This window comes from Hylobates moloch, unplaced genomic scaffold (genome assembly GCF_009828535.3).
Source record: "Hylobates moloch isolate HMO894 unplaced genomic scaffold, HMol_V3 SCAFFOLD_8, whole genome shotgun sequence".
Taxonomy (NCBI): domain Eukaryota; kingdom Metazoa; phylum Chordata; class Mammalia; order Primates; family Hylobatidae; genus Hylobates; species Hylobates moloch.
In genome coordinates, this window is record NW_026652283.1 from 100,809,340 (window position 1) to 101,272,008 (window position 462,669).

Below are 462,669 nucleotides of genomic sequence, written 5' to 3' on the forward strand. Positions count from 1 at the left end.
AGAGGACATCCTTGTCTTGTGCCAGTTTTCAAAGGGAATGCTTCCAGCTTTTGCCCATTCAGTATAATACTGGCTGTGAGTCTGTCATAAATACCTCTTATTATTTTGAGATATGTTCCATCAATACCCAGTTTATTGAGATTTTTTAACATGAAGCACTGTTGAATTTTGTCAAAGGCCTTTTCTGCATCTATTGAGATAATCATGTGGTTTTTGTCGTCAGTCCTGTTTATGTGATGGATAACGATTATCGATTTGTGTATGTTGAATCAGCCTTGCATCCCAGGGATGAAGCTGACTTGATTGTGGTGGATAAACTTTTTGATGTGCTGCTGGATTCGGTTTGCCAGTTATTTTATTGAGGATTTTTGCATCGATGTTCATCAGGGATATTGGTCTAAAATTCTCTTTTTTTGTTGTGTCTCTGCCAGGCTTTGGTATCAGGATGATGCTGGCCTCATAAAATGAGTTAGGGAGGATTCCCTCATTTTCTATTGATTGGAATAGTTTCAGAACGAATGGTACCACCTCCTCTTTGTACCTCTGGTAGAATTCGACTCTGAATCTGTCTGGTCCTTGACTTTTTTTGATTTGTAGATTATTAATTATTGCCTCAATTTCAGAGCCTGTTATGGTCTATTCAGAGATTCAACTTCTTCCTGGTTTAGTTTTGGGAGGGTGTATGTGTCCAGGAATTTATCCATTTCTTCTAGATTTTCTAGTTTATTTGCATAGAGGTGTTTATAGTATTCTCTGATGGTAGTTTGTATTTCTGTGGGATCAGTGGTGATATCCCCTTTATCATTTTTTATTGCATCTATTTGATTCTTCTCTCTTTTCTTCTTTATTAGTCTTGCTAACGGTCTATCAATTTTGTTCATCTTTTCAAAAAATCAGCTCCTGGATTCATTGATTTTTTGAAGGGTTTTTTTTGTTTCTCTATCTCCTTCAGTTCTGCTCTGATCTTAGTTATTTCTTGCCTTCTGCTAGCTTTTGAGTGTGTTTGCTCTTGCTTCTCTAGTTCTTTTAATTGTGATGTTAGGGTGTTGATTTTAGATCTTTCCTGATTTCTCTTGTGGGCATTTAGTGCTATAAATTTCCCTCTACACACTGCTTTAAATGTGTCCCAGAGATTCTGGTATGTTGTGTCCTTGTTCTCATCGGTTTCAAAGAACATCTTTATTTCTGCCTTCATTTCATTATTTACCCAGTAGTCATTCAGGAGCAGGTTGTTCAGTTTCCATATAGTTGTGTGGTTTTGAGTGAGTTTCTTAATCTGAGTTCTAGTTTGATTGCACTGTGGTCTGAGAGACAGTTTGTTGGGATTTCTGTTCTTTTACATTTGCTGAGGAGTGATTTACTTCCAATTATGTGGTCAATTTTAGAATAAGCGTGATGTGGTACTGAGAAGAATGTATATTCTGTTGATTTGGTGTGGAGAGTTCTGTAGATGTCTATTAGGTCCTGTTGGTGCAGAGCTGAATTCAAGTCCTGGATATCCTTGTTAACCTTCTGTCTCATTGATCTGTCTAATACTGACAGTGGGGTGTTAAAGTCTCCCATTACTATTGTGTGGGAGTCTAAGTCTTTTTGTCGGTCTCTAAGGACCTGCTTTATGAATGTGGGTGCTTCTGTATTGGGTGCATATATATTTAGGATAGTTAGCTCTACTTGTTGAATTGATCCCTTTAACATTATGTAATGGCCTTCTTTGTCTTTTTTGATCTTTGTGGGTTTAAAGTGTTTTATCAGAGAGTAGGATTGCAACCCCTGCTTTTTTTTCATTTTCTATTTGTTTGGTAGATCTTCCCCCATCCCTCTATTTTGAGCCTATGTGTGTCTCTGCACCTGAGATTGGTCTCCTGAATATAGCACAGTGATGGGTCTTGACTCTTCATCCAATTTGCCAGTCTATGTATTTTTTTAAAAAAGAGCCCACATTGTCAATGCCATCCCCATCAAGCTACCAATGACTTTCTTCACAGAATTGGAAAAAACTACTTTAAAGTTCACATGGAACCAAAAAGAGCCCACATCACCAAGTCAATCCTAAGCCAAAAGAACAAAGCTGGAGGCATCATGCTACCTCACTTCAAACTATACTACAAGGCTACAGTAACCAAAACAGCGTGATACTGGTACCAAAACAGATATATAGACCAATGGAACAGAACAGAGCCCTCAGAAATAATGCCGCATATCTACAACCACCTGATCTTTGTCAAACCTGACAAAAACAAGCAATGGGGAAAGGATTCCCTATTTAATAAATGGTGCTGGGAAAACTGACTAGCCATAGGTAGAAAGCTGAAACTGGATCCCTTCCTTACACCTTATAAAAAATTAATTCAAGATGGATTAAAGACTTACATGTTAGACCTAAAGCCATAAAAACCCTAGAAGAAAACCTAGGCAATACCACTCAGGACATAGGCATGGGCAAGGACTTCATGTCTACAACACCAAAAGCAATGGTAACAAAAGCCAGAATTGACAAATGGGATCTAATTAAACTAAAGAGCTTCTGCACAGCATAACAAACTACCATCAGAGTGAACAGGCAACCTACAGAATGGGAGAAAATTTTTGCAACCTACTCATCTGACAAAGGGCTAATAACCAGAATCTACAAAGAACTTAAACAAATTTACAAGAAAAAAACAAACAACCCAATCAGAAAGTAGGCAAAGGATATGAACAAACACTTCTCAAAAGAAGACATTTATGCAGCCAACAGACACATGAAAAAATGCTCATCATCACTGATCATCAGAGAAATGCAAATCAAAACCATCATGAGATACCATCTCACACCAGTTAGAATGGCCATCATTAAAAAGTCAGGAAACAACAGATGCTGGAGAGGATGTGGAGAAATAGGAACACTTTTACACTCTTGGTGGGAGTGTAAATTAATTCAACCATTGTGAAAGTCAGTAAGGCAATTCCTCAGGGATCTAGAACTAGAAATACCGTTTGACCCAGCCATCCCATTACTGGGTATATACCCAAAAGATTATAAATCATGCTACTGTAAAGATACATGCACATATATGTTTATTGTAGCACTATTCACGTTAGCAAAGACTTGGAATCAACCCAAATGTCCATCAATGATAGACTGGATTAAGAAAATGTGGCACATGTACACCCTGGAATACTATGCAGCCATAAAAAGGATTAGTTCATGTTGGGACACATATGAAGCTGGAAACCATCATCCTCAGCATACTATCACAAGGACAGAAAACCAAACACCACATGTTCTCACTCATTGGTGGGAACTGAACAATGAGAACACTTGGACACAGGGTGGGGAACATCACACACCAGGGCCTGTCAGGGGGTTGAGGGCTCAGAGAGGGATAGAATTAGGAGAAATACCTAATGTAAATGACGAGTTGATGTGTGCAGCAAACCAACATGGCACATGTATACCTGTGTAACAAACCTGCGTATTGTGCACATGTAACCTAGAACTTAAAGTATAATAACAAAAAAAAAATGGAGCAAATACACAGACAATGAAGCCAAGAGATAAAGAGGAACTAAATCTGAGCCCTGAAGACAACTGAGTCTTAAAATCAGTCATACCCCAGAATGTCTGACTTATGTGAGCCAATACATTTTATTTATCTTGAATTGGTGAAAGAGTGCTACCAGATTCAACTGTGGTTAGAGCATTAAAAGAATCTCTATGAAATTTGGTTTTTAATAATCCACTCCTCTTTACCAATAGTTTCAATTTTCTTAGCTTAAATCTACCAGATCTCCATTTCTAGGGCTGTGGTATCACACATTCACATGTCTAAATGCTAGAATAGGAGTCACCTGTAAAAAATTATAAGGAAAGATAAATGAATGATGGACTGCAAAACCACAGCCGTAATCTACAAATTATTGAGAAAGCTTGAGGACATGTGCAAGAATTCCTATAGCAGTGTAGGGTTTGGCTTATTTCCCTCATATAACTGTTTAGACCTGATGCAGTAACACAAATTGTGTATTCCACAGTTCACTTCATAGTCTCACTCTGGGAATCTCCTAAATCGACAGCTATGGCTAAAACAGTTCAAAAATGACAACCATTTTCCAGAAGAAAAGAAATCAGCTCTAACAAAACTACGGTATTTCATAGCTTCCATTACCAGCCAGATCTTAATAATTGTCTTGAAGGATAAGTAATTATGCTGTACAGGTGCTGCATCAATCAATCAATAACATGAATTTATTGACCTCCTATTATGTGCCTAACATTATGCAAAATGTTCTCTGAATTATAATATGTATTGACACTACATTAAAATGTCAACATTATCTTTGTAGCACCTCAAAGAGATGTGTGGGAAACACCAGGCAGACCTCTTCACTGTATTCATCAACCACACAATCATGTTTGACATGATCTATGAGCATTAACTTACAACGGTACTGATCAGGTTTCACTGCTGGAGGGAAAAAAAAAAAAGCTAAACTCCACGACAGTTATATAATAATGTCATTGTGTATGAGTATGTGCGTGTGTGTGTGTGTGTGTGTTTCAAAGGTAGTTTTCAAGTGCAGAAAATAAGAAAAGAGAGATGAGACTAAGATACTACTATGAATCATTAAGAGAAGCTTAGTATATAAAGACCATGATGAGCTGTGTTTTGTTTTCTTAAGCCATAATATATATTTTTTTCTTGTCTCTCTTGGCTTTTTGGCAAACAAGAGATGGAGATCAGGAAAACTGGAAAGAAAAATGCAGCATTCCACTGAGAAATTTTTAACAGCTGCTGAGTTTGTGGCAAAGTGTGGAATACCAAGGCACCAGAGACTCAGCAGTGACTAAGCCACAGAAGGACTTCTGACCCCGTGAAAGGAAGCAAGAAGAATTAAAGCATTAGGATTATTGAGACTTAAATGAAAATTAGTGTAAATGGAAGCAGTTGTTAATAGAAATTGCTCCTGAGTGAAAATTGTATCTGTGGTAGACATTTATCGATTGACTAGCTTGGCTACTGAGCGTCCACATGCAATATTCAGTCTTGGTGGCATTATAAAGCCAGTTACACCCCGGCCCATCCAAGGATGCAGTCAAGTAATCCAAGCTTCGGTCACTGGACGCTTTACTGTAACTTCTAATCTTTAGTAAAGTGGCATAAGATGATAAATGATGAAACAATTAGGTAGATCCTATTGCTGAACGCCAAGAGTCGCCTGTTCCTAATCTATTGCCATGGATCATCCAGCTATTCTGGCATTTATCTGCTCAGCAGCCCTTCTCTAAACTCTCTTATTTCTTGACTTGCACAGAATTGGGATCTGTTGCTTACACCAAAGGTTCTTAAGTGATACTTAAGTGAAGTGTTCAACTATACCTAAGTGCTGTTTTATTTGGCTCTTACTCTAATATGTAATCATTATTTAAGGGTATTTGGTGGCCACTCCAAAGAGTTGGACAACACAGCTCAATCACATAAAGATTAAATGACCTTTAAAACAACTAGAATACTTGGAAAGGCTATTAATCATTATTAGAGTATGTGTCGACCATGATTCAAATTAGGATTGGGAGCATTTGCATTTTACACAACTATCCAGACCTGGGTAACTCAAAATAATAACAGTTCTGGAATAAAAATACCCCCACAGCCATAACCCACATACATCACCTTGATCTGTGAGTTAAAACATTTTAATCACAAGGCTCCCTGCTCCACACACAAAACTTCAAGCCTAAACTTTCACCAACTTAACCCATTTCCTCAAAGGAAGGAAGGGAGGACAAAAGGGCAAAAAGAAAAGAAAAAAAGAAATAAGAAAGGAAAAAAACAGATTGTAATCATTTTTAGCACTTTTTTGTAGAAAAAATATACATATTTCTTTAGGTTTTGGAAATCTTTCCACTCCTATGAGAGCCAAAAAATTATTTTTGTCCAGTATAATCCTATATAATTCATATCATCTTTATTTGAATTTATTTTGACAACTTCTCAATTCATTCTTTTTTCCTGAGAATGATACTGTTGTGTTTTTAGTAGCATAAGCTATGTGGTAGGATCATGATCCTGAGTGCTGGATGATACTTTTTGTTAACAATAAACCATAATTGTTAATAATTTTGTTTTGATGGGAAAACCATCTCATAACCAACTCAAAAAGTTATGATAATAAGTTTTATTAGAAAGGGTGAAGGCTGCAATTTATGAATTTTTTCTTTCTGCCAGCACAGAGCTTGATGTTTTCCATAAATTCTCATTAGTTCTTCATGACAATCGTAATAGGGATCATTCTTCCATGTTTCTAATAAGAAAATTAAAAGAGGTCACAGCAAACCTAAGATTGTAATGCCTGTCTTCTTCCCAAAATGCTACACTATTCACTGCTGTCCTTGCTTCAAGGAAACCAGGCCATGCCACCCAAGTACCACTCTTCATTGTATGGCAATTTTCCCAGATTGTAATTGTAGTAATCAATTAGTAATTAAAGCTCTATAAACCCTTTCAAGTGATGTCACCACTTTCCAGAGAGTTTCAAAAGAATCTTGAGCATTTTCCAAAAAGATATTACTAGTCACAGACTGATGACATTCAGCCTGATTCATACTCTATTACCAAAAAGAATAAAGTAGATGAAGAAAAAAATTCTATAAATTAAAATTAACTCACTAAATCATGCTAGCAGCCACTGCAACTTGAAAAGCTGGGTTCACTCAGCCTGCACTTTTGTGCCTCTGGTAATGCTGTCTAACTCTACAGAGAATAAACATCATCTAATATCCTTGAACCAGTCATCCAAAAATGACTTGAAGCTTCTGGACTGCATTACTCTTACCAGAGTAATGCTGAGAAATTCAAAAGTTCTTTGGTTTCGGTCTTATTTCTTCTTGAATTCTTTGCCCACCTTCTCACTAAAATGCAAAAGACAAAAGGAATGGCAAAAAGACAGCACCTAAAAGATCCACAGAATTTTGAAAATCCATTAATAGATACTCAGACTCCATATACTCAACATGTAACTATATTAATATAATATGTAATATATTAATAATAGTGCAAATATACTCTTCGTATGCAAAAACAAGCTTTCCTGAGTATACTGATAACAGAGAGAGGTTTGGAATTTCTGATCTGCCTTACTGTTTTTAATAAGTTTTTTTTTTTGAGGATGCTTTTATTGAATTCAGCTTTTTTTTTTTTTTTTTCGGAAAAATATGAGCGCAGGGGAAGATGTTAAGACTTGGAGCTCTAGAACTGCACTGTCTCTGTCTAAGCCACTAGCCATGTGTGGCTGTTGAGCACTTGAAATGTAACTAGTCCAAACTGAGAGTATTATACATGTCACATGCCCACTAGATTTCAAGGACTAGTTCACTAAAAATAAAAAGAACATACCATTTTGATACTGATTACATGTTAAAATTTTAAATAAAATGTATTCTTAAAAATACCTTTGCCTCCTTCTTTTTACGTTTTTAAATGTGGCTACTAGAAAATTTTAAATTACATTTCTATTTCCATTGAACAGCAACGGTCTACTGCTGTGGCTTTAACTCAGGATCTGTCACTCACCAACTGGGCTGCCACATACGTTGTATGGATTGTGCAATATACAAGGGCACCTGGCAGCAGGTGCAAGCAGGGGCCAAAAGCCTTACTGTGCTCTGCTAGCCCAGCCATCAATGAAGTGAGAGCCTTTCTCTAATTTGCACACAGTGCCACACCGGCTAGGTGCAGCCCTGCTTATTAGCTGCCTCCTTTGAGCATGATACCTACCTCTCTTTCTCATTTTCCTCATCTGTAAAATGGGGAGACCCTATGGGCCTCATAAAGGTACTACAAAGATTAAATGAGATTGTGCACATCAAAGGCCCTGCCCAGTGTTCAGCAAATAGTAAATCTCAATAAATGGTTATTATTAGCTGTTCTGTATAAATCATCCCCCATGATTTATACATCTTCAGACTGTTGAAAGTCTTCAGAAACATTCTCATTGTCATACAGTCGTTCCCCAATATCCACAGGGAATTGGTTCCAGGACCCTTCACAGGTATCAGAATCTGCAGATGCTCAGTCCCTTATATAAAAAGTCATACTATTTGCCCATAAACTATGCACATCCTCCCATAAACTTTAAGTCAGATTTAGATTACTTACAATACCTAATGCAATGTAAATGCTATGTAAATTGTTGTTATCGTGCATTGTTTCCTATTTGTATTTTTATTTTGTATATTTTTCTAATATTTCTGATTTGCAGTTAGTTGAATCTGCAGATGTGGAACCTGTGGATAGGAAGGTCTGGCCATACTAGTCCTTCAAGCAGGTGGTTCTCTCCCTCAGATATCCATGATTTAAAAGAAAGTATGAGTGAGTAGCCTGGCACCGTTTCCCAATAGTTGATTGATGAAATAGAATCGACTCAAGAAGCTGCCATCATTAAATCTCACCAGAAGACACTTTACCCAACTATTGGGAAAGATATATAATGAAGGAAAATTTTTATGAGTAAGATGAAAATCTGAGGAAAGAGAAGAAATGCCAAATAAATTATTTCTCATCAACTTGCTGTAATTATATTTCTTTCCCTCTAAATGAATGCCAGGTGTATAAGAAGGATAAAAACTTTCAATTAAGCTGCTACATAAAGATTAAATGACCTTTAAAACAACTAGAATACTTGGAAAGGCTATTAATCATTATTAGAGTATGTGTCGACCATGATTCAAAAGTATGAGGCCTCAGACTGGGCACTACATTTCAAAGGTGGTAATATTTCACTTCAAAGTGCAAAGTGACAAAAGTCAACTAGATGAAGCAGGAATATAAGTTCTCATCAGGAAGGGCTGTTACCTCGGCTTGTTTTCCCACTATGTGGAAATGAGTTACTGGACACAGACTTCATTAAGCTATAAGCCCAATTACTATCACATGGCGTCAACCATATTGCAATTACAGTCCTTTCGAGAAGCAGCCAGCCGCTGTTTTCAGTAGAGAAACACTGGTTTGGACAAGGTTTATAAATGATTTTCATTAACCATCATTTACCATTAGTGCAAATAAAAGCACTAAATGCCCACTTTGCTGTAGAAAATGACCTTTGGCCCGGATTCTCTCTCTAACCGATGAGGGCTAAATGTATTGTGACAGCTCCTAATCACATTTAGTGCAGCCCATGATTTGATGGCACTGGGTGTCCCATCAACTACAGACAGCCCTTGCAAGGCCATTATATTCTGCTTCCTTTTAGAGATATGCACATTAGGATCCCAGGGAATCGAGAAATATAAGCCTTTCCCAATAATCCGGACTATATTTCAGTAGCTTAAAAAGCTCATACAGTGACATCATTACTTATAAAGAATTGCTGGCAATGAGAACATATTTCTCTTCTTTATAATTCAGGTTTATGTGCCTAAAATGCATTAATCCGATCAGCCCAACTCTAGTACTATAGATAAAAATCCAGCCATCATAACTCACCAGTCAGAAACAATCCCCTCCAAAATCCACACATAATGTTTTGCAGCTCAGTTTCATCTCATAAAAAGTTAATACAGCTGTGTGATATTTAATACTGAAGCATTGGGGCCTGATTTTGTACTAATCCAGGATAACACATTTCACAGAAACATCAAGGGGAAACACTGTGAAGTCAAGACTCGTAACATGAAAATGATTTACTTTGGAACTCTAACTCCTTGATTTGAATGAAAACAAGTAAATGGCTGCCAAATGTTCAAAATAAAATACTAAATTAATGAGTCCAACTCCACATTTCCATAGGTAATAGCTTACTTTTTCCTAAAAGAAATTAGATCAGGTATGCTATGGTTTGAATGTGTCCCCCTAAGTTCCCATATTGGAAACTTAATTCCCAATGCAACAGTGTTGGAGGGATAGGGCCTAATAAGAGGTGATTAGGTCATGAGGGCTGGGCCCTCATTAATGGATTAATGGCATCATCGTGGGAGTGGGTGAGTTATCAACCCAGTGGACTTGTTATAAAAGCAAGTTTGGCCTCTTCTTGCTAATGACTCTCATGTTTGTTTTTTTGTTTGTTTGTTTGTTTGTTTGTTTTTTGAGACGGAGTCTCGCTCTGTCGCCCAGGCTGGAGTGCAGTGGCGCTATCTTGGCTCACTGCAAGCTCCACCTCCCGGGTTCACGCCATTCTCCTGCCTCAGCCTCTCCGAGTAGCTGGGACTACAGGCGCCCGCCACCACGCCCAGCTAATTTTTTGTATTTTTTAGTAGAGACGGGGTTTCACCGTGGTCTCGATCTCCTGACCTCGTGATCCGCCCGCCTCGGCCTCCCAAAGTGCTGGGATTACTCTCTTCCCCTTCTGTCCTTCTGCCATGGGAGGAGGCAGCATGAAGGCTCTTACCATATGTTGGCACCATGCTCTTGAGTGTTCCAGCCCCCATAACTGTAGCTGAATAAACTTGTGTTGTTTGTAAATTTCCCAGTTTGTGGCAGTCGGTTATAGCAGCAGAAAGAGACTAAGACAATGCACTACCCCAGCAAATATCTGACCCCAAACAGGGGATAATAGTTTCTAAATACACAGTCTGAGGCCAAGAGAGAAAAGAGATTTACAGAGTTATGCTAAAATTGTTTTCTCATAAAAAGCCAAAGCCAAAAAACAGCTGAATTAAATACTGCACATGCAGTAATTGTTTGGAAGCAGGTGTCAATTATCAACCGTCTTTGCAGCACAAAGGCCCACTTGTTCTCTACTCTTTGTTCCCTGCAAGCACAGTCTTTAAAATCAGGAGGAAAACAGCAAGCTCATGCTCATGCTCTGTTCTATTGGAGAGTGAAACATATTCATGAAAAATTTGAGGAAAGGCAATGCTTTTTATCCTGATACAAATATTTAAGGAAAAGAAAGAAAGAAACGCTACAATACCAGAGGATAGTCTTTTAGAAGTTAAAAATAGATAGTTTACATAGACAGGTCTCCTTTCTACAGACTTTTGGCAGGATACCATGTGTTTTATCAACACTGAAAGAGCCTAACCACTTTTAACTTGGCTACATGGATGCCCTCTAAAAAATAAAAAAAAAGCCCCATTATCATTGCATTCTTTATTTGGTTTGGAACCTACGAGAACTTGGAAGTCAGAAAAAAATGTTTTTCTCTATGAACTAAACTTTAAAAATCAGAGATGTGCAAAGTCACTTTAGAGAGATACAATGGCCTCTGTGTGAAGAAAGGAGACTGTTGGCAGTTGAAGCCTGGATAGTGAAGATGATAATGGAATATCATGGCCAAGCACTTTGTCAAACCATTTACTCACACATTTTTTGCAGGTAGGGAACTTGAGACACAGTGAGACAAGGAACTTGCCCAGGGTCACACAGAGGAGTCATAGTTGGCAGTGCCCATCCAAGTATAGTTTAGAGAATCTGGTCCTAGCGGCAGGTCTTGCTCTTTTGTGGAATTGATATAATCAACCATCTTATCCTCATGCCATTAAATATTTAAATCATGTAACTCACTCACCTCAGCTGGTTATAGCCTTGCTAAGCAACCAGCTGACTATAATTTGTTGTCTGTGCCTACAGGGAGATTATGGGTTAGCTGTGACATGTGTCTTGGGATTCACTGTACCTTCATCAATTGGTTTGCTCGTTTTATACACTAGGGTAAAAAGTTTCTGAGTCCAAAACTGAGAGAAGAAACCACTAGCAGTGTGTGAGCTTAGTGAGATTGGGTCCTGAATGTGACAAATTCACAAAATTAATGTCTTTCTCTGATGAGATCCCCAGCAGGTTTGGGGCAGGATATTCAGGACATTGCCATTGGCCAAGTTTGACCTTTTTCCTTTTAGTTAAATGCACACCATTACACAATTCATGGTCTCTGATATATCATGGTTTCCTAAAATATTTTTAAAAGAAAAAAAACCTACAGAAAATAAAAGCCTAAGGTCATATAGTTAACTTATAAAGAGCTCATTACACCACCTCTTAATACTACCTTACAACAAGATTCCCTTGGATATAACCATTTGAGACATGCTTTATTTGTACTTCTTCATGCTATCCTGCACTTTGGATATGGATTATACAGCCTATTGTGCTTCTTTTTTAAAAAACTTCAAAGTCTGAAACTAAAAGCTCTGCTTCCTTTTTTAACGTTATGCATTTATGAACAAGCCACCATTGGAAATAAAATATTCTAAATGTTTCTTCAAACAGATGTTCTGTTTTAGTAAAACCAGGTAGTTCTACTTAATCCAGTTTCTTTTGAAGAGAAAGTGCTTTTAAATTCAATCTTTAAAAAATGGGTCATCTGCAACTGTGTCAATTTCCTAATTTATTCATTGCCTTAACCTTGACATATCCATGCTCAACAGGCAACCTGTTCATAGATTAAATTAGGAGGAAAAGCACCCTGAATGGTACTTAGAAAACAGAGTTGTGAGGTCAAATCCTAGGAGGGTAGTAAAACAGAGGGCTTAAGAGCAAAGACTGAGGTTCGTGGCATAGAAAGATCAGAATCCCATCTTTGCTGTATGAGAACTATTGACCTTGGGCAGGTTATTTAACTTCTGAGTCTCCATTTTCTCACCTAGATTAGAATATTAAAAAAAAAAAAATGAACAGTTGAGCAATTACTATGTTCCAGACATTATTCTGATTAGCAATTTAAGCCTCACCACTTTATGATGAAGGCGGTATTACTATTGCCACTTACAGGTGGGGATCTTGAAGTTCAGTGAAAATAAGACTTGCTGAAGCCAGCCAGCTAGTAATGCCAAGAGATGGTATTTGAACCCAGGCTGTATGACTCTGAGTTGCCTCCTTAATCATTTAACTTAATGCCTCCCAGAGTTCATAGTATAATTAAATGAGATGATACATGTCAAACACATTACCTAGCATGTACGAAGTACTCAGAAATTGCAGATGTCATTTGTCATTTTGATTTTTATGTATTGTTTATTTGAAGATGAGGTGAAAATAAATGTAGGCCATTGAGGTAAAAAGTTACTCCTTGTATCAGTGAAATTTCTGTTCCTTCTATGAAAATACTACTTATATCACTTTAATAGCAGCAGCAGTAACACCCTTATAGTATCAGAGTGGTTCAGAACACGGCTACAAACTCAGAGGATCTGAATTCATAAACCCAAGCCTGCTACTTATTGGTGAGATCTTACAAAGTTGTTCAATCTCTTGAAGCTTCATCTGTACAAGGCCCCTGCCTCAAAAAACTGCAATGAGAATTAAATGAGACCATACATCAAAAGCATTTTGCATAGTGCCTGGCACAGAGTAAGAACTCTGTAAATATTAGCTATGATTTTGGGTATGGCCTGCTTCTCTCAATAGACCCCATGTCTTTTTGTATAACTTAAGTCTATTGGTATGATTGTCCATTTGGGTTGTCATATACTAACAAAGGTGCCAATAACTATTTTAAATGGTATTACTTATAAATCTCTAGAATGTTTTCTCTTACTGGTACATTCACCATCATTATTCTAGCACTGCTAACGCATACAGATAAGAGCCACACAAGGCTTTTCTGTTGTCACATTTTTCTTCCCACGTGTTTTTACATAACATTTTTTTCTTTTTAATGAACTCATTTCTAGAAGTATGTTTCTTGGATCATTCTCTTTTTTAAAAAATATGTATCAATTTCTAAATATTGCCTGTTTTTCTTCTATACTACTTTAATCGATAATGCTTCCATCACATGTGCGTGCTTCATAAAGTTATCCCTTGATGACATTTAGTGACCCCTGAGTGTCTACTTTCAGTAGCACAGCTCTGGGTTCTTCTCCAGTTGCTCCCTTAAAGATGACTTCATTTCTTCTTTTTTGCCTAACCCTAGCCTGTGATAAAGTCCATTGCATATCCTCAAGCTTTCATATCTCCTTTGCCTTAAAATATCCCAAGTCAGAGAAACCAAATTATAGCTACATGTTAACAGTAGAGAAGGAGAAAGAATGATTTTGAAAAATCATACCAACTCAAGTGGTTGAAAAATAAAAAATTCAATCTAAACATTGGGTTCTTTTTTCCAACACAATAGCAAATAACTTTCACTAAAGCCTTAAAACTGTCTTTGTTTCTCCCTAGCTATTTTAGATTATTAAAAAGCCTTTACTATCCCATTTTCTTTTGCCCTGTGGTCTTTGGATCTCATTAGAAATGTTTATTCTTGAGAATATAAGCTTTTGCCATACAGTCAAAAAATACTGAACTTTTCTCCTTTAATCACCAATTAACATGTTTTGTTTCTGTTTTCTGTGTTTATGCACTTTGAGTGTGAGACTGTTATTTCTCTGAAAAGAGGCTAAGCCCTTTCACACCAATTTCAAATGGGGAAAGTGAAATCGGAACATTTCAGCTTTCTCCCTCTTTCTCTTTTTAAATATTTAAGACATAAGGCATCATTTTATCACATGTAATCCTCTTTCTCAGAAAAGTGAGTACATTTTACGCCTTCTAACCAAAACCACATCAGCAAAAAAAATACATATTCAATTTTAGGTAACAGAGGGTCCTAGGGAAAGGGATAATAATCTAATGGTCTGAATGCTTTCCTAGAGAGCAATCACTGGTCCCAACCAGGAGCACAACCGCTGGTCTGACCCTCTTAGACTTATCGCACCTCAGCCCCTTTTCTGCGGAGCCTGTCTCAGGTCAGATACAACAACGTTCCCAACTGATGTGTCTCCATTCTCTCTTTGCCCTGCCTCTAATGCAGACTCATGGTCATTCCTCTATTCACAGACACCAGTTCCACAAGATTTTGCTCAGAGAAGTTATTTATTTCATAGTTGTTTAAAGCAAATCATTTTGCCCCCATTTGCAATCACTGCACTTTAAAGCATATACATTTTGCCTTTAGACTGTTAAGTCAATCTTCTGTGCTTTGTCCATACAGGTTAATTCTAAAAATGGAAAACCAATTAAGAATGTTTATGATTTTTATAAATGTGTAGCTATTATTCACTTTAGAATCAAGAAGAGTTATACACAAGGAATCTGTTGTCCTAAATCACTTCTCATTGGAGAAGACATTTTCAGGCCCCCACACAAATTAACCTCTTACCTTCTTTCTAGCTTCCTTTAGTTCTTCTAAGTCTCACTCTTTTATCATATTGCTGAAATACCTCCTATTACAATCTTTTCATAAACTTCTTGAATTATTGCACATCCAAAAATATCTTCATTGGCCTTCATGCCTGATTGGTAATGTGACAAGTATAGAATGCCAGCTTCAAATCTTTCCCCACCCTCCCATATTTTGAAAATACTCTGGTCAACATGGTGAAACACTATCTCTACTAAAAATACAAAAAAAAAAAAAAATTAGCCAGGCATGGTGGCAGGTGCCTATAATCCCAGCTACTCGGGAGACTTAGGCAGGAGAACTGCTTGAACCCGCTGGAGGCTGTGGTGAGCCAAGATCCCACCACTGCACTCCAGCCCAGGTAACAGAGTGAGACTCCATCTCAGAAAAAAAAAAAAAAAAAGAAAAGAAAAGAAAAGAAAAAAGAAAACACTGCTTTTTTGTTGGCTATCCAGTGTTGCTGACAAAAGGTAGAATGTCATTCCAAGTCTTATTTCTTGGTAAGTAATTTGTTTCTTCTCCTCTTTGCAAGCTTTTAGGATCTTCTCTTTATCCTCAGAGTACTAGAATTCCTCTAGGATACATTAAGTGTATTCTCACAACTTTCATGCAGAAACACATCTCAAACTCTTTGGTCCCTAATATGAATCATGCAGTAGTACTAAAATCAGATATGGCCAGACGGATGATTTCAAACAATGTTATTAGATCTGTGTCTCTTTCTTTCTATCTCTCAGGTCTGGTCTTCCATATGGTGGATTCTTTCTCAGGCTGATACTCTCCTTATGGGACAAAAATGATCCCTTTTTCATTTCATGATCACTGAGTCCTTACATGCTAGGTATCTCAGAAAGGTTAAGAACCAATCTCTCCCAGCTTCCACACTGATCCCTAAGTAGCATTAACCAGCCAGTTCTAATATATGGTAGAGGAGTGGTTAATTACCAAAAGCTGAATACTAAGTAGCAGTAGGCTTTGTTTTCCTTCATTCTGCTTGGCACTTACTGGAATCTTTCAGTCCGAAGAGTTATATTTCTTTAGCTTAAAAAAATTTCTTCTATTATTTTTGGGCTATGTCCTTTTTTCTATTCTTTCTTTTTCTTGTTCTATGGAGTTCCCATTAGAGTCACATTAGATGTCTAGACCTCTGCTCCCATCTTAGTATTATTTCCTTAATTTCTGATTCATTTTACTGTGCATTATCAAAGGTTTCCTTGATGCTATCTTTAAGAACAGCAACATGGTCTTCAGTCCCATTAGATTATTTGTGCCATCCATTGATTTTTTTAACGTCAGCAATCTGTTTTTCCTATTTTCATAAACTCTTGCTATTTTCAGGATGAAAGCTATTTACTCTGAGAACATTAAAGTTTTTCCATTATTAAAACTATTTCTATTTACTTTAGATTAGTTGTTCTGTTTATTTTCATTCTTTCAAGATTTTCCTCAGTGTTTTCATCAAATGTCTGCTAACCTTTGTAACATGGACTTACTTTAAAGCTATATATGTTTGCTTCCACAGGCATCTCTCCCTTGAATGAAAGGGCTGACTGCAGTCTCTAGGTGGGAAAATGGTGTACTTGAGATGTCAACAGGTGCCCACCTGGAGTTTGCCAGGACATGAGGCATGCAAAGAGACTGAGGACAGACACAATTACCATAGGAGTGGAATCGTTTGCTGTATTTCCTTCCCAGGCACTTACCTTTTCTTCAGTTTACCTGACTATATCTGCTGTGGAGATCAGGACTTCCTACATACACCACCCTGCCTCACTATAGACTCCCATATTCTCACTGAGAGCTACCCCCAGACAAATTGTTTTCTTTAGGAAGCAGTTCTTCAATCTTAGCTCAAGAGCAAAGGCCTATTCCTTGAAACTGTTGTAATTAATAAAGGCCCAGAGGGGCAACCAAATGTCCATGTTATTGGAAACACAGTTCTATAAAATGAATAACTTTGATGATTGCTCTGTGGCTCATTCTAGCTCTCTATTGATCCCCCGACTTGAAGCTGCTCTGAATTTTGATTTCTACTGAGCTTTCTCCATCAGTCCATTGATTGAACTGATGCTTTCTGTCTTCCACATATTCTTCAAAACTTCTGGCCATTGATAGTTTAAGGAATGTTCTTGCTCAGTGCTATTATACTTCCATTCTTTAAAAAAGAAAAATCTGTAATGTTAATAGAAAGAAGAGTCAGATATATGTGATCAGTCTGTCATCTTGAGCCAGAATCCTACAGATACCAATTGAAGGGTATTGGATTGACAAAAAATACAAAGATTGATGATGTTGAGTTGTGGTGAATGTGTGACAAATAGGCATTTTCCTCTCAGAGGAAAGGAGGCTAGAGCATCCTTTCTGGAGGGAATTTGAGAGTCACTATCGACATGTTAAATAACCACAATCCATGACTTCGTAATCTCTATAATTTTAACAATTTACCCTACAGAAACACTAGCATGACTACTTAAAGATATATTATGTAATTATGACTACTGAAGCACTCTACTTAAAAGCAAATACATAGGCAATGGCATAAATAGGCAATGTTTTAACAAATTATTTTATATTTATAAAATAGGTAAGGAATAAGACAAACATGTTTGCAATGACTTGGAAAGATGCTGGTAATATGTGATTGACAAAAGCAAGTTGCAGAAAAGTATGTTTTTGATGATCCCATGAAAAAATAATAAATAATAAAACAAAAGCAGTGTCCATCAGGAATGTGCTTTGCCGCTATCCTTACATATTATAAAATGCTCCTAACATATTTCTTTTGTCTGTTCCTATTTCTTTTTATTTTTAATTTGCACTCTTTTTTTTTTTTTTGAGACAGGGTCTCACTCTGTCACCCAGGCTGGAGTACAGTGGCATGATCTTGGCTCACTGAAACCTCTGCCTCCCGGGTTTAAGTGATTCTTATACCTCAGCCTCCAGAGTAGCTAGGAGTACAGGCACGCACCACCATGCCCAGCTAATTTTTGTATTTTTAGTAGAGACAGGGTTTCGTCATGTTGGCCAGGCTGGTCTCGAACTCCTGACCTCAAGTGATCTGCCCTCCTTGGCCTCCCAAAGTGCTGGGGTTACAGGCATGAGCCACCATGCCCAGCCTAATCTGCAGTCTTTTGCATAAGCCAAACATAGTTTATGGCTATTGTCAGTTAAAAACAAGCAACAACCTATATAGCATCACAAAACATGAAATGCAAGATTTCTCTGGGGAAAAAAAAGTATTGATAGAATATACTGACCAAAAAAGTGCCTTAAATCTTAAATAAAATATCTTAGCATTCCATAACATTTTATTTTCTAATTTTTATCTTCACACCTCCCAAATTTTAAGTATCCAAATTTTAAAGCTGATGTCAGAATCTTTTATGCCACAATTTGAATTCAACTTCATTAAGACAAAAATAATTTTCACCAAATAATTTCTAAATGAAAATCTGCTGATTTCACCCAGAATCAATGTCAAGTTGTACATCGTACCTTTGAAGGCACTGCATAATGTTCTGGTTCCCATGCTATTTCTTCAAAAACTCCCCTTTTCCCTTCCGTGAACATTTCAAAGTCAAGAATGAAATAAGCAGCACCAGAATGTATCACGTAAAAAGCAACATGTTTCACAGAGACAGTAAAGTTGAGACTTGTTTTAAAATTTAAAGTGACATTTGAATACTGTATACTCATAACGTCAGAGGCACTTAAGAGTTTTACAAATGAGTCTATCAAAGGCACTCTTCAATTCTGTTACAATAGTTTTTATTTGTAGCATTTCTTTTTTGATTCTCAGAATCTTCATTTTTCTGCTTACATTATCCAGCTGGTCTTGCTTGTTGTCTACTTTTTTCATTAGAGCCTTTAACATATTAATAATTCCCTTTCCAATAATTCCAACATTCCTGCTATATCTGAGTCTGATTCTGATGCTTGCTCTGTCTCTTCAAACTGTGTTTTTGTCTTTTAGTATGCCTTGTAATTTTTTTTTGTTGAAAACAAGACATTTACTGGGTAAAAGGAGCTGCAGTAAATAGACCTTTAGTGATGTGGTGCTGAGCTGTGAGGGGTGGGGACACATTCTACAGTCCTGTGAGTAGGTCTCAGTTTTAGTGAACCTATGCCTCTGGGTTGTAAACTTCACAAATGTTTTTCTGTGCCCCCTTTTATGCCCAACACAGGTCAGGCAAAACCAGAAGGGGCTTCCCTTCCCCTTGGTCTCTTAGGCTTAGATAAAAGACCAGTCTGTTAGGCTTTGGTGAAATGGTTTGCTTCAAGGGCAGATATTAAGAAGAACAGAACACTTGGGCATATTTAAAAATGTGCCCCTTGTCAGAAGTACAATTGGATTTTTCTCCAGTATTCACCATGAGAACCTGGTAGAGCTCCTGCAGATAAAACTCACAAAAGCATGGGAGCAACCCCCTAAGACTAGGCTTCCTGGAGTTCTTAACTCTCTTAACCTGTCCACGGTGAGCCTCCAGCAATTCACTAATGATAGTTTAGGTGTCCCTGCTCTAGCACTGCTTTTCCCAGTGGTTGTTCCTTTTGGGTTTCTACTCTGGTAAAATTGTAATTCTCTGTATTTCCCTGTCTCTCCAGTTTTGGGGGTGGCAATTTGCTCTGTGACCCTTCAGTTCTCTGAGAACTCTAAGAGTTGTTAATTTTTCAGTTTATTCAGCATTATTTGTCTTATTGTGTGGATGACGGAGACATCTTCCAAGATCCTTACATGCCAGCCCTGGAAAAGTGAAAATGTTCTAGTGCTTGATATTAGATACATACTTGAGTGTGCCTGTGACTTTGAAGTATTTATTCCTATTATTTATTTTAAATATGACACATAAGGAGAGAAAATCTTACATAAACAAATGTATTCAATACATTAACAGTGGGTTATATGAGAAATTAGAGTCTCTGACTCTGACTTCTCGTGGATAGTCTCTATCAGACTAGTGCCTCCATTAATAGGGTCAAACCTCTTGCCTGCAATGAGATGCACAGAAACTTTTCTTAGCTTTTAGAAACTGGTGGTAACAAAGCTTTTAACTCTCTATCTGGTAGTAGAGGTAGGAGGAAGAGGGAATCTTATTAATCCTTTGAATTTTTTTTTTTTTTTTGAGATGTAGTTTCACTCTTGTTGACCAGGCTGGAGTGCAATGGCGTGATCTTGGCTCACTGCAACTTCTGCCTCCCAAGTTCAAGTGATTCTCTTGCCTCAGCCTCCTGAGTAGCTAGGATTATAGGTGCACACCATCATGCCCTGCTAATTTTTTTTTTTTTGTATTTTTTTAGTACAGATGGGGTTTTGCCATGTTGGCCAGGCTGGTCTCAAACTCCTGACCTCAGGTGATCCACCCACCTTGGCCTCCCAAAGTGCTGGGATTATAGGCATGAGCCATGGTGCCCAGCCCTAACCTTTTGCCTTTACTAACAGTAACTTACTGATGGGATTAGCAGTTGATTCCTTTAGATAGATAAGGTAGCTATTAAGAATTAGGGAGGCTTCCAAACTTACATCACTATGTTATCCAGAATTACACTATCTCACACACATACATCACATCACAGCAGGGGAAAACCAAATGGTCCACAAACACAAAAAGAGATGCTCAAATTTACTATTAATAAAAGAAATGTAATTAAATCCCATGAGAATGGAAAATTTTAAGTGATGGTTAAGAATAATTTTCATATATGTTTCTCACAAATGTGCCTGCACTAACAATAAAAAAAAAAATAACCATACTTGAGAGTGATACACATTACTATATATGCTATAACCAGACAATCCAACCTCAAACATATACCACAGAAATATTTCGACACAATAAAGGATTGCTTGTCATAGCTGGGAGTGAGACCGCCTACCACTGGGAAAATGAATCAGTAAAATATGATGGATGCATACTTGTAATATAATATAATTATTACTGAAGCAAACCAGCTATACACAAAATATAAGTCGATATTGAACACATAGTTTTGAGTAAATTAAGAAACCAACAGAGAACCATAGTATAATACACACAACACGATGCCGTATTTTATACGGGTGCACCTTTTTTTAACGATGGCTCCTCTAGAGTAGGTGCCTATGTGGAAGAGGAGAATTGAAATGGGGTAAAGGGGCATGGAAGAGTAAAGGAGAAAAATGAAAATAAAACCAATGAGAAGAAGCCTTGCATAGGAAAGAGCAACAAATACCAAATACACATAGCCCTCTCTAAAAGACTCTTTTTTTTTTTTTCTTTTTTTGTGACAAGAGTCTTGCTCTGGAGTGCAGTGGCACAATCTTGGCTCACTACAATCTCCACCTCCAGGGTTCCAGCAATTCTTCTGCCTCAGCTTCCTGAATAGCTGGGATTACAGGTGTGTGCCACCACAGCCAGCTAATTTTTGTATGTTTGGTAGAGACAGGGTTTCACCATGTTGACCAGGCCGGTCTCGAATACTTGAATTCAAGTGATCTGCCTGCCTTGGCCTCCAAAAAACTCTTTCGCCCACCTTTTCAGTTTCCCCTGCACCTGCCAGTTCACAGCAGACAGGAACCATACCTGTAATCCTTTGTCTTTTACTCACCAAGTTTTCCCACATGCCCATGTTTACCTTCCAGACTGTCAAACAAGTAATCATTTGTTTCTTATGAATTTCTTCATAACTCAGGAATTCAATTTTAAAAATCCAGTATCTTAGTAATCATCAGCACCTACTTCCTCATTTTACACGTTTGGATTTGTTTTGTGATTTAGAAAGTGACACAAATATACTCAGAGCATTTTGGAGCACTTAAATACATTTTATAATCCTTGATACTAAATGCTTACTCAAATTTGTCTATAATTTGGAAGTAGTCCTATTAGTTATACATAGCAGAAAATGGCAGGAGAAAACCTTGCTTAGACACATACATGCAGTAAATTAGTAGAAGGTTGTAAGTGAGAATTTAGAGTCCCTGGCTCTCAGAATAGTGTCTGTCCTATTTGGGCCACGTACAGAAAAACAAAAAGATGCCTAAGAGCTAGTTCCAGGCAGCTAGGAATAGACCATAAGTCTCCAGAGTCCCAGGTCAATGAGCCTCCTTCTTTTCTCACTGTTCTGCACATATTTGCACTGATTCTAACTGATCAGCTATTTCCCACAATGGTACTTCCCTGGTGAAACCAATATCATTATTTTCAAGGGGAGGGCCTCACAAACTGACTTATCAGTACTGGAAAAAGATGCAGCCAAGAGCACAAAAATCAGGAAACTTTTTGGGGAGACAGCAGTTCCATACATTCATATTTTTCACATGAAATCCAAAACGGCAGGAGAACTTACTTTCTAAATATTTTTTCTACAACTGAATAAATATTTCAGCGCTAAAAATCCAACATGACATGGTCATAGTCCCCTGATTCAAAACTCCTATCTTCCTCATTTATTAATCACATTTTGCCATCGATATAGCACTAAAAAATCAAATTAGTACTCACTGACAAAATACTTTAAAAAGGAGAGGGTCACAAAGCTCCCCTCCCACCAAAAAAATGTAAAATAGTCCCAGAAGAGTGAATTAAAATGCTCATTTTCGTTTTCCCAAGGTCTAAATCTCCTCAGGCACCTTCTGTGATCTTTTATTTAGAGGGAAAAAAGTTTCGACTGTCTGCCTATACTTTCTCCATCAGGCATTCAGCCCCAAAGAAAAAGGAAAATATTTCCAACGAAAGCCCAAAATACAAGAAATGAAGAAACCGATTAGAATCAAAGTGATTTCTACAGAAGGTTGAAAATGGTGTCACTTAGAGTAACCCTGGATATACAGATTACATGTGACTAACTCTAATCTTTCATAAAGAATCGGAATTTGTATTGATAGAAAAAGCTTCCAGCTATAAGAAAACAAAAGTAGCAACAATAAACAACACTGATCTCTTTTCTCACAGAAGCACTATTCATGGACAAAAGAATTGAAGTGGAAAAATGACTTCAGATTTCAATCAACTCTGTAGAGGGGTTCACACAAACACACACGGAAAACAGGCCTAAATGATAATCATCTGACCCCAGTGCAATAAACCGTGAGTAATGGCACATCTCCCAGGTTGAAGACTTTCTTCGTGGGCTTAACGTTGGCCTTCAGAGGTCACCGAGAGGGGCATCTCATTCTGATAAAAGTCCACTTAACCACCCCGGCCAAAAGAGATTCTAAAAATGCCTAAAGGTTTCCCAATAAGACTCCAAAGTCACACCTAGGAGCACATCTCAAAGCTTAATGGCCTACAATACCAGGAAATGGTTTCATGTAGGTAACTTAAATCACCCACCCTAGAGATTTAGCCTGTTTCTTCTCTTTTTGACTGCAGAGGATAACAGCTGACCCTGCTTCAGTGACAAGTTCTTCCTTTATTGGAAATGCATTATCAAATTGTTCTTCAGGATGAGATGCTGTTCTGTCTGACCTTTGCTTCTGGTTCTCCCTTCACATCCCTTCAAACACTTTGGTGGCTCCTCAGGAAACCCTCTGTATCATGAGAACAAGTCATGTGCAGAGAAAAGCAAAGAGTTACTTTCATAATAATTGTAAGAAGAATAGGAGAAGTCCACAATGGAGCTTTTCGGACATTTGGGTGTGTGGGAGGAAATTGAGAGCAACACTCAAAAGGATACTGGAAACTGAGAGCAACACTCAAAAGGATACTGGAAGAGCCAGTGATCCCTTTCTAAGCACTTATTTTAAAGATACTTCCTCACATTAACATTTACTCATTACTCATTAAAGTATACTAACATTTATCTATAAGAATGTTCTCTGCAGCCCTGCTTATAATAGGGAAAAATTAAAAGCAACCTTAAAGTACAACATTAAGGGAAGAATTGTTTCGAATTATATAGAGATTGAGTGGAATATTATTCATCCATGAAAAGTAATGCTGTTAGATGAGCATTTAACATTTTTATGATACAGTATAATGTGATATTTAAGAAAGCAAGTTGCAAAACAATGTGTACAGAGTGTCCTAATTTATGTTAAATTGTGTGTGTATTTGTGTTTAAAAATATTAGTCAAGAAAAATATACACCAAGATCTCGGCAGTAGTAATTACTGGGTAGTAGGATTATGAGGGTTTTCCTCTTCTTATTTTCACCTATCAGTGTTTTCTGAATTTTCTCATAATGAGCCTATGTTGCTTTTAAGCAGAAAAAATCCAGCATTTATTTTAGTTTTACAAATATCTTGTAGAGAAAATAGCTTAATGCTTTGTACAAAACTAAATAGAAAGTAGATGTAACAGTTCAAATAACAAAGAAATTAGGGTCTAGATAAGGGAACACCCAAAAAAGGAAACATGTCACAGACATAACAAATGAAGTTCAGAATCAGTGTTGTCTCTTCCATTCTGCATGAATTCTCTGAATTATTGGATGCCCACTCCTCTTCAGAACACCACTCACTCTTCGTTTCTTCTCTTCCTCTGCCTCTTCCTTTTTGGCCTAGGTTGCATGCTGCCCTAGCACTCCGCATGCCGTCCTAGGTTGATATCAGTTACTCCTCTGTAACTGCACCTTCCATCAACCTGTCTCCTGGCCTTTAGAATCGAATCTCCAATCCTTAGAACTCCTGCAGACCCATTCAATTCTATATGTTTAAAGCCAGAATCATTATTCTCTCCCCCAAATCCTGCTCCTTTCCAGTATTCCTTTTCCTCTACTCAATGGTATCATCATGTACCCAAGCTAGACATCTCAGGGTTATTCTTAACTCCTCCCTCTCTGTAATTCTTCAAGCAAATCAGGACAAGTCTCGTCATGCCCACTGTCTAAAGCTCCCTGATATTTGTTGTCTTCTCTATTTTTTTCCTCACAGCAGTAGTCCAATACCCCATAACCTGCATTAGATACTTCTTCACTCCAGTTCAAACCTAAGCTCATGTTAAAGCCATCTAGTACCCTCCCCAGCTGCCAAAGTACAAACTGCTTCCTGCTATGCACAAGGCTCTTTAAAGTCTAGTTTTACTTTATCTTTCCAGTCTTAACACTCCCCACAACACCAACTACATCGTACCCATCCACCCTCCGACCCCCCGCCCCCACACACACACCATCCTGGAGCCACCAAGTTTCTACTAAATTCCAAACATGAAATGCACACAGTGCTTCTGTGCCACTGCATCCCATTTCTATGGCCTGGAAACCCCCACTCTTTTCTCTACCTATGATTATTCTTTAGGATCTTTCTGAAACACTCCTTTCCTCTCTGATATTTAAGCCTCAGTCCTACTGCTATGCAGTCATTTTTTCCACTATGCTTTCTTTCACAACATAACATTGTACACATTCCTCTTTTATACTTCCTATACCCCCAATCCCATGCCACTCCATCAACAAATGAGACTACGAATAGAGTCTTTGCTCAACTCCCCTGTTGAAGCTGGCAAAGCTAGATAGTCACCGTCCAAGCCCACCTTGCAGCTGGGAATCCTTATGTGACACAACCCAGCCAATGAGACATCAGTTAAAAATCGCTGGAGTGTTACTGAACTCTGAAAAATTTTTGTGTTTACTTGATAATAGAGAAAAGCACAGCTGATATCTCCCGCTTCCTCTCATCTTGTACACGAATATAATGTCTGGAGTTTCAGAGGCCATCTTGCTAGCCCGAAGATAAAGCCAAGAGAATCACAGAGATTACAGCCCTGATGCCATAGAGGTCCTGAACCAACATCGCTAGCCACCAGTCTACAGACTCACTAGGTGAGAAAAAGCAATCCTGATTTCTCTAGCTATTTTTCACGCTTTTGTTGTTGCTGTTATTGTTACTTGCTGCATTCCTAACTGACGCTGTTTTTTAAACAAATCCATGTAGCAGTAGAATTTCTCAGGACCTACTGGTCTTCTGACACCAAGCATTTTTGTTTATGTGTCCTTGTTTAGGTCTTTAGGCATTACCATTTCCATTTACAAAATTAAAGACTGATGTATTGAAAGATTAAGTAATTTCTCAAACACCATACACAGTTACAAAGGTTCTCAGCCAGGATTCCAACTCAGAGCTGTCTGATTTAAAAGCTTGTTCTTTTTACCACTTGCAAAGACTGATTCAATGAGGCTAGACCAAGAAAAGAGCTGTTGAAGACAACATGGGTTTGCAAGCCCAGCAAATGGGAAAATCTGTATCAGCTGAATCCATTTACCAGTTTACCGATGAGTTGGTAGTGTGGGACAGAATGAAAAGGGTTGCTAAAGTTGGTAATAGAATTCTTTCCAAAGTGCCTTCACAAGAATGATCAATCCTGCCATTCTGTCACAGAAGATTGGATTCTTCTCTAAAAAGCCAAAATGGTTAATGGCTCGCACTCCGTTTTCTTCAAGGTGCTTGCAAATTTATTCACAAAGGAGACCCACACTCTAAGAAAGGGTAGCGGAAACATTGTTTAAGCCATTTATGAGCATGCAAAGGCAACACATGAAATAAAATGCCTGTTTAGAATTAAGAAGGCCCTATTTGGGATCAGGAATGATTTTTAAAAGAGTAGGAAGATACTTCCACAATGTGATTTAAGGATCAAGAAACATGATTTAATTTACCCCAGAGATACAAGAACAAAAAGTCAAACAAACATTATATTGCAGTTAGTCTGATATATACCATAAGGTGAAAGAAAGCAAGGGCTTTGTGCCAGGCAGAATATGTTTAAATCCCAACTCCACCATTAACTGCACCTTAGCCTTTGAAACTCAGTGTAACGGTCAAATTTGGGTGATGTGCTTACTTTACAAGGTTTTGTGAGGATTAAATTAGATAAAAGATAAGCAAAATTTTAGGTCAATGCCTGGCCCCAGTAAGTGCTGGATAAGTGGTGTTGCTAATAATAATAACAACAATTAGTAAAGCAACGGCAACAACAGCCCAGAAGTACCTCAACTGGAAGATGACCATGTTAACACTGGGGAGAAAATAGATGGTTGAGATATATCCAAACTGAAGTATTACTAGGAACAGGGACATACATATAAGTTCGAGGATATTTTGTGTAAACAAAGCTGATTGCTTCCCTATTAAAGGGTTGATATATTGAAAGTCTCACATTATTCCAGAATAATCCTCAAAAGGACAGTGAGCTTTATATTTATATTATATATATATTATATTTATATTAAAATATTAACAGTCCAATATTTATATTTATCAGTCCAAAGTGATGCCCACTTCCCTCCACGTATCAATAGTATAAACACTTTACAATGTGCTTGGCTTCCAACTTTGAAATTTAAGGAATTCTTGCTGAAATTTTTATTATAGAATTGGGTTCACATTATTTTAAATTTAACTTATAAAGTGAAGTAATATTAACTTTTGTCACAAAATCTCAAATATACATAATTCTAGTTCTTACAAACTGTTCCAAGGCAGCTAAGTTCTGGAGCCTGGGATCTCAAGCAGAGATGGTTGCCCTTCTATAAAATCCTCCCCCCAACCCCTGCTTCTAGAGAATACACTTGTGTCTGGGAAGCAACTGCCTCATGAGTAATCACATTTCCTAGCCCCTGGACCAGCCATAGCCATATAACTGGTTCCCTCCAGTGGAGTGTCAGTGGCATCACCATCTCCACCCTCTTTCCTTTCCTCAGACTGGATGCAGATGATGATGTGGCCATCAAGGATGGCAGAAGCAAAAGATGAAAGGAGCCAGTGGTTCATCGCATAAAGAAAGCCACCCAATGACCAAGAACACACATTTTAGACTGTGATAAAAGTAAGAAATAAAGCTCCATTATGTGTGAGACATTATACACCTTTAGGTTTGTCAGCAGCACTAATGCAGATTCCATAGAGGAAAGTTACATGAAAAAAGATTTAAGACCAGTTGAGATACTAAGCAAGAGACAAAAAGAAAATCTAGATACATGTAATCACAACATATTAAGAGGATTTTTAAAAATTGAACAACCAGCATCTTTTAAAATTTCCAGCCAAGATATCTGACAGGTGTTATTAACAGCAAAAAAAAAAAAAAATGGTCTAATATATGCTAAGCTTCATATTCTTGCTTATGTGAAAAGCCTAGGTTAGTTATGACCTTCCTAAGTTTAGAAAGAACCTTTACTAAAATTGTTATCTCTATGCAAATGAAAATTACGAACAGGTTGAGGAATTTATGAGCCATTTATGAGCATGCAAAGGCAACACATGAAATAAAATGCCTGTTCAGAATTGAGAAGGCCCTATTTGGGATCAGGAATGATTTTTAAAAGAGTAAGAAGATACCTCCACAATGTGATTTAAAGATCAAGTGACTGGCTGTAGGAGCCCACCTCCAAGAAGGCCTCCAATGATTCTCACCTCTTCATATTCACCCCTCTGTGCTTCTCTCTGCCACACTGCGTAGGGCTGCTGTGTGTATACAGTTTGGTACTGCAAACATGCCAGAGTATGACTTCCAAGGCTAGGTCATAAAAAAACATTGTGGCTTCCACCTTCCTCTCACTTGAATCACTAGTCTGGAAGAAACCAGCTACTATGTTGTAAGGATATTCAAGAAGCCCCATGGAGAGATTCAGGTGGCAAGGAATTCAGGCCCCCCACCCACCACCAGCACTAACTTGCCAGCCACATGCCTGGGCCATATTGGAAGCCAATGATCCAAGTCCAGTCAAGCTTTTAGATGGTTGTAGTCCAAGCTGACATCTGTGCTGCGACTTCATGAGACACCATGATCCAGAACCCTGCAGGTAAGTTGCTTGAATACCTGACCTACAGAAACTATGTGAGATAATAAATACTTATTGTTCCTTAAGCTGCTAAGTTTGGGTTAATTTATTATTCTGCAATAGATAATGAATGTACTAGCTTGTTCAATATAGAGACAGAGAGAAAAAAAGAGAAAGTTAGCTCTACTTTAGGCTGAAAAGGTTTGCCTATCTTTAATTATGTTTGATGCTTCCTGGAAATAGGGGAATAGACTGTGCCAGGCATCATGTATTACCTTGAGTTTTCTCCAACTGAGTCATAGAGGAAATCAGTTCTACCTGGGTGACAGGCTCTTTTTAACAAGGCAGCAAAGGTTTTTACTCATGAACTTGTCATTGGCTTATGTGAACGGCAAGGTTTAATTCATTCTGAGGAAGGGGTGTTGACTGGTAGAACTGAAGAAAACATGGCTAATTGAACAGAGCATATACTTCATTCAGGGAATCGAGACTATTTCTTAACAGCCTCACATTTCACATAAAATGAAGACTTCAGGGCAATTTCATGCTTGTGCTGCTACACAGCACACTGCATCACTACCATCCTATGATTGAGAACCCTCACACCAAACTACTTCAGTTTTATCTTTCTTGACTGAGGGCACTTAAGAGGTGGAAAAAAATCTCTCATTGCCTCCACATTGCGACTGGCTGACTTGTTGGAAGTGCCACAGTGTTTGATCATATTGATGTGATTACTGAAGAACAGAAAGCAAAGAACGTGTGGTGGCTCATTTCCCTCTTTACAGTTTGCAGGAACCATCTCTCGCTCTTACATCACAGTAGGTGGCACACTGACAAGGACTAGCAACACAACCCCTCGTCAGAAAACTCTATCAGGAAGATGCAGACTATAACCAGGCAACACACTTCCAGACCTCATCACATACTGCCAAGGACAGTGTCAAGTAACGTCTGGCAATTCTGTCCTCATCTCATGCACTATTCTGACCAGCAGCCCGTGGCACAGTTCATGTCCTCAGGGAATCCTCTTTCGAAATGGCTGTTCTTTTTTTTCTTTTTTTCAACCTGATTTCTCACTAATTCTGAAATCTAGCAAATATTAGAGAATGCTGTTGTATTTTTATAATAACCTAACAGATCCCATTAGATAATTTCCGTGAACACTGAATCATGTTGAAACAAAGTCAATTTGTGGGTATGGCATCTTCTCTGCCTTTTAGGTTGTAGGTGGCCTACAAACCTACACTTAAGTGCATCCTGCAATGACTCCCAATCTGGAGGCTTTGAAGAAAGTATCATAGTTTCATAAATAATCCTCACCATTGAAAAAATGTAACAAGAATCATGCATTTGCTCACGATAAAGCTGCATGAATTAAATAAAGCAGTGGCAGACACACTATGATCTGATAGCCAAATTGGTCCTAATGCCTGTTTTTGCAAATAAAATTTTGTTATAATATAAACACATCCATTCATTTGTCTATGACTGCTTTACACCATAAAAGAGTTGAATAGTTGAGACAGAGACTGTGTGGTTCAAAACGCTGAAAATATTTACTATTTGGCACTTTGCAGAAAGGGTTAGCCAACACCTGAAATAAAGTGTCACACTTCTTACTTTGGGCTCTGGGTGTAGCAACTGATATGGGACCCTTTCTTGACCATCTCACGCTGACTGCTACTTTAACTTTAGTGAATAAAGAGACTAAGTAACAAATCTGATACATTAAATATTTCAAGATTTAAGGTGGAATCAAGAGAGTTTTCCTTCTTAATAAAGTATTTTCCTTATTCATGCTTACCAAAATTAAAAAGTAAAATCTGGACTGTGCATGCATTTGTTTAAAGTTTCTACCCACTGGATAAGTTTAAGTAGCCTTCTTTTTTTTTTTAACATGACTAATTTAGTCTCCAGTACTTTACAGAGCTAAGTATTCTGAGCCTTACATTGCATGTGTTTTTTAAGTAAACTATTTGGGATACAATGTTTTTCCCGGTTTGAAAATTCATAAGCATGGAGTAATCCATATTGTACAAGATAAGAAAACGTTTGTAGCAAAATTTAATGACAGTATAACAGCTACATAATTTGAAATCACTGGTTTAGAAACCCAAAGCATATATAGTTTGGCATCAAGACACAATCTTTCCAATCATGGTGGATCACACCTGTAATCCCAGCACTCTGGGAGGCTTAGGTGGGAGGATCGTTTGAGCCCAAGCGTTCCAGACCAGCCTGGGCAACATAGCGAGACTCCATTTCTAGAGAAAAAAAAAAGAGAGAGAGAACTTTCATTAAAGTCTGGGACTATGATTTTTAGAGAAGTTTCCCATCTTCTACCTTCGAAACAACAGAAAGGGTCCTAGCAAATCTCAATTTTATTAGAGAAAAGACAACGCTTGGAATTCTTGGTCTAAGAAACTTTCCCCTCATACTAGTCTCTTACAGTTAGATCTGGAAAAAGGATATATTTTCAGACTTGGGGATCCTGACTACCTCATAACAAGACAAAGCCTTACACATTCTGTTTTAAAACTTCCGCTCAAAATATTATTCTCATAAAGGATATACAAAAGCAAGACTCCAAAGTCCCAGAATATTTTTCAGATCACGGTTTCTGAACCTTAGCCCTACTGACATGTTGGGCCTGATAATTTGGCATTGTAGGAGGCTGCACTGTGCATTGCAGGATATTTATCAGCATCCTTGGCCTCTACCTACTGGATGCCAGGAGCATCCCACCAATGGCTGTGACAGCCAAAAATGTCTGCAGATATGACTGAATGTCCCTAGATGGCCAAAATCATCCCCAGTGGAGAAACGCCTCTCTAGAGAAGAGTTAAACCTATAACTTGCCAAAAGATGGTTATTCTGTCCAACCTGTACAAACCAACTATCCATACAGTTGGAAGCAAAACCTGTTTCTTTCCAAAGTAAAGCAGTTACAGGTCCTGTAACAGTTTTTATCACAACCATGCTCAAAAAGAGGATCAATTCTTTTCTGAGAAAATTCCACCATTTGAGTTTCTCTGAGTTGTCGTCTTTTCCTTTAGAACCCAGATTTCTTTCCCAGAATCTGATCAACACATAAAAGGCATCACAGGCATTCAGAGAGACTCATTTTCCAATTCTGTTTCCAAATCCCACCCTGATTCAACAGCAGTGATAGACAGTCTCTTGTAACTGATCAGAGCAAAAAAAAATAAGTGCCTGCATTTGCTAAAAGAGTCCACTATGAGAGATCATTGATTTATGTATAGCACATTAACAGGATTTCATATGACAGTGCCAAAAGTCAAATATGGTTATTTTCCTTGTGATCCTTTTCAACCCCCAATTCAATTACCATGCTCATTTTTCTGATGAATCATCAGCAGAAAGCCAGACTGTTTTTAGAGAGTGATATGATTCTCAACTCAAACATCAGACTGCTTTACCTACCTGACACCAAATAGACACTTAGTCTAGCCCTGAAGAAGGTTAGACCTTAGTTGCTAACCCAGTGCAAAATTAACCCTTTATAGAACTTGGAGTTTTTCAAAGACAGCTGTTATACAACTGACAACAAAGAAAAATGAAAAAAAAAATGCTTAACAATGTAGTGAAGTGTATGGTGTTACCTTATCATTGTAACTCTACATTGAATAGCCTCAGAGATGCAAATCTCAGCTCTAGGCCACAATTAAATTGTTGCATCAAAATAAAGACTTCACATAAATTTTCAAACATCACAGCAGCTGTGAAATGTTAGGTCTTCAATATTGCTTGTCCCTCAAGGATTTTCTTTTTTCTCTACCTCTTCTTCCTTCACTAAAAGGATACACAACCAGAGAAGCAACATCTGACATGTTGATATTGCTTCAGATGCTGAATCGCTATAGAATTCAGGGACTGGTGCCATAAACAAGGAGGTTTCTTTGAATTCCGAAATTGCCTGGAAACTGAAAGTAGAACAAATGGACACGTGACCACCCAATATTTAGGTTGTGACTCCCAGCTGGCGTGACTCTGAGCTAAGTGCTTTTGCTACAATCACATACAGAAAGCGAGTGCACATTTCTGAGTAGTGAGCATGGGAAGACACAATAGTTACAGCAAGCAGTTACAGCAATTTTTCCTCATTCTTGCTCCTTATTCATGTGCCCTTCTAGGTTTCGAGTTGCTTGAAGCTATTGACATCACAGATACCTAGAGTCCATATTTTCACTAGTAAATCTCAGTGGTGAAAGTGAACTCCCTGATGCACAGGATTCTGGAATGAGCTGTAGCTTCATGTCTTTAGTTCAAACATAAAGAAATAAGAAGGTAATGACTAAAGGGCAATTATGGTTGCCTTGGTTACATCTCTAACTTTTGGCAAATATATTAGTCTTTCTGTATCTCTATGTTTTAATACTTATTTAAATGGTATGTAAAAATACCAGAAAGATGTCATTTTTATTGGCTTAGCTATATACCTTTTTCTTTCTTGATTATTGTTCTGTGTATCAACTGTATTCTCATTCCTTGGTTCCGATTATCTGCCACTGCTGAAATGGAGGAGAGAAGGCTGACTTCTCCCACTCTCACTGTCTTCCATGCATTGCTACATCCTCAATGGGATGCCTAGCGGCCTCCCAGCTAACTGGATGTGTAAATAAGAGTTTTAGATCACTTCAAGGTGTCATTCAAATTTTCATCCTAGCTAACAGGGAGGAAATTCACCAAATCCACCCTGGGGCCATTTTCCCATCTCTTTTCCTGCTGACAGTTAATGTGCCAAAGGCACAGCAAGTCTCATATCAGGATCGTTCAGGACTAACTCCCCAATCCTTCCTCCAATCTTAAAAAGATTACTCTTCTCACTCATGGATTTAAAAGAAGAAATACAAGAAGGGTTAAAAAGGTAATATCTATTATCAGACTTTTTTTCATATATACTCTTTTTCTTGTTTATCTATACCTAAAACCACTAGCAATCATAACGTACTTGAAATTTTATTGAGTAAGATGTAAGAAGAGAATAGGACAAACACCTTAAGAGCGTTACTTTGTAACTTAGTATTCTTTATCCATTACATAATTTGAAACTTATTCCCTGCGTTGTTGTTGCAAGCATGGAGGCTCTTCGATGATATTAGATTTGGGCTCTTGGCAAGATTTCTCTGCCTGTGTATTCTGACAATAAGTACCATTATAGTAATCCCCACAGTGTGAAGACAATCATTAGTAAATGGCTAAGAGGAGATGTCAATGGTGCTTCAGGCAGTGGTTCCACTACCCACTAATAAAGGCTTTGAACTTGAGTAATAGAAAAGCCATCTCTTGGAACCACTTTACCAAAGACTGCTTTCTATAATGGTCAAGGGCAAATACCAAGATTCAAGAGCATACCTAAGTAAAAATAGTAACCCCACTAGCCAAAGTTTTTGAAAGAGATCTTGCTCTAAGCTGCCTCCATACACAACAATATTGGTAATTCTAAAACAATTTGTAAGTCACCAGGAACCTAAAGCAAACCCAGGGAAGTTGTAAAATTTCTGTCCTTGTCAAAGGATTTGTTTCACAGCTTCTCATAACAACAGCTGAGGCAGGCTAGGAGAGGTAAAGTCATAGTCTATAACATCCCTGTCCTATAAAACTTTCTGTAATGATAGACACACTCTATATCTGCATTGTGCAACATGGTAGCCATTAGACTTACGGCTTTTAAGCATTTGAAATGGAGCTATGCAAATAAGTGACTGAATTTTTAATTAAATTTTAATCATGTTTAAATGTAAATAGCCACATGTGTCAATTGACCATTATATTGAATAATTCAGGTTTAGAAATTGAGGAGGGGAGCACTGAAGATTGAGAGTCTGGTCTAAGCAAGGGAGAAGCCATTGCTAAGAAAGCTGTAAGCCTAGCAAGGACAGCACCAGAGTTTCATCTTGCACACCACCTCCAATTGATTGTTAAGGAATGCCTGCTTCCAAGGCGAAGGCTGAACTCAATAGCAAAGAGTGCTGTGATTAGTTTGCAATGACTAACCTGAACCCAGGAAGGCAGCTGATGGCGCATTTGCTGCATATTTCCCAATACCAATATGGTGAGCAGAACTTAAACCCTGAAAACAAAGTAGAAAGAAGTAAACAAGGCCAGGTTCTGAGGCTCTAAGATAACGTGGCCATTCCAGAGAACAGGCTGGATTATGCTTATTTGTTTGCTGTCTTGAATAAATATGGTTAGACAGAGAGTCTGAATATGTGCCTACGGCTAAGGTGTCAAGTATTTTTTTTAGTTGTTTATTATCTGTGATGTTTATTTAGTTGTTTACTTGTTTAGTATCTCTCTCTCCCACTAAAATGTGGGCTGCATAAGAACATCGACCGTCCTGTCCCAGAAAGTAAGTCTTAGATAAAAGATTATCAAAATGGGTACCCTGATATGATTGCTACTACGTTAGGATTGGAGAAATTGCCTGAAAATACAGATCTGCCCCTATCCTCATGACATACATTAGACAGATTATGCAACTAAGAATGTGTGATATCATATCAACAGGGACTTGACTTATTTTTTCTAATTTAAGTTCAGAGGTACATGTGCAGGTAAATTTGTATCATAGGGGTTTGTTGTACAGATTATTGCACCACCTAGGTATTAAGCCTAGTATCCATTAGTTATTTTTCCTGATCCCCTTCCTCCTCCCACCCTCCAACCTCCAATAGGCCCCAGTGTGTGTTATTCCCCTCTATGTGAGGAACCTGACTTATGAGGTATGCAGGGAAAGGTTCAAATCAGGGAAAGCTTCCTCGAGGTATTGAAGTGAATTTTGAAGGCTGAGTAGAAATTAACTGGGTGACAAGAAAGTGAAAGAGAGGGAAGGAAGAGCATTCTAGGCAAAGGGAATGGCTTTAGCAAAGGCTTGGGGTAGGACGCTGTGAGCTCAAAAATCTTCAAAGTATATATATTTTTAAAAAGGTTATTATTACTTTCATCCAAAGAGCAAGCAAGACAGGCAGGAGAGCAAGTTTTCAGGGTCAGTTGAAGAGGCCCCTGGTGGTGTCCTGCCACTCAAATCCAGCCCCTTGGACCTCCTGGGCACACGAACCCATGCAGTATCATCTGAGGATATCCTTCTTAGGAATGACCACATGATCCTTTGCACCCTATCCCCCAGCTCCTTTAACTCTGATGTTCTTTTATTCAATTCCTTAAATAGAATAACAGAAAACCATGAATGCAGGTAGGACTCATTTATCCAACAAAACCAGAGTGACTGGCAGATACACACTCAGATTCATGCAAGAATTTACAATAGGCTTTGCTCATGCACTACTGAATTTGAGTTTCTGGTCTAGACAGAACAGAAAAGGATCCCGAACAGTAAAGGATACTGAGACTCAAAGAAAATGTGACTTGTCCGAGAGTTCACAGTTAGAAAGGGCAGATCCAGGATTCAATGTCATACCATCCAAGTCCCACATTCTTTCCCACAAGAGCAGTGTTTTTTTTCCCAAATGAGGGTTACCATGGGAAATACTGAGTCAGATTCTTAATGACACAAACCCTACAAACCATGCAACTTTAAAGAAAAAATTATTGAGCTGATTTGTGTTCTGCCAGTGAAAGCACTCTTTCAAAGAGCTTTCCCTTCTCCAGCCAGGGAGACTAGCATTCTAAAACACAGCTAGCATCCTAAAACACACTTACATTGTGGTTAGAGGCTTTGGGGAGCTGCCTCAGAAAGTTCTATGGCCACTTATTCAGAAAGGTAATATTGTTCCTCCAATTCAAATCCAGAGTCTTGCTTTGAATTATTTTTAAAGTCAATTTGAAGAACCTGGAATCATTCATAGGGCCTCATTAGCTCTGAAATACAATGAGTCATTTTCAGACTCACAGATTGAATGCCCCAAAGCACATTCAACAATGACAGCTCTCATATCCTGAGAGCCTATAAAGGCAGAGATGTTTTACACGCATCCTACAAGTAGGGTAACTAACTTTCCTGGTTTACCTGAGATGGAGAACTTTCAATGTTAAACTAAGATGAGTAAATAACCTTACTAGTAATTCAATCCTATAACTTCAGGTATAGTAAGAAGACCTTATCCATCACCTTTATTGATAAGAAAATCCAGACCAGAGTGTTCATATGGTTTGCCCAAGGTCCTTACAGCCTGTAGAAACAAAACTGGGGTTTAAAATGGCGTCTAATTCCCAAGAATGACCCCAAACCTAGGCCCGTGGGTAACACAGCAGTGCAATTTAGCTGAGAGATGCACATCCCTGGGTGCCGACATGTAAATGAACACCTCAGACCTTCCACTTCTCTGGAGAACTCTCACTTTTCTACCTTCTGAAATGGATAGGATTTTTTTTTTCAGGACTGAAATAAAACTGGGAGCATTCTCTTTGCCTTAAGCTCAAAGTTCTGATTTGCATGTCAGTGCCAGCAGTGTTATTTCACCTGAGGGCTGCTTTTAAAACACCCAGAGCAGTGCAAGGGATTTGGCTGGGAAACTAACCAGTCAGTTGTGGAGAACAAGCCTTGGAGTCACACCTGAGGAAGTGGAAAGAGTGTATCAGGAAGACTTAAATTTAATTCCTTCTCTGACATATACTAGCTGTGTGACCTCAGGGTTAATAATAGGTATTTCTTAGGATTACTCTAAAGCATAAAATGAGACCACCTGATGTGAATCTACCTTGCTCTGTGACTGGCACATGATAAATGCCCAATAAATGCTAGTTCACCAACAACCCTAATAAAGAAAGCTTGAAGTGTCCCTCACTTCGTAATCTCCTCAAACTTCCACCAGGGTTTCAGAAACCTAAATCTATGTGAAAATAATAGATTGTCTCAATAAAGAATATAAACAACCCAATTTTTTCTAAGACAGGGCAAAGATTTGAACAGACTTTTTACCAAAGAAACATACAAATGGCAATTAAGCACATAAAAAGATGCTCAATATCATTATTTAATAGGGAAATACAAATTAAAGCCACAATGAGATATCATTGTACATCTACTTGAATAGCTAAAATTAAAAATACTGCCAATGCCAAGTGTTCACAGTGATGTGGAGGGGCTGGAACTGATAGAAATGGGAAATGGTTGAGCTACTTTTAACAATAGATTGGCAACTTCTTATAAAGTTAAACACATACTTATATGACCTAACAATCTCATCCCTAGAAATTCATCCAAGAGAAATGAAAATGTCCTCACACTCACAAAACAAAGCTTATAGCAGCTTTATTCATAAAAGCCAAAAATTTGTAAGCAACCCAAATGTACATCATCAGGTAAACAGAAAAGCAACACGTGGTATACAACCATAAATGAAATATTACCGAGTAAGAAAAATGAACTATTGATACATACAACGAAATGGGTGGATATCAAACATTTTGTTAAGCAAAGAAAGCTGAATACAAAGGGCTATATACTATCTGACTCAATTTACAGAATATTTTGGAAAAGGCTGGGGAAAGGTGAGGGAATTATGCAGCAAGGAATGCAAAAGAACTCTTTGAGGATGATGGAAACATCCTATGCCCTAATTGTGGTGGTTACACAGGTGTACACATTTGTCAAAACCCAAACTGTAGATTTTAAAAAGAGTGAGTTGCACTGTCTGTAAATTATGTGGCAATTAATCTTACTTAAAAAACAGATTGTATTCCATGCTGTATATGTGCAACATTTTCTTTATCCAGTCTATCATTGATGGGCATTTGGGTTGGTTCCAAGTCTTTGCTATTGTGAATAGTGCCGTAATAAACACACATGTACATGTGTCTTTATAGTAGAATGATTTATAAGCTTTTGGTTATATACCAAGTAATGGGATTGCTGGGTCTTAAAGTATAATAAAAAAATAGAAATAAAAATAAAACCTTGTACAGAACAAGAGGGTCTAACATGGGGAGGGGGATGCAAGTCTGGGAAAAGCATACAGGAGGAAGCATGGGACGGATGGACAGCACAGAGCCAGCCACTAGTTTTTGCAATCTAATTGTGACCCGTGCCTTTGATTATTTGAGGAGCATCTCAGGAAATAAAGGAGCCACTCACTGAGCTGTGTCTCTATGTGTCCCACAGTCTCATTTCGTTTGGCTATTCATTGGAATGCTTGTTAGACAGGTCAATACTTTATCTTACAAAACATGTTAAATGGCCTCAATTTTTAAGAATATGCTACCAGAATCACTACTCCACCTGCTGCCTCCAGTTATGTTTTTGAGTGAGCTCAGGAATGTCTTATTTTAAATCACTTTTTAGAGGTAAAAACAATAAGCTAGTCCAAGAACATGAGTCCCTCTTACCACTGACAGTAACTCTGCCATGGTTGTGCCCATGAGAAAAGGAAGGTAAACTCAGCAAAAATGCCTCAGCCCAATCTCAGTCTTGACACAGGTGCCCCCAGCAGTTCCCAACCTCCTATCCATAAGGAAGTACATAGAGGTCTACACAGAAGTGAGGACAACGAGGACAGTGGGGTGTGATGGGCTATGATGGGATAAGACAGGATGCATGTGAGAGAGATGGGTTGGGAGAGAGTTGAGTTAAGGCTGCTACCTATTCTTTCTCAAGAAAGGCTACTCTATCCTGACATAAATTTTATTTATTATTTTTGGTGCTTAAATGCCCTTCATTTATGAAATGATGTAATATACTCTCTTGTCATACAATAAACAGGAGTTAATTCTAATTTTGTATCTAGATTTTCTTTTAAATTTACGATGTAGGGAATTCCCAAGTCTGGAAACTCCTGCTGGACAGTGTTAGACTGCTATGACAGTCTCAAAGTTTTACTCTCAACCTATTTATAAGACAAAGTCCAAACTTCCTGGCATGGCATTGCAAGGCCTTCATGATAAATAAACCTCCAGCTATTACCTCTACTCAATTCTATGACAAACTTCTGAATCTTTCTCAGCCATTCCAAATATTGACCCATTCCCCCTAACTGGAAAGCTCTTGCTCTGCATTTCCTACTCCTCTTAAACTTGGTGAAATGGCTCCTTTCCATGCAGCCTCCATTCAGGGAGGGCAGCGGAGCCCCTCTCTGCAATACCTCTTATTCTCATCTCTTTCATGGCCTTCACCCTCTTATAGCATTATGATCTATGTATAAGTGTGTCTCCTCCACTGAACTGTGGAGGAGTTTTAACTTCTTTAACTTTGCAAATCCAGCTAATACATGTTGTCTGAATGCATCAATGCAGAATTCAACATAACCACTATTTACTGAGCACCTCCTATGTGCCAGGCATGGTGCCAAAAGAATGTGTGCCCAGGAATGAACAACTTACTCCTCACACTTGCCACCCAAAAATGAGAAACTAACATTGTCCATGATTCCACCACCTACAGGACTTCTTCATTATGGTACAAGGTCAAAATGTGAGGACAGAAACATTTTGATATGTAAATTCAAAGGTCAAAGAAAAAGCTTTAGAAATTTGAGCAATAAATCAACTTGGTTTAATTTACAGGCAGACAAAAATTATTAATATATTTTATTCTAAAGGACAGGAGTACTATGAAAGGTCTGTATTTTAAAACATCAGGGCCCAGTTGCACCCATTGTCAGATTATCTGTTCAGGAGATGTGTGCTGCTGAACTCATTTTATAAGTTGAGGAACTAAGAATTTTGAAATTCTAAAACAGACTCCAAATGTTTCATGTAACCATATAAAAACTCAGAGAAGATTAGAGTTTCCTAAGAAGAGGAGGGATTTTGACTTATGTCACCTGGATGCATGTTCCAGGTTAAAAGGTATTCAAGTGCCAGCTCTGCCTTTGGGCAAGTCACTCATGGGACCTCAATTTTCTCCTATGTAAAAATAAAGAGATTGGGTAGACAAGACCCAGTGGGATATGCATTCCAATCCAGTTTCCTAATTCTAGGAGTCTCATTTTGCATATAAAAATAAGGATCAGCCAGGCACAGTGGTTCACGCCTATAATCCCAACACTTTAGGAGGCCGAGGCGGGCAGATCACGAGGTCAGGAGTTCAAGACCAGCCTGACCAACATGGTCAAACTCTGTCTCTACTAAAAATACAAAAATTAGCCAGGGGTGGTGGCACGTGCCTGTAATCCCAGCTACTCAAGAGGCTGAGGCAGGAGAATCGCTTGAACCCGGGAGGCGGAGGTTGCAGTGAGCGGAGATCGCGCCACTGCACTCCAGCATAGGCGACAAAGCAAGACTCTGTCTAAATAAATAAATAAATAAGGATCAAGTTCTCTGCCCTTCTTCCTGTACATAAGTATGTCATAGATTCCATACTTTCTTCTGTATTCTTTCTTTTAAAATGGTAGGAATACAATGCTACAAAATGTTCCAGAGTCTTGTCTAAATATGAATCTGTTTCTCCCTCTCCTTTTTTATCATTCTCTTTCTTGTTCTTTCTCTCTGCCTCTCTCTATCTAGGAAAGGGGTGATAATTGTTGTTTTGGCAACATATCCATTTTCTTTGGTCTGATAACAGCACCATGATTTTTTTTTCCAGGAATTATACCCTGTCCACAATAAACAATTTGAAGGAAGCTGCATTGAGGATTCCCACCTTACTCTGGCCAAGAAGCAGCTATCTGACCCAGGAGAGGCCAGTTAGATAACCTTCCCATAAAATCCAGGTCTTGAGCAGAGTGGCATAAAGGCAAAAAATGGCTAGGATTTATTATTCTTATGTCAGCGCCCTTAAGAAACCTTTCAGTACTTTCTACTACTTAAATCTGAGCAACTCGTGTCAGCGTTTCCCCAAAAGTAGTTTTGTCATTTTCCCTTTGATTTTGTAATCACCTTAAAATTTTACAATATAATATTTTGCTCAGATAAAGTCAGTTTCTGTTTCCTGCAACCAAAGAGTCCTAACACATACAACTTTTTAACTCAATCATTTGTTAAGTCTTAAGACTTGCCACCTAATCTTCCTGAAAAGCCATAAATATAGTGTGCAAAAGCAGAACAATCCATTTGCTTTACTAGTGTCTTAGGCATATTTCTGGGGCCTGGGATAGGATATAGGGCCTTTTCATCCTGCTCTTCCTTGGTTTTCTTGATGAGAAAAGAGCGGACTATTGACAAGTCAGGATAACTATTTGCTAACCTTCTGCCCAGCAAGACCTGAGAACATCTTAAGGACCACAGGGCAAAACCAGGTGGATGAGCACCAACTTGGTTTGACTGTAGAAAAGTATGTCTGTGTCATTTCCAGTCCCAGAACCCTCTGGTAAACTGAAAAAAATCAGGGAGACTTGAAGCCCCAACTCATAAAATTTATTCACTATTATTGAGCAGCCATTACCTATGAAGCACTGAATCAAAAACTCTGTACATTTTATCTCGTTCGAGCCATACAATAACCATAGATGGTTATTGTAAAATAATTTATAATTATTCCTATTTTACAGATGAAAAGGTTAAGCTTTGGAAAAGTTAAGACCTTGTCTAAGGTCAAGAGCTAACAAAAGACAAAGCCAGGATCAAACTGGGGTCTTTTTTATTTCACAGTCAACAGTTTTAATCACATTGACATCCTACCTATTGTGGACGCATTTCTGCTTCTGTGCCAGAAGTCAGAGTTCACCTGGCTAATATACAATGTAAAACCAAAAAGGCTTCCATTAGATTTCATGCCAGAAACAATCACCCAAGGGGTTAGGCATCAAAGTGAACTACCTTGAATGTATCCATTGCCTTTTATCCTCTCCCTGCCACTTGAGACTTTGCTGTCCTCTGTGTACTGACAAACCCTATCTTACCTGGAGCAGAAATATTTTTCAGGTTAAAACAAAAAAGGAAGACCACTATTCCTCACAGGTTAACAACACTCAAGAGCTTTGCCAAAGTTGTAACTCCCCCAGGGCTCACTGCAGTTGATGCAGAACTTCAGGGACCTCTGACTTTGCACTTTGCAAGCTGCTCCTACTCAACAGATAAAAGGGAGAGACAGTCACCCAGAAGTTAAATTTGACTCTTAAATACCCTCTCACAGAGCCTTTCACGTATAAATACCACCTTAAAGACTAAAAGAATAGAATGGAAAGCAACTATATGTTACACATTTACTCAAAAAAAATCTTACTACACAAGTTAACTAGTAGTTTCGTGCAAATGTTCATTTCTTTATTGTAATATACACACCTTGATTATGTAGGATGTTAATATTAGAGGAAACTGGGCAAAGGATATATCTTTGCATCTCTCCTATAAATGTAAATTTATTTCCAAAATAAAAGGCTTTCAAAAATGTAATTACATGCTCAGTAAGAGTCCCTACAGTATGCTCCTAAAGAATCACTGTTAGAACAGCATTACTGATGGAATGCAGTTGAAGTGAGAATTGAGTCATTTTCATCAATGATGTATCATTGGTAGCAACAGTACAGAGTTCCTCTAATCCAAAGCCATGGGAACAACACATCTTGCAAACCAAGGATTTAATAAGAGCTGAGCAAAAAAAGAGAGTTTGGTCATAATGCTTCACATCTGGGCCATAAACATACCTTCTATGTAAAACACTGTAGTAAATAGTATTGGCAGAGGGGAGGTGAAGCAGGCGTAGGGTGTGAGGAAGTAAAAGGGAGGACAGAAAGCACCATTCATATATTCACGAATGAGATGAACCTGAAGGAAACAAACAATCATTTTTCTTTAGCATCTAGGATCAGATCATGGGAAGAATTTCCACATTTGCATAAGTAACTTTATAATACAGAGGGAATAAGACACTGGAGTGCAGGTCCTCGACACAAGGAACTTTTTTTAACTTTTCCAAAGAAAGTTTCAGAAACACCCAACCAAGAGTTATTTGGTATAACCAAAGCATTTCAGAAGAATTTTAAAAAGCAATGAAAGCATGCAATATTTAGAGCCTCCAAAAAACTTTCTAAGAAAGTTCTTAGGATGATCAAATACAGAATCAAGAGCACTTTCAAGAATTTGAAGGTCTCTTACTTAAGGACCATGATCATTTAATCTTCTTTGCTAAGACGAGAAGGAAATATCTCACTAGGTCACCAAAGGTGATTACAATATTATCTTTGGATGTCATTGCAAAGAGAAGAGGCTGCTTTTTGTAAGGGTTTAATATAAACCTGCCTTAAAGCACACAGGAAGAATAGATGGTCTATTTCAGGTCTGTTTCCTCCCCAGTTCATGGAATCAAAGCAATATAATATGCAGCTGCTTTAATATTTCTTTGAAGAGTATTTGCTAGAGAGGAATCAGGAAACATTATTCTAGGACAGAAAGCACCAGTCACATCATGAAACTTGGGCGTAAAAAATCCCTTGACTGATCCAGTTTTCTAACCTCTCTTCTTATTTCATAGACTTTCTGAGGACATATGACCATGAACCTGCAATTTAGGAGACATGGTGATCTGGCACTAAGCTCTGATTTCTTTTCCAATGAGACAACTGAGATAAATTCATACGAGAATAAATCATGGCCCTAAAACAGAATCTTAAAAAAAAAATGCCATTAGTCTCTGATACTTTATTTTCAAGGGGCATATCTACTCACATCCTACTTATAACACCCTTAAGGTAAAGATAAAGTAAATAATTCAGTTTTTGAAATTTGTATTTTATTGCTCTCATGAATGAAAAGAAAACATAATCATCTGGTACATTATGTTTGTACATTACTGTTTGAAAACCATACCGTGATAAACTCCTCCACCTCACCCCAAACAGCTTGATAAAACCCCATTTCACTTTATACCGGTTTGTCTTCTATTTATATTTTAATAGAATAATTTGGTCAGACATCCAAAGGACTTCCCACTAATGAAATAAGAATTTTCTAAGGAAAATCAATTTATAACTTGCCTTAGTATCCATCAAAGACAAGAACAGTTATTAAAGTCTGACACACAGCAACCATCCTCAGACTCAAAAGAACCAGTGGGACAGTATCAGAGACAAGCAAAGGGTTAACACAGCTGATTTATAGGTTAAGAGAAGGATGCAACATAATTTTTTAAGACAAACACCTGGAGGGAAAAAAAGCAGTATTTTGTTTCCACCTCAAGAAATTACAGACAAACATGAAGCAAATCACATCATCAGAATACTCAATTATCTGAACATGCTAATTAACTAAATGTAATCAACCGCTTTCAGTCCTCTTTTCACCTGCTGTAATATTTCTAGTGTATTGCCTTCCTTATTCCTCACAACCGGTAGAACATTAGACAGTCTGCATGGTGCATCAAAGGGAAACAAATAAGCACAGATTTTTGCTGATGGCAGGAATTTCTCATGCTCAGGGCATACGAATCAACAATATGGAAATGGCAGTACTGGCTGTATATTTTAATTATTATCCACACCTATTTTGCAAAAGACATTTAAAGTTCAATTAGGTAATATGAAGCTCAGTTATGGTTATTTCATAAAACTGAGCGCAGACAGTCATTTAAAGTAGTAAATATGCAGTCATGACAAAATTAAATATTCATGAAATCAAGAGCGACTGGAAAGCTGAGGATATCGGAATATTAAAATTCATCATAGTTTTCACAATGTAAATCTTGTATGCATTTGTAAGGCACCCCGGTCACATCTAGAGTGTGTTCAAATTCTAGTTCCTTGGTAAACTTCCATTTAAATAACAATATTGATTTTGGAAGATAAACAACAATTTTGATTCTTAGCTCAGTTTCAAAATGCAAAACAATTCTGTACATTTGCAAATCTGAACTTGCTAAGTGAGCCTGTCTCCAAACACAGAACAGCAACTCAATGTGATCCCGACATGCTTCCAGCATTTATTTAATCCACTAGTATCTTAGGAAAGCTCTAACAGAAACCAAGGCAATCTCCGTTAAGGGGCACTTCATGACACACAATTCCTTTCTAACTAGCAGAAGTGCCCATTTTCCTGCACACTTCCTTAAGTGAGCAAAAGTGAGAAAATAGATTAACTGACTCATTTGGTTCCAATAGTCTGATTTGTTGAACCAACTTTTCCCCAATATTGCCAGGCAGTTTCAAAATATATTAACAAATGTACAGTGTACACTTTATACAGATAAAACAAAGCAACATTAGCTTCCACAAAACTAAACTCCGAGTGTGTGAAGGAAGACTGCTCAGAGACAAAGCTGTAATAAACACATCCTACTAATACTACCAAGGCAGTATTTTCTATGCCATTTCCTCTACTTTACAATTTTCTCAGCGGAAGAGACATCAGCACCAGAAAATAACATTCAAGCCATTTCTTACTAGAATCCAATTACCTGAAGAACTCCTCTTTCCACAGCAAGTAGCAGCTATCCCCTGGTCTACAATGACACAGCAGGGCTGCAAAAGATTTGTAGGGCTCATCTGCTGCCAGGCACTTGATCCCTGCCCTCCTAGAAGGAAGATGCCAGGTCAGGAGGAGGACCTCCAGCTTAGAGCGGGGTTAAGCAGGGCACTCCATTCTGCAAATGAGCCAAACTTTGCTCCCATTGTTATCTTTAGGTTGATGTCACCACCCTCCAAGGAGTCTCAGAAGCCACTTGGCAGCTCCTAAAGAAATGTTTCTCTTAGACCTATATCATCCAAATAAGCCTCAATTATACTGCGAGGGCAAGCAAAGGTCTCATCACTGCTCTACTGAGGTGCTGTGCTTGCCCAGGGCATCACACCGCACGTACCAGAAGACTTTTCTCTACACACACCGCTGAACACTGAAACCAGGACAGACTTCTGCACATACCGTCCAGTTCGGAAAGTCACTATCGCCCATGGATCCCCTTAAATCTTAAGCCTTCTTCACATCTGCCACCCCCACCCCCACACAAACCAGGGAAGGGGGTTCGGGAGCGGAGGGGTTAAAGTGACAGCCACGACAGCAACTCCTTGGTTTTGTTCAAAAGGTATCACAGCGCCAACACTGTGGACCTACCTTGCTCTCTCCTTTCTCGCCGTTGGGTCTCGTCTCGGGATCGTCGCTGTCCTCAGCGCCTGCACTCTCGCCGGGCAGTTCATCCTGAGCCAGCTGCTGCTGCGGCGGCTGGGGCTGGGGTGGCTGTGGCGGCGCCTGGCAGGCTCCGCCAGCCCCCTGGGAGCGGGGGATGGGCTCCGGGCGCTGAGAAACTCCCTCAACATCCATCTCCATCTTCTCATTCACTGGAGGGCAAGACAAAAGCGGAGTGGAGACTTGGCAGCGGCGCCCGGCAGCTACTCAGCTGCCCGTGGCACGCATGGCTCGCCGTGGAGGGGCCGCCTCCCGCGCGCCCTCCCTTCTGCCACCCTTCGCCCGCGCTCCCCGCAGCTCCGCTCGCCTGCTCGGCTCCGGCCCTGGCGGCGTCTGGGCCGGGGAGCGCGAGGAGCGGGTGGCCGCGTGTCCTTGGAGCGCTGGCCTTCAGGCGCCTCCGGCAGTCCCGCTAAGCAGAGCGCATCCCGGCGGCGGCGGCGCCTCCCAGCCGCGCTCCCAGCCTCAGGGCCGCTTGGGGACTTGCTCTCCAGCCCGGCCCACGCTCCTAGCCGCTTTCCAGCGTCTCTTGGGGCCCCTCGGCGTTTCTCCTCCCTACCAACCTTCTGAACAAAGTTGCTGGAAGAACCAACCTGGTCGCCGGGCAAACTGGCAAGAATAGGGACTGTCAGGTGCAAGTGAAATCTACCGTCCCCGCCCGCTGACCAAGCGCCGACCCTCAGCCTTACCCCCTCCCCAACGCAAAGGAGCCAAGGAAAGGAGGGATCTCCGACCTGTGCGAGGTGGTGGCGGCGAGGACTAGAAAGAGAGGAGCGTGCGGAGGGCTGGTGCGCCCACCCCCAACCCCAGGTGACCCCCGCCTCCGCGCTGGCCCTGGTCCCCTCCCTCTCCCGGCCGAGCGCGCCTCCGGGGTCAGTCTCTCCGGGCTGCGCGTGTGTGTATCCCAGAGCTCCGCTCCGGGGTCTGGTCTGCCGCTGGCGGCTCCGCGCCGCACAGCCCTGCTCTAGAGAACTGGAGTAGAGAAGGAGAAGCCAACGGCAAATTCCGGGCAGGAAGTCGACCTACCCTTGCCTCTGGCCAGGTCGCAGGTTAGAACCGGGAAGGGGTGGGGCCCCTCGGGGACAGCGAGGACGCGAGTCTCGCGGCGCGCCGGAGTTTGGCGTAAAGGTCGGCAGCAGAGGGTCGATGGGGTAGGAGGAAGGAGAAGCGAGAAGTCGCTGCCAGGCATTTACTGCAATGTGCCCGGGGCGGGCGCCAGCTGGGCGCCGTCTCTTTTTGGTGGTGAGTTCTGTGCTGGAAAAGCGTCCTCAGCAGGGCAGGGCTCCACCAGGAGGCTTCGGTGGTGACCCCAGGGCAAGCAGTGCGTTGCGTCTATAAATTTAAATAGAGATGGCGAGGGTAGACTAGGAATTCTTAAATCAGGGTTCACCACTAGTCAGGTGAACAGGATGACTTCTCAATTTAACACCACTTGATCCTGGGTAGTAGCTTACAACTTCATGGGAACTGCCACTGCAACTCTGCACATCCAGGAGGGACCTTCAAGCAGCTCTAGAGAGAAATGGCGGGTTATCAAGAACCTGTTCAATATTAAATAGAGCTTATTGTTCTGGGCTTTGAATTCTATAATGCTCCCAAATGGATCAGCAGATTAATGAACTATTCATGCATTTCTTAGCAGAGGATGGTTTTTTTCCACTAGCATGTATCACAGATCACACTTGCTTGATGAAACTGGAAAATTGCATTGCTTATCCCATGAATGCTTTGCATTAACTTAAACACAACTTTTACATATCAAGACACACTGTCCCATAGATGCAGTTACACAAGAACACATCATTAGGTTAAATTCCTCAATGCTATCTTTTAATCTGACTCTGCATGTGTGACAGAAATTAATTGCCACTTTCATCAGTGTAGACAACCAACCTGGGTAATGCAATGTGAACAAGCTTTTGAAAAAGAAGAAAAAGTTTAGGGACCAAATTACCCATTCTCTTTTTCTTCAGATTTTCTAAAAATCAGATTTCAAGTTCGTTTTCTAAATTGGGAATTGCTGAAAATACAGTGAGCTCCTCCCCAGTACCTGGTAATAAACCAACAATCATTATAGAACGTTTACAATGGTAAATTAGATTATATATGTAATGTGCTTAGCAGAGTGTCTTTGTGCATAGCGAGCACCTAATATTGTTATACTGAGAACAGTAAGATGATATAAGTTCACAATGAGTGTTCATCTGAAGACCTTGATTTGCAAAAGAGAAGCTACCAGTTTAAATTACCTTTATTCAAATTTCCTAAAAGATATTTGGTATCTTTAGAGAATGAAGCCCCTTCTGAAGACAGGAAGAAAGTCAATAATATTTTGTGCAATAAAGGTTTGAATTTGTCAGGTTTTTTTTTTTTTTTTTTTTTCCTACAGTGTAGCAACAAAAATCACATGTCAGTTCAGACAGCAGCAGCAATAGCTGACTGGTAAGTTATTATTCTTCCATGCTTGCTACTTCCAAAATACGTTTGTGAACTTCTTTCAAGGCTTAAATGAAGATTAAATCAAAATAAAGATACAATACTTCAATTAAATTTGTTCTAAATTTAGACATGTCCTTTTAAAGATTCTTATTGTTAAATGCAAATATTTCTCCTTTCTTTTGCCCCTCTATTTTTGGGGGACAGTTTTTTTTAAGCATCTGTCACAAGTAAATATGGACTCGGAAAATATATTACATTTCAAAACTGTTGATTGCACCTAATTATGCATGTAAATTGCTACTTCAAGCATGGAGACAGCTTGCAACATTTTGAAAATTTTGCCCTACTAGTCATCTGAGGTATTTGTGTTACTATTTTGCAGTTGCCTTAAATGACTCTTCATTTCTCAATTAACTTTCCATTAATGATAGGTCTATGAATAATTTTGACCTTTGACTTTCTCTTCCCAACTGATTTAAATTAGTAAATCAGCACTTTCAACAACATCACCCTTCTTCCTATTTATACCAGACCTCTTGATTTTTTGAGTCACTGAAATGGGAGTTTACAAAAAGGTGTCCTGGGAGAGTAGTCACTCTAACTCCTTGCTACTGAGTATGATCCATGAACCAGAAGCTTCCCAACATCTGGGAGTTTGTTAGAAATGCAAAGTCTTGGGCCCTACCCTAGACCTACTAAATCAGAATCTACATCTAACAAGTGATTCCTACCACATTTAAGTTTAAGAGCCAGTGCTCTGGCACATCACATGGTTGGTCTTTCTACATTATAATCATCTATGGGCATTCATTATTTCCCTAAAATACTACCAAGAAAGGCTCACTAGGAAAACACAATTTAGCAACTTTTTTTTTAAGACATTATATTCTCCACCACCTCTCATCCTCCAGGATCTTAGTGATGCATAATGAAAAGTTTCATAAATTAAGAATTTATCGGCCGGGCACGGTGGCTCATGCCTGTAATCCCAGCACTTTGGGAGGCCGAGGCGGGTGGATCACTTGAGATCAGGAGTTCTAGACCAGCCTAGCCAACATGGTGAAACCCCGACTCAACTAAAAAAATGGAAAAATTAGCTAGGCATGGTTAGCAGGTGCCTGTAATCCCAGCTGCTTCAGGGGGCCTCGGCAGGAGAACCGCTTGGACCCGGGAGGTGGAGGTTGCAGTGAGCCAAAATCACGCCATTGCACTCCAGCCTGCGGAACAAGAGCAAGACTTCGTCTCCCAAAAAAAAAAAAAAAGGATTTATCTATATTGTATCTCTGGTAATAAAAGCATACAGTTTTCTAAAATCAAAACGCATTAACCTATAAAGCACTTTGTCTTGAATAATAAACTTGATGAAAATATGTGGAACTAGTTTCTTAGAAACTTGGTTATTCTTGACCTTCTTTCTACTTGAGACTTGAAAGTCCACAGTTTCTTTCTGCTGGGATAACTAACGTCTTCGGTTGCAAGGCAAACAGAAGCTGACAAGTGCTTGTCTGTGCAGTGGCAATCTAATAAAGCTACAATAATTTGGAGTGAGTTTGGACCAAATTATGTGCCCCAATATTTTTAGGGACTATAAAAAATTATTACAAGAATTTCTTTAAATCACACAGATCAACAAATTGTTACTTTAAAAGGCTATCTAGTGTAGTACTTGTCACCTTTAATGTATATGAAGTCACCAGGAAAATGTTGTAAAAATGCAGGTTATGATTCAGCAGGTCTGGGTTTGGGTGTGAGAGTCTAAATTTCTAACATTCAGGAAAAGCCAGTGCTTCTAGTCCCCAGACCTAAAGGGTTTGCTTTATTACCATTAATGTTTCTCAAATTTTAATCGTGGGAAACTTTTTAAAATCTTCAATGCACAGACTACTAAGCCCCAGAAAAATTAAATCAGAATATTTGAGGTGGGATCTAAGCAGTTTTTAAACCTCTCCAGGTGATTACAATGTGTAGCCAAGATTGAGAAACAGTGCTGTGAGTCTGTGAGTGATTCTCCAAGTGTGATTCCCAAACCAGCAGCAGTAACACCTGGGAATTTGTTGGCAATGCACACTCTAGTGTCTATCCTAGACCTACCAAATCAGACACTCTAGAGGTGAGATCCAGCAATCCATGTTTTCACAAGGCATGATTTTGATGCATGCTCAAGTTTGAGATCCACTGCTATGATCAAAGATTCCCTGCTACTGCATGTGAGAATCACCTGGGGAGTGTTCAAAAAACACGATTTCCTCCCCCACAATCAATTAAATTAAAATATCTGAGGGTGAAATCTAACATGTTAATGTTTAAAAGTTCCCCTAGGTGATTCCAATTGTACAGACAAGGTTGAGAAGGATGTCTATAGACTGAATTTTTATGTATGCAAATCAGTGTTTCCATGGAGCAGCAGTTTCTTCTATGCTAGTTTAAAAAAAAAGTTCTTAATCTGCAAAAATGGAGACCTAGAAAGGTAGAGTACTATCCCAATTATCATAGATTCAAGTTAGTGTATTCAGTCTTTTCCAATGAGCCATTTTTCCTTCTTGGTAACATGACAGCAGCTTCTGCTATCTCCAGCAGGACTTTGATGTGAAATGATTCAATTTTAACTGGCTATGAGATGTACCCTGGCACCAGCCTGCAGTGATTAACGATTCCTGTGTCAGATTGGTTAACCATCTTCAAGGATGTTGCTGTAAATCAAGTCTCTGCTATTAAGGGCTTTAACACCTTGCTACCCAAAGTGCAATTCACAGATCATCACCTGGGTGCTCGTCAGTATCACCTAGGAGCTGTTTATGAATGCTGACTCTCAGGCCCCACCCCAGACCTACTGAATCAGTGTCTGCACCTTAGGATCCCCATCTGATATGTATGCACATTTAAAATTTGAGAAGCACAGCTATAGTGTATCCCCATGATATACAAAAAGATATACCAGCCACTTAATCCTAACTGTTACATCTCTTGGCTCTTCGTGGATGTACATCCGTTCTGAGAACCTTGCGGAACTCTTATGCGTAAAGTTCCAATTGCAGAGAAATCTACAAGCATCCTTCCCTTTGTTTTAACCCTTCTAGGTTTAGCACCACCGTCCAGTAGAACTTTCTACAATGATAGAAATGGTCTTTATCTGTGCTCTTCAATAAGTAGCCACCAGCCACATGTGGCTATTGAACAAATGAATTGGCTAATATGACTGAGAAACTGAATTTTAATTTTATTTCATTTTAATTGATTTAAATTTAAATAGCCTTATGTGGTTATTGGCTCCACTATTGAACAGCACAGCTCAAGAGTAATCATCTTTACTCTTGCTCAATCCTTATTCGAGTTCCCAGGTTGCACACCAGCCCCTCCTTCTCAGCTTTTGTATGTATTAATCCCCAGTGAATGCACCAGGAAGAAAAACATCTGCCTTTGCCACCTCATTTACATAATAAGTAACATTATGCTTATTATTTTGAATGAGAGGAGTTTAACTTGAATTAAATGCCACCAAAAGTTGTCAAAACCTTTTTCATAGTATTCATAATTGCCTAGCTTTAATTTTACAGCCTTTTCAAACATCAGCAGACATAGAATGCATTTGGCAACTGTTTTAAGAAAAAGAGACAAAAGACTGCAAATGGATTCAGAGTACAGGATACATAAAGACATCCCCCCCCACCCCAAGCATCTTGTTGGCGTATAATGGAAAGTTGATTACATTGAGTGCATCTATGTTGAAAGTAAATATCAAAACTTGCAGATTACTCTCAAAATGGAAGGTGAAATGCAAGACAAAAGAGAGATCATAGAGTTAACAGTACTAGAAGATAGCAAATGAAATTCAAAATAGAAATGTACTCAACACTTAGTCTGGATATTAAATATCTGTGGAACCAAAGGAATAAGATGGGGTGAGATGAGAGGAGAGGGGATAAAACAAAAACACTCATGATTTGAAAACAGAAACCAACCCCCTGGAGCTTTCTCTTCTCTGGGATAAGAATAACAACAACCACACTTATAATTGCACTGCCTATCATTGCTTAAGTGTGCTCTGTACATTATCCCCTATAATCCTTTCAATAACCATGTAAGGTGGGTATGATCAGGAAAAAAATTATTCCGGAGATTTGGATTAGTATTTTAACTAACACACCTCAGGAAGGCAGAATAAAAATAAGCAAATCCCTACTAGAGAGGGAAGAGGATAGTGTTAAAATAAAGTCAGCCCTTTTCTTTGACTGAAAAATGACGTGCATCACTTCTAAGCTGAATTAGCCACAACCTGTCTTATAAAAGGAGGCTAACACTAGGAAAATATTTCATCAGGGTCTATGCCTTGCCCAGCTGCTGATTTGGTACTGTGTGATTCAAAATTATTCCCACAAAGAAATGTGTAGCTAAGGGCAACAGTCTCACTTCTGCAGGATGGTCACTTCATAGCAACTGAAACCAATAAATAGACTGTTGTTGTCCTCAGGAAAGAAACTCCAAGGGACTTCAGATAATATGATTTCAGGAGGCTGGCTGGGAGCTCAGACACCATTCAAAACATCTTGACTTTCATGAGGGCTTCTTAAGACCCACCTCATTCAGACATCGTTTTCTCAAAAACGGAGGGCAAGTTTATTCATAATCCACATCAATCCAGTTGAAAAGGGAGGAAGCAGAGTGAGGATGAAAGAAGACAAAAATATTTACTCCTTCAGTGATGAACTAAGAGGGCCAAACTCGGTTCTGTGTTTCTACACCTTCGCTGACATCTTAATAAAATTAAGCCACAAACCCTAATAGTTGTCTTGAGCAATGTTTGGAAGATGCACCACCCTTTACTTGCTCACACACGTTTCTTAACAGATGACTAAAATTTTACGTGTAGTTTGGGGACATAAGAATTCCCAGGATTCTGAATTTTAATTTTGGGGTCACCCAAAAATGTTTCCAGACCTTTTCAGTTTGAAGAGCAGTCACATTCTGCCCAAGCAATATCAGAGCAATTCTGCCTTAGTGAGGTGGCTCATTCGGCTTCCTGAATCTTGTGCAGAATGTCAGCTTTGCTGAGCTGGTTCTGATAATTGGTGCTTCTGAATGTTTAGGTGTGGTACTCAGAAATGCAGTCCCTCTCCTATGATCTCCCGCATTTGATTACTTCTGTGCCCTTCACTTTGATTTGGGCCTCCCAGCTTGGATTCCTGGTTGCCATACTGGGGATCTTTTCTTTCTTTCTTTCTTTCTCTTTCTTTCTTTCTTTCTTTCTTTCTTTCTTTCTTTCTTTCTTTCTCTTTCTTTCTTTCTTTCTTTTTCTTTCTTTCTTTCTTTCTTTTTCTTTCTTTCTTCCTTCCTTCCTTCTTCCTTTCCTTTCCTTTCTTTTCTTTCCTTTCTTATTTTTGAGACAGACTTTTGCTCTTGTTGCCCACGCTGGAGTGCAATGGCACGATCTCAGCTCACCACAACCTCCGCCTCCCAGGTTCAAGGGATTCTCCTGCCTCAGCCTCCCAAGTAGCTGGGACTACAGGCATGCGCCACCACGCCCAGCTAATTTTGTATTTTTAGTAGAGACGGGGTTACTGGGGATCTTTGTTGCATATTTACATTTACTGGGATCTTTGCTGGACAGTGGAGCCATACAGATGAAGCATGTGGTAGTCTTTGCTTTGTAAACAACAGCAATATGGATACTTAAGGTATGCCACAAAATACTATGAGAGCACCAGAAAGAAAAAAGTTAGTACACACCCACTTACCCCAGGAGTTTCAGCAACCAGAGTGTTCTCCCTGTGTATCCCTTAGGAGTCTTAAACAGGGAACCCAGTAAATAACGAACCCAAGTTCTTAAGCTGAGAAATAAGGCCAAAGAATATCCAGGGCCAAAATATCACCTCTATTACTGACAACATCTAGGTTGGAGGATGTAGCTTGTGTCTGTAAGCAAATGGACTTCCTATTTATGAACACTGAGATCAGGCAGACAAATTCACCCAGTCACAAACAGTGTGGGCATGTGCCCTGCAGGCAGCTAGCTCCCAGAAAGAAAAAGGAGGAGGCCAGCAAACTCAGTCCATCTTTTCCCAAATTCACTAGGCAGACAAGAAACCTCTCCTGGGGAAGAGGGAGTGAAAGAGTTGAGAGAGGCCAGGGTTGCTGTGCTAGTTGAACTCCACACACATGGAAGGAAATAGATATGGGGAAGAAGTGTTATGCTTCCCAAGTGAATCCTGCTTCAATTTCAGCCCTGTGTCCTATATCCCATGTCCCAATCCCCCTTGCCGACTGCTGTCTCCTGCGGCGGAGGAGAACTCTGGAACATAGCATGGATAGCTCCATTTCCTGCCTCATGTATCCACTTACTGGCCCTATAGGACTGCTCAGTCACCATCAGCTCTACCAGCCACACTTCCCTCAGTTGCAGAACTAACTACAACTAACAACAACCTAGACATGGTTGGTCAGAATTAACATTCCTAGTACAAAGCTGTCAAGAATTCAACTCCTGACCCGGCTCTCATTAGCGTCATGCTCTCATCTCCTGAGCAAACCAGAAATTTTACGAAGGTATAAAGCTTGCAGAGGAGGTGCTCTAGCAAGTACCTTTTATCTTACAAGTGCCTGATAAATATTACATTTTCATAATTTGGCTTTTTAAACCACAAATTATCTTTCATACTCTCATGTAGTATGTTTTAGAAGGCCCACCTAATGCAGTGCCTTGTACAGGGTGGGAGCTAAATAAATGTTTGAGAATGAATATTAAAATCCTTTTATGTGAATGACTTTGCATCTCATCTCAGAAAATTTAGTCTTCAAAAAAGTAAAACAAGAACAGTCTATTTGGAACCTAGGTTTCCACCATGGATTTACTATGATCACGTTTGTGTCAATTTCACTGAACTATTGTAGGAAGGTGAGTAATTGCAACTTCACACAGATCTCTTTTCTGAGTCTCCATTTCCCTATTTGTGAAATAACGTGTAATGTGTTCAACTCAAAAACTGAGATTACAATAGTAGATATCTTTTGACTAGTTAATTGCACACTGAAAGTATCAAATAATCAAGTGAAGGTGGGAAACCTGTAGTTTTTAATAGTATGCTTTCATTTGCATCTCTTCTCCTATTTCTAGATATTGATCCCCTGGTCATTATGTTCTTTATCTGTACACTTTGCTATCCATTTTGAAATCAGAGCATAACAAACATGTACCACTATGGCAAATAATTAGATGCAACATTTTGGAAAATGATAATTTAAATGTAAATACAAAACACATAAGAAAAAATAACCCACAGAGGCAGTAATAAACATAATAAATAATCCTCTAAGGAGAACCAGAAGAGTGTGGATGACGAGTTAGAAGGTACACCTGGATAAATTTCTAGAGAAAAGAGAAGGACTACTATACTGGAGAAATAGAAATTTTGGTGGGTGATACACACCTTTTTCATATTTTGATATTCTCACATACCTTTAGAATAGCATACATGCTTAGAAATTAAGACATACAGAGATGCCAACTGTTTACTTCTCACTATTCTCTCTCTTTTTACCCCTTAGTATTCAGGCTCCCAGCCCTCTGCTCTGTCGACACTGTTCTGTTGTGTGTCACTCATCACCTCTCCACTGCAGGAATCAATGGCTTTGTGGTTCCTTTATCTTCATCATCTGTCTGTCCCTTATTTCACTCAAATTTTATGAAAAACAAATTCCAAATTACAGACTCTCAAATTTTCTGAAGAAAAATTGAGTGAAATAATCAATCTTACACAGTCTTAATTCCTCCTCCTTTTCTGACTAATCCTTCACCAACTCTCATTTTTATTCTTTGTTCCCTATCCATCCCCAAGTGACCTGTTCTACTCCATGAATATTCTCTCTTGAGACCTCACGAAACTTTAACTTTCTTGAAATAGCACTCATTATTAATCACCAGAGAGATTAAACGCACCACTAGGCATTTAATGTATAACATTTCTTTATTTATCATAACAGCCTCATTGCAATAAGCATTGCTAGCTCCATTTTATACCTGAGAAAAGTGAGGTTCTGAAAGTATAAATACAATGCCTAAAGCCACAATCCTGGTAATAGCAGAACCAGGCATTTGAATTCAGGCCTCTCAGACTCAAACTTCATGATCCTTTCCACCTATATATGTCAATGATCTCTTGCTATATAACAAATTACCCCCAGAACTTAATACTCTAAAATAATAAAAATGGTTTATGATGCTCACACAACTGCAATTCAGACAAAGCTTGGTAGATGTGACATGCCTCAGCTCTATTCCACATCAGCTGGAGCAGCTCCAGTGGGGGCTGAAAGCTCCACATTGAAGATGGCTCACTCATGTGGCTGGCAAGTTCATATTAGCTGTTGGCTGGGGCTCAAGGGCTGTGGGCCAGGGGCCTCTGTTCCTCTTCACATGAGCTCACCAAAGGCCGCTTGGGCTTCCTCACAACATGGTGGCTGTGTTCTAGGAGCAAAGAATCTTCTAGAACAAGGCAGAAAGCTACCAGAACAAGGCCATTTCTTCTATACACTGTAGATCAAGGCAAACACAAAGGCCTACCCAGGTTCAAGGGGAGAGGACATAGTCTCCATCTCTTGATATGGAAGTAGTAAAGTATTAAAAGAGCATGTGGGATAAGAGAAAACCCTGTTGCAGCAATATATGGAAAAAACAGGCTGCTAAATGATGATTCCTCTATAAATCCCATCTATGAAGATGACTTTCAAATTTATCTTTAAGCCCTGACATCTCTTCTGAGGCCAGTTCCATACTTCTGATTGTCTGTCAGAATTTTTCAAAAACCAAATTCACAAAGCTCTTTATTAAAACCAGGTTTTATCCAATTCTTTGTTATTTATGTTAACAGCACAATTCTTCATAATCATCAAGGCTGAACAGCTCACATGCAGTTTTGACTCTTCTTTCTAGCTCCCCACATCCAAACAGTTGCTGAAACCTATTCATTGTGTTTCATTAAACAATTATTCATTTATTTATTTTAAAAAATGGTATTGAGTACTTACTATGTATCTGGCCCTGAAATGGTTAATGTTAGTTATTAGTGATGGAGATAGCATAGTACACCCACACACATATCTATGAAAATATATATACATAAACTGTATGTACACACACACATAATGTCTTTGCTCTTGAGTAGTTTGCAGACTTACGTAGAAAGAATAGACAAATCAAAATGTTAAAATTGTTATTATAAGTATTATACTCTAGGTAAACTCATGGTGCTGAGGTTGCAGAGGAAAGAAACACTAACCTAGGTTTGGAGTGAGTGAAAGGTAACAAGAGAGGGCCGGAGAAGAAAGTGAACCCTAATCTGATTTTAAAGGAAGAGCAAGAGTTTTATTACATCTGAGCTCACACTTTACAAACAAATCAAAACAAAACAGTATGCCACTTTGCTCAGGGTGACTTGAAGTTGGGTGGCCAAGAGATAGTTTCTGAACCATTGAATGATAACCAAAGCTAAACCTCTGTTCAAATATATATACACTCTTAATAAATGTGTCTAACTTCTAGAAAGTGAATTAATTTAATAATAGTCAGTATCACTGAGCACTGAGGTATTTGAAACTCAATGTAGAGAGATTTTTTAAAATTGCTTTTTAAACAAGAAAGAAAGAAGCCTTTCACAGACTAGTGTGCTGATATTTTGCCAGGTTGCTCTTAGATCCATTTCTCATTGTTTGTTGTGTTCCCTGCTCTGCTCTGTGTCACAGGAAACTACATATTTGGGCTCTTTTGCTAACTGATCTCTGGGTAGTTTCAGTCCATAGGAGGTACTGGTAGAAGATGGCAGGGTGTAAGGAGGGGAGACGCTAGGGTATTTATTCCCCTCTCTCCTGCCTCAGCTGCATCCAGCAGCAACTACCTCTCCTCTGTGGCTCCAGCTCTTGCCAGACAGACAGATCCTCCTTCAGTTGCCCTAGGTCTCGCTGGGCAGCAGCCCCACACACCCCCACCACTGTGGTTTTAGTTACCACTATGTGGCCCCAGATTCTAGGACCAGGTAATACACCTTCCTTTCTGTGGAATTCTAGCCCTAGGGCTGGGAACAGCCTCCTGCTCTTGCCAACCTCTGGGTGAATTCATCATCTTCTGCTGGCCATCCCATATGTGACTGAATCTATCACACTCTCTTCCATTTGAAAGGCTAGAGTGGTAACTGGTTTCCTGACTGAACTCCGACTGGTAATACTTAGCTCATTTTAAAATTATTTTTAAGTGTGGTAAAATACACGTAGAAAATTTTCCATCTTAACTATTTTAGGTATACAAGTCAATGGCGTTAAATACATTCACATTGCTGTGCAACCACCACCACCATCCGTCTCTAGAGTTCTTCTCATTTGCAAGCCTGCAACTCTGTACCCATTGACAATAACTCTCTGTTCCCCTCAAACCCTGCCCCTGGCAACCACCCTTCTACTTTCTGTCTTTAGGAATCTGACTATTCTAGGTACTTCATATGTGTGAAATCACACAGTATTTATCCTTTCCTGACAGCCTTGTTTTACTTAACATAATGTCCTCAAGGTTCATTCATTTCATAGAATGTGTCAGAATTTCATATCCTTTTAAGAATGAATAATACTCCATTGTTATATATATATGTGTGTATATATATATATACACACACACACACACATATATACGCACACAACATTTTGTTTATCCACTCACCACAGATGGACATTTATGTTGCTTTCACCTTTTGGCTACTGTAAATAATGCTGTCATGAACATTCACGTAGGAATATCTCTTTGAGTTCCTGCTTTCAGTGCTTTTGGGTATATACACAGAAGTGGAATTGCTGGATCATATGGTAATTCCTATTTTTAATTTTTGGAGGAACTACTGTACTGTTTTCCAAGCAGCTATAGCATTTTACATTCCCACCAACAGTGTAAAAGAGTTGCAATTTCTCTGTATCCTTTCCAACATTTATTTTCTGTCTTTTTGATAGTAGCCATTCAAGTGGGTATGAGGTAGTATCACATTGTGTTTTTTAATTCACTTTAATGCCAGAATAGTATCTTAGAATGGTAAAAAATTTTTGTTTCAACTATGTCTTCTAGTCATATGGTAAGCAGTAGGCAGGATTTCTGGCATTAAGTTTATTCCTGCTCTATGTTTCCATGACAAATTTAAATAAGAGCCTTACCAGCACCCAACAACTGAGGCCCACTGAGGATTTCAGAGTAAGACATGCCTTCTTCAAATCCCACTTCAGCCACTCACTCTATGACCTTGGACAATTTATCCACCCCTCTCTCTGATCTCAGTTTTCTCATCTCTCACTTTGTGAATAATAACCCATGCCTTGCATAGCTAGAATAATATTTTCCCTTCATATTTACTTACATTCCAGATTCTTAGTTTTAAATATTTCATGCTTCACATCTTGCTACCTTGTTTAGATAGTGAAAACTTCATATGCTTTTGTTGATACAGTATCAATAAAAAGAACTGAAAATGTGCACATGTTGCTTTCCCTCCTGGCTAGGACTGCAAAAAGTAGCTAATTAAGAGTGCAAGTCCCTGATGTCTGATGAATATAATTTTAAATTCTAACTCCACTACAAGTATATGTATGACTTTGGAAAGTCACCTAAATTATTTAATTTCTCTGAACCTCAATTTCCCCACCTGTAAAACGGGGATAATAACATTTCCTACACCTTTGGGTTGTTGTGGAGATTAAATAATATAATTACATAAAGCTCTCATTACATTTGTAAATTCCTACTAGGTATTATTAGACTCTATTCGAACTGCAAATTTAAAATTTAATAGACCCACTGTTGAAAGATACATTGAAATATTTTCATATCATGCAGGGGATTTTAGTTTGGGGTTATTTGAGGACACGCTAATAAAGACTATTTCTACCCCAATTTTTAGCTCTTACTTGGGTGTCTGAAACTCCAGGGTGCATAGTAACTTTGTATCAGTTAGGTAACTGCCTGTATGAGTTGGACAAGCTCTAGCCACCTGGTCTTTCAGTATGTTTGAATGTTGGAATTCTATGGCATTGTGCTTTTTGTGTAGCACAGGAAGTCAGAAGTCTAGATTTTGATTAACAATCCCAAACAGAGCTAACCGTGTTCTTCTTACAAAGGCATAACGTATGCTCAACCACAGTCCATACCCCTCAGGAGTGTGTAACGACCATAACTCATTCACTTCTCATTCCTTAAGAGAGCAAATTAAGCATAATCTCTACCTCATTCATTCAGCCCTTCATTTCACAAACCTTTCCTGAGCACTTGTACTAGGCTCTAAGAACTATGCCAGAAATACAGAAATGCAAGACATAGCTCCAGCCCTCCAGGATCTCAGGAGACTGACAATCAGCACTACGTGCTGTGGGAACCCAAATGGTGTCTAACTCTCAGTCTGAGGTGTCAGGGAGGAAGCAGTGGCTGGGCTGAATCTGGAAGGATGAGGAGATGTCAACAAGAAATAATAAAAGGGAGGGAGCATCCTTGCTGTTCAAAGTGGAGAGAACAATAAGTACAGAGCAAAACGATGAGTCTAATATGGTACATTGCAGAAACTCAAGTGTGTAAAGGAGAAATGAGAGGTGGGTGGAAAGGTTGGCTGGACCCAGATCATGAAGGTGCTTCTATATCATGGTAATGATGGTGGTATTTTAAGCAAGGAATAAGATGTGGGAGATTTCATGATAACCCTATAGAGAAAAGTAAGATAAGAGGGCAAGGAAACCAACTAGGGGACCAGAGCTGTAAGAGAAGCAAGAAATAAGATTTTGAATAAGAGAGCAACCACAAAAGAAAGAAGAGGTGCTGTATTCTAGAGGGAATTAGAAGCAAAATCAACAGGACCGAGTGAGTCATTAGATGTACCTATTGCTTCTAAATTAAGAATGTCAAGATCACTGAGCAGACTATAAATGTTCTCTGACCACATGTGGGTACACCAAGCAAGGCTTCAAAAGATGGCCAAAGTAAGAGCAAAATCAATGTGCCATGTAGTCAGACTCCAACCAAATCTGACCTGTTTTTACCAACTATGCATTGAAATGTCAGAGGGCAATGAATTCTATGGGATTTTTGTTGAATAGAAAAAAAGAAAGAACCCATACTTTCCTGGTAGTGCAAATTTTTGTGTCTGTGTTTATAGTGCTATTTATTCTGAAAGCTCTCTTCAGTCTTTTACAGGAAACTAAGTATATGCTTTTCAGTGTCAATCATCAGACAGCTAAAGACTCTATTTTTCACTGTCATTAAGCAAATCTTCACCTACACAAAACCACTTTGTTTTTAAGGATCTCTAAATAAATAACATTTACTAACCTTACTGATATTTACTAACCTCACCCATTCTATTTCTTAAAACACCTTGCATGAAGAAAACTCTCCTCATACTTACTGTAACTCTCTCATATGTCCAGGTAAGTCTCTTTCTTCTCATGTTCTCTGGGGTATGTTGAAGAATAGCTGTTTTATGAAAGGGATAGATTTGTTTTTGACTAGCTCTTGTGAGTGAAAATGATTTCTTCCTCAGAGATCAACACAAGGTGAACTACACTAAATGTAATTTGCTGCAAATTACACTTCCCAGATTCCACAGCTAATCACTCACCATTTATAAATAAAGGAATTTTGGTTTACAATAGGAGAACTAAAGACTTTGAACACCAATTCCAGAACTAGGCTTATTGTCAAACATTTTCTTGCCTAACAGTTTTTATGTAATTTAGAATAAGGCAACCTTTATGGAGTTTATAGTCGAAAGACACGATTTTGGGATATATTTGGCATATGTCTTATGGTAACTCTCCATGCCTCAGAAGGTCTTAGTAAGCTGGATGACTGGGTCTTCCCATGGTTAAGTATTGGCCACATTTTGGGAAGATGTTGGCAGGCTGGATATTGGGTGACTGAAATCCAGATTTGGAACCCAGAGAAACAAAAGGAGAATACAGAGTGAAAGGTAGGGCCAATTCAAGGCTGGATGAAGAAAGAAACTGCAGGGTTTTTGTTTTTTTTTTTCTAGTCAAGATGTTTTGGGCTGCAAGTCAAGGAAAACCAACTCAAATTGCTTTAACAACAAAAGAAATTTATTAGTTCATGGAACTAAAATGTATAGAAATAATATAGTTTCTAAAACAGTTTGAAGTGGGCTCTGACTTTATTTCACTTCTATTCTCTTGGATCTATCTTTCTATATTGTGCCATCTTTGTTCTCAGGTTGCCTCCGTACTCATTGTACATAACCCCCCATGAACTAATCACCATGACCAGGAAAATATCATCTCGTTGACACAAGCCAATCATGTCTTGCCCTTGGGTATGAGTGTGGTGGTCAGTCCTACCAAACCATATGCCTACCACAATAGAAAAGGAGTGGAATAGATGCTAGAGAGGCATCAATCCCACTACAATACCCAATAAATTCGTAGTCAATGAGTACAGAAGGGCAGAGCCAGAAAAGAAGGGAGACAAAATAAATTGAAAGCAAAATAGTCATAGCACCATCATCAGACTCAATCCACCCAGCACAAGAGAATCTCACACTGGAGCAAAGCTAGCCTAGGATGACAGGATGATTGCATTTTTCCTGTTGTTCCTAAGAATAACTTTTGAGGGAGGTTTGAAGCCAACACCTACATTCATGACAACCATGTCCTCATTTAAGTTATTAAGAAAAGAACAATGGTGTTTCTTTCATGGCAGTAAATCTCCATGCTAGAATAAGAAAAAGAGACATTCATTTTTTTTTCAAGCAACTAATGTGCTAGTTAGTAAATATCTGCTCTTAAGGACAAAGTAGAACTCAGAAACATTGAACATTTTATGAAATAAAACAGCCTGTTTCCTAAGAATTACACTATGTGCAGTTACAGGCTGTTCTAGTACTGTCTGATTCCTTCAATAGGAACAAAAAGTTTATACACCAATATTGAATAGGGAAGGGAGAAGGGTCATAGACATAGGGAAAGTGCATTTTATAATTTATCAAGATCTGAGTACAAAGACAGTGTGTTTTGTTTTTGTTTATATTAAGAAGGTCCCTCGGAGAATAAATCAATTAGTAAATATCTTTCACAGTGCTTGGCAAGTAGTAGGTACTCAATAAGTGTTCATTGAATTAAAGTATTTATTGAGTACCTTGTAAGTACTGTGACAGGCATTGATGGTAGCTTAGCAGACACTGCATGTCCCTTGGCACTCACCATGTCTGAGTACATGGATTGCTCTTGTTAAAAGCATCTAAAACCCTCTGCTTGAGGGAGATGCTTAGTCCATACAAGTGGTAGGCTGGAGGTGCTTGGAAGTTAGCATTGCTGGGAGCAACTTTCTACCAATGATGGATGGAAATGACTAGTTAAATATTTTAGCTTCTTTGCCCCTCAGGTAGGAAAGCTCTACATTGTCTCCCAGAGGTCCTGAGTAGGACTGAGCTGCAGTTGCCCACAGCACTAACCTGCTCATCAATACATCTTTCTACCCATCCATTTTTCATTTTTCCACTCTCCTGCCAGTGCTTCTTGGGATCATCTCCTAAATCAGCTCTTTTTGCTTGCAAAGTTGTCTCATGACTAGCTTCTAGAGGAACACAGCTTATGACAGTAGCTCTCCTAATAGCACTCTCCCTTTCTTTCTGTCTAACAGATCCCAAATATTTTGGAGAGAGGCAATAAGCCTATCCCCAGGATATGAATTATTATTGGGATATACCAAACATGACAATCTCATTTCAGTTTCTACAGCCCAGTCTTGCAGATATGATCACTCTAGTCAATGAGACGTAAGCATAAAACTAATGAAAATTTTCTGAAGAAGCTATTGCTATCATAACAAAAAGTTATAGATGTGACTGCCTTCTTTCTGCCTTAAATGTAATCATGGTACCTGGAAAGAGCTGCAGCAAAGAGATCATAGCAAAAATTTTGCTGGCTGCAACATCATTGACCTACTGAGCCAACAACAACAATGGCCTATCTCCAAAACTTCTTGTTATGAGAGAAGATAAAGTTTTATTTGTTTGTCAACTTTATTCAGATTTCTGCTACATACAGTCAAAAGCAATCCCAACCAATACAAATATGTTAAGGGTTGAAAGAGATAATAAAGGAACAACTCATGACTGTTTCACTGTGGAGTAAAAACTAAGTTATAAAACAATTATACCATTTTTATTAACTCTAAGGTAATGGGTGTGATGTAATAGTTTGTTCAAGCACAGGTTGAACAACTAATTGGGACAGATTGAAGGGTTATAGGATGTTTAAGACTAGAGGATATTTTAAGTCCCTTCCAGCCTTAAGTTTCTATCATTCTCTCACTACAGGGAAGGAAATAATTGGAGGAGTAGTCCCAGCAGTAAGAGAGAAGAAAGAAAGACATGGGCCTTGGAAGATAGATAGGATATGAGTAAAATGAAACAAAGAGCATTGCAATTAGAGCAAGGTGTTGGAAATGTATGCTGCAGAAATACTGCCTAAAACATGGAAGTCTCATAGCTGAAAGCACCAAACTTGGGTCCCCCTCTCCCCACCAAAATGAAGAGAGAATGCAGCTGGAGATGATGAATTTCAGTGTGGACGTAGATGTAGACATAACAGCCATTTCAGAAGAGCATGTTTCACCTGTAATATCTGCTATAACTGAAGTCAGCTGATCTTGCTTTTAAACCCTTTTAGGAATTCAAAATCAGCTCAATGGATAATGACAAAAGTGTTAACTTCTGTGACACCATTCTCTAAAGATGAAACCATAATGTCATCAGGGGTGGCGTTAAATGCCAGACTGAAGAGAAAGTGGAAGAGACTGATACAGCGGAATGCAAGGATACTGGACCCCTGAGAGCAGCCTGTTGTCATTGCTTGGCATTTACAGCATCTGTAATTCATTAGCTATTCTTTAGCAAAACCCTGTGAAGTAGATTCATTTCTTTTTTAATGAGGAAACAGAAAGAAGACCAAGGAATGAGCTCAAAGCAACCAAAAAAATCTTTTCAGTAGTAAGATAAACAAATGTTACCATGAGTCTGAAAGCTAGAATTCTACAAGGGGAAGAAATATATGGCCCCTGCTAATTTTAACCAGGACCATTGCCTGTGTAATTGCAATAATAATAAAAGCTACTGTTATCTATGTTTTACAAAGTGCTATTAACTAAATTACCTCATTCACACCACACACACACACACACACACACACACACACACACACACACAACAGAAGGTAGGAAAGTCAAAAATTAGATCCTCATTTTACAAAGGGGAAAACTGAGGCCCATAGAGGTTAAGCAATCAGCCAAATTAACCAACGAAGACCACCTAGCTGGCAAGGAAACAGAATCCCATGCAAACTCCCATTATCTGTTTATTACCCCTCCCTATCATGTAGGTTTTGGCTACAACAAACCAACTTGATGGCCAAGTCTGGTTAATCCTGGAGTGCCAAGATACAGGCCAACACACAGATATGTAACTTGTTAGTAATTATGTAATTCACTCAACTCACTAAATTAATTATTTATTAAATGCTGACCATGTGTCAGACACCATGCTATGTGCCCTGGGTCCTTAGGGAAAGAAATTGTAAACTCCTGGCCTTGAGGAGTTTACAGTTCCCTTCAAAGGACCCAAGTGTCTTTGAGTTACTCTCCTCATATCTGAGGCAGAATCCCTTCCCAGGAGAGGCACTTTCAGTTCACTCTGGTGCTGGAGTGACACCTGCTATGATTTGCTGACTGGATCACAAAAGACATGGAGATTTATAAAAGTGAATAAAAAAGAATGGTGAGGGACACTAAGAAATTCACTCAAAACCATAAAATTACATGGAAATTAAATAACCTACTCCTGAATGACTTTTGGGTAAATAATGAAAGTAAGGCAGAAATCAAGAAGTTCTTTGAAACTAAAGAGAATAAAGACAAAACATATTAGAATCTCTGGAACATAGCTAACGCAGTGTTAAGAGGGAAATTTATAGCACTAAATGCTCACATCAAAAAGTTAGAAAGATCTCAGTTTAACAACCTAACATTACGATTAAAAGAACTAGAGAACCAAGAGCAAACCAAGCCCAAAGCTAGGAGAATACAAGAAATAACCAAAATCAGAGCTGAAATGAAGGAGATTGAGACACACACACACACACACACACCATTCAAAAGATCAATGAATCCAGGAGCTAGTTTTTTGATAAAATTAATAAAATGGATAGGCTGCTACCTAGACTAATAAAGAAGAAAGGAGAGAAGATTCAAATAAGCACAATTAGAAATGACAAGGGGAATATTACCACTGATCCCACAGAAATACAGATGACCATCAGAGAATATTATGAACATCTCTATGCACATAAACTAGAAAATCTAGAAGAAATGGTCAAATTCCTGAACACATACACCCTCCTAAGACTGAACCAGGAAGAAACTGAATCCCTGAACAGATCAATAATGAGCACAGAAATTGAGTCAGTAGTCACTAGCCTACCAACCAAAAAATCAGATTCACAGCTGAATTCTACTAGATTTACAAAGGGTATCCGGTACTATTTATTCTGAAACTATTCCAAAAACTTAGTAGGAGAGACTCCTCCCTAATTCATTCTATGAGGCCAGCGTCATCCTGATACCAAAACCTGGCAGAGACACAACAAAAAGAAGAAAACTTCAAGCCAATATCCTTGATGAACATCAGTGCAAAACTCCTCAACAAAATACTGGCAAACTGAATCCAGCAGCCATTAGAAAGCTTATCCACCATGATCAAGTATCCCTGGGATGTAAGATTGGTTCAACATATGCAAATCAAGAAAAGTGATTCATCACATAAACAGAACTAAAGACAAAAAAAAACCACATAATTATCTCAATAGATACAGAAAAATCCCTCAATAAAATTCAACATCCGTTCATGTTAAAAACTCTCAATAAACTAAGTATTGAAGGAACATACCTCAAAATAATAAGATCCACCTATGACAAATATATGGCCAACATCATAGTGAATGGGCAAACGCTGGAAGCATTCCCCTTGAAAACCGGTACAAGACAAGGATGCCCTCTCTCACCACTCCTATTCAACATAGTATTGGAACTTCTGGTCAGGGCAATCAGGCAAGACAAAGAAATAAAGAGCATTCAAATAGGAAGAGAGGAAGTCAAATTATCTCTCTTTGCAGATGACATTATCTTATATCTAGAAAAACCTATAGTCTCAGTCCAAAAGCTTCTTAAGCTGATTAACAACTTTACCAAAATCTCAGGATACAAAATCAATGTGCAAAAATCACTAACATTCCTATACACCAGTAACAGTCAAGGCAAGAGCCAAATCAGGAACACAATCCCATGCACAATTGCCACACACACACATACACACACACAATACCTAGGAATACAGCTAACCCGGGAGGTGAAAGATCTCTGCTAGGCAAACTACAAAGCACTGCTCAAAGAAATCAGAAATGATGCAAACAAGTGGAAAAACAATCCATGATCATGGATAGGAAGAATCGATAGTGTAAAAATGGCAATACTGCCAAAAGCAATTTATAGATTCAATTTATAGTTTCCTATTAAACTACCATTGACATTCTTCACAGAACTAGAAAAAAACTGTTTTAAAATTCATGTGAAACCAAAAAAGAACCTGAATAGCCAAGACAATCCTAAACAAAAAGAACGAAGCTGGAGGCCATGCCATCCAACTTCGAACTGTCATACAGGGCTACAGTAACCAAAACAGCATGGTACTGGTACAAAAGCATAGACCAAGGGAAGGGAATAGAGAACCCAGAAATAAGGCCACACACATACAACTATCTGATCTCTGACAAAATTGACAAAAACATGCAATGGCAAAAAGATCCCCTGTTCAATAAATGGTGCTGGGAGAACTGGCTACCCATATGCAGAAGATTGAAACCGAACCCCTTTCTTACACCATATACAAAAAACTACACAGCTATAAAAAGAAATGAAATAATGACATTTGCAGCAAACTGGATGGAATTGGAGACCGTTATTCTAACTCAGGGATGGAAAACCAAATATTGTATGTTCTCACTCATAAGTGGGAACTAAGCTATGAGGACATAAAGGCATAAGAATGATACAATAGACTTTGGGGACTTGGGGGAAAGAGTGAGAGTGGGGTGAGGGATAAAAGACTACACATTTGGTACAGTGTACACTGCTTGAGTGATGGGTGTTAACAAAATCTCAGAAATCACCACTACGGAACTTATTCATGTAACCGAACACCACCTGTTCCCCAAAATCTTATTCAAGAAAAAAAGAGCTCACTATCAAAAAAACAAAGACAAAACAAAACAAAACAAAGAAAGGGATGGAAGGGGATAACATTAGAATGGCAAGGGATCATGGAATGGAGTTCAGATAGAAGATCAGAGAGGGAAGAAGGGGATAAAGGAATTAGGGAGGTAGATTATGGATGATGAAGCACACGTTAGTAGTGTTTACTAGTAGTTCTGGTTCTCCTCTTCTCCCAACACAAGAGAAGATTATGCTTCTTTAACCCCATGGAGTTAGGCAAGGCTGTGTGACTTCCTTTGGCCTGTTAAATAAGAGTGGAAGTGACAGGTGTCTCTCCTGGATGGAAGCACTTCAAAGCTCGTATGTGATTCCCCTTGCATTCTCCTCTGTTAGAATGTTGAGATGGTGATGTCAGTCACGTGGCCAACTCTCTGTCAGCCTGTGTCCCTGAGTGACAATGATAATATAGCATCTCTCAAGTGACATGCTTTAGACATGAAGTGTGAGTGATAAATAAATCTGTGTTGTTTTAATCCAAAAAAAGATGGATTAAAAAGATTTAAATGTAAAACCCACAACTATAAAAATCCTGGAAGACAACATAGGCAATACCATTCTGGACATAGGAACAGGCAAAGATTTCATGACAAAGACACCAAAAGCTATTGCAACACAAGCAAAATTGACAAATGATATCTAAACAAACTAAAGAGCTTCTGCACAGCAAAGGAAACTATCAACAGAGTGAGCAGACAGCTCACAGAATGGGAGAAAATTTTTGCAAACTATGAATCTGATGAAGGTCTAATATCCAGAATCTATAAGGAATTTAAACAAATTAACAAGCAAAAAAACCAACTCCATTAGAAAGTGGGCAAAGGACATGAACAGACACTTTTCAGAAGAAGACATACACGTGGCCAGCAAGCATATGAAAAAAACTCAGCTTCACTGATCATTAGAGAAATGAAAAATCAAAACCACAATGAGATACCATCTCACACCAGTCAGAATGGCTATTAATAAAAAGTCAAAAAATAATAGATGCTGTCGAGATTGCAGAGAAAAAGGAACACTTATACACTGTTGGGAGGAGTGTAAATTAGTTCAACCATGTTGGAAGACAGTGTGGTGATTCCTCAAAGACCTAAAAATAGAAATACCATGTGACCCAACAATCTCATTACTGTGTACATACTGAAAGGACTGGAAGTCATTCTATTATAAAGACACTTGCACATGTATGTTTACTGCAACTCTATTCACAGTAGCAAAGACACAGAGTCAACCTAAATGCCCATCAATGGTAGACTGGATAAAGAAAATGTGGTATGTTTATACCATGGAATACTATGCAGCTAGAAAAAAGAATGAGATCGTGCCCTTTGAAGGAACATGGATGGAGCTCGAGGCCATTATCCTTAGGAAACTAATGCAAGAACAGAAAACCAAATACAGCATGTTCTCATTTATAAGTGCAAGATTAATGATGACAATACATGGACACATGGCGAAACAACACACACTGAGATCCATCAAACGATGGAGGATGGGAGGAGGGAGAAGGTAGGAACAATAACCAATGGGTACTAGGCCTAATACCTGGGTGACAAAATAATTTGTACAACAAGCCACTTATGTTTGTTACTTATGTAATAAACCTGCACGTGTACACCTGAACTTAAAAGTTAAATTTAAAAGAAGAATGATGAGGAAGGTCTAGGGGCAATGTAAGAAGCTCTACAATCATACGGTCCAGTAGAACTTTCTGGGGTGATGAAAATGTTCTATATCTGCACTATCCCATTTGGTAGCCACTTTGAAATGTGACTAGTATGACTGAGGAACTGAATTTTTAATGTTAACTTTTGGTAATATAATAACCATATGTATCCAGTGGCTGTCATATTGGACAGCACAGATCTAGAAGTTAATCCTAGAGATGTACAAGGGAAGCATGTTTTGCATAATAGTGCAGGAAAAGCTACAACTTCTCTTTGTGCAGAGATAGAAATGTATTTTCTTTTCTTTTCTTTTCTTTTCTTTTTTTTTTTGAGATGGAGTCTCGCTCTATCGCCCAGGCTGGAGTGCAGTTTTGCAAGCTCAGCTTGCTGCAGCCTCTGCCTCCCAGGTTTAAGCGATTCTCCTGCCTCAGCCTCCTGAGTAGCTGGGATTACAGTTGTGCACCACCATATCCAGCTATTTGGGTTTTTTTGTATTTTTAGTGGAGATGGAGTTTCACCATGTTGGACAGGCTGGTCTCGAACTCCTGACCTTGTGATCCACCCGCCTCAGCCTCCCAAAGTGCTGGGATTACAAGCGTAAGCCACCGCACCCGGGCGGAAATGTATTTTCTTAATAGCTAGGGCCAAAATTTGTATAGGAAAGAGAGCTGTCTTTTCTTGGAAAACTGTCTTGGTAAGCTAATTGGGGTAACACTAAGGCTCTGAGTGTTACTAGAGGCACTAGTTCAGGGTCTCTGAATCTCAGCACTATTGATATTTTGGACTAGATAATTCTTTGTTGTAGGATGTTTTCAGCATCCCTGGCCTATACTGATTAGATGCCAATATCACTCCCAGTTGTGACAACCAAAGTGTCTCTAGACATTGCAAAATACCCCATTGGTACTAAAATTGCCCCTGGTTAAGGACCACTGAAATAATTTAAGTAATAAAACCACTGCCAAGCTGCTTGACAGGACAAATCAAGAGAAAGTAGGGTTTGCTCTTGGGAAAGATGGGGAGAAAAAAGACTTGAGGAGATGAGGAAAGCAGATAAGGAGGGAACATCTGCGGAGAGGCATGAGGTAGGTGTTTTGGGTTGTTTGGGTAAAGTACCAGTGGGAATGCCCAGGGGCATGCAGCAGAAGAAAATTTAAGAATAAGAAAGTTAGCTTTCCAACCTGGATTTCCTTGTAATACCATGATGTAAAATTCCTTTCATATCTTCCTATGCCTGACCAGTAAAATTAACTATGCTTTGCAAATGTTTCTGCAAGCCAATTTTTATTGGAATCAAGAAAGAAGCTAAGAGCCATACTTGGACTAAATTACAAATCTAAAGAAGGTACCTGGGTATAAGGTGATAACAATAATGAAGATAACAGACTGAATTCATTGAGTCTTTTTTATATGCCAGGCACTGTTCTAAGTTTACCTTAGAACATCTAAATGCCTCCCCATATATTAGCCTCAATTTACATATGAGGATATTGAAGTACAGAGAGACAAATTGCCTGTATCAGTTAGGGTTCAACTAGGAATGGAGAACCACCCTATCTATTAAGGTGGTTCTGCACCCTACCATATAGTAAGCTCTTCTTCATATAGTAAGCTCTTCTTACTATTATGGAGTAAGGAGTGTGCCAAAGTAAGGAGACCTTGCATAATTATGAGGAGAGCTAGAGGAGTGAAGTTCCAGAGAAGGGGAAGTAGAGGATCAGAGGAAAGTCAGTAACAGGGACCATACCACAGATGGACAAGTGGGAGCTGGCAAGCACCTCCTGTCACTGGGATGGGATCACAATTAGGGGGTAAGTATCTGTTGGTGGGCCTGGGGCCTGTGCTGGTCAATGGCTTGTAGTCCAAGAATGGGATGTGAAATGGAGAAAACTAAGACAATCTACCCGTAGGTACCCCTGGGTCTGTCCCGCACCACAGCTCTCTCCCTGATGCATTTTACCCAACAGCTTAAAATTTACTTGAAAGGCAAATATTCACACTTAACATTTATGCAAGAAGATGTTCCTGCAATATTACTTATAAGTAAAATAACCCTTTGATTATTATAAACAACTAAAATAATAGGAAAAGATTGTGTAAGTTATAGTATAGCCATTGAAAAATTTTCAAGACCTTAATGATGTAGAGGAAAGATGATAATGTTAAATAGTATTATGAACTGAATTGTGTCCCCTCAAAATTCATATGGTGAAACCCTAATTCGCAAAGTGACTGTATTTGGAGGTAGGGTCTTTAAAGAGGTAATTAGGTTCAATAAAGCCATAATCCAATACGACTGGTGTCCCTATAAGAAGAGGAAGAGCACCAGGGGTGCACAGAGAAAAGGTCCCATGAGGACACTGAGAGAAGACTGCCATCAGCAAGCCAAGGAAAGGGGCCTCAGGAGAAAACAAACCTGCAATCACTTTGACCTCAGACTTCCAGCCTTCAGAAGCATGAGAAACAAATTCCTGTTCTTTATGCCACCAAGTCTGTGATATTTTGTTATGGCAGCCATAGTAAACTAATACAGATTGATTGGAAAAGTATGTATGTGTGGTGTGTGTATATACACCAATGATCCAATTTTTAAAAAGGTTTTCTCATACACATAGCGAAATGACTAGAAGGAAATATACTAAAACCCAACTGGGAAGTTATGAAGATTTTTATTTTATTCCTATATTTTTCTCTGAGTGATTTATATAGGAATAATTTTAAATTGTTTAGTGTGCATCATTCATTTATGTAGGCTTTTTAAAATTTTTTTCTTGATGTATATATATACTCTGCTTTATTACAGAAGAGATCTACAACTAAAATTCTTTCCTAAAAACAAACCTTGTTTTTCAAAAATGATGTTAACTCACTTATTAAAGAAATGAGGTGAATATTTTAAATCCTTGTTCATCAGCATCTCAAATGAGGTGAAAGCTGTTTTAGATGTCACAGTTGGTCCCCAGTTCCTACCCTCAGCATTGCAACAAAATGGGCCAGGACAGCTCCCCCTCTAGAATGGTCAGCCTTGGTGTTGAAGGGGCTCAACCTCAGGTAAGGAGCACCCCTACCTTCTGCTCCTCTCTCCTCCCCTCTCTAGCCACAGAACACCTACAAGACTGAGGGAACTCAGCCAGTCTTGAGGTGCTGGAGAATCTGACAACTGAAGATTCACCTTCTAGTGGCGTTATGTTTGAATGTGGCTTGGCACTGCAATTTTTTAAGGAATAAAGAATAGTGAAACACTTTTGGCCATTCTCTGCCTCTCACCCTTCCTCTCTCACTCTCTCCTCATATCCAAAAATTATGCATTGTTTCACTAAAAAGGAATTCCCTATGATTTTCTAAGTCTGATGCCTGTTCTGCTCATGGCTGTGATAGAGCAGTTAGGGGTGGAGCACACAGACATCCTGGAAGGACAATCCTAGTTATACAACCTGGGCAATTGGTAACAGAGTGTTTCCACATGGGTTTATGGAAAATGCTGACCTATGGAAGGTGCCCAGGAATGGCAAGATGAGCAGGAGATCCATACAGCCTAGCAGAGAAGTTTATCAGAACGAATCAGAGCCCTGACCTCCTCCCTTGCCATGGACGCATGCAAGATAGATAAGTGTGAGGAAGCTGTGAGAAAATGTTCTGGGCTTAGAACCCTTTCCTCCTGTAGTAGTGTGATTCCTATATATTTCATTTATCTGGAAATATAATTTCTGTATGTTCTCTAGCAATGAGGTTCTCAACCAATTTCAGTGTCTCTGCACAGTGCCAGCTCCCTTTCTCACTGGGCAACTTGGAATAACACACATTTGGCACAATTGGCTAAATCATTTTCATTCCCATACCAGCAGGTTCCAATCATGACAACCTAATCAATCTTCTGACCATCTACATTAATCCCCAAATTGACCCAGATAATCTGACTGGCTGCAGTGTGCCCAGTGACAATTTACATCAGACCATCTGGTGATTCTATGTCCTCCAAGGGTAGCCCAGAAGGGCCATCTGCTTTAATGTTTCATATGTCCTGCTGAAGGAGGCAAAGGTTGAGGCTGACCACACACCAGCAAGCCATAGTCCTCCTGCCCGTGCATGGACCAAAGAAATCCTGAAATGCACTGTAATTCAGCTGCTCACAACCTGCAGAGCCTGCTTTGCATTCTCCATGAACACATGGTAATATTCAGAATGCAAATTAAACTTTATGGGTGCCATAACCTTGGCCATTTATTGCAGCAGATTCTGTAATTGCCTGATGCTGCTAATACAGCCAAGACTACTTTGACTTTTTCTTTTTCTTTATTTTTTAACTTTTGCAGATCAAGCTGCCACGTTGATTAAGCAATCCTGTTGTTTCTTTGTGGTATTTCTTTAGCTAATGTATTAGTTAAGGTTCTTTCTCATACAAGCAATGGGAATCAGTTTCAGCTAGAGATGGGCAGTAAAATTGAGAATAAAATATATTACAATGCTCAAGTTCAGGTAGGACTTGGGAAATGAGTAGAGTTAACATTCTGAAGGAAAATAGGTTTGCACAATAATACAAGGAAAAATATCGGTTAATTTAAGAGCAACTGGTGACTACATACTAGAAGGTAAAAGTTGCTCTTTGAATAATTTGAACCACAAAGGCATCTATGGTTTATACTAACTTGGAAGAAAATCACCAGCATTAGAGTTGTCACCAAGGGAAAACCAGGAAAGTCTGGGCTATTGTTGGCCTATATAACATCTGTGTGCAAATTAGAAAAAGATGTGCATTTCTCTAGACAGGTAAAGCCTGCCGTAAGCAAGCATATTCCATTGTAATCTTCAGCCCCGAAGAAGCCACCACCAAATAAAATGTCCCAGGACAGCAATTCCCCCTCCTACATTTTAATAACATGGTGATACAAGGAGGTGAACATAAAAATCCTAATTTGAGAATGGAACTAGGTAGCATTTCCAGAATGTCCAGGGGTATGGACTTCCTCAAGGAAGATGTCAGGTAGAAACGTAGGTGGAGTTAAAAGAGAAGTTTGGGGATTTGAATAAAAACTAAACCTCAAGCATATGGTTTGAGATGCCCTGGATTACAAGAGACCTGTTTTCCCCCCATTGTCCCAGTGAACTGCCAGTGTAAAGAAATCAGACATAAGTTCATTTTCTTTTGCCTTCCCTACCTAGTGCCATGGTCATGAGAACTGGATCTTAAACCAGGACACTGTTGAGCTCATTCCTTTGGCAATACTTATGAGCTGGACTTGGCATGCAGCAATGTCCAAGGTGGTTCCTGCTTGTTATTTCTGAGGTGGCTAAAAGAAACTAATGTACTGAATGGACATGGGGCAAACAACAATCAGCAATCCACACAACCAATATTCTGCCATAGCACCATAATAAATTGCATAAAGGACCCTCATTCTTCACCTCCCCATGTCATATGAATTTGTCATTCCTCTCTCTAAGAGGCAGAGTCTGTCTCCCCACTGTCTTAGATTGTTTGTATCCCTAAAACAAAATACCACAAAGTGAGTAATTTATAAACAGAATGTATTTCTCACAGTTCTGGAGGCTGGGAAGTCCAAGATCAAGTTTCTGTCTAGTTCAGTCTCTGGTGAGGGGAATGATCACTCTGTCTGAGATGGTGCTTGGTTTCCGTGCTCTCTGGAGGGGATTAATCTTGTCACATGGCAGAAAAGATGGAAGGGCAAAATAGAGCCTAAGCTGGTTCCCTCCACCTTTTTTATAAAAATTTAACATTTAAAGATAACATTTTTATAACTCAGAAAAGTATACAAAATTATAAATGAAAGTCCCCTCGTGCCAGGTTTTTATTTATCTTAAATTTTTAAAAAGCCAGTACATAGTCTTACCTCACTTAAGCTGTTGACTTAATAGCTCTTGAGAAGCTATACTGCTTTTCCTACAACAGCTCCTCCTCAACCCACCACCCCATTTGGGAGGCATATAAACAACTTTTCATCTAAAAATACATAAATGAATATGCTGCAAGGAATGATGTTTTGACATTACCCTATTAGTCAGAGACATGCTAGCCAATTTACTAAACAGTTTCAGGTCATAAAATAGCATATAAAATAAATTTAACTTATGCACTATGTATAAAATAACCCAAAGTGTTTTTGCTGTCATTTACATGCTAAGGAACAAGAAAGAGGTGGCCTCATCTACAACTTTTCGGTCTGTTGTACTGAATGTATGCAATTTCTGCATGTTTCAGAATTATCACACATAGAGGGTTTATTTGGACCCAAAAGTGCTTTTCTGTTCTATAATTTTATTTTTAAGTTTATTTTGACCTCAAGATAACCACAAATTCCCACAAGGTTGAAAACTAGGTGAAAGTATAAGTACAGAAAGAAGAATGCATGTTTCAAAAAATGACTTCCTCCTGGGCAGGGCACGGTGGCTCACACCTGTAATCTCAGCACTTTGGGAGGCCAAGGCAGGTGGGTCACTAGGTTAGGAGATTGAGACTATCCTTGCTAACACAGTAAAACCTCATCTCTACTAAAAATACACAAAAATTAGCTAGGCATGGTGGCGGGTGCCTGTGGTCCCAGCTACTTGGGAGGCTGAGGTAGGAGAATGGCGTGAACCTGAGAGGCACAGATTGCAGTGAGCCAAGATCCTGTCACTGCACTCCAGCCTGGGTGACAGAGTGAGACCCCATCTCAAAAAAAAAAAAAAAAAAATGACTTCCTCCTATCAGTCCTGTGCAAAAAAAAATGAGTAGAAAAAGGCATCTCAGTTGGTCATGATTCTTTACCTGTTGGAGTGACCCAAACCTTGATTCTTAAAGGGTCTTGGGCCATTAGTAGCCTTGCCTGGATGGGACTGTTGTAGTTTTTCACTGACATTAATCATACACCATGGTAATACTAAGAGACTCCTTACATACTCCTCCTTACTTCCATTTTAGAGTAGTCGTACAATTTCCCCTTGGTAGTCAGGGTCAATCACTCCAGCCAGCACAGTAACTCTCTTATTTATCTGTTGATTAAAAAACATGAGAAGTCCAGCATGGCTGGGGGTGGTCTTAACTTCTATTTCAATGGAATCACTGTTGTGTCTTCTAGTAGAAGCATTTCTCCCTTTGGAACTAAGACCTCTAGGCCAGCAGAGCATAAAGTCACAGGAACAAGAAGCAAAAATTTTGCTAGTAGGTCACTAGGGGTAATGGCAAGTACTGCCATTTTCATTTCTACTCCTTGATGCCTGAAATGTGAATCCTGGGTATAGAAGAAATAGCACCACATATCAGACACTGATTCAGAGCATATACAGCCTTCTACAGAACTTTGTCCCACCCCTGCCATTGTAACTGAGTCTTCAAAAGGCCATACCATTTTCAGATGGTAGAAAATATAAGACCAGAGAATTCCATAAACATGGGCTCATTACCACACTTTACCTCCTCTCCTGAGGCCACCTTTTGGTGAGCATTCACATGAGACACAAATATCATCATGGTTTTTGTCCATTCAGAGAGATCTATCCATATACCTCTTCCTCCAATTCCCCAATTTTCCAATCATGTCCAAATCTCTCATTACTATCCAGCAAAACCACTAGCCTAGCCCATGAATCAGTATCTAATGGCACATCTGGTCATTTCTCCTTTCAAGCAAAGTGAACAATCAGATTCACTTCTTGAAGTTATGCTCACTGGGAGGATTTTTCTTTACCACTATGCTTCAGAAACATCCCAGGTTGGGGCTATAGGTTTGCAGCTGTCCATTTTCAGGTGGTGCCTGCATGTAATGCAGAACTCTCTGTTAACAAAGCCCAACACTTCTCTTCCTCTGTCAACTGACCATAGGGAATTCCCCAAAAAGCCAGAGGTGCAGGCTGAGAGAAAGAATAACCCAGTTTGTATGAGCATGTCAGATCACATGGTAGCTTGGTGGCCCATGGTTAAGCACCCAGCCTTTGCTAAGGCTCAGTAGCAGGCCAAGAGGTATTTCTCAAAAGGACCATAGTTCTGTGGATGATGGCAAGACTTTGCTCCAAAATCCTAAAGGTCTATACTGTGATTCACCCATAAGGATCTGTCAAGGCCTCCAAACAGCATCTCTATATGCACTGACACTTCAGGCATCATAGAATCTGCTGGATCATATGGCCCAAGTGGCAAAGCAGCTTAAACAGGAGCCTGGACCTGTTGCAGAGTCTTCTCTTCCTCTGGGCTTCTCACAAAATGAGAAGCTTTTCAGGTCAGTTAGTAAAAGGGCTAGAGAAACACATCCAACTGAGGAATATATTGCCTCCAAAAATCTAAGGAGGCCCACTAAGCATTGTACCTCATTTTTGGTTGCAGGAGGGGCTAGATGCAACAACAACTTATTCTTCTTCTTGGAAGAGATATCTTGACATGTCCCACTGGGCCCCTAGACATTTACCTGAAGTAGAAGTCCTTGAATTTATATGGGTTTATTTCCTACCCTCTGGCATGCAAATGTCTTACCAATAATTCTAGAATATTGGCTACTTTGTGCTCACTAGGTCCAATCAGCACAGTGTCATCAATGTAATAAACTAGTGTGATACCTTATGGAAGGTAAAGATGATCAAGATCTCTGTGAACTAAATTATGACAAAAAGGATGGAAGGTTAATACACCCCTGAGGTAGGACAGTGAAGGTATATTACTGGCCTTTCCAGCTGAAAACACACTGCTTTTGGAAGGCGTTATTGACAAAAATGGAGAAAAGGCATTTGCCAGATTAATAACCTCATACCATGTTGGGGGATGTGTTAATTTAATCAAGCAATAAAACCACATCTGGTTTAGGAGCTAAGCTGTGGTTTGAATGCATACCCTTCAAAATTCAGGTGTTGCCAATGTGATAGTATTAAGAGGTGGGACCTTCAAGAGGTGATTAGATCTTGAGGGCTTCTCCCTTATAAATAGGATTAAGGTTCTTCTTTTAAAAAAAAAGCTTCACACAGCATTTGACTTACTATTTTCCTAGGTAGAGGCAGTTCTAGTGGTTTCCACTTGGCCTTTCCCACAATGATAGCCCTCACAGCACAAGTTAGGGAACCAGTGTGGGGATTTCACCAGCTGCTAAGTACAACTATTCCAATTATGCATTTTGGAACTGGAGAAATAACTACAGGCTAGGGTTGAGGACCTACAAGGCCCACTGTGAAATGGTCTTCAGCTAAAACTTCATTGATTACCTGACCTCCATCAGCCCCTACTTTCACCAGTGGACCCACAGTGACATTTTGGGTCTCCTGGAATTAATGTCAGTTCAGAGCCAGTATCCAGTAATTCCCCAAAGTTCTGATTATTTCCTCTACCCAATGCACAGTTACCCCAGTAAAAGGCCAAAAGTTCCTTTGGGCTACGAGGAAGGTTAACAGTAAATTTTTGGCAGTGTCCCATGGTCTCTTCTGAAGAGGATCCAGCCTCCCCTTCATTCATGGTACTCTATGTCTATAATCTTGCTCAAGTCTGGAAATTGATTGACGAGTTGTGACTCTGTTTTTATGATGCAAGTTAGAATTTTGTTCACTTGATCTAGAACATTTCTGCTTATACAGATCAAATAAGAATTTAGTAGGCTTCTTTCTGTTTCACTTCTAGGGATATCATGGTCAATTAGCCAACACCTAAGTCTTTATGAGTCAGGCTATTCTAATTGCTGCTTTGACTCTTCTGTCCATTATGGTAACAATGTATTCCTTCCCTTTAGCAGTTGAGTGATGCCACTTGGCCTTTGCCACCCAGGGATTCAATTACTTCAATTACTCCCATTGCATTTTAATTTCCCAGTTCAATCACTGCAATCCCTACTGTAAGGTCTGGCCTAGAGTGACGAGTGGAGTGATCATGGAGTTCTGAAGAGGTAGCTGGGACTCCCTTCACAAATTTCTCTCTCAAAGTATTGATGAAAGGTACATCTTCTGGGCTTTCCCACAGTGGGATAGTAGGTCTTAAATGAAAACTCCACTCTAACTTACAATCTCTCTAAGCCATTGAATCTCTTCCTCAACATTCAACCAAGGCAGGTCTGGCCTTTCTAATTCCCTCATCATAGGTCACCTTTTGGTCCAATGTTGCAGGAGTCAGGGACCCCAAACAGAGGGACCAGCTGGAGCCACAGCAGAGGAACATAAATTGTGAAGATTTCATGGACATTTATCAGTTCCACAAATAAATACTTTTAAAATTTCTTACACCTGTCTTTACTGCAATCTCTGAACATAAATTGTGAAGATTTCATGGACATTTATCAGTTTGCAAATAATACTCTTATAATTTATTATGCCTGTCTTTACTTTAATCTCTTAATCCTGTTATCTTTGTAAGCTGAGAATGTACGTCATCTCAGGACCACTAATGCACAAATTGATTGTAAAACGTGTGTCTGAACATTATGAAATCAGTGCACCTTGAAAACGAACAGAATAACAGCGATTTTAGGAAACAAGGGAAGACAACCATAAGGTCTGACAGCCTGCGGGGTCGGGCAGAATAGAGCCATATTTTTCTTCTTGCAGGGAGCCTATAAACGGACGTGCAAGTAGGAGAGATATCACTGAATTCTTTTCCCAGCAAGGAATATTAATAATTAAATCCTGGGGAAGGAATGCATTCCTGGGGGGGAGGTCTATAAACAGCCCCTCTGGGAGTGTCTGTCTTATGCGGTTGAGATAAGGACTGAAATACATCCTGGTCTCCCACAGTACCCTCAGGCTTATTAGGATGGGGAAGAAACTCCACCCTGGTGAATTTGAGGTCAGACCGGTTCTCTGCTCTCAAACCCTGTTTTCTGTTGTTTAAGATGTTTATCAAGACAATACATGGATAGCTGAACATAGACCCTCATCAGTAATTCTAATTTTGCCCTTTGCCTTGTGATCTTTGCTTTGCCCTTTGCCTTGTGATCTTTATTGCCCTTTAAACAATGTGAACTTTGTGACCTACTCCCTGTTCATACACCCCCTCCCCTTTTGAAGTCCTTAATAAAAACCTGCTGGTTTTGCAGCTCAGGTGGGCATCATGGACCTACCGATACGTGTTGTCACCCCCGGCGGCCCAGCTGTAAAATTTCTCTCTTTGTACTTTCTCTTTATTTCTCAGACCAGCTGACACTTAGGGAAAACAGAAAGAACCCATGTTGAAATATTGGGGGCTGGTTCCCCCAATAGTCCAAGTTTTAGCCAACCAACCAAACAGTTACAGTTCTTTCTAACTCCCAAGCTGCAACATTAAATGCAGAATCTCTGCTTAGTAAGCCTGGCTCAGCAAATTCAGCCTGATAACACTTCATGTTTTTTCCACCATTATTCCACACCCTCAACACTCATTTCCTCATATGCTCCCCCATTTCTGTCTATATAAATTAGAAAACTCACATAGTTCTTTTGTAGTGTAGTGCAACTCCTCATGGGTCATTCTTTGTACCTCACCTTTAAAGTCCTGGTAGGGCTTGAGTTTAGTTATCATTATAGAAGCAAAGAGGGGTTCTGGGGGTGGGTCCTGAGGAGAGTCAGCATTGTCTTGCATGGCAACTGCATTAGAAGAGGCCATTATAGTTTCCTCAGGTAATGCAGAGTCAATGCCCTCAGACAGAGGGTAGAAAGGCCACCATAACTAGTGAGGCGACTTCTACTGGCAAAAACACTAATCAGAATTTAGGGGGTCACGGTCCCCAGATTCTTCAGGGTCTTTTCACACACATCTCTGTTTCAACATAGATAATCCCATTCCTTCCCAATCAATGCCCTCAGTTTAACAGCAGACATGCTAAAACGCTAGGAGTTCAACTTGCATTGTAATTCAACCAATAACAGGGTAAGATTCTTTATTTAATTTTTCAGCAATCTCAGTCCTGAAGCTACAGGCAATAAGGATCTTCTTCAGGGCACACATAGATGTTTTCAGGTCATCTATGCAGCACTTGCACTGGTAATGAGAATCCCTGAGCTCATCTTTTTCTTTCAACACTTTGTCCAGGGACATTATGCACAACCAGCCAATCTCATTACATTCATTAGAGTTCTAAAAATATTTATACATATAATATACACAGTCACCCAGCTCTTTGCTCCTTTAAGTGGTTGATTAGGGTATCAAATGGAGATATTTTGTTTATCTCTATAAATACTACATACTATGGACTATCAGTGCTCTCTTTACTACTGAAAATAGAGTCATTAGAATCTTCAAATCTAAGTAGATGAGAGATCCAATTTCAGAAACACTTTGACCAATTTAGAAAAGTCATCCTTAAAATTCTGTTCCTCTGGAACCATTTTTGGTACCCAAACAAAAATCTGTATTAGTAGGGTTCTCCAGAGAAATAGAAGCATATATATATATATCAGCCTCCATGACTGTGTGAGCCATTTTTTCATAATAAATACCTTCATTTATATATGAAGTCCCACAATCTGCTGTTGGAAAGCTGGAGACTCAGGAAAGCTGGTGGTATAATTCTACTCCAGGTTGAACGGTTTGAGAACAAGTGAATCCCATGCTGGTCAGTCCAAGGACAGAAGACTGATATCCCAGCTCAGACAGGCAGGCAGAAAGCAAAAAGGGGTGAATTACTTCTTTCTCTGACTTTTTGTTCTGTTCAGTCCCTCAAAAGATTGGATGATGGTCAATTGAGGAGGTCAATCTACTTTATCAATTCCACCAATTCAAATGCTAATCCAGAAACAACCTCACAGACACACCCAGAAATCATGTTTAGTCTGGGTACCCTACTGGCACAATCAATTTGAAACAGAATTAACCATTGTACCACACATGCTAGATTATCTAGCAAAACAGTATATGCAGTGTTGAAGACCACAGTGCAGGAGGGCAGATCCCTGGATGGCGTTGGCCAAGCCAGCTCTTTCCCCCTTGTTTGCAATTCTCAAGCCAAATGTACTGAGAATGCAACATTCTGAAATAAGAAGGAAGTGTCAGAATATCCTAGACCATGCCTTCGTTTCTCCTAAATTAGGATGTTCTGCAGTGTTTGCACTCAGAGGCTCAAGTGACACCCAGGGTTTAAAACCCAGAGCAAAGTGCTTTTAGTGGTCCCTCAGCTGCAATGCAAAGTGGGGCATGCACAGACCAGACTCTCTCCAATCTGGGCAGCTTTCCTGCATCTTGAAGAAATGGCTCCTCATGGATTCCAGGCTTCTATCTATCCTTGCTGCCTGTTTATGAGTAATAAATTTGCTTTGCCTAATGTTCTGTGTGAGTATTCTGCCTGACCAGATTTATTCTCTGGTAGCTGGGATTGTGCAAAACTTCCTGCTAGACCTAGGAACTTTTGCACATGGTTCTGAGACCAGACTGAATTATAATTCCTGTTCTGCTACTAGATCTTGGGCAAGTTACAGAATCTTTTTGCGTGTCAGTTTCCTCATCTGTGAAACAAAGATAACAATATTGTCTATCTCATTGGGTAGTTGTGAGGACTAAATGTTTTATTAAAAGCTAAACCACTTAGCACAGTGTCAGGCATATAAGAAGTGTTTAATAAATGTTAGCTATTATCCATATGAAAGAAAATGAAGTGTCAAACACTAAGTGTAAACATGAAGTGTTGTTTTTTAAAATCTGGGTAATTAAGGCTCTCAAATTCTCTTTGGCCTCAATCACAAATTCTCTTTTGCTTGAAAAATTGCTTTAACAAACTCACTAACTCAGAGCTTTTCTTGATCCTCCACCATAAACCTCCTGTGGTTATTATTCTGAAATAAAATAGAACAGATGTCAGAGTAGTAGATGTTGTCCAGGCATCCCACATCACCTTGATTCTGACCACCTCAGTCCATTCTGCTGTATATGGCAGGCCAGAAGCATGGGGAATCATTACCTTCCAGGAACAGTCTCTAACCAGTGACCAATGGGAAGTGGCATATAAATAGCTTAGCTTCCTCACACTCTGGGTGGCACAGTTCTGAGGTGTATGTCCCACACTGGCTCTCAGAGTTCCCCAGCAGCGTTGAGCTTTAGTTGCCCATGATGGAAATTTGCTTGATAACACACCCTTAGTGTCCGCCTTCCCTGTGTCACTTCTTCACATCGCCTCCCAGTATTGTCTAGCACCAACTCCCAAATAAAACACTTACCCCCAAATATTTGTTTCTGGGGGAAACACTAAGACAATTAGCAATACAAATACGAAAACTACAAAAACATGTTTTTAAAAATATCTGTCTTGGCCAGGCTGGGTAGCTTATGCCTGTAATCCCAGCACTTTGGGAGGCTGAGGCAGGTAGATTACTTGAGGTAAGGAGTTAGAGACCAGCCTGGCCAACATGGTTAAACACTATCTCTACAAAAAATACAAAAATTAGCTGGACATGGTGACACACACCTGTAATCCCAGATACTCAGGAGGCTGAGGCAGGAGAAACACTTGAACTTGGGAGGCAGAGATTGCAGTGAGCAAAGATCGCGTTACTTCACTCCAGCCTTGGTGACAAAGTGAGAATCTATCTCAAAAAAAAAAAAAAATTGTCTACAAAGCAAAAAAAAATATTAAATCACAAACCAAGCAAATGTAAGAATTTCCAACTTATTCTACTTTGTATAGAATTTGTTTTAGGCCTTAAGTATTTAATGGTTTCAGGATAATATATTATTTCTTTTTTCAATCTTTGACTTAAACATGCTATCACATACTGAACACTTCTATTCTTCACTACACTCTTATTTGAGACTAGAAGAATGCTTTTGACCTTGTTTGGAGTCACTTGAACTCTGTGGGCTCTGAGCTAACTTTTTTTCTCTCATCCCAAGCTCCATTTAGTGTCAACAAAACATGAACTTCTACTCCAAATAAAAATATCTTGGAAAAGGCTTATAAGAAGACTCTTAAAAAGTGTTGGTATTTGAAATGTCTCTGAAGGTGTATAAATGAATCAAGTACACACAGATTAGACTTCCCTTGAAATATAGTTTCTAAAAGAAGGAAGTCCTTCAGGGAAAATATTTGTGAGAATTTACTTGTTTGGTTGTTTTTTATTTTTCTACTTAAAACATTGGTGGGATTCTTAAAAACTCTTCTCTTCAATAAAAGCATACCAAAATTCTCTTAAAATTGTCATTAAGAGATAATCATTTCTATGGAGAATGAGTATTTAAAGTTCTTGCTACTTAGAAAACCAAATTCTAGGGGTTTGGAAAATTCCAAATAATTGTTTGAACATCCTGAAGCTAAAGATTAAATATCGTTAAAAATTGTGCAATTTAAGATGAATAGACTTCAGCATATGCTTAAGTTTATGCTAAATGTATGCATTATAACTCATGAAAAATAAGTTGTAAGAAAGTTTGAAATTCGTTTACATTTTACAAATTCATTTACTAGATTCTATCAAAGTAAATTTTTTTGATAAATTATTATCAGAGCCAAGTGTCTCAAAGTGAAACAATTCATATTAAGTAAATATGAATCATAGAAAGATTTTTAAAATACCTTTGTCTATATCTAATTAGGTTATCAAAAGAAATTTTGATAGAGCTGGGAAAGCTCAATTATAAATGACACTACACATGCCTAGTCCTCATACCTTTTAATTTGCTTTGATAAAAATGTATGCTTCCAGATAAAATACTTAACAGATGCACTTATTTTTAGGAATTTTTAATATTTTTCCGTTTATAATTTGAATGGCCTCATTTTTATTTAAGAAGAAAAAGCATGTATGGTAATTACTTTTTTCAGTATTATGTTTTTAAAAAATAACAAACTACTCTTCTTTCTCACCAACAAATCCTAGTCTTTAAATGGTGGTCCTTTTTCCGTTCTGGCTATATCTCAGTAGTTAACCTCTTCACTGTCTTGCCTGCACACACACACAAATGCACACCTACTTCTCCTTCCCATACACACACATGCACACAAGCTACAGAATTTTTGTCTTTGTATCTTTCTATCTATATGTCTCTCTTTCTGGCTTCCTCTTTTTGATTCTCCCTTGTTCTGCCTTATTATTCCCTATTCCCCACTTCCCTCATGTGTCCTCTGTGAAGTTTACTCTTCAGCATTACAGCACAAATAAAATAATTCATTAATTTGCCAAGGTTATGTTTACAAAAGGGAGCAAGAAAGAAAATCACTCATCTTTTAAAGAGAGAACACCAGCTACTGTCGTAGTAAAAGAATGAGGAGTTTGGTTTGTTTGTTTTGTTTTTTGGGGGATGGAGTGTCGCTCTGTCGCCCAGGCTGGAGTACAGTGGTGGGATCTCGGCTCACTGCAAGCTCTGCCTCCCGGGTTCATGCCATTCTCCTGCCTCAGCCTCCTGAGTAGCTGGGACTACAGGTGCCCGCCACCATGCCCGGCTAATTTATTTTTTGTATTTTTAGAAGAGATGGGGTTTCACTGTGTTAGCCAGGATGGTCTCGATCTGCTGACCTTGTGATCCGCCCTCCTCGGCCTCCCAAAGTGCTGGGATTACAGGCGTGAGCCACCGCGCCCTGCAGGAGTTCTTATTTACATATAATTAAAAATGTTAAATGTGAGTTTAAATTCTGCATTATGCCTCTGAAAGGAGTGTTTACTTTTAAAATAAGGATACACTTCACTTGGTTATCTAAGGTGAAATATAAGATTTAAAAAATTGGATGTCCATGAAATGCACACATAATTTCATTTATTTATGATAACTAACACCCTGTAATGAAGGCCAAATTCATTATTCAGTGATCATTTGATTCAACATGATACATGTTTCAGAAGTGAAGGAAAAGAAGTAAAGTCCACAGCATGGAATGACAGAATTTTATTTGTTCTTCTGTTGGGAGAGCGAATCACTTGCCAGTATGAGAAGTTATTTCTTCATAAACATATACTGATTGAGCCTGATTCTTTCTTGCAATGTCAGTAACATTCAAACATATTTGTGTTACTACAAAGGCTATATAATTTATTGGTGGGCACTAATGGCTTTAACAAAATCAGAAAGCTTCAAAGAGCAGAAATAATAACAGGAAGATTGCAATCAGTAAATTTTCTGATTCTTCATTCCAATTACAAATATTAGCTTATTTTGACTTATTAGCCATATTCATGTGTTTATAAAATGACTAACTTACATGAACAGATCTGTTTATTGCAGACCAATATTTGGTGCCATGTTCAAATTCAGGAAGAGAGGGATCCAAGCCACTGTGAGAGATTCAAATGTAAAGTGCATTCGTGAGAGCTCAATTAACTAAATAGTGAAATCTGAAGCAAATAGCGAACTCAGCCTTAGCCATATTGGCCTTATTGAATATGCCATGCTTTTGCAGTATCATAACCTTTGAACTTGTGGTTCACTCTGCCTGCGATGCTCTTTCCTAGATACATGCATAGTTCTATGCACAAATGTCTAACCAGAGAGGCCTTTCTGACACCCTGTCTAAAATATATAAAGTATCATCCCCCATCTTTGTTTTGGTTTTCTTCTTAGCTTCATATCTTCATTGATTCATTGACCTGATCCATATCTATTTTTAAATTATCTGTCTTCTCCATTAGACTTTACCTTGTCCCTTTAGGTTTACTTCTTTTCTTAGCCCCTAGAAGAGTATCTGGTAGATATTAATAAATATTTGTTGACTTGACTAGAACGTAATTGTGAAGCATTAACATCATTTATTGAGACAAGTATCTCAATGCTACTCCAGGCACTGTGAGAAATGAGACATATGGTTCTTTTCTCTAAGATGCTTATAATCTATTTGGTGAGACAAGCCCATCAAATATTGCATTAGTTATATATTGATGTCTAGGAAATTACCCCAAAACATGAGTGTGGGTCAGGAATCTAGGCAAGCCTTAGTTGAGAAGTTCTGGCTCAGGGTCTTTCATGAAGTTGCAGTCAAGATGTCAGCCTGGGTTGTGGTTATCTGAAGGCTGAACTGAGGCTGGTGGATTACTTCTAAAAGAGCTCACCCACATGGCTGTCATGTTAGTGCTGGTTGTTGGCCGGAGGCCTCAGTTTCTTACCACATGGACCTCTTTTTAGGTTTGCTAGAGTGTCCTCATGGTGTGGCAGCTGGATTCCTCCAGATGACTTCTCCAAAAGAGAACAAAGTAAAAGCTGCACTGTTTTTTATGACTGAGACTTGGAGGTTACATTCTGTCATGGTTGCAATATCGTAATGGTTATACAGCTCAGCCCTATTCAACGTAAAAAGAGACTACATGAGTTTGGATACCAGAAGTTGAGAATCATCTTAAATACTGGCTGACACACACATGAAATAAGTAATAAAGCATACGTGGCCACGTGTGAGTGCTAAAATGTGAAAACATTCAAGGTTCATCCAGTTTTGAGAACTTAGACTTACATAATTGGAAAGGCTAAGTTAGATGGCAAATTTAATCCTCACTTGGGCAAGGGTATTTGTTCCAGGCATTTTAATAACATAAATTTGATTTATTCATTTATTAAACAAATATTTCTTAAGCCCTTGCTTGCTGTGCTAGGTCAAAGGATTATAAAATCCATAAGTCCCAGACCCTGACCTAAAAGTATTTATAATCTATTTTGTGTAAGGTAAAATGTATGAGCAATAATGGTTTTGAATGAATTTAAATACTTAGTGCAAGGGCTGGGGCAAGAACCATCATCCAAAGCTAGACATTACAAACAAACTACAAACACACAAAATATGTGTATTTGTGCTGAAATATGTGAATGAAAAATGAAATAGTTTTCATGCTCTCATTGCAATAAATTTCAATTTAATCCAAGAAAAGTGGATTTTAAAAATTATCAGCTAAGTAATTTAAGATCAAAAAATTCACTGATCATGACTATGATATAGGAAGGAAAGCTACATGACCACTTTTATAAAAGGAATCTGTAAACACTGACTTCATTCTCTAAAGCACCTCCAAATCCCTACTCCGTCTAAACTGGAATATAACTCTCTGGATCTTTAAATTCTCTCAGTTCACCAAAATGTTTATTAACCCAATGACTCTGCACTAGTATTCATCACAACAGTGATTGGCAAAAAGGATATTTAGCATTTAAATCAAGTGACGCATTGTTTCTTTTAACATTTAATTTCTCCCCCTTGACTGCCAGATTTATTCTTTTTTAAATTAGTCTATTTTATTTATACATAATAGTTATACATATTTATGGGGTACTTGTGATATGTTGATATATGCATACAATGTGCAACGATCGAATCCATCACCATAAACATTTATCATATTTTTGTGTTGGGAACATTTAAATTCTTATCTTTTAGCTACTTTGAAATATATAATTTTTTAAACTATAATCAACCTACTGTGCTATCAAACACTAAACCTTTTGCCTTCTGTCCAATTGTATGTTTGTACCCATTAACCAATCACTCTTCATCCTCTCCCCCACCTTTCCCAGACTCTGGTAACTGTCATTCCATTTTCCTACCTCAATAAGATTAATTTTTATAGGTCCCACATATGAGTGAGAGTATGAAATACTTATCTTTCTGTGCCTTGCTTATCACACTTAGCATAATGGCCTCCTATTCCACCAATGTTGCTGCAAGTGAGAGGACTTCATTTATTTTCACAGCTCAGTAGTATTCCAGTGTGTATATATACAGTTATCTTTCTCCATTCACTTTTTACCGCTCAGTAGTATTCCAGTGTGTATATATACAGTTATCTTTCTCCATTCACTTGTTGGTGGACACCAAGTTTGATTCCCTATCTTGGTTACTGTGAATAGTGCTGAAGGAAACATGGGTGTATGGGTATCCCTTTGATACAGTGATTTTTATGCCTTTGGATAATTACACAGTAATGAAATTGCTGGATTGTGTTGTAGTTATATTTTTAGATTTTTTAGAAACCTCCATACTGTTTTCCATAATGGCTGTATTAATTTACATTTCCACCAATAGTGTTAAAGGGTTCCTTTTACTCTGCATTCTCATCAGCATTTTTTTTTTGGGGGGGGCTTGTAATAGCCATTTTAACTGGGATGAGATGATATCTCATTGTGGTTTTAATTTGCGTTTTTCCTGATAATTAGTGATGTTGAGCATTTTTTTTTCATATACTTGATGGCCTTTTGTCTTCCATTGAGGAGTGTCTATTCATAACTTTTGCCCACCTTTTAATCAGATTGTTTATTTTTTTTTAATTGTTTTGTTTTTTTTGCTGTCGAATAGTTGAGTTCCTTATATATTCTGGATATTGGTCCCTTGCCAAATAAGCAAATATTTCCTCTCATTCTACAGGTTATCAGTTTGTCTCTTCATTAAGTTAATTGTCTCCTTTGCTATGCAAAAGTTTTAAAATTTAATATAGTCCCATTTATTTTTGTTTGTGCTGTCCGTGCTTTTGAATTCTTAGTCCTAAAATCTTTGCTTAGGCCAAGATTTTGAATCATTTCCTTTATGCTTGCTCTTAATAGTTTTATAGCTTTGAGTCTTGAGTATTTAATCCATTTTGATTTGATTTTTATATATGGTGAGAGATAGGGGTCTAGTTTCATTTTCTGTATAGGGATGTCAAGTTTTCCCAGCACCATTTATTGAAGAGATTGTCCTTTCATCACAGAGTGTTCTTGGTGCTTTTATAACAAATCAGATTACCATAAATACATGGATTAATTTCTGGATTCTCTATTTTATTTCACTTGGTCTCTATGTCTGTTTTTATGCCAGTACAATGTGGTTTTTGTTATTATAGCTTTGTAGCATATTTTGAAATCTGGTAGTATGATGCTTCCAGCTTTGTTCTTTTTACTCAGAATTGCTTTGTCTATTTGAGTTCTTTCTTCATTCTGTGTAAATTTTATAATTTTATAATTTTTTCCCTATTTCTGTGAAGAATGTTATTGGTGTTTTGATGGCAATTGCGTTGACTCTGTAGATTGCTTTGGGTAGTAATGTCATTTTTACAATGCTAATTATTTGAATCCACAAACTTGGGGTGTCTTTTTACTTGTGGCTCTTCAATTTCTTTCATCAGTGTTTTGTAGTTTTGTAGGAGGTCTTTCACTTCCTTGTTTAAGTTTATTTCTAGGTATTTTATTAAGTTTTTGTAGCTATTGTAAATGGGATTGATTTTTTTTTTTTTTTCCGAGATGGAGTCTTGCTCTGTAACCCAGGCTGGAGTGCAGTGGCACGATCTCAGCTCACTGCAAGCTCCACCTCCTGGGTTCATGCCATTCTCTTGACTCAGCCTCTCAAGTAGCTGGGATTACAGGCGCCCGCCACCACACCCAGCTAATTTTTCGTATTTTTAGTAGAGATGGGGTTTCACCGTGTTAGCCAGGATGGTCTCCATCTCCTGACCTCGTGATCCGCCCACCTCGGCCTCCCAAAGTGCTGGGATTACAGGCGTGAGCCACCGCGCCCGGCCAGGATTGCTTTCTTGATTTTTTTTTCATCTAGTTTGTTATCAGTGTGCAGAAATACTACTCATCTTTGTATGCTAAAGTTGTATCCTGCAACTTTACTGAATTCATTTATTAATTCTAAAAGTTTTTGTTTTTTATTAAACTTTAAGTTGTGGGTTTGTTACATAGGTATACACGTGCCATGGTGGTTTGCTGCACTCATCGACTCATCATCTACATTAGGTATTTCACCTAATGCTATCCCTCCCTTAGCCAGCCGCCCACCAAGAGGTTGCAGTGTGTGATGTTCCTTTCCCTGTGTCCATGTCTTCTCATTGTTCAGCTCCCACTTATGAATGAGAACATGTGGTGTTTGGTTTTCTGTTCCTGTATTAGTTTGCTGAGAATGATGGTTTCCAATTTCATCCATGTCCCTGCAGAAGACATGAACTCATTCTTTTTTATAGCTGCATAGAATTCTGTGGTGTATATGTACCACATTTTCTTTAGTCTATCATTGACAAGCATTTGGCTTGGTTGCAAGTCTTTGCTATTGTGAACAGTGCTGCAATAAACATACATGTGCATGTTTCTTTATAGTAGAATGATTTATAATCCTTTGGGTATATACCACTGATCCCACACATACACAAACTACCATCAAAGAATACTATAAACACCTCTATGCAAATAAACTAGAAAATCTAGAAGAAATTGATAAATTCCTGGACACCTACACCCTCCCAAGACTAAACCCGAAAGAAGTCAAATCCCTGAATAGACTAATAACAAGTTCTGAAATTGAGGCAGTAATTAATAGCCTACCAACCACAAAAAGCCCAGGACCAGACAGATTCACAGCCAAATTCTACCAGAGGTACAAACAGGAGCTGATACCATTCCTTCTGAAATTATTCAAAATGATAGAAAAAGAGGGACTCCTCCCTAACTCATCTTATGAGGCCATCATCATCCTGATATCAAAATCTGGCAGAGACACAACAAAAAAAGAAAATTTCAGGCCAATATCCTTGATGAATATTGATGCAAAAATCCTCAATAAAATACTGGCAAACTGAATCCAGTAGCACATCAAAAAGTTTATTAACCATGATGAGGTCGGCTTCATCCTTGAGATGCAAGACTGGTTCAACAAATACAAATCAATAAATGTAATCCATCACATAAACAGAACCAATGACAAAAACTACATGATTATCTCAACAGATGAAGAAAAGGCATAAGATAAAATTCAACACCCCTTCATGCTAAAAACTCTCAATAAACTAGGTATTGATGGAATGTATCTCAAAATAATAAGAGCTATTTATGACAAATGACAAACCCATAGCCGATATCATACTGAATGGGAAAAAGCTGGAAGCATTCCCTTTGAAAACCAGTAAAGACAAGGATGTCCTCTCTCACCACTCCTATTCAACACAATATTGGAAGTTCTGGCCTGGGCAATCAGGCAACATAAAGAAATAAGGTTTTCAAATAGGAAGAGAGGAAGTCAAATTGTCTCTTTTTTGCAGATGACATGATTGTATATTTAGAAAACCCCATCATCTCAGCTCAAAATCTCCTTAAGCCGATAAGCAACTTTAGCAAAGTCTCAGATTACAATATCAATGTGCAAAAATCACAAGCATTCCTATACACCAATAATAGACAAGCAGAGAGCCAAATCATGAGTGAACTCCCATACACAGTTGCTACAAAGAGAATAAAATACCTAGGAATCCAACTTACAAGGGATGTGAAGGACCTCTTCAAGGAGAACCACAAACCACCACTGAAGAAAATAAGAGAGAGCACAAACAAATGAAAAAACATTCCATGTTCATGGATAGGAATAATTAATATTGTGAAAATGGCCATACTGCCCAAGTAATTTATAGACTCAATGCTATCCCCATCAAGCTACCATTGACTTTCTTCACAGAATTACAAAAAACTACTTTAAATTTCATAAGGAACCAAAAAAGAGCCCATATAGTCAAGACAATCCTAAGCAAAAAGAACAAAGGTGGACTGGAGGCATCACGTTACCTGACTTCAAACTATACTACAAGGCTACAGTAACCAAAACAGCGTGATACTGGTACCAAAACAGATATATAGACCAAAGGAACAGAACAGAGGCCTCAGAAATAACATCACACATCTACAACCATCTGATCTTTGACAAACCTGACAAAAACAAGCAATGGGGAAAGAATTCCCTATTTAATAAATGGTGATGGGAAAACTGGCTAGCCATATGCAGAAAACTGAAACTGGACCCCTTCCTTATAGCTTATACAAAAATTAACTCAACATGGATTAAAGACTTAAGTGTAAGATCTAAAACCATAAAAACCCTAGAAGAAAATCTAGGCAATACCATTCAGGACATAAGCATGGACAAAAACTTCATGACTGAAACACCGAAAGCAAGGGCAATGAAAGCCAAAATTGACAAATGGGATCTAATTAAACTAAAGAGATTCTGCACAGCAAAAGAAACTATCATCAGTGTGAACAAGCAACCTACAGAATGGGAGAAAATTTTTGCAATCTATCCATCTGACAAAGGGCTAATATCTAGAATCTACAAAGAACTTAAAAAAATTTACAAGAAAAAAAAACATCAAAAAGTAGGCAAAGGATATGAACAGACACTTCTCAAAAGAAGACATTTACGTGGTCAACAAACATATGATAAAAAGCTCATCATCACTGGTCATTAGAGAAATGCAAATCAAAACCACAATGAGATACCATCTCACGCCAGTTAGAATGGCAATCATTAAAAAGTCAGGAAACAACAGATGCTGGAGAGGATGTGGAGAAATAGAAACACTTTTACACTGTTGGTGGGAGTATAAATTAGTTCAACCACTAAATAAGTTCCACACTGTGTAAGACAGTGTGGTGATTCCTCAAGGATCTAAAACCAGAAATAACATTTGACCCAGTATTACTGGGTATATACCCAAAGGATTATAAATCATTCTACTATAAAGACACATGCACATATATGTTCATTGCAGCACTGTTCACAATAGCAAAGACTTGGAACCAACCCAAATGCCCATCAATGATAGACTGGATAAAGAAAATGTGGCACATACACATCATGGAATACTATGCAGCCGTAAAACAGGATAAGTTCATGTCCTTTGCAGGGGCATGGATGAAACTGGAAACCATCATTCTCAGTAAACTAATACAGGAACAGAAAACCAAACACCTCATGTTCTTATTCATAAATAGGAGCTGAACAATGAACACATGGACACAGGGAGGGGAATATCACACACCAGGGCCTGTTGGGGGTGGGGGGCTAGGGGAAGAATAGCATTAGGAGAAATACCTAACTAATGTAGATGACGGGTTGATGAGTGCAGCAAACCGCCATGGCACGTGTATACCTATGTATCAAACCTGCACATTCTGCACGTGTATCCCTGAACTTAAAGTATAATAAATAAAAGTAAATACATACACTTCTCTCCTTATTTTCCTCTGCAAATTGCAAGAAGTTCATTTCATAGAATTTAAGATTTATGGAAATTCATTACATGTCATAATAAAGAAGTGTCAACAATGAAGGAGATTAATGCTGATCAAATATTTTGGTGAACTTCCTGGTTTTCAAAAGTTATTTTGAGCCTGGGCCCAAATTCCAACTTGCTGCAGGAACACGTCCTTAAACATTGCATGGCTTTCTTGCAAAAGGCATTTGGCCATTTGCTGAAGTGCATCCAAAATGACACAGAAACCAGCAACTACTCATCAAAACTAAGACTTTTCCCACCTTTCCCTTTTTAACTGAATGTCTATTAAGAAAGCAATGTTATTTAAAGCCATTTCTAAAACTCAACAGTGAGCTGTACCTTAAAAGATAGACAGAAGATCATAATGTTGCTTGTGATGGTTTCCAAAGATTAATTTTATAAATGAGAAAGAAAGAACTCTGATATTGATGAGTAGTAGATTAAATAATCTAAGAGAAAGAAAAGTGATCATTTCAAATGTATAGTTACATTTTATCTCAGTAATTATTAATTGCAATATACTTAAACACATACTTGGTTCTCTTTGCAAAGAGTAAACAGAAGATCAAATTGATTTACAAACCACTTTTCATAAAAAATATCTCATTTATTCCTCACAACAGTGCTTGGTTTACATAGTTCCATCCCCATTTTACATATGAGGAAACTAGATTATCATTCCACCACCCAGCTAGTTAAAAAGCTTCATCAAGACATTATAGATGATAACCAATAGCATGGGATCTGGAACCTGACAGAAATGTACTCAACTTCTAGGCCTTCTATTTACCGGTTATATGACTTAAGACAAGTTAGTATGTAAAATATGAACCCAGACAGGCTTTACAACTCAACATCCTATGACACAATATCAGAATGCTAAGGAATACATGAGGAAAACAAGGAGGACAGAAATATATACACACTTTACTTTGACAAATAAGATATTTCACCGTTATGGGTCTATCTCCACTTTCCACTCTATGTAATTATCATAGAATCTAAAAATACTTAAAAGAAGCAACTCACTCAGTGAGTCCTTAGTGATATGTTGGTTGTTTGGTGTCTTATTTGTTTTTAAGATATATACATGTGCTGCCTCCTTGTTAAAGCAATATGAAGCAACTCACAATAAAATTCACCACTGTGGTGATGCTCTCGTGCACTCTTCTCTCCCCAAGCTTTGGTTTTTATGTGCTTGGAATGCCCTTTTCCCCACCCTGTACCACCAGAGAGAGATAGAGCAGGAACTAAAGATAGGTGTGAATGCCCACACATTTCAGTGTATGTAAAGCAAGATCTAGAAGGATATCTACTAAAACTGTTCATGAGAATCCCTGAAAAATGATGTAGTTTTTACTTTCTATTTTGTTAGATTTCTTATAATGAATATGTTTAACTTCTCTCTATACACTTTAAATTACATTTTTCCATCTTCCTGATGATACCTCCAAAGACACTGATTTAGGAGGGAAGGGTCCAGGATTTTGATCTTCCAAAATCTCCCAGAGACTCTAATATGCAGTCAGTTTTGGGTACCATGGTTGAAATAACTGATTCCAGTATAAGTAGCAAGTGAAATTTTGTTTTTCAGGAAAAGTTTCAACTCTATTAAACAATTATTTAAAAAATTATTTCCTTTTATTTTGTAATAGTTTGATTCCACTACAAATATACATTCTCTAAGTTTGTTAGATTTGAATTACCTCTGAGAATTATAATAGCTTGGCCAGCCATTTTAAGTTATCCATTTTTGAATAAAGGGCCTAAACAATCATTGTAAAGCATATGTTTGTTAGGCAAATTTCACAAACTATTTAAAAATTAAGGCAAACAAGAAATATATAAATACAAATATCAGGGTTTTTTAATTCTAAATTTTTAACACTAACTCAAATACCATTTGACCGGCTCTAAAAATCATGGCCATTCTCAAAATATGAAGTAGAAAGTTATTGAAAATATAAACTTTGGTATAATTTATACCTATTTCACTAAACATTTTTAAAGTTTTAACTGGATAAATATAAAGATGCCAATATTTTTATAATTAACTTGAAAAATTTATAATGTTCTAAAACTCAGACATCAAAGCATCTATTTCTTTAAATTTATTAGTTATATCCTCAATACATTCTCCAGCTTTTAATTTTATCCCATCAATTACAAGATAGTCCTCTTCATAGTGGTTTTCAAACAGACTGCCTGCAGGAGCTTCTGGGCTGCATTTAGATAACTGCAAAACAACCATATAATTAATTGGAACTACGTCAAATTTACCTATTACTTGAACAAAACATAAAGTAGTCAGTAATTCCACAAGCCACATTAGCTACACAAACTTTTCTGTTATTCTAGTGTTCAAATAATAATCACCATATATAGTATAATGCAGGGTGAATGTGTTTATATAAGAAAAAGTTATTATTTAGGTCTGTGTCTATTCCCCAGCCTTATACATTTTTAGTTTTAATTTTATGCTTTGGAAAAATGTGATAATTCTAATTCTATGTGAGTTTTCTATGTTGTTTTATTTTTTACATTATTGTTATAGGGAATACAACTTAAAATATGACTGTTTTAGTCACATTTTCTGTGGTCATCTTGTCAAAAGGTCATCTGCATTACTTAAAAATAGTGATAATTTGCTCTTGCTTAGTGGGAAAGGACACTAGTAAAAACAATGCATATGTAGATTTATTTGATTTGTAACTTCAGAGTTTATTAAAGATAGGGTTCACTTCCCATGTAATTCAAGGGAAAAAGTATATATGTAGTTCATATAAATATTTTCACATATCAAAAATGTACCCTTTTATATAAATAATTTTTCAGTAAACTCTGTTTTATTTGTATATGGATTATTCAATTTGTGAATTATTCAGGTGGATTTATAAAAATCTAAAATTTATTTCCTCTGATTGCTTGCCAAGTCAGGGCATGTCACCCATGTTAATATTAGCTTAAGAAGAACATAATTAGGAAGGTGACTCTATGTAGGAAAATAATTTCATAAAACATTTCAATGACAAATAGAAATGAGTTTTGATTATCTATGTGTATAAGCTTTTTTCCATGTTTTTACTCTCATCCATTCATGTAAATGCCCGAGATAATCCAATTGAAACCTCACAGGTGAAATGATGAAAACATCATCAAATTTACAACTTCGAAAACAGCTTATACAATATCTGCTCAGAGAATCAACGTGCTCAGGACTTTAAAATTCTTAGAGGTCTCTTTGGAGTACTTAACTTATAAGAGGCCACCTTCTCCTAAAAACAACACATCTTCAGCTTTAAGTGGAGTTGTTTTTGGGAGACATATTAGTTATTTCTAATAACAATAAATAAATAAATAAATAAATAAAATCCAACATGTGATTATTTCTTTACTTTTAAACTGAAATTTCTCCAGCTTTGCTAGTTGGTTTCACTGTTATTCTCCTCATTTAAAAGTGAACAAGAACCCAAATATCCTGAATCTGGCATGAATGCCAGACTTACAAAGCTCAGTGTGCAGAGTGCTTATGAATCAGTAACCAGGAGGCACTCACCTGCCCACTAGCCAGTTAAAATAGCTAATTTTTACGCTTCTGAAATGCTGTTTGAAAGCATAAAATAATACAACAATCTAAAACAACAAGCAGGCTCCTGCCTGGTGATGGGTTAAAGCTATGTGTTTTACCTTAAGAAATAAAAATCAGAAGTATTTCTCTGTTCTATCAAGTTACTACTTATAATGGCAAAACAGAAGTCAATGCTGTGCCTGTAAAAGCTCCAGGACATCGTTATAAAGATCAATCTGGCTGTATTTTTGAAAACAAACTGCTAACACTGAAAAACACTGCACAAAACCATATGGTATTCAAATAAAACACACATTTGCTGAAAAAGAATAATTTGTATATTAGTTATACGTATATAGGATGTATGATACCAATCTGCAGGTCTTGTTCTGCAAAAGACCCATACATAGAAAACAAGTCTTTTTTTTAGAAAGGAACTCAACTGGAAAAGTAGCATTTACAACCCATGCACATTCAGGTAAAAATTGATATTGCTGATGCTGATTAAGAAAGTTATCTTTTTCAACTAAGTAGGAGTTTTTAACGTTAATATTACTTTCCTTTACCATAATAATCTCCATAGTAGTACATTCTGTATATTTTATTAATTTCTAACTCAATAAAGGACATGCTTACGAATAATCTTTATTTTTGTTGACATTCTGAATGAAATCATACAACTGGGCAGTCTGCTTAAAGGTATAAACCCCTTTGTCCATTTATAAATCCATCTTTTTCTACATCCAGGAACAGACAGACTTTGAGATAGGCAGTTGCTCAAAGTGTGAATGTGGGAAAAGAGAGATGAAGTAAGAAAATCTAAGCACTTATTCTCTCTAGCAACTGCCATTGCCAATTTTCAATCTTTAATAATAGCCAAATCTTGGGTGTTTGTTCCTATGCAAAGCCCTTTTCCTGGTTTACCATATTTTTTTATTATACTTAAGTTCTAGGGTACATGTGCACAACGTGCAGGTTTGTTACATATGTATACATGTGCCATGTTGGTGTGCTGCATCCATTAACTTGTCATTTACGTTAGGTGTATCTCCTAATGCTATCCCTCCACCCTCCCTCCACCCCATGACAGGCCCCGGTGTGTGATGTTCCCCTTCCTGTGTCCAAGTGTTCTCATTGTTCAGTTCCCACCTATGAGTGAGAACATGCGGTGCTTGTTACCATATTTAGTCCTCAAAACAATACTCTGAGGTTAGTGATAAGCCACTTTTTCAAATTACACAAGTCCTTATTGGCAGGACCAGGATTGGGAAACAGGATTATATTTCAGAGTCAGTGTCAATATGCTCTCTTGACTCCAGGCACACTGTATACCTAAATGAATGAATGAATAAAGCCTTAAGGTTACAGAACTCCTTACTGCCATTTTTTTTCCTAGTTAGGGAACAGCTGCATTGCCACGTGAAAGTGTCTACCCTATGACTTCTTTTTCTCATACCTACCACATCGCTGCTCTGTACTAATGGCATGAGCCTTGTATCACAAACTCATTTTATTGCAGAGACATTGAATAAAGTAAGCACATTTGGCCTTTGTGAGTTCAACATAGAAAGCCAAATGAAAAAATTAAAAAACGACAAGTCTAGATATAAATGGTAAAACTTATTCCAGCGAAAAATTCTACCTCCAGTATGTTAATGATAAGGTTTGTCCCTGTAGAGATTATCTTGGTGCATAATCCAGACAGGGCAGATTTTCCAGTGAGCTCTTGTTATCCTGGCCCCTCTCCTGACTGTAAAGATTGGCAGCAAGGGGGAATTCTCTCTGGAGTGGCCTCCTTCAGCTATAGTGAGCATCGTCCATCTTTCTTCACTCCAATCCCAAAGATTTAAAATTAAAAGAACTCTACTTAAACACAGATATTTTTTTCAAATACTAATAGATGTGTTTTGATTTCTTAACAGGTTACTAGTTTATTATTTACCTCATGATAATCAAGGACTCAAATTTCAGACATGAAAAGAGTTTTTTATATATTTAAAATGTACAACTAGGAACAATTCTGCTGTTTAAAGAATTTGAAGTTGTTATTTAGGTCTGAAAATAACTATCAATATTACCTTTTCTCCCATATTTATTTCCTCTCCATGTCCTTCTTCTGACTCACCAGGTGTGGCTGTGGGTTGCAGTGCTTGCTGCAGCATTTGCTCCAGCTCTTTTAGTAAAACTTCCATCTCAGAGACAACTAAACAAATATGATTAATACAGTAAAAATGCTACATCTCACTTAATTCAATCTAATTCATAATCTTAACTACCCAGAAAGAAGAAATCTTTTAAATGCTACAAGGTAAAATATAAATGTTTCATATAATTTTCATACATGACTTCTTCCTGATACAAAATTATTATGAATTTCAAGGTGAATCTTTTACAATTCTTCCTTGAAAAATGTAGGTGATAGTCTTGCTATGTATAAACCATAAAGTAGAAGTGAAATATCAAAAGCTTATTAGAATTTTTCTTTAATTAGGGGCCAAGGGCACCAAACTAAATTATATTATTTATAGAAACAGTGTCAGCAAATTTTTTTCTAAAGGGCCAGAGAGCCAATATTTCAGGCTTTGGGAGCCAGATGGTCTGTGACAACAACTCAATTCTGTTATTGTAGCACAAACCATTGACATGTACATAAACAACTGAGGGTGGCTATGTTCCAATAAAACTTTATTTACAAAAACAGGCAGCAGCTGGTGACCACAGTTTGCCAATCTCTACTATAGACTATTAAACTACTATTTAAAAGGAAAAGTTTTGTAATTAAGTGGCTAGGCTGAACACAGGCTAGTGCCTTCCTAATCCAAATTGCAACACATCTTAACTGCCTGATCTAATTTTTTTTAAAAAAAATACTGCATTTATAAAAGTCTTTTTATGTCACTGTGACATGCTCACGCCTGTAATCCCAGCACTTTGGGAGGCTGAGGGTGGATCACGAGGTCAGGAGATCGAGACCATCCTGGCTAACACAGTGAAACCCCATCTCCACTAAAAATACAAAAAAATTAGCCTGGTGTGGTGGTGGGTGCCTGTAGTCCCAGCTACTCGGGAGGCTGAGGCAGGAGAATGGTGTGAACCCGGGAGGCGGAGCTTGCAGTAAGCTGAGATCACACCACTGCACTCCAGCTTGGGCGACAGAGCAAGACTCCATCTCAAAAAAAAAAAAAAAAAGGCAAAAAAAAAAATCTGGTAATTCATTGACCTTGCTGAGATAAAACAATATCCCCACCAAATAAATAAAAGCCTACTATAACTCTAGACTTAACTACTGATTAAAAATATGCATTTGAATTCTTGACTTAAATAAAACAAACATTTGCATTTGATATAGGGCCTAGTGAAGCCTTTGCTTCAAAGAAAGGAGGCCACATGTGGCCTGCTGTCTTGCACCCGAGGCAGATGGAGCATCTAAGAAGCTCTTCCAAAAACAACGTAATTCAGACAGAAAGGCTGTGAGTACACATCCCTTCATCTTCCACTTGTTAGTAAAATCTAACATACCACCTTCTATTATCTGCAGTTCATGGGCAAGTCAGCAAAAATCACACCTAGTAGAGCAGCTGAAAGGTCATGGAAAGTGAAAATACCCAAATGGGACATAAGTAGGAAAATTTTAAATTCTGCTAAAGTACTTATTAAATAATGTCAAATAAAATCATGAATAGGTTTCCCCTTCTTGGTTGTCATTACAGTACTGGAAAAACTAATTTTAGTTTATATTTTTCATAACATAAGTTTGTCTTGAAAAGAATTTTTCTGTCAATATTTACTGCTTTCCCCAAGCACTTTTATATTCAATCAACGAATATTTACTGTTTACCTACTAAGGGGCAGGAACACAAGGAAATAAGCCTAGACTAATAAACCTTCCTAGCTATCACCTCCTCCTAGTCAGTTTTAGGTTTTCTCTATGGAAAACCTCTTTCAAAATAGTTTGAAACAAGCTTTCTGATAAGCAACTCCACATCTTATAAAAAGTTATCATGTTTAAAAACAAACAAACAAGCAAAGCCTATAATTAACATGTTAGTTGCATCCACATAGATCTGTGTTCTAGGGTTACTGCTAAGGCCTAAGAACACAGACTATAGAATGTCAGATTCTAAAACAGTGGCATTCAAAATTGTGTGGGCATAATAATCACCTGGGGAGTTTATTTAAAAATGTAACAATGCCATGTCTATCAAATCAAGATTTTCTAGAGGAATGTACGTTTTTTACTGAAACACTTTTGTTAATAAAACTAACACCCTCTTTAAGACAGATTTCTTCTTTAGTAACCTGTTAATAGATGACTGTTCATGGTTATTTTCACACCAATTCCCCAGTTCCACTCACAAATGTTAAGTTTTCCTACTTTACATTCTGAGTCTATGGAAATTGACAATGACATTTAATATACTGTTGAGAAGATAGATTTGCAGCTATGCTGTAAAAGAAAAAATGGCAAACAAACATCTTTATATTTCTAATGTCAGGCTAAAATACAATCAATTTATGATAATAAATATCATTGCCAAATGGCATTGTAGGCTCTCTGTTTTCAAGTGATATGAAGAAATATGTACACTGCCTTTTGATCAAAATTAGACAAAGTAATGGATGACTTCATAAGTCAACTAGGGTTTACAACACCAACCTAACTGCTGTCAGCTTCTGCTTCCAGAGCAGTGGGAGGTTTGCTTTTCTAAATAAGTATTCCTATATTGTAAATGAAGTTAAAAAATAATTCTCTTTTTTGGTTGTGTCTCTGTCAGGCTTTGGTATTAGGATGATGCTGGCCTCATAAAATGTGTTAGGGAGGATTCCCTCTTTTTCTGTCGATTGGAATAGTTTCAGAAGGAATGGTACCAGCTCCTCCTTGTACCTCTGGTAGAATTCGGCTGTGAATCCATCAGGTCCTGGACTCTTTTTGGTTGGTAAGTTTGCAGATGATATGATTGTATGTCTAGAAAACGCCATTGTCTCAGCCCAAAATCTCCTTAAGCTGATAAGCAACTTCAGCAAAGTCTCAGGATACAAAATCAATGTACAAAAATCACAAGCATTCTTGTACACCAATCACAGACAAACAGAGAGCCAAATCATGAGTGAACTCCCATTCACAATTGCTTCAAAGAGAACCAAATACCTAGGAATCCAACTTACAAGGGACATGAAAGACCTCTTCAAGGAGAACTACAAACCACTGCTCAATTAAATAAAAGAGGATACAAACAAATGGAAGAACATTCCATGCTCATGGGTCGGAAGAATCAATATCATGAAAATGGCCATACTGCCCAAGGTAATTTATAGATTCCATGCCATCCCCATCAAGCTACCAATGACTTTCTTCACAGAATTGGAAAAAACTACTTTAAAGTTCATATGGAACCAAAAAAGAGCCCGCATCGCCAAGTCAATCCTAAGCCAAAAGAACAAAGCTGGAGGCATCACGCTACCTGACTTCAAACTATACTACAAGGCTACAGTAACCAAAACAGCATGGTACTGGTACCACAACAGAGACATAGATCAATGGATCAGAACAGAGCCCTCAGAAATAATGCCGCATATCTACAACTATCTGATCTTTGACAAACCTGACAAAAACAAGCAATGGAAAAAAGATTCTCTATTTCATAAATGGTGCTGGGAAAACTGGCTAGCCATATGTAGAAAGCTGAAACTGGATCCCTTCCTTACACCTTATACAAAAATTAATTCAAGATGGATTAAAGACTTACATGTTAGACCTAAAACCATAAAAACCCTAGAAGAAAGCCTAGGCAATACCATTCAGGACATAGGCATGGGCAAGGACTTCATGTCTAAAACACCAAAAGCAATGGCAACAAAAGCCAAAATTGACAAATGGGATCTAATTAAACTAAAGAGCTTCTGCACAGCAAAAGAAACTACCATCAGAGTGAACAGGCAACCTACAAAATGGGAGAAAATTTTCGCAACCTACTCATCTGACAAAGGGCTAATATCCAGAATCTACAATGAACTCAAACAAATTTACAAGAAAAAAACAAACAACCCCATCAAAAAGTGGGCGAAGGACATGAACAGACACTTCTCAAAAGAAGACATTTATGCAGCCAAAAAACACATGGAGAAATGCTCATCATCACTGGCCATCAGAGAAATGCAAACCAAAACCACAATGAGATACCATCTCACACCAGTGAGAATGGCCATCATTAAAAAGTCAGGAAACAACAGGTGCTGGAGAGGATGTGGAGAAATAGGAACACTTTTACACTGTTGGTAGGACTGTAAACTAGTTCAACCATTGTGGAAGTCAGTGTGGCGATTCCTCAGGGATCTAGAACTAGAAATACCATTTGACCCAGCCATCCCATTATTGGGTATATACCCAAAGGATTATAAATCATGCTGCTATAAAGACACATCCACACGTATGTTTATTGCGGCACCATTCACAATAGCAAAGACTTGGAACCAACCCAAATGTCCAACAACGATAGACTGGATTAAGAAAATGTGGCACATATACACCATGGAATACTATGCAGCCATAAAAAATGATGAATTCATGTCCTTTGTAGGGACATGGATGAAACTGGAAACCATAATTCTCAGTAAACTATCGCAAGGACAAAAAACCAAACACCGCATGTTCTCACTCATAGGTGGGAATTGAACAATGAGAACACATGGACACAGGAAGGGGAACATCAGACTCCGGGGACTGTTGTGGGGTGGGGGGAGGGGGGAGGGACAGCATTAGGAGATATACCTAATGTTAAATGAGGAGTTAATGGGTGCAGCGCGCCAACATGGCACATGGATACATATTTAACAAACCTGCACATTGTGCACATGTACCCTAAAACTTAAAGTATAATAATAATAATAAAAAAATAATAATTCTCAAAAAATAGCAGTTGCCATAATCTACAAACTATGTTATCAAAATTGGTCAGTGATATCCTCCAAAGATATGGACAAAATGAATGCCTTTGCTGATTGCATGACCAATCATCTTCTATCAACACTGATTATCTTGTAGTTTCTCTGACTTGTTTCAATTTATTGTTGAGAGTGAAGTGGTAGAATTACGGCTACTCCATTACTCTGAGAAAAGAAACGAAAGAAAAAATATGTATCTGTAATAGCGAAGTTCATATCTAGCTTTTTTTTTTTTTTTTTTTGAAACGCAGTCTCACTCTGTCACCCAGGCTGGAGTGCAGTGGCATGACCTTGGCTCACCGCAACCCCCGCCTCCCGGTTCAAGCAATTCTCTGCCTCAGCCTCCTGAGTAGCTGTGACTAGAGGCACATACCACCACACCCAACTAATTTTATATTTTTACTAGAGACAGGGTTTTACCATGTTGGCCAGGCTCGTCTTGAACTCCTGACCTCAGGTGATCCACCTGCCTCAGCCTCCCAAAGTGCTGGGATTACAGGCGTGAGCTACCACGCCCAGCTCCATATCTAGCTTTTAAAAATTAATGTGTAGAAAATAAATCAGTGTTGTTTTTCCATTCCTGACAAGAAATAACTCACAGTTTGTCTCAATAACTCAGTCACTATTTTAAAAACTTTCAAATATATATTTATGGAGTTTTCTTTCACCTCGACTTATCTATTAAATGTTTAAGAAGCTGTTTCCTCCTGATAGAGTTTGGATATGTGTCTCTCCCCAAATCTCATGTTAAATTGTAATCTACAGTGTTGGAAGTGGGGCCTGGTAGGAGGTAAGTGCATCACGGGAGCAGATTTCTCACAAATGATTGAGTACTATCCCCTTGGTACTGTCCTTGTGACAGTGAGTGAGTTCTCATGAAACCTGTTCATTTAAAAGTGTGTGGCAACTCTCCCCTCTTTTGTTCCTGCTTTTGCCATATGACATGCCTGCTCCCCCTTTACCTTCTGCCATGATTGTAGCCTTCTGGGAAGGCTCCCAGGAGCCAAGCACCATGCTTCCTAGAAAGCCTGCAAAACTGTGAGCCAATTAAAACCTCTTTTCCTATAAATTACCCAGTCTTTGGTATTTCTTTATAGCAATGCAAAAACAGACTAACACATTCCCTTATATAGTAGCTACTGTTTGGGTTACCCCAAAGCTGGCACTGAAAAAAAAAATCCTAAATAAATTTGCAGGGCTATGTCAATGTTGACATTCTGAAAGCATTTTAATAAAAGAGAAGGGTGATGAGGAGGAAAAAGTACTTCGTTTTCTTTTGTTTTCTAAAAGAAAAGTGTTAGAGTCTAAAAGTTTTCCTACTTTACATTCTGGGTGTAAAAAAAAAAGTTATTTTTTAAAAATAACTACTTCATCCTTTCTGTAATCCCGAGTGGAGTGCAGTGGCGTGATTATAGATCACTGCAAGCTCAAACTCCTGGGCTCAGGTGATCCTCCCACCTCAGCTTTCCCAGTAGCTAGGACTACAGGCATGTGCCACCATGCCCAGTTAATTTTTTTTTTTTTAATTTTAGTAGAGATGAGGTCTCACTGTGTTGCCCAGGCTGGTCTTTAACTCCTGGGCTCAAGGGATCTTCCCGCCTCAGCCTCCCAAGGTGCTAGGATTACAGGCATGAGCCACTGCACCTGGCTTTCCTTTCTTTTAATAAGACTACAACGACTGACTTATTTAGCCAATTGAAATGCAATGCCATAGGATCCCCTGGGAGTGGCTTCAAGGAAAAGGGAATATATCACTGATAACTCCTCAGGGTTTAATGGGCTTTGAACATGACTGCCAAAGTTCCACATTGCAAATAAGCATTTTACTGCTTTTCAAGACTAAAGAAAATGTAGAAGGAGGAAATTGCCTTTGAAAACTAAAACTTTCTCCCTGCATTCCACATTCACTCTACTGTGTTCTAACCAACAACAATTTAGTTGGAAGCCCCAGGCTTCTGCTTTTCTTTCTTCTCTCCCTTTGGCACTCCTAGGATCCCAGTAAGTTTAGAATGAAGAAGTCTGGATTGAAATGTATAGTTGTTGGTATTTCTTCCCACAGCTGCTGGTGCTTTATTTATTTATTTATTTATTGAGAGGGAATCTTGTTCTGTCGCTCTGTCACCCAGGCTGGAATGCAGTGGTGTGATCTCGGCTCACTGCAACCTCAGCCTCCCAGGCTCAAGTGATTCTCCTGCCTCAGCCTCCAGAGTAGCTGGGATTACAGGTGCATGCCACCACGGCCAGCTAATTTTTGTATTTTTAGTTGAGACTGGTTTCACCATGTTGACCAGGCTGGTCTTGAACTCCTGACCTCAAGTCATCTGCCCGCTTCGGCCTCCCAAAGTGCTAGGATTACAGGCGTGAGCCACCATGCCTGGCCTGGTGTGTTATTTTAAAAAATTAAATACATGACTAAGACAGAGAAAATTTAATTCAAGGAAATAGAAACCTAAAGAAAATTTAAAAGCCCTGGTATGTAAATCAATGACAAAAATGATTCATTAATATTTCTCATATATATGTGTATATATACACACATGTATATATGTGTAAAAATGTATACATATGTACACACATGTATATATGTATACACACACACACACACACAAGAGATCTTTTTTTTTCCTTCAAAGGACTACAACTACATTCTGTGGAATTATATATAGGTTAAAGAACTAAAAGCAGGACAGGCTTTCACATACCCATGTTCTCCTTTGATAAGGCATCATCAGAACAAACATTTTCAAAAGAGCATTTTAAAATTGCTTTCCTAGAAGAAGAATTTGACAGATTTAGTTTTAAAAGATCAATCAAGTGTATTTAAATGACCATTTATGTCTATTCATTGGTAACTGTAGATTATAAATGCATATATTTTCTAAAGGTAATTCTCTTGGTTGTTTTATGTAGTAACAAAGTTTGTTGCAGTGAAAAACAAAGAAGACTAATATTGATTTGAGCTCTCACTAGGTGCAAAGCATTAACAATTTACCAAGCACCTTACACTGGCTTTTTCATAATTCTCCTCCAAAACACCTACTAATTGTTACTGTCATTATATAAAGAAACTGAGAATTTGAGATATCAGAGAAAAATGAGAAATTTGACAACTTAGGTAAATGGTGGAACACAGTAGAACTAAGCTCTGTCAGACTGCAAAATCCATACTGTTTCCACAATTCCATGTTGCTGACACAGAGTCAGAAAAAAATGTGCTCAAATGTACTTTCTCTAACCATAAGATCTTGAGAAAGTCACTAACTTCTCCAAGCCAGGGATTCTTCATTTTTTAAAATGGAGATTATAATATACTTCCTAACAATTTGATACGGTTACTGTGAAGTGTAATGAAATAAGGCGGTGAAAGTCCATTTTTAAAATTTAATTATTCATCTTCTGAAAAAGTACAAAGAAGGTCTACCTATTGGTGTCAGTCCTTGTTTTTGAGTAGGACCCCTCCTAACACAGCACTGATTACCATTCTTTAAAAAATGACTGGTTCAACTATAAACACTAAAACTTGTCATCTGTGGCTTATTAGTTCACTATGAAAACCTGTTTCTGGTTTACATTACCTATTTTTAAACTAAAAACCTGATTCTCTTCTGATTGCTCATAAGATATTAATCTTTAAAAGTTCTGTTTCAAAATATTTCATAAATATAAAGCATTTTCCTTACTTCTAAGACTACTACTTATAATTCTATTAATTCTTTTAGAAAACTGTAAACACAGTATTTTCCAAGTGAAACAGAATCAAGGATTGTGAGAAAGGTCATGCAATAACTAAATCCAATATATATTTCAATTTTATCATAATACTATTTAATTTCAAAAAGCATACCTTTTCCTTTCTCTAAATTTGGGCTTCTTTTCAATATTATTTTTAGAAATCTGCTTCTATAATGCAAAAATAAAAATATGAGTTAGTTCATATAGGACTAAATCAGCTCAGTAAAATAATGGGTCCCATGCAGTTCAAGTAATTTGGTCAGAAGAAACACCCCGGCCGATAACCCTAAACAACATCTTTACATCTAGTCAACCACTGCATAGTTGCTGCAATTGCATGGATCTGCTCATCTTTCAGGAGTGCTAAACTGATTTGATTTGGATGCCTACCTCCCATATTATCCACTACCCCTTACATAACTTCACAAACACATAAAAATAGTAATAAAAACACGTTAAAGTTGTACACACATATATAACCTTTAGATAAAGAAAAAAAAATAAATGTCAGAAGCACATGAAATGCAAAGCTATTAATATATAGTTGGAAACTGACATAGTGAGGGCCCAAAAGAAATTTGTACCAGGATAAGGGGCCAAAGGAGCGTGAGCTGGGCTTTTCATGTCTAGGCAAAGATAAGTGACATGTTTTGAGGGTGACACTGGTTAGAGAGCTGTGCTAATAATGTTCCATAAAGCCTAGGGACTTCAAGGATTTTTTCTGTCCATAACAAGAAAATAGGAAAAACTTCACTCACCGGGACACAAAAGCAATAAGGTAGTACGCAGTCTGACATGGGGAATTAGATGGCAAAAAGCAATAATCCTAAAAGAATGAAAACACTAGGTCTACACCATTAAAGTGAGAAATACAATTTCATGTCTCCTGAGATTTCACAATTGAATAATTAACATGGACACTTAGCCAGGACTTCTAAAATCACCAAGACAAAAGTAAGCAAAAGAGCCAAGAAATTAATGTAAAAATGTATACAGGGCCTTTGTAATTCACAAGTATTAAGAGCATATAGATCATCTGGAGAAGAAAAAACCCATAAAATAATTATATTTGCACTGTATAGTTCAGTTGACATAAAACTAAAAACAGGCAAAGCTAAACGGTGGCACTACAAGTCAGGATAGCAGTTACCTTGGAGGTAGGAAGTGTGACTAGAAGAGGGCATGAGAACACTTCTGGAGTTCTGGAAATGTTTTGCTTCTTGATCTGGTGCTGGTTAGAAGGGAATGCTCATTTTATAAAAATTCATCTAATTTTATCTACATTTATGATTTTCATTTTGTATGTTTGTATTACAGCAATAAACCTAAATTAAAAATAAGTATTTAAGTTATTAAAGGGTTAAAATGGATTAGAAACTATAATGAACAACTTCAGGTTTCTATGATATCTATGAGCCATGAAAGAATTTTTAAGGAGAGACAAATAGCATTTCTAGAATTAAAAAAAAAAGTCAAGTCATTGAATTTAAAATTTAATGGATGAATTAAAGAGCTGATTAGATACACTGAAGAAAGAATAACTATTCTGGAAGGTAGATTTGATGAGATTGCCAAATCTATAGCAGTGAGAGACAAAAATACTTTTTGGAAAAGTAGCTAAGAATCATGGAGAATAGAGTGATAAGGTCAAGAATATTTCTGAAAGGAGTTGCATAAGGATAATATAGAAACAAAATGGAAGATAAAATATTTGAAGTGATAACGACTAAGAATATTCCAGAATTAGGCCAGGCATGGTGGTTCACACCTGTAATCCCAGCACTTTGGGAGGCCAACGCAGGTTGATTATTAGAGGTGAGGAGTTTGAGACTAGCCTGCTCAACATGGCAAAATGCTGTCTCTACTAAAAATAAAAAATAAAAAAATCAGCCATGCATGGTGGTGCACACCTGTAATCCCAGCTACTCAGGCGGCTGAGGCACAAGAATCACTTGAACCCTGAAGGCGGAGGCTGCAGTGAGTTGAGATTTCACCACTACACTCTAGCCTGGGTAACAGAGCAAGAGTCTGTCTCAAAAAAGAAAAAAAAAAAAAGAATTTTCCATGTCAATTTGTAAAAGCCCATGGTGCCAAGCTATAAAGGTAAGACAATTAGGCTGTAATAGACACCATATCAAAACAATATCCAGGAATATATCTTCAATTAAACAATATCCAATAAAACTATAATTCAAGAAGGTAGCCATACGTGTGTGTTTGTTGATACTGAGGAGTATAAAAAGGTTTAATACTATTTTCTCTGCTTTTTGTGATTGTTAATTTCCATGATTATGAAAAAATTACAATTTTTAAAATAATACTTTTCAACAGTGAGAACTAAAAAGATAGAAGTTTGCTGAAAGAGCTACTACAGAATGTACTTTGGAGGAAGAAGATTAATCTAGAAAAATAAAAAAGAAGTGAAGATAAGTAAATTAAGTCCTCAACATTATGTAAATCTAAATAAACACTGACCTAAAAAAAGACAAACTGGTAATGGAGTAAAGAACAAAGAGGATTTACAAAAGTAGACAACTGAATGGAAGAGGAAAAGGGGTTAGACAAAGGTGAAAGCATCTTAAGAACCTTGAATTATTCAGAAGAAGAGTGATGGTGATTAGGTTTACATTGTTAAACCCATTAAGCATGTTCATATTTAAGGATAATCACCAAAAGAAGAGAAATATAATTTGTATTTTTTTAAAGAAAATTCATTTCTATTATGTCTAAAAATATGTACTTCAATGGATAGAAAAATTCATAGACTTAACACTTGGATAGACAGATAATGCCTGTCTATTCAGCACATTTATTATTAGAATTTGCTGCTAATATTTTTTAAAACATTTTTGAAAAAATTTTTCAAATTAAGTACTTTCCATTTAAAATCTTGTTTACATTATGTACATGCATTTGCTATATTTTCAAGTTTCATAATCTTGTTTGAAATCCACTTTAAGCTATTAGTTCCCATGAGGTAGGATCCAACAATATGACCCATATGAAGAATAGACACTTGCTCCTAGTTGGTTCACATCCGGATAGTTGAATGACTTCCTGAGTTCCCTTACTGCCATGAAATTCAATTCATCTTCCAGATTGTCATATGTTTACCTCTTCCCCTCTTTTCTCTCCAGTGTTGATCCTTTTCACTTCAGCATTGATTATGCTCAGGGTCTTTCTTGACATCTGGGGTAGATTCTTAGCCTTGACTCTCATCTTGATAGCTGAAAAGGCTACAAGTTCCAGAATGTAGCTACCAGGTGGTAGAGACTCAATCTGGTTCCCTTAGTGACCATGGAACAGAGATTCTGTTCTAATTGTTTCAATCCCTGCTAATCCTCAATGGACATACATAGTGTTTGTAAATGACTAATACAGTTAAGAAATTTGTACATCATCGTCTTCTCATGGAAGATCCTAGACTTTCCTTACAGAAACTGGTGGCTTCTTTTCTTGTGTCTTCAGGTTGTTGAGGTTCCTCTTGGTTTGGTGGGGCATCTCTGATGCACAGTGAAACATCTAGGAATACTCTCCTGTAGGTCTAGGGTTGGCTGAGGTAGGTAGCTCTGCCCTACATGACTTGCATTTTCCTAAGACCACTGGGTAAACTTGGGTTAGTGTAGAGCTAAAAAGACAGAACTTTGCTGAAAGAGCTACTACAGAATGTACTTTGGAGGAAGAAGATTAATCTAGAAAAATCAAAAAGAAGTGAAGATAAGTAAATTAAGTGCTCAACATTATGTAAATCTAAATAAACACTGACCTAAAAAAAGACAAATTGGTAATGGAGTAAAGAACAAAGAGGATTTACAAAAGTCAAAAGAAAAGCAAAAATACAGAAGCCTCTTAAGGACTACATTGGAATTATCACACTGTCACTCCTACGTTATTCCATGGGCCAAAGTAAGTAACAAAGTTCAGCCAAAGGCATGCAGTGGGGCAATATATTCTTCTTTAGAAGGAGCAATTGCAAAGGGTGTTGCTAAAAGAAGGTGGTCACATCTCCTGATTTCAAAAGTTATGATAAAGCTACAGTAATCAATATAGTATGGTATTGGAATAAGAACAGAAGAATAAATCAACATAATAGAATTGGGAGTCCAGAAAAAAACTCTCATATATATGGTCAACTGATTTTTAGCAAGGGTGCCATGACAATTCAGTAAGAAAAGAATAGTCTTTTCAACAAATAGTACTCAGACAACTGGATATCCACATGCAAAATGAAGTTCAACCTGTACCTCACATCATACATAAAAGTTAAAATGGACCAAAAATGTAAATGTTAGAGATAAAACTTACAGGGGCAAATCTTTATAATCTTGGATTAGTTAATGGTTTCTTAGCTATGACACCAGAAACACAAACAACAAAAGAATAAATTGGATGTCATCAACATTTTAAAACTTCTGTGATTTTAAAGGACACAATCACGAAAGTGAAAAAATCTACATAATGAGAAAAAAATATTTTCGAATCATATATTTGATAAGAAATTTTATCTAGAATATGTAAAGAACTCACAATAAAAATACAATAAGCCAATTAAAATATGCGCAATGAATTTGAATGGACATTTCTCCAAAGAAGATGTATAAACAGCCAATAAGCACACAAAAAGATGCTTAATATCATTAGTCATTAGAGAAATTAAAATCAAGACCACAGTGACATACAACTTCAACCCACTAGGATAGCTAATTTTTTTAAAAAAATAGACAATGACAAGTGTTCACAGGGATGTGAAGAAATGGAAATTTTTATTTATTGCTGGTGGGAATATAAAATGCTACAGCTACTTTGGAATATAGTTTAGTAGTTCCTCAAAACCTCAAATTTAGAGTTACCCTATGATATAATAATTCCAATCCTAGGTATATACCCAAGAAAAATAGAAGCATATGCCCATACAAGAACCAGTACATGATTGTTCATAATGGCATTATTTATAATAGCCAAAGAGTAGAAACAACCCAAATGTCCACCAATGGATAAAGTGTGATATATCCATATAATGAAATATCATTCAGCCATTAAAAATGATGAAGTACTGACACATGCTACAATACAGATGAAAAGTGAACAGCCAGATATAAAAGTATTATATGATCTAAAATGTCTAAAAAAGGCAAATCTATAGAAGCAGAAAATAGATTCCATGGTTACCACAGAAAAGGGCAAGGTGGGAAATGGGCAGTGATGGCTAATGGGTATAAAATTTCCTTTCAGGGTGATGAAAAACTCTTCTAAAATTAGCTGGTGATGTTGGCTGCAAAGCTTTGAAAAAACTGAATTGTACATTTAAAAAAATGAACTGTATGATATACAAATTAAATCTCAATAAATCTGTAATTTAAAAAATGGAATGACATGGAAAGGTTGAAAGGGACAGGGGCAGTGGCTCACGCCTATAATCCCAACACTTTGGGAGGCCAAGGTGGGCAGATCACTTGAGGTCAGGAGTTCAAGACAAGTGTGGCCAACATGGTGAAACCCCGTCTCTACTAAAAGTATGAAAATTAGCTGGTGTGATGGTATACAACAGTAATACTGAAGCTACTCAGGAGGCTGAAGCATGAGAATTGCTTGAACCCAGGAGGTGTAGGTTACAGTGAGCCAAAATTGCATCACTGCACTACAGCCTGGGTGATGGAGTGCAACTCTGTCTCAAAAAAACAAAAAACAAAACAAAACAAAAAGGTTGAAAGTGAGGAGCTGGAATATAATATATTCATAATTATTAACAAAAGAAACCTAATGTAGCTATATTCATGTTAGAAAAAAGCAGACATTAAGTCAAAAAGCATAATCAGAGATAAAAAGGGTTATTACTAAATGCTAAAAAAGTTCACTCAGAAAATATAATTGTCTTGACCTATTATCTAAAATATTAGTGCAATAATTTTGATGTTTGTTCCCTCCAAACCTTATGTTGAAATGTGAGCCCCAGTGTTGGAGGTGGGGCCTAATGGGAGGTGTTTGGGTTATAGGGGTAAATCCTTCATAAATGGATCAATGCCCTCCTTTGTGGGTGAGTTCTCAGTCTATTAATTCTCACTACAGTTGATTGTTAAAAAGAGCCCTGCTGACTCCCCTTTGCCTTTTATCATGAGTGGAAGCATCCTGGGCCCCTCATCAGAAGCTGAGCAGATACCAGCACCATTCTTCTTGTACAGCCTGTAGAACTCTGAGCCAAATAAATCTTTACTTTATTAATTACCCAGTATTCCTTTATAGCAACACTAAATGAACTAAGACACGTAGCTTTAAAATGTACAAAATGAAAACACAGAATTACAAGTAGAAAATGCTGAATCTCCAGGGGTTTTTTTTACCTCTCTTAAAATTTCTTACACAATTTACCTCTCAAAAAATAATAAAGCAGAAAAAATATAGTGAATAGGATAATTCAACCACAAAAATAATAAGCCTAATATAATGAACATATATTAAACCTAGCATTGAATAATTAAAGAATACATATTGTTTCCAAGCCTGAAACATTTATAAATTTGACCACCTACTGGGTCACAGAGGAAGTCTCAAAAATATTAAAGTAATCTCAATTTTATAGACCACATTCACTGACAAAAATGCAATCACGTGAAATCAAAACCCAAAAGGTAGCTAACTAAAATCTGTAATAAATTCATAGAAGCCAAGATTGCACCACTGTACTCGATAAAGGGAGACCCCATCTCAAAAAAAAAAAAAAAGAAGAATATTGAAATGTTGTCTAAATCACTGACCTCCATCTCCAAAGACAATGTAGAGCTATTATTTCTATCTTGTTATTAAGTATCATCTTAAATTATCTGCATGTTTGAATATAAAGTAAAAAGGTTTACTACAAGAGGAAATAAGATTAAAAGATAACAAGTGAAAAGTACTTTATTGGTACTAATGGAAATACCATTAAACAGTTACCATAAATCACAGAGATTCCTGTTGAAAAAAATTAATTCTTTGTCTACTTCGTTAAATATTCCACAATGACTGAAATGAACAAGTCAGTATTTGCCAAAATGCTCTGTGCCTTCCTAGTATGAGCCTTTGATAAAATGTGATGGAGAAGAGCACAGAATTTGGTATAACAGGATCTAGAGTTAAGTGCTTATTCTGGCACTTACTGGCTATGTCACTTTTGGTAAGTCACTTGACCACTCCAATAGCCAGCAAGATTCTGGTGTAAACAATAAATATTTATGGCCTAAATGACTATTTGGCATTTCAAGGTCTTCTTTTGTTAAATGATGCCAAAAAATATCTACCTCAAAGTATTTGGGGGAAGATTAAATAACATATCAGAAAATATCCAACTCTGCTTGCCAATTAGTTGTTCAAACATTGTTTACCTCTGGACCATTGTCCAGATTCTACCCTTTTCGTTTATAGCATATGACTGAGGGAACTTAGCATTCTGGTATGGTAGGAGCTTGGGTAGTACACTAGTTTCCTAGGACTGCTGTAACAAATTATTACAAATGAAAAAACAAAAGAAATGTATTATCTTACAGTAATACAGGATAGAAGTCTGTATCTGGTGACACATTAAAATTAGGGCCCATCTCCAAGATTACCTCATCTTACTATCCTTACCTTGATTACATCTGCAAAGACCATTATTCCAAACACATTCTAAGAAGGTCACATTCTAAGGTTCCAGATGGATATATCTTTTTGGGGCCACTATTCAACCCACTACAGGTAGATACTGTAACATTTACCTATCCCATCCCTTCCACCTCTCTCACTACTGTTGCATAGCTGATTCTCCTATGTTGTCTAGCCTAGTACTATTCAGAGTAACGGCCAGAATTAGCTTGGTAGAAATGCAAATTTTTATGCCTACCCTAGGCCTACTGAATCAGATACTCTGGGAGTGGGCCCAGGAATCTGTGTTTAAATAAGCTCCTTAGATGACTCTCAAGCAAATTAAATTTTTGAGGCACTAATTTAATGCTTTCCACCTATCCACACAAATATAACACTGTCACTGATTTTAAATAAACCAAATAAGTATTAATGCTTTCCTTGTTGAGTGTAAAAAACAACATAGTTATATGGAAAGACTATATATACATATTTATTAAATATATATTATATATATTTAATGATAATTAGGATTGCTGACTGGAATGGCAAATGACAGAATTGCCTTTAATTGCAAACAACAGAAAATCCATAGAACTGTGTTTACATTAGATTTATATAATCTGCATAAACTGACTTGACATTGCCCATTTCCTTAAGTCACTATTCAGCTAAATGAAGTTTTCTTTTTTAATTCTTAAACAAAAAGAATGAGTCTGTTAGTTCTGTTAAATCCGAGGGTGTGAAATTTTGATTCAGTATTTTATGCTCAGGAAGACATAAATACGTTTTGTAATCTTCTTTTGAGAGTAATTGTCAGTCAATAATCACTAAAGAGCTGCCTGCTTTGACAGAATTTCTAAAAGTGAATCTGTGTGCTTTGAATAATGTACACAAACTCCTTGTTAAAAGTTATATAAAAGAAAAAGCCAATATCCTCATTTCCCTTTGAAAAATCTGTTTAGAATAAGGATGAAAACTAGTTACATGTAGCACTGCAAATGATGGTTATTACTTAATCTGAGTATCCAGAGAGTAGGGATAATATAGTTAAATCTTTGGGCCTAGACGATGATTGCTTTCAACTTTCCTTTGAAAAGGACGGGAGGATTAAAATGATCATTTGCCGGCCCTATTTTAGACACTATTTCAATAGAAAGAACACAAATCTAGTGTTTCTTATATAAATGTCAATCATCAGTTGCTACATGCTCCAGTCTAGTCAACCTTTAATAGAGTTCTGCATTCCTATGAGATTTGAACAATATCAGAGACCAGTCCCTGGCAATATGACTTATAAATATCTTTCTGTTCCCTGCACTCTCTTCTTCAGCCATGTGTAAGTTTACAATAAAGCACTGTGGATTTCTCTGCTTTGAGGGGCTTATCAAAGAGAACACTGGAGTGTGTATTCAAGCAGTGAGCTGAGACACAAGAGAGCACTTTCCCTAAAAATAGCAGCTGATCACCAACCCACCTTAAACAAAAGGCATAAAAGGCCTTTGATTAACACTTACAATCCTGGCTGAGGATAGGAGTACCAGGAAACTTCAAGGAGCTCTATGATTTGGTGCTTCACTGATAATTTTTAAAGCCTTACATTTAATTTATTTTTTAGTGGTCTTTGACTATATATACCAGAGATAGACCATGAAAATCCAGGTATTTCTTTTTGTAATAGAACAGATTTCACTTATAATTATAAGGAGTTTAAGAATACTAAGGACTAATCCAGACAGGGTGTCCAGGGAAGGACGAACCCCATGGAAAGCAGAATTTGTGACACAGTTGCTTAGCTGATTGAATAAAGTCAGTAAATTAGATTATTTGACCTCTAATTGTAGACTTTTTGAAAATCCAAATCAGTTGAAACAATTCCTACTTGGGTAGTTTTTTCCTAAAAACAACAGATATCTTAGCAAGGGGAATGTTGGGAGAACATACTGTTTTTAGGGAAGACTTTCTAGAATCTATGTGTTTCAATTAAATTCTAAAAAGCTGATGCAGAGAACATTCAGTCGATATAGTATCCATATTATGCTATTTTTCTGGACAAAAGAATGAATGTCAAATGTTTCATTATTTGTTTTATAATTTTTCTCTATATCAGCTAGAATAGTAAGGATAACCAGCCTGATTATTCAACCCATGGATCATTGTCAAATGCTTTAAGCATTTACCTTCAGTGTAATGCATAAGAAGATCTCTCTCATACACAGGAATAGACAGACTCTCCACAATAGCATAACTAAAACATTTAAAAAATTATTTTAAAAATGTTGTCTAGTGTAGTAGAGTATAAGTTTAAGATGTATCTCTAATATAAATATTTCATGATACAGCAAATTATTTCTGGAACAAAGTGAAAGAATTATTATTATTATTATCATTATTTGAGATAGGGTCTCACTCTGTTCACCCAGGCTGGAGTGCAGTGGCTCACTGTAGCCTGAACTTCCCAGGCTCAGGGGATCCTCCTACCTCAGCCTCTTGAGTAGCTGGGACCACAGATGCATGCCACCACACCTGACATAATTTTTGTATTTTTAGTACAGAAAAAGTTTCACCATGTTACCCAGGCTTGTGTTGAACTCCCGGGCTCAAGCAATCCACCTGCCTCAGCTTTCCAAAGTGCAAGGATTATGGGCATGAGCCACCCTCCTTGACAAAGTAAAGGTATTAACTAAATAAACAAAAAGACAAATAGCATCTCAAAATCATTATAATTTTAAATAATTTTAGAAATAGTAATTTATAGGTTTTTACAGAAAGAAAATAGGTCTGTGTCATTTAATATAAATGAAAAGTTGAAAGACTTGTGGACAAAAGCCAAATGCTTATAAATTTGAAACTGTAGGCTTGAATTCTGCTATAAGCCAATTTTCTTTTCACTGACATTGTATTTTTTCCGGTGATATCTCTCCCCTTTGCAAGTAGAATAGTAGTGTAACTATTAGGCATAGAAAAATCACTTAATATAACTAGTGTAATTGCTACAATCTATAAAATACAAACTCATTATTCAAATTCCTATTCTATATTATATCAATAACTTATTGATTGGTAATACTGGTTTTGGTTTTAATGGAATGGAGTGAAGATGATGATGGTGAGCAAGAAATATTCCAGACTTCAGAGGAAACTCAGATTCATTTTGTGTGGAGTCTGAAGTTGGAAACAGGACTTATGTGTCTCTGAATCAGAGAGAAAGGATTACATTTTCAATAAATATAATCAGCAAAATGCATGGAAGAAAACTGCATACCACAACCTTAGGTCCAAATAACAAAGGACAACATCTGGCAGCTGTTCACCATTTGATAACTGGTGCCTGAGGAAGATTTTGTTTCTTAAAAAAAGGGCAGCCACATTTTGTGGAATCATATTTCTTGCTTTCTGGCTCAAAGTTAAAATATAGAACAGAAAACAGGGAGACTTATGGCTGAAAAGTTTCAAATTTTTAGAATCTGCAGCACCAGATTTTAAGTATCATCAAATTCAAATTCCAAGTAAATTAATCTCAACTGAATTTTTAAATGGGCATTATGTACAGAGAAAAATTAATACAAAACCAGCCATTATAAACAGTGACATTCAAAAAGGATACTTTTGTGTTTGCTTTTTAGAAGTAAGGATGAAAACAAGTTTTAAATGACTAGAGAAAATCACTGATAGATAAACCTCAATTTTTGTTTACCGAAAACCAGATTTGCATAATTAAACTCTGAATTTTCTCAGACAAACCACTCACTGCACTGGGAAAAAAAACACTGGTTTAGGAAGGCATCACTATACCCCTCTCCAATTCTACTTTCTTAGAATAGCCCCTTACAGCTGCAACCCTAGCAACAATAAGCAGCCCAGCAGCCCTGTGAATGGAAAAACTTCCCCTTATAGCTAGTTGCTAGCCAACATTTCTTACACTACTTGCCCTATGAACCTGGGGAATAGTGCGGTCCTCGCACTATGACATACTATTGTTTTCTCTCCAGGGGAGAAAAACAAAGGAGTTTTCAACTCTGCTATACTCACCCTTGACACGTATTTACCCTGTACTCCTCCTCAGCTTCTCCCACTCCCACTGGCCATTTTGTGAAAACCACAAGTAGGCAGTTTGGCTGAAGACAGATCCATGAAGCGAAAATCAAATACAAAAAAGGGTTAAGCAAATATATAAGTCTCAACATAGACTTTTTCTTTTTTAATTTAAGGAGCAAATACAATAATCTGCACCAGAAAATTGGTATTCTGAAGCAAGGGATCTTTGCTTGCCTTCATAAATGGTGTATAAAAGGATTTGGAATCAGAGATTTATCTATTTTCTCTAATTGTAATATTTTACTACTAATTGTTATCCTATAGAACTCCTATAGACTTTAATTCAAGATAAAAGAGGTAAATCTTGCAATTTAATAAGCAGGGTTAGTTATGAAGTCACTAAAGAATATCTTGTTAAAATCACCCTCTGGAAGGGCGTTTTAATACTGCCTTGTAAGGAGGCAGTTTCCCTCTACAGATTTTGAGCATAGGGCAAATGAAATTAGTATGAAAAGAACTTTCTGGTGGGATGTGGGTGGCTCATGCCTGTAATCCCAGCACTACGGGAGGCCGTGGTGGGAGGCTTATTTGAGCCCAGGAGTACCTTGTCTCTACAAAAAAAATACAAAAATTAGCCAGGCATGGTGGTGCACACTTGTGGTCCCAGCTACTTGGGAGGCTGAGGCAGAAGGATCACTTGAGCCCAGGAGGTGAAGGCTTCAGTGATCCGTGTTCATGCCAGTATATGCCAGCCTAAGCAACAGCCTTGTCTCAAAAAAAGAAAAATGAACTTTGTATGTTAAGATTTACACTGATGATTTAAAGTAATAAATGGATAAAATGGATAAAAATTTACATTAGGAAACTTTCTGGGTAAGGAAAATTCTTTATTTTGATTGGGGATGGTAGTTTTATGAGTATATATATTTAAGAAAAATTTATCAAACTGTACACTTAAGATCTCTGCATTTCACTGTGTTTAAATTTTACTCCAGTAAAAAATTAAATTACGAAAAAGTTGAGTCAAGTTGGCTAAATAAAATTTACAAGAGGTCGTCATTGTGGACTGTGCCCTTGCACTAGGCTCCAATAATCCAGACCAAACTAGAATGGAGTCACTCACACTAGGTGTCATGTAATCAAACTGAACTGAGACATGAGTCAGTTTTCCAAAAACCAGGAGATTTCACAGCAACGAATAATAAGGGTCCCAGGCAATCTGAGCTGGCATAATAAGAAAGTCTCTTCTGCTTTAAGCCACAAAAGGAGAGTAACTTGAAGTAACCTGATGCTAACCAATCTGGTTTTTTGCACAATGCTGTTTCCTTCTTCCTGCTGGAGCTGCCTTACAAAAGCTGATCATTCTGCTAATCCCAGCAGAGCACCCTTCTGTTTCATAGATAAGATGCTGCCAGATTCATGAATCTCTAATAAAGCCAATTAGATCTTTCAACTCAATTTGTTGAAAATTTCTTCTCTGAAAACTAAAAGAAAACTATAGTAATAGTACTGAAAATGGCAAAATGGTGATGGAATACCTGAATGATTCAAGTCTGGGGGACACTGGCCTATGGAAAGGTGAGTGATGCCCACAAAGTAGAATACAAAAGGAAATTAAATGAGTTTTGAAGCCTGACTGTGACTCTTCCCAAGGGGTTCTGCTCCTTGTTATTCTTTTCTGAGATTTCTCTCTGCCTAGGGCTAGAACCCAGCAGTAGGAATCTGCTATAATATATTTATCTTCTGGGAAGGATGCATATAAATCCAAATAAATTAAGTGAGTTGCAGTACATCAATTCCATATTAATAGCAAGCTTAGCAATTAACACAAATATCCAGACATCTAGTCTTAAAATATAAGCAACTTATCCTGTTAATTGGGCTAATGAAAATTTTTTACTTTTTATGAAAATTTTTTGTAATAACTTTGGAGAGAAATACTTTTTATCAAAAAACATAATAGCTGAAATTCCTCATAGTGAAATGTATAAATCAAGAAAGTGGTCCTTAATTTTGCTGTTCAAATAGTAAGTTAAATTATTGGCATTAATAAGTGTTAGGGAAAAAGATACACATAATTTCTGTATGTAAACAAAAAGTTAAAAAATAGATCCGTTTCCAGTTAGTAACAATATCTGGGGTAGAGTTAATTAGGAATATGTAAAATTCTCTATTGAAAAAACTAAATAAAAATGAATAGAGAACCAAACTATGTTTCTACATGGACGCATGTAGTGCTATAAACATGAAATTTTTCCCTAAATTAGTACATAGATTTTTTTTACTTTGTGTCATAGAAACAACAAATTATGATGTAAACTGGCAACAACTTCTTTATTATACCAATACCTGTCAGTGACAATTATGGCATTTGCAAGCACTGATGGTGAAAGCACTTCAACATAATCCTTCTACTGGGAATTGTCCTTAAAAAAACAATTCCACAAATAGGGTAGGAGAGGAAGCTATACTGATGAAGATTTTCATCAGTGTTACCAATAACAATAGAAGAAAGGTTAAGTGAATTGTGAAACATATTTTATATTAATAAAAGAGCAGTCTTTTAAATCATGTCAAAAAAAACACTGAAAGCCCCAAAAGAGACAATTTTACTATATAAATACAGAAAAAGAACTATAAAACATTTAAAAGGAAAATCAGAAAATGTTTGTAACATATTGACAAATTATTAATAACTAATAGGAGTGTCTATGCCTACAAATCAATCAGAAAAAAATATAAGCCTAAGAAAAAATGGTTAAGGGTATAATTAGGAAATTTTCAGAAGAAAACCCAGGCAATACCATTTAGGAAATAGACATGGGCAAAGACTTCATGACTAAAACACCAAAAGCAACGGCAACAAAAGCCAAAATTGACAAATGGGATCTAATTAAACTAAAGAGCTTCTGCACAGCAAAAGAAACTATCATCAGAGTGAACAGGCAACCTACAGAATGGGAGAAATTTCTTGCAATCCATCAATCTGACAAAGGGCTAATATCTAGAATCTACAAGGAACATAAACAAATTTACAAGATAAAAACAAACAACCACATCAAAAAGTGGTCGAAGGATATGAACAGACACTTCTCAAAAGAAGACATTTATGCAGCCAACAAACACATGAAAAAAAGCTCATCATCACTGGTCATTACAGAAATGCAAATCAAAACCACAGTGAGATACCATCTCACACCAGTTAGAATGGTGATCATTAAAAAGTCAGGAAACAACAGGTGCTGGAGAGGATGTGGAGAAATAGGAATGCTTTTACACTGTTGGTGGGAGTATAAATTAGTTCAACCACTGTAGAAGACAGTGTGGGGATTTCTCAAGGATTTAGAACCAGAAATAACATTTGACCCAGCAATCCCATTACTGGGTATATACCCAAAGGATTATAAATCATGCTACTATAAAGACACATGCACACGTATGTTTATTGCAGCACTGTTCACAATAGCAAAGACTTGGAACCAATCCAAATGCCCACCAATGATAGAATGGATAAAGAAAATGTGGGACATATATACCATGGAATACCATACAGCCATAAAAAAGGATGAGTTCATGTCGTTTGCAGGGACATGGATGAAGCTGGAAACCATCATTCTCAGCAAACTAACACAGGAACAGAAAACCAAACACCACATGTTCTCACTCATAAATGGGAGCTGAACAATGAACACATGGACACAGGGAGGGGAACATCACACACCGAGGCCTGTTGGGGGGCGGCTGGCTAGGGGAGGGATAGCATTAGGAGAAATACCTAATGTAGATGACGGGTTGATGGGTGCAGCAAACCACCATGGCACGTGTATACTTACGTAAAAAACCTGCACATTCTGCACGTGTATCATAGAACTTAAAGTATAATTTTAAAAAAGGCATAGCTAATCCTAACTGTCTAATAGAACTATGATACTATTATAAGTCCGAGAATTTAAAATTTTCTTAAATCCTTATTTCCTATGTCCTTCTAAGGAGAAATTTGGAAGAAAAGTACTAGCATTTATTAACCACCTATTATAATATAGTAACTATGAGTTATTATAATTGCTTTGTATATTAACGTTTATAAAAATCATACTGGGTAATTATTATTGTTGCCAATTTAGAGAGATTGATTAAATGAGGCTAAAAGATGTTTGGGTTAACTTTCCTAAGGTGACACAACAACTAAGTAGAAGAACTAGCTCTTGCAGACAGAGTTGTCTCAATTATAAGTTTGTATTCTTCCACCACAGTATACTGTTTCCTGAATACACACACACACACACACACACACACATATGTATATAAATATATACACATACACGTACATATCTATTCAAACATCTTTCAAAATCTATTACAGGTAACACCATCAGCTGGGTACATTATTGTTTTTCAGTCCTTATTTTATTATTTATCTTAGGCCCACTTGACTCAGATATTTATTATATCCATTAATTCTGGCCTGCACAAGTATTTTGATATTCTACAGATACTTAATGAGCTGTTGTAAATATCTTATAGTTCACAGGATATTAGAGTGGGAAGGGACTTACAGAATCTAGACCTACTCCTTTTTATCAAGTGGAACTCAGAGAGATTAGTGTGACTTACTCAGAGTCTCTTTCATTCAGACTGCTGCCAGTGGGGCAGAGGTGATCAGGCAGGTGCATGTGTACTGCACACCTCTATCACACATGACTGAAGAGCTAAAAAGGGGAGCTAAGTGAAGGGCAGAAGCTTGTAGATAGAAGTCTCATACTTGACCCCAGGAATGCCAATCAAAATAGGCACTTAGGAATAGTATTGAAGATGGCAACACCCTTATATCTTGGTTCAAAGAGGTGGCAACAACTGATGCTACAACTCAGCACAGGCCAACGCATAACTTTAACAACTTATTCCTCAAGGTCCACTCCTGATTCAAGGGAAGCAGGGAAACACTGTGAGTAGCTTTGATCCATCAATTTCTCTTTGGGAATCTATCCTATAGAAATAATAGTACCAGCATTTAAGGATATATATCCAAGGATGTTTACTAAATCATTTCTTATAGAAGCACCAAACCACACCAGGAATTTGAAAACATCTACATATTCATCAATATATGACTGGTTAATAAAACTTTGATATGTCTACTGTGGTACGCTATGCAGAATGTTAAAAACAGGTCTATATTTGTTAATCTAAGTATTTAAATCTATAGAGTAACATATATAATAAGATCTCATCGTAAAAAATAAAACAATCACACAACATTTATACGCATATACACATTTGTTTATATAAATATATAAGTATTATCTCTGGTTCACAAGTGAAGAAAACAGGCATAGGGATACTGACCATGGCCAAAAACACAATGCAAAGATGGATGATAAAAAAGTACATAATTGATTCTAGAGCCCCTCACCCTGGGTTGAAAATCTTAACAGTTTGTATTTTGTTTATTTCTATAAATACGTATTATATAATGTATTATATAATGTATATAAATACTATGTATTACATAAATAATGTATTATATAATATATGTAAGTACTTATGTATTTATATAAATAAACAAAATACAAACTACTAAGATTTTCAACCCAGGACGAGGGGCTCTAGAAGCAATTACTTACTTTTTATCATCCATCTTTGCATTGTGTTTTTGGCAGTGGTCAACATCCCTATGCCTGTTTTATTCACTTGTGAACCAGAGATAGTATTGAACATGCCCCATAATTGTTGTTGGAATAAAATGAAATAACATGTATGTAGTGCCTGGCACTTAGTAATTACCTAATATATTTTGCCATTATCTTTTGCTTTCATACCAACAGCTTTCTTTTATACATCTATAATATTTTATATAAAACAGTGCTATCTTTAAAAATATTGTGTTCAATATCCACAAAACCAAACTGTAAAGAAAAATAAAAGCTACCTTACTAAGTGAAATTAACATTCAAATCTTAATGAGGCTACCTTGTCAATATTTTAATAGGAACTAAGAAAAACTAATTAAGATTAAATAAAAATATCTAAAAGTTCCATGTGGCTACAGTAAGTTCCTTAACTTCTCTAACCACAAATGACCTTCTTTATAAGATAAAGATAATAATGTCTGCCTTGTTTTCCCCTCAGGGTCTGAAGTGAAAAACAATGTTTGTGGAAATGTTTTATAATCTTGCTAGCAACACTAAAAATATTTCTAAATGTTTATTTTTAAAAATTCAGTGAAATCAATGCATTTCATGTATCTCTATTAATTTAGTAAGTAATATTTAGTTTTAAGACAAAAGCCATCTCAAATTTCCTGTTACATATCTGTAAATTCCTTCCATGGTTTCTCAGTAACTACACTTTTACCTTTTATGGCTAAATATATAGTTGAAAATGTTACAAAGTGTTCATTAAATAGTCAATAATTTCAAGAACCATTTAATTTGTCTATTCTATGTCAGTTTGCCTCTCTATAACAAGTCTTCTCATTCCTTGGCTTTTAGCCTAACATGCTATGTTTCAGTATTATTTTGTATTAACTCAATATAAATTATATTTGTAGTTTGTTGAGTCCAGCAGAACATCCAAAATCATTCCAAATGTTGGACACTTGTTTTACACAGCCCTGTTCCATGCATCTCAGGATATCTAGTGTCTCTAATCCTTGCCTAGTAAAACACCTTGTATTCTCCAAAATTACTATAACCCACAGCATCCCCAAAAATTTCTAAAATGTCCCCTAAGACAGTATCTCTCAAACTATCTGTGGTAAAGGATCAGTTTTTTCCCCAGTCTATCAGAGATCTATACTTTTAGTAAATAAAATAAAAATAAGTTACTAGAGAAAAAAATTAAATAAAAAATAAAGACATATTAAAAAATACGAGCTCCATTTTATACTATTAGATTCAACAGACAAAAAAATTCTATCAAATTACCATACAAGTTCATAAATGATTACTCTTACTTTCTGTACATTTCTCATTGCAGACCAACAAATAGTTTAAAGGTCAGATCTGGCCCATGGCACTGAGCCTGAGAATAGTACTGCCTTTGTTAAGAACAACTGGTACAAATAAAAGCAATATATAGAAACACTAGTTATTATCTTTATAGTCTTTGATTCTAAATATCATTTAGCAAAGATTGAAATAAACCTATCCACATTAACAATACTGCACTACTTCACATATTCTTGTCTAAATCTCCAGATGAACACACAAGACCTATATCCTTTCTTTTATAAAGGGCAACCTTGTTTTCTATGATACTGAATTCCTCTCTGCAAAGGAGCTGAACATTACTCAGCCAGTGAAAAGCCAAAATTCCTATATTTATAAGCCAAAAAGCAAAAAGATAAAACAAAACCTGATTTTAGAAGGACTCATAAAATGTACAAAGAATACAAACATGATGCCCATCCTTTGCCTAATCATCTATAGATACATGCCCAACATCCTCTTCTGTTCCTCAAGGTTACACTTGACCTTCCCTTGATCTGCTCTGCCTCACCACTCAACATGGGAAATCTCACCATAGTCTTTTCATTCTATCATAATTCCTTTTTATTGTGGCACTAGTATATGTCCACAAGTATTTGTTTTAGGCACCACCTCTTTCTCTTTGTTTAGTGGTAAGAACATCATCTCTTGAGGAGAATGTCAAGGTTCATCCTATCTCAGCCAAGTTTTTGACAGTAAGTAAACAACTCTCTGAATATAATATTCAAAATAATGTATTAAATTTTAATAATTCTTTAAAAATGCTGTTGACAATTTTCATCTAAAAAATTCCAGGTTCAGAAAATTCATTAAGATGGCTGATATTGTTCTCTACTTAAGTTTAAGGTAGACACCATATTGAGCTGTAAATTCTACTTAAATTTTCTATAAGATTGTGTACACACATTAGAGTAATATCGTATATAAAAATATTTTAGTATATGAGTATGTATATGAAATATAATTTAAGTAAAAACAGTCATTTACTTGTTTACTTATAGTTCTCTATTGTTCTAACTTCTGACAGTCTGATAACATTAATATAAGTAACCATAAATATTAATTTCCTAGTATTAACCTAAGAAAGGAAACATATACTGAAGTAACATTTAGAAGAAAAAATGGATTGTATGTCATTGTTTGTTTCTAAATAATTTAATTTTCTTTAAAGAATACTGTTAAATGAAATTTGAAGTTTGTATATTTTATATAATAAAACACAATCTTACCCTTTTCTTGGCCAGTGCAACAACTTTGTCATGTGTTTCGGATTTATCTGTAAGACAATGAAACATGGCTGCTTCAAAAAAGTGCCTATGTTCCTGTTCAAATAAATACTGAGTTACACAATTAGAATTTTCTACTTTCTCATTACTATTATAACAGTATTTTGTTCCAGTTGTCCCTTTAATTAATATGCTAATAAACTGAGCTGCCCATTGTTTAGTAGAGCAATGCAATCCAAAAGTAATAATATGAACATTTTTATACTTATTTGGCAAATCTCCTCTCTTAAAGTTGGTTAGTTGGATGTCCTCATGTTGGTGTCTAGTATATCTTATTTCTAGGTTCTGGGGAGCTTGTGTGCTCCGGAGTATATAGGATCTAGAACTGAATCCCAGCTGCCTCCATTTTCATATCTATCTATTATATGCTGGACATGGGACAAGGACTTTATATAGATATCTTATTTAATTCTCATTATAACCTTGTAAAGTACGCAGTCCCTCCTCACTTCACAGCTGAGGTAAATAATGTACCCTGCCTGAGGTCATGCAGCTTGGCCAGAACCATCTGATCACAAGCCTCTAATTTTTCCAGAATGTCTGCGGTCTCCATTTGGGACCACTGAGCTGCCAACAGTGCCTGAGAGAAAGATTCAGCAAGAATGGAAACTACTAGTACATTTTCTCATTATACCACTCCTAAAAACAGAATAATTAGTAACCAAATAGTTCATAAAAAACTATCCCAGGGTATTATTTTGAGACGTGCTAATGTATACATGTGTGTATATGTATCTATTGGTTACAACTGTTGTCATAAAATATAGAAACTCAGAGGAACAGGTTACTATATTCATGCCTACAACCGGGTGGTTACATGTAAACTATCCTCTTTCCTATATCCAGCTGTATATTTAAGATGATCCCTCTTTCTGGAACACCCATTCTCTCCACTGATGAATGCATAAGGTTATGTGCTACTACAGATATTCCTCTGATTAGGATAAAACTCCACCTCTTTTGCAAAATCATAGTCATATAAAGCCATGAAACTTTCTTCCTTGTATTATGGTTAGTTATGAACATGTCTGAGTATTCTTGAAACTAGAATATTCCTCAAAAGCAGGGACCACATTTTATATGCAGTAAGTGTTCAATATTACTTATAACTAAAAATGTATATGTATTTCATCCAAAATCTCATATGAATCTGAAATATACATTTTACCTTAAAAAATTTAATGTAATTTATTAATTAAAATAAACTGATCATTTACTTGGTATCAGCTACGATATTAGACAGTGTAAGATATAAAACAATGTATATGCTCTTAGACTCTCTTTATTGATAAACCAGGGGTAATAATTATTTTTCTTAAACTTTTAGTTTCAGGGGTATATGTACAGGTTTGCTATATAGCATAGTACCCATTAGGTAGTTTTTCAATCCTCACCCTCTTTCCACCCTCCACCCTCACGTAGGCCCCAGTGTCTATTGTTTCCTTCTTTGTGACCATGTGTACTCAATGTTTAGTTCTCACTTGTAAGTGACAACATGCAGCACTTGTCTGTTCCTACATTATCTTGCTTAGGATAATGGCCTCCAGTCCCAACCATGTTGCTGAAAGGACATTATCTTGTTCTTTTACATGACTGCATAGTATTCCATAGTGAATATGTACCATATTTTCTTTATCCAGTCTACAGTTGATGGGCATCTAAGTTAATTCCATGTCTTTGCTATTGAAAATAGTGCTGCAATGAACATATGTGTGCATGTATCTTCATGGTAGAATGATTTATATTTCTTTGGGTATATATCCCAGAAATGGGATTGCTGGGTCAAATGACGGTTCTGTTTTAAGTTCTTTGAAAAATTGCCAAACTGCTTTGCACAGTCACTGAACTAAATTACATTACCACAAGTAGTATATAGCATTCCCTTTTCTCTGCAACCTCGCCAGTATTTGTTACTTTTTGACTTTTTATTAATAACCATTCTGACTGGTGTGAGATAGTATCTCATTATGGTTTTGATTTGCATTTCTCTAATGGCCAGTGATGTTGAGCATTTTTTCATATGCTCATTAGCCACATATATGTCTTCTTTTGAAAAGTGTCTGTTCATGTCCTTTTCCCACTTTTTAATGGGGTTATTTTTTGCTTATTATAAATGCTGGACATCAGACTTTTTCAGATGCAGAGTTTGCGAATATTTTCTCCCATTCTGTAGGCTATTTACTCTGTTGATAGTTTCCTTTGTTGTACAAAAGCTCTTTCATTTAATTAGGTCCAGGAGTAAAAATGATTACCTCACTAGTATATTATGAGATTTAAATAATATAATCTACTTAATTAAAACTCCTAAAACAATGTGTGAAGATAACAGATAATCAATAAATATTCACTTCCATTTTAGCTAACAGACATAGGGTGTGTGTGTGTGTGTGCGCGCGCACGCGTGTGTGAAAGAGAAAGAAAGACAGAGAGAGATCTTGATCTTTGGAATACTAGGAAAAACACTTTAGTGATTATATATTTCACTATTGTATCCTATTTTTAGGTGACTCCACCATTCTTCTATCTGAATAATTATTTTCATCTTTTTAACATAGTTGGAAATAATTGATGAGCAATAATAAAATAGCAACATGTTTCAAGAAATAGGAAAAAATAAGATCACTAAAATCTCATAGTATATTTTGGATTAATCATGTGTAAAGGGCCCAGTAGAACCTCATGGTAATTACAAGATGGAATAAGTTTTGTTGTATCTTTAAAAAAAAAAAGTAAATTTACTCTTTGTTCTTTTGAAAACCTCTAATAAGAATAAAAGTCGTGATGAAATATCAATCATTAAAAATAGTTAAAATTGAACAAAAAGAAACTCAAAAACTAAAATTGGAGTCTATGTATCTGGATGGTATAGAGAGAGTTAACCAAAATGGATGTTTGCTATGTTTCCTGTCAAAATATACCTCATTCTTACGTAAATTTTCTAACATGGCAATAAATTGGGAACAGAAATATGTGAACTGTTGTTCAAGTAGCTTTTTATGTTCAAAAGCTATAAAAATCATCTTCCAATAAGAGTAGAGTATCTTGGGGAGTATCAACGACCACGTTGATTTTCAAATGCCAAAGGAAAATTCTTATGTAATACTTAAAACATTATGATCAGTAGTAATTTCTTTACTAATAATAACAGTAGGTCTATGTTCAACTTTAGCAAAAATTAACAACTTTCTAAAAGCTAAATTTTCTCTTGTGAGAAAGATTTAATTTCCTTCCTTCAGAAATCTCTGCATGTAGGGACTCTCATCATAAAGAGTGAAAAGCAGTTAACAGGAAATGTAGATGTGGATAATGAAAAGGGCCTTCACTCCTCCTTTGAGCTATATCCAAGTCATATTTTTAAAGTGCAAAAGAGGAGCTGCAGGTAGTAAATGAAAATGTTCTAAATGAGTAGAGGTGGTTTTGACTCATGACCCAGAACAGATGTTATTGATTTTTACTTACAACCATGTTAGCGAGAAATACAAATATTAACATAATTCAATTATTTCTCTTATTTAAATAATTTTTTAAAATCTTGTGTATTCATGGACTCAAAAAATTGTCAGTTTTTGTTTGTTTAAATGCGACAGCTGAGAGCATTTTCATAAAAACATAGAGGACAGTCCAGTTTCTGGTCTGGCATGTAAGGAGATTAGAAGTCCCCACTAGAGTCCAACAACATGTACAAAGGTGAGCAAAATGAAAAATGAACAACTATTCTTAGATCCTTTGGAGAAGTGAGGTCACAAGGCAAACTGATGTCCTCAAATTTGGAAAAAAAGGCAGGTAAATACAGAGAATCACAACCCACCTGAGTAGGGTGGAAACTAGTATAGGGGTAGGAAAACCTGAACTTTAATTGACAAATTGCTAGAAACTCTGTGGGAGCAAGCCTGAGACAAAAACTCCAGGGCAACCTAGTCATGGTGGGAGGGGCACCCTTTTATTGAGTTTTACCTGTAGGAGCTCTACCAGGTTCTCACGGAGAAGATTAGGGAAATATCTCCTGGCTTCCATCAGGGTGAGGAGAAAAGTAATCATTTTGAAATAATATATCAGACCATTCTGTACTTCTTAGCAAGGCCTGCCTTGAGGAGAAACTATTTTACCAGAGCCTAACCTATTGAGGGATTTTCAAAGCCTAACCCCAGCCTGACCTGGGGGAAACAAAATACTCAACTCCAGCCCCTTCTAGCCATCCTTTACCACCTATGTAGGTGAAGAAAAAAAAGGGGGGTTGGAGGAAAGCCCTTATGAAGTTTACAGCCTAGGATTGACACTTTATCATAGGAAAATAGAATGCTTTCCCTCCCCCTCATGTCTTACCACTGCGCTGCTAAACTATCATGATTGCAGTTATTTTACCCAGAACATCATGCCCACCTTTCAATGAAAATTCATAAGCATACTAAAAGGCAAAAAAGAAAATTTGAAGAGACAGAACAAGCAGCAGGACCAGATCAAGATATGGCAGAGATGATGGGATTATCAGCTTATGAATTTAAAACAACTATGACTAATACGCTAAAAGCTACAGTGTTAAAGGTAGACAATATGCAATAAGATAGGTAACGTAAGCAAAGAAATGAAAATTCTAAGTAAGATTCACAAGAAATGCTTGAGAGCAAAAGTACTATAACATAAATGAAGAATGTGTTTGATGCGCTCATCAGTAGACTCGACATGGCTAAGAAAACAATCTTTGAGCTTCAGGATATATCAATAAAAACCACCACAACTAAAAAACTGAAAAAGAGAAAAGACTGAAAAAAAAATAAAACAGAATAACCAAGAACTGTGGGACAACTAGAGAAGTGTGACATACACGTAATAGGCATACCAGAATGAAAAGAGATACAGGAACAAAAAAAAATTTGACACAATAATAACTGATAATTTCCCCCAAATTAATATCAGATGCCAAACCATATATCCAGAAGCTCAGGAAACACTAAGTAATATAAATGCCAAAAATCTACATATCATATTCAAACTGCAGAAAATAAAAGATTAAAAATAAAATCTTGAAAGAAGTCAGAGAAAAAAACTTACCAATAGAAGAGTAAAGATAAGAATTACACCCAACTTTTCCTCAAAAACCATGCAGTCGATAAAAGAGTTGAACAAAATAAAGTGTTGACAAAATAACCCAGCCACCTAGAATTCTACACTCTGAAATTACCTTTTTTTTTTTCTTTTGAGATAGGGTCTCGCTCTGTACTCAGGTCAGAGTGCAGTAGCACAATCATGGCTCACTGCAGCCTCGACCTCCCGGGCTCAAGCAATCCTCCACTCAGTCTCCTGCATAGCTGGGACTACAGATGAATACCTGGCTAATTTTTGAATTTTTTTATAGAGATGGAATCTCACCATGTTGCCCAGGCTGGTCTCAAACTCTGGGCTCAAGTGATCCTCCTGTCTCAGCCTCCCAAAGTGCTGGGATTGCAGGCCTGAGCCACAGTGCGTGGCCTGTGAAACTATTTTTCAAAAGTGAAGGAGAAATAAAGACTTTCCCAGGCAAAAAGAAAAAAAAAATGGAGGCATTTGTTGCCAGTAGAACTGCCTTGCAAGAAACACTAAAAGTTCTTCCGAGAGAAGAAAAATAATATAGGTTAGAAATTCAGATCTACACAAAGACGAGAAGAGCACTGAAAACTGAATAAATAAAGGTAAAGTAAAAACTTTTTACTTTTCTTATTCTTAATTGATCTAATAGATAAGTTTGTTTAAAATAATCATGATATACTTAATTATGTACACTTATGCATACATCTTATGTGTGTTTGTGCATATATGCTTATATATAAGTAAAATGAATGATAGCAATGATACCAGGGATGAGAAGGCATAGTCTGTCATTATAAGATATTTGTACTACCCATGAAACAGGGTAATTATTTGTAAGTGGGATTTGAATTAGTTGTAAATGTACATTGCAAACTCTAGGGCAACCAATAAAAAAAGTTTTTAAAAAAGTATAATTGATAATTGGTATGCTAAGAGGGAAGAAAATGGAATTATTCAAAATCTCAAAATCGCAAAGACAGAAAAAGAGTGAAAGACAAAAACAGTAACAAAGAAAAAGGGCAATAAATAGAAAATAATAACAAATATGACAACTATCAATCCATGATATTAAAAATAATCATTTTAAACTTTAATGGCCTAGATGGACAAATTAAAAGAAAAAATATATCATGCTAACCCTAATGAAAAGGAAGTAGAAGGAGTTATATTAATTTGAAACAGAGCAGACTTCAGAGCAAGGAAAGTTATCAAGAATAAAGAGGGTCATACATAGTAATAAAGAGGTCAATACTCCAAGAAGACTTGCAACCTTTAATGTACATGCACCTAACAACAGAGCATCAAAATATGAGAGGTAAAAACTGGTGGAACTGCAGAGAGAAATAAATAAATCTACTATTACAGCTAGAGGCTTCAACAGCCCTCTATCAGAAATGAACAAATCCAGCAAAAAGAAAATTAGTAAAGACACAGTTACACATTTAAAAGAATAGATATAATACAATGTCTCCTCACAGACCAAAATGGAATTAAGACAGAAACTGGTAACAGAGAGATAGGTGGAAATCCAAAATACTTGGAGATTAAGAAACACACTTCTAAGTAACACACAGATCAAAGAAAAAAAAAACTCAAGAAAAATCTTGAAATATTTTGAACTAAATGAAAGTGAAAGTACAACTTATCAATCATGGGATGCAGCAAAAGCAATGTTCAGAGGAAAATTTATAGCATTGAATTCATCTAATGGAAAAGAAAAAAGCTCTAAAATCAGTAATCTAAGCTTCAACTTTGGAAACTAGAAGAAAAAGAACAGGCTAAATCCAAAGTAAGCAGAAGAAAAAAAATAAAAGAGCAGAAATCAATGAAATTGAAGACAGTAGATAGAGAAAAATCAATACAACCATAAGCTAGCTCTTTGAAAGATCAGTAAAATTGATGACTCTAGAGAGGAAGGAAGGAAGGAAGGAAGGAAGGCAGGCAAGAAGGAAGGAAGACAGGAAGGAAGGAAGACAGGAAGGCAGGCAGGAAGGCAGGCAGGAAGGAAGGAAAGAAGGAAGAAAGGAAGGGAAGAAGGGAGGGAGGGAGGGAGACAGGAAGGAAGGAGGAAAGGGAGAAAGGCAGGCAGGCACAAATTACTAATATTAGAAATGAAAGGGGTAGACATTATAACAAATCCCATGGACATTAAAAGAAAATAAAGGAACATTATGAACAACTCTATGCCCATAAATTTTATAACCTAGATGAAATGGATCAATTTCTTGAAACAGACACCTGCTAAAATTTTTGCAAAAAGAAACAGGCAATCTGAATAGGCCTGCAGCTATTAAAGAAATTGAATCAATATAATAACCTTCCCAGACAAAAAGCAGCAAGCCCAGATGGGTTCACTGGTGAATGCTATCAAACATATAGGAAGAAATTATGCCAATTCTCCATAACCTTTTCCAGAAGATATAAGCAGAGAAAGTACTTCCTAACTCATTCAGTGCAAGGTAGTTCAAAAATTGGAAACCAATTAATGTAATCAATCAATCGCATCAACAGTGTAAAGAAGAAAAATCACATGACCATGTAAACAGATCACAGAAACACGTATGAAAAAGAAAAAAACCTCAGGAAACAAGGAAGACGGGAACTTCCTCAGCTTCATAAAGAGCATTTACAAAACATCTAAAGCTAATATCATATTTGATGGTAACAAACTAGAAGCTGTCATGCTAAGATGAAGAACAAGTCAAGGGTTTTCTCCCTCACCACTCTTCTCAGTATTGTACTGGAATGCCTAGATAACGCAGTAAGACAATAAATGAAAATAAAAGATATACAGATTTGGAAAGAAGAAATAAAACTCTCTTTGCACATGATATGATTGTCTGTGTAGTAAATCCAAAAGAATAGACCAAAAAAACCCTGTAATTAATAGTAGATTATAGCAAGGTTGCCGGATACAAGGTTAATATGCAAAAATAAATAGATTTCTGACATACTAGTACAAAACAAGTAGAATTTGAAATGAAAACACATTAGAATTTACATTGGCAAACCTCAAAGTGAATTAGTTAGGCATAAATCTAAAAAGCGGTACAAGATCTAAATGAGGAAAACTACCAAACTCTGATAAAATAAATCAAAAAAGAACTAAATAAACTTGAAGATATTCCATATTCATGGATAAGAAGACTCAATATTGTCAAGATGTCAGTTCTTCCCAACTTGATATATAAATTCAATATAATCCCAATAAAAATGCTAGCAAGTTATTTTGTGAAATCAACAAACTGATTCTAAAATTTTTATGGAAAGGCAAAAGACCCAGAATAGCCAACCCAATATGGAAGGAGAAGAACAATGCTGGAGAACTGACACTACCCAACTTGAAGACTTACTATGAAACTACAGCAATCAATACAGTGTGGTATTGGCAAAAGAACAGACAAATAGATCAATAGAACAGAATAAAGAACCCAGAAATAGACCCACATAAATATAGTCAATAGATATTTGGTAAAGGAGCAAAGGTGATACAATGGAGCAGACAGTCTTTCCAACCAGTGGTGCAGGAACAACTGGACATCCACACACAAAAAAAGTAACTTTAGACACTGATCTTACACCTTTCACAAAAAGGAACTCAAAATGAATCATAGGGTGAAATGCAAGATTATAAAACTCCTAGAAGATAAAAGAGAAAACCTAGATGACCTCATGTATGGCAATAACATTTAGATACAACATCAAAGGCAAGGTCCATGAAAGAAATAATTGATAAACTAGACTTCATTAAAATTTAAAATGTCTGCTCTGCCAAAGATTCTGTCAAGAGAATGGAAAAGATAAGCCACATATTGGGAGCAAGTATTTGCAGAAGACCTATAAGAGAGTGACATCTAAAATATACAAAGAACTCTTAAAACCTCTGCAGCAATAAAATGAACAATCCAATTGAAAAATGAGCAAAATATCTCAGAAAACACCTCACCAAAGAAGACAGAAAGGTGGCAAATAAGTATATGAAAGGATGTTCAACATCATATGTCATTAGGAAATTGTAAATTAAAACACTTATGAGGTGCCACTACACACCTATTAGAGTGGCCAAAACCCAAAACACTGACACCACCAAATATTGATGAGGATGTGGAGCAACAGGAACTCTCATTCATTGCTGGTGGGAATGCAAAATGGTGCAGTCATTTTGGAAGACAGTCTGGTAGTTTCTTTAAAAATTGAACCTATCTCACCATATGATCAGCAATTATGTTCCTTGGTATTTATCAAAAGAAGTTGAAAACATCTGTCCACACAAAAACCTGCACATATATGTTTACAGCAGCTTTATTCATAGTTGCCAAAATTTAAAAGCAACCAAGATGTCCTTTCATAGGTGAATGATTTTAAAAAATCATGGTACATACAGACAATGGGTATTATTCAGCACTAATTTAAAAAAGATCTATCAAGCCAAGCAAATACATGGAAGAAACTTAAATGCATATTACTAAGAGAAAGAAGCCAATCTGAAAAGGTCATATATCATATGATTCTAACCATATGACATTCTGGAAAAGCCAAAACTATGGAGACAGATAACAAAAATCAGTAGTTGCCAGGGAATAAGGGGGAGGTAGAAACAAACAGCTGGAACACAAAGGATTTTTAGAGCAGTGAAACTACTCTATATGATACTATAATGGTGGATACAGGTCATGATACATTTCTCCAAACCCACAGAATGCATAATAGCAAGAGTAAACCCTAATGTAAACTAAGGACTTTGGGTGATAATGACGTGTCAGTATAGGTTCATCAATTGTAACAAATAGATCTCATGGTATGGGATATTGACAGTGGGGGAGGTTGTGTGTTTAGGGATTGTGAGGAGGAGATACATGGGGAATCTCTGTACCTTCCACTCAATTTTCTGTGAACTTAAAACTGCTCTAAAAAATCAAGTCAATTTTTTTACAATATAAATAATTCTGGAAAAAAGTTAGAAATAAGGACATCAATTCTAAAATGTAGAGCATGTAAGAAAGTCTTAATCTTACAAAATCCTAAAGCTGAATTAAAAAGAGATTATATGGATAATGGTCTATTTATTCTTAGAAGTATAATTAAAATGAATGTTTCTATATAAGATAAAAAATTTTCTAGACCCAGCAGAATTACTTAGTTACAGTAGTAGTTATTACAACAAAAACAGCGCAACTAAATTATGAGGGCGAGACTGTTATAATCTGATTGGGTCCATATTTACATATATTTAAAGATCCTGTATATTTCAACAATGAGACAGTTGCATCAGATAAAACACTGTACCAATTTCTGCATTGTAGGAAGACTATAGGATAAATATTGGGGTAATTTATTTCTAGGTTGGAAAAAGAAATTGTTAGGTGAAGAAACCTTTAAAGTTGCTGGGTTAAAAAGTGGATTGCTGCTAAGTTATTCACCTTTGGTGAAATATCTAAACAGTGGCTACTTATCTCTCAAAACTACTTTCGAATACAGAAAGAAGCTGAATACTTTACCAGAATCTACACTGGATGCTAAGCAGACACAAGGATTGCATGACTATTTTGGAGATAGTGAATAGTGAATTGTGAGCCTGTTACTGCAAAGACTAAACTCCTGGAATTCTGAAGTCCTGAAAGTTCATGCTCCTCCATTTTGACTACTTAAGAGACAAAATGAAAGCTGTTAGGCATATGGCTCTCAAGAACCAGGCTGAATTACATAAAACTCTGCATGTAAAAATAATCAGACTTTCAGCAAGAAAATGAGCTATTGCTGCAAAACCAATCAGAAATAATCCTTCTTCAGAGTCTCCGGACAGGCAAGAATGTCAAAGGACCCACCGCTAATTGAGAGAGCAAATCTACTCCTGGTGAGAAATAGATATAAGTTTAAAAAGTAAACGACTATATTACTTAAAACTATTAATGTTCAAAAAAATTAAATGTCTAAAAGGCTTTCGTGATTAAGAGAAATGTATAGTCTGTGCAAGGCATAAAATTGTATTTGTGACAATACAGTGAGTTCAACCTTTATTGGTAACAAACAGAGACATTATATTTTCAGCACAGAAATAAAATCGCATTTGTAGTAATAAATGTCTCTTCTCCTGGTCTCAGAGTAAACCTGAGTAGTGTACTTGTCATTCATTTTCCACACTTTTCAAACCTACTTATTTGCTTTAAATCCTAAACTTAGGTGGCTGGGTTGAAATTTAAATTTTTTCTCAAATAAAATCTTTTCACATATACATTTTTTGTAAATATAAATTAAAGTTTTCCAAAGGAGAAAAAAAAATCATTGCTACTTTAAAATTCAGTCAGCATCAAAGTCTGGATCCTTCTATCCATAGAGTAATCTGTTTAGAACTTAAAGTAATAAAGACAAAAAGGGGCTTGTAAAATATAAAATGATTATAATCACTAAGCAGAAAATAATTTAAACATATTTAAGTTTAATAAAAACTATCTCACACCTGTGATCCCAGCACTTTGGGAGGCCAAGGCAGGTGGATCACCTGAGGTCAGGAGTTCGAGAGCAGCCTGGCCAATATGGTGAAACCTCGTCTCTACTAAAATACAAAAATTAGCTGGGCGTGGTGGCGGGCACCTGTAATCCCAGCTACTCGGGAGGCTGAGGCAGGAGAATTGCTAGAACCCAGGAGACGGAGGTTGCGGTGAACCAAGATTGCATCACTGCACTCCAGCCTGGACAACAGAGCAAGACTCCGTCTAAATAAATAAATAAATAAAAGTTTTCATTTTATGTGGCAATCATCTTCTTTTTAGAGTTAAAAATGTGTCATATCCATAGATCAATGGAACAGAATAAAGAACTCAGAAATAACGCCACATACCTCCAACTATCTCATCTTCAATAAACCTGACAAAAACAAGCAATGGGAAGTTCAAGACCAGCCTGGCCAACATGGTGAAACCCCATCTCTACTAAAGACACAAAAAATTAGCCGGGTATGGTGGCATGTGCCGATAATCCCAACTACTCGGGAGGCTGAGGCAGGAGAATCCTTTGAACCTGGGAGGTGGAGCTTGCAGTGAGCTGAGATCGCACCATTGCACTCCAGCCTGGGCAATAGGGCAAGACTCTGTCTCAAAAAAAAAAAAAAAGTGAGGAAAGGATTCCCTACTTAATAAATGGTGCTGGGAGAACTGGCTAGCCATATGCAGAAAATTGAAACTGGACCCTGCCCCACTTCCTTATACCATATACAAAAATTAACTCAAGATGGAGTCAATACTTAAATGTAAAACCTAAAACTATAAAAACCCTGGAAGACAACCCAGGCAATACCATTCAGGACATAGGCATGGGGAAAGATTTCACAATGAAGACACCAAAAGCAATTACAACACAGCAAAAATTGACAAATGGGATCTAATTAAACCAAAGAGCACAGCAATAGAAACTATCAACAGAGTGAGCAGAGAACTTACTGAATGGAAGAAAATTTTTGCAATCTATGCATCTGACAAAGGTCTAATATCCACCATCTGACAAAGGTCTAATATCCACCATCTATAGGGAACTTAAACAAGTTCACAACAAAAAAAAACCCATTAAAAAGTGGGCAAAGGACACAAACAGACAATTTTCAAAAGAAGACATACATGCAGCCAACCTACATATGAAAAATAGTTCAACATCACTGATCATTAAAGAAATGCAAATCAAAACCATGAGATACCATCTCACACTAGTCAGAATGGCTGCTATTAAAAAGTCAAAAAATAGCAGATGGTGGTGAGGTTGAGGAGAAATAGGAATGTTTATACACTGTTGGTAGGAGTGTAAATTAGTTCAACCATTGTGGAAGACAGTGTGGTGATCGCTCAAAGACCTAGGGGAAGAAGTATCATTCAACCCAGCAATCTCATCACTGGGTATATACCCAAACGAATATAAATCATTCTGTTATAAAGACACATGCACACGTATGTTCAACACTATTCACAATAGCAAAGACAATGACTCAATCTAAATGCCCATCAATGGTATAAAGAAAATGTGGATAAAGAAAATGTGGTAAAGAAAATGTGGCACCTGTACACTGCAATAAAGAAAATATGGTACCTGTACACCATGGAATACTATGCAGCCATAGAAAAGGGTGAGATCAGTCCTTTGCAGGGACATGGATGGAGCTGGATGCCATTAGCATTAGCAAACTAACGCAGGAGCAAAACCAAATACTGCATGTTCTCCCTTATAAGTGGGAGCTAATTGATAAGAATACATGGGAACATAGAGAAGAACAACATACACTAGGGTTTATCAGAGGGTGGAAGGTGGGAGGAGGAAAAGGATCACGAAAAATAACTAATGTGTACTAGGCTTAATACCTGGGTTATGAAATATCTTTATAACACATCCCCATGACACAAGTTTACCTATATAACAAGACTGCACATGTACCCCTGAACTTAAAAGTTAAATATATACAAAAAATGTCAAACCTACTATAATCTTTCAAATGGTTTCACTTAAAAAGCTAACTATATACCATAGTATTGAGAATTCAATAAAACTTTCTTTGAAAATAACCTGAATTATTATCATAATATTTCACCTAGTTTTTTTTTAAAGTTGAAGTTTCTCTTCTATTCCTGCCCTGAACTTATTTCAAAACGCAACATTTTGAAAATACTTTGTTCTGTAATAATACAGCATATCCAAGTGAAATTTTAATGCCAGGAATGTATTTAAAGCCATGGTTCCCATTGTGAAATATATGCCTTTGAAATACACAAGGGGATCTATGTAGATAGTCTAATGGTAAAGAAGATAACAAAAGTGCTAACAAGAACTCCTGCATTTAAATAGAGTGTATGTTTAGTCATTGAAAATTGTTTTAGGGGACAAAATATATGCTATTCGTTTATATAAAAATAATTTTCAAATAAACAATGATATACTATTTCCCTATGAAGAGAAAGAGATAGAGATTTTTGAATGAGCAAACATATTTTGGAAAACATGCATTTGAATAAATCCTTATTTCAGAGTAATAAAGAAAAAATATTTATACACCTTCTTGTTTTGATAGGCAGCACATTTCCAGTCTTTGCTCATGAGAATATCCATAGAGTAGACATGCTTCTTGTAGTGCACTTTTATACCACTTCTTTTTATTCTTACACTTTTCTGGCTATATAAATACAGAAAAAAGAATAAAATTCACTTTTAAATATATAACTGTGTTTTAAAATCCACTTATTAAGCTAGAACAAAATCTAATTTGGAGCATTTTATAACATATTTCTTAGACTTTGGTATCTAATTATTATTTTATTATTATTTTAGAATTCAGCAAAATTGTGAAAATTTTGCAATAGTCAAAGGGTCAGATGTTTGGTTCACTAAGATAATCCTGATAATGTTATTCATCTCACACTGAGAGACTTACAAAAAGGCCCTCAACGTCACAAAGTAGTTAATATTAATAGATTTAATAATAATAGATTTAATAAGAATAATGTTGATTTCCTTTTAAATAACATAGCAATTATACTAAAGTGGTACAAATTGAAAAGCAAGTTTCTTATTAGAAGAAAATTAATTTGGCAGGGTGCAGTGGCTCATGCCTGTAATTCCAGCTACTTGGGAGGCTGAGGTAGGAGAATTGCTTGAACCTGGGAGGCAGATGTTGCAGTGATGCAAGATCGTGCCACTGCACTCCAGTCTAGGTGACAGAGTAAGACTCTGTCTCAAAATAAAATAAAATAAAATAAAATAAAATAAAATAAAATAAATAAAATAAATAAAATAAAATAAAATAAAATAAAATATTCTATTCACATCTAGTTTTAGTGTTACAGCAGATATTAACATATGCATACAAATTTCTTAAACTTTCTGTGCCCTAGTTTCTTTATCTAAAAAATGTGAATGATAACACTACATACATCATAAGGTTTCATGAGTATGAAATAAAATAATAGATTATAGTTTCATGGCATAATAAGAACTCAGTAAGTTATTTTACTTGGACACAGCACATTTTCTAAATACATATTTAGTTTTCAAAAAATATATTTTAAAAAGAAAAACAAAATGAAAAAATATCTGGGTGAAAAATAAATATTAAATTGACCTAGTCCAATAATGTTTTCAGTGTTATTTTAAAACTCGGCAAAAAGGATTTTTATAATGTTTTTAAATGTTATATTTATAAAATGCATGCCATCATTTTCATTTTGAATACTTTACCAGCAAAAGGAATATGGCTATTTATTTTATTAACCTATAATTAACACCTATCCATAAAGATTATATTCTTCTCTCAGATGTATAAGATAATTCACCCTTTACACAGAAGTGTAAATCTATATAAGACCCATATTGAATTAATTCAGAGAATGAAACTATATATTTAAAGCTCTTCTCAAATGTCACCATATTCTTAGAGTCCCCAAATTAATATCAACTCTGTGCTCCCACTACACATAATATTTTCATTTACTGATTTACTACTTTCTGACTTCTATTACAATTATTTGTGTTCATGACATCACTACCCATAAAATGAAAGGTCCATGAAGATGGAGGCAATAAATAATATTTCATCTTTGCATCCTCCACAGTACCCATTTGCCTATACCTCATGGTATATTATATAAAGTATTCAGAAAGAGGCTGATAAATTGCATTTGGTCCTGGGCACTGATTAACTTGATATAAAAGCAGTGAAACAATAGGATCAAACAAAAATCTACTTTTGGACACAAAATCTATAAATTTCATTCATTAAGTTATTTCATAGGAAACAGATGAAACGAGGCAGATACAATTCACTAAATATTGGAAATTTTAAATTATTTTAAGGATGTCTAAGCTAGCCTTCACAGATTTAAGACATTTCTGCAAGTCAAATGTTATAATATTAAATTAGAAATTATAGTGAAAAATCACTTTAAAGTTTATAGCACTAAACAGTTCCTATACTATTCTGTATATAGGAATAGTGTAGGAACAGTTGCTATAATATTCCCTAAAGCAGGGGTCAGACCAGTACTAGTCCATGACCGGTTAGGAACTGGGCGGCACAGCAAGAGGTGAGTAGGGGACGAACAAGCATTACTGCCTGAGCTCCACCTCCTGTCAGGTCAGCTGCAGCATTAGACTCTCATAGGAACATGAACCCTATTGTGAACTGCAAGTGGGAGAGATCTAGGTTGTGTGCTCCTTACAAGAATCTAATGGCTGATGATCTGTCACCGTCTCCCATCACCCCCAGATGGGACCCTCTAGTTGCGGGAAAACAAGCTCAGTGCTTTCACTGATTCTACATTATGGTGAGTTATATAACTATTTCATTATATATTACAATATAATAATAATAGAAATAAAGTGCACAATAAATGTAATGTGCTTGAATCATCCCGAAACCATCCCCCTTCCTCCCCCCAGTCCATGGAAAAATTGTCTTCCATGAAACTGGTCCCTGATGCAAAAAAGTTTGGAGACTGCTGCCCTACAGAAATAGTATAAGAAAATAATTAAAGAAAATTCTTGAGAAAAATCAGTGCCATATAGCTAAAATAAACTTTGATGACTCAGGGGAACTGAAAAGGTTTGTTTTAACACTTGTTTCTGGGAGTCTTTGAACTTATCAGTAGGCATGTGCCACCTAGTGGTACTACAAATTAAAACCTCCTAAGGAACTCAAAAAACTAAGGATCTATTTTAAGAAGAATTTTGATTTCCAAATTAGGCTCAACTGTGCTTTGTATTTTTAAATTACTTTTTTAAATTGAAGAAGTGATAAGGTGCAAATTCTCACAATATAGAATGTGCCTTCCTTCCCATCCCAGGTACTACTTCTCCCAAAATTACTATTACTACTTTCTTTTACAGTCTTCCAGAGATATTATATATTTATATAACTATACAATTTATATAACATTATATATTTCTATAACTTATAGAAATATATAATGAATGTTATGAATAGTTATATATAGTTGATTTTTAAAATTTTCTTGCAGGTTGCTGAATTTATTGATTCAACATATTCCAGACTCTCAGGATCTACCATTGAAGAAAACAGACAAAGCTCACATTCTAGCCTATGAGAAGAGACAATAAATAACAAGCATAAAACATAAGGCTGTAGTATAAGAGGTGATAAGTGCTCTGTAATAAAATGTAAGGCAAAGTCAGGGTGATCATGTGGGCTGAGGGGTGGGTAATGAGTGGTCAAGGTAACCCTCATCAAAAAGGTGAACTTAGGCCATGATCTCCCTGAAGGAGGCCAGGAAGTTAGCCATATATAAATCCAAGGAAAGCATACTCCAGGCAGAGAAAAAAATTCTCTAATGTGGGAGAGTACATGTATATTCAAGAAGCATCAAAGAATCCAGTGTAGCTGAGTCTAAACGATGAAGAGAGAGAGTAATAGGAAATGATTTCCGAAAATTAACAAGGGCCACATCATCAAGGCCTTTGCAAGCCATTGTAGGGTCTTTGGCTATTACTTTGAGTGAAAATGGCACTATGGCAGAGTTCTGAGCAGAAAAGTAATATTTGATTTGAATTCCTGTTTTTAAAGAAATCATTCTGATTGCTTTGATGAGGAAAGGCTATACAGAGGCAAGTATAGAAGCAGGACAATTAGTTAAGAGGCTATTGCAATAATTTATGCAAGAAATGATGGCAGTGTGGACCAGGGCAGTAACAGTTACTGTGGTAAAAAGTGTTAGGATTCTGGACATAATTTGATGACAGAGCAAAAAGCACTTCCTGACCACTTGAAAACTGGTTTTGGGAGAAATGGAGGATTACTCTAGGACTTTCAAACTGAGCGGGCAAAAGGATGGAATTTGCTCTCTATTGAGATGAAGAGTCTGTCAAGAAAGAAAGATTTGTTGGAAGATCAAGAGTTTGGGGTGGGCGCAGTGGCTCATGCCTGTAATCCTAGCACTTTAGGAGGCCGAGTTGGGCAGGTTGCCTGAGCTCAGGAGTTCAAGACCAGCTTAGGCAACATGGTGAAACCCTGCCTCTACTAAAAAATAAAAAAAAATAATAAAAAGTTAGCCGGGCACGGTAGCACGTACCTGTAGTCCCAGCTATTCGGGAAGCTGAGGCAGCAGAATTGCTTGAACCCCGGAGGCGGAGGTTGCAGTGAGCTGAGATCGTGCCACTGCACTCCAGCCTAGCAACAGAGAGAGATTCCGTCTCAAACAAACAAACAGAAACAACAACAACAACAAAATAGTTCAGACATACTGACATGAGACTTCTCAATACCCAAGAGGAAGATAATTATGACATCTAGGTGGAGATGTCAAGTTGCAGTTCGATATGAAAATTCAGGACAGAAAACTTACCTGTAGATAAACTTTAGGAATTACACATACACATACACATATACACACACACACACACACACACACACACACGCTGTATTTAAAGCCAAGAAATATGGATGAGAGAACTGAAAGAATGAGAAAATAGATGTATGTATATCCACATATGTGGTATGTACGTACCCCTATTTATTTGACAATGCTCAAGTGATGAACACTTAGGTTGTTCCTAATACGCTATTGGAAGCAATGCTGAAATAAAAACATTTTGTCCATATGTCATTTTGCCCACTTGAGAGTATACTGAAAGATAAGTTCCAAGACATAAAATTACAGGTTTAATGTATGTATATTTTAAATTTTGGAGGTTATTGTGAAATCACTTTTGAATGACGAGGTCAAAGTTTGCAATGCCACAAGCAATATATTCAATATATTTCCCCACACCTTGCTGAAAACTTCTGTTCCAAGCTTTAACATCTTTGCCAATCTTTTTTTTTATTAATTTTTAATTTTTGTAGGTACATAGTAGGTGTATATACTTATGGGTTACATAAGATATCTTGATACAGGCATGTAATGTGTAATAATCAGATCAGGGTAAATGGGATAGCTAACCCCTCTAGCATTTATCTTCTGTGTTACAAACAATCCAATTATACTCTAGTTATTTTTAAATGTAAAATTAAATCATTTTTAACTATAGTCACACTTTTGTGCTAGAAAATACTAGGTCTTATTCATTCTTTCTATTTTTTGTACTCATTAACCATCTCAACATCCCCCGACACTCTACTACCCTTCCCAGCCCCTGTTAATCAACCTTGTACTCTTGATATCCATGAGTTCAACTCTTTTAATTTTTAGCTCCCACAAATAAGTGAGAAAATGTAAAGTTTATCTTTCTGTGCTTATTTCACTTAACGTAATGACCTCCAGTTCCATCCATGTTGTTGCAAATGATTGGATCTCCTTCTTTTTATGGCTGAATAGCACTCCACGATATGTTCCACATTTTGTTTAACCATTCATATACTAATAGACACTTAGGTTGCTTCCAAATTTTGGCTACTGTGAACAGTGCTACAATAAACATTAGAGTGCAGATTATCTCTTCAATAAACCGATTTCCTTTCTTTTGGGTATATACATAGGAGTGGGATGGCTGGATCATATAGTAGCTGTATTTTTTTGTTTGTTTGTTTGTTTGTGACGAAGTGTTACTCTGTCACCCAGGCTGGAGTGCAGTGGCATGATTTTGGCTCAGTGCAGCCTCTGACTCCTGGGTTTAAGCAATTCTCCTGCCTCAGCCTCCCAAGTAGCTGGGATTACAGGCATGCGCCAACACACCTGGCCAACTGTTGTATTTTTAGTACAGATGGGGTTTGTCATGTTGGGCAGGCTGGTCTTGAACTCCTGACCTCAAGTGATACAACCACCTTGGCCTCCCAGAGTGCTGGGATTACAGGCATGAGCCACTGCACCCAGCCTACTTTTAGTTTTTGATGAACTTCCAACTGTTCTCCATAGTAGTTGTAGTAATTTACATTCCCACCAACACTGTACAAGGATTCCCTTTTCTCTACATCCTCGCCAGCATTTGTTATTGCCTGTCTTTTGGATATAAGCCACTTTAACTGGGGTAAAATAATATCTCATTGTAGTTTTAATTTGCCTCTCTGGTGATCAGTGATGTTGAGCACCTTTTCATATGCCTGTTTGTCATTTGTATGTCTTCTTTTGAGAAATGTCTATTCAAGTCGTTTGCCCATTTTTTTTATTGGATTATTAGTTTTTTTTTTCCTATAGAGCTGTTTGAGCTTCTTATATATTCTAGTTATTAGTCCCTTGTCAAATGAGTAGTTTGCAAATATTTACTGCCATTCTGTGGGTTGTCTCTTCACTTTGTTGATTGTTTCCTTTGTTGTGCAGAAGCTTTTTAATTTGAGGTTATCCCATTTGTCCACTTTTGCTTTGGTTGCCTGTGCTTGTGGGGTATTACTCAAGGAATCTTTGCCAAGACTGATGTCCTGGTGAGTTTCCCCAAAGTTTTCTTGTAGTAGTTTCATAGTTTGAGGTCTTAGATTTTAGTCTTTAATCCATTTTTATTTGATTTTCATTTATGGCGAGAGATAGGGTTCTAGTTTTTCTTCTGCAAATGGATATCCAGTTTTCCCAGCACAATTTACTGTAGACTGTCCTTTCCCTAATGTATGTTCCTGGCACCTTTGTTAAAAATGAGCTCATTGTAGATGTATGGATTTATTTCTGCATTCTCTATTCTGTTCCACTGGTCTGTGTGCCTGCTTTCATGCCAATACCATACCATTTTGGTTACTATAGCTCTATAGTATAATTTGAAGTCAGGTAATGTGATTTCTTCAGTTTTGTTCCTTTTGCTTAGGATAGCTTTGGCTATTCTGAGCCTTTTGTGGTTCCATATAAATATTAGGATTCTTTTTTCTTTTTCTGTGAAGGATGTCATTGGTATTTTCATAGGGATTGCATTGAATCTGTAGATTGCTTTGGGTAGTATGGACATTTTAACAATATTGATTCTTACAATCCATAAACATGAAATATGTCTCCATTTTTTTCTGTCCTCCAATTTCTTGCATCAATGTTTTACAGTTTTCATTGTAGAAAATTTTCATTTTTTTGGTCGAGATAATTCCTAGGTATTTTATTTTATATGCAGCTAATGTAAATGGTATTACTGTTTTATTTGTTTTTCACATTGTCCACTATTGGCATATAAATATCCCACTGGTTTTTGTATGTTGATTAGTATCCTACAGCTTTACTACATTTGATTATTAGTTCTAACAGCTTTTTGGTGAAGTCTTTAGGTTTCTCCAAATATAAGATGATATCACCTGCAAACAAGGATAATTTGACTTCTTCCTTTCCAATCTGGATGCCCTTTATTTCCTTCTCTTGTCTAATTGTGCTAGCTAGCACTATGTTGAATGACAATGGGCATCCTTGTCATGTTCCGTATTTTAAAGAAAAGGCTTTCAGTTTTTCCCCATTCAGTATGATACATACTAGCTGTGCGTCTGTGGTTATTATATTGAGGTATGTTCCTTCTATACCCAGTTTTGTGAGGTTTTTATCATAAAGGGATGCTGAATTTTATCAAATTCATTTTTAGCATCAATTGAGATGATCATATGGTTTTTGTCCTTCATTCTGTTAATATGCCACACTGATTGATTTGTGTATGCTGAACCACTCCTGCATCCCTGGAATAAATCCCACTTGATCATAATGAATCATCGTGTTAATGTGTTGTTTAATTATATTTGCTAGTATTTTGTTGAGGATTTTTGCATCAATATTCATCAGAGATATTGGCCTGTAGTTTTCCTTTTTGATGTGTGTTTGTCTGGTTTTGGTACCAGAGTAATACTGGCCTCATAGAATGAGTTTGAAAGTATTCCCTCCACTTCTATTTTTTGGAATAGTTTCAGTAGAACTGGTATTAGTTATTCTTTAAACGTTTCATAGAATTCAGCAGTGAAGCCATCAGGTTCTTGGTTTTTCTTTGCTGGGAGACTTTTTATTATAGTTTTTATCCTGTTATTTGTTATTGGTCTGCTCAAGTTTTGGATTTCTTTGTGGTGCAATCTTGGTAGGTTGTACGGTCTAGAAATTTATCCATTTCTTGTAGATTTTCCAATTTATTGGAATATAGTTGCTCATGGTAGCCACTAATGAGCATTTAAATTTCTGTGGTATTGATTGTAATGTCTCCTTTTTCATCTCTGATTTTATTTATTGGGTCTTACGTCTTTTTTTCTTAGTCTGGCTAAAGGTTTGTCAATTTTCTTTAGCTTTTCAAAAAAAATTGTTTTGTTGATCTTTGTATTTTATGTTTCTATTTCATTTATATCATCTCTACATCTTCAATATTTATTTTCTTCTACTAATTTGAGTAAATCAGTTGAGTTTGAGTTTTGTTTGCTCTTGCTTTTTTAGTACTTTACAATGTATCATTAGGTTGTTTACTTGAAACTTTTCTTCTTTTATAATTTAGGCACTCATGGCTATAAACTTCCCTTTTAGTACTGCATTTACTGTATCTCATAGGTTTTGGTATGTCATGTTTCCATTATCATTTGTTTCAATGAATTTTTAAATTTCTGTCCTTCTTCTTCTTTTTCTTCTTCTTTTTTTTTTTTTAGACAGAGTCTCACTCTGTCACCAGGCTAAAGTGCTGTGACGCAATCTCGGCTCACTGCAACCTCTGACTCCGTGGTTCAGGCAATTCTGCCTTAGCCTCCCGAATAGCTGGGATTACGGGCATGTGCCACCACACCCAACTAATTTGTGTATTTTTCGTAGAGATGGGGTTTTACCATGTTGGCCAGGATGGTCTCAGTCTCCTGACTTCATGATCCGCCAGCCTCGGCCTCCCAAAGTGCTGGGATTACAGGTGCGAGCCACTGCGCCCAGCCTAAATTTCCTTCTTAATTTCTGCATTGAACCACTGGTTATTCAGGAGCATACTGTTTAATTTCCATGTGTTTATATAGTTTCCAAAACTCTTCTTGTTATTTATTTCCAGTTTTATTGCATTGCAGTAAGAGAAGTTACCTTACATTCAATTTTTTTGAATGTTTTAAGACTTGTTTTGTGACCTAATATATGGTCTATCTTTAGAATCATCCATGTGCTGAGGAAAAGAATGTGCATTTTGCAGCCATAGGATGAAATGTTCTGTAAATGTCTATTAGGTCTATATGTTCCAAAGTGCAGTCTAAGTCTGATGTTTCCTTGTTGATTTTCTGTCTGGAAGATCTATCCAATGCTGAAAGTGGGATGTTGAATTCTCCAGCTATTATTGTATTGGGATATATCTATCTCTTTAGCTTTAATAATATTTGCTTTATATATCTGGGTGCTCCAGTGTTGGGTGCATATATATATATATACACACACACACACACACACACACAACTGTTACATCCTCTTGCATATATATATATGTATATATATATATATATATATACACACACGCACACAACTGTTATATCCTCTTGATGAATGAACTCCTTTATCATTATATAATAATCTTCTTTGTCTCTTCTTACAGTTTTTGTCTTGAAACCTATATTGTCTGGTATTAAGTATATCTACTCCTGCTCTTTTGTGGTTTCCATTGGCATGGAATATCTTTTTCCATCTTTTATTTTCAGTCTACCTGTGTCTTTATAAATGAAGTATGTTTCTTGTAAGCAATGGATCATTGGACCTTATTTTTACATCCATTCAGCCACTCTATGTCTTTTGATTGGAGAGTTCAGTCCATTTACATTCAATGTTATTATCGATAAGTAAGGACTTACTCCTGCCCTTTTGTTATTTGTTTTCTGGTTGTTTTACAGTCTTCCTTCTTTCCTTCCTTCTTCTCTTCCTTTTAATGAAGGTTATTTTTCCTGGTAGCATAATTAAATTTATTGCTTTTTAATTTGTGTATCTGTTGTATGTTTTTTGATTTGTGATTACCATGAGGCTTGTAAATATTATAACCCATTATTTTAAGCTGATAACACTGCTTACATGTTCTTACGTGTAACAAACTAATAAGCAAAATGAAAATACCTCTGAACTTTAACTCCTTCCTCCCTCTTTTTAACTTTTTATTGTTTCTATTTATATCTTATTTTACTCTCTATGTCTTGAAAGTTGCTGCACTTAGTATTTTTGATTGTTTCATCTTTTAGTCTTTCTACTGAAGAGCAGTTTACACAACACAGTTACAGTGTTATAACATTCTGGGTTTTTCTGTGTACTTTCTATTGCCAGTGAGTTTTGGATCTTCAGATGATGTTGTATTGCTCAGTAAGATCCTTTTCTTTCTGATTGAAGTACTCTTTCTATCATTTCTGGTAGGACAGGTCTGGTGTTGAGGAAATCTCTCAGCTTTTGTTTGTCTGGGAAAATCTTTATTTTCTCCTGCATGTTTGAAGGATATTTTTGCTAGATATGCTATTCTAGGGTAAGTTTTTCTACTTCAGCACTTCAAATATGTCATGCCACTCTCTCCTGGCCTGTAAGGTTTCCACTGAACAGTTTGCTGACAGGTATATTGGAGTACCATTGCTTGTTGTTTGTTTCTTTTTTCTTGCTGCTTTTAGGATCCTTTCTTTATCCTTGACCTTTGGAAGTTTGATTATTAAATTCCCTGAAGTAGTCTTCTTTGTGTTAATTCTGCTTGATATCCTATAATATTCTGAAACTTGGATACCGATATCTTTCTCTATGTTTGGGAAATTCTCTGTTATTATCCCTTTAAATAATTTTTCTACCACTATCTCTTTCTTTACTTCTTCTTTATGGCCAATGACTGTTAGATTTGCCCTCTTGAGACTATTTTCTAGATCTCGTAGGTGTGCTTCATTCTTTTTTTTTCTCTTTTGTCTCTTCTTTGTATTTTCAAATAGCCTGTCTTCAAGCTCATTAATTCTTTCTTCTGCTTGATCAATTCTGCTATTGAGACTCTGATGCATTCTTCACTATGTCAATTGCATTTTTTTAACCCAGAATTTCTGCTTAATTCTTTTTAATTATTTCAATCTCTTTCTTCAGTTAATCTGATAGAATTCGAAATTCCTTCTCTGTGTTATCTTGAATTTCTTTGAGTTCCTCAAAACAGCGATTTTGAATTCTGTCTGAAAGGTCACATATCTCTTCAGGATTAGTCCCTGTTGCTTTATTTACTTTGTTTGGTGAGGTCATGTTTTCCTGGATGGTCTTGATGCTTGTGCATGTTCATCAGTGTCTGGGCATTAAAGAGTTAGGTATTTATTGTAGTCTTCATGATATGGGTTTGTTTGCACCTGTTGTTTTTGGGAAAGCTTTCCAGGTACTTAAAAGAGCTTGAGCGTTGTGATCTAAGCTGTATCTGCATTAGTGAGCCCCATAAGCCCAGTAATGCTATGGCTCTTGCAGATTCATAGAGTGTTGGATAAGATCTAGAAGAATTCTCTGGAATATCAGGCAAAGACTCATGTTCCTTGACTTACTTACAAACAAACAAACAGAGTCTTGCTCTATGTGAGTCACCTGGGGCTGGGGGTGAGGTGACACAAGCACCCTTGTGGCCACCACCACTGGGAATGCACTGAGTCAGATCTGAAGCCAGCACAGTATTGGGTCTCGCCCAAGGCCCACTGTAACCACTACCTGGCTACTGCCTATGTTCTCTCAATGCCCTAGAGATCTACAATCAGCAGGTTGTGATTGTTTTTTAAAAGCCATTTATATTTTCTTTTATAGGGAATGATGATTCAAGTCCTGTATTAGTATGTATAATGGTCTTTTTCTTATTGACTGCAAAATAATATTTTTATATATTTTTTAAATATCCCTTTCCTCTATGTACTACAAATATTCTCCTTTGTTTGTAGTTTGTATTTTAGTACTTTTGTGTTTTCTTTTTTGTTCATTTAAGTCTTTCTTCCTTGTAGAACTAGTTTGGACATTTTCTTCCGCAGGTTACTATTTGTACCCATCCCATTTATTAAGCAATACAACTTTTCTTATTTGAATACAACCTGAACCATTAACTATAATTTCAAGTACTTTTGAGTTTATTTGTGGAATTTCTATGTATTTCTATTAATCTGTCAAATCACTATTAGTGCCATATTGCCTTAACTAGTGACATCTTGTTATATCTATCATATTTTATAGGCCTAACTCTCTTTTGTTCAACCTTCCAACAAATTTATAATTAGTTTGTTTTGTCAAAAGTCTTGATTTTTTTTTTTATTGAGATGGCATTTAAATTAAGGAGAACTGACATCTTCCATATTAAATTTTCCACATCAAGAAGAGAAGAGGATTATAATCTTTCCATTTACCATGTTTTATTTTTATTTTTATTTTTATTTTGAGACAGAGTCTTGCTCTGTCACCCCGGCTGGAGTCCAGTGGTGCAATCTCGGCTCACTGCAACTTCCACCTCCTGGGTTCAAGCAATTTTCGTGCCTGAGTCTTCCAAGTAGCTGGGACTAAAGGTGTGTGCCACCATACTTGGCTAATTTTTGTATTTTTAATAGAGACAGGGTTTCACCATGTTGGCCAGGCAGGTCTTGAACTTCTGACCTTAGGTGATCTGCCTGCCTTGGCCTCCCAAAGTGCTGGGATTACAGGCATGAGCCACCATAGCCAGTCTCGGGCTTCATTTTCTGTCTCTTAGCAGCACTTTGAAGTTTTATTCACACAGATCTTGCACATTGCTTCTTAGGCTTACACCAGTGTATTATTTATGCTTTGTTGCTATTATAAATGAGAATTTTAGTCTCTTCATATTTTCAAAATGGTTACTTCTTATTTTTTCCTTCCAACTTTTATTTTGGGTTCAGGGGGCACATGTTCAGGTCCATTACACGGGTAAATTGCGTGTTATGCGAGTTTGGTATACAGATTATTTCATCACCCAGGCAATGAGCACAGTACCCAATAGGTAGTTTTTCTATCTTCATTGTCCTCCCACCCTACTAGAAGATTGCCTCAAGTAGGCCCTGGTGTCTACTGTTCCTATCTTTGTGTCCATGTGTACTCAATGTTCAGCTTCCATTTAGAAGTGAGAACATGCAGTATTTGGTTTTCTGTTCCTGCACTGATTCTCTTAGGATAATGACCTCTGACTCCATCTATATTGCTACAAATGACATGATTTTGTTCTTTTTATGGCTACGTAGTATTCTGTGGTGTCTATGTACTACATTTTCTTTATCCAGCCTACCAATGATGGGCATCTAGGTTGATTCCATGTATTTGCTATTGTGATTGATGCTGTGATGAACATTCGTGGGCTTGTGTCTTGAAGGCAGAAAGATTATGACCTGACACACTACTGAATTTTCTTATGCTTTTAATCTTTTTTTCCTATTGTTTATAACAGTTTTGTTTACCATAGTTTTTTTTTTGTTTGCTTGTTTGAGTTCTATGGGTTTTATAGGTATATAATTGTCTAAAATAATGTAATTTTTCTGCTTCCTTTCTTGTGTGGGCACTTTTGATTCTTTCTTTGGTTAATTATATTAGCCAATTAGACCAGAATAATATTACATAATAGTAGCAATCCTACCTACTTTTAAAAATTCAAATTCCTCACCTGAACAACCAGTTTTTTCTCTAATTAAAATAAAAATGTAAAATGAGTGCATGTTCTTTTCGTGAGATGTTGAAGTAATTTGCATTTATTTAACTCCATTATTTCGAGAAGCTAACAAACAAGTTTGTTTGAAATCATTCTCATAAACTTAGCTCTTTTAGACATTATCATAATCTTTCAATTTGAATCTTTCACTGAAAGGCTTCTGGATTGACAAGAAAGAAGCAAAGACTCAGCATCTCACTAAACATAATAGATTCATTCCATATACTAATTACTGGATAAAGTTTGTGAAAGATGAATAAACATCATGCTTGAATGAACTACAGTAAAACCATTAAGGTTAAGTTCCATCTTAAAATACAATAGCATTTAAATAGATAAATATTTGGTTTGGAACACATTTATATTATATTTTAGAAACAAATTAGCAAAGGAAACAAAGTTGTTTTATAAATAAGGTCAAACTAAGGTAAAAACTACATTTAAAAAATCATCTTTTGAAAGCATGGAAACATTTACATTTACCTTACTAACCAGCAATCAAATAGATAATTAAGTTCATATTTAACAAATAATTATTCTCAAAGACAAATACTATTCAAAATAGGATTCAAGCTTAAGCAGAAAGCAACTGCCATTCAAACTTTGTCAACTGTAATCCAGATGTTTCTTAAGCCATGGCTAAAATCTACAGCAGTTCCTGTGATGTTTCTGGTAACACTTAAAATAATAAAATGTCCTGCAATTAGTTTTAGTCCCCCAATATTAAAAATCCAAAGTGTCCTCTAGCATGTAAGAAACAAAATTCCAAACCCCATTTCAAGTTAAAGCTCCTGTGACCTACAAGCTAGGGGTACACTTCAGGCTGCCAGTGGTTCTCCTTGTCCATCTATGCTTCTTCTTCTCCCCCACTATGCTCTGAGTCCTCTGTGGCTGAAAGAGTTAGATATGGAGAATACAAGAGAAATTGCAGAAAATATATTTATTTGTCTTCTATTATGGCAATCTAGGATAGGTGCTCCCTGGGCTTGAAGTATTTTTTTTTTAACTACAGTGTGCTTTGTGGATTGTTAGAGGGTCTTCTCTTCCAACTAGGAACATCTGAGCAATGTCTTTTTTTTTTAGTTGGTTGCTTTCAACCTATATCTCATTAGCATATTCTGCCTCTTTCTGCTTAGGCTGTATGAAGGCAGGAAGCCCTTTTGGGTGGAGACCCTTTTAAACTGATCCCTGGCTCTTCCCATTTTGTCTGCATCATTGCTCCTGGAAACTGGAATAATGCTGGCCATTCCAGTGCTATCATCTGTCTTCAGTTTTCACTGTGTAGATTTCTCAGGGAGAAGTTTTATATCAATATACTGTGTTGCTCAAGCTCCAAGACACATTCATCAGGCATTCAAAAAAATAAAAAACAACAAAATAAAACAAACAAAAAAACACCCTTGTACTACACATGAGGTAAAGAAAAATGACCATCTTCTTTTCCCCAAGATAGGGAGGAAGGAGGTATAAAGAAAATGCCACAATATACAAAAATTTCCTCCCCCAAAATTTTCCTTTTGATTTCTTTTCATTCCATTTTCTCCTCTTTCCCTTCCCTTCCCTTTACTTCTCTTTCCCTTCCTTTCTCTCTCCCTTCCCTTTCTTCTTTTCTTCTCCCCTTCCTTCCTTCCTTCCTTCCTTCCTTCCTTCCTTCCTTCCTTCCCTCCCTCCCTCCCTCCCTCCCTCCTTCTTTCTTTCACAGGGTCTTGCTCTGTTGAACAGGCTGGACTGCAGTGGCATGATCATAGCTCACCGGACCCTTGAACCCCTGAGCTCAAGGGATCCTCCCACCTCAGCCTCCCAAGTAACTAGAACTACAAGTATGTACCACCACCAAAAAATTTCTGTATGTTCAACCTCCACGCTTTTATAAAATTGGGTTAAGGGATGCCAAGCTAGTTTGGCACCTCCTTGTAAATCCTGCATACATACTCTTATACCTCACTTTGCAATGCAAAAATAATTATTTTTGTACTTAGCTTGAGGTTCTAAAGACTTTCACTAAAATCTGAGTGTATCTATTAATTTTAGAATTTTCAAATTAGCTTCTCTCCCACCCCAAAGCAAAACACAGACAAATTTTAATTTTTTAATTTAAAATTTAAATTTAAACATTTTCAAGGCAGCTCTGTAGTAAAAACTTCCAAGAACCTAAAAGCTTATAAAGTCAAGGGTTAATACCAGTAACTCCAGATGAGACTATAGGAAGGAGTGGGTATCATGATCATCACATTCCAGTAAATCCTATGATTCCGAGAGAGGATATTATATCCTTAATATGTCTATATTACTTTGGCAACTTGAGTTTTCTCAATCATTTTTACTAAATTTTCAGTGGAGGATAAAGGAAATAATAATTATAGAAAGAGAAGAAAGACACTTAGACTAAAAATTTATGTAAACTTATGAATATAAATAAGATGATTTTTGATAAATGAATAAGCATGGAAATGTCTGGAGCAAGAGTGAGGTTTGAAACTAAACATATGGCTAGACAGAGAAGATAATGCTGTATGTCTGAGAAAATCTCTAGCTGTGTCCAAAATTGAAAAGTTTGTAAAGCACTGTTCTATGTGATCTTGTTTTAATCAGGTATTATTGACCAACTGAAGGCCTTAACCTCATTTTTCCTTTCCCATTTCCTTAAGGAAGAAGTTGAATGTCTCTTTTCAGTAACTTTGGACTCACTGAACAAGGTTTGTGCTATTTCTGCATACTAATGTGGAGTAAAAAAATTCAAGGAAAAAAATACATAAGGGTTTGTCCAACAGTGAGGCCAGTGGAGAGAAATTTGCAATCTGGCAGAAATTCATGTCTTCTGTTGTTTCCTATTTTAAGACTTTTTTCCTCTACAAGAGAAATAATCAAGATGTAATAAATAATAACCTGGGGTTGTAGCAGGATAAATCTTAATTTTCAAACTTGAATGTGTAAGCAATGTTATATTACCTCATGTTTGCAAAATCAAATTGAATGTGACAGTGCTCATCCAACCAGGATAATAAGAAATTCGATCTCTGTCATTTTGGGGCCACCTTTTACATTCCCTAGGTTCACATAAATCAGAAAGGCATTGTGCCTAAAAGGTGCTTAAAAAATGAGGGCAGATCACTGCTCTTCAGCCCATCATGGTTACGTGAATATTATTTTTGTTCAAGTCCCTCGAAGTTAGGCAGCCCAACAGCTTCTTTGCCACACCTGCACAAAAGAATCTTTTCAGAGGCTAGGAGCCTTGATAGCAGGGGTTCAACCTCCCTGGGTATACCATGGTGCTATTCTTCTTCAGGGTACTGCCACATGCCCAAGGCACTGACAGACTTCTCTTCTCTTCCAAGTGTGAGAGACTATCTTCTCTGCCTTGCTATTCCTGTGTCTCCCTCGCAGTGGCCCTGGCCTCTGTGTTCCCAGTCTGCCCTGCCCACCCTCAAGGAACTCAGATCAGGAAAATAAGCAAACCCTGCTTTTGACTACCACAACAGAAAACTCCCCTGACATATGAGAATGTAAGGGGCCTGACCACTTTTTGCAGTAAAAGAAAGAGAAAAATACAACCAAGACAAAACTTATTAACAACCAACCAGTAGTATTTGGTTAATTGTAGGGAAGAATGTCCTAGCTATGTGGCTTTGAATATTAGAATAGATATGGAGGTGACAGTCTTTCCTTCCCACCCCTTGGTATTCTACTTCTTAAGTCTGCCTATTGCTTTCCCCTAATTTTTCTACATAGCACTCAAAAATAACTAACATACTATATTGTTTTTCTTATTTATTTCTTTATTACATGTCTTATTCCACTAATTTAAATTTTATGAGGGCATTCAATTTTGTCTATTTTGTTCACTTTGGAACCTAGAAGAATTTCAAATAATAGGAGTTCAGTAAATATTTATTGAGTAGTATAAATAGACATATTTCGTTCAAGGTGGCATGAAAAACAACCCAGTCAGGAAACTGGAGATGAAAACGAAAGGCTGCTACATTTTTAAATCTTGAATTATGTGATTACCCTCTACAAAGGAAAAAGAAAAATGTATAAACATAATGATCACCTGGTATTACAGTGATACTAAAATAATATAAAACTTCATTTTGGGTAAAAAATTTAGGTCTGTAAAGTATTTCATAGGTCACTGATTTATCCTCTAGTATTGGTAGCACTTTTTTTCTTGAAAAAAATGTGTGTCTAATGTCAAGCATAATGTTATATAAAAAATGGTACCTAACTTTAAAACTAAAGTACCTCAATCAAATGTTCTTAGTATGACCAACCTGGGGGATGGGAGAACCTCATAACAATACTCTAGGTACAATGACAACATCTATAATCTAAAATTATCAATTCAAATATCAATATTAAAGCTAACTGCAAATATAAGCACCTCCAATTTAGAAAATTTATCTTTTAGACACAATGTTTATATATTTAAAATCTGGAAAACTGGAATCACACATACTTACAATCTTCTTTATAGAGCTTCAAAAATTCATTGATATGATTTCAAATATTGATCATTACTTTAAATTATTTCTTATATGTCTTTAGCAATATGTGGATATAAGTCACAGATCTCATAATCTAAAGAAATAAAAAATTATTATCCTTTGGACTGCATCACTACTAAATGTTTAAAAACCAACACTACCACCTATTATAAAGTATCCGCCTAGAGAGTTATGTTAATTGCTGCTATTTATACATTCAAAGTTGCAGTGTTGCTCACTGACTCTAACCATGTATTGCACTGACGCATCATTCTATTTACTATTGTGCCAAAGCTATTGCTCTTTTCCTCTGTTGGGCAGATCGTTTTCACTTAAAGCAGTTCAGTAGAAACTTAATCACTAGGATGTCTTATGTTCTTTAAATTGGATTTCTGCAACAGCAACCAGTAATCCAGACAGTAAGAACATTCCTGTTCCTTTGATACAAACTAGAAGATTGCCACATTATACCCATGTGCATCAGAGAAGCCATAGCTTTAGTTAGCCTCCTTGGCTTTCTAATAATATCTGCCTTCCCGCTCACCTGTCACTTTAACATAGGTTCATACAATCTTCAAACAATCAAACATGGTTTATTTAGACAGCTTATTCAAATTATTGAATACTTGAATCAAATATTGCTTAAAAACTGTTACTGACTTGTTGCTTACTCTGCTTAAGTTTCCTACAGACACAAATAGTAATTTTGCTTCCTTACCTCAGCAGAATTTTAAGATCAAAACAACTTATGTACCCCACTCTTCATGCCACTGGAAAGTGTAAACTATTAAAGCTAAAAAAAAAAAAAAAAAAAAAAAGTCTAGCTCTGTTTAGTGTGATCCCTTACATCAGATTGAGAGATAATGCCAAGAATGCAATGGGCACTAGAGAAGAAATTAGCCAGAGAAAAATAATTAGAAAATTTGGGAGTCAAATCTTTATAGTGTAATTCCATTACTTGACTTGAAATATTGGAAAATATCAAGACAGAAGATCAAATTCATAACTGGGTACTCCCTGCAACATTGCAGGTAGGGGTAGGGAGGTAGGAAATGAAGCAGTTTATGATAAAATGGCTCCAATGAACCAATCAGAAAAATCACAACGTACTAGATAAGCTTTGTATTCACCTAGACTTTAACATATAGTTACTAAAAATTTTGAATATCTAAGCTCTTTTCCTATCTAGAAGGAATAAACAACTGCTACATGTGGCAATTTTTTTTAAAGAAGCCCCAATCTAACATTTTAGGTTTGTCCACTATCTGGAGTGACATCCTTTTAGAAAACAATTTTTATACCACCAATACGCCAGTCATACACTGTGACAGACCTGAAATCAGATTTTGAGAAGAGAAAGTGAGAGGGCTCTGGCTGTCACAGCAGAGAGAAAATCAGGCACCACCAAAAGAAGAAACATATTTAAAAAGACAAGGGAGCTTAATGTCACAATCCTGCCCAAGATTTTCCTGGCTTCTTCAGTACCACAGCTTCATAAATACTTTCACACATTCCATAGAGTAAACACAATAAACATAATACAAACAATACACTTTCACATAAATATCTCCTTTAGTTAATTCCAGTACCACATAGAAAATATTTTGGGAAAAAAAATCTGCTATACAGTGGTTCTTGAGATTTACCAAAGAGAGTGGTTTCAAGAATACGTTTTTTTTTTTTTTTTTGGAGACAGAGTCTCGCTCTGTCACCCAGGTTGGAGTGCAGTGGCGCAATCTCCGCTCACTGCAACCTCCGCCTCCCGGGTTCACGCCATTTTCCTGCCTCAGCCTCCTGAGTAGCTGGGACTAGAGGCGCCCGCCAGCATGCCTGGCTAGTTTTTTGTATTTTTAGTGGAGACGGGGTTTCACCGTGTTAGCCAGGATGGTCTCGATCTCCTGACCTCATGATCCACCCCCCATGGCCTCCCAAAGTGCTAGGATTACAGGCAGGAGCCACCACGCCTGGCCAAGAATAGATATTTTTAAGGAGCTCTACAGCAGAATGTGATGACCAGCAAGCCTGGGAACCAAGAATAGATCAAAACAAACAAATAAACAAACAAACAAAAAAACACAAAACGAACAATGGCAACTGGATAACAACATTTGTATTAATAATAACCAGTTACTGCTATGTTAAAAGGGAATGAAATAAATCCCAGGTTTTAATGACAACATGAAGAGCCTCCAAATCCATGGCAAGAAATCAATGCGCTAAGCATGACGAAAAGATCTGTCATATCTTTATTCAGCTTTGAAAGACCCTGGTTAAAGGTTAAACTAATTAATCAGGTTGGCTGAATTAACAAGAGTTGATCAATAAGAAGTCCTGTGCGGTTTTCCAGTTTACAAATGATAGCTTATTATGAATTTGGTATGCTTATGAAGATGAGAAGCAGATGCCCCAATGTAAATTTCAAGCAGGTTGACATACAATATAAAAACCTGGAGCTTGTAATCATAAGATCTCGGCTTGAGTCCTGGTTCTGCTGCTGTGTAACCTCAGGCAAGTCACTTAACCTGAACCTCAGCATTCTTAACAAATGAAGATTATGTGAGATTATCATTTGATGTCTACAGTCCAAAAAATGAGATAGGAACTCTATTCACAATAGAGAGAAGTTGGCTGTGTATGTATTTAATTTCTATAGTAGTTCTACAATTTAATGAACCTAATATTTTAAACTTACTAAGTTCTTCAATGCTTATATAGTACTGACAGGCACCATCCTAAGCGCTTCACAAATAACTCATTTAGCTTTTTAACAAGCTTATAAAGTAGGCACTAGAATCCTCATTTTACAGATGAGAAAGCAGAGGCACTGAGTTTAGAACTTGCACAAGTTTACATACAGAGTAAGACACAGCTGTAATTCATACCAGACAACCTACAGTGTTTGTGTGTTCAGCCGCTACAAAATGATATTGTTTCACTACAAGGTAATTCTATTGCCTAACTATCAAAGATGGTGTTATAAACAGTTCCTTAGCCCATATCATAAAAAATAAGTGGTGTCGAAAATGATGAGAAACTGCCATGTGGCATTTTCTGCATCAGGTCACTTTTATATTGCTTAGGAAAAAATTTTCGGGACTATTAATCAGTAGTTAAAAAATTTAAATCACCAGTGACCTGTACATTTAAAAATGATTAAGATGGTAAATTTTACCTTATATCTATTTTAATACAATTTTTAAAAAGAATAAAAACACTGTGTACAGTTTAAAGTATTTTATATATTCTGATTTAAAGGTGTAGAATTTTTATTTTTAACAAAACCGAAATTCATCAGGTCTGTGGCAGAAAAAGCAGTTGTAAACTCTGCTATGTAAAATGATAGTGAAGTATTAGTAATATATTGATGAATACAGCACAAGAAGCAAATGAGCATAGAGTCAATAGATAGTTTTTAAGGCCAGTGCTTATCTAAAGTGCTGCTATCTTCCACTGCTCTAGCCAGGCAGACTGCTGCAGCTAGAGACATTAAATAGAACTGCAAGAAGTGTACAGGTCTAAATCAGTCATGGAATAAGCATGCACTCATTTGCACGAAGCCTTTAAAATCTCAGGATTAGCCTAAAAAGTTTTAAGCCACCATATTAATGGATATCAAGACCTGAACCTAAAAGAATGTTAGTATACTTGGATGCTATTTTCTACTCCATATTTGCTTATTTTTTATAGAATATGTGTTTAAGGTGAAACCCTAGTTGTGTTTATTACAAACAGATGCTCAGATTCTATGTTTAATGATAGAATCATAAGGGCAGGTGGGAAATCTAGGTAAAGAAGATGGTTAAATATGTGATGCAGAATCAGTACATATTCTGGGAGCTAAACAAATGGTAAAGAAGTGATAATTCTAAATTTATTTTCAAAACTAGTTTAGTCAGCACTGTTTAGGATTTGGGGATACTGGATTTCACCTAATTCATGGACTGGATCTGATCCTTTACTAGAAGATACTTTAAAGGAAAGATAGAGGGCAGAGGTATAAAGAAGAGATGATGCCATCCCTACTGAAACTATTCCAAAAAATAGAGAAGAAGGGACTCCTCCCTAACTCATTCTATGAGGCCAGTATCATCCTGATACCAAAACCTGGTATAGACACAACAAAAAAAGAAAACTTCAGGCCAATATCCTTGATGAACATCAGTGCACAAATCCTCATCAAAATACTGGCAAACCAAATCCAGCAGCACATCAAAAAGCTTATCCACCATAATCAAGTTGGCTTCATCCCCAGGATGCAAGGTTGGTTCAACATATGCAAATCAATAAATGTGATGAATCACATAAACAGAACTAAAGACAAAAAACATATGATTATCTGAATAGATGCAGACAAGACCTTTGACAAAATTCAACATGCCTTCATGTAAAAAACTCTCAATAAACTAGGTATTGAAGGAACATACCTCAAAATAATAAGAGCCATAAAAGACAAACCCACAGCCAATACCATACTGAATGCAAAAGCTGGAAGCATTCCCTTGAAAACTGGAACAAGACAAGGATGGCCTCTCTCATTTCTCCTATTCAACACAGTATTGGAAGTGATGGCCAGGGCAATCAAGCAAGAGAAAGAAATAGTATTCAAATAGGAAAGGTGAAAGTCAAATTATCTTTGTTTGCAAATGACATAATCCTATATCTAGAAAACCCCATCGTCTCAGCCCAAAAGCTTCTTAAGCTGATAAGAAACTTCAACACAGTATCAGGACACAAAGTCAATATGTGAAAATTGTTAGCATTCACCAACAACAAGCAAACCGAGAGCAAAATTGCAAATGAATTCCCATTCACAATTGCTGCAAAAAGAATAAAATACCTAGGAATACAGCTAACAAGGGAAGTGAAGGACTTCTTCAAGGAGAACAACAAACCACTGCTCAAAGAAATCAGAGAGGACAGAAACATATGGAAACACAGCCATGCTCATGGATAGGAAGAATCAATATCATGAAAATGGCCATACTGCCCAAAGTAATTTATAGATTCAATGCTGTTCCCATTAAACTACCATTGACATTCTTCACAGAATTAGAAAAAGCTCTTTTAAAATTCATATGGAGCCGAAAAAGAGCCTGAATAGCCAAAACAATCCTAAGCGAAAAGAACAAAGCTGGAGGCATCATGCTACCTGACTTCAAATTATACTACAGGGCTACAGTAACCAAAACAGCATGGTACTGGTACAAGAACAGACACATAGACCAATGAAACATAATAGAGAACCCAGAAATAAGGCCACACACCTAAGTTATCTGATCTTCAACAAAACTGACAAAAATAAGCACTGGGGAAAGGATTCCCTATTTAATAGAAGCTGCTGGGAGAACTGGCTAGCCATATCTAGAAAATTGAAACTGGACCCCTTCCTTACACCATTTACAAAAATTAACTCAATATGAAATAAAGACTTAAATGTAAAACCCCAAACTATAAAAACACTGGAAAAAAAACTAGGCAATACCATTCAGAACACAGGCATGGGCAAAGATTTCATGACAAAAGTCAAAAGCAATTGCAACAAAAGCAAAAATTGACAAATGGGATCTTGTTAAACTAAAGAGCTTCTGTACAGCAAGAGAAACTATCAACTGAGTAAACAGGCAACGTACAGTATGGAAGAAACTTTTTGCAATCTATTCATCTGACAAAAGTCTAATATCCACCATCTATGAGAACTTAAACAAATTTACAAGAAAATAACAAACAGCCCCATTTAAAAGTGGGCCAAGTACATGAACAGACACTTTTCGAAAGAAGACATACATGCTGCCAACAAGCATATGAAAACAAGTTCAACATCACTGATCATTAGAAAAATACAAATAAAAACCACAATGAGGGACCATCTCACACCAGTCAGAATGGCTATTACTAAAAAGCCAAAAAATAACAGATGCTGGCGAGGTTGTAGAGAAAAGGGAATACTTTTACACTGATGGTGGGAATGTAAATTAGTTCAACCATCGTGGAAGACAATGTGGTGATTCCTCAAAGATCTTGAGACAGAAATACCATTAGACCCAGCAATCCCATTACTAGGTATAGACCCAAAGGAATAAAATCACTCTATTATAAAGACACATGCACACATATGTTCACTGTAGCACTATTCACAATAGCAAATACAGGGAATCAACCTGGATGCCCATCAATGATAGACTGGATAAAGAAAATGTGGTATACATACAACATGAAATACTATGCAGCCATAAGAAGGAATGAGATCATGTCCTTTGTACAGACATGGATGGAGCCAGAGGCCATTATCCTTAGCCATCTAATGCAGGAACAGAAAACCAAATATTGCATGTTCTTACTTTTAAGTGGGAGCTAAATGAGACCAAATACACAAGGGGAGAGACAACACACACTGGGGCCAGTCAGAGGGTGGGGAGTAGGAAGATGGAGAAGATAGGGAAGAATAGCTAAGGGATGCTGGGCTTAATACCTGGGTGATGGGATGACCTGTGCTGCAAACCACCATGGCACACACTTACCTATGTAACAAACGTGCACATCCTACATGTGTACCCCTGAACTTAAAATAAAAGTTAGAAGTGAAAAAGTAATATGAAGAAGTATAATGCGTACTCATGAAAGGGAATAACACTTGCCTGTAATGACAAAGATAACAAAGGAGGAAATCCACAAAATTTAATAATATATCCTCCCCTTTCTTACAAATATTTGCATGACCTAATATCTCATTTTTAAAAATGCTAGGACATCATACTCCCTACATAAGTCCTGCTTCATGATATCAGCACTATTAATGCAATATATATGTCAAGCTTTATTAAAACTCCTTTTGATGTGTAAAAATAAGGTAGACAGAAGAATTAATGAAAGGAAAATGATAAAGAATATATACAATTATAAACTTTCACAATTACATGATTTTGAGTTTTAGACTTCACCATTCTTGATGGAAGAATGTAACAAGAAGTTACTCTCCAGCTATTTACTAATTTAAGAACCCCAACACAAAAAATCTCATTATAAGGCAACTTTACTTATAAGGGAAATGACTCTCAGGGCAATTTTGTGAGTCTGGTATATTGGCTTAAAAACAATGACCTGATTCATGTTTTTTTCTTTAACAGAAAATAAGCACTTTTAGAAAATTGAGAAAGCTATATATTGAAATTTCTTAGAAAAGAATATTGCTGTTCCATTGAAGGTTCAATAGAGAAACCTAATTGATAAATTTTTCATGCATTTGATGATGGAAAAGGTAGCCATCTGTTCCATTCTTTATATACTGAGTGAAGTTGGTCATATTATTTGGTTTGGACTTTTAACTTCTGTACAAGTTCACAGCTATCTAAATTTATAAGAGATGAAGTTGAGAGATGATAGGGGTGAACTCAACAATTTAGTTGGTGCTGCGAAGTCAGCATATATAAATGTGAGTGAATCCAAAAAGGAGAATAGAGATAGGGAAAGAAACTGGTTTCATCCAGTTGCAAAGAACATGAAATATAGTATTTCCTGTTCTCCTTCCAAATTCCATCAAACAAATCCAAAGTATTCTGGAGACACTGCTAATATTGGGCTTATTCATTCACCAAGGAGTCAGATTAAGAAGGCTCTAACTTATTTCCTGCTTTCAATAGTTCTTGACACTTCTGTTTACACTAAACTATGAAAACATTGCAGCAATGGTCTCATTTCAGTTGTGTACTGAAGAATCAAAGAATAAGATGATCAACTAGCTCTACTTCTCTCAATTTCTGGGAGCATTGTGTTTGTTGATAAAGACCATTAAAATCACATAATTTTCTATATATGATCTTAGTCAAAATAAAAGATACTATTCTCCACCTTATTGTTCTCAGCATCTTTTTGGTACTCTCTCCTATAGACATGGGGTCCTAGGGAAAGGAAATAGATAATTTGACTATATATTTAACCTGTTACTTCCAGTGAATACTAACAACTACCATTTATTGAGAGCCTACTGTATGACAAGCACATGCTAAATGCTTTGCATGTATTATCTCAATTAACACTCATATCCACTTTATAAGGCAGATGCTATCACAATTTCTATTTTAAAGATAAGGGGGCCGGGCACAGTGGCTCACACCTGTAATCCCAGCACTTTGGGAGGCTGAGGTCGGTGGATCACAAGTTCAGGAGTTCAAGACCAGCCTGGCCAACCTGGTGAAACCCCATCTCTACTAAAACTACAAAAATTAGACAGGCGCAGTGGCAGGTGTCTGTAATCCCTGCTACTCGGGGGGCTGAGGCAGGAGAACGGCAGGAGAATCGCTTGAACTGGGGCAGCAGAGGCTGCAGTGAGCCGAGACTGTGCCACTGTACTCCAGCCTGGGTGGCAGAGTGAGGCTCCATCTCAAAATATAAACAAATAAATAAATAAATAAGATAGGGCATCTGAGATTTGTAAAAGCTAAGTGACTTGTCTTAGGTCAAGCATTAGTAAGTAGCAGAGCTATCCTTCAAGCCCAAAGAACCTGATTCTAGATTCTGCCTTTTTAACCACTATGTTAACCACTTTGACAACTTTATTCTTTTCCTATTGTAAATTACTACCAAAGTTTTTCTTGGCAAATTATTCACAAATATGTCACAGTTATAGAGTCATGTTCTAATTCCTTCAATCTTTCTCCAGGACAAAAAATAAAGGATGTTTAGAAAACAAACAAAGTTTGAATCTAATAATCGCAAAATTACAGCAAATTTTATGCCAAATATGGGATTAGTATAATAAAATTTTGCTGAGAATTTGGTAGCTATACAAGATTATTTGCTAGTAGGAACATGGTGCAAGAGATATTTAGTTTTTAGTTTCCAATATATTTTTCCAATGTATTGGCTAATAAATCCGTATCCTGTTTCACTCCATTACTCTGATGGCAAAATGCTGCCAGATGATGAAGCTATAGACTCGTTTACTAATCCTTATCACAGACTACATCTTAGAATTGGGATCCTAATGAATCTTAGAAGCAAAACACTTTTTAATTAGATGTTAATCCAGATGTACTAGTCAAATGACCACTGCAAATGGAATTTGAAAATAAGAATTCTGCCTGTTCTTCTTGGTCTTTATTCCTCCATAGGGGAGCATTGAGCAAGTAAAGAGCAAGTCTACCAGAGACTTCCACTATTCAACATGTATTTAAAAACAAAAAATTTCCTCATTGTAGGTACAAATGTGAGAAAACATTCAAAAATAAATTAGGCCACTGCTTATGCATATATATGTTGGCATAGTGTACAAAGAGAAAAGAATTTGGACTTGATATATGGATTCTAACCATTGCCCTGTCATTCAGCTGACAGACATTGGAGTAGACATGTAGCCTGAGTCTCCGTTTCTTCCATATGTCAAAGAGTGATGATGTCTACCTTCAAGGGATGGCTGTTAGACTTTAAATATTATGTTTAAAAGATCTACCTATCTTTAGCCTACATATATAGACTCAGTATATGATTGATACAAACACCTGTGGCCTCTTTTTGTTATTAGAGTCATCACAGCACATGTTGAATGCAGTCCCTCAGGATCCAGGCTGAGGCAACAGCAAACCGACACCTCAAACATTACCAGTCACTGTGCCATGGAAAGAAAGAACTCTGGACGATGTTTCACTAGCAGTGAAGTGCTCAAACAAGTGATATTCATCGCTTTCACTCACAAGCTACTGGCCCTACATACCACAAGGGTGTCAAATGTGCAAGTCTACTTTGCAGCAGGAAGGCAGAGATCTGGAAAGCTGACCAACAATATTAATGACTATCACAATTAGAAAGCAGCATTATTGGAGCTATAAAGCTCAAATTTAGCAATATGGCAATGCTCCCTTTCCATTTCCCTAGAAAATATGGGTAAACTTCACAATACAATGGATAAATACCCAAATGATCTCTGGTACCTCCCCAAATAGTTCTATATGTATATAGGAATATTTAACATACAATGATAAGCAGACCACTGAGATACATGGCCAAAAACATCCACTCACATCATGGATAAGACAAGCTACATTTTTACTATAGGAGAATCTTAGCATCAGAGATGAACCATCTACTTTCTCTTGGCAATATAAAAAAACTACAAAAGTGCAGTCTAAGCAATTACTGGTTGTACTATACTGCTAATAGGAATACATTATTTATGCCGAGGAAAAATTATAATGGATCTATGCCACCTACAAGCTAGATGATCAACTTAAACATGCTATAAACATTAAGTCCAAATTCTGAATCAGCAACATCTACAAATTATAAATAATATTGAATGACAAGAATGACCTCAACATTGTGCTCAGTTAAACTGATTACTATTGGGTTAGACATGTGAGCTTATGGCAGTAAGCATAATTTCCAGTCCAGGCAAATGAAAGAGAAAGGCTAACAAAAGAAGTACTCCAAAGAAAGCCAACAGAAAGCTATAAACCATAACCAGAGTTAGACTACTACACTAGTAGGTATAAAACCAACAAAACTGTAATGCCTCAAGTTGAGAAAAATTTAATCAGAGGTTCTCTCTCCTTAAAACTTAAGGAACTTCAAATGCTTAAGGAACTTAAAAATGCTTATGCCTGGCCCTTTTCCAAGAGATTCTGATTTAATTGATCCAGTAGAGTGAGGCTCAGATATTTCTGTGTTTTTGTTATTGTTTTTGTTTTGTAAAGCTTCCTAATGCACAGCAAGACTTGCATGAAGAGCAAACACTACATTACTCTACACTAAAACACTACACTAAATCATGTAATCTATCAAGCTACAAAATAAACTTTTAACTCATGGGTTCTACAGACATGTACCTACTAAATATAAAAGAAAAATCATTTGTACTAATGGGGAAGAATTCTATACCATGCATCAGCTAAAAAAAATAGCCCTGCAGCGCATGTTCATGGTTATTTCTATGAGCAATTACTAGAGTAATGTAAATGCTGAACACATACTTACTCTAATATTTTATTGTGATAAAATACACATAAAATCTACCATCTTAACTATTTTAAGTGTACAGTTTGGTGTTACTAAATACATTTATAATGTTGTGCAATCATCACCTCCCTCTATCTCCATAACTGTTTTCATCTTGAAAGCTGACATTCTGTGCCCATTAAACAATAACTTCCCATTCTCTACTTCCCTCATCCCCTGGCAGCACCATTCTACTTTGTCTCTATAATTTTGACTATTCTAAATACTTCATATAAGTGGAATCATACGGTATTTGTCTTTTTGTGATTGTATTATTTCACTTATCATAATATCCTCAAGGTTCTTTCATGATGTGGCCTGTCAGAATTTCCTTTTTATTTAAGGCAGAATAATATTCCATTGTTGGTATATGCCACTAGTTATTGTCCTGTGTTTTCTTCTAAGTTTTAGGTCTTACATTTAGGTCTTTGAACTGTTATGAGTTCGTTTTTGTACATGGTTTTAGGTAAGAGTCTAGCTTCACTTTTTTGCATGTGACTAGCCAAAAAGTGATAAGATTGTCGTTTCCCCATTGAATGGTCTTTGCCCTACTGTCAAGAATACTTTGACTATTTACATGAGAATTTATTTCTGGGCTGTCTATTCTATTCCACTTGTTTATAGGTTTACTGTAGCTTTGTCCTAAGTTTTGAAATCAGGAAGTGTGAGTCCTCTAGCTTAGTTCTTCTTCAAGATTGTTTTGGCTATTCAGGGTCCCTTGAGATTCCGAATAAATTTAGGATGGGTTTTTCTATTCATGCAAAAATACCATTAGGATTTTAACAGGGATTGCACTGACTCTGTACATTGCTTTGGATAGTATTGCCTCTTTTTTTTTTTTTTTTTTTTTTTTTTTGAGACAGAGTCTCACTCTGTAGCCCAGGCTGGAGTGTAGTGGCATAATATCAGCTCACTGCAACCTCTGCCTCCTGGATTCAAGCGATTCTCATGCCTCAGCCACTCGGGTAGCTGGTATTATAGGCATGCGCCAACGTGCCTGGCTAATTTTTGTATTTTTATTAGAGGTGGGGTTTTTCCATGGTGGCCAGGCTGGTCTCGAACTCCTGGTCCCAAGTGTTACATCCTCCTCAGCCTTCCAAAATGCTGGGATTACAGGCTTGAGCCACCACATCCGGCCAGTATTGACATCTTAACAATAGTAAGTTCCAATCTGTGAACATGGAACATATTTCTATTTATTTATATCTTCTTTAACTTTGTTCACCAATGTTTTGTAGTTTTCATTGTACAAGTATTTGATCTCCTTGGTTAATTCTCAGGTAGTTTATTCTTTCTGATGCCATTGTAAATGGAATCATTTTTATAATTATCTTTTGGCATTCTTAGTGTATGGAAATGCAACTGAATTTCTGTGTTGTATTTGAATCCTGCTGCTTTGTTGAATTCACTTATTAGTTCTAATATTTTTTGTGGAACCTTTAAGGTTTTCTACTCAGAAGATCGTATCACCTGCAAACAAAGATAATTTTACTTCTTTCTGTCCAATTTGGATCTTTTTTTAAGCCTTTTAATTTTTATTACTTAAAAAATGCTTCATTTTTTATTTAGCTTTCTGACTCTGTGCTTGTACCTTAAACAATTTCACAACAATTTTCTGCTCCTCAATAAGGAAAGCACACTTGATCCTGTCATGAAAACATTTAGCACACATGGAAACACCATAAGGCCTGCTGACATGTTTTTTTGTTTTGGACAATCTCATAAGAACTTAAGGCCTCACAGCACGAACCCCTCTAAGTCTGCCTGGGCACATACCACATGCAGATTTGGTGCTTTCCCAGCCTTCTTTGTATAAAGGTAAACAATTCTATTGCCAGGGGTTCAGGACAGCCTAGTTTTATTAGTGGTTGTATTGTAGGAAACCCTACGATGGTATGTCAAATGCTGGACCATTCTGAGTACCTCTAGACAACGTCCCTGGAAGCTAGATATCTTTTATTTCTTTTTTCTTGCCTAATTGCTCTGGCTAGAACTTTCAGAACTATGTTGAATAGAATGGTGAAAGTTGGCATCTGTGCTTTGTTCCTCATCTCAGAAAAAAAGCTTTTAATACTTCATCTTTGAATACAATGTTTGCCATGAGTTTTCATATATGGCTTTTATTATGTTGAGATAGTAGCCTTCCATTCCTAGTTTGTTGAGTTTTTTTTTTTTTTTTAATCATGAAAGGTTGTTGAATCTTGTCAAATACTTTTTCTACATTAATTAAGCTGATCATTTTTTTCCTTCATTCTGGTAATGTGGTGTATTACATTAGTTGATTTTTATATATTGAACTATTCTTACATTCCAAGATAAATCCTATTTGGCCATAGTGTATAATTCTTTTACTATTCTGCTGAATTAGGTTTATTAGTATTTGTTGACTTTTTCCATCAATGTAAATAAGGAATACTGGCCTATACTTTTCTTTTTTTGCAGTGTTTTTATCTGTCTTTTCTACCAGAGTAATGCTGGCCTTATAGAATGAGTTAGGAAGTGTGCCCTTCTATCCAGTTTTTTGGAAAAGTAGGATTTAAAGGATCAGTATTGTTCTTTAAGTGTTTGGTAGACTTCAAAGTGAAGCCATTATGTCTAGGATTCTTTATTGTTGGGAGATTTGGATTACTAATTCAATCTCATTACTAGTTACAGTTCTACTCAGGTTTTCTATTTTTTCATGCTTTAGTTTTGCTAGATTTTGTATTTCTAGGAATTTGTCCATTTCATCTAGGTTATCCAATTTGTTGCTGTATAACTTTCCACAGTATGCTCTTATAGTCATTTTTATTTATGTGGAATTGGTAGTAATGTCCCTGCTTTATTTCTGACTTCAGTAATTTGAGTCTTTTCTCTTTAATTCTTAGTCCATCTAGCTAAAGGTTTGACAGTTTTATTGATCTTTTCAAAGAACCAACTTCTGCTTTCACTGATTTTCTTTTTTTTTTTTTTTTTTGAGACCGAGGCTCACTCTATCGCCCAGGCTGGAGTGCAGTGGCGCAATCTCGGCTCACTGCAAGCTCCGCCTCCCAGGTTCACGCCATTCTCCTGCCTCAGCCTCTCCGAGTAGCTGGGACTACAGGCGCCCGCCACCACGCCCTGCTAATTTTTTTGTATTTTTAGTAGAGATGGGGTTTCACTGTGGTCTCGATCTCCTGACCTTGTGATCCGCCCGCCTCGGCCTCCCAAAGTGCTGGGATTACAAGCGTGAGCCACCGCGCCCGGCTTCACTGATTTTCTCTATTGTTTTTCTATTATATATCTTATCTCTGCTCTTATCTTTAATATTTCCTTCCTTCTAGTAGCTTTGGATTTAGTTTTTCTTTTTCTGGTCCCTTAAGGTGTAAAGTTAAGTTGTTGATTTGAAATATTTATTTTTTTAATAAGTGTTTGTAGGTATAAATTTCTCCCTCAGTACTGCTTTCATTGCATACTATAAGTTTTAGTGTGTTGTGTTTTTGCTTTCTCTAGATGTGTTTCATTCATCTCTAAGTGTTTTCCAGTTTCCCTTATAATTTTTTCTTTGATTCATTGGTTGTCTTGGGGTGTTTAATTCCCACAAATTCTAATTTTATCTCTGTTATTATTTCTACCTTCATTTCACTGTGGTCCGAGATAATACTCTCCATGATATCTATCTTTTAAAAACCTCTTGAGACTTAATTTGTGGTCCATCATGTCACCTATTGTAGAAAATGTCCCATGTGAAATTGAGAAAAATGTGTATACTAGTCCTTTTGGGTAGAGTGTTTTGTACACGTCTGTTAAATCTAGTTGGTTTACTGTGTTGTTTGAGCTATTTCTTTACTTATCTTCTGCCTGGTGGTCTACCCATTACTGAGAATGGGGTATTAAGTCTCCAACTATTATTGTTGAACTGTCCATTTCTCCCTTCAATTCTGGAAGATTTTGCTTCATATGTTTTAATAATCTCTAAACAGATGCATGTTTATAATAGCTACTCTTCTTGCTATATTGAACATCTTATTAATTAAAATATCCTTCTTTTGTTTCTTGTAATATTTATGTTTATCTTGTCCAATATTAGTATAGCAACCCCTGTTATCTTTTGGTTACTATTTGCATGGAACATCTTTTCTCATTCTTTCACTTTCAGTCTATTTGTGTCTTTGGATCTAAAGTGAATCTCTTGTTAGAGAGCAGATAGTAAGATCATGTCTTTTTATTCATTCTACTAATCTCTGTCTTTTGACTGGGGAGTTTAACCCATTTAAATAATTACTAATAAGGGAATTATTTCTGTCATTTTGTTATTTGTTTTCAACATGTCTTACAGCTTTCTTTTCCTCATTTCTTGCCTTACTGGCTTCTTTTGTGTTTAATTTTTTATACTGAAACATTTAAATTCCTTTCTTATTTCCTTGTGCATATATTCTATAGCTGTTTTCTTTGTGTTTAACATGAGGATTACATCCTAAAGTGATAACACTTTAATTTGAATTTATACCAGCTCATCTTCCACAACATACACAAATTCTGCTCCCTTAACAGCTTCATCCCCACCCCTTTCAGTTGTTGTCACGAAATTTCATCTTTATATGTTGTTTGCTCAAAAATATAAACCAATAATTCTTTGCAGTGCATCAGTATCTTAAGTTATGCAGAAAACAAAATGTGGAGTTATAAACCAAAGCTACATATACTAGCTTTTAGACTAACAATGTTAGGGCCTCACTCTGTAACCCAAGTGGTGAGTTAATACTTAATAAACTCAAATATATATATATATATATATATATATATGATAGGTATATAATAGGATATATACCTGTATATCCTATTAGTTCTATCCCTGTAGAGAACCCTGACTAATATAGATTTTGGTACCAGGAGTGGTTCTAGAGGAATAGAATATTAAGGATGGAGCTCTTTTGTTGGTTTGGGGGTTTCTGGAGTTGGCTGCTTAATATGATAGAGCACAAAATGCTAAGGACTCTACTTCTATAGAGTATATCAGTATAGAAAACACTGATATTCCTTGGTGTGAACATTTTAGAGAGTTAGCCAAATAAACGCATTTGACACTCCTGATTCACTGCCCATGTGAGGCAAGAAGTTTAGTGACTCTATACATAATATGTTTGACCATATGTGGAGAACAAAGGAATATAATGAAACTGGATGGTTGCTTCTAAGTTCATTGGACAAAGTGATGAAAGTAAATGATGAAATCAGCGATTCTAAGTCCTGGGTTCAGAAGCAGATACTGAGCCTCAAATCTGCTAAGATCGCCCTGAGTGAGAGTCTTATCTCCTGTAGAGGAAGAGCTGAAATTGTGGAAAGCTCTTATCATGCAAGTGGCTGACCTGCAAAGAAAGGTACGTGCACAGCCTCACCAGGTGTCTACTCTAAAAGTGAAGGCATTGATTGGAAAAGAATGGGACCCTGCTATGTGGAATGGGGACATGTGGGAGGACCCTGATGAAGCTGGGGACACTAGATTTGTAAACTCTGTAGTGGCAACTTCCCCTCCCCAACCCATGCTGCCATCAGCCTTTCTGCCTTTGTCTGACGAGATAAACCCTGCACTGCCTGAGACAACAGTGATGGCCTCCCCTGACGCAGCTGCCAGGCAAAATAATGTTGATTCTCCCTTAGGAGCCACCATCAACACTCATGTTACCTTCTAGACCTATAACTAGACTAAAGTCCTGGGGGACCCCTAGAGGTGAGGTTGAGAGTGTGACCATGAGGAGGCGTGCTACACTCAAAAAGGGCTGTTTGAGTTCTCTAATTTATATAAACAGAAATCTGGTGAACAAGCATAATAATGAATATTAAGGGTGTGGGATAATGGTGGAAGGAAGACAGAATTTGATCAGGCTGAATTTATTGATTTGGGACAACTAAGTGGGGACTCTGCTTTTAATGTTGCAGCTTGGGGAGTTAAAAAAAGGTTCTAATAGTTTATTTGCTTGATCATATGAAACATGGATTAAAAGATGGTTCATCGTGAGCGAGCTGGAAGTGCCTAATCTCCCTTGGTTCAATGTAGAGGAAGGGGTCCAAAGGCTTAGGGAGATTGGGATGGTGGAGTGGATTAGTCACTTAGACCTACTCATCCTAGCTGGGAGGGTCCAGAAGATATATCCTTCACCAATGCCTTGTGAAACAGATTTGCGAGGGCAGCATCTGCAATTTTGAAGAGCCCTGTAATTGCTCTTCTCTGTATGTCAGATCTAACAGTGGGAACCATAGTTACTCAACTACAAAATTTAAATACAATTAGGATTATTGGATCCTGAGGTGGCAGGGGCCAAGTGGTGACACTCAACCATTAAAGGCAAGGTGGGCATAGCTACTGTAATGGACAGCAGAGGCAAAGCAGTAATCAGAATAGTATGACTTGTGTAGAGCTCTGGTATTGGCTAGTTAATCACAATGTTCCTAGAAGTGCAATACGAAGCCTACTGCATTCCTATTTAATTTATACAAGCAGAAAACTTCTAGGTTGAATGGACAAAAGACTATTTTGAATTAGAAAAACAGAGAACCACACCCTCTCAATCAAGTTCCAGACTTGAGCCAGTTTACAGACCCAAAACCACTTGAATGAAGGGGAGGCCGGATCACCTTGAGGAAGGACCCCACTAAATTACCGACAATTTATGCAGTCAACCTTTCTCCAACATGTCCCCAAGGAGACCTCTGGGCTTTCACCCAGGTAACTGTGCACTGGAAATGATCAGAAATTTCAGGGACAACTAGACACTGGCTCTGAGCTGATGTTGATTCCAGGGGACCCAAAATGTCACTGTAGTCCTCCAGTTAAAATAGGGGCATATGGAGGTCAGGTAATTAATGGAGTTTTAGCTCAGGTCTGACTTACAGTGGGTCCCTGGACTCATCCTATGGTCATTTCCCCAGTGCCAGAATGCATAATTAGCATAGACATATTTAGCAGCGGGCAGAACCCCCACATTGGCTACCTGACTGGTAAGGTGAGGGCTATTATTGTGGGAAGGGCCAAATAGAAGCCATTAGAGCTGCCTCTACCTAGAGAAATAGTAAATAAAAAACAATATCGCATCACTGGAGGGACTGTGGAGATTAGTGCCACCATCAAGGACTTGAAGGATGCAGGGGTGGTGATCCCCACCACATCCCTGTTCAACTCTCCCATTTGGCCTATGCAGAAGACAGATGGATCTTGGAGAATGACAGCGGATTATCATAAGTGTAGCCAAGTTGTGGTTCCAATTGCAGCTGCTATACCAGATGTGGTTTCATTGCTGGAGCAAATTAACACATCTCCTGATACCTGGTATGCAGCCATTGACTTGGCAAATACCTTTTTCTCCATTCCTGTCCATAAGGCCCACTAGAAGCAATTTGCCTTCAGCTGGCAAGGCCAGCAATATACTTTTACTGTCCCACCTCAGGGGTATATCAACTCTCCAGCTTTGTGTCATAATCTTATTCAGAGAGACCTTGATTGCTTTTCACTTTCATGAGATATCACACTGGTCCATTATATTGATGACATTATGCTGACTGGATCCAGTGAGCAAGAAGTAGCAAACACACTGGACTTATTGGTGAGACATTTGCATGCCAGAGGATGGGAAATAAATCCAACTAAAATCCAGGGAACTTCTACCTCAGCAAAATTTCTAGGAGTCCAGTGGTGTGGGGCTTGTTGAGATATTCCTTCTAAGGTGAAGGATAAGTTGCTGCATTTGGACTCTCCTACAACCAAGAAAGAGGCACAAGGCCTAATAGGTTTATTTGGATTTTGGAGGCAACGTATTCCTCATTTGGGTGTGTTACTCTGGTGCCTTTACTCAGTGATCCAAAAGGCTCCCAGTTTTGAGTGTGGTCCAGAACAGGAGAAGGCTATGCAACAGATCCAGGCTGCTGTGCAAACTGTTCTGTCACTTGGGCCATATGACCCAGCAAAACCAATGTTTCTTGAAGTGTCAGTGGCGGATAAGGATGCTGTCTGGAGTCTTTGGCAGGCCCAAATAGGTAAATCACAGTGGAGGCCTCCAGGATTTTGGAGCAAGGCCCTGGCATCTTCTGTAGATAACTACTCTCCTTTTGAGAGACAGCTCTTGGCCTATTACTGGGCTTTGGTGGAAACTGAACATTTGACTATGGATTATCAAGTGCCCAGGTGACCTGAACTTCCTATCATGAACTGGGTGCTTTCTGACCCATCTAGCCATAAAGTGGGTTGTGCACAGCAGCATTCCACAATCAAATGGAAGTGGTATATGTGATTGGGCTCAAGCAGGTCCTAAAGGCACAAGTAAGTTACATGAGGAAGTGGCTCAAATGCCCACGGTCTCCAGTCCTGCCACCCTGCCTTCTCTCCCCCAGCTTGCACCAATGGCCTCGTGATGAATTCCCTATGATCACTGACAGAAGAAGAGATGGTTCTGCATGATATGCAGGCATCACTCAAAGTGGACAGCTGCAGCACTACAGCCTCTTTCTAGGACATCCCTGAAGAAGAGCTGTGAATGGTAATCTTCCAAGTAGGCAAAACTTCAAGCAGTGCACCTGGTTGTGCACTTTGCATGGAAGGAGAAATCACCAGATGTGTGATTATATACTGATTCAAGGGCTGTAGCCAATGGTTTGGTTGGATGGTCAGGGACTTGGAAGGAGCATGACTGGAAAATTGGTAACAAAGAAATTTGGAGAAGAGGTATATGGATGGACCTCTCTGAGTGGTCAAAAACTGTGAAGATATTTGTATCCCATGTGCGTGCTCACCAACAGGTGACCCCAGAAAAGAAGGATTTCAAAAATCAAGTGGATAGGATGACCCTGTTCTGCGGACACCACTCAGACTCTTTCCCCACTCATCTTTGTCATCACCCAATGGACCCATGAACAAAGTGGCCATGGTGGCAGGGATGGAGGTTATGCATGGGCTCAGCAACATGGACTTCCACTCACCAAGGGTGACCTGGCTACAGCCACTGCTGAGTGCCCAATTTGCCAGCAGCAGAGATCAACACTGGGTCTTCGATATGGCACCATTCCTCGGGGTGATCAGCCAGCTAGCTGGTAGCTGGTTGATTATATTGGACCTCTATCATCATGGAAAAGGCAGAGGTCCTCACTGGAATAGACATTTACTCTGGATATGGGTTTGCCTAACCTGCACACAATGCTTCTGCCAAGACTACCATCCATCGACTCACAGAATGCCTTATCCACTGTCATAGTATTCCACACAGCATTGCCTCTGACCAAGGCACTCACTTTACAGCTAAAGAAGCGTGGCAGTGGGCTCATGCTTATAAAATTCACTGGTCTTACCATGTTCCCCATCATCCTGAAGTAGCTGGATTGATAGAACAGTGGAATAGCCATTTGAAGTCACAATTATAATGCCAACTAGGTGACAATACTTTGCAGGGCTGAGGCAAAGTTCTCCAGAAGGCTGTGTATGTTCTGAATCAGCATCCATTATATGGTACTGTTTCTCCCAGAGCCAGGATTCACGGGTCCAGGAATCAAGAGGTGGAAATGGAAGTGGCACCACTTACCATCACTGCTAGTGATCCACTAGTAAAATTTTTGCTTCCTGTTTCTGCAACATTATGTTTTGCTGGCCTAGAGATCTTAGTTCCAGAGGGAGGAATGCTGCCATCAGGAGACACAACAACGATTCCATTAAACTGGAAGTTAAGATTGCCACCTGGACACTTTGGGCTTCTCCTACCTTTAAGTCAACAGGCTATGAGGGGAGTTACAATGTTTGCTTGGGTGACTGACCTGGGCTATCAAGATGAAATCAGTCTACTACTCCACAATGGAAGTAAGGAAGAGTATGCATGGAATACAGGAGATCCATGAGAGTTTCTCTTAGTATTACCATGCCCTGTGATTAAGGTCAATGGCAAACTACAACAGCCCAATCCAGGCAGGACTACAAATAGCCCAGACCCCTCAGGAGTGAAGGTTTTGGTCACTTCACGAGGAAAAAAACCATGACCTGCTGAGATGCTTGCTGAAGGCAAAGGGAATACAGAATGGGTAGTAGTAGAAGGTAGTCGTCAATACCAGCTACAACCACGTGACCAACTGCAGAAATGGGACTGTAATTGTCATGAGTATTTCCTCTTTCTTTGTTAAAAACATGTTCATTCACGTATACACTTGTACTAAGAAAATATCTTCATTTTATTTCCTTTTTCCTTTATCATGTGACGTAAGATTTATTGACTTCATATCAGCATTTAGGTATTGTTAACTTTATGTAAGAATATTTGGGTTGGGAACTGGTACATTTCCAACTGTACAAATGATAGTTGTATTATGTTAGGCATAATTATGATCTTATTATTGTCTTTATTTGAAGATTATGTATGATCTCAGGAGATGTGTATAGGTTCCAATTGCCAAGGGGTGGGTTTGTGATGGCTAATACTGAGTGTCAACTTGCTTGAATTGAAGGATACAAAGTATTGATCTTGGGTGTGTCTGTGAGGGTGTTGCCAAAGGAGATTAACATTTGAATCATTGGGCTGGGAAAGGCAGAGCCACCCTTAATTGGGTGGGCACCATTTAATCAGCTGCCAGCAAATATAAAGCAGGCAGAAAAATGTGAAAGGGAGAGACTGGCCTAGCTTCTCAGACTACATCTTTCTCCCGTGCTGGATGTTTCCTGTCCTTAAACATCAGACTCCAAGTTCTTCAGTTTTGAGATTTGGACTGGCTCTGTTTGCTCCTCAAGCTTGAAGACTGCCTATTGTGGACGTTGTGATCATGTAAGTTAATACTTAATAAACTCCCCTTTATATGTAGGTATATATATGTATATACATCCTATGATATATATATTATGATATATATATCATGTATATATCATATGATACCATATATATATACTATTAGTTCTGTCCCTCTAGAGAACCCTGACTAATACACTGAGACTCAATAATATCCATTGTTCTGTCTTCAAGTTTGTCAATTCTTTCTTCTCTCTGCTCTAATTTGTCTTTGAATCCCTATTGTGAACTTTTCATTTCAGTTGTACTTTTCTGTTCCTAAATTTCTTTTGGTTTTCTTATAGGTTTTCTAATTCCTTATTCATATTTGTCTTTTGTTCATACATCATGTTCTTGACTCTCAATATCTTCCTTTAGTTCTTTGAGCATCTTTAAGACAGTGGCTTTAAAGTATTTGTCTAGTAGATCTGCCATCAAGTTTTTGTCAGGGACAGTTTCTGTTGATTTTTTTTCCTTTAAATGAGCGATACTTTCCTGTTTCTTGATAGGCCTTATGAATTTTTGTTGAAAACTGGACACTTAAGTCTAATAATGTGGTAAGTTTGAAAGTCAGATTCATCATCTTCCCCACAATTTGCTGTTTTTGTTATTGCTTTTGTTTATCTTTTTATTGTTGTAGGCTATCTTGTGCCAAGGATCAGCCTGAACAAAAACTTTAAGTCCTCTCAGGTCTTTTCTGAGCCTGCACCTTTCCCTCTGCCTGTGCAGTCACTTTCTAATTTTCCCTGTATATACAGTTGGTTTAAAATTTCCTATGTGTAATGTCTGGCTTTCACAAGAGGAAAAGTGGAAAAATGAAAGTGGTGGTGCAAAAGGGTGCCAGCCTTTTAAATCTTCTGGAAGTCACTTCAGCTGAAGGGGGAGGGGCTTGCAAAAATGAGGGAGGTTACAATAACAGTAGCTGCCCCTTTCATTGTCTGTACCTTTGTGATCATAAGCAGCAACCAGTGATTACAGCACAGGTCCCTAATATTTGAAAAACAGGGTCATTTTTGCCCACCTCAGCTCCTGTAAGCTATGTGCAAGATGCTCCAGAAACATGTGCAACTGTCTGCCACAGGGCTGGGAATGGGGACTGGTAGCTGCTGCTACTGTGTTAAGAGCTGAAGTTGATGGAAATTAACTGCAGCATACAGTCCAAGCCTTTTCCTGGAAGTTTCAAGCCTTCAATAGACTCCAGAGTTCAAAAATAGTTACATTAGACAGATTCTGCCAGTGTCTGATTGTTGTCTAGGTGGAGAGACATATTCATGGTGCTTCCTACTCTACCATCCTCCCAGAATCCCATCTCTGTAATCTTTCAAGAATATCAAGCCTTCTTTATAAGAGAGGAGGCTGGATTTCAGCTATGTTTATAGCTACCGATTAAAAACTAAAATACATAAACTAACATCAGTTATAAATCTATAATAAAAATATTGCCTTCAACTATTTTCTGGAGTATATCTCAGTGTATCAATGAATAGTGCCATTTATTAGGGGAAAACACTATCATCTGTATGACTAGAGAATGACTGAGTACTGTTGTGCTCTTAATAAAATTAATTAAGTCAGAGGTCTCATAAACATGGCAACCATGTACCTATTAAATTAACTATTTAAAAGATTAGACAAACATGATTGAGCCAAAATAGTTAAATTTTTCATAATAAAACAAAAAATATTTAATTTAAATGCATATAATGCAGGTCTTTGTAGGCAAATTTATGTCTATCCCACCTTCACATATGCACTGCAAAATACAGAGCATCCAAATTCAGTGAAAATCCTGAAATATTAATTAGTTGTTAATTAATTTAGAAGAATTAATTTAGAGGAAAATGATGTTGAAATAGTGTATGAAGTAAGATTTAGTCAGCAATAACCAATGAAAATTATATATGACTATCATTCTTCATCCGGTTTTAGAAAAAGTGATCAAACAACTTGTACAATTTACATACTTGTCCTCTAGAAAAAAATTTTCAAAACTCTACATTGTCTAAATATACATTACTTTTTGTGTAAGTGGTTTTGTCTTTTTTTCTGAAGTTGGGGGCATGTATTTAATATCTAGATCAATGTGGTGCAGTATAGAGATAGCATTTGAGGATATAGGAACTCCAAAGTGGAAAGGACCATAAAAGATTAAATCCCTGGGAAGTCTGGGCAATAGAGTGTAAATTGGAGTCAATACAATCTCCATCTTCAAAGGAAAGGAAATCTCAGCTATCCTGAGGTAAGATTCTAAAGTCAGCTTCATGAACAGCTAAAAGATTCCCCTATCCTTTATAAAGGGGCCAAGATGGAATATTCTATCCTGTCCTCTGTGGTTGGCAGCAGAAGTATCTAGGAGCACATTCAAAACATCAGAGCAGAGAAGATGCCTCATATAAAGATGACTGGATCACAACTAGCATAAAATTGATTTATATGGCGTTATTCCATACTTAAATGTTTTCACAAAAACAGCCTTCCCTCTTACCTGCTTCAAACTGAATAGTATAAAATACCAAACAAAATAGTATAAAATACATAGTTTTTACAATATATTTGTCAAAGATATAGTAAAAACCCATTAAAAAGTACCCCTAGCTTTCACAGATTTAATTTTACTGTGGATTAAATTGCATGTTTTAAATATGTACATGTACTTATTTGTATTTCTAAATATGTACACATCTCACTATTAACAAAACAAACAAAAAACATCCAGCTGGGCACAGTAGTGTCTGCTTGTGGAATTAACTACTTGGGAGGCTGAGGCAAGAGGATCACCTGAGCCCAGTAATTCAAGGCTGGCCATCACAAAAAAAAAAAGAAAAAAACAGAAAATATTCAAATTGAGTAAAAGGTATCCACATTTCTGACTTCTACTTTTTATCAAGTTTTAATGAAAGCATGATTTGCAGATGAAAAATTTCAATATTAGAATATAAACACAGGTAATTTAATTGACTTATACTTATTAAACCAAATACGTGGAAATAGGTCCAGTTTACCTATTCTCATAAATTTGAGAAACTATTAGGTTGATGCAACAGTAATAGCAAAATCGTAGTTACTTTTACACTAACCTAATAGTCTATCTATTAATTGTAATGTGAGATTTAAAGTTTAAAAAGAGTCAAAAATATACTGAAGGAGTTAGTGTAAATGAAATATTCCATTTAAATTGAAAAGCTGGTTGCAATCCATAATTAATTTTTCCTGTGAGCTATGGCTATAACATAGAGTCTCCTCTTCTCAAAAGAATTTAAAAATTACCAGATAGTCTTAAAATTGTTTCAAAAGGCAATCACATAAAGTCTTCAGTTGATTTTTATTATATTACCATTAGAAAAATAAAATTTAAGACTTGGCGCAGTGGCTCACGCCTGTAATCCCAGCACTTTGGGAGGCCAAGGCGGGCTAATCACAAGGTCAGGAGTACAAGACCATCTTGCCAAACACGGTGAAACCCCGTCTCTACTAAAAACACAAAAAAATTAGCCATGCATGGTGTCAGGCACCTGTAGTCCCAGCTACTCGGGAGGCTGAGGCAGGAGAACGGCATGAACCTGGGAGGCTGAGCAAGCAGTGAGCAGAGATCGCGCCATTGCACTCCAGCCTGGGCGACAGAGCAACACTCCATCTCCAAAAAAAAAAAAAAAGAAAGAAAGAAAAATAAAATTTAAAACTCTCACAACTATTTTATATCCCTACTTTCTTTGAGAAAAACACTAAAAATACAAATATTTGAATTAAATAAACAACATACATCATATCAATCTAAAAGCAAATAATTATATATATTTTATGATCAAAGATAAAAATTACCATAACTAAAAATAAGGGCAAGAAGAATAAAGTTTTGATGTTACTGTACCTACCTTTAATGTTATACTATAATGTCCAACGAATGTTGCCTTTATCCATGATCTTGAATGGGGATCACCCAGGAATTCTATGTGATACTCTTCAACATTTCCATCCAGGTCATAAGTTACATATTTCCCTTTAAAACGGTCAGGACAAAGTATCCCTGGCCAACTTTCAAAAGAAAATATTTGTAATTATTTTGATGCTTTTAAAAAGGCAGACATCAACACATCTATCAATCACATATTAACTTCCTCCTTTGAATTTTAATGACTTTTCACAAAACATATAGTCCTACTTATATCTTTCAAAGGTAGGATATTTGTTTGATACAAGTAATAAGTTGTATTTTATAGTTATAGAAAGCTTTGAAATGGTCACAAGTTTAAGGTATAGATAAGACATGAGGAAAGAATTATAAAGCAAAAGAATGACCTCCAGGGACAATAAGAGATATTCAGGCACTGATGATAGAAAAGATAAGAGAAAAAAAAAGATTCCTCAAATTCATGTAGAGCTGAATTAACTCTAAACAATCAAATGATTAATTAGCAAAATGTTAACCCACTAAGCATGGCTTCTGATGGAGTGGGAGAGAGCTGGTATTTCCTGAGCCAGGTCTGCCAAAGGAATCTTGGTAGCTCAGGCTTCGATAATGCTGTGGAGTCAAACTACTGTGGGAAAAGCAGAAATAGAGCTCTGCAGTTCCATCCTGTCTCCTTCCTCCATCTGCTGCATTGCCAGGTGACCACATTGTTCAAAAATCTTCAACATTGAAAGTAAAATTTATTCTTTATTAAAAACAAACATTTAGAGATATGTTCTTTCATGACATAAACCTCTACAAATTTCTTGATACGTTTCATTTTTCTCTTTGGTCTTCATTTCCCACTTTTGCCCATTCTATTCTACATTTTTTGTTGTATTTGGTTTTACTATTTTATAATATGCAGCAGAGAGCTCCTGTCATTAACACCCCTGATAAGCAAAAACTGAAATAATAATTCTATATGGAGTCTGAACAGGAAATTAGAGAATAGTCCTGAAAAACCTCTGAAGTGAGAAAACCCACACCTAAGAAGTTACTCATTTTACTTGGTTTATCATGTTCTGTTTAAAAGGAAGTTTGAAATAAACTAAAAATTTACGGGTATATAATCACTATAAAAATTCCTGATTGTGAATGTAAATAAAAACAAATTTAGCACTAAGAAAATTAGAATTTTTAAGTAATATATTTGCTCAATATTTTAAAAATAATTTCTGTAATTTTAAACAGTAAAATGAAAACTGATTCAAGGGTATTATAAGAGAAACTGAGGAGGAATATCACAGATGTTTCAAAGTGGTCAAAAAAAAAAAAAAACTGGGGTGGAATTGGAAGAGGCAACTTGCTGAGGCAAGTTAATTATGTCAGTGTTCCCAGCACTCCTTTGAGGCTTTGATTATCAATTTGATCCTCCCACCAACCTGATGAAGTGATGAAGTAAGTTTTTTTTGTTTTTTGTGTTGTTTTTTTTTTAGAGGGAGTCTCGCTCTGCCACCCAGGCTAGAGTCCAATGGTGCAATCTCAGCTCACTGCAGCCTCCGTCTCCCGGGTTCAAGCGATTCTCCAGCCTCAGTCTCCCGAGTAACTGGGATTACAGGCGCCTGCCACCATGCCTGGCTAATTAGTAGAGACGGGGTTTCACCATGTTTGTCAGGCTGGTCTCGAACTCCTGACCTCAAGTGATCTGCCCGCCTCGGCCTCCCAAACTGCTAGGAGTACAGGCATAAGCCATTGCACCCAGCCTATTTTCTTTATTTAAATGAAAAAATGAGTCTTGGAGCTATTCTATAACTTTCTTAAGAAGACTGTTAATAAAAGGTGAAAACATGGTTTGAAAAAGGACTTTCTAATGCCAAAGCCCAAATGTTTTCCACTAGACTAGATCACAGTCATGGCTCAGAAGTGGGATCAGTACCAAAGGGAGGGAAACCACAGGGAGGCTATATTCAACTCAAGAAAGGAAAAACAGAAAAGGACTTGAGAATAATTAGCCCAAAGATGGAATATTCAGCCCATAAATTACATTTCCTTGCTGGTTAAGAGCGTACACAACCATTTGATAAAGAGTACCAAGGTATGTGTGGTGTATAGTGTAGGGGGTATGTGTGTTTGTGTGTGTGTGTGTGTGTGTGTGTGTGTGTGTGTAAGAACGTGCTTTGCTTATTGAAGTGGGGCAACCATATGATCTCTGAAGGTTTTCTCCAGCTCTATGATAAAATCAATTTGATGAGGATTATCTTATACCATAGTCAAAAGAGTAAAGTTACTAAAATAACAAAAGGTCTTTCTTATTTGATGTTTGATCAATAAGGATTGCTACTGTATCAAGACCAAGGATAGAATGATGGTGTGCTTTCAGTGAAATAAAAATGAAAAAGATACAGATGAGTTCATCTCAGTAATATCTATTTTTTTCATTCAGATAATGCATTGTAACTATAGCTATTTTATTTATCTTACATATATATTAAGTCTACCATTTCTTAAATACTTAGTATTAATGTATCAAAAAATTGACTTTTTATTTTAAAAACTACAACTTTAAAATCAAAATTATCATCTTGTATTTTAAATAGCACAATGTAAATTATTAGGCTAAAACCATCCATGGCACAATTGCACTTATATATCAACTAAGTGTTAAAAAATTAACCAATCATTCTACACTCTGACCTACTGTTCAGAGAATAAAGCAGGAAGGGAAGGCAGCAAATAAGGTCAGTAAGCTATGACTAAGGAATGTACAGTAGAAATATGATAGAGTTTTACAGATCAAGATATAAAATATGTATATCTAATATACCAAAGCATTCAAAAATCTGTACAGCTGTCAAGTGTTACTTCACTTTACAGCACTGTAAAGTCCCAGTTAGACAGTGATGTTCATAATCCCAAATCCTGTACCCCTCTACCTTTTGTATGCCCCCACATGTTATAGCTCAGTGATCTGAGACACAGAATGCTTAGATTTTTCCAACATTTCCTAGTGGTACAGCAAAGACCAACACATGCTCAAGTCTCTTGACCAGCAACATTTTTCTCTGGTTTTGCCATAAACCAGACAAGACGCACTGATATGGTTAGGCTTTGTGTCCCCACCCAAATCTCATCTTGAATTGTAATTCCCATAATCCCCACATGTTGTAGGAGGGACCTGGTGGGAGGTAATTGAATCATGAGGGTGGTTACCCCCATGCTGCTGTTCTCATGATAGTGAGTGAGTTCTCATGAGATCTGATGCTTTTATAAGGGGCTTTTCCCTCTTTGCTCAGCACTTCTCCTTGCTGCCACCATGTGAAGAAGGATGTGTTTGCTTCCCCTTCCGCCATGATTGTAAGTTCCTGGAGGCCTCCCCAGCCATGCTGAACTGTGAGTCAATTAAACCTCTTTTCTTTATAAATTACCCAGTCTCAAGTATGTCTTTATTAGCAGTGTGAGAACAAACTAATACAGGCACCAAGCAGGTATGTAGACCTCACAGTAACTGGTTCCTCAGTGTGTTGTTATAAAGTTCAAACAAACATATACTTTACACATTTTTGGCAAATTAAAAAATTGTAAAGTGACATCATTATGGGCTGAATTTTGTCCTCCCCACACCCTTAAATTTGTATGTTGAAGTCCTACATTCAGATGTCGTCATATTTGAACAGAGAGCCTTAAAAAAGGTAGTGACATTAAAATGAGTTCATTAGGGTGGGCCCTAATCCAATATGACTGGTCTCCTTATAAGGAGAAGTGAAGACAGACATGCACAGAAGGAAGACCACGTTAGGACACAGCAAGAAAATAGCCATCTGCAAGCCAAGAAGAGGGTCTCAAAAAAAATTAATCCTGCAGACACTTTAATCTCAGGATTTCTGGCCTCCAGAACTGAGAAAATAAATTTCTGTTGTTTAAGCCACCCAGTCTGTGGCATTTTGTTATGGCAGCCCTAGCAAACAAATACAATCATATATATGTAAGATATTTGGTACAACTGAGAGGAGAAAAAATGATACAAAGATATATTTGCTTCATTAAGGTAACTACTTGTAAACTAAATTATTTAGATAATATTAAAATCTAAAGAAAGTACACAAATCATGCTGTAAAGAATCTGAAATCACAAAAATAAAATATCCATAAATTGCTTGAATTTGAGGACTGTAGATTATTAATCTGTTAAATTATCAATTGATATCAGTTATAAAATAATAAATCTATGCAACCCATAACCAAATAAAAAAAGTTATTACTTGTATTAGTTCATTCTCATGCTGCTATAAAGAACTGCCTGAGACTGGGTAATTTATAAAGGAAAGAAATTTAATTAACTCACAGTTACACATGACTGGGGAGGCGTTAGGAAACTTACAATCATGGCAGAAGGGGTAGCAAACACGTCCTTCACATGGCAGCAGGAGAGAGAAGTGAAAGAAGTGCTGAGTGAAGGGGGGAAAGCTCCTTATAAAACCATCAAATCTCATGACAACTCACTTAGTATCATGAGAAGAGCATAGGGGAACTGCCCCATGATCTAATCACCTCCCACAAGGTCCCACCCCCAACCTGTGGAAATTACAATGCAGATTACAATTCAAGATGAGATTTGGGTGGGAACACAGAGGCAAACCATATCATTCTGCCACTGGCCCCTCACAAATCTCATGTCCTCACATTACAAAACACAATCATGCCCTTCCAACAGTCCTCCAAAGTCTTAACTCATTCCAGCATCAACCCAAAATTCCAAGTCCAAAGTCTCATCTGAGGCAAGTCCCTTCTGTCTATAAGCCTGTAAAATCAAAAGCAAGTTAGTTACTTCTTAGATACAATGTGAGTACAGGCATTGGGTAAATACACCCATTCCAATTAAGAAATTGGCCAAAACGACGGGGCCTCAGGCCCCATGCAACTCCAAAATCCAGTGGGGCAGCCAAATCATAAAGCTTTGAAATTATGTCCTTTGACTCCATGTCTCACATCCACGTCACGCTGATGCAAGAGGTGGGCTCCCACAGCCTTGTGCAGCTCCACCCCTGTGGCTGTGCAGGGTACAATCCCCCTCCCAGCTGCTTTAACAGGCTGGCATTGAGTGTCTGTGGATTTTCCAGTTGCATGGTGCATGCTGTCAGTGGATCTACCATTCTTGGGACTGGAAGAAGGTGGCCCTCTTCTCACAGCTCCACTAGGCAGTGCCTCAGTGGGGACTCTGTGTGGGGGCTCCAACCCCACATTTCCCTTCTGCACTCTCCTAGCAGAGGTTCTCCATGAGGGCTCTGTCCTTGAAGCAAACTTCTGCCTGGACATCCAGGCATTTCCATACATCCTCTGAAATCTAGGTGGAGGTTCTGAAACTTCAGTTCTTTATTTCTATGTACCTGCAGGCCCAACACCATGTGTAAGCTGCCAAGGCTTGGGGCTTGTACCCTTTGAAGCAATAGTCTGAGCTGTATTTGACCCCTTTTAGCCATGGCTGGGACACAGGGCACCAAGTCCCACGACTACACAAAGCAACAAGGCACTGGGCCCAGCCCATGAAACCATTATTTCCTCCTAGGTCTGTGGGCCTGTGAAGGGAGGGGCTAACATGAAGACCTCTGATATGCCCTGGAGACATTTTCCCCATTGTCTTGGTAATTAACATTTGGCTTCTTGTTACTATGCAAATTTCTGCAGCAGGCTTGAATTTCTTCTCAGAAAATGGGTTTTTCTTTTCTATCACATCATCAGGCTGCTGATTTTCCAAACTTTTATGCTCTACTTCCCTTGTAAACATAAAATCCAATTCCAAGCCATATCTTTGTGAATGAATACATAAAACTGAATGCTTTTTAGAGCACCCAAGTCACTTCTTGATCACACTGCTGCTTAAAATTTCTTCCACCAGATACCCTAAATCATCTCTCTCAAGTTCAAAGTTCCAAAGATCTCTAGGGCAAGGGTAAAATGCTGCCAGTCTTTTTGCTAAGGCATAATAAGAGTCACCTTTATTCCAGTTCCCAAGATGTTCCTCGTTTTCATCTGAGACCACATCAGCCTGTACTTCATTGTCCATATCACTATCAGCATTTTGGTCAAAGTCATTCAACAAGTCTCTAGGAAGTTCCAAACGTTCCCACATCTTCCTGTCTCTTATCGAGCCCTCCAAACTATTCCAATCTCAGCCTGCTACCCAGTTCCAAAGTTGCTTCCACATTTTTGGGTATCCTTATAGCAGCACCCCACTCGGTGTGGTAACAATTTCCTGTATTAGTCTGTTCTCATGCTGCTATGAAGAAATACCCAAGACTGGGTAATGTATAAAGGAAAGAGGTTAAATTGACTCCCCAGTTCCACATGGTTGGGGATGCCTCAGGAAACTTATAATCATGACAAAAGGGGAAGCAAACACATCCTTCTTCATATGGCAGCAGGACAGAGAAGTGAGAATAGTGCCAAGTGAAGGGGGAAAAGTCCCTTATAAAACCACTGGATCTCATGAGATCTCACTCAGTATCATGAGAACAGCATGGGGGAATTGCTCCCGTGTTCTAATTACCTCCCACAGGTCCTGTCCCCAACATGTGGAGATTATAGTTTGGATTACAATTCAAGATGAGATTCAGGTGGGTTACAGAGCCAAACCATGTCATTACTGATCATAATTAACAAAATAATGTAAACTAGTAAAAATATTTCATGCCTGGTATTAGTGACATAAAAATTGGGATTCTAGGAAGTTGACGAGTCCCAACTCTACTGCCAGGATGTGATGACATGGGTGCACAGTCAAAAGAGATGGTGCAAAGTGAGAATGAAGTAGATGCTCAGTTGCTCCCTAGAGGCTGAGCAGAGTCCTATGGCTCTTGTGCCTCTGAGTTAGGGAAAGCACAGGTAGAGGACTACCTGGCAGTCATAGGTTTTAGAAGAAGAAGGTCTAGAGCATTACACATTGTTTCCAACTATCTAGAACCCAAAGAAGACTAATATGTTAAAAAGAACTCTAAGTGATAACAGAAAGTCAATTGTGGCCTCAGGACCTCAATGAAGAAGACTCTCTGGTTATTATAAGGTTCACACCACAGTATCTCATTGTTTGGCGACTGTTATTAGGCTGTCCTTAAGAGCAAACTTGAGTGGAGTTTACCTTGTAAACTTACATTGGAAATTTACATTTCTGAAGGAACCCACTAGAAAGAAGACCTCACTAAGAAGCAGAAATGGAGACTCCATGGCAGCAGCAATGGAGACCCCAACTTAACAGAAATTTAGAAACAATGGGTCTTTCAACCTAATTAACATCTATTTTAAAAGCGACTAATCCATAATGGTTACATTACAGTGTTAAAACTATAAAATGTAAGGGGTTTATATTTAATAGTTGGTGATTTAAAATTTCTAAAAGGATTATTGTCAAGCAATATCAAATTAAAAATAGCACCTACTCCATTCAGCATAAAATAGTCTCAAGATTTCTCACACTTAAGTCATAAAAGTGGGAAGTATTTTGCAGTTATTATGTATAACATGAATGGCTATTTTGATAGCCTTTGATAAATCACATCTCTTTTGGGCCCAAGAGTATTCATTTTAAATTACTACTTTATAAATATAAATAAAAACAGAGATGACTCTCAAAAAGAATCAGATGTTAATGAAAGAGAAACTTCTGTTCATATTTAAACATATTAAATTATAGAAAACCTTGCAGGCTGATCTAAAGACAAATTGTGAAAGACATTGTCACATGGCCAAATAAATGGAGCACTTCAGTATTTCTTCATGAGGCAGCGGGAAATTGACTCTTAGTCTGTATGTCACAGTTAAAAATGAATGTGCTAAACTAAAGGAAAAGCTGAGCAGAGACAATAGATGTAGAAAACATGATTACTTCCCCTCATCTCCTACATTCATCATCTTTTCAGACTTCAGGTGTTTGAAGAAAGCTGATGTCAACTTTTTGCCCTTACGCTGACCTCATTCTGAGTTCAGACACTATCAACCATGATAATGCATTGTGCACTTCCATTTCTCTATTTTTCCTTTTACTCAGATGAGAAATTCTGAAGCATTATCAGGAGATTTAATGATAGAAAGGGAGAGGAGTGGGCAACCCAATGGTAAGTTATCAGAATTACAAGAAACGTATATGATCAATTTTAGAATCTGTGGGTGGTGAGAAGTAAAATGCACAAATGCAACAAAATCAAATAGATATCAGTCATTGAAATCCATCAGAGGAAAGGGCAAATTTTGGCAGGACAAGTAAGCTCAAGAGAATGCAAATGTATCAGGAAGAAACTCATGTCTTACATATTTGTTATCCAGTAGAAATGATCTTTAATAAGATAATCATTGCCCCCATAGAAGTTGAAGTTTAATCATGGTTTCAGTTGCCACATAGCCAATCAGAAATACATGACTTCATGTTTAAATAGTGGTTTGGACGTATAAGTGGAGAGCAAACTTTACTTGGGGCTTTTCCCTAAACTGTTGGAAACAACATGGATGAGTTGGAATCATGACTAAATATTATATCTGCCAAGAAATCTCTGGACTGTACCTCATTGCAGGGGCTGATGGAAAAGGGAAGTTTTCCTTTCAGACACACACATTATTAGTACATTAATTCATATGCAAAATAATGCAAATGAAAAGTAATCAATTAATACTTTATAATACTAAAAGGATCTAGTAGAAATCTCAATTTATCAATTTATATACTGTGTCTAAAAAGTATCACTTGATTGCTTTAACTTAAAGCCATATTTTATTACCAAACTGGACTACAATATAATGCAAATATATTTTCTATAAACCAATTTTCATATTTATGACAGAGCTTTGTCAAATATCTGTGTAAATATTCCTGAAGTAGTTGCCGTAACACAGCCTAGTTTCTGCTTGACAATGTATCTTCCTGAATTAAGTGAGATATGTACCATTTTTTTTCTCTAAAGAGTCCAGACTCTTTCTAGCCAAATACAATAGTGTATGATCAATTTTTTAAAAAACAAGGCTGCTTAAACATTGTGGAGAGTTTTATCTTTCTCGTACATACAGATGTTTCCATCTTCAAGTATATAAAGGCATAATGCAAAGGTAAAATGCTATATATATATGTATATATATATATATATACACACACACACACACATATATATATATATACATATATATGTAAATATAATTTTTTTGAGGTAGAGTTTTGCTCTTGTTGCCCAGGCAGGAGTGCAATAGGGCTATCTTGGCTCACTGCAACCTCTGCCTCCCAGGTTCAAGCAATTCTCCTGCCTTAGCCTCCAGAGTTGCTGAGATTACAGGCATGTGCCACCATGCCCAGCTAATTTTGAAATTTTGGTAGAGACAGGGTTTCTGCATGTTGGTCAGGGTGGTCTCAAACTCTCAACCTCAGGTTATCCTCCTGCCTTGGCCTCCCAAAGTGCTGGGATTACAGACATGAGCCAGCACACCTGGCCTACATGTATATTTTTATAAGTACATAAATATATGCTGTGCCAGAATGTAGAAGTAGATATAACTGTTATAATTTGATTATTCCTGGAGTCTGCACATAGGAAAAGAAAGTGCTATTCTCTTGACAAATATTTGTTTTTATTATATAGATATAAAGCAGTTCTAGATTCTGTATCAGTCTCTAGTTAGCTTTATTATAGAGAGTCAACTTTTTTGAGAAAGAATAACTCTGATATGTCGACAAGATTGAGTTTCTGAGCCTTAGAAGCTACATGTAAGGCCATGGGCTAAAGAGAATTGACACAGATAATGCTACACCACTAGGTATCTCTGAGGCCAGCAGCTAATCTTTCCACTTGGAACTTCAACATCTATGGCATTGCTTAATTAAGAACTAATACTTGTTTCTAGTAGGTTAATGTTATCTTTATATTTTTCTATTGTAATTTATCCTGTTATTATCTTTCTATATATTTGTGCTACTGAATAAGCAATATAAGTAGATTTGAGTTTCTTAATCTGTATTTTAAGTGTGTGCTCAACTTAGTTCATAAAGAGGAATATATGTGACAAATTAGTCAGATGCATTCTACTCTCCAGTAAATAAGAAGGTAGATACAGCTTATTTTTTGGGCATTTTGATATCCCTAATCATAGATTAGAGATAATTGAGGTACTGGAGTAAAACATGTTTCAAGTCTTAAGCCTCAGCGACTAGCACAACACTACAAAAGAAAATTTTTAATCAAATTTCTAACACAGCATTTCAGACATAGTGACAAAAAAAATCAATTTTTTGAGTTAGAATTAAAACTTCAGAATTTTCATTAGAGAATACAAATACTGTGCTTCCAAAATGTTAATTATAGATAAAAATTATTTGGGACTACCAGTACCTTCATAAGTTCTCATAAAATAAGTGTTCATATTCATGTCTTTTAAAATATTTTTTCTTACATATCTATTTCCTCTTGATGTCCCTCCTAATTATTACATGGAAGCCAATTAACAATATAATTTTTAAACAACATTATCACATTTGATCTTTAGAAAAGGCTTCAGTAACAAACTCCACATTTTTCCTGATTTCCCATATGTGCAAAGATAGTAAGCACATTAGTTTGCTAGGGCTACCATAACAAAATACCATAGATTGGGTGGCTTAAACAATAGAGATTTATTTTTTCATAGTTGTGGGGGATTAACATATAAGATCAACACGTTGACATGTTTGGTTTCTTCTGAGGCCCCTCTGCTTGGCTTACAGATGTCCACCTTCTTGCTATGTCCTCACATGGTCTTTCTTCTGTGCACGTCTGTGTTCTAATCTCCTCATCTTATAAGGAGGCCAGTCATATTGGATTAGGGCCCATCTTACTTTTGGTCTCATTTTCACTTAATTACCTCTTTAAGAATCATATCTGCAAATATTGTCACATTCTGAGGTACTGAGGGTTAGACTTCAACATATGTATTTTGAGAGAACATAATTCAGCCCATAACCATAAATGATAGAGCAAGAATATACATCTAAGTATTGATTTAAAGGTTGTGTGTGTGTGTGTGTGTGTGTGTGTGTGTGTGTGTGTGTGTGTTGGAATAAGACCACCATAGTCTCTCTATGAAAGCCAACATCCTATTTTCTTCATGGAGAATAGTTGAACATGAATGAAAACAAGGTAGTGAGCCAAAATATACAGTTATAAGAATGTTAGGTTGAAAAATGCAATGTAAAATAGAAAGGAATTCTGGAAAGATAGCAGCAATGGTGGTATAGTTTTAGAATATCCTGAAATTTCCCCATAAATACAGGTAGGGCAACTATAATAGCAAAACCAAACCTGACACACACCACCTATGATGAAACTAAGTGGTAAGGTACCCACATGAACACCAAAATAGGAGAAAATGGGCACAAACTACTAAAAATTAAATGATCCATATAATATTAGCATCTATTTGAGAGGAAGGACGGTGGGAGGAGGAGGAATGAGGACTGCAAACTTGCAAGAAGCATTTACTGGAAAGTGCAGCAAGTTGAACTAAGAACAGCAGCCAAAACTGTGAGGTGGATTGCAACAAAATCTGAAAGTGTTGGAACGGTGTGGGCCCTATGAACCAACCAACGAAGATCCATTGCAGGATAAAAGCTCACAGGGGCCGGGCGCGGTGGCTCAAGCCTGTAATCCCAGCATTTTAGGAGGCCCAGGCGAGAGGATCACGAGGTAAGGAGATCGAGACCATCTTGGCTAACATGGTGAAACCCCATCTCTACTAAAAATACAAAAAATTAGCCGGGCTTGGTGGCAGGCACCTGTAGTCCCAACTACTCAGGAGGCTGAGACAGGAGAATGGCGTGAACCCTGGAGGCAGAGTTTGCAGTGAGTCTAGATCGCACCACTGCACTCCAGCCTGGGCGACAGAGTGAGACTCTGTCTCGAAAAAAAAAAAAAAAAAAAAAAGCTCACAGGATGAGAAACTACTGGGAGCAAAATCTAAACTGAAGAGGACAGGATCAATAAGAAACAAAGGAAAAAGAAGATACAAACAAAAGTGGGGATATAACATCAAAGGCATCAACCATGACAGAAAAAAACGATAAAGCAGAGTTCATTAAAATAAAAAAATACCTGCTCTGCAAAGTCACTGTCAAAAGAATAAGATGACAAGCCACAGAGTGGGAGAAAATATCTGCAAAACATGTATCTGATAAGACAGTGATATCCAAAATACACAAAGAACTCTTCAAACTTTACAATAAGAAAATGAATAACCAGATTTTAAAATGGGCAAAAAATCTGAACAGACACCCTACCAAAGAAGATATACAAGATGGAAAATAAGCATTTAAAAAGATATTCAAGAGCATATGTCCTTAGAAAAATACAAATTAAAACAATGAAATACCACTACATACCTATTAGAATTCAAAATTCAGGTAACACCAAATACTGGCAGGGAGGTGAAGCAACACTGCTGGGAATGCAAAATAATACAGCCACTTTGGAAGACAGTTTAGCATTTTCTTAAAAAAAAAAAAAACATACATACTCATAGCATACTGTCCAGCAATTGCAGTCCTTGGTATTTACCCAAAGGAACTGAAAACAGGTCCACACAGAAGGCTGCACATGGATGTGTATAGAAGCTTTATTCATAATTGCAAAAACTTGGAAGTAACCAAGATATCCTTCAGTTGGCGAATGGATAGATAAGTTGTCCTACGTATAGACAGTGGACTATTATTCAGTAGCAAAAAATACATGAGTAATCAAGCCACAAAAGGACATGGAAGAGACGTAAATGCATATTAATCAATAAAAGATAGTCTGAAAAGGCTAAATACTATACAATTCCAACTATATGGCATTCTAGAAAAGACAATACTATGAAGATGGTAAAAAGATAAATGGTCACCAAGAGTTTGGAGGGATGGAAGGGTAAATAAGAGAAACACAGAGGATTTTTAGGCCAATATAACTATTCTGTATGTACTATAATGGTGGACACGTCATTATACATTTGTCAAAATTCACAGAATATATATTCTGTGAATATTCATTCACAAAGAATGAATCCTAATGTAAACTATGGACTTCATTGATAATGATGAGTGAATGCTGTTTCATAGATTATAATAAATGTACCACATCAGTGTGGGATATTGATGGTGGGGCAGCTGTGGGTGTCAGAAGGAGAAGGGGACATATGGAAACTCTCTATACTTTCCACTCAATTTTTCTGCAAACCTAAAACCACTCTAAAAGATAAAGTCAATTAATTAAAATAAATAAAAATGTAAAGTGTTAAAAATTTAAAAATAAACATGGGGGAGAGAAAAACCTAGAAAATTTAAGAACGCGGGTCATATTTTTCATACTTTGAGAAAACAATAAAATAAGGGCTCTGGAACTTTGAATTAAGGGGAAAAAAGCTAAAAATCACACACACACACACACAAAAACTATTCTCCAACATATGGTTCTCAACAAAATGAAGCAGATTCATTTCTTTGCATTTCTCCCTCTAGCAAAAAATCTGCATGTTATATATGAAAAAAAATAAAAAGATTCTCAAAGTTGAAGAGAAAACGATAGACTAGCTAGGGATCCTGTGACTTGAGGAATGACATGGCAGTGAGTTTCTTGCACTTCATATTGCTCAGCTGGGTACTGAAGAAGTCAGCAACCCAGAAACACCAGTGAGTGCAACCAGACAAACAAAAAAAAGCTCCAATGAAGCCTGCTCTTTTTAGCCAAAGGACCAGGATAGGGGGAGCCTAGCAAGACAGAAAACTTACACAGAATAACTGCTTTACCCGAGAAAAACATCATGGAAAATATATGGCCTCCACATTTACCCCCATACCAAAGGCCAATGATGAGCCTGGACTGCAAATCACCCAGCAGTAATGGAGCACCCTTCCTGCTCAGGTGGTGGCAGAAAAGGCTTAGTAGGAAGCCGAGATTTTTACCACCTTCCAGGGTTAATAAGGCCCTCCCCTGATGGTGTCAATGAAGTTCACCTGGCAACAATAAAAAGGTCATCCTACCCCTACCAGCTAGAGTTGTGAGTGGGGAGCTTGAACTCTCACCTCTGCCCAGTGGAATTGAGGCACCCTTCCTTCCCTTGGACATCAATAGAGGCTGAGTGGGGAACCTCGACTCTTACTCCCATGTGGGAGTAGCAAAGAGGTGCTCCCACATATCCTGCTGATGTAGTAGCAGAAGCAGCCTGCTAAATAGGTTTAAATAAGATCCAAAATGAAAATAATATAAAGTCTAGTAAATAAATAGGAAATACAAAGAACCAAATGAACATTTTAGAACTGAAAATACAATATTTCTAAAAGCTCAATGGATACTTTCAATACAGTATGACTATAACAGAGAAAAGAATCAGTGAACTTAAAAAGACAACAATAGGAATAAACCAATCTGAATAGCAGAGAGAAAATGAAACCACAATCAGACTGAACAGGCAACCTACAGAATGGGAGAAAATTTTTGCAACCTACTCATCTGACAAAGGGCTAATGTCCAGAATCTACAATGAATTCAAACAAATTTACAAGAAAAAAAACAAACAACCCCATCAAAAAGTGGGCAAAGGATATGAACAGACACTTCTCAAAAGAAGACATTTATGCAGCCAAAAAACACATGAAAAAATGCTCATCATCACTGGCCATCAGAGAAATGCAAATCAAAACCACAATGAGATACCATCTCACACCAGTTAGAATGGCCATCATTAAAAAGTCAGAAAACAACAGGTGCTGGAGAGGATGTGGAGAAATAGGAGCACTTTTACACTGTTGGTGGGACTGTAAACTAGTTCAACCATTGTGGAAGTCAGTGTGGTGATTCCTCAGGGATCTAGAACTAGAAATACCATTTGACCCAGCCATCCCATTACTGGGTATATACCCAAAGGATTATAAATCATGCTGCTATAAAAACACATGCACACGTATGTTTATTGCGGCACTATTCACAATAGCGAAGACTTGTAACCAGCCCAGATGTCCAACAATGATAGAGTGGATTAAGAAAATGTGGCACGTATACAAAATGGAATACTATGCAGCCATAAAAAATGATGAGTTCATGTCCTTCGTAGGGATATGGATGAAGCTGGAAACCATCATTCTCAGCAAACTATCCCAAGGACAAAAAACCGAATACCGCATGTTCTCACTCATAGGTGGGAATTGAACAAAGACAACACATGGACACAGGAAGGGAAACATCACACACTGGGGACTGTTGTGGGGTGGTGGGGGGAGGGATAGCATTAGGAGGTATACCTAATGCTAAATGACGAGTTAATGAGTGCCGCACACCAACATGGCACATGTATACATATGTAACAAACCTGCACGTTGTGCACATGTACCCTAAAACTTAAAGTATAATAATAATAAAATAAAAAAAATACCCGGGTGATGAAATAATCTTCACAACAAACCCCCATGAAACGAGTTTACCTATACAACAAACCTGCACATGTATCTCTGAACCTCAAACTAAAATTAAAAGAAAGAGAAAACGATTTGAAAAGAGAAGAAACATAACTAATGAAATTTTTTTTGTAATTTTGACAAAAAAGACTAAACCAGAAGAAACACAAGAACAATTGATAATACCTTCAGAAAAAAAAGAAAAAAATTAAATTTTAAAAAATTGAAAAGATAAAAACCGTTTAAGAAAAGGTAATAGAAAAGATAGACAAACAGCCACCATAAGTAATATCAAAATCCTAAAATAAGAAAATCAAAGCAATGCAACAGAACAAATATAGTAGGTTATAATTTAATAAACCTTAGCTAAAAATAAGACTTGAAGTTATATACTGAAAGTGCACACTGCATACTTGGGAAATCCAACCCAGAATGGGAAATATTGGAATACAATAAATCTACATAAATCTAAAGAAAAAAATATTTTAGGTATCTAGGCAACAATTATAGAAAACATGCTTTTCAAATGACCGTGAAACATTAATAAGATATGCCACAAGAAGGTATGGTGGGCCATACAATCAGAATCAGTGGAACTGATTACAACGGATTTAAATTAGAACGCAATAAGACACATTAAAATTCCCCAATATTTGGTAATTTAAAACAACTTCCAAAAAACGGATTTCAAAAATGAAATCACAAAGAAAATCAGTAAATTTTTCAAAATGAATAATAAAACACAGTATATCAAAATTTGTATGATGAAGCTACAACACTACTTGGAGAAAAATTTATAGCTTTAATTGCCTATATTGGAAGGAAAATAAGATTTGAATTCAGTTACCTAACTTTCCCATTTAAAAAGCTAGAAAAAAATCCAAAGAAGTATGGAAAAGAGCAATGATAAGAAATCAACAAATAAGTAGACAAAAGAAAAATGTTGAGTCTTCAAAAAGGTTTTTAATATTCACAAACCTGGCAAGACTACACCTGAAAAGTCATAAAACTACACAAACCTTACCTTGGCCAATTCTGTAATTTTACCAAAACCAGGCTTCCAAGAGGGAGCTGTGAATAGACAATCTTAAATCCACACTGATGAAGCTGAGACTCTTCAGGGAAGTCTTCTTCAGAAATTGAGCAGTTATTATATCTTGAATCAGTGTTCATGAAGCAGTACCATGGTTCATCATGATCAACTTTGGCTGCATCCTCACTTGATAACAATCTCCATTTCAAACAATTTTCATTCTCACATTGAACCCACACTTTGTTTACATACATGTTTTCCACTGAGGAATCCATTGCATAGTTACAATATTCAATCTTTCCATCCAATTTTTCTTTATCCATTAAGGCATTTAATCTGAAAAAGAAGAAAGAGGAAAATAACAGAACGAGGATTCAAGAGTATAAGGAGAGAAAATTCAAACCAAAAATCAGAGAAATTCCTCTTTGATATCTTCTGTGCCCACCCCCTCTCTATCCTACAAAGACTACATATGTTGAACACGTTGTTTCCACCTACCCAGAAATAAGCGAACAAAATAGAAACAACAATCACTCTGAGCATAAAATGCACCAAAATTAAAAATAAGAAAAATATGATGGAGCCAAAGGGGAGTAGAGGTTGACTATAATTTCTATTAACCTAATATTTAGCACACATCTGGTATACATCAAGTACATTTTCCCATGATAACAGCTAAGCCTTACTGAATGCTGACTATGCACCAGGTATTATTCTAAGTGCTCTATACATATGGCTCACATAGTCTTCCCAACAACCTTATTATGCTCATTTTTACAGACAAAACTGAAGCTAAGAAATGTAAAGCAATTTGTCTCAGGTCCTGGAGCTGGTACGCAGTAGAGCTGGAATTTAAATGTCGGCAGTTTGATTCTAAGTATGTGATCTTACCCATCAGTTTGTACTGCCTCTTGAGTATATATACAGCATGACTAAATGATCATTTTCTTCTGTCTCAGGAAATCAAATGCAGCAAAATATTTCAACATATAAAAATGCAAGATTTTTAAAAATTAAATAAATCTCTTTCTTATATAGTTTCAGCTTTTATTTATTATTACTTAAATTTCTCAGAGCTTTTTTGTTAGAAAAATTTTAAACATATAGAAAATTTGCATTGTGTAACAAAGCCCCCCAAATTCTGGCTTCAATAACAATGTACAGTAATAAATAAATATAAATAAAATACAAGTAAAACTAATTATTGGCAACTTATTTTGCAATACAAAGTCTATTTCTTAAAAATACAAAGACTGATGTACCATACTATCAAAGTATAAGCACCATTTAAAGAATCCTTTAATTTATAAGTTAACCATATATTTAGAAGCTCACTTACTTATGTTTGTCATATACCTTACCAGGGCCACTGCAAATTGCTTTAGAAATTTGTCCATATATTTCAATAGCCATAGTTCAAAAATTTTGACCTATTAATCCCATTCATGCAAACGTAATAAAATAAATTTTAAAAAGACCAACCAATACATACCAAGACCAAAAACATTCAGTGTAACACTGTTTTTCATGTAGAAAGAGTGAAAAAGTCTAAAAACAGAATCAAATCTAGCAGAAGATACAAACTTTTACTAATGATATTTGTTTGTTTTAATGTGTTTAATTCTTTAATTGATGAGAAAATGCATAAGGGCAAAACCGCAATGTGGATTGCAACTGAAGAGAATAAATGTTTTCTCTACTCTCTGTGTCACCAGTCAGTAAAGCAGAAGTGACTGAGGTTAGACTTTGGAGCCAGGTTATGTGTTACTCACAGAGTCCCTGCCCTTTGCTAGACTTTCACTTCACATCAAGTTTGTGTATGTAGCAGCTTTTTTTGCTTGTTTAGTTCCAGTCTTCATATGCTATCTTACTATGCTGGCTAAGATAGATATAACATTGACTAGAAGCCATGATAGTAGATTTTTTTTTCTAATTTTAAAGAGAATGCTTCGAATGTTTGACTGGTATGCTGGGAGACGGTTTTTGTAGAGACCATTAAAAGGTTACAGAAAGTTGTTCTCCTTCTATTACCAGCTTACCAAAAGGATTTTTTTGTTGATATTAATCATAATGTGGTGTTTAATTTCATCAAATTCTTTTCTGCATATACTGAGATAAATATATGGTTTTTCTTTTAAAATATATTGATTGGGTACACATTGTATTCATAAATTTTTGAATAATAAACTATATTTGTATTCTGGATAATCTCTACCTGGTTATGCCTCATAAGTTTTTAATATACATTGCTGTATTTTGTTTATTAATAATTAATATTTTTACATGTGTATATAAATAAGATTTGTCTATCATTTTATTTCTCCTTTTGTCTTTGTCTGGTTTTCATATCAAGATTATAAAATCACTTCATTAAATAAAGTAAAAAATGTTCCCCCATTTTGGGAAAGCTTGCCTAAGGGAGGAATTTTCTAATTTTAACATAAATTTTATGAATGTTAGTATATCTACTATATTTCTCATTATATTTCTGTCTTTCACTTTGAAGTTTGTTTATGCCCTCTCTTTTTTCTTCATTTATCTTGTCAGAGTTTATTAAACAACCAGAATTTGAGTCCCCTCATTTTTTTGAATTCTATTTAATGAATAGCTGCACTTTTCTTAATTCTTTCTTTCCTTTTACTTTCTTTGGACATTCTTTGTTGCTGTTATTTTTCTCTTCTTGAGTTGATGCTTAGTTAATTCATTTGCAGTCTTTTCTAAAACAAGCATTCAAGGTTATACATTCCTATCTCATTATTGCTTTATTATTTAGTTTTAAACACAAGGTTTCTATTCATCTTTTACCCAAGAGTTACTTAATTTAAAAAATTCAGAAGGTAGGGGTATTTAAGAGATTTTATTATTGATTTTTAATGTAATTGTATTTTGGTTAGAGAATATAATCTGTGTGATATTGATTTTTTTGGCATTTGTTTTGTTTTGTGGCCCTACTTAACAATACTTGTGAATGTTATATGTGTGCAAAAAAATGATGCATATTTTTCAATTGTTGGGTGCAAGGTGTACATTTAATCATTATACCAAGCTTTGTGTCAACCATTATAAATAAAATTTTATGATTGTGGGGTTAATTTTCTCTATCCATACTAAATGGTTGATATATTAACTACTTAAAGGGCTATGTTAAAATCTCCCATAGTAATTGTGGATTTGTCAATTTATCCCCATAATTTTGTCAGGTTTCTTTGCTTATTAAATATATACATGTTCAGATTTGTTACATCTTGTTGGTGAATTCTTCCTCATCTTATGTAATGATGCAATTTATCCCTAATAATTCTTTATCCCTAATAGTTCTTTGCCAATCTACTAGCTTAATTAGTAGAACCAAACGATTCGGTCCACTATTAACATAGCAATTAAGATAGTAGTTATGTTTCTGATTGGCTTGGTCCTAGTTATAACTTTTACCATCCCTTTACTTTTACCTTTTCTAATATTATGAGTTTCCTTGTCTCTGCCTCCTGTAAACAATATATAGTTGGGATTTGCATTTTTATCCAGTCTAAGATATGATCTGCTAACCAGTGATTTTAGTTCATTTACTTTGACACTGATATACTTGCATTTTTGTGCACCTTTTATTTATTATGCTATTTCTTTACTTATTTTCTCCTTTCCTAACTTGTATTAAAACAAATTAATATTTTTCTTCTCTATACTGGTTTTGACAAGTTTATGTTATTTCTATTACTTTAATAGTTACCCTTAATACTACTCTTAATACACGATTTAACAAGGTATAAATTAATCAATATCTCTACCTTCTTCAGAATAACAGAATGCTTTAATCCAGATGACCTTTGTGCCTTTATCTCATTTCTTTCCAGCATCACAGTTCTATTTTGCATTTATACCTCAAAATTTGTCACAATTATCACTAGTATGTTTTCTACGATATTCATTTAGATTTTTCCATATGTTTTCCAGTTTCTTTGCAACCTAACGGTATTCACTGAATGAGGATGGTGAGAGAAAGGGAGGAAACAGTGGCCGGGCATGGTTGCTCACGCCTATAATCCCAGTACTTTGGGGGACCGAAGCTGGTGCATCGTTTGAGGCCAGGAGTTCGAAACTAGCCTGGTCAACACAGCAAAACCCAGCCTCTACTAAAAATACAAAAATTAGCCGGGTGTGGTGGCAGGTGCCTGTAATCCCAGCTAATCATGAGGCTGAGGCAGGAGAATCGCTTGAACCAGAGAGGCAGAAGTTGCAGTGAGCCAAGATCGCACCATGCACTCCAGCCTGGGTGACAAAGTGAGACTCTGCCAAAAAAAAAAGGAAAAAAAAGAAAAAATTAGGCCATCTGGAATATCTGGAATATTTTCTGTGTTTGTGAATTAATAAGATGGAAGACTCTACTTTTGTCTATGTAGTTAACCAATGACCCAAATAATATTTATTTAATTCTTCATCTTTTAGTAATTGGTCCGAAATGGCTCTTTATCCTAATTCACATATGTGCACATGAATCTATTTCTGGGCTCTGTATTCCTTTCTTTCAGATGTCTTTTCCTGTACCAAAAGAGATTCAGAAAATTCTAAGTCTAAAGCAGGTATTGAGAGTCTGTATGAACAACTGAGCTGAGGGAAAATAGTTGGGGTACAGATCTAGAAAGAATGAGATTATCAATAACAAGTTCATTCAAGGACATTCTATTTACTTTTATTTAATAAGTAAGAAAAATAGGCTTTACTAATACTTAATATGAAATTGACACTGGAATCTTCACTAAGACCATATGTAAGCTGGTCATATCTGAGGCCTCCTGCTGAAAAGGTGGGAGATGCCATAACTTAAGAGAGTTTCACAAATGTGCCTTTCAGTTACTCATTTACAATTACTATAATGCAATGTATTAGAGTTACATTTAACTAACTAAACAAGTTTATAGAATATATTATCTAGATTAAACTATTCCTCACAAAATAAAGTTACTTTAGAAAATTTCTAAAAAGAAACAGAAAAACTAGACAACATTAATAATGCAAATAATGAAGTATGAGAGAGATGACAGAAAGAAGAAAGTAATTACTGTCACTCAATCACGTAGGATTTTGTCCAACGTGCAACCAATGGATTGCTATAAAGGGGAAACTTTGTGGCATCACATCAATAGAAAGCTTATGAAAATTCATTATGACTGTCTCTTATAAAATGTTAAGGGGATTAAAAGATTACTTTTAAATGGTAGATAAGGTTTTCAGATTTTCTTACGACGTTGGGTCTCATAGTGGATAATACTGAGAAGATAAACTAACACTAAGAAAATGTCATTATTCCATCCCAGGGATGAAGCCCACTTGATCATGGTGAACAAGTTTTTTGATGTGCTGCTGGATTCGGTTTGCCAGTACTTTATTGAGGATTTTTGCATCAATGTTCATCAAGGATATTGGTCTGAAATTCTCTTTTTTGGTTATGTCTCTGCCAGGCTTTGGTATCAGGATGATGCTGGCCTCATAAAATGTGTTAGGGAGGATATACGCAAATCAATTAATGTAATTCAGCATATAAGCAGGACCAAAGACAAAAACCACATGATTATCTCAATAGATGCAGAAAAGGCCTTTGACAAAATTCAACAACCTTCATGCTAAAAACTCTCAATAAATTAGATATTGATGGGACGTATCTCGAAATAATAAGAGCTATCTATGACAAACCCACAGCCAATATCATACTGAATGGGCAAAAACTGGAAGAATTCTCTTTGAAAACTGGCACAGGACAGGGATACCCTCTCTCACCACTCCTATTCAACATAGTGTTGGAAGTTCTGGCAAGGGCAATCAGGCAGGAGAAGGAAATAAAGGGTATTCAATTAGGAAAAGAGGAAGTCAAATTGTCCCTGTTTGCAGATGACATGATTGTATATCTAGAAAACCCCATAGTCTCAGCCCAAAATCTCCTTAAGCTGATTAGCAAATTCAGCAAAGTCTCAGGATACAAAATCAATGTACAAAAATCACAAGCATTCTTGTACACCAATCACAGACAGAGAGCCAAATCATGAGTGAACTCCCATTCACAATTGTTTCAAAGAGAATAAAATACCTAGGAATCCAACTTACAAGGGATGTGAAGGACCTCTTCAAGGAGAACTACAAATTGCTGCTCAATGAAATAAAAGAGGATACAAACAAATGGAAGAACATCCCATGCTTATGCGTTGGAAGAATCAATATCGTGAAAATGGCCATACTGCCCAAGGTAATTTATAGATTCCATGCCATCTCCATCAAGCTACCAATGACTTTCTTCACAGAATTGGAAAAAACTACTTTAAAGTTCATACGGAACCAAAAAAGAGCCCGCATCACCAAGTCAATCCTAAGCCAAAAGAACAAAGCTGGAGGCATCACGCTACCTCACTTCAAACTATACTACAAGGCTACAGTAACCAAAACAGCATGGTATTGGTACCACAACAGAGACATAGATCAATGGATCAGAACAGAGTCCTCAGAAATAATGCTGCATATCTACAACTATCTGATCTTTGACAAACCTGACAAAAACAAGCAATGGGGAAAGGATTCCCTATTTCATAAATGGTGCTGGGAAAACTGGCTAGCCATATGGAGAAAGCTGAAACTGGATCCCTTCCTTACACCTTATACAAAAATTAATTCAAGATGGATTAAAGACTTACATGTTAGACCTAAAACCATAAAAACCCTAGAAGAAAGCCTAGGCAATACCATTCAGGACATAGGCATGGGCAAGGACTTCATGTCTAAAACACCAAAAGCAATGGCAACAAAAGCCAAAATTGACAAATGGGATCTAATTAAACTAAAGAGCCTCTGCAAAGCAAAAGAAACTACCATCAGAGTGGACAGGCAACCTACAGAATGGGAGAAAATTTTTGCAACCTACTCATCTGAAAAAGGGCTAATATCCAGAATCTACAATGAGCTCAAACAAATTTACAAGAAAAAAACAAACAACCCCATCAAAAAGTGGGCAAAGGACATGAACAGACACTTCTCAAAAGAAGACATTTATGCAGCCAAAAAACACATGAAAAAATGCTCATCATCACTGGCCATCAGAGAAATGCAAATCAAAACCACAATGAGATACCATCTCACACCAGTTAGAATGGCCATCATTCAAAAGTCAGGAAACAACAGGTGCTGGAGAGGATGTGGAGAAATAGGAACACTTTTACACTGTTGGTGGGACTGTAAACTAGTTCAACCATTGTGGAAGTCAGTGTGGTGATTCCTCAGGGATCTAGAACTAGAAATACCATTTGACCCAGCCATCCCATTACTGGGTATATACCCAAAGGACTATAAATCATGCTGCTATAAAGACACATGCACACGTATGTTTGTTGCTGCACTATTGACAATAGCAAAGACTTGGAACCAACCCAAATGTCCAACAACGATAGACTGGATTAAGAAAATGTGGCACATGGCCAGGCGCGGTGGCTCACACTTGTAATCCCAGCACTTTGGGAGGCCGAGGCGGGCGGATCATGAGGTAGGGAGATCAAGACCATGGTGAAACCCCGTCTCTACTAAAAATACAAAAAAAAAAATTAGCCGGGCGTGGTGGCGGGCGCCTGTAGTCCCAGCTACTCGGAGAGGCTGAGGCAGGAGAATGGCATGAACCCGGGAGGCGGAGCTTGCAGTGAGCCAAGATTGCGCCACTGCACTCCAGCCTGGGCGACAGAGCAAGACTCCTGTCTCAAAAAAAAAAAAAAAAAAAGAAAATGTGGCACATATACACCATGGAATACTATGCAGCCATAAAAAATGATGAGTTCATGTCCTTTGTAGGGACATGGATGAAACTGGAAATCATCATTCTCAGTAAACTATCGCAAGGACAAAAAACCAAACACCGCATGTTCTCACTCATAGGCGGGAATTGAACAATGAGAACTCATGGACACAGGAAGGGGAACATCACACTCCGGGGACTGTTGTGGGTTGGGGGGAGGGGAGATGGACAGCATTAGGAGATATACCTAACGCTAAATGATGAGTTAATGGGTGCAGCAAACCAACACTGCACATGGATACATATGTAACAAACCTGCACATTGTGCACATGCACCCTAAAACCTAAAGTATAATAATTAAAAAAAGAAAGAACGGCAACTGTCAAAAAAAAAAAAAAGTCATTATTACTTAAATAGTGATACTCATTTTCAATTGCATCTAACTTAAACCTCTTGGTATTTTAGATCTGATACGTTTTATCTAGGCTAACAGAATTTAGAATATAGATCATAAAATGCTTATTCTTTTCAAACGAGATTGTCATTGATTCCATTACATTTTCTCCAACACTTTGCTGGTTTTCAAAACTCCTGCCACATATAGAAGATGCAAATGACAATGAGGAAGTGAATGTGTTCACAAGAATGCTAGAGCCTTTGAAGGGATCCCTATATAATCATACCTAAGTAGACCAGAATTAGTTTATAAAGACAATGACAAATGCAAAGCTATGCTGAGTACAATATTTGCTTCATTCAACTTTTGTTTCTAATTGTTTATTTCATAACTTAGTTATATTGAACTAGAAAATGCAGAAAAACAAAATATTAAATTTTAAAAATAGAAAACACAGAATGGCTATTTAAAATTATGAAGTCTTAAGTTCAAGGAAATGTATATGAATGGTTATGGACACTCAATTTTCAGCCAGACAACTCTACCACTCTTTATTAGGCAAATTAGTTAACCACTCAAAATCTCTGCTCCCTTACCTGGGGATAATAAGAGCACTACTTATTACCCTATATTGAACTCCTAGCATATTATTTTGCACACTGGGCATACTCAATTTTTTTTAATAAATAGATGACTTTAAACATCAATTCAAACAAATATTGAGTTCCTATTAAAAGTTAGACACTATGAACAAAAGATGAACAAGAAACAATTCCTGTTCTTGACTCAGAACAACATAGATACCAAGTTCCATAAAATACTTGATAAATGTAATACAGTGTGATGTTAGATGTACAAATACCTAGGAGAACACAAATGAGAAAATAATTTTCTTAAAATAAGAGGGGTCCATGAAGGATGCATGGAGCAGCTAGCATTTGAGCTGAACCTGAAAAGATAAGTAGTTCACTTTGGCGAGGTGAAGGAGCAAAGGAGCACATAGGAGGAAACTCGCCAGGTGCAATGGCTCATGCCTGTAATCTCAACATTTTGGAAGGCCAAGGCGAGTGGATCACTTGTGCCCAGGAGTTTGAGACCAGCCTGGGCAACATAGTGAGATGCGATCTCTACCAAAAATAATTAAATTAGCTGGGTGTTATAGGGCACACCTATATTCCCATTATTCAGAAGGCTAAGGCATGAGGATTGCTTCAGTTCAGGAGTTGGAAGCTGCAGTGAGATATGATGATGCCACTGCAGTGTAGCCTGGGTGACAGACTGAGACCTTGTCTGTCAAAAAAAAAAAAAGAAGAAAAAAAGAAAAGGAAATTCCATGAAAACATGCATGCATGTAACGTACAAAAATATTGAGCTGAGCTGTTAGGACACTTTTTAAGGGAGGTAAAGTCATAGCAGGTGAAGGTGGAAAAAACTCAGAAGAGTCTTATTTACCATATTATGTTAATAGACCTTATTATCCTGGAAGCAAAGAGGAGTCATTGTCTGTTTAAAACTAAGAGTATCTCAAAAAATCAGATACTTCATAATTTCCAAGGCACATATTTTTACATTTAAACATCTCAGCAACCACACTGTATCTTCCAGTCAATATCCTCTCAAAGTCATGATGTAGCTGTCATTGCCTGTACATGAATAGACTTGATAATTTAAAGTATAAGCTCACCCAATAGTGCACAGATACGGTTTTCTCATGCTATGACTGGACAACAGTCATTACAAAAGCATTTCAAGAACTCTGATGATTTCTGAATCGTCTTCAGGGTCATTCTCCCATTTTCTTGGATAATAGATCTTGGCTTCTGTTGAGATTGCTAATTTCTTTATCAGATGGTCATTTAGCCACACCCTTCATGTTCTCTCCTGAACATGCTTTCTCATTCTTTACTGTATGTGTAGGCTGAGAAGTTTCCAAATCCTTAAGTACTGCTTCTCTTTTGATTAACAATTCCATCCTTAAATCACTTCTCTCCTCTTATACTTTACTATTAGCAGTCAAGAAGAGCCAAGCTACAGCTTCAACACTTTGCTCAGGTATTTCCCTCAGTCAAATATTCAATTTAATCACTCACAGTTCTACCTTCCACAAAACACTAGAAAGTGAACACAATTGAGCCAAGTTCTTTGCCACATTATAACAAGGATGGCCTTTCCTCCATTGCTTTATGATATGTTCCTATTTCCATCTGAGAATGGCCTCCCACCTAAATGGCCTTTACTGTCTATATTTCTACCAACATTCTCCTCAGGATTACTTAGGTATTTTTTAAGAAGATTGAGACATTCTCTGTTGCACTCCTCTTTTCTTTCTGGGCCCTCACCAGAATCATTCTGAACAGTCTGTTGGCTGGGTGGGGTAACTCATGTCTGTAATCCCAGCACTTTGGGAGGCGGAGGCAGGCAGATCACAAGGTCAGGAGTTAGAGACCAGCCTGGCCAACACAGTGAAACCCTGTCTTTACTAAAAATACAAAAATTAGCCAGGCGTGGTGGTAGGTGCCTGTAATCCTGGCTACTCGGGAGGCTGAGGCAGGAGAATCACTTGAAACCGGAAGGCGGAAGTCGCAGTGAGCCAAGATTGCGCCACTGCACTCCAGCCTAGGCAACAAGAGCAAAACTCCGTCTCAAAAAAAAAAAAAAAAATCCAAAAAAAAACCTCTGTTTACAGCAATGTATGCTTTTTCTGGCATGCCCCTCAAAACTCTGCAAGCCTCTACCCTAAATCCCTATCACATTCTTAGGAATTTATTACAGCAGCACCTCCACTTCTCAGTACCAATTTCCTGCCTTAGTATGTTCAGGTTGCAAAGGCTACCACCTAATGTCACCTCCCAAAGGCTCTACCTCCTAATACCTTGGAGGTTAGAATTTCAAAATATCAATTTCAGGGGACACAGACATTCAGACCATAGCAATATTACGTGAAAAGATCAACATCAAAGACTGAATTGAAAAGTGACTTAGGAAAAGTACTCATATGAATAAGCTTTAGGAATTCCATAACCACATTTATTTCACTTATGTTTTCTTTTTTTATGTGAGATGTGATAAGAATATATGTCTAAATGAGTTCAAAATAAATATTTTATTTCCATTGGTTATTGGGGAACAGGTGGTATTTGGTTACATGAGTAAGTTCTTTAGTGGTGATTTGTGAGATTTTGGTGTACCCACCATCCAAGCAGTATACAGTGCACCCTATTTGTAGTATTTTATCCCTCACTCTCCTTCCATTATTTCCTCCTAAGTCCCCATAGTCCATTGTGTCATTCTTATCCCTTTGCATCCTCATAGCTTAGCTCCCACTTGTAAGTGAGAAATACAACGTTTGGTTTTCCATTCCTGAGTTACATCACTTAGAATAATAGTCTCCAATCTCATCCAGGTCACTGTGAATGCCATTAATTCATTCTTTTTAGTGGCTAAGTAGTATTTCATTATATATATATATATATATATATCACTGTTTCTTTATCCACTCATTGATTGATGGGCATTTGGGTTGGTTCCATGTTTTTGTGATTGTAAATTGTGCTGTTATAAACATGAATGTGCAGGTACATTTTTCATATAATGACTTTTTTCTCTCTGGGTAGAGAGCAAGTAGTGAAAATGCTAGATCAAATGGCAGTTCTACTTCTAGTTCTTTATGGAATCTCCGCACTGTTTTCCATAGTGGTTGTACTAGTTTACATTCCCACCAGCAGTGTAGAAGTGTTCCCTGTTCACCGCATCCATGCCAACATCTGTTTTTTGATTTTTTGGTTATGGCCATTCTTGCAGGAGTAAGGTGGTATCGCATTGTGGTTTTGATTTGCATTTCCCTGATCATTCATGATGTCGAACATTTTTTTGTATGTTTGTGGTCATTTGTATATCTCTTTTGAGAATTGTGTATTCGTGTCCTTAGGCCACTTTTTGATGTTTTTCTTGTTAATTTATTTGAGTTCATTGTAGATTCTGGATATTAGTCCTTTGTCAGATGTATAGGTAGTGAAGAATTTTTTTCCACTCTCTGGGTTGTTTATTCTGCTGACTATTCCTTTGCCATGCAAAAGCTCTTTAATTAAGTCCCAGCTATTTGTCTTTGTTGTTATTGCATTTTCTTTTGGGTTCTTGGTCATGAAGTCCATGCCTAAGCCAACGTCTAGAAGGCTTTTTCCAATATTATCGTCTAGAATTTTTATAATTTCAGGTTTTAGATTTAAGTCCTTAATCCATCTTGAGTTGATTTTTGGGTAAGGTGAGAGATGAGGATCCAGTTTCATTCTCCTGCATGTGGCTAGCCAATTATCCCAGCACCATTTGTTGAAAAGGGTGTCCTTTCCTCACTTTATGTTTTTTTTTGCTTTGTCAAAGATCAGTTGGCTGTAAGTATTTGGGTTTATTTCTGAGTTCTCTATTCTGTTCCATTGGTCTGTGTGGCTATTTTTATACCAGTACCATGCTGTTTTGGTGACTATGGCCTTACAGTATAGTTTGAAATCAGGTAATGTGATGCCTCCAGACTTGTTCTTTTTGCTTAGTCTTGCTTTGGCTATGCGGGCTCTTTTTTGGTTCCATATAAATTTTAGAATTTTTTTTTCAATTCTATGAAGAATGATGATGGTATTTTGATGGGAATTGCTTTGAATTTGTATATTGCTCTTGGCAGTATGGTCATTTTCACAATATTGATTCTACCCATCCATGAGCCTGGGATGTGTTTTCATTTTTTTGTGTTGTCTATGATTTCTAACAGCAGTGTTATGCAGTTTTCCTTGTAGAGGTCTTTCACCTCCTTGGTTAGGTGTATTCTTAAGTAATTTTTTTTTTTCAGCTATTGTGAAAGGGGTTGAGTTCTTGATTTGATTCTCAGCTTGGTTGCTGTTGGTGTATAGAAGAGCCACTGATTTGTGACTATTAATTCTGTATCCTGAAACTTAGCTGAATTATTTTATCAGTTCTAGGAGCTTTCTGGAGAAGTCTTTAGGGTTTTCTAGGTAAACGCTCACATCATCATCAAAGAGCAGCAGTTTGACTTTCTCTTTACCGATTTGGATGCCCTTTATTTCTTTCTCTTGTCTGACTGTTCTGGCTAGGAATTCTAGTACTATGTGGAAGAGAAGTGGTGAGAGTGGGCATCCTTGTCTTGTTCCAGTTCTCAGAGGGAGTGCTTTCAACTTTTTCCCATTCAGTATTATGCTGGCTGTGAGTTTGTCATAGACAGCTTTTATTGCATTGAGCTTTGTTCCTTGTATGCTGATTTTGCTGAGAGTTTTAATCATAAAGGATGCTGGATATTTTCAAATGCTTTTGCTGTGTCTATTGAGATAATCATGTGATTTTTCTTTTTAATTCTGCTTATGTGGTATATCATGTTTATTGGCTTGCATATGTTAAACTATCCCTACATCTCTGATATGAAACCCACTAGATCATGGCAGATTATGTTTTTAATATGTTGTTGGATTTGATTAGCTAGTATTTTGTTAAAGATTTCAGCATCTATGTGCATCACAAATATTGGTCTATAGTTTTCTTTTTTGCTTATGTCTTTTTCTCGTTTTGGTATTAGGGTGATACTGGCTTCATAGAATGATTTAGGAAAGGTTCCCTCTTTCTTTATCTGTGAAATAGTGTCAATAGGATTGGTACCAATTCTTTGAATGTCTGGCAGAATTTTGCTGTGAATCTGTCTAGTCCTGGACTTATATTGTTGGTAATTTTTTAATTACCATTTCAATGTTGCTGCTTGTTATTGGTCTATTCAGGGTATCTAATTCTTCCTGATTTAAGCTAACAGGGGTGTATCTTTCCAGGAATTTTTGCATCTCTTCTAGGTTTTCTAGTTTATGTGTGTAAAGGTGTTCATAGTAGACTTGAACGATATTTTGTATTTCTGTGGTGTCATTTGTAATATCTCCCATTTCATTTCATATTGAGCTTATTTGGATTTTTCTCTCTTCTTTTCTTGGTTAATCTTGCTAATAGTCTATCAGTTTTATTTATCTTTTCAAAGAACTAGCTTTTTGATTCATCTATCTTTTGTATTTTGTTTGTTTGTTTCAATTTCATTTAGTTCTGCTCTGACCTTGGTTGTTTCCTTTCTTCTGTTTGGTTTAAGTTTTTTTCTTGTTTCTCTCGTTCCTTGAGGTGTGACCTTAAATTGTCTGTTAGTGTTCTTTCAGACTTTTTGAGGTAGGCATTTAGGGCTAAGAAGTTTCCTCTTAGCACTGCCTTTGCTGTATCCCAGAGGTTTTGATAAGTTGTATCACTATGGTCGTTTAGGTGGAAAAATTTTTAAATTTCCATCTTGATTTCATTTTTGAATCAATGATCATTCAGAAGCAGGTTATTTAATTTCCATGTATTTGCATAATTTTGAAGGTTCCTTTTGGAGTTGATTTTCAGTTTTATTATACTGTGGCCTGAAAGAGTGCCTGATATAATTTCAACTTTCTTATTGAGGCTTGTTTTCTGGCCTATAATATGGCCTATCTTGGAGAAAGTTCCATGTGCTGCTGAAAAGAATGTATATTCTGCAGTTGTCAGATGAAATGTTCTGTATAAATCTGTTAAGTCCATTTGTTCCAGGGTATAGTTTAAACCCATTGTTTCTTTGTTGACTTTCTGTCTTGATGACCTGTCTAGTGCTATCAGTGGAATACTGATGTACCCCACTATTACTGTGTTGCTGTCTATCTCATTTCTTAGGTCTATTAGTAATTGTTTTATAAATTTGGGAGCTCCAGTGTTAGGTGCATATTGAGTCTTTACGTGTTAGGTGAGTCTCTTGAAGGCAGCAGATAGTTGGCTGGTGAATTCTTATCCATTCTGCAATTTTTTATCTCTTAAGGGGAGCATTTAGGCCATTTACATTCAATGTTAGTATTGAGATGTGGAGTTCCATTCCATTCATCTTTCTATTTGTTACCTGTATATCTTGTTTTTTTTGTTTGTTATTGTCTTTTTTTGTTCTCGTCTTTTTTTGTTTTCGTTTTTTGTTTTTTTTGAGATGGAGTCTTGCTCATCGCCCAGGCTGGAGTGCAGTGGCACAATCTCGGCTCACTGCAAGCTCTGCCTCCTGGGTTCACACCATACTCCTGCCTCAGCCTCCCGAGTAGCTGGGACTACAGGCACCTGCCACCACGCCTGGCTAATTTTTTGTATTTTTAGTAGAGATAGGGTTTCACTGTGTTAGCCAGGATGGTCTTGATCTCCTGATCTCGTGATCTGCCCACCTCGGCCTCCCAAAGTGCTGGGATTACAGATGTGAGCCACCACACCCAGCCATCTTTGTTTTTTTAAGCTGCATTTTTGTTTTATAGATCCTGTGAGATTTATGCTTTAAAGAGGTTTTGTTTTGATGTGTCTCCAGGATTTGTTTCAAGATTTAGAGCTTTTTTTAGCAGTTCCTGTAGTGGTAGCTTGGTAGTGACGAATTATCTTAGCATTTGTTTGTATGAAAAAGACTGTATCTTTCCTTCATATATGAAGCTTAGTTTTGCTGGAAGCAAAATTCTTGGCTAATAATTCTTTTGTTTGAGGAGGCTGAAGATAGGGCCCGAATCCCTTCTAGCTTGTAGGGTTTCTGCTGAGAAATCTCCTGTCAATCTGATAGGTTTTCCTTTATAGGTTACCTGGTGCTTTTGTCTCACAGCTTTTAAGATTCTTTCCTTCATTGTAACTTTAGATAACTTGATGACAATGTGCCTAGATGATGATCTTTTTGTGATGAATTTCGCAGGTATTCTTTGTGCTTCTTGTATTTGAATGTCTAGGGTCTCTAGCAAGGCTGAGGAAGCTTTCCTTGATTATTCTCCCAAATATGTTTTCCAAACTTTTAAATTTCTCTTCTTCCTTAGGAACACCAAATAGTCTTAGGTTTGGTCATTTAACATAATCCCAGACTTCTTGGAGGCTTTGTTCATATTTTCTTTTTGTTGTTGTTGTTTTTTGTCTTTGTTGGATTGGGTTAATTCAAAGACCTTGTCTTCAAGCTTTGAATTTCTTTCTTCTACTTCTTTTATTGCTGACACTTGCCAGAGGATTTTGCATTTCTATAAGTATGTCCACTGTTTCCTGAAGTTTTGATTTTTTTTGTTTATGCTATCTATTTCCCTGAATGTTTGTCCCTTCACTTCTTGTATCATTTTTTTTTTATTTCCTTACATTGAGCTTTACATTTCTCTGGTGACTCCCTGATCAGCTTAATAACTAACCTCCTATATTCTTTTTCAGGTAAATCAGAGATTTATTCTTGGTTTGGGTCCACTGCTCATGAGCTAGTTTGATTTTTTCCGGGTGTTAAAAAACCTTGTTTTGTCATATTACCAGAGTTGATTTTCTGGTTTCTTCTCATTTGGGTAGGCTCTGTCAGACAGAAGGTCTAGGGTTAATGGCTGTTGTTCAGATTCTTTTGTCCTATGGGGTATTACCTTGATGTAGTACTCTCCCCTTTTTCCTATGGACATGGCTTCCTAAGAGCTGAGCTGTAGTAATTATCTGTCTTCTGGATCTAGCCACCCAGCAAGTCTACCAGGCTCCAGGCTGGTACTGGGGGTTGTCTGCACAGAATCCTGTGATGTGAACCACCTCTGGGTTTTTTCAGCCATGAATACCAGCACCTGTTTTGGTGGATGGCAGGGAGATGAAATGGACTCTGGGAGTTTCCTTAGCTTTGGTGGTTTAATGTACTACTTTTGTGCTGGTTGGCCTCCTGCCAGGAGGTAACACTTCCCAGACAGCATCAGCTGTGGCAGTATGTAAAGGAACAGGTGGTGGGCGGGGCCCTAGAACTCCCAAGAGTATATGCCATTTGTCTTCCTTTACCAGGGTGGGTAGGAAAGAACCACTGGGTGGGGGTAAGGCTAGGCATGTCTGAGCTCAGACTCTCCTTGGGTGGGTCTTGCTGCAGCTGCTGTGGAGGATGGGGGTAAGGTTTCCAGGTCAAAGCAGTTATGTTCCTAGTGGGATTATGGCTGTCTACAGTGTCATGCAGGTTGTCAGCGAAGTGGAGGAAAGCCAGAGTCACAGGCCTCACCCAGCTGCCAAACAATCTGAAGGGCCAGTGTCATCCTCACCATGCCCCCACCAACATCACCGAGTCTGTTTCCAGGCAGTGGGCAAGCGGGGCTGAGAACTTGCCCCAGGTTACCTGCCTCCTAGCTGCAAAAGTATGGCTTTCCTTTTTCCCTGCCTGTAGAGTCTGCACACCGGATTCATGCCCTCCTCTGAGTTCTGGCAAGGAGACCTCTCGATCAGTTCAAATCATTACAAAGTTCAGCTGGATATGTCCTTCTCCCTGTGGCCTTTTCTCAGTGCTTCTAGCCACCCTCCTGAAGGACCCCTGTGAGGCCAGGCAGATATGGCTTCCTAGGGGACCCAACGAGCTCACAGGGCTTTTCCTGCTGCTTCCGCTACCCCTGTATTTCACTTGGCTCTATAAATGGACTCAGCTCCAGGTAAGGTCAGCATCTCCTCCCGTAATCTACATCTTCAGTTTCCTCCATGGGGGTGTGTATTTGGGGGCAGACAATTTCCCTTTCCCACTTCCACAGTTTGGACACTCACAGTATTTGGAGTGTCTTCCGGGTCTTGCAGGAGCAATCTGGTTCCTTCAGAGGGTCTGTGGATCCTCTCAGGTTTCTTGATTTATTCCTGCAGTCATTCTGGAGCAAAAATTCATGATGTGAGCCTCCACACACTGTTCTGTCCATCCAAGTTGAAGCTTCAATCTAGTCCTGCCTCCCGTCCACCATCCAAAATAACTTTTTAAATAACTATAAAGTAAAAATTCTAGGAATTAAGAAAGTGTTGTGTCCCACCCCCAAGATGATTATATTTGAGGATGGGGCCTTTGGAAAGTAATTAGGTCATTAGAGGACAGCCCTCATTATGGGATTAATGTCCTTACAATAAGAAATAGCACAGAGTTTGCTCTTTTTACCTTGACTCTTCACCATGTGAGGATACAGCGAGAAGATAGCCATCTGAAAACCAGGAATCAGTCCCCTATCAGATATAGGACCTGCTGTCACCTTGATCTTGGACTTTAGCCTCCAGAACTGTGAGAAATACATGTTTGTTGTTGAAGCCACCCAGTCTACGGTTATTTGTTATAGCAGCCAGACTGACAATGTCTTACATTTAATTTGTGTTTTGGAAGAGATGCAGAGAAAACAGAAACAGAACAATTACCTAGTAAGAAAGCTACTAAACTGTGCATACAAAACATAATGAGAACTTCATTAGAACAACAGAAATGATGCAGAAATAACCATTACTAGTTAACCTGAATTTATTAAAGACAACACCAAAGCCTGTAGAGTTCTACTAAATAGTTCTAAGCAACTTAATAACAGTACAATTAATATAGGTATGTATAGCTTTAAGTGAAATTCACGAGCTAAATACAAAATAAGAAAAGTCTGTGTTGATTTTACGTAAATTCTACAAAGATTTCTGTATTACATACATGCTATTTTTATTTAATTATATATTTATTTTTGAGATAAAGTCTCATTCTGTCGCCCAGGCTGGAGTGCAGTGATGCTATCTTGGCTCACCGAAACCTCTGGTTCTTGGCTTCAAGTGATTCTCCTGCCTCAGCCTCCCAAGTAGCTGAGACTACAGGTGCCTGCCACCAAGCCCAGTTAATTTTTGGATTTTTAGTAGAGACAGGGTCTCGCCATGTTGGCTAGGCTGGTCTCAAACTCCTGACCTCAAATGATCCACCTGCCTTGGCCTCCCAAAGAGCTGGGATTAGAGGCATGAGCCACCACGCCCAGCCCATACATGTTATTTTTAAATGTTAAAGCAAAGTTTGAAAAAATTAAAAAATAAGATCAATTATTCCTGAATTAAAATATTACATAGTTTTTGCGTTCATTAAAACAAAGGTATTTAAGATGGAGTATAGGCAATATAAATTCTTATGAAGCATCCATTTTTATTGCAATGTATATCTATTTTGTGACTGATGTATCCAAAAAGGTAAAATCACAACACACACAAGGAGTTTTGAACAATACCAGATTTTTTTTTGTTGTTTTTTTTGAGACAGAGTATGGTTTTGTCACCCAGGCCAGAGTGCTGTGATGTGATCTTGTCTCACTGCAACCTCTGTTTCTCAGGTTCAAATGATTCTCATGCCTCAGCCTCCCAAGAAGCTGGGATTACAGGCATATGCCAGAGCGCCCAGCTAATTTTTGTATTTTTAATAGAAATGGAGTTTCGCCATGTTGGCCAGGCTGGTCTCAAACTCCTGGCTTCAAGCAATCCATCCACCTCAGCCTCCAAAAGTGCTGGGATTACAGGTGTGAGCCACTGCGCCTAGCCCAATTAGAATTTAATGAGACAGTATGAATAAATACATATGGAATAGTAATGAAGATAAATAGCTACTTATGATAGAAATTGCTTTTATTGTTTGCATGTGAATGAGAAAAATGATTGTTCTTCCAAAGTTGTCATTCTTTCGCTCTGCAATAGTTTTGTTATAGGAAGATATATATCCATTTTTAGCTACAGGCTATCACAGATTATGCAACTCTCCTGGGTTTGAGAAAAACAACAGTATCTGTAACACTGTCTGCAGAGTTGGAGAATTTTGGCATTATAATTTTAATTTTCATCGTTTTCACTTTCTAGATAATATGTCACTTGTAAACAATGCTTATAAGACTGCAATACTGAACATATAATGTGTTTTCAGTCAAACCTTCATTTTAAACATGAAATGTTCACACAATGCCATTTTTACAGTATTAACAGGATTAAAAGAATATTACTTATTTGTGTCCTGCCTACCTCCAGAAAGAACTTGAAATGATTAATAAAATAATTCTAATGATATGGATTAAATTTTTGTAATATTTTAGAGACAGTAGAAAAATATCAAGAATTGAAGTCAAAAGTATAATTTTTCCTACTGGTTATTCAACTTTCTAGCTGCATAATCTCTAGAGGACCTCTGTGTTCTTATCTGTAATTAGAGAATAGGGCTAGATGATCTCTAAAATTTGTTCTGTTCTAATGTGTCATGATCTATCCATTCTGGCTTTTCCGATTTTCCTCAAAAACTCTCTACTGCCCCTGCTGCATTATCAGCTCCTTTGCCCTTTCTACCAGCTTCATTGATGTATAATTGACAAAAACTGTATATACCAAGGTATATAACATGATGTTTTGACATAGATACATTGCAAAATACTTAACACAATCAAATTAATATACCAATCACCTTTCATAGTTGTCTATTATTTTTTCTGATAAGAAAAATTAAGATCTAATATCTCAGCGAATTTCAAGTATATATTATTAAATATAATCACTATGCTGTACCTTAGGTCTCTATAACTTAAAGATTTTATAACAGCAAGTTTGTACTCTTTGATCAACATCTCCCTATTTTTCCACTCCAAGCCCTCTGGTAACCACCCTTCTACTTTGTTTCCATCAGTACAACTTTATCAAATTCTAAATATAATTGGATCATACAGTATTTGTCTTTTTGTGTCTGGCTTATTTCACTTAGCATAATGTACTCCAGGCTTACTCAGCTGTCATAATGACAAGATTTTCTCCTTTTTAAGGCTAAACAATATTCCATTGTATGTATAAGCCACATTTTCCTTATCCATTTATCTGTTGATGGATATTAGTTTGTTTCCACTTCTTGGCTACTGTGAATGCTACCGCAATTAACATGGGATTGGAAATACCTCTTCCAGGTCCTGTTTTCAATTCTTTTGGATAAATACCTTTGAAGTAAGATTGCTGGAATACATGGTAGTTTTATTTTTAACTTTTTGGGGAAACTCCATACTGTTTTCCACAACAGTTGCACCATTTTACATTCCCATTTACATTATAGTGCAAAAGGATGCCAATCCACATCCTCACCAACACATTCTGCTTTTTTGATAATAGCCACCCTTGCAGATATGAAGAGTTATCTCATTGTGGTTTTGATTTGCATTTCCCTGATGATTATTGATGTTGAACATCTTTTTGTATGTGGGACATTCATATGTCTTCTTTGGTGAAATGCCTACTTAAGTCCTTGGCTCATTTTTTAGTCAAGTTATTTGATATTTTGCTACAGAATTGTATGGATTCCTTACAAATTTTGGATATTAACCCCTTATCAGATATATGGCTTACAAATACTTTCTCCCACTCCATAGGCTTCCTTTTCACTCTGTTGATTGTTTCCTTTGCTGAGCAGACACACTTTAATTGGATGTAGTCCCACTTTGTTTTTGCTTCTATTGCCTGTGCACTTGGTGTCACATCCAAGAAATTATTGCCAAGACAAATATTATAAAGACTTCCCCCTACATTTTCTCTCAGGAGTTATATAGTTTCAGGTCTTATGTCTCATTCTTTAATATATTTTGAGTTTATTTTTGTGTATGATGTAAGATAATGGTCCAATTTAATTCTTTTGCATGTGAATATCCAGTTTTCTTAAGACAATTTATTGAAGAGACTATTCTTGTCCCCATTGTGTATTCTTGTTGCCTTTGTGAAAGACCCATTGGTTGTATATGCATGGGTTTATTTCTGGTCTCTTCCTCCTGCTTATATGTCTATTTTTATGATGCTACCATACTGTTTTTCTTACTATAGCTTTGTAATATAATTTCAAATCAGCAAGTGTGATGCTCTGTTCTTCTTGATCAAGATTGCTTCTGTTATACATTTAGAGTCTTTCATGGTTCCAAAGGAGTTTTAGGATTTTACTGTCTATTTCTGTGAAAAATGCTACTGGAATTTTGATACAAATTGCATTGAATCTGTAGATTGTTTTGGATCATAAGTATATTTTGACAATATTAGTTCCTGCAATCCACAAATATGAAATATCTTCCCATTTGTTTGTTTCTTTTTCAATTTATTTCATCAATGTTTTACAGTTTTCAGTGTACCGATCTCTCATCTCCATGGTTAAGTTTATTCCTAGGTATCTTACTCTTTTTGATGCTATTGTAAATGGGATTTTCTTCTGAATTACTTTTTTGATAGCTCTTGTTAGTGTACAAAAACATAACTAATTTTTATATTTATTTTATGTTCTGTATCTTTTGTAAATTTATTAGTTCTAACAGTTTTATGATGGAGTCTTTAGGGTTTTCTATACATAATGTCATGTCCTCTGGAAACAGAGATAATTTTACATCTTCCTTTTTTTATTTGGATATCTTTTACTCCTTTTACTTGCCTAATTGCTCTGGCAAAAACTTCCAGTATGTTGCACAGAAGCAGTGAGAGTGAGGGTGGGTATGCTTGTCTTGTTAGAGAAAAACGTTGGACCTTTCCCCACTGAGTATGATGTTAGCCATACAACTGTGATATACAGCCTTTGTGGTGTTCAAGTGCATTCCTTCTAGATCTATTTTGTTAAGAGTTTTTATCATAAACTGATGTTAAATTTTGTCAAATGCTTTTTTCATCTATTGAGATGATCATATAATGCTTGTTCCTCATTCTGTCAATGTGGTGTATAACATTTATTCATTTGTATATGGTGAACCATCTTTGCATCCCAAAGATAAATCTCATTTGATCATAGTGTACGATCCTTTTAATGTGCTGTTTAATTTGATTTCATGGCATTTTGTTGAGGATTTTTGCATCTACGTTCATCAGGGATATTGATCTGTAATTTTCTTTTCTTGTAGTGTCCTTGTCTGATTGTGGTATAAGGGTGACACTAATGTTGTAATATGAGTTTAGAAGTGTGTTTCCTCCTTTTCAATTTATTGGAAGAGTTTAAGAAGGATTGATATTAATTCGTCTTTAAATATTTGGTGGTATTCAGTAGCGAAGTTATCATCTCTTTGATGAGAAATTTTGATTACTGATTCAAACTCCTTACTTATTATTAGTCTATTTCAGATTTTCTATTTCTTCATGATTCAGTCTTGGCAGGTTACATAATTCTAGGAATTTATCCACTTCTTCCAGGTTATCCAATTTGTTGTCATATAATTGTTCATAGTAGTTTCTTATGATCCTTTGTATTTCTATGGTATCTGTTGTAATGTCTGCTTTTTCATTTCTTATTTTAGTCTTCTCTCTCCTTTTTCTTAGTTGAGCTACAGGTTTGTCAATTTTGTTTATCCTTTCAAGAAACCAGTTTTAGTTTCTTTGATCTTCTCTCCTGTGATCTTTTCTAGTATATTTCTAATCTCTATTTTTTTTTTTCTGCACTAATCTTTATTTCCCACCTTATGCTAACTTTGGGCTGTTTGTTTTTCCTTGTTCATTGAGGTGTAAACTTTATTTAAACTCTTTCATTTTTCTTCATGTATGTATTTATTTCCATAAATTTTTCTCTCCTAGTATTGCTTTTGTATCAGCCCATCAGTTTTGGTACGATATCTTTTCCTTTATCTCAAAATATTTTTTTTCCATTTCACTTTTGATTTCTTCGGTGAGCCATTGGTTGTGCAGGGGCATGTTGTTTAATTACCACATTTTGTGAATTTATAATATTCTTCCTGTTATTGGTTCCTGATCTTATACCATTGTGGTCAGAAATTATATGATTTCAACCTTCCTATATTTGTTAAGACTCGCTTTATGGCCTCACATATTATCTACTCTAGAGAATGTTCTGTGCATGTGTGAGGATATGTGTTTTGTGCTACTGTTGGATAGAATGTTCTACATTTCTGTTAGGTCCATTAGGTCCAAAGTATAGTACAAGTTCAGTGTTTCCTTATTGGATTTCTGTCTGAATGATCTCTCCCTTGTTGAAAGTGGGGTACTGAAATTTCCTACTATTATTGTATTCCTGTCTATTTCTGCCTTCAGATCTATTAATATTTGGGTAGTAAGATGTTTGGTGCATATATATTTATGGATGTTGTATCTTCTTGATGAATTGACTCTTTTATCATTATATAATGACCTTGTTTCTTCTTAGTTTTTGACTTAGGCTATTTTGTCTAATATGTATAGCCCTAGCCTCTTTTGGATCCTGTTTGCATGAAATGTCTTTTTCCACACTTTCAGTCTATATGTCCTTAAAGCTGAAGTGAGTCTCGTGGGCAGCATATTATCAGATCTTTCTTTAAAACAAATCCATCCAGCTACTCTATGTCTTTTAACTGGAGAATTTGATCCACTGACATTCAAGGTAATTACTGATTGGTAAATAGCAAACAGTAAGTAAGGACTTACTATTGCCATTTTGTTAAATTTTTTTCTGGCTGTTTTGTGGTTCCTTTGCTCCTTTCTTCCTGTCTTTCTCTAGGGGCTGGGGAATGTACTGGGTTGGGTGGGTGGTGGCCTGGTCCTGGGGTGGCAAAATAGTGGCTCCTTCTTGGGGGGTGAGGGTGAGGGACCCAAAAGCATCTCCCTCTCTGGGTGTCTGCAGTGGCAGTGTTATTGGTTACCTCAGTTGTGAAAGCTGCCAGTATCCTCTGTGGAGCAGAGCATTAGAGGTTATGCTGACAAACACTATGAGGATTCCGTGAAAGCTGCAAGGTGTCCATGGCTTCCACAGGGGCTGCCATGTGGTAGCATAAGCCACACTGCTGATACTAGTAGCCCCTGCCCTTCTTTTCTATCCCTAGCCGTCTCCAGGCATTTCAGATATGCCCATTTCTGCAATTATTCTTTCAGAATATTGTCTATTTTTTCTTCCACTGCATTGCTGGAGGTTGTTAATTGGACTCCTGAGCCCTCCCAGGGCTATTTTCATTCACGGGTAGCTGTCTCATTGGCTTTGTGTGTGTGTGTGTGTGTGTGTGTGTGTGTGTGTGTGTGGGGCAGGGAGAGGGGACAGATGGAACTGAAGGCTGGAATCATGTAGTGCTCCATGTTGCTGGCATGACTCCCTGCTATATCCTCTTCTATGTTCTTTTTAACCATGTATCAGACTACAAATTTCATCAGTCACCCTTTTATCACATCTGTGTCATTAAGTCTTGTTAATTCTGAAGACTTGCTAAAAACCTTATCTACTTTGCAGTATGTGATGGGCTTAAAGTTTATTCTATCTCCAATTCTTATGTAATGTCCCTTAACTTGAAAATAATTTTAGTCTAAAAGTTGTGCTTCTTGTCAATCATTAACATCCAGGACACTTCATCACCTTCAATCCCTATCTGGGGCCCTAGTCTAGCCTGGTACCTCTCGTCTCTCATGAAAGATGCCTTTATCACTGTCTTTAAAATAAAAGAGAGCAGATATGAATTCCTTTTGGCAAATGTTGATAGAGTGTTTCACTGTTCTTCCACCTAACCAACCCAAAATGATATTATCCGCTTCAAAGTCAGAAAGCTTAAGAAGATTCTAGAACCTTCTAATTTGTGGCTAACTTTGGGAAAGCCATTTAACCTCCTAGTATTTTAATTTTATCTAAAAAATTATTATTTCATAGAGAAGTTATACAGGTGAATTTTCTTAAATTTTAAAATTGTATATATGCAATAGAGAACAGTGTTGGGAATAAAAATGCTTATGTACTAGAGAAAAACATTTTGGAGTTCCTCAAGTACTTACAGAGTTAGACTTTTCTTTTGTTCCTAGCAAAATTCCATGAAGAAAATAGACTCCAAAACTCCAGAGAAGGGAAGTGAGGTCTGTAGTCACTAAAGAGGCAGGGGTTCTACTGTGATGAATTTGAAGAAGTTGTACATCAATCTAGCAAATTTAAAACTATATAATACCCACATTTTTAAAATAATAAAGAATTATTTGAAATTCTGATATATCACTGACAAAAGCATAAATTTGGTAAAAACGTTGGGTAGGAAATTTTGGAATTTGTAATAAGTACTTTTAAGACATACTCATATGGTAATAGTATTTGATCAATGTTAAGATGCTGATTTTGATAACTACATTATGGTTAAGTAATGATAAAAATAATTCTTTGTTTTTTGAAATACACCATGAAGTATTAAGAGGGATCACATCTGCACTTTTACTCTGTGAAGATGATATTCTTTGTTGTGTCACCCTCTCTGGCACTAGCAACTCACATCAAGAATGTGGGCTGACATTCCCATGGCCATCTGTAAACTGGGAAATGGAGGATTTCAAAAAAGGTTAATTTTATGTGTTAGCTTGGCTGGACCATGGTGCCTAGATATTTGACCAATGGATATTCTGGAAATTCCTGTGAAGGTGTTTTCAGATAAGATTAAGACTAAAATTGGTGAACTTTGAGTAAAGCAGATTAACTTCCATGATGTGGGTGGTTCTCATTCAATCAGTTGAAGGCCTTAATTACGCAAACACTGACATCCCTTGAGTAAGAAGGAATTTTACCAGAAAACTGACTTTAGACTCAAACTGCAACTCTTCCCTGAGTCTCCAGCCCACTGACCTCCCCCATCAGAAATTGGACTTGCCAAGTATCCACAATTGCATGAGATGTATCCTTAAATCTCTCTTTATAAATATATCATGTCCTATTGGTTCTGTTTCTCTGAAGAACTCTAAGACAGATTCTGGTACTGGGAATTGTTCTAAAAGAACAAAATCTTCAGGATGTGTTTCCTAAATTGGTTCTGGGAATTCTGTAATTGGTCTCTGATTAGATTTAAAGACACTAATAACTCCATTTCCATTACTAAAGAGAGCAATTTTAGTCCATGGCATGATATGGCAATAGAGGTAAGCAAAATATCACCAATGGATACTCCTAATTAAGCATTTATAAAAGCCAAGATCTGGGCAACCATGCATATAGTATCTTCTAACATTTTTGTCAAACTAATGAGTATAATGAGATTGGCCGGTTGTTCTTCATGTTATTGAACAAAGTGATGAAAAAAAAAAAAAAAGAAAAAGGATGAGCTCAGGGACTCAAATTTCTAGCTCAAGTTCTCCATCAGTGATCTGAAAGCTTCTAGGTCTGCCCTGAAGGGGACCCTTATATCTTGTATCCATGAATCAAGGGGTGGGAATGGGAGTATCACTACTCACTATTACCCCTAGTGGTCCACTAGTAACATTTTTGCTTCCTGTTCCGAAGATGCCATGCTCTGTCGGCCTAGAGGTCTTAGTCCCAGAGGGAAAAATGCTTCTACTAGGAGACACAACAATGATTCCATTGAACTGGAAGTTTAGGCTGAGGGGCTCCTTATTGATCTAAATCAACAAAGAAGGGAGCTGTGATGGATGAGGTGATTGATCTTGACTTCCGAAAAGAAACTGGGATACTGCTTCACAATGGAAGAAGAAACAGTATGTCTGCAATATAAGAGAAATCCTTTAGGGCATCTCAGTATTACCATGTACTGTGACTAAAGGTAAGAGAAAATTATAATAACTCAAAACAGGCAGGAGTACTTAATGGCCCACATCACTCAGGAATGAAGGACTGGGTTATCATCAGCTGAGGTGCTGGCTGAAGGTGCAAAGAAAATACAAAACAGGTAGGGGCAGAAGGTGCCAGTTATGACTACATGACCAGTTACAGAAATGAGAATTTTAATTGTCATGAGTAGTTCTTCCTTATTTTATTACAAATATATGTGAGTATAAGCCAAATATCCTTGTTTTCTTCCCCTAATATCCCATTATCTTGTAATATAAGATATATTGACTTTATGTCATAGTATTTAAGTACTATTAATTTTACATCAAAGTATTGATGTTACAGGATATCTAGGAAAAGGGCAAACATCACACAAGGACTTTGCAACCTCTTCTGGAAAAAGGATTAGTGTGTTTTCAGTTGTATGCAAGATAGTTGTATCATATTAGGCAAAAGTATGATCTTGTTAGAGTCTTTAGTGGCAGATTAAGTATTGTTTAAGGAGATGTGTATGGGTGTCAGGTTAACAAGGGGGAGACTTGTGATAGTTAATTTTATGTGTCAATTTGGCTAGGCCACAGAGCCCAGATATTTGGTCAAATATTATTCTGGATATTTCTGTGAAGGTGTTTTTGGATGAGATTAGCATTAAAATCAGTGAACTTTGAGTCAAGCAGGTTGTCTCCCACAATGTAGGTGGGCGTCGCCCATTCAGTTGAAGACCTTAATAAAAGAAAGACTGCCCTGCCCCAAGCAAGAAGGAATTATACCATTAAACTGTTTACCTTTGGGCTCAAACTGCCACTCTTTTCTGTCTCCAGCCTGCTAACCTACCCCACCATATTTTGGATTTGCCAAGCCTCTACAATCACATGAGCCAATTGCTTGAAATAAATATCTCTCTATACATACACATTTTCTTGATTCTGTTTCTCTGTAGAACCCTGACTAATAAAGATGGTAAGTGAAAATGCCATAAAACTCTCTTACTGAAATCTAGCAGCTTCCTTCTTTATTACACACTCTTCTGGGTGCTACTAAGTTTTTGGTCAGATTCTAAAATTACATTCCAGAGCTCCAAAAAAGTCAATTTGAAAGATTTTGCCAGTTTAATCATTGTTATAGTGGGCAGACAGATTTTATTTTGAGTTTCATATTCTGCCATTTTTTTATGATATCACTACAACTTATTCTTAAATTATTCCTCTTAAATGATTCAGATAGAGTAGATAGATGTACACAAAAATATAAAGATAAATAAAGCAAATCTAACAAAGTGTTAATATTTGAAAAAATTGGATGTAGAGTAACTGAGAAGTCTTTCTACTATTTTTGAAGCTTTTCTGTAACTCTGAAATTATATGAAAATAAAACAACTTTTAAAATGTAACTGTCTTGGAGACTGGTTTAAGACAGATGACTAAACACTTGCCAGAGCCTTCGCATCTCACTTCAAGTGCCAGGAAATTACAGAAGAGTAAATTTTCATATCTTCGAAAATACATAATTTAAAAAAAAATAGTACCCTCAGATCTCTAGAAATTATGGGGAATCATTCCATGAAAGAAGACAGATGGGAACAAAGAGAAGAAAACCATGTGCAGAACATGCACAGAAGAAAACGCCTACAAAGATGAGAGGTGGTCCAAGGGTTTGCTAAGCCTGCAAGTGACAGATAGTGAATACTGGAGGGATCTGGGAAAACCAAGAGTGATTGGTTTGAGTACTGAAGTAACAGCATACAGGGTAATCTCTCTTTGGCCAAGAAAAAGCAACAGAGATGCCTGTTGCCAGGTAAAGCAGAGACAGCTGATGCTGGGCTGCAGGGGGAAAACAGGAGCTTCAGTAGTCTACCGATATTCAGGAGGAACAGGAAGTTTTTACTGCTCAGAAGAAGCTATTGGCTCACCCTATCCAGGAGTCTGCCCCACCAATTCTCCTTCTCCTTTTTGGAGAAAAACTAAAGGAAGCAGAGAACTCATAAACAGACTAACAATGAATCAAAAATACAGCTGATCATTCAATCACAAAAATCAAAGAGAAGAGCCAACAATAAAAGAGAAGAAACAAATCCAACAAAAGAAAACAGGTATCCTATAAAACACAGGCTTAATAAACAGTAGAGCATTTTAGAATATCTATAATCACATAACCTTAACTCATAAAAATATAAATATAAAAGGCTGTTTATTTTAAAAATAATCAATACAATATCATGGATATTTTAAATTAGACCATCAAAATTGTTTAAATGAATTGATAGGCTATCAAAATAATAAAAAATAAATATTAATGAGAGGCAAACTTTAGCTAATAATTTTTCATAGGATGCACCTTGAACTTTACAAAATGATGTATAAGAGAAATGAATAAACTAAAAAACAAGCAAGGAAAAAACAAACACAATGAACCTATTAGTCTGCTTTGGGAGGCATAACAAAATATCACGGATTGGGTAACTTAAACAACATAAATTAATTTTCTTAGAGTTCTAGAAACTAGAAGTTCAAGGTAAAGGTTCTGGCTAATTTGGTTTCTGGTGAGGGCTCTCTTTCGGGCTTATGGACTAATGCCTCGTTGCTAGATCCTCACATGGCTTTTCTTTGATGTGTATGCAAGAAAAGAGGAAGGGAGTTTTCTGGTGTCTTTTCTTATAAGGGCAGTAATCCTTCCAGATCAGGATACCACCTTTATGAACTCGTTTATTCCTAATTACTTTCTTAGGAGTCCCACTGCAAATTTAGCCATACTGGAGGTCAGAGTTTCAACATTTGTATTTAGGGAAGACTCAAACATTTAGTTTATAACAATCAACAAAAGCAAAAGCTGGTTCTTCAAAAAGAGAAAACAGAAACAAATTGTATTAGAAATATCACTATAGAAACAAAAATTTTAAAGTTACTAAAGGATACAATGTATATATTTAACTCAAAAAAAAAAAAAAAGCTTAAAAGCCAGATAAGGACAGTGTAAGAAACCAGAAAATAAATGGTTATGTTAATCTCACTCAGGAAAGTAGATTTTTAAAATCCTAACTGAAACAGTAAATCAAATCTGTTAGAATATTAAGAGAAAAATTCACCTGGCCAAATAGGTAATAAGAGTAAGAATTAATTAATCCAAGAATGGTCCCCTGCAAGCTAGCCTCCCAAAGATATGACGTCCTAAAAAGCTCCATAGAAACTAACTATGGCCCAGAGCCTACAGCAATCAATTTTGGTCAACCACAATGTTTGGACGCCAGTGTCACCTCCAACCCTTATCATGCCAGAGAAGGAGCTGGTGCTAGTCTAATCATGTGTACTAATATGGTCAATCCTACTCTTATCTTGCACTATCTTAAAGCTGTAACCATAAGGCCTGGATGCAGTTGGGCTGGGACAGCTCATCAACCTTGAATACCCATGCTTTCAGAATAGTGCTGGAATAAAAGTTCTTCCACGTCATACTGTATTCTGGTACCTGATCATGCCAGGGGATGAGGTGGTATTTCTCTAATTATTAATTAAAAGCTATACAGGCCAACAGTCAAGGTCCCTCTAATGGAACTTGTCATATGGCCTTTAAAAATTGCTATGCCCTGTCTGCCTCAGAGTGGGATGATATCACAGAGACCCACACTTTGAGTTATTGATCCCTGTCCCTTTGAGCTTTCTCCAGTAAATTAAATACTGTTTCAACAGGTATGATATGTGCAGGTCTTGACCACTTGCCTTGTTTTCACGACATGCCACATTATAGATTAAAGAAGGAAAACCATATGATCATCTTAATATGTACCCCAAAAGCATGAGAAATTCAACACCTATTTGTGATTCTTACAATAAAAAATAAAGTTTAATCTTAACCTAGCACCATTTATAAACATAAATTCTAGACTGACAAAACAGTACAAAATATGTATAATATTGAAGTAGAAATGTATGTAAAACACAAAAGTCATAAAAGAGAATTGGTTGGCCGGGCGCAGTGGCTCAGGCCTGTAATCCCAGCACTTTAGGAGGCCAAGGCGGGTGGATCGCCTGAGGTTAGGAGTTCGAGACCAGCCTGGCCAACATGGTGAAACCCCATCGCTACTAAAAATATAAAAAAATTAGCTGGGCATGGTAGTCGGCACCTGTAATCCCAGCTTACTCAGGAGGCTGAGGCAGAAGAATTGCTTGAACCCAGGAGATGGAGGTTGCAGTGAGCCAACATGGTCCCCCTGCACTCCAGCCTGGGTGACAGAGAGAGACACCGTCTCAAAAAAAAAAAAAAAAGAAAGAAAGAAAGATTGGTAAACTTGAATGTGCCAAGACTAAATCTTCTGTGTAACTAAAGGTACACTGAAAAATTAAAACCATAAAGCAAATTGAAAGCCAAGTAACCAGAATGAAATATTTTCAGTACACAGACATATGAATTAATACCCAGAATACATAGTCTGAAGTGAATGTACTCAGTAGAAGAGCTTCAGGAAAGCAGGGAAGCTGTAAGGTTGCTTTCTTGTTTGTATTTTTAAAAAATTTTCTAGTAAGACTAATTTTATTTAGTATACAAGCAAAAGTTTGACAAGCAGTATTTAATAACATAAAAAGTACAAAACAGATTTGTGATTTCTAACATATTAATACAAAGTGTATAAATACATATAACATATTCCATGAGCAGAGAAAGATGAAAGCAAGGAAGGAAGACTGTGGTTGGGTCTAGTAACAAATAAACACAGAAGTAGAGATGATCCACATTACAGTATATTCTACCATTAATACCAGCAGAAATGTATTACCCAAATTTAAAATATGGAGGAAAATGATAATGGCTAGGGCTTCAGTAATATACCTCTAAAGCTGTGGGAGAGCCCAGGAAATTCACTACATGGTCTGTGCATATGGTGGTATGGAGCATATTGATTTTTTCTAAAAGGAAGAAATATTAAATTTTAAGTTTAGATGAATAATTATAAAATTACAGGGTACCTATACCATCCAATTTTATAAAAATCCAGTTTTAAAAGTTAGCATTAAGTCACATTTTTATAAAATAGGCAAATGTTCTTTATTCATTATAAAAAGTGTGAATTGACATTTTTCCCCTGAACTTTCAGAAAAGTGGCAATAAGAGTACTTTGGTTTAGGTTCATGTGAAGGAGGCTTTAAATGAAAATTTTAGAATTGAAGAGGTCCACGTTCAGAATTCATTAATCACCTAACATCCCAATATTTAGAATGTCTTGACTTAAAAAGGCCACCCAAAAACCAGCCCACTCAGCTTTAACACACACCTCTTATCTTCTAGATTTTTTTTTTTTTTACTTATAAAGTAGAAAAAGAAATACACCCTAATAGGTCAAACACACCAAATGCCCATTTTACACAGGTAAAACCTTCACAAAGGCTAATTGAATCCATAGCTAAAACTGCATTGTGCAGGTTTTCAGTGACATTGTCAGTCACATAATACAAATAAAATAGTCAACTATTTATACCCATGGTAAGCTCTCTATGAAATGTAATCCAAGAAGCATTAACCTTTGCTTTGTGTCATATTTAAGACTTGCATGTTTTATTTTTCTGATATGTAACATTTAATAGAGTGTATTAGCTACTATGTGGTAATGCTTTGGTACTATTTGCATAGGTTCTTTCATCCTAAAGATTTGCCATTTTCCCAAAAGGAGCTGTGGTTCTGCTTTAGACGTCTTATATAAATTAAACACCTTATTGAGTATTAATATTGGGGAGATGACACAGGATGCAACATAGACAGTCAAGTTACCTCTGTATATTTAGGAATTATCCTCTCCTTCAAGGTATTTGCGCTAGAAAGCTAAGTCTGCCCTGGTTAATATTTCAACAGTACAGGGTTGAGTGATCAAAACCTTGGCAATACCTTAATTCAAAATTGTTAACAAATACTGCTAGTGTCAATTCCATGTGATTTTGTTATTATAAATTTATTATTATCAGGCAAAACAAATATAGCCAGTCATCATTGAAAATGCTTCAACTACTACTTCTTAATGTGGAAAGACTGAAACTAACACTTGTTTTACCATACAATTAATATAATATCTATGTACCCTGAAATTTCCTTAATTTTTCTCATTAGTACGGGATTTTGAAAGACTTAAGGGCACTTTACAGCAGGATCCAGCTTTCCTATCAAAGACTCAGTATCTTAAATATTATATGTACCCTTTTTCTCTTTTATTAAGCTAGATTAAGCTTCAGAGTTTGTGAAAATGGAGAAAAGAACCAATAAAAGCATTCTATAAATTGTCTTTGGCAGAATAGTAAGTATTCAAAACAAAAGCAGGAAAGCCACTATTATCAGCTGAATTGTCTGCCCTCCTCTCCAAAAAAAATTCACATGTTAAAGTTCTAATCCCCAGTAACTCAGAATATTACTCTACTTGGGGTTAGGGTCTTTAAAGAGGTAATTAAATTTAATGAGGTAATTAGGGTGAGCCTTAATCCAATAGGTCTGGTGTCCTTGGAAGAAGAGGAAATTTGGACACAGACACATACAGAGGAAAGATAATGTGAGGACAGGGAGAAGATGGCCATCTACAAGCCAAAAAGAAAGGTCTGAAACAGATCCTTCCCTCATAGCTCTCAGAAGGGACCCATCCTGTCAACAGGGTTGATCTCAGACTTGATCTCAGGCTTCTAGCTTCCAGAATTGTGAGAAAATAAATTTCTCTCTCTCTCTTTTTTTTTTTTTTTGAGATGGAGTTTGACTCTTCTTGCCCAGGCTGGAATGCAATGGTACAATCTCACCTCACTGCAACCTCCATCTCCCAGGTTCAAGCGATTCTCCTGCCTCAGCCTCCCGAGTAGATGGGATTAGAGGTATGCACCACCACACCCAGCTAATTGTGTATTTTTAGTAGAGATGGGGCTTCTCCATGTTGGTCTGGCTGGTCTCGAACTCCTGACCTCAGGTGATCCACCCATCTTGGCCTCTTATTGCTGGGATTACAGGCGTGAGCCACCATGCCCGGCCAAATTTCTGTTCTTTAAGCCAGCCAATCTGTTGTATTTTGTTACAGAAGTCCTACCAAATTAATACAGCCACTTTATTCTTCCAAACTTTTGTTTCTGAGATAAGGGTTCTCTCTGTTGCCCAGGCCTAAGTGCAGTGGTGGGATCATAGCTCACTGCAGCCTCGAACTCCTGGATTTATGCAATCCTCCCACTCAGCCTCCTGAGTAGCTAGGAGTACAGCTGTGTGCCACCATGCTTATCTAATTTATTTTATTTTTAGTAAAGACATAGTCTCACTGTGTCACTGAGGCTGGTGGTGTTCTAACATTCACATACACAGTTGACCCTTGAATAACATAGGTTTGAACTGCATGGGTCCACTTACATGCAGATTTTCTTCCACCTTCATCATCCCTGAAACAGCAAAACCAACCCTCAGCCTACTCAACATAAAGACAGTAAGGACGAAGACCTTTATGATGATCCAGTTCCACTTAATAAATAGTAAATATATTTTCTCTTATGATTTTCTTGGTAACATTTTCTTTTTTCTAGGTTTATTGTAAGAATACAGTATACAATAGATATAACATACAAAGTAGGTGTTAATTGACTGTTTATGTTATTGTTAAGGGTTTCAGTAAACAATAGGCTACTAGTGAAGTTTTTAGGGAGGCAAGCAATTCCTGCACAGTTTGGAACTTTGAGGAGGACAAATGAGTAAGGAATTTTATTTTCTATTAAATGAAGTACTTCCCCATCTGCCATCCTTTCAAGAGACTTCAGTAAAGACTTAAATTAATAATTTTTTTACTCTTCTGTGTATATATATATATATATATATTTGGTAAAGTTCAACAAAGTATATATATTTTAAACACAGCACATTATTAGGTAGAGAATAGACTTGTGGAAAAAGATAATGTTTTGGCCTTGGGTGGGAACAGAGCTTTGAAAAAAAGTGGACTCATTCTGCATATGTTTCAGAGGTCAAATATGCAGGACTCACTGACATACTGCATGTAGGGAAAAATGGAAAGAGATTAATCAAGTTTGACTACTAAGGTTTCAACCTAAATCATCAGATAAAAGTTAGTGACATTTATGTTTCCAGAAAAACTAAATGGTTGATTGTGTTGGACATTATTTAGAATTTTCAAGAATGAAGACAGAGAAGTTGCCATTGAATTTCAACATGGAAGTCATTGATGACATGACAAGAGCAATGCCACGTTTATAGTAAAGATGAAATTCTCATTGGAGCATGCTAAAGAATAATTATAAAGCAAGGAAATGGATAAAACAAATTCAGGTGATTCTTTGAGCAGTTGCTTCTGTTTGTTTGTTTGCATGTTTCTGTGGAAGTGAGGAAATGCAAAGAAAAGAGCAAGCTGGAAAACGTTGTGGGGTCAGACCAAGTTATGACATATATTTATACTGGTGGTGAAGGGAAGGAGTCCAGTATAAAAAAAGATAAACTGGCCGGGCGTGGTGGCTCATGCCTGTAAACCGAGCACTTTGGGAGGCTGAGGTGGGCGGATCATGAGGTCAGGAGATCGAGACCATCCTGGCTAACATGGTGAAACCCCGTCTCTTCTAAAAAAATACAAAAAATTAGCCAGGCATGGTGGTGGGCACCTGTTGTCCCAGCTACTCGGGCGGCTGAGGCAGGAGAACAGTGTGAACCCAGGAGGAGGAGCTTGCAGTGAGCCGAGATCACGCCACTGCACTCAAGCCTGGGCGACAGAGCTAGACTCCGTCTCAAAAATACATAAACTAAAAAAAAAATAAATAAATAATTAAAAATTAAAATAAACTTGACTTACTTAATGTTCTTGTTCCAAGATTAGGTCTACTCCATTATAATTCACCTGTCCCTTTGACCCCCAAAACAGAAAGCCACCTTCTAAGAAACTTCTTGATATGTTACTTGAGCTACAAATGGTCTTTTCTATTCTCTAGTTTTGCTATGGAAAAGGTTCTCATTTTTTTTTTTTATTTAACAACTTTATTGTGAGATAAAACTCACATTTCACAAAAGTCACCCATTTAAAGAGTGCAATCATTTCTTTGTATGTCCTAATTTCCTTAATGTTGCTCAAATAATGACTGGTGTTAATACATCCAGTGTAAAAAAAATGCTTTGGAAATAGAACAGAGAGGTATTTTCCTTCTAAACTTTTGTTTCAATGACCCATTTTAATGCAGAAGATATTTATTGTATAAAGGTAGATTTCAGAAGAACACAAACTTTAGAAAAGACAAACTTTCTACTTGTTGATATTCAGGAAAGAATTCACAGTAACATTCTTAAGGGCATTTTTTGCTGTTTTTTGTTTTAACCTCAGAAATTTTACCCTCATTCTACAGCACTTGTTTAAGGCTTTTTAATGTATTCTTTCTCTTTTTCCTCTTGCATCCCCTCAGTGATTATTCTAAATCTTTTTCATTCTAGACCATATTCCTCATTCTCAAAAGATAAATTTTCCTCTGGCTTTACAAAGATATCTCCATCACTTCCCATCCAAATACCTAAAAGCTTATTTAAAACTACTCTCTCACTGATTTGCTGCAGTCTCAGACCTTGATTCTATTTTCTTTGTTCTAGAACTATTTCTTGAGGGTTTGCTATGAACCAGGTATAAAATGCAAAGGTAAATACAAGACCCCTCTCCACAAGTGATGATAAGTACTATTATGGGCCAAATATAGAATACTATGGAAGCACATAAGGCACACCTGATATTTTCAGGCAGTGTCCAGCTAATTGAGAGAAGTGATGTCTAAGTAAATCTGAAAGATAATAAGTAGGAGTCAGTATCCCTATTATATGCCTCAGCAATCTCCACTCCCTCTGCATACCACTTAACACATTGTATTATAGTTTATTTAATGACATTCTCTATAAGACAAGTCCACTTAGGACAAGGCCCATATCTATCTTATTAATTACTTTATCCCTAGCATCTAAAAGAACATTCGTCAAAGAGAAGCACTGAATAAATATTTATAAGGCATGAAATAATGAAAAAAATATAAACTTCAGAATTAGACTGGCTTAGGAAGTGTTGATATTCAAAATATTTAACAACAATCATGGCCATGTGCATCAGCTGAACATCATCCCTAGGTCTGGGCTTAAATTCTCACTTTGTTTCCTACAAGATTTTCAAATTAAGGCAAGTCAGTTAAATGATCTGAACATCTTTTTATCATCTGTATATGTTGATGGTAATAATAGTTAATTCATAGATAGTTTTAATGATGAAATTAAGCAGCATATGAAACCCATTTCAGTATCTGGGACACACTGAAGATATAATAAATGTTTGATTTCCTTTCTAGACTGCTTTTAAGTGAGTTATATTTCTAGGTAGATAAGAAAATTAAAATGTGGAAAAACCAATGTAGAATGAGAGCACTCTACTTTGTCTTTCATGATTTTTTTCAAGTGCTCAACAAATAATTATTTAGTTTTCTTCTAATCTTTAAACTACATTTATCTTTAATCTTCTCTATGATGTATGTTTAACTTTCACTGCTCGTTCTTTTACCTAATTAAGAAATTTATGCTCCTATGTCAACCCTATACTTAATGATCCCACAAAAATTTATTAAGAGCCTGTATCTATGCAAAACTGTTATCATTCAGAGACTAGTTTATGCAGATACTGGTGGATAATTTCTGGCATAGCTCCAAGAAGCTTAATAAAGATCTTCTTTTGTAATAATAAAGATAACTGATAGGTTTCATCCAAAGTCAGATATGAAGGTAGAAAGGACGAAAACAGCATATTGGCATATTTAATGGCTGGTGCCTTTTGCGGCAACTACATTCTGCTCTGTTAAATATTTTTTTTTTTTTTTTTTTGAGACGGAGTCTCGCTCTGTCACCCAGGCTGGAGTGCAGTGGCGCAATCTCGGCTCACTGCAAGCTCCGCCTCCCGGGTTCACGCAATTCTCCTGCCTCAGCCTCTCCGAGTAGCTGGGACTACAGGCGCCCGCCACCACGCCCGGCTAATTTTTTGTATTTTTAGTAGAGACGGGGTTTCACCGTGGTCTCGATCTCCTGACCTCGTGATCCGCCTGCCTCGGCCTCCCAAAGTTCTGGGATTACAAGCGTGAGCCACCGCGCCCGGCCTGCTCAGTTAAATATTTTCAAGGGAAAAGTAAATAATTGGAAATTTGATAAATTGTGCTAAAATGCTAACTCCAAATCTTAATAATCAAGCTATATGCTTTAGGTCTACATTGAATGGCTGCCAATTTTATTCAGTATATTAAGACTTGTAAGAATAAAACAGATCCAACAAGACAGTTCAAATTAAGTTCTTCAGACTGTCTTCAAATACAGTCGCATTATAAATAAAAAATTATATCGATAGAATGAATCAGAATACAAAATTTAGACTGCTTAGTTACTTTTTCCTGCATGTACCCATTCTCAATTGACCTTTGGATTTAAGTTATATTGTCATGAAGTCATACAGCTGATTCATTTAAAGGTAAAATTTTGTTGCCCTAATGTGAAAAAAGTTTTTAATTCAGTTGACCACTTTCCTTAAACTATAATACACAAAAAATTGAATCCTGAGCTAATCTAATTAGAAAATTGTAACTTGACATTTAAATTGATTTATACATTGTCATTTACTTTCCTTATTTTTGAAGTAAATGTCATAATCCCAAAAAAGAGTGATAACGTTCTTATTCTCAGTTCTAGTGAGAACTGCATAATGATTGTTTCAAGAATCATGACACAAATATTAAGAAAAGGACTCTACAAGTTTTAAAATTAGAATGTAAAAATGGAAGTAGTTTTAAATTGCACGATGCAAAAATGAGAGCATGCATCTTTAATGCATGACATCTGAATCTGCAGAGTAAAACAACAGGTTGAGGGTAGGAAAATTTGAGATTCTTTCTCTGGAAAGAAACAAAACAAACTAAAGGTCTCTAAACAAATCAATAACAAAACAAAAAAACATCATATAGTGAGTTCAATATTGGAAAAATATTTGTCTTCACTTTGAATTTCATTAGAACTGTCTAAATATATAACTAAGGAATAAAGAATATAATTTCTACCTCAAAACTAAAATCATGCCTATGCTTAAACAGTATGTTCACAATATATTGTTAAATAAAGAAAGTAAATTGTCCAGTGCTGTTTAAGATTACAGACTAATTATCTTTTCTTTCCATTAAAATTACACTTAAGACATAAAAGAGAAAAAAAGTGTTAGGGAGTTATCAGTGAACAAAAGATTTCAACATATATTTTGAGACAAAAGTTACATCACCAAAATGGTGGAGTACAAGGAATCAAGCTTCACTTCTCCCTAAGAGAAAACTAAAAACAAATACCTTCTGCCAAGATTACGATGAGCAATATCCCAGAACTGAAATCTGAGGATGAAGCAATCCCTGGGTCCAAAGAGAAGTGAAAAAACTGGGCAGACAATAAGAGAATCAGACTTCTATGTTTATGACACCCCTCCCACAATCTGCCAGACATAGTATGCTAGTAAAATTGAGTACAGAGACAAACCCCGAACTCTAGTACTGTAAGTCTGTGGTGCAATAGACTCATACCTCTAGAATGAAACTCCAAACATAAATCTATCAAAAAAACAGCTAGAGCAATCTGTAAAGATATGGGTAATATAAAAATATGTAAATACAATAAATAAAAGTCAAAATGTGAGAGGAATGGAGTTAAAGTGTAGAGATTTTCTATTTCTTCATTATTTGTTTCTATTCTAAGATAAGCTGACATCTACTTAAAATAACATCTACAAGATGTTTTTGTAAACTCATGATAACCACAACCCCAAAACCTATAATAGATTCACTAAAAATATCAAGTACCAGCAATCCCACTGCTGGGTATATACCCAAAACAAAGGAAATCAGTATATCAAAAAGACATCAGTACTCCTATGTTTGTTGTAGCACTGATTACAATAGTTAAGATTTGGAAGCAACCTAACTGTCCATCAACAGATGAATGGATAAAGAAAATGTGGTACATATTCACAATGGAGTACTATTCAGCCATAAAAAAAATGAATGAGATCCATCATTTGCAACAACATGGATGGAACTGGAGATTATGATGTTAAGTGAAATAAGTCAGGAACAGAAAGACAAACATTTCATGTTTTTACTTATTTGTGGGATCTAAAAATCAAAACAATTGAATTCATGGACATAGAGAGTAGGATGGTTACCAGAAGTTAGAAAGAGTAGTCGGGGGATGGTAGGGGAAGTGCAGACAGTTAATGAGCACAAAAAAAAAAATAGAAAGAATGAATAAGACCTACTATTTGACAGCACAATAAGATGACTATAGTCAATAACAAACTTAATTGTATTTTTTAAATAACCTAAAGAATGTAACTGTATTATAGGTAACTCAAAGGATAAATGCTTGAGATGGTTACCCCATTCTCCATGGTATGCTTATTTCAGATTACATGCCTGTATCAAAACATCTCAGTTAACCCGTAAGTATATATACCTAGGTACCCACAAAAATGTTTTAAAAATCAAGCAATGGATTAAAATATACTACCAGTGAGAATCACTTAACCCCAAAGGAAGACAGTAAGAAAGAATGAAAGGAAGAGAGGAGTTACAAAGCAACCAGAAAACAAGCAACAAAATGGCAGTAGTTAAGTCCTTACTTATCAGTAACAACACTGACTAAATGAATTCAATTCTCCAATTAAAAGGCAGAGAGTGGCTAAATTAATAAAGAAACATGATCCAAATATATACTGCCTACAAGAAACCCACTTTGAGTATCAAGACACATAGACAAAGTGAAGGAGTGGAAAAAGGTATTACATAAAACTTGAAACAAACAAACAAACAAAAAAACTAAAAAAAAAAAACAGAAGTAGTTATACTTACATCAGGAAAAATAGAGTAAAAATCAAAGACTAAAAAGAGACAAAGAAGGTCATTATACAATGATAAAGGCGTGAATTCAGCAAGTGGATTCAGCAAAACAATTATAAATATCTATGCACCCACCACTGGTGCTCTCAAGTATACAAAGCAAATATTAAAGATCTAAAGAGAGAGAGAGAGACTGTAATATAATAATAGTAAGGAACTTTAACACCTCACTCTTGGTAACACGCAGATCATCCAGAAAGAAAAATCAATAAAAATTAACAAAAACCTGTTAAGCAAATTCAGTAAAGTTGTGGATACAAAACCAACATACAAAAATCAGTAGCATTTATATATGCCAACAGTGAACAATCTGAAAAAGAACTCAAGAAAGCAATCCCATTCACAATACCTACAAAAAATATAAAATACCTAGGAATCAATTTAACCAAATAAATGAAAGATCTATACAAGAAAAAACAGTTGAGGAAAAAAACACTGATGAAAAGAACATACAAGAAACGAAAAGACATCCAATACTCATAGTCTGCAAAAATTAATACAATTAAAATGATAATACTACCCAAAGCAACCTACAAATTCAATATAATCCCTATCAATCTACCAATGAGATTTTTCATAGAAATAGAAAAAATAAACCTAACATTCATATGGAACCAAAATAGGGCCTGAAGCAATCCTGAGCAAAAACAACTAAATTGGCAGCATCACACTACCTGAGTTCAAAATATACTAAACAAAGCCAAAGTAACAAAAGCCACATAAAAATAGACCCATAGACTAAACAGAATAGAGAACCCAGAAATAATGCTACCTATTTACAGTCAGCTCATTTGTGACAAAGGTACTGAGAACATACACTGGGAAGAGGACAGCCTCTTCAACAAATCATGCTGGGTAAACTAGATAACCATATGCAAAAGAATAAAATTAGTGTCCTATCACTCACCATATACAAGAATCAAATCAAAATGGACTAAAGACTTAAATCTAGGATGTGAATCCATGAAACTACTACAAGAAAACATTAGGGAAATGCTTGAGGACATTGGTCTGGGCAAACATTTTATCACGTAAGACAGCAAAAGCACACGCAACAAAAGCAAAAATAAATAAGATCACATGAAGCCAAAAAGCTTCTGCACAGCAATCAACAAAGTGAAGAGAAAACCTACAGAACTAGAGACAATATTTTCAAACTATCCATCTGAGATGGGATTAATAACCAGAATCTATAGGGATCTCAAACAACAGCAAAAAACAAACAAACAAAAACAAACAAACAAATCTAATTTAAAAATGGGCAAAAGATCTGAGTAGACATTTCTTAAAAGACATACAAATGGAGCCAGGTGCGGTGGGTCACACCTGTAATCCCAACTCTTTGGGAGGGTGAAGGGGTGGATCACCTGAAGTCAGGAGTTCAAGACCACCCTGGCCAAGATGGTGAAATCCTATCTCTACCAAAAATACAAAAATTAGCCATGCATAGTGGCGCACACCTGTAATCCCAGCTATTCGGGAGGCTGAGGCAGGAGAATCACTTGAACCTAGGAAGCAGAGCTTGCAGTGAGCCAGAGATTGCACCACTCACCACTGCCCTTCAGCCTGGGCAACAGAGCAAGACTCCGTCTCAAAAAACAACAACAACAACAACAACAACATACAAATGGCCAATAAGTATATGAAAAAAGGCTCAACATCTGTAATCATCAGGAAAATGCAAATCAAAACCACAATGAGATAACATCCCACCCCAGTTAAAATGGCTTTTATTAAAAGGACAAAAAATAAATGCTGGTAAGGATGTGGAGAAAGGGAAACACTCCTATTCTTTTGGTGGAAAGGTAAATTAGTATAGCCGCTATGTAAAACAGCATAGATGTCCCTCAAAAAAACTAAAGACTACCATACGATCCAGTAATCCCACTACTGGATACATATCCAAAAGAAAGGAAATCATTGTATCAAAGAGATAGCTTCACTCTCATGTTTATTGTAACACTATTCACAATAGCCAAATTATGGAATCACCCTAAGTGTCTATCAATGGGTGAATAAAGAAAATGTAGAGGGTCTGTGTAGATAGACAGATATAGATATGGATATATAGATATAGACCATGGAATATTATGCAGCCATAAAAAAGAATGAAATCATGTCTTTTGCAACAATAGATGGAACTGGAGGCCATTATCCTAACTGAAATAATTGAAACAGAAAATCAAATACCACAAGTTCTCACTTGTAAGTGAGAGCTAAACAATGGGTACACATGGAACTACAGAGGGTAATAATAGACACTGGGGACTCTAAATAGGGAGAGGTAGGGAAAGGGGTGAGGTTTGGATACAATGTTCATTATTCATGTGATGGGTACACTAAAAGCCAATACAACAAAGCTAGGCAATATATCTATCTATGCAACAAAACTGCACTTGTATCCTCTGAACCTATTAAAATAAAATAAAGGACAAGTTGCCAAAAAAGGTTGTAAATAATGCACAGAAAAAGACTAGCAGAATGTACTTCAAAATGTATTAATACAAATGGCTACACTGTAGTTTTACTTTGCCAGTTTTTCAATAGGCACTTTTTAAACCTTTCTAATTGAAGAAAAAAATTTATTTTTAAAAAGTTATTATTTCATTCCCTGATGAAATAATATTCAACCTTTAGATATTTGGGCTGTTAACATTTCATGATTTGCTTATTTTCCTTTTCTAAAAAAACTGATGATTCTCTTAAGCTTCTAAAAACGTTCATGTCTTTATATCACAAAAAAATATACTATAGACTATGGCTCTTTAATATTATGGCTAAGTGAATATTTCACATAAATCTCTAACTACATCCAACAATCTTCATAATCATTGTCTTTTATCAACATAAGTCCTTCAATTACTATATTAATTGAATATAATTATGGTAGTATGAATTTTAGCAAGGTAATTAAAGTATGGAACCATTCTGCCAAGAACAAGATTAAGCCCATATTATTACAACAAAAAATGAAGAAAGAAAGAAGAAGGAAGAGGAGGGGCAGGAAGAGAAAGAGGAGGAGGGGCAGGAGGAGAAGGAGGAGGAGGAGAAGAAGGAGGAGCAGGAGGAGGAGGAGGAAAGAAGAAGGAAGAAGAATAAGGAAGAAGAAAGAACAAACGAGAGAAGAAGAAAGGAGGAGAAAGAGAAGAAGAAACTGGCAAAGACTCTCCCTTTGACTAAACTTTAATCAGGCTCCTCTAAGGCCTCTTTTCCTCTAGGCCTGGAGCTAGACCACATCCGCCACCAACCCCCACCCACCCTGTCCTGTCTTTGGCCTCTGCAACCCAGTCCTAGCAAAGAATCCAGTTAAGTTAGTTTACTGAGAGTCCTCCCATCCTTAATATTGATCAATCATTTATTTATTATTTATTTATTTGTTTGTTTGCTTGAGATGGGTCTTTCTCTGTTGCCCAGGCTAGACTGCAGTGACACAATCATAGCTCACTGTAGCCTCTAACTCCTGGGCTCAAGTGATCCTCCCACCTTAGACTTCTGAGTAGCTGGGATTGCAGGCATGAGCCACTATACCAAGCTGATCACTCCTGATATTTGGTCAACTTCCTTTGATGTATAACTCCTTGGCCTTTAGTAAGACTCTTATCAAGTCAATTTAGCAAAATCCCCCTACACTTGATTTCTCCTCCCAGTAATTTTCTATCCACTGACCCCTTTACCATGCTCCTTGGCTGTAAATCCCCAGTTGTTCTTGTTTTATTCTGATTTCTCTCACCTCTTATCATATACCTATTGCAATAGTCTTGAATAAAGATTTCCTTACCATTTTAACAAGTGTCAGAAAAATTTCTTCTTTAACAAAACCGGTAGAATGTTGTAATAAAATCAAGCAATAAGCATCAACACATAACTTAGGTAGAATATTTTATATGATTTACTCTCAAATGTATACATTTATCAATACTATGATAAATTCAAAGTCTAATATTCCGAACCTAAGAATGTTTGATGTTTAAAGGAAACATAACTCTGTAACTAATTATAGTTAAAAAAAAAACTTAATAGGTCAGGCACAGTGGCTCACCCCTGTAATCACAGCACTTTGGGAGGCTGAGGCGGGCGGATAACCTGAGATTGGTAGTTCCAAGACCATCCTGACCAACATGGAGAAACCACATCTCTACTAAAAATACAAAATTCGCTGGGCATGGTGGTGCATGCCTGTAATACCAGCTACTCAAGAGGCTGAGACAGGAGAATTTCTTGAATCAGTGAGGCAGAGGTTGCGTCGAGCCGAGATTACACCATTGCACCCCAGCCTGGGAAACAAGAGTGAAACTCCATCTCAAAAACAAAAACAAAAACCTTTATAAAAATTAGCAGAGAAAGTTCATGAATTATAACTGCATGGCTCAATGAATCATCACAAAGTGAATATAGTCATGTAACCAACATCCAGTTTAAGAATTAGAACATAAACACCACCTTAGAAATCTTATAACCTCTCCCTAGTCACTACCGTCTTTCTTCTCCCCAATACTAGCCATTATCATGACTTCTAATAGTTTTATTTGTCTGCTTTGATTTTCATATAAAGTATATCATAATGTACACTTTTGTGCCCATATGAGATGCCTCCATGCTACTGCTTGTAGCTAGTTTATTCATTTTCATTCCTAGAGAATATTCCATTATGAAAATATACCACAACTTATTTATCTACTGTAATATTGCTAGCTATTTAGATCACCAGTTTAGGGTTGTTATGCCACAGTGAATATTTTTAGGGGTGGAGCCAAGATGGCCAAATAGGAACAACTCCAGTCTACAGCTCCCAGCGTGAGCGACGTAGAAGACGGGTGATTTCTGCATTTCCAACTGAGGTACCTGGTTCATCCCAATGGGGAGTGTCAGAAAGTGGGTGCAGGACAGTGGGTGCAGTGCACCGAGCGTTAGCTGAAGCAGGGAGAAGCATCGCCTCACCCAGGAAGCTCAAGGGGTCAGGGAATTCCCTTTCCTAGTCAAAGAAAGGGGTGACACATGGCACCTGGAAAATCAGGTCACTCCCACCCTAATACTGTGCTTTTCCAATGGTCTTAGCAAACGGCACACCAGGAGATTATATCCTGCGCCTGGCTCACAGGGTCCTATGGCCACGGAGCCTCGCTCATTGCTAGCACAGCGGTCTGAGATCAAACTGCAAGGCAGCAGCGAGGCTGGGGGAGGGGCACCCACCATTGGCAAGGCTTGAGTAGGTAAACAAAGCGGCCGGGAAGCTCCAACTGGATGGAGCCCACCGCAGCTCAAGGAGGCCTGCCTGCCTCTGTAGACTCCACCTCTGGGGTCAGGGCATAGCCAAACAAAAGGCAGCAGAATCCTCTGCAGACTTAAATATCCCTGTCTGACAGCTTTGAAGAGAGTAATGGTTCTCCCAGCACACAGCTGGAGATCTGAGAACGGACAGACTGCCTGCTCAAGTGGGTCCCTGACCCCCGAGTAGCCTAACTGGGAGGCACCCCCCAGTAGGGGCAGGTTGACACCTCACAACGGCCAGGTACTCCTCTGAGACAAAACTTCCAGAGGAACGATCAGGCAGCAACATTTGCTGTTCACCAATATCTGCTGTTCTGCAGCCTCTGCTGCTGATACCCAGGTAAACAGCGTCTGGAGTGGACCTCCAGCAAACTCCAACAGACCTGCAGCTGAGGGTCCTGACTGTTAGAAGGAAAACTAACAAACAGAAAGGACATCCACACCAAAGCCCCATTTGTACGTCACCATCATCAAAGACCAAAGGTAGATAAAACCACAAACATGGGGAAAAAACAGAGCAGAAAAACTGGAAACTAAAAATCAAGTGCTTCTCCTCCTCCAAAGGAATGCAGCTCCTCACCAGCAACGGAACAACACTGGATGGAGAATGACTTTGACGAGTTGAGAGAAGAAGGCTGCAGACGATTAAACTACTCTGAGCTAAAGGAGGAAGTTCGAACCCATCACAAAGAAGTTAAAAACCTTGAAAAAAAATTAGATGAATGGATAACTAGAATAACCAATGCAGAGAAGTCCTTAAAGGACCTGATGGAGCTGAAAACCAAGGCACGAGAACTACGTCATGAATGCACAAGCCTCAGTAGCCAATTCAATCAACTGCAAGAAAGGGTATCAGTGATAAAAGATTGAATGAAATGAAGTGAGCGAGAAGTTTAGAGAAAAGAGAATAAAAAGAAATGAACAAAGCCTCCAAAAAATATGGAACTATGTGAAAAGACCAAATCTACGTCTGATTGGGGAAAGTGACGAGGAGAATGAAACCAAGTTGGAAAACACTCTGCAGGATATTATCCAGGAGAACTTCCCCAATCTAGCAAGGCAGGCCAACATTCAAATTCAAGAAATATAGAGAATGCCACAAAGATACTCCTCAAGAAGATCAACTGCAAGACACAAAATTGTCAGATTCACCAACGTTGAAATGAAGGAAAAAATGTTAAGGGCAGCCAGAGAGAAAGGTCAGGTTACCCACAAAGGGAAGCCCATCAGACTAATAGCTGATCTCTCAGCAGAAACTCTACAAGCCAGAAGACAGTGGGGGCCAATATTCAACATTCTTAAAGAAAAGAATTTTCAACCCAGAATTTCATATCCAGCCAAACTAAGCTTCATAAGTGAAGGAGAAATAAAATACTTTACACACAAGCAAATGCTGAGAGATTTTGTCACCACCAGGCCTGCCCTAAAAGAGCTCCTGAAGGAAGCACTAAATATGGAAAGGAACAACCAGTACCAGCCACTGCAAAAACATGCCAAATTGTAAAGATCATCGAGGCTAGGAAAAAACTGCATCAAAAATGAGCAAAATAACCAGCTATCATCAAAATGACAGGATCAAATTTGCACATAACAATATTAACCTTAAATGTAAATGGGCTAAATGCTCCAATTAAAAGACACAGACTGGCAAATTGGATAAAGAGTCAAGACCCATCAGTGTGCTGTATTCAGGAAACCCATCTCACGTGCAGAGACACACATAGGCTCAAAATAAAGAGATGGAGGAAGATCCAGCAAGCAAATGGAAAACAAAAAAAGGCAGGGGTTGCAATCCTAGTCTCTGATAAAACAGACTTTAAACCAACAAAGATCAAAAGAGACAAAGAAGGCCATTACATAATGGTAAAGGGATCAATTCGACAAGAAGAGCTAACTATCCTATATATATATGCATGCAATACAGGAGCAGTCAGATTCATAAAGCAAGTCCTTAAAGACCTACAAAGAGACTTAGACTCCCATACAACAATAATGGCAGACCTTAACACCCCACTGTCAAGATTAGACAGATCAACAAGACAGAAAGTTAACAAGGATATCCAGGAACTGAACTCAGCTCTGCACAAAGTGGACCTAACAGACATCTACAGAACTCTCCACACCAAATCAACAGAATATACATTCTTTTCAGCACCACACCACACCTATTCCAAAATTGACCACATAGTTGGAAGTAAAGCACTCCTCAGCAAATGTCAAAGAACAGAAATTATAACAAACTGTCTCTCAGACCACAGTGCAATCAAACGAGAACTCAGGATTCAGAAACTCACTCGAAACCACTCAACTACATGGAAACTGAACAACCTGCTCCTGAATGATTATTGGGTACATAATGAAATGAAGGCAGAAATAAAGATGTTCTTTGAAACCAACGAGAACAAAGACACAACATACCAGAATCTCAGGGACACATTCAAAGCAGTGTGTAGAGGGAAATTTATAGCACTAAATGCCCACAAGAGAAAGCAGGAAAGATCTAAAATTGACACCCTAACATCACAATTAAAAGAACTACAGAAGCAAGAGCAAACACATTCAAAAGCTAGCAGAAGGCAAGAAATAACTAAGATCAGAGTAGACCTGAAGGAAACAGAGACACAAAAAAACCCTTCAAAAAATCAATGAATCCAGGAGGTGGTTTTTTGAAAAGATCAACAAAATTGATAGACCACAATAAAGAAGAAAAGAGAGAAGAATCAAATAGAAGCAATAAAAAATGATAAAGGGGATATCACCACTGATCCCACAGAAATACAAACTACCATCAGAGAAGAGTATAAACACCTCTATGCAAATAAACTAGACAATCTAGAAGAAATGGATCAATTCTTTGACACATACACCCTCCCAAAACTAAACCAGGAAGAAGGTGAATCCCTGAATAGACCAACAAAAGGCTCTGAAATTGAGGCAATAATTAATAGCTCACCAACCAAAAAAAGTCCAGGACCAGACAGATTCACAGCCGAATTCTACCAGAGGTACAAGGAGGAGCTGGTACCATTCCTTCTGAAACTATTCCAATGAATAGAAAAAGAGGGAATCCTCCCTAACTCATTTTATGAGGCCAGCATCGTCCTGATACCAAAGCCTGGCAGAGAAACAACAAAAAAATATAATTTTAGACCAATATCCCTGATGAACATCAATGCAAAAATCCTCAATAAAATAATGGCAAACCGAATCCAGCAGCACATCAAAAGCTTATTCATCATGATCAAGTGGGCTTCATCAATAGGATGCAAGACTGGTTCAACATACGCAAATCAATAAATGTAATCCAGCATACAAACAGAACCAAAGACAAAAACCACATGATTATCTCAATAGATGCAGAAAAGGCCTTTGACAAAATTCAACAACGCTTCATGCTAAAAACTCTCAATAAATTAGGTATTGATGGGACGTATCTCAAAATAATAAGAGCTATCTATGACAAATCCACAGCCAATATCATACTGAATGGGCAAAAACTGGAAGCATTCCCTTTGAAAACTGGCACAAAACAGGGATGCCCTCTCTCACCACTCCTATTCAACATAGTGTTGGAAGTTCTGGCCAGGGTACTCAGGCAGGAGAAGGAAATAAAGGGTATTCAATTAGGAAAAGAGGAAGTCAAACTGTCCCTGTTTGCAGATGACATGATTGTATATTTAGAAAACCCCATCGTGTCAGCCCCAAATCTCCTTAAGCTGATAGGCAACTTCAGCAAAGTCTCAGGATATAAAATCAATGTGCAAAAATCACAAGCATTCTTATACACCAATAACAGACAGAGAGCCAAATCATGAGTGAACTCTCATTCACAATTGCTTCAAAGAGAATAAAATACCTAGGAATCCAACTTACAAGGGACATGAAGGACCTCTTCAAGGAAAACTACAAAACACTGCTCAATGAAATAAAAGAGGATACAAACAAATGGAAGAACATTCCATGCTCATGGGTAGGAAGAATCAATATCGTGAAAATGGCCATACTGCCCAAGGTAATTTATAGATTCAATGCCATCCCCATCAAGCCACCAATGACTTTCTTCACAGAATTGGAAAAAACTACTTTAAAGTTCATATGGAACCAAAAGAGCCCACGTTGCCAAGTCAATCCTAAGCCAAAACAACAAAGCTGGAGGCATCATGCTACCTCACTTCAAACTATACTACAAGGCTACAGTAACCAAAACAGCATGGTACTGGTACCAAAACAGAGATATAGACCAATGGAACAGAACAGAGCCCTCAGAAATAATGCTGCATATCTACAACTATCTGATCTTTGACAAACCTGACAAAAACAAGCAATGGGGAAAGGATTCCCTATTTCATAAATGGTGCTGGGAAAACTGGCTAGCCATATGTAGAAAGCTGAAACTGGATCCCTTCCTTACACCTTATACAAAAATTAGTTCAAGATGGATTAAAGACTTACATGTTAGACCTAAAACCATAAAAACCCTAGAAGAAAACCTAGGCAATACCATTCAGGACATAGGCATGGGCAAGGACTTCATGTCTAAAACACCAAAAGCAATGGCAATAAAAGCCAAAATTGACAAATGGGATCTAATTAAACTAAAGAGCTTCTGCACAGCAAAAGAAACCACCATCAGAATGAACAGGGAACCTACAGAATGGGAGAAAATTTTTGCAATCTATCCATCTGACAAAGGGCTAATGTCCAGAATCTACAATGAACTCAAACAAATTTACAAGAAAAAATCAAACAACCCCATCAAAAAGTGGACAAAGGATATGAACAGACACTTCTCAAAAGAAGACATTTATGGAATCAAAAGACACATGAAAAAATGCTCATCATCACTGGCCATCAGAGAAATGCAAACCAAAACCACAATGAGATACCATCTCACACCAGTTAGAATGGCAATCATTAAAAGTCAGGAAACAACAGGTGCTGGAGAGGATGTGGAGAAATACGAACACTTTTACACTGTTAGTGGGACCGTAAATCAGTTCAACCGTTGTGGAAGTCGGTGTGGCGATTCCTCAGGGATCTAGAACTAGAAATACCATTTGACCCTGCAATCCCATTACTGGGTATATACCCAAAGGATTATAAATCATGCTGCTATAAAGACACATGCACACGTGTGTTTACTGTGGCACCATTCACAATAGCAAAGACTTGGAACCAACCCAAATGTCCAACAATGATAGACTGGATTAAGAAAATGTGGCACATATACACCATGGAATACTATGCAGCCATAAAAAATGATGAGCTCATGTTCTTTGTAGGGACATAGATGAAGCTAGAAACCATCATTCTCAGCAAACTATCGCAAGGACAAAAAACCAAACACAGCATGTTCTCACTCATAGGTGGGAATTGAACAATGAGAACACATGGACACAGGAAGGGGAACATCACACACCAGGGACTGTTGTGGGGTGGGGGGGGAGGGAGGGATAGCATTAGGAGATATACGTAATGTTAAATGATGAGTTAATGGGTGCAGCACACCAACATGGTACATGTATACATATGTAACTAACCTGCATGTTGTGCACATGTACCCTAAAACTTAAAGTATAATAAAAAAAAATGGCCATAATTTAAAAATTAAAAAATAATAGATGTTAGCATGGATGTGGTGAAAAGGGAATACTTTTACACTGTTGGTGGGAATGTAAAGTAATACAACCAGTATGACAAACAGTATGGAGATTAAACTAAAAGAAGAACTACCATTTGATCCAGCAATCCCACTACTGGGTATCTACCCAGAGGAAAAAACGTCATTGTATGAAAAAGGCACTTACACAGGTATGTTTATAGCAGTACAATTTGCAATGTAAAAATATGGAATGGGCAAAAATACCCACCAGCCAATGAGGAAATAAAGAAAATGTGATGTTAAAAAAAAAGAACGTTTTTATATATGTCTATGTCTTTAGGTGCAATGTGCACACTTAACAGTTGGATATATACCTATAAATGGAATTGCTGGGTCATACATAATAGATAATGCCAATTACTTTTCAAAGTGGTTGTACCAACTTATACTCCCATGAAGAATATATAAAAGTTTCTGTCATTCCACATTTTTGCTATTACTTGATACTATCAGTCTTTTTCATTTTAGCCATTCCGGTGTATAGTGATCTTACTGTGATTCTACTTACATTTAACAGATGAGTAACTGAATTTGGATTAGGAGAGTATATGGATTATAGGAAGACTATATTTAAAATATAGGATATTAACATGAAATTTGAGATAGAGTAAGGCTGACAGATCACAAGATGTGAAAAGACAGTTTATTATTCACAAAAGGAGGGAGTGTGCACCCCCACAGAGGGCTAGATGAGGAAGGACTAGGATCAGTCAGGAGGCAGAGGGAGAGGGAGGACTGTGAGCAAGAAGTTTAATTGTGGTTTCTATGAGAAGGAGTGGGAAAGGCAAGCCATAAGGTTTAAGATTGGCTAGTTTTAATGATTTCAGGAAGCTCTGGGACATAAGGGCTGACCCTAGTTTTCTGGTACCTATCTCTGGGGTGATTAGCACAGGTAAATAGTGGTATGGAGAGTGAGAGCTTGATAAAGGAGGTGGTTGGGGTGTGGGCTCTGGATTGGTTGATCTGCATTGGAAAAGTACATTCTAAGGCCCGTCGTTTACTATCTCTACAAATGGGCAAACACTGAGAGGGGCTGTGCTTCTAGGGTCAGCAAAACACCAGAATGTCAAAGCATCAGAATATAAAAAATAAAAGATATGGTTAATATTAATATGTTCATTCAAAGTGTAGAAACAATCTGCCAAGAATGAGAATAAGCCCAGTGCTATTATAAGAAAAACTAAATACTTTCTTTTTTCTTTTTTATTGGCCACTGGTAAATCCTCTTTGGTAAAGTACTTGTTCAAGTCTCTTGACCAGTTTTCTACTTCATTGTCATTGCGTTATTATTAAATACAGTTTTGTATATTCTAGATATCAGTTATTTTGTTATTCTTTTTTTAAAAAAAATATTTTAACTTTTATTTTAGGTTCAGGGGTACATGTTAGACAGGGAAACTTGTGTCTCAGGAGTTCGGTGTACAGATTATTTCCTCACCCGGGTACTAAGCATAGTACCTAACAGCTTTGTTTTTTTTCCTGAACCTCTCCCTCCCACCCTCCCCCACAAGTAGGCCCCAGGATTGTTGTTCTCCTTTCTGTCCATGTGGTCTCATCATTTATCTCCCACTTATAACTGAGAACATGTGGTATTTGGTTTTCTGTTCCTGTGTTAGTTGCTAAGGATAATGGCCTCCAGCTCCATCCATGTTCCTGCAAAGTATGTCATCTCATTCTTTTTTATGACTGCAAAGTATTCCATGGTGTATATGTACCATATTTTCTTTATCCATGCTATGTATGGGTATTTAGGTTGATTCATTGTCTTTGCTACTGTGAATAGTGTTCAACATACACATACATGTGTCTTTATAATAGAACAATTTATATTCTTTGGATATGAAATGGGATTGCTAGGCTAAATAGTAGTTCTATTTTCAGTTCTTTGAGGAACTGCCACACTACTTTCCACAATGGTTGAACTAATTTACACTCCCAGCAGCAGTATATGTGTTCTCTTTTCTCCACAACCTCGCCAGCATTTGTCATTTTTTTACCTTTTAGTGATAGCCATTCTGACTGGTGGGAGATTGTATCTCATTGTGGATTTGATTTGCACTTCTGTAATAATGATATTGAGCATTTTCTCATATGCTTGTTGGCTGCATGTATGTCTTCTTTTGAAAAGTGTCTGTTCATGCCCTTTAGCCATTTTTTAATGGGGTTGTTTTTTGTTTGTACACTTAAGTTCCTTGTAGATTCTGGATAATATCTCCCATTCTGTGGCTTCTATTGAACTATTTTTTAATAATATAATATGAAACCTATTCTTTAAAAGTTTTAAGTGTACAGTATTGTCAACTATAGTCACATTGTTGTACAATGGATCTCAAGAACATTTTCATCTTGTATAACTGAAACTTTTTTAAGGCTGAAGGATATTCTATTCCATGTATACACCACATTTTCTTCATCCATTTATCTGCTTATGGACATTTAGTTTGTATCCACCTTTTGGTCTCTGTGAGTGACTGCAATGAACACGAGAATGTAGGTATCTCTTCCATATCTTCTTGGTAATTCTTTTGGATAAATACCTTTGAAGTAGGATTGCTGGATTACAAGGCAGTTCCACTTTTAATTTGGGGGAACCTCTATAACATTTTCCACAGCAGCTGCACCATTTTATATTCCCACCAACAGTGCACAAGGATGCCAATTTCTCCACATCCTCACCAACACTTATTTTCTGCCTTTAAAAAAAATTATAGCCATCCTAACAGGTATGAGGGTACAGCTCATTGTTTTTGATTTACATTTCCCTGATATTTAGTGATGTTGAGTATCTTTTCACATAACCTTGCCATCTGTATATCTTCTTTAGAAAAATGTCTAATCAAGTCCTTTGCCATTTTTAACCAGGTTTTTTTTTTTTGCTATTACATTGTGAATTTCTTATATATTCTTGATATTAATCCCCTATCAGATGCATGGTTTGCAAATATTTTCTTCCATTCTATAGGTTTCCTTTTCACTCTGTTGTTTCTTTTGCTGTGAAGATACTTTTAAGTTTGATATAGTCCCACTTGTTTATTTTTGGTTTTATTCCTGTGCTTTTGGTGTCATATCCAAGAAATCATCACCAAGACCAATGTTATGAAGCTCTTCCCCTATATTTTCTTCTAGAGTTTTATAGCTTAATTCCTTATATTTTTCATATGCTTCATTTAATCTATTTTGAGTACACTTTTGTGTATGGTGTAAGATAAAGGTCCAATTTCATTCTTTCGCATGTGAATATCCAGTTTTCTCAAGACTACTTGTTGAAAGAGACTATCCTTTACCTATTTTGTAGTTCTGGCATCTTTGTTGGAGGTAATTTTACCATAGTGTGCAGGCTTATTTCTGGGCTCTCCATTCTGTTCCATTGGTCTATGTGTCTGTCTTTATGCCAGTACTAGTTGAATATCCCTTATTCGAAATGCTTGAGACTAGAGCATTTCTGATTTTTGACCCTTTTTTTGATTTTAGAATATCTGTATATACATAAAAATACATCCTGAGGATGGGACCCAAGCTTAAACACAAAATTTATGTTTCATAAGTGCCTAACACATATAGCCTAAAGTTGCATTTGGGCCATGTGTGTTAGGTGCATATGAAACATAAATAAGTTTCCTGGGCCCTTTATTCTAATTCTGTTGCTCTATATGTCTATCTTTATGCCACTACCATACTGTTTTGATTAATGTAGCTTAGTAGTAATTTTTGAAATCAGAATGTATGAGTCTTCCTGCTTTTTTTTCTTTTCAAGGTCCCTTGACATGCTGTATGAGTTTTAGGATAGTTATTTTCTGTTTTTGTTTTTGTTTTTTTGATAATAGCCATCCTAGTGGCTGTGATGTAAATCGTTTTAAATCCAGTTATCTCTTTTCTTAATGCATTATTTTCCTGTTTAATTCTATCAGTTACTGAGGGATGTATATTAAAATCTACTTATAGATTTGCCCCTTGGTTTCATCAATTTTTACTTCATTTCTTATGAGGCTGTTTCTTTAGATGCATACAAACAGATTTTTTTTTTTTTTCAGACAGAGTCTTGCTCTGTCGCCCAGGCTGGAGCACAGTGGTGCAATCTCGGCTCACTGCAAGCTCTGCCTCCTGGGTTGATGCCATTCTCCTGCCTCAGCCTCCCAAGTAGCTGGGACTACAGGCACCCGCCACCATGCCTGGCTATTTTTTTTTTTTTTTTTGTATTTTTAGTAGAGACGGGGTTTCACTGTGTTAGCCAGGATGGTCTCGATCTTCCGACATTGTGATACACCCACCTCTGCCTCCCAAAGTGCTGGAATTATAGGTGTGAGCCATCGCGCCCGGCCAGAATTGTTTTATCTTCTGGTGGAAGTAATACTTTTTTTCCTGAAAGTCTGCTTTGTTTCATCTTCCTATAATTATACCAAGCTACTTTAATGTACACATTATTAATATTTTCTGTTCCTTCACTCTTTCCCATGTATCTCTTATAATCAGTACACAATGATTTTTCTTAATCCAAAGTGACAACTTTGTTCTGAGTAGTCTACTTACATTTAATGTAATTACTGATATATTTGGTTTTAAACATATCATCCTGTTAGCAAAACAAATAAATTTCAATGATTTCTAATTTTTTCTAAAATTTCTTATTAAAACATGAGAAGTGACCAAATGAAATTATGAATTATAATCAATATTTAAGTTTTCAAAAGCTTAGCCAAGAGAAGATGGGACGATCATAATCTATGATGTGTAGGGGGAAAAAAAGACACTATCTTTAATTACCTCTTACATATGGGAATGTTTCATGAACATATCTCATAAATACACCTAATGCTACATTTTATAGTTGATAATTTCCTGATTGCGCTATAGCTTTTTCTCTCCTAAAAAAAATGAATAACTTGTTCTACAGTTTTTGTAAGGATGAAAATCATTTATAAACTTTCAAACTTTTTTTGTTGTTAATTTATCTTTACAAAGTAAGGATTACGAAGTATTCTGGTAATTCATTTAATGTTAAGATACATATTTTTCTCTAGGCCTTTTTCTCTTTTCTTCAACTCAAGCTACTATTTTTACCCATGAAATCAAAGACACTCTCATGCATATTTTTGTCAAGTAAGTTAGCTCTACAAGAAAATCCTAGTTGTCTTCTGCTTCGTTGCATAGAAAAAATTTTAATTGTCTTAGACTCTTTATACTGTTTTGTATCTTCATAAGAAAATATTGACCAAAATAGAAAAATGTTCAAACTTAATGAATACAATACTTATTGTCAAAAAACAGTTATATTTTTCACAAATGTAAATGTTACAAATAATTTTAAATCATATTTCTGTTACTAATAAATCCTGAATTTAAAATACACGACAATTTGGGTGGCAGATCTGACCATTTCCACTTTCATCCAATATAGTATTAAGACTCAAACTTAAAAATACAAGTAAAGGATAATCTGGCTTCTAAAACTCAATTACTTAATTTTGAGCCATCACCTCAGTTACTAGATTCAACATATCAGTGACTTTCTCAATGTACAGTTAAGTATTTCTGGGAAGTAACAGTTTTCTGTCTTTTCTCTGATCTTTAAACTTGTTATCTAGCACAGGTATTTGTACACATTATCTCACTTCAGACAATAAATACATTAAATTGTTAGGAAAACAAAACAGTTTTCAAACAGAAAATTTGAATTATTTCAGAAAAAGGATTGTTGGCTGGGGGAGGGTAAAATAAGATATAAATTCCTCCTCCAACTTCTGACCATAATACTCAGATAGCAATCTAATCTATTATGAAGATTTCAGAGAACATTGAGAATTCTTAGTTTTGGATGGTCTATGGAGAAAAACCTTTCTATTTTGAGTACAAAGGGAATGTGTTGCTTTGAATTCTACTACACAACACTTGATGTTGAATAAGTGATGATGCTTTATTGGTACATATTCCAAATAAATTTAAGACTCAACATGTTCTAGTAAAATTCCTTATCCAGACATATAAGATTCCCTTGAAAATATGTTTTCATCAAGGACAAACACGTGAGAACCAGATCCATAATTTTCAAACTGATGTTAGAGAGTTTTCCTGGGGTTCTCCAATTCTCTGAGAATTTGACAATTATTTTTATAATATCAATGATAATCTAAGACATTAAATACTGTAAAAGAATAATCAGAGTCACTTGAATGAAAATCTTTTAAGTGTGTAAAGTTATCCAATTTCAGTGCCTACGTTGGCAGTATTTGTAAGAGCTGGTGGAGAAAGAGGCTCGGCTATATTAAGAAGGTCCTTTTAAAAAATGTTAAGGAGTCATTTCAGGAATTTAAGAGAAGTATAATGATAACACTTACAGTTTATAAAGATCACTTTGAAATGAATATAAAGAATGTGTTGGAAGAAAAAAACTTTTTAAATGAAAACTATTGCAATAGTTCAGACAGCTAAGGAGTAAAATCCATAAAACTAGGTGAACAGATTTGACTGTGGGATGAGGGAAGGGATTATTAAAGCCAAAAGGGAACGATATAGAATGACTATCAAGAGTAAATAATTAATAAGGTAATTTCAGTGAATAAATAACACATTTTTGAGGGAGACTTAAGAATCACTTGAGTACTGATTCATAGGCAATTCAAAGTCTTTATCTTTACTCTAGGAAACTATATCTAATTTTGTAATTAGTACAAAGTATATTAGTCAGGGTTCTGTAGAGAAACAGAACCAATAGGATGTACAGATATATATGTATGGATATATATATATATATTATATATATAATATATACCTGCTATATATTATATGTGTGTATATATATAATAGATACCAACTATATATTATATCTATATAATTGGCCTATGCAATTATGGAGGTAAACTCCCATGATCTGTCATATATAAGCTAGAGAACAAGGAGAGTCAGTGGTATAATTCAGTATAGGTCTAAAGGCTTGCAAAACAGAAGAGCCAATGCTATAAATTCTAGTCCACAGGCAGAAAACTTATGTCCCAGCTCAAATATTCAAGCAGAGAGAGCACGAACTCTCTCTTCGTCTACCTTTGGTTCTAGTCAAGCCCTCACTGGATTGGATGATGCTGCGCACTCACAATGTGGAGAGCAATCTGCTTTACTCCACCTACTATTCAAATGCTAATCTTATTCAGAGACACTCAAAAACATCCCAAAAATAATGTTTAACCAAATACATGGGCAGCCCACAGCACACCTTCAAGTTGACACATAAAATTAACCATCACACCAAATCAAAAATTTCACTTCTGTATTGTGTGAGTTGTGAGATTGGACGTTTTCCTTCTCCTTTGCTACATAATCTATTTGAAAAATGTAGCTTAACTTCCTTCTATAGATCTTAATGAACTTTAATGTCATCCTTTCATTATTATTTATTTGTAGCTTTATAAAATGGCTCTCCTCTGAATAATTGCTTTGTCTTCCTGGTTTTTATAATGTAAATGAAAGCCTCAAAACAGAATTATTTATTCTTCTCTTCCCATTTTAAGTAGGAAAAAAACTGATTTTTTTTCTTTATAGGCACATATAGAAACTATTGGCAAAAAAAAATGAAAGGGAATTTATTTTTTTCTTTTTTTTTCAATTATACTTTAAGTTCTAGGGTACATGTGCACAACGTGCAGGTTTGTTACATATGTATATGTGTGCCATGTTGGTGTGCTGCACCCATTAACTTGTCATTTACATTAGGTATATCTCCTAATGCTATCCTTCCCCCCTTCTCCCACCCAACGACAGGCCGTGGTGTGTAGTGTTCCTACCCTATGTCCAAGTGTTCTCATTGTTCAATTCCCGCCTATGAGTGAGAACATGTGGTGTTTGGTTTTCTGTCCTTGCTGAGAATGATAGTTTCCAGCTTCATCCCTGTCCCTACAAAGGATATGAGCTCATAACTTTTTATGGCTACATAGTATTCCATGGTGCATATGTGACACATTTTCCTCATCCAGTCTATCACTGATGGACATTTGGGTTAGTTCCAAGTCTTTGCTATTGTGAATAGTGCCGCAATAAACATACGTGTGCATGTGTCTTTATAGTAGCATGATTTATAATCCTTTGGGTATATATGCAGTAATGGGATGGCTGGGTCAAATAGTGTTTCTACTTCTAGATCCTTGAGGAATCGCCACACTGTCTTCCACAACGGTTGAACTAGTTTACAGTCCCAGCAACAGTGTAAAAGTGTTCCTATTGCTCCACATCCTCTCCAGCACCTGCTGTTTCCTGACTTTTTAATGATTGCCACTCTAACCGGTGTGAGATGCTATCTCATTGTGGTTTTGATTTGCATTTCTCTGATGGCCAGTGATGATGAGCATTTTTTCACGTGTCTGTTGGCTGCATAAATGTCTTCTTTTGAGAACTGTCTGTTCATATACTTCGCCCACTTTTTGATAGGGTTGTTTGATTTTTTTCTTGTAAATTTGTTTAAGTTCTTTGTCGATTCTGGATATTAGCCCTTTGTCAGATGAGTAGATTGTAAAAATTTTCTCCCATTCTGTAGGTTGCCTGTTCACTCTGATGGTAGTTTGTTACGCTGTGCAGAAGCTCTTTAGTTTAATTAGATCCCACTTGTCAATTTTGGCTTTTGTTGCCATTGCTTTTGGTGTTTCAGACATGAAGTCCTTGCCCATGCCTATGTCCTGAATGGTATTGCCTAGGTTTTCTTCTAGGGTTTTTATGGTTTTAGGACTGACATTTAAATCTTTAGTCCAACTTGAATTAATTTTTGTGTAAGGTGTAAGGAAGAGATCCAGTTTCAGCTTTTACATATGGCTAGCCAGTTTTCCCAGCACCATTTATTAAATAGGGAATCCTTTCCCCATTTCTTGTTTTTGTCAGGTTTGTCAAAGATCAGATGGTTGTAGATGTGTGGTATTATTTCTGAGGGCTCTGTTCTGTTCCATTGGTCTACATCTCTGTTTTGGTACCAGTACCATGCTGTTTTGGTTACTGCAGCCTTGTAGTATAATTTGAAGTGAGGTAGCATGATGCCTCAAGCTTTGTTGTTTTGGCTTAGGATTGACTTGGCAATGCGGACTTTTTGGTTCCATATGAACTTTAGTTTTTTCCAATTCTGTGAAGAAAGTCATTGGTAGCTTGATGGGGATGGCATTGAACCTATAAATTACTTTGGGCAGTATGGCCATTTTCACAATATTGATTCTTCCTCTCCATGAGCATGGAATGTTCTTCCATTTGTTTGTGTCCTCTTTTATTTCATTGAGCAGTGGTTTGTAATTCTCCTTGAAGAGGTCCTTCATGTCCCTTGTAAGTTGGATTCCTAGGTATTTTATTCTCTTTGAAGCAATTGTGAATGGGAGTTCACTCATGATTTGGCTGTTTGTCTGTTATTGATGTATAGGAATGCTTGTGATTTTTGCACATTGATTTTGTATCCTGAGACTTTGCTGAAGTTGCTTGTCAGCTTAAGGAGATTTTGGGCTGAGACGATGGGGTTTTCTAAATATACAATCACGTCATCTGCAAACAGGGACAATTTGACTTCCACTTTTCCTAATTGAATACCCTTTCTTTCTTTCTCCTGCCTGATTGCCCCGGCCAGAACTTCCAACACTATGTTGAACAAGAGTGGTGAGAGAAGGCATCCCTGTCTTGTGCCAGTTTTCAAAGGGAATGTTTCCAATTTTTGCCCATTCAGTATGGCTGTGGGTTTGTCATAAATAGCTCTTATTATTTTGAGATATGTCCTATCAATACCTAATTTATTGAGTTTTTAGCACGAAGGGTTTTTGAATTTTGTCAAAGGCCTTTTCTGCATCTGTTGAGATAATCATGTGGTTTTTGTCTTTGGTTCTGTTTATATGATGGATTATGTTTATTGATTTGCGTATGTTGAACCAGCCTTGCCTCCTAGGGATGAAGCCCACTTGATCATGGTGGATAAGCTTTTCGATGTGCTGCTGGATTCGGGTTGCCAGTCTTTTATTGAGGATTTTTGCATCGATGTTCATCAGGAATATTGGTCTAAAATTCTCTCTTTTTGTTGTGTCTCTGCCACGCTTTGGTATCAGGATGATGCTGGCCTCATAAAATGAGTTAGGGAGGATTCCCTCTTTTTCTATTCATTGGAATAGTTTCAGAAGGAATGGTACCAACTCCTCTTTGTACCTCTGGTAGAATTCGGCTGTGAATCCGTCTGGTTCTAGACTTTTTTTTTCATTGGTAGGCTCTTTATTGCCTCAATTTCAGAGCCTGTTATTGGTCTATTCAGGGATTCAACTTCTTCCTGGTTTAGTCTTGGGAGGGTGTATGTGTCAGGGAATTTATCCATTTCTTCTAGATTTTCTAGTTTATTTGCGTAAAGGTGTTTATAGTATTCTCTAATGATAGTTTGTATCTCTGTGGGATCAGTGGTGATATCCGCATGAAATAGAATTTCTTATCATGTTAAATTTCACACAGCTCTTTGTCAATGTGACTGGCTTCTCTAATACGTTTTACCTCCTTGTACTTTAAAAAAGCCATTTTGACTATTTCATCCCAGTGCCTAAAACAGTGTCTGGGACATGATAAGTGCTCAATAATTTGTCAAATACTGAATAAATGAACAAATTCATATCTCAAATAGCAAAAAAGTATAACCACAAAGCCTCTGAGGAGGGTTTATCTTACTTCATTTAATAAGAAGTATAGGATTCCCTCTACTGAGTCTTCTCTTACAATCTACCAACCTCCTCTGTTGCTGTTCTGCTTTTGGTTGGTCTCACATTTCTTCTCCCTATGATTTTTCATGTCAAGGGCTTTCTAGGACCATTAATTTTTCTTCACCATGTTTCTGCCAGAAAAATCACTGCATTTTGTCATTGTGCAGACAATTATGGCACTCATGTTTTATTTGGAAAAACAAACAAACAAACAAAAAAGCTCTGTCAGCAACCAATTCCTATAGCAAGCTCTGTCAGCAACCAATTCCAATTTTTAAGTCAAAAAGTTCTTAGTGAAACACAGATTGCATGTCTAGGACCCAACTTTCTGCTGGAGTCAAAGTCATAATTTCTTTTATAAATGAAATGTAAATGCCATGGTAATTTAAAATCTACCATCATGCATCTTTTTGAAAATTACATGAACAAGCTCTCCTTTAGCAGCTGGGAACTCGATATCATGCCTCTTTTCCCTGAATTCATATTTCCATCTCACTTCCTCCACATTAGCTTATCCCAATATAATGTATTCTAGTGTTTCAAAATATTTTAAATTGATCACCCTATCATACTTCCCTAAACAAAAAAAGTAAATTTTAAAATTTCCAAGAACATAAGTTCTAATACTGTGTCCTCATTAAATTACTACAACACTTTCGATGAGTATTAAACATATAACAAATTATAATTATTATAAAATATAAAAAGGATTTTTTTTTTTTTTTTTTGAGACAGAGTCTTGGTCTGTCACCCAGGCTGGAGTGCAGTGGTGCAATATCAGTTCACTGCGGCCTCTGCTTCCTGAGTTTAAGCAATTCTCATGCCTGAGCCTCCCCAGGTGGCTGGGACTACAGGAGTGAGCCACCATGTCTGGGTAATTTTTGTATTTTAGTAGAGATGGAGTTTCGCCATGTTGGCCAGGCTGGTCTTTAACTCCTGACCTTAGGTGATAGGCCCATCTCAGCCTCCCAAAGTGCTGGAATTACAGGCATGAGCCACTGAGCCTGGCCTATAAAATATAAAAAGCTTTTATTGGAAACGCATGTCATAAAAAAAATGGACAGGACCTTCTGCCCCCTCCCTCATTAGGCCATGTACCCAAAAATAAATACTACTTATTGCTAGAAAGAAACAGAATTTGGGTTAATGCTATTTTTATATTTTATTCTTCCATTCCAAACATTTGGGAGTGTAATGATTTCTGGTTATAGCAATAATCATTTGTGTGAACTCATAAGTTATATACCAAAAATCACATAGGGGTATGCTTCAAAAATTATTTTTAATGATCAGCTGATAACCCAATTTGGTCCTTCTGCAATTATTTTCTAAAGCAACTGTAACTCACCAATTTTGCAAAAGAGTTAACTACTCAGTCATTACAGTTATTCACTTTCTAAACACCACTATCAAGATTTAGGTCAGATAAGGTATCCCCATATTTGTCGGTGAGAGAGGGACAACTGCTAAAGAGGAAAGCAAAAAGATGTCTAGTTCAGTACACTCTGAGGAAGATCAATCTTAGGAATGAATACATGCAAGTTGACAACGTGAGAATTAATACTCTAAACTATCCTTAACTATATAACCACCACCCCCTGCCCCGAAAGCCTTTATGTTCCTCTCAAGGTTAAGGGTAAAGGATATATGTTGCCCAGTTCAGAGACTGCTGGTTTAAGATGCACACAGGTTTGGATACACACAGTTTAACAGAAGTCATGCACTGTAAGGCATACATAATTCTCTCCCTCTCATTCTCTGTGTGTGTGTGTGTGTGTGTGTGTGTGTGCGCGTGCATACATCTGAGATAGAGGGAAAGGAGGGGTAAGGAGACAAAGGAGAGGGGAGAGGGAGAAAGTACAGGGAAAACAGGGAAGACAACTGTGTATGCCCAAATACCAGGTTTTATTTTTGGTAGTATTCTTGAAATCATTTTTATCCTTGCCACTAAAACTATTCTCATACCCTAAAGATAGTAACCTGGACATGTGATACGTGAGGAAAAGAAAGGAAGAAGTTTCTGAAACAACACCGATGGAATGACACTGAAGCTGATATGAATATGAAAAGACAGACACTGCCATTTCAATTTAGTGGTATTGACATACTAAGTCTTCTTCCTCTGACAATAAAGAGCCACATCTATCCAGGGTGCACCAAAGCAGTCCTCAGAATATACAACAAAGAAACAGAAAACATGACCCCTGAGGTAATGATATTAATCAAATTAAATATACAATTTAAATCACTAATCAGAAATTCACTTAAAAATTTTTCTTAAAAATTGCACTTACTGTTTCTTTTTACTGTAAATATTCTTCACAGCTCAGATATAGACAAAGTCCTCATTTAAGAAAAAAAAAGGGGGGTTTTCATTATTTTTACATGTTGCCTAAGATTTGAAGCTCTAAAAATGCACCTTATTACCTAAAAATAAGAAAAAAGTACCAGGGCCCATATTCTTTGTTAAGATATTGCTTTGAAGGCCAATCTAATTCAGTGAAAAAGGGAACCCAGTCTCGCCAGTATCATGTCCTTCAGGAGCCCTTTCCCTGATGGAGAACATCTAGATCTTGGAGTTGGTGTACCGGGTGGAAAAAAGTGGAGAAGGGGCTTTTGTAATATCTTTTTTTTTTTTTTTAATAATGAGTGACAAGATGTAGACAGGACAATTTTTAAAGTGCCTGGTGTCAAGAGTGTTCAATTCAGTCCAAAACAGCCATTCTAAAAAAGATATATATATTTTTAAAGCAGTGACTTGTTTTGAAAATTTCAGATTGAATTTGTAGCTACAAAAAACGTAATGATTTAAAAGAAAAGAAACTGTCCCAAACTTGGCCTTGGAGACAGCTTTTTAGATGATGTAATTCACAACTCCCTCTTGGGAAAATATGAAAATTCCTGAAAAAAATCCCTAAGCAAAGTTCCAATAAATTTCAATGGAATCAAGATGCTCTGGAAAACCAACCACTCATAACTAGTTGGCTATCAGTTAAGATTATCATTTGGGACCCCTAAATTCTTTTCTTTCTTAGAGCTTAACAATTATCTAACCATTCTCTTTTCCTATAAAATGTCCTTATCAAGACTGTATCTTTTAATTAACTTATCAGAGGTCTTTCCCTGATAGTAAACCTTTAATACATGATTATATATGAACTGTGTAACAAGTTTTCTCTAATAATTTATTTTATTTGCTAAAGTTAATTGAAGCAGACACAGGGTGGAAAGTGACCATTTGCAGCTAAATCCAATGACTATATGGATTATATTTTGTCATAATCTAGCAGGGGTTCTACAACCTAAAAAGAAAAATTAAGATGTTTTACTTGACTAAAATAATAAAATTTGTACATCCTGGTTAAGCAAATACATTTCTTAATAAACCCATTATATGTTAATAAACCCATTGTGTAGTGTGCACTGTAAAACAAAAATTGACTGTCTCACCAGATAAACTTCAAAATAATGATTTATGACAACATTTTATCTTTACTTACTTAGAAAGATAAAAATGATGTCCCCTGCCTTTTCAACAATTCTTAAATTATTTTAAATTGTGAACATTCAAAAATATTTCTACACCTTCAAATTAAAAACCAGGTTACCACTTTATTTCTGATAACTTGTGATGCCTCAACCAATTTTGCTAGCATTCTGCAAAACTCTACTTGTGAAAACATACACCTAATGGTTGTTTTAAATTGAAAATTCTCAAAATGCATCATGGAGGCAATCAAAAAAGTTAAGGACGGATACTTGCTCAAAATATTAAAAACACTGCTCTCTTCCATTCTCCAGCCCAGTAAATCGAAGTAAATCGTTTCCTTTCTCAACGATAACATTAACACAGATTTCTAAGTATTTTTTAAAATATCATAAAACTTCAACTTGTGGTCTTTGTTCCTAACAGCTATAAATTTTCACTTAAATCTAAACCAAAAAAGAGAGGCTCAACAACAATAAAAACGAATTTTCACATAAACCCTGGAGTGAAATCCATCCTATTGGGCTGACAGTTGGGCTGATAGTTAAGGGGGCAGATGACAAAATAATACTTTAAGGAGGTGGTGAGTAATGTCCGTATTGCTAATTGGCGGTTAGTGACGTTAAATTTTCTATAATTATTGTTCCTTGTTTATTTGACCAATAATACCTTAGAGCTACAGGGGTTCCATCTGGCTGCGACATTCAGTGATTGTAATTAATCAACTACTTGTGACTCCACAGCTAGGGACTGTCTATCATCTAGAAATAACCAAGGTGGTGGCAACTCCAGGGAAGCCGGGCGCAACTCCAATACTTTGGCATCTTCTCCCTGTCTCTCATTCCATAAATTGAGCAGTGTGCTAGAAGTCGCAGTGTCGTTTGTGAATAACTATAGACCCCTACGCAATTCGTCGAGCTTGTGCCTCAAGTGATCGCCTGAGGGCTTGCAACTAGTTTAGAAAACAGAGGCTACAGAGGAACGGCTTCTAACAGACTTCCCAGTCCCCAGCCACGTCAGCTCGTAAGCCTGTAAGAGCGCTACTGAGCCGAGCCAGCACGCACCACACGGCCCAGGTACCCCCAAAAAGGACACTGAGTGAAAAAGACGCACTAGAGAGCGCCCCTGAAGGGGTCCCTCGGCCTAACAGACAAGGTGGCTGGTAACGCTCTTACCTATCTCCACTCCGCCTTCGCCTCCGCCTCCTGGCGCCGCGCGGCCCCGCCCCGTCCCGCCGCGGAGGCTCACGGGACATGTAGTACCCCGCGCGCCACTCCTGCACTTCCCCACCCCCACGACCGAACCTGCCTTCGCTAACGCCCTCCCAGCTCCCTCGGGCCTGACTTCCGGTTTCCTCGCGCGGCCCTGGCGCCGAGCCTGCGGACGGCGGCAGCCCCTTTCCGGCTGAGAGCTGATCCACACTTCCAATCACTTTCCAGAGTGCTTCCCCTCCCTCTGGCCCGTGCTGGTCCCGACGGCGGGCCTGGGTCTCGCGCGCGTATTGCTGGGTAAAGGGCCTTCTCCTCCTGCCTCGGCTCGGCCCCTCCTGCCTCCGCTCTTCCGTCCTTCCAGAACGTCCAGGGCTCTTGCCCAGTCAGAGGAAATGGGACTCCCTCCGCGACGCACCCGGAGCAGCTCCCTTCGCTGTGGAAGCGGCGGTGTCTTCGAAGAAACCGGAAGCCCGTGGTGACCCCTGGCGACCCGGTTTGTTTTCGGTCACCCGGTTTGTTTCCAAACACTAAGGAATCGAAACTCGGCGGCCTTGGGGGCGGCCTTACGTAGCCTGGCTTCTGGGTGAGTGACTTGCCAGGGCCGGGTGGAGGATAGGGATGCGGGCAGTGCCGCGGCCAACCTCCTTTGCTGTTGCTGCTCCAAAGAGACACGTCATTTTTTTCTCACTCCCTCCTGCGCCCCCTCCTTTGACTAGGGAGCGGCCCACTCCTGGGCATCCCTTTTCCCCAGTCACCCCCACACCCAGCTGTCCACACCCTTTCCCCTGTCACCCTCACTCCCAGCTGTCCAGGCCCTTCTTGGTCATTCACTTCTCTAATTACTCCTTTTCTTTCCGTACTCTTACTGGGGCGCCTTCAGTTTTTTTTTTTTTTTCATTCATTGAGACTGCTAAATGCTTCTTTCCGATACAAATTATCGGAAAGAAAACAGGGACATTGGCTAGGACGGTACTCCCTGGGGCATCTGAGTGGTGAATATCGACCCCCTGCACTTGATAGAGGGCTAACAGGTATTCGTCGTTTCTCCAATGTCTAACCTGTATACGGTATTCATTCCAGCCTGCGGCTGTTTGTTGAGTAACTACTGCTACGTGCAAGGTAGGCTAAACACACAAGAAACCCCAATATTCGAAAGCGAGATAAAATACCCACGAAAACTCTAATACAAATCAAACCATCAGTTGCTCCAAGAGGTGATGGAAATTTGCTAAGGTGATCAAAGACAGACATACCAGGATTAAAATTGGCCCTTGCTCCTTAAGTATAGAAGACATTTTGGGTTTTAGATTGGAATTTCAAATTGGATTGAGCAAGATCTCAAGGCACAATTTCATTTCTCTAAAAACGCCATATCTAATTGCCCAATCTTCTGATCATTCCATCTTCTGTAAATTCAGAACAGTGCATGCTTTACAGAATATTTCCAAATTTTAATGTGATATTGTTTGTAAGCGAGACATCTTACGCAAATAGGTTTTAATATTAAAGAGACAGCATAACATAATGGGAAATGACACTGGATTAGGTCAGAACACCAGTATCTGAATGCTGATTTTTCCACTTACTTGACAATGGGTAAGAGGCTATACTTTTTCCTCATTTTCCTTATCTCTGAAATGGGGGTAATACATACTCTAAGGCACCAAAGCATAGTTTCTAAGAGTTACGCTGACTCTGGAGTCAGCTGCCTGATTTTCATTTCTGGCTCCCCTACTTTCACTGTTAGAAAATAATTTTCAATAACACCAGTAACATTGAATGTATGGTAGATGCTCAGTTGCATTAGAGGTATTACTGTATGAAAGGAATGAAAAGAAGTAGACTGCTCTTCATACCTGTGCTAACTCTGCAAGTGTCTTGATTCTGTGCAATACAAACTGATTTCTGAACTAACGCAGTTTGTTGGATAACTCAGTGAGCATCATAAAAATGGAACTGGAGTTTTTCTTCATATTGTATATCTAATGCTGAGTACATTTTTGGACATTTATTGAATTATAGGGCATTTTATTGCTAATGTACACAGATTAAGAGATGATGTCTTGAAAAGAGGTACTTGATGACCCTTCTTTATAAACTAGTTAGGCTATTTTACAAATTGAGAAAGGAGAATAAGCGTTAGTCTGTTCGTCTTCGTAAGACTTAATCCTTGCCCCATAGTATTTTGACTGATTGTACGAAATAGGTTCAGGAATATCCTAACTTTTCAGAGGTAGAAAGGTGGTGAAAATTCTAAATATGATTTACTTCAGGAGGCAATATCGAATAAAGAGCCTACCATATAGGCCTTGATTCAAACTTCAGTTTTGTCACATACTGCTGTGGTGAATACAGGCAATTTACCTCACCTCTTTGAGCCTCAGTTTCCTCATTTATCATGGTGCTAATACCTTGCCAAGTTTGGTGTAGACTTGAGATAGTGTGTGTACCATACCTTTTATGCAGTTCCTGGCATAAATGTGAATTCCCTTCTCTCTGTTTAGGTTGCCATTATTCTGTATTTGTATTAAACTTTTGCCTTCACAGTTTAGTAAGGTGGCATCTTAGTGATGTAGTCTAACCCTATCGTTCTATGTAGGTGGGAAAATTTTGATCTAGAGAGGTAAAGCGAACTAAACTATAATCAGGGTTGCAAATCCTAGACTAGAATCTGTGTTTCTGAATCCTGGGCAAGTGTTCTTTTTGACATAGTTATGCCTTGTCCATATTCTTCTTAGGTAACCAGAATCCCTTTTGTATTGCCTCTCTGAATGTTGTATTAAGACCATAGACTTCTGACAGCTTACTTAGGTTCACATCTCACGTTTGCCACTGATTAGCTGTGTAGCTATAGGTAAGGTATTTAACTTTTCTAAGACTTTGTTCATAACAGTACTTAGCTAAGTGGTAGAAAAATGCATGTGAAAGCACTAGTGACTGGCATATGGTAAGTGATCAATAAATGGCAGAAATAAAGATGATGAAATACGAAAATGGCAGATATAAAGGTGGTGAAATATGACAGGATAATCATATTTATTCCTAGAAAAAAGACCAGTCTGATATCAGCAGATATGTTTTCTAGTATCCCAAACTTTGACATACGTAGCATATGAACAACTGAGAGTTCTCTTGGTGTTGATTGCAATGATGAAGACTGAAATTTAAGATCTTCTAAAATAATTCTAATAATATTTGAATCTTTTTTTTCCCCTGTGTTTCTCTCCAAGCTTCAGGTACTACTGTTCTTATTTCTACCTACTTTGTCTGACAAATTGTGCCCTTTCTCCTTTATCATTCTTGGGAATTTCATTGTTCTCAAAAATAATTGTCAATAATGTTTACCTCAATATTTTCTAATTCGCTTTTTATATTTAAGTAAACCTCTAAGGAGAAACAAAGTTTAATTGCCAAATATATAAAATGTTTGCATGACTACATATAGATATATTTGCCTATAAATATGCTTTATTTAACACCCCACTATATTGTGATGAGATGATGAATGTGAAATTACTTTCTATAATATTAAAAATAAAATCTAAAGGGTGTTTACTAATTCATAACATAGAACTAACCGTGCCCACAAATGTTCAAGGATACTAGTTAGAATTGGAATTCTGTAAATTACTTGGTAACTGCTTGGCTTTGTTTTCTCAGATGAGTGGTTCTCAAATTGGAATATGACTTAAAATCACCTGGGTGCTTATTCAGAGTGCATTTTGCAGTTTTTCACCCCAGATATTCTGATTTGCATAGATCTGCAGTGGAAGCTAGGAATCAGTATTTTTTAACAGAACGTGGAGGAATTCTAAGGCAGTGGTCCACACCTTAGTTTGTCAAACACTGCTTTCAGTCATCTCCAGCTTCTTAGAATGCCCTTGGAAAAGCAAAATTTATTTATGGAATGTCCCTGTGGAATACATTTATTACTGATTTTCATCACTGAGAGAAGTCCACTTAAGCTTGTCTTTAGACAGTGTTTTGAAGTTTTGAAAGTTCAATTTCTGCTAGACTATTTAAAATACTATCTAGTCTTTGGTAATTTTAATTTTTGATAACAATATTCTGCTCACGGCACTTATTTTTTAAAGATTAATGCGAACAAAGATTTATTATTTTAAGAGCATTTAAATTATGATAAATAAGACTCAATATAATGTTAAGTTTCTTCAAATGTTAAATGGTATAACTAGCTTGGTCTAGTTTGTCAAATAGAATAATAGCCAGTTACACTTTTACCATTTATCTAGAAAATCAGACTTCATGGGCCAGCTGATTTGGATACACACACACCGCCATTTCATCGCAACAAAAGTGTATAAAACTGATGATGAGACTGATTACCACAGCTCCCTTTATTTCTCTGTAGAAATACATTTTATAAAGGATGCTTGCATAGCAATAAAACCAAAGGCAACACATAGCCTACTTTGTTACTTTGCTAACAGTTTTCCTTTCATTATATTAATAAATATAATGGGATATCTGCCTTGTATTGTTTCCTTTCTAAGATCTCATTTTCCCTGGCCCTGTAGCTTTTACTCTCCAGAAGTCTGGTTTGTACAGACTAATATGATAAGTATTAATATTCTCATGCTTGTGATTTCATATTGATTTTTGCAGGGATAGTAATTAAAATTTTAATTTTCCATTTTATAACAAATTTAAATGACAGTTATTTTAAAACTTAATAAAAGTTGATACATATATGTGGTGCTAGCACATTGTATGTTTTAATATATGGCTATTTCTTACATAAGTTTTAGGACAGATAAGCAATTTGATGCTGCTTTTCAGCGTATTCCAAGTAATGTTTATAGTGTATAGAATAAATATATAGAATAATGGTATAAAACTTGAAAAAATCCTTTTATGCCGTTGTTTTCTTACAGAGACAACATACATGCAACTTTTGATTTATAAATAAAAAGGTAGCATATCAATAGGTAAACCAGTCTGACTACTCATATTGTCTTAAAAATGACCAGCTATCGTGTTCTATAAAATGTGACATTATTGTATCAATATACCGTCTTCCATGTAAAGTACTTTTGTAAGCCTTCTGAGGGGTTCCTAGTTTTGTAGGAGTGTAAGGTTTTGTAAAAGATTCATTGGAGAGGGGAAAATATTAATAGCTCAGGCTCTAAAATCCAAGTCCTGGTTTATACTAATGATGTGATCCTAGCTAAGCTTCTTTACCTTTCCAGGTCCCAGTTTTCTCATCTGTGAGATGGGTTTGATAAGATTTTGTACCTCATAGGGTAGTCTTGAGAATTAAATGGGATAATGTTTGTAAACATTTAGCATAATGCTAAGTAGTTCATCTGGTTGTGAATTAAAAAAAAAAAAAAAATCAACACTGTAAGTATTCACACCCTTTAATCATGTCTAGGCCTGTGTTTTTACAATTCAGTAGAATAAGCACCAAAATCCACAGTGCCTCTACCAGGAAGGACCATCTCAGTTTGTCTCCATCCTGCCTAAAATCTCATCTCCTGCCACTCCTCTTCTCAACCTTTCTCCCCACACTTAGATCTTTGAACTTGTTCCCCTGCTGAAAGTTAGCAAACTGTAAAGGTGTAAGTACAATAAGTACAGTACAATGAAAATAACCATCCTCTTCACATAAGAGTACAGTCTTAAGAGACATTTGCTCTTTTGTGGTATCTTCTTTGAAAACCACTTTTTCTCCCCATCCCTCAGACCCCCCATAGCATTCTGTTGTTTCAAATTTATTACCTACGTTTATGGTATAATAATAATTTTTCTGCACAACTCTGCCTCTCACTCTGGGTTTTCCTTGCTGTGTAAATGATTGTTTCATGATAAAAATGAACAAGTAAATCACAGCTGAGCTAGTTAGAACTTTGTGTAAAACAGAAGTGCATGAGCCCTAATCCTTAAAATACACAAACTGCAGGATATCTGTTTTTGACTTCGTAGAGCAGATTATGTGATTTCTTGTTTTCAGCTGTCTTCAGAAAAAATCCACATCAAATAAATCCTGCCCATTGGGTTGAGTATTAAATTATTTAAGTCAAATGTCTACTATGGGCACAATTTTACCTCTCCTTAAACCAGGCTGCATTCTACCACTTACCTAGCCGTCTATGATTATTTTACTTGCTCTACTTTTAAGGGGTGTGTGTGTGTGTGTGTGTGTGTGTGTGTGTGTAAGAGTCTTTCTTATATGAAGATATATATGCATACTTTCAGTTTGCAATATGAAAATAACCTGTACTTTTCTTTTGAAAGGAAATAATGAGAGTTTCAGCTAGCAGTAGCATGACTGGAATGATGTTTGCTCTTATTTTGGAATATCATTGAATCTGGAGACTGAAAAGTAAACTCTTTTAGAGGAAGAAAACTTAAACTTTTCATCATTAGGAGAAAATGCAGCTTGCATCAGAAGCAGCATGAGTTAATTATGGTTCTGAGAATCTGCCACTTTTTTGGTATACTGTAGATAGCATAGTCTATTCTTGTTCTTGGACTTTATTGAAAAACTGGGAAAGATTGTACCTTAAGAGTGGGAGTTGTCCTGTATGGTTAGAAAATGTTAAATTGATGTTAATGAAGATTGACTGGATGGCAGGTTTTACCTACTCAAGACTTGTATTATACACATTTATTTTAACCTGCCTTTCTTGTAATCCTAGATACAAATTGCTTAGATGCTCCCAGCTGTTGCTTTAGTTGACAACAATTGGAAGTTTTTAATTGTACAATTAGAAAAGCAAAAATATAATGACATAAGACCAGACCCAGAAAAACACAAAACCTTTTGTTGGTATTCATGTGGTCTGAAATAAGGCAAAAGAAATGTTAAAGGGATTAGTTGACACAAGGAGGGAGATTAGACATTTTGGAAGAAAGCAGGCATAGTGAAACACGGGTTGGAAACATGGCTGTAGTTAATGCCTATGTTTACATCTCAACTCTCCACTTACTATGTTACTTTGGAAAAAATACTTAAATTCCTCCTACCTCAGTTTCTTCATCTATAATGTTCTTGAACAGTGACTGATATTAGTAAGTAACCAAATTTTATTTCAAGCAAGGGATAGTTAAAAACTCACTTTCTAGTAATAATTACTGACCTAAGATACATGAAATTCAATTGATAATCTTTATTTAGAATGCTATATTCAGTTTTTTATTTTAAACTAAAAAATATTTAAAAGGACGTTTTAGGTTCTCTTGCATGATCTAAAGTCCCTCTTATTCTGTTTTTCCCAGGAGGTCTTAAAAGGTTTTAGCCACAGTTTCTCCTTCCATCATGTTTTTCAGGAACCTAACTCTCAGAGAAGTAATGCTGGACCTAACAGCAAAAGTAGATGTTCAGAGCAAGTCAGTTTTTCGTTAAACAATGAAGGTAACTAGCCTCTTCTCTTAGGTTTTGGAGTCAGAGTTTGATTTGAATCCTACTCTACCCAGTCTTCATTCAGTAATCAATATTTATTGAGCAACTTCTACACAGTGATGAGTTGGGGACACAATGATGGGCAAAACAGACATAGCCTCTGCCCTCACAGAGATTAACATTCTTCTAGATTTAACAGGGCTAATTCAACTTTCTAAGACCTACCTATAAAATATAGATGATACATATTTCATAGAATTGTTCAGATAATTAAAAGGTAATATTAAAAGAATGTAGTGCATGATAGTGGGACATATTGGACACTCAAATGTTAATTAATTTGTCTTCTAAATATACAACAAACATAACCAATTACTGGTATGGAAAGATAGAGTACGCATTAAGACTTCTGTAATATTAATATGTTGTAATGAATTGTACTCAAAGAATTTTTGAAAATTTATAAATTGAGAAGCTATAAAACTTGCTACTAATAGATCTAAGTGGAAATGTTAGGAGAATAAATATTTGGGGATAAAGTATTTTAAAAATTTTTGATTGTTTTAATGAAACTGATATTTCAGATTTTTATAGAACGTACTAATAATTATGGTTTTAAGTGGTTTATAGATATCATTTAATATTCTTAAGACTCTATGAGGTATTTGCTATTATTTCTTTTACTTTATAAATAAGGAAACTGAGGCATAGAGGTTAAGCAACTTGCCCAAAGTCAGACATTAAATGGTAGAGTTTAGAATACAACCCAGGCAGTCTGGTTTTTAAACCTTGTCCTAGTATTTACATTATTCTTAAATATAACTTTTTTTCCTTTTCACTTATTCAGTGAGACATTTGTCACTCATTTTTTTTTTCTTTTAAACAGCTGTCATGGATGCACTGGTAGAAGATGATATCTGTATTCTGAATCATGAGAAAGCCCATAAGAGAGATACAGTGACTCCAGTTTCAATATATTCAGGAGATGAATCTGTTGCTTCCCATTTTGCTCTTGTCACTGCATATGAAGACATCAAAAAACGACTTAAGGATTCAGAGAAAGAGAACTCTTTGTTAAAGAAGAGAGTAAGATTTTTGGAAGAAAAGGTAATTTTTATCTTTTACCTTCATTGCATTTGTGACGTAAGGAATAATTCAAAATATTTGAAATTTTGAATATTTTTTGTCCTGTCTTCCATGCTTGTACTAAATTTCCAAGAATAACTCACTGCTAATCTGAAAACTCTGGGCATTATACTTATCCTTTGTTTCACATACCATGTACTTGGTAAATATTTGTAGGAGAGGATTTAACAACTTGGAGTTATATTCCAAATATTTTTCTTTCATTTTCAGGTTTACTTACCTCCATAGCTGCATGTATTTTATTCAGAATTTTCAAATCTGGGCAAAAAAAAAAAAAAGATTTACCAACAAAGGAAATTAAGTGTCAAAGGAAGAAGCTTCTGGAACATTGTCCAATAGGTTTAATAATATCTTTACCAGGGCTGAAATCTTTACTTCAACATTCTTTCTCTTCTTTAACACATGTAATAGGAATAATAGTTTTAATTGATAAAATAATGTTTTCTGTTTACCTTTCCATGTATAATTGTGACACACCTAACTGTTACCGAATATATAAGTAAGGTAGCTGATTCAATATAAAGCACCAATCTACTTGGCTTTATGTATGGGGAATATTCTTCAGTCATCCTTTTATTTTTGAGTTTTAAAGTTTTAACTTAGCTTAGTTTCTATTTTTTCAGCTCAGATAAGAGCATTTTTATCCTACAAAGAACAGCTACCGCAAAAGGTAAAGAATGCATTGTCCTGTGTAATAGAAATTAATTATCCAAGGAAATGAATTATCCTATATAAAAAAAACTTGAAGATGGGGCTTGGTAGAGTTTGATTCATTTTTGGTGGGAAGTAAGAGGAAAGGAGTCGGTTGTAAAATAATTATAATTTATTTGTATTCATATGAATTATATTTACTTTAATGTTGATTATGTAAATTTGTAACATATTGGGATACAGTGAGAGAAGGTAACATTTTGGAGCACATAGCTTTATTTTAAAGTTTAGTAGAAAAATGGAATTTTATGTATAGTTAACATTGGAAATATTTCTGTACTTCATGACCAACAATCCTATTAATTCCTATCCTGTAATATAAAGGATTTAACGAACTAACACACACTTCTATTTCTTAAAAAGTCAAGTATGCCTTGGCTGGGCACAGTGGCTCACACCTGTAATTCCAGCACTTTGGGAGGCTAGGTGGGTGGATTGCCTGAGGTCAGGAGTCCAAGACCAGACTGGCCAACATGGTGAAACCCTGTCTCTACTAAAAATAGAAAAATTAGCAGGGCGAGGTGGTGCGCCTATAATCCCAGCTCCTTGGAAGCTGAGGCAGGACAATCACTTAAACCTGGGAGGCGGAGGTTGCAGTGAGCTAAGATCGACCCATTGCACTCCAGCCTGGGTGATGAGAGCGAAACTCAGTCTCGAAAAAAAAAAAGTCAAATATGCCCTAAGGTGCTGCTTTTTATGATTATAGAAATTAGATACTTTTAATTTAAAAAACATCTAAGCAGTGTGTATCACATCTATACTCTGTTGTAGTTATGATGATTTAATGTTATAAAACAGATACCATGAATTATAAAATACTGATTATGTAAAAGCATAGAAAGCTTCAAAAAATATTCTACACATTTTTGCTTTCTATGTAAAGATTAATTTGTGGAAATGAAATACTCACCTAATGAATCCAGGCTTTATCCCCTTATTACAATGATTGAAGTAAGATATGGAGCCATCAGAACACTGACTTATTTTTTATCTATAGAATACTCTCTTAAGCTTTCTCTTCTAATTTCATACCATTAGCTAATAGCTCGATTTGATGAAGAAACAAATTCCGTGGGACGAGAACAAGTAAATAAGGCCTATCATGCATATCGAGAGGTTTGCATTGATAGAGATAATTTGAAGAGCAAACTGGACAAAATGGTAAGTTGATTTGAAAAGAATGACATCTGTATTTTGGAAATGAATTTTCTCCTTCAAGAGGTTTAAAATTAGAAGTAAGTTAAATATGTACATTTAGTAATTAAAATTTTGTATACATGTTCAAGGCAAAATGGAAATTTTAGTAATATTTTAACTTATTTTTATGTAAAATATTTAGATGTAATGATGTTTAGGACTTAAATACATCTAACACCACTGACTTATTTTGAAAAACTATGACATGGTAGATTTAGTCTTTTTTTTTTTTTAGGCGAGTGAATAATGATGTCCTAAATTAGAAAAAGAAAAAAAGAGATTTCTGAGAAACCGAGTTCATTTTGTCACCTTGCTTTTAAAGACAAGAATGTGTTTTTTTCAATATCTTCCTGAAAATTACAATATAATACCAATGTGTAGATTTTATTGAATGTAATTTGGCATTTTCCCTACTTAACTAGAATAAAGACAACTCTGAATCTTTGAAAGTATTGAATGAGCAGCTACAATCTAAAGAAGTAGAACTCCTCCAGCTGAGGACAGAGGTGGAAACTCAGCAGGGTATGCCAGTTACTTGTTATAAATATTCTAACAGAATTAACATATTTTTCATTTATTTGTAATATCAACAGTTTTCCGTATCCATATGCTAAGACCTTAACTTATTTTTTAATTTTTAGGTTTATGTTAATTTCTCTGTTCTACCTTCACATAATACCAACTTCCTTTAACTTTTCCTTAGCTATATATTGCACTTTTCCTAGAGAAAATGTGATGGTTTTTATTCAGGTCTAGGTTGTGATGAAGCAGAAGAGGAAAAGAGTAGAAGCCCTGCAGCAAGATGTAGAAGTGAAATCATCTAGCCCACTGGTTGTCCTGGCTTCTCTTTCTTATTGAACATCTTGCCCACAGTTAAACACACTGCTGTGAAGTTGTTAAAATTTCTTTTTCTTTCTGAAGGTTGTTACAAGGTGCAGATGAAATGTTGGGGTGGAAAGTTTGATCTGGGGCATATGGATAAATAGCCTGTTCCCATGAATATTCATTTCGATGAGACAAGCTAAGAGTGGGCCTCTGAGAGACCTTCTGATAGGAGATTGAGATGCAATCTCTTAGCATAGCTAGTTGGAGCTTTTTGTAGCTAGAGAGACTGAGGTACTAATTTAAAGAATAAAGCAGTATCCAGTTGTATTGAGTTTCTGCAGTGGAATGTTTAAGGATAATTGTTTTGACATCATGCTCTGAGCTTGTTGGTCAAACTTCATACTCTCTGAGAGGACTAGATGGAATGATTAGCTGAGCCTCAGTTTATTCAGTTTATTATTTTTGTCACTGTTTTAACCTTATGCAGAATATTGATCTGTCTGCAATTTTAGCATATGCTTATTTTAGTGTAGGTGTCTTTAGAAATTCTAAAACAAGATTGCTAGATTTCTTATTCTCCTTAGCATAAATATTTGAAAGTATTAATAATTACTGTTTTTAAAAAACTATTGATCATATATGTTTTATGTTAGTTTTTCTATTATCTACATTTTACCAGAATAACCTATTTTTAAGAATTGCAGTCAATGTAGAAGGAAAAGATAACAATTTCAGTGTCCGTGCTTTTTGTAGTGATGAGGAATTTAAATCCACCTTCATCAAACTGGGAGGTGGAAAAGTTGAGCTGTGACCTGAAGATCCATGGTTTGGAACAAGAGCTGGAACTGATGAGAAAAGAATGTAGCGATCTCAAAATAGAACTACAGAAAGCCAAACAAACGGTATTACAGAATTATTAAATTGAGAAATTCAGTATTCTTTGTGTATCATATGTAGGATTTATAACTAAGATTGTATTAAACCATAGAGTTAAAATAAATTGTAATTACTTAGAGAATGTTCTATTCCTTAAAAAATTCTTGTTTATCTACCTCTTTAAGCATTCTGCTAAAATTTGACATGCCATATACTTTTAGTCTGTCACAAAATTATACAATTTTGTTTTTTAAAAGGTTGATTTTTAGTAAGCTTATTACTTTATTATAACTGTTCTTTCAGACTCTCTTTCCTTCAATTTCTTTCTTTTTTCCTCTAAAGTTTAAAGAGAACTCAGGTTTTAAGTCCTATATTATTTTACTTAATAGTTTCATTAATTTAGATATCATAAGGGACAACTCGATTTTTATAATTAAAACAACAACAACAAAAAAACACAACCAACAAACAAAACATGACAGAACTTACTTATTTTCAAAAGACTAATACTTTGGGGGCATTTTTAACTACCAGCAAATATCTGAGAATTCAAGAATTGGAAAAAAATAACAAAAACCTGCCAAGTTGCTGAAGTGTGTTTAGTCTGAAGTCAACCACTAAAACAAGCTGCCTCTTAGGTCCTCACCAAGAGTCTGTTTGCCCAGTATTTTACATCAGGTTCTAACAAGCTTGGATCTATGTTTTTAGACATCATGACAGTGCTGAGATTAAAAGAAAAAATGATAAAGAAGCAAGGTAGTGTGAGAGCAATGCGCCAAATGCAGATTTTAAGTAATTATTACAAGAAATTGAAAAGCTTAGTAGTCTGGTGCAAATAGCCATTTTATGCATTCATGTGTCTCAAACTAAGGTATAACCAGTTATATAATTGTTTCTCCACTCAACCATTTTCCTGCCAAAACATTCTAACACTATTGAGGAATTGTTTCTTACTTCTTGTTCCTCTAGGATGCCACCACCTGAAAGGGGAACTCCATCCCATACTTCCTGACTGCTTTCCAGATTCTGCCCTGAATCTCAAGTGTTCTTAGATGGAACTGATACTTCTTTCTTCTGTAATGTAGTTTTTATGAGAGGTGACCACTCGATAAGAATGAGCCAGACATTGGGAATAATATAGCACTCTGCCTAGTCTTTGGCCAAATGAATTCCTCTTAACTGGGCAATGAGAACTCACTTTGGCACCCCCATCCCTGATAAAAGGGAAACACTACAAAAATTACTGTCAACTCCCGTTAGAGTCAAAGTGGTTTTTTTCCTACTTATAAAGTTGATTCTCCCAGCCTTGAGCTTGTGGCCACACACCACAATTCCTTCAAAGACTCAGCATCCTGTTCCACAGGATGGTTCCACAGAGGCTTCACCACTGAGAAGCCTCTTTTCAAAAGATGGGTTTACAGGAAAAGATATGCACCTTGAAGTTCTGAATTATAATTGTCATTATTTATATTCTGTTTGAAAGGAAATAATTTGATAGCCTTTATACGTGCTGGATATTTTGTTGTAATGTAGCAAGCAGTACCTTGGAATCGGACACTTAGCTCATAATTTTGGTGTTGCTTATTAACTGTAACATTAGGAACACCATTTTACTTTTGGGAAGTTGTTTTCTGTAAAGTAGACATTAAATACCTTTTTTCATGAAGGTTAAATTAGTGTATATAAAGCAGTTATTAGGGACTTTAGACGTCTTCTAAACCAACTTCATTTACTGATCCAGTATCTCTTTTACTTCTTTGGCCCAAGAGTCTGTATTTCTCACAGGATCAGCTGTTCTGAATATAAATGGCTGGAATATTAGGGGACACAGTTTTGTTCTCCTGATCAAACATTACTATCATGCTCACAAGACTTAATATATTAATCACAGCCAGTTTTCATAGTGGCCATTATATAGTATGTTCAGTAGGTAAATGCTTTTTTAAAAAATTTGATTAGAGTAATCCAGAAGGGCAGTACTTTTAGGTATTTATGTGTATTGAAATTTCTATTCTTAGCATTTTAGTTATTCTTTTCCACTAGATGGTGCTAGGGAATAAATTTGCTTTTAGTTTAAATTCATCTGTCATAAGTAACCAAATCACAGAAACAGACTTTTAGAGATAGAAGAAATCACTTTCTTTAACTGATGACTAAATTAAATCTGAGAGACAGGAAACTTTTAACAGTTGAAGATGAGCTAAGAGAGGAATATTGAAAAAGAAATATTTATAACATGGCCCCCACCTTCACAGGCATTTATTAGGGGTAGGGTGAGGCTGTGAAGTTAAAAAGGGCTCACTCACAACTAAAAGAAATGAACAAAGAAAAGGAAGAGTGGAAATAACAGTTTATCAAGTGTTCCAAGTTGAAATCTTGATGCATACTTTCAAATCTTGTTTCGGTGATGTTGCTGATCAGAGTCCTCTTGGATACAGGAATCTGAGAGGAAGCCAAATAGAGAAATTTATGTTCACAATACTCTAGCCATATTACTGTAGCTCACATTACTCTAGCCGTATTAAAAAAATTTCTTTTAAGATGATACTTTCAGTGAAACATTTTATAAAACCTTCTGAAGTATGTAATAGCATCCTACATGGATATAATAGTGTTTTTGTTTGTTTGTTTGTTTTTAAATATTTAGTGAGGGAACTCAATTCATTAGTATTTCATATTAGTGAGGTTTCAGGGGCAGTTCCACTATGGGCCTTTTAGACTTTCTGTGTCCCCTAATATTCCAGCCATTTATATTCAGAACCGTTGATCCTGTGAGAAATACAGACTCTAGGGCCAAAGAAGTAAAAGAGATACTGGATCAGTAAAATTAAGTTGGTTTAGAAGACGTCTAAAGTCCCTAATAACAGTAGCCCAGTTAGAGATTCACAGTGTACTGTAGTATATTAAAGGTTCTGCTATAGTATAGAAACCTATATAACTTGAACATTATTTCCCAAGATTTTATAGCCATGGGCCTCACCTTATATGAAACTCCCACATCATGTGGCACTAGTTGGGGAACAGATCCATTACCACCTTTAGGATATAGGTGATCTATTACTAGCCAACAAAAGGGTCTTTGAATACTAGATACAGTCTGTATGAGCTTACTGCTGATGTACATTAGAGTCTGAATTGTTAGATAGTAGTTGGAAAAACATTTTCCCACTCAAACTGTCAAATTTTTTTATATTGTTGGCTTTAAAAATGAGGAAGGTTTTCAATGAATGTATATGCATAAGTATATACTAATTTTTAAAAACAATTTTAATTGATGATACAAAGGTACTAAAAGTGATCTGATCAGATTCCATTATTTCCTATAAGGCACAGGAAAAAACAATGTCCAAGGATATGTGTCTGGTTAGTGGTCAAACCTCCTGGACCTGTGGGCCAGTTCTGTTTCCCCTCTCCTTAGGCCTCCCTAAGATTTAACTTAACTGTTAAGAGTTTTAAAATCAGAGATCTAGAAATGTTTTAACTCCTATAAGATTAGGTATTTTTCACATTTTATTCTCAAGTTCAGAGTACTCATGAAGTCCTTATGTTGCTTTTTAATGTTTCACTGCAAATTATATAATTTAGATTGTATTAGTAAGATAATAAAATTAAAATTTGTATTCTGAGCTTATACTGGCCACATCTGCCAGGAGAATTAGTACCTGTGATAATCATTTTCATTTGTTACAGATCCTTAAATGAGAATGCATTGCAAACAAGTGTGTTAGAGTTGTCTCAAACATACTAAGTCATTTAAAAATAGCTTCTGAAGGTTCTTTCTGTCATATCTGCAACCTAAATCAACTAAATTTAAAAGCATATAGGGACTTTGTGATGTCCTCGCCAGGTCATTTTTAATCCATGTGGAAGGAGGAAATGTATGCTGATGTTTTACAACAGTAACCTGTTAAAATTCTGGTGTGTTTTTGGTAATACTACGAAAAAGTAAAATACCAAAAAAACTTCCATTTTCCCATAGAATTCATTCACCCGTACCATAAGTAAACAGAAATGTGATAAATGTGTAATACTTTTTTGAATATAGACTTCAGATTGGTATCTTTAGAAATATATTTTGTAAGATTACAAGGTCTTTTACAGAATGAGAGCAATTTTGTTCTTTTAAAGAAAATTAAAGCATTAATACGTTAAACCATTGGAAGTGATTGAGATATTTGTTATAGATTGGAGGTATTTCACTAAAATTGAGTATAAAATCTAATTTTATTCTTTGCACTTACAAATATATTCTGTAAAACCTGAACATGTCTCTGGTAATAAAGAGCTGAGAATAAATAAATTGTAAAAATTACAACTTTTAAACTTCTTTTTTTTAAACAAATGACAGGATCTGTATCAGGAAGACAATCTGAAGAGCAGAGATCTCCAAAAACTAAGCATTTCAAGGTATGACCACTCTTCAGCACTAAAACAATACGTTGTCTTCTTCCATAAGTCACTTTGTGTAGGTCCTTAGATTTCTTTTATGACTTAACCTTAAAACCAAAAAATGGATATTGTTTGGATACTGAATGTAACCTCTGATCACAATATATTTGTAAAATAAAATTTAATTGTTAATAACAGCTTTGAATTTAAGTAGTACAAAAATAGGATGCCTTAAACTTTCTGAACATTTAGTAATATTTTAGGTATGATTTTAGGGAACTAGCTATGTGGAAGTATTCTGTAATACTGAATTTGTACATGGAGAATTATTCGTTATCGATATATAATAACATTCCTTTGTCCTAAGAGCTTACTTGGCCATTGTTAGTCTTTGGGATGGCATGAAATTTATTTTTTTTGTTTTTTGTTTTTTGAGACAGAGTATCTGTAGCGCAGCCTGGAGTGCAGTGGCGCAATCATGGGATAGCATGAATTTTGAGGACTGTTCCCTCTTCGCATAAGAATAGAAGTAGCCATCAGAGTTCATATACTTTTTCAACCCTTTTTCCTCAAATACGTATCATTTTTACTTAAGTAACTTCAGTTCTGTGTTTTAAGCTATCTAGTAATTGTTGCTTCTACTATGTTAAGATAGCCTCTCTACATTGTTACCCTCCATCCAATAAAAAGTAATGATCTGACTTCATTGTTTTATCATTTGGCTTCCAAAGTTTACTGACCTAAGTAAATAATGTGAATTGTATCAGGCCAATTTCTATCAAAAACCTGCTTTAGAGAAATGATCAATTAGGAAAAACAATTTGAGGAAATGACATATAGCCACTCTTCTAGATCAGGGGTTGGCAGACTTTTTCTATAAAGTGCCAGCAGTAACTGTTTTATTCGGCTTTGTGAGCTGGCAGTACAGCTGTTGATATTTAACTCTGCCATTTGAACAGTACTTCAATTATGCCTTCGAATTTTATCTAAGTTTACCGCAAGGAAACTTTTTCTTTTCAATTATGCCTTCGAATTTTATCTAAGTTTACCGCAAGGAAACTTTTTCTTTTTTTGAAAAATGTGTCTAGTATAGTGTCCATGTAAACTTTCTTAAAATTATCTTGTCAGTTACCTTCTTTTCTCCTGTCAACCTAGGTTTCCCCTTATTTTTCTGTATTGTCCTTTTTATAAGCCACTTCTAATCAGTTTAGAAAGTAGAGAATGAATAAATATCATCAAAAGAGATCAAATACAGGGGCTATATAAATAGTACATTTGAAGCATGTGATATAGAATGGAATTTCTGCTTCCATTCATGGGAGATTACATAATTTGGATCATATCCACTAAGAATTTCTTGAAAACCTGACTCCCCCAAAAAATACCTGTTTGAAGGCATCAGATAACTAACAAAATATTGAAAAATCTCTGTGCCAGGATTTGGGGAAAGTTGTAGTCCCAAGGAGATGATTCTATTTTCAAGGCTGCAAAGCTATAATTGTGGCTCCAGAGTATAGTCTCGCAATTCTTTAAAGCTCAGTATCAATTCAGAGGACAGTTTTTAGAAATAATTGCCTTAAATTCAGTTTAAAAGTTATTTTGTGTTAAAGCCATACCAACAGTATGTATGTAAAGAATTGTGTAATTATTCCAGTGGCTCTCTTAGTGCTCATATACACTTGTGGTTTTTTGCAAATTGGTTTGCATTTGTATCAGGTAGACAATGTGAACTGCAAAACTGATTAGGTTTCTCTCTTCTGGTTATGTACTAGAAAACTTATAACCAAATTTGTGGCCTACTGTTGGTCAACTTTTATCATGCATTTTTATGTTAACCTCATTCTCCACTGCATTTTGTTTTGTTTTGTTTTGTATTTTTTGCCTCATCATTTCTGCCTGTTTGCAGTTTATGTTCTTGTGTTTTGTTAATCTTTGTAAGTTACTTTATCCACTTGTAAGAGGAACAATTCAGATGACAGATTAGTTTACAATATTGGAGAAAGTACATAGGGATATTTCCATTAAACCATTAACTAAAGGTTTAGATATTTTCAAGGAATATTTTTCAGTTATTTGGATAACTTGCTTTTTTGGAACTCTCCTTTTTTGTATTTCTTCCATCATATTGCCAGGCAAATGAGGTAGTATACTGTTTCTCTAAGAGAGTGAAACTTTTAATTACTGGAGGCCTTTTATATGATACTCCTTGTATAAAACATCGTTTAACAATAATAGCCCTATCAGAAATTTAACCATGTCTTGCCAGTGTCCTGTTTTGATTTTGGCTTTAGGTTGATGGCTTCAGTTTTTAAACCAGATCTGGATAGGGAGTCACTGTACTTCTTTTACTCATCATCTGTAAACTTATATTGTGGAACTGTGTTACAGATGACTTCCTAAAATGCAAATTCCAGGTTTAGAAAAAAAAAGATTAGGTTAGTGTTTTTCAAGCTCTTCTGTGTTTCCTTGGTGCTGTGAAATTTTATTAGTTATAATAAGCATTATAAAAATATGGAATAAGTCAGAACATACCAATACCAGAGTGCATTACACACAATAAGGGTAAGTATGGTTTCTTAGAACTTGTTTTCTTTGGGTTGCAGTGTAAAATGATTCTTGCTGTGCCTTGCAATAAAAAATGAGAGCCACTTGTTTGGGGGGAACCACAGTTGTCAAAATACACACTTTTAAGTCTATAACTCTTGGCTAAGAATATCCCATAGTTTAATTCTACTGTGATGGAGGATGTAATAGTTCAGTAAATTTTCAAATGCTAAAGAAAAATATGTATGGCTGAAGTAGAAACTCAAGTAAGTGGATTTTTCTTATACAAGGAATAGTTATTTCTGTATTAAAGAGTTCCATATATAGTGTCAATTAAGAAAGCTGGGCTTTTAGCTGTTAAACTTTGTAAGCAGGACATGTACTCCCTCCTTCAGTTGTGGACAAGCAGGTTTCACTTAAAAGTCAGAGATGTGAAGCTTTATACTGAGAAGTATAAAACTTAGAAGATTGTGTTGGCAGTCAGCATATTGTAGGTGCTTGGTAATTGATGATGATATCAAAAATGTTAGTCCAAAAGGGCAGTGATCAGTCATTAGACCGGGTAAGTGAAAGACAGCTTTGAACAGCAACATGGCAGACTGGAGTAGACTTCTCAACCCATTTCCTCATGTGTAAAATGAGGTTACTCACTTTACCAAGTTGGTGTGACAATGTAGGTGAAGTGCCTAGCATATAGTAAGTGCTCAGCCATCATTATTTGTGCTTTATCTGTTTTTAGAGTTCTCATTTGAGAAGCTTCAGTGTTACATTTCAATATTTTAAGTAGTTGTATAAGTTCTTTATAGACAACTATATATATTACTAGCATTTTGCTTATGTGGCATTTAAAGCAAAACTAAACTTTATACTCCCAGTTGGGGAACTGCAGTGAGGATAGGAAGGTCACAATCTATACATTGTCTTTGAAATACCTAGATAAGAGGTTTAATTGGAAGCCTGCTAAAAATTAGGGATAACAACTTGCCTTTTCCAATATCATTTAAATAATGGTTTAAACATTTTGTTCAAGTAGATAGAATTTAAAATACTTTTTTTACACACCTTGAAGATTATAGCACTTTAATATTAACTGTAAAGTGCGAAACACTAACTGCAGTTATTTTGTTATCCACAAGAGGGAGAGCTATACTTAGTAATAATTTTAGATTTGTCTATCTGTAGTTTTAAATTCAGGTTACATTAAGAGCAAAAAACAAGACTACATGTGTATTAAACTCAGTGACCTAGTTTTTAACTAAACCTAAGTTTTAAGCAGTCTTCATTAAATTGAACTGAAAAGTTTGTATTAGGCACTGTAAACACCATTATTAGAATTGTTTCCCTTATTTCCATGCCTAGCTGTGTATTTTAGTACTCAGAACTGTCTTCAGTATTTGCTCTTCTTTTCTCTAAAACAGGCACTGATTTACTGTCTCACGCCAATAATAAACTATTTTTAAGCTGTATTATTCATACCATGACTGAATGAATGAATTAGCACATGTTCAGTGTTCACACTTAACTGCTATATAATGTGAGTAGCTCTTCGGAAAGCATACTGAATGCCTAGAATTGTACCAAGAAACCAACAACTCTTTTCACACTTAAGACAGGTTCCTATGTGAAACATTCATTGTAGCAAACAACTCAGATGTTTTTTGGTGAAGTAGACATAGCTAATTTTGTGAACTATTTGACACCTATTAAAAACTTGCAAAAAGCTCTGTGATTTCTAATATACTACAACTTAACAAATGATGTTTACAACAGACTAAAGCAGATTTTTCTTAAAAGCAGTGTAAAGTTTATTGACAAAAAGGTATTTCACCTTACATAATTCAAAATAATATTTTATATATTATATATTAAATATAAACTATATTACTTCTGTAATTTGAGATATTAGATTTCAAAAATGTTATCCTTTTGAAGTTTGTTTATGGTAACACAAAAATTGAAGCATAAGGTGGCATGTTTGTCTAGTTTGATTTCTGTACTACTAAAATTACACTAGTATCTAAGAGGTAATAATTTTTTTTAATGTTATAAGATTTAGTCTTACATTTAATATTTTGTGATATTCCTGTACAACAAAGTGAGAATATATGCTGAAGATTTTAATTTCATTTAGTTGGCAATTAAGAAGCAAAAACAGAAAATCATGAATGTCTGAATATGAATGTTTAATGGAAACAAAATCGATAAAAATTAGATTTAAAATCACTAATTATAATTTCTTAGATAATTGAGGTAAAATACTTTTAATTATAAAAATAGGAGAGGCATTTTTGAAGTTTCTATTTCTGTTTCATATAATCCTCCCTCTCTAGCTTCTTTTTCCTTACCAGGAAATCATCTGGCTCTTCATGTCTTGTGCTGTCATGTCACATTGGTTTAGAACCAACATTATGAGACAGCCCAGTCAAACATAAAGAATGTAATGCATGAAACCTAAATTTTATTTTAATGTGGACTTGGATATATATTCAGCAGTTGATACATCATTTCAATTCACGGTGTCAAAACAATCAAAAGATAAATACAAATTGATTCATATTTGAATGAATGTAACTTTACTCTTAATCAGATTTGCAAATAACGTATTTCTTACTACTTACTAATTAATAGCTGCACATTATAGCCTAAAATAAAATCTCAGTTCTGAGACTCTGCAAGAAGCTCTCATCAGTTATAATATTTTTATTATACCATTTAATATAATAGTTAATTGCTACATATCAGATGGACAGTGTTATTCTTTCAAGATCTTTTCACTTATAATGCCCTAAATATCTTTCAATTGTTTTATTCAATTTACATCATCTCAAAACTAATTGGAGCAGAAACTTGATCTGCATATTTCTTAAGTTATTCCCTTTTGTCTGTAAAAAAGAATGATGAGTATTAACTTTTTGTAAAATAATTTATTTCAGTGATAATATGCAGCATGCATACTGGGAACTGAAGAGAGAAATGTCTAATTTACATCTGGTGACTCAAGTACAAGCTGAACTACTAAGAAAACTGAAAACCTCAACTGCAATCAAGAAAGGCAAGTCACTGTTTACCGGAAACCACTGATTCCAGCCAAACTGCCTGAAGAGCAACTAGCTGTCATATCTTATCAAAATCTCATCAAATGAGAGATTGATAAGCCAAAGTATATATAGTACGTTCGCAGCCTACCCATTCTCTGCTTTGGCTTCAGTCTCATACTGGTCAACTTCACACATAAAGGTGTTGCTGATGTGTTTTTTTCTTCAGTACTGTATTCTTTTCCCCTTGTGGCTTTTCTCAGCCAAGTGTTGCTTATGTGTATAAGACTGAGGTGTTAAGTTTGCTCTAGTTGACCTTTTACCACAGCTACTTCATATATTTAAAAAAAAAAAAAGACTCCAAAAGCAAATATTCATTCCAGTGCTACAGAATACACCAAACACCTAGCTTTTTAGGTTGTTTTGAAAAAGAAAACAAACTTTGATTATTTGGGTTTTTGCATTTCTTATAAGCTTTTCTTTCCATAAAGGTTATAGCTGATTACAACGAAAACTAGGTGCTCTCCCCTTATGCCCTTCAACCAAACAAAAATTTTCATTGCTTTGCCTTTCATATTTAACTGCTTGACTGACTGAACTTTTTGATTTTTGTGTTAACTAGTAGTAGCTACTTTCGCCAAAGCTATTTTTATACCTTAGAGAAAAATTAGTACATTTGTACCTAGTATTACATAACAGGTATATTTCTGAAAAGCTGTGTGATATAAACTTGAATGCCCTAAAATTTACTTTTTAAAAATGAGATAGAACTTTTTATAAAAAATAATCACCATCTAGTTTAAAATTACTTATTTATATTTCACATTGTCTTAAAGAGGACACGAGGATTGTGTCATAAATAGTTCTCCTCAGGAGTGTTTATTAGTGAGGAAAAATGTTAAATTTGGGGAAGGAAAATTGAATTTAGAACTCCTTTTCATTTTTAGAGAGTTGGTTACATATAAGTCAGGGAAAATAGTATGGTGTTTTAGCAAGTCCAGCTTAATTTTTGGTTCACTTTGTCCTCGAGTTTTCCAGTGGTCAAAGTTATATATGAGACCAAAGGTTGAATGTACAAATAAGATCTCTCTATAAAGGGACTCACAGAGTAATTCTGCATTGAGTTTTCAATGTAGCTTTGTTTACATGATAAATAGAACTACCAAAGAATAATAAAGGAGCAATGCTCTTTTCATACTTGGACATGGCTCATCCTTGTATTCCTTCCTAGCTGATTAATAAGGTATTTTTCAGTGCTTTGGAACATAAGTTTTCTAGCACATTTCCTATGACAGTGGCAGGCTCAAGGTCACCACTCCTTACACAGAACTCATTGCTTTGAGGAGTACAGAGATGAGACTAGAACCACCTTTCTCCTGACCTTTGTATCACCTTTTTTCCAAAGCCAAACACTACACTTCCAGTTCTCCTCCATCTGTATCCACCCTCCCAGGAAAAACAATGAGCTTATTTTATAATGTCGTTCAATCTGTTTCTTCTAAAATTACATGAAGTCAAGCCTTAGTTACACTTGGCCATCCTTTTTGAGCTAAGGATAAACTTACCTTTCCACACTGGTAGGCTGAGCTAGAGGGAAGAGGAGAAACCTGTATTACCAATGTGCTGGCTGTGGTGAAATAATAGCTTTTAAGTAGTCTTTTTCTAGGCCATTGCATTTGTACAAAACTTTTTTTTTTTTTTTGGTTTTTTTTTTTTTTTACTTTACCTATATTGTGACCACAGTAGCATTAATATTTGCTGTGTTTTACAAGAAACAAGATTTTACAAATTTTATTTAAACTGCTTTATCCATAAAAGCCTTTGATATATAAAAACTTCATTTGGGTCTCACCAATTAAAAATGCAATTATTTCTGAAAAATTTGCTTTTGGACTGCCTGTGGACAAAGAGTTTGAGCAAAGGAATATTATATTTAACTAATATGTTGCTAATACTTAAGAACTGTCTCAGTCCCCACTGCCATGTGAACAGTCTGCAACCCTTCTCCAGCCACAGTAAGAGCCAAGAACAGGATCTTTATTTGTATTTTAACTGTATTAGTTTCCAACTTTTAAAAATATGTAGTTCTTCATCTTTTAAAAGCTCTATGACATAGTTGGGACAGGAATTCTATATCCATTCTGCAGACAAGCAAAGAGACATCAGGAGCAGCTAAGAGACAAATATCTAAAGTCACAGTAAATTGCTGATCCAGGATTAAAACTCAGATCATCTGTCATTTATCTCCTAGTCACAGTGCCTCAATGATCACACTAACTTGGAAATCTTAATTTCATCACCAGTTCTAGAATTCAAATTAGTGAAGTGTTACCAAATTTTATGGTCACAAATGTCATGAAAACTGACATTTAGTCTTGTTTTCTTTTTAGCCTGTGCCCCTGTAGGATGCAGTGAAGACCTTGGAAGAGACAGCACAAAACTGCACTTGATGAATTTTACTGCAACGTACACAAGACATCCCCCTCTGTCACCAAATGGCAAAGCTCTTTGTCATACCGCATCTTCCCCTTTACCAGGAGATGTAAAGGTTTTATCAGAGAAAGCAGTCCTCCAATCATGGACAGACAATGAGAGATCCATTCCTAATGATGGTACATGCTTTCAGGAACACAGTTCTTATGGCAGAAATTCTCTAGAAGACAATTCCTGGGTATTTCCAAGTCCTCCTAAATCAAGTGAGACAGCATTTGGGGAAACTAAAACTAAAACTTTGCCTTTACCCAACCTTCCACCACTCCATTACTTGGATCAACATAATCAGAACTGCCTTTATAAGAATTAATTTGGAAGAGATTCATGATTTCACCATGAGGACACTTATCTCTTTCAGTGGTCCTCCCAAGAAATTATTTAACAAACTGAAAGGGGATTTTGATTAAAATTTTGCAGAGGTCTTCAGTATCTATATTTGAACATACTGTACAATATGTACAAAAACCAACATAGTTGGTTTCCTAGTATGAAACAGCACCCTCTAGCTCCATATTCTAAGAATCTGAAATATGCTACTATGCTAATTAATAAGTAAACTTAAGGTGTTTAAAAAAGAGAACTCTGCCTTCGATAATAATTATAAAATTTTGCCTCTCAGAAGAATGGAATTGGAGATTGTAGACGTGGTTTTACAAAGTGTGAAATGTCTAAATATCTGTTCATAAAAAGAAAAGGAAACCATGTATGTTGCTTCAAATTGCATAATGGAACAAATGGCGATGTGAATAGGTTACATTTCTGTTGTTATAATGCATAAAGATATTGAAAATATAATGAAATAAAAGTATCTTAGGTTATACCATCTTTATATGCTGTTGTGTTTCAATATTTGATTTAAAGTGATTTTTTGGTCACAGTGTTTTGTTGATAAAATTTTAGAATTGAAGTTTGAATTCTAAGACTCGAAACAACCTGATCACTGAAGCCAACTTTGTCCCAGCACATTCCTTAAGTCCTAATTGGAAAAAAAAAAAAATGAAATAGTTGAAAAACTCTGGAGTGTAAACAAATGATTGTAACCCTACACACTATTCAGTAAGTAGTAGAAGGAGCATCACATAGATTTCAGTCGAATCTGCCCTTCAGTGGGCCATAATATAAACATAAATGTATGTGTGTAATGATAAAAAGTCATTTTCTTCAAAGGGACTACAGCTGCACGTTGTGTAGAGCAGCTTCTAAATTGTTAGACTTTGTGTTGTAATATTCTATTTATTGAGAAAGTGATTTTAAATTAGAATTTTTAATCATAGAAATCAGGGTTTGGGCTGCATTGATATTGTCAATCATGAAATGTCCACACACTCATTCTAAGTGGCCAATTATTTGTAAATAAAGAAGGAAATAAAGATGGCTTCACATGGAAATTTAAGTTCTTTCAGGGTGGAGATTTACTTGGTTCATACACCTTTTGCCTGAATTAAAGTATTTCATGTAAGAGGACTTTATCCTTTTTGACAGACAGTTTCATATATCTTGAACTCAAAAAAAAATCTCAGATCTCTTCTACTATATTACTGAATAGCATACATACATAGACAATGTTCACCATTCACCAGATATTTTTTTCTTTCTATTATCTTACACTTATTCAGGCTTGTCTGTGATTAATGGAATTGGTGTCAGATCCTGGAATTTATTCTGACCAATGAACACAGCTGACTCAGGGGAGTACAATCTCCTGCCAAGTAATAGAACCAAACCCAATATGCATAAAACAAATACAATACTCCAGGCTTTAGCTGAAGGAAGCAACTACCTGTGTAATAACAAAGCAGCAAAAACTATTTCTCATGTGGCTGCATAGGCTGTATATTATATCTGATCTCTAATGTAGCTTACTGGTTTGCCTTTTTTAAAACCAAAATTGGAAATTTTCCTTTGTAAAGAAAAAAAGTCTAATGAGATAATTGCTTGATTAATGTTTTGAACAATACCAAGAAATTGTTTAATTAAAATAAATTATTTTTGTTTGAAATTGAAGTGGATGTGAAATATTGTCCTTGCCTATATATCTCAAAGTCTGGTACTAATTGTTGGTTGTTAATATGATTCATATAATAGACATCTGTTAAACCAGCTTTTGAGTGGAGAAAATTATTTTCCATTTAAACAGTACAGCGATGATAGCTATCAAACAGGTATACTAAAAAGTCAGTGACTGTGACAGTTTAAAGTGCTAAACAAAGGATGTATAAGATTCTTTAGTAAGGAAAGATTAACCAAAAATTTTTTACCCAGCTAGAAGCTTTTAAATCTACACTTCATCATCTCTGCTCTAGGTAAAATTCAAATAAACAAAAAACAGTGGCCCATCTGTAGCTTATGAATCTATTTAAAATTGAATATTTTATGTTGACTTCTTTTATACTAGCTGAAACTTGCTCTAAAGAGCTTCCTTTGAATCTTTAGGTTTCTTTTTATAAGGTTCAATTCAGTACATCCATAAATCGACAGAATGAAGAGAACATAAATAACAAAAAGCCACCTATTCCTTCCTCTTGCTCACTTATTAAAGTAAAATTTACATCTGTAAGACTTACTGAGTTGCTGCCAAAATGGAACTGAATTCTTAAAAGCAGCAACGTGCCTATGTGAAACATTAGAAAACCAAAATATATGGGAAAATTCAGACTTGAAGAGCTGAATGATGTGACAACAAAGTCCTGATCTTAATTCAGAAAGGCTACTTGAAGAAGGTGTATCTTAAGGGGTAAAAAACCTATGGGTTATCACATATTAACAGGGAATAATATCAACAGAGGCACCCATAAGCAAGCAAGACACAACTGAGACAGATGTACCAGGTGAAAAAAATCTTCAGTATGGATACACATGGGTATTCTGAAGGCTACAATGAATGGTTTAAGTCTTTGACATAAGGAGGACGAACATATTATTTGTATTGTATAATCTAATTTGGCTTCTATGGGGAAAGCAACATGTACATAAGTGAATTTTCTACATGAAGTGGGCTACTTCTGATTTTAATCAAAGGTATAAAATAGATTGTATACTTCACTAGCTTCTTAAAGTAACTTTTCCATTTTCATTTATCTCTAAAAACAGTTAACTTCCTGTGCTCTAGGAAATGCACCAATACCAAAGGTCAATGTGGAAATATGGGCATGTTTGCCCCTATGCTGTGTGGTCTCTAGATTTCTATATTTGCTTTGCTTTTGTCTGCTCTAGTAATCTCCCTCCTTTTGATCTGTGGCCTGGGAAAATGTGGTTTCTTTGTATTTCAAATAAAAGTACAATAGTTTTTTGAGTGGTTCACTCAAGAGTAAAGTGTGGAACTTGAATTGATTCTGTAGTGTCCTATTTAAGTTCTTTCTTAAAAAAAAAATCTCTCAGATCTATTTCATGGGATTAGGGAAAGTTAAACCTTGTCTTGGTAGTAATTTCTATTTGTGATTTTGATGAGGACTGTGTGAAAATATACGTAAAATTTACTTATCTTGAAACTAGTTACAATGGCTGTGGAAGAGTTAACAGCTCATGGGGAAAAAATAACTTTTAATATAAAAGCTCAAATTATCAAATTGGGACATAAATTTTTTATACTACTTTCTGAGTCCATTACTACGTTACAGAATGGTAATTCACTTAGATAACTTTTCAAAATGAAAGATTAAAGGACTCAGTAGCCAAATTATGAGGTTAAGAACATATAATATGTTTTAGAAAATTCTACATCAAAGATGTAAGTAAAATTAATTCATATAAGTATCTCCTTATCTATGGTTCTGCTATGGTTTGATGTGTCCCCCAAGAGTTCATGTGTTGGAAACTTAGTTGCTAATTTAACAGTACTAAGAGATGGAGCCTTTAAGAGGTAATAGGGTGATGAGGGTGGAGCCCTCGTGAATGGATTTATGCCATTATTACAGGTTTTAGTTCTCAAGAGAGCGGGCTGTTATAAAAGCTTGCCTACACTTGTTTGTCCTTCTATTTTTTACACCCTATTATGTTTTGATGCAGTATGAAAACCCTTGCCAGAAGCTGCTGGCAAATAAACTCCAGAACTATGAGCCAAACAAACTTTTCTTATAAATTACCTGGTCTTGGGTATTCTCCCATAGCAACAGAAAATGGACTAAGATAGTTTCCAAATAAGCCTCTACTACTACTAACCGTAACTACCAATATAAGAGCATCTACCAGGTCTGAAGCACTGTCTTATACACCGTACGTGTTCCTGCTATATGCGATACTCAGTACATCCTCACAAACTGTATTAGATTTACTTCCACAGCTGTATAGCTAATAAGTGGTAGAATCAGGAAGGATTCTGGTTCATAGCCATTCTGCTATACTGCCTAGTTATTACTAACACCTTTGAAGGTTGTCCATTCCTGCTTTTCTTTAGTTTTGGCTCCCATGGTTAGCCATTAGCATATACACTGGAAGAAAAGTAATATAAGGACCATATTGAACTCTAAAAAATCAGTATAACTGTTATAGCTGTGGAAAAATTTTCAAAAGGTCCAGAATGACCAGGAAAACCATATCCCAATTCAGTGGCTACTCCTTTCCCATTTAAGAAACCAAAACTTTGAAATAAAATATTTATTTCAGATAAAATTAATATTTCCATAATTAAGATAAAGCAAACATACATACTTGGGTCCATTATTTAAGGTGATTTATACTATAAAATGACTTCCATGAATATTAGAGTTCCTGAATGTCATTTGAGTATCTGCCTACATGCTTGTTGGAAGCTTCTGTAGCCTTTTCTTTGTAGGAATTCCAGTTTTTCTGAATTCTTCCCTTTCCTTCAGGTATTCCATTTTGCATTCTTCATAAAAGGCTGGATCATTATAGCTATGAGAAGGAAATGAAAATATTTTCAAGTAAATAATCCTGCACATGTTAAATGTAAGCTTACTTTAATTACTAATATTCAGATATCTGGTTCATCAGGCTCAATCTTTAGAAGTATACTTTTAGTAATGGTTACAAATTCACTGTTAACTTTATGCTACCAAACTAAAGACCAAATCATTCATTTTTATATAGCACTGTCACAGAACAGAGCAATGAGAAGCACAGCTCCTGTCCTGGGAACCCACTGTGTAAAGGACAAGTAAAGACTGGATTAAAATTAAATCTATAAAATACTGTGACAGAGGTATGGCCCAGTGCACCATGGAAACAAGGAAGAAATGGGGAGGGCAGAGGTATCAAGGGGAAATGCTTGAGTTGTATTTTGAAAGACCAACAGAAATCCATATAGAAGGCAAGTGTGGGAAGGCACATGGATGAGGAAAAACTAATGCATGAAAACCTGCAAGTAGATAGGTACCACCATAGCAGATTATGCACATAGGAGAAAAGGCCTGAAATGAAGATGGAATGGGCAAAAGTCAAATCATGATGTGCCATTTATGCTATACTAAGAAACTAAAATCAATCCTGAAGAAAACGGGGCACAATTCATAGAGCACCTCACCTGTAAGATCAGTTTTGTGTCTTGGATGAATCTGACAACATGTGGCAGACAGGACAAAAGGAGGCAAGCAAGGTTAGAGGCAAGATAGCCAATAAACTGTTAAAATAATACAGGCAAAAAATGATGGAAGGCGCAGGCCAAAGGAGGAGCTGTAGGAATGAAAAGGAAGAGATGACGTGCAGGAAATTTCAGAAATCAATAGGAAATAACCAATTAGAGTTAGGAGACAAGACTGAAGATACTAGACTACTGTATAATTCACAAAGACACATTGTAGGACGAGCAAAAGGAGCCCAGTTCATTTTTGGACTTGAACAAAGAAACAAATGTTACTTTCTATAGTAAGTAATTGAATTCATGGGTGCAAACTAAACTTCCTCAGATTTAAGAATGAGAAGAGAACTTGGGGAATCACCAACTTTAAGGAGTAGGTTAAAAACACTGAGAAGTACAAAGAGATGTTGGGAAAATGGGAAAAAATATTATCAGGGAAGACAGGAGAATTTTAAGAAGGGATTGCCAGAGAGAGGTCAAGTAAAAGAGGAAGAACAATTTGTTGGATTTGTCTACCATCAGCCCATTAGAGCCTTTAAAAAGAGCAGGTTCAGTGATGTGAGGACAGAAATCAGATCATAGTGTATTAAGGAAAAAATGAAAGTAAGAGGTAGAAATAAAGGAGCAAAAACAATGTTTCAAAATGAGAGAGGATAGCAGTTACATTCATTTCATGGAAACGTCAATAGTAATTAACAAAGCAGAACACCCTCTTATTTAAAGATGAATAAATACTATTTCTTAGTGTATCTGGGGACTCAAAGTCAAGTACAATTTTCCCTAATAATTTTCCATTTACTTTCAGTTAATGTCACATCCACTGCTTATCTCTTCTAAACAAGCAGAAACAGCCATCCTTCCTAGCCCCTCTCCTCCCCTCAGATGGACTAGAATCTGTTATCTTCTTCTTGTATTTCTAGGGGGTGAGAGAGAGAAGGATATTCAAATGATTAATATTCAGACAAATAATAACAAATACTAATCAAAAAAGAGCTAACATTTACTGAATACCTATCATGGTAAATGTGTTTACATGCAGTACCTCACAATCACTCCATAAGTTATAATTATTCCTTCTTACGATGAGGAGCTTGCCTAAGGTCACACGGCTAGCTAAGCTCTCACTGATACTGAAGCTGAACCCAGGTTGCCCTCTCTGCAGTCTATACTCCTGTCTACTCTGCTCTAGAGCTGCCCCGACTGGAGTGAAGGATAATATGTCAAACTAGCAATAACAATTATGATGACTGAATCTGAGATATAAAAATTATTTAATCAATGTATAAGACAGAATTTAATAATTCAGTCATACAAAAGTTTAAGAGATTCGTTTACTCAGTAAACATTTCTTGGAAGCACTCGGGAATAGAGCTGAAAGAATATTAAGTCACAGAATGAACCTTTACTCTTATATGGTAAAGCACTGAGTACAATACCTGGACCATAAATAAAGGCTGCTGTTGATATTATTAACTTAAGAAAAAAAATCAATATTATGTTTCATCATTTACAAATATAGCAAATATAGAGATGAGTTTACATAATCTCTAAAGTCTTTTCCAACTCCACCATTCTAAAAAAAAGGTCTATAAGTTTATGTGTACATATTTTATTTAAAAAAAGTAGGGTTCAGGTGTTTATTACATTTTTATTTAACCCTCTAAGATACATACCATACTGACATATACGCTGCACAGGCTACAGAAATTAAAGGAAATAAAGGCTTACCAAAACTAAGATCTCTCAACATTCAATTAACAATACTTACTAAAGTATTCTGCAATCTTATCTGTCACTAATGTGGGCAATAGAACATGGATGAATAAATCACCATGTGAATTCAAAGAACTTCACACATTTTTACTTAAATTTAAGGAACTACAACAAAATATTAGTGAACACGATATTATAAAATTATTTTAAAATTGAATTTGGTTAACTTAAAAAATCTAAATTTACCTTTATATCATCCATATGATTTATCTCAACTTTCTAGGAGTTAAATTATATTAATCCAACAAATCACAAGGCTGGAGAAAGTCTCAGAGATATTTTAATTCAGTTGTCTTTACAATAGAATAAACAAAAATCAGTCTGCAGTATATTTTACAGATCAAACTGTTCATGAAAAAAGATTTGTTAAATAGTGAAAAATCATATATTTTTTGTCTGCTGACTTCATCTTTTTAATCAGATACAATGCTGACAAAATTTGAAAAGACTCTTTCATAAATATGTTGCATTTTTAAGACTATACTGGAACTTTAGACTCAGCCAATAATATGATAAATTTGGTACGGAGAGGTACAGAATATATTACATGTAATGAGTTAAGTAACATACTCTTATCTACCACAAATACACATAGAAGCACAAATGCTGAGATAACTACTTACTAAGCAGTTAGACATTCTTTCAATGCAGAATTTTCTTTCCGGCATTTTACTACCATAAGAAATCCAGAGCTCTTGCAACATTTGGTAAAATCTGAAATAAATTTGGAAGGAAAAAATTACTTGTAATTATATCTATATAAATACACACACACACATACACACACACAATTTTCTTCTTTTTAGAAAAAAAAAAGCCTGTCACCCAGGCTGGAGTGCAGTGGCATGATTATAGCTCACTGCAGCCTTGACATCTATTATGTACATTGTGCTTGGCACATGGTACCATGCTCAACAAAAGACATGTACACCAGTAAAAGGCAGAATAAGATGAGTGATATTCACTTTGTAGAAATAAATGTGATTTGAGAAGAGGGAGAGAGGACTTCTGAGATGAAGGGCAAGGAGACTTCATAGAGAGAGGATGTAGAGATAGGATTTCTGGTAGAGAAACAGTACAATCATGGGCTGCTTAACAATGAGGATACGTTCCGAGAAATGCATCATTTGGCAATTTCATCGTGGTCCAAAGATCAGAGTGTACTTACACAAACCTAGATGGTACAGCTGAGTAGATTATCTAGACTATTTTTTATAGCCTAGGCTACAAACCTGTACCATATGTTACTATACTGAATACTGCAGGAAATTGTAACAGAAAGGTAAGTACTTGTATATCTAAACATTTCTAAACATAGAAAAGGTACAGTAAAAATACAGCATTATCATCTTATGGAACCACCATCATATATGTAGTCTGTTGTTGACCTAAACACTGTCATGCAGTGCACGACTGTATATTCTAGGAGAAATACAAAGAGTTGACTCCTCTTTTCCAGGGGAATTGTTTCCAGACATTGGTTATCTGTTGTCTAGTCTCTGTCTTCTTAGTACCCGGCAACAAAAGCCGGTGGATTCTCACCTCATGGCATCAAGGCATCCCTTTGCTTTTACACAACCCTGCCATGGTTTCTTAACTTCTAATAACAGGACTCCCATTTCATTCCCAAGTAAGTTCTAGGTGCCCTAGATATTTGAAATGGCTTTCTGTCAAATTTCCACTCTGCTAGTTTGCTCTTTAAATCGTACTGGCACCTTGGGTATTCTGCCTTTTCAGGACCACAAACCCAGAAAAGCCTGGTACCTATGCTACCCACAGGTGGGCCACTTACTACTCTGTCTTGTATTTGCTTTGGGTCAGACTCAGTCCTGTCTTATCCCTTACACAGGACAATATGCTTTGCTCCTCATCTCTTGCAGCTACTCTCATGAACTACTCTGGTCCCTCCTTCTGACCACTGGCTGCCCTAGTTCCAGACTCTGCCACCCCTAATCTACTGTAAGTAAGCAACTATTTCTAAGTGAGATCTTAAACATCGTCCTTACAAAGAAGCTGTAGGCAAAAAAATAAAAATAAAAATAAAAATGAATTGTGTATTGTGTTTTCTCAATATCTTTTGTAACTTTTAAAATACAAAATCATCAAGATTCCTCTCTTTTCTTGAGCTATGTGTTATCCTTCCAGGTACTTGGGATTATAAATTATTTATAATTGTCTTAGACAGATAATCTTAGCAGTGTCCATGAAAAACATACTTATGTAACAAAAATATTTTTAAACCACAAGCAACCAAAAATGAGATTTATTAAATGCATAAAAAATTCATTGGGGGGGCTTTGCTGGGACAAGAGCCCTACAGCATAGATAACTGTATCCACTCACAACATTATAGTGATACTTCCAAGAAAATTGGTGGAATAGGAAGAAGGAACAAAGGATGCAAGAAATGACTTTAATTCAAATAATTTAATGTGTGTGATCACATGAAGTGAGTGATACATAGTATTCCCCTTCAGAGACACACAGGATTAGTTCCCTTTGGCTTCTGCTTCAGAAGCAGTCTGAACATTTGCTCTCTCATTCTCTCATTTGCTCAGCAGTTCCAACATTTGCTCTCTCATTCCCAACCCAGCCTGTTAGACTCTAAATGTAATCAAGTATCTTCTTTATTCCAACTACAAATGTTCTTGTTCCTCTTGATGCAGATGAGCTGGGCACACAGGTCAAATCAAACCAAGGGAAATTCCTTTGTGCCCTTTAACTAAGGACTCTCTAGCACTCAAAAGGCAAAGTAGACTCATAGCCAGCTCATTTTCAGTGGAGATGCTGAAGGGTAGCCACATGGCTATCTAAAAGTCAACTAACTTTCACTCTGGAATGCCTATCCATTCCTACATGTTAATTTTTCTATTTATAGCATGATGTTAAGATCTACCTTTATATAAGCAAAGACTAAGATCCCAAATAAAAAGACATGGGCAATCCTCAATATGTATATAAAGTTAATCTGGAATTAGCTAAAGCTACCTAAGGCTTCTTTAAGAGAACTGCCATGTTCAATAGTGGTAATGAACCATGGGCTGGATTCCCCTGCACCACCTTACCTTTACTGTCACCTTACTACACCTATACCAGACCAATTCACCCAAATAATGTCTGGAAGAAAGGTAATTAGTTCATGAATTTTGCCTCATGAAAACACACTAGTTGACCAAACCTCAGTCCTTTTCTGGAAAACACAGACACAATGGCTGTTAGCAAATGCTTACTTTCTGAATTTAACAAACCCAATATTTTAACTTACTTGAGAAACTCAGAATAGGATGCTTAGGCATTGCATTAAGACTTGTTTTGTCTAATATTAATAAAAATGTCCTTGGTAGGGAACTGGTATAAAATAGCATTTATGTGTTCTGATCACAATAAAGGCATAGTCTATATACTTTCACACTTGTCCAAATCTCTTCAGGAGTAAATGTGACTGACCTGAAGCCTTAAGCTGTCTGTAAGGTTTTTGTCACTTGTTTAGCAACAAGATTTTAATGAGGACCTTTCTTTCATTCTACATTAGCATATATTTATATAATAGTGATGTTGCTAATACTGTCAACTGATTTCTAAAATGGACTTCTGAAACAAATCCAATTTAAATCACTTCCATCTTTTAATTTACATTAAATGTTAAAGAGCTTGTATATCTGACTTTATCAATAATTGTAATTACTATTAAAAACTATAAAATTCAAATTTCATTCAATTCAGTCTATCTTAAAACAATACAAAAGAATATGAATAAACAGTAGGAATGCAGAGGTTGTTAAAAGTTATTCAAAGGTTTAAAGTAATGAGCACTCAGTATATTTTTTCTTTAAGACATCAAGAACATAAAAGTCTGTGTCTTTCTTTTGTAAACTCTTAATTTATCTCAAAGAAACCATGTAATATCATATACTATTGGTAAAAATATTCTTTGAAGCCAGGCACGGTGGCTCACGCCTGTAATCCCAGCACTTTGGGGGCTAAGGTGGGTGGATCACTTGAGGCCAGGAGTTTGAGTCCAGACTGACCAACATGGTGAAACCCCATCTCTACTAAAAATATAAAAATCAGCTGGGCATGGTGGCAGGCACCTGTAATCCCAGCTACTTGAGAGGCCAAGGCAGGAGAATCACTTGAACCCGGGAGGAGAAAGCAGCAGTGAGCTGAGATCATGCCACTGCACTCCAGCCTGGGAAACAGAGTGAGTCCATCTCAAAAAAATAATTAAAAAAAAATTCTTTGGATATAAAGAAATTTGGCTCAAGATTATCTAGGAAAAAAACATAAAGAGATAGTCTTCTCCTAACTTTAACATAATGGACAAAATAATTATTCACATTGTAATTAAGTACAAGTAGTCTATATAATTAAGTACAAGTAGTCATATCATAGTACAGTTTAACTATGATATGAAAAAAACTTGGGAGCTTCCATATAAAACACTAACAGAAGTAATTTATTTTTTAACTTATTTAATTTGTGGAACTTCCAGATATACTTTAATACTTAAATAATCCCCAATAATATAGTTCCTTAATTGAGCAAAGGATAAATATGACAACTGTGCATTGAACTAGAAATAGCAGATAGTTCATCTTTTACACTTTCTCTGCACATAGTCAGTTTCAAGCAACATCATTACTTTGCAAATGCAGTCATCCAGTTAGAACTAAAGCATTCACTGAGATGACAATTTTAAAACACACCAAATTAAAAGAAATAATCCCCATTATTTCATTTCTCTGATTAGAACCACTCTGTTCATATCTCCATTAATTTGGTTTTTTAAATGAATTTTTTCACAACTATCTTTAGACACAGCACTTATTCCTAACTTTTCAGTACTTTAATTTCCTTAGCTAGTGAAGTCTTCAAAAAAAAAAAAGCCTATTTTCTCCTAGCATAACAAAAAGCAAAGGCATATTTGGACACCGATGTAGTTTAGAATTTTAACATATAAGCTATAGGCAATATTTCCATAACTGCACCATCATAATAGGTGGAAAAAAATTAGGACATCTTGTTTATTAAAGAACATAGTAGGGCAGACTTAAAAATCACCCTAAATTCATAATACATCATATCAACTCTATAAATAGGAATCTGAATCACGAAACTTCCCTTCCATAAAACTAGGTAAGAATAAAAGCAGAGAGGTACTTTAAACATAATGTAGAAAAGATCTTTTGAACAGTTATTGAATTATAAGAGGTTTTACAAATATAGGACTACAAATGATAAAATTTGAAAGAGGGTCTAAGTGCTAACTTTTAGTAAGATTTCCCTTCAGACAAAAGTGTCTGCAGTTTTAAATCTGTAACATAAATTAAAATCTACAAATAAATTTTCTCAAGAAAAGCTATCTTTTATGTGAAGACGTCTGTAGTGAAGTCTAATGTCAGGTCCCTATAGACGATGCCTAAGTGCGGCGCCACTCTCAGTAATCACCACCCCTTCTGGAAGCTGTGAAGTAAAAAGTGCCTGATGACAACAGGAGGTCACCCTCAGTTTTCAATGCAGGGATGAAGGTCTGAAGCAAAGCAGAGACAATGAAGATAGTATTTTTGTCCTCTTCTTTCTAATGACTGCTCAGCTGAAGGAAATCAAGGCCACAGGGACACACAGCACATTATTCTGTATAACCAACAGCATGAACAGTATTTCATGAGGTTCTGACTTTATATACATTAGTCTATAAAATTTAGTAACACAATTGTAGGTCTCCCTGTGACCTCTGCATCAATGACCTAAGTAGTTTGGCTTTTGGAAAGAATCTAATCCAACCTATAGACAAAGCCAAATATAAATTAATTTCAGACTGGATGAGAAGTAAATTAGGATAAATTCAAGTAAGCTGAAAAAAGTGCACTGGTAAGTCTTTTCCAGCAAACATTCTAGCCTCCCATCACTACAAAAAAAAAAAAAAAAAGAGTACCACAGACAATTTTCTAAGGATCCATAAAACTATTAGTTCAAATGGAAAAACATAATGTCCAGAAATGGTAAGCATCTTTTACAACAGGGGTCCCCCAAATCCCAGACTGCAGACTGGTACCAGTCAATGGCCTGTTAGGAACCGGGCGGGACAGCAGGAGGTGAGCGTCTGGCGAGGGAGCATTACTGCCTGAGCTCCATCTCCTGTCAGATCAGCAGCAGCATTAGGATTCTCATAGAAGCACAAACCCTCTTGTGAAGAACTGTGCATGCGAGGGATCTAGGCTGCACACTCCTTATGAGACTCTTAACTAATGGCTGATGATCTGAGGTAGAATAGTTTCATCCCAAAACCACTGGAAAAGTGTCTTCCACAAAATTGGTCCCTGGTGCCAAAAAGGTTGGGGATCGCTATCTCACAAGACATATATTGAAACAGTGGCTTCTTCACTGCACTACATCTTTAAAAACATCTCCATTGTCAAAGGCAAATCTATACACTGCAGACGGGAAATCACCAAATCATTACCTTAATTTTAAAGAAAAGATTCATTTGTAAACACTGCATTAGTTTTTCTTTAATTACCAAAGTAGAACGAAAAAGAAAAAATTATCTACATTCCTGTCTTCATGATAGCAACAATAGCTAATATTTATTGTGTCTATAACAGACACTGTCCAATGAGTTAATGATTCACATGTATTAGCTGATTCAATACTTACAATATTTAAGTATTTTCTCATTTATTCAGGGGCTCATAAAATATCATTCATTCATTCAACAAACATTTTCAAAGTACTTACTGTGTGTGTAAACACTATGCTAGCTTCTGGGGTTACCATGTAGAGTAAGAAAGAGAGGGTTCCTACTCTGTGGGAGCTAACAATAGACCCTGAGGAAGACAACTAATCTTCAAATGCTAACAGTTGAGTTGATACCTGCTCTGGGCAGACAGGGTGCTATGGAACCACAGAATGGGAACCTCAAACATACTCAGGAGGGAATTCCAATGTGAAGTACTCTTAAGCTATTATGTACACTGTGTTGGGTTAGCAAATGAAGAGAGGGAACAGTCTTCTGGACAAAGGGAAGGGCACAGAACGTCTGGAGATGAACAGGCAGGACATATTACAGAGAATAATTCAAAATGGTTGGTACATTTGCTATTAGCTTGTGTGTGTGTGTGTGTGGGTGTGTGTGTGTGTGTGTGGGTGTGTGTGTGTGTGTGGTGGATGTCAGGTGGAGGAGAAAAGGCATGTACCAAGTATGACCAGTAGGCAATGTTAAAATGTTTAGGCTGTGTTCTAAGGGCTATCGAAATCCTCAAAAGGGTTTGCACAGTGGAATGACAAGATCATGTTTTCTTCTGCACAGAACCTTAGAGTAGGCAGAGGAAACAGAACTGCAAATAAGAAAACTGGATAGAAAGTTAGTACAATAGTCCAAGGGGCTAAAAACATTTAAACCTGTGGCAGACAAAGTGGGAAAGGACAGAAGTGAGTGAATAAAAATGAAACCAGAGAGAACTAACAGGACTTGGAATATAGTTATTTATGAGTGTAATAGAAGGAGGAGTCAAAGATAACCCCTAATTTTCTTGCTGGGTGCATGATGGCCCAGGTTGATGACTTAAAAAACACCAGAAAAACAAACAAAAGCACTGTTTTACATAACACACACTCACCAAAAAGGAATAGCATATGAATTTGTTCTGTTTTGGTGGAGGAAGATGGAATAAAGATGACAATGAATTTAGGACATGTTCAGTTAAGGAGCCTGTGAAACAATCCAAGTAGAAGGCAGTTAGCTATGAGTTGGAAGCAGGTTCTGAAGATATTGTTTTGATAGTAGTAACTTAATAAAAATAATGAAAAGAGGCCCTGGACAACCGCTAAGGAATCCTAACACTTAACACTAGGAGAAAAAGAAGAAACTGGAAAAATACAGAGGACTATGTGGCACCAGAGAAGGCAAGGAAACGAAGCATTTGACCCTCAGTATAAAATCAGGGTCCACTAGACCCAAATTTTAGTTTTACAGGCTTCTTTGTTTTTGTTTTTTTTTTTTGAGATGGAGTCTCGCTCTGTCGCCAGGCTGGAGTGCAGTGGCATGATCTCGGCTCACTGCCACCTCAGCCTCCCAGGTTCAAACGATTCTCCTGCCTTAGCCTCCCGAGTAGCTGGGACTACAGGCATGCGCCACCACACCTGGCTAATTTTTTGTATTTTAGTAGAGATGGGGTTTCACCATGTTGGCCAGGATGGTCTCGATCTCCTGACCTTGTGATCCGCCCGCCTCGGCCTCCCAAAGTGATGGGGATTACAGGCGTGAGCCACTACATTCAGCCTGTACGTTTCGTTTATAAGTAATTCTATAACTATTTCAAGAATATTTCATGACTTTATTCTTTCTTAGAGGCCTCCAAAAATCTAAAGAAAATTGACATATTTTTAATACAATAAATTCATTTTATCAATTAGGATCATTTGATCTTCGTGTAAAGCTAAGATTCAATATATAACTTACTGATCTTACTTTTCCTGTATCTTCAAACATTTTATTTCATCATATAGAAATTATTGCATCATGGCCTGTCAGTTATTTCCAACTATGCTAAAAATAACTATGATAAGAAAAGAAAATGATGAAATCCCCTAGAAGGATGCAATAGTGAAATAAAGCTTCCATTATTACATCACATTTACTATATTGCTCAATGTATTGTATTATCGTTCATGAAGATATAAAAGTAGCTTTTTCCTTTTTTTTTAAAGCTTTCACTGAATACAGTTAAGACTTGAATTTTTCTTTTCATTTTCTGCCTATGTTAGTCCCCAAAGATGTCCCAGTCATAATCTCTGAAACCCGTGAATATGTTAAGATACACAGAAAATGGGAATTAAGGATGCAGACAGAAGTAAGTTTGCTAATCAGTTGAAAATAGGGAGGTTATCTGGGAAGGCCCAAAGTAATCACAAGGGTCTTTAAAAGTGAAAGACAGATGCAGAAGAGAACAGGAGAAAAGAGATGAGATGATGGAAGCAGAGTCAGAGAGATTCTATCTTGCTGGCTTTAAAGATGGAAAAAAGAGAACACCTTCATCTTTGCTGAAAAAGGCAAGAGAACAGACTTTCCCCTAGAGGCTCCAGAAACAAACACAGCTCTGCTAACATCTTGATTTTAGCCCAGTGAGACCTGTCACACTTCTGAACTATGGAACTATAATACAATGAATTTGTATTGTCTTAATAAAGCTACTAAGTTTGTATAATTTGTTACAATAGCAATAGAAAACTAATATACTACCACACTGGGGGGAAAAACTGGCCAAAAGATGTTTTGCAATTATTAGATGAATTAGAAGAAGGCAAAGAAACCAGTAGCAGCACTCTAGACTTTAACGAAGATGATGAAATTGATCATATAAGCACATGATCATATTGACTATAAGTCTTCAGATGACAGTATCCCAGATGGATTTTCTCCAAATCAGGAACTGATGCGTGAATAATACTTTTTTTCTTGTCACCCAAGCTGGGCACTGGTAAGATCATAGCTCTCTGTAGCCTTGAACTCTGGGTTCAAGTGATCCTCCCACCTCAGCCTCCCAAGTAGCTAGGACTACAGGTGTGCAGCACCACACCTAGCTAATTTTTTTTATTTATTTTTCCTAGAGACAAGGTCTCACTATATTGCACAGGCTGGTCTTGAACTCCTAGCCTCAAACAATTCTCTTGACTTGGCCTGAATAATACATTTTTAAGGACAAAAAGGAAATATAGTATTCTCATCCCATTAGACATTTAACAGGAGTGATTTTTCATGAAGTATAATGTAACAAAAACTTGTATCCCATTGTGCTAAAAACAGGGCAATGTGGTATTCTTTCATCTTTTATATCTGTGTGTTGAAATGTACTTGATCCAAATGCTGAAGACAGATGTATTTAAAAGGTGATTAAAAGGAAACAGTATTTGTAAATCTAAAAGTGAAAATGTTTTAAAACTATGGAGCCAAAAGGATGGCCATCTTAACTTCAACAAAATTATGAGTCATTGGTGTTTTTAAAAATATTTCATTTTGGCTGGGCGCGGTGGCTCACGCCTGTAATCCCAGCATTCTGGGAGGCCGAGGTGGGCGGATCACCTGAGGTCAGGATTTGAAGACCAGCCTGGCCAACACATAGCAAAACCCTGTCTCCACTAAAAGTACAAAAATTAGCCGTGTGTGGTGGTGACGGGTGCCTGTAATTCCAGCTACTCAAGAGGCTGAGGCAGGAGAACTGCTTGAACCCAGGAGGCCAAGGTTGCAGCGAGCCAAGATCGTGCCACTGCACTCCAGCCTGGGTGACAAGAGCAAGACTCTGTCTCAAAAAAAAAAAAAAAAAAAAAAAAATTCATTTTAAAGATGTAAGTAGTTCACCAACAATTATTATATATTTAGAAAATGCTAAAGATTCCTCTAAAAGACTACTGGATTGATAAATGATATCAGTAAAGTTTCAGAATACAAAATCGACATGTAAAAATCATCATTTCTATACACCAGTAACGTTCAAGCTGAGAACCACATTAATAACTCAATCCCATTTACAATAGCCACACACACACACAAATACCTAGGTAGACATCTGGCCAAGGAGGTGAAAGAGCTCCACGAGAACTACAAAACACTGCTGAAAGAAATCACACATGAAACAAATGAAAAAACAACCCATGCTAATGGATTGAAAGTGTCATTGTCATCAAAATGCCCATAATGCACAAAGCAATCTGTAGATTCAATGCTTTTCCTATCAAATTACCAATGTCATTTTTCACAGAATTGGAAAAAACTATCCTAAAATTTATATGCAACCAAAAAAGAGCCCAAATAGCCAAAGTAATCCTAAACAAAAAGAACAAAGCTGGAAGCATCACATTACCCAACTTTAAAATATACTACAAGGCTATCGTAACCAAAATAGCATGGGACTGGTACAAAAATAGGCACACAGAACAATGGAACAGAACAGAGAACCTGGAAATAAAGTGGCATACCTACAACCAACTCATCTTCAACAAAGTAAACAAAAATAAACACTGGGGACAGGATACTTTATTCAATAAATGGTGCTGGGAAAACTGGCAAGCCATATGCAAAAGAATGAAACTCAATCTCCACCTCTTACCATATACAAAAATTAACTCAAGATGGATGAAGGACTTAAACGTAAGACCTCAAACTAAAAAAAAAAAAAAAAAATTCCTATGAAAAACTCTTCTGGACATTGGCCTAGGCAAAAAATTTATGACTAAGACCTCAAAAGCAAATGAAACAAAAAGAAGATTGACAATTGGGACCTAATTAAACTAAAGAGCTTCTGCCCTGCAAAAGAAACCATCAACAGGGTAAACAGACAACCTAGAGAAAAGGAGAAAATATTTGCAAACTATGCATCCAACAAAGGACTAAGAGATGTTGTTGAGGATGCGGAGAAAGGGAATGCTTATAAACAGAATGTAAATTAGTTCAATCCTTGTGGAAAGCAGTTTGGAGATTTCTAAAAGAACTAAAAATAGAACTGGATAATCCCACTACTGGAAAGCTACCCAAAGGAAAAGAAATCATTCTACCAAAAAGACTCTTGCCCTTTTATGTTTATTGCAGCACTACTCACAACAGCAAAGTCATGGAATCAACCTAAGTGTCCATCAACAGTGGAATGGAGAAAGAAAATGTGGTGCATATATACCATGGAATACTACACAGCCATAAACACAAAAACACGTCCTTTGCAGCAACATAGATTTAGCTGGAGGCCATTATCCTAAGTGAATTAATAGAGAAATAGACAAATACCCCATGTTGTCACTTACAAGTAGGAGCTAAACAATGGGTATACAGGGACATAAAGATATAAATTATAGATACTGGGGAGTCCAAAATGGGAGGGAAGGAGGGAAGGAGGAAGGACAAGGCCTGAAAAACTACCTATTGGTTACTATGATCACTGTTTGGGTGATGGTTCAATAGACGCCCAAACCACTGCATTATACAGTATATAAATGTAACAAACCTGCACATGTACCCCTCAAATCTAAAGTAAAAAAAAAAAAAAATTTTAAAGATTAATGGTAAACTAGAACCTATTAGAGCTATATGGAGTCAGAATCTTTAAAATAGATTATGTTCCAGGTTCATGACAAGCAGTTAGTGGCAATCAAAGGACATAAACCATTCCAAGTTATAAAACCTTCAGAACAAGTAAAATAGGGAATAAAAATTGGGGCTTGCTATGTTTAAATTCTTATTATACTTTCTAAAGTCATTGTCTTCATTCTTCTATAAATTATTTGAATACAACTTTAAAATATAAAAACTAACAAAATGTATCCATCAGATGACTATCTTTTCTGGGAAAGTTTGGGTCAAGGAAGGAATAATCATTATTGTCAAATGCTGTTGAGACGTCTACTAAGATGAGTGAAAATCACCCAACAGTTTTTATGTTAAAATTTTAAGCCATACTGTCCAGAAATACCTTAGATTCACATAATTCCAGTGAGGGGATTAGAACAGATAAAAATCCTTACTTCTTATGTGTGATGCATTAAACATAGCTTTTATTTTCAATTCTCTAGGACAGTTAGTTCCTTATATCCATATTCACAGGTTTCAGGGATTATGACTGGGACATCTTTGGGGACTATTATTCTACCTAACATAGGTAGAAAATGAAAAAAAAATCCAGTGACAAAAGGAATATAAAATATCTCATTAAAATTTTTTATATTGGTTGCATGTTAAAAAGATATTATTTTGGATATATTAGGTTAAATAAGATGTAGTTTTTTAAGAGACAGGGTCTCACTATGTTGCCCAAGCTGAATGTGACTAATGCAACTGCATAACTAAATTTTTCATTTTAATTAAAATAGCCACGTATGTCTAATGGTTACCATGTTGGACAACATAGCTAAAGAAATTTTTAGTTCCTTATACTTCAAGTGAGATGCAAACAGGTGGCTGATGATGATTTGGCTACTGTTTTATGATTTATAACTTATGATCATTCTAGGCTTAGTTATCTTCCATATCTTTCCTTGGAACATATTTTCTTATCCACTGATCCTTTTTAAGCCTATTAAAATACCTAATCAAAATAAAATATTTAAGAAAATAAAGACTAAGGTAAAAAATAATCATTCAGCAAAGCTTACTTGCTTAGCTTATATTTATTCAATAAATAAATATTTGTGCATTTGTATACAAATGAATATTTATAAATATTCATATATGTTAATCGAACAAATAGCTGAATAAATAAGTGAATTAATTGAAGGAGTGTTAATAATTCGCATTTTCTATCAGGTTTTAGTTGATTTAACTCACTCTAATATTTTAAAATATGTTGCTAAATACCCTCTGCCATTACTGTTATCTAATGTCTTTGACAAAGATCAAAATTTCCAACATTGTACTTTATCATGACTCTCTCTTCAGTTTAGTAAAGGCTGTACTCAGCGTTTATTCATAAACAAAATTCAAAAAAACAGTAACAAAACTTCGGGGTTTCATAGCAAAATTAAAAAGTTTCAGGAGGATACTGAGATTCACTATCTCACTTGATTAGAATATAAGTTTGAGATTAAAATGTGATTCTTACAAGAAGTAGTTAAAACACTAGGAACATACATGGAAAACCAAAAGTCAAGAATACACTAATAATGTTGAATAGAAACTGTCTTATTTCAGGTGGCCTTCTTCTTGTTTTTCCACTTTCCCATGACAACTTCCTAATCATTTTTTGCAAGGTAATTAATAATGTCAGTAGTAATATCAATAAAAACATGAAAATGGCAACTAAGATAAACTGAGTGTTTACTCTGTACCAGGCACTACTATACTAGGTACTTTATGTGTGTTAGCTCACTTGAATTGTACAAAAACACGATCAAGTAAGCACTACTTGATCTTCATTTGCCAGATGAATAAACTGTACTTTAAACAGGCTACATCATATTTCCAAGATTAGTGTGGCATACATAGATTGGTTTAGAACCAGGTCTTTTAACTTCAGAAATGTACCTGTAATTACTATTGGATCTCACTTATTCCTTTCCAGAACACAGGAAAAATTCCTATGCTTGGCAGAAATTTCCATGCCCACGCAATAGAGACTTAATCCAGGCCAGGTATCTCACATGAGGTCACAAATGAGACCTGGGAAGCAAGTGGCAATGGTTTATCACATTGTATCACTACCACAGGAAAGAATAAGGTAGACACTGTTGCTGGTTTTTTGCTAAATGACCACTTAGCAACCACATAAAATGAAGTAGCATCAGATACCTCAACTCTCTGATTCCATACTGTTTTCCAGTATTCCTATAAAATATATTTAAATATTTAAAATAAGGATTTTACACATTAGAAAGGGGCTTCTTCAAACAAAATATAATGAAGTGCTAAATTTCATGTTTCAGATATTAAGTGCTACCAGAATTTGAAAGGGAGATATTCACACAGCCTGGTGTGGACAATGAAAGCCCCAAATCCCTCTATCTTTTTTAAAAGATCACATGGAAAAGATTCCCCAAGTTTCCCCAAATACATTTTTCTTACATATTCCCTCTTTGCTGTCCTACATAGTCTCCAATGTTAAAAGACCAATTCATTAATAGGTATTGATAAAAGCAACTGAAAAAAAAACAAAAAAAAAACAAAACAAAATGGGCAAACTTTTGAACATGGAGCCTTCTAGGATTTCTTGCCACTAGTAGATGCTTTTTGCCTTCTCTCATCACCTACACAATGGAGAAACAAAAGTAGGATCCGTGTTTTTAGTAACGCAAGTAGTAAACTAACCTGCTGGACTTTTTCATACTTGCAAGTGGTCTACAGCCCATTCTGGCAATAAGTATGAGCCAACAGTGACCATTAAATACTACTTATCGAGGGCCCTGGACAGGACCAGTTGTCTTGTTCTAGACTTCTGGAATCAAAAAGGTTAGAGTGTAAAGGCCTTTAGAGGTCACTTAATCTATTTCAGAAAGTGTTTCCTACTCCATCTTACTGTTTAAATATTTGTGGCGACAGAAAATTCCTTAACTCGCAAGGTAGCCAGTTCCATAGTGTGTGTGTGTTGATGGGGGTTGGTGTGTGTGTTGACGGGGGTTGGTGTGTGTTGATGGGGGATGGGAGTACAACAGGCTGAAAAAAGCTAGTCTAATGCTGCCGCTTCATCATACACTATAGGAAATAACATTCATATTTTTTTCTCTTCTCCTGGCTCAGCGCCAGTTTAAACATTGCTGCCTCTACAAAGTATGTGATTTCCAGACTATTAACAAATCCTTGTCACCCACTTTATAGTATGCTCATCTGTCAAATTTACTTAACAATTGACTTAAAAAACATTAGCATCTCCTAGGTAAAAACAGCATCCGTAACGACAGTAAATTCTCCAAATTCGATCGCAGTAGAATTTTTCATGCAATTCAGATATAGACTACACATATATCTTTCTTAACAAAAATAAATCAGTAAGCCGAGTGCAGTAGTTCACGCCTATAATCCAAACACTTTGGGAGGCTGAGGCAGGAGGATCACTTGAATCCAGGAGTTCCAGACCAGCCTCAGGAACATAGTGAGACCCCCGCCTCTACAAATAATTTTAAAAATTAGCCGGGTATGGTGGCACATGCATGTAGTCCTATTTACTTGGGAGGCTGAGGTGGGAGGATCGCTTGAGCCCGGAGGAAGGTCAAGGCTGCAGTGAGCTGTGATCATGCCACTGCACTCCAGCCTAGGTAACAGAGCACTGCCTTGTCTCCAAAATAGTAAATAAATAGATTCCCATCTGTGAGGAATCATGAAAAGAATAACATATTATTAGCCATTCCTCATCTTGTCTTCTCTCACCTGGAGCAAAAAATATTTTTATATGAATGTGGCTTTTGGTGATGTCATCAAATCTATCACAGTAACACCAACTGCTTAAGTGTTAATACTGTATCACGAAATACTATGTAGCCGTTAAAAAACACAGCACACTGATAGGGAATGATCCCTAAGACTTAAAAGTGAAAACAGCAAGGTACAGAACATTATCATTTCTGTGTTTGGGGTGTGTGTATGTGTGCGTGTGTGGGGGGGTATGTCTGCAAGCACATAATGGCTATGAAAGAACATGTAAGAAAACTGATAACTATGGTTATTTCACAGGAGGAAAACTGGCAGGGACAAGAATTGAAGAAACACATTTGTATTGTGGTTTGGTACTCTACACCTTACAGAATATTATGAAAAAAAAAAAAGGAAGGAAGGAAGGAAGGGAGGGAGGAAAAGGGATGGAAAAAGGGAGGGAAGGAAGGAAGGAAGAAAGGAAGGAAGGAAGGAAGGACGGAAGGAAGGGAGGGAGGAAGGAGAGAGATAGAAATCATTGTGGGTGCTGGAGAGGGGAGAGTGGGGTCTATATAAGAGGAGCCTCGGCTTTGAAGAGCAGAGTGAAAAAGGCAGCTCCCTCTCTCTCATTTTTTCCTAAGCAGGCCCTTCTGCCCTAAATTGCTGTTTAGTAACAACTAGGTGGGGAACCCTACCGTATCTCGTGAGAACTCCCTGTTCATCGCACTCTAGGAATGTTTCTACAATTATGGATTAATTTTATTAAATGCTAATTGTTCTTGACTATAAATCTGGATATTCCTTTTCACAAAATATACAGCTACATAGATTCTAATATTCCCATTATAGCAATACCAAGCAAAAAACACTATTCCAGTGTAAAATGACACTATCAAAAGTCACACTATTGGCTTTCTTTTAACACTGTCACACCAACTGCCAAAATCGAAGAAATCTAACAATGATAATGTGATATTTTGCTACTAAATAAGTCCAAATTTTCAGTTTTAAGGGAAAAAAAGGAGGAAACAACAGACATGTTATACTAAATTTAATTAGACATTTAATAAGTGTAGTATCCATAGTCAACAAGGCAAATCGATCCTTTCAGTTCTAGCTGCAGTTTATTTAAAGAGTTTACAATTTTCCTACTTAAGAGCAAGTCCTATGGAGGTGTTATCTCACCATTTATGTTTTCACAACACTTATGATATTGCTATCACACTCTTAAAATAAATGAAAAGCCCATGCCACATTTCAGACCAATATAATGTTATAGACTCTATTTTTATTTCTGAAGACAAACATTAAAATACTTCTGAATTGCTCACTTTCTTCTTGCAATGTTGAACATAAAAAAAAGTAAACTAAGAGTTTTTTTTTAATGTCCCAGGTATACTTCAAAAGCAGAGGTTTAATCACTTGGTTTTAAAATTAGTAACTAGAAAATATATCATAAAATTGTGACAACAGCAGCATCTTATGACAAAATTATTATGCTTTTAATTTTCTATTAAATTGTGATTTATTAGCTTGCTACTTTAAAGACTAGTCTGTGTATAGAATGAATTTAGTGGTGCATTTAATGAGACAAGAAGGTAGAAGGATGAACATGAAAAGATTATTTTACATTGTAGTGCATGAGCTATTTGATAATTCTAACACAGTACAAAAGAAAGCTTCTCTCTAGATGGATCATGGTTCAGTTAACATCACTGAATATCTAATACCTCCAACTCAATTAATTCTCACCTGATTAAGATCAGGCTGATATTCAAACTAAATCATCTCTCCAGTCAAGTAGAAATCAATATTTCTGATTTTACTTTTAAATTACAATAGAAAATAAAATGCATGCATCTTCAATATGCCACGAGTAGATTTTCTATTCTAGTCTACCATAGCATGGATAACACAGTTGATTAAAGAATTATTCTAATTTGAGCACCAATATGTGGCAGAATCTGATTAATTTGAACACAGAGATGGAGTAAAGTAATTAAATATATCTTACACAGGGCAAACAGAAAATTGACATAAAATAAACTTGACTTGTTTAAAACAACCTCACTATTTATCAGCTCAAGTAGTTAGGAATACAGTTTTATTAGAGACTGATTATGCTCAGAGAAGAGGCTTGTTTCAGACACAGATATTTGTAAGGTAGGTAAAGAAAAAGCTCTTTTTACATCATACTCTTTCCACCACTACTGCCTCCAAAAAGCATGCAGGTGCTTAAAAACAACCAAATTATTTCTACAGAGTTTCCCAGAAAAAAAAACAGAACATACTCACCCATCTTTGTTAAGCAGGGAAATTAGTGAATCCAAGAATAAAATGCTTACATATTTGCAACTGTTTCTACTAAACAGAACATGAAATAGATGTTCCTCCTCTTTTATTTCTTAATTCTCTTCAAATTTAAGATAGAGAAGAAGAGTAAATTATTTGTCGGATTAATTGAATAGAGATGATTTTTGGCTTGTTAGCAAACTCAAAAATTCAGAAGAAAATGTTCAAATTTTAAAAAATATATTTAAGAGAGCAGAACCACAGATAAATGTACACTTTATTAGAAATAAAAATAATTTAGAGAATACTTAGTATGTACTAACATTGCATACTATACATTTTTATCTTATATTATATGTAATATGTATACTTTATATATAAAAATATATTTTATATAGAATATTATATATAAAATATAATTTACTATTTCTAAACCTCACAAACTAGGTTATTAACAATGTACTAAATATTCATGGGTGTTACTTACCTCAGATGTGCTTTTCCTAGTGTCTTAGGTATCTATCCCTTCACAGAAAAAGTATGAGAAAGCAAGAATTAAGCAAAGTAATCTGGAAGCATAGATTTCCAAAATTCATATCCAATGAGCCATATGAGTTACCTATAGATTATAATTAAGGGCATAAAAATCAAAACTTGACAGATCTGATACTCTCCAAGACTTGCAGACTCAGGCTGGGGTACCTATGCAACTTGGAAGCTGAGCCACTTGCATGTTAAACACAAAAGAATATTCTTTACCTTCACAAAAGGTTCCATCCTGTTTTTCTTGAACCAGACCAACCTCTCAGTTTGGTTTTCTTACTTATGACTGAAGCACAGTTTCAGAGAAATATATTTTTGCATATAAATATATCTATCTTTATATATTATGTATATATAAATACACAACGTGTGTATACAAATACATGAACAGTGCAAGCACAAAAACTGTAATGAACCACTACAACACATGTCCATGTTTAAAGGTACAGCTGTTACTTTATTCCAGATCATTGTTCGTCTTGTAGGACTGGAAATACAGAATCATCAGATCTGAGGATTTACCTTTTTTCTAAGCTGGAATTTTTGTTTTATGTAAAATCTCACAATTTTAAATAGCTAACTTTGTTTTCTAAAACACTGAAGAGGAAAAACAAAACATGTCTGTGTAATGGCTCCCAGCTGAAGGCTGATGGTCTGTGTCATCTCCTGGAAAAGCTTTCTTGAACATTTCAGCTCTAAAATAATTATACACTTGTGGTTATTCCTACGAAAACTGCTATCACCCACTCAACAATTATTAAAGCAGAGGTCTCCATAATTATATTCTAAACAGCACTGTAGAACCTAGGACAGAGGAATTAAATGGAGACTTTTCCCATCTCTAATTCCATAGGCCTCATTCTCTTCCATGGTCCTATGAGGCTGCCACAGTAATGGTGGCTATAATACATTTCAACAGGGATTCAGATGGGCCCTTAGCTAAAAGTTTACATTTTCTTTAAGCCCACACTGATTGTCTTATGGATCAGTTACTAAACCTCTCTAAATATATGCTCCAAGAAGCACTTTAGGTAAGAATGTTTCATTTGAATGGATGCTACTTTATAAAGGGGTTTTCTCCCCTCCTCTCTTAACTTACCAAATATGTATTCAGCTATCAAATAATTTGTCTGTTGCCCTCAAGAAGTCTCTAATGGAGCAGCAAGGCAGTGACACATTTAAAATTAAACAAAGAAACAAATAAATAAATAAAACAGCAATTCTGGAAAGAGGGTAAGAAATATCACACAGCAGTAAAGACTGATAGCCCAAGGAGGCCACATAAATAACTAATTTGAAGGCGGAAGGGCTCACCACAGGCTACTAGCAAGGCAGCACAAAATTCAAGGAGGTATTCCCACATTTGCAAAAATAGATGGAAGAGTGCCAAGAAATGTAAAACAACAAACCTTACTTTTTTTCCCTATTACTCTATTAAACAATTGGTGAATACAATGACATAATTATTTAAAATATTTCTAATAAGTTTGCATTGTTAGAATTCAATATAATAGATGTTAAGTCAAAATCATAGCAGTCTTAGAAGCTACTTAGAAGACATTTTTAAGTAAGAATTTACTTGTGCTCTACATTTTATTAGTAACTTTTATTAAAATAATAAAAATAAACAATAAGACACAGCTCATCTCAGGATCTGGAAATCCTGTTATGAAAACAAAAGTAAAGAAAGTGGCTGTCACACTCTTATTTGTTAAATTCCACAAAGAATATTTTTAATTTTAAAACAGAATGTCAACAGGGTTGATTGAAATAAAGAGAAATAAATTAATGCTAAATAATTACTAAGGAAGTTTTATTTATGGAAATGAATAATTCAGTGTTTTACAAAGTAAATTCAAGCAGCAGCTGCTCTGCTGACATCAAGCTAAAAAGAGCTTCCTCAAAAATGTACAAACTTTAAAACTAAAGAATCATCATTTTTTTTAATGTCAAACAGGAAGTTATTTCCTAAGTCATCTGGTTTTAGTATATTACATGGTTACAGTGGTGATCAACAAACCATTTAAGGAGTCTCTGCATTACATTTTTTCATAGGAAGTATCTGTCACATTCTAGTTTACTGAATATATGCATAATTCCTGGCCTGTTTAGTCTTACAACAGCTGGGGGCAGAGAGTAATTCAGATTTCTAACAATCTGTTCATATGTATGTGTACTCAGGGTTGTATTTTAAACTGTATTTCTTACTATGGACCAGGTGAAAAGAAATTGAAAGTAACTGGTTTAGGGCATGAAAATTCTTATTCTATATAATAGGAGAAAAATAACTCAAATAATACAGTTGACCCTTGAACAACACGGGTTTCAGTTGCACAGGTCCACTTATACGTGGGTCCCCCCGCCCTCAATAAATGCCATTCCTTATCTGTGGGTTCCATATCCACAGCCAAACACAGATAAAAAATACAGTATTCATGGGATTTAGGTTTTGGCTTCCTGGAGAAGGATGGGCATCCTGTAACTAATCCCCTGTGGATACCGAGGGAAACTGTATATTCTTAATTCATTCTTTTGTTAAATATTTACTGAACATTTCTACGTACCAAGCCAGTTTTAGGTTCTAGGGATGTATGAGTAAAACAAACCAGGATCCCTTATTCTAAAAGGAGTATTGTGCAGTATGTTACAATGTGGTAAGAGTTACAGAAAAAGAGAGAGAAGTTAAGGGGTGTAGGAGGTTATAGGAGGAAGGACCTAGTAGGTTACATTTTCAGTAGGGTCATCCAGGTAGGCCCCTCTAAGGAGATTTTTGGAGAAAAACCTAAAGGAAGTAAATAAATCAGTAACATAGTTTTTATAGCCAGTGATGTGATACAGATACTGAAGTTTCTAATTCTATATAAGACATATTTTTAAAATATTTTCAAGGAAAATGGGCATGAAGAAAAAAATAACTGTAGATAAGAATAAATTTTCATATGAATTCCTAAACACAATAGAGGTAAGGTAGCCTAGTCGACTTAAAGAGAAGGCATAGCTACTAATGCCAATGTAAAAGTACCTAAGTTACTCTTGTGGGAATCAGACAGGGCTTAATTTCACAATGTCACTAAAATGAAAGTAAAGGCTAAGGAGACAAAAGACATACATTAAAAATGGCTTACACACTTAAGAGTAAAAATGAGCTCACGTTAAAATGAATCTGTTAGAAAAACATTATTCACTAAAGGTATTTCTGGGGTAGCACAGCATGAACATTGCATTCTTTGCTCCTTCCAGTCTACAGATTGTTTTGTTTTCTTTAAAAAAAAAAAAAAAACAATAATGATCGGCACCGTAAACTAAGCATCTCTGTAACTTCTCTATGGGTAACAAAGAAAGAAGGGTTCAGTAATACCCAAAGCCTGAGTTCTAATATAACCAGTTCTCTGAGTAATAGGCAACATGAATCCTGTCTGATGTTTTGGAATGACAAATCTAGGAGTCACATCGAAATGCACTAAGAACCTAAGTCTTCTATTTTACCCAACTCAATGAACACAAACGTATTTCCTAAAGCGAAAATGGGAAAAATAATTAAAGAACCACAAGTTAAAAAGATTTTTTTAATTCATAAAAATGAGTGAAATCCAGCAAATTTAGGATTTCTGGTATTATTACTTTATGTTGACTTTAACTTGCCTACATGAGTTTCCATTAGCTTTTTAACTCACAACTAAAGCATTTAATTTTATTTATGTAATACAAGCAAATTAATAAACTTCTGGTACTCACTACTATTTATGTAGCTATATAAGTTCCTCCACTTAGTTTGGAAAATTCTCCCAAATCCATCTAACATCTGCAATGTTTCACAAAAATTTATCTGTCTTGTATTGTAAAGGAGAAAAATTTATTTCACATGACAAAAAGGAAATACTACCCCCAAATTTTGCTACTTAACGATAATACAATTCGCAACTTTAGAAGCCTATTCTGTAAGAAAATAGAGCAATTATAAAAAGTTTTTCCACCATCAAGGGGGGGTAAATTTTGTATACATAACCACTGAGTAAGCTTCTCCTGACTGCAATTCATTTATATAATTTTTTTGACAGAGCTCACTTACATAATTGCTCCAGTTATGTATCATTAATAGGCATATATGAAGTTATAGTAGAACAGATGATCCTGTTACAGCACTTTCTACATAACCAGACATTAATATTTTAAAGGCCGTTTTACAAAAATCACTGCCTTCATATTTATTCTAACCAATTAAAATGAGTTCTTCAAAAATATCAATTATTCTCTTCTTTTATTTGAAATCCATATAGTTCAAATTTAATCTTACATGTAAAATATAAAAGGTCTTAGGAAGAAAGTTAACAAAGATTTTACAGAACTAAAAAGGTTTTCAAGTTAAAAAAAAGAATACTTACAGGCACAGTGGCTCACGCCTGTAATACCAACATTTTGGGAGGCTGTGGCAGTCAGATCGCTTGAGCTCAGGAGTTTGAGACCAGCCTGGCCAACATGGTGAAACTCGGTCTCTACTAAAAATACAAAAATTCGCCAGGCATGTTGGTGGGTATCTGTAATACCAGCTACTTAGGAGGCTGAGGCAGAAAAATCGCTTGAACCCAGGAGGCAGAAGCTGCAGTGAGCCGAGAGCACACTACTGCACCCCAGGATAGGTGACAGAGCAAGACTCCATCTCAAAAAAAGAAAGAATATTCTTAAAAGATTGTGTGTTTTGTTTTAAAATCTAGAACATAAGACTCAAAAGCAAATTTTCGTTAAAGATGAGTATCTTCTTGATATCTTACAACCATCTACCTCAAACTTAATGTGACCTGGTTCACTGTTTCTTACAAATCATTTGAAATCAAACTCCTGGAATCATCGTTCTTCTCTTCAGTGGTTTTCTCTTCAATTACCAAGTTCTGCCAAAGCTCCCTTTGATGCTTCCCATTCTCACTGTCACCTCCCCAGCCACCCGAAAAAAAAAAAGTCCCTCTATTTGTAGCTTAATCAAATGGAAAGCTTCTCTTTTCTCTAATATCAACTCCTCCATCCAGCTTGAGCCCATACACAGAACAACCACAGTCTTTAATCTCTCATGTCACCCAGACAGACACGGGGAAGAAAACAGAACTATATGAAATTAAAAGGATGCAAAGTAATAGAACCACTGCACTTACCTTCCCACAAAATTATTATTTAGAGACGTATAGGAAATCACTAAAGGTAGGATTAGCATATATAGATATAAGAGAGAACTGACTGGAGATTCAAAATACTCTCAATAGTATGGACAACAGGGCAAAAAACGTTTAAAGGTAAAATTTACCTGGATACATGCGAATTCCTACATTTAAGTTAAAAATACTTTCAAATTTTATAATAGAATGACATTTGATAAATTCAATGTGAATCAACAATTTGATGAAGTACGACAAAACAACTAAACCAATATTAATTATCAGTGCCGCAATCACAACTACAAGGAGCTCACAGCACATCTATGTTCATTTCTGGAGACCACATTTTTAGACGAATCTTGACAAATAAGTATGTTCCTGTAGAAAGGCAATAAAGACATTAAGAGGTCTTTCTAAAAACCATAATGTATACAAACATCGTATTATATACTAACCATATCTTAGAAATCTACCTAGGGCATGTATGGGAAAATAGAAAATATTTAAATTTAGCCAGAAAAGAAAACTCAAGAAAGGGAATGAGACTATTATCACTAAAGTAAGCTGAAGTAAAAACCTAGGTGACTTTAAATATAAGCACTTAGGCTTAATCATAAGCAGTGGGGAATGACATGAACTAATCTGATCAATTCAAAAAGTTTTACCTAGCAACAACGTTTAGGATAAGGTAAAATCAGGGAAGAAGGAGAAAAAGAAATTTTCTAGATAGAAAAAACTAGTCTTCATGCTAATAAAATAACTGAAAAGATATGGAAGACAGTTTTGGGTAAAACTGCAAGATATTGTAAGCTCTTAAACTCTTCCTCAATATTCTATAAGATAAACAGAGGTTTAAAAAGACAAAAATTGGCTAGCTGCCCCTATGCCATAAAAGGGGGATAGATCATACTATAAATTTCAAAAAGTAGGAAAAAAGCAAAGATTTTGGCAAGGCTCAGCATGCCATGGATCCTAGCTCCTAGAATGCACTGGGGAAAGAAAATGAGTTAAAATATCTTCCAAATTCCCACTAAAAACACTCCTCATTTTTGAGAGAAGTAGACTGAGGACATAAATAGCCCACAGAAAAATAAAACAAAAACAAAACAAAACAAAAGAAAAACAGTATAAAAAAACCTCTACCCACCTTCAAAGGATTTTAGCAGGGGCTGGAAAAACCACCAGAGTATGCCATTTTTCAGGGATCCACACTTAATAGAGAAGATAACCCAAAGGTAACCCCACAGAAAAGAGGAAACATTCCTGAAGGCTATTTAACAAAAACACTGCATTGGCCATGTGCTCCCTCTCCCCCTCCTTCAGACTTCAGGAAAGTACATAAAAGAACACCCCAGCCTTCACAATATAGCCCACAGGAGAAAACAAACATCAGAAAAAGGTGGCAGAAGTGTTAAAGAGCATTCACCCACAATTTTTCAGAGAAAGGCAAGGCAACTCTGCAAACATGCCTAAGGAAAAGAAGATTCATCTCAAATGTCATACTCTATTAGAACTTAATAAAAACATAAATTCAAGAAAACTAGACTTAAAGGAATCGTTGATAAAACAGAGTGAGATGACAGAAGAGATAAATTGAAGACCAAAACAAATCCGTAACAGTGCTAATAAATGTATTAGAAACATAAAAGCAATAGCATAGACACAGCTAAAATTCAAATGAAAAATTTTATTTAAATAACTCAAGATAATCACAGTAAATATAGAGGGCAAAAAAAAGGTTAATGCAAACACAGAGAAAACCAAGGCATGGTAGGCAACTATTGTGGAAGACAGCTTCCAAGATGGCCTCCAATGATCCCAGCTTTCTACTGTTCATGTCCTTCATGTCCACGTCACCCCTCCCATTAAGTAGGCTAAACCTAGTTATCTGCTTCTAACCAAGAATATGGTAATGCAGACAGGATGTCACTTCTATGACTGAGTTACAAAAGACTGTGGCATGTCTTACCAGATGTTCTCTCTCGTCTTCTTGGCTTGCATGTTTTGATGAAGTAAACTGCCATGTGGAAAGGGCTCATGTGGGAAGGAAGTGAGGCTACCAGCCCAACATCCTACAGGAGACTGAATGCTGCCAACAGTCATGAGTGAGCTTCAAAGCAGATCTTTTCCCAGTCAAGGTTTCAGATGAAACCACAGACCCTCCTTAGCCAACACATTAATTGCAGCCTTGTGAGAAACTGAAGCAGAGGACCCAGTTGTCATACCTAGATACCTGACTTATAAAACTATGAGATTAATGTGTGCTCTTTTAAGCCACTACATTTTGGAATAATTAGTTATGCAGTAAATAACATCAAATGTTAATTCTTGTTTTAAAGTTCCAAGGATGATTGGTTATCTCTGAGGAAAAAAATTCCCCCAGAAAAAGGAAACAAAAAACATTTTCAATTATAATTTAAGAAAAGTCTTCTGATGAAAAAAAAAATGTACAAACCAAAAGGGCACAGTATGTTCCAGAAAGAACTGATACAAGATATATCCCAGTTAAGCTTCCAAACAAGGATACAGAAAGAATTCTTCTAGGATCCAACCAGAAAAATCACATCACCTATGGTAGGATGATTGCAAGGTGGGGTGGGAATGAAAATCAGGCTGCTCTCAGACTTCCCAGAGCAACATTTAATGTCATAAAATACTAATGCAATGTATATCTACAAAGTTCTGAGGTACAGAAAATACGACCTGACAATATTATATCCACTCTACATGTCACAAATGTATAAGGCAACAAGCAGTCATTCCCAACCATGAAAGATATCAAGGATTCTAGAACCCAAAGACTCTTCTTAAATTAACTATTGGCAATAAAATCAAGCAACAGATCAAAACAAATTTTTAAAGACAAAATGGGATGAGCACTGGATTTATGGTTACAGAAAAGAATATAAGTATTATAAATTATGACAATGTAAAATTACAACTTACAGAAACTGGGACCTGAAAGAGAAAAGGTGGGGGAAGTGTAACTGTACTTTCATACATGGCAATCACTCAATACTGTTCAAAATTAGAATATGGAGTTAAAACATAATTACTCAAAGTTGTCAGTGGGTTTCATAATATGTTTTCTTATGATGGAGGCAAGTAACCTTTTATCAAGAAACATTCACATAAACAAGTCTTTTGTTTTCTAAATTCCACTAAAAAAAAAAGTGCATATAATATAATCCCTTTGTATTATCCTTTTGTTCCCAGAGAGATGTCTGTCTTTGCGAATGGTAGAATTTAGAATAATTTTTGGAAGGCATTTCATATTTTCTATATTACTTATATAAATTGAATATCCTTTTTATTGAAAGCATGATGTTGTTTTCCCCCACAATAAAACGTAGGAAGGAAGTAAATACTGAAAGCCTGAAGTAGAGCAGAGGTATTGAAAATGAAGTCTCACATATTATTAGAAAGATTCCTGCACTGGTAGTAGTTAACATCACAAGCTTCATCTAACGTTAAGTTTCTGAGATCACAGACTTTCTCCCTAAATAAAGATCTTTGCGGCATAAAAATCCCTGTTTTCTATTGTATGAATTCTAAAATTCTCTGCCTGGCTTTCAAGGAGCACCAAAATACGACCCTAAATGGCAACTAAATTGTTTTATATAATTAAACTAATCTTCTCATTGTCCCACAAATATCTCATGTTATACTCGGCTTTTGTATCTTACTACCTACTTGGAATATCTTCTAAATAAATAATTTAGGTGTTTCCATTTCACAGACTATTCCTTCCCCAATACTTAGTAAGATAAACAAACAAATTTTAAAAAGAAACTATCTAAATGTTACCGAGCTAAAGTTTATTTGCTACATAAAATTCTTCCTGAAATCTTAGAATTTAACTAAAATATTCTTTCAGAATTTTTAGAGCACTCAGAGACTTTTCTATATTGAAACATAACTCTAAATTAATACTGCTCTGCAGACTGTATTAGTCTTAATGCAAAAACTTTAAAAAAACCTCAAAGAACACAAAATTTTAAAAATATATTTAAAGAAACTCATCAAAAAAAAAAAACGAAAATAAAAGAATGATACAATTAAACCTGATTGGAAATATGTTCTTAAACCTCTGAGATGGTCTTCCCAACCAAGTATTTCATATTATATATTTTTAAAAGATAAGATTATGTATTTGTATAAAATGCTATGGTTTATAAAGTGTTTTAATAATCACTTTCTCATTTACTTCCAAAAATAATCTTACAATCATAATTATCCACAAAGGACTGTGAGTATACTTAAAAAAAAGAAACTATAAAAATAAAAATTATAAAAAATATTAGTATGAAACAATTTATCAAACTTTATAAATTTATCACATAAATTTATTCATCATAATCCTCTTTAACAACACAAAGCTACATTTGCAAGTAAGCAGCTAAAGTTTTCTTTTTTGATTTTCCTCTAAACCATGATTTAAATGGTTATATTCCTTGTTTTAATATTCCAATACACAGTCAAAATGTGGCAGTTGCAGTTGTACATTTACCTTCAATAGTAACTATAAAACCTAAAATTATTTTTAATTGGCTCCTTTAGTAACACTCAAAATTTCCTAAAGAAACATTTAACACTTAATGTTACATTTACGGTAATGAGAAAGAGCAAGGATAAGTCAATGTAAAAATGAATAAGCTTTAATGATATTCTTAACGGGATTTCCAGATACTTCTACCACAAGATGGAGATAAAGTAGATGTATTTACATATGTCAAAATATATAATTTTATTAAATTATTTGATATCACTTGGCTGACAATCAGAAATATATGCTACTCTTTATGATAAAGGTAAACCCACTTCACATGTGATCATTTTTAATTTAGTTATTTCCAAAATATTCTTTTAATAAAATAAAGACATATAACATTTTCATGTTTCATTTTACACAGGAAACTACCAGTATTAACGTATTTTTAAAAACACATTGAAGAAGATTCATATATCAATAACAGAGCTGTTCAATAAATTTTTTTGTAATGATGGAAATGATTGATGTCTGCATTGTTGAATGTGGTAACCACAAGCCACATGCAGCTACTGAGCATTTGAAATGCGGCTAGTACCACTACAAGACTCAATTTTAAATTTTATATAATTTTAATTAATTTAAAATTAAATAGCCAATGTGACTACTGGCTAATATACTAGACAGCACAGAGCTATATTACAGCCAATTTAATATTTTAATATATATCAAAATCCAATCATGGTTTTCAGAGTGTAAAATAACACATAAAAGCTGAACTTTAAAAATAAAATTATTATAAACCACTGATAAAAACTAAAGATTCTGACCATTAATAATGGAGGTTTTTCCAAAATCATCAGGAAAAAAATAGAAAAGCTCGATATAATGGTAAAAATAAAAACCAATATATATTAAAAAGAGTAAAGTTTATAGCATCCTCCGAAGGGAATAAAAGAGCATATACTAAAACACACAAATCTTTTTAAAGTATACCAATAACCATGTGAATTTTCAAATTTAGTATAGAAATGTGCTTAAATATTTAAAATATGTAAATATCTGCACATACAATAAACATATTTACTGTTTACACAAGTCAAAGTTAACATTTTCAGTAATAGGAAAAAAAAATTTGCTTCCTCTTACCAAAACAGTAGGAGTCTAACTCTGCAATTACAAAGTAGAGCACTTTGCACCAGAGAAAGATTCCAACGTAAATTACGTGGAACTCAATCAATGCAAAGTTGGGTATCAATTAAACTAGAGAGCCAGTAGCCACTCTGTTTCAAACTGAGAGAAATAGTCTTACTAATCCAGACAAAGATGCCAATCAAAGGTGCTGAAACCAAAAGGAAGTTTCATGATGATCACATCTCATAAAATGTAGAGAGGATTCATGAAGAAGCCACTTCACTGGAGTCTGTTCTTGGATTTGGGCAGAATAAAGGGCGGAAGCCGATTTAAAAGTGCTATAGAGGTGACACTGAGAAGACAAAAGAGTGTTGGAAAGAATCTGAGAATTGGTCACCAAATAATACCTGAAAATGTGTTGATGGTTGGATTATTCCAGCACAAAAGCCCTGACTTTAAAATTAAGCAAACAAAAAGGATGTTTCATTAAACTGTCTGTGTATTACAAAACTGGGATACACTCTTCTCTTTTGCAATAAATAATCAAAAGCAGCTTTTTAATGAACAGTCAGGCTCTAACAGAAAATGAAAACTAGGCTCCCACATTCAGCAGATCTACCCTTCCCCCCAAGATCTCAGTAAATTATTTCTACATGTGCTGTGTTAAAACTGAACCCCTAGAGGGCAACTGAGCTTCAATCTTTACTTCATAATATATACTTCAGTTCCTCAGCAGTTTATAGATACCATGACCTACTTCCTTATATCTTGGAACTTTTCCTTTAATACAAAAAGGAAATGGAAAGAAGAAAATTGATATATTCCATTCACTAATGCAAAATATCATTATGTAATATATTCTTTAACAGCGATCATTCAACAATGAAGACTATGGTACAAATAGCTACATTCCTGAATAACAGACATCATAAATGAATATTTGAATATTAACACTCTCAGTAGGAATCATGTAGCAGATAGGAAAGACATACCTAACAAGTCTATTTAATATAAACGTTTTGCATAACTTTACATTCACTAAATGACATGTTAAAACTTACAGGGAAAAAAGTGAAGAATCCAATTTTAATAACAACCCTATATTAATTACCCAGTATAAAACACTACAGGAAAAACAATGTTTCTTCAAAGTCAAAATGTCAAGAGGTTCCTTACTGCCCGACTAAGTTAACTCTATTTCATGAGGAAGAAGTACTGATATTCCAACAGGCCCACACAAAACACTGACATAGCAAAAAAAGTTACTCTATCAATATAAAAATGTACTAGCTAGCAAGGCCAACAATGATATCTTAGATTCAGCCTTTTTTAGTGAAACTCAAAAATTAGACATATACAAGCATAAAATGTATATACCAAAAAAGGTCGCATAAAAGAAAATGCTGCCAGGCACGGTGGCTCACGCCTGTAATCCCAGCACTTTGGGAGGCCGAGGCGGGCGGATCACGAGGTCAGGAGATCGAGGCCATTCTGGCTAACACAGTGAAACCCCGTCTCTAATAAAAATACAAAAAAATTAGCCGGGTGTGGTGGTGGGTGCACAGTCTCAGCTACTCAGGAGGCTGAGGCAGCAGAATGGCGTGAACCCAGGAGGCACAGCTTGCAGTGAGCCAAGATCACGCCACTGCACTCCAGCCTGGGCAACAGAGCGAGACTCCGTCTCAAAAAAAAAAAAAAGAAAATACTGAGAATATACCTGGACAATATACAGAATAATAATAACTAACTGATAACTTGGTCCAAAAGTCATGGGTTTTTTTTTTCACTTTTTATTTGTATACATGTAGGGGGTACAAGTGCAGCTTTGTTAAATGGATATATTGTGTAGGCAGGAAGTCTGGGCTTTTAGTGTAACCATCATCTGAATACAGTACCCTGTACCCAATAGATAATTTCTCATCCCTTACCCACTTCCTACCCTCCCATCTTTCCTGGTATTCAATGTCTATTATTCCACTCTCTGTACCCTTACGTACACATTACTTAGCTTCCACTTATAAGTGAGAACATGTGATATTTGACAGAAAGTCATGTTTTTTTTTTTAAACCCAAATAAGACTTTTACATAATCAACTCTCTTTATCTGTATATATTTTCTACAATATGTATTCACTAACTGGAACAAAATTATAATTCCACCCATAAACAGCTTTTGAAGGTAAATATGCATTGTGTGTCACCACATAAGTCCTTCCTCCCCAGCAGAGCAGGTCACCAGTACCTCCTTAGCTACTGTGCTCAGCAACAAAACCATCATCTTGGTGAGGACAGAGAATACACGCACATGCTGGTTAAAGACTCTTTCTCCATGTCAAAATCATTTTCTTCACTAATTCATCAATTAATTATTAGCATTACATCCTAAGTACTTAGGAATCTCAATGATCACAAAGCAATTTCTGCTCATTTGGATTAGAATCCATATATGAAAACTGAAACATCAAAGAATGCACTGATGGAACACAGAGTAGGAAGAAGCTGCTAAAGAAGGTGACGTTTCTATGCAACAGGGTTAGTAAAGGAAGCAGCCATATAATTGACAGGATACAAAAGAGGTCAAGGTTTAAGGCTGTCAGAGCATACTTTCTTATTTCATAAGAGTTTGCTAAGAATCCTTGGCCTACTGGAAAAGAACCTGTAACCTAGCCTAGATAATTTGGCGTTTAACCTCCAAGATGGAAGTAAGGGAAGTAAAGGTCAAGAAATAGCAAACACACGTATACACACAAATATAACAACAAAAACAGCCAAAAACTTATGGCTTATATAGAAGGGTGCTTTAGATAATAAATTATGTAACTTTAAGATATACAAATGAGCAAAATCTATATGGCTTGTTGCTATGGGCTGCTTTAAGGAGAAATTCTGTTCCTTTGGCTAATCCATTATTTCTCAACCTTGGATGCACATTCAAATCACCTTGAAAGCTTTGGAAAAAAAAATGCAATTATCTCTCTTTGTGGAGAGAAACACGTGCACTATTATTTTGTTTTGTTTTAATTCCTAGATAATTCTGAAGTACAATGAACGTTTGAGGACCACTGATTTAGCCTATGTGTGAGAGATGAGGATCCAACACACTTCAATTATACAGGCAAAGTAAAGGTTCTACTCTAAGAATATGACAATTTGAATCTCATCATCTAAAGAGACTTCACCAGGGAAGATACGAAAGAAAAAGATAACACAAAAGAAGTTGCATGAAGCCTTAATCACTGAGGCAGTAAATAGTAGACCTATTTAGGTCTACTCTGAAAATCACTGGGTACTAATGAAATGAAAGAGCTCCTCAATAAGCTCAACAATAAATAAGTCAACCGCAGATGATCTTCTGAAGCCAAAATGAGAGGGAAAGGAACAATTAAGATTTTTCACACTAATGCATCACAAAGTACACTTAGTCAAATCTTCAATAAGATCAGATATTCTAATTTTCAAAAGTTCAAATTTTGCGATCTGGGCATAAAATATATCTATGGGAGATATACCAAGAAAAAAATAAAATGCAACATATCCTAAATTTAAATTTGTACACTGTACTGACATAATCTAGGATTCAATGAACGTCTAGCTGCTTTTAAAGAGGGTTTCAAATTTCCAAATATAGCTTTGACTTTTCTCCTAGGATGGTCTAGTTCAGTCTGTAGGTGAGTGACAAGACATAAGCAGACACTGTAATTGCAGTAATCTGTACTGAGATGGAATACAACTGTTCCTAGTGAGTCAATAAAGCCAGGGTATTCCGCCACCATAAAGGGATATCATCTGCTTGGAAAAGTCAGTCAGAATGGAAATGAAATCACCACATAAAATGCTCAAGGACCCAACAGGCTTAAAAAGACAACTATAAAAGCAAGACAATATATTACTGCGGAGAATTGGTTTCTTTCTTCTTTTTTTTTTTTTTTTTGTTGTTGTTGTTGTTGTTGAGATGGAGTCTCTCTCTGTTGCCCAGGCTGGAATGCAATGGCGCAATCTTGGCTCACCACAACCTACGCTTCCTGCATTCAAGCGATTCTCTTGCCTCAGCCTCCTGAGTAGCTGGGATTACAGGCATGCGCCATGACACCCAGCTAATTTTTTTATTTTTGTTTTTAGTAGAGATGGGGTTTCGCCATGTTGGCCAGGCTGGTCTTGAACTCCTGACCTCAAGTAATCTGCCTACCCCGGCCCACCAAAGTGCTGGGATTACAGGCGTGAGCCACCACGCCTGGCCAAGAACTGGTTTCTAATCATGTGCTTGATATTTACCCATGGTTTGACATAAAGCTAGTCAATTACCTAATAGTTTACATAAAGCACTTTGAAAAATATCATAAAGATTCTGCCCATCACTTTAATTCTATGCAAGACTTGGTTCTTTGGCAATGTCACTGACTAGGAAGGTATGAGCACAGGGTTGAACTACAGAAATACTTTGCAATAAATACATGGCAAAGTTCAGAAAGTCAAAAAGAAGCTGAGCTGTGTGTGATGACCTGGAAATCTTACAGAAAGATGTGTCCTAGTAAGTCTAGTCAAGTCAAATCGGATTTTCTTAAGCTCTGCTGATAGAGATAGCTGAAATAAGGAAAGATATCTAATAATATGAACTTAGAGTTAAATTTGTTCTGGTTTGAATTTGGTTGTCATTAAAACCAAAGTTTTAAGGTTATGATGAAGAATCAAAGGGATGAAAAAGTTAAATGTAAACAGATCATTCGTGCATGCATTTTAAAGGTAATGACACAGGTAATAAATAAGAATGTAGAGTAAAATTATTGGTGTTGATTAGAAGGAAAAAAGCAGCCTGACAATGTGAACTTTCAGATTATGTAAGCACAAGTCAGTAGCCATTAAATTAAAAGATTAAACTGTGTTTAGCTATTTAGCCATTCTTGGAGCACAGAACGTATTTCTTTAGCTTTGAGGACTTCAAATAAAACAAAATGTTACATTTAAAAATCTGACAAATCTGGTGAATCAATTTCTCCAGAGAAGGTAAGGAATAACGCCTTAGGACACCTGTAAGAACAACAATAACAAAAAGACTGTCCAGTTATCTCTGTAGGACCACATTGCAGTTAATGCTCATTCTCTTACAACAGCCTCACTCTAAATAAATGCCAGGGGTTATGCTACAGCAATCTGAGACAGGGACATCTCTTTAGTTCTAGCAAACACACATGGTTACACTGCTGTCTGTCACTGTTAATGGAAAACAGCTTCTAGTTTTAAAAGAATGCAGAAAGCCAAAATTTAGAAAGTAAACTTGTAATTTGTTTTGTATTTGGTGGTAAAATTAATCTTTCAATTTTATTTGTATGAAGTTATTTTCCTACAAAGGGAAATAGAAAGACAAAAGAGAAAGAGGAAAAAAAGGAATAAAGGGAGGTAGAAAGAACAGATTTCAAATTCTTCTGATTTTTTTTTTAACCAAAAATCAAATCTAAACTTCTGTTTCAAACTTTTAAGACACTCCAATATCAGCCTTGACTCTCAGTCTTTATCTACATCATTAATCCCCTACTGCACCACTGGTCTCCTAAGATCAATCTCTTTGCTGCTGTATCAACAAACATGCCCATTCTCACCTCTGTGCCTTAAATCCTGGGTCTCTGGTCTGAAATGTTTTTCCAGTTTCCCTATACTTAGCCAAATAATTAGCCGTACTTCAAGGTCCAGTTGATAACCCACATACTTCATTAAGTCTCACCTGCCTAAATCAGAATTCACTGGCTTATTTTTTTCTAAAGTAACATATAGGTATTTTATTATAAATTGTTTTATATGGTGTAATTCTATTTTCTGTGCCTGGTACTCAAAAGCAAGTCTCAGACTTCGACTCTGTATCTATAGCACTTCTCACAGTATTGAACATGTGATAGGCATCCAATAATATTTAACAGACATGATATTAAACTTAATTCTGTAAATTAAACTTAATTCTGTGCATTCAGAGCAATATCAGAAAGTTTTAAAAATTACTGAAGCAATGTCTAGTTATCTACTCAATCCTCATTCTTTTTCCAATGAAATATATTTAAATCCTAGAAAAAACTCAGAAAAGGAATCAAGTTTTAAAATTGCCAATATTACCAACACTTAGAAATAATACCTGTTAACACTTCCTCACTGCACTCTTCCTTTACAGAATCAACTTTAATTTGAATATTTATTTGATAACTATCTCCCCTGCCATAATTAAACTCAATAAGAATGCAGACTGAATCTGTTTCAGTCACATTTATGTAGACAGCTTATGTGCAGGGCTGGATACATGGTAAGTATTCATAAATTTACGGAATTAGTTAATTTAGCCAAGCCTTTCCTGTGTTTCTAGAATTTAATTTGATTAAACCATGAGTCAGGAAATGTTTTCGGTAAAGAGCCAAAGAGTAAACATTTTAGGCTTTGTAGGCCATATGGTCTCTGTTGCAACTACCCAACTCTACTGCTGTAGTGTGAAAGCAGCTATAGGCAATACATAAGTAAATGAGCATGGCTGTGTTCCAAAACGACTTTGTTTATAGAGATCGGTGGTGGACCAAATTTGGGCATCAGGCTGCAGCTTGCCAACTGTTGAATAAATACAATATATTGTTAACCAGTTTCTCACACTGATCAACACACTTACTGTGACTACAAATGTATGTATTTTATATCCTATGGCTGTACCATAATTTATATAAGCAATCAGACTCTGCTGACAACTACATTTTTGGCAATATTCCATATTATATATGATGCTACGTTGAACATCCTTATGCGTATTTTATTGTACATCTCTGATCATTTCCTTAAGATAAAATCCTAATGGTAGAATTGCTAAGTAAGACAGTAGCCATATTAATGAATTTTTGTGAATTTTTTAAAATACAAGCTCCTTTCATGCTGTTATTCCTGGCCAGCAGTGTAAATACCTGCTTTTCCAAAATCTTGTCAACACTATACATGTTTTCTTACCCACAAATACTTCATCATGCATGTGATAAGAGTTCAATATTTGTCTACATTTTTCTAATTAGATAACATTGATCTAAAATGAAATAAACGAGTATTAATATATACCATTCAATGAAACAAAAGTATACCTTTGTGCAATACAAACCACCGAAAACTACAGAATATTAAAATCACTCCAGAAACTTCCTTTAATATCCTTTTTCAATCAATACTTGTCCCACTCCCACGTAGTGCAACTGTTGTTCATATTAGTTTTGTCTATTCTGAAACACTATATAATGTTGCCTGTTCTAGAACATAATATTAAAAGAGTATACGCTTTTTTCACTTATATTTCACTAAGCATAATAGTTTTGAAATTCATCTCAACTGTTGTACAGAACAGTAGTTTGTTCCATTTTATTGCCCATTGTACAAGTACACCATAATTAGTCTTACCCCTTCTTTATTTGAGAGGAATCCGGCCTGTTTTCAATTTTGGGCTACTGATAGATACACTACTATAAATATTAGTATACAGGCCTTTTTTGTGTACATAAGTTTCATTTCTCCTGGAAAGAGTTGCTAGGTCACTGGGCAGATGTGTGTTTTGTGAATGTTGTTAGTGCTCTTAATTGTAGCCATTCTGGCAAGTATGCCATTCCAATTACATGAAGGTTGTCCTTATGTTATTGTCCTAAAAGTCCGTAAGGTTTTGCTCATTTTTTAAATCTTTTTTTCCCCCCTCTCTGTTTAGGTATTTCCTTGATCTATCTTTAGGTTATGATTCCTATACATTTCCATCCTAAAAGTTTTATGTCAGATATTTTTTTTTCAGTTTTAGAATTTCCATTTGGGTCTTTTTTATTGCTTCAAATTCTGTTAAGATTTCCTATTTTTATTCATTGCAAACATATTTTCCCTTATGTTTTTAAGCAACTACAACAGCTGCTTTAAGATTCTTGTCTGCTCATAGCAACATATGAGTTATCTTGAAGTTAGCCCATTGATTTCTTTTCAGAATGGTTCATATCTTCTTGTTTCTGTGTACACTGAATAATTTTGCATTCTACTGCAAATGTTGTGAGTAGAAAGTATGGGTTCTGTCTTTTCTGAATAATTTTTTTCTTTTTCATTTAAGCAGGCAATTTAATTTACTTTGAGTATGCATGCACACACACTTTCCAAGGCCTGCAGTTACACCAAACCCTGTCCTTGGTTCAGACCAACAAGACTGAGGGATTTTGTTTGTCATGAGTTTCAGCCACCCTACCTGGCAGAGACTCACCCAATGCTATTTCCTTCCTTCAATGTTTGACTTCCCTCTATTTTCTGTCTGCTTTTGTTTACTCTCCCATGCTTTCGGGTAGTTATTTTTCCTAGTTTGTTCATAGGTTATAGTAGTTTTCTGCAGAAGGAATTGTGGAATGGAGCTATTAGGCCATGCCAAAAACAGAACTCTTTATAAACTGAATAAACTCATTATCAAATTTTAAATCATACTAAGTTTAGGTAATATAAAGTAATAGCTAATTGATCTAATGACATTCTTTCTGATTGACCCCATTCACAATGTGGTAGACAGCCACTATCAACTGATTAAAGTTGACACAGATGAACTGTATTTGCTATCTTTGACATAGTTAAAAGGTACATTATGGAAAACACACTAGGCTGGGAATAAAGATAGCTGAATTCTAATAATGGTCCTGCTATATTAACAAGTCAGATGATATCGAATAGGTAATTTACTCTTTTTATTGAGCTATGACACCATGTCTTTCTATTCCCCACTGCATCTAACACCATGTATTGCACATAGTAGTACTGAAGCATAGTTTGTTGAATTAACAAATCAGTGTAGCTATGGTTTGTTCTGGAGGGAGAGCGGTCTATCTGAAATCTTAAGAGGAAGGCAAAGGAATACAAATGTCAATTTTTAATCTATCACTATCCAAGTTGAACATGTTACTGATAATTCACTAACAGAAAAGAGAACCTACACAATGTGCACAAAAACATTAGAACCACAATTGTACAAACATTGTACTCCTTTGTTTCCCTTTATAAGAGAGATTTTTACTACTGTCTGATAAAGTGGTTTCAAACTGAAATAACTAATAAGACACTTCAAAGTTAACATATCCAAAACTAAATTCTGAGTCCATCTACCACCAATAATAAAATAAAATACTAAAATTTCTCCACAGTCTTCTTCATCTCTGCTAACTATAACTCCTCCTCTTTTACTTGTTCAGGACAAATAAGGAGTCCTCTCTTTCTCTGTTGCCTCTACTTTCAAAATACATTTCAAATGTGCTCATTCTCACCACTTCCATTTTTACCACCCTTCCAGTCCACCATCATCTGTCAGTTGGAGTATCTCAATCACATCAATCACACAATCACATCAATCACACAATCAGACAAAAATGGTGTCTCTAATTCTCCCCTTGTCCCTATTCCACCTATTATTAACATAGCAGTGAGAGCCGATTATAAATCAGACCCTGTCTCTTTTCATTGTTCAAAGCAATCTTCATCTTTCCATTTTTCTCCTTACTAGCTACAAGTCCTCAGTACCTAGAAGACCCTGAAAGATTCTGCCTCCAATCATTTTGCTGAACTCCTCCCTATTCACTCTACTCCTCATTCATTCCAAGCTAAACACAGTGACCTTTTTGGTGTCCCTTAGCCATGCCAGCTTCACTTACACCTCAGGGTCTTTGCACATGATATTCCTTCTGCCAAGATCATTCTTCTCAGAGATATCTGCATTATCTCACTCCTTCACCTCCTTCAAGAATTTGGTCCACATGTCACTTTCTCAGTGAGACCTATATTGATCACGTATTAGAAACTGCAGCCTCATTTTCAACACCAGCACTCCCCACTGACCTTATCGAAATTTATTTTTCTTCAAGGCACTTATATTTACTAATAACGATTATTATTTATCCTCCCCTCCCCCACTTAAGTTCATAACTTTCAAGATTTTTGTCTATTTTATTCACTGCTATAAAATGGTAAGTGACATACAGGAAATAATAAATATTTTAAATGACTACGTTCCACATAACACTAAGGTTCAAGTGCTCAAAGGAATCAGAAAATTCTTTATTTGCTTTGAAAAATTATATTTTTAGTGATGTAATATTTGACTAACACTAAAATATATGCAAACAGTATTACCAAATGCAAATACAATGGAGACAACCAGTGTATTAAAATATGACACCAGATAAACTTGTTTATGGGCCTCAGAATAAAATCTCTATCATCTTTAATATTCTGAAAATTTGAATAAATCATAAGAAATCATTATTCTTTAAAACTGCTGATTTATATGATTTAGAATTTATTCTATACTTTCTATCTCCTAAAAGAGAAAACCACAAAAAGGAAGCGGAAGGAGATACATACGAGGCTGCAACTGTCACCTATAACTACTGATTTAAAATCTGCTTCATCAAAATCACACATTGTTGTCATGTGCTGGCTCTGTAAATGTAAACAAAATGAAGCACAATACAATAAAACTGCTTTTATCTCTTTTGTACATTACGCTGCAAAGCAAATTCTGTCCCCAGCCCCTCAAAAACGGGCTATTAACTGGTTTTCAATCTGAGAGTCTAATACATTCCAGAGTTTTGTACAAACCAAATTGCCCCCTTTGTTATTTTTCCAACAGATACACAAGATTCCTATAAAAATGTATTTCAGTAAAATATAATTATCTGTGGGTATTTGCAAAATGTTTACCAGTGTCAGGCTCTGATTACCTGGAAAAAATGCCAATTACAACTGCAGGATCATCAGGTAACTTAAGTGAAGTGTGATCTTCTACTCAGATTGTATATACAAGCACATCTGCTTAAAGGCCATATTTAATTTTAGATTAATTTCTCATGAAAGTATTTAAGTCTATTATAGCAAAATAATTCAAAGTTAATGTCTAGGAAGATTAGAACAACAAAATATTGTTAATGAAGTATTAGTAAAAAAGCTATGACATTTTATAATACATATTCATTATAACAATATTTTAAAATTTCAAGGCACGTATTCGCATTTGTGTTCAAATGTAGATTTTACACCATTATACCTTGAAAGATGAGTTACATAAACTGGTTGTTTAAAAAACTCTATTCATCCATCCTGACAAAATTCTCACTAATTTTGTCATTTGAATTTTTAGCATTTAAATATTTCACTGGGGCCAAGATGGCTGACTAGAAACAGCTGCGACAGCTGTGGTCAAAGGCTCCCACCAAGAACAAAAAGGACGAGTGAATCCTGCACTGGGAATTGAGGTATCTAGGTTTTCTCACTGGGACTGGCTAGGTGGTTGGGACTGCCTAAGACTACTGAGCTCCCGGGGAGAGGGGTGGCCACCATCACTGCAGATGATGGCTGCTGCCTAAGACTACCAAGCTCCCAGAAGTAGGGGCGACAGCCATCACTGCAGCTCCAGTCTGCCATTTTCCCCTGCCGGTGCCAGGGAGACTGGGTGGTTTGGACCCATGAGGAATTTCCCACAGCAGAGCACAGTGGCTGTGGCAGACAGTGGCCAGACTGCCTCTTTAGATCAAACGCGGACGCATCTCTCCTCAATGGGCAGGGCCTCCCAGTGGGAATTTCAGCAGTTCTAGTCAGGGATTTATGGACAGAACTCTGATCTCCCTGGGATGGAGACCCTGGGGGCAGGGGCGGCTACCATCTCCTCATACCAGCAGACTTAGTCTTTCCCCTGCTGGCTCTGAGAAACTGGGGCAGTCCAGACGAGTAGGAATCCCCCCAGAGCAGCACATGCCCTGCACCAAGGGGCGGCCAGAGTGCTTTGTTAAATGGGTCCCTGATCCTGTGCTGCCTGACTGAGACCCAAATGGAGGGTTGCCAGACATCTTATACAGAAGCGTTCCCACTGGCATCAGGTCGGTGCCCCTCTGAGACCAAGATCCCACAGGAAGAAGCAGGCAGCCGTCTTTGCTGTTCTGCAACCTCCACTGGTGACACCTTCAGATGCAGGAGGGAACCAGGTAAATAGGGTCTGAAGCGGACCCCGAGCAAACCACAAAAGCCCTACAGAAGAGGGCTATAAAAAAAGAAAAAGAAAAAAAAAAGAAATAACAGTAACAATGACAACAGCATAACAGCATCAACAAAAAGGTCCTCACAAAAACCCCATCCAAAGGACATCAAAGACTGAAGCTATATAAACTCATGAAAATGAGAAAGAATTAACTAAAAAACACTGAAAACTCAAAAACCCAGAGTGCCTCTTCTCCTCCAAATGATTGCAACACCTCTCCAGCAAGAGCATAGAACTGGGCTGAGGCTGAGATGGATGAACTGACAGAAGTAGGCTTCAGAAGATGGGCTATAACAAACTTCACTGGGCTAAAGGAGCATGTTCTAACCCAATGCAAAGAAGCTAAGGACCATGATAAAACACTGCAGGAGCTGTTAACCAGAATGACCAGTTTAGAAAGGAACATAAATGACCTGATGGAGCTGAAAAACACAACCTGAGAATTTGCAGCAAGTATAAATAGCTGAAAGAAAGAATTTCAGAGCTTGAAGACTACCTTGCTGAAATAAGACAGGCAGACAAGATCAGAGAAAAAAGAATGAAAAGGAACAAACAAAACCTCCGAGAACTATGGGATTATGTAAAAAGACCAAACCTATGACTGATTAAGGTACCTGAAAGAGACAGGGAGTATGGAAACAAGCTGGAAAACACACTTCAGGATATCATCCAGGAGAACTTCCCAACCTAGCAAGACAGACCAACATTCAAATTAGAGAAATTCAGAGAATCCCAGTAAGATACTTCACAAGAAGTTCAACCCCAAGATGCATAATCGTCAGATTCTCCAAGGTTGAAATGAAGGAAAAATACTACGAGCAGCCAGAGAGAAAGGCCAGATCACCTAAAAAGGGAAGCTCATCAGAGTAACAGTTGACCTCTCAGCAAAAACCTTACAAGCCAGAAGAGACTGGGTGCTAATACTCAATATTCTTAAAGAAAGGAATTTCCAAAACAGAATTTCACATCTGGCCAAACTAAGCTTCCTAGGTGAAGGAGAAACAAGATTCTTTTCAGACAAGCAAATGCTGGGGGAATTCATCACCACCAGGCCTGCCTTGCAAGAGCTCCTGAAAGAAGCACTAAATATGGAAAGGAAAAACTGTTACTAGCCACTACAAAACAAAAACAAAAACAGTTTAGTACAAAGACCAATGACACTCTGAAGCAACTACATCAACAAGTTGGCAAAATAACCAGTTAGCATTATGATGGCAGGACCAAATTCACATATAACAATATTAACCTTAAATGTAAATGGGCTAAATGCTCCCAGTTAGAAGACACAGAATGGCAAGATGGATAAAGCGTCAAGACCCATTAGTGTGCTGTATTCAAGAGACCCACTTCACATGCTAAGGCACACATAGGTTGAAAATAAAGGAATGGAGGACAATTTACCAAACAAATGGAAAGCAGCAAGATGCAGGAGCTGCAATCCTACTTTCTGTCAAAAGACTTTAAACCAAAAAGATCAAAGAAGGACATTACATAATGGTACAGGGATCCATTCAACAAGAAGAGCTAATTATCCTAAATATATATAAACCTAATATAGGAGGACCCAGGTTCATAAAGCAAGTTCTTAGAAACCTACAGAGACTTAGACTCCCACACAATAATAATGAGCGACTTTAACACGCCAATGTCAATATTAGACAGATCATCGAGACAGAAAATTAACAAAGATATTCAGGACTTGAACCCAGTTCTGGATCAAGTGAACCTGATAGTTACCTACAGAAATCTCCACCCCAAATCAACAGAATATACATTCTTCTCATCACCAAATGCACTTACTCTAAAATCTACCACATAATTGGGAAGTAAAACACTCCTCAGCAAATGCAAAATAACTGAAATCATAACAAACAGTCTCTCAGACCACAGCACAATCAAATTAGAACTCAAGATGAAGAAACTCACTAAAAACCACACAACTAAATAGAAATTGAACAACTTGCTCCTGAATGGCTCCTGGGTAAATAATGAAATAAAGGCAGAAATAAATCAGTAATTTGAAACCAATGAAAAGAAAAAGACAACATACCAGAATCTCTGGGATGCAGCTAAAGCAGTGTTAAGAGGTAAATTTATAGCACTAAATGTTCACAACAAAAAACAATAACAAGTTCTGAAATTGAGGCAGTGATAAATAGCATACCAACCAAAAAAGCCCAGGATCAGGCGGTTTTACAGCTGAATCCTACCAGAGGTACAAAGAGGAGCTGGTACCATTTCTTCTGAAACTATTCCGAACAACTGAAGAGGTGGGACTCCTCTCTAACTCATTTTGTGAGGCCAGCATCATGCTGATACCAAAATCTGGCAGAGATACAACAAAAAAAGAAGGTTGGGCGTGGTGGCTCACACCTGTAATCCCAGCACTTTGGGAGGCCGAGGTGGGCAGATAACCAGGTCAGGAGTTTGAGACCAGCCTGGCCAACATAGTGAAACCCATCTCTACTAAAAACACAAAAAAATTTGCCACGCATGGTGGTGGGTGCCTGTAATCCCAGCTACTTGGGAGGCTTAGGCAAGGATAATCGACTGAACCTGGGAGATGGAGTTTGCAGTGAGCCAAGATCACACCACTGCACTCCAGCCTGGGTGACAGTGCAAGACTCCATTTCAAAAAGAAAAAAGAAAACTTCAGGACAATATCACTGATGAAGATCAATGTGAAAATCCTCAATAAAATACTGGCAAACCAAATCCAGCAGCACATCAAGACGCTTATCCAGCACGATGAAGTCACTTTCATCTCTAGGATGCAAGGCTGGTTCAACACATGCAAATCAATAAACGAATTCATTACATAAACAGAACTAAAGACCAAAACTACATGATTATCTCAATAGATGCAAAAAAGGGCCTTCAATAAAATTCAACATCCCTTCATGTTAAAAACAGTCAATAAACTAGGTATTGATGGAACATACCTCAAAATAATAAAAGCCATTCATGACAAACCCACAGCCAATATCACACTGAATGAGCAAAAGCTGGAAGCATTCCCCTTGAAAATAAACACAAGACAAAGATGTCCTCACTCACTTCTTTTCAACACAGTATTGGAAATTGTGGCCAGGGCAATCAGGCAAGAAAATGAAAGGTTATTCAAATAGGAAGACAGGAAGTCAAACTGTCTTTGTTTACAGATGACATGATCCTATATCTAGAAAACCCCATTGTCTCAGCCCAAAAGCTCCTTAAGCTGATAAGCAACTTCAGCAAAGTCTCAGGATACAAAATCAATGTGCAAAAATCATAAGCATTCCTATACACCAACAATAGACAAGCAGAAAGCCAAATCATGAATGAACTCCCATTCACAATCACTACAAGGCGAATAAAATACCTAGGAATACAGCTTACAAGGAAGTGAAGGACCTCTTCAAGGAGAACTACAAGCCACTGCTCAAGGAAATCAGAGAGGACACAAATGAAAAACATTCCATGCTCATGGATAGGAAGAATCGATATCGTGAAATGGCCATATTGCCCAAAGTAATTTATAGATTCAATGCTATTCCCATTATACTACCATTGTCAAGCATCCACTAGAATTCGGAATTAGAAAAACTTCACAGAATTAGAACAAACTATTTTAACATACATATGGAACCAAAAAAAAGAGCCCATATAGCCAAGACAATCCTAAGCAAAAAGAACAAAGGTGGAGGCATCATGCTACCTGACTTCAAACTATACTATAAGGCTACAGTAACCAAAACAGCATGGTTCTGGTACAAAAACAGACACATAGACCAATGAAACAGAATAGAGAACTCAGAAATAAGACTGCACATCTACAACTATCTGGTCTTCAACAAACCTGACAAAAACAAGCAATGGGGAAAGACTTCCCTATTTAATAAATGGTGCTGGGAGAACTGGCTAGCCATATGCAGAAAACTGAAACTGGACCCCTTCCTTACACCTTATACAAAAATTAACTCAATTGGGAGGCTGAGGTGGGTGGATCACTTGAGGTCAGAAGTTCTAGACCAGCCTGGTCAATATGGTGAAACACCATCCCTATCAAAATATAGAAATTAGCCAGGTGTGGTGGCACAGGCCTGTAGTCCCAGCTACTTAGGAAGCTGAGGCCAGAGAATCACTGGAACCCAGGAGGCAGAGGCTGCAGTGAGCTGAGATCATGCCACTGCACTACAGCCTAAGCAACAGAGTGAGACTCCATCTCAAAAAAAAGAAAAGAAAAAAAAAATTAACTCGGCCAAGTATGGTGGCACATGCCTGTAATCCCAGCTACTCAGGAGGCTGAGGCAGGAGAATCACTTGAACCTGGGAGGCGGAGGTTGCAGTGAGCCGAGACCATGCCATGGCACTCCAGCTTGGGCAACACGAGTGAAACTCCATCTCAAAAAACAAAAAAAAAGAAATTAACTCAAGATGAATTAAAGACATAAATGTAAAACCCAAAACTATGCACTAGAAGAAAATCTAGGCAATATCGTTCAGGAAATAGGCACAGGCAAGGATTTCATGACAAAAATGCCAAAACCAATTGCAACAAAAGCAAAAATTGACAAATGGGATCTAGTTAAACTAAAGAGTTTCTACATAGCAAAAGAAACTATCATAAGCGTGAACAGACAACCTAAAGAATGGGAGAAAATTTTGGCAATCTATCCATCTGACAAAGGTCTAATATCCAGAATTTACATGGACCTTAACAAATTTACAAGAAAAAAACAAACAACTCCATTAAAAAGTGGGCAAAGGGCATGAACAGACACTTTTCAAGACCTTTATACTGCCAACAAACATGAAAAAAAGCTCAACATCACTGGTCACTGAAGAAATGCAAATCAAAATCATAATGAGATACCATCTCATGCCAGTCAGAATGGCAATTATTAAAAAGTTAAGAAACAACAGATGTGGTGAGGCTGTGGAAAAATAGAAACACTTTTACACTGTTGGTGGGAACGTAAATTAATTCAACCATTGTGGAAGACAATGTGAATCCTCAAAGACCTAAAACCAGAAACACCATTTGACCCAGCAATCCCATTACTGGGTATATACCTAAAGGAATATAAATCATTCTATTATAAAGATACATGCATGCGTATGTTCACTGCAGCACTATTCACAATAGCAAAGACATGGAATCAGCCCAAATGCCCATCCATGACAGACCAGATAAAGAAAATGTGGCACATATACACCATGGAATACTATGCAGCCATAAAAAGGAAAGAGGGACATGGATGCAGGTACATGGATGGAGCTGGAAGCCATTATCCTCATCAGGAACTAATGCAGGAACAGAAAACCAATCACCACATGTTCTCACTTATAAGTGGAAGCTGAACAATGAGAACACATGGACACAGGGAGGGGAACAACACTCACTGGGGTCTGTTGGGGGCAGGGAGGGAGGGAAAGCATCAGGATACATAGCTAATGCATGCTGGGCTTAATACTTAGGTGATGGATTGGCCACGTGCGGTGGCTCACACCTGCAATCGCAGGACTTGGGAGGCCAAGGCGGGCAGATCACCTGAGGTCAGGAGTTTGAGACCAGACTGGCCAACATGGCGAAACCCCACCTCTACTAAAAATACAAACATTAGCCAGGTGTCATGGCGTGCGCCTGTAGCCCCAGTTACTTGGGAGGCTGAGGCAAGGGAATCACCTGAACCCAGGAGGCAGAGGTTGCAGTGAGCTGAGATTGCGCCAATATCCTCCAGCTTAGGCAAGAGAGAGAGACTCGGTTTCAAAGAAAAAAAAAAAAGAAACCTAGGTGATGGGTTGATAGGTGCAGCAAACCACCATGACACAAGTTTACCTATGTAACAAACCTGCACATCTTGCACATGTATCCCAGAACTTAAAGTAAAATTTCATTTACTTCTAAAACCAAAATATACTGCATCTTCCTCTGTGAGAAGAAAACTAGCCATTTTATTCAAGGGTATTTATGTCCAACTACATATAATTTTATTGCAAAACTGTCCTGTTTTCAGAAACAAGATAATCATAATAAGCTACTGAGTCTGATAATGAGCATATGAGCTAACACATACAACTGAGAACCACTGGATCAGTAAGTAATAACCATTATACAGTAGTCCCCTGTTATGCATGGGGGATACGTTCTAAGCCCCCTAGTGGATGCCTGACACTGCAGATACTACCAAATCCTACGTATACTATGTTTATTTCCTCTACATACCTACCCGTGATAAAATTTGATTTATAAATTAGGCACAGTAAGAGATTAACAACAACTAATAAAATGGAATGTTTATAACAATAAAAGTTAAGTGACTATGGTCTCTCTCAAAATCTTATTGTACTATAAATATCTTATTATACTAACCTTTCTTATGATGATGATATGAAATGATAAAACTAGAACCTCAGTTGACCACAGGTAATTGAAACCATGGAAAGTGAAACCACAGATAAGAAGGGCTGCTATATACTTTGTTCGGTTATTTTTAAAATAATTCAGCTGTATTTATGATTGATATAAGCCTATTACTCATGATTCCATTGGCATAACACCAGGCATGATAGGCATACACAAATAGTTACTGGTAAGTAACTTTTATTACGTCCATGTGCAGAAAAGAGTTAACACAGCAGGCATGACACTGCTATCCTTAAAAAGCTTGCTTGCAAGATTGGCCCTTAGGTGGCATCGGAGAACTCGGATCTTGGGAATGTCCCCACCATTTCCTAATTGGTAAGAGTGGCTCACTGTGCCCAAACTGTTTGTGCAAACAATATGGTTTATGCTGAACACCTGCTTTCCTTCTGGGAATCTGAAATTTTGGTACATGTTAGGCAGAGGGTTCCCAAATGACGAACTCTCAATAAAAATTCTGAGGACTGAGTCTCTAATGAGCCTCCCTGGTAGACAACATTTCACATGTGTTGTCACAATACAATGCTGGAGAAATTAAGCACACCCTGAGTGACTCTACCAGGAGAAGACTCATGGAGCTTGTGCGATGGTTTCTTCTGAACTTTCCCATATGCCTTTTCCCTTCGTTGATTTTGCTTTGTATCTTTCTGCTGTAATAAATTTTAGCTATGAATAGGATTATATGCTGAGTCCTGTCAGTCTTCCTAGTGAATCAACCAATCCAATAGTGGTCTTGGGAACCCATGACATAGTCCAGTGTAAGTCCAAAGTGCAGAAACTGTGCCTTATATCTACTTATATTTCTTAGACTGTATAATATACTCATATATAACAGCTATTCATCATATGCAGTGATTATTTTCCTTTTAATATATCCAAACTAGTCTCAAGATGTGTTGCATATCCACTTCAGCATTAGTTAATACTGGTGCAGTGGTTAATGACAAAAATACATGTAATAAGAGTGGTACACCTCAAACAACAAATAAAAAGGCAGGTTTTTGGCAGCTTCAAGTAACGCAGTTGGACAGAAGACTGATTACTTTGACCATGTACATAGTCTGCAGCCTTGCAACCTATTTCAATGCTGTTCTGATAATTATCTGCCTGTAAACTTCCTAAAGAACATTCTAAGCATTCTTGACTTGATTATTTTTTTGTTTATTCACTTATCTTTGGAATTTCACAAAATACAACATACTTCAGTTCTGTGTGATTGACAGAACAGGGCATTTTATCAAGCTTCTTTGTTATTTACCTACAGCTCTGTGATGTTTCAAACAAACAAATAGCCCATGCTTCCGTGTACTTTATATAATTCTTTCAGAGCTATATCCCACTTATTGGACAATAGATCACAAAGACTGCAACATAAATACAAAAGGAACATTAAAATAAGGGAAGAGAAGGCCCAAGGGATGAAAGGAGTCAGTAAGAGAATACAGCTAGGTTAAAGAAAGTTCCAACCCATCCCTGATGACAAAATACTTTTTTGTCTTTACCCGTGATAGCAAAAGGGAAAAAGAGAAAGGGCTGTTATTATTTCTAAAGCAAACGTCATTATCCAATATAGAGACTTTATAGCAAATGTCAACTATGCACTTCAAAAAAAGCAAAGAAATATAATGAGGAATTTTTACAAAACACTATATAATTCAGTGACTCTTCCTCTTACGGAGAAAAATGTATAATACTAGTATGCATACTTTACCTATATATGGCAAACAATATTTTTTAAAGATTACTAACATAGAAAACATAAATCATTAAATTAGTGAAGTCAAACAGCTAGAAAAAGACACAAAGTTGAAATCCAGAGTTTGTCAAACCATCTCCCTAAGACACAAGGTGCTAACTCCTAGATCCAAGAAAAAGCAATGATTTCATCATTACAGTTGGTGGGAGATTACTGTTTTGGCTTTTGGAAGGTGAGGAAAGTGAGAAGAAGTAAGAAAGCGATTTGGCCATTCTGGAGTTTTCCCTCAGTTCCATTCCCAATGTACTCAGTGTTCACTGTGTTAATGTCTACCAGTATACTTCAGTCATTTATTTTAGCGGCTTTATTCACTGCCAATAATATCACTAGCAAGGAAAGAATACTATAAAATTAAATTTTATATTTAAATCAATAACTTTTCTTTTGATACCAACAGAGTTTATAACCTTGTCAGTTTCCCCAATAGCAAGATCAGGATTCTCCTTTCTAATCTCTAAGTCAAACCACCTTTTCTAATCAAATCAAAGTTCAAAAAGAAAAGGTGCTAAGCACTATTCTTCTCTTCAAAAAGAAACACAGATCGAGCGCAGTAGTCCATGCCTGCAATCCCAGCACTTTGGGAGGCCAAGGTGGGAGACTTGTTTGAGCCCAGGAGTTGGAGACCAGCCTGCACAACATAGTGAGACTCCATTTCAAAGAAAAAGGAAAAAAAAAAAACAAACATATACTTTTGTGTTTATTTTACATTATTAAAAACATATTTTATAAAGACCAAGATTCAAGAGTTGACAAAATTTGAATAATATGAACACTATTTGTCACCCAAAAGCTAAAATTTTTTTGTATTACGTTATAGTTTTCATTATATCGAAATGGCATAGTTACTGGAACTTATACAAATTCACTGTAGAATTAGAATCATGTAATTCCAGATTAAAATTAAATTTTAGAAGTACAAGAGTATATAATGATGAAACATTCTAAATGTTATCTACTGCTTAAGACAAATTTTAACTGTATTTAAACATTAGGTGAAATATGCAACTCAGACTAATTCAGTGTACAGTAAGTAAAAACCAATGGTGTATAGATAAAGAGGGTATCATGTAAGCTGGTTAAAAAATTAAAATGAAGGGAGAACTAGTAAGAATATAGCAACCTGGATGAAACTGATATTCATTAGGGTACTCCTCACATCAATAGGTAACATTTGGACTCTGTGGTCTTTATCAGTGTCCCAGCTGGTAATGGTTGAAGGTTAATGCCTTACCCAATTCTGTTCAATTTTCTATCCTAATTAGCCCTCCAAATCTATAGCTGTGAGCACCAAGTGTCTGTGCTCAAAAGAAACTAATTAATGCTAGCAAATTAGATCAAGTCCAAAGATCCAACAGCCAAACTCTTAGTTAAATGCTCCTTGTTAATAGGAAGTGTAGCTGTCAATAACTGCTGTTGGTGACTATAATGAGGCATCTTTCTTTCATTGAAAGTGATTTCATTTCTCTTTGTCCATGGAAAAGCTGTTCCATTCCCTTCACAAACCTAAGTTGCTGGCAGTCTGACCCAATTCTTATGATCAGCTGGGTTGAAATGACATTAAAAAAAAAATCTAACGGAAAAGCTTTCCTACATAATCATGTTTTAGGCATTTAGCAGAAAGTCAGATCACTTATTAAAATTCCTGTATCTTTTATCTAAGAACCATACAATTGGCATACATAATGCTTTTATATAAAATCCTATAATTATTTAATAAAGCAAAAGCTATAAACTGTAAATAAACTACAACGGAAATGTCTCGATTCTAAATTATGTATAACTGTTGAGTTTAAATGAAGTTTTCTTCTGCTGCTTGAATAATTCTAATGTATATGATTTCCTAATTTATATGGTTAGAAAATACTAAAGACTTCTTATTCTTTTATCAATTTTAGAATCTAAAATAGTTTTGAATCACATGGCCTAAAAAATCAATATATAATTATCTATAAGAAATTCAAATTATGTTATTACATTCTAATACAGATGAATACATTTAAATAATCCAAATGAATCACAGATTTTAAGATGCTTTCAGTCTTCAGACACCGTAAGTATATTAAAAAAGCAAAAACTTAACTACGTCAACATCCTAAACAACTTAACTTTTGATGAAGTGAAAATTAAACACTTTATTTTCTATACCATTATAAAACACTAGTTTTGTAACACAAATAAATATTTTAAAGTTATACTCTACTTCATTTCAAAAACCAAAAATAAAGTTTCATTGTCTAAGAGACAATGAAAGACAGTTCTGAAACCCAAAGTCATACAATCATTCTGCATTTTCCTTGGAATTATGTCAGTAAAAATTAAATCTGTAATTGAGTTAGCTAGCTTTCTTTCATTCTACGTATAAAGATAATATGCTGCATGACAGCATAAATACAACTTATATGTGTAATTTTAAACTGATATATCAGTAATAAGTAAATTTTCCTACTAGTAAAAAGCCCTACAACTTTATTATAGGGTTTTTAAGTTTTATCTCCCCTCACCTGAATCAGGATATATATTTTCTAAGTTATATGAAGAATGTGCAGGATGTACCTCTTGTGACCATAAACATGACACCTACCAATGCCATACATGCACTACCTGCAGGTGTCAATAGGTTGACTTCTCAAGACACCTGGGAGTAGGTGTTAAAGAAAGGTACTCTGATTAAACTAATTCACAGGAAAGCAAGAGTAAAACCATTGGATGGTTATTTATATGAGTTTTAAAATGGAATAGGTCATAATAACTTATTGAAGAAACAAAAATGACCATCACACATTGTTGAGTCCAAAGGACTACTCTTATTTTATTGCCTCGATTCATCAATTGCAAAGCTCATCTCTAGGGGCAGAGGACAGGGAAGGGAACAAAAGCATTTCTAGTATCCAAATGTTATTGACCCAGTCCTGAAATTAGAGTTGACACAGCTCTGCTCCCCTGTAGAGAAGCTTGCAGTGGAAGTGCAGCCCATCATCCTCACTAAAAATTATTGTGGTCCCTCAATAAATATGACCTCAGGGAAAGTTAAGAAGTAAAGCCAGGAAAATAGTCTACGTCCATAAAAGTTTATTACTTCTTTTTGATGGCCCTTCCAAGAGGTAGAAATTTTTTTAAGATATTTCTAAAGTAATATTGCCATGTGCTTTTCTAATAACTCATCATTTACAAATGTATTATGGCCTCACTATTCACCTTTCACTGCTTTCTTTACATGTTTCACTAGAATATTACATATTAATCACTGATGTCTCTAGATCTATAGGAGTATTTCATGTTAAAACATTTTCCAAAGAAAACATACACTTGTAGCTGTCTAGTGTATCTATTTACATAAATATCTTCCACTTAGAAATGTAAAACAAAACAAAAACCCCAGACTCACTGTAAGTCCTATCGGGATTCTATTAACAATTCAGTAATAGACAATGACACCAAAGAAAATCACCTTAGAATATATATATGTATGTGAATATGGTGACAGATGGAAAACAGGTATATATTAGATTTGATGTTTCTTCCTCCCCTATAAAAATCATAAGAATAACTTGTTTCTCCAAATTACTCATACCAAGTTTTTCTATGTATATAACTGTACCTCTGAGGGTGAAACAAAAAATGTTTTTTACTAGTAATTTAGGGAAATATTTTTAAACTGTAAATGAACATCACTGGAAGTTCTGAAAGCTGAAATACTGGTATTTCAGCAAAAGGGTGAGAAGCAATTCATACATATTAATTCATTGACTACTTGATTCTGGGGCTAAGGATTAAATTCAGATCATATTATTAAAAATAAATTTGATCTTTACATGAATATTTGAATCTTACCTTGAACTTGTTCAGAACACCTCTCTTTGGCCTTTTCTCTCATTATTTTAGGGATCAAAACATCTTTTTCGACATGTCTGAGATGCTGGTCTGAAAAAAAAAGATCTTTCTTTAATAAAGTCTCAGGCAAATCACCAGATTAAAGGAAAAATAAGACTCTGGTTTACTTAAAATAAAAGTCTATGCAAATATACTCAAAACTTACAACCTTATGAAACTGTGATTATTATAGTCATTAAAACTCATCCTATTTGCAATGTTTTATATACAACAACAAAAATGTGAGGAATACAAGCAACATGTTTCTTAAAATTTCTGCAAACTATATTACAACATTTTTATTTTATAACATATTCCATGCAGTCTTGTCAAAGTTGGCATCTAAATCATCATTCTCTTATTAATATAATCCACAAAAGAGGATTTTCACGGATACTGAGATCCAAGAATAGATGAAGAGATACAAGATTAAGAGACACACAAGTAGTTTTTCTACCTAGTAGTAAGAATAGCCTAAAAAAGAACTAACAGAAGAAAAGGTGGAACTACAAGTCCGTATGAAAATAAAGCGTGCGTGATTTCTGTGCATTTTAAACACAACTTCCACAACTGGACTAAAATGGCAAATTGAACACGCTCTAGAATCCTACCTGCTCCTTAAATGCTAAGAGAGTCCTGAAAAATAAACAAGGGATAAGTGCCTTCAGTGAACCAAAACGATGAGGAATCTCTGAAAGAAAAAAAGGCAGATTAGATCAGATTAAATGAGGTAATCATATTACTATAGAGTATCCAGGAAAAACACGCATGCCAAAAGTGGGCACTGCTCCATGCTCTGAAGCAGCAAATATGGAAAGCAAGAAAACTTCCCCCGGAGGGAACTAAACAGTTATTAATTAAAGTGACTCAGTAGGAGCCAAATGGTCACCTCCTCTGCTGCCTTCAGGCGATGGGTGAAAAAAGTATATATAGGTATTTATCCCCAAAAGACCAGAAAGTTTCCCATTAAAAGAATACAGGAAAGAAGATTTTAGATTATTGTTAAGTATAATAAATACACTGAGGCAAATACAAAGACCTGAGTCCTCAGACAGCAATGTACTATGGATTACCTAAATGCACTTTGACGAAATGTCTGAAACCCCAAAATCCTAAAAGCTTCAAAAGGGAATAAACACTGCCTACATAAAGGAATGAGAATCAGATTTACATTATGGCTCACTGGCAAGACATGATGCAACAAGACAATGGAGAAATAACTTCAAAGTTCTGAGAGAGAATTATAAAGAATTATAAAGAATTCTAGAGTCTCTAAATTACCAATTATGAGTGAGGTTAAGGACATTCAGATATATAGGAACTAAAATGCTTACCACCTTCAAACCCTACAGAATAAGAAGTAATCTCCTTATTACGGTTGATCCTTGAACAACATGGGTTTGAACTGTGGGGGTCCACTTAATACTCAGATATTGTCCAACCAAATGTAGATTGAAAATACAATATTTTGGAGATGCGAACCTATATGGTATACCAACTTTTCAGGTCGACTTTTCAGACACATGGGTTCTGAGGGGCCCATGGTGGGACTTGAGAATGCACAGGTTTTGGTAAATATGGGGCTCCTGAAACCAATCCCCTTCGTATACTGGGGAATGACTACTATGTGCAACAACCGCTAATCAAATTTAGTGATGTAGAACAATAAACAATAAACTATGGGTCAGAGGGGCCTGATCTGGGAAGACTCAAAGTTCTGGTGGTTCTGGTGTGCATTTCAAACATAACTTCTACAATTGGACTAAAATGGGAAATTGAACACCTGCTCTAGAGTCCCACCAGCTACAAAAGCTGGGGCTAGAGGATTTACTTCCAGAATTACTTCTTTTTTCATATATGTATCTGACATCTGGCCTGGAATGGCCAAAAGAAGTGCTCAGTTAGGACTGTAAACCAGAACATCTACCAATGGCCTCTCTACCTGGAGCCATGCAACACGATTAGTTCATGCTGCACTATACTGATTTCAAGTCATTAAGGATAGCCCACACTCAGGTGGAAGGAAATCAGATTCCATTCTTGGTAACAAAACCACACTACAGAAAAGCATGAAGAATGGGAGATAATTTTGTAACCTTCTTTGTAAAATAAAATATCTCACAAGATGTAACAGAGAATATGCTCTGATAGAAAAAAAAAAACTGAACGCATGATATACAAACGCAAAATATATAAATCATATTACAAAAACATGTATTTAAGTTTGTTAAAACTGTGAAGTACTTGAACAACATTATCAACTAACTTGACCTAATTAACATTTATAGAATACCTAATAACAGCAGAACATCTATTAAGATAAACCATACTCTGGCTATAAAACAAATCTCAATAAATCTGAAAGAATTCAAGCCCTACAAACTATGTTCCCCGACACCAGTGTAATTAAATTAGCAACCAATAACAGATCTCTGGATAATCTCCAAATATTTGTAAGCTAAATAACACACTTTTAAATAACCCATAGATCTAAAAAAATGTCAAAAAGGAAATGAGAAAGTATTTTGATATGAATGAAAATAAAAACACAATATATCAAAATTTATGTGATGCAGCTAAAACAGTACTTGGCAGGAAATTTGTAGTACTAAAAACCTATCTAGAAAAAGAAAAAAGGTCTTACATCAACTTAAGTTTCTACCTTGAGAAACCAGAAAAAGGGTAAAATAAACACAAAGCAAGCAAAAGAGGAAATGATAAATATCAAAATATAAATCAATGAAATAAAGAATACCACACAAATAAAAGAAAAAAATGAAATTAAAGCGGTTCTTTGAGAGGATAAGATCAATAAAATTTATAAACCACTAGCCAGACTAAGGTCACAAATTTCAAACATCAGAAATGATAAATATTTTTAAATAATAAGGGAATATTATGAACAAATTTAGGCCAATGAACTTGACAACTAGAATGAAATGAACAAATTCCTTTAAAAAACTACAAACCAACCAAAGCTCACTCAAGAAGGCATAGATACCCTGATACCAAAAGCAAGAATGGTATTTACAAAACACATACACATACACACCAAATCTACACACCAGTATGCCTCATGAACACAGATGCAAAAATCCTCAACAAAATATTAACAAATCAAACTCAGCAATACATAAAAATAAAGATACATAACAACAATGTCGGATTTACTCCAGGGAGGCAAGGGTGGTTCACCATTCAAAATTCAATCCATGTAATCCATCAGATATATTAACAGTCCAAAAAAGGAAAACCATATAATCATATCGATGCCAAAAAAAATTGGACAAAATTCTACATGCACTCATAAAAAACAAAATCAGTATACTTGGAACAGAAGGGAACTTCTTTAATGAAGGGCATCTACAAAAAATCCTCTGGCTTACATCACACTTTATACTAAAACTCGGAATGCTTTCCCTATAAAAAAAAGAAACATGGTATAAAATTACATAGAATTATACACAAACACATATGAGTACACGTAAAAACTGGTGAAAACTGAAAAGGTCTATAATCTAGTTAATAGTATTGTATCAACTTCAGTTTCCTGGTTTTGATATTGTACTACAGACATATAAGATGTCGCCACTGGGGAAAGCTATGAGATGGACACTCAAGACTATATAGTATTTTTCACAATTTTATGAGTCTATAATTATTTCAAAATAAAAAGTTAAAGAAAAAAACTCTAGAAAAAATCACAGGAGAAAATCCTCATGATGCAGATGTCATATAACTACAGAACAACAAAAAAAGTGCATGTAAAAACTGGTGAAATTCGACTAAGATTAGTACCTGAATCAATAATATTATACCATTGCCAATTCCCAGTTTCCTTGTTCACATTTAATTATAGGAGCCTGTCCCAACCTTTTAAATTTTTGCCCTAAAAGGAACCTTTTTTGACATTTTTTCCTAATGTACCCCTATGAAATGTTAATATCGCAGATATAGCATATATGTTTATGCACTGCGGGTGTAACATTCCTTTATATATTAAGAGAGTAAGATTTTTGTCTCCACCAATGTCAATTGTTATCCTTTTGAAGGCAGTTATCACACCCACTGAGAATATACATATCATGGTTATGTAAGATAGCATCATTAGGGAAAGGGAAGAAGGCAGGTACATGGAAACTACATGATTTTGCAGTTTCCTATTATTATTATTATATTATTAAAAAATAAAGTTATAATAAAAAAGTGAAAAAAAGTATAAGGAAGCACAAACGACATAGAATAGCCAAAACAACACTAAAACAGAAGAACAAATTTAGATGATATGCAGCAACTACCTGATTACAAGTCATACTACAAAACTACAGAAGTCAAGACGACGTAGTGTTGGCATAATTTGGGTAACCAAAAAGAGTAATGTAACAAAAGAGAACAAAAGAATCCAGAAGGCCAGGCGCGGTGGCTCACGCCTGTAATCCCAGCACTTTGGGAGGCCGAGGCGGGCGGATCACGAGGTCAGGAAATCGAGACCATCCTGGCTAACACGGTGAAATCCTGTCTCTACTAAAAAAAATACAAAAAATGAGCCAGGCATGGTGGCGGGTGCCTGTAGTCCCAGCTACTCCGGAGGCTGAGGCAGAAGAATGGCATGAACCCGGGAGGCAGAGCTTACAGTGAGCCGAGATCTCACCACTGCACTCCAGCCTGGGTGACAGTGCGAGATTCCGTCTCAGAAAAAAAAAAAAGAATCCAGAAATACTTCCATGTATATACAATCAATTTATTGACAAATGCACCAAGGCTAGTTTATGAAGAAATAAAAGTATTTTCGACAAACGATGGCAGAACTGTATTAACATGGAAAAAAAAAAAGCTAAACCCTTTGACCCCCTACTTCACAGTAACCACAAAAATTAATTGGCAATGTATCATAAGCCTAATGTAAAAACTAAAACTATTAAACAAAACAGACCCTTCAATTCCTTGGAGTAGACAGTTTCTTAAAGAGAGCATAAGGCAGTAAAAATAAATTATACAAATTATAAATTTGACTTCACTAATATGAAATCATTTGTTTATCAAAAGACACAATTAAGAAAATTTTAAAAAGGCATGCCACAGACCAGGAAGAAAAATTTATTTCATATATATATAAAACAAAGGGCTTGAGTCCAGAATATATCAAGAACCCCTATCTATCAATAATAAAAACTCAATAAAAGATGGACAAAAGGCTTGAATGGACACATCACAAAAGATGATATGCAAATTGTAAATATATATATATAAAGGTGCTCAAAATCATTAATCATTAAGAGACTGCAAATGAAACCCCTTATATCATTTTGAACGCAGGAGAATGACTAAAATTAAAAACAATGACAACACCAACATTGGAGAGAATGTGGAGCATCTGCAACTTTCATATCTTGCTGGTGGGACTGTGAAATGATGCATTTCTCTGGAAAACTGCTGAGTTATAAAGTTAAATATGTTCCACTCCTAGGTATTCACTTATACAAGATAAATGAAAATATAAGTCCTGGCTCACTCACGCCTGTAATCCCAACACTTTGGGAGGCCGAGGTGGCAGATCACAAGGCCAAGAGATCGAGACCATCCTGGCCAACATGGTGAAACCCCGTCCCTACTAAAAATACAAAAATTAGCTGGGCATGGTGGCATGCGCCTAAAGTCCCAGCCATTTGGGAGGCTGAGGCAGGAAAATCGCTTGAACCCTGGAGGCGGAGGTTGCAGTCAGCCAAGATCGCATCACTGCACTCCAGCCTGGCGACAGAGAGAGACTCAGTCTCAAAACCAAAAAAAAGAAAATCTAAGTCTAGAAAACAACTTGTACAAGTCTATTTAGAGAAGAATTATTCAGAATAGCCAAAAATTACTTAGCAATAAAAAACAATGATACTATTGGTATACCACTACTATCAGTAGGATAGGTGATCTATCCTAGGTGAATCTCAAAAACATTTGAGCAAAAGAAAGCAGACACAGGAGTACATACTGCCATGATTCAAGAACGTGCAAAGTTAATCTATGGTGATAAAAATTACAACAGTGGTTATATATGGGAGCTGAAAAGGTACTCTCTGAAAAATGTCTTAATTAGGGTATATACATTTATGAAAACTCATTTAAGATCTGTAAATTTCACTGTGTATTTTACCTCAATTTAAAATCGATTAGCTTAAAAAATTATAGAAATCTGCACTCACAGTGGGAGATTTCAACACATAACTATTAGAAATTAGGTTACTAAGTAGACAAAAAGATTCATAATTTTCTCCTTAAAGTTACCGTTCATCTTTCATTAGATTTCTATTGGTAAATATATCTTTCCATAAATAACCTGTTGTAACTATTTACTGCTAGTGTTTAGGTTCAATTGATTTTTTATGTTGTCCTTATAATCAATAAAACCTATCTCAATTTTAATAATTTGACAATAGATTCTCTTCCAATTTCTATGTAGACAATCACAGAAATAGTTTTGCATCCTCTTTTTTAATTCTTGCTGGCTACATCCTTTAGAAAAGTGGCTAAGTAGTAACTAGCAAGACCTCTGTCTTGGATACTCAAATTTTGTTTAAAATCTTTTCAAGTTGTCACCATGTCGGTGTTTGCCTATGACTCTCCTCCCTTATCTTTGCATTGTTTTGGTGTTAAAGTTGCATTATTTAAACAATAATTAGGGACCTTCCTCTCCCTTTATATTATCTAGAACATTGTGTATAAAACAAAGATTATTCTCAGTTCCTTGAAAGTTTGTTAAAAATCACCCGTGATGGTCAGTTTTATGTGTCAGTTTGGCTGGGTTATAGCCCCAGGTTCTTCATGCAAACATTAATTCAGGTGATGCTGTGAAGGTATTTTGCAGATTCACATAAAGAAGATTATCAAAGATAATTTGGTTGGGCCTAATACAATCATTTCAAAGGCCTTAAGAGTAGAATCGAGGTTTTCCTGAAGAATTCCACTTGCTGACTGCAGCTTCAGCTCAAGATCAAGAATTCCAAGCCTGCCCTTCCTGACAGCCTGCCCTGTGCATTTCAGACTTAGCTAACTGGTCCCTACAATCACATAAACCAATTTCTTGCAAGATCTCTTAACATGTATACGTATATATATACACACACACATATATATGCATATGTGTGTGTGTATATATATATATATATATATATATATACATGTTAAGATATATATATGTTTTTTCTGCTACTGATTATTTCCATGGTGGAATCCTGACCAATACACAACCTATCGGGGCTTGCGTTTTGGGGTATGTATGTGTGTATGTGTAAGACACACAGGCACAAAGAGAATTGTAACTATTGTTTCAATTTTGTAAGGGCTTTTTACTTTTTCTAGAGTCAGCTGAAGTTTTAGCAAAATTATATTTCTCAATGACACTATCTATTTCACCTAAATTTTCAAACAAAAAAATGATATGAAGGTGTTCACATGATTTTTTTCTCTTTACAACACCTGTGGTTGTATTCTAATTTTCATTGCCTATGTAAAAGTAGACCAACTATTTCTGCTAAGAACCAGAGTATAAATATTTTAAGCTTTACATATCCTCTGTCGTGTGTGTGTGTGTGTGTGTGTGTGTGTATGTATATGTACATGTATATATATATACATATTTTTTTAACAACGTTTCAAAAATGTTACTAACCATTCCTAGCTTATAGGCCTTTCCAGATTTGGCCCATAGGTTATAATTTGCTGAACTCTTTGCTATATCATTTATTTACACATTCTCTTTTTCCTTAGCTTTGCCAGAAGCTACCGGAAACAGGCCGGGTACAGTGGTTCACGCCTGTAATCCCAGCACTTTGGGAGGCTGAAGCAGGTGGATCACTTGAGGCCAGGAGTTCAAGACCAGCCTGGCCAATATGATGAAACCCTGTCTCTAGTGAAAAAAACTACAAAAATCACCCAGGCGTGGTGGCACACGTCTATAGTCCCAGCTTCTCAGGAGGCTAAGGCAAGAGAATTGCTTGAACCCGGGAGGCAGAGGTTGCAGTTGAGCCCAGATCACGCCACTGCACTCCAGCCTAGGAGACAGAGCGAGACTCCATCTCAAAAAAAAAGAGAGAAAACAAAACAAAGCACTGAGAAGGAACTGGAAGCATGGATGGAGAGAAAAGGACAAATTCAGAGGGAGGTCCTATAAGCTTGATGGTGCCTAAAGGGGATGAGAGAAAGGGATGATTCAAGGAGGACTCCTAGTTTTCTGGCTTCAAGTAAAAGGATATGACCATTTATTGAGATAGGGAATACAAAAGAAGGATCAGGTAAGAGAGAAATTCAGTTGTAGACCTGTGGAATTTGAAGGGACTGTGTGACACATCTTGTAGAGTGGAAAGCTGATGCTTACTTACAGAGAAAAGAATAAAACTGAGACTATCTCCACAAATTCCTTTTTGCCTTGCCTACAGAATAAATCATAACTAGACATCAATAACTATTCAGTGTAATTACTAAACAGATTAGAAGACATTGGATTATACTGATCTATTTACAAAATTAATTTCAAATTGTTACTTTTTTTCACATATATAATTTTCATCTATACAACTTATTCATAATGCATCCTGATGACTCTTCTCTTTGCTCTATAAATCTTCCAATGGTCTTAAATAACTAAGGCAATATTATTTTGAATCAATTCCTTGAATACAGACATAGATTTGTAATATCAAACCATTTTTCCAAAAATAAATTATAACAGAAATTTACCTACATTATGAATTCTAAGCTATAATATTTCTATCAAACACATTTTTAAAACGGCTTGTCAAGACATCTGATCATGGCCGGGCGCCGTGGCTCACGCCTGTAATCCCAGCACTTTGGGAGGCCGAGGCGGGCGGATCACGAGGTCAGGAGATCGAGACCACCCTGGCTAACACGGTGAAACCCCGTCTCTACTAAAAATACAAAAAATTAGCTGGGCGCCGTGGCGGGTGCCTGTAGTCCCAGCTACTTGGGGGGCTGAGGCAGGAGGATGGCGTGAACCTGGGAGGCGGAGCTTGCAGTGAGCCGAGATCGTGCCACTGCACTCTGGCCTGGGCGAAAGAGCAAGACTCCGTCGCAAAAAAAAAAAAAAAAAAAGACATCTGATCATTCTTCTAAAACTTCCTAGGGCAAATAAATAATTCCAGAATTGTATTAATATTGATTTCAATTTTCCAAATTATTGGTATCAAATCAGAAATGACAGTATTAAAAATATGAAAATTCTACTACAGATTTTCCCACTTGATAGCATACCAGCCACTAAATATCAATGATTTATTAATTATAATTTTTGAAAAAGCTATCTTCAACATTACAAATATTATAGATATGGCAATTTTTATTCACAATATTACAAAGTGATTCTCTTAATCTCAATCTGGTGTATATATGTTATACATTTGTACAGAGGTTGCAAAACTAAAAATTAAATTTTGAAAGTTTGCTACTGTATAGTCACATAAATTTATACTGAATTAAAGAATCAGGATAACATCACCAGGGAAAATTTCCAAAGCTCTAACTTCTCAACATTCTATCATCACCTGGAAGTCAATTTTCACCTTTTTCACTGGCTGAATTTGTTAGCTCATATTTTGCTTTGGGGCTCATGTGTTCTTGCAATATGGCAGTGCTAGATTATAAGGCTACTGACAACAGCACTTGCTATGAATCCACAAAGACAACAGTGAAGCAAATCAGAATATTACAGAGTCTTTAATAGCAAAGAATGTGATATATGAAGGGCAAGCTATGCCCTTTCAGTAATGAATACATTCTAATTTAACTAATTTGATACTTACTTAGGTAATGCCACTTTTTAAAAAATTTACTAGTTACACTTACTTGTTCCTGAAGACAGTTTGGTGCTACTGTTTACTCTGTAGGAAAAACATGAAAAATGCTTGTAATAAACTTGCAACAGTATTCTCATTAGCAATAGTTTCTATATTTGGATCCCTCTTCTTTGTTTAGCTTTTCGGAGGGAGTTTTTTGGGGGTTTTTTGGTTTTTGGTTTTGTTTTTTGAGACAGAGTACTACTCTGTCACCCAGGATAGGGCGCAATGGCATGATCACAGCTCACAGCAGCTTCTACCTCCCAGGTTTAAGTGATCCTCCTAACTCAGCCTCCCAAGTAGTTGAAATCACAGGCACACTCCACCACATCAAGCTGTTTTTTATGTGTATTTTATAGAGATGGGATCTCACTATGTTTCCCAGGCTGGTCTTAAACTCCTGGACTCAAGCGATCCACCCACTTCAACCTCCCAAATGCTGGGATTACAGGAGTGAGCTGCCACGTCAGACTGGTCCCTCTTCTTTACTAGCTATGAAGGGCCTCAAAAGGCAGAGCCCCAGGAAGAAGGCATGATATACAATACAATGAGACCAGAGTTCTCCATTGTTAGTTATCACTAAGTGCTTCACACCAGGAATCTAGGCAGACTCCAGTTTTTCTCAACAGCACAAAGATATGTATGCTCATGACCAGATATTCCTCTTGCCAGTTTGTTCATACCTTCTTGCTATAATGACAGAGTAAAATGAGGAAGGGTAGAGGAAAAGACATCTTAAAATAGGAAAATTCACCTTCTTCCCTTCAAGCCATACTAGAACTGACAAAACAAAAACAAATAGGGAAATCAAGAGTAGGACAGATGTTTCTTCCCCCGCAATGCTCCAGCCTGCCTCTGTCTGTGAAACCTGAAGATGAGGGCAATTAATACATATAGTCTTCATAACAGTTCTCTCAGCTAAGTATTTTGATTTCATTTTGCAGATAAAGAAGTGGAGGCTCACAGAGGTGAAATGACCCAAGCTTCTAATAAAGTGCCAATGCCAAGATCATGTAACCCAGGCTCTAAACCTTCAATGACACCACCATGCACATGGAGTGGGGGCCTTAGGGGACTTAACCAAACAAGGCTAAGTGAGCTTCCACAGTTATGCTGAAGCAGGGAAACAACCTTTCGACAGTAAGTTTGTGTTTCAGAAGCACCATTTGAAACAGCAAAATTTAAAAATTCAGTTCTCAATTTTTTATCAGAAAGTAAAATCAAAGGGAATTCTGATTCTGCTTCCTACCACAGGAAAAAAATATTTTCAAAAGCAAGAGGAGCAATTTGTCAGCTGGCTGAAAAACACATTCAAAGAGAATAAACATCAAATATTAGGTCAGCTACTAACAATCTAATTTTGTATAAGCTCAAACGCTTACAAAATACGGAAAGTACATCAGTGAGGTAGATGTACCTATTTCTGCTTAGCTTCTGGGTCAACTACCACCCATATCCCACAATAGTATGCTTCATCTGAGCTTCTCTGTCCTATCAGCTTTCACTGTTAATTAACCACCTTGTTCACACTAGATGTGCCCATTTCCCAATAGCACCTATTTCTTGGACCTCAGATTCTGCAGATTGCTAGGTGTGAAAACTTCCTCTTCCACCCACACTGCTTTAACCAAGAAAAGGCCAGAAAGGGACAACATATTTAAAAGTATACCAAAGCAGGAAATTAACTTATGCAATAAGACTTGCCAATTTTAGAACTGTGTTACAACCGCCATTGTGGCCATAATTTCTTAAATGAACAAGTTTCACATTTACTTTATTTGGTAAAACTTCAAGACTGTCTTTGGGCCTACAAGCACAATTTCCCACTGATATCTGGTAGAAAATCAGCAGTGTTATGGGACAGGAGCAGACATTTGAGAAAGTAATAAATGACAGCATACCTGTGGCCTTCTTAGCAATACATTGCCTGATTTACTTTTCTTCTCATATAAATCTAGAAGACTGTGTAATATTCTCAAGCCTACGAATGTTCCTCAAGCCTCTGTCCACCATGTTACTACTGGTTCTTCTTTTATCTTACAATATTTCATATAATTCCTACAAAGAAAATATAATACTTTGATAATGGGATAGGAGAATTATTTTTATACTGAAGGGTTTTCCATTTATTTCAAAGACTCGGCCTTTGCTCAAATCACATCATCTTTCTTGGTATGGCTTCAGAGCTAATCTGAAGTAAACATGAAAACCAGTTCCATAACATAACTTTTTTGGGGTAGGAGCAATATGGTTTGGATATGGTTTGTCCCCACCAAATCTCATGTTGAAATTTGATCCCCAGGGTGGCAGTGTAAGGAGGTGGTCCCTAGTGGGATGTGCTTGGGTCATGAGGGCAGATGTCTCGTGAACGGCTTTGTGCCCTTCTAGCAGTAATGAATTCCTGCTCTTGCTGGAGTGGACTAGTTCTTCAGAGTGGGCTGGTTCTCAGAGAAAATGACTAGTTCCCAAGAGACTGGATTGTTGTAAAAGTCAGGACGCCTCTCACGTTTGGTCCCTCTTCACACATGCCCGCTTCCCCTTTGATCTTCTCTGCCATGTTCTGACACAGCATAAATGCTCTCATCAGAAGCCAAGCAGATGCCATGCTTCCTGTACAGCTTGCAGAACTGTGAGCTAAATACACTTCTTTCTTTATAAATTACTCATCCTAAGGTATTCCTTTATAGCAACACAAAACAAACTGAGACAAGGGAAGAGGCAGCATTTCCCAGGATGATCATCTATCACCTTCACCAGATTGTCTCTGGTTAAACTTTGGCTGAAATTCAAATTAACTTTCAGAACAAAGATTTGCCAAAATGAAGACATTAAGACGAGTGTACTGAAGAATCCGAAGGGAAATCTTAAAGGAGTTTCAAAAATATCCTGAACAATGGTAACAATACTAGAAGTATACACACTTACAAGGTAATATCTGTACTTAATCCTCCTGGGGCAATCCCACAAGGTTCCACCTTTAAAGATGGTGTTTATGATACTGAGTTCTCAGTGCTCATCTCCATCTCCAACTCTCCACATTTTCAACTATCTGCTGGTGGTTTCTAAGTCCCACCAGCAGCTCAATTCCAACTTAAATTTTCTACAATGTAAACCTTCATTTTGCCAACCTAGTGGTTACGCTACCCTTCTTACCTGAAAAATCAGCTTATAGTTATATAGTACACAGAAGCAACACGATAAATATTTATAGAAAGAAGAAAAGGGTGGTGGATGGAACTGGTTTACAAACATCATCTCATTTAGAAGCAGGTATAAAGAAACTAAGACTCAGAAAGCTCAAAGCAATCTTGCAGCATTACCCAGCAAGTAACAGGTAAAGCCAAACTCTAGTTCAATCTCAATCTTTCTTTTCCATCTTCTACCTCTTATTTTTTGTTATCAAAGTTTACTTATTTAAAACCCAATTCAACATTTCTCCATCCCAAAGTTCTTCCTGACCTCCAGCACTAAAAAGTAATTTCTCCTTTCTCTAACCCCAAGATTTTGCCTGCACTTGTTCTGTTGCTATAATCACACCTGGACTTAAACACATCACATCACCCTATATATCCAATCTTCTCCTGCTAGATCAATGGTTGTCATGAGTTGAATTGTGTTTACCATTCTCTAAATTCGTACGTTGAATCCCTAACCCCCAATGTGACTGTATCTGGAGACAGTGCTTTTGGGAGGTAATTAAGGTCAAATGAGGTCATAAACGTGAGGCCTTAATTCAATAGGATTAGTGGCCTCAGAAGAAGCAGAGGGCTCTCTCTGCTTCTCGCTCTCTCCTCCTCCTCCCTCAACCTCCTCTTCCCCCATCTCTCACCGCTCACCGCCATGTAAACACACAGGGAGAAGGCAGCCATCTGCAAGTCAGGAAGAGAGTCCTTGTCAGCAACCAAATCTGCTTGTATCTTGGTCTTGAACTTCCTAGCCTCCAGAAGACTAAAAAAATTAATGTACATTTTTTAAGCCACCCAGTCTATGTTGTGTGGGTCACACAAGTCAGTCTATGGGATTTTGTTATGGCAGCCTGAGTAGACTAAGACAGATTTTGGTACCAGAAGCTCTCAATCCTGGCTGTACCAAAGAACAGAGGGCTGTACAAAATTCTTAATGCTTGGGCCCCACCTCAGACCAGTTAAATCAGAAATGCTGGGGTAAAAGCCAGGCATTGATATTTTTTAAGGCTCCCCAAATAATTATAATATGCAGCTAGACTGAGAACTACTGCAAGTAAAAGTTAACTTTAATGAGGTCAGAGACCACGTCTAACTCATCTTTGTAATTCCCTCTAACTCCTAGCATATGGTAAATATGCAATAAAATTGTTTTAACTGTTTAACAAATGACACATATATTTAAAAGAGTTTTAGTATTTGATGGTTACAGACACACTGTAAACAAATACGTAGGTACCTATTATGTACCAATCACCACACCAGGAATTGTGTATACAATAATGAATCAGTCAAGCAAGGTTCCTTATTCTGCAGCATAAACATGTGATACTCTACATTCCAATTAGTCATGTTTAGGTAATTAACATATCTTTTGATCTGTAAGAATCTCCCAGTAACAGTTCTTTAGCAAAACACAATGCAGGATGGTAAACACCACATTCTTAGCAATTTTTTCCTTCAGTCTTCTTACTTAAAAATGCAAAAATAGGCTGGGCGCGGTGGCTCACGCCTGTAATCCCAGCACTTTGGGAGGCTGAGGAGGGCAGATCACGAGGTCAGGAGACCGAGACCATCCTGGCTAACACAGTGAAACCCCGTCTCTACTAAAAATACAAAAAAAATTAGCCGGATGTGGTGGTGGGCGCCTATAGTCCCACCTACTTAGGAGGCGGAGGCAGAAGAATGGCATTAACCTGGGAGGCGGAGCTTGCAGTGAGCTGAGATCACTCCACTGCACTCCAGCCTGGGCAACAGAGCGAGACTCTGTCTCAAAAAAAAGAAAAAATGCAAGAATAGAATAGAGGATTGTCGGGGAGAATGTTAACTTGGGTATCAATAGTTTTATTTGGGTACTATTTTGTTTGGTCCACTTATATCAAGTACAAGGTAATATTTCTCATATTTTTGACATCTATAGAATTTTACACATATGATTTTAACACCCCAAACAAAAAATTAAAAAAGATACTAATCCAGGCAACAAGACATAAACTTGAATTTATTTCTGTGTGGAGTCAAAAACCCCCTGAGACCTATGACAAGTATTAATATTTAGAATCATAAAAGTTCAAGTCTTGAAGCAACCTTAGCAATTATCTGATATATCTCTTTCCCTACTTCTCATCCTCAAACCTCATATTATGTCATTAAGGACAGGTTAATGACAAAGTCTGAGACAATAAGTCAGTCTTACTAACTCCCAAATTCGGTGTTGATTCCACAACAGTACACTACCTCCCTGGGAGGAGGTGGCCAATCTTCTATAATCTAGGTGAAATTAACTGACCTATCCTTTTATCTAGTCTCTAATGAATTTAAAGAAGTGGATTCATATGAAAAACATTTACTATTTATTACACAGGTAGAATATTCCCATTCTTCAAATCGTGTTTTTATTTCTCCAATTATTTGTTGCATATAGGCACATCATATCTGTAGGTTTCCTTTTATTCGTCAAAGAAAAGGACTATGTCTAAAAGAAAAACAACTCTATACATAGGGTACATGATATTTTGGTGGAGTTTTTAATCCTAAACCTTAAAAAAAAATGTTTAACTGGAGGTGGTGGCAATCAGGAAAAGCCTCCTAAGAAACTGATTTTAAATTGAGTTGTGAAAAATGAACAAGAATTCAGTAGACTTGGGGATAGGGAAGATGGGGGAAATTCTAGAGAGAACAGCGTGTACGATGGCCTAGAAGACAAAAAAAAAAAAAAGTACAGCTTAGCCTACCTTAGGTATATCTTAAGCCAGTGTTATTCAATCTTGTTAACCACAACCTGTGACACTTTACTGGATGCAGTACACACACCTGTGTGTGTGTATACATGTGTGCAAGTACCCATTCCTATCTGACCTGTCACTATCTGAACTCTCACTACTATCGAAACTCTTACTATCCAACTAAGATTCCTAATAGATTCAGATAAATTATTCTTAGGATAGAGCTGGTATCCCTCCTGCAGTAGAGAACGTTGGAGCATTCATACCTGCAACCTTCTCAGGACTGCCACTGGCCATGGTAGCCCTTTGCTGTTTTCCTTGCTGCTGTCCCTCTCCCAACTCCTGCAGTAACCAATGACTGAAAAATGGCATGAAAGCCCAGCTCCCTTGCCTCCAAGGCACAATAAACTGTATGTATCATGTGGTACACCAGAACTGATTAGGTTAAGACCTGAAACCACATCCTTGCTCAGATTTTTCCCCTCCCCTCTCCTATTTTCCTTACTCTCTTAAGGGTTTTTTTTTTTTCTTTTCCTAAAGGCAATCTATTAATAAATCACCCAAGTTACATGCAGTTCTAGTGACCAGCTCTTACTCTCTAATACTGTGCCCAAATAAAAGGAACCAGGGCTTCTCAGAGAAATAACTAATTCTATGGATTGTCCAGGGTAGGTACAAGATGAAGCAGTGATATCTTGTGTGAGGGAATAAAAAGGAAATGCTCAAAAAAATGGTGAGAGCATATGACAAAGATCCAGAAGCTAGCTTAAAGGGAACTCTGGCCAAATCTGGGGAAATTTGAGCACAAAAAATAATTATGTACATTAACAGAGTATAAACCATTGAAAATACAGGAATTCATGAATCCTTACCAAAAATACCAATAATAAATTCATATATCAAGGAAAATGAAACAAAGCAATCTCTTGCCTACAGTAAAATGTCAACAACCATCTAGTAAATGTGAGGGGAGTGTGCTAGAGGTAGAAAATCATTATTTTGCAACCATTATGGGAAAGACTGAATCAGGTAAAAAAAAAAACATTAATGGACCCAAAATCAAAGAGAAATATTTGATGAGAAGCAAATATTTACAAGGTCTTAACCTTCCAACAGATTAGTTACTAATTGCAAAACAGAGAAAATATGGCAACAAAACAGGGCAAAACCTTGAGTGGGTAATCAAAATTAACATCACCTACTAGAGACAGATACCCACGTACCCCCAGATGGGATACTCTGGAAAGACACATCACGTATGCAGTATGTGGCTGAGATCAAGGTTATTCTTGATCTAAACAAAAGTCAGATCAACACAAAATGAGGAGAGTTCTGTTTGTCACTCTGTTACCTAAAAACTTGCAGTGTCTTCCCATTGTTCTTAGTACAAAATTCAAAATCCTTGAAATGGTTTACAGGTCATTTCATGCTTCAAAACTGAAATCCCAACCCCCACCCCACTGCCATGGCACACACTCCTCTTTGATCTCAATTGTTCTTTCTTATGGTCTTTTGCTTAAGCCTGTGTTTTTCAAATTTCACAGAGCAACTATCAGACAGTTGTTGATCCGATGAGACAAAAATAATGTATTTTCTATGGCAAATACACTTTTAATTTATAAATATACAAAATGTAGATGTTAAGCCTTTTTTCTTTTGTTCTGAGCCACCAACCTAATTTACGTCTAAGAAGATACTCTAGAGACATAGCGGCAATAATAAAATCAAAATTTTTCTTATAGGCCAGGCACGGTGGCTTATGCCTATAATCCCAGCACTTTGGGAGGCCGAGGTGGGCAGAGCACTTGAGCCCAGGAGTTCAAGTGTTCCTGAGCAAGGAGTTCAAGTGCAGCCTAAGCAACAGGGTGAAACCCCATCACTAAAAAAAAAAAAAAAATTTTCTAATCAACTCCACAACCTTTTACATATTAAACATACAATGCTGAAAAAAGATTCTTCAAGTTTGTTTAGATGTCTAACTTAAAAACTAAAATTTTCTAGTAAATGTAAGTGCTAGTACTGTGCCTGTACCCCTAAAGGTAATTTACCTACATTCCCATAGGAACCACTAAAAGAACCCCAACTTGGAGTACTGCAACCCAAATGTTCCAAGAATATCCATAATTAAATCCTCCCAATACACATATACCTTAAACACCTTCTCATGGAATGTCATGAAATTCTTAACCCCACTTTCAACCCCCTAAACCCTACCTCTGTCCCATCTTCCTCCTTTTATTAGGTTCCTGGAAGAAAACAGCAATAGAAGGACACAGGGACACACACACACCTGATTAAGGAAACTTCCCTTAGGCTGCCATGCCCCATCCTGCATAAGTAGAGAATGAATCCATGTTGACAGAGGGAAGAGAACCTAACTAAAAGGGGGAAAGGTCAAAGAAGGGAGAAAGGAATTACTTTAGTTGATAGAGAAAGTGAAAAATCAAATTTATCAGGTGCAGGTTCCTACGGGCCATCATCTGAGAATATAATCATGTCTGAAAATTTGTCCGGAACATGGTAATAAGCAAAGAGTGCTGTTATTATGCTACATTAACAAAAAAAGGAAAATAATGTAAATAAAACTACGTATAGGCATGTAACCTGCATTTCATCGTTGGGTTCACAGTTTCTTGAGGAAAACAGAGACCCTACAAAGTTAATTAAAAGTTGCTGCCAAATGAAAATCAAGCTTCTATAAAGATCACAGAAAATACAAAATAAACCAATAGGAAAACAGATTTTGCTAAATGAACCTCATTTGGTGTATCTATTATTCATTTACTCAATATGGGCAACTACCATCGTGGGCTGTACAAAGCAGTCAAACATCAAAATGTGAAACTAAGCTTCAACGTATGAACCAAATAAACATGAAATTAAAAAAAAAAAAAACTGCCTTCCATCCATTTTATTCTGGAATTTAAACAGACAAAACAATTTAGGGAAAAAAAAAATATTCCTACTTGCTGACTCCACTTTTTTACTTTCCATGGCTTCCATTCCTTCCTTTGATTAAGTTTCCAACAATCACATTGTTAGATTTGACCATGACCTTCCACCCAGCTGCTGACGTAAAAAAAAACTGGAATTATCCCTATTTCCTCCCCTTTTTTTTTTTTTTTTTTTTTTTTGAGACGAAGTCTCACTCTGTGGCCCAAGCTGGAGTGCAGTGGCACAACCTTGGCTCACTGCAACCGCTGCCTTCCAGGCTCAAATTCTCATTCCTCAGCCTCCCTAGTAGCTGGGACTACAGGTGTGTGCCACCATGCCTGGCTAATTTTTTTGTATTTTAGTAGAGACGGGTTTTCACCATGTTGCTCAGGGTGGTCTCGAACCCCTGAGCTCACGCGATCTGCCTGCCTCGGCCTCCCAAAGCACTGGGATTACAGGCATGAGCCACGGTGCCTGGACGCTGTTTCCTCCCTTTCTCTCACCATCCTTATTCAATGCAACCACAGGTCCTGTCAATTTCTCCTCATGATGCTGTTATTTCTTTCCATCTGTCTATTACCATCTTCGGCTAAGATACAAACATATTTGGCCTGGACTACTGCTCCCATCTCTTAACCTGTCTCCCTTCTTCCACTTATGACCTGACCCCTCTACAATGCATGCTACCACTGTAGCGAGGGTAATAAACACACAAATTATGTTACTGCCCTCTTTAAAAGATTCTAAAGGCATTTGATGACATTAGAAAAAATCCAAATGCTTTATTATCACAGCCAGCCTTTGAGGCCTTGCAGCCTCTGCAATATCTAGGCATTTAGCAACTACCTACATTCCCAATATCTTTCCTTATGGATCCCCTCCACACTCTGACCCACATTCAGGTTAAATATTTTAAGTATTTGCTACTTGATGGCCAAGCACACTCTGCCTAGCTTCCTCTGATCCCTCAGATTCCAATTCAAATGACACCTCCTCATAAAGCTCTTCACTGACTAATCTCTTCACCATCTACCACATTACATTATTTTCTTCATGTTTATCACAATCTGTAAAAATGTGTGTGTGTATGTGTGTGTGCCCACGCACGTGTCTGTGTGGGGGGAAAGGGTGGTGTTAATTGTCTTTTTCTACAAACAGATAAGCTTTATTGGGAGCAAAGATTTTGTTTGTCCTATATATTACTGCTCCCTAAGGCCCAGAACAATATGGGGCATATACCAGACACTCAACAAGTCTTTGTTTAATCAATACTCAAAAGGTGGCATGGTCTACAGCACTGGACCGGAAATGAAATTACCTAGGTTCTAACCAGACCTGACTCTACCAGCAACTAGCTGTGTGGCCTTGGGTACAACACCAGATTGGAGTGGCTTATGAGTAACTGGAAGGTAAGCAAGTGAAGAGAGCAAGTATGAAGATTTTTTTCCCAAATTTCCTTGTCTAAATTCAAAAATTGTAGATATATGGAAATCTTTAACCTCTCTCAGTCTCAGTCTCCTCATTTGTATGAGATAACTTTAAAGGTCACTTCAAGTTCAGAAGTACCATAATTAGGCTGGGTGCGGTGGCTCACACCTGTAATCCCAGCACTTTGGGAGGCCAAGTCAGGTGGATCACTTGAGGTCATGAGTTCCAGACCAGCATGGCCAACATGGCGAAACCTCATCCCTACTAAAAATACAAAAATTAGCCGGGCGTGGTGGTGGGCGCCTGTAATCCCAGCTACTCGGAAAGCTGCGGTGGGAGAATTGCTTGAACCCAGTAGGCAGAGGTTGCAGTGAGCCGAGATAGCGCCACTGCACTCCAGCCTGGGCGACAGAGTGAGACTCCATCTCAGTAAAATAAAAAAAAAAGAAATAACATAAATTATATGGGCCTAGACCTGAACTTTCCTTACTCACCCCTCACTTACACTCTACCTCTTCACCCTCAAGAACCAAATCATGGTAGTCATCCTGAAACCAAGCATCGCTCGCACAGTGCACCTTACCATCTAAACCTTTGCTCATAGGGCTGCCTCTTCTCCAGCTCCAACCACTGGAAATTCCATCCCTCAAAGCCCAGATCAACTGCTAACTGCTTCATAACCACCTCGTCCAAAATAAATATGATCATTAAGTTCCAGAACTCCTCTATGCTTCAAATTAGAGTACTCCCTGATCTACCACTACCTGCTGGGCTAGTCACTTAACTTCTCTTCGCCTCAGTTTCCTAATCTGTAAAATGGAGCTAAAAGGATCTACCATACCACATATTATTGTTGAATAACACAGAACACTTAGCATGGTAATAACGTGTTCAATTAAAACATTATTTCTGTGCTACATATATTTTTCATGCTCCTTGAAGGCTCCGAAAGAGCATTTTCCATTTTTGAATCTCCCGTTTGACGCCATTTACCTCTCAGTTTTGACTTTTTTGTACCCATAAAATGAAAGAAATGGACTAGACCAACTACCATTCCCTCCAAAAATGTTATCTATTCCCTTGCAAAAATAGCCTAAAGCAAAGATACTGCAGGTGACCTTCCACAAGGACCGGAATTCGAGGGAAAGTTAACTATTGCTGCAAACGGAAGTGGGTGGAAGCAAGGAGATTAAAACAACATTCAAAATTTTGAAAATCCTTTCCAAAGAAACTGACTCCTGCCACAGTGACGGATCCTTTGAAATATGTTTTTAAGTTGGGTTACAAGGATGAACTCGGGGTCCATGAACTCCCAAACAGAAATGTAAACTGTGCGCCAGAACAAATATACAAATTTTTCTGGGGCCAGAGTGTCTGCAGCATACATTAAATGAGTCTGTGACCTTAAGGGGCGAAAAGAGGGTGACAATGAAGAGACTAGTCGCGTTAAGTAGGAAACGACAATGGACGATAGTTTAGACCACAAACGCAACCTCAGATAACCATAACCCCCCAACAAGTGAGAAGATGACCTAAGACCGGGTGAAGCAGCCGCCGGGTATGAGGAGACGCTGGTGGAAGCAATGCTACCCAGAGCTCTGCACCTTTCCCAGGTCGGCCTCCAGCCCGCACAGCCGGCGGCGTGAGACCCGGGGCGAGGACCCTCGGCAAACCCTGCTTCCCGCCCCGGTACCTGCGGGGTCGAGCGCCATCTCGGCGGGCCGAGAAGAAGACAGCCGCTTGGCGGCTCCGGGGCACGCAGGAAGGGGAGTGGAGGGGAGGGGCTTGGGCTCGGACGCACGTGCGACCTCCGGGAGCTTCCCGCAACAGAAACGCGGGCCCTTTGCAAACCGCCGCCAGGCCCGTTTCCCTCTTCCTTCCCAGGTTCCTACTTCCGCCGCCCGTTGCGCCTGCGCCCTTCTGGCCCCGCCCCAATCCTGTAACTACAGTGGAACTGACTTCGCGAGGGGAATAACCAGGAAAGGGGGCGTGGCTGCGTACCTTTGGGGCGGGACCGTGCAGGACGCGCGCAGCCTAGCTTCCGGAGGCTTAAGCGCCGGTTGCAGGCACAAGTCTGCAGTGACTGGAGACGGACTTTCAGGACTTTGGGACTGCGCCTCACTCGGTGACTGGGTCAAAGTCCGAGCCCCGTCCCCCATACCCGCCTTCGGAGAACCAAATGAATCATCCAGGTCCTTTTCTTTTCTTCGTTAACGTTCATTCATTCATAAATGTCTATTTCATGCCTGCCAAGTTCCAGCCACGATTCTGAATACGAGGGGAAAATAACAATAAAAATAACGTCCCTATTCTCAAGGAGCAGTGTGGCAGGGGAGACAAATAAAAGCAACACGCTGTTAAGTGTGATAAACGCCACACGCACTAGATGTTCACAGCTTGTTCTACCATAAAGGTGGTATGGTGTGTGCAATATCGTTATTTCTCCTTCAAATCAAAGACTGTGGCTCTCCTAGACGTTAAAATGTGGGCTCTAGAAGTACCTCTATGTTGTGAAATAATATCCTCAGGACGTACAGTCTGATTTGGGTGATGTTACAAATCCTGCCTCTATCAGTAAAAGCTGTATGTTTTGTGAGAGTAAAATGAAGGAAGGTAATAGCCGTCCCGCTGAAGACCCACTACTCACCTCTTCTCAATAGAAGAAACTTTCTAGGTGGCACTTAGGTTCATTTCCACTCACAAACCAGCCTTCAGAAGTGCTTCCTTGTCAAATTCACGTTTAACTGGCTCGAGCCACCAAAGGGTGAGGTGCGGCCTGGGACAGATGGGACAGATGTTTAGAAAAACAAGGAGCAGCTGCTTCTTCCCTGCAAGGGATTTAGGGCTTTCAAAATGATCCCCTCCCCACCTACCTGCAGTCCCTCCTCCCCTGCTGCTGCTTCCGCCTGGTCAGTTGGCAGAAAAGCTGAGGCAGTTGAGCAGGGCTGGGAAAGTGGGTCTCTGCTCAGCAGGTCTTCCGTTTAAGGGCCTATTTGGGCATAACAGCCCTTATTACAGCTGTAGGTTGAGGTGCCAAAGTGAAGAATTAACATTTTACTCACCCAGCCGGGGAATCAGGTCCTTTTCCTTGCATATTTTGTAAATATGCTTCGAAATACGCCAAAGTGACTCTGGTGTGCCTCTTTTATTCTGAAGGTGAAGGACTTGATTTAGAAAGCTAAAGCAAATCTTTTTGAGGAGATGGAGCATGAAAACACAAGTCAGACACTCATATTCAAGTATTAAACTAAATCTTTCTATATGCAAAAGGGTATTATGGTAAAGGAGGAAAGTTTGATCTGTTATCTTAATGACTTGAGTAAGTTCTATCATTTTTCTGGACGTTGGTTTCCAATTTACAAGGTTGTTCTGAGGAATAAATGTGATATCATATAACGCATTTGAAAGACTTTAAAGGACCACTTCTACCATTTTTGCCATAGCTATTACTTGAAACATTACTATTTAACATTTCTTTTTAAATCAACTCACTTTTTAAAAATACTTACATAGGCACTATTTACTTTAGCCTTATCCTAAGCAACAGTATCTGTAATATCATGGGTTTTGTGTGCCCCATAGAATGAACTGCTAGACGTATCCCACCAGGAGAAGCACTAGCGAAAACAGTAGCCCAATACCTGATACATAATAGTATATCTCTCTCTCTACTCCCATGTTACACTAGATACTTTGGGGGGAAACTGAGTCTTTACAATCTATAACTAGGGAAGATAACTCATTTTTTAAGTTAAGCGAATGTAATTGGCAATTAAAAACAGAAGAATTTTCCTGAGGCATCGCATTATTAATAGGCGATTCTTTGGGTAGTAACTGCAATAGGGGCTCAAGGAAAGAGGAGAGGACATCATCCTGGAAATGAGGAACACTGTCTTACCCAGTTGTGATTCCTAGAGCTCAGACAACTTCTGGTAACTGGTGACCCCTCAAATGCCTTTCTCAAAGGATTGAATGCCGCAATGGTTAGGAAAGACTTCAAAGATAAGTTAGAAGTTATGCTCGGCCTTGAAAGATGGGTAGAATGACTAGACAGAAAAAAGGGCATCTCATGCTGGGAGAAAAATGAGAGCAAAAGCGTCTGGGATTTGAACTGTTCTTGAAGGAACATGGTGGAGCATGGCAGAGTGCAGGATAAGGTATGGAATCATATGAACAAAAGCACAGGGTGGGAAGCACCTGGCTGTGTGGCAGGAAGCACGGGGCTGTGTGGCAGGCATGTAGTGGGCAATGCTTGAAACTACTTCAATGCATTTGAGGATTTGGGAAGCTAGGGCAGTTATGCATTGGCTAGAAAAGGCCAGATTCCCACAGCCTTAAACACTAGACAGAGGTATGTTTGAATGTGTTGCTATAAGCAACCAAAATCTGTTGAAGATTAATATATAGGAAAAGAGCATTGTGGTCAAAATTTTCTAAAGGTGTTTTATAAAAGTTTTGTGCAGGATGAATTTAGGCAGCAAGGAAAGAGCTAAAAAGCAAGCAGAAAAGTAAGGAGGCTATTGTACTGGTTTGGGCAAAATCTGAAAAGAGCCTCAACTGGAATATATAAAAATGTAAAAGGATGGATGTGAGAGTAATTGCAAAGGAAGAATCTACCCTTTGAAATTGGATTTAGGAGACTAGGACATAGAATCAAGGTTTCTGGATAATTCCTTTTTTTGGCAAATGTATACAGACAAACGAGAAAATCATGGCAATGTGCCTATTCATGCCTAAAATGATCTGCCCTTGATCCTCACTACTGGGGGCTAACAGTGGCAACAATGAAACAGAAAGATCAGTTCAGAGAAATTTGCAGTAATGCAGGGTAATAAGAGCAGTTGAAACACAGTGAATTTCTCTTTGCATGTGAAGGCAAAGGAATGTGTAAGGAGAAACAAATATCTTAATTATTTTTGAGTCAGTTCTGACTGGATCTAACATTCCTTTATGCTATGTGTTGATATGCAGTTAGTTATTTTTTGAAATTGAGATTGTCAGTCAGCCCCCGCTTGCTTCTGCCTCTTCTTAGCATCAGAATTGAAGACTTTTCACCTGTAGCTCGGCTCTGCCACAGATGAGAATCAAACCTGAAATCAATGAGATTTCAAACTTGAGTCAATAAGAGTCAAACTTGAAAGAATATTAGATGCCCCATCTCTACCAGAGGATAGGATTGAGAAGTAGTTCTTGGCCAGAAGATCACTAACCAAGGGTCCCTGGTGGCCCTATGTACTTTCTGAGCTGTATTATTTAGCACCCAGTTCTCATGGCTTGTGCCTTCTCTGGTTTAAAAGGACTTAGGTCCGTGTTGACATTTCTATTATTTGCTAGGGCGGTCATAATGAAGTGCCACAGTCTGGGTAGCTTAAACAACAGAAATATTTTCTCACAATTGCAGGCTAGAAGTCTGAGATCAAAAATGTGGGCAGAGTTGCTTTCTCCTGAGGCCTCTCTTCTTGATTTGTACATGGCATCTTCTCCTGTGTCTTCACATGGTCTTCCCTCTGTGTGGCTGTGTGTCCTAATGTCTTCTTGTAAGGACATCAGCCATAATGGATTGGGACCCACTTTACTGAATATCCTAATGACCCCATTTTGTCTAAACTACCTCTTTTAATACTGTATCTCCAAATGCAGTCACATTCTGAGGTGCTGGGGGCTAGGACTTCAACACAAGAATTTTGGGAGACACAGTTCAACTGACAAAAGCATTTAAACTTTTTTTACAAGGACTACAGTTATTCCCTGAATCCCAAATCACTTCACTAGAGCCCTGAGAACCTGTCTAGTGTTAGCCTCTCACCAGAATAAAATACTTTGTCCCTGTTTTCCTGGCTGTTGAATAGGGCCTGTTTTAATCTGACTCAGTTCACCTATCCACTTCAGTCAGCTCCTGACTGTCCCTTCTCTACATCTGATTGATCAAAACATCTAGTCAGTTCTCCTTCCTTAATATATCTTTATTTCATCTGCCAATCAGAGTCATAACTCTTAGTCCAAGATCTGCCCATTTGTGCTGATATTATTGTAATAGTTCTGAACTGGCTCTCTGTTCCTAGGCATTTCTTCCTCCCACTTATTCTCTCTATTCCATTTCACCCACAACAGCAAATATGATTATAAAATTTCTTATATAAAATTCCCAGTAAGAGACAACCTATGGAATGGGAGAGTATATTTGCAAATCATACAAATGATAAGGAGCTAACATCCAAAATATATAAGGAATTCAAACAACTCCATAGCAAGAAAACAAATAACCCAATATAAATATGGGCAAAGGACATTAATAGGCATTTCTCAAAAGGAGACATATAAATGATAAGTATGTGAAAAAATGTTCAACATCATTAATCATCAGGGAAATTCAAATTAAAACCACAATGAGATATCACTTAAGATCTGTTAGAATAGCAGAAATACAGGAAGATAATAAAGCATTAGTGACGATATAGAGAAAAGAACACTTACACACTGCTGGTGGGAATGTAAATTAGTACAGCCATTATGGAAAACAGTCTGGAGGCTCCCCAGAAACTTAAGAACAGAACTACCATATGATCCAGCCGTCCCACTACTGGGTATATATTCAAAGGATATTAAAGCAACATGCTGAAGAGGTATCTGCACTCCCATGTTTTATTGCAGCATAATTCACAATAGCCAAGATTTGGAATCAACCTAAGTGTCCATCAATAGACGAATGGATAAAGAAAACATGGTATATATACACAATGGAATACCGTTCAGCTTTAAAAAGAGAAATTCTGTCATTTGCAACAACATGGATGAACCTGAAGGACATTATGTGTCCTTCAATTTTGAAAGACTCTTCTGTGAAATAAGCCCGGCACAGAAAGAAAAATACCACATGATCTTACTTATATGTGCCGTGTGAAAAAGCCAAACTTATAGAAACAGAGAGTAAAATGGTGGTAACCAGAAGCTAGGGGTTTGGGGACCTTGGGGAAATGTTAATTAAAAAAAATAGAAAATTTCCGTTAGGAGGAATAAGTTCAAGAGATCTACTGTACATCATGATCACTTCAGTTAGTAGCAATGTATTGTCTATTTGAAAATTGCTACTCTGTAATACATTTTAAGTATTCCCATTACAAAAAAAATGATAAGTATGTAGAGTAAATGCATATGTTAAATAACTTTATTTTGTCATTCCACAATATGTATTTTAAAACATCATGATGTACCCTATAGATACATACTATCTAACTTGCCAGTTGAAACAAATACATACATACATATATAAATCCTCAGTAGTTCCCTATATAAATAAAATTTAAACCCCTTCTTTTAGCAAGGTTCACAAAACTCTTTATGAACTTAGTCCTAGATTACTATATCAACTTTTTGTAACCAACCTCCTTGTAATCTGCAATTTCTGCTACATTAACTTACATACAATAGTTTATTAAATTATCTGTAAAGACTTCTTTGGGCTATCCTGGAAAAATGGGTAAGAGTTTGTAGTTAATATAAAAACTTGAAACTGATTGCAGAAAAAGTATCTAGTTTTCACTAGGATCATTGGAACTAAACAAAGTGATCTAATTTGGATGTATGTACTCACCCAAATCTCATGCTGAATGTAATCCCCTATACTTGAGGTGGGGCCTGTTGGGAGGTGATTGGATCATGGGGGCAGATTTCTTATGAATGGTTTAGCACCATCCTCTTGGTACTGTCCTTGCGATAGTGAATGAGATCTTGTGAGATCTGTTTAAAAGTGTGTGGCACCTCCTCTCTCTCCTGCTCCTGCTCTGGCCATATGACATGTCTGCTCATCCTTCACCTTCCACCATGATTATGTTTCCTGAAGCCTCCCCAGAAGCCAAGCAGATACCAGCATCATGCTTCCTGTCCAACCTATGAGCCAGTTACACTTCTTTTTGGTATAAATTATCCAGTCTTAGTATTTCTTTAGAGCAATGAGAGAATGGCCTAATACACAGAGCTAAACTCATTTTTCTCCCTTACTTTACTTAACTTTTTAAATTGAGATATAACTTATATACAGTAAAGACTACAAATCTTTGTGCAGCTAAGTGAGTATTTACATATTTATACACTTTGAACTACCACCCAAAATAATGCTCTGTCAAAATATAGAACATTTACATATTTATACACTTTGAACTACCACCCAAAATAATGTTCTGTCAAAATATAGAACATTTCTAGTCATCCAGAACGTTCCTTTTTATCTCCTCTTAGTAAGACCTCTCTCTACAAAAGTAGCTACTCATAACTTCTCTGAGCATTGATTAGTTTTGCCTGTTTTTGATCTTTATATAGATGTAATCATACACTGTGTAATCTTTCTTATCTGGCTTTTTTTTGCTCAACTTCATGGTTATGAGATTCATTCATGTTGTTGTATATATAGAGATAGCTGCTCTGCTACTTTTAATGTGACATTTGGTAAATTGTTTATCCTCCTGAGCCTCAATTTTTTCATGTGTACAAATATAACCCACCTCTGCATGATTAATTTGAGCCTTAACGATGCCCTGTTACAAACGCTGACAGTGGTGTCCGGCACACAGTAGGCCATTCTTAAACTGTAGCTATTGTTACTATGATGATTGTCCTTTCTATTTTCACTTTTGAAAAACTGTTCTTTCAAACTATTATTACATGATATGTAGTTTTTAAAAATGTTTTATTCAGAGCTACTCTGCCTTCAGGACTGAAATCGAGACAACAATGGGTTTAAATCAGTATTATGTGAAACAACCTTCAAATGAACAAAGGAGATTTAGCAGTGTGCCCTATCATTTATCAGGTGAGAAAAACAAAGTGTGAAATATCACCTCTCACCTCTGCAGAAGGCTTTCTATATTTTATGTTTTGTTTTTACTGTGTATGGTTTTCTGGGTGGCCTCCTTTGATACAGACCACAATATTCTCTAGGGCCAGAGGCTCTATTCCTAGAAAATGAAATAATTTTTAAAAGTACTAATAATACTATGACATGACTTATGTTGGATTCTCCTATTTTGGCTTTGTGTGGGTGCTATGATCCTCTGTAGAATTTCTCATAGGAACTGACGAACAAAACACAGGAGTGCTTTTTGTTGTACACCGAGCCTGAAACATCAGTGACGTACCAGTTAGTGGGTCAACTGCACTGAAAACAAGTCAGAGAACTTTTGCTCATTTAGAGGAAACAAAGTTATGAAAACTTTAGTGACTTAACTCCAAGTATCTCCACCCTGCTAATCTGAAAGAGGACAAATGTCTTAATTCAGCACCATTCCTCCTTCAGATCAGAGAACTTTCTGTATGCCACGCACTGTACTGAATCCTGGGAAAATAAAGATCAGTAAGATGAGGTTTCTGCCTTTAAGGATTCAAAGTCTAGAGGGAGATAGAAAAATATATGAACAAATAATTACAATTCAACTGATAGATGATGATATGGGAACCCAAAGAATGGAGAAATTAATTTGACTTTCAGAAGATTTTATATACATGCTTATGTTCGAAGTAGGTCTTAAAGAATAATTAGATTTTCAACAAGAGAAAGGCAAATGGAGCCCTCATTGACAAAGCTTTTACCATGTAGAATAGGTGTGGGATTACTGCCATGCCCTATGAATATGGTTAAAATAGCTAGATTATCCACTACTATTTGGAGCCAAACAAGATACAAGAAAAAAAAATCTAATGTTGAGTATTGCTTTCAAGTTTCAATGCTTTCTTCCCAGTGCTATGCTCAAACAAAACAATCCCACATTACTGATTCTGGTATCTTTGCCAATTAGACATGAAGCATTAAGTCCAAATGAAGACATCCTGAAGAACTCAGGCCTTGACCTTCAGTAAAGAAGAGTGTTTATGTTAACTTCTATTAATTTGATTCTGTGTCATGGAGCCAGGGATCTCAAGGTGTAGATGAAAGATGTCCTATAAAAATAAGGTATTGCTGTTGTTACTAAGTCACATGACTATCTGCTTTCTGAGGACAGAGATTGTGTCTTATGTGCTATGGTAGTCCCCTACATTTCTCACAGGACTTGGCATCATAAATGCTTGTTTCACAAATTCCTGTTAATGGAGAATGTAAGGGCATCATGTAAAACCGAAGTGGGTCACATGGCCCATCAATTATTCTTTATTAATATCAGTTCTGTTATTTTCCATGTCCCTAACTCTTGCCTTAATTCTGACACTATTTTTGTCCTTTCTGGTTATTTGCTGTAGGTACTTCCAGGTTCTATATGCTTTAAGAGATGTTTTCTTAACTCAGGACATGAGGTACACATTTCTGGCATTGTTTGCTTGGCATCTTGCTCTTCTGTTCCTTCCCTACTTTATTATACAGTTTCTACCAGTGTCCTCGTGTCCTTACATGACATCTCTCTTTACTCATATTCATTGGTCCAAAAATGGATACCTGGCCTATGAAGGCTGATGAAACTCTGTCCTAGAAATTATAGATGTGAGTCTAAGCATCTCAGTTTGTATTCTGAGTCTGCAATTGTTAAATGCAAAATATGTAGAAGTCATTAAAAGACTAGCTTTTGCTGTGTAGTGAAAGCTACCTATAGGGAGAGGAAAAGGGTGAAGCCCAACCAAAGAGATACAGAGACTCAAGACTGAGGAAGTCCAGAAGAAGTTTGTGTTTCCAATTGCAGTTTCTGTGACGCTCAGCTCTATATCTGCCTTTCTGTGTCTTCGCTCTTTGTTGAACCACAACAGACATATATAGGACACCTCTTGTGCACCACTTCAAATACTCTTGGCCCCAACTCTTATACATGGGGCTAGTTCTTTTCAAGCTTCCTTCAACCTTCTTCATGTAGGTGCAACTTGGCAGCACCTTGCCTCAGCCTGTACCTCTCACTTGCTTCTCTGACACTACACCATGGAACATGCACAGGGACCCTCTCAGTAGTAGTTCATATACAATCTAGAAGTGCAGGGGAAGTTAACGCTGGTAGGACTACCTTGATTAATAGTGAATGGAATCCAATGGATAAATATGTGCCATTTTTTAATTCCCCGGCAGACAATCTTGAAACACATTTTAAAGATTCCTGCAAAGGTCTTGTGGTAAACTGCATCAGTCACCTGTGAAGTAGGAAACTTAATGATACATTCATGTATTATCTTTCCGTCCTTCCCTCTTTCACTCTTCCCTCTTCCTCACTCCTGCTTCTTGGGATTATATTCCAAGACAATCAATCTGCATGCAATCTAGTCTAAAAGAACACTTGCTCGTTGTTTCCCATGTTTTGTTTAAGTTGATTCCTGCCTCTTGCTACTCAAAAACATTGTCATAATTAATACAAAGACCTGCAATGGTTCTCTCATTGCCCATAGAATAAGATCATACAAGCAACAGAACTGGATGAGAATACATGAAAATCCACTTTGCCGGGATTACCCCATATTACTATTTGCCTATCCTTTGCCTTTTGTAATCTGCTCTTCTTTGCTTTCACCTTCTCTGGCTGAAAATCTCTTAGCTCTCAATACTTCAGCTCTCAATACTCATGCCAGGCCTTCTTTCTTTGAAGGCCCATGTGTTATGCTACTCCAGGTGTGACAGTCACACTTTCTCTGGATTTGGTTCTATATACATAGTTCAGCTCCATATCATATGGTGGCCAGTAAGCTAGAGACCCAAAGACTCACAAACGCCAAAGCCCCTCACCTAGCATTTCTCCCAGTGCCTAAGACATAGAAGGCACTCACCAAATATCTGTTGGATAAATTTATAAAGGTATTGATTTCTGGGTACTTAAAAGCAAAGATTAAAGGGAAATAATCATTCACTTGATTATGCTTGAATCATTATCAATCGTATAAAACATACTGAATATATCTATACGTACCTCCTTTTAGTTGTATTATTAGAAGCTTAGAAAAAAAGTCTTCATCAAAGCTGTGTATGGATACCAAAATTTATTTCACTTTTTACTTATTGTTGATATTTTAGGTTGTTTCTAAATTTTCTTTCAAAATTAACACCGAGACAAATATTCTAAAAATAAAGCTTTTATCTCTAGCTCTGTTCATTTCTGAAGGATAATTCTTAGGAGTAAAATTATTTTGCTAATTATTATGGATAAATTGTTAGCAATAGGTAAAGTCATCTTAAATATTTTTGTAAAATTGCTACAAACAGGCATATTGTTACAATCTTTTACTTTTTATTAGTACTGATAAACATTTTTGTGTATTTACTAGCCCTTTAATTGGCCTTCTGTGAAATGTCGATCTATATTCTTTCCCATTTTAATTTATACTATTACTATTTTTTTGCTGATTTATATATTGTCTTTCTATGTCAAGGGTATTGTCTTTTTCTATCCTTTTTGCAGCATTAATTCTTTGTAATTGTTTTTCTTTTACTTATACTAATTTGACAGACTTACACATGTATAGAGTATTTTCCTTTGTTATTTTGATTTGTTTAATTCTTAGAGAGAGATAACCCATCCTGTCCCCAATATTTTCTTTTAAAAAAAATAGATTTCCAGGGTAAGGGGAGGGAGAGCATTAGGACAGATACCTAATGCATGTGGGGCTTAAAACCAAGATGACGGGTTGATAGGTGCAGCAAACCACCATGGCACATGTATACCTATGTAACCAATCTGCACTTTCTGTACATATATCCCAGAATTTAAAGCAGCATTAAAAAAGCCCCACAAATTAAAAAAAGGAATAGATTTCTATTTTACATCTACCTTCTTTTCTTGTCTTTATTTCTTTTTATTTATGGTGAGAATTGAATAACTACCTTAATTTTTCTCCAAATAACTAACCAATTTTTTAACACTATTTTTCTAGATATATTTACTGAATAATTTACCATTTCCTTTTCAGTCCTTTCTCTCATCTTGGGCCTGTTTCTAGACTATTTATTCTGTCTATCTCCCTGCTTATTTCTGTGAATGTATCCTGGTCTTTTCAACTGACACAAATTCTAGATAGATAAGGTGAGGGTACACATGGTATTTTCATCTTTTCCAGATTGAGACTTTGTTTCTGCACATCTGACCACTGGACTTACCAAAGGCTCAAAACAGGATATGTGCCCTGTCCATATCAGGACAATGAACAGTGTCACCTGCCTGTCTATTACTGGTTTTGTGGTTGCTGGCTTCTAGTTTGTGGGCAGTCAGATGAGGAATGGACTGTGGGAGGGAGCCCATATCCCCCTCTCAGGTTTAGCTAAAGAATCTTCATTTCCCATTCTTGGTTGCAGAACAAGTTTACATTTATTCCTTACGAACCTGCTATTCCAGGTCAGACCCTGGGAAGCACATTCTGAGGTGAAGATTAATGGAAATTTGTTAGGGAGTGCTAACACATGGAAATTTGTTAGGGAGTGCTCTACGTTTGGAAAGTTAATACTTACAGAAAAGAAGGGAAAGAAACAGCACTAGGGAGAGGGAGAAGTTGAACTGTGGTACAGTCATAATAAGAACCAAGCCAACTCCACATAAAGCTCTGAAGCTGGGATGGCCCTTCAGAATTGTCCTGAATTGGAGCAAGGGAGCTGGACTTTGTACTACTGCATTAACTGATCATTGATAGAAGGCTGCCCTAGGAAGGGGGCATGACCTTGGAGGAGACATCTTTTTTTAAGCTGTAGCACTGATTATACTTACAAACGAACATAGATTTGTGAGATTCATTCATTGTTAATCTGTTTCTTTCTATATCATAAGTTCCAGGAAGGAAAGGATTATTTTTCTTCTTAATTGCCATTGTAGCCTCAAGAGCATAGCAATTATTTGTTGAGTACCTGGCACATAAAAAGCACTCAGTAGATACTTGTTGAATAAATAAATGACCATAGGAGGCAATATTATCCTCATTGTCTATATTTACAATAAGGAAACTGGGACACAAAGATACAACTAATGCATCACAGAGCTAGGATTTAAAGTCACATCTGTTTGGTTCAGAGGCCACGTTCTTTTTACTATAATAATTAATCAGCTCAGGCTGCCATAGCAAAATACCACAGGCTGGGTGGCTTGAACAACAGATATTTATTTGCTCACATTTCTGGGGGCTAGAAGTCCAAGGACAAGATGCCATCAGGATTAGTTTCTGGTGAGGCCTCTCTTCCTGGCTTATAGGGTCACCTTCGTACTGTATTCTGAGATGGCCTCTTCTCTGTGTGCACACAGGAAAAGAGAGAGAGAGAGAGAGAGAGAAATCTGGTGTCTCTTCCTCTTCTTATAATGACACCAGTCCTATTGAATTAAAGTCCTGCCTTTATGACATTATCTAACCTTAGTTGCCTCTTTTCAGGCCCTATCTCCAAACACAGTCACACTGAGGGTTACAGCTTCAACGTGTGAGCTTTAAGGCAGGGGACATAACTTCATCTGTAACAAATAGATTTCCAGGGCTTATTATAAAGACACAAAGATTTAGGGGAATCTACCCCAGGCAGGACTGCAGGGCTCTCCAGGGCCTCCTGAACTCCTGTTCTTAAAGTTAGGCTACCATTTGTGTCCAATTATGTAAGAAATAATAAGAAATAAGAAATAGAAAAAGTTGAAAGGTATGAGAAATTTTTTTTAATAAAAAGTAGCGCTTCAATGACTAAAAACATGTCGAGAGAAGATTATTTGTTGCTCTCCTAATTAACAGACTTCAAATCGCTGCTGGACCATAAAGTACCTTCTTAACCACACCATGTCAAATTCTGACTCATATTTTCTCATTTAAGTATTTGAATTTTACCCTCTCTTTCTTGTATTTTGCAGTTGCCATAGTCTTCAGCCACTCATTTAGTCCAGTCTCCATACTTAGGCTAGTTTTCATCCTAAGAAAATAAGACCTTCTCATTGCCTTGCTAAACTACTGTCTATGGTTTCACTTTTCCCTGCACAGTAGTTTTCAAACTTCATTGTGCGTCAGAATTACCTAGAAGGATCATTAAAACACAGATTGTTGAGCCCCACCTACTTCGCCAGAGTTTGTAATTTCCTAGCGCTGGCTTGAGTACTGAGTATTTGCATTTCTAACTGGTTCCCAGGTGATGCTAACACTGCTGAACCTGGGATCACACTCTGAGAACTGCTGCCTTATGGATAAGACTAATTGCAGCTCTTGCCTCTATCTGGCTCCAGTTTGCTTCTCCCAATTATCAATCTACACTCCACTCATATCATATGCCTCACACTCCACCCCATGTCTTCTCCACACCTAGAGCGCTTCAGCTACTGTTATACTGAATGCCTTCATACCTGACAAAGTGTCTTTTCTACCCAGCTCATATACTGCTCCTCTCTCCAGTTTTCCCTTACTCTCTTAGGGTAGTCTAATGACAATCCCACACTGTGTTCATATCTATGTTTTATATTAATGCTTTATTTAGATTGTTTTCAAGCCTTTCTCTTTCATTAGACTATGAGGTTTAACAACAGGCATCATACCTCAGTTTTGTATTTCTGATGATTCACATACTGTCTGGCAAGAATAGGTCCTTGGCGTATATTACGTTAGTATTTAAATAAAAGTTAATTTAACTTAATTATTTGTAAAAGGGTTCAATCATGTATGAGATGTATGATCACTCTGACATAAAGTTCCTTTCACTCTGTTAGAATCTGACCAAAAACTCTACCAAGGAGCATTTCAACTCCTTTCAGCTACTGCGTTATTCATCAGCTCTTACATTCAACATGCCTATGCAGCTGACTTCTGTCCCAGGCTTTGCTGATCATTCTTTTGTCTGGCACTGTCCAGCCTTTTCTCTGGCTTATACTTTTGCCTCTTGAGGTTCAAACTAGGTTCTCTAGCTTTCTGTTCACTTGCCTCTTGGACCTCCACTTCCTACCAAAATAGCACAGCCACTTTGCTTGATCTGATTTGGCTCATTGATTCCTGGATTTTGAAACTGGCTACAACCATTAGATGAATGGCCTATCCAGCTACAGTTAGTGTCATCTGGAGGAAAGCCCCTGCTTGAGACTCCCTCCCTTCCCTCCCTTTTCCCTTTTCCCTAGTGCTTTTGTTCAACACATTTTCCTGACCTTGAATTATTATTGAATAATTCTTCAATTCATTCTTTGACTCATGGCTTGCAGGAGACAATGGGTATGGTTTTATATTTCTGGTTTAAGCTATTTATTACTCTGAAATCATAAAAGGGAAAAAAGTCTGGGCATACAAAAATAAATAAATAAATTTTAATCACAACCCACCTGTGAAATATTGCTAATGACAGCCTCTTCAACTTACCATTAAGAGGGCAGCAGCAGATGAGTTGTCAGAAAAGAAGAATAACTCAACTCTTCACTAATTATAGTGAAAGTGTTCCAATTATATAAATTGTTTGCCATGAAGATTGCATATGCTATTTACTTTCAGGGTGAAATATACCTTCTTGAACTAGTAGGTTATTTTTAATTTGTAGGTCGGGTTTAAGTATAAATGATAGTATATTTCCCCTATAAGCTAAATAACTTAAAAACAACAAAGAAAAACTGTCAACTTCTAGTGAACTAGATGTTAGTGATGACAGCTAAGCCACTACATCATGTTTCAAACTACAAGTTTTAACTGTACTTGGACCAAATAAATTCACTTAGAAAGTCCTTACTCCTAGGTATTATGGTATTTCTCAGTTATATAGCAAGCCTGATGTTTTCTTTCCTTCTTTCTCTTTCTTTCTCTCTCTCTCTTTTTTTTATTTTTTATTTTTTATTTATTTATTTATTTTGGGAAAGGCTCTTACTGTGTCGCTCAGGCTGGAGGATAGTGGTATGAACATCACTTGCTGCAGCCTTGACCTCCTGGGCACAAGCAATTCTCCAACCTCAGCCTCCTGAGTAACTGGGACTACAGGCATGCACCACCACACTCAGCTAATTTTTTTTTTCTTGTAGAGACAGAGTCTTGCCCCATTGCCCAAGCTGATGTTAGTTCTACTAGACGAAAATTCCTCATAATTTGTAATTTCAAATAACTACTGGAAACCAGAAGAATAGGTGATAATATATGGCCTGATGAACATCATTCCTTAGTGCTGGAATGATTTTCTAATTTTGATTCTTTGATCTCTTGGTCCAAGAGTGGGCCATTGTCTCAGTCTTTAAAGGTATAGAGTTATTATCTTCTACTATAAGGGAAATAAGACAATTTTGGAATATCACTCAAAAAATGGGAATAATAATATCCAATAATATTCAGCTTGCAGTACTGTTCTCAATACTGAATAAGAAATTGTTATGGAATTACTAGCCAAAGCATGGCACAAAATTGGTGGTCAATAGGTGTTAGATGTTATTCTAAGGGCACGTTTATCATCTGTGAATCCCAGAAGCACCTTAGGCATCCATGGGCTTATTCTCAGGAAATAGAAATAGCGATAAATGGTCATATCTTCCAAACAAATGAAGTGAATTTCTCCTTGGGGTAGTCCTGAGAAGAATGTTAGAATATGGTAAATGCTCAGTTCCACATTATCTGATGTTGGAGAGGAGCTGGAGAAGCTTGGCACTTTGGAGAATGTGCATTTTCCATTATACAAAACAGAATCACATTCACTAGAGGAGGTTTATTGTCGAGAGATGAAACAAGTAGAAAATCGCTCAAATTGTTACTTTAGTGAATGCATATGGAAGCTGAGGGCCTTTTTCTAAGCCTCATGTTCATCCTCTACATGTGGCTGTGGCATCCAACAATATAGCCCCTTCCCACACCACCCCCCCCCCCCTTTTTTTTTTTTTTTTGACAAGGTCTTGCTTTGCTGTCTTCCAGGCTGGAGTGCAGTGGTGCAATCCTAGCTCACTGTAGCTTCGAACTCTTGGGTTCAAGCAATTTTCCTGCGTCAGCCTCCTAAGTAAGTAGTACTACAGGCACGCACCACCACCAAGCCTGGGGTTTTTGAAAACCTTTTTGTTCCTCTGAACTAGACTCACCTACTTCTACCATGAATTCTGTTTTTGTTTGTTTGTTTTCGTGTTTTGTTTTTTACTCTCTGAGTCACCCTTTTTCATTTTTAAACATTGACCATTCTGCTGTGCTTTATCTTGAGAAATTGGACCTTTTCTGTGGTCTTTCTCTTAGATTGATTCATCTTGGGGACTGCAACTCTTGCATTTTATGTGGAGGTTTCCCAAATAACACTAGAGTTTTGATTTCTCTCAATTTTAAGTTTACATCTCTAGCTGTTTACTGAATAATTTATGTGTTGTACTAATACCTCAAATTTAGCACACTGAAAAAAGTCTTACTCTCTGTCATCCATATTTCTCTCAATATTCTCAACTCAACTCATATTTTAAACCTCAATTATCTTTGAACTTAAGTTCTGCACTTCACTCCCTAAATCCAAATCATGTTGCATAACCTTCTCTAATACAATATATTTTTCTTTTCTCACAGTCAATGTTTTTGTGCGGACCACACCCCTTTCCACTTGGACTATTTTTGTAGCCTCCCGACTATTTCAAACCTTTAGGCTTTCTTTCTCCAATTCCTTCTATGCCCAGCCAGATTAAACCTTTTAAACTCCCTTTTCATCTCATGATGTTATTACTTGCCAAAACCCTTCAATGATTCCAGATTTTCCAAACTTACAGGCCCAACAGGCCTACATGTGGCATAATTTTATTTTATAATCTTATTCCTTCTTACTTATCACTATCCTTCTGGACCCTCAATTTATTGCATTTACAGAAAGTTTCAGAAAAGCAGTGGCTCTTAAAAGGAAGAATGAAATGGCTCCAAAACATTTTTGAGATACTTTGTTTTCTTCCAGGATACTTCATCATGATTACATACCCCTTCTTTCAAGACTCAACTATTTCCACAAATACAAAGTAGCACCATGTTGCCTACTAAGTCTCTCCATGTACATGTGAGGCATCTCAGTCTGTGTTCATGGCCCATAGGTGAGTTTGGTGACCATATACATTAAAGTAAAACTACAGGACTTATAAGTAGAGTGGTAGGTAGATCCTAAATGCCTTGCCCAATGGAAATGTAGTCTGTGACAAAGTCAAGCCTAGAACCCAGAATTCCTAATAGGCATTCTTGGGATCATTATAACTGGTTTGTGTATGTTTCATGCCAAGGAATTCCCATTTTTAAGCAATGGAATAAAGCGATAGTTTGAGGCCAGGCGCTGTGGCTCATGCCTGTAATCCCAGCACTTTGGGAAGCCAAGGTGGGCAGATCATTGGAAGTCAGGAGTTTGCGACCAGCCTGACCAACATAGTGAAACCCTGTCTCTACTAAAAATACAAAAATTAGCTGGGCATGGTGGCACCCACCTGCAATCGCGCTACTTGGGAGGCTGAGGCTGGAGAATCACTTGAACCAAGGAGGCAGAGGTTGCAGTGAGCCGGGATCACGCCACTGCACTCCAGCCTGGATGATACAGTGAGACTTCATCTCAAAAAATAATAATAATAAATAAAAATAATAAAAAAAGATGATAGAGTTACCACTTTAAGCTCATTTTTGTTGTATTAACAACAACAACATCAACAAAATAAACAGAAAGGAAAAAGTAACTACTTTGAAAGTCTGGATTTATTTGAATATGTAAATTCTCTATGTCTGTTGAAAACTATGCTCAATATTGAATATGTCTTACATGCTAGACATTGGCATGGGAATTGATGACAGAGTGGTGACTAAAACAGTGCTCATGGCCCTAAGATGTTATGTCTACAAGTAAGATTTTATTATTACAATAAAGTTGATAAGTGGTTATGCTGTTTGGCTGTGCCCCCACCCAAATATCATCTTGAATTATAACTCCCACAATTCCCATGTGTTGTGGGAGGGACCTGGTGGGAGGTGATTGAATCATGAGGGCAGATCTTTCCCATGCTATTCTCGTGATAGTGAATATGTCTCACAAGATCGGATGGTTTTAAAAAGGGGAGTTTCCTCACACATCTCTTGTCTGCCACCATGTGAGATGTGTTTTTCCCCTTCCACCATGATTGTGAAGCCTTTCCAGCCATGTAGAACTGTTAAGTCCAATAACTGCCTTCCTTTTGTTAATTGACCAGTCTTGGATATGTCTTTACCAGCAACGTGAAAATGGACTAATACAAGTGGGTAAGGCCTTGTGGGGATAGGAAGCAATAATAGCATATAGTGCATAGGATAAGTGCCTAATCCAGTTCAGTGATTGGGATGTGGCTAGGGGTGGGCAGTTCAGAAAGGTTTTCAAGAGGAATTAACATTGAAAATGCGAGATCAACAGGAGCAAGTCAAGCTATAAAGAACAGAAGAGAAAAGTGTTCCAAACTGAAGAAAGCGTGCAAAGACTCTCAAGGAAAGAAGTCTTGGTAGGTTTGGAAAAGTCTGAGGAACTTCAATCTGGCTGATCAAGTGCAAGGGTAAAAGGTGAGGTTGCAAACACAGGAAGAGGTTAATGTGGACCTCTTTACTTTATAGGCAAAATTAATGGGGTTGGCCTTGATCCTGACAGCAAAGGGAGGCCACTTAAATGTTAAGCAGTGAGATGACATGAAATTGTCTTTAGAACAAAAGATTTCCAACTGGGGTAGGCTCATTCACTAGGGTTCAAGGTGTCAGAGGCATGAATAGTTTTTTATAATTAATTTTAAGGTGGCCACCTTCCTTTTGTACTCTTTCTACTAGAGAATGCACACACTTGTGATGAAGGCATCATATGGTTTTCCTTTTCCTCTTGCCCTAGCATAATTATCTTTCTCCCTCTTTTATTTTTATTTATTATTTTTTTTATGAGGCATATCACTCATTCATTCTAAACCTTGCTTTGGTGAGTTATCCAGGGGCACCAAACAGATGGACAATTCAAAATATTGGTACTGGTGAAGAAGACTCCTCTTGTCAAGACACAATAAACTCACTTGTAAGATTTGAGATTTGTCCTTGTATTAAAAATATTTTTATGAGGGGCAAAATGTGGTATCAGAAATAGGGTATTAGAAAGTTTTGGAATCAGATATCTTGCAGAGCAAAGATGCTGGAGTAATGATAATTTTTACCTATTGGTTTTGTCTCTTTCATTCCTGAACTATCATCAAAGAATGCAATGCACCTGAAAAGAAAAATAAATTTGATTAAACACACTGATGAGGGTGGCACCTTACTTCATCCAGGAAACAACTCAAGTCAAAATCCCTGCTTTACCTATTTTAGTATTGGAGCATTCCAAATTGTAAAAAGCATGTTAGTGTGTCCAGAATTGGTGGGTTCTTGGTCTCACTGACTTCAAGAATGAAGCCACCGATCCTCGCAGTGAGTGTTACAGTTCTTAAAGACAGCACGTCCGGAGTTCGTTCCTTCTGACGTTCAGATGTGTTTGGAGTTTCTTCCTTCTGGTGGGTTCGTGGTCTTGCTGGCTCAGGAGTGAAGCTGCAGACCTTCGCAGTGAGTGTTACAGCTCTTAAGGCGGCGCATCTGGAGTTGTTCGTTCCTCCCAGTGGGCTCGTGGTCTCGCTGGCTTCAGAGTGAAGCTGCAGACCTTTGCGTGAGTGATACAACTCATAAAAGCAGTGTGGACCCAAGGAGTGAGCAGTAGCAAGATTTATTGCAAAGAGCGAAAGAACAAACCTTCCACAGTGTGGAAGGGGACCCGAGCAGGTTGCCGCTGCTGGCTGGGGCAGCCTGCTTTTATTCTCTTATCTGGCCCCACCTACGTCCCGCTGATTTGTAGAGTCGAGTTGTCTGTTTTGACAGGTCGCTGATTGGTGCGTTTACAATCCCTGAGCTAGACACAAAGGTTCTCCAGGACCCCACCAGAATAGCTAGATACAGAGTGTGGACACAAAGGTTCTCCAAGGCCCCACCAGAGTAGCTAGATACAGAGTATCGATTGGTGCATTCACAAACCCTGAGCTACACACAGGGTGCTGATTGGTGTGTTTACAAACCTTGAGCTAGATACAGAGTGCCGATGGTGTATTTACAATACCTGAGCTAGACATAAAGGGTCTCCACATCCCCACCAGACTCAGGAGCCCAGCTGGCTTCACCCAGTGGATCCCGCACCGGGGCTGCAGGTGGAGCTGCCTGCCAGTCTGGCGCCGTGAGCCCGCACTCCTCAGCCCTTGGGTGGTCGATGGGACTGGGCGCCGTGGAGCAGTGGGTGGCGCTCGTCGAGCAGGTTGGTGCCGCACAGGAGCCCATGGACCCGGTGCTGAAGGCTCAGGCATGGCGGGTTGCAGGTCCCAAGCCCTGCCCCGCGGGAAGGCAGCTAAGGCCCGGTGAGAAATCGAGCGCAGCGCCTGTGGGCTGGCACTGCTGGGGGACCCAGTACACCCTCCACAGCCGCTGGCCCGGGTGCTAAGCCCCTCATTGCCCGGGGCAGGCAGGGCCGGCCGGCCGCTCCGAGTGTGGGGCCCGCCGAGGCCACGCCCACCGGAACTCCAGCTGGCCCGCAAGCGCGCGCGCAGCCCCGGTTTCCGCTCGCGCCTCTCCCTCCACACCTCCCTGCAAGCTGAGGGAGCGGGCTCTGGCCTTGGCCAGCCCAGAAAGGGGCTCCCATAGTGCAGCGGTGGGCTGAGGGGCTCCTCAAGTGCCGCCAAAGTGGGAGCCCAGGCAGAGGAGGCACCGAGAGCGAGCGAGGGAGGGCTGTGAGGACTGGCAGCACGCTGTCACCTCTCGTTAGGAAGTAAGAATCTGCAACAAAGTGAACCCTCTGGATATTTTCCCCCTCCTGGGTAAGGAGAAAGAGCTTCTCCAGTACCAATGAGAGAACTCCCCTTCACCTGTGTTTTCAGCTATCTTGTTGGTCTGATTTAAAGGAGAAAAGAGTGGAAAATACTTGATTCATTTTCTAAAGATTTTACAGCTTCAGTGAAAGGAACATATAACAAAGGTAAGTTTTTGTTTTACATTTTGATTCAGATTGTGGAGAAACAATTTCATTATTTTTCCTAAGAAATTACTGAATACTGTAAACACACTAACTTTTTACTTGACCAAGGTTCCTGCTGTCAGTCAGCAACATCTTTAGTCATCTGTACATTCCTCCTATTTATTACAATAAGAATAACAAAATAAATATGTTGTAGCTTATACTATAAATAATACAATGACCAGCCATCATTAATACATGGCGATACCTTCTCTTCTGTTTGCTATTAATTTTTGCAAAATACATTTATCCAATGTCCTGAACCTAAAATATGCCTCCATTTATTATGATTAATTCTACTGTCTCAAATGTGCATTTGCTGCTCTAGTTCTGTATTTGTTTTCACCATGAAATGACATTACTGTACTATTTATATATAATAATTCTCAAGAGTCTATCTTCATGTCAACCTGCTATGCTTTTTAAAGCATCAGGAAATGACCTGGAAAACTAAACCATGGCACAAATGCTAAGATATTTTCTTAAATAGATGACAGAAAATATCCTAATGTGAAATGTGGGAATATATATATATATACACGCGCACACACACACACACACACACACACACAGAGAGAGAGAGAGAGAGAGAGAGAGAGTACAAGCATGTGCCTGACTTTGACTAATTTTAGATTCATGAATAAGACAACTTCAAATGAAAGAGTAAAATGAATTGTCATGTAAGTTTAGCTAAAGCTTTTTTAGTATACTTCTCAGATATTGGCCAAATAAATAACTCTAATGACTGGTAAAACTCACAAGTTACAGGATGTCCAATGGTTTACTTTTTATAAGATTAAAGGAAGATCAAATTAAGTTGCTAACTCATAAATCATTGTAAAGTAGTTTTAAATAACATATCATGTGATTTTTGGTATGTTACTTGGAAAACATTTAAAGAAATAGCTGTCATTGCTATAATAAAATTCTTTCTTGGCCCATATAGGTATTTATGGGATCAACATTTCTCAAAAATTATATGTATAAGGTCAAACATAGGCATAGAATTTATTCTGAATCCTAATTCTAGAAATAAGTAATGTTTATCCATAGGCACATAAACTAATTTAAAAAAGATATTTATCTCATTAAGAGGTGCTTTTCATATAATATTTTACTTATATTTAGTAAGCATTTTTCTAAATATAGATTTGTTGTTTTCATTAATTATATTGAATGATATGTATAATAGTAAATCGATCTGTAAGAAATTATTTAATACTTAGAGCCTTATGGATACAGGAAATGAAAACTTCAGCTTATATATATATATATATATATATATATGTATGCTTTTGCTGCAGTAACACAATAATCAATAAAAGACTAAAAATTATTCTGTTAAGATAAAATCTGTGGAGGAAGTATAATAGAAACATAAGTTTGAGAAAAAGCACAAAATCACCAACTGTTAGAGAAGAACTTGTGAGCTTGTTCAGGTATTTTTAAAGAGGCCAATGGCAGGCATTAAATGACTTTTAAGGACACAGCTGTGTCCTCTTTTGAATGTATCCAAATAAATGTTCTTTGTATTTTCTGTATCACTTGTATCAGATATTCTAGTCTTTGAAATTATTTAAATTTACAGTAAAATAAGTTTTACTTAAACATTACATATAATTAAACATACATATAATCTTGAAAATTTCTATCGGGGGTTTGTAGGCAAAAAAGCTTAAAGACCACTGTTTAAAAAATCTTTTTGAATATGGTATGAGAATGAACAGAAAGGGGCAAGATGTAAGCAACAAGACATGCTAGTAGGATGTTGTGATATGTGAAACAAGACAGGTATTGCCCAGACTGGGGCGGGCCAGTGAGGATGAATCGAAGGGGACAAATCCAAGAAATGTTTGGGAGGTAGAATGGATAGAACATGGTGAGAGATTAGGTGTGTGGGTGCATGAGCAGGAAGAGTAAAGGGCGACACCCAGGTCTCCACCTGGGTGGCTGAATGAATAGCTCTTCAGTCACTAAGAATGGAAAGCCTAGTGAAGGAGTAGGCTTGGGGGACAGAGAGTGGTGCCCTAAGTATGTGTGCATGCATGTATATATGTGTATGTGATATGGTTTGGATCTGTCCCCACCAAATCTCATGTGGAATTATAATCTCTAATGTTGGAGGTGAGAAACTAATGTTTCAAAAAGGAAGGATATTGAGTGGTGTCGAATGTTGTTAAGAAGTCAAGGTGAAGAAAAATGGGAAAGATCTGGACCAGGGTGGTTTCAGGAAAGAAAGGGCAACAGAAATTACCAGTGGGTTGCAGGTGGGAAAATAGGTATGTGTATATACCTACATCCCTACACACGTTCAAGGTGGGCAATGGTAACTACAAGGTCAAACAGTTGACAGAATATTCACTTGGTGCTGATAAATGATTGCTAATTAGTCTAATTTTTATTTTCTATATAACAAAGAAATGTGTGACTATAAATTGAAAATCATGCTTTTTCATGCTTTTCATAACCATGTTTTTTTTTCATAAAAATGCAACTCGATGGCAACTTTTGTCTCATCATTTACTATTAGCATTTATCAATAGATAAGGATGCTTACTTAGTATAAAACACTACTAATTAGGGGCAGGGTAATAAGTCAGATATGTAGCCAGATTTCAAGGCATTAGAGGGCAGTTAAGATGTCCTTGGAATACTACACTATAAGGCTATATGATATATGTGCCACTAATATACACTTTGGCTTTAAAATATAAATATGGATAGATACTTTTATTCTAAAGGCTTTTAATACAAGGTACATGGAATACTGGTTTTAAACATTCGATTATTAGATCTGCATTCCTCCAAGAGTGTCATTGTCTTTTTCCAATGATCATTTCTTAAACTTTACACACAGGTAACTTAGAAAATCAGCAAAATAATGAATATAAGATCCTACCTCCTTATATGGTTTGGCTATGTCTCCACCCAAATCTCATCTTGAATTGTAGTTCCGATAATTTCCATGTGTGGTGGGAGGGACCAGGTGGGAGGTAATTGAATCATGGGGGCAGTTTCCCCCATGCTATTCTCGTGATAGTAAGTTCTCACAAGATCTGATGGTTTTATAAGGGGCTTCCCACTTTGCTCTGCTCTCATTCTTTCCTTCCTGCCCTTATGTGAAGAAGGACATGTTTGCTTCCCCTTGTGCCATGACTGTAAGTTTCCTGAGGCCTCCCAAGCCCTGTGGAACTGTGACTCAATTAAACTTTTTTCTTTAAGAGTTACTCATTCTCTAGTATGTCTTTATTAGCAACTTGAAAACGAACTAACACACCTCCCAATTTAGATTTTTATACATCAGACTATCAAAATAGACTTTGCTGTGATAGACTGAATATTCAAATATGTATTCAGATTATTCTGCATTTTAAATGGAAATTACAAAGTCCAGAGGAAACAATTGACATTTCACTCAAATGTGATTATCGCCTCTTGGCTCCCTTTTGCAGGTGGTCTTGAACTGTACCTCTCTTTTCCTTTTTAACCTCTTATATTTAAAACTCCTTAATTCGGGGGAAATCTAAAATTTTCTTCATTCTTTTTTGAGGAGCCCTGCAATTAAAAAGTTGAGAGTCTGCCTAGATGTTTGAGGAGCACAGATTATACTGAAAAATCCACTCTTAATAATTAAATAGAATGTTATAATCATAAATAGCTCTGCCTTGCAGTCATTTCTGTAATTTTATCTGACATTCATATTGTCATTTGATTAGTTAATCATCCATTTTCAAAGGTGTGAATGTGTTTTCACACTTCTGCTAAGACAGTGTTAACTATGAAACTATAGATAGCAATAGAGATTAATTATCTATTGCACCAGTTCCCACACCTTGTGCTTACCAGATAGAGGAAAAGAGTGCATGCCTTAACACAGGTGTGATTTCAAAAAATGGGAAAAAATCTACTTGGTCAAATGAGCTTTAAGGAGTACTTTCAATTGATCTTTAAAACGTTAACAGCATTTACACTTTTAATTTCATTTCATAAAACAATTGATCTCTCATGTATAACAAGGCTTGTTTCCTGAGTGAATTGGTGCATATCTTCAGTTACAAATGTGGAGGCATTTTACAAATGAGTCAGTCTTTCATGGAATTAGAAAATGGAAGAGAAACTCTTTTTCAGGTTTTAACAATTGCTATAACTTCAATAGGGCAAAGCCAGAAATTATAGACTTGTCCTCTGAAAGGTTAATTAAATACAGCGAAACTTCTAAGCAGTCAAGTAACTCAAAATAATAATGAAAATATAATAATAAATGGAGAACTTATGATGATAAGCACAATAATAATAATGAGCTCTCCAACTGACTTTTGATTTGCTGCTGCTCCCTTACCCTAATGATGAAGTCTGTTAATTTAGAATCTGCCTCACCACTTCTTTGGAGATCTGATTTTTCTATTTCAGTGAATTAGCTTTGATGTGAAGGGTATCATGACTGAAATGAGACACTAAGGGATAGAAGTTGATCTTTAACCACATTCATTTTTGAAGTAAAAATAAGCTCAGATTTTAATCCACCATGAAAGATAACAATTTCTAGATTAGTATTAGCTTTGGTCCTACACTTGATCATTAATTTTGTTAGTCTTCTTTAAAACGTAAACCAAGCACTGAAAATAAACTAAAATTTACTTCTCTCATTCAGAAAAATGACTCTTTCATCTCATGTGCTTTCTTGCTTCTTTAGATATGTGGATGCAAACATTCTTCCAGGCATGGTTCTGTATGGACAGATACTAAAACAAGGTTGTTGCTCAGAGATCTGCAAGCTTGTATCAATGCCTTTCCAACTGTTTTCTAAGTGCCTCCCATTATAAATCCATAGCCCCAAATTGCTCCTTTCCTCTTGGTTTGGGTATGACATAAGGCAAGCAAATTCAAGCCACTAGGTTTTTGGTAGAAGAAAAATGAGATAAAAAATCCAAGTAGCTGGACTGGGAGCATAGCATTCCAACATTTCTAATCAGTCTATTGGTAACATACTATTTTGCATCATTGCACATGGGCTAGTCAATTCATATTTAGTTATTCTTTCCTAATCTAAATTCTCAACTCCATGCTACTGTACTACCAGTCAATAAATAAGAATGACTATAATTCATCACCATGACCCCACTTACATGTAGGACACTTTAGTTTTCAGGCCTAATCTGACCTTCCTAGAAGGCCTCAATTAACCATGCATCTCCTGAAAATGCGTAGCTCCAGCAGCATCACAGATATGTTTACAACTTTCTGATAGCAAACATGTCAGTGTTGGGAGAAAATTGGTTGAAAAGAAGAGAGGGAAATGTGACCAAGACCAGAGATTCATTCCTCTCAAAGAGATTCCAGAAAATAAATTTCATCTTCATTGAGCGTGTCTCCTGAGGAAGGGGAGTGCCATGCCCTCATGAGCTTATTTCAGCCCTACTACTTGCCCATCTGCAGACCTAAGAGAGAGCAAGTGCAAATGGGTTGAGAGAAAGGTCTGTGTGGGGTCTGGGAAATGAAGATGTCTTTCTTTGGAGGAGATCTTGAGGATTAAGATTTTGAATGCTGGCTGGGCGTGGTGGCTCATGCCTGTAATCCCAGTACTTTGGGAGGCTGAGGCGGGCAGATCACAAGGTTAAGAGATCAAGACAATCCTGGCCAACATGGTGAAACCCTGTCTCTACTAAAAATACAAAAATTAGCTGGGTGTGGTAGCGCATGCCTGTAGTCCCAGCTACTCGGGAGGCTGAGGCAGGAGAATCGCTTGAACCCGGGAGGCAAAGGTTGCAGTGAGCCGAGATTGCGCCACTGCACTCCAGCCTGGCGACAGAAGGAGATTCCATCTAAAAAAAAAGAAAAGAAAAGAAAGATTTTGAATGCTTTCACCAACTCCAAAAGTAGAGCACACTTTCATAAGAGCATCACATTTAACAGTGTACTCATTAGAGCAAACATTGGCTGGCCTCATTGTCTATAGGCTCTCGAATTTGGGGCAAAAAATTTAGTAACTCTGAAGTTCCTCTTAAATTCACAATTGGTTCTTAAACAGAATGGTTCCCTGGGGGTGTAAAGCAGATGACTTTTCATTCTTAGAAATAGTCTAAACCAGAGAAGACTCTATGGATGACGTGAATCTTCTTTTTACCTCATCTTTGGAACATTCTCCAGAACAATTTTGAGATCTACCAGCATCACTGAGAGATTTAGAAGTATAAATCAGTATTGCCCTAAGGGAAGCTCACCTGTGTCAATGCCCTTTCATTTTTCTACTCAGTATTTATAAATACCATTTATAAATATCTGAGATTCAACAATAAAACAAAATCACTTTTGTTAGCTCTCAATACTTTCTCTGTGTTTGTTTTTTTTGGTTTTTATGTTACATATAATTCCTTTTTGATAGAATTCCTATAGGAATAATGATGAATAATATTGCATATTTGTATTTTATGCCTCACATTTACTCTGTGCTAGACACTCAACTAAACACTTTATAGTCTCCCAACAAATTTATGACATAGGTATTATTAACCACACTTAACAAATGACAAAAATGAATTACAGAAAGTTGGAATAATTTACCCGTGATTACACAACACAGAGAATGCCCATAATAGCTAAAAGTAGGCCATGTTAATTTGTTGGTTGGATAAAGAATGGTGATATTGCAATGCTTCTTATTAGTCTTCAAGTAACATACTAATTTTGTACCATATATCATGTCTCCAAAGATTGTCCCCCAGTGAACCAAACTTCCTTGTTTCTCCTCACCCCCTCGCCCTTGGCCTTCAGGTCCTGTGACTCACTCATAGCTAGTAGAATGTGGCAGAAGGAATACATTGTAGGTCTTCCAAGCCCAGGTCAGAAGTAGCTTAGGAGTTTCTGCTTTGGTTCCTTGGAATACATTCCTTGGAAGTCCTAATGTGCTTTGTAAGAATTCCAACTCCCTGAGGCAGTTATGCTGGAGAGGTCACACGTAGGTACTCAAGTTAAGCCTAGACTTCCAGCCACCCCCATCAAAATGCTTCAGATATATGAAGAAGCTGTCTTGGACCTTCCAAAACAAACCATTTGCCACAGCTCAGTACCACTGAGTTAGCACAGTCAATGTAACATGGAGCAGAAGAATCACTCTGCTGAGCCCTGCCAAAATTCCTGACCCACAAAAAAATGAGGTATAATTAAATGACTATTATTCAAAACCATTACATTTTGGTATAATTTCTTGTACAGCAATGGTTCCTGGAAAAGGGATGCTCCATAACAAAAACATTAAACATATGATATTGGCTTTGGAACTGGGCAGTGGGTGAATGTTGAAAGAGCCTCAAGGAGACTGGAAATGAAAGCTCAAAGGGCCTCAAGAGGCCACCGCTGAGGGCTCCTATGATGAGGAGGAAAGTGCTATTGCAGAATGAGGGGAAAAGGATCCTTGTTACGTTGTGTCACATGGTTTGTCAACACTGCTGTCTGTGGTAACTGGGAAAATAGAAAGAATAAATATATAAAGCACTCATGGATTTGGCTGTGGAGATTTCCAGGCAGAATGTAGGAAGTTCCAACTGGCTGCTTCTACTGATTGTGATAATTTATAAGTTAACTTCTTAACTGCTTGTAAGAAGAGAGAGAGGAAATAAAGAATTAACTGTTAAGTTTTTGAGTCAAATTTAGAGGAAATAGAAAATATTCAGGACTTGCTTGTCTTGAAGATAAAACTGTTTTCTATCCCCAGTGTCTTGTAGTAAAATATTTCAGAGTAATAAACAGCAAGATCAAATCTAGAGTTATCAACAGAACATGATCTCAGGGGAAATATCTCAAGTATATAGATGTAAGACCCTTTGTTAATATCTCAAAAAGATTTAAAGACAGCCTTTTATAGACCCTTCAGCTAAAGAATATGGATTTTAGAAATCTTGAAGTTGTTGTTCCATAGCGGACTTACACATGGCCCAGATATAGAAGGGCTTATCTCAGAAAAATGTAAGTCTACCTTTGTTTATAGGAGTAGTTTATAAATTGATATACAACTCTATAAAATTTTTAAAGGAATCAAAGCAGCTTGGAATGAGAGATAACATAAAATTAATTTATATGGTTAAGAAGCAGGTTAAGAAAGCTACCTTGCTGCAAACACAGACCTTTTTAAATTGATGTGAAATAATAATCCAGAGGGAAGATCCTAGAGCCCAGAGGTCAAAGCTAAGAGCCACGGATAATCACTCACAGCAGAACTAGACCCTTACCAAAGGGATTGGTGCCATGTGCCAGATTGGGCTTCAGAATTGCTATGGATCTGTGACTGCTACGCTTTTGTTCCCTTCCTTTTTGAGTGGGACTGTCTATTATGGTCATCCAATCTGTTTCTCACTATTATAGGTTGAGAACACTTTTCTCGTTAACTTACAGGTTCTGATCAAGAGGATCTACATTCAGTGACCTATACTCAAGAGTATCAGCAGCTAGATGTGTGCTATGGATTGGACTGTGTTACCCAAAATTAATATGATAAAGCCCTAACCCTCAGTGGGACTATATCTGATGATAGGGTCTTAGGAGGTAATCAGGGATAAATGAGGTCATAAGGGTGAAGTTCTGATTCAATAGGACTATGGCCTTATAAGAAGAGGAAGAGAGGAAGAGAGCACTTTCTCTCTCTCTCTCTCTCTCTGTCTCTGCCATGTGATGACATTGAGAGATTGTGGTCATGTGCAGTCCAGAAAGAGAGCCTTCACCAGAAATGAACATCGTTGAATCTTGATCTTGGACTTTGCAGTTTCCAGAACTGAGAGAAAAAAAATTTCTGTTGTTTAAGGCATCCAGTCCATGGTATTTTTTTATGGCGACCTGAGCTAGGTAATACAACCTTATTTAGATGACAATATTTAATGCCTTGAGCCTGAGGGTGATGCTGTAATGGGCTAAGACATTCTTGGCAGAGAATGAGTGTATTTTACATGTGGGAGGAATATAAATAATTTTTTTTTTGCCAAAGAATATACGGTGTGGATTAAAGTGACTGAAAATTCTTTGCTATTCCCCTCATTGAGGGGTAGGCATTCATATCCCTTCCCCTTGAATCTGGGAAGGCTCCATGACTGTTTTGACCAATAGGATACAGAAGTGACACTTGTCAGTTTTGGGCCCAGTCCTTAAGAAATCGGAATTTCCATTTTCTTATTTTCTTCTAAAACATTTATTCTTAGAAACCAGTTGCCATGATGTGAGGAAGCTCAAGCAACCCTATGGAGAAAGGGTTTCCCACAGGGAAAGATATCCAGATCCCTGTCTAACAGCTTCAATTGATCACCCATCTGAAATAAGTATCAACCTGTCAACCATGTGAGTGAGCTGTCTTGGAATGACCACAGCTGGGTCATTCAAGCTGATGACCAGAGACAAGCTATTTCCACTAGGCCTTAACAAAATTGCAGATTGGTGAGCAAAACAAATAATTTTTGTTGTTTCAAGCTACTAAATTTTGGAGGAGTTTGTTATACAACAATAGATAACCAGAAAACCATGACATATGCATTATAAATTTATCATTGAGTTGTTGGTTATCTTTCTACCTCTGAAAATTAAATACCTAGCCAGTCATGATAAAGAGTAAGGTAAAATAAGTATGAAAAATAATGAGAAATATATATGAAAAATCAAGGATGAGCAGAAAATAGGATCAGGAATGAGGCTAATGTATAATGCATACCACAAATTCTTAATTTGGAAAACTTTGTCAATTTCTAATAAAGTTAAACATACATCCAAAGAGTCAGCAATTTTACTCTCATGTATATACTCAAAGAATATCAAATAAAGACATATGTCCACCAAAACACTCTTAAAGAATGCTCATAGTAGCTTTATTCATAATGATTCCCAAATTGAAACAATGGAAATGTCATTAAACAATGAATGAAGCCAGACACATGAGACTACATATTGTATGATTTCATTGATATTAAGTTCAAAAACATGCAAATTAAACTATGATAACAAGAGTTGAAGTATGGCTGGCTACCTTTGGAGGAAAAAGAAATGACTAGGAAGGATCACTTTAAAAAATCTTCTATAGTGATAGGATCTTTTATATATTGACCTGGGTAATAGTTACGTGGATGTATGCATATGTAAAATTAATTGTGCTATACACTAAAGGTCTTTGCATTTGACTGTGTCAATTATTTCACATTTAAAAATAAATAAACTGGTATTATACTAGAAAATCCAGATATGGCTATACTCTACTATTTACTCAGGCACACACAGGCTTTATTAGTCCATTTTCATGCTGCTGATAAAGACATACCTGAGACTGGATAATTTATAAAGAAAAAGATATTTAATGGACTCACAGTTCCACATGGCTGGGGAGGCCTCACAATCATGGCAGAAGGCCAAAGGCATATCTTACATGGCGGCAGGGAAGAAAGAATAAAAGCCAAGTGAAAAGGGAAACCCCTTATAAAACCATGCAATCTCGTGAGACTTACTCGCCACCATGAGAACAATAAGGGGGAACCACCCTAGTGATTCAATTATCTCCCACCAGGTCCTTCCTACAACATGTGGGAATTATGGGAGCTACAATTCAAGATGAGATTTAGTTGAGGACACAGCCAAACCATATCATAGACATAGAGAAAATTCTCTTAGTGCTTCATTATTCTTAGGGTCAATCATCAGGAGGACCTAATAGGGCTTTTCCCTCCTCCTTTTCTCTGTATAATAGCTAAGAGGGAGCTGCATTTTTGTATATGTGAATCCAATACAAATCATGTGATTTGATCAGTGCTATTGTATTTCTTATTTTCTGTTAGAATACTCTTTCACTGTTTTATTGTTTGTTTGTTTAGAGACAGGGTCTTATTCTGTCACCCAGGCTGGAGTGCAGTGGTGCAATCATAGCTTACTTTAGCCTCAAACTCCTGCCATCAAGCAGTCTTCGGCTTGGCCTGCCCAAAGTGCTGAGATTACAGGTGTGTCACTGTGCTTGGCCATCTTTCACTTCTTATCATTTTCTTTGGAGGTTCTTGCCTTATATTTTCTCTTGGCATTTCAACTTTGACTTTTCTCCATTTTGTAATTTATCATTCTTCATTATCACTTTCACTTTATAATCTTGCAATGTCAGCATTTCCCAAATCAAGCTTCAAATCACAGTCTCACAATTTACAAACAATTAGAGCCATATTTAATTCTGGCACTCACTGGCATTACGTATTTTAACTCAATTTATAGCAGATTAGTTATTAAACTATAAAAATAACATTGCTTTATGCATTAAATTATATTTTATTTTCAAATGCATAATCTGAGGTATTGTTTCTTTTTCTTTGCCTTTTTTTACTTGAGAATAATTCACTACATACTGCATGTTCCAAATTTAAACCTGACACCTAGATAGAAAACTGACAAACAGGAAATGATTAAAGGAAGAGGCTCTTCCTACTATGTTTGATACCATCAAAACAGATACTTTCTGTAAAACTCTTTTTTTTGAGGGCAAAAAGGAGTGGAACAGTAACAATGTCAGTTTATACACTTACCCCTTAGAGACTATGTTAATTAAAGTGATTGCACAATTACTATAGTCTCTTCCAGGACTTGCTTTATAATTTGGTCTCTATAAAATTTTTTGATCCAGATTTTGTTCAGATTATTTAGCTCTTACACCCTTTGCCTGAAGATTTACAAAGCAATGATAATAAAAAGTAATGAGTCCCTTTATTTATTTATTTATTTTTTATTTTTTTGAGATGAAGTCTCACTCTATTGCCCAAGCTGGAGTGCAGTGGGGCAATCTGAGCTCACTGCAACCTCTGCCTCCCAGGTTCAAGCAATTCTCCTGCCTCAGCCTCTGAGTAAATGAGACTATAGGCATACACCACCATGCCCAGCTAATTTTTGTATTTTTTTGGTGGATACGGGGTTTCACCATGTGCCAGGATAGTCTTGAACTCCTGACCTCAAGTGATCCACCCGCCTCAACCTCCCAAAGTGTTGGGTTTATGTATGAGCCCAGCCATGAGTCCCTTTTAGAGCATTTTCCCTAACTCTTAGAAAAGAATCATTGTATTTTTCTATTTCCTTCACTCCTAATGGAGGAGACCGATCAGTGAACACATGAACTGAGAAGATTGTTATCTATTGATTTAATGCATAAATTTCAAGTCAGTCTCTTACATACAAATGCTTCCATCTTTTAAGCAAAAATGAGACCTGGAAATAGTCCATGGTTTAGATGTGAAATTTAGGATGTTTTATAACTAGCCACTTAGGCTACCCTGAATTAACTTTTTAAATTGGATTTTTAAAAATTATAAGAATAGTATATGCTCATAAAATTGAAACAGTACAGAAGCATTTAAAAAAAAATCTTCTCCTGTCCTCTCTACCTATGATCTTAACTCTCTTCCCCTACAAAGTAATCACCAATACCAGTTTGTGGGAATCTTTCCATTTCCATGTATTTCCCACTTAAATACAACACATGTCAATGTAACAGATTTTTTTCTCCCTCTTTAGTCAAATGAAGTTATATTACACAAATTGCTCTGAAACATACTTTGTTCACTTAAAAATAAAACGTGGACATGTCATTTTCTCACTGATATATAGTAACCTACCTCTTCAAACGTTCTGAAATAAAAATATTTGTGGTTAATTTTAAAAATTATTTTTACTTTTCCCAAATAAATATATTGTCTTAGTAGAAACTGAAACATGGGACTAAAGTCCTTTTTTAATCTCTGCTTTGAATTTCAGCCCCTCTCACTATCTCTCCAGTTCACCACTATGAACAGCTCTCTAAATATTCTTCCAGACCTTATTCTTCGCACTTACATGTCATTATTACAAAATTGTAACAATATATAGTATTATATTGTTTTTAACATAAATAGAATTCATATATATATATGAATTATATATATAATGTTCTACCATGTTCTACTTTACTTGGTAATTTGTCCTGGAGACCTGTACATGTTAATATATAAAAATTTACCCCCATTTTAAAAACTGAGATTATAATATCGTTTGTTTAGCACATCCCTTATTGATAATCATTTAGGTTGTTTCTGGTTTGTTTTTTTTTCATGTTTAAAAATAATTCTATATAACTCTACTAACTTTTAACTTAATTCTTTACACATAATAATTATATGAAAGAGATCAATTATATTAATACACTCAAGATAATACCTGCCTACAAAAATGTGTAGGTTATGGCTAGTACAACAGGCATTTTATTTAACTGCTATTTTAAAATATAGTAAAATATAATAACTTTGTCAATAATTTTGACAATATAAAAATGTTTCCTTTTGCATGGGAACAAGGAAAGTTAATGAGAAGTGGAATTACTGGGTCACAGAGGGTGTATATATATATTTTTTGTTTCAGTAAATACTGCTGAATTAGCCTCCAAAATATCTGTACCAATTTCAGTTCTATGAGCAGTTTCCATTTCTTTAGAGTATTGCTTTATACATAGCAGTTCCCATTTCTTTAGAGTATTGCTAACACTTGATATTGTCAAGTTTTAAAATGCAGAATGCTATTATTGTGATTGTAATTTGCAAATCCCCGTTTATTAGTGAGGTTTAGCATCTTTTCTTGGTTATTTGTATTTTTACTTCTGTGAATGGCTTATTTATATCCTTTGTATGTTTTTCTCTTGTGTGGTTTATCTTTTTCTATTGTTTTGTAGGTTTTCTTCTAAAATTTGGATACTAATTCATGTTCTAATCATATACATTACAAATATTTTCTCCAAATCTTTCATTTCTCTTCGAACTTTATTTATGGTATTTTATGATACAGATTTATTTAAATTTTGATTTGTCAAAATTTTTGGCAAGATCATGGGTGTATTCTATATTTTCTTTACTAAAAGTTAAATAAAGCACCAGGGTTTCTAGCCATAATATATACAATTTTGTAGACAAACAATATTTTGTAATGTGTTGATACAATTAACATGTTTTTGTATAATTACTATATACTAATATTGTGGTAAATGCAGGAAAGCTTGTATAGAGGGACAAAGCATAGTGTTAACACATAAGATGAATGGTGATAATAAGGCAAGAATGCAAAGTAGCTATAATAAAAAAACACAGGCCTTACAACAGGAATTGTGATGAGTGGGAGCTTAAGAGAGAGATTTATTCTCTCCGCTGTTGGTGGTGGCAGTGGCATATTTGGGAGAAGTCAGGATTGCAGAGGGTCTTCATGAAGGCTTGGTGGTGTTTAAGATATGTCTTGATTTTATAGAAGATTAAAAGTGCTCACAAATTACTTGACATCGCTCCCACTGAATCTGGGCTGGCTTATGGCTGCTTCAATAAAAGCATATGGGAGAAGTGACATATGTCAATTTCAGACCTGGCCTTTTCAAGGACTGGCATCTTCAGCTTTGGTCTCTGGAAAACTTGAGGTGCCATATAGCAGTCTGACTGTCTTGCTGGAGAATGAAAGAGGCCAAGGTGAACCCAGCCCTGCTGCTGTCCCTGCCAATTTACCAGGCACATCAATAAAGCCATCTTGGATAGTCTAGATCAGCCGAGTGCCAGCTGAATACCACCTACCAATCCTATTTGATGCTTGAATCCCTGACCCAGAAAATTGTGAACTGCAGTAAACGAGTTTATGTTTTAAGTAATGAAGTCTGGGGATGATATTATGCAGCAATGTATAATTAAAACAAAAGCCAATAATAGAACATTATCTGAAAAGAAAAAAGAAATGCTGCTGATGTGGTAGATTAATTCTCAAGATGACAGAGCTTACAATATGAATTCCTTGCAACGTTAATCTTTTATTCAATTTGCAATAACACAGCGCCATTATTTCATATATATATTTGTGCTAATCCCACACACTACTTCTAGAGTAAAAAACAAATCCTAACAGAAACATCCAGAAATAAACTGCAATATTCTGCCCTTGAAATAATTAGGTGTTTCTAGGTAGCTTCAATCTTAACACAGAGTAAGAGGCATGTTTTGACTCAGCCTGGAACTTGTATCCTAAATACTAAAACAAGAAAGGGCTTGGGAGATTAGCTGTCACAGTCTCCTTCTTTTATACTAGAGAAACCGCATCCAAGAGAGATTGATTTGGTGAAGGATTCATGAATGATTAGTGGTGAAATGTGGAATAGATTTGATTTCCTGACCCTTCTACTAGAGCCTTTTACTATGCTGCATTGCCAGACACACAGGAACAAAAAATTTGGTCTTAAAATTTTAGAACTCAGTCATTTTAACACTGTTACAATCTGATTTCCAGGAGCAAACAATCATTTTAAATACCAGTGTACATAGTAGCATGCTAGTAAATGTTTAACAACTGACTCTGAAAAAACAAACAAAAAAAGTCCTGATTTGTCGCATTTGCTGATTTCCATGGTGTAAATACTTTCACTTGTGACCACATTCAAGCTACCATTATGATATCACCCAACACGAAGTTGAGAGTTAGGAAGAGGTGCAAAATCAGCTTCAGAACTAGTGCGAGCCAGCTCCAGCGCATCTCTGCATATGCTATTTTAAGAAAAGCCAATATGAACACATCTTTCATTAAAACAGAAACATTTGAAATGATTATTCACAAAAGACTGTTTACAAATGTGTCACTGTACTTCTTTGAAGAGCTGGAACTTTCTACGTGCATTAAAATATACTTGGAGAAGCAACATTTTGTTTTACTTATAAATAGTGAAACATTGCCAAAAACATTTATAACTATTGTAGAAAAGAAAATGATGCTTACCAAATATTCCCGGTGTCCCCTTAAATTTCCCAGACTGCCTTGTAGTTAGGTTCGGCCAGAGTTTCAAATTCCGGCCAATGTCTTGTGAGTGGAAGGATTTGTGTCACTTCTGGACCAAGGCAGTTAAGAACTACGAGTTCTTTGTACTTTGTCCTGACACAATAGCCTTGGAAGTCAGAGGTTGAAATGGTGGCATCACAGGGTGAAACGATTCTGAATTCTTGAATCACAGACAGAGGACGACTCTGCTGACTCTCTTCAGCCTTTGTAAGCACAAGAAATAATTTTATCTATGTATAAAACTGGTGAGATTGGGGGATTTTTTACTACTAAATAGCAGGGATTATCTTGACTAATAGAGTCGTTAAAGCAGTTGCAGAACTAACGTTCTTTTCAAAATTTTCATATATTTGAATTGGTGGAAACAAGAAAAAGACACAATTTAGAAACAGAAACATAGAAATGTGATCAAGGGAATCAAGGCAGGAGTTTCCAGTTTCTCATTAACCAGCAATGTTTCCGACTGTAAACTTCTGATGCCTGTTTTTTTTTTTTTTGAGATGGAGTCTTGCTCTGTCACCCAAGCTGGAGTGCAGTGGAGCAATCTCAGCTCACTAAAACCTCCATCTCCAGGGTTCAAGTGGTTCTCGTGCTTCAGCCTCCAGAGTAGCTGCGACTACAGGTGTGTGCCACCATGCCTGCTAATTTTTGTATTTTTGGTAGAGACAGGGAGGGTTTCACCATGTTGGCAAGGCTGGTCTCAAACTCCTGATCTCAGGTGATCCGCCTGCCTCGGCCTCCCAAAGTGCTATGATTACAGGCATGAGCCACTGTGCCTGGCCTTTGGTACCTTTAAAACATAGGAATAATGCTTTATAGACGATTAAGGTGCCTTTTAACAAAATTTTACTTTAAGTTTTGGGATACACGTACAGAACATGCAGGTTGGTTACGTAGTTATACGTGTGCTATGGTGGTTCGCTGCACCTACTGACCCAGTGTATACATTCCCTCCTCTTGCCCCCCACCCCCAACAGGTCCTGGTGTGTGTTGTTCCCTTCTCTGTGTCTACATGTTCTCATTGTTCAACTCCCTCTTATGAGTGAGATCACATGGTGTTTGGTTTTCTGTTCCTGTGTTAGTTTGCTGAGGATGATGGCTTCCAGCTTCATCCATGTCCCTGCAAAGGACATGATCTCATTCTTTTTCATGACTGCATAGTATTCCATGGTGTACATGTACCACATTTTCTTTATGCAGTCTATTGTTGTTCCATGACTTTGCTATTGTAAATAGTGCTGCAATAAACATGCATGTGCGTGTGTCTTTGTAGTAGAATGATTTATATTCCTTTGGGTATATACCGAGTAATGGGATTGCTGGATCAAATGGAATTTCTGATTCTAGATCCTTGAGGAATCACCATACTGTCTTCCGCAATGGTTGAACTAATTGACACTCCCACCAACACTGTAAAAGTATTCCTATTTCTCCACAGTCTCATCAGCATCTATTGTTTCTTGACTTTTTAATAATCACCATTTTGACTGGAGTGAGATGGTATCTCGTTGTGGTTTTTATTTGCATTTCTCTAGTAATCAGTGATGTTGAGCTTTTTTAAAAATGTTTGTTGGCCACATAAATGTCTTTTGAGAAGTGTCTATTCATATCATTTGCCCACTTTTTGATGGTTTTTATTTTTCTTGTAACCCCTTGTGAATTCTGGACCTTTGTCAGATGGGTTGATTGCAAAAATTTTCTCCCATTATGTAGGTTGCCTGTTCACTCTGATGGTAGTTTCTTTTGCTGTGCAGAAGCTCTTTAGCTTAATTAGATACCATTTGTCCATTTTGGCTTTTGTTGCTATTGCTTTTGGCATTTTCATCATGAAATATTTACCCATGCCTATGTCCTGAATGGTATTGCCTAGGTTTTCTTCTAGGGTTCTTATGGTTTTGTGTTTTACATGTAAGTCTTTAATCCATCTCTAGCTAATTTTTGTATAAGGTGTAAGGAAGGGGTCCAGTTTCAGTTTTCTGCATATGGCTAGCCAGTTTTCCCAGCACCATTTATTAAATATGAGATCCTTTCCCCATTGCTTGTTTTTTTTTTTTTTTTTTTGAGACGGAGTCTCGCTCTGTCGCCCAGGCTGGAGTGCAGTGGCGCAATCTCGGCTCACTGCAAGCTCCGCCTCCTGGGTTCACACCATTCTCCTGCCTCAGCCTCCCCGAGTAGCTGGGACTACAGGCGCCTGCCACCACGCCCAGCTAATTTTTTGTATTTTTAGTAGAGACGGGGTTTCACCGTGGTCTTGATCTCCTGACCTCGTGATCCGCCCGCCTCAGCCTCCCAAAGTGCTGGGATTACAAGCGTGAGCCACCGCATCCGGCCCATTGCTTGTTTTTGTCAGGTTTGTTGAAGATCAGATAATTGTAGATGTGTGGTGTTATTTCTGAGGTCTGTTTTCTGTTCCATTGGTCTATATATCTGTTTTGGTACCATTACCATGCTGTTTTGGTTACTGTAGCCTTGTAGTATAGATTGAAGTCAGGTAGCATGATGCTTCCAGCTTTGTTCCTTTTGCTTAGGATTGTCTTGGCTATATGGGGTCTTTCTTTGATTCCATATGAAATTTAAAGTTTTTTTTCTAATTCTGTGAAGAATGTCAATAGTAGTTTGATGGGAATAGCATTGAATCTATAAATTACTTTGGGCAGTATGGCCATTTTCGTGATATTGATTCTTCCTATCCATGAGCATGGAATGTTTTTCCATTTGTTTGTGTCTTCTCTTATTTCCTTGAGCAGTGGTTTGTAGTTCTCCTTGAAGAAGTCCTTCATACCCCTTGTTAGCTGTATTCCTAGATATTTTATTCTCTTTGTAGCAATTGTGAATGGGAGTTCATTCATGATTTGGCTCTCAGCTTGTCTATTGTTGGTGTAAAGGTTTGCATGTGATTTTTACACATTAATTTCATATCCTGAAACTTTGCTGAAGTTGCTTATTGGCTTAAGGAGTTTTTGGGCTGAGACAATGTGGTTTTCTAAATATACAATCATGTTGTCTGCAGAGACTATTTGACTTCCTGTCTTCCTATTTGAATAAACTTTATTTCTTTCTCTTGCCTGATTGCCCTGGCTGGAATTTCTATTACTGTGTTGAATAGGAGTGGTGAGAGACGGTATCCTTGTCTTATAGCAGTTTTCAAAGGGAATGCTTCCAGCTTTTGCCCGTTCAATAGGATACTGGCTGTGGATTTGTCATAAATAGCTCTTATTATTTTGAGATATGTTCCATCAATACCTAGTTTATTGAGAGTTTTTAACATGAAGGGATGTTGAATTTTATCAAAGGTCTATTCTGCATCTATTGAGATAATCACATGGTTTTTGTCTTTAGTTCTGTTTATGTGATGGATTACCTTTATTGATTTGTGTAGGTTGAACCATCCTTGCATCCCAGGGATGAAGCTGACTTGATCATGGTGGATAAGTGTTTTGATGTGCTACTGGATTCAGTTTGCCAGTATTTTATTGAAGATGTTTGCATCAGCGTTCATCAGGGATACTGGCCTGAAGTTTTCTTTCTTTTGTTGTGTCTCTGCCAGGTTTTGGTATCAGGATGATGCTGGCTTCATAAAATGCATTGAGGAGGAGTCCTTCCTTTTCAATTGTTTGGAATACTTTCAGAAGGTATGACACCAGCTCTTCTTTGTACCTCTGGTAGAATTCAGCTGTGAATTTATCTGGTCCTGGGCTTTTTTTGTTTGGTAGGTATTAATTACTGCCTCAATTTCAGAACTTGTTATTGGTCTATTCAGGGATTCAACTTCTTTCTCGTTTAGTGTTGGGAGGGTGTATGTGTCCAGGAATTTACCCATTGCTTCTACATTTTCTAATTTATTTGCATAGAAGTGTTTATAGTGTTCTCTGATTGTAATTTGTATTTCTGTGGGGTCAGTGGTGACATCTCCTTTATGATTTTTTATTGCATCTATTTGATTATCCTCTCTTTTCTTCTTTATTAGTCTAGCTGGCAATTTATCTATTTTATTACTTTTTTCAAAACACCAGGTCTTGGATTCATTAATTTTTTTGGAGAGTTTTCCTGTCTCTATCTTCTTCAATTCTACTCTGATCTTAGTTATTTCTTGTCTTCTGTTAGCTTTTGGATTAGTTTGTTCTTGTTTCTGTAACTCTTTGAATTGTGATGTTAGGGTGTCCAGTTGAGATCTTTCTTAACTTTCTGATGTGGGCATTTAGTGCCGTAAGTTTCCCTCTTAACACTGCTTTAGCTGTGTCCCAGAGATTCTGCTACGTTGTCTCTTTGTTCTCATCAATTTCATAGAACTTCTTGATTTCTGCCTTAATTTCATTATTTACCCAGGAGTCATTCAGGAGCAGGTTGTTCAATTTCCATGTAGTTGTATGTTTTTTAGTGAGTTTCTTAATCCTGAGTTCTAATTTGATTGCACTGTGGTCTGAGAGATTGTTTGTTATGATTTCTATTCTTTTGTATTTGCTGAGGAGTGTTTTACTTCCAGTTATGTGGTTGATTTTAGAATAAGTGCCACGTGGCACTGAGAAAAATGTATATTCTGTTGATTTGGGGTGGAGAGTTCTATAGATGTCTGTTAGGACTTGAACTCAGTTCTGGATTAAGTGGACCTGAATATCCTTGTTAATTTTCTATCTCATTGATCTGTATAATATTGACAGTGGGGTGTTAAAGTCTCCCACTATTATTATGTGGGAGCCTAAGTCTCTTTGTATGTCTCTAAGAACTTGGTTTATGAAACTGGGTGCTCCTGTATTGGGTGCATATATATTTAGACTAGTTAGCTCTTCTTGTTGAATGGATCCTTTTACCATTATGTAATGCCCTTCTTAGTCTTTTTTGATCTTTGTTGGCTTAAAATCTGTTTTGTCAGAGACTAGGATTGCAACCCCTCCTTTTTTTGTATTTCCATTTGCTTGGTAAATTGTCCTCTATCCCTTTATTTTGAGCCTATGTGTGTCTTTGCACATGAGATGGGTCTCTTGAGTACAGCACACCAATGGGTCTTGACTCTATTCAATTTGCCAGTCTGTGTCTTTTAATTGTGGCATTTAGCCCATGTACATTTAAGGTAACTATTGTTATGTGTGAATTTGATCCTGTCATCATGGTGCTATCCGGTTATTTTGCCCGTTAATTGATGCAGTTTCTTCACAGTGTCATTGTCTTTATATTTTGGTGTGTTTTTGCAGTGGCTGCTACTGGTTTTTCATTTTTTGTATTTAGTGCTTTCTTCAGGAGCTCTTGGAAGGCAGGCCTGGTGGTGACAAAATCCCTTAGCATTTGCTTGTCTGGAAAGGATTTTATTTCTCCTTTGCTTATGAAGTTTAGTTTGGCTGAATATGAAATTCTGGATTGAAAATTATTTTCCTTAGGAATGTCGAATATTGGCTCCCAATCTCTTCTGCTTTGTAGGGTTTCTGCTGAGAGGCCCACTGTTGGTCTGATGGGCTTTGCTTTGTAGGTGACCTGGCCTTTCTCTCTGGCTGCCCTTAACATTTTTTCCTTCATTTCAACCTTGGAGAATCTGATGATTATGTGTCTTGGGGTTGATCTTCTCATGGAGTCTCTTAGTGGTGTTCTCTATATTTTCTGAATTTGCATGTTGGCCTGTCTTGCTAGGTTAGGGAAGTTCTCCTGGATAATATCCTGAAGTGTGTTTTCCAGTTGTAACCATTCTCCTTGTCTCCTGCAGGTACTCCAATCAATTGTAGGTTTGGTCTTTTTACATAGTCCCATATTTCTTGCAGGCTTTGTTCATTCCTTTTCATTTTTTTTTTTCCAATCTTGTCTGTATGCCTTATTTTGCCAAGGTGGTCTTCAAACTCTGATATCCTTTCTTCTGCTTGGTCAGTTCAGCTATTGATACTTGTGTATGCTTCACAAAATTCTTGTGCTGTGTTTTTCAGCTCCAAGAAGTCATTTACGTTCTTTCCTCTAAAGTGGTTATTCAAGTTAGCAGCTCCTCTTACCTTTTATCAAGGTTCTTAGCTTGTTTTCATTGGGATAGAACATGCTCTTTTAGTTCAGTGGAGTTTTTAATTACCCATCTTCTGAAGCCTACTTCTGTCAATTCATCCATCTCATCCTCCGTCTAGTTCTGTGCCCTTGCTGGATAGGCACTGCGATCATTTGGAGGTGAAGAGCCTTTTGGGTTTTCAGTATTTTTTCATTGATTCTTTCTCATCTTCATGAGTTTGTCAGTTGCGATCTTTAAGACTGATGACTCTTGGATGGGGTTTTCATGGGGACGTTTTTGTTGTTGATGATGCTGTTGTTATTGGTTTCTGTTTGTTTGTTTTCCTTTCAATGGTCAGGTCCCTCTTCTGGAGGGCTGCCACGATTTGCAGGGGGTTCACTTCAGGCCCTATTGATCTGATTTGCTCCCACACCTGGAGATATCACTCAAGGAGACTGGAGAAGAGCAAAGACGGGTGCCTTCTCCTTCTTCTGGAATCTCTGACCTTGAGAGGCACCAATCTGATGCCAGTAGGATTGTTCCTGTATAGGGTGTCTGACAACTCCTGTTGGAGGGTCTCACCCAGTCAGGTGGCGTGGGGAACAGGACCTATTTAATGAAGCACTTTGACTGTCCCTTGGTGGAGGGAGTGTGTTTCTCTTGGGGGAACCCACTTGTCTGGGCTGCCTGGATTCCTCAGAACTACCAGGAGGAAAGGCTAAGTCTGCTGGTCCACAGAGACTGCAGCTGCCCTTCCCACTAGGGGCTCAGGCCCAGGGAGATAAGGGTTCTGTCCCTGAGCCTCTGGCTGGAGTTGTTAGAGTTCTTGCAGGGAAGCCCTGTCCAGTGAGGAAGGATGGGTCAGGGTCAGTCCTAAAGAGGCATTCTGGCCACAATCTGACACAGCTGGTATGTTGGGCTCTGGGGGACACCTCTTGGGACCAAGTTGTCCAGCCTCACTGGCTCCAACAGAGGAAAAGTGTGGCCTGGAGCTATAGAGATGGATGCTGCCTTTCCCCAGTGCAGGGAGCTTAGCGTGTTAGGTAGTTATGAGTCCCAGTGCTGGCTGCTGCCCCTTCCCCAAGGAGCTGAAACGGCTTAGAGAGCAGGAAGCCACAGATGTGGTACTGGTTACCCCCTCCCGACTGGGAACTCAGCAGGCTTAAGCATATTCTAGTTTAGAGGCTGTTGAGAAAATGCATGGCTCCAGGGTTGGGACCCTAGGCCCCAGTGGCGTGGGTTCGCAAGTGGGATCTTCTGATCCAGGGGTTACACAGTTCCATATAAAAAGCACAGTTTCCCTGGCTAGGTAGCATGCTCACTCACCACCTCCCTTAGCTGGGGGGTGAGGGCTCCCCTGACCTGTGTGGCTCTCAGGTGGGCTGCCACACCACACTGCTCTTTTTTCCTCTCTGTGGATCATGACAGCTGCCTAATCAGTCCTGATGGGAGAACCTGGATACCTTGGTTGACAGTGCGGGATTCACACAGTATTATGGTTCTTTTCAATGGGAGGCTCTGATGGTCACTGCTTCTAGTCAGCCATCTTGGCCCCGCCCTCCTAGGCTACCTTTGGTATATAGCATTGATTCTCATTTGGAGGGCTAACCAGTTAGTTATAACAATAATCTTTACATGCCTTAGAGCTATCAAATCATTTTCAGATCCTATATTAATTACATTGCTTATTTACTTATTCGTTAAACAATTCATTGAGTGCTTGTGATATTACTGTGTGAGATGCCTGGAATATAATGATGAGAAGAAAACATAGTAGACTCTACCCTCATGGAAATTGTGGTCTGGTGGGTTACAAAGATATTAATTAAATAATCAAACAGTATTGCTGAGTATCATGAAGGGAAAGTATGGAATGCTTTGAAAATGTAACAGAGGCATTTCTTGGTGAGTTTGTGTGATAAAGGTAGTGTCCCTGAGGAAGAGTTATTTAGTCTTATTAGTGTAAAAGACTAATAAGAGTGAAAATGAAGAGGGGAGATGGGTGAAATAGAGTGTGTTTTTGTTTCTATTGCTGCTGTAACAAATTACCACAAACGTAGTGGCATAAATGAATACAAATTTATTATCTTACAGTTATGGAGTTCAGAATCGAAAATGGATCAGCAGGGCTGCATTCCCTCTGGGGGCTCTAGGAGAGAATCTGTTTCTTTGTTTTTTCAGCTTCTAGAGACTGCTCACATCCCAGGGCTAAAGTCTGTCTTCTAGTGATGGCAACAGTCTGACCACTACTTCTGTGATCATATCTTCTTTCCTGACTCTTATTCTCCTGCCTCCCTCTCATAAGGACTCTGGTGGTTACATTGACCCTACCTGAATAATCCAAGATAATCTTCCCATTTCAGGATGCTTAATCATATTTTAAAGTCCCTTTGTCACATGAAGTAACATAGTCACAGGTTTTGAAGATTAGGACATGGACTTCTTTGCAGGCTATTATTATGTCTATTACAGAGTGGTAGGCAGAGGGGAAAGCATTGATCAAAATCCTGAAATTGAGGGAGCTTCTCTCATTGGAGAAACAGAATGAGGCCACTGTGACTGAAGTGTCAGAGCAAAGGAGCATTTATGGCAGATTGGCAGGACAGAAGGCCAGGCTAAGTCTTACAGAAATCTGTAGGCTATTTCTAAGATTTAGGTCTATAATTATCGTAGAGGTGCTTAGACACATCTCTATCAAGAAAAGCTTACCTAGGCCGAGGTGGGCAGATCACGAGGTCAGGAGATCAAGACCATCCTGGCCTACATGATGAAACCCAGTCTCTACTGAAATCCAAAAACATTAGCCCGGGCGTGGTGGCGTGTGCCTATAGTCCCAGCTACTGAGGAGGCTGAGGCAGGGGATTCGCTTGAACCCGGGAGGTGGAGGTTGCAGTGAGCCGAGATTGCACCACTGCATTCCAGCCTGGTGACAGAGCAAGACTTGGTCTCAGAAAAAAAAAAGAAAAGCTTACTTAAACAAACTTTCAAGGTTGTTTCTAGCCCTGAGGTGCTATGAAATTCAAAATCCCAATTAAAATCAGTAATAATTCAATTTTGTAAAAGGGAGATAATAATAGTACCTGTTGATGTGAAGAAAAAATCGATTCATTTAAAATAGTGTCTGGCACATATGAAGCGTTGCATAAATATTGGTGTTACCTAACTGTGCAAACTGAAATTTCGGATGTTAAGAAAAGAGAAGGAACTACATTATAGTTGCCCAACTCTGTGAGATTTTAAATTTGAGTGAAGTGGAGTGGGTGAAGAATGAGGAAGCAGCACAATTTAAACTAAAAATAAAATGGCAGGCTAGAGAGTGCAAAAAGAAAAAAAAATTGCTAACTAAAGTGTATTCCCTGGTGAATCCAGTTCAAACGGACAAGACAGAATGAGTGCATAATAGAATAAATGAAGCACACTTTGAAAATCTCTGGGAATTCTGAGATGTCTTAGGCTACTCTTGATGGAGCTGAAAATTGTAGCGAGGAGAACTCTGGACCCATGATGTATTATCAGAGGACGGGGAACCACTTTATTCAAGCTAAACACTTAGTGCTATCACACTGATGTGACAAAGAATGACACTCAAGCACAGATATGGAGCCATTTTACTCACGATACATACTCCATTGTGTTATAGTCTGGATTGAAATTTGTTAAGGCAGAAAGGCATTGTTTGAAGTTAGCCTGAAATGACAATTTTTCTTACAGGAAGGACTGTACTACTAACTAGTAGGTACGGCTTAGTTAAAAATCACTTGAGTTTACACTGTCTTGGGTGGGGTTTCACCAGATACAGGCACCGAGACAAGGGCCTGAGTGTAGGTAGCTTATTTGGGAGGTGATCCCAGGAAGCACTAGCACCATCAGCAGATGAAGTGAGACAGAAAAGGGAAAGTAGCAAGTGAAGTGTGTGCTAATGAGCAGATTGCTGCCATGGACAACTGGAGCCCAGTTCTACTGGAGACCTCTAAGAGATGGTACAGAAACTTCCTTAGGTATTTATATCCAGTACCCATCTGTCATTGGCTGAGGGCCGCTTGGAAGAGATGAGGTCAACACCTGTGGACTTAACTTGCTCTTCCAGTTAGTGAAGGCCCTCATGTTGTGCGTGAGGTAGGAGCTGTGGCATGTATAGGATGGAGAGTGCCAAGAGAACATGGGCATCTGCTATATACATCTCAAACTTAACATCCTTGGCATCTACTATATATACTGACATGTATATATTATGATATACATGTCATGGTCAATTCTCTCTTGCTTGCTCACTCTAATAATTTTCTCCTCTGTCTTCTGCAGCTTCAATTTTTTTTCTCTGAACTAAATTTGTCTTTGCATCAGTACCAAAACATGCTCTTCTGTTTTCCTCATCATTTTGTTTATGCTTCTAGCTGATTCCCGAATTCCCTCTTTCCCCATCATAGCAAACTCATTGAAAAAATAATCAACATCTATCATTATTTTCATATGTTTTTAGTCAATGTCCATAATTTGTTCTTTCTGAAATCAATTAGGAATATATTTTTGCTCCATTTACTCCATAAATAGATAATGTCATGGTCATCAGTAACCTTTGTGTTAAGCCCAATGATCAATTCTCAGTTCTTATTTTACTTGATTTTTCAACAGTATTTGACACAGTTGTACATTCTCTCCTTTCTGCACATCTTTTCCCCTTTGCTTGACATTACAGTCTCTTGGTTTTCCTCACACATGACTGCTTCTTATATGTTTCTTTTGCTGAACCTCGGCTAGTCCCTCCTCATCTCTTTGACTTCCAGATATTGGAGCTCTTGAACCTCTTTTTCTTTCTGACTACGCTTTGGTGCTATCAACTGGTCTAATGCTTTCAAATATCACCTTTATGCTGATGACTTTCAAATTTGTATCTTCAGCCAGACTTCTCTTTATAACTCCATTTCATTCCAGTGGTTCTTACTTCAGGACAATTATGTTCCTCACCCCTGAACCTGGGGGATACTTAGCGATGCCTGGAGGCTTTTTGGCTGTCACAACTGGAGGTTGGGGGAAAAGGTGCTACTTGCATCTAGTGGGCATAGGGCAAAGAGGTCACTAAACATCTAACGATGCACAGGATGACACTCCACAACAAAAAAATTACCTGGCCCAATGCTGATAGTGCTGAGGTTCATTCTCATATATATACAAGTGAGCATTTAACATCTCCATGTGGACATCTAATGGATATTTCAAACTTAACATACCCAAACTTATCTCTGACTATTTCTCAAACCTACCCTTTCTACACCCTTTCCCAGCTCATTTGATGCCACTTCTACCCTTCCAGTTGCTCAAGCCAAAAAAGATGGAGTCATCTTTGGCAACTCTCTTTTTCTCACACGTTTGCCACCTCCTCCACCAACAACCAGTCTATCAGCAAACCCTGCTGCTCAGTCTAGAAATCCCATCACCTTTACTGTTATCATTCAGGTTCACCCAATATCATCCATTGCCTAAATTATTGCCTTTACTTCCTAAACATTTCCCTGCTCCCTCTTTGGTCCCCTGTAGATACCTCAACCAAGCAGCCAGTGATCCATTTAAAAATACATGTCAAGTCATATCATACTTATGCTCAAAACCTTTCAATGGCTTCCCATGTCATTTAGAGTAAAAGTCAATGTCCTTTCAATGACCTAAACACCCTATTTGATCTCCATTCCCCTTTTACAGATTGTGACTCCATTACTCTTACCCTTGCTAAGCCACACCAGATGTGCTACCATCTCTGGGCTGTTGCACTTGCTATTTGGTCTTCCTGGATTGTTCTTCCTACAGATTTCTCATGGCTCCTTTATTGCCTCCTTGCAGGACTTTACTCAGATGTCTTCTTTTCAGACAATACCTCCCTGGCCAACTAATTTAAAATTGTACCTCTTTCCTCACCCCAATGCACTCTATGCTCCTTCCTTGTATGACATTTTTTCTTTGGCTGTATTGATCAGTTTCCAATGTGTTATATAGTTTACCTATTTTTCTTGTTTACTGCCTGTCTCCCTCTGGTAGAATATCAGTTCTATGAGATTAGGTGGCTTGTTTTGTTCATTCCTGCATCCACAGTTCCTATAATACTTGCTGATCTAAAGTAAGCCTTCAATAAATACGTGTTGAATAAATGAATAACGAATAATTATTAAGTTAAAAACAAATGGGCCTTGCATGTATGACTAGTATATACTAAATTTTTTCAACTCAGGAAAAAGTCAACTGGAGAAAGATTTTAAATGATTAAAATGCTTAACTCCAACATCACTACATACTTCTTCACATTTTTATTTGCTACTGACTTTGTAGACATTAGGTAATATGGAAATAAATGGAAAGGCTGATAAAAATAGGAAGGCATTGGTAAAAAGAATCTTTTTTTGTTTTTTAATTTGTGTGTATTGAGTTAGGGTTTTAGGGAGAAAATGGCACTCTGTTAGTTATCTATTGTTGTGTAAAAAATTACCACAAATTTAGCACCTTAAAACAATATGCATTCAGTATCTCACAGTTTCTGTGAATCAGGGAATCTGGGTGCATTTTTGGCAGCTCCTCTCTTTGAGTCTTATCAGGGTTGCAATTGAAGTATTGATGAGGCTGTGTTTTTATCTGGAGATTCAACTGGGGAAGAATTGCTTTCAAGTTCAGTCACATTGTTGGCACATATTATTTACTTGTGGCTGCAGGACTGTGGTCCAGCATCTTGCTGGCTGTTGGCTAGAGGTTGCCTTGTACTTCTGGAGGCTGTCTGCAGCTCCTTGTTATATGGCCACGTCTCCAAACATGGTCACTTACTTCATCAAGCCAGCAAGTCCATCGCTAGAATGCATTTGTTAGCAAGACAGAGTCTTGCACAACACAATATAACCATGGAAGTGACATCTCATCATCTTTGCCACATTCTATGGGTTAGAAGCAAGTCACAAGTCCTCCCCGACTCAAGTGGATGAGATTACACACAGGCAAATACTAGGAGATGGAGATCATGGAGGTCCAACTTACATCTGTCTACCACCGGCATACCTACACAAAGATTGAGGAGAGTTTAATGAAGGGCCTACTTACAAAGGTATGGGCAAGATTAAGGCAAGTCAAGGAATCCTGAAACACGCTAGGTCTAGCAACAACAGGGAGACTTTATCACCCCCGGGGTTTGGAGAGAGGGCTAGGGGATGGAATATTTATCCTATAACTATAGGAGAGGGTTGGCTTCCCAATAGGAGATGCAGTTTTGATAAGGGAACATTGCCACTGCCAACTTGCAGCTTGGCAGAGTGGGAGCCAGGGGCATAGTCTAACCAGCAGTTTTTTTGGGGACTCCTGGATGTTTTCAAGACCTCTCATAACTATTTTCAAAAATATCTTTATACTAATACTGAGATGTTATTTGCCTTATTTTCTCTAATGTTCTCATGAGAGTATGGTGGAGTTTTCCAGGGACCACATGATGTAATATTGCAACGGATTGAATGCAGAAGTAGATATGAAAATCCTGCTGTTTTATATTGAGCTAGGTATTAAGATTTGCAAAAACATAAAACAATGCCAATTTAATTACTATTATGTGGGAAAATAGAGTTACTTTTCATATAAACACGTTATTTATTATATTAATGTACAATGAGTTTATTTTTTTAAATAAATTATATCAATGTAAATTCTTCTGTTTTAATTTCTCATATGGTAAAATCAATAGATATAATTTTTGTCTTAGTTTCTTTTATCAATGAACATAATTTTTAAGGTATTAATAAGTTCTGAGGCCACAGTCTTTGAGTTGTGCTGCTATAATCTCATCTTTCTTCCACTTTCTAATTTACTGCTAGTAGTTCCCATCTGCCGGACAGAAGTGGAAGGCAGAAGAGGAGCTAACCTGGTTGATGTATCCATAAATGCCAGCTTCCTGCAGCACAGGGTAGAGTGGATGAGGTACAGAGTGGATGCTGAGGGGCAAACACAGAACATCTAGCAGAGATAATCTTTGTGCTATATTGGGCTTAATCCATAATCTTTAAAATTCCCATGAAAATATACTACTAAATACTTTTATCATCTATTTTCTCCTGTCATTAGGATTGCATAGTAAAACTGAGCAAACAGCTTGTCAGTTCCCTCTTTTTGGTACTTCAGCCTTGCCATTAATGTTTAATAAAATTCATAGGTTGTATAAAGAAAGGTAGTGATTTTCAGACTTTAATAAAACAAAAGGTAAGTCTGTCAGTTTTTATCCAACAGACTCCAGGAGCACAAAGTTTCCAGTCAATGGAATTCCAGTGTCATGTATCTGAACTACTTGGCAACCTCGACAGAGGTTCCATTTATTGATGAGGCCCATAAGTGCCCCCAGGAAAGAGTCCTGGACTCTAACTCAGCACTTTGAGTCTCTCTCTGGACTCTAGTTCCTGTCTATTCAAAGATTAATTATTCCTTTTTCTCAGTTATGACTTTCCTTTTGAAAACCTCCATCTTTATCTCTCTACTTGCTTCGTACAAACTAGTTTCTGGGTCAGCTCAACACCATTCCAGTATTCATTATTGACTCTTAAAACTGTAGGACTTGGAAATGAAACCTTATTCAGAGCCCCACAGCCCTACCTGCTAGGCATGGGAGTTTAATGACATGGAATGGTCATATCACCAGGCCTGGATAAAAGACTTATCAAGAAACTTTGACTTTTGTTATTTTTAGTTTGTTTGTGATCCCCAAGAAAACTGTTGATGAGGTTTAGAAATCCCTTGAAATTGGGAAAGGAGATGTAAGGATATTGACCATTTCTTCTCATAAAAAAGTAATTGACTTACTGATATATAGTTCTATCTCTTCTCAGATAATTAATACATGTCAGCTTCTAGGGCCTGATTAGCTCTGAGAACAATAATAATAAAGAATTTCTGTGTCTATACCATTGAACAGAGTTTTCCTTTTCCTTTTTTTTTGAGGCAAAGTTTTGCTCTTGTTGCCCAGGCTAGAGTGCAATGGCGCAATCAAGCGATTCTCCTGCCTCAGCCTCCCAAGTAGCTGGGATTATAGGCGTGTGCCACCATGTCTGGCTAATTTTGTATTTTTAGTAGAGATGGGGTTTCTCCATGTTGATCAGGCCGGTCCTGAACTCCTGACCTCAAGTGATCCACCCACCTTGGCCTCCCAAAGTGCTGGGATTACAGGTGTGAGCCACTGTGCCTGGCCTCAGAGTTTGCCTTTTCAATTCCAGGACTCGCTGAGTATTAGCCAACCTTTCCTACTCAACCCATTAAGCCTTGTACATTTATACGAGCTTATTTTAATTTGGCAGTTGTTACTGTTTTTAAGTCTCCCTTTTTCTAACTTGTTGGCTTTGATGATACAATATTCTGGTTTTTGCATCTTAGAGGATGGGGATGTTTGCCTAAGTGAATGCTAGGTCATGAATCAAAGAAGATGTACCATAGTCTAATGTGGGAGAAGAAATCCATATCATACCTTTTCTAATAGTGTCAGAATTCTGCATCTTAATTGGAAAGCAACTGAAACTTGATAGGAACAAACACAAAACAGAGATTGTAGAAGGATTAGCTTTCTGTGACAAAGTGGTAAAGTCTCAGGTAGTTGAAAATAGTACTTTGTAGGTGCTACTAGATGCACCTCTCAGAGAATGGAGCTCAGAGCTTTCAACACAGTTCTCTGTCAATGAGAATTTGCTCACACCAACCAAGCACAAATTAAAGCATGCTTTCCTTGCTATTTGTAAGTTTCTGTAGTCATTGGCTTTAGATTTTTGCATGGTCTTCATAGTCTCTCTTGATTATTTCTATCTTGTATTTTTTTTTTTTTTGACAGCATCTCGATTTATCGCCCAGGCTGGAGTGCAGTGGCATGAACTCCGCTCATTGCAAACTCTGCCTCCTGGGTTCAAGTGATTCTGTCACCTTAGCCTCCAGAGTAGCTGGGACTACAGGTGTGCACCGCCATGCCCAGCTAATTTTTGTGTGTGTGTGTTTTTTGTAGAGATGGGGTTTCACCATGTTGGCCAGGTTGGTCTCCAACTCCTGACCTCAGGTGATCCACCTGCCTCAGCTTCCCAAAGTGCTGGGATTACAGGCATAAGCCACCATGTCCAGCTGCTATCTTGTACTGTTCATTCGAATACTCTCAGGATCTGAATCTGGCCTTGCCCCAACCCTGCTTTTGCCCCCAAAAGTTAGTTCTCATGTCTCATCAAGGCTCTTTTTTTTTTTTGTCTTGTGTTGATTCATTATTTAGACCTTGGTACAAATAATTCGTGGTTAACTGGTTCCATCATAAAGCTGCAGTAGAAAAGTAGGTTTATAAACAGACTTATGGTGATAAATCTAGCCTTTAGCCCAGTGTTCTCACACCTGGCAATTAATAGGTATTCCACAAATATTTGTTGAATGAGTGAATAAATAAATGAATAAAAACCAGTCTTTATGCTCTCATAATGTGCTAACAAACACAGTTATGTTTAGCAATAATTATACATTTTAATAAATGGCTTAGCCATGTTGCCTTGAAAAGAGAGTGTAAATGTGTATAAGTGGATATTTTTAATATGTTTGTAAATAAAGTAGAGCATATGCAAAGCAGAACGACATTAGGTAACACAGCCATTTGCAATTCAATGCAAAAAAAAGGTGTTACCAGATTTAATGTACAAATGATAAACATTCAGTACAGTTTAAGTAAATCTCACAGGCTTATAAATAATATGGTAAAATCTACTTTTAAATTGTATAAGTAATATTGCACTTTGCATTTAAGAAATGCTTAGGTCAACTGATTCATTTTTTTGCTCAACACTCAGGAATGGGTACTTGCCAATGTCAAGATTCACAGTTTTTATGGCATAAGTTTGATCACAAGAAGAAAAATAAGTATAGTTTTATATTTTGGCTCTGTTTTTCTCTCAGCTACAAAATAATTTCTCCCATAGGAATAGGAGTCAAAACTTCTCTTATTTCACATTTTCCTGCAGTTAGGCTATTGCAAATGGGTTTCCGAATGGCTGCCATTTTTTCTGTACCCATGGCAGACATTACTGCCATTTTTTTCTCCTACTGAGAATGAACTTACCAACAGATTTCCAGAGAGCTGTTCAGTTGATCTTATTTGACCTCCTCAACTTAGACTATTGCTTACCTGAGGAGAAAAATAGTTTGCCAAGCACCACTATCCACCTCATGTTATATTTTTAATAAAAGTGACTTTTCTCTCTCTGAGGGCTGTTTTACCAATATCAGGATTTCCATAGTGGCCTTCCGAAGAGTTTTCTTTCTTTAGCATAGCTTATTCCCTAATATTTTTGTCTGGGATCAGAAGTCATTCTTGGCTCCTTTGAAGCCTAGATGGAGGTATCCACATGTGGAAGACAGCAGCAGAAATAGCATCTCAGCTGCATCCAGAGTTTTATCTGGGCCTATGCATGTGTCCACTTTCCTTTTTCTTGCTCCACAATGTAATCCTAGGCTTTAACTTGCCAGTGATTCTCTTGGATGCAAGCCTCCCAAGGGCTCTGGCCCTATTGTTCCTGTCCACCTCTGAATGTCCAGTTCCTAAACGTGCACCGGAATACAGTATGTGCTCAGTGAATGATAGTTGAAGGGAAGGGGAGGAAGGAAATAAGACAGGTTGGAAGATTCTCCAACCTCGATGCCTACTTTTTTGGAGTCTGTGCATTTTAGCTTTGTTTACCATTATTATTTGTTTACCATTATTCCCTATTTTCTCCTCCTGCCCATGGTCTGTTTGTCCTGATGTCTGTTTGACCCATTTTGGCTCTTGATTTCTGCTTCAGTGGCCACATCCAGCTTCTACACAGCCTAAGGATTGTGAAGTTTTTTCTCTACTCATAAATGTATTAATTAGATGCTTACTACCTGAAGTAACAAAAAACCCTTACTTGACTGATCAGAAGCATGAGAGTTATTTCACATAACAAGAATTCTAAAGAAAGGGCAGCTCCAGGTTCAGTGTAACTAGAGCTCCGGCTCTTCTTGGGTATTCTCATGGCTCTGCCCCTACCACTGTGTTGGCTCTGTCCTCCCAATACCTCTTTTGATTGTTGTAAGATGACTGCAACAGTTTTAGCATCTCATCTAGACATGACAAAATCCAGAGGCTGAAAATAAACTGTTTTTTTCTATGTCTCCAAAGTCCTATAGCTGACTTTCCTGCATGTCTCTCATTGGTCATAACTGAGCTACCTGCTCATGCCTAGAAAAATAAGAAATCATTATCAATTTAGATCACTCAGGACCATTTCCAGAGATGGGACTGGGCCAACCTTTCTTAAAGTCTATGGCACTGGAGAGGAGGATAGGAACTTCACAAAATTGAAGTCATGTAAATAAGGAAGAAGGGAATAGCTGTTGTGAAGATAATGGTCTTAGTTTGAATTACGCCAGAGGCAAATTCTTAAACAACGTGCAGTTGGCCCTCAAACAACAAGGGGTTTAGGAGTGCCAATTCCCCCATGCAATAAAAAAACCCATGTCTAATATTTAACTTCCCCAAAACTTAACTAATAGCCTACTGTTGACCCGAAGCCTTATCGATGACTAAACAGTAAGTTAACACATGTTTTGTATATCACATGTATTATATACTGTATTCTTCCAATAAAGTAAGCTAGAGAAAAGAGAATGTTATTAAGAAAATCATAAAGAAAATGTATTTTCTATTCATTAAGTGGAAGTGGATCATCATGAAGATCTTCATTCTCATTGTCTTATCTCTGAGTAGGCTGAGGCAGAGGAGGAGCAGGAGGAGTTGTTTTTGCTGTCTCAAGAGTGGCAGAGGTGGAAGAGGTAGAGGAAGCGGAATGGGAAACAGGAGAGGCAGGCATACTCGATATAACATCATAATTTCTGTCTGACTTTTTTGCTTTTTTTATTTCTCTAAAAGTTTCTATATGGTACAAACCTTTTTTCCGCCATTTTCTTTAGTTTCAGTGCCTGTATCAAAGAAGGGGTTCATGTTGTAAAAGAAGTCGAAAGCAGTCTTGAATAATTGGAACTCTTCTGCTTGATTACCTCATGTCCATTTGTTTCCTGCACTGCTTCTTCTACATCTTCTTCCACATCATGTGGCATTTGTTCGGAAGCACTCATCTCCATCAAGTCATCCATCATCTGTTAATTCCTCTAATGTGATGTCTATTAGATCTTGAATTTCTCCAAGATCCATATTTTGAAATCCTTCACTCCCTACCATTTTGGGGGGGCCATATCCAGAATCTCTTTCATGATTTCCTTGAGTGTCTCTGTCACAAATCTTGTGAAGACATGCACAACATCTAGACACAATTTTCTCCAGCAGGAATTTATTGTTTCAAACTTGATGGCTTTCACAACTTTTTCTATAACTACAATAGCATCTTCAATGGTTAATCTCTGCAGACTTTCAGGATGATCTCTGTATTGGGGGTTCTCTTTCATAATGCTGACCGCAGACCTTAATCCTTTCCATAGAGTACTCTGTATAATGAACTTTAAAGATCTTTATGACTTCCTGATTTCGAGGCTGATTTACAGATGTTGCATTTGGGAAGAAGTGGACCACTTCAACTCCCTTGGTGTAGACTCATAGGATTATGTGTTACCAGGGGCATTGTCCAATATCAAAAGTACTTTAAAAGGCAGTCTCTTATTGTCAAGGTACTTCCTGACTTCAGGGACAAAGCATCAATAGAACCAATCCAGAAAAAGTGTTCTCATTGTCCAGGACTTCTTGTTGTACAACCAAAAGATTGGCAACTTGTGTTTATCTTTTCCCTTCAAGGCTCTGGGATTAGCAGCTCTATAGATAAGGGCAGTTCTGATGCTAAACCTGACTGCAATTGCACAAAACACTAGAGTTAGCCTATCCTTTCCTGCCTTAAATTCTGGTGCTCACTTCTCTTCCTGACCAAGAAATGTCCTTTGTGGCACTTTTCCCCCCAGAATAAGGCACTTTCATCTGCATTAAAAACCTGTTCAGGCAGATATCTTTTTTTCTCAATTTTCTTAATGGCATATAGTCCTAGAACTTGTCTGCTGCTTCTCGTCCTACTATCTTGACATTTTTAAAGCCAAACCTCTTTCTAAAATTATCTGACAATCCTTTGCTGGCATTAAATTCTCCCACTGTAGATCCTTCACCTTCCTTTTGCTCTAAGTTGTCATATAATGACTCCTCTTTTCCTCTTCTTTTTTTGAGACAAGGTCTCGCTTCATCACTCAGACTGAAGTACAGTGTACAATCACAGCTAACTGCAGCCTTGACTTCCCAGGCTTAAGCGATCCTCCCACCTAAGCCTCTTGATTAGCTGGAACCACAGGTGTACACCACTGTACCTGGCTAATTTTAAAAAATTTTTGTAGAGGTGGGGGTCATTGGCCAGGCTGGTCATGAACTCCTGGGCTCAAATGATCTTCCTGCCTCTGCCTCCCAAAGTGCTGGGATTACAGGCCTGAGCCATCATGCCCAGCCAACCATGTTTTGTTGTATTATGTTTGAGTCTGTAGGTATGCCTTTTTAATAGCAATCCTCACCCATATAAAGCTGCATTTTCAATATGGGATAAAGTATTTCACACAAAAAGTGCAAAGTTTTCACACCTGCTGGCATAGCTGCAGAGACAGCTTCCCTAATTTCTTGTCCTTTTCCACTTTTTTTTTAAACAATGGTTTTTACACTATATTCATTTATCTCAAAATGGCGGGCAACCACAGCTGCAGATCTCAATCTATAGTACATATCAAACAATTCAACTTTTCCTTGTTAATGTCATGACTTTTCTCTGTTTGTTGGGAGCACTTCCAACATCACTAGTGGTAGTTTTTATGGGTCCCCTGGTGTTTCTCAAGGTTTATGAAATTGCACTAAACACAATGAAAAATATGTGAGAACTGCAAAAGATCACTCTACTGCAAAATGAAATTTACTGGAGAGATGAACTGCTCATGCAGCAGTGATTAGCCTCACATGTGATATGGTTTGGCTGTGTCCTCACCGTAGTTCCCATAATCCCCACGTGTCATAGGAGGGACCTGGTGGGAAGTGATTGGATCACAGGGGCAGTTTCCCTCATGCTGTTCTTGTGATAGTGAGTTCTCGTGGGATTTGATGGTTTTATAAGTGCTTGGTATTTTCTCCTGCATTCATTCTCCTTCCTGCTGCCTTGTGAAGAAGGTGCCTTGCTTCCCCTTTACCTTCCACCATGATTGTAAGTTTCCTGAGGCCTCCGTGTCCATGTGGAACTGAGACTTAATTAAACCTCTTTCCTTTATAAATTGCCCAGTTTCAGGTGTTTCTTCATAGCAGCGTGAGAATGGACTAATACACATGGAATTTTAAGCAAATACAATACTTTAGCTTACCATAATAGCAACAGGAGGTGGCTATAACATTTTTATAGTAGTAAAATATGTACTATAGTTAATTTTATGCAGTTATGATTTAATATTGCATCATCACATTTGTTTACACTTCTCTTGACAGTGAATAGTTTCATGTGTAATCTGTGTTTGTGTGCATATGTTTTAATAACTTTTAACTTTTTATAATAGATTTGTGTTTGTTTTATGATAGCAAATGATAAAATCGACATATGGGACTTTCTTAAATTTTTCAATATTTCTAAGCCATGGAGTTCATTGCAAGTTTTTTCAAATTGTCTTGAATCTCCAAAAGGTTTTCTAATATATTTATTGAAAAAAGTCTGCATATAAGTGGACCCCACATTGTTAAAACCTGTTTTGTTCAAGGGTCAACTGTATAGGTGGTTTATTTAGGGGATTAAACTAGGAAATTCTGGGTATGTAGGGAAGTGAGAGAAGAAAAGGAAGGCAGCTAAAAAAAGGTACATTATAAATCAAGTTGCAAGAATGGGCTACAGAAGCTTAATGCAGCTGGGAACACTGCAAGCCAGGGTAGACATTTCTTAGAGTTGCTGGGAGTCAGTGCAGACATTTTCCAAAGAAAATGGAGCATTTATCTGCCAACTCCCATCTAGCATTGGCTGAGGGGTGCTCCCAGTGGTGTTAACCCCCAGCACTTCTAGTCTGCGCTACACACAGGCTTAAAGAAAGCCTTCTGGCAGAGAGTCACAGGTGCTTTCAGTAGAACGAGTGCCTATAGGATGTGAGCAGAATACTGTCAGCATCTGCTATAGCAAACAGCAGGTTTTGCTATGAACAGTAACTATTTAAATTTGTAATTTCATCTTCAGACTTTTAGAACAACAATGCCAGCCCCCAGACTAATATAAAATAAATGTAATCTTCATCATACCATGTGCCTTATGAACACGAACAGTTGTTCCAACAGGGCAACAGAGATTTTCGGAACGAGTTCCATGTTTGTGATTGCCCTTGAGATTCAAATGTCAACTTTGAGAACAAGTGGTGGCAGTGGTAGCCCTGTGGGGAGGTCTGCATTAAATTCGTCTCCATTTTTAATTCCTTTTTATAATGTTGCGTATATATTTTTTAACAAGGCAGATGCTTTTAAAAATATTTTTAAAACATAATGTCCTAACTAATTATAAAAATGTTTTTTTCTTCACTAGAAAAGTTTAAATAGAATGTTTTTTGGGGGCTAGGGAACATAAACTAACATAAAATAAAGTTGATTTATTTCAGCATTGTTATGGATTGAAATTTCTCCTGCCCCCTATTTCATATATTGAAGTCCTAACTCCCAGTACTTCCAAATAAGATGTAACCTTATTTGGAAATAGGGTCATTGCAGATGTAATTTATTAAGGTAAAATGAGGTCATACCGAGTAAAGTGGGCCCATAATTCAATATGACTGGTGTCCATTTGAAAAGAATTCCATTTGAAGAGACAGACACAAACACAGGGAGAACATCATGTGAACATGAAAACAAAGATTGGCGCGATGCATCTATAAGCCAGTGGATGCCAAAGACGCAAACCACCAGGAGTTAGGAGAGAGGCACGGAACAGATCCTTTCTCACAGCCCTCAGAATGAACCAATTCTGCCAAAACCTTGATCTTAGACTTATAGCCTCCAGAACTATGAGACAATAAATTTAGTTGTTTAAGCCACTTCGTTTGTGGTACTTTCTTATGGCAGCTCTAGAAAACTAATACAAGTGTCTGTAATATCTTCATGGTGACTTAGTAGAGCTAGTATAGTTTTCTGAGAAAAGAGGCCCCTTTACGTGTTGATGACTGTGGTCTAGTCTCTTGGCATCAGTGGTAAATCACATAGATTTGGGTTGCCTTATTCTAGTTGTAACAGTAAAGGAGACCATGCAAATATATATTTCAGGAACAGTCAGCCCTGTCTAGATTTTTCAGGACAAAAAAATCATATGGCCTGAAAAACATTATTGTAGTGATTGCTGGAGACCTTCAATAATTTTCTTCTTTCCTTATTATGAAACTGTATAAAAGTTTCCTTTGGTGTGCCTGATTTTGACAATGGCAAATTGAATATTCAGAATGGTTAAGAAATTTACCTAAGGTTAAAAAGCTTCTAACCAGTCAGGACACACATCTGGCTCTGTATTTCTCCAATGATTGTGCTCTTTTTATTTTAAGTCTCCTGCCTTTTTATCCAGTAGAAGTTTTATCTTTAAAATATGACATTGATTTCTCTTTCATTAAAGCCAGTTATAGGCATCAGCTATTGTAGGAGGCATTCTTACAGGATATAGGAGGATAGAGAATGTAAACTCCAAAATTATTTCCAAATTCCAAGGTTCTGGAGTTCTGTGAGAAATCAAAAATTTATTTGGGTATCTGGGCCTTAAACAGAATTAATGGAAGTGTAAGCTCTTAGCCTTGTCCTTCCTCCTTACAAAACATTTTCGAATTGTAGCCAAAGCAACTTTTCTTTTTTTTTTTTATTGTACTTTAAGTTCTAGGGTACATGTGCACAACGTGCAGGTTTGTTACATATGTATACATGTGCCATGTTGGTGTGCTGCACCCATTAACTTAACATTTACATTAGGTATATCTCCTAATGCTATCCCTCCCCCCTCCCCCTACCGCACAACAGGCCCTGATGTGTAATGTTCCTCTTCCTGTGTCCAAGGTTTTCATTGTTCAATTCCCACCTATGACTGAGAACATGCGGTGTTTGGTTTTTTGTCCTTGTGATAGTTTGCTGAGAATGATGGTTTCCAGCTTCATCCATGTCCCTACAAAGGACATGAACTCATCATTTTTTATGGCTGCATAGTATTCTGTGGTGTATATGTGCCACATTTTCTTAATCCAATCTATCATTGATGGACATTTGGGTTGGTACCAAGTCTTTGCTATTGTGAATAGTGCTGCAGTAAACACAAGTGTGCATGTGTCTTTATAGCAGCATGATTTGTACTCCTTTGGGTATATACCCAGTAATGGGATGGCTGGGTCAAATGGTATTTCTAGTTCTAGATCCTTGAGGAATCACCACACTGTCTTCCACAATGGTTGAACTAGTTTACAGTCCCACCAACAGTGTAGAAGTGTTCCTATTTCTCCACATCCTCTCCAGCACCTGTTGTTTCCTGACTTTTTAATGATTGCCATTCTAACTGGTGTGCGACGGTATCTCCTTGTGGTTTTGATTTACATTTCTCTGATGGCCAGTGATGATGAGCATTTTTTCATGTGTCTGTTGGCTGCATAAATGTCTTCTTTTGAGAAGTGTCTGTTCATATTCTTCACCCACTTTTTGATGAGGTTGGTTGTTTTTTTCTTGTAAATTTGTTTGAGTTCTTTGTAGATTCTGGATATTAGCCCTTTGACAGTTGAGTAGATTGCAAAAATTTTCTCCCATTCTGTAGGTTGCCTGTTCACTCTGATGGTAGTTTCTTTTGCTGTGCAGAAGCTCTTTAGTTTAATTAGATCCCATTTGTCAATTTCAGCTTTTGTTGCCATTGCTTTTGGTGTTTTAGACATGAAGTCCTTGCCCATGCCTATGTCCTGAATGGTATTGCCTACGTTTTCTTCTAGGGTTTTTATGGTTTTAGGTCTAACATTTAAGTCTTTAATCCGTCTTGTATTAATTTTTGTATAAGGTGTAAGGAAGGGATCCAGTTTCAGCTTTCTATATGTGGCTATCCAGTTTTCCCAGCACCATTTATTAAATCGGGAATCCTTTCCTCATTTCTTGTTTTTGTCAGGTTTGTCAAAGATCAGATGCTTGTAGAGGTGTGGTATTATTTCTGAGTCCTCTGTTCTGTTCCATTGGTCTATATCTCTGTTTTGGTACCAGTACCATGCTGTTTTGGTTACTGTAGTCTTGTAGTATAGTTTGAAGTCAGGTAGCGTGATGCCTCCAGCTTTGTTCTTTTGGCTTAGGATTGACTTGGCAATACGGGCTCTTTTTTGATTCCATATGAACTTTACAGTAGTTTTTTCCAATTCTGTGAAGAAAGTCATTGGTAGCTTGATGGGGATGGCATTGAATCTATAAATTACCTTGGGCAGTTTGGCCATTTTCACGATATTGATTCTTCCTCTCCATGAGCATGGAATGTTCTTCCATTTGTTTGTGTCCTCTTTTATTTCGTTGAGCAGTGGTTTGTAGTTCTCCTTGAAGAGGTCCTTCACATCCCTTGTAAGTTGGATTCCTAGGTATTTTACTCTCTTTGAAGCAATTGTGAATGGGAGTTCACTCATGATTTGGCTCTCTGTTTGTTATTTGTGTATAAGAATGCTTGTGATTTTTACACATTGACTTTGTATCCTGAGACTTTGCTGAAGTTGCTTATCAGCTTAAGGAGATTTTGGGCTGAGACGATGGGGTTTTCTAAATATACGATCATGTCATCTGCAAACAGGGACAATTTGACTTCCTCTTTTCCTAATTGAATACCCTTTATTTCTTTCTCTTGCCTGACTGCCCTGGCCAGAACTTCCAACACTGTGTTGAATAGGAGTGGTGAGAGAGGGCATCCCTGTCTTGTGCCAGTTTTCAAAGGGAATGCCTCTGGTTTTTGTCCATTCAGTATGATATTGGCTGTGGGTTTGTCATAAATAGCTCTTATTATTTTGAGATACATCCCATCAATACCTAATTTATTGAGAGTTTTTAGCATGAAGGGCTGTTGAATTTTGTCAAAGGCCTTTTCTGCATCTGTTGAGATTATCATGTGGTTTTTGTCTTTGGTTCTGTTTATATGCTGGATTACATTTATTGATTTGCGTATGTTGAACCAGCCTTGCATCCCAGGGATGAAGCCCACTTGATCATGGTGGATAAGCTTTTTGATGTGTTGCTGGATTCAGTTTGCCAGTATTTTCTTGAGGATTTTTGCATCAATGTTCATCAGGGATATTGGTCTAAAATTCTCTTTTTTGGTTGTGTCTCTGCCACGCTTTGGTATCAGGTTGATGCTGGCCTCATAAAATGAGTTAGGGAGGATTCCCTCTTTTTCTATTGATTGGAATAGTTTCAGAGGGAATGGTACCAGCTCCTCATTGTACCTCTGGTAGAATTCGGCTGTGAATCCGTATGGTCCTGGACTTTTTTTGGTTGGTAGGCTATTAATTATTGCCTCAATTTCAGAGCCTGTTATTGGTCTATTCAGAGATTCAACTTCTTCCTGGTTTAGTCTTGGGAGGGTGTATGTGTCAAGGAATTTATCCATTTCTTCTAGATTTTCTAGTTTATTTGCATAGACGTGTTTATAGTATTCTCTGATGGTAGTTTGTATTTCTGTGGGATTGGTGGTGATATCCCCTTTATCATTTTTTATTGTGTCTATTTGATTGTTCTCTATTTGCTTCTTTATTAGTCTTGCTAGCGGTCTATCAATTTTGTTGATCTTTTCAAAAAACTAGCTCCTGGATTCATTGATTTTTTGAACGGTTTTTTGTATCTCTATCTCCTTCAGTTCTGCTCTAATCTTCGTTATTTCTTGCCTTCTGCTAGCTTTTGAATGTGTTTGCTCTTGCTTCTCTAGTTCTTTTAATTGTGATGTTTGGGTGTCAATTTTAGATCTTTCCTGATTTCTCTTGTGGGCATTTAGTGCTATAAATTCCCTCTACACACTGCTTTAAGTGTGTCCCAGAGATTCTGGTATGTTGTGTCTTTGTTCTCATTTTGGTTTCAAAGAACATCTTTATTTCTGCCTTCATTTCATTATTTACCCAGTAGTCATTCAGGAGCAGGTTGTTCAGTTTCCATGTATTTGAGTGGTTTTGAGTGAGTTTCTTGGTGTACCTGAAAGTGACGGGGAGAATGGAACCAAGTTGGAAAACCCTCTTCTGGATATTTTCCAGGAGCACTTCCCCAACCTAGCAAGGCAGGCCAACATTCAATTTCAGAAAATACAGAGAACGCCACAAAGATACTCCTCGAGAAGAGCAACTCCAAGACACATAATTTTCAGATTCACCAAAGTTGAATTGAAGGAAAAAATGTGAAGGGCAGCCAGAGAGAAAGGTTGGGTTACCCACAAAGAGAAGCCCATCAGACTAACAGTGGATCTCTCAGCAGAAACTCTACAAGCCAGAAGAGAGTGGGGGCCAATATTCAACATTCTTAAAGAAAAGAATTTTCAACCCAGAATTTCATATCCAGCCAAACTAAACTTCATAAGTGAAGGAGAAATAAAATACTTTACAGAGAAGCAAATGCTGAGAGATTTTGTAACCACCAGGCCTGCCCTACAAGAGCTCCTGAAGGAAACACTAAACATGGAAAGGAACAACTGGTACCAGCCACTGCGAAAACATGCTGAATTGTAAAGACCATCAAGACTAGGAAGAAACTGCATCAACTAACGAGCAAAATAACCAGCTAACATCATAATGACAGGATCAAATTCACACATAACAATATTAACTTTAAATGTAAATGGGCTAAATGCTCCAATTAAAAGACACAGACTGGCAAATTGGATAAAGAGTCAAGACCCATCAGTGTGCTGTATTCAGGAAACCCATCTCACGTGCAGAGACACACATAGGCTCAAAATAAAGGGATGGAGGAAGATCTACCAAGCAAATGGTAAACAAAAAAAGGCAGGGGTTGCAATCCTAGTCTCTGATAAAACAGACTTTAAACCAACAAAGATCAAAAGAGACAAAGAAGGCCATTACATAATGGTAAAGAGATCAATTCGACAAGAAGAGCTAACTATCCTAAATATATATGCACCCAATGCAGGAGCACCCAGATTCATAAAGCAAGTCCTTAGAGACCTACAAAGAGATTTAGACTCCCACACAATAATAATAGGAGACTTTAACACCTCACTGTCAAGATTAGACAGATCAACGAGACAGAAAGTTAACAAGGATATCCAGGAATTGAACTCAGATCTGCACCAAGCGGACCTAATAGACATCTACAGAACTCTCCACCCTAAATCAACAGAATATACATTCTTCTCAGCACCACATCGCACTTATTCCAAAATTGACCACATATTTGGAAGTAAAGCACTCCTCAGCAAATGTAAAAGAACATAAATTATAACAAATTGTCTCTCAGACCACAGTGAAATCAAACTAGAACTCAGGATTAAGAAACTCACTCAAAACCAGCCAAAGCAACTTTTCTAAGGCGTGAATCAGATCATGTTGTTGTCTTGCTTAAAACCCTCCAGTGGCTTTCATTAGAACTGCAATATCTAAGCTCTTTGCCATACCCTATAAACTTCTGAGTAAAGCGGGGGCTTTCTTAATTAAACAGAGCTAAAGAGTGGTAACGGGGATAATCTTGGGGGTGCGAGATGCTTAGCTGGTCTTCCTTTAAGGTTCTACCTGATCTGTCCTTTAGCCATCTCTCTGACATCAGCTCCCTCACACCTCCTTTCATTCCCTGTCTTTGGCCACATTGGCCTAATTTCTGGGCTTTCAATGCACACTGGCTTTGATCCCCACTTTGTTTGCCCTTGCTGTTCCTTCTGCATTGAATGCTGTCTCCAGACCTTCACATGCCTCCCTCTTTCTCAGTTGTTCAGATCTCAATTCAAATATTTCTTCCACTAGAGAGGTCATTCTTGACCACGGGAGCTAAAATGTGGCCTTTTGCTCATTCTTCTTCGTAGAATTTGATTTCTTCTTAACACTTGCTAGATATTTATTTGTATTTTCTATGAGTTTTTTTTTTGTCTGGATCCCTCCACGAATAGATAAGTTCCTTGAGGACAGAGACTGTCTTGTTCACTGTGAGGCACATAGTAGTTTCATGAATGTTGGTTTGCTGGCTGCTTCTAAATGTAAGTGGCTATTAAAATAATTTTCATGTCTGTAAAAACAGAGATACCTTTTCATAGAACACCAACATCTGGCCCCTGTCTGTATCTCCATCTCCTCATTTCTCACCACTTATGACCTCAGCTCCTGCCATCTCTGACCTCCTTACATGCCGATGTCCATATTTATGGGCTTTTTCTCCATGAATGCGTTATTCCTTGTCCTTGTCCTGGACCCACACCTCCATCGGAATTTCTTCACTTCTCTAGACAATGGTCCCATGATATCCTATATTTCTAGTATCATAACACCCATTGCACATTATAATCATTATCTGGTTGTTTCATTTCTGTTAAACTCTCTGCTCCATCAGAAAAGGGCCATGTCTTTTTGGTCTGCTTCTATGTTTTGAAACCTGGGATGCTACCATCAGATAGTACTTGCTTAGTGAATGAATGAATCCACAAATGTGCAGATCTCTCAGTGTATTTGCTTCACTCCAGTATGCTCTTTAATTTTTACATCTTTGCATTTATCCTAAAAATATAACCGTTCTACATACCAGGTATCAGCACAGGATTTATCACTACCTCCTGATTCCTTCTCAATTTCTAGATGTTACAATATCCTGCTGTCCACAGCATCAGTGCTAAGCTAAAAATCTTCAGCCTCTTATTAGCTCTCAACATCTAATGAGTCACCACATGTGGTACTTGTTTAAAACTGTCTTGCTTTTTTTCAGGTCCTGGTGCCAGATATCTGTGCTCTTGTCCCTTTAACAGAGTCTCCTTATTGCCATCATTATGGTCAAAGTTGGTGAATACACCTGCTGTCAGATTTTAGTGGATCTCATGGTGTGCAATCAGCTGTTGTTTGAGCTGTCTAATTTCAGTGTTAGAATATTGGTAGATTGGATTCAGCCTGGCACAGTAAATTCTTGTGGCACAGAGAGACTGATATGTGGTTCTAGAAGCAGCCTAGACAACTTGAGTTGTCTTTGAGTTAGTGTGATGCCAAAACCAAGATCATAGGCATGAATGAATGCTTAACCTCAACTAGCTATACCCTAAATGGTAATCAGAAATGGATTTTAAATAGTGAAAACTTTTATTACTCTTTCTTGATTTGTCTTAAAAATAGGACTCCTAATTCTTTAAGGATATTTGTATATACACAGAGATCGTCTATCATCATTCCCAGGAGAAGCAGTATAAAAAGAGCTCTGGACCAGAGCTACCTGAGATCACATCTCAGTTTCCACAATGCTGGTTATACGATATAGAATAGGTGTCAGTTTCCTTGATTGCAAAATGCGCATAACAGTAGTAGATACTCTGTCAGGTTGTTGTGCAGGTGACATGCTCAGTAAGTAAGCACTATTTTTGTCATCATCATCATCATCATTCCATTCTAGTTATTACGCAGTCGACAAGGAAAGAGAAATTAAAAATTCATCTAGTAGATTTTGTGTATGTGTGTGTGTCAAAACAAATGAAATTTTAATTACTACCAAAATTATACTTGGGTTTTGCCTAGGACAAATGACTTTCAGGAAAGGGAGAAATTATCAAAGTAACTCTTCATGTTTTAAAGCTGTTTAAAAAGATATTATGATAGATTGTCCTGTCATAATTGATGAGCCTGTACTATTTTGCTAGCCTGTCACCCTTCTTCAGTACCCTGCTTTGGCAAACCACAATCAACATGATTTATTGCAGCTGCTTATAGGTCTGTAGCATGAACTACAGATTGTTCTGAATACTTTCTCTTTAAAAAACACAGAAATAACATATGCTAGTTATACTAAATTTAAAGATACAAGAGATAAAATAAAAATTATAGCCTAAGTCAAACAATAATTTTTTAAAAAAAACTCTTGTTCATTCCAATCCTAATCCCCAGTAATCACCACTAATACCAGTTTGGAGTATATGGAACATATCCTTTTTGATCACTCTCTCTCTCCATTTGTGTGTGTATACCCATGCACATGCATACATGTGTATACACATATATATATATGTCATATGTATTATATACACATGCAGTAATTTTGCTTTTTAAAAAAACCAGATGTGATCAGACTGTGAATATTGTTCTATAACTTGCTTTTTCCACTTAAAAATACATCCAGAACAAGTTTCTATTTATCAAAAAATATACAAATGTCTTATTCCTTTAAAAAAATGGCTCTGCTATTTTCTATTGCACGTTTAGGAGACTGTTATGTTAGTGATCCCTAAACAATCACACCTCCTGGTAACAATGCCTATATGTAGTTGAGGTTGCTCTGATGCTGACGCTGATGCTGCATCAGCGTACATTGATGCCGAGTTTGGCCATGTTACTTGCCTTGACCGTTGGGATAGCAAAACTTGATAAGAACTTCCATGTCAGGGCTTATCTTCTTGGAATGCTCTCTCTTGAAAGTCATCTGCCATGTGAGAAGTCTGACTATTGTGAGATGATGTGTGGAAGCTCAACTAGGCTGATATGATTTTGATATTTGTTCTGCCCAAATCTTATGGTACAATATAATCCCCAATGTTGGAGATGGGACCTGGTGGGAGGTGTTGGGTCTGTGGGGACGGATGCCTCATGGCTTGGTGCTGTCCTCCCAATAGTAAGTGAATTATTTTAAGATCTAGTTGTTTAAAAGTGTGTGGCATGTGAAGTGCCTGCTCCCATTTCACCTTCTGCCATGAGTAGAAGCTCCTCGGGTCTCCCCAGAAGCTAAGCAAATGCTGATGCCATGCTTGTACAACTTGCAGAACCATGAGCCAATTAAATCTATTTTCTTTATAAATTACCCAGTCTTAGATATTTGTTTATAGCAGCGCAAAGAATGGCCTAATACAAGGTCATGTGGAGGAGCACTGAGGCACCAGACATGAATGAGTGAAGGCTTTTGGAAATTCCAGCATGGGCCAGTCACCAGCTGTTGTGGCATGCGATTGGCCACAGTCAATACTATATAGAAAGGAAGAACTGTCTGTATTCCCAGACCACAGAATTGTTGTGTTAAGCCATAAGTTTTGGAGTGTTATTAGACAGTAATAGATAACTGAAACACATAGATACAATATAATTCATTTTTCTAGTGTCTTATTAATATATGGATTAGTACTTTTTATGCTATTTTAAACAAGATTTAGTCATCATTCTTTTATAGATATGTTTGCACACTCATGCCTGTATTTCTATAAGATAGAGTCTCCCTGGTGAGATTACTGAGTAATTGAGTATGTGGATTTAACATATTGATATTGTCATAATGTCTTCCTAAAGTCTATTTCAATTTATACTTATACCAATACTTGATTACATTGCTTATTTCTCTGCATCCTTGCCAATACTCTGTTATTAAGCTTCTACATTTTTAGAAGCTCTATTTTAATGAGAATTCTTTGATTAGTGGCATTAAATATCTTATATGGGTTTAACACCTACTTTTCTCTCTTCTGGGACCATTTTTAATTGGGTTGTTTGCTTTTCTCATTATTGATTTTAAGAACCATTTATGTATTAAGAATATCAGCTCTTTGAGATAAATTTGCAAAATATTTTATTCCAATGTATTGATATATAAACCACATATTTTTGGTTATGGTGTCTTTCAATTTACAAAGGTAAAAAAATAACAAAATTTTATAGTCAGGACTTAGAGTTTTCCTTTATGTTTGTTACATTTTTTTGACAAAGTTTTTAATGATTTTTCCTATAATAAGATTTAAAAATTATTTTAGTATCTTTTCTTTGAGAACATTTACAGTTCAAAAGAATAGGTTTAAATATTTATTTAGCTAGAGATTGTTTTTGTAAAGGTTATATTATTATTTTTCCGAGTGGATAACCAATTGTCCCAAAACTATTTATTGAATAATTTGCAGTTTTCTTGCTTTTTTAAAATGCTATTAAGACCGTGAAAGTTACCTAGATTGTTTTCAGACATTATTTCTTCCATTGTTTTTTTTCTCTTCGTACATTAGCATGGTTCTTAAAATGATCATGAGTCTTTCTTTAGCATAGTGATGTTAATTGTTCAGCCCGCTCCAAAACTTGAAATAATTAAATCCTATCTGTCAAAGAGCAGGGTTATATATATTAATATATATATATATCTGTCTAAGCTATTAGATTGGTGTTTTTGCCACTTTAATGGCAAAAAGCCGCAATTACATTTGCACCAAGAAAATACTAATACATACTTAGACATTTTGTAAAAGAAATACATACAAATCATATTTCATCCTAGAACTATGAAAAGAAGCTCTAGTAGCAAAACCAACAATACCTGAAATAAATAATAAATATAAAGATTAACCTGACAAAATATTTTTGTGATGTCCACAAAATAGTCTTCAATTTTATTTTCTGAGGGATCTAAATCCTTCTCTTTCTGCTTTCCCAAACTCCCTAGCCCTTAAAAACTAATGAGTACCACATAAAACTAAAGGAAAAAGAAGACTGTTGAGAAGATTAAAGTCGGCTGGGGAGGAAGAATGCTAATAATTTATTTTCTATATTCTGATTATAAGCCTGTTTAGGTTAATTGATAAAATAATAGTGTCTATAACAGCCTAAGATACACTGGAGGGCTTTTTTAAAAATATTTTTCAGGAGTGACAGAAGAGAGAAGATTGTTAACTCCTCTTGAGTCTAAACTTGGCATAGTCTTTAAAATACCTCAATTAATTTTTAAAAGCATTTTGTTTTTACTTTGTTAGTTCAAATGGATGGAGGCTGGTATGTTCACATTTAGTCCTGTTTAGTTTTACACAAATAAAATCAATTTTTCCCTCGTGTAAAAGAATGCTCAAACTCTTCCAGTTTTTGATGCAGCTCCATCACTTACATAATCTGCTTGAATTTATCAGGTTTTGATGGTTTTGTTAGGTTCATGCCATTATGTTCTTTGAGTTTTGGGCTCTCTTTGATAAAACTGTGTACTAAAAATCTGGTTTCCTAAAGTGATACAAAAGCGTGATAACAAGTTCTCTGACACATACATTGATCTTAGGCAACCTGTAAAAACAGTAAGTGGCATGAAGCCTAGAGCTGCAATGGTCTGAGTGAATTCTACCGTTGAATTTGTGGGCGTGAAATTAAGAAATGTTGTTGGACCAATGCATCATCAGTCTTCAAACAATTCAAAATTAAATGACCTTAAGAATTAATATTTCTAAAACTCAACATTGATTGTGACCCCCTCTCCTTTTTTGATAGATTTTGGCATTTTTTCATGTAATAAATAATTCTATTTTCTACTTACTCCAAACTGTAGTCTGAAAAATAGAAAAGCACAAAGAAAAAAAATTATTTGCAGTCCTGCTATCAAAATTCAACCATTGTTAAATAATGTTCTGTATATTCTTGGAGTCATATACACTGTTTAAATGTTTGTGTTCTCACCAGTAATACATTGTAACATGTTCCCCACTGTATTATTCACCTCACTTTCTTTATGAAATACAAATACACAAATACCACATCTGTTACCTTTCTCTGTGCCCCTTCCCCCAATGATCAACATGCCCATAATTTCGTCTATGATTTAGGGCTTAGTTCAAATGACATCTTAATTGCCTTGACTGTTCAGATAATTACTTCTGTAAGTAAACCTACCCTCCTTGAACTCTTTTATTTTATTTTTTAAATTGTTTTTATTTCCATAGATTGTTGGGGAACAGGTGGTGTTTGGTTACATGAGTAAGTTCTTTAGTTGTGATTCGTGAGATTGTGGTGCATCCATCATCCAAGCAGTATGCACTGCACCCTATTTGTAGTCTTTTATCCCTCACCTCTTTCCACCCTTTCCCTCTGAGTCCCCAAAGTCCATTGTGTCATTCTTATGCCTTTGCATCCTCATAGCTTAGCTCCCACTTAAAAGTGAGAACATATAATGTTCGGTTTTCCATTCCTGAATTATTTCACTTAGGATAATAGTCTCCAATCCCATCGAGATCACTGCAAATGTCATTAATTCATTCCTTTTTATGGCTCAGTAGTATTCTGTCATATATATATATACATATATACATATATATATGTATATATGTACCTCTCAGAGTTTCTTTATCCACTCATTGATTGATGGGCATTTGGGTTGGTTCCATGTTTTTGCAATCACTAATTGTGCTGCTATAAACATGTGTGTGCAAGAATCTTTTTCGTATAATCACTTCTTTTCCTCTGGGTAGATGCCCAGTTGTGGGACTGCTGAATCAAATGGTTGAACTCTATCTTTTAAAAAAATCCATTTATAACTACATTTTGTGTTTTGCGTACACACATATTTTATCTATTACATATAAACTTCTTGAGGATAATATGTTAGTCAAATCTTATCTGGTTACAAGGGATAAAATCATAGCTTATGCAAAACAAGGTAATTTACTGTCTCAGAACACTGAGAAGTTGAATGGGGGCCAGGAATTGCTGGGCTGGAGTCTTAGTCTCTGTCTTCTTCTCAGCTCTTTATCTCAGTTTGACTGCGTGTTTTTCACTGAACAATTCCATTTGAAAGAGTACCTCTTTCTTTATAAATATGGCAGGAAAGTTCCAAATAAAACTGTAGTGATCTATCTTAGGCAATTTGTCTGTCTTGGTTGATCACTTTGGTCAGGAGGAAGGGGCATACTGATTGTCAGGCCTAAATCATATGCCCAATCCTGTGTCTGATCATGGGCGGCAGAAAAAAAACAGAAAGGGATGCAGGAAAGAGAAAACCAGAGATATATGCTAGTGATAGCATCCTTACTTGATTTACCTTTGGGTAACCCATGATTCTTGGATAGTGCCTTGCATATGGTAAGTACTCAATAAATACTTGCTGAGTGAAATGGCTATATCCATTAATCAATGTACACCCAATAGAGGTGAGAAGAAAGCATTAACATTTTTAGGTATCTTGAGCTCTTTGAATTGCTAAAATAATTAAGAGGACATAAGCTGACTGTTCAAAATTGTTCCTAAAAAATTTAATTAAACTGATTTGGTGTAAAAAGAAAAGAAAGCTTAAGGAGAATAGATGGCTGTATCTATAATAAAAAGCAGAGAGAAAGAGGTACTTATTGATTACTTAAAAAAATAAGGATAACTTTAATTTGCTCCTCCTGATTCTGTCTCCACCTGCTCGATGCCTGGGACGTTTATCTATGTGGATGGCATCACCAGCTTTCTTTGTTCTCTGGTTCCCAGTTGAGTTTGTCTAATGTGAAACATCTGCAGAAAATCAGAGGGCAGGAGGAGAGAATGGATGGTGTATGTGTTCCTTTACCTTCTTCACTGCCAAGTCATGTGAGTTGCCCACAAGTCTCTTTCAAAGGCCATATTTATTTCATGTAGTTACCTCTCTAGATTCAATAACGGTTTCTTTCTTTTTCCCCTTCAGGCCTAGGATTAGAAGTTGATAGCAACACTACCCCTTTTTGGTTTTCCTGAACCTGTTTCATAGCTTTGGAGATAGTCTGTGTATTGAACTCTCCTTAAATTACCCAGTTAGAATATGCCCTATGTTTCCTTCTGGATATTGACTCATGCTTGCCTAATCAGCATGGAAAACAAACAACAAACAAAGCCCATATTTTGATAAACTTAAAGTATTTGCTTCATGGGTTAGAGGAGAGAAGAAGACTGGTTGGCTTCTTGACAACTGTATTTCCAGAATCCTTAGTTTTCCTAACATTTATCTCATTAAAGCTGCCTCTGATAATCATTTTCATAGAATCGTATTTGTACAAAAAAATTTTTTTTGAAGTGAGCAACTCTATTATAGGCCCAAAAGTCCAGTTATTATTTATAAATTTTAATATTTTGAAAGCTAGAATTTTGTTTCTAGAGGCAAGGATAGTATAAATCCCTTGGCCCTTTACTTAGACATAGGCTGTTAACTAGCAATCTAAGGAAAGAGAAGGCAGAAAAAATGTTTCATTAATCATCACTGCATCAAAACAATTCTAATGAACCCGTTTTAAAGGAAAGAGCTGAACAATTTCAGTTGTGTGTTGTTCCAATAAAAAAGCATTTGCATTTGAAAAAAGAAAATTGTTTCTCTCATTCTAATCAAACCAAATTAATATTAAGATATTTCAAATGGCTATCTGCAAGTATTGTCATCAGGCACCTAGTTTCATCATGTTCTTTGGTTTTAAAGTGAATTACTTTTGCAATAAAGATAAAATGTATTATTCTTCTTTCATTGTGACATTTACTCAGAGCCTGTTTATACCAATGCAGCTGCTGTGTAAGTCAATGCCTTTCCTTTCTTTTTTTTCTTTCTCTTTTCATTTATAAGGCATATATGCAAGTCATCTGACCCAGGTTGTACATGAGCTGTACAGCATATGGTTGGGGGAAAGAACATCATATCTTTTGTTCAATAGTTTTTGTATTTTTTCCAGTCTTTTGCTTTTCTGGTCCTCAAATAAGGCTAATTACAAAGAAAAAAAAGGTGGGACTGGTGGAGAGGGAGCCTTTAAAAACCATTCCTTTTGCAGCATGGAACAAAAGAGAGTACCAAGGGCATGACTAGGCCTCAACAAAAAAGAAAAGAAAAAAAAAAAACCACCTAATGAGGATGTCGAGATAAGTGCTTGTGAAGAAAACCGGCAAAAAAGAGCTTTTAGTCTAAAATCCATAAGTAAGTGTGCATCAGATGGGTACTAGAACATTTTTAACAAGACAGGCCATGAAAACTATATCCTTCTATGGAAGAGCTGCATGCCTTACAAAAACCTTCTTTCTTTACAAGACATTTTTCTTTCAAAAATTAATTTAAAAAGAAATACTTGAAAATTAAGATGTTTTATTCATGTCTCTGAATCCATTATGCACTGGATACCATATAAAGAGTTATTTTTGAGACATCATTATGAAGGCTGTTGGCTTCTTAGGGGTCAAAGGTTTTGCACGAGTATAAAAAGAAGTTGTTCATGGAGAAGGGCAGCACAGAGGAGATTTTGACCTTGGAGACTTCTGTTGCGTTTTTACTTTTAAATTGGGAGGAGAAGCAGCTATACTTGTAGTTTGTTGTTAATTCTGTATACCCGTAGCTCTTCTTTCTGCCTCTCCTGATAGCTTTGAGCCTTGCTATAGGTGCCACAGCAATAGAGGTCAGAGGTTTGCACCTAAATTAATTGTAAAAGTACCAAAGAATCGTAGATTTTTAGTTAGAAAGAAACATATCTATCGCTGTAAAATATAAAGGTGAAAAAAGAGTCCAAGGAGGAAGAACTCTGCAGACCATAAGAAAGACTTAATTTTGTTGTATATTTGGCCTGAATGTATCTACCTTTAGTGTATAGAAAGAAGAACATAGGAATGTGTGTCATGGTGACTTTGATGTTATGCTGTCACATGTACAGTGCTACTGGTTTGAGGACTTACTTGGTTGATACAGAGATTTCCTTTTCTTTTTCTTTTCTTTTTTTCTTTCTTTTGCCACTTGGTCAGGTAAAAACACCTACACTATATGTATGTAAAAAAATTCACTTACTCCTGTTTTTTACCATCTTATCTCTTACTTCAAAATGGTGATAATCAAATATTATATTCAATTTTATTTTGTCTTTTCCATGTCCCATGATTTCAATCTAGAAATGGTGCTTTTATTTTTTATTTTATTGTAAATACTTTGTATTTTTCCATGGAGTCTATTATCTTCAAAGTCTTAAACTCTTCTTCTGTGTTTGAACAGTGTAATTTGTTTTAAAACACATTGTAAGTTGTTTTTATTTTTGCAATATTATAACTATTGTTGCTCCTCCTCTGCTCAGGACCCTAGAAGTGTTCTATGTTGCATGCAGCTTAAAAACCTGAGATGATCCCTGCCCACCTCACCCTAGCCCTTTATCTTCTTTTCTTCTTCCTTTTTTTTATAGAGACAGGGTCTCACTCTGTTGCCCAGAGTGAGTTGGCTCAATCATAGCTCACTGCAGCCTTCAACTCCTGGGCTCAAGTGATCCTCCTGCCTCAGCCTCCTGCGTAGCTGGGACTACAGGCATGCACCACCATGCCTGATTATGCCTTCATCTTAAAGTCTGATCCTTCTTAACCTCCTCTGCTTTCTTTTTCTTCTACAGCACTGATCACATTCTTAACATACTATAATAAAATTTCCTTGTTACATTTTTCGTTTATTGCGTGGTTCCCCTGGCTAGGCAGAGACCTTCACCTTTTTCATTCACCAGTGTACCCCAGGTACCTACAACAATGCCTCAAGCATAGGCCACAGTACGTACTCAATTAATATTTGTTAATCTATGGCTCTAGATATCTTTTTCTTTTGTGAATTCTTTTCTCAGAGTAAATTATTGGATACTGTAAATAGCTTAGTATAAAAATAATTTTTAGTCATAGAGTATGAACTTTTTAATGGTTTTTAATAATGGTTGGCAGATTATCCTAACAAAATATTCACATTTGTTTATATTGCAACCAGAAATTCCAATGTACACATTTTTCCACAGCTTAACTGGCTTTATGTTAGTAGATACGTATCTGTATTTTAGCTAGCATACTGGGAACAAAATTATGGCTCATTGCTTATTTTAATACGTTTTATTCCAATAAATAATATTTAATATATTTACATTAGATCAATTGACATATTTTATGATTTATATGTATATATGCTAGTATATATTGTATTAGTCTAATATTTATATTTTTCTATGTTGAATATATGCTAATTTGGGAGCTTACGTTTTGAGGTTTGGGTGAGTGTCCCTCATTATATATACAAGTTCTATGTTATGTTCACTAACTTATTTGATGTGTTCTGGTGTATTTTCTTATTTTTTACCTCATAGTAATGCAGATGTTCATTTATGAAAAAGTTGAAAGTGTTGCATGTCCTTTTTAATTTGCATTTAAAAAATTGCTTTAATTATATGAATATTAACAATTTTGTCCACCTGGGATGCATTAATATTTGAAACTTATTTTTATTTTTTATTTATTTTATTTTATTATTATACTTTAGGTTTTAGGGTATGTGTGCACAATGTGCAGGTTTGTTACATATGTATCCATGTGCCATGTTGGTTTGCTGCACCCATTAACTCTTCATTTAGCATTAGGTATATCTCCTAATGCTGTCCCTCCCCACTACCCCCACTCCACAACAGTCCCCGGAGTGTGATGTTCCCCTTCCTGTGTCCATGAGTTCTCACTGTTCAATTCCCACCTATGAGTGAGAACATGCGGTGTTTGGTTTTTTGTCCTTGCGATAGTTTACTGAGAATGATGTTTTCCAGTTTCATCCATGTCCCTACAAAGGACATGAACTCATCATTTTTTATGGCTGCATAGTATTCCATGATGTGTATGTGCCACATTTTCTTATCCAGTCTATCGTTGTTGGACGTTTAAAGAAACTACTATCAGAGTGAACAGGCAACCTACAGAATTGGAGAAAATTTTTGCGACCTACTCATCTGACAAAGGGCTAATATCCAGAATCTACAATGAATTCAAACAAATTTACAAGAAAAAAACAAACAACCCCATCAAAAAGTGGGCAAAGGACATGAACAGACACTTCTCAAAAGAAGACATTTATGCAGCCAAAAAACACATGAAAAAATGCTCATCATCACTGGCCATCAGAGAAGTGCAAATCAAAACCACAATGAGATACCATCTCACACCAGTTAGAATGGCCATCATTAAAAAGTCAGGAAACAACAGGTGCTGGAGAGGATGTGGAGAAATAGGAACACTTTTACACTGTTGATGGGACTGTAAACTAGTTCAACCATTGTGGAAGTCAGTGTGGCGATTCCTCAGGGATCTAGAACTAGAAATACCATTTGACTCACCCATCCCATTACTGGGTATAGACCCAAAGGACTATAAATCATGCTGCTATAAAGACACGTGCACACATATGTTTATTGCGGCACTATTCACAATAGCAAAGACTTGGAACCAACCCAAATGGGATCTAATTAAACTAAAGAGCTTCTGCACAGCAAAAGAAACTTATTTTTAGATCTTTGCTTCTTAGAAAGTGATTTGTAGACCAGCAGCCACCTACTGAATCAGAATCTACATTTTAATAAGATCCCCAGGTGAGTGTGTTTAGCAGTACACAGGTAAGTTTGAGTAGTACTTTTTAGGGTCTTTCTCATCTCCTGAAATTAGGAGACTATAATAGTTTTGCCGCACTGGAAGCAATGACAGTTCAGACTTACAGTTATTACTTGCTTTTGGTTATTCCCTCAGTCAATAATCAGTCTTTTCCAGAGTGGTTAACTGATCAGCACAGTGCTTGGTATATAGTCAACAATCAATAAATTGCAGCTATTATTATAATTATGATTTCATTGCAATCCTGAAAACCTACACTGTCCTAAACAGTGGTTCTCAATTCTCTCAGATTCAGTGCCACAAAGATTTTTAAGTCTTCTGATATTTGTATGTTAAAAAACCCCAAAACTATAAAACCCTACCCACAAATAAATGATAAAAGAAAATAAAAGGATAGTAGTATGTAATAAAAGAATTATGAAAGTTCAGGCATACACTGTATAAGAAAACAAAAACGTAGTCACATGTTTACTTAAAATTAGAATCCACACAAATGGTAGAGCTAACAATGCTGACTGTCCAGTACTGATGATTCAAATACCATAACCAGCATTGCAGTTAGAAACATAATTTGTCAAAACGATATATATGGTATTTTGAAATAAATATTTCTTTGTAAAGTTCTGCACAAAACAAAAAGTAATCTTCTGTCAGTTTACAGGATAGTTACATTTCTGGAAAGGTCAGTGAATCTAAAAATTGTGCAAACATAGGTCAGGTGCGATGGCTCATACCTGTAACCCCAGTACTTTGGGAGGCCAAGATGGGAGGATCACTGGAAACTAGGAGTTTGAGGTCAGCCTGGGCACCACAGGGAGACCCTGGCTCCATCACAAATAAATAAATAAAATAAAGAAATAAAAAATTTTAAATTGTGCAAAAATAGGCTTTGTGTTAATATATAAAACAAAGTTAGCTTCTAAACTTATGTAATGAAGGTATTTCATCTTCATGGATGTCTGGAGGGATGCTAAAGCTATGTGAACTCCTGGACAACTCTGCATTCCATAGAAGTGTTCTGCACATTGCAGGATGTCTCACATCCCTGGACACTGCCCACTAGGTAGTGCCTTCCAATAATTGGGACAACCAAATATGCCCTCACATATTTCTGAAGACCCTGAAGGAACATTATTGCTCCTATTGAAGCATACCGTCTGTCAGTAAATCTGTTCTTTTCTAAATATTATATCTTTTTGTATTTCATCATTATAGCTGACAAATAACATTACCTAGCATAATGTAACATAAAAGGGACATCAATAAATAATTACATACTTACATTGTTAGGTAAAAGCAGACAGAACTATTACACGATAAAATTATATATGGATCAAGAAGTAAATGTCCTTCAGACTGAGTGACCTACAGTGACAGGATTAAAACATTCTCCCTCTACTTACCTCTGGAGATACTTTCAGTTATAATTTAGGACACTTTACAGCGATATTGTGACACTAAAAATTGTAAATGACTTTCAGAGAACAGCCTTCAGCTTTTCAATGCCCCTGAGGTATGTGATCTTACATTAATATACACTTCGTTGAATCTGATTGCTTAATTAGGACCCAGAATTCCTGTGATATCAGAAACTTCTTTTTTTTCCTGACAAAAACTTCATAGTACAACAACACATGATCAGCACAATTTCATGATGAACAGTTCAAAATTGAAAGAGCCATTAAGACTTTTTTTGGGTTACTGTTAATATACAATTAAACACCATGACAGATGCTCATCAAGCAAATCTCCAACAGAGATTTATTTATTTATTCGTTCAGGCATCCTCTGAGTTTATAGTAATAAATCCAAGAAGGAAAAATTTTGAGAAAACAACCAAATGATCTAATAAAAGTGATAAAATAAAGTTACACTAAAAAAAAGAAAAACCCATATTAACCTTTGTTTTATGCCTACCTATCCTCTTCTGCTTTTGGTGTGAAATCACCTATGGGTTGCATTCAAAAGCTTTGATACAGCATACTAAAATTTCTCAGTGAGCCTTTTTGTGATAGAAATGTGAACTTCTGCATTTCTTTGACAAGCTTGCTTTTTTCAGAACTCAGATCCCATGTACATATTTATGCGTGTCACTGTTCCATAGTGCCTGACATTTATAGGGAAGGTTGCAGCATGGTCAGCCCTTGGCAAAAGTTCATATTGTCCTTACACAGCATAGAACTGTTGCAGGAAAGGAGTTTCCAGCCCTATATACCGTTTTTCAGCATGTTCTGAATCTTGGTGGAGCCACATGACTAAATTCTGGCCAGTGGAAAGTGGATGGAAGTAGGGTATACCCTCTTCCAGACCTGTCCTATAATATCTCTGGACCATCCTTCTTGCTATCTTATCTTTAATCTGCTAACTGGATGTCAAAGCTTAGGACCTTTTTGGAAGGTATGTATAGAAGATGGCAAGGCCTCTATCATCCTGATCCCTGAATTAGTGTGTGGAGCAGAGTGCCCCCTTCTCCTTCCCATGTATTAGACTTTACAGAAGCCAGAAATACACATTCATTGGAAATACATGTTTGTTTGTTTAAACCAATGAGATCTGGAGTTTTTTTCATTACAGCAGCTTGCATTACCTTAAGAAAAATGAACATTTGGCCAGGCACAGTGGCTCACGCCTGTAATCTCAGCACTTTGGGAGGCCAAGGCGGGCAGATCAGGAGGTTCAGGAGATTGAGACCATCCTGGCTAACACTGTGTAACCCCATCTCTACTGAAAAACCCAAAAAATTAGCCAGGCGTGTTGGCAGGTGCCTATAGTCCCAGCTACTCTGGAGGCTGAGGTAGGAGAATGGCGTGAACCTGGGAGGCAGAGCTTGCAATGAACTGAGATCGCGCCACTGCACTCCAGCCTGGGAGACAGAGCGAGACTCCGTCTCAAAAAAAAAAAAAAAAATTCTGTCATTGTAGTGCAAAAGCAGCTATAAACAATATGTAAATGAATGATTGTGGCTTTTATTTCCTATTTATACAAATTTATAGGATACGTGTGCAATTTTTTTACATGCACAGATTGAGCAGTGGTCAAGTCAGGGCTTTTAGGGTATTAATCACCTGAATAATGTATTCTGTACCCATTAAGCAATTTCTCATCATCCTCCCCTCTTCCAACCTCCTCACCCTTCTAAGTCTCCATTATCTATCATTCCACTCTCTACATCCATGTGAATACATTTTTGAGCAAACACTTGTGGATGACAACATGCAATAGTTGTCTTTTTGTGTCTGGCTTATTTCACTTAGTATAACAACCACCAGTTCCATCCATGTGGCTGCAAAAGACATGATTTCATAACTTTAATGGCTGAATAGTATTCCATTGTGTGTATGTATGTGTGTGTGTGTGTATATATCTATATATAGAGAGAGAGAGATATATATATCACATTTTTTAAATCTATTCATCCACTGATGAACACATAAGTTGATGCCATATCTTTGCTATTATGAGTAGTGTTGCAATAAACATATGAGTGCAGATATTCTTTTGATATATTAATTTATTTTCCTTTGGGTAGGTGACCAGTAGTGGGATTGCTGGATCAAATGGGAGCTCCGGTTTTCATTTTTAAAGAAATCCCCATACTGTTTTCCATAGTCTCTATACTATTTTACATTCTTACCAATACTGTATAAGAGTTTCCTTTTCTACACATCCTCACCAACACCTGTTATTTTTGTCTTTTTAATAATAGCCATTCTGATTGGAGTAAGATGATAGCTCATTGTGGTTTTAATTTGCATTTCTCTGATGATGAGGGATGATGAGCATTTTTCAAATACTTGTTGGTTATTTGTATATCTTCTTTTGAAAAATGTCTATCTTGCCCTTTGCTCACTTTTTAATGGGAATCTTTGTAGGGGTTTTGCTCTTGTTGTTGAGTTTTTTAAGTTCCTTGTATATTCTGGATATTTGTCCCCGTTGGATGCATAGTTTGCAAATATTTTCTCCCACTCAACATGTTGTCTCTTTACTCCATTGGTTCTTTTGCTGTGCAGAGGTTTTTAGTTTAAGTCCCATTCGTCTATTTTTATTTCTGTTGCCTGTGCTTTTGAGGTCTTAGTCATAAATTCTTCATCTCAACAAATGTACAGAAGAGTTTTTTCTAGGTTTTCTTCTAGTATTTGTTTAGTTTCAGGTCTTCATTTAAGTCTTTAATCCATCTTGAGTTGATATTTGTATATGGTGAGAGGTATGGATCCAGTTTCTTTCTTCTGCATATGAATATCCAATTTTCCTGGCACCGTTTACTGACTTTTCCCAATGTATATTCTTGTTGGCTTTGTTGAAGATTAGTTGGCTGTAAATATATGGCTTTGTTTCTGGGTTCTCTATTCTGTTCCATTGATCTATGTGTCTGTTTTGTTTGTTTTACCAGTGCTATGTTGTTTGGTTACTATAGCTTTGTAATGTATTCCGAAGTGAGGTAATGTGATACCTCCAGTTTTGTTCTTTTTGCTCAGGATTGCTTTGGCTATTTGAGCTAATTTTGGTTCCATATGAATTTTAGGATTTTTTTTTTAATTCTGTGAAATATGAAGTTGGTATTTTGTTAGGGATTACATTAAGTCTGTACATTGTTTTGAGCAGTATGATCATTTTAACAATATTAATTCTTTCTATCCATGAGCATGCGGCATTTTTCCATTTGTGTTATATTCAAAATGTTTTGTAGTTTTCCTTGTAGAGGTTTTTTTCTGCCTTGGTTACATTTATTCCTAGGTACTTTGTATTTTTGTAGCTCTTGTAAATGGGATTGCCTTCCTGATTTCTTTCTCAGCTAGATCATTATTGATGTTTAGAAATGCTACGGTTTGTGCACATTGTATCCTGCAACTTTATTTATTCATTTATCAAATCTAAGAATTTTTCAATGTAGTCTTTAGTTTTTTGTAAACAAGATCATATCATCAGCAAACAGGGATAATTTGACTTCTTCTTTTCTAAATTTAATGTATTTTATTTTTTCTTTTGCCTGATTGCTCTAGCTACGATTTCCAGTATTATGTTAATACAAATGGTGAAAGTGGGAATCTTTGTCGTATTCCAGTTCTTAGAAGAAATGCTTTCCGGCCGGGCGCGGTGGCTTACGCTTGTAATCCCAGCACTTTGGGAGGCCGAGGCGGGCGGGTCACGAGGTCAGGAGATCGAGACCATGATGAAACCCCGTCTCTACTAAAAATACAAAAAAATTAGCCAGGCGTGGTGGCGGGCGCCTGTAGTCCCAGCTACTCGGAGAGGCTGAGGCAGGAGAATGGCGTGAACCCGGG

At 36.8% G+C, this 462,669-nt stretch overlaps 4 protein-coding genes and 1 pseudogene across 12 annotated transcripts; 2 read left to right on the forward strand and 3 right to left on the reverse strand.

The window, feature by feature from the left end:
• Positions 1 to 41,438: 41,438 nt before the first annotated feature.
• On the forward strand, positions 41,439 to 66,387 carry LOC131384057 (uncharacterized). Its single transcript, XM_058442814.1, has 4 exons — positions 41,439 to 41,538; positions 46,649 to 47,795; positions 49,136 to 49,188; positions 65,520 to 66,387. Exons 1-2 carry the CDS (start codon positions 41,439 to 41,441, stop codon positions 47,314 to 47,316), a joined length of 768 nt encoding a protein of 255 aa, XP_058298797.1. The 3' UTR covers positions 47,317 to 47,795; positions 49,136 to 49,188; positions 65,520 to 66,387.
• Positions 66,388 to 96,625: 30,238 nt separating this feature from the next.
• ZCWPW2 (zinc finger CW-type and PWWP domain containing 2) lies at positions 96,626 to 272,066 on the reverse strand. Its single transcript, XM_032162248.2, has 9 exons — positions 271,954 to 272,066; positions 204,292 to 204,636; positions 187,827 to 187,986; positions 144,285 to 144,402; positions 130,134 to 130,180; positions 110,394 to 110,449; positions 109,252 to 109,319; positions 101,686 to 101,810; positions 96,626 to 98,275 (listed from the first exon to the last, which is right to left on the reverse strand). Exons 1-9 carry the CDS (start codon positions 272,031 to 272,033, stop codon positions 98,114 to 98,116), a joined length of 1,161 nt encoding a protein of 386 aa, XP_032018139.1. The 5' UTR covers positions 272,034 to 272,066; the 3' UTR covers positions 96,626 to 98,113.
• Positions 174,768 to 175,120, reverse strand: LOC116473722 (large ribosomal subunit protein eL34-like; annotated as a pseudogene).
• Positions 272,067 to 272,332: 266 nt separating the features above from the next.
• On the forward strand, positions 272,333 to 298,575 carry AZI2 (5-azacytidine induced 2). 4 transcript variants are annotated; one of them, XM_032162244.2, is made up of 9 exons: positions 272,333 to 272,572; positions 279,283 to 279,367; positions 280,242 to 280,462; positions 282,251 to 282,373; positions 282,832 to 282,931; positions 283,988 to 284,136; positions 288,459 to 288,517; positions 293,977 to 294,095; positions 296,469 to 298,575. In XM_032162244.2, exons 3-9 carry the CDS (start codon positions 280,247 to 280,249, stop codon positions 296,879 to 296,881), a joined length of 1,179 nt encoding a protein of 392 aa, XP_032018135.1. In that variant the 5' UTR covers positions 272,333 to 272,572; positions 279,283 to 279,367; positions 280,242 to 280,246; the 3' UTR covers positions 296,882 to 298,575. The 4 variants fall into 4 exon arrangements, with proteins under 4 accessions (XP_032018135.1, XP_032018134.1, XP_032018136.1 ...); XM_032162243.2 differs by lacking the exon at positions 279,283 to 279,367; XM_032162245.2 differs by lacking the exons at positions 279,283 to 279,367; positions 293,977 to 294,095; positions 296,469 to 298,575 and adding an exon at positions 288,936 to 290,114 and having other exon boundaries at positions 272,429 to 272,572.
• Positions 298,576 to 301,149: 2,574 nt separating this feature from the next.
• Positions 301,150 to 379,374, reverse strand: CMC1 (C-X9-C motif containing 1). 6 transcript variants are annotated; one of them, XM_032162251.2, is made up of 6 exons: positions 379,174 to 379,280; positions 369,112 to 369,268; positions 367,221 to 367,255; positions 357,333 to 357,422; positions 304,501 to 304,591; positions 301,150 to 301,422 (listed from the first exon to the last, which is right to left on the reverse strand). In XM_032162251.2, exons 4-6 carry the CDS (start codon positions 357,373 to 357,375, stop codon positions 301,302 to 301,304), a joined length of 255 nt encoding a protein of 84 aa, XP_032018142.1. In that variant the 5' UTR covers positions 357,376 to 357,422; positions 367,221 to 367,255; positions 369,112 to 369,268; positions 379,174 to 379,280; the 3' UTR covers positions 301,150 to 301,301. The 6 variants fall into 6 exon arrangements, with proteins under 6 accessions (XP_032018142.1, XP_032018145.1, XP_032018143.1 ...); XM_032162254.2 differs by lacking the exon at positions 369,112 to 369,268 and having other exon boundaries at positions 379,174 to 379,374; XM_032162252.2 differs by lacking the exons at positions 367,221 to 367,255; positions 369,112 to 369,268 and adding an exon at positions 357,983 to 358,062 and having other exon boundaries at positions 379,174 to 379,206.
• Between the last annotated feature and the right edge of the window lie 83,295 nt (positions 379,375 to 462,669).

Coding starts and splice junctions, on each gene's coding strand:
- CMC1 (XM_032162255.2), bottom strand. CDS start 368,147: ATGAAATCAAAATACTTAGCTGAGAGAACTGTTATGAAGACTATATGT. Junction 357,423..367,220: donor CAAACTGTCTTCAGGAACAA/GTAAGTGTAACT, acceptor TTTTTTTTTCAG/ACCAGCATCTCAGACATGTC. Junction 301,423..304,500: donor AAAGAATGTCTAACTGCTTA/GTAAGTAGTTAT, acceptor TCCTTCTCATAG/CTATAATGATCCAGCCTTTT.
- AZI2 (XM_032162244.2), top strand. CDS start 280,247: ATGGATGCACTGGTAGAAGATGATATCTGTATTCTGAATCATGAGAAA. Junction 280,463..282,250: donor TAAGATTTTTGGAAGAAAAG/GTAATTTTTATC, acceptor TCATACCATTAG/CTAATAGCTCGATTTGATGA. Junction 282,932..283,987: donor AGAGGTGGAAACTCAGCAGG/GTATGCCAGTTA, acceptor TGCTTTTTGTAG/TGATGAGGAATTTAAATCCA.
- ZCWPW2 (XM_032162248.2), bottom strand. CDS start 272,033: ATGTCCCGTGAGCCTCCGCGGCGGGACGGGGCGGGGCCGCGCGGCGCC. Junction 187,987..204,291: donor AAATTACAGAATTGGCCAAG/GTAAGGTTTGTG, acceptor TTCTTTTGAAAG/TTGGCCAGGGATACTTTGTC. Junction 110,450..130,133: donor TTGCACTGGCCAAGAAAAGG/GTAAGATTGTGT, acceptor TTTGCATTATAG/AAGCAGATTTCTAAAAATAA.
- LOC131384057 (XM_058442814.1), top strand. CDS start 41,439: ATGGCTAGGATTTATTATTCTTATGTCAGCGCCCTTAAGAAACCTTTC. Junction 41,539..46,648: donor GTGTCAGCGTTTCCCCAAAA/GTAGTTTTGTCA, acceptor TTTGTTCAAAAG/GTATCACAGCGCCAACACTG.